The 516998-nt window shown below is 43.9% G+C and overlaps 1 protein-coding gene across 18 annotated transcripts; it reads left to right on the top strand.

The window, feature by feature from the left end:
• Positions 1-72696: 72696 nt before the first annotated feature.
• On the top strand, positions 72697-358282 carry CPNE8 (copine 8). Of its 18 annotated transcripts, XM_043551203.1 has the most exons (22): positions 72697-73247; positions 95840-95880; positions 121626-121672; positions 127825-127928; positions 140159-140198; positions 151846-151922; positions 175984-176047; positions 197232-197335; positions 201280-201384; positions 208696-208737; positions 211072-211147; positions 227334-227387; positions 239412-239473; positions 254648-254694; positions 280384-280565; positions 292684-292811; positions 309274-309376; positions 318576-318635; positions 325460-325517; positions 330380-330453; positions 354500-354601; positions 356156-356292. In XM_043551203.1, the coding sequence occupies exons 1-21, from the start codon at positions 73108-73110 to the stop codon at positions 354560-354562; spliced, it is 1671 nt and encodes a 556-aa protein (XP_043407138.1). In that variant the 5' UTR covers positions 72697-73107; the 3' UTR covers positions 354563-354601; positions 356156-356292. The 18 variants fall into 18 exon arrangements, 13 of the variants coding, with proteins under 13 accessions (XP_043407138.1, XP_027674655.1, XP_037745031.1 ...); XM_027818854.3 differs by lacking the exon at positions 354500-354601 and having other exon boundaries at positions 356156-358282; XM_037889103.2 differs by lacking the exons at positions 354500-354601; positions 356156-356292 and adding an exon at positions 330798-331388.
• The last annotated feature ends 158716 nt before the right edge of the window (positions 358283-516998 follow it).

The following is a 516998-nucleotide window of genomic DNA, read 5'->3' as shown; positions in this document are numbered from 1 at the left end:
ATCCTTAAAGATGTAGGATCCGATTCTGGGGCCCCTGCTCTGGTTGTTTTGCACCATTATGCACTCACTAACCAACTGGAAAGTCAGCTTAACCAGCTACTTAGATAGTCCTGTTTTGTAAGAGGAATTACCAGGAGGAATACAACTGGAATAGTGGCTGTACTCCACCTACCTTTCAGTCCCTGACATAAAGATAGTCAAGGGATGGGAGAGTGGCTGGAGCAACTTTGTACTCCAGTTCTTTCTGGCTGATTAATCAACCCTTGAGGCTGTGGGCATGGCTGCACTAGCTTATACCAGACACTATACTTTTCCCTGGCCAGGCAGGGATACACTCTAAACCCGAAACACACTCCAGAATCTGAAGACCATAATTGTTGCATGACACCACCTTTGCCTCCCTTCCCACCGTCCTGAATTGCACTGAGTGCAGCACAAACACCATGAAGAATCTGGGCTATACAGTTGAGTAGATAGCTACAAGCATAGTGAGAAGTCATATAAAACTTTAGGGAGGGCTCTGGGGAGTTCCAATATTATTTTTCAGTTTCTGAGGAAGAAATCCCATATGATTTTCTGTGGATACTTTTTGCATTATTAGGGAACCCCTCACAGTGACAACCGGTCAATGCCCCTACTGCTGCTTATAGCCACAACCTAGATAGTGGCACACACAGCATGGGGTCAGAGATTTTATGTACTTTTAAAAAACCCATTAGTTACCAAACAGAGAAAGGAATACTGACATCTTCTTTTCAATGTTTTGTTAAGCAGACATTTCCACCATGAAGACGTAATATCGTTAAATGTTAGTAGTTCTCTTCATTTGCAAGTTCTTCTGTTGAGAGCCACTATATTACTAAGCCCATTATAGGTATTTCTAATTGTGAAGTTCCTTATTACCAGTATTGAAAGACCATTCTTTTCATCATTGACGCAGCTTGAAGGAGCTATTTTCATTGAGATCATTAGTTTTAATTCTAATGGTAAGGCATTCCCACCTACCTACAATAAAAACAAACAAAAAAAACCCCACCTCTGGTAGAAAGCAATATTACATCCTATCATAAAATTAATTCTCCTTTCAGAATTCTATAATTTGAGTAGTCCATAACATATGCAATAGTTTTCATGCCTAGGGTGCCCCTGTATCTTGAACATTTGATCTGTTGCTGATGTCCACTTTATACAGAGGGACACTGACAGGACAGGGTCCAGTAGAGAGAGAGAGAGAAAGAAAGAGAGGGAGAGTGTGTATGTGGTTTTTTCCCTTGCTGGATCAAATGGAGCTATAAGTCGATAGAAACTTTTTATTGTAGTCTATAACATTCCGCTGCATAATTCCCACACCCTCTCTCTCACACTGATTGAAATGTGTCAATATTAAATTGAATTAATGAGACATAGGTTCTGCTGGTGTATTGCAAGATATAATGTCCTGGATGAATTTAAGTACATCTGTAGCTACGAAAGCATGAGGACCAAACTAGTTTACTATTAGATGTTTTAATCACAGATGCTGCCGGAACTGAGTTTTTAAAAGTTTGAAAATTGTCAACTTGAACTCCAACTTCTTAAAAGTGTAACACCAAATTAATTGAAGCAGTATTAATAAGCATTCTCAATCCAGTTTCACGAGATAATTGGTTCCCTTCCAATCAGGAGTACAGAGTTACAGTACGCTTCCATATGGAATCTTTATGCAGTAGTGGCTGAAATTTTATACTAGTGATAACGTAGATTAGTTCATCATAATAGCCTCTATCAGCCTTGATTTTTCCTCTGTTCCTGATTCAGGGAGGTATTTAAGGATGTGTGTAACTTGCATATTTAAAGAATATTGTGATGCAGTGAAGAAGGATTTTGCTATGCTGGGGGTTCGGTGAAATCTTGTTGGAGCTGGTGGGCATAACAGCTGCCCTTTATTCAGGATAAATGTAAAAAGCAATTTTTGGAACTGATAGCTGAAAGAATAGAAGTCACCACCCAAAACTGACCATTTGCAGGGCTGGTTAGGAATCTGAGCTATGTGGGTAGAGAGGTTTGACTGGAGGCTGAATGCAAACACAGGAGGCTGGATACTGTTTGATAGAGCTGCATATGTGAACAAGAAGCAGGAAAAACATGACAGAAACAGAGAAGGCAGCAAAGAAGCTCAGGGAAGCATTTGTAGCATGACCTTAAGAAAAAGGTAAAAGGAGAGAGCTTTTGGTTAGAGTGCTGGCTGGAGAGAGGCCTGGAACTGTAAGCAAAGAAACTGTCTCCTTTGCTTCCTTCTGTCTTCAGGAAAACAGCACTTTATTTACATTCTTTGTAAATAAACAGGACTACATCAAACAAATACTTGACTCCATCATCAAATTTCTCCCCTATCTGAAACAACCCAGGATGGAGAATGGCAGTGTTGAGGCTTTTGGTACTGTAGATGAAAGTCTCAGTCTGACCGTACTCTGTTGGGATCAGGACTTCCAGCATCAGTGTGGGGCAATCCAAAGAGCACCCTTGTGTTGCTGACTTCAGTACTGGCTGTCTTGGTGCTGGATGATTCAATCTTTGATTGCCAGTACTGGGTGTGTTGCTGGCATCTAGAGATTTTTGCAGAGGTTGGCTGGTGACCATTTGCTGTAGAAGATCTGTATCTGCAGTTACTGCAAGAGCAATCCTCCTCCCGTCCTCTCTCTTCAGAGGATTGGGATGAAGATATTAAGGAGGTTCTGGTGGAATGGGATTTCCTTGATGCCAAATGGGTTTTGGAGTCTCGTGTGGCCTGTTGGTTTACCAGAGACTCTGAGCGGTAGTCTGGGCTGATGGAGTAGTTTTGTCACCTGGTGCTGAAGAAGCCCTTCATATAAGCCCCTCTGGACATCTGAGTCCTTTTTGAAAAGGAGAAGCATATACAGCACTTGTGTGGTATATGTACATCATAGCTCGGTCTTAGACTTCTGCAGTAATAAGTCACCACCCTCTCAAATCCAATAGTGCCCCCAAACCATAAGCACTAGCATCTGTGTCCATTTTCAAAACCCCTTTCAAAGCCTCAGTTTTCTTTTTGTCAATGCAAATTCCCCCCTCACTGATTGATTGATTGTATGCCTGAGGAAAAGTATCTCTCTTTGAAACACTTCACATTTCTTTGGGTTCAGATTCAGGTTGGCTGCCTTAAATTTGTCACTGTATCAGTTCCTGTCCAAAGGTTTTCAACATATACCATGATATATAATTTAGGTATAACCCCAAGGCTAAGAGAGGCCTGCCATGCAATATTCTCTCCATTAGCCTCTTAAATATGGCAGCAGCATTGGACAAGCCAAAAACCATCACTTTAAATTGTCACCAGACATCATAATCTGATTCTGTGTATACACTTCCACTACCCACTTCGGATCCAGTGTGAAAAACCAAAACTGAACCTGTTACACATCCAGGGTATGTTCTATTTGTGGTAATGGATAAGAATTCATTCAAGTAGTATGTTTAATTTTCTACAGTCTACACAGAATCTGATGCTGCTATTTTTTTCTTAACCAGAACTATGAGTGAGGCCCAAGGATTGACTGAAGGCTCAGTTATGTCTTCCTGGTACATTTCTTCAATGACCTGTAAGGCCTCTTTCCATTTTGCTATGGGTAAACGGTGTGCTATGGGTAAACGTTTAATAGGTGTGATACAGCATGGCCAGAGGGCAGCAGGAGGGTGATAGAGGGGAGACATGTAAGCCCCAGGATGATGAGAGCCTTATTCCCTGTAGAGGGAAGAGAGGTTCCTATAGATTAATTAGAGCACCTGAAGCCAATTAGAGCACCTGAAGCCAGTCACCTGATTAAAAAAAAAAACCCTGCTTTAATCAGACAGTTGGAGGAGTTGAAGCAGAGTGATTTGGTGTTGGAGCAGAGAGCAGTTTGAAGGAGAGCAGTTTGGAGGGAAGCAGAGGAGAGTTTGGAGAAGTGCTGTGGCGGGCCAGAAGACCAAGACCCTAGGTAAAGGGAAACCCAGCTTGTGCAGAGCAGAGGGACTCCACAGACACAAGGGGTTGGGAGAACCCTGGCCCAAGCAGAGAGAGGGTAGGAAGCCCCACAAGCTGAAGGTCCAGAGAGGGAAGTAGCCCAGGGGAAGGAATCGCTAGTTCAAGTGATATCCCTAGGAGCCCTGGGCTGGGACCCAGAGTAGAGGGTAGGCCCGCTTCCCTTCCTCTCCACTCCCCTTCTCTAGGATACTAGTGGGACAGCTGATTCCCCAGATCAGGGGTGAGAAATGGCGCCCTAAATCCCCCCCGCCCACAAGAAGAGAAAGCGCAGGACCATGATAGTAGTGCCGGCAATTTGCCACAAGGTCAATTTCCGCCAGTACCAATCTTTCCCAACTAGAAAGTCTGTTCGACTGTTCTGTTGCCCATCATCTAAATATATAGCTGTGCTGCAACCAGTCCAATAGACACTCTGGGAGCTCACCCCTTTCCCCTTGTAATTTCCTTCTATGCTAGCGTATTCTAGTGCCATTGGCTTGCATTTTGCAATGGTTACTATTTGTAACCATTTGTTTGTTGGTTACTATTTCCTGCTTGTGAGAAACATTCAGCAAACAAACAGTTCTGCTTCAGGTCCATAAGAACTTTAGTGACTAACATGCCCCTTGGTGTCAAATCAGGTCTCAACCACAGCCCATCCTTCCTTTCCTGGAAAGCTACCACAACATACAGAAGTTACTATGGTTTTTCGTCAAGTGACTGCACATGTATTCCACTCTGGTGTGCATATCCCCTGTGAGTATGCGATTGGAATCTTTTGAGCAGCAGTGTCCACTGGAGCACTGTGTGCATCCATTGGAGCAGCACTTGCACTATGCATGCCCATTGGAGCTGCCCTCCGTAGACGCAGCCACTCTCCCGTTCTTTCTTTCTTACATGGCTGTGAGACAGGACACTTGCATTGTCCTCATCTCTGTGCACTGTGCAATTCATCTCTCTAGCTGGATAATTAGAGAAGTTAGTTTTATTACTTTAATCCATTGGCATTTTAAAACATAGATTTTTTTCAAGTCCACATGGTGCCTCCAGACGCAGCACTCCCCTAGACATGGCAGAGACCAAGTCCTTCAGATTCAAGACCTGCTGTTCTTGCAAAGGAGCTATTCCTATCAATCTTGAAGACTCAAAGTGCCTCTTCTGTCTCCCCTCAGAATACCACAACAAAAGCTTTCTGGTGACTGTTGAAAAACTTGGAAATTAAAAATAAAATTGTACAGGAGATGGAAAAACAAACAGATGATCAGGCCAGGTATCTGCTGGTTGTATCAAATATATTAAAAAGGGAGTTTCTGAGATTGTCGTGATTTCAGAACTGATGGATATTTTGGGACTGGAAAAACCTTAGAGAATTTCTGTTGGATAAAATACAGGCAGAATGTAGAAAACTGGCATAGGAAATGTGATGCTTGGATTGCAAAGAAGGGTCCCCCTAACACAGGGTGAGCCCCTATGCAGCAATAGCTCATGAGCACAACAATGGAGCACATTGTTGTTGATGTGTTTTGGCCTCTGCCTGAGACAGAGTCAGGCAATCAATATCTTCTGATTGCTATGAACTACTTGGATCCTGAAGTTTACCCAATGATGAACCAAGAGGCTGTGACAGTGGCAGAGGTCCTAGCCAATGAACTCTTCACCTGATTTGTGGTTGAGGGTGCAATTACACACAAATCCATTTGAACCCAAATTGTTTGAACAGGTGTGTGCAATTCTAGCATCCCTCCTGTTTTGGGCAAACCTCTTGTATGAAGTTCCTGAAGATGAACACAGGAATTTGAACCCTTTGGACTTTGTAGAATCTCGACAATCCAGAACTGAAAAGTTCACACCTTTGCTAGAAAAAAATTGAGGTTAGACTTTGTCAGAGGCTGCCTTCACCAGCGGGAACCATCTTTGCTGAGTAGGGTGCTACACCGTTGACTCAATTTCTTCCCTTTACTCTGTCAATCATTTAGTCCTGTGTCTATTTCTTGTTATGACTCCAGTCTTCTGGTAGGGCCCCTAATAGTCAGCCCTTTTGGGGTAATAGTCAGGGTCCTGTGACCCTTGTGGAGGGTAGACAGTGCTAGGTTCCTTGGGGTAGGGCCTTTTCTTGCTCCCAAGTCTTTATTATGCCTTGCATTAGAGGTGGTAGGGGCACCCAAGCCCATCCACACCAATGGGTTCCAACTCAGTGATCTTATTTGAGGCAGCTAGAACCAGTTTCTTCCAGTCCCTTATTGCTCCTTGAGTGGCTTCCTACCTCACCTCCTCTCTAGGCATTTCCCAGACTCTTGTTCTGGTTCTCATTCTCTGGAAGCCAGGCTTCCCTGGCAGCTCCTTGCCAATCTGCTGAAGGGGTCTCCTCTCTGAAGTTCCTCCATCTCTGGCAGCTGCCCTGTCCTTCACCCTTGCATCTATACAGCAGTTGTGAGGCCACCAATCAGCCCCAAGAAAGCAATCAGTCAGTTTTCCTATTAACCCTTTAGTTGCCAAACCAGCATGAGGGTCTATATGCCCAGGATGGACTGTGATAAAATGAAAGGACGATGATGTAAGGTCATACAGGGAAACTTTAAAAAGAGGGGACCTGGTACGGTTCCACAATTATAGGAAAAATAAAAATAGGCACTCTAAGCGGGATAAACCTTGAGAGGAACCCTATACAATACTGATTTGAACATACGAAGTGGAGTACAGGACACTCAGTTATCTATAAGGATAAACTCAGTTATCTATAAGGACCATCTGAGGAGGAATCAGGGCAACAGGATTTCAGCATGGTAGCCCCAAAACCTGAGAATGTACCTGTGGAAACTGAGGCAGGAAAAGTTGCGAAAATAATAAGTTCCCCATTAGAACAAAATGGGCGGGATCTCTCCCAGACAGCAGATTCCACAGAAACAGCAGATATTCCCCAGGGACTCATCGAAAAAGGCCTCTCTGCTGGGTGAAAGGAAATTGGGCAGGGAGAAAAATTCTAGAGAGATCTGGATGAGTGTAAAACTAGTTTGGATTGGTGTTGTGAAAATATCCTGACAGATAAACCCTTTGTAAGTAAATAATTAAGCTTGTATAATTTCTAATTTTCCTTTGGACAGTTAGAAAGGAGAATTTTGGCTGGAATAGAAGGCCAAATCACCTTTTTAGGACTGGTCTACACAGTGTGGTAATGCAATTTATGGGGATGTGATTTCTAAACCACCCAGGGCTGGCCTTACCATGAGGTGAACTGAGGCGGCTGCCTCAGGTGCCAGACTGGGGGGGGGGGGCACTAGGACCCAGAGTGTAGAAAATTGTGTCTGCTGCTGGTGCATATGTATTAGAATCATAGAATATCAGGGTTGGAAGGGACCTCAGGAGATCATCTAAGGATCATCCAACCCTCTCCAATCCCCAGTTTTTGCCCCAGATCCCTAAATGACCCCCTCAAGTATTGAACTCACAACCCTGGGTTTAGCAGGCCAATGAGCAAACCACTGAGCTATTCTCTCAGCTTTAGATGCACAGAGATGGTGGAGTGCTGTGCTGGAGGAAGGAGGGCACAAGAGACATAGCAGGCAGGCAGGAGAAAAGGTGAGAGGGAATAACAGAAAGCAGCAGGAGGTACAGGGAGAGAGAGGAGGAGGAGCCTCTTATTTACCTCTCTAGCACCCTCAGGAGCTTGGACTGATTAACACCAGCTTCTCAGGGAGCTTCCTGTTTCCTGCTACTTCCCTGAACTCACTTGAAGAGAACCGGCAGTCAACTGAAGTAGTACGAGCCTGGTAGGCCCTTAAGACACTGATATCTTCCCTCACTCTGGCCCTGCTACCAGCCTGCTTATTTGTTCCCTTCAATTGAGTGTTGAGAGACACTATAGCTAGCACAGAACAGCAGTCATAAGTGAAAGAAGAAAACACTCTTCTCGGGCAGCATTCAGAAAAAGAAAGAAAGCAAAAGAAGCTTTTCTATCTAAGCAGGAAGGAGCTCTCCTGAGACACAAATGTTCACGGTGAGCCTTCAGGCCCCAGTGAGGATGTGAATGGTGAGGAGATGCCTGATCTTCCAGTTAGTCAGAGTGCAGGTGACCTGGCAGCTACTGCAGCATCCATATCTCCATCTCAAATGGATGTAACCATGCACATTCCTGAAGAAAAGTGTAGATCAGAGAAGAGTGTGGTGGAGGTGCAAGAAACAGCTGCTGCTGAATTTAGTTCCTTTAGTCTAGATGATCCAGGACTGTGGACCCACTGGAGCAGTAGCCTGAGGGACTTCCTTGTACTGCATGGGCCACAGCAAGTGAAAAACTTCATGTTCCCCAAAGACAATGAAAATAGAAGTTTCCATCCAACACATTACTGGCGCATGAAATCCCCAATGATGACAAAGTGGAGAGGCCATGGCTTATGTATTCAAAAAAACAGAATGCTGCATACTGTTTTTCTTGTAAACTCTTTCAGTCTAATGTTCCAGCCACATTGGGTTCTACAGGAACAAAGGACTGGAAAAATCTGGCTAGAAAACTGGCATGCCATGAGAAGGCAACAAATCACAAGAGAGTATTCTATAGGTGGAAAGAGCTTGAGATGAGACTAAGGTTAAAGGCCACCATAGATGATCAGCTTCAGGAGAAGATTGCATCAGAGTCTCTTTACTGACAAAATGTTCTGAAAAGGCTCATTGCCATTGTGAGAATGCTCGCTACCCAAAACCTAGCACTGCGTGGCACTTCAGATCAGCTGTATGTGCCAAACAATGGAAACTTCCTTAAAATTGTGGAGCTGATGGCTCAGTTTGATGCTGTACTCCAGGATCATCTAAGAAGAGTCACCACCCAAGAAATGTACACACACCACTACCTTGGAAAAACAATTCAAAATGAGATCATACAGTTACTGGCAACAAAAGTCAAACAGAAGATTGTGGCAGAATTGAAGTCAGCAAGATATTACTCTGTTATTCTGGACTGCACACTGACATCAGCCATATGTAACAAATAACTTTAATGGTGCGCTTTGTAACAACAACAGAACCTACTGAAAATGTCCCTGCAATGGTGACGGTCAGAGAGCATTTTCTAGAATTTATTGACACTGATGACACTACAGGAGCTGGTATGACAAACGTGTTTCTTAAAAAGCTAGAAGATACAGGAATTGCGATAGCTGACATGAGAGGTCAGGGCTACGATAATGCTGCCAACATGAGAGGAAAGAACAGAGGAGTGCAGACACTGATCTGAGAGTTAAACCTTTGAGTTTTTTTTGTCCCATGCAGTTCTCATTCATTGAACTTGGTGGTCAGCGATGCAGCATCAGCTCTAGTGAGGCTGCTGAATTTTTTAATGTAATTCAAAGAATCTATGTACTTTTCTCTGCACCAACTCATCGATGGCAAATTTTGAAGCAACATCTGGGAACATCCTCTCTGGCACTGAAACCACTGAGTGCCACACAATGGGAAAGTCGAGTGGAGGCAATAAAGCCTATCAAACACCAAATTGGGAAGATAGGTGATGCCATAGTTGCCATTATGGAGGATAACGCTATGACAGGAACTGTTCGTGGGAGAACAGTGGCAGAGGGAAATGGAATCACCAGAAACGTACAGAACTTCAAATTTCTGTATGGCTTAGTGTTGTGGTGTGACATACTGTTTGAAATAAATGTTATAAGCAAGAGACTCCAAGGTGTTGACCTTGATATATCTGGAGAAATGGAACAACTGGACAAAGCAAAGTCATACCTACAGTCTTACCAGTCAGATGAGGGATTTCAAAACGTTCTGAAGAGTGCACAGAAGTTGGCAGAGGAACTTCACGCTGAAGCTATTTTCCCACCCATTCAAGAATACAAGAGTCACCGAAGAAGAAGACATTTTGATTATGAGGCACGGGATATAATCCCATAAGAGACCCCAAACAACAATTCAAAGTTGAATTCTTTAACCAGGTGCTAGATAGTGCAATACAATCTGTTGAAGAATGTTTCATGCAGTTCAATGAACACGGCAGTATATTTGGGATGTTGTATGATATTCCAAAACTCCTCACTATACCTGAAGAAGACCTACACCAGCAATGCAGGGCACTAGAGACAGTATTGACACATGATGACATGCGCGATATTGATGCGAGTGATTTAGGTGATGAACTGAAAGCCCTTTCAAGATACATTTCAGCAGGATCAACTCCAAAGGCTGTTCTGGAATGTATGTGCACAAATAAGATGACCATCCTCTTTCCAAATGCTCTTGTTGCTCTGCACATTCTTCTAATACTTCCTGTAACAGTTGCCAGTGGAGAGTGATCACTTTAGATAAGCTATTACCAACAGGAGAGTAGGGTGGGGGGAGAGAAAACCTTTTGTAGTGGTAAACACCCATTTTTTCATGGTTTGTGTGTATAAAAAGATCTTCTGTACTTTCCACAGTATGCATCTGATGAAGTGAGCTGTAGCTCATGAAAACTTATGCTCAAATAAATTGGTTAATCTCTAAGGTGCCACAAGTACTTCTTTTCTTTTTGCGAATACAGACTAACACGGCTGTTACTCTGAAACCAGTGGAGAATGCAGCTTCTCCAACCTGAAGTTAATAAAAACACATCTATGCTCCACAATGACACAGGAGAGGCTGGTCGGCCTTGTAACCATCTCAATAGAGCAGGAGCTGGCCCAGACTGTGGACTTTCAGCAGGAAGCAGTTCAAATCTTTGCAACCAAGAGGGCACAGAAAACACCACTTTGATTATTCAAACAGATAAAAATGCCAGTGTTTACTATGCAGACAAGAAAAGTTACATTTGCTGTTCAGGCGTTTGAAAGTTAAGTGTTACTTACAATTTTTGAACAAGGCATTTTAAGTTGTTAGTTCTCCTTCATTGGGGTAGGTAGCAGAGCAGTACCATGAGAGAAGTAGAACAGGAAGAAAGCAGAATTGAGACCTTTCAAAGTTTGGGCCCAAGCGAGGTGGCATGGGTGCGTCATTTGAATTCCCTGCCTCAGATTCCAAAATGTTGTGGGCCGGCCCTGAAACCACCCTAATATGTTGTGCATTAATTGGTCTGTTTAGACCCTGCTGGTGTGCTTTAACATAGTGCTATTAAAAAGCAGTAGGGAATCTTCAGGGTGCACCAGACGGGGAATGGAAAGCAGACACATCTCATCAGCTGGTGTGGAGGAATCTTCAGCAGGTATACAGCTGGTTCCTATGCCCCTCCTCTGCAGCCCCTGCATAAGGGACATGTCAGAGGTATATTGGGGACGGGACTGCACTCTGGTTGTCCCCTGCTGGCAGAGGGCTGATTGGGAGCTACTACCAACTAGAAGAGTTTAGAGCAGCCCCCCAGGTTGATTTGATCTCTGCCAGAGCTGGTATACAAAGCTGAGGAACAGGAGTCTGTAACTGGCTCTCTAAGGTCCCCCTGCTGCACTCACCAGCAGAGCAGCTAGGCCAAAGAGTTTTAAAGTTTTACTGAAAAATATCCCTTCCCCTTTCAACTTTCCTTGGTACCATACTTGTGATGTTATAATCCTATTAGTTCTCTATTAATCCGTAGAAAAAACCTAAACATCTATCTTAAAAATCATATAATTATTTTTTTGTAACTAAACAAAGCAACCCCCACCCCAGGTCCCTGCATCCAGATATTCTTTACACATGCTAAAGAAGCAAAATTAAAGGGAAGACACATTTTCCTTCATACACAGGTTACTTCGGGCTTGTCGTCCCTACCAAGAGATCGATGCTGCTGCAGTCGATGCAGCGGGTGTTGATTTAGCCGGTCTAGTGAAAACCTGCTAAATTGACAGCAGAGTACTTTCCGGTCGACTCCGGTACTCCAACTCCCCAAGAAGAGTAAGGTAAGTTGACCAGAGAGCGTCTCCCATCATCGCAGTGCAGTGAAGACACCGAGGTAAGTCGACCTAAGCTACATCAACTCCAGCTACATTATTCCCCTAGCTGGAGTAGTGTAACATAGGTCGACTTACCCTGGTAGTGAAGATAAACCCTTTGAAAGGAAACTTCAGCCCTTTTCTCCATCTGGATTACAGTGAAAACAGAGATAAACAGAATGGAGAATAGATGATACTATATACATAAAGAGAGAGAGAGAGTGTGAGTGAGTGTGTGTGTCCAACACGCTGCTATCGAGAATAAACATTCTGACCATATCAGAGTCAGCACTGCCTAGTGGTTAGACTACAGGAATAGGGATCTGATAACCTGAGTTCTAATCCCATTTCTACTGCATCACCTTGAACAAGTCACTTCATTTCACTGTGCCTCAATTTTCCCACCTATAAAACAGGTAGAGCAAACTTAACTTCTAACATTGATGTTCTGAGGTGTGATCAATTAATACTGCAAAAGCACTTTGTCCAAAGTAGACTGTGAAGAGCTACAAAGGGATCTTGCAAACTGGGTGACTGGGCAACAAAATTGCAGATGAAATTCAGTGTTGATAAATGCAAAGTAATGCACATTGGAAAACATAATCCCAACTATACATATAAAATGACGGGGGTCTAAATTAGCTGTTACCACTCAAGAAAGAGATCTTGGAGTCATTGTGGATAGTTCTCTGAAAACATCCACTCATGCAGTGGCAGTCAAAAAAGCGAACAGAATGTTGGGAATCATTAAGAAAGGGATAGAAAATAAGACAGAAAATATCATATTGCCTCTATATAAATCCATGGCACACCCACATCTTGAATGCTGCATGCAGATATGGTCGCCCCATCTCAAAAAAGATATATTGGAATTGGAAAGGGTTCAGAAAAGGGCAACAAAAATGATTAGGGGTATGGAACAGCTTCCATATGAGGAGAGATTAATAAGATTGGGACTTTTGAGCTTGGAAAAGAGACGACTAAGGGGGGATATGATAGAGATCTATAAAATCATGACTGGTGTGGAGAAACTAAATAAGTAAGTGTTATTTACTCCTTCTCATAACACAAGAACTAGGGGCCACCAAATGAAACTAATAGACAGCTGGTTTAAAGCACACAAAAGGAAGTATTTCTTCACACAATGCACAGTCAACCCATGGAACTCTTTGCCAGGGGAGGTTGTGAAGGCCAAGACTATAACAGGGTTCAAAAAAGAACTAGATAAATGCAGGGGGGATAGATCCATCAATGGCTATTAGCCAGGATGGGCAGGGATGGTGTCCCTCATCTCTGTTTGCCTGAAGCTGGGAATGGGAAACAGGGGATGGATCACTTGATGATTACCTGTTCTGTTCATTCCCTCTGGGGCACCTGGCATTGGCCACTGTCAGAAAACAGGATACTGGGTAGATGGAGCTTTGGTCTGACCCAGTATGTCCATTCTTATGTGCTTCTCTTTTCTTGCATCTCTGGTTTAGGGAAGATCTGATGGAGCAACAGCCAAGAGATCAGGTCAAATGGGTGAAGAAAAGTGCTCTCATTCTTAATGTCATTGACTATTAACACAAAGCAGTTAGAGACAACATATTTTACATCAGAGGAAAACTCAAATCTTATTGGAAATGCATAAAAGACAACCATTAATTGCATAAACCATACACAAATTATTTCATTTTTCTCAACCCAGTGTTTCATGTGCTTCTAATAGTTTGGAGGCTAGTATAGGAGAAGGCATTTGAAAGATGTAGGCATCCGCAGTTCATAGACGTGTCCCACATGTCTGGGGAAAAATAGAGGAAATACCTATATTTAAAGGGTGATTCATGCCACAGGTCAGGGGAACTGCACCTGTATGTAGGGTGACACACAAGGTCACACCACTTGGAGGACACCATTTTGAAGACCATGCCACCCTGCCCTCATGGCATGTGCAAAAATGCCATCCCCATCTGATACCAGACAAAACCATATCTGGTTTTGTCTCAATATTAGAAGAGCAACAAACCACCCAAAAAGAGGACTGAATACCAGACAAATGGCCGGCCTGCCTGTACTCCCCCTCTATGGCAAGGGGCACCCACTCTGAGCACCTGGCTCCTCAGCCATCATCTCTCTTAGGTTAAGATCCACGTCTCTCTCCCTCCTGACCAGGGTTCTTCCAGGCTGCACGATTCTTTGTCCGTGCTGCTACATTCCCAGCCAGGCAGATTGCCTAGACAGGCCACTGCCTGTGCTTTGCTCTCTCCTCAAAGGCTATAAACCGTGTAGTGCCCCAAGTTATAATTTACCACACGGCTCTTTATAAACCAGCACGTTTATTCCTAAGGGGAAAGCACCACAGAAAAAATATTTTAAAATCAATAGAAGTTCCTATATACTTGCTAAAAGCTTACCAGAGATCACACGTTAGTCTTATGGAGCCTTAGTTGGCTGAAGTTCTTCCGACTCCTCCCAGGAAGGATTGAGCCTCTCCCCCGCCCCCTGCCCCGGGACGGAAGTTTCTGACTGTTTGCTCGATTAGAAAGAAGGTGTCAATTTAAACACAAGCTATTAAGCCAAAAGTCCTGTCTTTGGGCTCTGAAGAATCCAGTTTGAACCAGTATAGATGTGAGTCTCTCCAGATGATGGTACCTTTCTGGAGATGTTACAACCTGAGTGAATTTGCCTATTTACCCCATACACTGTTCTTAGTTCCTGGAGGGCTGTGGTCACCCTCTCTTATGGAATTACATACAGTCCCTGTGCCACAATGACACACAAATTTAATACAATAAGATCGTCCAAAGATATTGCAGGAAATTGCCATATCTGCCACAACATATACAGCCTTTCAGGTTATTTGGGACAGACACTTCCTATACAGCAAACAGGAAAACATCAAAAAAGAGATCTCCAACCTGGAGACTCATAAATAACCAACCTTCCATACAAACAGACTTTACTAAAATAAGACAGGAGATCTACATTACACACTTCACCTCTCTACAAAGGAAAAAGGACTGTAAGCTGTCTAAAATCCTACCTGCCACATGGGGCCACAACAGTAGTACCCCAATTCATCCAGCAATATCATCAATCTATCCATCTACACACACACCCCGGGAGAAGAATCTGTCCTATCTCGGGGACTCTCTTTCTGCCCCGCCACCTCAACAAACACGATACAGTTCTGCAGTTATCTGGAAGCCTACTTTTGCCGTCTCCAACTCAAAGAATACTTTCAAGATAACACTGAAAAGCACACTGATACACAGATGCCCTCCCACCAACAGCACAAGAAGAAGAACTCCATGTGGACTCCTCCTGAGGGTCGAAATGACAGTCTGGACCTGTACATAGGATGCTTCCACCAATGTGCACAGGCAGAATTTGTGGAAAAACAACATCGCTTGCCTCATAACCTAAGTTGTGCAGAACGCGATGCCATCCACAACCTCAGAAACAACCCTGACGTTATAATCAAAGAGGCTAATAAAGGAGGTGCTGTTGTCATCATGAACAGGTCTGACTACCAAAAGGAGGCTGCCAGACAACTCTCAAATACCAAATTCTACAGGCCACTTTCCTCAGATCCCACTGAGGGATACACTAAGAAACTGCACCATCTACTCAGGACACTCCCTACACTAACACAGGAACAAATCAACATACCCTTAGAGCCCCGTCTGGGGTTATTCTATCTACTATCCAAGATCCACAAACCCAGAAATTCTGGATGCCCCATCATCTCGGGCATTGGCACTCTTACTGAAGGACTGTCTGGATATGTGGACTCTCTACTCAGACCCTATGCCACCGGCACTCCCCGCTATCTCCGTGACACCACTGATTTCCTGAGAAAACTAAAATGCATTGGTGATCTTCCAGAAAACACCATCCTAGTCACCATGGATGTAGAGGCTCTCTACACAAACATCCCACACACAGATGGAATACAGGCTGTCAGGAACAGTATCCCTGATGATGCCACAGCACAACTGGTTGCTGAGCTCTGTGACTTTATCCTTACTCACAATTATTTCAAATTTGGTGACAATACATACCTCCAGACCAGTGGCACCGCTATGGGCATCCGCGTGGCCCCACAATATGCCAACATTTTTATGGATGACCTGGAACAACGCTTCCTCAGCTCTCGTCTGCTCATGCCCCTTCTCTTCCTATGCTATATTGATGACATCTTCATCATCTGGACCCATTGGAAGGAAACCGTGGAAGAATTCCACCATGATTTCAATAGCTTCCACCCAACCATCAACCTCAGCCTGGACCAATCTACCTGGGAGGTCCACTTCCTAGACACCACGGTGCAAATAAATGACGGTCACGTTAACACCACCCTATACCGAAAACCCACCGACCTCTATGCCTACCTTCATGCCTCCAGCTTCCATCCCAGACACACCACATGATCCATTGTCTACAGCCAAGAGCTGAGGTACAACTGCATTTGCTCCAACCCCTCAGACAGAGACCAACACCTACAAGATCTTCACCAGGCATTCTCAGAACTATGATACCCAGGAGGAAATAAGGAAACAGATCAACAGAGCCAGACGTGTACCCAGAAGCCTCCTGCTGCAAGACAAGCCCAAGAAAGAAACCAACAGAACTCCACTGGCCATCACATACAGTCCTCAGCTAAAACCTCTCCAACGCATCATCAGTGATCTATAACCCATCCTGGACAATGATCCCTCACTTTCACAGGCCTTGGGAGGGAGGCCAGTCCTCGCCCACAGACAACCTGGCAACCTGAAGCATATTCTCACCAGCAATTACACACCGCACCATAGTAACTCTAACTCAGGAACCAATCCATGCAACAAACCTTGATGCCAACTCTGCCCACATATCTACACCAGCAACACCATCACAGGACCTAACCAGATCAGCCACACCATCACCGGTTCAGTCACCTGCATGTCCACCAACATAATCTACACCATCATGTGCCAGCAATGCCCCTCTGCTATGTACATCGGCCAAACTGGACAGTCCCTACGTAAAAGGATAAATGGACATAAATCAGATATTAGGAATGGCAATATACAAAAACCTGTAGGAGAACACTTCAACCTCCCTGGACACACAATAGCAGATTTAAAGGTAGCCATCCTGCAGCAAAAAACTTCAGGACCAGACTTCAAAGAGAAACTGCTGAGCTTCAGTTCATATGCAAATTTGACACCATCAGCTCAGGATTAAACAAAGACTGTGAATGGGTAGCCAACTACAAAAGCAGTTTCTCCTTCCTTGGTGGTCACACCTCAACTGCTAGAAGAAGGCCTCATCCTCCCTGATTGAACTAACCTCCTTATCCCGAGCCTGATTCTTGCCTGCAGATTTATACCTTCCTCTGGAAATTTCCCCTATATGCATCCGACGAAGTGGGTAGTCACCCACGAAAGCTTATGCTCCAATATGTCTGTTAGTCTATAAGGTGCCACAGGACTCTTTGCCGCTTTTACAGATCCAGACTAACATGGCTACCCCTCTGATACTTCCTACTGTTAGACATTTGAGAGAAAATTTCAAAGCAGGAGGCAACAAATTTGACTACACCTGTTATGCTTGCAAAAGCACATTTTTGTGTGGGCAACGTTTCACTTGTGTACACTAATCAAGTATATTGCCATCTGGCTGATTAAGTACTTTGATTTTCGTGATAAATGGGGTGTAGGCATCCATACCTGTTTCACTTTGTTCTAAACACTGTGTGTTTTATGTATTCATGAAACCTATTTGCATATACTTGTTAAACATTATATATCCCCAACCAGCTTTCAATAAAAGCCTATAATGTTATATTTAGGGTTTAAAGGAGACTATAAAGAAACATTACATAAACTGTTTTGTGTGGATTTTAAGTCTTAGACTGCCTGAGGGCCAAATTCTGCATTCCTAATCGTACATACAATTCCCATTGACTTCCATGGGCATTATGCATGTATATTAGAGGGCCAAAATTGGTCCATAAGACCATAGCCCCTTTTTCCTCAGTTAGGAGGAGCTCACTTTTCCTCTAAAGATTAGCAAAGTGTTTCAGAAAAAGAGGGACATCAGAACCTGGTATTTCCAATTAAAATTTTTTTAAAAAACATTTTGAGGCCAGCCATATGCATTATAAAGGCACCATAAAATACACACACATATTTCCCCTACTTTTCACTTAAACTTTAACAGAATGCCTACAGAAAAACTTCCAACTTAAGTGCTCTGAGACAGTATGAGGCCATGGCTCCCAGTGGAGAGCTGTGTACTACAATATATACAGTTTTTGCAGGAGTCCTCTCTCTCTTTCTTTACTGGTTCAAGCTGTTAATGTTGAATTTTCAGAGCTTGTAAATCGTCATTCATGATTCATAACCTTACATCTTTAATAATGTTGTGTTGCAAAGTTTACAGGTCAAATCAACAGCTGCTAGAATATTTGTAGTTTAAAATTCATGCAGCTTCCTATAGAAAAAATCCTTTTTATGACCACTTCAATTAATTTTTTTTCACATTACTGATAGCTCTGTAATATAAAAAGAAAAGGAATACTTGTGGCACCTTAGAGACTGACAAATTTATTTGAGCATAAGCTTTCGTGAGCTACAGCTCACTTCATCGGATGCAACAGACTCCAACGAGAGACTGCTGTTCAGAGAGTTCAGCAGTCTCTCGTTGGAGTCTGTTGCATCCGATGAAGTTAGCTGTAGCTCACGAAAGCTTATGCTCAAATAAATTTGTTAGTCTCTAAGGTGCCACAAGTACTCCTTTTCTTTTTGCGAATACAGACTAACACGGCTGCTACTCTGAACTCTGTAACATAGTAATCTATGAATATACCACAGGTATTGCTAAGCAGCAGTGATATTATAAACCTAACTTCAGAAAACTCCTTAAAATCCACTTGTTTCATAGTGTTTACACTGACCCCCTACCCTTCTTTTAAAAAAAAAAATCAAAAAATCTTTTTCTAGTATTCAAGATCATGTCCTCAGAATGTAAGCCTCTTGGTGCAGGAACCAGTTGTTTGCTTACCACTGCCTTCTGACATACTGCTGTACATATCACCATTAACTATAAGCATATCTATAAAAGAACCTTACAAAAATAATAATTACTCTGTTACAAAATGACTCCAGAAAATCCTTGCTCTAACAGGGTGGCTTGCCCCTTTAAGGGCTATACGTTTGGGGACAGCCAACCCTAGTTACTAAGTTGGCACACCTGAGCAGGTATCAGGTGATTCCCCTATAAGAACACCTGGAAATGGGCTCAGGAAGTTGTGCAGAGAGTGAGAACAGCTCCTGCAGGGAAGACCCTGAGCTGAGAAGAGTTGCCCCAGCTAGGAAGGACTGGTAGTAACCTGCTAAAGCAGGAAAGCCCTGAGACACTGGGGGAGTTTGGGGTTGTGTCCAACATAGGCTGGAGGAAAGAGTTTTGCATTTCATTTTGAACTTTAACGTAATGAATCAGACCTAGGGAGGGGCTATTAGTATGGGACTTGTCAAAGTCTCTTTTTTCAGTTTAAGGAGCCATGAGGGGAAATTGAGGCAAGGGGCTGCTTGCAAGACTGCCCTGAGGCCACCTGGAGTAGTCCAGGAGGAGGTCATTTGTTAACACTCCTCTTCAAAACAGCAACCATAATGCTATCTGGCCATTCTGTGATTTGGAAAATATGTGGAGTTAATTCAGATGTATAATGAAATTAACCCTCACTCCACTTATTATAGCCACTGATATGAATACAGTGAATTTTACATGTTGGCTCCTAAGCTACCAAACCCTACATATGCTTTAATACAGGTGTTATCTATTACAATTATTATTTTGCTTAATGACACTGGTCCTATCTGATTTTAGCAAGATCAATAGTTTCTTGCTATAGACTAGATTCTGCCTGACCCTTATTTGGGCACATACTAGAACAGGGAGTGGGAAAGTAAAGAGCTACAAAGTTGTACCCCCGTGCCTATTGCCCCCCCCCCCCTCCCCCCAAGAGGCCATTTTGGAAACTGGAGATTGCCAGAACACAGTAGCAATCCAGTCATGTGCTATTCCCCTGAAAAAAAAAACCCATATAAGGAGGGTGATATAGAGCTAGTAAGCCAGTTCTTTGCCACCTAGGGATCCTATTGCCCAAGAGAAATCTCCAGCTTTACACTGACATGCTCCTTTGAAATCAGGGCATCACCAGCCTAAATCTGGTGTAATGAAGTGAAGAATCAGGGCCAAATGGTTTAAACATTGAATTCAGAACCAGGTTGTTGAAGCCTGTCTATACCATGTAACTGGCTCAGTTCTATAAAACATCAAAATATTGAGAGGTCATGATGAAAAGTTGTGTCATGTTTTGTGCAGTTCTTCCCATAAATATATATTGATAATGGGCTGGACATGGGGAAGCTGCTGATCAACCTTATTATTGCTATGTAACAGCATTGCTCTTTCAATTATATTAACTTGGACTAAATGTCTGGTGTTGAAAAACTCCAACATTTTAAATGTTTTATTGGAACTATAGAGAAATCATGTAACTTGGAACCTGACTTGAAAGTTTATAGACACATACTGAAAAGTAACAAGATCAAAGGAAAAATGAATTGTTTAAATGGATATTTTTCAGCTGTTCACTGAGGAAAACATAAGCTTTAGGACATGTCACATACTGTATACTTACGGGGGAAAGAGTGTAATGTAAATATTTGTAAAAAGAAATTACTGAGCTCTGACCTCAGAAACAGACAGATATCTTGTCTTTTGGATAACCAGGTTCCTGAAGGAAAAGTACCCAATAATTTTGACTCTGAGTGAATTTATGTGGGCTACAATAAAACAACAGATAGGCAAAGAAAACAAGTGTGAGAGCTAGGAAGGTAGCAACTGATTGATGAGAGTAATTTAGAGAAATAAGTGAAGAAAAATTAGGTGTGAAATTTTGGGAAACCTCAAAAGGGCTTAAGGAACATAGTGTTTATGCTATTGGTATAAAACTGAAAACTGATGAAAGAACTAGGAGCTTCTAAGAAACCATGTCAGATACTAAGGCACAAATTGCGTCAAAACAACTTGGCAAAGCTTTGGACTGGTTGGAACAAAGTTCTGTGGTCTGAGGAATTAACATGTTTCACTTACATGGAAAGGTAAACATGGGGAGAGGAATTAGAAGCTTTAAAAGAAGACAGACTGGTGCCTACTACGGTATTAAGCCTTGTGAATGAAACTGCAGTATATACAAATATATTTCTTCTAAATTATGCCCTTTATTGTGGAAGAAGTTTGAAGGACCATATTTCCAACATGAAAATGACCTAAAGCACCCAGAAACCTTCTTGTGTACAAACCTTCTTACATTCAGAAGATAAATCATTCAATGGGGTTATTCTGGTATAAATGGAAGCAAAATTTGGTTCAAGATGTTTATTGCATTAGCCATCAGACATGGGATCAGAATTCAATTAAAGTGATTTTGAAGGAACTGAAGAAAGTAGTAGTAAAGAGAATCTAAATCAACAACATGTAAGCAGGGTCTGAATGAGCTCTCCCCTGATGTCTAGTGATGAGCTGGGGAAGAGAACTTCAGGAGGTGACCTTGTTTGCATGAATACACCTACCCTGCCTAGGGGCTCAGCATGATGGGGCTGCTTTGCCCAAATGATCACTTTTGGCTGATGATGGATCACAAGCCACTTTGTTATTGGGTGCAGTGGTAGGGTTGTTATCCTTGTGTGAATCAAGGACAGCAGAATTGTGCTTGGTGTGCCCTGATTGAGGGGCTCACCTTCAGCTGAACTGCTGCTTGCTGAGCATGGGGCAGGGGTGCCAAAGCCTAGTAGGGATGAAAGGGTGGTGACAGGTACTTTTCTAGCTGGTGGCGTGGGTGCTGCCTAAAGGTCCTACCAATAGAGCTGCAATCACTGATAACCAGGTCTAAGCATTAGACGTGCTTTGGGACAGCGTCTTTGATGCAAGGGACTGGCCAATCTGCACTAGCAGTGAGCCTCCCTCACGAACAGCTGAAATCACTGAAAGCTGTATTAAGTGGTACCTAAAGACATCCCAGAAGGTGCAGAGCAATGAGTGGAGCAGCTGTGGGAACAGCAAGCAGGGTCACCGGCAGAGTGGTGGGCAGGCAGCTGGTGCAGCGGTGGGCAGCTGATGGAAGAGCGAGCACCCGGATGGCGGAGCAAGGTGGGAGATGAACTCATGCAGATGCACCTCTGAACTCTGGGTCTTCACTGATCGAGCACAACGACTGTGAGTGGGATGCAGTGGAGGGAGAAGGGAGGGGCATGTTAAAGGAACTTTTTGTTGTTGGATTTAAGAACCTGAGGCAAAAGGACACTGCCCAGCCTACTCTGGGATAGGTGTTTTGCTCATAATTTTATGCTTACAAATCCTGCTTGCAGCATTTTCCCAAGTTAATGTCAGGTTACTTTCCCACTTTTTTATTAAAAGTTTCTTTTCTACACTCAGACTCTGTGCTTGTGAGAGGGGAGTATTGCCTCTTAGCGGCACCCAGGGCATGAGAGGTAATTTTTCCAGGTTACTGGGTGGTGGCTCGAGCCAGTTCTGTGTTGTATCTAGGAATAACCCCTAGATATTGAACCCAGCCCTTGTCACTGCGGATTCCAACTGGCAGAAGGGTTACAAATGGAACAATTGAAGCAGTAAATAGTAAACATCTGAAAGAAGCTCTTGTCTGTTTACTATACAAACAGCATTCCAAAAGGATTTCATTGTGCAATAATAGCAGATGGTAGAGACAAAGTCTTCACTGAAGTGATTGGAAATAAATCCTGATATCCTTATCTTCTATTTTTCAGTATGCATTTTTAAACCTCTGTGGATGTGCGAAGATTGATGCCAAATTACATTATTTCTTTGTGAGTCTAACTAATGTGTTTTTAAATGATAATCTTATCTCTATGTAGCACCTTTCATACCAAAGGATCCCAACTCATTTTACATGATGCAACTTTACTTGCCCCTCCTCCCCACCCTTTGTGAGTATACACTGTGATACAGTCTTTAGTTACATGATCATATACTATTTTTTCCACAGGGCCCATACCTCATCAGTGCACAGGAGGGAGGGTGCTCACTTAGTGAGCAGCTATTCAATATTTTGTTTTATCATCCTTGTCCAATGTATGGCCCTAGGCCTTATTTACTGTACACTATTCAAACCCTGCTGTGAATACAGAATTCTTTTCTCATGGGTTGTCTATGGAGCTCCTTAAACATTAGTATCTGAGTGCTTCTCAAACATTAATTAAATTTAACTTTGTAACACCCCTGTGCAGTGACTGTGTGGTATTATCCCTATTTTACAGATAAGGCTGTGAAACAGGGGCCAGATTTTCAAAGGTCTTTAGGCACTTAAAAATGCAGAAAGGAACCTAGTGGGATTGTCAAAAGCTCTTTGTTTTAAGTGGGAGTTAGGCATCTATGGGCTTTTGAAAAATCTCACAAGAAGCCTATCTGCATCCTTAGATACTTAAATACCTTGAAAAATCTGATTCAGAAAAAATAAGGTGAAAAGTATCCACTAATTTTGGTTGCCCAATGAGTTGCCTAAGACCTGACTTTTTAGAATATTTTAATATCGCATTGTATATGTTCAAACGCAGCTCCCTCTGACTCTGGCTGCAGTCATGAATGCCCAGCATTTCTGTAAGTTAGACCCTGTGGACTAAAACTGGGCACCCAGAAAATGAGAAACACACAATTAGTGACCACCTGTGAAGTGACGATGTGCATCACATAGAAACTGTATGGCACAGGCAGGGACAGAATCCCATTTTTCAGGAGAGCATTCAACTGCTGTAACTATGAGACTATCCTTCCTCTTTCTCAAATGCCGGGCCTTATTTACTACATGCTGTGATGGGGCTTGACTCATCACTGTGGCACCTCCTGCTCACTGTCCTGGGAATTAGTTTAGTTCACCAGTGTGCCCTCATCTGGTGACATCTCGCCGCCGTCACATCTGCTCCAGGAAGCATGTTGTCCCAAAGAACACAGCACCCTCTTCAGGACACAGCCCTCTGGCCGTGTCACACTCAGTTCTCCCCACTTCCGGGAGAAAAAACGGTTCCTTACCTCTCGTAACTGTTGTTCTTCGAGATGTCCATTGCAATAGGTGTGTGCACGCACCATGTGCACGATCGCCGGAAAGCTTTTCCCCTAGCAGTACCCATCGGGTTGGCTGTGGAGACCCTTAGAGTGGCACCTCTGTGACAGAGTATATATGTCCCTGCCAACCTGCCGCCTGCTCAGTTCCCTCTTGCCAGAAGACTCCGACAGTGGGGAGGCAGGCAGGATTTGGAATGGACATGAGCAACACATCTCGAAGAACAACAATTACGAGAGGTAAGTAACCGTTTTTTCTTCTTCGAGCGATTGCTCATGTGCATTCCAATAGGTGACTTCTAAGCAGTTACCCTGGGGGAGGGGTCGGAGTTCACCTAATTGCCGAGTGCAGGACTGCCCTACCAAACCCAGCATCATCTCTCGCCTGCTGGGTAATGGCACGGTGGGAAGTGAAGGTGTGGACTGAAGACCAGGTTGCCACCTTGCAGATATCCTGGATAGGGACCTGCGCCAGGAAAGCTGCGGACGCCGCCTGTGCTCTGGTAGAGTGCGCCGTAATCGGCGTGGCTGGAACTTTAGCCAGGTCACAGCAAATCTTGATGCAGGATGTGATCCAAGATGAGATGCGCCGTGATGAGATCGGGAGCCCCCTCATTCTTTCTGCAATAGGAATAAAGAGCTGTGGTGACTTACGAAACAGGCTTGTGTGTTCAATGTAAAATGCTAAGGCATGTCTAACGTCCAAGGAATGGAACATGCGGTCCCTGTTAGTGGCATGGGGTTTAGGGAAGAACCCAGGTAAAAAATATGTCCTGGTTCACATGAAACTGGGAGACAATCTTAGGCAGGAACACAGGGTGGGGGTGTAGTTGCACCTTGTCTTTATAAAATACCATGTAAGGTGGTTCGGAGGTCAGTGCACTGAGTTTGGATACCCTTCTAGCAGGTAGCCATGGGCTCAAAGCGGGGCCCCATAAGTGAGGATAGGACCAGCTTGAGGTCCCAGGGCGGGCTGGGCCGACGTACTGGAAGATAAAGTCTGTCGAGGCCCTTAAGAAATCTGCTTACAGTGGAATTACCAAACACTGATCCCCCCCACCTAGGAGCTCTGGGGAACTATTTCTCCCAAACAAAACAAAACTTGTGGAGTGACATGGTTTTTCAGTAGAGGGGAGAGGATAGACCCCTATGGTACAGCCTTTTGTACATTGGCAGCTACATGCAATTTTGGGGATTTGACAGACTCCCTGATTTGGGAAGGTTAGTCTGTGGCACTTGGGATACCACCTGAGGGAGCAGCTGCTCTGGGAAGGCAATCTCACTTTAGACAGATGCTTAGACATAGGATGCACAGAGGAAACCTCAAGAGAAAGGATGAAAGCCCTGGGAGGCACAACACCCCCAGAAATACATGCAATGAGACAAGAGCAAAGGAGAGCAGGTGGCCAGGGTTCCGTACCCATAGTGAGATGCGTTTGCTGTAGGAGACAGCGTGAACAAGCAAAGGGGAAGTATCCCACCCTAGGACAGCATTGCAAGGATGTGGCAAGTGAACCATTTTAGCAGTATGTGCAAAAGCAAAGGAAGGTCCCAGAAAGATTCAGCCAGACTCTCACAAGTGGGGAAGGGCACCTCAGACAGCACCTCTTGACTCACACCAGAGGGGAAGGGCACCTCTTGACTCTCTCCTGGAGTCCGAGAACATAGCTTCAGGCTGTTGGGAAAGGAAAGCAACAACAGATGATACCAACCTTCATCCATGCAATAATGTTAATAGGGAAATGCCCTGTGTGATTTCAGCTGGATAACAGAGCCTCCTGCAATGTGATTCCTCAGGGTGAATTGGACTTGAACACACCCATTACAATAAGCAGGTGCAATCTAATAACATACAATAAGAACACAATGCAGCCTGTAAGAAAATGTGACAGACCAGAGGTGGGCAAACTACGGCCCGCAGGCCGCATCGGGCCCACCACCCATTTTAATCCAGCCCTTGAGCTCCCACTGGAGAGCAGGGTCTAGGGCTTGTCCCGCTCCAGCCAGGGAACAGGGTTGGGGGCCGCACAGCTCAGGGCATAGGGGCAGCCATGGGGCTCCACTCCACCTGGCCGCACCTTCACGTAGGAGCCAGAGGGGGGACATGTTGCTGCTTCCAGGAGCTGCTTGAGGTAAGCGCCGCCTGGAGCCTGCACCCCTGACCCTCTCCTGCACCCCAACACCCTGCCCCCGCCCTGATCCCCCTCCTGCCCTACAAACCCCTCAGGCCCAGCCTGGCACACCCTCTTGCACCCCAAACCCCTCATCCAGAGCCCCACCCCAGAGCCTGCACCCCCAGCTAGAGCCCTCACCTCCCGTGCCCCTGCCACAGCCCTGATCCCCCTCCTGCACCCTGAACTCCGCATTTCCGGCCCCACCCCGAAGCCCGCACCTCCAGCCAGAGCCCTCATCCTCTCCCACACCCCAACTCCAATTTCATTAGCATTCATGGCCCACCATACAATTTCTATACCCAGATGTGGCCCTCGGGCCAAAAAGTTTGCCCACCCCTGCCTCAGAGTAACTAACCCAAAAAATAACAGGCCGTGCCAGTTGAAGTTTGTGGTGGTAGATGATAAGCACCACAGACCCTTCTTCCACACAAACCATGGATCTAACCATGGTGCAACATCAGAATTTTATAGCTGCAGTGCAAGAAGCAAAAGGGGAAATCCCGCGGACAATGGAGGCAATTTTTGAAGCATATGGGAATGTTTTCAAAGGTGCCTTGAAAGAAAGCTGTGACTGGAAGTGAAATCTGTGTGCTTATCATGAAGGAAAATTGTAGTGGTTTTATGGAATCCAATACGCAAGGAACTTGAAAGTCTGCAGATTAGGAGAATCATAGCACCTGTATAGGCGAGTGCAGACGAGGTAAGCAGTATGGTGGTAGTAAAGAGGCCATCAGGTTAATTAGGTATCTGCATAGACCCAAAGGTGCCACTATCCACTGCCCACAATTGATGACATCTTGCCAGAATTTTCCAAACCCAGAATCTTTGTGGTCTGTGATGTGAGGAATGGATTTGGTACATAGGCCTGGATAAAGAGTCCAACATGCTGATAACCTTTGCAACACCATTTGGCCACTACAGATGGCTGTACATGCTGATGGGCATAAGCCCAAAACCAGAGGTGTTCCAGAGAAGACTCATTGAAGTGCTGGAAGAACTGCCTGTAGGTGAAAAGAGTAATGATACAGCAGGTGAACAAGACCATAGCAGAAAATTACAAGCTTTTCTACAGCGATGCAAGTCAAGAACATAAAACTGAACTTAAAAAAAAAAAAAGCAACCGAAACAACATGAGATGACAGGCATTGGACATCTGCTCACAGCAGAGACACTGAAAGCTGATCCCAACAATATCAAAGCCGTCAGAGACATGCCAGCTCCAGTGCGTGGGGGTTCAGCCTTTATAGGAATGATAAATTTTCTAACCAAGTTCTCTCCACACCTGGCTGCACCAGTGGAACCCATTCATTAGCTCACATGGCAGGATGTTGAGTGGGACTGGACAGGTCCCCAACAGCAAGCATTTGACATGCTGAAACAAATGATAACAGATGCCCCTTTCCTGAAGTACTACCAATTAGGAGAGTCACTGAGAAGCCAGTGTGATGCGTTGGAGAAAGGATTGGATGTAGCTCTTTTACAGGAACAGACGGTTGCTTGTGTCATCACAGCCCTGTCAGAGACTGAACAGGGGTATACCCAAATAGAAAAAGAGCTTCTGGCTTTGGTATTCAGGGTGGAACAATTCCATCAGTACACCTGTGCCCACCCAGTAATAGTGCAGTCAGACCACAAACCTCCAGAGGCAATCATGACAAAGTGCCATCTTAATGCTCCAAAGAGATTGCAACGCATGTTGATGAGCCAGTGATACCAGGTCGAGATCAGATATTGCTTGGGACAATTAATAGTGTTTGTTGACACCCTGAGCAAGGCATACATACTTTAGCATCAGCGATTTGGGGAATGAGGATTGGGACATGGTGCAGAATGTTAATGGATTCAATCTCCCAGTTTTAACAGCAAAGCTGTTGGAAATCAGAGACTATGGTTCCCATACAAGCCATCAAGAAAAGACATAGTGAAGGCCCTGGACGATGTTTTAAGGAAAAGTGCCTAGAGTGAGGTCAGAGACCTGGCACAAGACTGCTAGACTATTATTGGACTGCACTCTGACTTACCCCAGAAGGAGTCAGACAAAACATGACCTGGCCAGAGAGCTGGGTCACAAGACAAAAGGGGATGACCAGCAAAGCTGAACAGCCAGTCAGGGGGCTATGGAAAAAAAAACCTCTACAATGCTCACCCAGTCATGAGGGTGCACCCAGGCTGGTGAGTCATTTTGCCACAAGTGGTGGGGAACATGGGCACCTTTCCAGCCCCAAGAAAGGGTCGGATGCTGGGATAAAAAATCAACTTTACACCCTTGACAGGAGTCGAGTTGGAGTCTAGAAGCCAGACCGGTCTGGATCAACTACTAAGAGGACTGACAGAGGAACAGTTGTTACAACAGATAGTACAGTAGCAGTGACTGATGCAATTAGTCATCATCCAGCTGCAGACACTGATGCAGGAGATACAGGTAATTCAGTAATCCTTGGAGATGAGGGGGGACTTCATGGTTGTTGCTCCAAATGTCCCCCACCAGTTATTTTCTTATGGACAATTGAGTCACCTCCATGGCAATGGTATGGCAATGGCATGGTATAGACTCTATGTACAGACAGGTGTGGACAGTGGAAACATGGGCATGTAAGCAAGGCCCTGCTAAGATGGTTGTCCCCATGCAAATTAATAGGACAGAAGCAGTCAGTTTAGTTGACTCTGGGTGCAACCAGACTTTGGTCAGGGACCAGCTGATCAGTGTAAAAGGAGTCCCCAGAGAAACCATTTTCCCACAGTGTGTCCACAGGGCCATGAAATCCTATTCTAGGCAGCAAACAGAGCTGACTGTAGTGAAGCACTTTGTGACTCTTGTGGCAGGACTGACTGTAAAACTATCTTATTTTGTCATCCTGGGCTGGGATTGGGAATCCCTGAGAGAAGTGTTGAAGGAGTTAAATGACCATTTGTCAGTAGAAGCCCCAGAGATCCAGGAGATGGCCAACCAGGAACCCATAAAACTAGTGGGGCTTGGAGAAGAAGAGGAAACTTGCAAGGGACATTTTTAAAATCAGTGGATCCAGATAACTTGCATTCAAGAGTTTTAAAAGCGCTGCCTGAGGAGCTCCCTTGACTGTTAATGTTGATTTTCAATAAGTCCTGGAACACAGAAGACACTTCAGAAAGCCAGAAGAAAACTCATGGTGTTTTAAAAAGGGGTAAACAGAATGACCTGAGTAATTATAGGCCTGCCAGTCTGACATTGATCCTGGGCAAGATCGTGGAGTGGTTGTTATGGGACTTGATTAATAAAGATGTAAAGGAGGGATAGAATAATTAATGCCAATTAGCATGGGTCTATAGAAAACTGATCCAGTCAAAAAACTAACTTAATATCTTTTTTTTGATGAGATTATAAGTTTGGTTGATAAAGATAATAGTGTTGATGTCATATACTTAGACTGCGATAAGGCACTTGACTTGGTACCCCATGACATTTTGATTTAAAAACTGGAAAGATATAAAATAAACATGGCACAGATTAAATGGATTAAAAGCTGGCTAACTGATAGGTCTCAAAATGTAATTGTAAACAGGGAATCATCACTGAATAGGTGTGTTTCTACTTCCCACAGGAATCAACTCTTGGTTCTACACTATTTAACATTTTTATTAATGATCTGGAAGAAAATGTAAAATCATCACTGATAATGTTTGCAGGTGACACAAAAATTGGGGGAGTGGTAAATAAAGAGGACAGGTCACTGATATAGAGTGATCTGGATCACTTGGTAAACTAGGTGCAAGCAAATAATATGTGTGTTAATGTGGTCAAATGTAAATGCATACATTAGGGACAAAGAATGCAGGACATACATACAGGATGGAAGACTATCCTGGAAGGCAGTGACACTGAAAAAGATTTGGGGGTCCTGGTGGATAATCCAGGCCAAAAGGGCTAATGCAATCCCAGGATGCATAAACAGGGGAATCTCAAATAGGAGTAGTGGGTTATTTTACCTCTGTATTTGTGTGACTGGTGCTGGAATAGTGTACAGTGAAGTCGCCTCTTACGCGGGGGTTAGATTCTAAAGTCAGCGCATAAGGCGAAAATCGTGTATAGTCAAAATTACCCTTGAAAATCCCTTAAATTGCCCATAAAGTACAGTATACTGTACATGGTTTTGTGTATACAACCTTGTACAGAATATGTATAAATGTATAATGTATACAGTAATGTACAGTATGTAATAAAGAATACATATGCAAAATATAATTTTACAGTACTGTATTTTTAATTACAGGGGGTAATTACAGGGGAGTAATTACAGGGGATTGTCAGGCCTTCATGTCGATCCAGGAGGCGGAGGTGATGGAGAGCTTCGGTGATGGAGAGCGAGTCGTAGATGAAGTGGTTGGCTCTGGTTCAGATTGAGAAGTTGATTGCGTAGGCTCATCTGCTGCCGGTTGTTTTTCCTTGAAAAACATGGTGATTGGCAACTGTCGCTGTTGTCTCTTGAGCGGCTCAAACATTTCTTGATACTGTCTCAAATGATTCATAATAGTACGTGTGATTTTGAGGCTTCATTCCATAGAGGGATCATATTCAGAAATTAAATCATTCAAGTTTTTCGCTGCTTGGAACACTTCAGCAAATTTATGAAGATTCCAACTTGCTGGCTCTTCCTGTTCGTCGTCGTCATCTTTGTCTTCTGTAGATTTATCAGTTCCTCTAACTCTTCATTAGTCAATGTTTCTCTATGGCTCTCAATTAATTCTTCGATTTCTTCCTCAAGGATGTCGACGAAGCCATCACTACCCACTTGCCTGGCCACCTGAACAATGCATTTCACTTCTTTGTCACTGAATCATAGAATCATAGAATATCAGGGTTGGAAGGGACCTCAGGAGGTCATCTAGTCCAACCCCCTGCTCAAAGCAGGACCGATCCCCAATTAAATCATCCCAGCCAGGGCTTTGTCCAGCCTGACCTTAAAAACTTCTAAGGAAGGGGATTCCACCACCTCCCTAGGTAACGCATTCCAGTGTTTCACCACCCTCCTAGTGAAAAAGATTTTCCTAATATCCAACCTAAATCTCCCCCACTGCAACTTGAGACCATTACTCCTTGTCCTGTCATCCGCTACCACTGAGAATAATCTAGATCCATCCTCTTTGGAACCCCCTTTCAGGTAGTTGAAAGCAGCTATCAAATCCCCCCTCATTCTTCTCTTCTGCAGACTCAACAATCCCAGTTCCCTCAGCCTCTCCTCATAAGTCATGTGTTCCAGTCCCCCAATCATTTTTGTTGCCCTCCGCTGGACTCTCTCCAATTTTTCCACATCGTTCTTGTAGTGTGGGGCCCAAAACTGGATACAGTACTCCAGATGAGGCCTCACCAATGTCGAATAGAGGGGAACGATCACGTCCCTCGATCTGCTGGCAATGCCCCTACTTATACATCCCAAAATGCCATTGGCCTTCTTGGCAACAAGGGCACACTGTTGACTCATACAGTTATACAGGGGAAACCCTTAAAATCATTCACATATTCTTTCCATAGGTTTCACCAACATGCATTGACTGTTTCAGGTTTGATTGCATCCATTGCCTGTTTAATATAAGTGATGCAATTGGCAATGTTGAAGGACTTCCAACACTCCATCACATTAAGATTGGGATCAGCATCCATAGCGCTATGTATCTGTGAGAACGTAAGCCTCGTGTACGTGGCCTTGAAACAGCGAATCATGCCTTGATCGAGAGGTTGGAGGTGGTATTGGGGGGAAGAAAGACAACGTCAACGTCGTCATATGCAAACTGGAGTGCCACAGGGTGGCCAGGAGCATTGTCTATGATCAGCAACACTTTAAAGTCATGTTTTTTCTCTTCAACATACCTCTTGACCTCCGGAATGAAACACTTGTGGAACCAATCCAGAAATAATGCTGCCATCACCCAAGCCTTTTTATCTGATTGTCAGAACACAGGCAGGAGATATTTGTTCTTGCCTCTTAGGGCCCGAGGATTTGCAGCCTTGTAGAGCAAGCCCGGCTTTATTAAATGCCCAGCCGCATTGCCACAAAACAACACAGTCACGTGGTCTTTAGCTTCATTGAAGCCAGGGGCTTGTCTTTCTGATTGCAAAGTGTAAGTGCAGTCGGGCATTTTTTTTCCAGAAGAGCCCAGTCTCGTCAGCATTAAAAACTTGTTCTGGAAGATAGCTCTTTTCTTCTAGGATTTTCTTTAATTGTTCAGGGTAGGCTTTTGCTGCCTCTTCATTGGCAGATGCAGCTTCACCAGTAGTCTGAACGTTTTTGAGGTTGAAGCGGTTCCTAAAACTGTTAAGCCAACCTTGGCTGGCTTTGAATTCCTTCTCATCAGAAGGCTGTCCCTCTTCAGCAGGATGCTTGAACAGCATATAGAGGCTAAGAGCCTTTTCTCGCAACGTGTTGCCATCGATAGGCACACGTTTACAGTTCATGTCTTCCAGCCATAAGCTGAATACCTTTTCAGTCTTCACTAAAGTCTTGTCACGCACCTGGCTCATCACCTTAGCAGTTATTGGAGCACTTGATGCCACAGCTTGATGAATTTCTCTCTCTCGAATCTTGATGGGACAGATGCTAGATTCATCGTGGCCATATTTATGTGCCACATTGGAGACCGACATACAGTCTCTCAATAAGTCCAGCACAGCCAGTTTTTCCTCCAGCGTTGGAACAGATTGCTGTTTCTTTAGCTGAGCACCAGATGAAGTAGTTGGCTTGCGTTAAGGGGCCATGTTGTACGAATAATACGTACAGTATCTTTAAACACTAGAATCACACTCAGCGCTGCAAGATGCTCACACTATGAGAGGCACGCAAGAACAGAGGCCAACTGAGGGAACAGCAGATTCACGTCTCCCATCTCAAGCTCATTCCGGGGCATATGCTTATTGAGTGGAATGGTGGGCGGAATCACCCGCACTACTTACAGGTATCTTGTTGTTCTTTTTTTTTGCCAAGCGCATATAGTTGAATTCGCATAAGTTAAATGTGCATATGGTGTGACTCACCTGTATCTGGTTCTGGTGTCAACAATTCAAGAAGGATTTTGCTAAACTGGAGAGGGTTCAGAGTTGATGCTAGAGAATGATTAAAGATTAGAAAACATGTATTATAGTGATAGTTTCAAGGAGTTCAATCTATTTAGCTTAACAAAGAGAAGGTTAAGGGGTGACTTGATTACAATATATAAGTACTTACATGAGGAACAAATATTTTATAATAGGCTTCTCAATCTAGCAGAGAAAGGTATAATAGTATCCAATGGCTAGAAGTTGAAGCGAGGCAAATTCAGACTGGAAATAAGGTGTGCATTTTTATCAGTGAGAGTAATTAACTATTGGAACAATTTACCAGGGATGGATTCTCCATCACTGAAAATTCTAAAACAAAGATGGGATGTTTTTCTAATAGATATGCTGTGGGAATTATTTTGGGGACGTTCTATGGCTGTTTTATACAGGAGGTCAAACCAGTTAATCAAAATTGTCCCTCTTGCCTTTGGAATCTATGAATCTACGACCTCCAGTCCCTCAGAGTGTTTCACATTCTTGGCAATTGGAGGCCCAGAGGCTGCCCTGATGTCAGAAATCAATGTCCTGGCTCATGACATCGATTTAATTAGTGAACAAAAAATTGACCAGACACTAAACTGGGCTTATGAACAACTGGCAATAGGAAACAGGGAGATTGTGGATTCCCAGCAAGATGAACAATAACCCCATTTCAAGATCAGGGATGAATGCATATATTGTTAGGGACTGGGGGATGGCTGTGATAGTCCTCTGATGATCCTCCAAGCAGCTGCTATATATGAGTAAGTTATCCAGGTAGGCCACCATCCTGGCTGTGAAGTCAAAGTAACCAGACCATAAATTATTGAGAAGTCACCACTACCCCATTTAGGCTGAGCAGCATCATGCAGAATTGATAAAGCCCAAAAGGTGTAGAAAGGACAGTCTTTTCATAGGACTCTGGTGTTAACAGAATTTGCCAGTAGTCTTCAGTGAGCACAAAGATGGAAATGTAACTTGTCCACCTTTGGCATGCGATAGGAAACAAATGTAGATCTAGAATTCACTATGTGAAAATAGATGCAAAATCATGCTGTACTCTTTGGATTAGGCACGAGCATCATGGGGCTCCTCCACTCACCACATGATTCTTCCATCACCTGCAGATCCATCATGGCCTGGAGTTCCTTGCAGACAACCTCCCACATTTTCCATGAGAGCAGCCACAGCCCCTCCCAAATGCATTGCTCAGGTGTCTTCTCAATATGATGATAGGCTAGGTGAGTTTGCAAGCAGCCATCATCCACGCCTCTTTGCAATGACATTACCATTTGTCTTTAGCACAATTCATTACCCATTCTTTGCAGTTCTTCAAACAGTGTGCCATGGTTCATATCCAAGTCAAGTTTAGTTAGTTTAATTTTTGTCATACTACCTTAATCCAAAAAGAACTTGACTGCTTCTTAACTTTATCCTGAATGAAGTCTGGCTAACGTGACTACTAGCTCCAAAAAAGTCTCTGAGCATCAATAGATCAATGACCTATGTGCTGGCAGCCACCAATACCCTTGGCAGAAGAATATCTTTCCGAACAATAGCTACTCTTGCTTTAAAGATTCTAAGACGGGGAGGGCAAACTATGGCCTGCGGGCAGTGTGCGGCCCATCAGGGCTTTCAATCCAGCCTGTGGGATTGCCAGCCCCATGGCACAGTGGGGCTAAGGCAGGCTCCCTGCCTGCCCTGCTCCCGTGCCGCTCCGGAAGCGGCTGGCACCATGTCCCTGCGGCCCCTGGGGGAGGGGGTCAAAGGGCTCCGTGCGCTGCCCTTGCCTGCAGGCACTACCCCTCACAACTCCCATTGGCTGGGAATGGGGACCCGTGGCCAATGGGAGTTTTGGGGGTGGTACCCGCAGGTGAGGGCAGTGTGCAGCAGAGCCACCTGCCCCCACCTCTCCAGGAGTCACTGCTGGACATGCTGGCCACTTCCGGGAGCACCGCAAGGCCAGGGCAGGGCAGGCAGGGAGCCTGCCTTAGCCCCACTGCATGCCGCTGCCACTCCGGAGCCATTCGAGGTAAGTGGCATTGGGCCGGAGTCCACACCCCAAACACCTCCTGCACCCCATACCCCAACCCCCTGCCCATAGCCCCTTAACTCCCTGCCTTGAGCCTCCTGCCGGACCCCTCCTGCACCCCAACCCCCTGCCCTGAACCCCTTCCTGCACCCCAACCCCCTGCCCTGAGCTCCCTCCTCCACCCTGCACCCCCCTGCACCCCAACCCCTTGCCCTGAGCCCCATTACTGCACACTGTACCCCCTCCCACACCCCGCACTCCCTTCCAACCCCCTGCCCCAGCCCTACATTTATGGTCCTGCATACAGTTTCCCCACCCAGATATGGCCCACCCCTGCTGTAAGAGATGGAAGATCCACCAGGTCCCTAGGTAAAGGTTAAGTATATTCACAATTAAAAATTATTTCTAGTTCAATTTGTTTAGCTTCAGCTTCTCCCACTGGATCTTGTTGTGCATTTGTCTGCTAAATTAAAGTCTTCTACTATCTGAAACCTTTTACCCATGTTAGGTGCTCATTGACTGACTGTGAACAAGTCACCTTGTTTTTGATACTCTATATAGATTGAGCTCCTTTAGTTTCTACCTGTGAGGCAGGTTGTCCAGATCTTGAAGCATTCTTATAGTTCTTTTCTGAACCTTTTTAATTTTTCAACATCATTGTTGAAGTGTGAATACCAGAACTGAGTACAGTATTCCAGTAATGCTTTCACTAAGTGTAAATTCAGTGGTAACAATAGCTCTCTACTTCTAGTCAACATTCGTCTGTTTATACATCCAAGGACTGCATTTGCTCTTAGCCACTCCATTGAACTGTAAATTCATGTGCAGTTCACCATAATCCCAAATCTTTTTCTTAGTCACTACTTTCCAAAATACAGACCTATATTCTATAAACATGACCTATTTTCTTGGTTCCTAGATCTATGATCTTGCATTTAATTACATTAAAAGACATATTCAAGCAAGCCCAGCTTACCATGTGATCCAGATCGCTCTGTAGAACTGACTTATCTTTATTTGAGCATAAGCTGGAATGCATCTGATGAAGTGAGCTGTAGCTCACGAAAGCTTATGCTCAAATAAATTTGTTAGTCTCTAAGGTGCCACAAGTCCTCCTTTTCTTTTTGAGGATACAGACTAACATGGCTGCTATTCTGAAACCTGACTTATCTTTATCATTCCACCAATTTTTGTGTCTTCTGCAAACTTTATTAGCAATGATCATTAATAAATATATTGAATTAGATTGGACCAGGAGCAGATTCCTACAGGACACCCCTAGAAATGGCCCCATTGGATGATGTCCCATGTAGAATTATCGTTTGAGTTCTAACACATTTAACATGTGCTGCACTGATTTTTTGTATACTGCTAATTGTCTTTTTGTGAGAAACTGTATCAAATGCTTAACTAATATCCAGATACAGTACATTGCATTCTCTTCATCCATTAACATTATTAAAAAGGTGATTATATGGCATGATTTGTTCTCTTTGTTCTCCCTTGCCCATCCTTTCCAGTTGCCCTTAAAACCCACTTCTTGCTCGTCAGCTCTTTGGAGCAGGAACTGTTTTAAAACATTAATACAATGTCCAGGATAAAGTGGACCCTGGAAATTACTGTATATCAGTAACACTAAACACATGCTGCTTATTGTACAGGGCTTTGTTATCTTCTATTTGTTAAAGAACATTACTAGACTTGTATTTTTCCAGTTCTTTGATAGTTCCCAGTTGAAGAACTCTTAAAAAGAGCCCCACAGGATAACACAAAAGATGGAATCATGTTCAAATGGAGTCTTTTTTTCTTCTGTGACAGAATAAAATTCATACAAAAGTCTCCTATATGTTAAGAATATTTAGGCAATCCAAGTGTAATTAGTCCCTGGAAGCTGTCTCTCATGTGCTCTGATACCAAGTTTAAGTTTTTAAAAATGAGGATTAGCAGCACGTGAGTACTTTGCTCAGTGATTGTCCTTCAAATACTTTAAGGGCCCAAAGTTTCTTATGGTGTCTGGGAGGTCCCTTTCAAAGGAATCCTATCCACTTGAGGCATGTGATGACTATTTAGTTTTGGAACTTAAGGATGTAAGAAATCATGACAGTGACACTGTCAGAAAAGGGGTTAAAAGCAGCCCTAGGGAGGCTGTGCAGGAGGCAGCCAATCTCAGAAGGGCTTATAGGAGCAGCCAATCAGGTCTTGGCTGGCCCATATAAGAAGGGCTGCAGAAGCGAGCAAGGTCAGTAACTCCCTGGAGCTTGAGGTGGGAGGAGGACTGGCTGCATTACAGGTGGAGGGCAGCAAGCACCCTGGACAGAGCAGTGCTGCAGGTGTCACAACTCAATGGCCCCCTCCCTCAGGAGGTCCCCTCGGGAGGCAGATCAGCATTTTATGTTGCTAATGCTGTTGCAGGTATTGCAAGGCATTTTGGGAAGGGTTAAAGGTGTGAGTATGGAGTGGAAGATTCCTTTGCAGGTTGTGAGAAGCCAAAGAGGGAGGGAGAGAGAAAGGAACAGGTTAACTCGACGATTCAGCTAGCCTTGAAGATAAGGGGTGAAACTGCCACTCAAGGCCAACGCACACACAAACAAACTCCCTGCTGCTAAACAGCCAAAAGCCTGTGGGAAAGGAGAATTGAAACAAACAGACCTGAAACGGGGGTGCAAAACTAGTGAGAATGTGAAGGTCAGCAAATGGGAACATAACCATCTCACAACCCTGAAGCCAATGTGTTTTGGGGAAACCAAGGAAGCCGCGGAAAGCCGGTTCGGACTGGTACAAAGAGCACAGGGGACAGAGGTCTCTGAACAGAATGCCCCCAGAAGAACCAAGGGCTTAAAAATCCTCCCAAGAGCCAGGGCAGGTCAGAGATCAACAGCGGACCCTGGATGACCTGTGCATGGGACAAGAACTCCCATCCACCCCTCCCCCTCTTCTTCTTACATTACACCCAGGCTTGGCCAGCCTCAGGTAGTGCAAGTGTGAGTATGAAAGTGGGTTAGGGCTTGGGGCACCTAACGCTTTCTTCCTTCCTTTGAGTGACGTGGGGAACGGAATCCCCAGCACTCTCCGCTGTTATTTTATTATTTTATCAATAAAGCTTAAAACTCAGTTACTTGGTGTGCTCCATCATCTCCTCCCCAAACGATCCTGCAGCCTCACCCTGATCACCTGATGCCTCAGGCAGATTGGTAATAGAAATCTGTCACACAGGCAGAGACCCAGAGAGCTAAAGGCAGCTCCTGGCAGGCTGCAGGAATCTGCAGACTGAGGCCCTGATGCAAGGGCAAAGAAGGTGCTGGAGCCATGTGGGAAGTGGCTAGACCATGGGCTACAGTTTGCCACTGAAGGGAGTGGCCTGACAGTAGACTGCAGGTCCCCCCCAGAAGCGGGGAACATAGAGTGTGGCACAGCTGGAGGGCAGTGTCATTGAAGAGGATGCCGCGGTCCTGGGAGAGATGTGGATTCAGGAACAGAGATGACAGTGGGCGAGACACCACCAGAAGAGAGTGCAGCACTAATTCCCTAGACAGCCAGTAGGAGGCGCCGAAGTGGTGAGTTACACCCCATCACATAGTGTCAGAGTGGGGCTCAGGTATGTTCAATCTAGTGGTGCTAATGTGGTCTCAGTACTCTTGAAATCAGCTCTTCTGATATTAATTCACTGTCAGAGATGGGTAGCTGTTGCATTGAGGTCACTTGGGAAAAGTGTCCTCAAAGCAAAAGCCTCCTCCATGCAACTGAAATCTCTCAAGCATGCAGAGCTGGCTAATGAAAGGTGTAGGGGGACTGTTTTCAGAAAGGGGGACTGCTCTTTGCAGCTAGATAGATAAACTCAGCTATTGATGGAGTTAAGCATTAGGCTTCCAAATTTTGGTGCAAGAAACATTTCTCCCTCACTAAGCATTCTTTAAAAGAGGCAGTTTAAAAAAAAACATTATTCTTCAATAATGAACCAAATGACACAGTGTACACATTTGCCACTGTTTTTCTGTGCAAAGCAAAATGTTGAAAAATGAAATGTAGGCAGATTCCAATGCAATAGGCAGCTATCACAATCCCTGCTACAGAGCAGAGTGAATATAACGATTACATCATCAGTTTCAAGTGTATTAAGTAATTAACAATCTTTTTATTTTTCTGATCTGATAAGAACAGGTTACTTTTTGAAGTAAAAACTGCATCTTTCTTCAATATTTGTAGTTACATCTAGAACCATTCACATAACTCCTATTAGGGATTACAGTAGTACATGCTAAAAACTATTTTTGCAAAATAAAACTTGTCCCCTGTTTACAGTTCTGTTGTCTCTTATATCTGAATCCATTTTTCCCAATATGGCAAGTAGAACACAAAACTATTTTTGCTGCCTTCAGTGTGATTGTAAAGAAAGTAACTGCTTTCTACTCACATCAAGGAAGAGAAAAGATTAAGCAATCAGGACACAATTAGTGCCAATTAGAACAATTCTGCAGCTGTGAAAAGAGACATTTTTGTTTCAAGGGACCCTGTCCTCATGGCACACATAGTGGGAAACCTGTAATTAGCAATATTTTAAATATAAAAAAATCAAGGGTGGAAAAAATACAAACCTTTCACTTGTTTAGTAGGGCTAATTTTACTATTTTTAGTTTGTAATACAAAGTGGAACAGATATTTTAAAAAACTATTCATATGCATTTACAGAAGATTGTCATGCTGTTCGTGTTTGCTTTCCTCTAGCCCATATGTCATCCTTGCACACAGAGGAGGAATCTATTCATACTGAAATAAAGACAAGGTGTAAACACCAAATATGTGTAAGAAACTTCTTTTAGAAAGCAACTTTCAATGCAATAATATTTTTGAAGAGATAAGGGCCTAGTCTTTAAAGGAGCCTCAAGGTGGCCTTTCATATTCAAGGCATAATTTTGCAATGATAGTATTTAGAAAGCTAACTATGTGCTTTGCAGGTGCCATTGTACAAGTTGGACATCTAAATACCCTTGTTTGTATTCACAATAAATAAAGATGCAATTAATTGCGGCATAAAACTTTCAAGCTCTCTGACAATCAGATCCTAGATGTCTAAATCCTCTTCCTCATCATCCATAGCTGCAGTATTTAAGAATCTCTTCAAGATTAATTTTAATATTTCGTCTTCAGTAGTCTCAGTATAACTTCCTGACAGTCCAATACGGTGTCTATTGAATATTAAGATCTCTATTATCTTTTTCTGTTTCCCAAGTTGGAGAACTGAAACCCAGAAGATGAAGTGTGCTGTCCAAGGCATTTTACAAACATTTGTAGCACTGATTATTTCACTTCTTGGAGCAATTGTCTCTCTCACAATCAGCTGAAATGGCAGTCTACAAGGGTTTTTTCACCGTTTGGGTAGAAAAAACACAGGCATTGCATTCTCTGTATTAATCTGGCTAGTCCTCCTAACTACATCCCATAATGCAAGGCCTGTGTTTATTTTTAGTGATGGCTCTGCTCTGTACCAGAGTCATCCAGCTGTTTAGGCTTCCTGCCCCAGGTACCCCATGGAGAAATTCTACAGGAACTCTTTTTTTTTTTTTGGAATAAAATAACCAGAATTTCCTTAACATATCCATAATGTTCTCCAGGGCCTCGGCATCTACAGTTGTGAGATATCTGAACTCCTATGCTAGCTGCCTGCTACGTCTTTCTTATAACAATACTTATTTCATCAAAAACCTTTGATGAAGCTGCATGTTGGCCTGAAGCTAGTGTGATGGCTCTGCTTGGGGTCTGGAAGTAGGGTTGGCAACTTTCTAATGGCACAAAACCAAACACCGCTGGCCCACCCCGTAGCCTGCCCCTTCTCTGAGGCCCTGCCCCACTCACTTCACCCCCCATCCCTCTGTTGCTCGCTCTCCCCAACCCTCACTCACTTTCACCAGGCTGGGGAAAGGGATTGGAGTGCAGGAGGGGGCTGAGGGCTCTGGGGTGGGGATGAGGGGTTAGGGGTGTGGGAGAGGGTTGTGGGCTGGGGCAGAGGATTGGGGTGTGTGGTGAGGGGTTGGGCTTTGGGCTGGGGGTGTGGGCTGTGGGTGGGGCCAGAAATAAGGGGTTCAGGGTTCAGGAGAGGGTTCTGGCCTGGGGCAGGGGGTTGGGGTGCGGGGGGGTGAGGACTCCAGCTGGGGGTGCAGGCTCAGCAGCTAAGTGCACACCCCCTCTGGAGCGTAAACCCCAAATTGTATCGTCTTGCACTGCTCCGAGAACTATACAGTGTAAAGTCATGAAATCCATCCCCTCCCTCAATGCACAACTTTTTGCCCCCCTAAACTCCCATCCCAGTTATGAATTCCACAAACTGGTTTTAGAGAAAACAAAAACAAGTTTATTAACTAAAACAGATAGAAGTTTAGTGATGATAAGTGATAGCAAAGCGATCAAAACAGATTACCTTGGTAAATAAACAAAAACCACAAAGTGAGTGTAATACCCTAGATAAGTAGGAAATATATTAGCAAATTCTCACCCTGAATGATAAACAGGCTGGCAGACTCTTAAGGCACAAGTTGCCTTGGTTTTCCCAGGGTTTTCATACACAGGCTAAAGATCCTTCTAGCCTGGGGCCATCACTTCCCACAGTTCAGACCTTGCCCCTCATATGTTTCCAGGTGTATTGTTGCAGGGACAGTGAGGTACCCTCATAATATCATTGTCCCCCTTTTATATCTTCTTCCCACTTGCTGGAAAGCTTTTTTGCTATGACCTGGGTCAAACAGTTCCCATTGTGTAGTGCTATCCCTGAGAGGTTTCTATTGTATACAGTTCCTGAGGTAATCCTTGTGCTTGTGTGCATTTCCTCCATAAGCCATTAACATAATTTGGCCTTTTTACTGTTGTACCTGAAAGGCTGCTTGTGGGTGTTTTCAACCTCACAACATATTTCAGTAACATATACATAGCCTAACTTCATATATGACAATAGCACATACAATCCAATGAGATATTAATGTCTAGCAGATCAAGACTTTTAGAATGATACCTCTTAAGACATACTTTGTACAACATATCCTAATCACACGACAGTGGTGAATATTGGAGTGTCAGGATGTCACAGCTACCACTGGTTCAGCTGTGGCAGTGGTAGTAATGGCAGAAGTGCTACCTTAATAAGGCTCAAGGGGTTGGATTCACAATGGGGACTTATATGCTGCAACACTCAGGCTATGTATACACTACACAGCTTTTAGCGACACGAGCTTATGATAGAGCAAGAGGAGGAGGAGTACCACAGGCATGGCAGACTCAAACTGGCTGATGCTGTTCATGACACTTGGTAAAGCCACTGATGCCCCCTATGTAGACTGGCACTTCTGGAGCAGGGCCACAAGCACAGACTGGTAGGATCACATTGTCATGCAGACCTGGGATGACCAGCAGTGGGTCCAGAACTTTAGCATGAAGAAAGCTATATTTCTGGGGCTTTGTGAGCAGCTTGCTCTGACCCTTCAGCATAAAAACACACACATGAGGGTGCCCTTACTGGTCCAGAAGCAGGCTGCTGTAAGTATCTGGAAGCTGGTTACCCCAGATTGCTACAGGTCCATTGCGAACCAATTTGGCATTGGAAAGTCAATGCGGGTAAAGAACTTGCCTCAGAAACCTCTGCCATCAGGCATGTGGTTTACCCCAAATTGGTGGGCATAAAATATATTCCTGGGGTAATTGCTGGCTTGAGAGAATGGGGTTTCCAAACTACACCAGGGCCATTGATGGAACTCATGTGCCCATAGTTTGCTCCCCTCAAGTAATACATGAGTAAATAAACTGCAAAGGGTACTACTCCATTGTTATGCAGACCCTCATGGACCATAGAGGGCAATTTATGAATGTCAGTGTAGGTTACACTTGGAAAGGTCATGCTGCCAAGGTTTTTTGCTGACTGGGAATCTACATTCATTGGCAGGCTGGACACAATTTCCACCAAGTGACATTGTCATAATGGGAGGTACTGTCCCCACCGTTATTCTGCGAGACTCCACAAGCTCCCTCCCTTTCGCCTTGGCTTATGAAATTGTGCCTTGGTTTAAGAAGCCCTGGCAAAAGATGGTTTAATTACACTCTCAGCAGACGTACAATGGTTGTTGAATGTACTTTTGGCAGATAGAAATCCCATTGAACATGTCTACAGCCGCAACTGGATTCCAGTGTCATCAATGCTGTTTGCATTACTGTGGCTTGCTGTGCTCATTACAATCTTTGTGAAGACAGAGGTGAACCATTTTCCCCCTGAATGGATCTATGACAGCCAGGGGCAGCAGAATTGGTACAGTCAGCCAGAAAGTGCACCTAGTACAGCTGGAGCTGGCTGCATCCAGGCAATAGAAGTCAGGGATGCTTTGTGCTCCCACATTATGGACTTGCACGGCCCAATGGAAGAGAGGGACTAGTACCTTTATAAATGTGCTTCTAGCATTAACTGATATTTGTGGGGAGCCCTCAGTTCTTGGGGAGGGATGGGGACTTGATTGCTATGCAATGTGCTTATGAATGACATGACCACTTATGAGATGGGGGATGATTCACGGTATGGATTTGTGACAGGGTGTACCTTCCCCACCTTGGACAGCAGGGGTTAACTATGCATTGCAGGCTGAGGAAGCATGCCCCTTCACCTCTGCTGGGCATGCTCAGTCTGGAGGTAAGATATAAAAGAAAGCAACCCAGTTCAGTCTGGGCAGGCTGCTGAAGGGAGAAAATGCAGACTGCAGGCTCTCTGCTATAGCCCCAGAGCCAAGACACGCAGAGTTTCAGAAGGACTCCAGGCTGCCTTACGAACCTGGAGAAGAAGCTGCGCCATGAGGAGCTACACTGTTTGAGGACCTCAGAGACCCATGGGAACCATGGACCATCGCTGCCGAAGACCGGGTAGGAAGAAGCCCAGGGGATTAGATTTTGCTCTGGTGGATGAGCTGGGGAACCAGTCAACATATTTCAGGAGGATCCCTGCTGACTCAGTGCCGAGTAACCCTACCTTTGCAAGGGCCCTGGGCTGGGGCTTGGAGGAGCAGGGAGTCCCCCTACCCTGGACGCCAGACACCCCTGAGTGGCGCCCCACTTCCCCCAACAGGCCAATAGGCCACACAATGCCACAGAAGAGTCAGAATTTATTGACTCTGGCCATGATACCCCGAGCAGAAGAGCCGCGCTATTGACTCTAGCCACTAGACCACACTACCATGTTTTATAGTAACGTCATCAGCATAGGACCTAGCTGGCTGTGGTACAGCCTCTTCCCTTTCTTTTGCCCACATGTGACCCCAATACCCAGTGACGTGTACCTACCCTGAGACAGGATTCATAAAAGGAAGTGATTGAAGTGTAGACTGATGTACCTAACTGAATAGAGGAATAGTGGTTGCTTACTAATTCTTAATGGTTCCTGATCATGTATTTACTTTTATTATTTCAAATATCAACTGAATGATGAGATGCAGTGTAGCCTGATCTATAGATCTATGTATTTTTATATTGATTACTTAAGAATTCCCAGTTATCACTTTGAGGTTTGACAAGTTTTTGATGGAAAATCAGGCACAGTATTATCAAAATTACTATTTAGTTGGGAATCCTGATTTGCACAAGTGCAACACTCACACTTTAGGATCCCTTCTGTATTTGTAATAGTTTATTAATACATTTAACAAAGTCACAAACACTCTAACCCAGCAAGGTAGATAGAGATAATACAGAATGTACATCTGAACATCCATATACTCACACCACGCCTTGCAGAACAACTTGAAATGTTAGCCATCATCTTCCCCGTCATCAGCAGTGGCTGTCATTCTGGCTCAGCCAAAGGGCTACATTTCTCTCTCATCCAGTTCAGAGGTTCGGATACAACTTTTATAATATTTTACACTGATGCCACTATGCCTAATGCATATTTAGTAGAGGTTTCTCCTGTCTTCCTTATTTGTATTTCCTCACCCTACTAATGTTGGGATGACCTTCTCCTGTAGGTTAGTATATTAATGATCTCAACTTATTATCATATATATCAATTTGTTGCTATGGCGCTCTTGTGGTCACACATCTAGAGATGTTCCTATCCTAAAATATTCAAAAGCTGAATAAGTGAAGGCTAGGACTATAACAGGGTTTAAAAGAGAACTGGATAAATTAATAGAGGTTAAGTCCATTAATGGCTATTAGCCAGGATGGATAAGGAATGCTGCCCCTAGCCTCTGTTGTCAGAGGATGGAGATGGATGGCAGGAGAGAGATCACTCGATCATTACCTGTTAGGTTCACTCCCTCTGGGGCACCTGGCATTGGCCACTGTCGGTAGACAGGATACTGGGCTGGATGGACCTTTGGTCCGACCCAGTATGGCCATTCTTATGTTCTTATGTTGATATTAGCTGATATTCCTGTGCTTGCCTGATCAGTATGTACAGACTTCCCCCTTAAACACTCTATTTTCAGTTCCCCAAAATGTAGGGGTGACTGCTGGGCCATTTATCTATGCCAAAGTTCGTAGGCCTCAAGCCTTATGCAAATTGCTGAAGCCAATGTCTTAGGGGAGACAGGCCTATAGGTTCATTGCGTTATTGCTAAATAAAGTAAATGCTAAAGCTAGTCCTGTGGGCTGCAGCACCGATAGCAGTAAACTTTCCTGATGACATAAAAAGCTTTGTTCATAAATATGTATTATAAAAGTGCAACATTCACCTGTTGCCAGGCAAGCCAGGTGCCATTACCACACCAAAACACCAGTAGCAACAGAACCTTTCCAAAACAAATATATATAAAGTAGATGAATAGGTGTAAACTGTGAAACTACATATGAGATAGAACCCCCCTACTCTTGCATGTCCTCTGGCCCCGCATTCTCCTTTCCCTGTTTGCTGCACCCTTGGCACTGGGGGGAAGAGACGGGGAAGCATCCATAGGGCAGAGGGTCAATGTGGAGGGATGTATGGGCAAGGTTGGCCTGCCCAGCTGCTCATGAGGCCCAGTTGCATAGACCACCCAGCCATGGAGTTTTCCAAGCTGTTTCTGGACTGCATCATGGGGTATTGCTCAGAGGACTCAGGCTGTGGTGTGGCTGATGCAGTAGGAGCCAAACTCTCGTGGCCATTAGTGACATAAGCTGCTCAAACAGTTCTCTCTGTTGATCCCTGTCCTCCTCCCTTAGCTGCATTTCCTGTTCCAGGAACTGCAAAGCAAGTGCCTGCTCCCATGCTGAAACTCTGTCTTCAAGCCGTGCAGCCAGCCTCAGTCTTTCCTTTTGCATCTCACCATGCTTTTCCTCTAGCTGTAAGTCCCTCTGTCTTTGGTAATGGACCTGCTTGTTGCCCCTATTCAGAACTTCAACCATAAGTTCATCACAGAAACGCTTCTCCTTGGAACAGTCTGTGAAAGTAAGTTGTCCCAGGCTTCTGCTGCAGTATGGGTGAGCTGTGGAAGTACTGCAGCCAGTAGATGTTGAAGGGCCTGGAACAGCACAAGACTCAGAGGGTTAGTGTCTCAAATAGCTCAGTGCAGGAAAAAATCCCGGCAGAATTTCAAGGACACAAGTGAACTTCAGTATACTGTGAGAGGGATGCTTCAGACCACAGAAGCTCCCTGGACACAGCCTGGTTAATCACAATGAAAGACGTGCAGAGACAATGATAAGTTTAAAATTCAAAGCTGTTTTTTGTTTTCTAAAAATTACAGATTTACTTGGGTTGGGGGAGGGCAGGGGAGTGCCATCAGTGGCTGTGGTAGAAAAGCTTTTTCTATCATTTCAGGCCCTTCCACATTTTGGAGGACATAACAGTTCTTGTGGTGCCCAATTGGCAAAGGGAGATGTTATCCCAAGCTGCTGGTGGGAAACCTGCAGTGTATCCAACCAAAGTATTCAAACATATAATGAATGAATGGCACATCTATGAGTGGAGTGGGCTGATCAGCTTCTGAGATGGCCCTAGAAAGTACGCCCTTGCCCGAGATGTAACAACCTATCTGGAATTCCGGCTTCAGGAAAAGTCTGCAGCTATCAGCACTTGAGATGGTGTGAGAATTCATGAGGGAATCAACAGGAAGATGCGTTAGCTTCCAAATGGCTTAGCCTGTCATGGCTGCTTGCAAATACACAAAACTCCACAGCCATTCCCCTTACCTCCCTTGCAACGTGCCATATTTCTGGACACAATTTCTAACCCCGTCGAATTTGGCATAAATGATTTTGTCATCTATGCACTGCCTCTAACTGAAACGGATTTGTGAATGGAACACATTTCCACACTCCCACTCCTCCAGACAATTCACTGTTTCTGGGAAGCTTGTTACACTGCTGAGTGGTTACAGAGTGGCATACTTCCAAGCATACCAACACAAAGTTATTATTTTTAAGAAACAGAAATGCCCTAGCAAAAATCTGTGTCTTCTCAAAAATTCACTTTCAAGACATTTTTATTGTTTGCATTGCCCGGTTGCCGTATTGAACTCCACGTTATGAGAGGTAGCCAAGCCATTAGTACACAATCCACCACTAGCTGATACATGCTGATAGCCAAGGCTTCTAATAACTTTTACACTGGTTCATAGTACAAAAATTGCTCCCCTCACTGTATTAGTATTTATTAATATGAAACCAGAAACTCACTGGGCTCAGGCGTGGCTTCTGTCCCTTCCCCATATGCTCCAGACTCCATGGTGGGCCATTCCTTTGGGGGGGCGGCATCAAACAGCTCTTCCAAGTATGGCCCAAGGATGTGCTCCTGCTCCCAAGCTTCCTGTGGGACTAGTTTCAGCAACAGAATCACTTCACTGTCCTCACTCAGTGCCTGCTGGTGGCTCCCATCAGTCCGCATGCTGGAGTCTTGAGGCCAGCAGGTCACCATCCTGGCTGACCAGGTCATCATGCCCTACCATGGACTCTGTGCTCAGCACAGTGCCCAGCACCAGGCCAAACTCCTTATAAAATGGGCATGATGTCAGCGAGTTGCCTGAGAAGCAGTGATGGTCCCTGATTTTCCTCTACTCAGGCCTGAGTCACTTAATCTGCTCCCTGCACAGTGCAGGAAAAAATCCTTGCAGAATCACACTGGTCCCGTAAATTGCAATGCTGCCAGCTTCTTCGCTATTTACTGGTATGCATGATCATTCCTGGTATTCCTACTAAAGTCCACTGTTTTGCTGGCCTTGCACCAGAGACTTACCAAAATCTGGCTGTGCTCCTGTGACCAAGAAACAGTGCACTTTGCAAAAGGCTTCTTCTGTTGAGTCTCCATTACAAACTGAGAAGACTCTCTGATGGTGTATTTGCAGCTCAGTGGTCAGAAGACAATGGATAAGTTAAAGACAGACTCACCAAGCTGCTACAGTACACATTAGGGGATTGCTTAAGTTTTCACTGGAGTTGACTGAAGATTATTTGGCTAGAGAAGAAGTTGCCCCATGAGATTGTGGGATATGTTTGTCGGACTCCTAGGACCCATGCCATGAAGGGCTGAAACTACACTGCAAAGCAAAAGTGTTCAAACCCTGGCTCTTGGCTTGACTCGGGCTCGGCCCCTCCACCCTCATGGGGTCTTAGGACCCTAGGTCTGAGACTGAGTCTGACAGATTCGTGTGTAGATGGAAGTGGCGTTTAGGCTCAAACCTGAGTCTTAGTCCAGGTTTACTCTGCAATGTAGACAGAATCTAAAATTGGGATTCCCAAATGCTAGCCTACTGAGTAGAGAGCTGCCTAAGGTCAGCAACAGGAAATGCTGAGGAAATGGATGTGGCCTAAGCCTTGCCCCACAAAGGGAGTTAGGTACCAAGTCTGGGATAGAGGGAAGCACCTATCTCCAGTTAGGATTCACAGCTGTGAACCCTCCTGTGGAGTTAGGAGCCTAAGCCAGGTATTTTTCAAGAAAAAAAGGAGAAGGAGGTGCTGCCACCCTTATAACCTTTAGCCCAGGGTTAGAGCATTCATCCAGGAGGTGAGATGCCTGGGTTCTAATCCCCACTCTGCCTAACGTGGAGCAGAGACTTGAGCTTAGGTCTCCCACCTCCCAGGATGGTGCTCTCTCAATTTCTCCTATTGAAGCTGCGCCACTTTGTATAAAATAAATATTCATAGCAAGAGAATAACTTTACAGCCCAGTAGTTGGGAGACCCAGGTTCCAGTCTCCTTGCTCTAGTGAATATTTAAGTATTTATACACAGGGGAAGAGCTTCATCAGGAGCTATTGAGAAACCCACTCCAGAATACCCTATAGCCCAGTGGTTAGGGCACTCTTCTGGAAGCTGGGAGATCCAAATCCCTGCAGCACATCAGGGGGGATTTGAACCCAGTCTCCCACATGCTAGATGTGTGCATGAATCATTGGGATAAAGGGATCAGTTCCTATAGTATCTTTTGTGTGAGTGTAGATCTGCTCTGAGCATGCCTACCAGTTCAGGCACAAGGGAAGATAGGTGGGGAAATGCCTAGTTTGTGAATCTGCTGGGTCTCAGGTGTGAGTTAGGTGCTGAGCTGCTGGTTGATGAAAGGACTTAGTGGTGCACATGCCCAGCCACCAAAATGTAGGCACCCCATGGACTTTAATGGTAGAAACTTAGCTAGGGACTTTAGGCACCTACAGTGTTAGGTGAGAAGGGCTTTCGTGAATGCCAGAGGCACCTAAATATTGGAGTTAGGCCCGCTTGTGAATCGCACCCATATCTGCTGGCATTTTAAATACAGTGTCATCTCATACTGCTCAAACCACATCCAGATGGCACGATGAGGAACAAACCAGAAGCCATTATTGCCCACATTATCTAAGCAGTAGTGGGGAAACTTGTAATGATCCTAGCGTAGCCACAGCTAATAGAGTCAGTGTCAAAATTCCCATTGACTTTAATGGGAGCAAGAATGGTAAACTACCTGGGCTATCAACAGACTGCCACACAAACTCATCTGACATGAAGGGCGTAGGTGGTAGCCACAACCAGTTTCAAGTAGACATATAATTCAAGTTGGTATTTATCTGTGACAGCATAATGTTTCTGGTTACGTATCAAAGTGTCAGCTAACACAGAGACACGATGCAGGAGATTCAAACAAACAGACCTATATCGTAGCCTGCCTCAGATCACACTCCTGTACCTCCAGCTGGTTTACTTACTGGTGTGTGCCTCTGAAAAGCACAGTTCATTGCACTACTGACAGAGAGGAAGAGATAAGGAAGAACCTGAACTGCATTTCAGCTTGAACTGGGGCTAATAATCCAAGTGTTACTTTTGTATATAAACAATAGTACTGTGTAGATTTGATATATTTATATGGCATTCCACTTTTCTAAACTTTGTAACTGCTTCTATATTTAAGGTCATCCTCATAAAGTAACTTAAATTGCGTAGAGGGGAATATATGAGCTGGAAAGTTTTTTGCTGATTCATTTTAAAGAAAATTAGGCATTTCCATTTTATTTTGCAGTAAGAAATGTGGTGATGCAAGTGTAACGAGGCTGGTTCTGGCAGGACCCAACTGAGAGTGCCAATTCAGGACAAATTGCTTCAAGCAGGGCAGTTACAGCCCCAGGCTGGGGTTTCTATGCACACCAAGGCAAACCAAACCAGCCAAACAGAGAAGACTTTGGTTTTACCCCACTGGCTAACCACAAGTCACACAAGCAATTCCCTTAGACACTCCAGTTTCCCAGTATCACCACTGGTGCCCCTCGTTATGGGGACAAATGGTTATGAAAACCAATACCCCAGTAAAAGAAAAAAAGGTTCTCTCAATCCCAAAGGACCAAGCCCCAGACTCAGGTCAATATACAAATCAGATCTTACCCACAAATCACGCTGTTGCCAATCCTTTAGAATCTAAAATCTAAAGGTTTATTCATAAAAAGAGAGAAATATAGATGAGAGCTAGAATTGGTTAAATGGAATCAATTACACACAGTAATGGCAAAGTTCTTGGTTCAGGCTTGCAGCAGTGACAGAATAAACTGCAGGTTCAAATCAAGTCTCTGGAGTACATCCACAGCTGGGATGGGTCATCAGCCCTTTGTTCAAAGCTTCAGTGTAGCAAAGTTCCTCCAGAGGTAAGAAGCAGGACTGAAGACAAGATGAAGAAGCTGCAGCAGCTTTTTATATTCTCTTGCCATGTGGTCTCTTTCTTTCTTTGTCCCAAAGACAAGCTGTCCATCACATGGCCTGGAAAAACCTCAGAGTTCTGTCCATAGGCAGGTCCCTGCATACCTTGCTGAGTCCCAAGGCATGTCTGCCTTCTCTCAATGGGTCAGTTGTATAGTTGATGGTCCTTAATGGGCCATTCAGCAGGCTCGGCAGAGCTGACACCAACTTATCTGGGGTGTCACCCAGAAGCATAGCACAAGTTTGAACTACAGACAGTATAGAGCCAATATTCATAACTTCAACTACAAAAATGATACACACATATAGACAGCATAATCAGCAAACCATAACCTTGTCTTAGACACCTCATTTGACCCCCTTTATATAAGATTTGGTGCCACTACAGGACTTTGGTTGCAACAGTGATCTATACGGTCCGAGATTATGTCAATAATGTCACAGCAAGTTAAAGTGGTTTGTGACATAGAACCAGAAATAACAGCTGAGTAAAATACAGTTACTGTGTAATAAGTCATGCAGTCTTGTGATATTTCACTGGTTAATGCAGAAGTCAACCTCTATCACCAGTTAGCATTTGGATACTGACTGTGCCACTCTAAATATATGATCAAAATAAATGCTGTAGGAAAATTCTGATTCAGTGGAATAAATTTTGCCATTGGTGGCCAACATCAGATTCTCAAAGGGTGTGCTGATGTGCAGGATTCAGAGCTTGCTTTTTTTATATAGGCAAAATGAGGGGATAGAGCATGTTCATCACAGACTTAGTTAGCAAGCAGTGATTTAGTTGTCATACAAGTACTGTCATGTTACAGTTGCAAAGTGATTTTGTTCTGATAAAACTCAAACTCTCTACTAAGATCTTCAGTATACTATTCCATATATCCCATTCCTTCCGTAAATGGTTTTGTAGCCCTTCTTGCCATTCCAAGTTCCTTAACCCTTCTACAAAATAGTTTTCTTAGGAGTACAAAGATTGAGTCATAAAAGTCTTTCCTTGTGACATATTAATTAATGACCTACAAGCAAGAAAACTGAGGAGGTGGTAAAGGAGTGATCAATGTTTGCATCTTGTGGCATTCGGTTAAGTGACATCACTGAAATTTAGAAGCAGCAAAATTTTAAAGCAATTGTTCAGTGTTACACATTTCACTTATTCTGGAGTCTGTAGACTGCTTACAAGCTATGCATTTATTACCATAATGGTGTTCCTTTTACTCTTAAAATTAGGTTGCACTTGTTGAAGCAAGAGGTGCAGATAGCTGTTAATTACCAGCAACTGACAATAATGGCTTCCCAAATGATCTTCTCACATGAAGGTCAAGAAATTATCTGCCGTTCCTTTCCTATCCTGGACCTGTACATAGCCATGCACAATGCTCTCATTTCAGATGTCAAAACAGTGTGTATAACATACAGCTCTAATGTGGTGTTTTTTCTGTAGTGCAACATAATTGTGGTGCACGGAGGACAGTGTTGGAATTGCAAGCTAGCATTTTAAAAGGTGTGTGTTGGGGGCCGGGGGAGGTTCCTGGTCTTACTTGCAGGCTAGAGGGCTCTGTAGTGAAGGGTGTGATCTGGGCCTAGCAGAGTCTGTTTGCAGACAGTCAGCGTAAAGCAAGGTGGGGCGAGTTATACCTTTCTGGTTTTGGAGAACAACCTCTTTTTTCTCTTTTTTTGGGGGGGTTCCTGTGAATTATTGCTCTGAATTCTAAGAAATAAAGCAGTGTTATGTTGCAACCTTCCAGCAAGAGTATTTATGGTTTTCTTCTAACTTTTCTGTGTGTTTGCTCTGAACCCAACAGCAATAAGAAGTTCTACAAATACATTAGAAAGAAGGGGGAAAGCATAGGTCCATTAGTTAATGGGGAAGATGAGCAAATAATGGATGACACAGACGGCTGAAGTTCCTAGTTTACATCAGTCTTTTTTTAAAAGGGTTAATTGTGACCAGATGCTTAACAAAAATAATATTAACAAGGGGGAAGAAATACAGGCAGGAATAGGGGAAGAACAGGTTAAAATATTTAGATAAGTTAGATGTATTCAATAAGCAGGGCCCGATGAAATTCACACTAGAGTAACTAAGGAACTAGCTAAAGTAATCTCTGAATCTTTAGCCATTATCTTTGAGGACTCATGGAGGACGGAAGATGTTTCAGATGGCTAGAGAAAGGCAAATATAGTACCTACATTCAAAGAGGAGGAAAAGGACCTGGGAAATTATAGACCAGTCAGCCTAACTTTGAGAGCCAGAAAGATACTGGAGAACAAATAATTCAACTAACAATTTGTAAGCTCCTAGAGGATTACAAAGTGCTACGTAGGGCCCTGAGAAAATTGTGATTTTCTGGAAATCACAAAATTAGCCTTAGACCATGATTTTTCCAACAGCAGGGAGGCAGAAGTGAGAATTCTCACATGCAGTCTCATGTTTGGTGAGGCTCACAGATGCCCATTCCTCCTTCCCCCAAATGCTATTCTGACAGCAGGATAGCCAATGGGTGTGCAGTATCTCACAGGGCAGCCCTCCCCATTGGCTATGCACTTGTCCAACTAGGCTCCATACCTCACTGTGTATTAATGAGCCCCGAGGAGCAGGGTGGAAGCATTGCAAGGAAATGGTTTCTGAGGAGCCCTGTATAAAGTGGTTGCTGCTGCTGCACTCAAGCACCCCCTCTGTGGCCACAGGGAGTAGGTATCAGCAGAGGAGGAGACATGGGGACAGGTAAAGGAGGGTGTGGGGGGGGGTTAGGGAGATGAGACAGGTGGGTAGGCAGTTGGGTGAGGGGCTGGAAGTGGATGGGACAGGTGGGGAGGAAGGTTGAAGGGCTAGGGGGAATGGGAGACTGGTGAGAGGCTTGGTGGATCAGACAGATGAAGGCGGTAGCTGGGTGAGGTGCCGGGGGAGCTGGGTGAGGAGTCTGGGGAGACAGGACAGGATGAAGGGGGAGCTGGGTGAGGGGCTGGGAGGACAGCAGTTAAGGGAGGGTCTATGAGCTACACCAAGCATGAAACCAGTACATATGGATGCCAGCTTCCAGCTCCCCGCTGTTGGACAAATTGCAGCAGTTCAGGAGTCACTCGGCAGCAGGTTTTATGCAAGGCACAGTAATCAGCACTACTACTACTGCTTGGAACATGAGCAGCTGTAGCCTCCGTGGGAAGGTGGAAGCATGTGCTCCAAGCGGCAACGGCGCTGGCTCCTGTGCCTCACATAAAACTGTCCACCAAGTCCCCTCCCAACCTCCTCTGCAATCTGCTGTGATTTTTCAAACAGCAGGGAGATGGAAGTAGCCATCCGCGCATGTCAGTCTTTAGCTCTTGGAAAAATTGCAGCAGTTTGAGGGGGAGCAGGTTTTATGCAAAAGGAATGCAGCAGTGACTTTTAATTAACTGAATTCTGTGCATATCTTGTGAAAATCACTACCTTTACCCATGACAATGTTGTGAATTTTTTTTTAATCTGCTATTTTCTCAGGGTCCTAGTGATAGCCAACATGGATTTTTCAAGAACAAATCATGCCAAATCAATCTAATTTCCTTCTGGGTAACTAGTGGATAGAGAAGAAGAAGAAGTAGATATGATATAGCTTGACTTTAGTAAGACTTTTCAATAGTCCAATAGCCTCATAGATTTTAAGGTCAGAAGGGACCATCATGATTATCTAGTCTGACCTCCTGCACATTGAAGGCCACAGAACTTCACTCACCCACTCCTGTAATAGACATGTGACATTCTCTTAAACAAAATAGGGACTATGGTCTATATGAAATTATTATAAGGTGGGTGCATAACTGGTTGAAAAAACATATTACAAGAGTATGTACCAATGGTTTGCTGTCAAACTGTGAGGATGTATCTAATGGGGTGACACAGGGGTCTATCCTGGATCCAGTACTTTTCAATATTTTCAATAATGACTTGGATAATGGAGTGGAGAGTATGCCTATAAAATCTGCAGATGACACCAACCTGGGAGGGGTTACTTGCACTTTGGAGGACAGGAATAAAATTAAAAAAAAAACCCTAGACAATCTGGAGAACCTGTTTGAAATAAATATGATGACATTCAATAAAGACAAGTGCAAAATACTACACTTAAGAAGGATAAAGTCAAATGCACAAATACAAAATGGGGAATGATTGGCTAGGCAATAGTACTTCTGAAAAGGATGTGAGGGTTATAATAGATCACAAATTGGACATGAGTGAACAGTATGATGCTGTTGCAAAAAAGTGGATGTATTAACAGAAGTTAACCAAAGACACAGGAGGTAATTGTTCTGCTGTACTCAGCACTGATGAGTCCTCAGCTGGGAGTAATGTATTTAGTTTTGAGCATCACACTTTAAGAAAGATATGGACAAACTGGAGAGGGTCAAGAAGGGAGCAACAAAAAGGAGAAGAAGTTCAGAAAACATGACCTGTGAGGAAAGGTTGAAAGAATTGGGTATGTTTAATCTAGAGAAGAGAAGGGTTGGGAGGGGAAAGGAGCCATGATTATACTCTTCAAATATGTAGAAGATTGTTACAAAGAGAATGGTGATCAACTGTTCTTCATGTCCACTGGGGATAGGAAAAGAAGTAATCTGTTTAGTTTGCAGAAAAGGAGATATAGGTTATATATTAGCAAAAACTTTCTAACTCTAAGGATAGTTAATTACTGGTTATCTAGAGAAGTTACAAAATCCTGTCACTGAAGGATTTTAAGAACAGATTAGACAAATACCTATCAGGAATGGTCTAGGTATACTTAATCATCCCTCATTGCAGGGGGATGGACTAGATGACCCCTGAGGTTCCTCCTAGCCCTACATTTTATGATTCTGTAATGTTTTAGTGTACATAAACCTAGATACTGCCCTAATACATATGTATTTTTCTAGTTATCATATATCATTGCTGTTTAAGAATGTACAACTATATTCTGGTTCACTGGAGTTATATCAGGGATGAATTTTGCCAGCAGGTGTCTTTTTTTTTTTTTTTTTTTTTTTGCATCAAGATAACTAATGTGTGATAATTATCTTGATGTTAAATCCTAGGGTATCTCTACACTACCTGTCGGATCGGCGGGCAGTGATCAATCCAGCAGGGATTGATTTATCACGTCTAGACTAGACGCGATAAATTGACCCCTGAGTGCTCTCCCGTCAACTCCTGTACTCCAAATTCATGAGAGGCGCAGGCGGAGTCGACAGGGGAGCGGCAGGAGTCAACTCACCACGGGGAAGACACCATGGTAAGTTGATCTAAGTACGTCGACTTCAGCTATGTTATTCACGTAGCTGAAGTTACATAACTTAGATTGATTTCCCTCCCCCCAACCCCCGCCCAGTGTAGACCAGGGCCTAGTGGAGATGTAGTTTTTACTGCAAAGTAGATAAGTGAGAACAACACTATACCTCTGTGCCCGCAAGGGCTGGGGGGGAGATACCAGTGAAAGGAGGACACTCAGGCCTAAGAATAGTAAACTATGCTTTATTGAAGGAAGGAAGAACTTACGCTCCAATCTGCGTGGGGAACCCCTAGGACGCACGGAGGGGCTGCAGGGGACTCTGGCTGTTCGGGATAGCTGACCAGGCAGGACTCCACCGGGGGGGAATCCTCTGCGACACTATATTCTCCGCGCTTATCTCGGGGTTACATGGGGTCAAGAACTGGTTACATTCTTATATATATAATTTATGCTTATTACATAAACTGACTCATTTACAGGCAAAAATATGCTTAGCTATGCTACAATATCTTTTGGCAGGGTCTGTCGGACAAAATTCATTGAAACTGCCTGCATCCTCCACTTACATCCAGTCACATACTCAGTCCACCACTTATCTCCTCATCAATCTTCCGCAACCTTGCCCCTACATTCCACCCGTTGGCGGACTGAGGTGTATTAAGAAAAGGAGTACTTGTGGCACCTTAGAGACTAACCAATTTATTTGAGCATAAGCTTTCGTGAGCTACAGCTCACTTCATCGGATGCATACTGTGGAAAGTTTAGAAGATCTTATTATATACACACAAAGCATGAAAAAATACCTCCTCCCACCCCACTCTCCTGCTGGTAATAGCTTATCTAAAGTGATCACTCTCCTTACAATGTGTATGATAATCAAGTTGGGCCATTTCCAGGACAATTCCAGGTTTTCTCACCCCCGCCCCCCAAACTCACTCTCCTGCTGGTAATAGCTTATCTAAAGGACCATTCTCCTTACAAGGTGTATGATAATCAAGGTGGGCCATTTCCAACACAAATCCAGGTTTTCTCTCCCCCCCCTACACACAAACTCACTCTTCTGCTGGTAATAGCTTATCCAAAGTGACCATTCTCCTTACATTGTGTATGATAATCAAGGTGGGCCATTTCCAGCACAAATCCAGGGTTTAACAAGAACGTCTGGGGGGGGGGGGAGGAAAAAACAAGGGGAAATAGGCTACCTTGCATAATGACTAAGCCACTCCCAGTCTCTATTCAAGCCTAAGTTAATTGTATCCAATTTGCAAATGAATTCCAATTCAGCAGTTTCTCGCTGGAGTCTGGATTTGAAGTTTTTTTGTGACTTTCATGTCTGTAATCGCGTGACCAGAGAGATTGAAGTGTTCTCTGACTGGTTTATGAATGTTATAATTCTTGACATCTGATTTGTGTCCATTTACTCTTTTACGTAGAGACTGTCCAGTTTGACCAATGTACATGGCAGAGGGGCATTGCTGGTACATGATGGCATATATCACATTGGTGGATGTGCAGGTGAACGAGCCTCTGATAGTGTGGCTGATGTTATTAGGCCCTGTGATGGTGTCCCCTGAATAGATACGTGGGCACAGTTGGCAACGGGCTTTGTTGCAAGGATAGGTTCCTGGGTTAGTGGTTCTGTTGTGTGGTATGTGGTTGCTGGTGAGTATTTGCTTCAGGTTGGGGGGCTGTCTGTAGGCAAGGACTGGCCTGTCTCCCAAGATTTGTGAGAGTGTTGGGTCATCCTTCAGGATAGGTTGTAGATCCTTAATAATGCGTTGGAGGGGTTTTAGTTGGGGGCTGAAGGTGACGGCTAGTGGCGTTCTGTTATTTTCTTTGTTAGGCCTGTCCTGTAGTAGGTGACTTCTGGGAACTCTTCTGGCTCTATCAATCTGTTTCTTCACTTCCGCAGGTGGGTATTGTAGTTGTAAGAATGCTTGATAGAGATCTTGTGGGTGTCTGTCTCTGTCTGAGGGGTTGGAGCAAATGCGGTTGTATCGCAGAGCTTGGCTGTAGACGATGGATCGTGTGGTGTGGTCAGGGTGAAAGCTGGAGGCATGTAGGGTAGGAATAGCGGTCAGTAGGTTTCCGGTATAGGGTGGTGTTTATGTGACCATCGTTTATTAGCACTGTAGTGTCCAGGAAGTGGATCTCTTGTGTGGACTGGACCAGGCTGAGGTTGATGGTGGGATGGAAATTGTTGAAATCATGGTGGAATTCCTCAAGTTCTTCTTTTCCATGGGTCCAGATGATGATGTCATCAATATAGCGCAAGTAGAGTAGGGGCGTTAGGGGACGAGAGCTGAGAAAGCGTTGTTCTAAATCAGCCATAAAAATGTTGGCATACTGTGGGGCCATGCGGGTACCCATAGCAGTGCCACTGATCTGAAGGTATACATTGTCCCCAAATGTAAAATAGTTATGGGTAAGGACAAAGTCACAAAGTTAAGCCACCAGGTTAGCCGTGACATTATCGGGGATAGTGTTCTTGATGGCTTGTAGTCCATCTTTGTGTGGAATGTTGGTGTAGAGGGCTTCTACATCCATAGTGGCCAGGATGGTGTTATCAGGAAGATCACCGATGGATTGTAGTTTCCTCAGGAAGTCAGTGGTGTCTCGAAGGTAGCTGGGAGTGCTGGTAGCGTAGGGCCTGAGGAGGGAGTCTACATAGCCAGAAAATCCTGCTGTCAGGGTGCCAATGCCTGAGATGATGGGGTGCCCAGGATTTCCAGGTTTATGGATCTTGGGTAGTAGATAGAATATCCCAGGTCGGGGTTCCAGGGGTGTGTCTGTGCTGATTTGATCTTGTGCTTTTTCAGGGAGTTTCTTGAGCAAATGCTGTAGTTGCTTTTGGTAACTCTCAGGAGAGTGGGGTGGGAGGAGATATTTTTTCATGCTTTGTGTGTAAATAATAATATCTTCTAAACTTTCCACAGTATGCATCCGATGAAGTGAGCTGTAGCTCACGAAAGCTTATGCTCAAATAAATTGGTTAGTCTCTAAGGTGCCACAAGTACTCCTTTTCTTTTTGTGAATACAGACTAACACGGCTGTTACTCTGAAACCTGAGGTGTATTAGTTACTGTCACCAGCGCACTTTGAGCGTGCGCACTGGTTTGAGGGTTGCCAGTTGGGCCAGGAGGGCAGAGGAGCAATTCACGCAGCATTGAAGAATGACAAACACACATACAAAGCCCAGTAGTCCAATCAATAGCAGGAGCCCGATGTGTCTCCCCCAGGCGCCGAGATCCGGAAGCCAGGAGGTTAGCCACTGCCAAGGGTCATCCCATACAGAAGCCTCCGAGCCCACGTCATGTAACACCTTTAAGTGGTCCATCATATTATGAACATCAGTCTTGATGCACTTATCCTGATTTGAGTAAAAACAACAACTTTCATTAATTAAGGCACAAATGCCCCCTTCAGTGGCTAATAGGTAGTTCAACGCCATACGATTCTGTAATACAACTTGCGACAAAGAAGCTACTTCTAATTGCAGGGCTTGGACTGCATCTATGGTATTATTCTTTATAATCTTTAATGTGGCTGAAATATTTACAATAGCCCGCTCCAGTTCGGCCACCCCTAACCAGAGGAGGAAAGCGCGGACAAACTGATGGAAGCCCATGGGTCTCTGCACAATGGGATTTGGGCTCTGTCGTGGACGTGCCACCAATATGTAATTATGAACTGCATGAGCATGCATGGTTTGCATTCTATACGTATAGGGGAGGAGCCGTCCCAATGTGCACCGTCCACACCATTGGTTGGGTAGGGTTTTATATGCCCAACGGCCGCTCGCCACCATCGTTCTGCCCCCCTGTATGAGGCCGATCCATCAGTAAACCACGCGACCTCTCACTGTTGTTCGGTTAAGGAGGTGTAGGGAGGGGCCTCCGTACGGGGGGTTGAGGCACCTTGACCGGGGCGGCATAAGTGTGCTGGCCACTGGAAGGCAGTTCCTTGAAGGTGACAGTGCCCAAAAGCCATGCATGTGTATCAGTAATGCTTGCCTGGGTCATTTGCATACGCAGCTGCAGGTAGTGTTTCCACTTCCATAGGGTCTGAGTCTGGGATACCCCAGTTCGTGTGAGCGGGCTTTCGTCCTGGACACAACCCATAATCGGAAGTGGGGTACACACCTTTACCGGCTCTGCGCCCGTTATGGGCTTAATTTGCTGCAGGGCCCATACTACTGCAAGCAGCTGCTGTTCAAGGGGTGTATAATGCTCAGCTGAGCCTTGCAGGGATCGCTACCAATACCCTATGGGCTCCTTTTGAGATGAAGCTTGCTGCCACAGCCCCCACGAGGCCACGTGGTTAGCCACCGTTACCTCGAGTTTGAAGGGGTGCCTCGTCTGCCTGGGCTCAGCACTGCGTGTTGGCTGAGCGCCTCTTTAGCCTGCTGGAATGCGGCATGCTGCTTGCCCCCACAAATAAACATGGCTTTCTTCTGGACTACTGCTTGTATGGGCTGCAAGATGTACCCTAGATGGAGAATAAATGTGCGCCAGTACCCAAGGAGGCCCAGGAAAGTTTGGGCGTGGCTTACGCTAGTGGGCTCTGGGAAGTGGGTAATTGTTTCGATGGCTTTTCGTGGGATCTTACGTTGAGGCCCCGACCAAAGTATTCCCAAGAAGATCACCTCCTGGCTGGGCCTCTGGATTTTACGAGGGTTGACAGCCCATCCCCTGGCTGCCAGAACCTGCAACACATTGTTCTTGGCCTCAGACAGTGCCGCCTTATGGGGCCCGCTCAGCAGGACATCATCAATATAGTGCTCTAGTACTACTCCCTCTGGAAGAGTCACCTGCTCCAGGTCTTGACTAACCAACTGGTGGCAGATGGTAGGGCTATGCTTGTAGCCCTGAGGCAGCACAGTGAACGTGTACTGCCGATCCTTCCATGTAAAGGCAAATTGATCCTGGCTCTGTGGGGCAATGGCAATGGAGAAGAAGGCATTTGCCAAGTCCACCACGACATGCCACTGCCCTACCTGCGTTGCGAGGCGCTCCATGATGGAGACCATGTTGGGAACTGCTGCTGTCAGGATTGAGGGGAACCCTATTCAGGTTGCGGTAGTCTACTGTTATGCGCCAGGTTCCATCCTTTTTACGGACTGGCCAAATTGGGCTGTTAAATGCGCTCATGGTGGGGTGAATGATGTCCGCCTGGAGCAGTCCTTTAACGGTAGCGGTTATTTCCTCATGCCCACCAGGTATCCGATACTGTTTGGTGTTGACCACTGTGGTGGGGGTTGGAAGCACCACGGGGTTCCACCACGGAAGCCCCCGCAGCATGGTTACAACCGCTTGGACATACAGTGGGCACCCAAAGGAAAAGTATCCCAATTGAGTATCTATGGTCTGCCCTCGGAGGAGGTCTATACCGAATATATATTCATGAATGGGGGTGATTAAAACAGTGACTCGTATGGGTGGGGCCTTCCCAATGGCCAGCCATAGCTGCACTGGCGTGGCCTGAACGCCCACCCCTCCGAGGCCGCTCACCGTTACCGACCGGCCCTGACGGGGCAGGGTGCCATGCAATATAGTCACCTCTGCTCCTGTGTCCACAAGGGCCATTACTCGTTGTGGCACCCCGCTAGGCCAGTAGATCTCTACTGGGACATAAGGGCGGTCCCCCACTACATAGCGCCTTACCTCCAGGGCAGGGCGTGAGGGGGACCCACCACCTCGTCAATACTGGGTGGGAAGCTTCCATTCAATATAGTCTGCCAGCGGGGCAGATGGTTGGGGCCGCTGGGGGGTGCCATCTACCTTGTTTTGGGGTCCCCCTGTCATCGGGGCCCCTACCCTCTCCTTGGTATGCTGTTCCGGCTTACGCTGTAACCAGCATTTTAACAGCTGAGCATTGGTTTTCCCATCCACTTCCCCCAGGGGAATCCCTGCTTTCAGTAGGTCTTCAAACATAGTATTGCGGCTAACCCTCTCCTTTTGCTTCACATTCACCTGCCGCGGCTTTGTGGTTTTCGTCATACTGTCAATTTCCGTTAATTGCATCATGAGCTGCGCTGCATCCCCCACTCACCCTACTGCCCCCCCAACTATCAGCAGGATCATCGTCTTGAGGTGGGGGGGGGGCATTCCACAGAAGCCGGGAGCGGATGGTACGGGTCAGCTCCACGACGTCAGGCCCTTCAAAATGCTCAGCAAAGATGCCAGTGAGCATGCCCAGCTGCCGGAGCTGGCTAACCCTCTCTGGGATGGAGGCCCACTGTTCCAACCCATCATCCATGTCTGCGGGCGAGCTCCAGATGGTTTTGACAGACATGGTCAACCATGCCATGAGGGAGGGATACGGATAATTCACCTCTGAGTTGGCCCCTATCTTGAGAGTCCTACGAAGGAGGGGGGTCTGTGGTGAGCGAGCCCATTCTGCCTAGCTTAGCAGGGGTAAGGGTAATCACATCCACTCCATCGTCCCACAACCACAGCAGCCAGGCCAGCAGCGACTACTTGGGATGCTGCTTGAAACGCTGCACGAAATCTTGGCAACAAGGGCACAATGCTGACTCATATCTAGCTTCTCGTCCACTGTAATACCCAGGTCCTTTTCTGCAGAACTACTGCTTACCCAGTCGGTCCCCAGCCTATAGCTATGCATGGGATTCTTCCTTCCTAAGTGCAGGACTCTGCACTTGTCCATGTTGAACCTCATCAGATTTCTTTTGGACAAATCCTCCAATTTCTCTAGGTCACTCTGGACCCTATCCCTACCCTCCAGCATATATACCTCTCCCCACAGCTTAGTGTTATGTGTGAACTTGACATGAGGCTGACTGGTCTGTAGTTCCCCAGGTTCTCTTTCTTCCCTTTTTTTCAATATGGGCATTATATTTGCCTTTTTCCAATCATGCGGGACCTCCCCCGATCGCCATGAATTTTCAAAGATAATGGTCAATGGCTCTGCAATCACATCAGCCAACTCCCTCAGCACCCTTGGATGCATTAGATCTGGACCCATGGATTTGTGCATGACCAGTTTTTCTAAATAGTCCTTAACCTGTTCTTTCACCACTGAGGGCTGCTCACCTCCTCCCCATACTGTGTTGCCCAATGCAGTGGTCTGGGAGCTGACCTTGTCTGTGAAGACTGAGGCAAAAAAAGCATTGAGTACTTCAGCTTTTTCCACATCATCTGTCACTATGTTGCCTCCCGCATTCAGTAAGGGTCCCACACTTTCCCTGACCACCTTCTTATTGCTAACATACCTGTAGAAACCCTTCTTGTTACCCTTCACATCCAATTGTGCTTTGGCCTTCCTGATTACACCCCTGTATGCTCTAGCAATATTTTTATAGTCTTCCCTAGTCATCAGTCCAAATTTCCACTTCTTGTAAACTTCCTTTTTGAGTTTAAGCTCACTGAAGATTTCACTGTTAAGCCAAGCCGGTCGCCTGCCATATTTGCTATTCTTTCTGTACATCAGGATGGTTTGTTCTTCCACCTTCAATAAGGCTTCTTTAAAATACAGCCAGTTCTCCTGGACTCCTTTACCCCTCATATTAGCCTCCCAGGGGATCCTGCCCATTAGTTCCCTAAGGGAGACTAAGTCTGCTTTTCTGAAGTTCAGGGCCTGTATTTTGGGTCTCTTTTACGGCCTGCTGCCATTATAGGTTTTCCTTTCTAGTGAGAGAATGGTATGGTAGATCTCAAATCAATGAAGGCTACACTCAGAAAGACCTCAAGACTTCTGGAATATGCTGCTCAAACAGTTTCACTTTTGTTTCTAGTGCCTGTCCCTCCCTTCTCACATTTATCTCCAGATTTCTTCTCCTTGTCCAGATCTATTCCACCCCCAACAATCTTCTATTCATTGAACTTTCTGAAACTTTGCACTTTTAGAGAGAGGTAAGGGATTGACTCTGTGTACACAAATTTGCAGAGGGACAATAGGTTGAGACTGTTGAAGAAAAAAATCCAGAATACATAACCTTGTTGTTTTAGTTAAATAAAACAATTTAAATGTCTGTCTGTCTGATGTTCTCCTCCTAATACAGCATGGCAAGAAAATCCTCCAAATATTAATGATTAACCTGTTGAATTGGAGATAATTCACCTCCCAATAACTTCATAAATATCTGCTTCAATTGCCTTTGGTAAATGAAATAACCAAATGATCATTCATTTTTGGATATAGCTGTAAAACTAATCTGAAAAGTTTTCAAAATAAATCACTTTAAAAATGTATAGTGTGTACCTTCCAAAAATGAAACCTAAATCTATCTCTGAGTTGTGAAGAATATGTATTAAGGTTATAACAACCAACAAGAATGCACTTTTATGTAGAAATCCATGATTAAATCAAGTCTGACTAGTGATTTAAATCAAATCCACCCTGCTACTAGAAACACCTCCATAGGATAATTCTCCATATGCAATTATTTTTTGAGATCTATCAGTCAATACATTTTTAATCTTTGGTATTGGCCTTGGCTTGTATGTTTAGTCTTTTGCCTACCAGATGTCTAATGTCTTAAATCCAGTTCTCAACTCAGTATTATTTTGAAGGACTCCTTAAGAAAGGGTATTCAGGGGATTCATTATCAGAAACTTCTGATTCAGAATTAGAGATTAAAAATGAATCAACTGAAGATTCAGAGGAAATACCAGATTTATGTTTATTTTAACTTTTTCTTGTAAGAGGGACTTGAGATCTTTTTCTAAGGAGGACTTGTTTTCACTTTAGTGAAACTTTTTATTGGGAATGTTTGACTCTCTAATTTTCTTCCTCCCTTATTGGTGGGAAAATTACTCCTGACAAGTCATATCACAGTGACCTTAGTCTGAGAAGATGATTTCCCCAAGGTCTTTAAGAAGCTGGAGAACTTATAAGGCATTCATGAAAAATATTAACCATGCCCCCTTTCCTTGTCTTCACATACCAGCCCTGGGAGCTCCTGAGTATGTGGCATAGAATCAGTTCTGTTTGACTAGGTTTGCTAGGTTCTCCTTCATTGAAGCAATACCCCTATATTCAGTTATGACTGCTTTGGGGCTCTTTTTGCTGGCAGAGACATGTGGCACTGCTGGTTGAGGTCTAGTGTCCTTGAAAAAAAGAGTTTAAAATCTAAGCCCCTGATGTTGCAATCAGGTCCTTGTAATCAGATCCCTGCACCTGTGCAGAACTCCATTCAGTTCAGTGGGGCTCCATGCTGGCAGAAGGGTTGACCAGCCACATCAGCTTGCAGACTCAGAGGCCTAAATCTGACATATGTCATTTTGCAGTGGGGAAACAGGGGATTAAGAAAGGAGTTACTTAAAAATCAAGGTCAAGGAAATGTAATTGTTAAGCCATAAAAATTGGCAGGATAGATGTATCTGAAACAAGGTAAGCATCTTTTAACTTTAGTAGAATCCAAATTAAACATGAACTGTTATAATGCTACGTTTCCTTCACCTTGATTTTTAAGTAATTACTTTGTCAACATCACATGGCAAAAGATATGTGTGTTTTCATGGTTATGGAGCTTTAACTTTTTGAACCTCAATGTCTACTGTCATTAAACTATTATTGGCTGATTTCCACATAAGTTCTCACAACTCTGAAAATTTAAATAGATAAAAGTAGAAAAAATGCTTACATCTCACAATTTCATGCAACTGTGAAAATTTAATCTAAAAAAGCTTAAATATAATATTAGCCATCAAAATCATAAAACAATAAAAAAATTGAATTCTGCCACGCATAAATATATATGCCTGGTGGTTTTAAAAGGTGAGTTTCACAAAGCTGCGCCAATGCAAGGTGAAATCAGGCCACAGAGTTAAGGACAATAAAGAGGCATTTTTTAAAGCATATTCAGAAGAAAAAGAATCCTAACAATGGTATTGGTCCATTACTAGATGGAAATGGTAGAATTATCAGGAATAATGAAGAAAAGGCATGAGAGTAGTCCACTGAACTCAGTGGGACATTTTCCATAAGTAAAGTTAAACACATTCATAAGAATTTGCAGGATCAGGGCCATAATTTCATCTCTTTTCCCAATTACTTATATGGTCCCCATTAGCATGGTATCTGAGCACCTCTGTGAGGTAGGAAAGTACTATTACTCCATTTTTAAATATGGGAACTGAGCTACAGAGAGATTAAGTGAGTTGCCCAAGGTCACACAAGATGTCTGTGGATTAGCAGGTAATTTAAGTTAGCTCTCCTGACTTGCAGGCTAGTATCCTAATTGCTGGACCATATTTCCTCCCATTTCCCTCTTTGTGTGGTCTTTCACACAGAAACAGGAAAAGTGTGTGTTTTTTTGATGCGTGGATTGTCATGGCAAGATCATTTGCATATCCACATTTTTGTGATTTAGTTGGAGGTATGTCGTTTATGTAAATGTTTAAAAACGTTGGTGCAAGTACAGAGCTTTGTGGTAGCCCACTGTTTATGATACAGGATGAGCTGGTCTTATTACCCAGGTACACCCATATGCGTCTGTTACTCAGCATGGTCCACAGCAGGCGAACTGTTTGGTAGAAAGGTAAAATTTTAGCAAGTTTCTGCATCAGGCCCTTAATCCATACAGTATCATATGCAGATGATAGGTCGACAAATACTGCACCAGTCTTTAGGGTTTTTTGGTAGCCAGCCTCAATGTGAGTTGTGAGTGCCAGAACTTGGTCACAATAACTATGTTTTGGACAGAAGCCCGCCTATTCGACAGGGATTATTGGCTAGGTAAAAAGGCATATTCTTTTGATGACACAAAATTGGGGGAGTGGTAAATAATTATAGAGACAAGTCAGTTATACAAACTGATCTGGATTGCTGGGGAAACTGGGCTCATTTGAACAGTATGAACCCAGGGAGGGTTGTATGAGATAGTACAAGTGCTTTGGGGACAACTTCCTGGTACAAGTGCTGGAGGAATCAACTAGAGGCCATGCTCCTCTTGACCTGCTGCTTACAAACAGGGAAGAATTGGTAGGGGAAGTACAAATAGGTGGCAACCCTAAGCAGCAGTGACCATGAGATGGTTGAGTTCAGGATCCTGACAAAAGGAAGAAAAGAAAGTAGCAAAATACAGTTTGGGAATAAGAACCATTCAAGAAATATATGTTTGCTGATGATGTTTTAAGGAAAGCCACACCAGTGAACTGGTGGAAGTCACTTAAGCACTTGGATTCAGAGACTGTTGAAGTGATAATCTCACTTTTAACAGCAGTAGCTTCTTCTGCTGGTGTAGAAAGAATATTTTCTTCCTTTGGACTAAATCATTCCAAATTGAGAAATCGTTTGAGACCTGAAAAAGCAGGAAAGCTTGTTTTTCTTTTCCAGATTCTGAACAAACAGGAAAATGAAGGTGAAGACGACTGAGTTAGCTGCAGAAGCCAGTATTTTAAGTTTCTCATGTTGACCTGGCTGACATAATCGATTTAATTTAAAAAAAAAATATTTAACTGTTTTAATTAAAAACAATTTTAACAAAAACAAACCTGATTTTAAAAAAACTTGAATGTTTAACTAAATTCAAAAATCCATATGCTTGTTTTGTTAAAATCCTTAAATCAAACTCTAAGTTCTCAAGAAGCAGCATTTTTCTTATTTTCCCTGTCTGTAAATTTTGATGACTATTGATGGAAATACTTTTGTTGGTTTGTGTGTGTACAATGAAAATGACATTTACCAACAAAAATTGAATTCTTCCAAATCTATATATATATATTAGTAGCTTGACTTTATTCTGTTTGCACAAAACAAATGTGATTAAGTTATGATCCCTTGTACCTAAGCTATCACGGATATTTAGTTCTGTGATCAATTCTTTTTTTTATTTGTCAAGATGAGGTCTAATACAGAATTGCCCTGTGTTGAGTTAGGAAACTATCACCTATAATATTTAGAAATTCTAAGGAAGTTTTAGTACTGGCAGCATGAGACCTCCTGCATGTCACTTAAGCTATGTCTACACTACTACTTATGTTGGTATAACTTATATCGCTCAGTGAGGTGGTTTATTCAAACTCCCCCCTCCCCGACTCACATAAGTTACACCGACATAAGCGCTGGTGTGGACAGCACTATGTTGATGGGAGAGCTTCTCCCACCGACATAGATACCGCTACTTGTTGGGGGTGGATTAATTATGTCAATGGGAGAGCTCTCTCCCGTCAACATAGAGTGGCTACACTAGAGATCTTATGGTAGTGCAGCTGCATCAGTACAGCTCCACCACTATAAGCTTATGTCGACCTAATTATGTCACTGTGCACACTACAGCCTTGTCCAGCCAATGTAAGTGCCCTACTACACGGACATAGTAAATCCACCTCCACGAGACGCACAGAGCTCATGTTGGTGTAGTTAGGGTGACACAGTGTGTGGACACTGCATTACTTACGTCGGCCGTTGGCTGTCTTGTCAAATTCATGGCTCCATGCTGCCCCCAGCTCCCCATTCCCTATGCTCATGCCTGGAGGCTCTCTGATCAGGGAGTCAAGAAGCCTGGGTGACTGTCCCCCTGCCATTCCCTGCTGGGAGTGGAGAGCTGAGTGTCCAGGGAGCAGCTGGTCTCCCTGCAGGGAGCTGTGCAGAGCTGAGAGCCCCGGCTTTTAGCCCCCCACTGTGCCCCTCTTCAGTCGGTTGAAGTGCTCCCTGGTGAGGATGCGCACCACTGACAGGAGGGAAGTGTGGACATCAGCCACGGGCTGTAAGTCAAACTAACATAGCTCAACTTAGGGCTGTAGTGTAGACATGCCCTTAGAAACAGGTAGAGTTATTTTTGACAAAGTGCCCCTGCCTCTCTCCTTTATCCCCACTCAAACCTTCCTGAATATGTTAGAATAATTGATTTTAACATTCTAAACATGACTCATCCCACCAGTTTACAATACTACCAATTATATCAAATTTATGCTCATAAATGGGCAATTCCAATGATTAGTGTAGGTTTCTAGAATTGGCACATAATCAATTAAAGAATTTCTCCGTTTCATGGCCTTTGGTGTCTTGATTCATTTTGTTCTCAACATCATGATTTTGTGCTAAATGAGTGCTTATTTTTTCCCTCTTTTCACACACTTCCTCCCAGACTACTGTAGCCAGTCTGTCCCTGAGAAGACTGGTTCCTATTCTACTGAAATGCAGGCCATACAAACTGTACAGCCCCTTCTCCCTGTGGAAGGTGGACTAATACTCCAAAAGCCAAGCCTCTCTACCTTACACCACTTACCTATTAAGTGATACACTTTCTTTGCTCATAGAGAAGGAATGATCTTTGAGAAGATCTGCAGGACATTCTCCTCCTTCCCTGAAGTCATCTAGAATCTGTGAGATACCCTGCAATTCAGTGTCATTAGTGCTGATATGCACCATCACCAGTGGATCCATCCCCTTTGATTTCAGAAGCCTATCAAATCTTAGGGCAGGTCTACACTACGAGGTTAAGTCAACCTAAGTTACGCAACTTAATAATATAGCTGGAGTTGACGTAGCTTAGGTTGACTTATTGCAGTGTCTACACCATGCTGGGTTGACAGGAGAAACTCTGATTTCTGGTGGAGTACTGGAATCGATGAGTGTGATCTGCGGTCGATTTAGCAGGTCTTCAATCCCCCGGCGGACTGATCGCCGCAGCGTCAATTCACCGTAAGTGTAGACATGCCCTTAGAGTGATGACTCATAGCTTGATTCAGGGAAGACAGCACACCATTCTGTTGTCCATCTGTTCTTTGCAGAACGTTCTTTCCATTCTTGTTAATACAGAATCCCCAACAAGAAGCGCCTGTCTTCCTTGGACAGTTGAAGATCTTTGAGGCAAGTAATCAAATTGAAAATAGTTTTTTTTTAAACTAATCTCTATTAGTTATAATCTTTGCAGTTACTTGCAACAATACGTGAGAAATTCAGGAAGAAGTGTGATTTTTTTTGAAGTTGGTGATCCTTTATCAGAGCACAGGTCATTTAATCTAATGGTAGAGTATCATTTTCTGGTGGCTTTTGCTTTTAAATTATTAGGCTTAACAGGAGCAGATAAGTGGTGTACATTTTTCAGGGTGCTATACAAACATTAAATGGTCTAGAATAAATGCACTGTTTGTTGAAACACTGTAGAACCAGTGTCCAATGCTCCCCCAGGCCCAAGTGTTATGAAGTTATGCTGTGAGGTATTTTCTCTTTTGATGGTATGGGGACTCCTTCATTGCTTCTGCTCAATAGTGCTGCCTGCTGGTACACAGGCCACTCTGATTAGCTGCTCATTAATGTCTCTGCCTGGACTGTCACTTAACTGAAAGCCATCTAATTATCACAGCGTTTTCTGTATTACGAGAAAGAAAGTTAGTGTTTCCCTTTGCTAGGGTTTTTTTCCCCTTATGAACAACATAATGCTATAAACTGGTGTAGGCCCTCTCCTTCCTGAAAATACACAGGGTGTTGAATGAGGGTCCAGATGGCATGTTAATTATAAACATGAAGTGTGTGTGTTTGTCTTTTTTAAAAAAGAGTGAAAGAAGAATTGGCTAGACCACTCCCAAGCCTCTCATTCACTTGGGGGATGGGAGGAAGATTTATACATTGAGGCCTGTCCAAAATCTCACTCTTGCAGGGGAGGATAGACTCCGGCTGTCAGGCCCACCCCAAGTCTCCCTCATAGGGGAGATGGAGGGCTCCTTCAGGAAGAGCTGCCCAAATCTCACTCATTTGGAGGGGAGACCCCTTTCAGTCAGACCCTCCCCACGTCTCACCCACTGGTGGTAGGAAGGAGACTTCCTCAGGCAGTTTCTGAGTCAGGCAGGGGAGGTTACGTCTGCGGGCGGGGGAGAGAGGAGTGTTGCTCTGTATGCTCCGGGAGCATCCCCATGTCTCATGACTTCGACCCAGCAGCTGGAAAGCCCTCTGCCCCCTTAGTTCCCCTCCCCCAGCAGATGAAAAGCCCTGTCCTGCCCCATAACTGTTTCCAGCATAAACTAGCCCCTGTCCTGGTCTAGCAGAGTTGGTGCTGCTGGGGGAACAGGGAGAAGGGGAGTGGCTGAAGCCTTGTGGGGGCTGGGACAAGGCTTGATGTGTGCCAGCCCCTGGCAAACCCTCTTGGACTCCTGCCTCAGCTAAATCTGATTTGCTGTTGTGCTATTGCTAAGTGACCCCCCTCTCCATGGCTCCAGCCATTGGGTAGTTTCATCAGCAGCTGGGCTATGATAGATGAAGGGCTCAAAAGGGGCTCGGCTGCATTTCATGCAGTGGAAGGTCCCTCAGCACTTGGCTTAGGGTTACCAACTGCTCGGCATTTGACCTGCCTGGCCATTTTTTTTATGGATTTGCCAGTTGCCACAATAATAATTTAATCTGCTAGGTTTTTTATGTGGGTCTAAAGAGTTGCATTATCATCACAATACTCCAGGATATCTAATGTTAAAAGTTTCTGTATCCAGCTAAAGATGCAGCAGTGTTCCCATTTCCACACTTTAAGTGACAACAGATCAAAACTATTGAAATTCAGTAGCTGTCTGCCCACCAACATGCAAATGCATGCGCGCATATGTGAGAGGATTTGAGTCACGCGAGCGTGAGGAGATGTGCGATGTTATCAATCTTATCTATGTGTTATCTCTCCACAGGTGGCTGTTGAAGGGGGCGTTGCAGTGTAGCCTTGTGGCTGAGGTTGTGACAGGCTTGCCTTGTGGGGCGGGTTAGGGTTGCCAGGTGTCTGATTGAAAAGGGACCCTGGCAGCTCTGGTCCGCACTGTTGACCAGGCCGTTGAAACTCCGGTCAGGGGCGCAGCAGGGCTCAGGCAGGCTTCCTGCCTGCCCTGGCTTTGCGCGGCTCCCAGAAGCAGCCGGCATGTCCGGCTCCTAGGTGCAGGGGAGGCCAGGAGGTCTCCATGCGCTGCCCCCGCCTGAGCACCGGCTCCCACTGCATTTCAAAGGTGGTAACCCTACCCTCCTCATGGGTCTGGCTCCAGCTCTCCGGCCCCCTGTGCCCTGTACTCCCTTCCTTCAGGGGTCTGGCTCGCTCCGCCCTTCGTGTGACTGCCAGCGAGTAGCGCCTGCCCCACGGCGGCTCAGGGCTCGAGGTAACCGCCAGATGTTTGGCCGCAGGAGGCTTCACTTAACGGAGTCCCCCACCAGGGGCCGCTGTACACGTGTCCCAGCGCTGCTAGGGAGGGTAAAGTGCTATTTCTCCTCCTCCGCCCCGGCGCAGGTTCCCTCCAGCTCCCGCCACCGGGGCGGCTCATGTTCCAACCCCGCGCTGGCGCCACGCGGGGCAGGGAACGCTCTCACCCACCTTGCGCGGGGCAGGGAACGTTGGAAACCGTTGGTCACTCGTGGGCCCCCAGGTTGGGGTTCCTGTCACGCGCGGGTTCGGCCCGTGGTGACGTCACCGGTCGCGCCCTAATCTCACTTAGTCGGCGTTTCCCGCCCGCGTGCAGCAGTTTGAGCTCAGCCCAGTGGCTCCACCCAGTCAGTTAGTGGCCAGCAAGAGGAGCGGCGGTAGTGGGCTCTGCTGCTGGGAGCTCCCGCTAGCGACGTCTCTTACGCCCCGCCCTGCCCCATGTTCGGACCTGATAAGCAGTCGGGGCAGCCGAAGCTGGACGGCGGTGGCAGGTTTGGGAATATGGCGTCCGTGGGGGAATTTAACTCGTTCAGCGCCAGCATCCCGGCCACCAAGGTGGAGCTGTCTGTGTCCTGCAGGTAAGCGAGCGGGGTTAGACGGTGCGAGGCACCCGCGGGTGCCGCCTTGCGTGGCGAGTCGGGTGTGAAAGCCCCGTCTGGTGCCCAGGGAGGATTGGAGAGGGGGGTCCGACGTGTCTGATCCAGCCCCCTTGTGGTTTCTCGGGCTGGGGTTGTGCGCTCCACTCCCGCTGTGATGAGCTGTGTGGGCGGAGGGTCCCTTCCCTCTGCGGGGTGGGGTGGGTAGGACTGGGACTTGGGGAGCAGGCGGAGTGAAATCCCTAACGCTGGGGACCGCACAAAGGAGAGTTGGTTTCGGTTCCCTTTCGCAAGCTCAGTCTGGAGACACTTGTCTCATCCGTTTCTTCTGGGAATCTTCCAGCTGGGAGAAGTTTGTAAATCCTCATGCAGAGGGGTGGGTCAGACACCAAAATCTAGTAACAGGCTCGTTCCCTTCCTGGGAATCTCCGATTGGCTCTGGTGTTCTGGGCAGCGCAGGGAGTGACGGTAAATCCATAGAGAAATAGTAGATGGGGGATTCCCCTACCAAAACGGTATGGCAGCCTGGGCCACTGCCTCAACTTATTTACTCATGGGAGGGCTGCGTGTGAGGCAGGCATCTTTATTTAGATCTGTTCCAAACCTCTCACCGGAGGAGGGGGAGAGAGAGAGAGAGACTCGAGGTGGGTTTCTGCGGTCAAGGAGTATTTCCTCAGTCAGGCTGGCACTTATCCTCAGACCTCTCCCCAAGTCTCATGAGATGCGGAGAGGAGGGACAACCACTGTCAAAACATTGTTTAAAGGCGCCTTCTGAAACTGTTTCAAAACCTTAACAGTCCAGCCACACACTCCGTCCATCCTTGACTATGAAGTTAACGGTAACTAACAAAAACCTAACTAATGATATTTTACTTGCTCATCAGAATTTACTCGGCCTGGGTGCTTGTGGGCAAGTAGAATGTTCTAAGTTTGGGAAAGATTTCCCACCCCCACAAAAGATGAAGAATTTTTGCTTTGTGTGCAATGAGACCCTCTACCTAGTGTTTAGAAATCTCCTTAAAACTGCCCAATCGACTGTAGATAAGCAGCCGCCATAGCTGCAGTATTTGGCAGCTTTAATTGTTAATGTTGTTTCCTGTTGAGAAATGAAACAGTTTGCTGAGCCGTTGCCAGTGACACACTGTACTACTAAAATGTCCCAGGCTGTATCCTCTCTCTGTTGCTCCAGAGGTGACGGGGTTACCACGGCCACTCCTTCAGCAGTTTTGAAAACAGAACAGCTGCTCCTGCAACTCCCTTCCCCAAAGTAAACCTCGTAGCTGTTTAAGGGGAACATTTTGAATAAGGATAAATGAATGAGAAGCACGATATTCCTCGATTTCCTGATAGCTTTTCATCTGCCCAGCCAAGCACTCCCCGCCCCCCCAGCAAAACGTGCTTGTTTATTGTTAGGTTGTCCACCTCCTCCACCAATACTTTTGTTTAATTTGCCTCTTGTCTTAATCTAAAATTACAAGGTGTCTTGGACAGGAATGGCCTTCTTGTTAATTTTTTGTACAGCACTGTATAAATTGATTAGGTTCCCTAACCACTGTCTGTAATACAAATAATAAAAAAGGCTGACGTCCTCCACTCTCTGTGTAGAAGAGGGATGGACTTATTTAATGGGGGTTGGTTTTAAAACTCTGTAAATGTTCTTCCTTTTGGGATGAAGTTGTTTGTATATTGAAATTTTCAAAGTTTGTGACGCCTCAGAATACTGAATTTCTAGAAGTCTCCACAGAGTTTCTAAATAGCACCCAAAGGGAAACTGGACACCACACAAGGCATATTATTGTTTAGAGAAAAACAGGCGCTAGGATTCAGGAGTTTTAGTTTTAGGGTTCGGTTTTGTAAGTAAATGCTGTGATATTATCTGACATTTTGTGGTATTTTATACTTTTTGACTCAGTTTTGTTTGTAATGAGAGAACACCTCTTCAATTCACATTGCTTGGTTTACTTTTTTATATTTTATTTCAGATTTTCAGTACTAAACTTGGCAATAAATAAAACAGTACTGTTATGAAACTTGTGTTGAAGAAAATAGTACTGATGTAAAATAGTATATCCAAATCTAGCTTATAGAGAGATACTATTTTTTTAAAATAATCAGTCAATCAAGAAGTTATTTAAATACTATAACTCACTTAATACGATTGGCTAAAATACTGGGTGTTCATGTCTGTGTACATGCTGTAGCTAGACAGAGGAAAACAAAACATTCCATGGGTTCATGCAACAGAAAGAAAAACAAGGTTGTTCAAACAAAACTGGCTTCTCATTTGACTATTAACTCCTCCTAGCTCCTCCTCTTCATTCCTGTGTTATGTCTGTCTTGTCAAATGTTAATGTCTAAATATATGGGAATTCCCTAAGGGAATTTCCTTTATAATGCAAGTGGTAAACTGCACTTTTTTTTTTTGATTGGCAGCAGAAACATGTATTAATATCAAAATGGAAAATGAATGACTTTAGGAAAGATACTAATGAATAACACATGATTATGACTCATCTGTGTACACATTTATTGGCTAAAACCTCAAAAGAAATAGCATTCTAATAAAAATATGCAATATGAACAGAAGAATAAACTATGCCAGTTACAGCAATAAATGCTTCAATCGTTCAATAATTAGCAATTACATTTGTTTTTAGAAAATTTCTGCCTTCATTTATACTGTAGTACAATATCTTAAATGATGTAATTATTTCATTATGAGCCATAGAACCAGTATTAGCACTAGGTTATGATACTGATTATCAGCTAATAGAGCATTAGTTTGTGCTTGTCTGTTCTTAAATTCCAGCTACATTTTCCACTTCCTTTTTGGATGTCTATAGGAACCATAGAACACTGGTCCATTTATCATTTGCTGACTGGTGTAACTGGGGGTGAAGACAGGGAGTGAAGCAACATGGGTTCTATTCCTGACTTGACCAATAATTCACTCTGTGACCTGTGCAAGTCACTTCACTACTACTTGGTGCTTCAGTTTCCCCATCAGTAAATTAGAGTTAATAATAAAACTATGTTCACACACAAATGAAACCTCTGACTTCAAGAGATTAAAAAATGAGTTAGACCACTCGAGAAACCATGTGACTTCCCCCCAAAGAGATTATAAAAAAAAAAAAAAGTGTCCTTCTTTCCCCCTCCCCCACACCTCAATTTTGTCTTGATTTTTTTGAATTCCCTCTGCCTATCACATGCATGTGTGACAATTGGTATTGCCCACTGTCCCAAATTTATTTGGCAAGGTGATTTTTGGCCCTTGCTGCAGGAATAAGTTTGCCAGGTGTCCAGTTTTCAAGCGGAAAACCGGGTCGAAAAGGGACCATGGCAGCTCCGGTCAGCACCGCTAACCAGGCTGTTAAAGTCCAGTTAGTGTGGGGCTGGCAGGCTCCCTACCAGGCTTTGCACGCTCCCAGGAAGCTGCCGGCATGTCCGTCTGGCTCCTAGATGTAGGGGTGAGCACGGGGGTTCCACACGCTGCCCCCACCCCGAGTGCCGGCTCCGCAGCTCCCATTGGCCGGGAACTCCATGCCAGCAGCTTCCTGGGAGTAGCCTGAAGGCTAGACACCTAACCTGCCTCAGCCTGGTGAAAATGAGTGAGTGAAAGTGCCGGAGAGCGAGGGTGGGGGGGATGGAAAGAGCGGGGGGCAGAGCCTTGGGGAAGGGGCAGGGCAAGGGTGTTCTGTTTTGTGTGATTAGAAAGTTGGAGGAGCTCTAACCCCTACATCTGTCTGTCCCCTGTCCAGCAATTAATCCTGCCCCTCCTTCCCCCATTCCTGCATCAGTTCTGCTCATTTGTAGCTCCAGGACCCATACGTTCTACCCTCTAGCCTCTCCATCAATTCAATGTTCCACCCCATCAGTTCTGCCCTCTACCTCATTTCTGCTCTTCCTGGGGTTTTTCACTTCTCTCTCCTAGGCCTGGGAGTGGGGACTACAGCAGGGACCCCTTCTCCCCCATTCCAGGCTGGGGCAATGGGGAGGATTAGCTCTAGTGCTTCTTCACCCCTTTATCCTGTTCCCAAGGTGCATGTTGCTCCCCCTCCCCCCCCTCTCCTGCACACTGAAGCCATTTTTAACTGGTGGAGAGAGGGAGTGGGGGGTGAGAGCTCTTCCTGCAGCAGCTCCGATTGGTTGCTCTGCCCCATGAACTGAACTTCTTTCCCCTGAAGCAGCACTCAAAAAAGTCAGATGGCTGGAGTGTCTTGCTTCATCATAAGACTTGCTACATCCCTGGCCAAATCCAGACACGTGTGGATAAAATGGCTCATCTCTTGGCATTGATTTAGTATTGATTTTGCAGTTATTTCTTTTTTTGTCTACAATATTTTGTCTGATTTGTATGGCTATAAAATGTGAGCATAGGCATAGTCTTACAATTGTTGGAGGAGCAAGAAGTCAGAATATTTTTCATTGTTATTATTGATTTGCATTATCATAGTGCCTAGCCTAGGAGCCCTCTGTGTTTGTGAAGTGCCTAGAAAAACAGGGTCTTGGTCCATCACATTTATTTAATGTCAGATAATTAAGGAAAGGGCCAGAGTTTCTGTGAACCTAATAGAGCACAGTATGTCTGTGGGTTTCCAATCCAGGGAGATTCTAGAAGTCTGCAGGGGGATCTATCCAGGAAGCACCAAAATAATTGTGCTTTTAAGTTTAGATACTGACTTCCAAAGTTTTAAATACTTGGGATTTTTTTTTTTTTTGGTGACGTGTTTAATGTTTGTATTGGGATTTTCTGTGGTCTATAAGTAACTTACAGATGTTTGTTTAGTTGTGATGTTACATATATTAAGAAGAACTTATTTGTGGTGCATTTCCATTTGTGAGATATGGTACATCTGGTGTGTAGCTGATGAACTGCATTGAAAAGCAATGTCTAGCAAAGTCCGGGGGCAGGCGGTGAGGGTGACATCATTGACCCCCTCTACGTAAGGGAGTGCACCACCTTGGCAGCCTCAGTTCCTTTGCCACTGTCGCAGAGAGCAAATGGAACTTGCCTTTGTTACCTCAGGCTAGCTCTTCCCTTAATCTGATTTTAATATTTTCTTGTAAACTTAAGTTGAGTAATATAGGATAGTTTAGTATAGAGCCTTCCTTTTTCCTGGGAGCCATTGACCTCTCACCAGGACTTCATGGGGCCTAGAGCTTTATGAGGGTTTCAACAGGTACACCTCCCTTGGGGTTCCATGTTATTCCCACTGCTTTCAGCGAGAGGGAGTCTGTCTTATGGTAGCTGGAAGCATAGGCACTGACTCCATGGGTGTTCTGGGGATGGAGCACCCACAGGAAAAAAATGGTGGGTGCTGAGCACCCACAGACAGCCCCCCTACCAAACCTCCCCCTCCCCCACAGCACCTTCTGCCCACCGGCGGGCCCTGCCGATCAGCGAGTCGTCCCCCCCCGCCCTTCCTTCCAGTGCCTACCATTGATCAGCCGTTTCACGGCATCAGGAGGTGCAGGGAGGAGGAGTGAGGGCACATGCTAGGGGAAGGGGGTGGAACTGGGCAGGGAAGAGGTGGGGCGGAGCGGGGGTGGGAAGAACCAGGGCGGGGGTGGGACTTTGGGGGAAGGGGTGAAGTGGGGGTGGGGCCTGGGCAGAGCCGAGGGGGAACGCCCCCCAGAAGATTAGAAACTCGGTGCCTATGGCTGGATGTCAACTTCGTGATACTGCCAGCCCTTCAGTCACATAAGCACTCTCCTCTGAACTTACACCAGCCCTCAGTTTGCCTTACAAATTAACACTAAGTGCACCCAGTTCCGAAGTTCCCCATAAGTGTCCCTCTGTTAGGGAGACCAGATAGAAAGTGTGAAAAATCGGGACGGGGGTGGGGGGGTAATAGAAAAAAGCCCCCAAAATTGGGACTGTCTCTATAAAATCGGGACATCTGGTCACCCTGTCCTCTGTAGTATCTAGCCCTGATCCACTGGACACTCACAGAAATTACCAGATAAGCTGTCCCCAAAGGAACGCAAGCTTGTTCGATTCAGCTGAGTATAATCTCCAATTTAACAATACAGCACTGTAATCTATTTATAGTGAAAACAAATATAAAGTATCAGAGGGGTAGCTGTGTTAGTCTGCATCCACAAAAACAACGTTGAGTCTGGTGGCACCTTAAGCAGATTTATTTGGGCGTAAGGTTTTGTGGGTAAAACAAATATAAAGTTTTATTAACATCTTAATATGTAAGAGATCGCAAGCAAGGATAGTCAGAACACCAGGTTACAAATAAAACAAAAGGTATAACATGCTTCTTACATTCTAAACTTAAAATTAACAGGCTAAGCTCTTGTCTAAAAAAGTCTGTCTTGCCCAAATGTCCTTTATGGTGCTTTCAGCCAAACCCTTGTTGAGATCCCATTTTCATGAATGTAATTGCACTGTTCAGTTAGTCCCCAGATGCAGGGTAAAACAGGGATCCTTTTGCCTTCCTATTATACCCCAGAGTTGGTTGTCTTTGCACCTCAGGGACAGGACAACGCCCTGTGGTTCAGTTTCTAGCGTCTTTCCATGTTAATTTAACATCCTTATGTTGACTGATGTAAGCAGTGTCAGGATGAGCTCCACCCTGACATCTGGTGGTGAGGTGTGGCAAGTTGTGGAAAAGAACTTCAGGGGCTGATCTCATTTGCATAGGCACACCCACCCCACCTAGAATGAGGCCATAGCTGCCCAAACAGTCACTTTGGCTGCTGTGGGATCCCCAGTGTTTCTGTTATTGGGGCAGGAAGAATAAATTGTTGTTATCCTGATTATGGGAATTGTGCTTGGAACTGTACTTGGCCTTTTGTTATGATGGAGGGACTCACCATCAACTAAGTAGCACTCGCTAGGCAAGGGTCATGGGTTCCAAAACTCTGTGAATGGAGAGAGGCTGGGGACAAGTATTAATACTTGGTGGTATGGGCCCCTTGGTGAGGGCCTTATATGCTAATTGCACTTCCTCCTGTCTCCACTGTGGAATATCAGAGCTAATTCATTAGAAGTCTAGTTACAGGCTGCTGAGCTCACTTTGGGCTAATAGTGCACGAGCACTGAGGCTCCCCTGCTACAAGCTGAATTCACCAAAGAGCTGAACTGACTAAGAGCTGAAATCACTGAGCGTTGTGTTAAGTAGTGGGGGAGCCTGAAGATATATTGTGGAGCAGTTTGCGGGACGGCTGGCGTGCCCTGTGGACAGGCTGGTGGAGCAGTTCATAGGACGGCGGGAGCTGCTGGTGGGATGCGGAGCAGTTCATGGGACGGTGGGAGCTGTGTGTGGGCCGCAGAGCTGAGTGAAGCAGTTTGTGGGGCGGCTGGCGGAGCGGAATGAAGGCCTATGGAGCTGTGGGGCGGTCAGCTTCAGATCATGTAAGGTGCCTCTTGCCTCCGCCCCCATCTCCACCCAGGTTGGGAGGTAAAGCTCTGTAGATAAACTTTTGAACTCTGGGGCTGCCCTGACCAGGGACAGAGACTTTTGGGTCATTGGACTTTTGGGACTTTGGATGATTTGGGGTTGCTGGACTCAAGAACCAAAGGGAAAGGGCATACCCCAATTTGCTTGGGGTGGGTTTTTTGCTCATGGGTTGTGTTATGAATCCTGTTGGTGGTGTTTCCCCAACATAATGCTACATTGTTTCCTCTGTTATTAAAAGGCTTTTTGCTACACTCAGACTATGTGCTTGCGAGAGGGGAAGTATTGCCTCTTGGAGGCGCTCAGCGGGGGTGGTATATATTTGTCCCAGGTCACTGGGTGGGGGCTCGAGCCGGTTTGCATTGTGTTATTGGAATGGATCCCCTAGATATTGAACCCGGCTCTTGTTGCTGCCAACTCTGACGGGCAGAAGGGTTACAGTTAGAATGCAGATGTAGTACCCGTTGTGTTTTGTTTACTATACTTAATTTACATAAGAGTCAGGGATAGGTGAATAGATAGGTGCTTTGTCTGGCAGAAAACAGGGTGGATTGATTTAAACCAAGGCAATTTTAAATCATGATTCAAATCATGAAGTGGAAAGCCTCTATTTCAGCGGTCCCCAAACTTTTTTGAGGGTTGTGCCCCTACCTTACCCCTGTTGTGTTCCCCCCCCTCCCCCAAGCTGGGGCAAGGAGCAGGGCCATGGTTTGAGGGAGAGGGAAGGATGCGGACCAGGGTAAGGGGGTTGAGGCTGGGATAGCAGCTGGGGGTGAGTCTGGGTCCGGAAGTGGGGCTGCGGCCAGGGGCCAAGGCTGGGGGTGGGGACGGGAGTGGAGCTGCAGCCGGGCCGCCGTGGGGACTGGCAGCCGGGCCCATGGCCAGGTCCGGCACTGCTCCTGGCTTTGTTCCCTGCCTCGGCCTTGGGCTGGGAACGGAGCTGAGGCTGGAGGCTAGCACGGGACTGGGAGTGGAGCTGTGCAAAGGCTGGAGACAGGGCTGGGAGCTGAGGGCAGGGAGGGGCTGGCTGGTGCTCCCTCCCTGCTCCTGTGAGGCTGGCCTATGCCCCCCCTGGACGTTCCTCCACACCCTCCTAGGGGGCCTGCCCCACACTTGGGGGACCTCAGCTCTATTTAAATAATTGATTTTTAGTCAGTTTTCCCATTTGTACTTCAGTTTTTTTCTAAAGAAAGGTGATTTTCTTCTCCGTTGATATAGCCATTAAAACATGTTGAGTTACAGCTAAATAGAACTCCTGTAGCCAGTAGAACAGGCCTTGGGTCTCCCCAGGATCAAAGCTTTAATACAGTACATGACCTATTGTGCCATATTTATAAAGCTTGACCTCAAAAGTTAGGTTCTCCCCCTCCCCGATTTCTTAAACAGATTAGAAAGAAAAGCAGCCCTTAACTCAGTTTTTGGTAGAGGCTCATGGATTCAACAAATTTATATGTAAATGTTTTAAGACATTAACATTTTATACTACAGTCAGATTTCATTTTAAACAGGTTTTTTAAAAAGAAAAAATTTAAATGACATTTAAAAAAAAAAACTTTAAATCATCCAGTCTAGTAGAGAACCTGTCAGTCAACTCTGCCAGGTTACATAGTTTTAAAGCATATTTTTAGTAGGAATACACTACTCCTCACACACCATCCATCCATGCATCTCAGTGATTACGGTGACCAGTGTGTCACCAGCTTTCATTTGATACCTTACAATAAAGTGCATCATTGCTGTAACGTCCTTCATTATTATGAAACTTCGGCTATAACAACCCTGGTCCCTGGATCCCAACTACAGTACAGTACTCAGAGCCATAACCTGGGCAGGGCGAGTGGGGCAGCCACTCAAGGCGCAAAGCTGAGGGGATGGAAAAATGAGGCAGAAAAATGAGGAGGGGAAAAATAGTAGGGGATAGAGCCCTGCAGCAGGACAATACCATGCCACCTTTACTTCTGCACTGCTGCTGCTGGGATGCTGCCTTTAGAGCTGGGTGGCCAGAGAGCAGCAGCTGCAGAAGTAAGGTGGCATGGTAATGGTATTGCCATAGAAACTGGCAAAATTTAATTTTTTTTTTGTTTAGAACTGAGATTTAAATCAATGTTTGGAATTTTATTTTAATTGAAACAAAACTGAAAATTTACACTTCTAAATTTTTATATTCGACTGTTCCATTTCAGTTTGAGAGGTGTTATTTTGTATTCTTTAATGAATTAACACAATACTGGAGGCATGTAATATTATTTTATTAATAATTAATTTAGCTAGCACCTTTGTCCAAGGTGACAAAAGTTAACTTACTCCAGCAGTTTATCGTTCATTTTGATTGTTATAGCAAATGAACAAACAAAAGGTTTGGATCCCAACAAGTAGTACACTATTTGTGTAAAAATACCATGAAAGCAATGTGTTAGGTGTAGTGAGATTGTCAGACCTGATACGAGTTGCTGACCCAAAGTAGTAAACTCTTTGCCAGCTGGCACCTCTCTGTCATGGGCCTTCTGCCTGGCAATCATACTGGACACTAATGCCCATGTGCAGTGATCTTTTGTGCGGGCGGGACTTACACAGTAACCCAGCATATGACTTTCCCTTCCACCACAGGGAGTGAAGGTGTGGAGAGAGATTTGAGGTTCCATGCTCATCTAGCTTCTCAGTGCCTAGAGCTTGATACTCCAGTGGGCCCACTGCGGGTTCTGAAACCAACCACTGTGCTGTGATCCTTTGATACAGAACCCAAGATGGGATTTTGCTGTTGAGCCTCAGTGCTGTGTTCTATCACTGGCTCAAAATGGGAATCTCCTGTGTCTTATCCTGAGATTGAATCCCTCACCTTGCTACTGCCACCAATATCCATGCTCGCACCGTGAGCTCCCTTCAGCATGTGTGCCCTCACCAGCACCTATTCCTCACTTGCTTGAACACTTTTCACAAAGTGATCACTATGTCTGACCTTTCAGTCCTCATCCTCAAAAGGCAACCCACATATCACTTTCAAAAGACAAGCCTGGGAGCTTAAATTCATAACTTTTTAAAAATTCTGGACTGAATAGAAACTTTGGATTTATGATTACAATTATCTCTAACCCACTAACAACCCCCCTCACCACCTGTCAAGGTTCCTTCCCCACTCTGAACTCTAGGGTACAGATGTAGGGACCTGCATGAAAAACTCCCTAAGCTTATTTTTACCAGCTTAGGTTAAAACTTCCTCAAGGTACAAACTATTTTACCTTTTTGTCCCTGGACTTTATTGCTGCCACCACCAAGCATCTAACAAATATAACAGAGCCCACTTGGAAACATCTCCCCCCCAAAATCCCCCCAAGCCCTACAACCCCTTTCCTGGGGAAGGCTTGATAAAAATCCTCACTAATTTGCATAGGTGAACACACACCTTGGATCTTAAGAACAATGAAAAATCTATCAGGTTCTTAAAAGAAGAATTTTAATTAAAAAGAATCACCCCTGTAAAATCAGGATGGTAAATACCTTACAGGGTAATCAGATTCAAAACATAGAGAATCCCTCTAGGCAAAACCTTAAGTTACAAAAAGACACAAACAGGAATATCCATTCCATTCAGCACAACTTATTTTATCAGCCATTTAAACAAAACAGAATCGAACGCATATCTAACTAGATTGCTTTCTGACTTTTTACAGGAGTTCTGACCTGCATTCCTGCTCTGGTCCCAGCAAAAGCAACAAAGACCGAGAGAGTACCCTTTTTTTCCACCTGCCCTCCAGCTTTGAAAGTATCTTGTCTCCTCATTGGTCATTTTGATCAGGTGCCAGCGAGGTTATCTTTAGCTCCTTAACCCTTTACAGGTGTCATAAATATAAAGGGAAGGGTAAACCCCTTTAAAATCCCTCCTGGCCAGAGGAAAAATCCTCTCACCTGTAAAGGGTTAAGAAGCTAAAGGTAACCTTGCTGGCACCTGACCAAAATGACCAATGAGAAGACAAGATACTTTCAAAAGCTGGGAGGAGGGAGAGAAACAAAGGGTCTGTGTCTGTCGGTATGCTGCTTTTGCCGGGGATAGACCAGGAATGGAGCCTTAGAACTTTAGTAAGTAAGCTAGCTAGATATGTGTTAGATTATGATTTCTTTAAATGGCTGAGAAAAGAATTGTGCTGAATAGAATGACTATTCCTGTCTGTGTGTCTTTTATGTAACTTAAGGTTTTTGCCTAGAAGGATTCTCTATGTTTTGAATCTAATTACCCTGTAAGGTATCTACCATCCTGATTTTACAGAGGTGATTTCTTTACTTCTGTTTACTTCTATTTCTATTAAGTCTTCTTGTAAGAAAACTGAATGTTTTTTCATTGTTCTAAGATCCAAGGGTTTGGGTCTGTGGTCACCTATGCAAATTGGTGAGGATTTTTACCAAACCTTTCCCAGGAAGTGGGGTGCAAGAGTTGGGAGGATTTTTGGGGGGAAAGACGTGTCCAAACTACGTTTCCCAGTAAACCCAGTTAGAGTTTGGTGGTGGCAGTGGATATTCCAAGGACAAAGGATAAAATTAATTTGTACCTTGGGGAAGTTTTAACCTAAGCTGGTAAAAGTAAGCTTAGGAGGTTTTCATGCAGTACCCTAGAGTTCAGAGTGGGGGAGGAACCCTGACAACAGGTGAAAGGGTTTTTCCTCTGGCCAGGAGGGATTTAAAAATGGTTAGCCTTCCCTTTATACTTATGACACCAGCTATTTCCCCTCTCCCTATGGGCAAGTCTACACTTTAAAATACTGCATTGTTGCGTAGCGCTTTAATGAAGACTCTCTAAGCCAATGGGGGAGCTTTCTCCTGTCAGTGTGGTTAATCCACTTCCCCAAGAGACCCGTAGCTATGTCAGTGGGAGGAGCATTTTGTCTACATGGGTGGGATTAGCCATAGTTACACTAGGGTGACCAGGCAGCAAATGTGAAAAATCAGGACGGATGGGGAGTAATAGGAGCCTATATAACAAAGACTCAAAAATCAGGACTGTACTTAAAATTGGGACAGCTGGTCACCCTAAGTTACACTGACCTATGTCTACACTAGCAATTTTGTTGGTTAGGGGAGTGGAAAAAAACCACCCCCCTGACTGACATAAGTTTCACCAACAGAAGTGCTGATGTGGACAGCACTGTGTCGGCGGGAGATGCTCTCCTGCCAACATAACTACTGCTGTTCATTGTGGGTGGTTTAATTATGCCAGCAGGTCAGCTCTTTCCTGCTGGCATAGACTGGCTACATGGGAGACCTTATAGCGGTACAGCTGTGCTGCTGTAAGATCTGAAGCATAAACGTAGTTTGTCTCTCAGGTGTGGATTTTTCACATCCTTGAGAGATGTAGTTATACTGAGGTTGGTCTGTAGTATAGACCTGACCTAAGACTGGAGGGGTATTAATGGTCCACTTCACTTTAAATGGACTCTCACAGTATGTGTTAAGTACTTATGCTAAACAATCTGTTCCACCTGATATTTAGCTGTGATACTGGATAAGTTTTCCAGACCCGAAAAAGAGCTGTATGTAGCTTGAAAGTTTCTCTCACCAACAGAGGTTGGTCCAATAAAAGATATTACTTCACCCCCCCAACTTTTCTCTCTCTCTTTTAATATTAACATTTTAAAATGTTTAATCTGATGGTTAGATGTCTAGCCTTCACAGCCAGAGTACTACTGTAACATGCTCTACCTCAAAAATAACACCCTGTAATCTCCATATTCACAATTTTTATATGGTTGATATATTATGCCTTGTGAGGTATCATTTGAAAAGTCATAATTTGCTTAACATTGTTGTCCTGTTAAAACTTGTGCCTCAACACTGTATATGGAGTTATGAGATTTTGCTATAGGTTTGTTAATGAAACATATTGTGAGTCTGGGAAAAGCCCACAGACTAGCACCTCAGAAGTAATAAAGGCCTTGACTGTCAACTGTATGTACACAGAAGGTGCAAGCAAGAATTTGCAATTCATATGAAGGACTGATTGCAGGGCACATAGGCAATGGAACTGTCTAACCCCTTGACACAGCAAGGATTTTTCCAGCATGAGGAGCTGTTTTTTTTTTTTTTTTTTTTTTTTTTCCTTTTTATACCCCAACACACAAATTACCTCGCTCCTCCCTCATCTCAACACCTGGAAGTAAGATTGTTTGGAGGGCAAAGAGTAGCAGTATTGAACTGTGGGAAGGGATGGTCCTAACTGGAAGGTTTTCTAGTTAGGATGGATTGTGAACTGTCCGCAGCATCTGGTTGGGTGAGAAAGTTGCTTGCTTCACATTTTAGTTAGCTTGGTGAAGCTTCAGAATTAGATTGCAATTATTATCATTTTATTTCTTTTTGTAGTCAATTCTGACCTTTTATGCCTGTATCACTTATCACTTAAAAGCTATCTTTAGATAAAAGAACAGAACTAAATTATCTAAACTAGTATGTTTTGATTGAAGTGTTTGGGGAATCTCTATTCAGGTTAACAAAGGCTGTTACATATTCTTTACTCTTTGATTGAATGATGAACTAATTAATGAGCTTGCACTGCACAGTGAGGGAACCGGAAAATACAAGGCACATGCTTCTGGGGTGCAGTGCTGTGACAAGGATATGGAGCTGTTCCCCTGAATTAGTTCATGAGTGGCTGAGAGAGCATTCATGTAATTTCGCTGGGTGTGCCTTTATATGCTAATGGCTGTGTGAGCAGGGCCTGGAGAGGCTGTTTTTCCGTCAGCAGAGCAGTGTAAGAGGAAATCCTGGTATGATGTTATTGACTTGAACTGGGACCATATAGAACATTGTTGCAACCAAAGTCCTGTAGTGGCACCAAATCTTGTATAAAGGGGGACAAATGAGGTGTCTAAGACGAGGTTATGGTTTGCTGCTTATGATTATGCTATCTGTTTGCATGTATCATTTTTGTATTTAAAGATATAAGTGTTGGCTCTATACTGTCTGTATTTCAAACTTATGCTATGCTTCTGGGTTCCACCCCAGACAAGTTGGTGTCAGCTTTGCCTACCCTGCTGGATGGCCCATTAAGGACCATCAGCTGTACAACTGACCCACTGAGAGAAGGCAGACATGCCTTGGGACTCAGCAAGGTATGCAGGGACCTGCCTCTGGACAGAACTCTGAGGTTTTTCCAGGCCATGTGATGGACAGCTTGTCTTTGGGACAAAGAAAGAAAGAGACCACATGGCAAGAGAATATAAAAAGCTGCTGCAGCTTCTTCATCTTGTCTTCAGTCCTGCTTCTTACCTCTGGAGGAACTTTACTACACTGAAGCTGTGAACAAAGGGCTGATGACCCATCCCAGCTGTGGATGTACTCCAGAGACTTGATTTGAACCTGCAGTTTATTCTGTCACTGCTGCAAGCCTGAACCAAGAACTTTGCCATTACTGTGTGTAATTGATTCCATTTAACCAATTCTAGCTCTCATCTATATTTCTCTCTTTTTATGAATAAACCTTTAGATTTTAGATTCTAAAGGATTGGCAACAGCATGATTTGTGGGTAAGATCTGATTTGTATATTGACCTGAGTCTGGGGCTTGGTCCTTTGGGATTGAGAGAACCTTTTTTTCTTTTACTGGGGTATTGGTTTTCATAACCATTTGTCCCCATAACGAGGGGCACCAGTGGTGATACTGGGAAACTGGAGTGTCTAAGGGAATTGCTTGTGTGACTTGTGGTTAGCCAGTGGGGTAAAACCAAAGTCTTCTCTGTTTGGCTGGTTTGGTTTGCCTTGGTGTGCATAGAAACCCCAGCTTTGGGCTGTAACTGCCCTGCTTGAAGCAATTTGTCCTGAATTGGCACTCTCAGTTGGGTCCCGCCAGAACCAGCATCGTTACACCTGGTCTGGAGAATTAAGGTTCACAGTTTTGAAAAGTCCACACTGTACCCTTGGGCAGTGGTTCTCAACCAGGGGACTGGGGTCCCCTGGGGAGGGGGGCTGTGAGAAGGTTTCAGGGGCGCCACCAAGCAAGGCCAACATTTAGACTCATTGGGCTCAGGGCACAAAGCTGAAGTCCCAGCCTATGAGGTTGAAGTCCTGAGCCCTACTACCCGGGGCTGAAGCCAAAGCCTAAGCAATGTAGCTTTGTGTGGGGGGCCCTCTGGCATGTCCCCCGGCCATTGCCCTGCTTGCTACCCTCTAATGCCAGCCCTGGCTTTTATATGCAGAAAACCAGTTATCGTGGCACAGGGGGTCCATGGAGTTTTTATAGCATGTGGGGGAAGGGGGGGTCCCAAAAACAAAGGTTGAGAACTCCTGCCCTGGGGGATGTCACAACTACCTTTTCTGATGGGAAAGTATTCTGAATCATTCTACAGTTGCCCTCTTTCATAGAGCCCAAGATCAGAAAGGATCATTGTGATCTTCTAGTCCAGGGATCCGCAACCTTTGGCATTCGGTCCGCCAGGGAAAGCTGCTGGCGGGCTGGGATGGTTTGTTTATCTGCAGCGTCCGCAGGTTTGGCCGATCGCAAGTTCCCACTGGTCATGGTTCGCCGTCCCAGGCCAATAGGGGCTGCGGGAAGCGGCGTAGGCTGAGGGATGTGCTGGCCACCCTTCCCGCAGCCCCCATTGGCCTGGAACGGCGAACCACAGCCAGTGGAAGCTACGATTGACCGAACCTGCGGACGCTGCAGGTAAACAAACCTTCCCGGCCTGCCAGGGGCCAAAGATTGCCAATCCCTGTTCTAGTCTGACCTTCTGTATAATACAGGCCATAGAACTCAAGGGCTGAGTCTGATACTACCCAAATAACGAGGAGGCCCTTAGAAATAATTCTCTGGGTCATGCTCAGTAAGTCCTCTGTCAAAACACAAGGGAAGGATTCTTCCTCTATTGACCTGTGTTTAGTGAGGAAAGAGAGAATTAAAGTGTCTTGTCAATTTTCAGACTATAGGGAAAATGACACCACCATATTAAGCTGATAAGTAATATTTAATGAAATCTGAGATTCTGCAGGAGATGAGGGCTCTCACTTGCTATGAGTGAGTGGATTTTAAGTTGCATGTGAGGTTACAGGAGGAAAATTTTGTATTCTTCAGAGATGAAGTTAGTATGTATTGTTTCTCATTACTCTAAAATTTGAAATTAGAAAAAAAAAAACCCAAATATGAGCAGGCTAAAATAAAATATGCTCAAATAAATTGGTTAGTCTCTAAGGTGCCACAAGTACTCCTTTTCTTTTTGCGAATACAGACTAACATGGCTGTTACTCTAAAAAACTGACCTAGATTATAAAGGTAACATTTGTTTTAGGTTTCAATCAGTCCATGCATAATATATAAATTACCCTAATGTATAAATTAAACCACATAAAACAACATGGGGATCAGTGATTTTTATTTTATACTTTAGCTACAGCAGCTTATTGGATTAGTGAATACTGGTCTGATTTAATCAAGTGTGGTACAGTATCTTCAAGTTTTAGGCTAAATGTAGTATGATTATAATAGCTGAACAATTTTGGGAAGTAAGCGGTTTTTATTTTATTGGTTTGACTGAGGTTACACTACAGTAAAGCTAATAATTTCATTCACTAAGAACTATTTTATGTATGGAATAACTAGGCTAGTTCTTTCTGCTTTATTGTTACTACTCTTTATACAGAACAAGAAACTTTTATTTGGATATCTTTGATCCGCCTCACTCTTTCTTAAGCTGGCATCTCATACATCCAAACCATGTAGATGTTCTGGGTGATAGGCTCTCCCTCCCTCCTCTGACCTCCTGACCCTATATTCTACTCCAGCCAGTGTGGATGGTTCTCTTCTTCTCCCTTTCAGGACTTTCATCACTGGGCCATAAACATGATACTACTTCCTAACCTGCAAAACAAAAGAGACCTTTTCTTTTGAGGGCTGTCTAGATTAAACAAGTATTCGTTCTAGTCCTCAATTGATGAAGGAGAACTTTCCTCCCTCTTAAATACTCTGAAAGAAGATTCAAGTCAGTTATTCCCTAATAAAGGCATAGAGGTCTTCATTGGATTAATTAATTTCTCTCAAGCTGCCTGAGCCAGCAACTTAACCTCCTGTTCAGGATCCCCCTCAAGATGAGCCACAGGAAAGGCAGGTCTTTTGAGAAATCTGTAGATTTCACCCCGCACATTTCTCTGTATGCTCCAAGCCTGAAAAGAAGTCAATCATTAAAGTATCTCTATATGAGATTATGCTGGGTTAAGGCCATCAGATTCTCTTCTGACCTGAAGATTGACTCCTCTTTCTTGTTCTTAGTCAGGTTCAGTCAAAGATGAGAGATTTTGATCCCATTTGATGAGATGGGCTCTCCAGAGGACCCAAAGACCAAAAAGTACCTATAAAGGTGCTTGGAATTTTCTTCCGTTAGTCTTTTTTGTGTCGCCATTGCATGTGCTATCTGCTTAAATGGCCCTATGTATCTCCACCTCCTCTTTTGCTCTCAGAAAAAAGAGGCTCTGTGGAGATCAAAAGAGGGAGACCAAAAAGAAATTAGATTCTATCAATATGATGCTGGCTTCTTCTACAATCATTTCTTCGACATCATCAGATCTCTTCTCTATAATGCCCTGGCTTAAAGAAATGTGTTTTTTGGTTTCTGCATACTGATGCCACTTCCAAAAGCAACCTGGTTCAAGTATCCTGAGACGGAAAACAAAGAGTTAGGTGCTGCTGTGATCCATAAAAACCCCTGCTAAGCTGCCGCATAACTCTTTAGGCACTTAAATTCACTCTGCAGCTAGATTTCTGCTGTAAAAGTTCCCTAGGTGCCTAAGCTTCTGCCTCTAGATTTGTGCATTGCTGCCTGACTCGGGTCTCTGGGCACCTATCTCATCCTTAAGCCCCAGGGTGATCTCCATACCAGTTGAAGATATGATGCTCCACCTATTTTTGTCTGTGTGGGCCAGTCGGGTAGACCTAATCAATCTATAGCCAGCAGAGTAAAGGACGATAAGGGGTTTGTAAATTATATTGGGAAGAAATTTTTTGTTGGTCCATTACTAGATGGAAATTGTAGAATAGTCAATAATGAAAAGGCAGAAGTGTTCAATAAATATTTTTGTTTTGTGGTGGGGGAAGAGGAGAAACAGATGATGTAGTCTTATCAGATGATGATGGTTGATGAAGAAGAAATGCTTTCCATTCCAATAACAGTTCAGGAAGATGTTGAATAGCAGGTACTAAAGTTAGACATTTAATATCAACGGGTCCAGGTACCTTGCATCCAGGAGTTGGCTGAGAAGCTTGCTTCACTGTTAATGTTTGGTCCCCCCCTTCTCCCCACCACCCCTTCCTGATAACTCTTGGAACACTAGGGAGGTTCCAGAACAGTAAAAGAAAGTTAATGTTGTGCCAGGTATTTAAAAAGGGTAAATGAGATGACTTGGGTAATTATGGGTCTGTTTCCATGACAGTGATCCTAAGCAAAATAATGGAGTGCCTGATAAAGAATTAAAGGAGGGTAATGTTGATTGGCATTAATTACATGAGCTTATGTAAAAATAGATCCTGTCTAACTTGCAATCTTATCAAAAAAAGATATCAAGTTTGGTTGATAAAGATTAATAGATTTAGACTTCTGTAGGCCATATGACTAGATCCTGCATGACATTTTGATTAAGAAATTAGAACGATATAACATTAACATGGCACATGTTAAATTGATTAAAAACCACATACCTGACAGGTTTCAAAATTTAATTGTAAAAGGGGAATTGTTGTTGAGTGAGGGTATGTCTAGTGCGGTCTCACATTGATTAGGTCTTGGCCCTATGCCCTTTACCTATTTTTATCAATGACTTGGAAGAAAACAAAAAATCATCATAACTAAATAAATTTGCAGATGACCCGAAATTTGGGGTAGGAGGTAAAGAGGAGGCCAGTATTTTTCATCACTGGGAATTTTTAAATCAAGATAGGATGTTTGCCTAAAAGATATGCTCTGCCTAGTTCAAACAGGCATTGGTTTTGGGAAGTTCTGTGGCCTGTGTTATGCAGAAGGTCAGACTAGATGATCACAGCAGTCCTTTCTGGCATTAGACTTTATGAATACTTACACCGTACTGGTTTTAAACAAAGTTACAAAAAAGACTTGCATTTTTACAGACAGTTTGATAAAGACCTTTTGCTCACTGTGCAACAGTAGTCAAGTAAATGTTAGACTATGTACTTAATGGAATAGGGAATACTATGGAAATGTGATTTCAATTTATTAAATCAGTTATGTAACCTCACCTAGAATACTGTGTTCAGTTCTGGTCACTCAATTTCTATAAAAGATACGCACTAGAAATTGAAGCGGCTCAGAGATGAGTTGAGAAAATTGAGATGAAAAGAGGAGACGTAAAAATGTAGAAAATAATGAATGGCATAGAAACGGATGACCTTAACTCTGCCCTATAGCAATGTGAAAGAAGATCAAATATGTCTTAAGAAATTAGATTAATTGGTGACCACAAACCTAAAATTCCATAATCATAAAGCTATTGCACACAATTGCTACAGTGGAGAGCTAATGTAAGTGGGGAATAGTCCCGCTATTGTGGGGAACTTTCCTGGCTTCTGCACTACCCCAGTGAAGTGGGCTAGCGAAAGGATCTGAGTCCTCTCTCTCCCACTTCCTTTACCCAGTGGCCTCCCTGCCCTTGAGGACTCCCCTTCCACTCTCCTGTTTGGCAGAGTCCTCGTAACCCCAACAAGGCTGGGCCCAGAATTCCTGGAGGGCTCGACCCCCCCCCCCCCTCCAACCCTGCTGTGGTCACCTAGGACAGGGGCTAGGGTGTTCCCACTCCAGGGTACTCTGTCTGCACTGGGCACTTCTCTGACCCGCTGACCATTACGTACAAGTTAAAGCAAATGCAAGTTATTTAATCAATTCATTTTAAAAAGAATAAGGAAAAATGGGAAAGCTTAAAGGAAACACATCAACCCTCTCTGAGGCAGGGAACATCACAAATAGTGTCTCTGGAATGTCAGGGCGGTTCAGTCTGTTCCTTGTAAGTCCCAGGCCTTCTTCTCAGGCCCTGGCTTTGCTGCAGGGATGCTGTGGGTTGGACACTTGCTCTGGTGGTGGCCACACGCTCTCAGGCCCTAAGTGGTAGGAACCTTCTGCCCAGTGTTGCCCCCGCCCTGTTGGCGTTACAATCCAAGCCTGGCCTGCAGAGCCTCTTGGCTGAGGCGTCTCCCTGTGCTGGGCCTGCTGCCCAGGGTCCCCCTCGCTCTCCCCAGCTGCTCGCTGCACCCAGCTCCAGACTGCTCCAGTCCCAGCTCCACCACTCTGTCTCTGCGCTGCTGCTCTGCCTCCAGCTCCCTGGGCTGCTTTTCTGGCCCCTCTGGCTCTGGTTGCTGCAGCTTTCCTCCCAGGGCAAGTCTGCTCTCTCTGGGCTGTGCCTCTGGCTTTGGGGCTGCAGCTCTGCTCCCAGGACAGGGTCTGCTCTCTCTGGGTTGCTATTCTGGTCCCTCTGGAGCTGGCACAGCTCTGCTCCCCAGCTTAGCTTTGCCCCTGCTTTCTCCTTAGCTTAGCCCCACTCAGACCCAGGCAAATCCAGCTCACACGGAGGATGGGACCTCACTGGCCTCCTGACTCCCTGATTAGCCTGCTTGCCCTGTCATTCAGGCTGACTTGGAGCATTGGCCTCTCCCCATTGTTCCTGGGGACTATCAGTCTCATGGTCCTGGTTTCCCATAGACCCTTCCCCTTTTAGTACTGGGAGCTAGCCAACCAAACCCCCCCCCCCCCCACTGAATGTTAGTAAGGGGGCAACAGTCCCCTTACACTAAGGTGGTTTGGTATCCTGATTAAGCATTTCCATACCCCAACATGTTTGGATTTCTTCTATATTTAATTGTGAATTTTGGGGATTTATAACACTTGATTTTTGGGATAACTGAAACACCTGTAATGTGTTTTACTTTATTTATTGGTATATACTCCCAACCTTAATGCCATTTTCATATAGTTTGTCTTGACATGTATAACTGTTAGTTAGGAGGAAACTTTCCCTAGGGGGCAGATTGCCCCGTAATTGTTGTTACAGAGTTTCTTGTAACTTTTTCCGAAGCAGCTGGTATTGGATATTGTCAAATATAGGGTATTAGACTTTGATGGGCCACTCATCTGATTCAGTATGGTAATTATGTCTGAAATTACTATCTGAGTGTACATATGTGGATAGTGTTCATTTTAATCCTAATGGAATAAATTAAGAATGACCAAATGTCATTACAAAGCCTAATACTGGAGAGCGTTTAGGATAAGAGACAGGAAAAAGGACCGCTGTTACTCAAAAATAAAAAATCCATATTAATTTTTACTGTTTACTTCAGCCAAAATTCAACACTGGAAGAACTACATAATTATTTAACCTGAAAGAAGAAACAGTAGAGCAGTATTAAGATTGACCACTTCCTCTTTACCCATGCTATTTCTACACTACCCCACAGCTGGGACTAGGGGATGTGAAAAGCAGTGTGCACCAAAGTACTGCTCTCTAACTCCCCAAGTGGATGCTGCGGGTACAAACTAAGTTTCCTAGTTTGCATTAAGGATAGTTTAACAATAGTGAACTGTATAGTTACACAATTACTACATTGGTAGGAAAGATACCAAGTGTAATCAAATAATGAGAGCTTGGACACAGAACACTTTACTAGAGGGATCCAGGGCCAAAAGACTGTTTTAGCGTTGAAAGATTAGGTTGAGCCTAGAAGCTTGGTTTAGGTAGAGATCTACCCAACTTGAAAGATTTGTTCTAAATCTTGGGGGAAGTTACTTTTAGCTTAAAGCTGAAATAATAAACTCGCAAATTACCATGACAGCTTAAAGTTATTTCGGTTCCTGTGGGACATTACATTTAAAAATATATTTTTAATGATAGTGTTTTGCCTCTTTACCCTTTGTGGTAGTTGAGTCTACAATCTACAGTTTACATGCATCAGAATTGTGTGACAAACTGAAAAGTGTAACGTTTTGAGATTGGCAGAATACTAGCTCTGAGTAATTCTGATATGCATAAGAGATGGAGGAGAGCCAACTGTGTCCCCTTATGTTCCTTAAATAAACTGTTTTAATCATGTATGCATTGTAGAGGCTTTCAATCAGAAAGAAATTATCATTGTTTTCTTTGAGATCGTCTTTCTCTATTTTAGTAGCAGTGTCATTTATCTGTCTTTCTTTAACAGAAACCTTTTGGACAGAGACACATTTTCAAAATCTGATCCAAGTAAGTAAAAATCTTTTATTATGTTTATTTGTTGGACTGGATAAACTGCAGTGTAAAGATGTCAAGTAAACCTCAAGGGGAATTCAGCCTCTAAATCAATTCAGTTCTTGTCCCCTCAGCAGAGACTTAACATAGTGTAATTGTGACAATGGTTTTTGTCATGTAGACAGTTGTATGCTAGGAAGTGCACTGAGACTACTGAACTCATTTCACATAGGCTACTGAATAGTCATTAGCTGATAAATTTTCGTTACTACTGATGTGAACCACATTTTCGATGAGTGACATAGAATTTAAAGGTTCTGTATCCCATTACCAGTTTCTTGAGCTATCTAGTCCATTTGAAGAAGATTTAAGGTTAATTTTTTTTTCTGGGAATTAATAAATGCAGAACTTCCTGTTTTTTTAAAAAACAGGAAATCTATTGTACTTTTCACATTTTTCCAGGCTGCTAGGCAAACTATGTAGAAACCTTTTTAAAATCTCCTCTTTCTGCTAATGCTCCTAATGAATAGAATTAATCTTAAATCTAGAGCCAAAAGATGAGAAATAAATGCCATTTACTTTTGTGTTGATATATTAATATGCCTTGGGTGACTGGGCAATGTCGCATCTTGATTGTAAGCCCTCCAAGAGCAGATATGAAAGATCATAGACAACTCCTCGATTAATGTAAGAATGCAGCTGTGCAGAGAACCATGTTGCTGAACGTGATCTTGGCAGGATTGCCCTTGGCGTGAAATTCCTGGCTTTGGTCCAGCATGGATACCTTCTACTCATAGACTGTAAGGTCTGAGGGGACCATTATGATCATCTAGTCCTGGGGTTCTCACAACAAATTTTTTGGTGGCCTCAGTGTGCGGCCACCAACTCTTGCTGGTGGCCACTTTGACAATTTTTCCTAAAATACTTCAGGAAAAACAAATACATTCGTGCATATACATGTCCAGTCATAGTAATTTATTTATGTAGGGGTTTTTTTGCAGACTCAGTAATAACATACAGTTGTCTCTATTATTTACTGGACCTAAACAGAATAGAAACACAAGATGCTTTGCATGTTCTTGTCTTGTGGTGGTGGTTTTTTTTTTTTTTTTTTAAGACTTGCTGGCTAGTAAGTCCGCTTCTGTGATAAGTGATATTTGAATATTTAATATCACTTTTCACAGCAGAGACTTGTTAGCTAGCTGAGAGGCAGTGAAAAGCGATATTAACAAACATGCAAATATCTCTTTTCACAGCAGACTTACTCAGCGCTGGCAAGCTGGGGGGGTCAAATTAAGCCTTGGATGGGGAGATGGGAGGCAGTGGGGGCCAAGGATGATGGGGTGAGGGACTGGGGCGGCAGCAGGAACCAGAGGCGACAAGGGGTGTGTGTGAGCCTGAAGCCCAGTGGCCTGAGGGAGGAGACTGCAGCTGTGCAGCCAAAGCCTGGAGCCCAGAGCCTGCCGACACGTGACCAGAACGTGCCGCCTGCCACACCAGGGCTGAAGCCGGAAGCTTGAGCTCCACCGCCCTCGGGAAGGTGGGAAACTCACACCAGCTGCCTGCTCCTCCAATGTTTGTGGCTCAAGAGGGGGACAGGACCCAACCCCTCCTTGCCTACCCCTCCTCCCCCCAGTCACTGCCCAGGAAGCTGTGGCGTCAAGAAAAGCCCCTGATGGCCGAATGCGGCCACGTTGGCCACGTTTGAGAAACACTGATGCACATTACAGACCACAGAACTTCACCCACCCACTCCTTGACCCCTAACCTCTGGCTGAGTTACTGAAGTCCTCAAATCATGGTTTAAAGACTTCAAGTTACATAGAATTCACCATTAACACTCGTTTAACTCTGAAAGTGATCCATGCCCCATGCTGCAGGGTCTCTGCCAACCTGACTCAGGTAAAAATTCCTTCTCGTCCCTAAATATGGTGATCACTTAGACCCTGAGCATGTGGGCAAGACTCACCAGACAGACGCCTGGGAAAGAATTCTTTGTAGTAACTCAGAGCCCTCTTCATCTGGTATCCCATCTCTAGCCGTTTGGGAATATTTGCTAAAAGCAGTCATTGATGGGCCACCTGCTATTGTAGGCAGTCCCATCATACCATCCGCTCCATAAACTTATCAAGTGCAGTCTTGAACCCAGTTAGGTTTTTGGCTGCCACTGCTTCGTTGGAAGTCTGTTCCAGAAATTCACTCCTGTGATGGTTAGAAACCTTTGCCTAATTTCGAGCCTAAATTTGTTGATGGCCAGTTTATGTCCATTTTGTTTTTGTGTCCGCGTTGATGCTTAACTTAAATAACTCCCCTTCCTCCCTGGTATTTATCCCTCTGATATATTTATAAAGAGCAATCCTATTTCCCTTCAGCCTTCTTTTGGTTAGGCTAAACAAGCCAAGCTGTTTGTCTCCTCTCATAAAGTAGGTTTTCCATTCCTCGGATCATCCGAGTAGCCCTTCTCTGCATCTGCTCCAGTTTGAATTCATCTTTCGTAAAAGTGGGGGACGAGAATTGCACGCAGTATTCCAGATGAGGTCTCACCAGTGCCTTGTATAATGGTACTAATGCTGCTTCTTCGAGGCGTGTCCCTGTGGGTGCACCACTTTAGGTGTCTTGGCACGCTGCGTTTGTAATCGGAGATTTGTAGTAGCAGTGCCTGGTTGGCCACGCCCGTGCATCAGCCATCTCGCACTGTTCCGAGTGGTTGTCTAGTGTGCACAGTCAACAGTCCCCCAGTTTCTTCTCTTCCGCATTTGCCTTGAGTCAGAGTGACAGCAGCGCCTCTCTTACCTTAGATAGCTCAATAGTTTTCTGTTTTTTTCCTGGTATTGTTAGCCTGTCATTTAGTTCTTTATAGCCTATATTTTATGTAGTTTTTCTTTATTAAAAAAAAAAATTTATACCTTTCCCCTTCCCTTTCACCCCACCTCTTCAGCGGGTCCCTGGCTTTGAAAGACAACGAGAGAAACAAAAACAGGCTTATTCCTCTTCTTTCTCCAAAGCAAGTGCCCTTTCTGGCATGCCCGGCTCTCCTGGATCTAAACGCTGCCTGACTTGCAGGCTTCCGATACCAGTCTCAGACGACCACTCAGTGTGTCCACTGCCTTGGTGTGACACACATTGCTCAAAAATGCCACACTGCAAAGTGATTGCTAGGACAAGGAAGGCCAGGGATCTACAGTTGAAACTCCTAATGATGGAGAAATCCCTCAGACCAACTTCCTACCCTGAGTCCAGGATGCCTCCTGGCCAATGGTCGCCAGCGGCAGCGTCTGATGGACTCTACTTCAAAAATGGCTGCTAAGGAGCCTGCTCCCCAAAAGGCCACCAAAAAGTGGTCTCACTCATCCCTACAATGAGATTTGCCTAAAAGAAAGTGATCACTGAGTGAAAAATCTGCTCTGGTACTGACTGCACCGAGAGTGCCAGACCATGAGGCAACAGGAACGTCTGGCACAAAGACTTCCCAAGGAGCTAAAGACCATATGCCGGCAAGCTCTCATGGAGGTATGCACACTAAAGCCAAACCTCCTAGCTCAGGGCTGATGGAGCCGAAGAAAACCTCAGCACCGAGCAGGGCAGTGGTGGCACCTGTTGTACCTAAACAACACAGCAAGTCATCGGCACAGACAGCTCTGATCCTGATTCCTAGTCAGTGCATGCTGCCTCCCCTGGCACCAGTCCTCATGGTTCCACAGCAACTCATGAGACAGGCGGACCTGATAGTTGCTTCAATGCCTAGGGCTCCCCTATTTGGTACCAACGGTATCCCAGCTAGACCAGGACCAAGCCTGGTGTCCACTCCCAGTGGGTCAGCCCCTCCCCTCTCCAGCGATGAGGAAGAAGAGGATGACGCAGGGCTATATATCCCTCGCCACTCCTTCCCTAAATCAGGACACTCTCAGCACCAAACATCTGCAGGCATACAAGGCTGGCAGGCTCAACCATGGGTACGCCTCCTATGACCTTCCCACCCAATTGGCCGTACTGGGATCCCTGGGCTATATATATGGCCCAGAACTTCAGCCCCCCCAATCCAACAAGGTCCAGAACAACACGGTCCCCTTCACCAACTGTCCCAGCACCCTCAGATGCAGGATGAAGAGCTCGAGAAGCCTGAGGACAAACCTGAAGGTGATACCCTGCCACTCACCCACATTTTTGTCTTTATCACCGGACGAAACGGTAATGCCACCACCCTGCACTTCGGGGGATGATTTCCAGGACCCTATTCGAAAGGGTAGCAGAATCCCTGGACATTTCCTTAACCAGAGCTACCAGAAACCCAACACAAGCTCACAGATATACTTCAGGCATCCCCAACAGCAGAGATAACACTGCCTATTAATGACTCCATAATGGATCCTGCAAAAATAATTTGGCAGACACCCACCACAGCTCCTCCCTCGCTGGTGGTAGAGGTGGTTAATCAAAGGGGGAAAACAACACCAGTCTAGAATGACCCCTAATCCTCAGCTATGCTGAAGTTCCACATAGCTAACTTTTCAGCCTTGTTGGCCAAATATACACATAATCTGTTCTCCAAGACGTCAGCTTTTATTGAAAATCTGCCAGATGACAGAAAAGAACTGCAGAAAGCAAACATTTCTGAAGGTGCTCTCACTGCCAGAACAGCCCTACAGGCCTCTCTCGACTCTGCAGACATAGCAGCACAGACCATTGCTATATCAGTGGTAATGTGCTGGGCATCCTGGTTCCATCTCTCCAGGTTCCTGAAGAAGGTTCAAGCCACTGTCGAAGACTTACTCTTTGAGGGGCAAAAATTGTTTGCAGAAAACACCAATGTGTCCTTACGCACCTTAAAGGACTCCTGGGTGTCCTTAAAAACCCTGGACATCTATGTACCTGCAAACAAAAAGAAACAAGGCAGGTTTTACGACCAGAGATTCTGGGCTGCCCCATACTCCCAGCCCCAAAGACAGTATGACCAACAATGTAAACGGAGACAAGACGCCAGCAAAACTGAGAGAAGCCTTCTATGTCTCAACTATCCACCTCCAGACAAGCATTTTTTGAAGATGTGGTCGAGGGCACGAGACCTCCACACTCTTTGATTCCGGAACCAGATCCCGTCTCCAGCCCATTTTGGAGACAGTCTGTCACTATATTACACAATCTGGAACAACATCACTACAGACAAATGGGATGTGGAAATTATCCAGAAGGGTTACTCCATCCTCTTTATTTCTATTCTACCTACCTACCCACCTCCCTTCCCCATCCCTCTTTAGGGACCCCTCTCACGAGCACCTGTTACAACAGGAAATAAACCACCTCGTACAATTAGGTGCTGTGGAACCCGTACCTACTCAACACACGGGGAGAGGGTTTTATTCCCATTACTTTCTTACTCCGAAAAAGACTGGAGGGTAGAGACCCATCCTGGATTAACGAAAACTCAGCAAATTCGTGAGAACACAATGTTTCAAAATGGTGATTCTAGCCACAATAATTCTGGCATTAGAGATTGGCTCTCAGCCCTTGACCTCCATGTTACCATTCACCCGGTGTACAGAAGGTTCCTGAGATTCAACCTAGGGAATCAGCATTTCCAATACAGAGTGCTACCCTTCGGCCTATCAACCGCCCCAGAGGTTTTTCCCAAGTTTCTTGCTGCTGTTGCAGCTCACCTCCGCAGCCAGGGTGATAATTTTTCCATACTTAGATGACTGCCTGCTCAGGACACCAACGCAGCAAGCAGTGATAAACGCCACACAGACCACGATAGCCCTGGTCATGGACCTTAGGTTACAGATAAATGTGCAGAAGTCCACCATGGTTCCTGTCCAACAGCTGGAATTTATAGGAGCCTACCTTGCCTGTCTCACAGCAACAGCAAGGTTACCTCAACAATGCTTCCTCACCTTAGCCAGTCTAAATGCAACAGTGATGGACAGCCCACAAACGTCCTCCAGAACGTGTTTACAACTCTTGGGACACATGGCTGTGACAACGTTTGTCGCAAAATATTCCAGGCTCCACATGAGATGCTTACAGTTCGAAGCCAGGCCTGTATATATACCTCCACAGACATTCTCTCAACAGATGTCTCACGATGCCCTATAGGGTAAAGGACTCACTCACATGATGGGCACAACCACAGAACTTCTGCGCAGATCTCCTTTCAACAAAAAGCTCCAACTACAGCAATCATGACGGACACTTCCATCATGGGATGGGGGGCACATAACAATACGATCCAGGGCCACTGGTCCCCAGCGGAGTCTAACCTGCTTACTGGAGCTAAGGGCAGTCTGAAACGCGTATGAGCACTTTCTCCCTTTAATTCAGAACAAGACCATCAAGATCCGTATGGAAAATATAGCATTTATGTTCTATATAAATCGCCAAGGGGGAGCTTGATCATGCCCCTTGTGTGCAGAGGCAATACACCTCTGGAATTGGTGCATCACCAACATAGACGTTTTGGCATCCTATCTGCTGGGATGTCAGAACATAAAGCGGACCAATGAAGCAGGGACTTCTCACAAACCCACCAGTGGGAGATGGATCCCGGAACTCTCACAGCCATATTCAGACTATGGGGGTTTACCATTATAGATCTGTTCTCAACAGCTCAGAATGCTAAGTGCCCACAGTATTGCTCCTGAGCTGGGTTGGGACACCACCCCTGGGCGATGCTCTCCTTGTAAAATAGGAAGCGCCACTATTGTATGCATTTCCGCTGATCCCACTACTGAGCCAGATCATTCACAAGATCAGGCAGGACAAATCCCGGGTCATTCTTATTGCTCGCACGTGTGTCAAACAAACGTGGCTCCCATACCTGAGACAGATGGCAGGGAAATAAGCACAGACTGATGGGAGCGCATAGTGTTGCAGGTCTGGGATGATTACCAGTGGCTGCGAAAGTTTCGCATGCATAAGGGCACTTTCATGGAACTTTGACTTGCTTTCCCTTCCCTGAAGCGCAAGAATACCAAGATGAGAGCGGCCCTCACAGCTGAAAAGCAAGTGGCCCTGTGGAAGCTTGTAAAGCCAGACAGCTACCAATCAGTCGGGAATCAATTTGGAGTGGGTAAATCTATTGTGGGGGCTGCTGTGATCCAAGCAGCCAACACAATCACTGAGCTGCTGCTATTAAAGGTAGTGACTCTTTTGAAATGTGCATGTCATAGTGGATGGCTTTTCTGCAGTGGGGTTCCCTAACTGGTGGGTCGATAGGGATATGCGTTCCATCTATCTTGGGACCGGATCACTTTGGCAGCCAGTATGTAAACCGCAAGGGGTACTTTTCAATGGTGCTGCAAGCACTGGTGGATCACAAGGGACGTTTCATCAGCATCAACATGGGATGGCTGGGAAAGGTGCTGACGCTCGCATCTTCAGGAGCTCTGGTCTGTTTGAACAGCTGCAGGAAGGAACTTACTTCTCAGACCAGAAAATTACCAATGGGGATGTTGAAATGCCTATAGTTATCCTTGGGGACCCAGCCTACCCCTTAATGCCATGGCTCATGAAGCCATACACAGGCACCCTGGACAGTAGTCAGGAGCTGTTCAACTACAGGCTGAGCAAGTGCAGAATGATGGTAGAATGTGCCTTTGGACTTCTTAAAAGCTCTCTGGCGCAGTTTACTGATTAGATTAGACCTCAGCAAAACCAATATTCCCACTGTTATTGCTGCTTGCTGTGTGCTCCACAATGTCTGTGTGAGTAAGGGGGAGATGTTTATGGCAGGGTGGGAGGTTGAGGCAAATTGCCTGGCGGTCGATTACACGTAGCCAGACCCTAGGGCGATTAGAAGAGCACAGCTGGGTGCTCTGCGCATCAGAGAAGCTTTGAAAACGGGTTTCATGACTGGCCAGGCTACGGTGTGACAGTTCTGTTTGTTTCTCCTTGATGAAAACCCACCCCTTTGGTTGACTCTACTTCCCTGTAAGCCAACCGACCTGCCCCCTTTGATCACTGCTTTCAGAGACAATAGAGTCGTCATTGTTTCAAAATCATGCATTCTTTATTAATTCATCACACACGTGGGGGAAAACTCGCAAGGTAGCCCGGGTGGGGTGGTGGAGGAGGGAAGGACAAGGCCACACTACAGTTCAAAACTTATTGAATGCGAGCCTTCTGATACTTGTGCAATCCTCTGGGGTGGAGTGGCTGGGTGCCCGTAGCCTTCCCCCCCTCTCCCCCCACGTTCTTGGGCATCTGGGTGAGGAGGATATGGAACTTGTCGGAGAGGGCAGGCAGTTATAGAGGGGCTGCAGTGGCGGTCTGTGCTCCTGCTGCCTTTTCTGCAGCTCCACCAGACGCTTGAGCATGTCAATTTGCTCCCCCATTAGGCTCAGCATTGCATCCTCCCTCCTCTCATCGTGTTCATTTAACGCTTTCCTGGACTCTGCCATTGTTTGCCTCCACGCATTCTACTGAGCTCTTTCAGTGCGGGAGGACTGCATGAGCTTTGAGAACATGTCATCGTGACTGCTTTTTTTTTCGCCTTCTAATCTGCGCTAGCCTCTGGGACGGAGATGATGGGGGAGCGTAGAAACATTTGCAGCTGCGGAAGGAAAATAAAGGGAGAGTAGTATTTAAAAAGATAATTTTAGAGAACAAAGGGAAGGCTATTTCACACTGAATCAAGCGATTCACATTACATGGCACATGTGCTTCACCACCCCCGTCCGTGGCTAGTTCCAGGGAAGATCCCTCTCAGCCAAACGCGAACAGCTTGGCATGAGTGGGCCTCCCCACACCATGTGGCAAAGGCTTTTAGAGTACCTTCAGGAGAGCTTCATGGGGATGTCCCTGGAGGATTTCCGCTCCATCCCCAGACACGTTAACAGACTTTTCTAGTAGCTATACTGGCCGCAAATGCATCCCAAGTCTTCAGGGCAAATTAATCATTAAACATGCTTGCTTTTAAACCCTGTATTATATTTACAAAGCACCTCTGGTGAGTGTACCTTTCCCCGGCTTCATGGTCCAGGAGTCCGCCCTGGGAGGGTTGGGAGGATATTGGCTCCAGGGTGATGAACACTTCCTGGCTGCCGGAGAGAAGGGATTCTCCACTTGCCTGCTGTGCGCTATCGTCAACCACGTCGTTGTCCTCCTCCTCCACAAAATCCTCATCCCTATTGCATGAGACGCCCCCCTTGCACGGACAGTGGTGGGGTAGTGGTAGGGACCCCCCCTAGAATTGCATGCAGCTCTTAGAAGCAGCGTGTATGGGGCTCTGACCCAGAGCGATCATTTGTATCCTTTGTTTTTTGGTAGGCTTGCCTCAGCTCCTTAACTTTCACGCGGCACTGCTGTGTGTCCCTGTTGTAACCTCTATCCATCATACCCTTGGAGATTTTGGCAAATAAATTGGCATTTCATCTTTTGGAACAGAATTCTGCCTGCATGGATTCAGTACCTCCCATTCGGTCCACGCTGGAGCTCTTTTACAATTCTGGGACTCCATGGTCACCTGTGCTGATCAGCTTGCCACGCTGGCCAAACAGGAAATGAAATTCAAAAGTTCCTGGGGCTTTTCCTGTCTACCTGGCCAGTGCATCTGAGTTGAGAGTGCTGTCCAGAGTGGTCACAATGGAGCACTCTGGGATAGCTCCCAGAGGCCAATACTGTCGAATTGCATCCACAGTACCCCAAATTCGATCCAGCGAGAGACTGGCTCTATGCGTGGCACATTGTAGTCACTTGCATGCCTTTTGGGATGCATCTCAAACACAGGCAGTATCTCTAATTTCCACTTCACCAAAACAAACTGTTTCTACAGGTAAGCAAAAAGTAGGTAGGATATACAAAGTCAATAGATATGTTCCTTAGGATATCTACAGACATGCACAGTAGGAGGTAAGGTTTTTTAGCTGAGTTGTGCCTAGGAGTGTTCTATATAATCCAGTGGACTAGGGGGAATAAACTCACTATATGCCATTGAAGTTCAATTCCAAGCCTTCCTACTTTAGGTTGGGATTAGCTTTTATGAATCAAGCAGATCATCTGCTGGCTCCAGCAGATGTTCTGATGATGTTGTTGTGGATTTTCGGCCTAATTGCCTAACAGTATCTGTTACACTCATGGCATGTTTCCACATTATACCAGCTCAGTAGACTCTGGGGTCATAGTGTTCAGAAGTCATACATAACCTTGCATTGTATACAGTAATGGACTATCTCCAAGCCTCACTGGCTTGGCGTCAGTGCAAGGAAAGCCTGCATTTACGAATGGGCTTCTGTGATCCTTTCTGGAGTAACCACAGATTCGTCTTTCCTGGAACAGGTAACCCACACACAGGAGCTGCTCACCTTTTAGATATTTTAGTCTCTTCTTGATTAACTGCATACACATACTCTGGGGATTTTGGCAGTTCTGAATTTTCTAAGGCACTTCAGAGATCTGGTATCTCAAAATATGGTTCTGATTTAAAAAGGCAGTTAGCTCATTTTATCTGTTTAGCTGAGTGCTTGCAGAGTAGTAAAAATCTAAAGTTGTGTGTGCCTTTCACAATCCTTTAAAAATACACTAAATAGAGACGGTTTTCTACATAAACAGGCGGGGACAGGAACATGCCTCCTGAATGGTGATGTCATGCAGGAGTGGAACTGGTGGAATCTAAGATATTTCTAATGGTTGCTTACCTAGCAAGGAAAGGGCAAACCATCTCAGACAAGCTAATTCAAATAGTAGTCCATTCTTTATTGGTCCTTGTTTGGGGGCAAGTGCTTCAGGTATTTATTGGATAGGGAACTCAGAAAATAGATATGTTTGAGATAACAAGCGACTTCTTTGTTTTCCATTTTGAGATGTATGATAGGGACATGTATTGTTAGTTCCAGTAGTTTTCTAGTTCCAGTAGTTTTCCAGTATATTTTTATGATAGTGTGTAACTTTAGAAAATATTTTATTCCTGCCTGTTCCTCTTGCTTGTGTATCTAATTTCTTATTACTTAATCTTGTCTATTCTAATGTTCATTGTTAATCTTAGTCTATTTAAAAACCCCTAACTGTGTCTTCTGCAGCAATTTGGTGCCTCCAAGGACTTTGAACCCACACCTGAGAAAAGACAAATCTGCCTTTTGCTGTTCTGAGTATTCTCCCAAATTTGGCCAGGTTGAGAGGTTTATAGTTTGCACTTGCTCAGAGACTTCTTAGGGCTACAGGGATAAGCAGGACTTTCTCTGCAGTTGATGCTACAGGAGTGACAACAGGCACTAGAACTCAAGCAGGGAGATTCTCCCTGTGCTCTCAATGCTCCCCCTGCTGGTCCCAGGCAGGATGGAGAAGGTGATTGCCTGACTCAAATGCAGGAGAGGCAAGAACTGGATCTGGGAGAGAGGAGCATATTGGAGCAAGGTGTGTGTGTGTGAGAGAGAGAAACTGGGACTGGTTGGACAGAGGGGGGAGCTTGGGGGAGGGGAGAGGATAGTGAGATTAGATGAGTGGAGACTGGGATGAGGAGTCAGGGTGGAGAAGAGATAAGACTGGGATGAGGACAGGTTGGAAGGGATGGGGTAGAAGGCATTGGTCTTGGAGGAGAAAGGGACAGAGAGATCTGTGATCACTAGCGCACACTCTGATAGATCTCAGGATGGTGTTTCTTCAGATTCCTTCCAGACATTGCCACAGGGGATTCCTCCAGATCACTTATGAAAAGGAGCGTTTCCAATAGAAGGCTTTCCTATCTAGACTGGCAACACCTCAAATATTTATGAAAATCTTCGTAGTTTTCATTGCATCCCTAATTCCAAAAGGAGTGCATTTCTATCATTTCCTGAAAAGCCTCTTTGAGGGAGAAAAGAGCTCTCAATACTGAGGCAATGATGAACTTCAGTCCTGTGGCTTTGTTGTAATTTGTGGGTATAATAGGAATTACCTGGTGTTACAGTCCTGGCTGAGCTCCTCCTCACCGGGCAGCTATTTGGACTGACTCAACTGGTGGATCCATGTGCTTCTGAGCTCTTCTGGATCTGGGCAGACTCCAGCCACAGACTCATACATAGACTTTTTTCTGGTACTACTTCTAGGAAATAGGACCCTGTGTTCCAGCTGGCCTGGACTCCAGGACTGGTGTTGAACCCTCCCAAGTCTTCCCAATCAAACAGACCCTCCCTAGAGCTTCAATCCCATGGGTAATCCAGTTTATAGCTTAATCCTTCAGGAACATGGGAGAGTTGAAGCAAGTAATACAGAGACTTTGCAAAGGGATTTCTAAACTGAATATACTTTATTCATGGAAAAATTACAAGAGATGCAAGCAGTTTTATTATATTGACTACATTTGTGTAAGACCCCTGGCTAAGGTTCTTCAACACTCTTGATCATTGTTTGGGATTTGGTCAGTCTCTTTTCAGTTCCACAGGACTCTGCTCCCTTCCTTCCTCCTGGCTGGTCTGGCCGTCTTATTCTGGATGGGGAAGCTGCTGCTCAGGGTGGACCTTGTCCCTTTAAAAACTTCTATCCTCCTTTCATGTGACCCTCCTTGTCCATCTCTTAAGGCCCCATCAAGTGATTAAGGTCCACCATCAGGTGATCTGCTGCTTGATTACAGTCCACCCTGAGTCCTGACTGGAAAAAATTTGGTTTCTTGCAACTTTGGCCACACTCTTTAGCATACCCATTTTATTGCCAGAGCAAAGTCATTCAATGGTCATGACACTTTTTTGATTAGTACTGTTTATATTGTATCTATACCCCTTGGAATTATCATCCAAGATGGAGGTAAAAAGAGAACAAGGAAGGCACAGCACGGTCTTACAGTCAAAAGAATGCTAACAAAACAAAATGCAGTTTGTAGCTGATATAGATAGCTACAACCATGTACTGAATCTTCACACTTGGTTTAGCTTCAAGCTCTGCTTCTGCCTTAGTTTGCCTTCCTGTCAGATAGTTTCCCACCAGTTTCTAGCATGACTAGGTTGCTGAAGCAACTTAGCCCTCCATCCAACTCATGACTCCTTCTGGAGTCTATTAAAGTCCAAACTGAAACAGAACCCAAAGTTTCCATCCCAGACTCCTTGCTGGGCATAGCCCTTCCTCTCAGGGTCTGTCCTCTGCACACAACAATCTGTATCCCTTCTCCTGAGATCAGCTTCTCGTTTTTTCTGGGCGCCAGTCAGTCCCTTGATGCTGGCAGGAGTGGCTATATCACTTCACAAGATGGCAGCATAGGGGGAACCCACATTCACCCAAAGAAAATAACAGAACGCCACTAGCCATCACCTTCAGCCCCCAACTAAAACCTCTCCAACACATGATCAAGGATCTACAACCTATCCTGAAGGACAACCCATCACTCTCACAGATCTTGGGAGACAGGCCAGTCCTTGCTTACAGACAGCTCCCCAACCTGAAGCAAATACTCACCAGCAACCACGCAACAGAACCACTAACCCGGGAACCTATCCTTGCAACAAAGCCCGTTGCCAACTGTGCCCACATCTATTCGGGGGATACCATCATAGGGCCTAATCACATCATCCACCCTATCAGAGGCTCGTTCACCTGCACATCTACCAATGTGATATATGCCATCATGTGCCAGCAATGCCCCTCTGCCATGTATATTGGTCAAACTGGACAGTCTCTACGTAAAAGAATAAATGGTCACAAATCAGATGTCAAGAATTACAACATTCAAAAACCAGTTGGAGAACACTTCAATCTCTTTGGTCAGTCGATTACAGACCTAAAAGTGGCAATTCTTCAACAAAAAAAACTTCAAAACCAGACTCCAGTGAGAGACTGCTGAATTGGAATTAATTTGCAAACTGGATACAATTAACTTAGGCTTGAATAGAGACTGGGAGTGGATGGATCATTACACAAAGTAAAACTATTTCCCCATGTTTATCCCCCCCACTGTTCCTCAGATGTTCTTGTCAACTGCTGGAATTGGCCCACCTTGATTATCACTACAAAAGGTTTTCCTCCCCCCCCCCCCCCCCCCCTCCTGCTGGTAATAGCTCACCTTAAGTGATCACTCTCGTTACAGTGTGTATGGTAACACCCGTTGTTTCATGTTCTCTATGTATATAAATCTCCCCCCTGTATTTTCCACTGAATGCATCCGATGAAGTGAGCTGTAGCTCATGAAAGCTTATGCTCAAAGAAATTTGTTAGTCTCTAAGGTGCCATAAGTACTCCTTTTCTTTTTGCGAATACAGACTAACACAGCTGCTACTCTGAAACCTCTACTATGGGTTCCTTCCCTCAGTACCTAAATAATTGTCATGTCTCCCTAGTAACAAACTACTCTGTTTTTCATCCCATGGTGTCTTTCTGTATGTTCAGCTTGGTCTTTAATGGAAGCTTCCCAGGAATGACCATAGGCTGCCCTTTTATCTCTCAGTAGGCCTGGTTTAGCCACATGCTTCCTCCTTGTCCCATAATCCCTACGTTCAATCCCTTGATCTAGGAAGGCAGGCTATACCGGTCATAGGGAGGGCTGAGCCTCAATCCCTTTAAAGGACCAGATCACCCTGAGACTGGGGGTGGGGGAGGGGAATGGGAATTACTAAATTCCAACTCAAAAGTACTAGTATCTTAGAGTCCGAGTGTAAGACTGGTTTGGCCTCCTCTATATCACAGGCCACTAGCATCACCCAGCCAGCCACACACTAAACCCAACAACCAGAATTAGACTTAAGTATTACAGCACTCTGGAGACTTAACTATTGTGTGCCACAGGCAAAAAACAGGAGTGACTGTGGTGCACTAATACCTGAGGCCTTTGCAATGGCAGGGGCATTGATCAGGTGAGATAAGCCCAGACGATGGTAGCACGTGACGTGCACCCCATGCTGCATTGTGGGAGGAGAACCTCAAGGTCATGGTCAGTCTGACTTGGGGAAAATTCTTTCCCTACCCCATATAGGGAAGTTAGACCCTGAGCATCTGAGCAAGAACTGACCAGCCAAGGACCTGAGAAAGAGAACTCTTGGTTCCACCTCAAACTACCAGCCCACCTCCTCCAGTATCCCATCTCCAGCTATGGCCATCTCTGATGCTTCAGAGAAAAGAGACTTCAAAAAAAAAAAAAAAAAAAAGTCAAACACAACCCCCACCAACAACCCAGAATACACCAGGGAAAAAATTCCCTTTGTGACCTATACTGGTGACCACACCTGGGTGCAACTTTAAACCACCAGAAGAAAAGCTTCCATCTCAGAGGAGATATACTTGAGGATCATGACAGCCATTCAATAGTTCTTAATTCTTGCTTGATAATGCTAAGGTTTGTTCCCCCCACCCCCATGAAGCTAAAGGTAAAGATGGTATATGCATTGAGTGTGTCTTATTCCGTATGATGATTCTGCAGCAGTTTCTCCTTTCTGTGGCCACCTTTTCCCCATGTAACCTGGATGCCAAAGTTGCAAATTTGAATAGTGGTCATTCAGGTCCTCAGCTGATCAGTGTCCAGAAACCAATAAGAACAATTCTGTTGGACATGAATTTGTTTGCAAAATATGTTCCTCAAATAAGTTATCTCAAGTTGAAGCTACATCAATAGGTACTCTTAAAAAAGGCACATTAACTATCCACTATGCTTAGAATGCTAGACAAGATCAAGAGTAAGATTAACGTGGTAATGATGAGGAACTTGATAACAGGTGAATGTGAACTACCAAGATGGGAAGAGATGATATCTTTTTACAAAGAACCTGTATATCAGTACATATGAACAGAAAAGAACATATATCTTTCTGAACCTTGTCAAAGAACAAATGAACATCTTGAATATCTGAGTTTATTAAGTCTGTACCAGGTAGACTGGGAGGGATGAAGCCTTCGAAGTTTAGTATTTCAAGTAATAGTGGCCAGATTTTGAGGCCAAAGGAAATGCTAAAGTCAGAGCTGGCTTCTGCAGTTGTAAAGGACAAGGGACAATAGCTCTAGATCAGTGGTTTTCAACCTTTTCATTTGCGGACCCCTAACAAATTTCAAATAGAGGTGCCAGACCCCTTTGGAAATTTTAGACATAGTATGTGGACCCTCAGGGTCCGCGGACCACATGTTGAGAATCACTGGTCTAGTGGCACTGTACAACAGGTGAAAAGTCTCGTTTACATATGCCACATCTACTTCTGGCTAAAAGAATCTAAAGCAATATGAATAGATCAGTAGGCATTCTTGGAGCCCTCCCCCAACTCCCAGCTGAACAAGATTCCCTTGGTTCTCAGACTTAAAAATGCATTCTGCTCTTCCTATAACTTCCCGTCCTCAGATATCTGATTCAAGGGCCCTTTGTACATCTGGAACCGGGAAAGCTTTCTCTGACATGATGGAGACTGAAAGGGTAGCAAATGACAAAAGATGCACACAGTGGGTAACTGATTGATTAAAATTTGGGCCATAAGAAAACACTTTATTGAAGGTCATACTATCAGTTTTTCTCAAATTCAAGCACTCATGCATTGGAAAGGGAGAACCTCTGTGAAGAAGGCCAGCATTACTCATGTTTTGTACTTCCTACAGGTCAGACTTTCCATGTATTTGCTTTCAGATTACAAGAGTGCAAAACATGTTTTATTCTCATTCTTACATTTTAAGACTTCCGTAAGCAGCAACTCTCACTGGGCCTTTTCAAAGTACAGGATGTTCAACACTGAAATTTTTGTTTTGGTGGATTACGATTTTAAACCTCTGTTTGAATCTCTGGAGTTGACATCATTGACCACTTCTACAAAGTTTCCTTTTTAGTGATGGTAACCTCAAAAAGAGCTCAAGTTCTGAAGTTGTAGCAATATAATTTCAGTATTGTACAGTTCAAATGATAAAATATCCTTGAGGAGAGACCCCTCCCACTCCACAAAATACCATCTTCCACAATTATCAGAATAGATAACATTCCTTCGTTATAACTAAATTTAGCTTCTGACAAGGGGAAAAAAATTCACAAATTTGATGTCAAAAGAGTAGTAAGTATTTTTATTTATATAATTATATATATAATATAATATGACTAAACAATTCAGAAAGTCAAACTGTTTCTTATAATATTCTTATTGTCAAAGCAGAAGTCTCACTATTGAGGTGGGTAAGTTCACACATCCCTCAAACTTAAAGCCATAGATTCTTTTCCACCTCATAAATTCAGAGAGCGCTTTACTCAAGTGGCAGCCACAGCTTGGGCAGAAAGGTTATATGCATAATACCAAGAAAATTAGAAATGTTATGTGACATGGCTGTCTCAGCTCATGCTAATTAAACAGAATTTGAATGTACAATTCCCCAGCAGAGAAGTCATTTGTTAGGAGAATGTCTCAATCTCAATAATATCATGGTAGATTTTTCTAGATGATTCTGAATATAGTTACCTGGTATTCTAATGATTTCTCATGTCCACAAATCCAACCCATCAATTGATTTTGATGTTATAATTATGTATGATAACCAGGTTATAATTAATTGTGACTTGCAACTTTTTAAAGTAAAAATTTGTAGAAAGTTGACTTCATATATTTGGCTAGTGTGTGGTGTTTTTTTTTTTTTTTTTTTTTTTTTTTTTTTTAATGCCTGGGAAAGTACTCCTCTGAATTATGATCTTTAATCATTTCTGATAGTTCTTGTCTTGCCTCAGGCATAGTGGATTAATTTCAATTCATGATTTTAATCAACTTTTCCTTTTGTATTTTCTTTCTTTTCTAAAGAAAGGTGCATTCTCATTGGTTGAATTACAACTAAGTAGAGCCTTTACACTAGATTTGGTACATCTTTTTGCTATCTAGGAGGGTACGCTGTAACCCTATACATTTAATTAAGCGATTATGTAGCTTAGTATTTTCAGATTCTTATTAATTGTACATTTTAGTATGTTAGTAGATGGTGAATATTGCTTATTAGATAAATCATGAGCAGAAAATGAGTTGTCTAGCTGCATTAGGATAGTAACTGGAATTTAATTGAATAAACAAAAGAGGTTATACAATATATAGTTATTAAAACAACCTAAAATGTTTTGGATACATAAACGTCTCTTATCAAAACATGTTTCACATTTACAACTAAATGACTTATTAAAGGAACAGAGGGATAGCTGCAGTTAGTGAATTAAACAGATTTCAGGTCAGCCTGGGAAAATTTTCAAATATGTGTAGTGAAAATGACTGGAGCTTAAGTTCCTACTTGCTTAAGTTTCTTGACAATGAGACAACAGTCTCTTAGGTTACTTAGGCTATCCTTCAAACTTTTAAAACTAATAGATCGCATCCCCTCCATCCTCATTTTTATTCATAGACTGGAAGAGAGAGTGAGACAAGTTTTTCCTCTTTTTAGAACTCCCAATTGATTTCTCAACTATGAATGAATTTGTCTAAATGAAGAAAATATTCTCTCTGTGTGCCAGCAGAAGAGGATACTGCTGTCAAAAGTTGATTTAGCACTTAGACAAACTCTGGTTCCAGGTGCTTAGCTCGTGACTTCTACCAGTTCAGTAGTGTGACTTTAAAACATCATCAGCAAATATGTACTGCTTGAATGGTTCACCTCCAGCCCTGAAATATATTATGACCCATATCATAACACTGCTTGCTCCGTGCACTTCTTTCCTGCCAGCAATTTAACTTTGTTGTAGGATATTTCTTCAATATCTCTTAAAGTTCTTTCAATATTTCAACAACGTCAGCAATGCAGCAGCAGTCTTTCTGTAGTTTGTTCAAGGCTGTGGAAATAGGTTTCAGTATATTCAGCATATCTTCTACATTTTTCTTTATTCCAATGGCGACTACTTCACCTGTGATAGTTCCATCTGTTTTGTTACAATTTTCTTCCCAAAATGTCTTCCGAATGGGCCAGATGTTAATAAATAGATCAGAACTGTCACCCGCTAAATTCTGTGGTACATCTTGGATGAGAATTAGTTTGGATCATCTTACTTTCTTCAGTGAAGCTGAAGCCAAATACTTTCAAAACAACCACTTTGCAATTTCAGTAAGATTTTCTTTCCTGGAGTTACCTTAAGCCTTCAGCTAAAAGATTCATCTGCACCCATATTTTATAAGTTTCAGGTTCCTTTCATTATCTTCTTCTAGATTTCTTCTCCTGTTTGCTATAGTTGTAGCACTGTGTGTGACAAAGCTATGCACTTCGAAGTTGTAGGCGTTGCAGATAATGGACATTCATAACCCTGTTATGTCTAAGCTGGATCCTGAAACAAAATGGTGAAAAAAAGATAGTTTTCAGGAATCACTGGGAAGAATGCATTTGGAGACAGAGAATAATTGTCAGACCTCAGATCCCCTTTTTTGACATTTTAGAGATGCAGACCATGGAGACAGGGCTTTGGAGCAGAGCCCGGAGTTGGAGTGCGGAGCAGCTCCGGAGCAGTGGAGCTGCAGGTTTTTGCCTGGAGCTGGAGCGGAGCCAGAGCACAGCTCCAAAGCCCTGCATGGAGAGGCTGGTTATACCCATTAGGTCTGCTCTTTTCAACCCGCCCAAGATTCTATCTCGCTCCCACTTTTCATCTCCACCTGTATCTGAGAGTATACAGGATATATCCTATACAAGTGGAAGGACATTCATTTATATTACTGTACTGTAATGGTTCTTGGAGTACCTGGGACTGTGAGTTACTTTGTTACCCCTCCTCTCTAGTGAGAGGGAGTCTGGTCTGTGATGGTTTGGTCTTAGCTCCCTAAAACCACCAGCCTTTCAGCCACTCAAGCACTCTCCTCTGAGCTGTGCCAGCCCTGTCTTTGCCTCGTAGATAAACGAGAGGCATGACAGTCCCTGAGTCCCACTGAAGTGTTCTCTTGTGATTTCCAGCCCCTGACACCTGCTACTCACAGAAATCCCAAATCCTCTTTTCCCAAAGGAGCAGTGTATCCCAGTTTCTCAGTTCTATCTTAAATTGGTGCTCCTGTATAACACACAGCATGTATGTGCTTTTATAATAAAACAACAGTGTTTTAAGAAAATACAGAGGTTCCACTAGAAACAAGAATGATGCAAACAAATGGTTACAATTAAAAAGCCCACATAAAACGCAAACTAGGGCCTACACTTATTAGTTACATTACTCATTATTTGTTACCTTAGCTATCTAATAAAATCAGATTTCTCCCCTCCCCCAGTTTAATCTGTTGCAGAGCTGGCTTGCTTCTCGGGAAACAGGATCCAATCTTTCATAAAACACCCATGCTGAATAAGAGGTCTCCTCAGTTAATAGATCTAGAGTGTCTTTCTCCACCTGGTGATATACTAACTAAACCAGTCTTTTGTGTCTGTGTTCATAGAAAGGGTGATCCCCTGTCTGTCATAATGTTCCTTTTTACCCCAAGTGGTTTCAGTGGTTGTAGTTTCTTTGATGGTTTTCCATTGACTTTTTTCTGTGTTGTTGGAATGTTGGGCATTCATCAATGCATTACATAATCAGTTAGCCAGGGAGGGGGACTACTTCCTCACACTTCAATGAGCCCTCACGGAGATACATGATTCCCTGGTGACTCACTTTCACACCATGACCATAAGGGGATAATTTTCAATATGGTTACATCATTTCTTGGACACACACCTCATGATTGCGTATTGATAAGTCACAAGGTTGCAGTAGAGACACCTCCTCATGGTGTACCCTTCATGGATAAATATAATGAAAGTGATGTATTAGGTGAAGTGAGTTTGTCAAGTCTGAGACAAGATTACTTGTAAAGAACAGTGAATTCTTTGCCCGCTAGTGCCAGTGGGCTTATGAATCACATGTACTTACTGTCAAACTCTATAGTGGTATCTGCAGCATAGGAAAGAGTTAGGAGCAACAAGGCTTCTCATTCTGCCCCTTCTGACATAGAACAATGTAAGCTGAGCAATTCTGGCAGGAAAGTCTACTTGTTCAGCTCACTAGGTCTTCAAGAAGCCACTTCTTAAATCATTATGTCCCATTATGATTGTCTCATGGGATGCCAAGAGCCCCATCCTGGACTTTTTGCCTGAGGACCAGAGGGAAGTACCAGGACCCTCTTCATAAAGGGTCAGATTGGCACTAGGATCGCTGTATGATGCCTCTGTCACGAGTACAAGAACAGTGGCCCCAGGAGTGGCTCTTGTGAGGTATTCTTGCTTGAGATCCTTACAGGTGGCTCTCACAGCTGAATCCCAAGAGAAAACCAAAGACCTCGCTTTTGAGGGCACTAGCCTCTCATGACCAAAGTGGTGAGGCGGTGGAGAAGACCAAGGCTGCTAAAGCCACTGCACCATCCTTGGAAATAATACAGTCCTTTTTCAACTTACTTTCTACCCAGCATTCTACTTCTAAAGACAGGCTTCCTCACAACACCAAGGGATTCCCTCCCAGAGGCAGTATCAGCTGCCTCCTAATCCTGTTATTGGCAAATGATTTGAGCAACAGAAGAGCAAGTATTCCTTGCCACATATCCCCATAGCCTTCAGTATCAGCTTCTAAAAAACAATTTTGAAGGTGCAGTTCAGAGTCATGTATCAATTTACATTACCTCTCCAATCCTTCCTTCTTTATGTCCTTCCTTTGGACTCACTCTCCTCCTCCTTCTCCAATGCCTAGTGCATTATTACTTTGATCACTGAGTACTGAATGTTATCTGCATTGGGTACTCTATCCAGTTCTGCACCTGGCCACCTCACCATTGTCCCTTCTTCCTCCTCCTCCTTCACAGACCTGTCTCAGAGTCCTATTGGAAGAAGTGGATTCCCTTCTCAATAAGGGAAGCCATACAGGTGTTTCTACAGGAACAGTGAGGGAAAGGATTGTATTTCCACTATTTCCTGATTCCAAAGTTTTAGAGCCATTCTTGACTTCCTAAACTTCAACAGGCTTAGGAGAACATTTAAATTCAGGATGCTTTTTCTGCAGGACATTATATCTTACCTATCCCAGGGATATTGGTTTGCAGCTCTCAGTTTACATGGTTTTTGCCCTTGTGCCAGTCAAACACACTTGCTTCAAGTATCTGAGGGTTTTCTGAGGGGTGGCGGAATAAAATACTATCAGTTCAGCAGCTTTTTTTTCAGTTAATCCATGGCTCCACAAGTCTTAACCTAGTGCCTTGTGATGGTTACTGCACATCTCAGACACAAGGGATTTTTATCTAACCATACCTTTACAATTGGATTCTAAGGTTCAGCTCCCAACAGGACTTCACAAAGCAATCCAATATATGGGTAATCTCTTGCAGTCTTTGGGATTGTTTAATCTCAGGTCAGAAATACTCACTTCATCCCACACAAAGGATCATCTTCGTCAGAGTAATCCTGGACTCTATTTGTGCCAGTTCCTTTCCTGCAAAAGAGTTTTCCCAAAAGTCAAGACTCCCTGGCAATTCTCAGGGAACAACTGATACAGACCACACAATTATTCCTGAAACTACTAAGCCTGATTGCCATAACAACCTGCACCTCACCTTATGATTGTCTGAACATGAGATCCTTGAAGCTCTGGGTGGTAGGCGAATACATACTAAATGTACACCACGTTCAAAGAAGACTGACCATCCCTCCTCAAGTCCTTGAACAGCTTTGCTGGTGGAAGAACAGGGATAACATCCTCCAGTGGGATATCTTTTGCTTCACCTTTCCCAACCGTCGTGGTCACAACTGAAGCTTGCATTCCATGCAGGGGTGCACATGATCATGATTTCCAAATACATGGACTGTGGAACACCTAGCAATCCAGACTCCATATCCATGCATTGGAGCTCAGCGCAGTATGGTGGGCCAAAGGGCCATACTCAAAGGGCCCTGTCTCTGCATCTTCATGTAGTATAGGTGCTTTCAGACAATACCATGGCCATTTATTAAATCAACAAGCAGGGAGGAGTGTATTCGCAGGCCTTAACAGCAGAAGCAAGAAAAGTGGTGCATTGTTTTTTATATTTAAAAAAAAAAATTGTATCCCAAACCAAATCTCCCTAGTAGCTCTTCACCTTGCTGGGGAGAACTATGTCTATACATTGTCCCTCAGTAAGAGATCTCAGGATCAAGCCAAGTGGTCCTTGATACCAGTGGAGGCCAACATATTATTTCATAGATGGGGCCAGTAATAGACCTCTTTGTGTCTGAGCAAAACACTAAGTGCCATGTATACTGCACAAGAGCGCACACACAGACCAAAGATTCCACTTGGTTGTGTTTCTGCTGGATTAGAGCTAACTTTTTCTATATGCCTTCCCTCCAATTTCTCTGATACCCATAGTTCTAGGAAGATCAGGTTGGTCAGAGCAAACATTATGCTAGATGTATAACAATATTATGTAGCACAACTTTGCTATATCTATATTTAGCCAAGAACTCTGCACCCATGTTCTCCTGGCAGAACACTGCTCGCTAATTTCCCATAAATGGAAATATAAAGAGGCCCTTAAAGAGAGGCTACTTACCAATAGCTGTTGTTGGGTGTAGTCCCAGTACCTGCCAACCTTACTCTCTACCTCAGAGTTCTTAGAATATTAGGACTGGCAGCTAGGGAGAAGGAACTGAGGCTGTCTGTGTATGCACACTTCTCCTTATATAGAGTAAGGGGTTGACACCTTTGCATGAGATCTCTCAGGCAGCTGTACTGGAGATGGCTTTTCAAGGCCTTTCCTTTGCTTGACTCTAAAGGTGCCATATCTCACAATTGTGAATACATAGAGGCAACACACAAACAATAGTTATTGGTAAGTAACCTCTTTATTATCTATTATTATTTATTTATTAGCTCGGGGGACCATTGTTTTGGGCACTATTATAAACATACACAAATTGACACATTCCTTGCCATGAAGAGTTTACAGTCTAAATTAAGACAAGACCTACAGTCTGAGTACAAGAATAGGATGGAAGGAGGATAGAGGAAGATGGTTACTATAATAAAAATCATGGTACACAATGTGATGATTTCAATGTAATTAAAAAAAAAATCATAGCCCTCTCCCCCCTTCCTTAATATCAACTTCATCCTCTATAGACTATGATAATCTTGGCTTGGTATTATTTGGCTTTGGTTTTATTGTTTTTCTGCCATTTGGTATAAACTAGTCCCAACTTCCCATTTTAGCCTGCCAGTGCAGGATCAATATGGGTGGATTATCTTCTGTGCTCCTGGGACTTTGTCTTACCTTCATTCTGTTAACTGCAGACTAGTGCAAATTAGGTATGGAGCAAAGTATCTTTTAGAGGAGAAAGAAAATCCAATTTAGGGCTTGACCCTGTTTCCACTGAAGTCAGTAGGGTTATTCTCTTTAACTCCAATGGGAGTATGTAACAGGGTCCACGACCCACCCCTCTTCCTAGCGCCCGTTGCTGCTCCAATCAGGCTCAGAGGCTTCAGGGTTGTGCAACACCGTGTCTTTATTCACTAAAGGTTATCCCACCACCAGTGTCTGTCTATATACAACTTTACAGGATTAATCTCCTCTTTTACAGGCAGAACTAGCCTTCAGCTAGGAGGCCTCCAGTCCCCTCCCTAACTGGCTGCCCCCCAGCCTTCTGGATCCCTCCCAGCCTTTATAGCCTGTGGCTTGTCAGGCCAGCAGGTCTTGCCAATCCTCAGGCCACCATCAGGCCTTTTCCATCAGCCCCAATATGTTTCCGCTGATTGGAGTTGACTGGGCAGGGGCTAATTAGGCGCTCTTGCACCAGCTCCCTGCTACAGAGTTGAATTGGGCCCTTACCCTTTGTTGCTAAAGACTGCAACCCAAAGCATGGTTTGTTTTTTTGTTTTTTTTTTAAATTAGAGATTATTCTCCTGCTTCAATACATTTTTAATCTGTCAGAAAACCATTTATGGCAGATCTAGATCAGCATTATTCAAAAGGGGGAGTGGTACTGTGTTAGGTTGCCTTTTGGTTGCTGGCTTACACGTGGTTCAAGATTCACGTGTAGTGAACAAACATTAACCTGTAATGGCTGTTGGATGTGAATGAGTTGATTGCCCTAATCAATTTTATACATGTATTGGATAACTGTTGCTATTAACTGTATTACAGAAGTGCAGAGAACTCCCGATTCTTGTACCTCCAGGTTTGAGTTTTCCTGCTCTCAGCTCCTGAGATGGAGCTGGAGAGTCAGATAATAATAATTAATAAAAAAATTATATCTGTTGGAAACAAAGGGAGTTCTTTTTTCGGGAGGAGGCAGTGGCATGAAGTCTGTTGCTAAAAGTGAAAATATTCTGTGTGGGCATTTAGTGACAGCTCATAAATGTACTTTATTATGGCCTTTCCTTTTTTAAGGCTTGTACTGGGTGGATGTGTCACTTTGGCAACAATTACTGGCTTTAAACAAAATTTTTGTTTGTGGGAATTTAGTTAAAAAGTGTATCGATATACAACATATTATATCTTTCTTTTGTATATTTGGAGCAGATCTAAGGAAAAAAGGCTCAGGAAGTTTTATCTCTCCCACCCTATTTTCTCTCTTTCCTATATGGGTCCCTATTTGTTTCTCTTTTAATTCTCATCTTCTGAAGACAGTGTATTTTTAGAGTACTTATAGTTAGACCAATATTTCAATCTGATTTTAATGAAATCTTGCTTTTACACAGTTTTACATCTAAGGATTGTCAAGTGACTTGCGAAAAGTCAAGCAGTAAGTATCACAGCCCACTTTAGAGCCATTCTATTTCCAGGCTCATTGTCCATATTGTCTCCATAGGAGGGCTCCAAGCATAGGACTATTAGGAACTGAGTGCAAGGATTTGATATTTAATTGTCCTAGCTAGTAATTGCAACAGCAATGTACGACTTCCTAAAACAGATTCATTTAATGTAAGAATGTTAAAAGAAATTATGAAAATGACTGAGCATTTCTTCTTTCCACAGTATGTGTTTTGTATACACAAGGTATTGGAAGCAAAGAATGGAGAGAGGTAAGGTGGTTTTTTTTTTTTTTTTTTTAATGTATATTTTTGTTTTTAATTTTTTAATTAAGTGTGGTGGTTTGTTTGTCATGGCAAAAAAAAAAAAGGAAAAAATCATGATTAGTTGATTGATTGCTATGCAAAAGAAGTCCAACTCTGAAATGTGCAGAAAAAAAAGCCGAAAGACTCAGGGTAACTTTATTTTGAACTTTTTGTATTTATATATCCTGTGTTATATTTAAAAATGGTTAATTCCATTTAAAGAAGAAAGATGAGTGTCCCATACTTCCCTCCACCATAAATAAAACCAACTTTATTTTTAAAAAATATGGAGCAGGCTAGCCAGGTTTGCAAAGGCCATTTGTGAAGGGGAGAGGGAGGAGGAGACTAGATCACTAACAGTTTTTGTCTCAATTATTAATGGTTTTACTTCTCAGATTTGGCCTACTGGTACTTTACAGTAGTCATGTACTCGAGTTCTTAAGTATGGTGCCTGGGTGCCTCCAGATTCTAAATGGGAAGAAGAACATTTCATTGTTGTATCAGCAGTTGGAATCATCTCAGGTGGTAATGACTGAAATACGTTACTACCTTACAGCTGTTCATTGCCCTGCTCTAAATAAGTTAGTGGTCTCAGTTCATTTTCTAGGGAACAGATGTCAACATCACTTACGTGTAGTACTGTACGCTTGTTGGCACTCTTAGCAATAGAAGTAAAAGAAAGACAAAGTAAAGTTAAGCCTATTACTTAACAGGGAAGGAAGCAAATAATGAATGACACAGCAAAGGCTGAAGTGCGTTAATGCCTTTTTTGCTTCAGGCTTCACTTAAAAGGTTAATTGTGACCATATGTTTAACACAATATTAACCACAAGGGAGAGGGGATCTCTGGGCAGAATAGTGAAATAATAGGTTAAAGAATGTTTAGATAAATCAGATCTCTTCAAGACGGTGGGACCTGATGAACTTCGCTGCAGTATACTTAAGGAACTAGCCAAACCGATCTCTGAACCCATTAGCTATTATTTTTGAGAACTCTTGGAGGATCGGTGAGGTCCCAGAAAGTTGGAGAAGTGCAAACATATTACCTATGTTCAAAATAGGGGAAAATGAGCACCCAGGGAATTACAGACGGTTCAGTCTAACTTCGATACTTGGAAAGATACTGGAACAAACTATTGAATAATTTTATTCAACCTAGAAGATAAGGCGATAAATAAGAGCCAATGTGGATTTGTCAAGAAGAAATCATGCCATAAGTGTATGCTTATAAAATTTGTGGATGGCTCCAAGCTGGGAGAGGTTGCAAGCACTTTAGAGGACAGGATTAGAATTCAAAATTACGTTGATAATTTAGAAAATTGGTCTGAAATCAGTAAGATGAAATTCAGTAAAAATAAATGCAAAGTAGTATACTTAGGAAGCAAAGGAAGAAAAAATTAAAATGGTGAATAACTGGCTTGGCAGTAGTACTGCAGAAAAATAATCTGTGGATTATAGTGGGTTGTAAAACCAACAGTATGATATTGTTGTGAAAAAGTCATATGTCATTCTGAGATGTACTTACAGGAGTGTTGTACGTAAGACAAAGGAGGTAGTTGTTTTGCTCTACTCTGCAGTGGTGAGGCCTAAGCTGGAGTACTGTGTCCTGTTTTCGGCACCACACTTTAAAAAAGATGTGGACAAATTGGAGAGAGTCCAGAGAGGAGCAACAAAATAAGAGGCTTAGAAAACATGACCTTAGAGCAGCAGTTCTCAAACTGTGGGTCAGGACCCCAAAGTGAGTTGCGACGCCATTTTAATGGGGTCACCAGGGCTGGCTTAGAATTGCTGGGGACTGGAGACGAAGCCCGAGCCCCACCGCCCAGGCCATAGCCCAAAGGCTTCAGCCCTGGGCGGCAGGGCTCGGTTACAGGCCCCCTGCCTGGGGCTGAACCCCTGGGGCTTTGGCTTTGACACCCCCGCCCCCGGGTGGGGAGGTGCAGCAGTAGGGCTCAGGCTTCAGTCCCCCCTTCTGGGGTCATGTGGTAATTTTTGTTGTCAGAAGGGGGTTGCGGTGCAATGAAGTTTAAGAACCCCTGCCTTCAAGGAACAGTTGAAAGAACTGGGCGTGTTTATTCTAGAGAAGAGAATGTCTGGTTGGGGGGGTCATGATAAATCTTCAAATATACAGAAGGTTGGTATAAAGAGGACTGTGATTAGTTGCTTCTTTGAATAATGTCCCTATAGGTGCTCCACTCTGGGTGCACTTGCACCCCATGCTCCTTTGATCAAAGATTTTTGCATAGCAGTGTCCATTTGGCCCACATATCGCACAGTGCAAGCAAACTACCCTCAGTTCCTTCTCAACCACTCACCTGAGATGGAACCTTAGCAGTTGTCTGCGCTGAGTTTTACCTCAGCTGTGTCCCCTTCGCTCTTTTAGTAGTTAATTATAGTTGTTCTTAGTAGTAGTTTTAACTGTAGTAGTTTAAAAAGTTATTGGATTTTTTTTTAGATAGTGCTCCTCCCTGGGAGTTTTTACTTTACTGGAAAGGCATGCCTGGTATTCCTGGTTTCAAACATTGTCTGTCATGCCAGAAGGCAATCCCGGTACATCTGTTGCTTCGGGACTCTCATATTTCCCAAAAATGCAACTTCTGTCTGGTATTTAAAATGTAGAGCCAGAAAAAACAGGAAGCTCAAACTTCAACTCCTCATGATGGAGAGCTCACTCTGCCTGGCCTCTGACCCTAGCCAGGGGACCAACCCCTGTTGGCTGGTCTTTGAATAAGTCCGCTGCCTCCACTGTCTCCAAACTGCACTCCTCAAGGATATCTAAGAGGAATACCCAAGATTCCTCTCATAAGACTCCCAAAGTCTGTCCCTCAAGTTATCCAGATAGGGAATCTACCTCAAAAGGAAGTCACTGTCTCCGATGACTCCATCCCCTTCAGCACCCACTGCTCTCCAGTCTGGTACTTGCGAGACTGCTGGTTCCTCAGGTACTGAGGGCATGATCAAGCCTAAAGACTATGAAGTCCCAGGTTCTGAGAGGTCAGTTGGTACTGTCAATGGATCAAGGCAGCAAAAAGAGCAGTGCCTCTTCTCACCCAGTACCGAAGATGCTCAATCGGGCTTCTTCTGGAGGTCTCCCCTCGGAGTGGTTGAGATTTATAGTACCGTCAACTCCCTCCGCCATTATCACTTTGGTGCAGGCCATGGATATGGTACCGACACTGCTCTTGGTACTGCAGGAGTTTCATTTTCCCCTAGACCTGGCTGTTTCCGAGACACCTGACTCAGTCATTGCTCAGTTCTGATCTGTTCTCTGTACCTAGGATCTCCAGATTCCCAGACACCTGGGTGGTACTGATGGTTGTACCTCAAATTTCTTCTGCTGCTCCACTGCTTCACAGTGACTTGGAAAAGGAGGATTCTGATAAAGATCTTATCTTCATCTCTCAAATATCTATCTGAGGCTCTCCACTCCATTCCTATAGAGGCTCTTTTCCATAGATCTCTGAGGAAATTGATCTCAGTCATGAGAGATGTCCACAACCACCATCTTGCTGGTACAAACACTCATGGATTCCTCCACCCATGTAATATTCACCAGCCCCTCAGCCATACTGGAAGTCGGGACACCTAGGTGGCTTGTCGTCATCGGCAATTCTTTAGGGCCTCGAACACCATCTGTCAGAGGTAGACAACTTTCATCGCCCTCTCTCCAATAGACCAGAACCTCAGGAAGAAACCTTTTGAGGAACAGGAAACTAGGGCTGATGAAGAGATCTCTCCACTAGCCAGCATCTTTTCTCCATGCCCGGATGAAGTGGTCATGCCACTCCACCATCCCTGGCTGACTATTTTAAACAGTTCCAGGACCTTATCAAGATGGTCACAGATTCTTTGCAAATCCTTCTTCAATAGGTTAAAGAATCACATCAGAAGCTGCTTGACATTCTTCATACAGCTTGATCTGCTCACACTGCCTTTCTTGTTGGCTTTTTCAGGGCCTCATTATCTGGCACACCTGGCCTCAATTTTACCCATGTTCGAGAGAACAGACAAAAAAAATACTATGTCCCCTCTAAGGACTCAGAATTTTTATTTTCTCATCCCTATCCTTAGTCCTTGGTGGTCAAAGTGGTTAACGAACATGGAAGGCAGTACCACGCTAATGCTGTTCCCTATGGTAAAGATCATAAACACCTTGACCTATTGGGTACAAAATCATATTTGTCAGCAACTTTATAATTTAGAATCACCAACTACCAGGCATTAATGGCCAAGTACAACTATACAGATTATACCAAGCTGAACTCCCTTATTGAACATCTACCATTGGAACACAGAGAGCAAGTCCAGGCAATTATTGCAAAGGCCAGCTGCTTGCCAGAACATCTCTTCAGACCTCCCTGGCTGCTGCTGCTGTTGCCGCTCCTTTGATTTCTATGGTGGTAGTTATGAAGAGGGCCTCCTGGATTCAGATCTCAGGATTTCCAAAAGATATCCAGAATACAGTTGAAGACTTTCCTTTTGATGACACTAAACTGTTTGCTGACTGTACAGTCGAATTTCTGATGCATATTTCCATATAGCAATCCACACATCCCACAAAAGATTCCTATGTTTTACTGTCGTTCAGGCCCATTTTCAGTTCAGGGTGCTCCCTTTTGGCTTATGATCTGCCCCAAAGACCTTTTCAAAGGTCATCAGTAGTAGCAGCACACCTCCGCTAAATGATTGGCTTCTGAAAGGTTGCTTCCTGGACCTAACTTCACAGGCAACTTGTGAAGCCATAGATCTTTCTTAAATTGGGCCTACAACTGAATACTTCAAAAATCCTCCTTGACCCTTGGGCCTCTATACGTACCTTTTGGTGAGCATTATGCAATAACTCATGATTTGGCTGTACTTTCTTCAGTACTGGACTTGACTTCGAAGCTCCCTCCTCCTTACTTTTACTTGATAGCCACCTGGAGTGGAGCACCATAGAGACACTACTCAAAGAAGAAGAAATGGTTACTTACACCAAGCAGTAACTATCGTTCTTCAGGTTTCAGAGTAACAGCCGTGTTAGTCTGTATTCGCAAAAAGAAAAGGAGGACTTGTGGCACCTTAGAGACTAGGTTAGTCTCTAAGGTGCCACAAGTCCTCCTTTTCTTTTATCGTTCTTCAAAATGTGTCCCCCTGGGGGTGCTCCGCCACCCGCCCTCATTCCCTTCTGCTTTGGAGTTCTCTGCTATGGAGCTTCATGGTAGAGAAGGAACTGAAGGCAGTTCACGCACTCAGTGCTTATATAACAGTACGGACCATGAGACTGAGTAATATGCATGTGCGGGCAGAATAGGTGCTGCTATGAGAAATCTATGATCAAAGGTGCAGAATGCCTAAGTGCATTTGTAGTGGAGCATCCATAGGGACACATCTCGAAGACTCAGTTACTGCACAGGGTGAGTATACACTTTCTCTCATGTCCATTGAGGGTAGGACAAGAAATCATCTGTTTAGTTGAAGCAAGGGTGATTTAAGTCTGATATTAGGAGAAACTTTATTACTATAAGGATAGTAAAACACTGGAAGAGATTACTTAGGGAGGTTGTGCAATCCCTGTCCCTGGACGTTTTAAAGAACAAGTTAAACAAACACCTGTCAGTCCCCAGGAGGGTGGAGTGGAGGGAAGTGCGGGGCGGGGGAGGGGAGGGAAGGGGAGAACTATATGACCTCTTGAGGTCCCTTCCAGTCCTATCCTGCTATGAGTCTTTGATTTCTAGGAACTATAGCGTTTCAAATTGGGAAGAGTAAATATAACTAATGTTTATGGTGGGGAATAGTTTTCCTAAGTTTGAGGGGAAAACTGTTTGTTTGTAGCTTTAATGTCTTGACTGAAGGAAGTGCTGTCTGGAAATTTCAGTCTATAAAATGGGGATGGGCACATGCTGCTGTTCATGCTGGAATGGGTGGACTTCTGGTAATCTTTTCTTGCTTTCCTGGGTGTTTTCATGTGGACATGATCCTCTCCTTGCAAAATCGCTGTTCCAGGAGAGACCTTTGGTGCATCCTACTTCATGTCCCTTGCACGTTTCTGTTCCTGGATCTATATGCTGTGATATAGATATGTAACTTCTTGTAATAGGATCTTATGCTTGCCATAAGCTATTACTTTTCTTTTACAGTTTGGAAGAACAGAAGTAATTGACAATACTTTAAATCCAGATTTTGTAAGAAAATTCATCATGGACTACTTCTTTGAAGAAAGAGAGAACCTGCGGTTTGATTTGTAAGTTAATCAACACACCTTTGATTCTAATGTCATTAGCACTGTGAAAATGCACTGATGTTTTGTCAAGGCAACCAGTGGTTTACTTGGGAAGAAGTGACATCTTCAATGTGAAGTAGATTAATTTGGATGAATGTGGTGATTTATATTTATCAAAATGGAATAATTATGTAAAATGGTAAGCCATTAGGAGCGACTGTGAGGAATGAGTGGATGTCTAGTGGTTAAAAGTATTGCTTTGGTTTTTATAAAATCTTTTATAAGATCAGAGTTTTGAAAAACTTAAAAGTTCATTAAATTGTTATGAAATGGCAAATGTACTTGTGGCATATTCGCAAACAAGGTGTGAAGCAAACACTCCAAGTGTAAATTATCACACATTAATTGCAGATCTAGGGTTTTTTTTAAATCAAAATAAGACATGACTCCACCCACAGTTACAAGTGTACATCTGATAATACTGGCTTGGCATTTTAAGTTGGAGATAATTATTTAAGAAGTGAGTGAAATTTGACATTGTTCCAAATAATAGCCGCCTTCTGTCCTTCCTATTTTTTTTCTGTAGTTTTTATCCTCCTACATATAATCTGAGGGTTAAGCCATTTACAGAATAAACACATCCAAGAAGATGTCTTCTTGTGCTACCTATAGGTACAAATTCTATGTGAAAGAATAGGGCCTTCTGATATTCTTGAAGAACTAAGCCAGATGCTGTCTACACAGAAGTAGTAGTAATAATCCATAATAATAACTTCCTTTGTATACCTCGAAGTTCTTCATAAAGTGGGTGAGCATTATTATCTCTATTTTATAGATGGCAAAACATAGGGGGAGAGAGAGAGAATGAATTTGCCCAAGATCACATAGTAAATTAGTAGCAGAGCCAAATTTCAATTCCCTAGGTTTGATTCCCAATTCAGTATGCCATCTGTTGGGCCAGGCTGCTTCTACCTTGCTCACACTGGTGCCATACTGTCACATATGGGGACTTCGTAGAATCATGATTGATCCTGAGGATACACTGAAGGTGGCAGAAAGGTCATGGAAGATCAGTCAAAGGCTGGACGTGGAAATTATGTATTAGACAAGAAAAATTAACTTATTCCTTCAAAAACTCGGAGTATTTTAAATTATTACCTTTCCTGGACTTTGCTACTGAATATATTTGTCTATGAGATTAATAAAAAATATAATAAATAATACTCTGTGTGAATCCCAAAATATCTTGGGAGAAACTGTTGCAGATACTGATATATAAAATGCAGAAGATGATTCTAAATTTTATCTAAATATGGCCTCTCTTTCTCTTCTATCTCCGAGCACAAATGTGAACAAAAGAAGGGATCTCATGAAGTGGAAGACTAGTAAAATTGCCTCATAATTTCAAAGACTATAAAGCTAATTGAATTTTAGTTTTTATTACTGAAAGAAATGTTAGGAGTTTTCCATAGAAGACATGTATGATATAGAAGGAGCTGGTTGTGATCCCTATAGATTAAAAGTTTTTTGTGACCTTTTTAGGAGACATACAAACGCCTCCACTATTTTCAGTAGCCTTTTGAAGTTCAGCAAGGAGAAAACCTTCAGTCTACAGAAATGTTTTTTTCTTTGCCCTATGAAATTCCATTCAGATTTAGTCATGTTATAAATGGTTAAAAATGCTGTACGCCTATTTTTGGCAGCATGCAAAATAATAATTGAACACAAACATTAAGATTTTGGCCCATGCCATAACTATCATAACAGAAGCTGAAGGAGCACATGCTGCAATGCTGAGCTGCTGTAAAGGTGTGGTGTGGAGAGCCAAGCTGGGCTGGACCTCAGCACCCCCATCCCTGACACACACGCCAGACCTGGAAGAGAGATCTGTGTCCCATTTGCATCTCATGGAGGTAGAAGGAGAGAGATAATGAGCACCAAGCTGGGTTCCCCTTGACCACCCTCTTAATCAAGCATGTGGCACAAGCAGCTCATTCTGCCCCCCCCCCCACCCCTCCCCCCCAGGATAATAGCACAGATAATAGCGTTCTGCTGCTGGCAGCTAATGTGCTTACTTGTGTAGCTCAAGTGGTAGCAGTTTGTGCTGAAGAATGAGTGTTCGGACCATAGTGTGTGTGTGTGTGTGTGTGTTAAATAATATAACTTGTTTTTACATTGTTTCCTTTTATTAAAAAAAAAAAAAGGAAATTACATACTAAGAAACTAAATTAAAAATGATTTAGTTTGCAAAGTCAAGCACATGAGAGTTAGGAAATGCCAAAATGGCAGTTGTCTGTCCCACTTTATCAAAATGCATGCATACATACAAGATGGCAGAATTAATTTTAATTTACACAATAATATGCTGTTTTTTGTTCAGCAGGACCTCTGATTCGTTCAATTCATAAGTTAAATGCACAAGGAGGTAGAATTAAGGTGGGCCAGGCAACAGTAAAACTGCCATTTCCTAAGTTTCGAATGCTTGACTTTGCAAACTAGCTTCATGGCCAGCTATATTACATTGCATTGCGATAGTCCATCTGGGAGGTGATGAAAATATATATAACTAAGGTCCCGCTGGATGGGATGGAGTCTTCTAGCCAGTCAGAAATAATGGAAAGTGTTCCTCTCTGATGCTAGTATGTGAAAGCTTAGCGTCCATGAAGAATCCAGTTCATAGTTCAGGAATACCCTGAATAGGTTAATACAGAAGTAATGTACTTTCAACCAAAGGAGTCTTCACCGTGGCTGCAAACTCTTCAAAGTGCATTCCTCTGCCCATTGCATAACTTCAGTCTTGTTTGGGTTCAGTTTTAACCAGCTGTTTTGTTTGTCAAAGACCACTAGCAAGTGGAAAAACTATTGGAGTCACAACTAAGATTTCTGTTGTTTATTTTTATTGTTGGTAAACTTAAAAAGATGGGAGCTCCAGCTCATGTCCCTGTAAAGAGTCAGGACAAATCTTTCTGGCAAGAGTGCTGAGGGGCAGACATTTCTGGTGGGGCTATTAGGTAATGGACATTTCAGGTCCTATTATTTTAGCTGTAGTAGACAAAAACTGCACATGTAATATAAGTTTTTAAAACTTCAGTCAATAAGTTAGCGTCTGCATTTACTATTTACATGACACTTTGTCCTTGGCAAGTGCAATTCCTCCTAGGGCTCCCTTTGGGGTTGTATCGCTTTGCATCACCTCTCTTCCACAAACTTATGTCTAAATAAGTACAATCTAGGCACGTCATTTGCCATATTGATGTGAAGACACTTTCGGAAGTCACTTTTTTCAGTTATTTTTCTTACATTTAGTTTAAAATGTTGATTTTAAAATATAACTGGTTACATTTTTTTAAACATTATATCTGATAGCCATTCAGAGGAAATTCAAAGTTCAGGCAGTTGCTCAGTCCTTAATATTTATCATTTTGTTCCTAAATATCATGGTCTCAGCTAAATGTAACAATTCTATTTTATTGGGCCTACAGTCCTGAATAAGAAAACTTTCAATTGCTCTGCAGGATGAATTCTTTCATTAAAAAGAACAGCAGTAAAAGAAATAAATCATTTCTACCATGCAGGACAGGTGGAATTTTAAGACTCCCGTACATTGGAAAAGAATGAAGTGTCAGATTTAACTCTGATTTTATTTTGCTGATTTGCAACACATCAGTAATTCTGTGTAGCTAATTTTTGTGTGAAAGGAAGTTTAAGGGTCTTACCTTTCTGCCCTTCTCTGAAGTACACAGATATAAATCCATTGCCAAAACTTGATCCTTATACAATGCGTCTAAAATTAAATATATTTAAGTGAGAAACTTCACAATATTTTGACATTGATATGTTTTTCTTTAAAAAGAAATTCTATATAATTGCATATGCTGGGAAAATTATGTTGTTACACCAGTGTAAATCAGTAAATATACTGACTCCATTGCAGTTAGTCCTTTTAAAATTACACAGGTATAACTGAGGGCCAAAACCTGAGTTCATTGTCTGCCTCAAGTAACTGAGTTCAGGCTCCTGGCAGTGGAGCAGGGTGTGCATAGAAATCCTCCTCCTAAATGATGGAATAGCTGTAGAGCTTCACTAGGTTTAAGTCGCCACAGTTTCTGAAATGGCCACTTTGGGCCTAATACAGTCTCCAGCTGAATGGGGGACAAAAGAATCTTTGCAGCAGTAGATTCCCTGTCCCTTGCCAATACTGCTGCTAAGGGGCCCTTTATGGTCAGGAAATGAGGTTGGGTTTGCCCTTGCAAACAGTGTTTGCTTACAGTCTCTAATGGAGCAAAATGGAGAGCCTTACTTCCAATTTTTATGAGTTAAAACGATCTTCTGTAGGCAATCTGGTTTACTCTGTAAAACATTTAATATATAAAATTTATGCTTTCATTTTACAGAAAGTAATATAACTCTCTCAATATAAATATCATTAACTTTATACATAACAAAATTAATGGAAGATGCACAGGATTAAATAAAATAACTGGTTTACAAAACTTTAAAGGTAACAAGGGAATTCAGGTGACTATATGAAAATAAATTCTTGATTGTCTTTGTATCACTCAGTACATTCCCATATAGCCCATAGAATCCTAATTAAATTCTCTCCTTTTCTCTGAAGAGCCTCAATTAAAGTAATTTTACGACCTCTGTTGGCAGGTTATTCAATTATTCAGCTGTCCAGTTTTATTCAGTATCCTACAGTGGTTCCTATTAATTAGCCTAAAACTTTCCATTTTTAATTTTGGACTAGGGCTTCTAGTTGTACACAAGTTGCCTGCTGGGATATTCTTGCCTTTCTATTTGTTAGTTTCTCACAGGCATTTCTAGCCAGTTAATATGACACCACTGAATCATTATTTCTTTATAGTAGAATGAACAAATTCAATTATTTTAACATACTGTTGGTTTAAGCTCTTCAGTGTTTTTGTTCCTTTAATAGCTGCTCTGGATTTTAGTAGTATTTTTACACTTAATTTCAAAACTCCATGTGCTGTCCCTACAAAAAAGAAAAGTTGACAATAAACTGGGGCTTCTGCAAGGGCTCACATTCCACTGCTATTGGAAGTCCCTAAATGGGGAACAACTTGTTTTTATTTATTTATATTAGCATAGCACCTAGGCGCCCCAGTCATGGACCAGGAACCCATTGTGCTGGTCGTCATACAAACCCAGAACAAAAAGACTATCCCTGTCCCAGATGGGCTGGGCACCTGGTCTTTGAGGTTTGAGAGGGGGTTTTCTTGATGTGTCTTGCTCTTTTTACTGTATTTTTTTCTGTGTAACTGTTTATTTGCTAATTCGTAAAATTGAGCAATTATAGGCAGAGCTGATATAGAGTTAAGGTTGACTAGCACTTTCTATTAAAGATCCTGGTTTTAGTTGCTTATAACTTTTAACTGTTTGGGATGGAATTTTCCATGCTGGATGTCTGCCTTTTGTGGGAAGTTTCAGCTAAAACAGTTTAGCAGTTTCTCAGAAAGAGATCAGGGGAAAATTTTATTTAGCCTATGTTTTTTAAAAAAAATTCTTCCAACCATTTTGCTGGGAAGCTCTAATGCCGCCATAATCTGGACCAGGGATTTGAAATATGTCAGGAGGGACATATCAGGACTATGTGTTTTGCCTTCCCAAATTTGAAAAATTAAAATCTCCCAAATTTGTCATAAAAACTGCAATTTACACATGCTCATTAGGGACTGATTGGAATCTTCAGAGAATTTTAGTAGCCAAATTCTATCTACTTTGGGCATCATATCATAGCTCCTACACGCACACCAGATTGCGCATGCACCATCCTCAAATTGCAACTGAGCATTCTCCATCTTGTGACTGAGCGGGTTTTTCCCTGAAATTGCTTCTCCTGGTAGCTTGTGGAGCCACGGTGGTGCTGGTCACAGGAACTGAGAGTAGGGATGTGGTCTCTCCTGTGCCTTTGCCTCCTATGCTGGTGCCCTGGCCACATGAAGTGGACAGAAGAAGCATCCCATTTGAAAGTAGAGGGATGCAAGAGAAAGGGGTTGTAGGAGCTAGAGAGTGGGAAGGGGACTGGAGCTGGTGAAAGGATGCACAGGATTAGGGGAACAGGAATCAGGTGATGGGTTGGATAAGAGAAGACGGTGACGGAGATGGCAACCAGGTAAGATGGATAGATAGGAGTGGAGGGGAGGGGAGGATAGGAGCTGGTAAGTGTCTTGTAAGAAAAAAGTAATGTGATCATATAATTAAAGACTGTATCATAATGTGTATGCACAAGGGGGACAAATTAAGGTTGTGTGGGCAACCTTACTTCTGGAATTTCGTAACTTATATGGCTAACTCTGCAATGTTAGCATTATTACATCCAAAAATAATGTTATGTTTGGATTATTTGGTTGTTCTGCCATGATAGTTGTTGATCAAACAGCGATGTAGGGCTGATGAGAAATTGGCGGATTACTAGACAAAAGGAATCCTTTTGCCTCTACCAAACAAAGCAGACATAATAGAGTGTAGTAACAATTGTGTTCTCTCCCTGATGGTGCATGTGACATTCTGCTCTACATAATTCAGAATCTCATGAAGTGAATGTTTTAGCAGAACTAGCACCACAGCTAGTTGGTTTCAGAGAAGAAGGTATATGTGATCAAATTGCGAACATCCATCACATCACTGAAAAATGTAGGGAGTATAATCACCCATTGATCGTGTGATTCACTGACTATCCAGAAGTGTCAGTACAATCTGACATAATATGACAGTCTTTGTAGGATTCTGGCAAACATGGGGATCCCAAAGCACCTCCTTGAACTCATCACAAGTCTCTACCATCTACAACAGACCACAGAGTGAATAGCAGCAGGTGACCTAAATTATTTTTCCAGTGGTCAGGGTTTGAGACAAAGGTATATCTGTCTCCAGGCCTTTTCAATGTTCATGCAGAAATTCACTATGAGACAAGGCCTGAAAGGTTTTGTCCGACTAGAAAGAGCTGGGATTTCCATTGGTGGACACCTTTTTAATCAACTTCAGATACTCTGATGATATGGTGCTCTTTTTTCTACAACAACCAATGCAATGCAACAAATGTAGCCTGTAAAAACAGTTCGTGAGGAATGTGGACTATCCCTGAATGAATGAAGCAAAAGTGAAAGGCATGCACGTTGACATGATTAACAAAAACAGGATGCAAGTGGACATTACAATCAATAGTCCAGATGTAGAGGCAACAGGTGAATTCAGTTGTCTGGAATTATACATATCCAACCATGGATGCTGTTCTAAAGAAATCAGAAGTAGAGTAGAGTCATGGCTTCCTTTACAAAAGTTTGGAAAAACAGTGGCATCTTGAAATGTATGAAGGTTCAGCTGGTGAAAAACTTAATTCTTCCATAGCAATTTATGAATGTGACTTGTGGGAAATTAATGCTACTCCATAAGAAGTTTGAAGCCTTTGAGAGGTGATACTGGTGAAGACTCTTGCATATCTCTGGAATGGAAGAGAAGACGAATGCTTATGTTAAAATATTATGGGATAGAAGCAGACCCGTTGTCAGAAATCTACAGATGCAAACTTATTTACTTAAGTAGTACTGATAGTGAGTCATCAGTATTTCAGTGATGCTTAAATCTGAGTTTAACCATAAAGCTGGTTAATAAAATTGATCATATGCTACTTTATAATGACTATACCTTAAACCTATAGTGTAGCATAATTGTTCATTGTCAATACTAGTTTAATAATAACTTTTTATTATTATTAATAGCTGTCTTGTATTGTTGCCTAGAGGCCCTAATCAGGAATTGGGAGCCCAAATGTGCTAGATGCTGAACAAACACATTGTCTCTGCTGCAAAGAACTCAGTCTAAGTAGATTAGACACTAAAACTAGTGATCTTTTTTTACTGTGACTCTAAATCAAATTCATATTTAATCATTCCATTTTAAGGCATCATGTTTGCAGTGCCTTGGTTTTGGAAGACATTTCATCATCTTGGTTATTCCTTGATAATGAACAAAGGTTTCATTATAATAAACCTCTATAAGATTGAGAAATGGAAGAATAGACTTTCTGACAAAAGTGAAAATGATGTGGAATGAAAAGAGAGTTTGTAAAAGAGTTTTGGTTGCTAGAAATTATTCTGAATGTGTCATGATTCCTAACAAACTTTTCCTGAAAGGCATTTAATTCTAAAGTATTGGAAATTTTACTTACTTTCTTATAATACATTTGTCATGTCTTTGGTATTAAACCAAAAAACTCCTAGTTTTGGCCATTTATACTTGCCAGAAAAAAACATTTTGAATAGTTAGCATGCATCTTTGGTAATCTCTTCACCTATCTTTTATGTAGCCTGTGCTGACAAGTGTTCAGCTACAGGTTGTGGCCAGTGAAGTAAATACCATCTAGGACTGTCAGACAGTTTGCTGGGTGACCTTAACGGGTCCAGGCATGCACAGAAGGAACACCTTATCAGAGGAGTAGTCAGCATGCTAAAGCCACTTGGAACATTACCAACATAATTTAAGTCTGTTACCTTGAGTTTAAACATAGAAAAGCTATGATTACATGAGAATCTGAACACCACTTACAGCCATAAATCATATCAAAGGCACCTGCTAACCAACGATAGTAATGACTTCTCATATTTTATTGATGTACGGGTCTTGTTGAATGCCAAATAGTTAGGTCTTGTCTGTTACACCGTTAGGTCTACACAAAGTAGCTTATGTTGACCTAGCTAAATTCATGGAGGATAGGTTCATCAATGCTTATTAGCCAGGATGGGCAGGGATGGTATCCCTAGCCTCTGTTTGCCAGAAGCTGGAAATGGGCGACAAGATGGATTACTTGATGATTACCTGTTCTGTTCATTCCCTCTGGGGCACATGGTATTGGCCGCTATCGGAAGACAGGATACTGGACTAGATGGACCTTTGGTCCAACCCAGTATGGCAGTTCTTATGTTCTTGACTGTGGATGCTCTACACTTTTTTACATTTTGGTCCCTCTGGCATAACTGCCCTGCTACTCTGACTTAATACCACATCCCCGAGCGGCATAGAATCAAGGTCAATTTAGTTAGGTCGACACAGTGTCAGTGTAGACACTGTGTTACTTATGTTGACTGTTACAGACTTCCAGGAGTTGCCCCATAATGCCCTACGATTGCTCTGGTCACTGTTGTGAACTCCGCTGCTCAGGGAACATGTAGACAGGAAGCGACCCCTCCCTGTAAAGCCCCATGAATTTTTGAAATTCCTTTTCCTGGTCTCTCAGCTTTGTGAGCAAACTTAGGAGCTCTCAACTGCTATGTGCAACCGCCCAGCTGACCATGCCGGGTACACGCTGCAGATGTGCTCCTGTCTGGAGTACACTGGAGGTGTTGGGTCTGTGGGTGAAGAGGCTTTGCAGGCACAGCTCCGATCCAGCTATAGAAACATTGATATCTATAAGCAGATTGCTTCGAGTATGAGGGCTACAACAGTGCTGTTGTAGTACAACAGTGCTGCATGAAAGCCAAGGAGCTGCAGCAGGTGTACCAGAAGGCCAGGGAGGCCAACAATTGATCTGATGCGGAGCTGCAGATCTGCTGCTTCTACAAAGAGCAGCGGCAGAGACTACTCCCTAAGAGTCCAATGGATGCTTTGGAGGAGCCGGAGTCACAGGCCCCTGCTGTGAATAGAGAGGAGAAGGAGGCGGATGAGGAAGAGAAATAGTAGGTGGGCAAGTGATCAGGGGATCCAGCTGCGCAGCAAGCCAGGACATATTTTTGACTCCACCGCAGTCCAGCAAGTCCCGAGGGTCCAGCATGAGTGAGCCTGATGCAGGAGACGGAACCTCTGGTAAGTGTGCAGTTTGCTTTGAAATTACAGGGATGGAACCCCCAAAGTAGAAGAACAAAGCTGTTGATTTTTTTTTTTTTTTTTTTTGCTTGTGCTAGAAGAGCTAGTGAATCGACCAAGAGAGGTAGAGTTGCTATCTGCTTTTTATTCACCTCTAGGCAAGGGGGACCACACGGAGCAGTTTATGTGCACCAGTATGTCTCGTGAATCCTCCATAGAGAGATGAAACTTTCATGAAGTTATTCTGCAATCCTTTGCCAAAGGCATTTGGGGAGGGCTGCCTTATTTCTTCTGCCATGGTAGGACACTTTCCTACGCCACTCAGGGATTACTTCAGCAGGCACCATTGCAATACACAAGCCAGCAGCATACGGGCCCGGGTGGCATTGGGACATTGTCCTCTTTCTGCCCCTGTTACCCTCAGGAGTGAGATCAGCTAAAATCACCACCACCACCAGTGGAAAACAATGCCAGTATTCCATTCCATTGCCCTGTACACACACACATACTCATGCCTGTGAGTTTTTCCCCACTTGTGTTCCCAATGCCCCTCTTACTCCTGAGGGCTATACTCACCGTGGCTGGTGCTGTGACTGGTGCTGTGCTGTATCGATCCCAAGGAGAAGTGAGAATGTAGTGCTTACAACTTTCTGGGATCAAGGGGACTGAGTTCAATATCCTAAGTTTGTTTCTGGTGTGAATAGACTGATAGTGGTACCTCTGTGTGCTATATCTGCAGCTGATGGTATTGTGGCCTTGAGGGTCTCTTGTGGAACATCTGTGTCAAATAAGGAGGAGAAAGAAAAGGACTCAGGATGACATGTTCCAGGAGATGCTGCAAGTCTGAGTTGCATCAGAGAATGAGACCAGGGCCTGGAGGATGATCCTTGCAGACAGCATGGAGAAAGAAAGAGTGGAGAGGAGAAAGGCCTGGGAGTCCAAGCAGGAAAAGGAGAGTGAGATGCACCAAGACATAATGTGGGTTCTCAGGCAACAAACTGAGATGCTGTAGACTCTGGTAGACCTGTAGGTCCAAGAATCCCATGCTCGCCTTCCTCTGCAACCCAGGCACAACTCAAATGTGTGGACCTCCCTATCTGCCGCGCCTTCCCCCCCCCCCCCCGCCCCAACATTCCACGTGGCATCAGTGGCTGCTCCTCTACTCCTACCACTTCATTCTGGGAGACATTAAAGACAATCACAGCTGCACATACGCTGATCTATGAAACACATGGTTGGCGTATGTGTACCTAAAATGGAAATGGCTGCTCTTTTGCCTTCGCAATTTGTTTCTCCCTTCATTTTTTAAGTTTTATAACATTCTAAATATATTTATTTGCCTGGTTCATGTTACAGAAGAATATAATTTTATTTTTTGGAACATAATTTATCTTGTAATTCACAATATATGCTAACTGGTGCTGCGCAGGTCTAACGCCCAGCAATTTCCTGTTACTTCATTTGATCACAGGATCTATAACCTAATTCTCAGACAATATTAATAGGTGCATTGGCAATGTTATATTCCTGCACACACAGCCCTCACTGAAAGATTCATATTGATCTGTAAAAGAGCAAGGCAACTACAATACAATGGATGGAGAATGGGAGTGGGGAGGAAATCCCACAAATGACCTTTGTCTAGTAGTAATGCAACTAGGTTTGACCCTTTATTTATAGTTATTTGTAAACAAATACATGCAGCTATATGGTCAGTATTACATCATAGGCAACTGAAGAGCAAGTGAGGGCTGGGTAATCAAATTCACAATTTATATTCGCCACTGACCATCTCCAGAAAGGTCAGTAGTGAACCGTTCATGGAGCACATTCTAATCATTAAAGCACAGTAAGCATTTATAAGGTCATACTGTCATTGCCAGAGTGGAATAAAGGAGACTTATTGTAAATGTAAAGGAGCATTAAAACTTTACACCTGTTTTATGCTCCTGGGGGAATTCACTAAAAATGGGAACAATGCCTTAACAATGGGAACAACTAAGCAGGCAGTTACCAGCAAAAAGGAATGGAGAGGGTGTAGGGTCAGTGGCGCCTGATATACCAGTGCACGAGTGTGGCACTCAACGAGGCGCTACTGTAGACCCTCTGGATACTGCTAAGGCAAAAATCTCCACTACTGCGCACGTGGGCGCACGTGCACCTAGAATGGAATGGCCATGTGCAACACCTCTAGAAGAACAACAGTTTTGAAAGGTAGGTAACCATTTTTTTTTTTTTTTTTATGGAACAGGTGAGTAACCATTTTTTCTGGTATGAGGGAATCTCATTTACTACTGAAGTGTCTTTTCAAATGTCTTTATATCAATTCTGTATATTTCTTTTGTATATGCGAATACACTGAAATGTCTGTTTTTACGTTTCCTTAACTCTGCCACCTGGCAGTAATTGTTTTTCTTTAATTTTTTTAGGTATGATGTTGATTCAAAGAGTCCCAACCTATCAAAGCATGTAAGTGGATGGTTATAATACTCTACTTATTATGGGTTTTTTCCTTATAGGGTTTATCTTAGAGTAACTTTTTAATTACATCTTCTAGAACGTTTTATGGTATTTACTGGCAAATTGTGTCAAATGCAGCAGACACAAATACAGGGATTGTGTTGTGATTTAGATGTGTGTAACTCTGCTAAAATGGGATTTTTACATGTCCAATACGCAGAATGTACATTAGGAAGGGATATATTTTTTAAAGTTAATATCTGTTTAGATAAATGAAGGACATCATCTCCTTACTGACACTTTTTTTGTGTGGCCCAAGAGTTGAGTAATTTACATGCTGGTGCATAGATTTTTTTTCTAACTAGAAATCTTTAGCACTTGTAGCATCATGGAAAGGAAAAGTTCCAGATTATGCAATATTTTAATTCAGATACACTAGAGCACGATAGAGAGGCTGTAATATCTGTTGAGTATAACTATTTTATTAATTGAAGGGAGACTTTGGAGGAAGAATCCCTGGGAAACTGTAGTCTGTTTGGAAGAAGAGGTTCATTGGGAGCATTGGGTGGGGGACTGAAGGGAACCCTGCAGCTCATTTTGGGGAGAAAAGGGTAGGTTTGCCTGGGGCTGCAGGGTGGGGAGAATGGTATGGCTCTGACATTTAAGTGATTCAGAAATCCTGGGTTGCAGAGACTGTTTCATTATAATCTATATTCAAGAGAGTTAAAAAATCAAGATGCTGCATCTCAAGAATCTCCATGAACTAAAAAAGGACAGTGATTTAAATGCAGAATATCATCTTTTTTTTTTTTTTTTAAAAAGGCATTTGTTTTGCATTTTTAAAAAATATATGTCCACGTAACCCACACAAATCAAAGCAAATATTTGTAGAATTCAGTAAATCTTTTAAACTACTTGTCATCCTTTTTTAAAAAAAAATCAATCACAAGCTCTTTTCAATTGATCTTATAAAATGGCTGGGGAGGTTTCCATATTTTTGGGAAGGTGAGTGGTTTATTTGTTGTGATAAGAGGTTATTCTGGGGAACAGTGAATGGGAATGGGAGTAATTTATGGGGCAGAGGATTGGAGAGGGGCTATGGTAGGGTGACAGGGTGGGTGAGGTCTGTTTATTGGCTGTAGGGGATCTCTCCTTGGGAAAGGCAGGGGGTTCCCTAAGCCCAGCCCCACTCACTGAGCTGCCATTTGGGGGTAGTGGGCAGAGGGAATGAGCCAAATTTCATAACTTCCACAAGGTCCTGGATGGATTCAAATGTCACTTTCACTCAGAGCGGGTAGGAGGGAGACCCCTTCCCCTTGCAAAGGGCTTTTGTCCCAGCCCTCCCAGCTGCAGGGGCCGTGGTCAGACACCCCCCACCCTTGGCCTAGGGAGCCAAGGCCTAGGCCTACTCCTACTGCAGCAGGGCCTGCTCCTGCCTCAGTGCAGGACAAAGAGGATTCCCCTCCCCCCAGTCTCTCTCCTGCCAGTGGACTGAAGGGGGGCTCTGGCCTAGAAGGGCCAAGGGGAGCCTGAGGAAAAAGAAGAGGAAGGGCTGGTCACAGAAGCCCTTGGAGCGGGGCTGTTCTAGATGGGGGATGCTCTGGGGAAGGGAAATGAGGAGGGTAGAGAAAAGGTTCAAAAGCTATTCATGTAGAACACATAATAGAATAGAAATTCATAAATAATTGTGATTAATTAGTACATTTTAGAATTTGGTCAACTGAAATGGAGGCAAAATTAAATTATTCATCATGTGTTAGTTACACAGTTCTAAAACATATGGTTTAAAGGCACTTTAGTTGTTGGATCCTGTTTCCAGGTGCTTATATCTATTATTATAATAAAATTGTCTTTTGTTCGGACATTTGTCAGTCCAAAGTGGATGTGTTTGAAGGAGAAATATTCAGCTGAAGTTGTCTAAAGCTTGAAAAACAAATGTCCATGTTTTGAGAAAATTAATATGCTTCACTGTGCTTGGGTAATTAAAAATTCAAACTTACAGCCTGATTGATTGAAAATTCATTGAAGTCATTGGAAAATTTCCCATTTATTTCAGTGAGCATTATAGCAAATCCTAGTACTTAAGTGAGTGTGATTTGATGTGCTTTGAAGAAATAATGCTTAGAAATAACAAAATTATAAGTGATTTTGAAAATCTCATACAGGTTGACAGTATGAGTGAATATTACTGCTTCTTCCAGTTATTATTGCTATGTGTGCTCCACATGTGCACCCATACACTCTTTGTCAGAGATTTTGTCAGCAGTGTCCATGGGTCTGTGCCTGCATCCTACGCACACTCCTGATCTTGCATATGAATACGTAGGAAGGGGTGGTCCTGCTGCCACTCCAGTTCCTTCTCAACCGCAGGTGCTTGAGATGGAGTGTTGTGTCTGCGTCCTAGCTACCTATCTTGCTGGGTTTTTTTTTCTTTTCTTTAGTATATAGTTAAGTCCCTACCAAATTCACGGCCATGAAAAACGTGTCATGGACCATGAAATCTGGTCTCCCCCTGCCTGCCCCCTGGTGAAATCTGGTCTTTTTTGTGTGCTTTTTACCCTATATTATACAGATTTTAATGGGGGAAACCAGTGTTTCTCAAATTGGGGGTGCTGACCAAAACAGAGTTGCAGGGGGTGTGCAAGGTAATTTTAGGGGGGGTTGTGATATTGTCACCCTTACTTCTTTGCTGCTGCCTGCAGAGCTGGGTAGCCAGAAAGTGGCAGCTGCTGACTGAGGGACCAGCTCTGCAGGCAGCAGCACAGAAGTAAGAGTGGTAATGCAAAACCATGCCATCTTTACTTCTGCGGGCGGCAGCACAGAAGTAAGGGTAGCAATACCTCAACCCCGTCCTACAATAACCTTGCGACTCCCCCAGCAAACTCCTTTTTGGATCAGGACCCCTACAATTACAACGTGGTGAAATTTCAGATTATTTATATAGTGATTTTTATTTTATTTTCTACTTTATAATTTATTTAAGACAACTTTGTTCTTTTGGGGAGTTCCCCAACCACATTCTTCTTTGCCTGGTCAGATCCGACCTTCCAACTTCGCCTTCTCTGTCTGCAGTCTTTCTTAACTCTGGTGACCATCCCGGCTTCGGTAAGAAAAGGCCTTGGGGGACCCTCAAAGTCTTCCAGACTGTCTAAAAGGAAGATGCTCCATTCTGTCGAAAGAGAGATCAAGAGAAGGGGAAAGTCACCATTTTGACTTGAGATAAAAGAGGCGTCATGTCATAGCATGGGTACTGCTGAGTTATCTACATCTTCTGGTATCGCAATCCTAGCACTGCCAAAGAAGACTATGTTGCGTCCTGAGAAACCTTCCAAGAAGCAATCTTGAGTGAGTGGCATCAGCATCTGTATGAGGATTGGAATACAAAAATTCCTCCAGGACTAAGATCTTGAAGTTGTCATCCTCAGAATATTCTTCCTCATGAGGCCATGGTAGAGATGCTGGTACTTCCTGAAGTGCTGACTACCCAGGAATGCTTTCCAGATTACCTGGACAACTAGCTCCTTAAGGATTGCTCCTTTCTCAAAGTGCAGTTGGTAACCAATGAGGCCCTATCTTTTTTCCACTCCTTGGGCATCTGACTCAACATGGAAAAATCTATTCTCATACCTATACAGTCAATAGACTTCATTGGAGCCAGTCTGGACTCCACTACTTCCTGAACATACATGTCCATGAATAGGTTCACCACAATGCACAGTCTCACTTCCATGATACAACAAAGCCTGCAAACCATAGCAAGGTTTTGCCTTCAACCCCTGGACTACATGGCAGCTCGTCCTTTTGTAACATCCCTTGCAAGACTATGCTCCCGTTGTCTTCAAGCCTGGCTCAGGTCTGTCTACCCGTCCATTAAGCATCATCTATCTAAGGGGGTATCAATATCTCAATGGGTCCTCAACTCCCACGAAGACCTTTTGGATCCTTCCACTAGTTGTAAGGGTTTCCATTGTTACATCCTCCTGATATGCTTGCCATCACTTCCTACCAAACATCAAGGGCCACTCAATGTTACGACTGTGGTGTGGGTGATCAGGCCCAGTGGCTAGCACAGAAGTCATGCCTAATCGTTGGTGCGGGAGCCAGGGGTCAAGTTGGAGGGTTGGAGCCAGGGGCCAAGCTGGGGCGTCGGAGCTGGAGTCAGGAGCTATCAGAGAAGCAGTGGACTGGAGTAGGACAGGAACAAGGCTGTGAATGAGGTAGGGGAAAGGCTGGGAACAAGGCTGTCAAGGGAGTAATCACATTTGTGGGCATAAGTGTTGAGCAGCTAGCGACCTGCTGCTGAGTAGACCTGCTGGCTCCCTTCAGACAATCAGGCAGTCCTACCACGACTCAGCTGAGCTCATTAATTCACCTGGAGACTGGTCTGGCTAGTCCTCAGGCTCATCTGAAGGAGCTAATTCCTGACGCTTGATCAGAGTAATGCTGGACAATAGAGCAGCAGTGTATTCTTTAAAGCGCCAAGGAGAAAGATCCTAGCCTTACGCTTAGAATTCATAAAACTTCGGAATTGGTGCACTTCCCATTGCATAGAGATTTCAGCTATTTATCTACTGGGATTGCAGAATACCATAGTGGACTCCTTGATTATGTTTCTACCGTGACCACAAGTGGATGCTGAACAATTCAGTATTTCAGAAGATTTATCTTAACTGGGGCTCACCAGAGTCAGATCTCTATGTTGACATCATCCTGTATGAAGTCCCAAAGGTTCTGTTTGAAAGGAGGGCACAGCTGCAAGTTGTTGGGAGATACTGTCCTTACCCCTTGGCCTTGAATATTACTATATCCTTATCCCCCATCTCTGTTGCTGCTCAAGGTTCTGAGCAAGAGAGATTGGTGGCCATCCTCATGGTGCCATCCTGGCCAAAAACAGGTATGGTTCCCAGATCTGGTTCCTCTGTCTCTGCAACTGCCTCTCTGCCTTCCTCTGACAGCAGACCTCCTCACCCAGGAATCAGGAGCCATGACTCACCCAACCTCTCATCACTCCACCTCAAAGCCTGGCTCCGAGATGGCTCTCTCCAAGCAGTACTGATCATCAGTAGAAAACCCATCACAAGGAAAACTTACCAGCAGAAGTGGAAACATTTTTAAGCCTGGTGTAATCCATACTTCCTCTTGAGTTTCACCTTACACCCACTCTTTATTACCTGCTAAATCTAAAAACCCTGGGTTTATCACTGAGCTCAATCAAAATTCATCTGGCTGCCATTACAACCTTTCACTCCTCACACCCCCCCCCTTTTTTTTTTTGGTCTTTGCTCACCGTGAGGTTCCTTAAAGGTCTGTTTAACCTTTTTTCTGCTACTTCGGGATAATGGCAACTTTTTGCTGGGAACCAAGAGATTGCAAATCAGCAGAATCAAATGTAGTTGGCTTTTGTGTTCTGGCACCCTACTAGTATCACTCTCTTGACCACCTGTACTTGGATGGCCTTTTCTGTTCCACTAGGACCCCAGTGCCCCTTTCACTGGGTGCTGCCTCCTGGCAGTACCCCCACAGTTCTGGATCTCCCCCTCCCAGGGGCATCCCCCACCCACTAACCCTACCTCGCCTCAGTCTTAGCTCCTGCCAGTCACCAGCTAGCCCCCGCGCCCTGGGGCAGACTGCAGTATGAGCCACTCATCACCAGCAAGGTTGGGTTTGGACCTGCTGCCTCTGCCTACCCGGGGCTGCCCCTGCAACCCCCGTACCTAACAGGCCTTCCAAGGCCTGCAGCCTGCATCTTTCCTAGGCCAGAGCTCCCCGGCTCCCTTGGCCTTTCCCCAGCCCTGCTCCAAACTAGGTCCTTTTATTCAGGTCTCTGCAGCCAGATCGCTCCCTCTCAGAGCTAGAGAGAGTGCTCTTCTGCTCCTGGCTTCCCTGGCTTTTATAAGGCCCACTGGTCTGTTTGGGGCATGGCCCCCAGCTGTGGCTGCTCTGCCAATCAGCCCAGCTCTTCCCCTGCCCCAGCCCTCTCCTAGGGCTATCTTAAACCTCTCTGGGCCCGAGCAGGTGTCCACCCCGCTACATACTGGTATTTTCCTTCATGGGAAGCATGGATTTTTCATTTTGTGGTCTACTTTCAGTTGCAGCTTTCCTTCAAGGCACCCATTGCCTCTCCATATGCTTTTAAAATGGTCTCCATTGTACATGGGACTCCCCTTTTTGCTTCTTGCACTGCAGCTATAGAATTCTGATGTTACACCCTGATCAGATCCATGACTTGTATGGATGTATTCCCCAATTAGGTCTGTGGAGCTTACCATTCATGACCACAGACTTCCGTTGGTACTGTCTTATTTTTGGGTTAGTTACTGTGAGGTCACATTTTTCTCTGAGCTGCATTATGCCCTCATTGTACATTATTAGAGTGTGCCTGCTCTTTGTAATGCGTGTTTTCAAGTCCAATTCACACTAAGGAATCACACTGCAGGAGGCCCTGCTATCCAGCTGAAATCGCAAAGGGTGTTTCCCTGTTAACAGTGCATGGATGGAGGGAGGTATCTTCCCTTGTTGTTGTTTTCCTGTCCCAACAGCATGAAGCTGATATGCTCGCAGACTCAAAAAGAGAGTCATGATGTCATCATTGCAGACTACTCTGCCGAAATCTGGGAATCTGTCAAATCCCCAAAATTGCATGTAGCAGTTAGGGTCTATTCCCTTCCCTTCAGATTGGTCTCTGTTGAAAAATCTGTGTTGCTTCACAGTTTTGTTCTGCTTTGGGGAGCAATAGTTCCCCAGGGCTCCCAGGACTGCTGTAAGGCTTAAGGCAGTCATGAGCTCAAAATGATGCAGGCCTCTCTGCCTTGTTCTGTAGTAAGGTCAAATAATAATTTTACTTGGCTGCTGTTTTTGTCTTCCTGCATGTCCATGGTCTGTGTACAGTTCAAACTCCTTGTTCCACTGCGTCCATTGCTGAGCTAGGTTTATGTGTCCAAATCCAAGGCTCTAGGGAGGTTTCAGAGTGAGTTCCATGGCTCATGCTGCCAGTTACTTCACTTCAGAGAACTCACAGCTCTGACACTGCCATAGGGTTGCCAGGTGTCCGGTTTTCGACCAGAACACCAGGTTGAAAAGTGACCCTGGCAGCTCCGGTCTGTGGCCATTAAAAGTCTGGTTGGCAGCACAGCAGGACTGGCAGGCTCCCTGCCCGATTCCGGGTAGCTCCTGGGGAGCAGCCACTATGGCCGGGTAGCTCCTGGGGAGCAGCCACTTCGAGGCAGAGGGGCGACCAGGGAGGCTCCCTACACTGTCCCAGCCTCCAGGAGCTGCCCCGAATGGCGGCTCCACATCTTCCATTGGACGGGAACTGCAGCCAATGGGATGTGAGGTGGTGGTGACTCTGGGCGGCAGCAGTGCATGGAGCCCCCTGGCCACCCCTCCACCGAGGAGCCGGAGGGACATGTCATGCTTCCTGGGAGGTGCCTGAGGTCAGAGCTACCCGGAGCCCACACCTGAATCCCCTGCCCCAGGCCCGAGCCCCCTCCTGCATGCTGAACCCCTTGGCCCCTGCCCAGAGCCCCTTCCTGCACCCCAAACTCTTCATCGCTGGAGCCCTCACCCCCTACCTTAGCTAGGAGCCCCCTCCTGCACCGTGAACCCCTCATTTCTGGCTCCAGCCGAGAGCCCATATCCCTCCCACACTCCAACCCCATATCTCAACCTGGAGCCCCATCACACACTCTGAACCCTTCGACCCCAGCCTGGAGCCCCCTCCTCCATCACAAACCCATCGTCCCCGGACCACCCTAGAGCCCCATCCCCAGCCGGAGCTCTAATCCCCTGCCCCGGCCTGAGCCCCCTCCCACACTCCGAATTCCTCGGCCCCAGCCCGGAGCCCCCTCCTGCACCACAAATCCTTGATCCCTGGCCCCACTCCAGAGCCCACACCCTCAGACAGAGCCCTCACTCTTTTCTGCACCCCGACCCCCTGCCCTAGCCCGGTGAAAATGAGCGAGTGAGTGAGGGTGGGGGAGCGAGCGACGGAGGGAGGGGGAGGGAGAGAGCTGGGGGCAGGGCCTCGGGGAAGGTGTTTGGTTTTCTGCCGTTAAAAAGTTGGCAACCCTACATTGCCATCATGTTTCATTACCAAAGGCTGAAACTGACTGCAGGTTAAGTTTAGCAAGTGGAAAAATCCTATGCACTTTTAAAAATCCTATGCACTGTGCTGTCCATGTGGCTGAGCTGCTTCCAGCCTAACTCCACTTATTGCACCTGGCGTCCTGTCCATAATAGTCCCCGCAGTGAACACGGGCCCTCTGACTCTAATTTCATGGATCACGATACACTAACAACACCGGAATTCAAATTTTTAAAAATACGTTTATTGTCGCATCGTAACTGAGAATTTAAACCCCAGAAGTGAAGAAAATGAAAGTTTTGATTTCTGCAACCAGAACTTACTTATGTTACATATGAAATGTAAACCTAAATATTAATACTATTTGCAGAGCTCATTAATTACTGCTTCTCTCCAGGGGAAATCAGTTGCAGTTGATAGAACCTTGTAGTGTTGCATGAATGTATTTTTCATCAAGGGGTGTGTGTGTGTGTGTTTATATAGTGCTTTTAAACGTAAGTGCCTGAAGTTAGGCTCCTGAGTTCATATTTAGGCACCACTGAGGTCAATATGCATATTGATCGCACCGACATTGAAACCAGACACTGCAGTAACATAGCCTAGTTTCCAAGGTCAATAACCACAGAACCTCGCTTTACTTAGAGCCAGGCCTGTGGAAATAAGTTTACCTTTTATCTGAATGCAGAGAAGTCCTATATTTTAAAATGTTAAGTCTGCTATTACTGAATATATTTAATGTATATCTCTCATTTGACATTTCTGAAAGATAAATTAACAGTGACATTGTCAGTGTTTCCATGAGAATTTTACGTGTTTCATAGGACAGTAACTTTGTATTTATGGAGTGATTCGTGAGCATTGTCAAGCATCTACAGTTTTCACTGAAGTCAACTGAAGCTTTTTTAAAGGGAATTGTGGGTTGTTGTTTCAGGCTCTTTTTCCTATTTAGTTATTCGCATCACACATGGATGTTTTGAGACAACAGGTCCTTCTGTATGTTATACCTTATTCAGTGATGAGGTGCCAAAACCTTAACAACCGGTTCCCTATAAAAAGTTCTGATTTAAGGGATGTGCCAAGGGGTGGAGGGGGCGGGGGTATAATGGCAGGGAAGAGAATGCACAGAGGCAAAAGGGGCTTGTGACAGGGAGGGAGTGGCACAAGAGAGAAGTGGGCAGGAGGGGATTGTTGCAAGGGGCTGGCAGGCGGGGGTGTGTATGTGCCCAGGGTTGTTCCAGTGGGGTGAAGGTGGCAGGTAGGGGTTTGCACAAGGGAGGAGTGGGCAGGAGGGAGATGGGGGGGGGGGGGGGAGGGCGGGGGCGTCCCGAGGTTGATGCAGGGGTGAAGATGACCGTGGCTGGCTGTGGGGGGTTGCTGGGTGGAGGTTGCCCAGAGGCAAAAGTGGCAGGACAGGATGGGTTGTTGGGGTGGGGGGTGCACAGGGGAGAAGGTGGGTGTTGGAGGGGGTGGCACTGGCTGGGGGAGGGATGCTGGGTTGTTCCCAAATACACCCCCTGGCTCTCCGCGGGGCCGTGCGGCTCTCCGCGGCCCGGCTAGGTACCTTGTAGGTGGAGTAGACACCCAGCTTCTCCGCCTGAGGAGCAGAGCGCAGCGGTGCCTTCTTCCTTGTGCCACAGGCCGAGCTGGGCTCCCCGCCACCCCTGGGGCTCCCAGCGGCAGTGGCGGTAGCTGCTGCTGAGAGCCCTGGGGGCGGCGGGGAGTTCGGCTCGGCCTGTGGCGCGGGGAAGAAGGCGCAGCTGCTAGTGCTAGACCCTCCCCTTCCCCATTCCGTCGCCGGCTGCTCCCTCGGGGGGAGGGATTGGCCGCGCCGCAGGTGGCCCCTCTGGAGGCAGGGAGCAGCGGCAGCCTTGTGCTCCGCTGATTAAAAAAAATTTTGGGGGCACCAGTTTTTGGCGCCCCCAACCACTTGGCGCCCTAGGCGGCCACATAGTCCACCTAGTGGTTGCATCGGCCCTGCCCGACAGACCCCCCAGAACTCCCATGCCTACCCAACCCTCCCCCTGTCCCCTGACCGACCCCCCCCCCCCCCCGGGACCTCTGCCCCCTCCAACCGCTCCCTGCCCCTTATATAGCCCCTTCTCCCTGCCTGGCCCCCTTACCATGCCACTTAGCACAGCGTATATGGATGCTGCGCTGCCCGCTGGAGCTCGCAGACCCACCCCCTTACCACACCACTCAAAGCGGCAGGAGCTACAGAGCTGCCCAGGAGCGGTCCGGAGTGCTGGTGCTGGCTGTGCAGTACGCTGAGGCTCTGCGAGAGGGGGAAAGGTGAGGGAAGGGCCGGGGGAGCCTCCCCAGCTGGGAGCTCAGGGAGCCGTAACAATTGTTAACAACTGGTTCTAAAACTGGTTCAAAATTTAACAACCGGTTCATGTGAACCGGTGTGAACTGGCTCCAGCTCACCACTGACCTTATTTAAACATGTATAAAAATATTGTCGAACCTGTATAGCAGTGTTTTAGGATACAAGGTCATTTCTGAAACTTTGCATTATATTTATTTGTGATTATTGTATTTATTTGTTCAGCGTGTCTTAATGAATGATTCTTGTGCCAATAGTTATATTGATGAGAACTGCAATCACTCTATTTAATATGAATATTATTTTCTGTCTAAAATACTTATTCACTAAAGGAATTAAACCACTACATGTCTTCGCTTGTCAATTTGTAAAACCGCGTAAGATCTTTCTCATATATAGAATTTATGGGAATAGATGCCATGGAATGTTAACCTCTTGTCTTGAAGTGAGATGGGTTTTTTAAATGTGATTTGGTTTCCAGTATGCATAGTAGTCTTATCAGAATAAAAAATCAAGTATCCATCATTAAAGGGACACTTTCAACTAGTTAAAGCCACAGTGACATCTCTGAGGTTGTATAAGGTACAAGTCACTGTAGAATTCAGTCAATTGTGTTATAGTTTGGTTAGGGGGAGGCTTATAGACATGCTCATTTATACTTATTTTTATTTAAATTACATTTATTGATGAGATTAATAATTTACAAAGCAGTAGATGCAACATTTTATGCTCTGCTTTTATAAATTAAACCTAATCATTACTCTCAGGGTACCCAGAGATCACTGATGTTACTGGTGCACAAAGTAGTCATCAGAAAGCAAAGTTAAATTTCAGGTTTATTTGAAAATAAAGGACAAAAAAATCAGGCAAGGGGGAATTATTGCTAGAAAATGCTATTTAAGTTTCTAAGAAAGTATTACAAGAATTGAAAGTTTAATTTTTAATGTAAAAGAGTAACTAAAAGAAACTCCTTTTACTTTAAAATTAGAAATACGGTAATATGTACAGTATACAATGTAACACACCCCAGGTTTTTAATGTACCTAATTTTATATCAAATGTAAGTAAAGTCTGACCTATGAATCATTGTGTAATTCCACAACAATATTTGGCAGAATATAAATGCGTATACAGATAGTAAAGCTCAATAATGAAAAACAGGATAAATGTGTTCTAGGAAAGTTCAAAGACCAGATCAATGAAAAAACAGGATGTATTGGTGTCTTATGACCTTTTTTCTTGCTTTTCAGGATTTTTTGGGACAAGTGTTTTGTACACTAGGAGAGATAGTTGGATCACAGGGAAGCAGACTGGAAAAGGCAATTGTGTAAGTGCATCATTCTTGGATAAATAAGCACTGCCTCATAAGGTGTGGTCATTTCTATTAATTTATAGAGGTACTTTGCCATATACATTGTGGCAGACACAGTGTCTTGGAGAAAATAAATTCATAGGTGACTCAAATAATTTTCCATTATAGATTTTTATTATGTTTCTTTTCTGTTTCGGGTAATTATCAAATGAATTGAAGATGTATTTAAATATCTTGTCTCCTTTCTTTGTTCTCAACTGTCTTTTAACTACATTGAGTGTAGTGCCTTAAGTGAGATTTTGTTCTTTATTGGGATGATGATCTGTTTTATATTTGTAAGTGTAGGTTTAGAAATGGTTCACTATAGAAACAGCTTTGATTATGGTTTTAATCTTGTCAATAAGATAAATAGCTAGCTTTAATTTTAACCTTAATTTCTTATTCGAGTGCTGTCCCTGTGGGTTCTCCACTTCAGGTGTTGGTGTGTCCCAGTGCCACCAATCAGAGATTTTCAGTAGCAGTGCCTGGTGTTGGGGTGTGCATGTGTAGTAGCTACCTCATTGTGCCATTGGCGCTTCATCTAGCACTCGTGTGACCTCACCCCCTCAGTTTCTTCTCAGCCGTTCTTGGGTGCAGACTGAGCTCCAAAAGCAGTGTTGAAAAAACCTAGAAAAGAGTTGGAAATAGTTGTCTGTTAACTTTTAGTTATTAGTACTTAGTTCATCGTTAGGCTTAGGTTTCCGTTTTTAATTAATTAGACTTTTCTCTAAACAGACAAAACACGGGGAAAAACCTGTCCGTTTTTTCTCTTTCATTGAAATGTTTCCCAAAAAAAAAAGAGAGAGAGAAAACAAAAATGCCAGGCTCTCCAGGCTTTAAAAGAGGCAGTTCGTGCAAGGATGCTATTACTGTCTCCGGTGGGCACTTGAGTGCATCCATTGCTTACAGGAGGTGCACATTCCTCAGAAATGTGCCCTCTGCAGCAACCTCAAATCCAGAGTGAGGAGGGATAGAGATCTCTGGCTCAATATGATTCTTATGGAGAAATCCCTACTGCCACCTTCTGATCCTGGAAAAACCCCATTGGGGGGGACTTTCAGGGTGGATTTGATTTAAATCAAATTGATTTAAATCATGATTTAAATCACTAGTTAGGAAGAGTCGATTTAATCATGGATTTCTACATAAAAGTGCATTCTTGTTGGTTGTTATAACCTTAATATATATTCTTCACAACTCAGAGATAGATGTAGGTTTCATTTTTAGAAGGTACACACTATACATTTTTAAAGTGATTTATTTTGAAAACTTTTCAGATTAGTTTTATAGCTATATCAGAAAGTGAATTATTGGTTATTTCATTTACCAAAGGTAATTGAAGCAGATAAGTCATCTCCTAATGACTTCATAAATATCTCCAAGTCAACAGGTTAATCCATTAATATTTGGAGGATTTTCTTGCCATGCTGTATTAGGAGGAGAACATCACCAGACAGACATTTAAATGTTATGTATTCTGGATTTTTTTCTTCACAGCGAACATATAATATTTTAATAAAACATGCATATGAATTTTTGAATTTAGTTAAACATTCGAGTTTTTTTAAAATCAGTTTTTTGGTTTTGTTAACTATTTTAGTTAAAAACAATTTTAAATGAAATGTTTAAAAAACAAAAATTAAATTGACTATTTCAGCCAGGTTAACATCAGAAACTTAAAATATTGGCTTTCTGCAGCTAAGTCAGTTGTCTTCACCTTCATTTTCCTGTTTGTTCTTAATCTGGAAAAGAAAAACAAGCTTTCCTGCTTTTTCAGGTCCCAAACTATTTCTCAATTTGGAATTAATTAGTCCAAAGGAAGAAAATATTCTTTCTACACCAGCAGAAGAAGCTACTGCTGCTAAAAGTGGGATTATCACTTCAACAGTCTCTGAATCCAAGTGCTTACGTGACTTCCACCAGTTCATTGGAGTGACTTTCTTTAAAACCTCATCAGCAAACGTCTATTTCTTGAATGGTTCACCCTTACCTCTGAAGTTTATTATAGTTGGCATTATGGAGGGATGATTGTGGGATGTCCATGTCACAGCCAACTCCTCTTCTTCAGCAGTTAAGGTTTGACCCTGGTACTGAGTATTGAGACTATTTGCAAGAAAATGAGCTGGAGATAGTGCTTGTTCCATTTGGTTTTTATAATGCTTGTAATTTAACTCTGTCATTGCATATTTCTCTTTTTAAGATCTCACTCAGTTCCTTCCAAATTTCAACAGTATCAGCAATAAAGCAGCATTTCCCTGCATTTTGTTCAAGGCTATAGAAATAGGCTTCAGGGTACTCAGCATGTGTTCAACATTTCTCAACATTGGGCTTAAGAGAACTTTGGCTGTGACGGTGCCATCTATTTTTTTTTCACGATTTTGTTCACAAACTGTCATTAGATTAGGCCAGTTTTTGAGATAGTGCTCAAAACAGTCCACTCCTGAGTTCCATGGCATGTCTTGTGGGAGAGTTAGCTTGGTTCCTCCCACTTTTTTCAGAGCAGCTGCTGCAAAGTGGTAGTTACGGAAGTATTTTTCAATTTCAACAAAATTAGCCTTATTTCTGGAACACTGAAGTCTTTGGCTAGGAGGTGCATCAAATGAGCACTGCAACCGTATGTTATTAGCTTGGGACTCTCTTCTAAACAATTTCTTCTCATCTTGGATACATTTGTAGCATTGTCTGTGACCAAGCTGCGTACTAGAAATTTGAAATTTTTTTCAGTTTGTTATAGCTTTTACTGCTCTTCTTGTAAGTATTCTGCTGTGTGTGCATTTCCTGATGTATCAATTTTTTCTGTAAGGAAGACATTCCCTCCTTCTGTTGTCACACAAGCACATACAACAGGATCATTGTGGATATTGCTCCACCCATCAAGACTCAGGTTAACAATTTTATGCTCGACCTTTTGCATGGTGCTCAATTTCTCTTTCATATACCTTATCCAGCAATTTGCCTGCGACATCTGCTCTGTTGGGTGGACTGTATCCTGGTCTTAATGAGTGAATTCTCTTTTTGTAATCCTCTGGTTCTTATCACAGACTTATCTATGGTTGTTTCTGGGTGATGGAGTTTTTTTTTTTCTTTTTGCTACAGGTGATATACTGTGGCTATGTGACATACATGGTGATGTGACTGAAACGCTATCATTGGCAGATAACTCTGAAACTATAGAAAATGATGGTGATCTTGAAGGTGGATAGTCTTCAGAATCCTGTGTGTTGAGGATGGATTCTCCTAAACAAAATAAGTCAATGCAGTTATTTAATTATTATTACCATACTGCTCATTTAGTATTACTTATTGCATTCACTGACACTCAGTACTACTTTAAAGGTGAAATTATAAAAGGAAGATCTGCCAATTTCAGCTAGTTATTTATTATCACAACTGCATCTAAAATGATAGTACCATAGTTGTTTGAGCAAAAAATATAGAGTAACATGAGAATTCAAGAATAGTCCAGAAGGAAGACAGGCAGTCCTTAAGAAAGAAGAATGATATAAAAAAGTTTACCAACCTAAAGATCCTGCATGTTCAAACATGTTCGTTTCATCATCTTCAACACAGCTTCCTCCTGAGAAGGAACAGTTCTCATGATGTTGTTTCATTCAGGAAACCAGACCTTGCATTTCTTTGTTGCACTATTTGCATTTTGCACACATGCTTGTCTTACCCACAGGTAGAGGAACTTCATTAAAATATTCCCAAACTGGGTCTCTTTTACGGGCTGCTGCCATTATAGGGTTTCCTTTCTAGTGAAAGAATGGTAGATCTCAAATCAATGAAGGCTACACTCAGAAAGACCTCAAGACTTCTGGAATATGCTGCTCAAACAGTTTCACTTTTGTCTCTAGTGCCTGTCCCTCCCTTCTCACATTTATCTCCAGACTTCTTCTCCTTTGTACAGATCTATTCTGCCCCCAACAATCTTCTATTCATTGAACTTTTTGAAACTTTGCACTTTTAGAGAGAAATAAGGGATTGACTCTGTGTACACAAATTTGCAGAGGGAAAATAGGGTTGAGGTCTGTTATTTCTTGCCTCTCTATTATGTATGTATGTATGTATTTTTATTTTAAAAACATTTTTGCTGTTAACAAGGATGTTATCTCCGGAGACACAAATCCACAGTTTGAGAACTGCAAAACAAAGCATCTCTGATGGTATCTTCTAGACTGAGCACTGAGTCCCATTGGTTTGATAGAAAGATTAACCTAAATAATCTATACAGAAGCCCCTGGAACCCCATAAGATTGGGTCCCTAATCCATGAACTATTGGAACTCATTTACAAAACTTTTCTTAAATGTTACATGAATATATTGTCATACTATAGAATTAGAATTTATAATCCCTATTCCATAATGAGATATCTTTGAGCTATAATGTATCTTAATTAAAACTATCTTTTAGGTAGGTTTTTTCCTCAAAAAGCATTTTATCAAAAAAATCCGATTTAAATTAAAAAAAATTCAATTTTTATTTATTTATTTATTTATTAAATCATTGATTTTTATCCATCCTAGGGACTCTCTAGGCGCCTCCTCCCTGGACAGAGCGAGTACCCTTTCCTCCAGAGAAAGGAGGTAGAGGGAGAAATCTCCTGCACATGGAGAACCATTAAAGAGAAAATAGGATAGGTGGTTTTGGTTTTGTGGAACATTGGCTCACCTTCTAATGGGAGAGGGGGCTGTATGGTTTGGCTGGCCTCCATCTCAGTAGAAGGGGAGCCAATCTTCTTGGGGATAGGCTGGCTAAAGTAGTCAGAAGGGCATTTAACTTATGACAAAAGGGGAAGGTGAAAAGAGGGAACAAGATTCAGATGTTGGGAACAAAATTAATCAAGAAACCAAAGGACATGAAGAAAAAACATAAGAGACAGAAGGAGAAATTTATGGCCAGCAGGCTTAAGGACAATAAGAAGGAGCTTTTAAAGAAAAAGAATCTTAACAGTGGTCCCATTACAAGATGGATATGGTAGAGTTGAAAAGGCAGAATTGTAGGGTAATTAACAATTGGAACAATTTACCAGAGATTGTGGTGTAGTCTCTATCGCTGGCAATTTGTAAAGCAAGATTGGATGTGTTTTTCTATAAAATATGCCCTAGTTCAAATAGGAATTATTTTGAGGAAGTTCTGTGGTGTGTGTTATCTAGGAGGTCAGACTATATGATCACATTGATCTCTTCTGGCTTTGGAATCCATGAAACCTTAAAGCAGTCTGTTCTGGCAGCAGTGAACAGGGGTGTACAACTTTGGAATTTTAATAAAATTGATTAACCAGACCCTACTTAAGGATAGAAGATGACCAGAACTGGACCGGTGATAAAGCTAGTAGTGAGCCATCTGGTTAAATAATTTGTTAAATATTAGGGCTGTCAAGCGATTTAAAAAACTAATTGCAATTAATCGCATTGTTAAACAATAATAGAATACCATTTATTTAAATATTTTTGGATGTTTTCCACATTTTCAAATATATTGATTTCACTTACAATACAAAATTATTCTGATGCTGATCTAGTCTACAGAGTTAATCAGAGCTCTGATAGGTAAACCCTTGTGGATTGGGAGTCTATCTCAATGTTTTCAGACCACATGTGATAGGGTCACCCTCTTCCCATCCTCTTTGCTTCACACTGACTGCTCAGAGACCTTTTTTTTGTAGATACCATCTTGTTGTTTGTTTACTGTTTCACTCCACCACCTTTTACTTCGTAATGAAGTCTTAGTATTTATAATGCTATCCAACTTTATTACTCCTTTTGCAGAAGGTGGGGGAGGTGTCTCTTTCCTGAGAACTCCATTTTGTCAACACCCACTATCCCTTTTCTCTTACTCCTACTTTTCTCCTCCCAATTCACTTCCTTCCTGTGCTCTTTTATCCAGTCTCCTTGTTAATGAGCTAATTAGCTCATGAACTTCCCAGCCACAACCTTATCTGATAATCAGAACTCTCCTTAGTCAGGCACTCTCTGAGGACCTAATTGGTTCAACTCTGTCACACGCTTGCCCCCTTTGCCAGACAGAAATGTATTCCTTTCCCCATGCTTTCCCCACTTTACCAGAAGTGCTGCTCAACTTCAGCCTTTCTTTGCCCCCAAGATGGTCATCCAGGATCCCCATGTAGGGCCCATCTATTCTTTACCCACCAAAATCACATTTGACTGGTGGAGGTTACCCCCATAATTCCACTTCAGCCCACAGGTCTTCACACCAGGGGCAACCCCGGGGGGAACTCTCCTTGTTCTTGTCCTCTTTGTTTAGTGGAAGGACCTGCTGGTGCCCCTCCTCCTCCTGATTACCTGTGGTTGCTTGTTCCCCTAACCCGCTGAACCTCTTGGGATCCCTCCTTTTGGAATTCTGTAGGTGGGAGTTCTGATAACTGCTCAACCTCTGTTAATGAGCTCAGGTTATCTTTATCCCCTGAGACTATTTCCTTCTTTTATTTTCTTCTTTCTCTTGGGCACACCCCTCTCTTTATTTTCTCTTTGACATGTTCTCCTGTTTATTATTTTCCAACCCTTTTACATTTAACAACTCCTTTTTTTCCCTTTCACTGTGGGTTTCACACCTTCCCTCTGGGATTGCGACACCCCTTTGCCTCCCTAATGGGAAGGGGTTCCGGTCTGTGCCTAACTCAGCTGGGTTTGGTAACCCACTTCCATTTAAACTTCCTCCAAACTTTCTGTGCCATAGGGCAAAATTTCTTACCCCCATGTATACATTCAAGCTTCTCTCTTGCTCTGTAAATTAGCCAATGGGGTTTCACCAACTCCCGCCTGATTAGTGAACAGATGGAGGAAGGGTTCACCAGACCCTTTGATATCTCTTTCCCAACATCACAGAAAAAGTTGTTAACTTCCTTCCTTCTCCCTGCCCAGGGTTCTGGCCCAACCGCAGATTTCTGTAAACCCACACTCCATTTATGGGCAGGCTCTTTTTATATGTTCCTGCTGCCCATGCTGGTAAACACAATAGCCTGAGACCCCATAGGTGCTCCTCTAGTAGTGGAGAGGCCTTCTTCTTCTTGGTGTCCTTTCCAGATGTATGCTGGCTGGTCTTCCTCCCTGTGTCAGTCCCCTTAAACTACCAGCTCCCTCTGGGAATGTCCTCCTCTACAAACTCTTTTGTTAGTTTAACTTCTGTATATGGGGTAACCAGTTTGATGTTGCCTGACCCATATTTGGGTATTCTCCAGGGACTCTCTGAAGGAACTGTTCAAATATGACAGTATCCATGATATTGCTCATACCTTGGGTGTCTGACCTCAGCCAGTGAGAGGCCCAGTCTGGCAGTTTTTGAGCAAATGCCCTGGGCCATAATCTCCCGGTCTATTTTGTGTGTCAAAATTTTTGCCGGTATTTCTTTCTGTTGAAAGCCCCACCTGGTTGAGGATGGCTGCCTTAACCGCTTCATAATCCTCTACCTGCTGGTCACTGAGAGCCATGCAGACTGCCTGAGCTTCCCCTGTAGGGCCCATATTCCCCTGTCTCATTCTGCCCCCACACCTACTCAAAAGTGATCAAAAACCTGTTAGGGTCATCCACAGGGCCCATCTTGCAAAGGCCTACTGTGATGCTTTTCTCTAGGAAACCAGAACCACAAGCCACTGTTTTACCCCTCTGCCTCAGCAAATGAGAGTTTGGCTACTGCTATGCTGAGTGTCAGCTCCCCGACACACCAGACTGTCTGTCTGCTTGCTTTGGAAACTCCTCAAAGCTGCGCCAGTCTAAACCTTGCCTTGCAGATACCAAGCAGTGAACCCCAGTCCCAAGTTCCCCAGGGACATCTCTCTGCAGTGTGCAATCCCTCTTACTGGACACTCACAGAAGTTAGAGACAGAGCACACACTAGCTTTTAGTTTAGCTGAAGACTCACCCTTCATATAACAGCACAGAATTGGTTTATAGTAAAACTAAGATAAGATTGTTAATAAAGAATAGATTTAAGTGATACTAAGCAACAGAAAAAGAGACAGGTATAGCTACAAACAAAACAAAAGACACTTCCTGGCAACTAAAACTTAATCTTGGCAAATTACATTCTTTGCGTAAGCAGTTTTTTCATATCATGTTGCCAGCATCTCCAGGCCAGGGGTCCAGCTTCCACAGAATCATCGGGTACTGTCCCCTTTGTTCCTGAAGTGATGGATCACTACAATGTCTTTTTGTTCCTCTTATATTTTTCAAAGTCCATTGTCTTTGTCTCAAGTGCCAGGAATAACTTTTGGGGGTGCAGACTGTCCCCGGGTGTGCTCATTAAACTGTGTCCTCTGCCTTTTCTTAGCTTGATTGCTTTGTTTACCTTATATGTAAATGTACTTTTCATTAACTGCTGCCTCATTCTAGCACACATGCATATCTGTTTGTACACAACCCAGACATACATCACGCAGTGATATTCCTGACGGCATATCACTGGTTTACATATGATACCTTACAAGGTACCTTTTTTTGGGTACGTATTATAACAGTGTGTCAGGCCCGATATGACTCACCGTATAGTGGGCTCTCTGACAGTGGGCATTGAGGGGCTCTTAAGATCACACCTACTCCCAGGCACCTGAATGCTGATTCATGCTGCAGTCTCAGTACCCTTGGTAGTAGCTGTTGCTGCACCTGGGATTATTGTCTTATAAATTCCGGCAGGCTTTTTTGTTGCTCAGCCTGCCAGGCAAACAAGGACTGTCTTTCCAAGTGGTGGGGCTGCTGGAACGGCTTCAGGGTCTTCTGAATTTCCTTCTGCTGTTCAACCAGCCCTCTCCTCCATCTCCCGACTTGCTGAACCTTTACACCAGCTCACCCATCAAGCTTTCCATTTCTTTGGATAAAGGCAGGATACTGGACAAGCCCCCACATGTGCAGGGTCTCCTGGCTCTGTCCTCTTTGCTTTGCACAGAGACCGCTCAAAGACCTTCCCTTTTGTAGATACCACAGTGTAGTTTGTTTATTGTGTTTCACTCCACCACCTTTCACATAGTATTTTCAAGGCTATCTAGCTTTACTCCCCCTTCTACAAAAAGGGGAGGGGGAATGTTTCCTTCCAGAGAACTCCCTTTTGTCAGGCCCTCTAGCCTTTTTTCTCTTTCTGTGTCTCCTGTTTCTTCCCTTCTTCCACTTTCTTCCTGTGCTCTTTTATCCAGTCTCCTTGTTAATGGGATAATTAGCTCATTAGCTTCCCAAGCCCCAGCCTGATCTGGTAATCAGGAACTCTTCTTTTTTTCTTTTCCCCTTAATCAGGCCCTCCCTGGCCTAATTGGCTCAACATTGAGCAGAGTGCTGGTTCAGTTGCTGATTCCCAGCATTCTGTCACATCACGGTAGACCTCATCAACAAGCTCCACACATGCCTCCACCCCAGCGAGGTCACATCTCAAGATTTTGAGGCACATGGCAGCATACACCTGTGTCACACAGCGTGCCAGACTTTCCCTCTGGCTGCTGCAACACTGCTTAAAACCAGTATACATACCCCAGAAATAATATCAGCACAGACCGACTGGTCACCACCCCTGCAGAAGTCCTATCTTCTGTACATTGGTGGACAGATCCATTCCAAATACACAGCAGAGTTCCATTCTCTGTATCACTTCCCACCAAGACCATGATAACAGATGCCTCCTCTCTGGGATGGAGAGCCCACCATTTAAAAGTTCAAGGGAAATGGTTGCCATAGAAGGCCTGCCTGTATATAAACATAATAGAGTTCAGAGCAACACAATTTGCCTGAACGCCTTTCTATCCTCCTGAGGTCTCACTGTCCAAGTACTCACTGATGACACCAGGGCAATGTGCTACATCAACAAACAGGGAAGGATGAAGTCATTCCCTCTCTGCCAAGAAGCAATGTACATATAGGAATGGTGGTTACATTACCACATCACACTAGTGTTTATCCATCTGACCAGTCTACAAAACACCCTTGCAAATCACCTCCGCAGACCTTTATACAAATTAGTAAATGGTCGGTCAAAGATCCCATCCTTCTCAATGTACTTCTGAAATGGAAATGACCGTCTTGATATTCACTAGACAGTAGAGCTGGGCAAAACTTTTTGGGTGATAGTTGGTTGGAGTTCAGTTTCAGTCAACCTGAAAGTGTTTGTCAATGTGACACAATAGTTTTGGCTGGGGGAAAAGTGTTTTCAGGGTTAGCTTTAACAAAAATGAGAGAGAGAGAGAGAGGTGGTGGGGGGGTGTGTGTGTGTGAGAGAGAGAGAGAGTTAGGTCAGTTGCCTGGGATGGGGGAAATTGAGGTTTTGAATCTGCACTGTGGAGCAGGGACTTGAACTTTGATCTCTCCCCTGCCAGATAAGTGCCCTAGCCACCAGGATATAGACTATTCCGGGGTGGGATACTTTCAATCTCTTCTACTGAAGCTGTTCTAATTTGTATAAATACTTAAATATTAATTGGGCCAAAGAAAAAGAGAGGGTGGCTCTATAGCCTGGTGATAAAGGCATTCACCTGGGAGACAGAATATGTGAATTAAAATCCTTCCTCTGAAGTAGGCAGAAAGAAGATTTGAATCCACATCACCTACCTACACCTTGTAGCCATGATCACCATTTCAGACTTTGGTGGCAGGGAGGCACTTTAATCATGATTCCAGGGGCTACTGAGGCATCTGAAAACTCTTTAGCTTCTTGGCAGAGAATAACTTAGAAATTAGCTGACAGGAGCACTATATCTAACTCCTATATAAATAAAGAAAATTAAATAACTATTAGACCAGTGGTTCTCAAAGTTTTGTATTGGTGACCCCTTTCACACAGCAAGCCTCTGAGTGCGAATCCCCCTCCCCCATAAATTAAAAAACACTTTTTTATATTTAACACTGTTATAAATGCTGGAGGCGAAGTGGGGTTTAGGGTGGAGACTGACAACTCGCGACCCCCTGAAGGGTCCTAACCCCCAGTTTGAGAAGCCCTGTATTAGACCCACTCAGCTTTAATACTAACATGTTCTGACATCTTGTGCCAAGTCACTTAAGGGACACTGATAGGGTGACCAGATGAAACGCACAAAATATGGGAACACATGGGGGAAGCAAAAAAAAAAAAAAAAGTGTCCAAAGCTGCAACATTGGGACCAATGGCGTCCCGACCGTGCATCGGTCGGGACGCAGGACAAAGAACTAAAAATCGGGACAGTGGTTAGGTTTAAAATATTAATGTGTATTTTTACTCTGTTACTAACTCTTGAATACAATAATTGAAACAATTGTATAAAAATCTAGATTACTTTCTATCATTTAGTCTACTTCCTTTTTGCAGTTCACCAAGCTTGGAATACATCATTTAACTTTTGGAAACGTCCTATAAGGGCAAGGCCCCGTGAGTTTATACTGCACCTGCCTGGGGCTCTAGGGTGTTAGGCCTCTATAAAAAATAATAATAGACTAGAAACTGACTTTTAACAGGAGTGAAACTGACACTTTCAAGTCACTTTCACTTCTGTTTAAAAGTTAGTTGCTTTCCAGAAGGTTCTTAAACACCACACTACAGTGATTGAGTTGTAGTTCTCAGAGGAGAATATTTAAAACCAGACATCAAGAAAATTACACATTTTAAAGTTTGAGGAAAAAATTGAGTCTTGTTTATTATTTAGAGTTGGTATGTATGGTTTTTTTTTTTGTTTGTTTTAAGTACCATTCTATGTTTGGACACTGTGTCTCAGTTTCCATTGCAGTAAAATGGGAATAATAATACTTGGCTGCCTGCCATATGGAAGTATAAGGAGTAGTTTGAGATTTGTGGGGCAGGAGCTGGGCCTTCTTAATGGTTTGTAGGGTGCCTAGCACAATGGGGGACTCATACTGATTAAGGTCTTTGGGCACTACTATAACATAGGTCAGCTGTTGAGATGCCCACTGGTGGTAGCTGAAGGGGACTTAACTGATGGATGGGATGTTGGTGGAGTACAGATTGATCTGTGTTGGCCAGAAGCACATCCTTCATCCCCCACGAGCTCAGCACCTGTGAGCAGAATTTGAAGCACACCTGTCCTTGAAACTGCAACTGCTAATGAACATGATGGTCCTTCAAGTGCTTGCTCATGTCAATTCCAAGTAGGTGTGTGCGTGCCATGTGCACAGTTGCTGGAAGGTTTTTCCCCTGGTAGTACCCGATGTCTCAGCTCAGGCGCCCCGTGGAGTCGCACCTTCATGGTGCCGCATATAGGGCCCTGCCGACCCGCCGCCTCTCCAGTTCCTTCTTATCACCAGTAGTAGTCATTGGAGCGTTCTCTTCTCTTTCATTTTCAAGCAGTCCCCTAGTGGGCTCTAAGTTGCTACCTGTAAATAGTTTAAATAGTTAATAGTTCTTAGTATAGTGTAGTGTATTTTTTTGAACCCCCTTGTTAGCAGGGGTTCCCTTCATATTCTTAGGGCCGGGCATGCCTCGGTCCCAGGGGTTTAAGCCGTCTGGGGTTGGCCAGAAGCTGATGCCAAGAGGCAACCCACACACATCCTGCTTGAAGTGCCTGGGGGAATCCCATCAAATAAATAGTTGCAAAATCTGCAGAGGATTCTGCCCCGGCAACAAGAAGGAGAGCGACCACAGGCTGAAGCCATTGCTGATGGAGGCAGCCCTGTGGCCGCAGTCGGAGTCAAGTCCCATGGATCCGGCACCTGGTTCTTCAGCACTGGTGTGCAGCGCATCAGCCTCGATGAGGGATGTGGCACTGAGAAAGGACTCTGGGGTCACCAGCACCATTGACTCCAGGCCCACGCTGGTCCGTTGAGCCGGCACCTGTGGAAGAAGGTCAAGTGGAGGACTTAGATCTCCCCTCCACACCAGAGACCTTTGAGGCAGCCAGGGATCTGATAGCCCTGGCGGGCCTGCACTCTCCCAATCAGCATGAGAGATCATCAGTCCTGAAGCCTCCAGTACTGCAAAGACTGCCGGTGCCATCCCAGGAGCAAGTCGGCAATCATGTGTCTCTGCTCACCCTCTCCCCAGCACTATTCAGCACTGCTACACCATGGTCTCTGCGCTTGGACTCCTCTGCAGACTTGGAGGTGGAGCCCTATGTCTCCAGGAATAGCTGGCACGGAGGGCAGAGACATCCCTAGAGACCGGAGATGGCACAGTCCTTTCCACCCATGCCAGGGCCAGTGCAGTGGCAGATGCCAGCGCAGTAGCCCTTTTGGACTCCGTGGACATACCATCAATCCCAGGGTTCCTTTTCAATCCTTCTTGGTTGCATCAGATGGATGAGCGCCATCCAGGATGCTGCCAGCACCGTGGATGACATAGTTGTTGGCACTGCAGTCGGCACCACAGTCTGCACCGAGATGGGCGCAGTTACAGATAACTGGGAATGCTTCAAGGAACCGGACGGGCAAGAAGGCCCGGTACTGGCCCGGGTTTCCTCATCATCCTTCCCCGATGAGGCAGTAGCGGAAACATCGGTGCCTGGCCCACCGGATAGTTGAGCCCATCTGGAACTCCTAAAAAGCGTGTACGAATATCTCTTTACGTGCCCCCCACTGGACTTGGTGGTGGTGGCGGCAGTCAACGAGCGGGAGAGGCAGGGTAACAGGAACCCACTTCCCGGGCAAAGGACACAAAGAAGCTGGATCTCTTTTTGGGAGGAAGGTACATTCCACTGGAGGGCTCTAGCTTCACTTTGTGAACCAGCGGGGAATCCTCAAGTCTCTATAATTTTTAATCCTGGGACGCAATTTAAAATTTGAAATTTAAGGAGTTTGTGCCAGCAGACTCCAAGTCTGAGTTCTTGGCCTTGGTTGACGAGGGCAAGGCTGTGGCAAGGACCTCATTGCAGGCCTCAATGTACTCAGCAGACTCAGTAAACCGCACCATGTCTTCGGGGATTGCAATGCTTTGTTGCTGCTGGCTTCAGGCCTCCCGGAGGAGATTAAACAGACTATTCAGGATCTCCCTTTTGAGAGCTCCATCTTGTTTTCAGAGAAAACTGACCCAAAGCTGAATAGCTTAAAAGACTCTCAAGCCCCTCTCAAATTTCTGGGGCATCACACAGCGCAAGCATTTTAAATCCCTGCCTATGCCGCGCCCATATCAGGGGCATTCTAGGCAGGACTTCTATAGAAGAAGGGGCAGAAGCCATTGGCATCACCAGTCTCAACCCCCTAACAGCCAGGGGTCGGGATCGTCAAGACAACCCCCAGGTCCTTGGCAGACTTTTTGAAGATGTGTCCGGGGGCGATACACCAACGCAAATTCTGGATCCGTTACTACTCTTTGGCCCGTCTATCTCATTCCTACGATGGGTGGTCCCAAATTACCTGTGGTTAGACCCATCCTAGGTCTGCGCAACCTCAACAGGTTCATGAAGAAACTAAAGTTTTGTATGGTCTCTTTGGCCACCATCATCCCATTCCTGGATCCAGGGGATTGGTATGCCACCCTCAACTTGAAGGACACATACTTCCACATTTCCATAATCCTGCCCTACAGGAGGTTCCTAAGTTTTGTAGCATTCACTAACAATTTCATAGTCCTCCCTTTTGGCCTGTCATCGGCCCCTTGGGTATTCACCAAATGCACGTCAGTTGTAGCCGCCTTCCTGAGGAAAAGGCACGTTCAGGTATTCCCATACCTGGACGACTGGTTGGTCAAGGGCTGTTCCAGGATGCAAGTGGAACAACAGGTCAATTTGATAAGGTCCACATTCGACAGATTGGGTCTCTTGCTGAATGTGCAAAAGTTGACTAACCCCCACTTCGAGAATAGAGTTCTCAGGGGCGGTGTTAGACTCAAGGCAAGCCGGGGCTTTCCTACCACAGTGCCGTTTTCAAGCTATGCACGACATTATACAAGACCTCAGGCAGTACCCCATGATTACTGCTGGACTACAAGGAATTGCTTAAAACTCCTCTGGCACATGGCATTTTGCATGTATGTAGTGCAACGCGCGAGGCTCAGATCTCTCCAGGCCTGGCTAGTATCAGTGTATTGACTGGGCAGACAGAGTCTGGACAGAGTAGTCACACTCTCACTGCTGGTTCTCAAGACTCTTCAGTGGTGAGTCAACATGTGAATGGTGTGCGCAGGCATCCCTTTCTCCAAACAGCACCCCTTGCTGTGTCTGGTTACCGATGCATCAGCAGTAGGGTGGGGAGCACACCTCAGAGAGCACAGAACTCAGGGCTTCTGGTCTCCAGCAGAGCTGTCGCTTCTATCAGCTCTCTGATACTGATGTGCAGTTCCTCTGGACCATCTGTTTTACGCATTCCCACCTATCCCGCTCGTTCACAAGGTCCTCCTCAAGATCCGCAGAATCAGTGATATTGATGGTTCCAGCCTGGTCCTGCCAGCATTGGTACACCATCCTGTTGGAGTTATTAGTGGACACCCCAGTCGCCCTACTTTAGTTCCGGATCTGATCACCCAGCATCGTGGCCGGCCCCAGCATCCCACATCTCGAATCTCTCCACCTCACGGCTTAGAAGCTGCATGGTTAAACCCGATAGAGCTCATATGCTCAGATCATATTAGGGAGGTACTCCTTGGCAGTAGGAAATCATCCACCAGGGCTACCTACTTAGCCAAGTGGAAGAGATTCTCGATTTGGTGTTTGCAGAGCCATACCTCTCCGACGCAATCTTCAATACCCTTTATCTTGGACTACCTGCTAAACTTGAAGCAGCAGGCTTGTCACTCTCATCAATAAAGGTTCACCTGGCTGCCATTTCGGCATTCCACCCAGGAGAGGCAGGCTGCTTGGCCTTTGCTAACCCAGTGGTGCTGTGTTTTCTTAAAGGACTGGATATGCTGTACCCACAGGATCGGCAACCAACCCTGGCTTGGGACCTTAATCTGGTGCCCCCAAGGCAGATGGGGCCTCCATTCAAGGCCTTGGCGACATGCTCACTGCTCTATCGATCATGGAAAGTAGCTTTCCTGGTTGCAATAACTTCAGCTAGAAGGGTGTCCGAGCTCAAGGCCCTCACATCTGACCCTCCGTATACCATCTTTTACAAGGATAAGGTGCAACTTTGACCGCATCTGGCCTTTCTCCCTCAGGTTGTCTTGCATTTTCATGCCAACCTAGACATCTTTCTCCCAGTTTTTTTTCCTGAAGCCTCACGCTAATAATCAGGAGCAGAGGCTCCATTCCCTGGACATTTGGCATGCATTGGCTTTTTATATTGAGCAAACAAAGCTGTTTCGTAAATTGAACCAGCTGTTTGTGGAGGTGGTGGTGGACAGGATGAAGGGCCCCCCAGTGTCCTCCCAAAGGGTATCATCATGGATCATCCAAGCATGCTAAGATCTGGCAAACAAACATACCTGCCCCCGCGCTGACTGCTCATTCCACTAGGGCTCAGTCTTCCTCGGTGGCTTTCCTGGCCCAAGTCCCAATCCAGGAATGTCTGTAGAATGGCAATGTGGTCCTTGGTCCACGCTTTTACTTCTCATTATGCCATTACCCAGCATGCCAGGAACAATGCAGCATTTGGCAAAGCGGTGCTTCAATCAGCAATTCCATGAACTCCAACCCTGCCTCCTAAGTAAGGCGTGGGAGTCACCTACTTGGAATCGACATGAGCAAGCACTCAAAGAAGAAAAAACAGTTACCTACCACTCGTAACCATTGTTCTTCAAGATGTGTTGCTTATATCCATTTCAAGACCCACCCGCCTTCACCTCTGTCAGAGTAATCTGTCAAGAAGGAACTGGAGAGGTGGCAGGTTGGCAGGGCAGAGCCCTATATGCAGCTTCATGAAGGCATGACTCCAGAGGGCACCTGAGCCAACCCTAAAGGTACTGTTAGGGGAAAAACCTTCTGGCATCCGATGAAGTGAGCTACAGCTCACAAAAGCTTATGCTCAAATAAATTGGTTAGTCTCTAAGGTGCCACAAGTACTCATTTTCTTCAGGCGACTGTGCACCTACTTGGAATGGACATGAGCAACACATCTTGAATTACGAGGTAGGTAACCATTTTTTCTGGACCAGAAGGGTCTGTCACTGGTCTCTTCCCAGGGATAGGTGAGGGTGCTTCCTGCTCCTCTGAGGGCAAACAGACCCCCGAGACCCACTTAGCTGTTCCTAGCCCTCCACCCTTTTTCAGCTCCCCCTCCTTCAGGATCCTTGCCCCAGGGACTATTCCCCCTCAGCTGCTCCTCCTACGCTTACTGGCCCCTCCCTCAGGGGAAAGACCTGTTCGCTCACCTCTCCTTTCCCCTGGAGACTTTCTCCCCTTTCCAAACCTACTGGCCCCCCCAGGTTCCAACACCTCCGCCACTGGCGGCCATGTGCTCTCTCTCTCCTTCCCATTGCTACCAAGGGGGACCCTGTGCTCCCTCCAGCACTGGAGGCCATCTGCTTCTCCCCCCCGCCCCCCCCCCCATTGGGTACCCTATACCACCACCACCACCAGTGGGGCCGCTGTGTTCCTCCCCTCCTACTCACCCCCACCAAAGGCTACCTTATGCTTTTACCACTACCACAGGGTACCCTATGCTCCCCCTCCCACTCTGACCTCTTTGCATGCTCCACCCCCAGAGGCGCTGCTCACTGCCTTGCTACTATTGGTTAGGAGGATTGTCACTCCGTATAGTCTCAGCTAGTGATTGGTGGAGGCAGACAACGGGGCAGGGTGGGTGAGCTAGCATGGCAGAGGAAATTGACCAGAAGAGCCCCAGCTCCTGGAGAAGGGGACCTGGCTGCATGGTACTGCAGTGTGCACCACGAGCAGACTTCTGGTATGAAACTGGGGGAGGGGGGGGATGTCAGGTGCCCCCCTGCCCTCTGTAAATGGCATCTCTGGTTATAGCATTGTTCTCTCTGGCCCAGTGAACAGTTTCACTAGGAGGGACTTTGAGCAAAATAGACTATAGCCTGATGGTTAAGATGCCCATCTGGCAGGGGAAAGACCTAATGGACTTGAGTTGGAAGTCCCTGCTAAAGAGAGGGGATTCAAACCTGGGTCTCCCATATCCCAGGAAGTGCCCTAACCACTGGACTGTACACACACATTTGTTGGCCTGAAACAGATTTCCAATTTGCTGACAAATTCCAAACATTTTCAGAACAGAAAATATTTTTTCTAATTTTTTTTTTAAAGTTTGTGGGCCAATCTGAAAAATCAGTTATCTGTCCAGCTCTGCTAGACAGTACTGCTTGTACTCTATCTCAAAAGACTCTGTATTGTCTTCACTCAGACTGCTCACAGGAATGGAGATCCACACAGGATAAGGTAAACTAAACAGAGTTTATTTACAAGAGCATTTATATACAAATTCTGGCCTAAGCAGCCCAGCTCACTGCGTTGGCATACCTGCTGTCTTGCTCTTGCTGTCTGTCTCTGAGGTGGCTAATACAAGAGAGTCATTCCCCGTGCCTGTCTTAAAGGGAGAGTGCACCAGTTCTCTAACCACGCTTGAAGACCATACAGAGTGTTTCTGCTTTGATCTTGCAGTTCTGTAGTTCTGTTTCCAAGGGAGTCCTGTCACTCCCACTTTCTGGAATTTCTGTTTCTTCAGCATGTCCCTCCACTGAGTTGATAAGATTTTTGGAATGGTTTTTCTGGTGGTTGGGTCATGTTCTACATCTTCGCAGCTTTTTATTGGTGAAGGCTGATGTGTTTGGGAGGTAATTTTTACCTCTTATTTTAAAAAAAGCAAACAAAAAAAACCACAAAAACCTTTTTCCTTGATGGTATTTGTCTTTGTTCTTTCAGCCATTTTAGTAGTTACTATATAATGTTTTCCTTTGGACATCCTTGAGCTCATTGCTTTCAAGGAGTAAGAATTTTGCACAGATATCTTCAGAGGACAGAAAATGACTTAGATTCCATTGTGTTTCATTAGAGATATCATCTTGCAAGATTCTCACTCTCCCGTCTCCCCTCAGAGTTTGGAGTATGGTATATTTGTTCGTTAGTTACTGATTATGTTATGTATGTACATGTACTGAGTTTATTATTTCTGCTTTTGAGGCCTGATTTTTCAAATAGATGGTGATTGGCTTAATTTGAGGGAGGTCAGTCACAAACTAATTGTAATGTTCGAGCCAGTAGTTGTAGGTGCAGGTAAGAAGTGTGTGGAGGAAAGGTTGGCTCACACCCTTAAGAGACAATAGTACTTTTAGGCAGTTTCACCTATATCAAACTTAGATGCTGAAACCCAGGAGTGAGAATCTTGCAAGATGATATATTCCAAGACTCAGAACCCTTTACTACTTATGAAATTCATTTTAGAGAGAATTAACTGGATTAATGAAAATTCTGAGGGGGGGGAATAATTAGTTTTTTGACTTTACAAAGAGCTAATTAATTTTGACTAAAACATTTTTGTATTAATGTTTTTTAAACTGGTACAATTATATAACTAAAAGAGAGAGTGAGTGAGTGTGTGTGTGTGTTTTTCCTGTGCCAGAGAGAATTTATTCCTTTTCTCTCAAATGTGGAATCCACACTTCAGAATACAGTGATATACAGGATGGGCAATTTTCAGCCTCAGGTTGATGACAAATTTAAGATCAGATGCCTCCTTGAGCCAAGATGGCTAGAATTGGTTACTGTGTGATGCAGCCGAAAGGGCAGATTTTCCAATTTTTCATTAGAATACAGAACTTCTTGTCCTACAAAAAATATTTAAGTATCAAGCCTAAAATATTGTCACATGGTATGAAAAGATATTTTAAGGTCTGTGTGTATTTCAAGGATTACTTTTTAAAAATTTCCTTTCCTTCAAAGTCTGTTTAGTTAAACTCAGGCTGCTTGGAGATCTTGGTTTTACAGGAGAGGGTTATGAAAACTGGTTTCAATGAAAGTTTAACATTGTAAGACATTTCTAAATGATCTTTTCCGTAAAATGACGAATTATAGGGGCATTCCCACTAATTGAATATGGTGCTTGTGATGTCAATCTACAGAACTATGTTGAAAAGCTTTGTCCATTGGAGAGGCATGACAGTTCTCATACAAAGGTGATGTCATTGCTGTACTCTGGTAAGAGAATTTACCTCCCAGCTGCCTCACTTCCTCTGCCACCACTGCAAAGAGCAAATCAGACTTTATATTTGTGTCCTCAAGACTAGGTTTTTCCTTAAGTAGTTTGCAAAGAGTAGTATACGATAGTTTACTTGTCCCTTTTGGCATCATAAGGCCTTCAAGAGGTGTGGTGATCATACCAGAGACTGATACCCACATCCATTGCCTTCTGTGTCTGGATGAGACTTAGTAACTCAGTGCATTTTTTGCCACATCTTCACTCCCCGTACCACAAGGAGGAGACACTTGAGATTTATTGGCTTGGATAAAATTAAAATAGTGACTATTAAGGCTCATGTTTTATGGTATAAACTGATCACAGGCAAGAGTCAGAAAGAAATTACCCATGTATGGTAAAGTATTGTGCAAATAAGTGAATGCTGAGTATTTACACCTACCTCTGAACCATCTGGCACTGGCTACTGTCAAACAAGATGTCTGTCCTTTATATTCTTAATTAATATAGCTCTCTGGTATAAGAATCTATTCTGTACCTTTCCCCCCATAAAAACAATATATTATTTCTAGGGCTGTCGATGAATCGCAGTTAACTCACGCGATTAACTCAAAAAATTAATCCCGATTAATCGCAGTTTTAATTCCAATTGAAAATTATTAATACAGTGCTCACTTCATATTATTTTTATTACAAATATTTGCACTGTAAAAATTATAAACAAAAAATAGCATTTTTCAATTCACCTCATACAAGTACTGCAGTGCAATCTCTTTATTGTGAAAGTGCAACTTACAAATGTAGATTTTTATTTTTTGTTACATAACTGCACTCAATAACAAAACAATGTAAAACTTTAGAGCCTACAAGTCCACTCAGTCCTACTTTTTGTTCAGCCTATCACTCGGACAAACAAGTTTGGTTATATTTGCGGGAGATAGTGCTGCCTGCTTCTAGTTTACAGTGTCACCTGAAAGCGAGAACAGGCATTAGCATAACATTGTTGTAGCCGGCGTCACAAGATATTTACATGCCAGATATGCTGAAGATTCATATGTCCCTTCATGCTTCTACCACCATTCCAGAGTACATGCATCCATGCAGATGACGAGTTCTGCTCGATAATGATCCAAAGCAGCACAGACCCACACACGTTCATTTTCATAACCTGAGTCAGATGCCACCAACAGAAGGTTGATTTTCTTTTTTGGTGGTTCGGGTTCTATAGTTTCCACAATGGAGTGTTGCTCTTTTAAAACTTCCAAAACATGCTCCACATCTCATCCCTCTCAGACTTCGGCTTTTTAAACCTACGGTCAATTGCAATAGCTATCTTTAGAAATCTAACATTGGTGCCTTCTTTTCATTTTGTCAAATCTGCAGTGATAATGTTCTTAAAATGAACAACAACATGTTCTGGGTCATCATCCAAGACTGCTAAAACATGAAATATATGGCAGAATGTGGGTAAAACAGAGCAGGAGACATATAATTCTCCCCCACGGAGTTGAGTCACAAATTTTAATTAAGGTTTCAGAGTAGCAGCCATGTTAGTCTGTATCCGCAAAAAGAAAAGGAGTACTTGTGGCACCTTAGAGACTAACAAATTTATTTGAGCATAAGCTTTCGTGAGCTACAGCTCACTTTTAATTTTTTCATGAGCATCGTCAGCATGGAAGCATGTCCTCTGGAATGGTGGCCAAAGCATGAAGGGGCATACAAATGTTTAGCATATCTGGAAGGTAAATACCGTGCAATGCTGGCTACAAAAGTGCCATGCGAACGCCTGTCTCACTTTCAGGTGACATTGTAAATAAGAAGAGGGCACCATTATCTCCTGTAAATGTAAACAAACTTGTTTGTCTTCACGACTGGATGAACAAGAATTAGGACTGAGTGGACTTGTAGGCACCAAAGGTTTTTATTGTTTTATTTTTGAATGCAGTTCCTTTTTTACATAATTGTATATTTGTAAGTTCAACTTTCATGATAAAGAGATTGCACTACATACTTGTATTAGGTTAATTGAAAAATACTATTTATTTTGTTTTTTACAGTGCAAATATTTATAATAAAAATAAATAGAAAGTGAGCACTGTACATTTTCTATTTGGTGTTGTAATTGAAATCAATATATTTGAAAATGTAGAAAACATCAAAAAATATTTAAATAAATGGTATTCTATTTTTTAACAGCGCGCTTATTCACAATTTTTTTAATCACTTGACAGCCCTAATCATTTCCTCTCTCTTGCTAATTTTTTTAGTTTGTTGCATTAAAAGTTATTTTATAGGTACTGCTGCTAACATAATGGTAGTAATTATACATAACTAAACACTTTGTAGTAAGACGTCACAAAATAAAGGAATTTCATTATCTTCCAAATTGTTTTTGGAGTTTTGTCCAAACAAATTTCTCGTGAAACAGTACACCTTTTGAGAAGTATGGGCTGGATGAATGCACTATAAGATGGGTAGAAAGTTGGCTAGATTGTTGGGCTCAACAGGTAGTGATCAATGGCTCCATGTCTAGTTGGCAGCCGGTGTCAAGTGGAGTGCCCCAGGGGTCGGTCCTGGGGCCGGTTTTGTTTAATATCTTCATAAATGATCTGGAGGATGGTGTGGATTGCACTCTCCGCAAATTTGCGGATGATACTAAACTGGGAGGAGTGGTAGATACGCTGGAGGGCAGGGATAGGATACAGATGGACCTAGACAAATTGGAGAATTGGGCCAAAAGAAATCTGATGAGGTTCAATAAGGATAAGTGCAGGGTCCTGCACTTAGGACGGAAGAACCCAATGCACAGCTACAGACTAGGGACGGAATGGCTAGGCAGCAGTTCTGCGGAAAAGGACCTAGGGGTGACAGTGGACGAGAAGCTGGATATGAGTCAGCAGTGTGCCCTTGTTGCCAAGAAGGCCAATGGCATTTTGGGATGTATAAGTAGGGGCATAGCGAGCAGACCGAGGGACGTGATCGTTCCCCTCTATTCGACATTGGTGAGGCCTCATCTGGAGTACTGTGTCCAGTTTTGGGCCCCACACTACAAGAAGGATGTGGGTAAATTGGAGAGAGTCCAATGAAGGGCAACAAAAATGATTAGGGGTCTGGAACACATGACTTATGAGGAGAGGCTGAGGGAGCTGGGATTGTTTAGTCTGCAGAAGAGAAGAATGAGGGGGGATTTGATAGCTGCTTTCAACTACCTGAGAGGTGGTTCCAGAGAGGATGGTTCTAGACTATTCTCAGTGGTAGAAGAGGACAGGCAAGGAGTAATGGTCTCAAGTTGCAGTGGGGGAGGTTTAGGTTGGATATTAGGAAAAACTTTTTCACTAGGAGGGTGGTGAAACACTGGAATGCGTTACCTAGGGAGGTGGTAGAATCTCCTTCCTTAGAAGTTTTTAAGGTCAGGCTTGACAAAGCCCTGGCTGGGATGATTTAATTGGGGATTGGTCCTGCTTTGAGCAGGGGGTTGGACTAGATGACCTCCTGAGGTCCCTTCCAACCCTGATATTTTATGATTCTATGATTCTAAACTATTGAATTGCAGTTTTTTCCAGCTTCTCAGGAGCTCTTTTGTTTAGCACACACGGTGGAAGAGTTGAAATGGCCATCCTGTTGCATCTGAAGATTTTTTGCTATCTCTTCTCTAATTTATAGCTCTAAACTAATTATTTTATCAAATAAATAAAATTCCATTTACCACATTCCCAAGATACTCTCTCACTTTCTTTGAGCCTGTTCATTGTCTTTAACCCCAATCCTTGCACAGCACAGTTGGGAGACAAACACTTGTGTTTTAAGGTACCAATTATACTATTTAAAATACAAGAAGGCCAAGTCCTCTTTCAGCAGTCTGACCAGCAATGGCACATGCTAGTGTTCAGCTTGAGTTAGCTGTAGCCTGTCTCATGGAAGATATTAATTTATGGCTTTATACCTCCTAGCCATGAAATACAAATTATTTAAGCTTTCCTTTATGATAAGACACTTAAAATCATGTCTGTGGAATTTTGGCTGCTGGCATGGGAAGTTTTCGCTAAATAATATTAAATCATTCTGAGGTATATATTTGCTGTTTGTTTTCAGAGGAATTCCAGGGAAGAAATGTGGAACAATCATACTGACAGCAGAGGAGCTGAACTGTTGCAGGGTAAGTGAATGTTTGCACTGTTTCTTAAACAATTTGGTTTTTTGATCCTAATGTAACCTGATATTAGACCAGTTTTTTAAAGATACAGTTTACAATGGGGTAAAAGAAATAGGAACACAATTACCTTTTTATGAAATCCTAGAGCAATTCATTATTTATTGCTTCACTTAATTGTTCTTTTCAGTTACTATTAACCTGAATAGTAGAGAGAGAGGTGAAGAACAATTTGGAGCACAGCAAAGTTCATATTAAACCTACTCTTATTGTTCCCCAAATTAATCAATATGACCCTCCTCTTGGGGTATGTCTACACTACAAAATTAGGTCGATTTTATAAAAGTCAATTTTTAGAAACCGATTTTATGCAGTCATAGAATATCAGGGTTGGAAGGGACCTCAAGAGGTCATCTAGTCCAACCCCCTGCTCAAAGCAGGACCAATCCCCAGCTAAATCATCCAGTCGATTGCGTACGTCCACACTAAGCGCATTAAATTGGTGGAGTGCATCCTCACTACCGTGGCTAGCATCGACTTAGAGTGGTGTTCCCGCAGTCTCCGCTGCCCATTTGAATCCTGGGTTAAACTCCCAATGCCTGATGGGGCAAAAACATTGTCACGAGTGGTTTTGGGTACATGTCATCAGGCCTCCCTCTCTCCCTCCCTCCATGAAAATAACAGCAGACAATCGTTTTGCGCCTTTTTTCCTGGGTTGCCCGTGCAGATGCCATACCACAGCAAGCATGCAGCCTGCTCACCTCACTGTCACTGTACGTCTCCTGGGTGCTGCTGGCAGACAAGGTACTGCATTGCTACACAACAGCAGCTCCTTGCCTTTGCGGCAGATGGTGGAGTAGGACTGATAACCATCATATGTCTCCTGTGTGCTCCTGGCAGACCTCGGTGAGGTCGACGGGCACCTGGACAGACATGGCTATTCTCCTCTTAGAGCACCGAATGGGAGACAGACTCCAGGTCATTCTCTTCTTTGACTTTCGTCTCATGGAGATTGAGTCCTGCCTGGAATATCATGTGAGCTGGAGGCTTCTGCCTTAGGCTGCTCTCCCAGCCGGCATCACCGCGTGGTTGCACCTACCCCAGCCTACCCCTTGCTCCCTTGGCTCATGAAGCCTGGGTAGTAGTAAGGAGCAGTTTAACTATAGGCTGAGTAAGTGCAGAATGGTGGTAGAATGTGCCTTTGGATGTTTAAAAGCTCGCTGGCGCTGTTGGCTGACTAGGTCAGACCTCAGCACAACCAACATTCCCATTGTTATTGCTGCTTGCTGTGTGCTCCATAATATCTGTGAGAGTAAGGGGGAGATTGAGGCAAATCGCCTGGCGTCCGATTTTGAGCAGCCAGACACCAGGGTGATTAGAAGAGCACAGCAAAGCATGCTGTGCATCTGAGAGGCTTTGAAAACCAGTTTCATGACTGGCCAGGCTTCAGTGTGACAGTTGTATGTATTTCTTCTTGATGCAAACTCACCCCCTTTGTGGATTTTAATTCCCTGTAAGCCAACCACCACCCCCTTCGAAATAAAGTAACTATTTTTTTGAAACCATGCATTCTTTCTTCATTATTATTTTTTTTAAAAAATGAGATAGACAAGGTAGCCCAGGTGGCGTGGGAAGGACAAGGCCACGTTGCTTATTGTAGCCACATTAAAAATCAAACTGTTTGAGTGACAGCCTTCTGTTGCTTGGGGCATCCTCTGGAGTGGAGTGGTTAGGTGCCCGGAGCCTCCCCCCACATGAGGAGAGTATGGTACATGGGGAGGAGGATAGGCAGTTATACAGTGGATGCAGGGGAGGTCTGTGCTCTTGTTGGCTTTCCTGCAGCTCCAACAGACGCTTCATCATGTCCGTTTGCTCCCCCAACAGGTGCTGCTTCATGTCCGTTTGCTCCCCCATTAGCCTCAGCATTGCGTCCTGCCTCCGCTCTTCGCACTCACTTAATTCTTTCCTGACCTCTGCCACTGAATGCCTTCATGCATTAAGCTGTGCCCTATCAGTGCGCGAGGACTGCATGAGCTCGGAAAACATGTAATCAGGAGTGCGGTTTTTTCACCTTCTAATCTATGATAACCTCAGGGATGGAGATGTTAGGGAGAGCGTAGAAACAGTCTACGCTCTACAATTCTGGGGGGACTGCATGGTCACCTGTGCTGCTGAGTTTGCCACGCTGACCAAACAGGAAATGAAATTCAAAAGTTCCTGGGGCTTTTCCTGTGTACCTGGCTAGTACATCGGAGTTCAAAGTGCTGTCCAGAGCGGTCACAATGGAGCACTCTGGGATAGCTCCTGGAGGCCAATACCGTCAATTTGCATCCGAACTACCCCAAATTTGACCCAGCAAGGTCGATTTTAGCGCTTTTCCCCTCGTCGGGGAGGAGTACAGAAGTCAATTTTAAGAGCCCTTTAGGTCGATGGAACGGGGTTGGTTATGTGGACGCAGTCATTTTTTTTTAATTGACCTAACAGGGCTAAATTTGATCTAACTCCATTGTGTAGACCAGGCCTTAGTTTCTTAATCCCCAAATGCTAGTAAACTATGTGAGTTATGGGATTATATGTCCATTATGAGATTTTTTTTTTTTTGAGAGAGAGAGAGACGTGAGTAGCAAGAACAGCAACAAGCAAAAGAAATCTTTGTAATTTTAGCTTTGTAATTCAAAGTTTGTCTGTTTTGTACTTAATGTGTGGCTAAAACAGTTTAAAAAAAGTTTATTGGAATAAATAATATCTTGTATGAAAAGGAATAGCCCCAAAAGAGAGGCTAAATTTAAAAAGATTGTCCCAGCCCAGTGATACTCGTGAGCGTCTAAATGTGGAAAAGCTGTAGGGACCAGGGAAGGAAGGGGAGAGAGTGAGGAGAGATTATTGTTATGGATAACAAGGAATGATTTATTCCTGAAGGGAGTTTTGAGGAGATTACTAAATAGAAGGATGGTGTTTACTGGAAAGAAAGTGAGATATTTTTCCAAGTGTAAGTGGTAACATAAGAGAAGATACAAAGTCAAGAAAGGAAAAACTAAGTGTAGGGATCAATAAAGCAAGGTATTTGGTAAAAAGCATAAGGAGCAAATAAGGAAGTAGAATGAAACTAGATCAAGACATAGCATGGAGTATGTAGAGGCTTGAAGGGATTTGTTAAGGGCTTTAATTTTTAGTAATTGCTAGTGTCATGCTGAATGTTTTATTTAACTGTTTTGACTTGTTTTACTGGGTAACAGTGTTTCTCACTTTGTTTCTCACAATTTTTACAGTAGTAACTTGTTTGTATCTTTACTGATGTATCGAACATGCTATACCCTGGGAACTTACCATAATGCTTTTTTATGTTCTGTTTTCTGTTATTTAAAATATTTTATTAAGAACCCTAAATCCTGTGCCTTATTTCTAGTTTACTTAGGCTTGTATGTCCAATTGCAGAGTAGAAACTGTTTTAAATTGCATATTGTCCTAAAATGTAAATAATTATACAGACTATGCATTGCCTTTGGCAGCCCAACAGATTCCAAATATCGTGCCCTTCAGGGTACAATGTAATGCCTAATTCTTCTTTGAGTGCTTTTTCATGTCCATTCCAATCAGGTGTGCGCGCACGCATGGTGACCAGAAGATTTTTCCCATAGCAGCATCCGTCGGGTTGGTCTGGGCGCCCCCTGGAGTCCCACCTTCATGGCGCTCAATATAGAGCCCTGCCAACCCTCCACTCTTTCAGTTCCTTCTTATCGCCAGTGACGGTTGGCTGGAACGTCCCGTAGTCCTTGCTTAGCAAGCACATTCTACTGTTCTTTGTGTATAGTTTACCTTAGTTATTAGTAATCAGATTTGTTGGGGGGTCCCCCCCATTTTGACTCCCCGGAGCTATGTTATGCTGCAGTCCCCGGGGTTTAAAAACTCTGTGGCCTGCTCAAAGCGCAGGCCAAAGAGCGATCTACACTCCTCATGCTAACAGTGTCTAGGGGAGGGTCACCAAAAGGATCACTCTAAGATCTGCCATGAGTTCCGCCCTAGAACCCTTAAAGAAAGGGAACAGCGGCTTAAAGTGATCCTCGTGAAGGCAGCTCTATGCCTCCAATTGGACTCAGGCTCAGGGGACCTGGCTCCTAACGTGCTCCTTGATGTGGAGCGCCCCAGCACCGTACTCCAGCTTAGTGTCGAGAAAAGACTTTACCGGGACGCTTGGCACTGGCAAGGCACCTCCTGAGGTCCAGCGGAGAGCAGGCACCGATCCCACTCGCCGGTGCCTCAGAAGAAAAAGAAGCCAGTCAGTCAGTCGCCTCCGGCTAAATCCAGAGAAGTGAGACCTCAGACAGGCCACAGTTCCGGATCCCCTACTGGGCAGTCTCAACTCCTGCCCAGGCGAGGCAGTTGAGTCTGGGCTCCACATGGTCACTGGTCCCTATGGGCCCGCAGCTACAGCTCCCTTCGATGCCGGAAGCTTTTGAAGCTGCTTAGGACCTGCTGTACCTTACAGTGCCATTCTCGCACCCAAGGAGGGAGGAACCTTCAGCATTGGCGGTCCCACCCCACCTCCGGGTGCAGTCAAGAGGGAAGCCGGCAGTGATGTCCAGGCACTTCCCCTCTCCATGTCCTTCGGCACTGGCCCACTCAGACAGAGAACCTACTCATTTCCCGAGCTCTCGACGCTCAAGACACCGAGGCTCGGCTCCTCCGTGGTCTTCAGTCTGAGACCTCGGAGTCAGTCTCACTCCTACCAATCTAGGAGGAGTAGGAGGCGAAGATCGAAGTCAGGGAGAGACAGGAGAGAGCCCCAAGCATGGCCATCGCAGTGGCAGAATTCATCACAGTGGCCATTCTGGACCCCCGGGGCCTTTCACCAAAGCCAGGGAAGGAATCAAGGGCACCGCTCCGCTGCGTCTTCTGTGGCCTCAGCCACCTTCATCCTGCCATCAACTGCACAGCTTACCTCGGCGCCTGCCCACACGCCAACTCCTCTGGCTGTGGTGCCATTGCCGGCACTGACCTTGGCACCGGTGACGCGTCCGACTTCGGCACTGGCACTGATCTCAACGCCGACTATGGCACAGGCACTGACGATCCTGGCGCCGATGCCGGTGACAGGCCTGCCACCTTCATCGGCCCAGACGTGGGGTTTGGCATTGGTTCCATCAACGGTTCCACCGGTGTTTCTGATGCCTGCGTCAACACCAGGTTCAGTGTCGACAGCCCCAGTGCCGGCGAGCACTCCATTGGCACCAACGCTGCTCTGAGAGTTGCTGGACTCCCTGGGAGCAGATGGCAGGGAGCATCCGCTTCTTGTAAGTGTTTCTTCCTCATCGTTGCCAGACAAGGCATTGGTGGGCACAGCCATAGCTCCGGCACTTGAGGATAACAGGGTGCTGCAGCAGTTGCTGCGAAGGGCTGCTCATGGTCTGGGAATTAAGGCCGAGGATGTAGTCAAGGCTGATCCCATGGTGGACATCCTCGCCCCCTCAGGACCTTCTTGTATTGCCCTACCACTTATTAAGACTATTGTGGACACCACCAAGAACCTGTGGCAGATCCCAGCTTCCTTGCTGCCCACTGCCAAGCGCAATGAGAGGCATTATTTCGTGCCCTCCAAAGGGTACGAACATTCGTATTCTCACCCACCTCCTGACTCTCTTGTTGTGGATGCTGCTAACCAGCGTGAGAGACAGGGTTTCCAAGGACCCTCTCCAAAAAACAGGGAGGCTATACGACTAGACCTTGTCGGGGGAGAGGTCTTTTCTACATGGGGTTTGCAGCTCCGTATTTTGAGCCAGCAGGCCATCGTCAGCAGGTACTCTTTTAACACCTCTGCAGCAATGGCCAAATTTACGGAGCTCCTCCCTTCAGACTCCCGAGCTGAGTTCTCGGCCTTTGTGGAGGAAGGGAAGGTACTCTCCCGGGCTTCCCTCCAGGCTGCGTTGGATGGTGCAGATGCCGCCACTAGGGTCATGGCTACTGGGGTGGCCATGAGAAGGGGCTCCTGGCTCCAAGTCTCGGGGCTCCCTTATGAGGTCCAGCAAACTATTCAGGACCTCCCATTTGAGGGTGTGATGCTTTTTTCTGAAATGACAGACAAGAAGCTACACAGTCTGAAAGACTCACGAGCCACCCTCAAGTGGAGACATTTCAGACTGCAATCTCCTCCAAGATTTCATCAGCAAAACTGCCAGGATGGCTCTCAGAGGAGGAACAGGAGTGGCAAGAGGAGACAACACCCATCTTCAGGCCAGGGCTCTGGCCAACCCAAAACGCCTTTTGAAGGGGCAGTTGAGGATGGCACACCAGATCAGAGATTGGATCTACCCCACCTTAACTTTTTCCTCCCCACTGTTCCCTTTCTACCGTGCATGGTCCTGTATCACTTTGGACTGCTGGGTGCTCCGCACGGTATACAGGGGATACTCCATCTAATGCTGTGCATTCCTGCCCTTCCACCCTCCTTCCCCGTCCCTCTTCATGGACCCTTCTCCTGAGCAGCTCCTTATCCAGGAGGTGCAGTCGCTCCTATCGGTAGGGGCAGTGGAGGAGGTTCCTCCGGAACACAGGGGCAAGGGCTTTTATTCCTGGTATTCCTAATACCTAAAGCGAAAGGCGGCCTCAGGTCTATCCTGGACCTGCGAGAACTCAACAAGTTCGTGAAGAAACTCAGGTTCCGCATGGTCTCCTTGGCCTCCATCACCCCCTCACTAGATCCAGCAGACTGGTATGCTGCCCTCGACTTGAAGGACGCACATTTTCATATTGCAGTTTCTCAACCCCACAGGAAGTACCTCAGATTGTGGTCAACAGTACCCACTACCAATTTACCATCCTCCCGTTCAGCCTGTCAGCAGCACCTTGAGTCTTCACCAAGTGCATGGCAGTCGTCGCCGTGTTCTTGCGAAGGCACCGGGTATAGGTATTTCTGTACCTCGATGACTGGCTGATCAAAGGCCGCTTCAGGACCCAAATGGAAGCTCAGGTCAGATTAATCAGAGCCACCTTCGATAGCCTGGGTCTACTTCTAAACTAAGCAAAATGGTCTCCCATCCAGAGGCTAGAGTTCATAGGGGCAGTACTGGACTTGACCCAAGCCAGGGCATACCTGCCGGAGGCAAGGTTTCAGGCCCTGAACAATACAGCGAGGAACTGCCTGAAACTTCTCGGACACATTGCTGTCTGTACCTATGTGGTGCAGCATGCCAGACTCAGGCTTTGACCGCTTCAGTCGTGGCTTGTGTCAGTGTATCGCCCAGTCCGGGACAGCTTGGACAGGATCGTGACCCTGCCTCGCATGGTCCTTGACTCCCCTCTGTGGTGGATTGATGCTCAGGAGGTGTGCTCAAGGGTTCCCTTTACCGCCCCACAGCCATCTCTGTCACCGGTGATGGTCGCGTCAGACTTGGCTGGGGAGCTCATTTGGGATACCACAGGACTCAAGACCTCTGGTCTCAAGCAGATCTGGATCTCCACATCAATGTCAAAGAACTGAGAGCAGTGTGCCTAGCGTGTCAGACTTTCCATACCTAACCAGACAATGCGTGTATCAATCATGACAGACAATACAACAGCAATGTTCTATATCAACAAACTAGGGTGCATGCTCCTCTCCCATATGCCAGGAAGCCCTCATACTTTGGGACTTCTGTGTAGAACATTCAATACACCTTCAGGCATCGTACCTCCCTGGGGTACAGAACGAGCTAGAGGACCACCTCAGCAGGTCGTTTCACAGCCACGAGTGGTCCCTTCGCCTGGATGTTGCAATTCCAATCTTCCAGAGGTGGGTTTTTCCCCAGGTAGACCTTCTCGCCACGTGACGCAACAGGAAGTGCCAGCAGTTCTGCTTCTTTCCGAATCACAGCCTGGGTGCCAGCATGGATGCGTTCCTCCTCCACTGGGGAGGTTCTCTTCTATACGCCTTTCCACCCTTACCACTCGTTCACAAGGTGCTTCTCAAGATCCTCAGAGATTGAGCCCATGTCATACTGATAGCACTGGCCTGGCCCTGTCAGCACTGGTATACATCTCTCCTAGACATGTCCGCGGGAACCCCAATTACCTTGCGCTCTTCCCAGACCTTCTCACACAAGATCACAGACGTCTCCAACACCCGAACCTCCAGTCGCTTCATCTCACAGTGTGGAAGCTCCATGGTTAAATCCATTGGAGCTTTCCTGTTCAGACCAGGTTAGACAGGTCCTCCTTGGCAGTAGGAAACCCTCAACGAGAGCCGCATACCTTGCCAAGTGGAAGAGATTTTCAGTCTGGTCAGCGCAGTACCATTTGCCCTCATGCTAACTTCAGTGCCGCTCATTGTGGACTACCTCCTCCATCTGAAGCTGGAGGGACTCTCGTCTTCGATAAGGGTGCATTTAGCACCATCTCGGCCTTCCACCTGGGCACGCAGGGCTGCTCTGTGTTCGCTAACACCATGGTCAGCCGATTCCTAAAAGGGCTCGACAGGCTATAGCCTAACATCCGTCAGCCTGTCCCTGCCTGGGACCTCAACTTGGTCCTTTCTAGGCTCATGGGCCCTCCCTTTGAACTGTTAGAGCAGGAAGCATGTTGCTACCTCTCTTACAAGGTGGAGTTCTGGCAGCGATAACCTCGGCCAGGAGGGTGTCTGAGGTCTGGGCCCTAACATCGGACCCTCCCTACACCGAGTTCTGTATGGACCAAGGTTCAGCTCAGGCCTCATCCTGCTTTTCTCCCGAAGGTTGTGTCACAGTTTCACATCAACCAGAATATCTTTCTCCTGGTATTCTACCTTAAGCCACATTCCAGTGGCAGGGAGCAGAGACTCCACTCTCTGGATGTCCGCAGGGCACTGGCCTTTTACATTGAGAGAATGAAACTGTTCAGAAAATCAGTCCAGTTATTTGTGACAGTGGCGGACAGGATGTAAGGTCAGCCTGTGTCATCCCAACGCATCTTGTCATGGATACCATCCTGTATTCGTGCGTGCTACAGCCTGGCAGGTGTTCCTTCACCTCCGATCACTGCACACTCCACCAGGGCACAGGCTTCATCTACAGCATTCCTGGCTCAGCTTCTCACTCAGGAAATCTGCAGAGCAGCGACATGGTCCTCCATAGACATTTTTGCCATGCGCTATGCGATTACCCAGCAGGCTAGAGATGCTGCTGCCTTTGGACGAGCAGTACTCTAATCAGTGGACAGCTCCAACCCCGCCTCCTGAACTTGGGCTTGGGAGTCACCTGATTGGAATGGACATGAACAAGCACTCGAAGAAATAATGGTTACTCATCTTCTCGTAACTGTTATTCTTCGAGATGTGGTGTTCATGTTCATTCCAATACCCACCCTCCTTCCCCTCTGTTGGAGTAGCCGGCAGGAAGGAACTGAAGGGGTCGTGGGTCAGAAGGGCTCTATATTGAGCGCCATGAAGGCACGACTCCATGGGGCGCCTAGACCAACCCGATGGATGTTGCTATGGGAGAAATCTTCCGGCCACTGTGCACGTGCACACGCGATTGGAATGGGCATGAACAACACATCTCAAAGAACAACAGTTCCGAGAAGGTGAGTAACTGTTTTTTTCTTTTTCAAATTGCCTTTGCACATTCATAGTCTCGAGATGTGCCAGCACTGTGGCTTGGACTGAGGGAACCTTCTAGTAGCAGTGTCTGCTGGAATGCTGTTGTGCACTCTGTCTCTCTCCTCAGGACTCTGGGATTTGGAGGGTGGGAGGTACAAAAGAAGGTGTGGCATGCTAATTGCCTCAGTTCCTTCCAACTGTGATAGCAGGTGAACTAGGAACCCCCTTTAGGTTCTTGAACCCAGATTCATTGGAATGGATCGTTCCCTGTGCCGTCACCTTCTTTTGTTTAATTAGTTTTGAATTCTTTTTTGATTAAGAATTTTAGTACCCTGCACAGGTCCTTGGTTCTGATATGTGAGAATTAAAGATAAGCCATGGTTCAAGAGGTGTCCTCCTTACCCTGCCACTTTTCCTTCTTCAGGTATATACATGTATGGAAGCCTGGTGGAAGGTCTTTAGCCCTCTTATTGGTCCATATAGATCGTCTTCACCCTGAACTAATACCTTTTCTTGCCCTAATCCTCCTTTGGTTCCAGCCTTTCCAGTGATCCATGAGATCACTTTCCCTCACTATGGGTTATCATAGGGAATTCCCTACCGGATACTGGCAGAACTGGCAATGTGGCCATATTGACCTTCCCTATAGATATTATCCTGAATTTAAAAGGGCTGAAGAAAGGCAGCCACAAGGGAAAAGGGTTCAAGGGAAATGACCTGCACCAGAACTGTTACACTTGCTAGGGACCAAGAGATTTGTCTCAAACACATTGTCTGCAGTAGAGCTATAGAAGAGCCGATTGAACCTCTGCCTGTAGATCCAAATGTTCAAACTCTTCCATATAAGAACGTGGATGCATCATCTTCTTCCTCTCCTTGCAGAATATATGTTCCAAGTTGCAGAAAGAATGGCTATTACCTTAAACATCCCTTTGGTAACAAGAGGAAACTACACTTAGTTTTCAATATTCTGAGTTCATCCTCTAGGAGTAATATTACCCAGTGAATTCTAGAAAGTTTTCTTACAGCTGGCAAAAAATACCTGATTAAACAGAGCATCAGGACAGGCAGTTTCTAAAAAAGCAAACTATATGGAGCTGCCTTCTGATGTCATCTTTTTCTTGCTGATCCTTCAAGCTACAAATTCATTGGTAGTGGTGGCTCCTGCCCAAATCGCTAAAGGATGGTTGTGCAGAATGAGGGAGTTGTGTATTGTTTATAAATATCATATGTGCCTCAGTTTACCTGTGAGATTCTCTTCTCTTCTCTGACTGTGTATAGACTTAAGTCAAAGGAAGTTGCAAGGGGAAAGGAACAGGAAATAAAACAATGACAAAGATAAGGTGCTATTATAAGCAATGCCAACATCCTTCAGGAACAATGAGAAAGCTAATAAGTGGAAAATAACTCCTGGCCTGGTGCCCACTAGGTTGACAAAGTTTACTTTTCCTGGGCCAAACCTAGGATCAAAGCGTATAATAAAATCTTAAAGATGCTAGCCTAGCAGAGATGGAGGGAGGGAAGAAAGGATCCGTTAGCAAACTGAGCCTGGCACACAGGCTGAATGAGACATAGACAGAAGCTGCAGCAAGCAGTCTGCTTCTCCCAGCCTACTAGAGAGGGAGGTAACTGGGCTATATGGAACTTATCAAAGCTGGCAAGGAAATATTAAGGTGCAGGTAGGGGAAATGGGAGTATAAGCCTTTAATTATTTATACCATCTTCTTGGCTTGGTGTGTACCTTTGGGTGAATAAATGATACTTTTTTTTGATGAAGCTGTTTCTCTGTCCCTGCAAACTTATTCTTTCACAAGCTTACTCTTTCATAAGCTCCTGGAGGAAAAGTGCCAGACCCAGTTGGGTCTGTCAGGTTAACATGGTTGGTAAATGGGGGCTGCAGCTCCGAGATCCAATCTGAGTAGTAGGACCATGTGGTTTCACCATTGAGAGAGGGTGAAGGTAGCCAGGCCAGTCACCTGTGAAGTGCACTCAAGACAGATTGGAAGGAGTATGAAGTGCAGCTCACTTGGTGACTGTGATAAAGGTGTAGTCCACTCTACCCCTTCTGTTAGAGCTACTAAGCAGCTAGATGCACAAGGTAGAAAGATGTTTTCCTCTGCCAAGCTGGGAATTAGTGGTGAGTTTTCAGGCAGTAATGTTCAATAGCACTGTTTGCTCAGTCATGGCTTGAAGACCAGAGATAACCAGGGCTTTGGCCAGTTATCAAAGGTCATTTAGTTGCTATGCATTCCTTGAGAGCATCATTTGATGCTTCTGATGTAATGTTTAGAGCTGGAGCATCCACGATTACTTTGAGGCAGCACGTGTATCTGTTCTGGAATTCTTCCAGAAACAAGAACCTCCATCCAGGATCTGTGATTTGATGGTGAAAGGCTATTTAGCTCTCAAACAGACAAGGTTCTAGAAAAACTGAAAGATACCAGGTATACTGCAAGGTCTCTGCGGATTTGTCAGCCCCCTAGGAAAAGATTTTCTGACTCAGTTTTGTTGCCAGAGAAACCATACCAAGCCTCTACTTCGTATACCAACAGCAGCCTCTTGTTCAGCATCGGCAGCAACGCAATACCTAACTACCATGAGCTAGCAGGAGTTCCACTGTATCGTCTTCCTCTGCACCAGCCTCAGGTTTGATGGAATGCCCCAAAAAATTAGGTCAGTTTTAAACCTATAAGAGGGCTCACCTTCATTTGAAAACAATCTCTCATATTTCTTATATACATGGAGTACTACTGCCATAGACTGGTGTATCTTGGAGTTTGTAAACATTATCCCTTGTCCCAACTCTCCTTCCTCATCTCCTTTCATGCATCTTTCACCAGAGGACATGCTAAGAACAGAATTTCATTCAATACTGGAGTTGGAGTCTGGTTTTGAAGTTTTTTGTTGTTGTAATATTGCGACTTTTAGGTCTGTAATCGAGTGACCAGGGAGATTGAAGTGTTCTCCAACTGGTTTTTGAATGTTCTAATTCTTGGCATCTGATTTGTGACCATTTATTCTTGTGTAGAGACTGTCCGGTTTGGCCAGTGTACATGTCAGAGGGGCACTGCTGGCACATGATGGCATATATCACATTGGTAGATGTGCAGATGAACGAGCCTCTGATAGTGTGGCTCATGTGATTATGATGGTGTCCCCTGAATAGATATGTGGACACAGTTGGGAGATGGTTGGGAGATGTCCAGGTAATCTCCACGCCGGATTTTAGCATTGAGAGGGAAGAAAACGAAGTAAGAAAGGATACAGCCGTGGGTAGGAGAATGGATATAAAGAGGAAGGGCAGTGTGGATACCAGTCTAATAGGTTATACTGGCTGTAGAATGACCGTGCCTAATAGGGTACAGAATGTGAGTGAGGCCAAACAGCAAAAATTAACATGTTTGTACACCAATGCGAGGAGCCTAGGTAACAAAATGGAGGAACTAGAGCTACTGGTGCAGGAAGTGAAACCAGATATTATAGGGATAACAGAAACATGGTGGAATAGTAGTCATGACTGGACTACAGGTATTGAAGGGTATGTGCTGTTTAGGAAGGACCGAAATAAAGGTAAAGGTGGTGGAGTAGCATTGTATATCAATGATAAGGTAGAATGTAAAGAAATAAGAAGCGATGGAATGGATAAGACAGAGTCCGTCTAGGCACAAATGACATTGGGGAAGAAAACTATTAGAGCCTCCCCTGCGATAGTGCTTGGGGTGTGCTATAGACCGCCGGGATCTAATTTGGGTATGGATAGAGCCCTTTTTAATGTTTTTAATAAAGTAAATACTAATGGAAACTGTGTGATCATGGGAGACTTTAACTTCCCAGATATAGACTGGAGGACGAGTGCTAGTAACAATAATAGGGCTCAGATTTTCCTAGATGTGATAGCTGATGGATTCCTTCATCAAGTAGTTGCTGAACTGACTAGAGGGGATGCCATTTTAGATTTGGTTTTGGTGAGTAGTGAGGACCTCATACAAGAAATGGTTGTAGGGGATAATCTTGGTTCAAGTGATCATGAGCTAATTCAGTTCAAACTGAATGGAAGGATTAACAAAAATAAATCTGCAACCAGGGTTTTTGATTTTGAAAGGGCTGACTTTCAAAAATTAAGGAAATTAGTTAGGGAAGTGGATTGGAGTGAAGAATTTATGGATCTAAAGATAGGAGGCCTGGGATTATTTTAAATCAAAGCTGCAGAAGCTATTGAAAGCCTGCATCCCAAGAAAGGGGAAAAAATTCATAGGCAGGAGTTGTAGACCAAGCTGGATGAGCAAGCATCTCAGAGCGGTGATTAAGAAAAAACAGAAAGCATACAGGGAGTGGAAGATGGGAGGTGATCAGCAAGGAAAGCTACCTTATTGAGGTCAGAACATGTAGGGATAAAGTGAGACAGGCTAAAAGTCAAGTAGAGTTGGACCTTGCAAAGGGAATTAAAACCAATAGTAAAAGGTTCTATAGCCATATAAATAAGAAGAAAACAAAGAAAGAAGAAGTGGGACCGCTAAACACTGAGGATGGAGTGGAGGTCAAGGATAATCTAGGCATGGCCCAATATCTAAACAAATACTTAGCCTCAGACTTTAATAAGGCTAAAGAGGATCTTCGGGATAATGGTAGCATGACAAATGAGAATGAGGATATGGAGGTAGATATTACCATATCTGAAGTAGAAGCGAAACTCAAACAGCTTAATGGGACTAAATCGGGGGGCCCAGATAATCTTCATCCAAGAATATTAAAGGATTTGGCAACTGAAATTGCAAGCCCATTAGCAAGAATTTTTAATGAATCTGTAAACTCAGGGATTGTACCGTGTGATTGGAGAATTGCTAACATAGTTCCTATTTTTACGAAAGGAAAAAAAGTGATCCGGATAACTACAGGCCTGTTAGTTTGACATCTGTAGTATGCAAGGTCTTGGAAAAAATTTTGAAGGAGAAGGTAGTTTAGGACATTGAAGTCAATGGTAAATGGGACAAAATACAACATGGTTTTACAAAAGGTAGATCGTGCCAAACCAACCTGATCTCCTTCTTTGAGAAAGTAACATTTTTTTAGACACAAGAAACGCAGTGGATCTGATTTACCTAGATTTCAGTAAGGTGTTTGATACTGTGCCACATGGGGAATTATTAGTTAAATTGGAAAAGATGGGGATCAATATGAAAATTGAAAGGTGGATAAGGAATTGGTTAAAGGGCAGACTACAACGGGTCCTACTGAAAGGTCAACTGTCAGGCTGGAGAGAGGTTATCAGTGGAGTTCCTCAAGGACCGGTTTTGGGACCAATCTTATTTAATCTTTTTATTACTGACCTCGGCACAAAAAGTGGGAGTGTGCTAATAAAGTTTGCGGATGATACAAAGGGAGGTATTGCCAATTTAGAGAAGGACAGGGATATCGTACAGGAGGATCTGGATGACCTTGTAAACTGAAGTAATAGTGATAGGATGAAATTTAATAGTGAGAAGTGTAAGGTCATGCATTTAGGGATTAATAACAAGAATTTTAGTTATAAGATGGGGACGCATCAATTAGAAATAATGGAGGAGGAGAATGACCTTGGAGTATTGGTTGATCATAGGATGACTATGAGCTGCCAATGTATTATGGCTGTGAAAAAAGCTAATGCGGTCTTGGGATGCATCAGGAGAGGTATTTCCAGTAGGGATAAGGAGGTTTTAGTACCGTTATACAAGGCACTGGTGAGACCCCACCTGGAATACTGTGTGCAGTTCTGGTCTCCCATGTTTAAGAAGGATGAATTCAAATTGGAACAGGTACAGAGAAGGGCTACTAGGATGATCCGAGGAATGGAAAACTTGTCTTATGAAAGGAGACTCAAGGAGCTTGACTTGTTTAGCCTAACTAAAAGAAGGTTGAGGGGAGATATGATTGCTCTCTATAAATATATCAGAGGGATAAATACCGGAGAGGGAGAGAATTATTTAAGCTCAGTACCAATGTGGACACAAGAACAAATGGATATAAACTGGCCACCAGGAAGTTTAGACTTGAAATTAGACAAAGGTTTCTAACCATCAGAGGAGTGAAGTTTTGGAATAGCCTTCCAAGGGAAGCAGTGGGGGCAAAAGATCTATATGGCTTTAAGATTAAACTCGATAAGTTTATGGAGGAGATGGTATGATGGGATAATATGGTTTTGGTAATTAAATATCTATGGTAAATAGGTCTAATGGCCTGTGATGGGATGTTAGATGGGGTGGGATCTGAGTTACCCAGGAAAGAATTTTCTGTAGTATCTGGCTGGTGAATCTTGCCCATATGCTATGGGTTTAGCTGATCGCCATATTTGGGGTCTGGAAGGAATTTTCCTCCAGGGCAGATTGGAAGAGGCCCTGGAGGTTTTTCGCCTTCCTCTGTAGCACGGGGCACGGGTCACTTGCTGGAGGATTCTCTGCTCCTTGAAGTCTTTAAACCACGATTTGAGGACCTCAATAGCTCAGACATAGGTGAGAGGTTTTTTGCAGGAGTGGGTGGGTGAAATTCTGTGGCCTGCATTGTGCAGGAGGTCAGACTAGATGATCATAATGGTCCGTTCTGACCTTAGTATCTATGAAACGGGCTTTGTTGCAAGGATAGGTTCCTGGGTTAGTGTTTTTGTTGTGTGGTGTGTGGTTGCTGGTGAGTATTTGCTTCAGGTTGGGAGGCTGTCTGTAAGCAAGGACTGGCCTGTCTCCCAAGATCTGTGAGAGTGATGGGTCGTCCTTCAGGATAGGTTGTAGGTCCTTGATGATGCACTAGAGAGGTTTCTGTTGGGGGCTGAAGGTGACAGCTCGTAATGGCATTCTGTTACTTTCTTTGTTGGGCCTGTCCTGTAGTAGGTAACTTCTGGGTACTCTTCTGGCTCTGTCAATCTGTTTCTTCACTTCAGCAGGTGCGTATTGTAGTTGTAAGAAAGCTTGATAGAGATCTTGCAGGTTTTTGTCTCTGTCTGAGGGGTTGGAGCAAATGCGGTTTTATTGTAGAGCTTGGCTGTAGACAATGGATCGTGTGGTGTGGTCTGGATGAAAGCTGGAGGCATGTAGGTAAGTATAGCGGTCAATAGGTTTCCAGTATAGGGTGGTGTTTCTGACCATCACTTATTAGCACTGTAGTGTCCAGGAAGTGGATCTCTTGTGTGGACTGGTCCAGGCTGAGGTTGATGATGGAATGAAATCAATTGTTGAAATCATGGTGGAATTCCTCAAGGGCTTCTTTTCCATGTACATTGGCCAAACTGAACAGTCTCTACATAAAAGAATAAATGGACACAAATCAGACATCAAGAATTATAACATTCAAAAACCAGTCAGAGAACATTTTAATCTCTCTGGTCACTTGAGACTTTTAGGTCTGTAATCAATATTACAACAAAAAAACTTCAAAACCAGACTCCAACGAGACACTGCTGAATTGGAATTAATTTGCAAACTGGACACCATTAAATTAGGCTTGAATAAAGATTGGGAGTGGATGTGTCATTACACAAAATAAAACTATTTCCCCATGTTTATTCCCTCCCTTCCCCCCCACCCCCGTTCCTCACACGTTCTTGTCAACTGCTGGAAATGGCCCACCTTCATTATCACTACAAAAGGTTTTTTTCTCTGCTGCTGGTAATAGCTCACCTTACCTGATCACTCTCGTTACAGTATGTATGGTAACACCCAGTGTTTCATGTTCTCTTTGTATATAAAAATCGCCCTACTGTATTTTCCACTACATGCATCTGATGAAGTGAGCTGTAGTTCACGAAAGCTTATGCTCAAATAAACTTTAGTCGCTAAGGTGCCACAAGTACTCCTTTTCTTTTTGTGAATCATTTTAGACCTTCAAAAACTCAACTCTTTCAACAGAAAGTTCAACCTCTGCTTGTTTATCCAAGTCATGATCATCTCCTCCTGATCAATTCAAGACTGGTTTGGGGCTCTTGCTGTACAGGATGCTTATTGTCACATCTCAATCAGATATTCACATCAAAAATACTTATGGCTTGTTGTCATTCCATTTGGCTTATCTGCAGCACCTCAAGTGCTTGTCAGTAGTAGCAGCACATTTGAGAAGTTAGGGTCCCTTACTTGCATGATTGGCTCATCTGGGCATCCTCACAGGATGTCACAATCATGTACCCTATTCCAAACACTGGGGTTCAAGATAAATGGGAAGAAATTGCACAGAGCTCCAGCCCACATCATACCTTTTGTTGGTTAAATTTTGTATTCTCAAAAAGGCAGAGGTTTTCTTCCAAAAGAAAGGCACTTTAAAATCCTTACAGCGAAACAGCGATAAAAGTACTGCAGGAGAACGAATATCAGACAGTGCTGTTCTTACTCAAGCTTGGTGGCATTATGGCTTCTGAATGTACATAACACTATGTACACATTTAAAGATGAGGCCTCTACAACACTGGCTAAAAGGACACTATATACCAAAACAGACATTACCCAGAGGTGTTTTCCTATTCCCACATTCAACCCTGCAATTCTGTCAGACACAGTAGACTCAGACGCTTCAAATCTGGGCTGAGAGCTTGTTGCAAGAATTTGACAGTTCAGTCACTGGAAGTTCAGAGAGGAAAAACTCTGTATCAGTATTAAAAGGAATACTTTGGGCTCTCGAGTCCTTTCTCCTTCAACCACATGACAGAGTGGCTCAAGTAGTTGCCAGGAATACTACATCAATATTTCGTATGAACAAGCAAGCTGTGCAAAGACACTTCCACTCTGTGGGAGTGGTGCGCAGTACACCAAATTTATCCTCCTTGCAAACAAGGACAAGATACTGGCCTATCAGCTGAGCAGAAACTTGCATGATCAGCACAAGTAGTTACTCCAGAACTTGGTAACAAACTATATCTTCTCCCTGTGGAGGTATCTGGAGATATCTTGTTGCAACAAGATAGGACGGAAGAATCCCATGCACTGCTACAGACTAGGGACCGAGTGGCTAGGGAGCAGTTCTGCAGAAAAGGGGTTACTAGTGATGAGAAGCTGGATATGAGTCAACAGTGTGCCCATGTTGCCAAGAAGGCTAACAGCATTTTGGGCTGTATAAGTAGGAGCATTGCCAGCAGATCGAGGGATGTGATCAATCCCCTCTATTCAGCATTGGTGAGGCCTCATCTGGAGTACTATGACTAGTTGTGGGCCCCACGCTATAAGAAGGATGTGGAAAAATTGGAAAGAGTCCAGCAGAAGGCAACAAAAATGATTAGGGGGCTGGAGCACATGACTTATGAGGAGAGGCTGAGGGAATTAGGATTATTTAGTCGGCAGAAGAGAAGAATGAGGGGGGATTTGATAGCTGCTTTCAACTACCTGAAAGGGGGTTCCAAAGAGGATGGATCTAGACTGTTCTCAGTGGTAGCAAATGATGGAACAAGGAGTGATGGTCTCAAGTTGCAGTAGGGGAGGTTTAGGCTGGATATTAGGAAAAACATTTTCACTAAGAGGGTGGTGAAGCACTGGAATGTGTTACCTAGGGAAGTGGTGGAATCTCCTTACTTAGAGGTTTTTAAAGTCGGGCTTGACAAAGCCCTGGCTGGGATGATTGAGTTGGGGATTGGTTCTGCTTTGAGCAGGGCAGTGGACTAGATGACCTCCTGAGGTTCCTTCCAACCCTTATATTCTATTTCCTCTAGGCTCTGAGGTAGGTCTCCTCTCTGCATTTTCCCCCAATTCTTCTAATTCAGTGTTCACTGGAAAATAAATAAGACAAAGCCAAGGTTATTGTGATTGCCCTGGCCTGAGCAAGACATTAGTCATTCTCAGGTACTGTGACCATCACAAGGGTTTTATCTGTCTCCTGCAATTCCAGACTTATTGACCTAACAGGTTTCAGAGTAGCAGCCGTGTTAGTCTGTATTCGCAAAAAGAAAAGGAGTACTTGTGGCACCTTAGAGACATTAGTGGCATTCAGTCACTGAATGTATCCGATGAAGTGAGCTGTAGCTCACGAAAGCTTATGCTCAAATAAATTTGTTAGTCTCTAAGGTGCCACAAATACCCATTTTCTTTTGACCTAACAGAGAAATTGTATTGTATCCGTATTCAGACTCTCTCCACTTGAAGGCATGGTCATAGAACTTGAGCTATCTGTTTGGAAAAAGTAAAGGAGAGTCTATTCAACTCCAGGAAGCAGTCAACTCACCAGTTATAAGTGGAAAAGTTTCTTTTTGTGTGTAACCCACAATAACATGAACCAAGCTTCAGCTCCTGTTCAGTCCATACTGAAGTAATTACTTCATTTGAAATCCTTTGGGCTGTCCTAACTGTCAGTAAAAGTACATCTCACAAGCATCTTGGCTTCAAGATACCATCAAAATGTAGTCAAGCAAAATACTGTATTTAGACATGCTATAATAAGATTATTGAAGGGATTAATGAACATCTGCCCTCTGATTAGTGAGTCCATATCTACATGGAACCTCAATCTAGTACTTAGCTCATGGAACTTCCTTTCAAGACTATGAGAGATTGTTCCCTGTTTCATATCACAATTCAGACAGCTTTTATGGTAGCTATTAAATTCACTAGATGAGTGAACAAGTTGCAGGCTCTTATGGCTGATTTCCCCTGTCTCCCTTACAGTCTTTCACAAAAATATCATAGTCCTTTGTCTGCACCTGAAATTTCCCTTCAAGGTTGTAACAAAACTCCATCTTAACTAGTCTATAAACTTGACAGTATATTTTCCCAAGCTTTACTTTCACTCAGGGAAGCACAACTTAGAGGGCTAATGCTCCATTTGGTTCAGTCTAAGGAATACAAGCCGTCACCTAGGTTTTTTTTTTCCTCTCATTCAGAAAAGAGTAACAGTCAGGCAATCACATACCAATGCCTTTCTAAGTGAATTAGAATAAGTATGGAAAGATTTATAAACTTACATCTGTTTCTCTTCTAGAAGGGCTTAGAGTGCACTTGGCTGGAGCAAGGGCTGCTTCTGTAGCCTGTCTTTGACATACTGTTGGTGGAGTTGCTGTCTGTGCTGTTAGCTACAATATTCTCATATTAGAAATCTGTAGAGTTGCCATGTGGAGCTCTATTTCATAACGTTAGAAATATTCCTTAGAGCTGGCATCTAGATCAGATGCAACTTGGTGAAGTAGTATTACAGTCTCTATTTAACTAGGACTCCATGTTGTACTATCCAGAGACAAGAGTACTGCTTATCCAACTATCCTAAGAGTAGGAAAGTGCAGAGGCCACTCAAAGAAGAAATGAAGGTTACTTGTCTGTAACCAAATTCTTTGAGATGAACTCTTCATATTCACACTCCCCACCCACCTTCCCCTCTTACTCAGTCATAATTTCAGCTTTGGACCCAAGAAGGCAATGGAAGGAACTGAGGCATTTGGTGCACCATGACATGTCTCCCTATTATAGTACTGCCTTCCAAATGCTTGGATACAAAAGGGGTCTGAGAGCACTTCAGTGAGCACTGCTTCTAGAAGGTTTCACTGGGTCAAGCTGCACTGTTGGCATATCCCAAGAATGTGAATGTGCAGAGATTATGTTGAAGGTGAGTAATCTTAAATGCTCACATATAAATGAACTACTTTGTTTTGTTGTTTGTTCTTTATTTTTGCAGATGACAAGCTGAGCATAATTTGTGTCTTTATTTCTTTTTTAGGATTCTGTACTTATGCAGTTTTGTGCAAACAAGTTAGACAAGAAGGACTTCTTTGGGAAATCTGACCCTTTCCTAGTATTTTATCGAAGCAATGAAGATGGCAGGTAGATAACAAAATTATAAAGACAATAGGGATATCTGATGTTGGTAGTTATAATACACAGTTATTGCATTTTGATGATGATTGTCAGACTGCAAGCTCTAATTTATTCTGTAACAACAATTGCTTGGAATATAGTTTACTATTTTAACAAGTTCATTTACCTAAACTAGATAATGGTATGGCAATGTAGAAATAAGACTATTATTTTAGCACACAGTTAAAATAACGTAACTAAGGCATTTTAAAGCTGGGTTTGTGAGTAAGCCTAGAGTGCTATGAAAAATGGCATGGAATTTATTACTGTTGGAAATAGATCATGTGGTATACCTTAACATGTTAATAGAATTCTAGATGCATCTGTGAAGAATATATTAATGCACAAAGATTGATTTAGAGAAGAGTCCTTTTGCTGCAAGTTTGGAGATCTATTTTAACCTTTTCATTAGAGTCCTGAGGGAAAAAGACTTATGAACAAAATTTCAAAACCTCTCAATACATAAATGATTTTCAGATGTGTCTGTCTTCTACGTTCATGCTTAAGTCACTAAAATAGATTTATCTCTGTTGTGTTCCACTTAAGAAATATCTGAGCTACTAATTCCTGGTCCAGGGACTGCTTATGTGGGTCTATTAGCAATTGGCTTAACCTGTTTTCTGGAGTCTTCCTTTCTGGGATACTCCTCATTGTCATATTCAAGAATGTGGCAGTCCAGAGGCTAGCCATGCCTGATGGTGGGTCCATGGGGAACTAGCCTTACTGGCAAATTCTGGAGCATAAGCTGTTCTATATAAGTGGCTGTCGCCAAGAACTGTGCCTCTCTGAGGCAGTTTGCTGGAACAGCTCAGCTCCGAAAGATTATAAAGTGCAGCAGGAAAGTACTTGGGCCTCTATTGAAAAATTGCAGGCCACTCTCTCCTCTCCCTTCCATTGATGCATTCAGACAGTCAATAGACAGTCAATGGGGAACCTCCTGAGTGCTGGTAAGTGTGGCTGAGCGCTGTCCATAAGAACCACACCCCACCAGTGGTAGGCATAATTGCCTCTGTATGCTGCTGATAGTGACCACAATGAGCCTTTAATTCCTTACTTGCCCCTAGGGTTGCCACCTGTCCCAGTTTTCTGAAGATCATCCCTTTTTTGAGGTAGCTGTCCTAGGTAATTTGTAAGGGTGCTCAGTGCACACACTGAGCTGTCCATTTTTATGAGCTAAGGATCATCCCAGATGCCCAGGTTTTTTGTACCTCAGAGGAGGCAACCCTACAAGTAGCCTGTTAAATCTGATTATAATGGGATACAAGGAGCAGCACTTCAGAACTCCTGTGAGAGGCTGGATCGATACTCCCCAGCTTGGCTCAGAGCTTCAGGGGCTCCCTCACAATAAGAACAAGAATAAAAGATAGGGTTTGTGGAGCTTAGGAAAGGATTTTGATGAACCTGGTAAGCAAGAAACTGTCATTCTCATCAGCCCCCTCACCCTTGCACATCCCCTTCTCCTTATCAGATAGAAGGAAAGACCCCGACCCAGGAAATTATCTGGTTCTTGGGAAAATAGCAGCAGCTTAGGAGCTAGGAGCACCAGGGAAGCCAGACGCAAGGAGAAATCCCCAAGGAACTGTGTACAGAGCAGGCTGCAGCAGAAGCCAGGACACAGTCATTGGAACAGGGTGTGACTATCGGACATTATAGCTGCAAGCAGGTCTGTGTGGGACTTTTGAGGAATCCGCAGTTCAGAGGCGCTCTTCTAATTGAGCCTGGGCTGGAAATCTGCAAGATCCTATTTGATTTGAATAGAAGACTGGACTGGAGAGGCACCCCAAGCACTAGGCCTAAAGAGTCCTAACCTTTCAAATTATAACCTCTTTTTTTATATGTTGTTTAATTATAAACAGCTATGTGTCATAAACCTTTCACACATCTTAGTTGTACATTATCTGAATAGGTCATATTCCCCTAACTCAACAATTAGGTGTAAAACAGCTAATAATGCTCAGGTTAGATCTTATATATGATTAAAATAAATAATTTCTTCTAATTTTCCAAAGGAGAGAGATAGTTATTTTGTTATAAAACTGGTAACCAATACATCCAAACAATTAACAGTGTGATTTTTAGTATTAAATTCCAAACCTAAAGTAGAATAGATTCTTTTCAGTTCAGCTACAAAGTACTTATAGGTATCAAAACTTAACTTCCATTTCCAAAATATATCTCCCATTTAATGGAATCATTTATAGGGAATACATTTTAACTTATTTTAGATAACTGATAAATAGATGCCACGTTAGAATTCATTGCAGTACCTCTTTTCTGAAGAAAAAACATTTCAAATTTAAAATAACTTTTATTCAACACCCTTGAGGTTAATTGAATCATGAATATAAGAGATGTGCCATCATATTGCTCTTTATTTTAAAAGAAACAAAAAACAAATCATTAATGCCACTGAGATGCCACTGGTACAAAATCTCATTCCTGACCAATAGTGTTTTCACTATTTTGAATGTAAAATGAGGGCCAAAAGATCATTTTTAAAATAAATTAATGGTATCTCTAAACAGAAATTATGGGAATTGATACACAAACGGACCCTGAATGGGATATCATTGACTATTTCTCACTGTCAAGAAATGTTACATGGAGCTGCACAAAACTTGGCATGTATGGGTATCTGTTGCTACAACCTGTCTCCAGAAGCAAATGATTATTATTTACATAGCAGCAATAGTGGCTGGACACTGCTCAGACAAGAACGACTACATGGTCTGCCTCAGTAAGTTTACAATCTTGTGCATACAAACAAAGCAGTGGGAAATGAGAAGTGATAAGCGCAGGCTGATTGGACATGAGGTTTACAATGTTCCACAATTTTTGTTCAGATTTTGATTTGTTTTTTTAGTGGAGTAAATATTCTTCCATGTGTAGTTTGGAAATCTTTTTCTAAGAGAAGGATTGAGGATTATGGTTCTCTACTGGTATGATTAGCTGGCCTGAGAAAACAACTTGCAGAACACCCAGATCTAAATTCTGTTCTGGTTCCTGGGGCTACAGTAGTTGTGCATTCCACCAAAAATTCTATAATCCCAATACCCAGAATAGTCCACCTGGGATTTCCTTCCAAGTCAATCTGTGCGGACATATCCTATCCATATGGAAGATAAAGCAAAGTGATGCAAGCTGTGAAACAAGTTTTAAAGTCAATTGCACTCACTGTTCTTTTTAACCAGCTTCTGGGTCTGTTCAACATTTTAAGTGTCCTATTTCTGTGTAGTTCCTTCTGATTGTTGCGATTGATGTATCCTGCAGCTGTTCTCAGATAATGGACAGATTACTAAAACTTGCTATCCTTCAGTGAATGTGGTTTCAAGGTTTGAACTTTCTAAAAGGATTCTCTCTGCCTAGTGTCCAGTGGGTGTCAGTGGCCACATACATGCAACTTTTTCTGGATGTGTGGAATCACATGATTCAGAAAAAATGATCTGCATTAAAAAAAAAAGAACAGGTCCATATACATTTTCTGGAGCTAGGCCATGCATTAGAAGGGTCCTGTTGGTCTCTCTGAAGTAGGTCTGTCCAAGTCCAGAAAAATAGCTCAAGAGTTGTTCACTGTGCAAGCAGTCAAAGAGTAACAAGGACCCAGCTCACCTTCTCCGAGTTCCAACGTTTATAGAACCAAATACCGCAGTTAAAATGAACACAGCAGTCATGAATTGGCACAACTGCAAGTTTATAAATTCTAAAGTCTGCCCTTTTCCAGTTAGGTAAAATCTTCCTAGTCCTAGACTTCATCGTACTTCTGTTTTAGATTGTATTTGGACATACTAGCTTTAGAATTAAATTATTTAAATACTGAGGTAGAGCAATAAAGAGATTGACTACTTCTGCATATTTGTGACTCCACATCTGATCACTCAAAAGTGAACAAATATTTATTTATTTTTTTTCAGTTTTACGATCTGTCACAAGACAGAAGTTGTAAAAAATACATTAAATCCAGTGTGGCAGGCATTCAAGATCTCTGTCAGAGCGCTGTGTAATGGAGACTATGACAGGTAAGATAAAGACTGAATTCTATATGCAGAGATAATTTTCTTTTCACTTACAAATTCTTATGTGAATAACTTCTGTAAGCATTGCTGCTTCTGAATTTTTGGTTGCGTTATTTAATCTTCATTTTAGAAGACAAAATTAGTTCAAAACATTGGTTACATTTTAAAAAATATTTATCTGAATCCTTTACTTAGATGTGAACAAAGTTCCTTTTAGTTAGGAGATAAGTCACAAGAAATAGGCATTTCACATAAATGAGCAAGGCAAAAATATGAATCATGCAGCAAGTATCATGAGTAATTCAAACTAGTAAATAATCCTCTCTCCATCAAAAGGAGTCCCTGCTACTACTGTGCACAGAAACTAGTTTCTACTCTGCTTCAGTGAGAAGCAAATACTGGTGCACTACTTTCCTCAGGGGTGGAACTTGTACATTAGAGGATGCTGGGAAAAAGTCCCCAAAAAATAAGGTATTTTATCAAATGGTTTTTGTCTGCAGTGTCCTTATGTATGTGGCAGCTGGACCCTGTGTGCCTGAAGTACATAGGAGTCAGACCAGCTCAAGACCCAACCATGCGCAGAGTCTAGAAATGTTTGGCATCTCCAAAATTCTTACAAATAGACATACTCCACATTAAATTCTAACAGGACGCACAAGAAAAAAAAAGTAAACTCTACATGTTGACTACCTCTCATTGTTACCACCAATGTTTTCTAGGTGCACTGAGACATTGTTGCAATTGCAACTGGCCCTTCTCAGCCCATTTATCGTGTCCCTGCTTCCCTGTCTCAGCCTTGTATCTGGAGCTGTCGGTACATCTCACCCAGTCCTCAATGGACACCAAAAACGTACACCGCAGTCTGTCACTCAGCCTACTCCAAGTAGTCAGTACTAAGCAGCATAAGAGCAAGAAGCATTCTTATTCACCAAGAGTTGAGAACCACACTTTCATGATAATAAGCCTAGCAAGCCTTTCTCTCCCTAAAGGATACACAGAAATCCAAGCCTAACTGACCCAAAGTTTTTGAGGAGAAGGGGAAATTTCTTTAACATTCTTATTGGAACTGTAGGTTGAGGACACCTTCCTGGGTATTTTTAATATTGAGGACACAAGCAGAGTAGAGTTCAAGGCTCTTGTCTCAGTATATTGCACTACTTTCTATAGTAAAGGAAAAAGTTTTTCCCAATCATTACAAAAATGAAAGAATTGTCCACATATGTTTCAAACAGAGGACGAAAAGGATCAATTGTGTTTTAAAAGGGCCTGGACAATAAATCTTAGCTGACAAAGGTGTTTAATAAATTATGAAACACTCCTCAAGGATAAGTGGAATTTTTGAATTTTGTTATGAAACTCTCTATGAATTCCCATATTTCAGAGGGCTCTAAGAAATTGTATATTCACTTATAGTGAACAGCTTCATCTGATCGGTCAGACAGGAAGAAGAACACTTTAAAGGAGGTATATGTTTGATACAGATGACAAGGGCTTGAAGGCAGATCTAAATGCATCTTTTCTCACTAAAGATGTTGACATTCGGGTAGTGCCATTATACCTACTGATTTTCTAGCCAGTGCTACTTTGAACTCTTTCAAGATATTTTGCTAATGATGGTGAAGACAATACACATTCCTGTAATGAATTAATCAGTAATGCTTAAAAAAGCATTTTCAGATCTTATCAGTCTTACAGATCTATCATCATGCATCCAAATTCCAACTTTCTGAAGATCTCCTCCTTTCATTCATGTCAGGGAAAGAATAACCTGTTTTCTCAGAGTGAAAAATCTATAATGAAAAAATGTTTTAGAATACAAGAAACTTAAATGAAATCCTTTTGGTATATAATATCAATTGTACACCAGTGTGAACTTTCAGAATCTGTAGGTTTTGAAGACATGTTTAAATATCTCTTGCACATCTCATGTGAAATGTATAAAATTGAAGATCAATAGCTAGCCTTCTCATCATGGAACCCTTTGGGGAGAGTATGTAGCCTGCTCAAAGAAGAGTTACCCATCCTGAAATAGGCAGAAAAGAAACTTTTGGCACTTCATTCACATAGCTGGGAAAATAAATATCGCTACAGACTGGCTGAGTTTTTCTATCATGTACCATAAGCAATAGAGAAGCCTTTTTTCCACATATGACAGGTTTCAGAGTAACAGCCGTGTTAGTCTGTATTCGTAAAAAGAAAAGGAGTACTTGTGGCACCTTAGAGACTAACCAGTTTATTTGAGCATGAGCTTTCGTGAGCTACAGCTCACTTCATCGGATGCATAGCATATCGTGGAAACTGCAGAAGACATTATATACACACAGAGACCATGAAACAAAACTTCCTCCCACCTCACTCCCCCGCTGGCAACAGCTTATCTAAAGTGATCCTCAAGTTGCTGTTGCCAGCAGGAGAGTGAGTTTGTATGTGTGTGTGGGGGGGGGGGAAGGGTGAGAAAACCTGGATTTGTGCTGGAAATGGCTCTACTTGAGGATCACTTTAGATAAGCTGTTGCCAGCGGGGGAGTGAGGTGGGAGGAAGTTTTGTTTCATGGTCTCTGTGTGTATATAATGTCTTCTGCAGTTTCCACGATATGCTATGCATCCGATGAAGTGAGCTGTAGCTCACGAAAGCTCATGCTCAAATAAACTGGTTAGTCTCTAAGGTGCCACAAGTACTCCTTTTCTTTTTCCACATATATTATCTACTTTGTAGTGGGGGTAGAGAACTCATGGGAGATTTGGCTATTTGCCACAATTGCAAAGTGTAACTATTCTAAAGCGGATAAATGGAACCACATTAAAAGGCATAGACAAGTTATCTGTTGTTTTTGTAAAAATTCCAACATTACCATACCTTCTCTGTTAACCCTTATTCCCAAGTTGCGAAGAAAATTGAACCAGGTTGGTCTCCCAAGTGTCTGGTTTGTTGAACTGACACTTTGGACCATGCAGAAGCCCTGGCCACCACATAAACAACCTTTTGTCTCAGGAACTGATTTATTATGACAGTTTTCAGCTATCAGTCACTGTGGCATGGTTTGTGGCTGAAGTGTCAAGGTGTATTTGGCTAAGTAACTAGCACACCTCTCAGATCTTGAAGTCAAGTAGCAAATAGCTAGAATAACAGACTTCTTGTGATGTGCTACTTTTTATGATAAACTAACACGGGTATTTCCCTTTCCAGTGCTAGTTCTAATTTTCATAATTTTTCACCAGTGTGACAAACTAGTCTTTGGAGATGTTTTCATTTTTGTTCTAAAGAGTAACTTTCACACTAATCAGGAGGCGTCCTTCACTTCCTTCTCCATGAACCTGAAATTATGTTTTTAAAAAAACATATTATATATTAACAGGTTTCAGAGTAACAGCCGTGTTAGTCTGTATTCGTAAAAAGAAAAGGAGTACTTGTGGCACCTTAGAGACTAACCAGTTTATTTGAGCATGAGCTTTCGTGAGCTACAGCTCACTTCATCGGATGCATAGCATATCGTGGAAACTGCAGAAGACCTTTGATGCATAGCATATCGTGGAAACTGCAGAAGACCAATATATATAATTTAATATTATATATTAAATGATGCAGTCCAAGTCCTTAAATTTTACTTGGAAGAGAGAGAACATCCAGACCACCTCATCCCCTCATTGCCTCTTTTACAAGAGAACAGAGAGGCAAAACAGTTCCCACAGCATTGATTTTTTTTCTTTAATTCATTCAACTATTTGTAAAGCATACCTCCAAGAAAGAGTTCCTTTCCAGGAAAGAACATCAAACCAGTGATCTGAGGACTAAAATTAATTAATCTAATGTGTTTTAAAAGAAGGAGGAAAATCAGTAGGTATATTATTTTATGTCCTTAGTTCACCTCACTGATATTGAATAGAGTCCATTCAGTACTGGAGCTTTTCCAAAAGCAGAATGTTCCTCTTCCAGTAAATGGTTTTTCTGAGAAGATACAATCTCCTGGTGGTTTTTGTTACGTATCAGTCTTGATGTTTGATATTAACAAGATCTGTTAGTGTGTTAGTTCTGAGGAAGCCATTTTCCTCAATACTGTATACAGTAGCAGCAGTGACCCTTTGAAGCAGGAGAATTTTCTCCCAATCACCCATAAAGAGTGGGAGGCAGGGAAACAGGTAGGGAAACTTTTTTTCATGTATGTTATCATTCAACATTTGCTGCTCTCTCTGACACTGAAGACTGTCTTATGGATGGATAAGTGCCTAATAGTTCAGCAGTTTAGGGTATAATTTCCTAAAATATAAAGAACGCATTGTCAACATTGTGCGTGTCGGATGAATGCATAAATAATATTAAGAAATACCTAGCAATATAAGAATTGCTATACTGGATCTGATTGCTAAACTAATCCAATATTCTGTGTCAGACAGTAGCCAATACTATATTCTTCAGAAGGAGGTACAAAATACTCTCTAGGATACAATTAAGGAATAACCCATCCCTAATAGGAGTTTCTTCCTAATATTGTCAATTAGTGGATAGTTGTAGATCCTTATTTTTTTTTTTATGCTAACATTCATGGATATAGCCATTATCCATGTAAATGTCCAATTCTAGTTTTAGTCTTAGACAGGTCTCAGCCGTAATAATATCTGGTGGCAATAAGTCCACAATTTAATTATGTGTTGTATAAAGAAGTTTTTCCTCTTGGTTTAAATTTGCTAACCTTTTCAATTACATTGAATGTCCCCTGGTCCTTGTATTATAAGTAGGGCTATGATTTTGTCATGGAGGTCATGGCAGTCATGGAATCCTTTACTTCCAGAGACCTCTGTGACTTGAGCCCCCAGCGCCTGGGAGCTGTAGGCTTCCCCGCCACCCCGGCGGCTGGGAACTGCGGGGGCCTGAGCTCCCAGCCGCAGAGGGAGACGGGTTCCCCCGCAGGCAGCTCCTAGCCGGGGCGGAGTCAGGGGTGCCCGGAGCTCCGAGGCATCGGAGTGATGGGGGACCATGCACCTCCGAGCCAGCCCCCACTGGTTGACGTGAGGAGCCTGCAGCTCGCCATTTTGTCATGCATATTTTTAGTAAAAGTCATGGATAGGTCATGGGCTTTCGTGAATTTTTCTTTATTGCCCGTGAACTGTCCGTGACTTTTACTAGAAATATGTGTGACAGACTCTTAGCCTTAATTATAAGAAATGGTAAATAGAGCATTCGGTTTACCTTCTGCATGCCATTCATTTTGGAGGGCTTCTGTCATATTCTCAGTTTTTCAGTTTCTCTCATGAAAATCTTTCCAGGTCTCCAGTTATTTTTGTCACCTGACTCTAAGTCCTGTCTGTTTCTGTTATAACTTTTTTGGGATGCAGTGACCAGTTCTGAACATGGTAATCCTGGTGTGGGCATTCTGTTGATTTATTATAATGGCATCATGTTTACGTTCCATATATGCATCCTAATGTTGTCCCAGACACCACAGGAAAAAAAGGCAAGATACCAAGAACATGGTTTAACTAGGCTGTAACATCTGGGAAACCGTCTGGTTATAACTCATCCACTGTCAGACTTGAGGGATGGGGGCTTTCTTCACCCTCCCCACACACCTTTAACTTGGTCCCCACACTGTTCCCAGGACCAGTGTCAACAGAAGAGGGGGGCATCCCTGCAATGGAAATAAACTCTCACACGCTGTGGGGGCATCAGCTTGGAGGTGAGAGCAGCACCCAGGTGGGCTGAAGTGGCTGCTGCAGGGCCCAGGATCAGGCCAGGGAGTGGAACCAGGAGGGGCTTGAATGGGCCTGACAGCTGGTAGGAACCCCTGGGGCCCTCCTTCCCAGCCTGGAGCTGGCTGCCCCCCAACTCGCTAAGTTCTCATTCTCCTCCCCTTCTGTCCTTCCAGCCCCCATTTTCAGGGTGCTTATGCCCTCCAGCTGGGATCCCAGTGCCCTCTCCTCACATGAAAGACGATGGTATGAGAAAGAAGATTTGTCTCCTTACTGCACCAGATTTAGAAGCCAAAACTCCATTCCCCATCATCTTTAGGAGATGCCTTCTTCTAATCTGCTTCCGTTCCTGTTTATCAGGGAACCAGACCCCTATTGTACAAGCATCTGCACTGGGTACCTGCTATGTTTTGACAACATGAGTTTTACAATCTAATCTATCCACCTGGTCACTGAGCCGGTGAAAATACCCACAGCACCTATGCCAACTTGGTAATTCTATTCCAGCTACCAAAGGGCAAACCTGGTCCTACTCTAGTCCCAAAGAGAAGGGATTTGTTGGTCCTGGGTGCAGAATAGCAGTTTGGACAAGGGAAAGTGTTTATAAACCTGCCGCTTGAGTGTGTAAGTGCCAGTAGGATTATGCCGCTTCCTCCTATTCTTGCTTAATCAGTCAAAGAGCCCCCCCATCCTCAAGCCCATGCGGGGGGTCGGGGGGGGGGAGGATGTGCTCCTTTAAAGGGGCAAGGGTTTTCTTTCCTCTGCTGGCACAGTCAGTCTCCCCACCTCTGAGGTGGCAGGTATATGGGGCAAGTTTGCCATTTTGACCATTACAGCATGTTTAGCTGAGGCTTTCATTGAGCTGTCCCCAGCAACAGATCTTTTTTCTGAGTAGTTAGTTACTTTTAATTAAGAACCAAGATATGTGTAGGGTAGTTCATATGATTACTTCCCATGTGCATTGTCCCTCTGAAGTTCCTCGGTCTTCTCTAGTTTTTGACTAACCTAAATAACTTTTTTTCTTTTTGGCAAATCTTGCCTGCCTACTGTCCATGCCCTTTTCCGGATCATTAATAGACATTAAATAACACCAATCGTAGCCGGAACTCTGGAGCACTCCACTGTTGAACTTTCTGCATTATCAATGTGTGAGAGATGGTATTAGAAAGGAATGTACACTCCTAAATCTTGTAATTTGTTAACCGGTTTTGTGCTTGAATCCCAGGCATATTCTGTGGAAATGATCCCATAAATCCCATGTAAAAAGAACAATTTTGTCTTTAATGAAATTTTAATTGTATTTATTTTCATTAACATTTTTTTTTATTTGAAGAAAATTACTTGGACTAAAATGAATTTAGTATTAAATCTTAGCTGGTATGAAATGTTTTTTGTAGGGTGCTGGATGGCTAAAAATGTTAAATAATGGGAAATCATAACTAAATAGCTCAAGCAAGTATTTTCTACTTAAACTGAGCAAGCAGCCAAACTGTCTGACCTTTCTGCTTTTAATGGAAAACTAATCTTTCAGAACAGAGTGCGTTTTCATTAGCATATTTTTTCAAAAATTAAGCATGGTGTTTAGTGAAAACTTGCATTTTAAAAATATATATATATTTTTCTTTTGCAGAACGATTAAAATAGAGGTGTATGATTGGGAAAGAGATGGAAGGTAAGATACTTCTGTATTACAATCACTAAAGTTGGATTGTGAAAATTTTGTGCATTTTAAAATCAATTTTAGGGGTTAATTTTTCTTCAGTGAGAATTAGATATGCATATAATGTCAATAGCTATTATGTATGTGTATTAAGAAAGGAGTACAGTTCCACATAATTACTTCCTTGTTTCAACTAATATTCTTTTTAGATTATTGTAGAAAAGGCCCAATCTTTGCATAATTTCCAATGCTCACTAAAGGTATGAGAGCTGCTTGGCCTTTGCAATATGGAAGCTACTCTCTAATAATAATTCCAAAGAAGAGCTGCAAGTTTGTTTACCCAAGAATTATTGTAAGCCCTGGGGCTATAGTAATTCAGCTGGGCATGGTCAACCTGTAGAGCGTGGGCAGAACTCTCCATTTGAACTTGTTTCAAAAGAAAAGATATGTTGTGCGCCTTTCCTGCTCTCCTTCCTCCAGTAGATGTAGAGATTCACATCACCAAGTACAGCAGGAAACCACTCCCAATACTAGACTCCATGCCGAACATGAAGAGATCTAATACTTAGATTCAAGTTGGCTGCTGTTACTTTTTTTTTAATGGCTTTATGCTTTTATTGGCTAGTTGACACTTTTAGCTTCTGAATATGCTGTTTGGTTAATGAATATGCAACATTTTAATTGCTTTTTTTGGTGACAGAAAAGATTTAGATAACTTATAAAGTTAGTTTTAACTGTTATATTTTCTTAGATTTTTAAAAATTTGTTTACTTTGACAGAAAATGAAATTTTGTTTTGAAAAAGTTCAAACTTCTATTCCTTATATAAGTTTTTGGTTCTTAAAGTAGTTATTAAAATTAAATAACTCTTGGAAAGTCTTTGGCCTAAGTTATTAACTTTACATGACGATTTTTGAAATGAAGATTTTCTTGTATTTTCTCATTGGGTGAGGTTTTACTTGTGTGTTGCCAGTAATTAATTTTTTTTTCCATTAATTGAAATATTTTGTACTTAAATGGTGTTACATATTCAGTAATTTAATCTAGCATTATATAGTCTTGCTATATTTGTACATAAAATATTTTACTACTCATATAACAAAGATATTAGGCAGTTCTTATATGAAGGCTTGCATTTAGATACAAAATATTTCCAAATATAAAATGTTAAAATAAGCTTATGCCATCTTAAACATTTGAGAAACAAACACCAAAGATTTAAGTGGAAACGTGAGTTGGAAGTCAACAATATATTTTGTAAAACATTTTCCACCATAAATATTTTCCAATATGCTTTACAAATACATTTATTGAAATAAGGATAATTTTGGAACTTTTTTGTGTGGATTTTAAACTCAAGCGTTCCTTTTAAAAGAAAAGAAGGGGATGGGTATTATAGGCCAACTTTACCTCTAGATTTATTGCTTTGATAACACAACTCTTACTATCAAGTTCCTTCCTAAAGTGCTACATGATTTGTTTGCTTGTCCTTGAGAGCTAGAAGCAGAAACCTTTTGGAATGTTTTTATTAACTTTAACATTTTGTAACATAATTAGCTAAACGTGTGTATTGTCATATTTTCAAGCATTTTGGCTATAACATTTTTGTAGTCATATTCAATAAAGGTGAAAACAAGTTTGTAAAAACTTTTTAAAAGTTGGTTATAATTTTATTAATATAATTTTTGCATCAATATTGAGGTCTGTCCCCCCACAAAGAATTTCCTTAATCTGCTGTACGAACTATGTGATCAATGGATTCTAGCACACGGGGGTGAGCAGTAGCTGCAGAGCCACTATTTCCCCTCCCAAGCAGGTAGGTGGACAGGTAAAAGGAGTGAGTAGAGCCTTGGCTCTTCCCCTCTAGTGCACGAATCAGCATAGTTTAGGACTGACCTTTCCCAATTACAAATTACTTCCTTCCCCTTCCGACTCACCGCTCTTCTCTCTCAAACACACACTCGCACTCTGTCATGGTGCAAGTGGGGAGCCAGAGAGAGAATGGAGGACTGTTGACAGTTCCTTTCGGGTTCTGTTCACGGTCCACAGTCTTTATTCGGTGCTGGTTGTAAATTTGCAATCTAATTCTTCATTCTGCGTTGGGTACAGTTAACATAAGCGATCAGATGGATTCAATCAAATCTATTTATAATTATAATTTAGGAGGGAAGAGAAATGAACAGACATTATATTTAAGTCAACAGAATAACAAGTCTTTTGCTAGCATTGCTTTTCTCACATGTCTATTCATGTGTCAGCTGTGCTTCACTTTAGATGTATTTTTGTAAATTAATGGAAAAGTAGTTTATATTGTGTATGTGTTGATTTGAAAACTTTTTTTTTCTAGCCATGATTTCATTGGAGAATTCACAACAAGTTATAGGGAATTGTCTAGAGGGCAATCACAATTCAATGTATATGAGGTAAGTATTTTGAACTTTTATTTTTATTTATCTTGCGAAAATGGATAAAGTTGAGAACTTTCAATGTTTGCTTGTCAAATTAGTCAATGTTCGGGGTTACTATCAGAATCCAAGCCTTTATAAAGGGGAAAACAGACATTCTGGGTCAAAAAGGATTTGTTTCAGAAACGAGTTTAAAAGCATATGTTCTTTGGACAAGAGCAGTATCTTCAGTGCTGTTTTGAAAAAGTTAACAAAAAATAATCTCTCTTGTTCTATAGCTCTTCTTTCTCAGTATAGGTTGTTTAAAACAGCTTTGTGTAGAAATAAAAAGTGTGCATATGGCAAACAGAGCTTGCCTAAACTGCCAAAGTAAACAGTTAAAAGAAAAAGAAAGGCTTGTAACCTTGTAATCTTTGCTTAGTGTTTCACATCATAATGTATCACTGGATTTATTTTGTCTATAGCATCCATGAAGCTAAGTTGTAACAGGTTTCTTTTAAAAAGTTTAATCAGGCCTCAGACTAGATTTGTCAGATGACGTGTTGGTTTCCTAACATCAGTAGTCATAACCACATGACTTGCTCCAAGTTATTAAAAAGGAAAATGTTGATCATTATACCACAGGAAGAAAATTAAATTCAGTAAATATATTCTACCAATGTATAGTAAAGACTGGTTTTCCTTATGTACAAGATAGGGCCATTCTCTTCTTTGAACTTGGGTGCTGTCTGTCCTCCTGGAGCCAGTCAGAACCACATTCAGTGTATATCTCATGGTGCCAGGACTCTATTCTCCTGGTTTGTTAGACTGTGAATGAAGCAATTAGTTTCTTTCTGATGTGCGGCTGCACAGTGCCACTGTACACGTGAGCAGCAGCTGCCTTTCCTGTCTCTGTGGTATTGGTAACCACAGAGAAAGAAACCTTTTAGTGTCATTCCACATAGTAGTTGCTGATTTCCTTCTGGAAACTTACAAGGTCTTGGAGAAGGGCAGGCATGGACAATGGTGTGACCTCAGTGGGATCACCCCAGAGGTGCCAAGTTTTTTGTCGCTACATATGTGACATTTCCCTCATTACCTCCCTGCTTTCTTCTCTGAGGAGTGGGGGGCAAGTAAGGGCAGGACACAGAAGCACAAGCTAAGTCCCCCAGAGAAGTGGAAGCAAAACTGTGTAGAAGGGGAGAGTCAGGAGCCCAAAAGCAGGTGATGTGTTTGTCACAATTCAGGGCAACTGCACCTGTATTCCCCTCTGTGGTCCATCAAGGGCACCTACTCTAGGCTCCTGGCTCATCACTCATCACCTCTCTTAGATGGAGACCTTTCCCTCTTTCTTCTTTCTGACCAGAGTGTTTTTCCAGGCAGCATGGTTCCCAGCCTACACTGTGATAGTCCCAGCAACCCAGATTGCCAGCGTCTGTCCCAACTCCAACAAGGCCTCTGATAGGCATCAGTCCTTCAAACCTCTCAAAGGGTTTTTTCTGTGGTTACAAGTTCACAACAGCCTTAGGTCAGAACTAGCACACCCATGAATTGTTCAGTCTTTCCTTTATACAGCTTGGGCCTTTGATCTTCATGTTCCAGGAACTATTATGGCAGACAGTGGTCCTCTCATCAGGGTGTAGTTTCAAAAGGCTGGATTTTTACATAACCAGAGATGGAGAATTTGCATTCACCTTCCCGTACAGATTACCCAGGTAAACCATTTGACACTGTTTGTCCCAAAAGTCCATTCTTGTCTGGGACATTGTTTAGTATAGTCCTTTGAAGTTCATAACATTTCCCAGGATTCACATCCAATCTCCCTCCCTAAAGAGAGGTTACATGCAAACCTGGCCCACAATAATACGTAAACCATTTAATAAATGGAACCCGAACATACTTAAACTTAGACCTATTGTCCCTATTTAATAGGTATGGAATTCAGTGTACACAGCCTACACAGTGTACACAGTGCCCTGCAGCAGTTCCTTCTGAAGCAGAACTAGTGTGGAGATGGATTCACAAACTGAACATACATTCACAGTTCACCATAAACCTGGAAAGCAAAATGTGGTTACAGATGCCCTCAGCTAGGTGAGGGCAGTGAGAATAGACTCAACTTAGTTCTCTGGCATGAACAGTCTAAGGATCCTGATATAATTAGTGTGCCAACAGAGCTATCAAAGATGACTCAGACTGGGGAGGTTCAGTGCAGTCCTGGACCAATTATCCATTGATCTAGTTACCAACTTCCTGGTATCTGAAGGTACCTGGATTTGTCCAGCAAGCTTACAGAGAAGGATACAGGAGTGTCTTCCTAATGACTAAGTAGCAGGCCACATGAGTTATGAAAAGCTGGGCATCTGACAGATTTTTTTGGTGAGGCATAGCTGCAGATGTTAAGGATTAGGTACTTACTTGTCAAGAAAGGAAAACGCCAGCAAGAAGGGGTAGAGCTCCTTTAGGGGAAATTCTCCAACACAGTTAGCTCTGGGAGTTCATACAGATTGACTTGAAAGGCCCACTACCAGAAACACCAGCTGGAAATCACGATTTGCCGGTGGTGTCTCACACCTTTTCAAAGTATGTGGTGGTGCAATCCCAGAAGTATAAAGGGACTCAGAGGGTTATGAATGCATTGATGAAACATGTAGTGTTGCAGTTTGGTCCACTAAGCTGCTTCTACACTGATTGGGGAAGGAATCTGAATCACAGTTATTACGCGAGGTTTGTCGACATCTCCAGATAACCAAGGTGAGGACTACTGTTGCTCATTCTGCTAATAATGGGGAAGTGGAGAGAGTAAACCACATCATTGGTTCTCTGCTTAAAGTCTTAGTCAGTGAAGACCAACAAAATTGAGTTACAAAGTCACCTTTTGTTGTCTTGGCATACCAACATCAGCTGTGATTCAGTTATCCATTACTCGCTGTACCTATTGGTACAGAGGATCTACAGGACCTGGAAACCAAATGATTCCGGGGGACAAATAATGAAATAATTCTCTGTAGCAGGGTGGTCACCCCACTTTGGCCCTGAAGGGGTTAAAGCAGCCCTAGAGAGGGCTGCAGCTGGGAAAAAGCTAGGCTGATTGGGGGAAGCAGCCACAGCAGGGGCCATGCCCCAATTAGGCCACAGCTGGCCCTATAAGAGGGCTGAGGGCCAGAAGCTGGAAGAGTCTCACACTAGCCCTGGAGTGGGAAGGGCTAGCTGCTTGAGAGCGAGGTACCCTAAGTGGAGTAGTGCTGGGGAAGGGCAAAGGGAGCTGGGAAGCTCCAGTCTGGTAAACGCCCAGGCTGCAGGCCTTGGTAAAGGCCCAGAAAGGTACTGGTGCTGCAGGGGGCAGCCCAGGGATAGGCAAAGGCAGCAGGTCCTACCCCCTTGCCAGTGTTGGGTGGCCATTACAGACTACAGTCTGCCCCAGGGAAAGGGGGCTGGATGACTACTGGCAGTAGCCACTGAGGCAAGGTGGGTTTAAAGGGTTGGGGGGTTTCCCTGGGAGGGGAGACCCAGAGTGGGGGTACTGCTGGGGTAGAACCCTGAGGAAAAGGGGCACCGAGGTCCAGGAGGGACGCTGGGCCAGCGGCAGGCGAGACACCGGCCTGCATAGGGCACTCTGGGCTGGAAGAGCTAATTCACAGGACGACTAGCAGGCGGCACTGCACCGGTGAGACATGGCCTCGCTACACTCTCCTTATGAGATTTTGGACTCTGCAAACCCATTATTTCCTGTGTCTTGATGTTCAGGCAGCAAGAACTGGCAAAGCCCTGCACCCGCACAGGTAGGTGATATGGCAGAGTATTACATCAGTGACCTGAGGACAGAATTCCAGAAGGTGGTGGAATAGATAGGCCAGAAGTGAGCATGCCATGTACCAGATGCCAGAAAAATGGGAAAATATGTGCCCATTCAGGAAAGAAGATGTGGCTATGCAACTGGAAAAAACAGTCCAGAAAAAATCCCAAACTGACCTCTTAATGGAGGGGACCTTACACAGTGATGGAGCAACTAAACAACTTATCTTTGCTAATACAAAAAGCAAGAGCCTCACCCATTTGTAGTGCATCAAGAACTGGTGTTCTGATTCACTGAAAGAAAGGGGAGGGCAAACACTGTGGATACTCAACAGTCATTCCAAAGGGATGCAGAGGAGGATTTGGACGTACTCCGGCTGGCTCCTGTGGCTTGTCATGGGAGACCGGTTGTGCAGGAGAAATTGTCAAGGTGTTCTCAGGATCTCAACTTATTGCCATCTTCAATAGTCTGTCTACAAGAGACAGGTCTGACCTAGAGGCCATGAACTCTGCACTCACAGATATCTAGATCCAACTATAAGCAATATGTCCATGACAGAGTATAGGACTCAAGGGGGCAGATGAACACAGAAACCTGCATAAATGGCAAACTACCTGGATTCTTAGGAGTTACTATTTAAATTCTTATTTAACTGGAGGGGGGGAAGTTGGAGTGATTAGTGTAGACAGCACCTCCACCAGTAGATGGTGCTATATCTTTATCTTAGCATGAAGTTGTTTTGTATGCTATGTTGTTGATCTGACATAGAGGGTTAGCAGGAAATTTAATCCGGCCTGTGTGTGCAGAAGTTGGTACATGCTGCATCCTAATAAATCTGTGTTTGTGTAAGTGAGTATTACATAATACTTTCCCACTTGCAAGCACTGAATCTGTATCTAACAAAAGAAAACTTTTATTAAAAAGGAGACGGAATGCAGAATTAATTTGCCAAAACACCACAACAGTGATTCATGAGTATGCAAACAATAAGTAAATGCCCACCTCGCACTATCTTGGATAACAATTCCTTGCCTCAGTTTCCCATCTTGCGGTGTGAAAGACTGACAGATGAATGTCCCTTTAACATGCTGCTTCCCTTTTCTCTCTGCTGCACCCACTCTTGGTTGTCCGTGGTCACCAACATCTTAAAATCCAGGGATGCAGTGAGGTGGGTTTAATTCCTGCTCCTGAGAAGGAGGATTGGTTGAGTGATATCTCTGCTGGCACTGATCACTGCTACTGCCTCTGCTTGCTAGCATCGCTGCTGCCTTTGCTCGCTGCTGCCTTTAGCTGCAATGCAATGTTCTGAGGTTCGTCCATTTAGCCCCCAGTACTTAACGATTTCAGCTTTTTAGTAATTTCATTGGGTAGAGGAGAACCAGTGCTGCTTCCTCTGCATTACCTTTGACTGCAGTACTGACCCCACACTAGGTCTAAGGCTCATCCAGCTAAACCAACCTATCAGTGATTTCAACACATTCAAAAACATAATCCCAACTATACATACAAAGTGATAGGGTCTAAATTAGCTATTACCACTCAAGAAAGAGATCTTGGAATCATTGCGAATAGTTCTCTGAAAACATCTGCTCCATGTGAAACAGCAATACAATAAAAAAGCTAACAGTATGTTAGGAACCATTAGGAAAGGGACAGCTAATAAGACAGAAAATATAATGTCACTACATAAATCCATGGTACACCCACACCTGGCATACTTCATGCAGTTCTGGTTACCCCATCTCATAAAATATATATTAGAAATGGAAAAAGAACAGAGAAGGACAACAAAAATTATTAGGGGCATAGAACAGCTTCCATATAAGGAGAGATTAAAAAGACTGGGACTGTTCAGCTTAGAAAAGAGACAACTAAAGGGGGAGTATGGTAGAGGTCTATAAAATCGTTAATGGTGTGGAGAAAGTGAATAGGGAAGTGTTATTTATCCTTTCACATAACACAAGAACCTGGGGGGACTCAGTGAAATTAATAGGCAGTATGTTTAAAACAAACAAAAGGAAGTATTTCTTTACACCATGCACAATCAACCTGTGTAACTTATTGCTAGGGCATTTTGTGAAGACCAGAAGCATAACTGGGTTCAAAAAGAATATCAGTAGCTGGTAGTCAAGATGGTCAGGAGTGAAACTGTCTGCTCTTGGTGTCCCTAAATCTTGTGACTGCTGGAAGCTCAGATTGGATGACGAGATGGATCACTCAATAAATTTCCCCATTCTGTTAATTCCCTCTGAAGCATCTAGCACCAGCCACTGTTGGAAGACAGGAAACTGAGCTAGATGGACCATTGGTCTGACCAAGTATGGCCATTCTTATGTTCTTAAGCTCCTCCACTGCTCCCCTGCCTTTAGTCCTCTCTGGCCCTTGGCTCTGACTGTCCGGTTTAGAGCTAACAGGCAACTCCCTCTGCTGCTCCTCTTGCCTTCAGCCCTGTCTCTCTGGCTGGGGACACCAGCCAGCAAACCCCTTTTGCTGCTTTTTCGCATTCAGCTTCTCCAAGGTCCCAAACATATACAGTCGATTCTTTCCTTTCACAGGGAGGGCCTCTGCAGCATTCCCCAGAGACCTGTTCCAGTCTCCTGACTCTTACTGTCTTTCTTCAGGGACTTCCGCTAGTCCCCTGGTCTCTTGTAGCTCTCACCTACCCTTCCTGACTAAGCCAGGCTCACTGTTAAGTGAGTAGACTATTTAAAGAATCGGGTAAAGAAATGGTGTTTCCCTAAAATGTCCCTTAAAATAAAGCCCATCAGGATGGGGTAAAGGTAGCTTTTAAGCCATCTTTGTGTTGCCCAGACTCGGGCCAGAGCAGCCCCTTAACTCTAACTCTAATTTACAGCAGCCTCAATTGAACTGTGATAAAAGCCAGAATCTTTGTAGCAATATGGCGATATCCCCTTCTGGGTCTGGCAGAACTCCTACCTTTTCCCTGTGCCAGGAGAATTCTCTTTTAGCAATTTAAAGGAACTTTATAGTCTGTGAACTTTATATGAAGGGTAGAATAATCTTTACATGATTATTTAAATAGTCTACTTTTAATGGTAACTACTTAGCAGTTATAACCAACACTTTGCCAAATAGATGCACTGGGGAACCACAATGATGAACACAGCAAGATAAAAACTGTGGAGATGGGTTCTCCTGTCACTGTTTTGAACCTACTAGCTGAAAAGAGAATTCTGAGAGTTTGAATGGGCCCCCAGATTGTGGATTTGGTAGTAGTATTATATCCTTATCTCAGTGGATTTTTTTTCTTCATTTTAAACCACAGCCAAGAGTTCATGTAGTTTTCTAAGACAGTCAGGGTTGGCGGCTCTCAATGGTTAAACAAATTGTATTTTAATTGCAAACATATCTGAAATTTGAGGGGGGGAGATAGGAATAAAATTTTAACCAGCATGCATTCCCTTGTCTTTTATATCACAGTGGTCCTATATTGCACAAAGAATATAGTAGGACATTGGTTTTATTTTTCCCCCTCAATTGATGGCCTAAAATGTTCTATTTTTCTAACAATGTACATTTTAATAGCTCTACCAAGATTTCAAATACGAATATTTTCATTCTTCGTCATTCACAGAACATCTGTGTATAGTAAAATTTGGCAGTAAGCCATATGGATTCCTCTTTCATAGTTGTCTGGGAGATTAGTTGATAAATATCATTGATAAAATCTCTTTGCTTCCACTTCTAGTGTTTGAAAATATGCTCCCATCTCGCTCAGTGTGTTCATAGTGAAACTGATTTAGCTATACAGATGGCTTTGAGCAGACATTTAAAAGGGAAGTGTTTTTTGGTTGGTGGTAGGTTTTTTTTATGTGGCTGGCAAGATTTTTATTACAGGGGCTACTTTCCATTCCATTACTCTCTTTTCAGTTGTTTACAGTTTTGCCAAACTTTAACTTTGGGCTGAAATTATTCATACTGGGTGTCTGCCTCATGTTGAATTTATTTGGAAAATACTCTGCAAAAATGGTTTAGCCATTTCTCAGAATGAAGTGAAGGAAAATTACATTGTTTTGTTCCTATTAACAAAATTCTTGCAACCATTTAATTGAGACACTCTAGATTGGGAAAAGGGATTTGAAATTTCGTAGCGGGATGGATCACCCTAATGCTGGGGATGTGCCTCTTGCCATCCCCATGAGAAGCCATCCAACTTTGGCCAAGTTATGAGCCTCTGAAAATCTCAGTTCACAGATGCTCAGTAAAACTTGTAAAAGTTTTATGGCTCAGTTTGCTAAATATTCCTCATGTACTGAGCGTGCTTCACCATCACGCTGCTCTGGTGTGCTGGCCAAATTCTACATAAGTGCTATCCTCACAGGGTGACTGAGCATGCACCGTTCCAAGGCTATAGTCACTGAGCATGATTTTCCTTGCAGTTGCTCCTCCCAGCAGCTCGGAGCTGCTCTGGTACCAGTCACGGGAACTGAGAGCAAGAAACTTCTCCTGTGCTCTCAGTGCTCCCACTGCTGGCCAGGTAATATGGAGAAGGAGGAGGAAATAGCTTGCCAGGGATGCAGAAGGATAAGGAGCTAGCAGGGTCAGCCTTAGGGAAAATAGCACTCTGGACGAACTTGTATTTTGGCATCCCTGTGGGTGAGGCGCACCCCCCATTGCCCCTGACCTCCATTGGCTCTCCTCCACCCCAGGACCCCGCTGCCTCTCCCCAGTGCTTAATTTTTATTGAAAGGGGTGCCAGAGCTCAGCCCCAACAAAAATTAAGCACTGGCTGGGCTGCTAGAGAGTGGCAGCTGTTGGCTGGGCTCTGAGCTCTGAAGGCATTGCCACTGCCAGCAGCAACGGAGACGCAAGGGTGGAATGGTATATGATAGGGGACAATTTCCTGGTGAAAGTGCTAGGGGAGCCAACTAGGGGGGGCGCTTTTCTTGACCTGCTGCTCACAAACCGGGTAGAATTAGTGGGGGAAGCAAAAGTGGATGGGAATCTGGGAGGCAGTGACCATGAGTTGGTTGAGTTCAGGATCCTGACGCAGGGAAGAAAGGTAAGCAGCAGGATACGGACCCTGGACTTCAGGAAAGCAGACTTCGACTCCCTCAGGGAACAGATGGCCAGGATCCCCTGGGGGACTAACATGAAGTGGAAGGGAGTCCAGGAGAGCTGGCTGTATTTCAAGGAATCCCTGTTGAGGTTACAGGGACAAACCATCCCGATGAGTCGAAAGAATAGTAAATATGGCAGGCGACCAGCTTGGCTTAATGGTGAAATCCTAGCGGATCTTAAACATAAAAAAGAAGCTTACAAGAAGTGGAAGGTTGGACATATGACCAGGGAAGAGTATAAAAATATTGCTCGGGCATGTAGGAAAGATATCAGGAGGGCCAAATCGCACCTGGAGCTGCAGCTAGCAAGAGATGTCAAGAGTAACAAGAAGGGTTTCTTCAGGTATGTTGGCAACAAGAAGAAAGCCAAGGAAAGTGTGGGCCCCTTACTGAATGAGGGAGGCAACCTAGTGACAGAGGATGTGGAAAAAGCTAATGTGCTCAATGCTTTTTTTGCCTCTGTTTTCACTAACAAGGTCAGCTCCCAGACTGCTGCGCTGGGCATCACAGAATGGGGAAGAGATGGCCAGCCCTCTGTGGAGATAGAGGTGGTTAGGGACTATTTAGAAAAGCTGGACGTGAACAAGTCCATGGGGCCGGACGAGTTGCATCCGAGAGTGCTGAAGGAGTTGGCGGCTGTGATTGCAGAGCCCTTGGCCATTATCTTTGAAAACTCGTGGCGAACGGGGGAAGTCCCGGATGACTGGAAAAAGGCTAATGTAGTGCCAATCTTTAAAAAAGGGAAGAAGGAGGATCCTGGGAACTACAGGCCAGTCAGCCTCACCTCAGTCCCTGGAAAAATCATGGAGCAGGTCCTCAAAGAATCAATCCTGAAGCACTTACATGAGAGGAAAGTGATCAGGAACAGTCAGCATGGATTCACCAAGGGAAGGTCATGCCTGACTAATCTAATCGCCTTTTATGATGAGATTACTGGTTCTGTGGATGAAGGGAAAGCAGTGGATGTATTGTTTCTTGACTTTAGCAAAGCTTTTGACACGGTCTCCCACAGTATTCTTGTCAGCAAGTTAAGGAAGTATGGGCTGGATGAATGCACTATACGGTGGGTAGAAAGCTGGCTAGATTGTCGGGCTCAACGGGTAGTGATCAATGGCTCCATGTCTAGTTGGCAGCCGGTGTCAAGTAGAGTGCCCCAGGGGTCGGTCCTGGGGCCGGTTTTGTTCAATATCTTTATAAATGATCTGGAGGATGGTGTGGATTGCACTCTCAGCAAATTTGCGGATGATACTAAACTGGGAGGAGTGGTAGATACGCTGGAGGGGAGGGATAGGATACAGAAGGACCTAGACAAATTGGAGGATTGGGCCAAAAGAAATCTGATGAGGTTTAATAAGGATAAGTGCAGGGTCCTGCACTTAGGATGGAAGAATCCAATGCACCGCTACAGACTAGGGACCGAATGGCTAGGCAGCAGTTCTGCGGAAAAGGACCTAGGGGTGACAGTGGACGAGAAGCTGGATATGAGTCAGCAGTGTGCCCTTGTTGCCAAGAAGGCCAATGGCATTTTGGGATGTATAAGTAGGGGCATTGCCAGCAGATCGAGGGACGTGATCGTTCCCCTCTATTCGACACTGGTGAGGCCTCATCTGGAGTACTGTGTCCAGTTTTGGGCCCCACACTACAAGAAGGATGTGGATAAATTGGAGAGAGTCCAGCGAAGGGCAACAAAAATGATTAGGGGTCTAGAGCACATGACTTATGAGGAGAGGCTGAGGGAGCTGGGATTGTTTAGTCTGCAGAAGAGAAGAATGAGGGGGGATTTGATAGCTGCTTTCAACTACCTGAAAGGGGGTTCCAAAGAGGATGGCTCTAGACTGTTCTCAATGGTAGCAGATGACAGAACGAGGAGTAATGGTCTCAAGTTGCAATGGGGGAGGTTTAGATTGGATATTAGGAAAAACTTTTTCACTAAGAGGGTGGTGAAACACTGGAATGCGTTACCTAGGGAGGTGGTAGAATCTCCTTCCTTAGAGGTTTTTAAGGTCAGGCTTGACACAGCCCTGGCTGGGATGATTTAACTGGGACTTGGTCCTGCTTCGAGCAGGGGGTTGGACTAGATGACCTTCTGGGGTCCCTTCCAACCCTGATATTCTATGATTCTATGATTCTATGATGGATTGCCACCTTACTTTATTCTGCTGCTGGTGGCAGCACTTCCTTCAGAGCTCGGTGCCCGGCCAGCAGCCGCTGCTCTCAAGGCATCAAGTTCTGAAGACAAAAAAACAGAGAACTGCTAAATTACAAGAAATTTGTCATACTATCACATGACATGATTAGGGAGAAGAAAAATCAACTTCAGAAAGCTATACAGAACAGATCTTTCTGTACATCGTAAAAGATTCTGCTTTCTCGAGCTTCTCTCTTATAACTGCTCTATCTGGCTAGTTTAATAGAATGCCATGAGAAAGGATCATGTATAGATTGGCTTTCCTTCTTGCTGGTCTGTTATTGCAGAGTTAATATTTTCAAACAAGCAAACGAGATAAAGACTTTTGACCCGTTTTTGTATTTGTAATGTTAAAAAAAGTAGGAGATAAGTAATCTAAAACATAAATACACTCTTTTCACACATTCCAGTAAAGCAGGATGGATACTGCATCATCTAGTACAGGAATTTCCACCATCCATAGCTGTGGGATTGGAGTTGCAAGAGATGAAGTCTTAAAAAACATATTCAAAATAACCAGTCAAAAAGAATACAGAACACACAGTGTTTTGCTTCTCCAGTATAGTATAGTGTGTGTATATATATGTATATATACTATATAAGTGTATAATTTAACAACCACTTACCGACTTCTGTGTTAGCTAAAAAATAAAAAGCAATAATAAAAATATATAAAGTGCAAAAACTACGGCATAAGGGGTATACATTTTGCACTTGGACATGCATTGTCTGCTATTAAACAGTCTTTAGAAAAATGATAAGGCTAGTCAGTATTTCAAAAGTTGATTCCACTGCTTATTCTGAAGAAATTATCTTTATTAGGAATTGATTTCTAGGCAAATTCCTTCTGTATAAACCCATACATTCAGGCTTTAACAACATTATACATCTGCAGTGTCTGTCTCAGGATCGGCAAGAAAACGTGCTTTATCTCTCACAAAATGTGCTATATATATATAGCCAACAGGAGTCTGGCATATGTGATTTTCCTTCAGGATACAAAGACTGCATGGTAGAACATAGACTCGTTCTTTATTCTTCCTGGCGGCAGCAGCAAAACATTAAAATGTTTACAGACAAATCAACACAGATGTAGTGCTGTTCCAAAACTCTGAGCAGCTGAGCTACAGCAGGAGCTGGGAACAGATGAGTTCATGAGTTCAGTGGGATTAAGTGTATGAGTAAGGACTCCTTGCAGCATAAAGGTTTCAGGATCAAATATTTGGGAAGGAGAGACCCCAGGCAGACAGCGGGGGTGATAGACTCAGTGCAGAGAGGCGGAGAGATGATAGTCACTGATAAAATAATGTGTGATTCCAGGCATCTAATCTGAGACGTATGTCTGAAAATATTTGTAAAATACCTGCACTCCCTTCCTGCACCCTAATCCTTGCACTGTGCCCCTTTCTTCTCAACCACTGTCTGCACCCCTTAATCCCTGTACTCCCCTCCTGTGCTCAGGTGGGGTAGCTCAGCACCCACCGGCAGCCCTGCGGATCAGCTCCTGCCCCGCAGCCCTCCCGCATGCTGGTGGGCCCTGTCGATCAGCTCCTCCCAGTGCTTCCTGCCCGCCGTGATCAGCTGTTCAGCCCCTGCATTTCCTCTGCAAGTTTTCAGCACTCTGCAGAGTTCCCCCGACCACGGTGCTCTGGGCAGTCGTCCATGTGCCCCACCCCTAAGGACAGACTTAGGAGCTGGGTCTGGAGTTGATGAGCCAGGAAACTGGGACAGTGGGACAGGAGTGGAGAGGACTGGGGCAAAGAGAATAGTGGGGTAGGGGAATGTGAGATCTGGGGCCTGATTTGCAGAAGTGCGGAAATTCTCAGCTGCAACTGAAGTCACTCAGATTTGTGCACTGAACAAACAGCACTACAAATACTATGAAAAGTCAGACTAGAGGTATCTCAAATTGGGTGCCCAAAATTAATGTACACTTTTGACATTAATGTGTCTCTGCATCAGTTCCCCATCTGTAAAATATGAATAATAATACTACCTTACATAGCAAGGGTCTTGTGAATATAAATTCATTAACGTTTTGGAGGCACTCAGACATTTGTGATGAGTGCCAAGGAAAAGCCCACTGAGGAAGTTAACACCTCTGGTTTTGGAGCAGGATTGAATGGAGTGCAGTAAATAAGGCATGGCTCACACACTGAATTATGAGGATAAAAAGAACTATTGAATAGCTGATCATTCTGTAGGTACCATCCATCCTATGTGCTAAATGAACATTATGATATAGGCTCTAGTTACTGTATGTGATCTAAATTAATGTAAAGACTGAATCATATTGCTTACACAGGCAACTTTAATTCTGGCATTTTCTACCTTAGAGTGCTTGATTTTGCAACCTTAACATTGTTTTAAAATGTAGCTTTTTAAATATGTAGTTTATAGATTGTATTTGCTGCTGGTTTCCTACATGTCACACTATAACTGCAGCATATACCTATGCTTTATGCCACATTATACAAATATTGTGACTGCATTGTTGTCTAGTTTGATGGTTCTGTTATATAAAACCAAGGGAAGGACTATGCCAAATCTTGAAATTTTTATTCAAGCAAACAAATTTGCTTTGTTTATTTTAATGCATGAGTGATAATTTTGTGTTAATTCTTATTTTAACCAAACTGGTTTACCCATTCTTTGAAGGTTGCAAGTCCCTGTTGGGCATTTACTCACATCCATAAAAGACAACAGTTTGACTCATTAATAGTCTTCCAATTGACAGTCATTTTTAGAAGTGTGTAGAATAGTATCCTCATTTTTACTGTGGCTGGTTCTACCAGTACTATTAAGCTATCGCTTACTTGAACACTAGATTCACCTAAAAATGAGCCGTAGTGCTTCTGGGTGAGCTGACTGGGTGAGATCAAAAGAACTCTGGAAGTAAGGCTATTACTCCATGTATTGCTTTGTTACAGAGCATTTTCTAATATATCTAAAGTTCTCAAGTTTCAATCAATAGATTTTTTTTTTTCTGTTATGAAAAATCACATTGTGAAAGTTCAGAAGATTTTGCAAAAGTGTAAATCATGGTGCTCAAGCCTGAAAAATATATTCTTAAAATTAGTTCTAGGATGCCTTCATGTTCTTACCATAGCAACGAGGGAGTAACCCTGTACATTTTCAACTGGGCTGAAGGATAACTTGTCTGTTTGTGCAAACAGTTCATGCCCACATTTTCTGTGATTACAAATCACTGTGGGCACCAAGTTTTAGTAGTTACATGTCTGTCCTTCTGCATTCATAATTAGGTAAACTTGAAAATACTAAGATTTGCATGTACAATTCACTGAGGGAGTATGAACTGGAAAAAGGCAAATATAGTGCCTGTATTTTAAAAAGGGAAAAAAGAGAACCAGGGGAACTACAGACTGATCAGCCTCACTTCAGTCCTCGGCAAAATCATGGAGCAGGTCCTCAAGGAATCCATTTTGAAGCACTTAGAGGAGAGGAAAGTGATCAGGAACAGTCAACATGGATTCACCAAGGGCAAGTCATGCCTGACCAACCTGATTGCCTTCTATGATGAGATAACGGGCTCTGTGGATATGGGGAAAGCGGTGGATGTGATATATCTTGACTTTAGCAAAGCTTTTGATATGGTCTCCCACAGTATTCTTGCCAGCAAGTTAAAGGAGTATGGGCTGGATGAATGCACTATAAGGTGGATAGAAAGCTGGCTAGATTATCGGGCTCAACGGATAGTGATCAACAACTCGATGTCTAGTTGGCAGCCGGTATCAAACGGAGTGCCCTAGGGGTCATTCCTGGGGCCAGTTTTGTTCAACATCTTTATTAATGAACTGGATGATGGGATGAATTGCACCCTCAGCAAGTTCGCAGATGACTCTAAGCTGGGGGGTAAGATAGATACTCTGGAGGGTAGGGATAGGGTACAGAGTGACCTAGACAAATTAGAGCATTTGGCAAAAGAAATCTGATGAGGTTCAACAAGGACAAGTGCAGAGTTCTGCACTTAGGAAGGAAGAATCCCATGCACTGCTGCAGCCTTGGGACCGAGTGGCTAAGCAGCAGTTCTGCAGAAAAGGACCTGGGGATTACAGTGGACAAGAAGCTGGGTATGAGTCAGCAGTGTGCCCTTGTTGCCAACAAGGCCAATGGCATATTGGGCTGTATTAGTAGGAGCATTGCCAGCAGATCGAGGGAAGTGATTATTCCTCTCTATTCAGCACTGGTGAGGCCACACCTGGAGTACTGTGTCCAGTTTTGGTCCCCTCACTACAGAAGGGATGTGGACAAATTGGAGAGAGTCCAGCGGAGGGCAACGAAAATGATTAGGAGGCTGGGGCACAAGACTTACGAGGAGAGGCTGAGGGAACTGAGGTTATGTAGTCTGCAGAAGAGAAGAGTGAGGGGGGATTTGATAGCAGCCTTCAATTACCTGAAGGGGGGTTCCAAAGAGGATGGAGCTCGGCTGTTCTCAGTGGTGGTAGATGACAGAACAAGAAGCAGTGGTCTCGAGTTGCAGTGGGGGAGAATTAGGTTGGATATTAGGAAACACTATTTCACTAGGAGGGTGGTGAAGCACTGGAATGGGTTACCTAGGGAGGTGGTGGAATCTCCATCCTTAGAGGTTTTTAAGGCCTGGCTTGACAAAGCCTTGGCTGGGATGATTTAGTTGGTGTTGGTCCTGCTTTGAGCAGGGGATTGGACTAGATGACCTCCTGAGGTCTCTTCCAACCGTAATATTCTATGATTCTATGAATTACAATTGCTTCTACAAGTGGGAAATTTGGACTTTTCAGGTCCCCTTTATGTAAAGGTAAACTGAAACTGTAGTAATATGCTGGGCACTAGAGTTGGGCAAGAAATGGAAGTAAAAATTCACAAAACAATGCAGGGTTTTTTCTGTTTTTTGTCAAAAAATCTTGATGCAGTGTGTGCAAACTCTTCTGGCTCTGTTCAACAGCAGCAATGTAGTCTTCTCTTAACAATTGCCAGTGTCCTGTTGTGAGTCATTGTGAAGTATCCGATAAGAGTTCCTGAATATCAGTTCATAAATGTAACTATTAATGTGTCATATATCTAAAGAATACTACTTCGTACCTTACGAGAATCTTAAGAATTTTCACTATGTCAACTGCATAATGAATGATGCATCTGTAATAGTTTTATTTGCCCTTCTAGGTAATAAATCCAAAGAAAAAAGGAAAAAAGAAAAAGTATATTAATTCTGGAACAGTAAGTAGATACTTTTTATATTAACTTACGCTTTCCTTTTCTGTCTGACTTCGTGAAATAAAGTGTATTCAAACTAATTTGACAGTGTTAGAGTAAGACTTTCTTTGAAGAATGCAAGAGTAAAGTATTTACTATAACTCATTTTTTCTACTTTTCCCTCTTTTCTGTGATTAAATGAGTCTCGTGAAAGCTTTATCCAAAATGTAATTTTGGGTTCCCTGTGAGTTTAGAATTGCTGGAGGCAGTGTTGACTTTTATCTCGAATACATGTTGATTTTTAGAATGCATTAAAATGCTTTTCTTAGTTATTCAGATAGTGTACAGAGACATGAACAAATAAGGGATGATAGATTGTGTCCTTTGTGTTTAAGAAAATATTTATTCTTTAGTCTCTGAATTTTTGGCAGAATTTGATTTAAGAAATGCTGTGACTGTAATTTGCAAGAGTGCTCATGTTTTTTTTAATCATTGAGGTACTAACAGCCAGTACCATATAATGTTGTGAAGTTTTTAGTAAAAATGCAAGAGCCTTTTTAGTCTGTTATATTAGCTTGATCCACTGTAATAACTGCAATGCTGATTTTAATATTCTGGCACCCAGGAGAATCAGAACACAATTTAATATAAGACAAGAATAAATCTAAATCTACAAGAGTTTATATTTCAGAAAGTCAAACTAAATACAGATGAGTGCTGGTTCTACAATCACATATATGCTTAATTTTACTCTTGGGAGCAGTCTGAAGTCAGTGGGACTTCCATATGCAGGACTGCAGCCTTGAGGTGGAAAATGATGATTGTTCCTGTGTGTATTTTTCCGTTCATAAATGGGGCATGTGCCATTGTCTCTTCCACAAACCTATGGAAAAAGATCCAGAATAGAAGAAACTTTATTTCTATGGTAATTTGATAGTAAGAGTTTATTGAAGGAGTGAGTGATTTTCTTTCATGTTAATATATTGCCAGTGGTAGACTTTAATATGTTAGAACAAAGTACTAGTACACTGCATCAGTGTGTTGGCATGATGTCCCTGTGAGTGCTCCACTTTAGGTGTTTAGCGCCCCTGCGCTTGTAATTGGAGATTTGTGGTAGCAGTACCTGGTTGGGTCGCATATGCACAGCCCCGTCTCCCGCTGCCTCAGGTGGTTAACTGGTGCTGTGCGACCAACTCCCCCTCAGTTCCTTCTATACCGCCCTTGACTACAAGTCGGCGTATTCAGCAGCTCCTCAGAGCTTAGTTAGCATAGTATACCCCAGTTAGTTCTAGTTTTGTTATAGATAGATAGTTAACTCCTTTCATTTCCTTATCCCCGTTTATTTAAAAAAAAACAAAACAAAACAAAAAAACAAACCACCACCCTTATTTGTTTCCTGAATAGAAATAGGTTTTCATTGAACCGTTACTTCTGGTTCTCCCTTCAGGGGGACAAAACTCTCCCTTCAGGGGCATTACCAGTTCTCCGGGCTTTAAACGCTGCCTCACCTGTAGGCTGTCGATCCCAGTGTTGGACAGGTAGGCTCATGTTCGCTGCTTAGTCGAAGCACACGTGCCTCAAAAGTGCCCTCATTTGCATAAACTGACAGCCCAGACCAGGAAAGTCAGAGACTTGCAGCTTAAACTACTGTTCATGGAGAAGTCTCTGCGGCCAGCATCTGAACCAGAAACACACACACCCCCGAGACACAGTTCACTGACTGCAGCCTCTGATGGGCTCTACTTTGTCTGTGACTCATGTGATAGACCACCCAGATAAACAGGTGGCTAAGAAGCATATGCTTTCCCCACCAGCTCAGGAACTGACCAAGAAACAGCGTTCCCCAAACGAAGAGACCTTGTCAGTACCGACAGGCTCCACAGCCAAGACAGCAGGACCCTCTGGTACCGTTGGTACTGCGAGAGCTAAAGACTCCAAGAGAGCTAGCTCCAATGCAGGCACCCAGGGAAAACAGAAACCCCATATCGCAGCACCAGCAGAGCCGTCCCGACACTTGGCACCGGGCATATGAAAACAACTGCAGCCTATGCTTTCACTTCCTGTCAGCATTGTGCAATTGCCAGTTGCACCCATAGAGACAACAGCTCCACAGCAGCCAGTACCCACTGTTACCACATCAGCGGCACCAAGGCTGTCGACACCACAACAGTTCTTCCTTCCCAGAGACTTCAAGGTGACGTGAACACCAGACTCTCCCATTCTCTGCACCGAGATTACAACAGCACTCTCGGTACCGAGCTGTCCCACCACTCCAGAGACGGGCTCCACCTAACGAAGAGAGGGAAGAGCATCTTTGCCAGCAGGCTGGCTAACCTAGTGAGGAGGGCTTTAAACTAGGTTCACCGGGGGAAGGAGACCAAAGCCCTGAGGTAAGTGGGCAAGCGGGATACCTGGAGGAAGCACAGGCAGGAACGTCTGTGAGGGGAGGGCTCCTACCTCATACTGAGAATGAGGGGCGATCAGCAGGTTATCTCAAGTGCCTATATACAAATGCACAAAGCCCTGGAAACAAGTAGGGTGAACTGGAGGTCCTGGTGATGTCAAAGAATTATGACGTGATTGGAATAACAGAGACTTGGTGGGATAACTCACATGACTGGAGTACTGTCATGGATGGTTATAAACTGTTCAGGAAGGACAGGCAGGGCAGAAAAGGTGGGGGAGTAGCACTGTATGTAAGGGAGCAGTATGACTGTTCAGAGCTCCAGTATGAAACTGCAGAAAATCCTGAGTGTCTCTGGATTAAGTTTAGAAGTGTGAGCAACAAGAGTGATGTCGTGGTGGGAGTCTGCTATAGACCACCGGACCAGGGGGATGAGATGGATGAGGCTTTCTTCCGGCAACTCGCAGAAGCTACTAGACCGCACGCCCTGGTTCTCATGGGCGACTTTAATCATCCTGATATCTGCTGGGAGAGCACTACAGCGGTGCATAGACAATCCAGGAAGTTTTTGGAAAATGTAGGGGACAATTTCCTGGTGCAAGTGCTAGAGGAGCCAACTAGGGGGGGAGCTTTTCTTGACCTGCTGCTCACAAACCGGGAAGAATTAGTAGGGGAAGCAAAAGTGGACGGGAATCTGGGAGGCAGTGACCATGAGTTGGTCGAGTTCAGGATCCTGACACAGGGAAGAAAGGTAAGCAGCAGAATACGGACCCTGGACTTCAGGAAAGCAGACTTCGACTCCCTCAGGGAACTGATGGGTAGGATTCCCTGGGGGAATAACATGAGGGGGAAAGGAGTCCAGGAGAGCTGGCTGTATTTCAAGGAATCCCTATTGAGGTTACAGGGACAAACCATCCCGATGAGTCGAAAGAATAGTAAATATGGCAGGAGACCAGCTTGGCTTAACGGTGAAATCTTTGCGGATCTTAAACATAAAGAAGAAGCTTACAAGAAGTGGAAGATTGGACAGATGACCAGGGAAGAGTATAAAAATATTGCTCGGGCATGTAGGAATGAAATCAGGAGGGCCAAATCACACCTGGAGTTGCAGCTAGCAAGAGATGTTAAGAGTAACAAGAAGGGTTTCTTCAGGTATGTTGGCAACAAGAAGAAAACCAAGGAAAGTGTGGGCCCCTTACTGAATGAGGGAGGCAACCTAGTGACAGAGGATGTGGAAAAAGCTAATGTACTCAATGCTTTTTTTGCCTCTGTCTTCACGAACAAGGTTAGCTCCCAGACTGCTGCACTGGGCAACACCGCATGGGGAGTAGGTGGCCAGCCCTCTGTGGAGAAAGAGGTGGTTAGGGACTATTTAGAAAAGCTGGACGTGCACAAGTCCATGGGGCCGGATGCGTTGCATCCAAGAGTGCTAAAGGAATTGGCGGCTGTGATTGCAGAGCCATTGGCCATTATCTTTGAAAACTCGTGGCGAATGGGGGAAGTCCCGGATGACTGGAAAAAGGCTAATGTAGTGCCAATCTTTAAAAAAGGGAAGAAGGAGGATCCTGGGAATTACAGGCCAGTCAGCCTCACCTCAGTCCCCGGAAAAATCATGGAGCAGGTCCTCAAGGAATCTATCCTGAAGCACTTACACGAGAGGAAAGTGATCAGGAACAGTCAGCATGGATTCACCAAGGGAAGGTCATGCCTGACTAATCTAATCGCCTTCTATGATGAGATTACTGGTTCTGTGGATGAAGGGAAAGCAGTGGATGTATTGTTTCTTGACTTTAGCAAAGCTTTTGACACGGTCTCCCACAGTATTCTTGTCAGCAAGTTAAGGAAGTATGGGCTGGATGAATGCACTATACGGTGGGTAGAAAGCTGGCTAGATTGTCGGGCTCAACGGGTAGTGATCAATGGCTCCATGTCTAGTTGGCAGCCGGTGTCAAGTGGAGTGCCCCAGGGGTCGGTCCTGGGGCCGGTTTTGTTCAATATCTTTATAAATGATCTGGAGGATGGTGTGGATTGCACTCTCAGCAAATTTGCGGATGATACTAAACTGGGAGGAGTGGTAGATACGCTGGAGGGGAGGGGTAGGATACAGAAGGACCTAGACAAATTGGAGGATTGGGCCAAAAGAAATCTGATTAGGTTTAATAAGGATAAGTGCAGGGTCCTGCACTTAGGATGGAAGAATCCAATGCACCGCTACAGACTAGGGACCGAATGGCTAGGCAGCAGTTCTGCGGAAAAGGACCTAGGGGTGACAGTGGACGAGAAGCTGGATATGAGTCAACAGTGTGCCCTTGTTGCCAAAAAGGCCAATGGCATTTTGGGATGTATAAGTAGGGGCATAGCCAGCAGATCGAGGGACGTGATCGTTCCCCTCTATTTGACATTGGTGAGGCCTCATCTGGAGTACTGTGTCCAGTTTTGGGCCCCACACTACAAGAAGGATGTGGATAAATTGGAGAGAGTCCAGTGAAGGGCAACAAAAATGATTAGGGGTCTGGAACACATGACTTATGAGGAGAGGCTGAGGGAACTGGGATTGTTTAGTCTGCAGAAGAGAAGAATGAGGGGGGATTTGATAGCTGCTTTCAACTACCTGAGAGGTGGTTCCAAAGAGAATGGTTCTAGACTATTCTCAGTGGTAGAAGATGACAGGACAAGGAGTGATGGTCTCCAAGTTGCAGTGGGGGAGGTTTAGGTTGGATATTAGGAAAAACTTTCACTAGGAGGGTGGTGAAACACTGGAATGCGTTACCTAGGGAGGTGGTGGAATCTCCTTCCTTAGAAGTTTTTAAGGTCAGGCTTGACAAAGCCCTGACTGGGATGATTTAATTGGGGATTGGTCCTGCTTTGAGCAGGGGGTTGGACTAGATGACCTCCTGAGGTCCCTTCCAACCCTGATATTCTATGATTCTATGATTCCACTGACTTCTGCTCCCCCATTTTTGAGCAATGATGAGGATGAGGAAGAGGGAGAGACATACCCCTAGCATCGCTCTTCCCCCGCCCACAAAACTATCAAACCGGCCCTGCCACACAAGGGGTACTATTCAAGGGCCAAAGAACAGCAGTGGTATGGGTCCCATGGATGGTATATCCCCCTCACCACCTCAAACCTCCTAGCCCACACAGGGAGGGTACATGGCAGTCACCTGTGCCGTCAGTACCAGGACCATCTGAGCCCCCGAAGAGATGACGGGAGAACAGAAAGAAATCTCTGACCAGGAGGTCGAAGCAACAACCCATGTTTTTTCATCATTCCTAGACGACACCATCATGCCAACTCCTCCCAACATGGGGAACAACTTTAGACATTTCCAGGATCTCTATAGGAGAGTTGCAGATTTCCTTGACGTCTCACTGGGGGAAGTGCAGGATACATGACATAAGCTTGTTGACATCCTGCAAACATCAGCATCATCTAATATCGCTTTACCCAAGAACGATACAATCATGGAACCTGTCAAACACATCTGGCAGGCCCTTGCAACAATCACTCCAAGCTGGAAAAGGTCCGACAGGAAATAATATGTTCCTGCAAATGGAACAGAGTTTCTTTTTCACATCCCACACCAAACTCTTTGGTAATGGATGCTGTTTATGAAAGGGGCAGACAATAATATCCCCAAAATATCCCCACACCATATGACGAAGACTGGAAGAGGTTTGACCTCTTTGTCTGAAAAGCTTATTCTTCAGTAATGCTTCACCTTAGAATTTTTAATTATGAGGTGTTATTAGCAAAATAGGAGCCCACAAATTATGGCAAACTATCAGATTTTATTGAATTTCTCCCTGAAGAGAAAAAAAAACAATTCGGTGCACTCATTTCCAAGGGCCAACTGATCTCTATAGGATGGCATTGCAAGTTGCCCTATATTCTGCAGATACAGCAGCATGATCTACACCCACCACAATTGTAATGAGAAGGGCATCCCGGCTACATTTCTCTGGCTTCCCCAAAGAAGTGCAAGCAACAGTGGATGGCCTGCCATTTGAAGGGCCCAGACTCTTCGTAACCAATACGGACAAATCTCTGCACACCCTCAAGGGCTCGAGGGCGATTCTGAAGTCCCTGGGTATCTATACTCCTAGGGGAAAGAGAAAATAAGGAAGGTATTCCTATCCACACCATATGTACAGACACATAGGCAATATGAGCCACAAGCCCGGAAACAACAGTCCCAAAGGAGACGACAACTGTCAAATCAATCTACCATGTCTCATCAACCATCCGCCAAGCAGCAAGTTTGAGATGCTGGTTGAGGGCCCGAGACCACCACATCTTTCAGCGCTTAGAACTCCTACCATCTCCTAGCCATTCAGAGACCGTTTAACTGCCTACTACCCAGTCTGACAAAATCCATCACTACAGGCAGATGGGTGCTCGAGATAATTGAAACTGGATACTCCATCCCTTTTACTTCCAATCCCACTACCCATCTTCCCTTCCCATCTCTCTTCAGGGACCCCTCTCACGAAGATCTACTGCAGCAGGAGGTAACCCACCTCATCCATCTAGGAGCAGTAGAACTGGTACCAACAAAATACAGAGGGATGGGTTTCTACTCAAACTACTTCCTTAGACAGAAAAAACCAGGATGATGGAGGCCCATTCTCGATCTCCAATGGCTCAACAAATTTGTCATAAACCAGCACTTAAAGATGGTGTCGCTGGCCACCATTATCCCAGTGTTAGAAAGAGGGGACTGGCTCTCAGCCCTTGACCTCCAGGATGCATACTTTCACATAACGATTCACCCATCACATCGGAGGTTTCTCCGATTTTGCTCTCGGACCATATCACTTCCAATACAAGGTCCTGCCCTTCAGTCTGTCCACTGTTCCCCAAGTCTTCTCAAAGGTACTCACAGTAGTCGCTGCACACCTCCGCAAGAAAGGAATCCTGATATTTCCATATCTGGATGACTGCCTACTGAAAGCAGCGAATCAACCAGCGGCAATAGAGCAGTAGTTCTCAAACTTTTGCATTGGTGACCCCTTTCACGCAGCAATTCTCTGAGTGTGCCCCCCCCGCCCCACCCATAAACTAATACACATTTTTTATATTTAACACTGTTACAAATGCTGGTGGTGAAACAGGGTTTGGGGTGGAGGCTGACTGCTTGCGACCCCTACTTAATAACCTCGTGACCCCCCTGAGGGATCATGACCCCCAGTTTGAGAACCCCTGCAATAGAGGCTTTCCAACAAACAATAGATCTCTTTACGCAATTAGGTCTCCAAATAAACACACACAAGTCGACCCTCATACCAGTACAGGAACTGGAATTCATTGGGGCTTCTCTCAGTACACCCAAGGCAACAGCATCCTTACCAAGGCAACACTTTCTAACTCTAACTAATCTGATTTCCACATCCCTGAACAGTCCCCAGGTAACAGCCAGCACTTGCCTGCAATTACTGGGCCACATGGCCGCATCGACTTTCGTTATCCAACACGCAGGGTTACATATGCGAACCCTACAAGTTTGGCTCCACACAACTAATTCCCCATGAAGGCACAATATAAATAAATGCCTCACGATGCCAAACCAAGTAAAAGACTCGCTATCCTGGTGGACACAACCACATAACATATGCCTAGGAGTGCCTTTCACCCAAACCCCTCCTACATTGACTATTATGACGGATGCGTCCCTCATAGGTTAGGGAGCACATCTGAACTCATACTCTGCTCAGGGCCATTGGTTCCCAAAAGAAGCTTGACTTCACATAAATCTACTAGAACTAAGAGCCATTCGCAGTGCATGCACGAACTTCGTACCCAAGATCAGAAACAAGACCATACAGATTCTCACAGACAATTTAGCATGCATGTTCTACATAAACAGACAAGGGGTTGCACGCTCACACTCCCTGTGTGCAGAGGCCATGTGACTGGCACTGGTGCATCCTGCACAACATCCACATTGTAGCAGCCTACCTGCCTGGATATCAAAACAGTACGGCAGATTCACTTAACAGGAACTTTTCTCAGGACCACAAGTGGAAACTTGACACCAGGTTTCTTCACAACATATATTCAAACAGTGGAGATTCCTCATAGTAGACCTCTTCAAAATAGAGCACAACACCAAATGCCCACTATTTTGAACCAGGGACAGAATGGGCCTTCACTCCTTGGGAGGCGCCTTTCTTATCAAATGGAACAGTCCTCTCCTATATGCCTTCCCCCCTGCCCCATTCCCCTAATGACACGAATGCTTCATGAGATCAAAGAGGACAAGCCCACAGTAATACTGATAACCCCCAAATTGCCTCATCAAACATGGTTCCCCTACATTCTCAGAATGTCAGCGTGCAGACTTCTCACCTTTTCCCTCCTACCTCGTCTCCTGTCCCAGGAATCAGGACAAATCCTGCTCCTGAACTTGGAGACACTCCGCCTCAAAGCATGGTTGCTTCATGGCTCCAGGGACCAGAAATAACATGCTCCAGAGTAGTACAGAACATTTTATTAAATAGTCACAGACCGATTAGCCACCACACACACTTACACAAATGGAGACATTTTGATTCCTGGTGTCACACGACGCAGACATCAGTATCTGCACCCTTACCTTTGATTCTGGATTACCTGGTTGAATTTAAGAGATCAGATCTCTCTATTAGCTCAGTCAGGGTACATCTCTCAGCCATAGTAACTTTCCACCATAAGACAGATGGCACATCAATTTTTGCATACCCTACCACCAAACATTTTCTGAAAGGCCTCAACAACATTTACCCCGAAATCCTCACTCCCCCTTCACCTTGGGACTTCAACTTTAGTTCTCTAGGGCATCACCAGACACTCATTCGAACGATTAGCCACTTGCTCACTTCTCCACCTGTCAAGGAAGGTGGCCTTTCTAGTCGCCATTACATCTGAAAGACAAATGAGGGAACTAGGAGTCCTCATGACTGATCCACCCTACACAGTATTTTCTGAAGATAAAATCACGCTCAGACCTCATCCCAAGATTTTACCTAAAGGTTGCCTCCTCGTTCCATCTAAACCAGCCCATCTGCTTACCAACATTCTATCCTAAGCCACATAAGAATAGACAAGAATCCAAGCCCTTGATGTTCGCAGGGCCCTGGCTTTTAACATAGATAGAACAAAGTAATTCTGCAGGTCCCCAAAATTATTTGTTTCAATCACAGAATGATCAAAAGGAGACACCATATCCAAACAGTAGTTCTCCAAATGGATTTCAGAATGCATCAAACTGTTACCAGCAACAGAACCTGCAACCCCCAGTGGGGATTCATGCACATTCCACCAGGTCAGTGTCGACTCTGATAGTTTTTCTGAACAGTGTTCCCATTACGGACATATGTAGAACTGCAATCTGGGCCTCTGCCCGTACATTTACACAGTATGCAACATCTGATGCATTATTCAGACTCATCATATTGTCCTCTGCCATGACTTCAATGCCAAAGTCCCTCCCTTTGCTTGGAGGGCACTGCTCTGAGGTCACCTGAAGTGGAGCATCCACAGGGACATCACTCAAAGAAGAAAAGAGGGTTATTCACCTTGTGCAGTAGCTGAGGTTCTTCGAGATGTGACCCGCTGTGGGTGCTGCGCTACCCTCCCTTCTCCCCTCTACTTCGGAGTTTCACTCTATGCTCTCCAATAGAGAAGGAATAGAAAGGGAGGGTTGGTCGCACAGTGCTGGTTAACCGCCTGAGGCAGCGCAAGACTGGGACTGTGCATGTGCGACCCAACCAGGCACTGCTACCAGAAATCTCTGATTACAAGTGCGGGGCGCTCAACATCTAAAGTGGAGCACTCACAGGGACACAAATCTCGAAGAACCTCAGTTACTGCTCAAGGTGAGTAATGCTTTTTCTTTAAATCTATTCTCAAAACAGAAATATTCAGAATCTGATAATGAAGTTTTGTTAGGGAACAGTCTCTAAAAGAAAAAGTATAGTTATTTTGTGTGTATGTTATTATCCTGGCTTTCAGAACATGGTCTTCTTTTGTGCATGTTAAGTATTCTGATGTGTGTGCGTGCATGCATGCAGTCACATCTGAAAAGTGCACCGATGTGTGTTTGTGCATGCAAACATGACTACGTATCAAATCAGACTGTCTTGTTACCCTCTGTCTGAAGTTAAAATGTAATTTTATGGGACAGGGTTTTATATTTCCTCTGTACAGGGAGGGAACTAGAGCGCTTTTGGTCGTCATTAAAATAACCAGTAGTAATTTTCTTCCCTGTCTAACTCCCTCCCCATTCTCTCTACCAGTCCCATCCTAATCATCTGCCTCTGTATTGCTCTCCATGCCCTTTCAGCCCCCTACCCTCCATATTCTCTCCTTCTGTTTCTATCACAATCCTCTTCCAACTCACATTTTCCGTTTTGCACTCAATCTGCGGCCTCTCCACAGTTTGCTTCCCTGCCTCTCCAAGTTTTCCTTCTCCCAAACCCACCAGAAGCACTAAGAAAAGGTGGATTTATTCACTACAGGCTGCCTCACAGCCGCTTGTAAAGGCAATGGGAAAACAGTACCCATCTTATCTAGTGTACACCAACACTAGGTGGCTATTTTTAATATGGGAGGTAAAATCAAATTTTAAACACAAGTGCTTATGAGAACATGAACAGCCTTAAACACCACCTAAAATAGTGATGCTTATAGTATCATGAAAGAAGTGGGAAAGTTGTAATTACTTTGTACCAGGGAAGAAGTAAGTAGTCTGTTGGTCACAAACCTTTGATGTTCAATGGAAGTATAAATTGAAATTTGCATGTTGCCTTTAAAAAAAATCACTCTTTGAAAAGACTGATAGGACTTTGTAGTGATGATTTCCCCACCTTCATCTTCACAGATCACCAAGGGTCAGATGTTGTGAGGAAGTTTCATCTTACTTTATAGATAGAGTTGAACTGAACGTTCTGCTTCTGTGGATGTAATGCAATGTAATGCAATATCTAACGGGGCTGAATGCTAGATCTGTTCTGTTTGAGTTTAAGCCATTGTCATTCACTGAAGTACTAGAGGTGTTAAGACTATTTCATACCACAACCTGTGCTTTGGGCTCTCATTCTTCCTGGATAGTGAAAGCCAGTGAAGAAGAAAATGTACACTTTGTAATGTTTCACATTAGCAAATAATAGAACATCTCCTGTTTTATTTATTTTTAGTTTACTGTTTTTCATTCTTGACTTTTATCACTACCCAGAGGTCCCCACTGAAATGAAGTGACATGCAACATATGTAGATAATGTAATGTAGCTTTTCAAATGAAGTTGAAGTACTCGCATAATGGATCAACTAGTCGTAGCGTCTGACATTACTCTATAGCATGCAGTGACCCCCACCACACTTGTTTTCTACCCCATATGTTTCCTTAAAATTTACTCTCACCTCCCTGCATCCTTCACTTAGTCTAGAATAATACAAAGTCATTTAAAACTCTTTTTAGACTTCCAGGATTGCCCCATGCCTTCCACAAGGGATTTATGAATTGCTTATCTTCTTTCTTCCCTAACATTGTAGGAAATGATACCACAAATATAAGCCTTGAAAATATTTTACATTAATTTTCTGCTTGTATTTGATTTGAGGAATGACCATTCATGCCTGATTCTGTTTTACTTGATTTCAGGTAACATTGCTTTCCTTCCTAATTGAAACAGAAGTTTCATTCCTTGACTATATTAAAGGCGGGTAAGTGATCCCTGCAAACTTTTCTTGTTTTCCTGTTTTCATTATAATTGACTATTAACCGGTTTACATTCTTGCTAAGTGATAGTTCTAAATATCCATAAGAATTGCATTGCTTTTTTCATTTTAAGGAGTAAACTTCCTTACTGATTTAAAAAAAAAAACAACCCTAACTACATAAGAAAGTTTTATGTTTTGTTTTGGTAGGGTTTTATTTTGTTTGTTAATTGTGCTTATATCTGTGTTTGTATTCGCGAAGTCAGTACTGAATAAGTGTACCTTGCATTTGGAGCAGAAGGTGGTAAGGTTTGTGATGGTTCATAGTTTCTTTGGAAGTTCATTCCACAGCCTTGGGGCTGGCCCTCAGAAAGGTTCCATTGTGCCTGTACAGTAGAGTTGTTGATCATGGTCCTCACCCTGGAGTTTTAAGCAATCTTTTAGGTATCCCAGAACTAGACCGTTGAAGTAGCTTGCTTATTAACTAATTTTGAGACTGGATTGAAGGTGTAGTCCTATGTTTAATCCATTGCAATAGTCCAATGTCAAGGTGACAAAGGCATGGATAACCATGGCAAGGTCAACATTAAAAAGGCCAAGTAAATAATGAGATGCACTGAACAACAATTGAGAGTCAGGAGCAATTTAAGATACTACAAAACATTCCTTCTCCTCCTTCCCCTCGTTCCCAACATTAAAACCAATTCTCGCTGTCTCATTTAATTGCGTCCCTCAGTCTTTTAGGCCTAAGGCATAACTTGTCTTGTCTGGATGCAATTTCAACTGCCTTTCTTTAATCCATGCCCTGTCTTACCAGACACTGTGTAACCTGTTACCAATACCCAGGCAAAGTCAGAAGAGGCAGAAATATAAAATTGGGTGTTGTCTCTGTGGACACCCCACTCCCCAAGATTAATAACAGTTCGATGAAAGCTGGCCCTTCTCTCAGAGTCCTGATTGGCATGGCATGAACAAACAGGAGAAACTGGGGCTCCATCTCCACAGAGCTCTGGCTAGTTAGAGAGATGGTAGGAAATCCCACTCCATCTTGTTGCAGCCTCTCTTGAGAAGAAGGGATGGCAGCAGTGGCAGAGAACGAACATGCAACTGCCGCTGCTGAAGGGACATGGCAGGCTGAGAGTCCGAATCCTGTGATAGAGTACAGGCCCCCAAAGCTCCTCACATGCTGCACATGAGGATCAGCCAGAGCCTAAAGGAGGGAGATCCCTAATCAGTGGCTGATGCTGGGGGAGATAACATTGGGGCTGTCTGTTACTGATCAACATGTCTGTTGCTAATAGAGCTGAGTGTTGGTTACTGATAATGGTGTTGGGAGTGATTTATTGATGAATTTCTGCCTCCCCAAAGGGAGGGTTCTCGACTGCAAAGCAAGTTTGGCAGTCATTACTAGAAAATACAGCCCCACCCTGTCAGTTTCCTGAATTCATCACAACCCATAGTTCTTCACTACCCACTCCCAAATGGTCCTATTCATACCATGAACAAGAAGGATGATGAAACAGAACATTTGAAAACTCGTGAGATAGCCCTTGAAGCAGATTAGTGGGAGAGGATAAAAAGAGATGCTTTCCTTTCCGATACTACAGATGGACACCCACGCTTTATTTAGATGCTAACTTTATTTTTGATTACAAATATATATGCTATAAAAAACAAAAGAAATGGTATTTTTCAATTCACCTCATACAAATACTGTAATACAATTTATTTATCATGAACGTTGAACTTACAGGTGTAGAATTATGTACCAAAAAAACCCCTGAATTCAAAAATAAAACAATGTAAAACTTTAAGGCCTACAAGTCCACTCAGTCCTATTTCTTGTTCAGTCAGTCACTCAGACAAACAAGTTTGTTTATGTTTGCAGGAGATAATGCTGCCTGCTTCTTGTTTACAATGTCATCTGAAAGTGAGAACAGGTGTTCACATGGCACTGTTGTAGCTGGAGTCGCCAGATATTTACATGCCAGATGCGTTAAAGATTCATGTGTTCCTTCATGCTTCAGTCACCATTCTAGAGGACATGCATCCATGCTGATGATGGGTTCTGCTCAATAACGATCCGAAGCAGTGCAGACCGACACGTTCACTTTCAAAATCTGAGTCAGATGCCACCAGCAGAAGGTTGATTTTCTTTTTTGGTGCTTCGGATTCTATAGTTGCATAGGAATGTTGCTCTTTTAAGACTTCTGAAAGCTTGTTCCACACCTCATTCCTCTCAGATTTTGCAAGGCACTTCAGATTCTTAAACTTTGGGTTGAGTGCTGTAGCTATCTTTAGAAATCTCACATGGTACCTTCTTTGAGTTTTTTTCAAATCGGCAGTGAAAGTGTTCTTAAAACAAAGCCAGCAGCATTATCTCTTGTAAATGTAAACAAACTCGTTTGTCTTAGTGATTGGCTGAACAAGTAGGACTGAGCAGACTTGTAGGCTCTAAAGTTTTACATTGGGTTGTTTTTGAGTGCAGTTACGTAACAAAAAAAATCTACATTTATAAATTGGACTTCCATGATAAAGAGATTGCCTTATGGTATTGTATGAGGTGAATTGAAAAATACTATTTCTTCTGTTTATCCTTTTTGTAATGAAAATAATATAAAGTGAGCATTGTACACTTTGTATTTTGTGTTGTAATTGAAATCAATATATTTTGAAAATGTAGACAAACATCCATAAGTATTTAGTAAATTTCAGTTGGTATTCTGTTGTTTAACAGTGCGATTAAAACTGATTAATCACGATTAATTTTTTTGAGTTAATCATGTGAGTTAACTGTGATTAATTGGCAGCTCTACTATGTATATATGACATAGAATATATTTATCCCCATCTCCCACCATTTAATTGACTCTTGCCATCACAAATTACATAGCTCACTCTACTGCATGTGAAAATTTCATAGAGCAAAATATTGGAGTCAGAGCTTCAACATTTTGTGCCACAGCATACCTCTGAAATTAAAGACATATGACAGGTTGGCTTTTCAGCTGTGGTATGTTACCGAGATTGTGGCATTCTTCGTGGGAGGCTGGACTGGTTGGACAAGAAGACTAGGAACTGGGGGATCATAGGCCTGAACTGGAGGGATGGAGATGAAAATGGGCTTTGTTGGGCAAGGAGATTGGGACTGAGAGATGGAAGGCATAGGGGAGGCAGTAACTGATTGGGCATGGAGACCAGGACTAGGAGCCAGAGAGACAAGATTAGGAGATGGTGTGGAAAACGATGATGGGGACTGGGAGCCAGTTAACAAGGGAAGGACATATGATGATGATATATGAGGAGAGGGTAGGAGACTGGGACTGGATGGTCAAGGAGCCTGAAGATAGGAACCAGTGTAGAGGGGAATGAGCTTTGGAAAGGGAAAATAGATCTGACAGGAGGCTGAGGGGCAGAAATGTGACTGTCTGGATAAAAAGACTGGGCAAAAGGCTGAGGGAGGAGGTTGGTGTGGGAGGCTGAGTTGCCTGGGTAAGAAAACTAGAACCTGGAGCCAGTGATGTGTGTTACGGGGAAAGAGATCAGACGAGCCGGGAGGAGAGAACTGTTTCAAACAGCAGTAAGTCAAAGGGTACTATGTAACTTTTACTGTGCAGCAGCAGTGTCCATATGGCCACTTTGTGTGTGGCAGGCTGGTGCATTGCAGATTCACACACCCCCCCCCCCCCTTGCTGCTCTCTATGTCTGTATAGACAACCACTTAGACCTGGTGTGATCAATACTTGGGGACTTGGCCAGCAAACCCAGAGGGGGATCTAGGACTGACTGGGCAAGGAGACTGGGCCTGGGATAAGAAATCTGAGAAGTGGAAACTAGGACTGTAGAGGCAGGGAGAATGCAACTGGGACAAGGAGCCAGGGGTGGAGAAGAGAGAGGACTCGGACGGGGAGAGGTTGGACGGGTCATGGCAGAATGAATCAGGCTTGGGAGGGAATGGGCAGAAGAGTCTATGCTACTAAAGCACTCTCCCCTCCAGAGCCTGGAGTGGAACCCAAGGTTCCCGAGTCTCACCTGCTGTCAGCAAACATCTGTGAAACCCACTAGCAAAGTGTGTGTCTTGTCTCCTTTAATCCACATAGAGGACAGCAACCTGCTATTGCTATAAGATACTCCCTTATCTCAAGTGGTCTGTGCAATGGATCTAAAGGTTCAAATCCTGCATCTGGGTGTCAGTATGATGCCACATGCTAGAATTTCTGTTTTTCAATTTGCTTTTTTTAAAATTTAGGAAATTATATACTATAAAACTGTGGTAAAGAACGCTATTAAGGTTGCAGAGTGAAGCATTCAAAAGTTATGTAATGCCAGAGTTATGCATTTGCTTAGTTCTCATAATTGCACTTATTGCAAAATGTTGTTTTTCATAATTGAATAGATGGGTGAGTTTTACCCACATTGTTGTAGGGTTATAAGAATGATTCATTCCTGAACTATAAATACCTGCTGTGCCTAAGGAAGGGCATGGATTCAAACCAGTACTGTACTGTTAGAATGCTTGTCTTCTGCATTTAACAAATGTCATAGTTTTGACTTCCAGAGTGGTATTCTGTGTACATACTGACTTGCATAGATTTCCTGCTTCATGGTAACTTAAAAACTCTAAATTTGACGACATTCAGTCAGTAAATGTCCTTGAACTGCAGGATATGAGAACTCTGTAGTGTCTCTGTGTATTTATTATAGGTGCTTTTAAACATAATCAGAGAAAGCACAAGAGGAATAAAAATATTGTGTTCATATGTGTTTTGCTGGGGAGAAAAAAACTTATTTTATTAAGAATTTAAAATCCTTTAATGACTTTTTTTAGGGGTTTCAACTGCAATTTTTAAAAATAGTTTGAAAATACTTTTGTTGGAATCTTTATTGCTTAATCTTGCCCTTTTCAAATTTATTACTTTGGAAAGCTATCACACCTATTGTAAGGCATTCTTTCTACTTTCTGACTGAACTAAACACACCTGGAGATTTTTAGGAGCAGATTAGACAAACCCCTGTTAGGGATGGTCTAAATAATACTTAGTCCTGCTATAAATGCAGGGGACTGGATTAGATGACTTCTTGAGGTCCCTTCCTGTCCTGTGAGTCTATGATTTAATTTCTCAAATATTCTTTCTCTAAAATTACACTAATATGCAGGACAAAATCACCCAGATTATGCTTGCATATATTTCAGTTTGGAAATCACTATCTTTTTTCCTGGTCTGAGTTCTTAAATAATCTATTTATTTACAATAAATTATAAGGGACTTTAATTACAAAAATTTTGTAGATTTTAGTTCAATATTAAAAAATAAATACATCATACTGATGATGTTAGTTTGAATAATTAGTGTGACAATTCTCCAAACATAATATAGAATAGAGTTCTCCCTAAAATCCTATTGAAGTCAGAACATCACTTCTGTCTGTCAGTCCATCCACCTTATCCTGGGTGCATCACTATAGTATCTCAGCACTTTTAAAAATAATTGTTGTTAGATATTGCTAAATCATTGCTTGCAGAACAGCCTTACATAGATTAAATAAAGCTGTACTTGGCTTTGTTCAACTAAAACTAATTAATAAAGTACACTGTGCTTACAGGATTTAAACATTTAAGCCAAAATTTAAAAGTGAAAGCTGCTAGGTCTTGATACTTTTGAAATTCATTTTATTTAATCATGCACCTAAATATCGATGTAGAAGCTCAACTTTAGGCAACCATTTTTTAAGAAAATTGACCTTCATGCTATTAGGTATTGAAGACTGAAACTGCGACATAACTTCTTAGGTGGCCTGTGTACTGGGTGTTTCTGAACATACCAAACAGTGCAGTGTGAGAGTTAACAGAATGTAGTAATGTAAAACATATTTTTATTTGTTAATGAACACACAAAATGATAGTGGTAATGAAATTGGATTGAAATTGAAAGATTCAAATAAAACATTATTAGATTCTATTAACATAATGAATTGCAGAAAAATAAGTTCAGTGCACTGTAAAGCATGTCCATAACTTTTAGTTTGTTTCCAGAATGCAGACAAAAGTATTCTGAGGAATGTTCTGCAAATGAATAAACTAATCATCCCTCTTGGTTTATAAAATGTTCATCTCTGGTATTTCCACAACAGATAGTTTCTGAAGTTAGTTTTCCCAGACTGTTTCAATTATGGCCATGTGATTCATGCTTTATCATATTTACCTGTTATAAGGAAAATTCTGCTGAACCTTAACTATGGTGGAGCTCATACTCCTCCGTAATAACCCTTCACACGGGTATGCATGTTTGCAACTGAATTCTTATATTTGAAAAATTTCCTTCACTGACTCCAGTGTTCTTTGCAAGTGAATGTTGGGTAGAAGCTTCCATACCTATTTTCTGTTCAAGGAATACTTAAGCAAATTTAATATGGCTAAACTACTAGGATTGTCCATAGTTTTTGTGGTTTTTTGGTTGCGGCAGTGGGGGGAGAAAGTTATTGGTTTTACTGCTTATTATTTTCTCTATAGAAATAACTCTGAAACAAGCATAGATTAAAATGAAAGGATAACTCATAAAGATAAGTGTTTGCTTTGGTCTTATTTTATATCACAGTTACTATAGGTATGAAATTGACACACACAAACACTCTTCATTGATTCCATGGCCAGAAGGGTCATTGTGTTCATCTGGTCTGACCTCCTGTATAATACAGGCTAAAGTACATCCCCAGAATAATTCCTAGAGCATATCTTTTAGAAGAACATCCAATCTTGATTTAAAATTTGTCAGAGATGGAGTATCCACCATGACCCTTGGTAAATTTTTTCTGTGGCTAATCACTCTCACCGTTTAAAATTTATGCCTTATTTCCAGTCTGAAGTCTAGCTTCAACTTCCAGCCATACCTATCTCTGCTAGATTGAAGAGCCAATTTTAAATATTTGTTCCCCATGTAGATACTTGAATACTGTAATCAAGTTGCCCCATAATCTTCTCTTTGTTAAACTAAATAGATTGAGCTCTTTGAATCTATCACTCTGAGACATGTTTTCTAATCCTTTAATCATTCTTGTGGCTCTTCTCTGAACCTTCTCTAATTTATCAACAACTTTCTTGAATTCTGGGCACCAGACGTGAACACAGTATTCCAGCAGCAGTCACACCACTGTCAAATACAGAGGTAAAATCGCTTCTCTACTCCTACTTAAGATTCCTCTGTTTATGTATCTCAATATACATTAGCCCTTTTGGTCACAGCATCACACTGGGAGCTCATGTTCAGCTGATTATCCACTCATGACTCCTAATTCTTTTTCAGAGTCACTGCTTTGCTGGATAGAATTCCCCATCCTGTAAGTGTGGCCTACATTCCTTGTTCTTCTGCTTGGGTTAAAAACAGAGGGCTGCAATTTTATGAAATCATGTAATACAAATTACATTCAAACAACTGCCCAACCTCTCCAAGCTCATCAGCAGAAGCAAGCTCTGCACAGACCAGGATACACCAAATCTAAGTGGCACCAGACCCTGACAAAACAACAGATGCAAAACCTGCAGACATATCTCCATTGCTACAATGATCAACTCCCACAACACACCTTTCAAGATCTATGGGTCCTACCCATGACTGTGTCTACACTACTGACCTTACAGCAGCACAGCTATACCACTGCAGCTGTGCTGCTGTAAGGTCTCCCGTGTAGCCATTCTATGCCAGGGGAGAGCTCTCTCCCACTGGCATAATTAAACTACCCCCATTGGGTGGCGGTAGCTACGTCGGCGGGAAAGCATCTCCCACCCACATGCCACCGTCCACACCGGCGCTTTTGTCAGTCAGGCGCATGTTGTTCTTTTTTTCACACCCGTGAACAACAAAAGTTTTAGCGACAAAAGTACTAGTGTAGAAAGCCTAAATGCCCCAATAACAACTATGTGGGTGAAACGAGGCAATCACTGTGCTCTCAAATGAACTCAAACAGGAAAATGATAAAAGACAAAAATACTATATCATCTGTTGGTGAACACTTTTCACAAAGCGATCACATTATATCTGATCTCTCAGTCCTCATCCTCAAAGGAAACCTGCACAACACTTTCAAAATACAAGCCTTGGAGCTTAAATTCATACTTAGCTAGACACTAAAATTCATAGTCTTAATAAAGACACTGGATTTATGGCTTATGCCAACAATCTGTAACACACTAACTTTTTTTTGTTCTATGACTGCAGAGGTGTTAATGAGCCACTTCACCTTGAATGGTCCCTTAGAATATGTGCTAACTACTAATGCTAAACCAGGGGTTCTCAAACTGGGTTGGGACCCCAAAGTGCGTCAGGACCTCATTTAATGGGGTTGCCAAGGCTTGTGTTAAACTTGCTGGGGCCTAGGGCTGAGGCCAAAGCCCGAGCCCCACCGCCCTTGGGCTTCAGCCCTGGGAAGGAGGTAGGGCTAAGGTTACATGCCTCCTGCCCAGGGCCAAAGCCCTTGGGCTTCAGCTTTGCCCCCTCTCCGCCTGGGGCAGCAGAGCTGGGATGGACTCAGGCTTCAGTTCCCACCTCCTCAGGTCATGTAGTAATTTTTGTTGTCAGAAGGGGGAGTCACAGTGCAATGAAGTTTGAGAACCTCTGTGCTAGACTGTCTGCTTGATTGTGTATTTAGCTGTGACACTCTCACTACCTTTCCCAGATCCGAAGAAGAGCTGTATGTAACTCAAAAGCTTGTCTCTTTCTAACAGAAGTTAGTCCAGTAAAAGATATTACTTCACCCACCTTGTCTCTCTCTAAAGTACCCCAAAAGTTAATTTAGCCAGAAAATCTCATCCCATTAGTTACCTACTTAGTTGACTGGAAACAGGAGCCTGCCATATCCAGCACTTTCTTGGAGACTGTGCCCTTCACAAGCTGAGGATCTTCAAGCTATCATTCCTCCCTTGTTGAGGAAAAAGACTCTGTCCACGGTTATGAGGCCCTGTCCATGTGTCATATGGAATCTATTCTGAATGATAAGGTTCTGCTTTTTGACTCATTCAGCTGCAAAGCATAGACCCATTGTTCCCCATCTTTTGCCTGTCTTTGATAAAACAGTTAAACCTTCAAGTAACTACTTGTGCCACATAAAAACATTTATCAACTATAAATTTCAACCAAGAAACAACACAAGGAAAGCAATGCATAGAAACTCAAGCTATTCCAGCTTGATCACAGTCAAAATTACTGCATGAAAATGAGTGCACAAAGAAGACATGTTTTTTCTTCTCTGAGGAAGAATTGCTTGAATCTTGGCTGGATGACAAATTCCTCCTCTCTTCCACCCTGTCAGTTTCTAATAGGGATTTATGTGTATGAGCCACAACACCTTTAGAGACATGCAGGAAAAGGTGAAGCTCCACACAAAACAACGGCTAGACCAAGCTGCTTGGGGAGGGGGGAGATTCCTTCCCATTTCCAAATACGGTGATCAACAGAATTCTGAGTACCACAACAAGAGTCCCTTGTAGAAGAATTAGGACACAAAAGCTATGACAAACCAATGAATCACCAGAGTTCAATGACAACTCGAGCCCATCTACTGAACAGATAACTAAAGAATATAGATAGAAGCTTCTAGCTTACCAAGTTCAGAGCTAGTGTTAGCTGAGTTTGAAGCCTTTTATCCTAATGGAGGTAGGCATCAATTGGCATGCACAGAGTCAATATTTCTCATTCTTTTCAGTAGCTAATGGCTATATCAGGTGGTTAAAGACTCCTTCAGGTCCTACAGGGCAAAGCAAAATATTGTCCCCCATGGAGGCAGGAATCTGCATTTCCTTTTCAAGGAATTATCCACAAATCCTCGTAATTGGGTTTTTCTTACCTGGTACAGCATATGGACAATTAAAAAGCTATGCAGCAGATGATGCCACAGTGAGGAACACTTCAGAAACTGTGTCCATCAGACAGACTAGCAGAAGGCTGATGGCTGAAAAGATTGTTAATTTTCCAGTTGAGATTTAGTCCTTAGTTTTTTCTACTTATGCCAACTCTTTTTCTTCTATCTGTTTTTCGCCTGTACTTCTTCCTGTTCCTCTCTGCTGTACTCAGTATCTGTCTGGCCCAGTCTCCTGCTGCCAGGCAGCTCGGAATGGCAGACTCAGAAAAGAGTGCACAAGGAAGAGGTTGCTTTTTCTACTCTGAGAAAAAATTGCTTGAATCTTCGCTGGATGACAAATTGCTCCTTTATTCGACCCTGTCAGTTTCTAATGAGAATTTATGTGCCTGAGCCACAACACCTATAAAAGACTGGTCTTTCCCCTCACATAGTGTGTCACATCAAAGGGCCTTTTTTAAAAAAGGCAGGGAGAAAGCAGCCCAGCAGCTGCTGTTACCAGCAGAGACAGCAAGGACACCAAGAATAACTCTCCAGGTGAAAGGTTTCAGAGTGGTAGCAGTGTTAGTCTGTATCAGCAAAAAGAATGAGGAGTGCTTGTGGCACCTTAGAGACTAATAAATTTATTTGAGCATAAGCTTTCATGGGCTAGTGTTACAGGACAGGCCCAACAAAGAAAACAGAACGCCACTAGCCATCACCTTCAGCCCCCAACTAAAACCTCTCCAGCGCATCATCAAGGATCTACAACCTATCCTGAAAGACAACCCATCACTCTCCCAGATCTTGGGCAACAGGCCAGTCCTTGCTTACAGACAGCCCCCCAACCTGAAGCAAATACTCACCAGCAACCACACACCACACAACAGAACCACTAACCCAGGAACCTATCCTTGCAACAAAGCCCATTACCAGCTGTGCCCACATATCTATTCAGGGGGCACCATCATAGGGCCTAATCACATCAGCCACACTATCAGATGCTCGTTCACCTGCACATCTGCCAATGTGATATATGCCATCATGTGCCAGCAATGCCCCTCTGCTATGTACATTGGCCAAACCAGACACTCTCTACGCAAAAGAATAAATGGACACAAATCAGATGTCAAGAATTATAACATTCAAAAACCAATCGGAGAACACTTCAATCTCCCTGTACACTCAATTACAGACCTAAAAATTACAATATTATAACAAAAAAACTTCAAAACCAGACTCCGAGAGACTGCTGAATTGGAATTAATTTGCAAACTGGACACCATTAAATTAGGCTTGAATAAAGACTGGGAGTGGATGTGTCATTACACAGAGTAGAACTATTTCTCCATGTTTATTACCCCCCACCCCCTCACTGTTCCTCACACGTTCTTGTCAACTGCTGGAAATGGTCCACCTTGGTTATCACTACAAAAGATGTTCCCCTCCGACCCCCCGCTCTCCTGCTGGTAATAGCTCACCTTACCTGATCACTCTCTTTACAATATGTATGGTAACACCGATTGTTTCATGTTCTCTGTGTATATAAAATCTCCCCGCTGTATTTTCCACTGTATGCATCCGATGAAGTGAGCTGTAGCTCACGAAAGCTTATGCTCAAATAAATTTGTTAGTCTCTGAGGTGCCACAAGTACTCCTTTTCTTTTTCTCCCTACGGTTACTCACATTTTCTTGCCAGCTGTTTGAAATGGGCCATCCTGATTATCACTACAAAGGTTTTTTTCCTCTCCCGCTGATAATAGCCCACCTTAATCGATTAGTTTCATAAGAGTTGGTATGGCAATCCCCATTTTTTCATGTTTTCTCTGTCTGTCTGTCTTCCGACTGTATTTGCCACTGCATGCATCTGATGAAGTGGGCTGTAGCTCGCAAAAGCTTATGCTCAAATAAATGTGTTAGTCTCTAAGGTGATACAAGTACTCCTCATTCTTTCTCTAGGTGAAGTAAGTGTCCTTGACCTTATGCTGTTTGGCTATCCCTTTCATGACAAAGAAAATAGCCTGAAGACTCCCTTGTACATTACCCTAAAGCTGGCAGGCCTGCACTGCTTCTCATCATCTTTGTTCCTTATAGCCAATAAGCTATGCAAAATGATAATGTGCCTGAGGTCCTAACAGTCTTCTGATGTAGGCCAAGTGAAGCTTGATGGCCATACCCTTAGAACAGTGCTTCTCAAGCTATATGATGTGAGGGACCGGCAGTTTTTTTTCCCAGTGTGTGCGCAGACCCGCAGCCAATGGCCGGTCTGCGGACCACCACTTTGAGTAGCACTGCCTTAGAAGACAAGCATCTTTAGGGGGAGACTCTGGATAAAGCAAAACAGCAGGCCTCATTTCTTAAGATTATAAAGCTTCTGATACTTTCAGAAAGATTACAACAGCTTTTATCTCTCCTCAGCGAAGTCCAGCTTCCAGTCTAAGTTTTAAAGGTTTTCATAAACTGATTTCCATGGATTTCAGACGAATTATGAGTATTCCAAGGGAACTAAAGACTATTCCTGACACAACAGGTATGAGCAAGTCTTGCCTTTTCTGAGAGGTAAGATCTGCCATTATGTGCCTGATAACTACAAATTGTTGGCGTTTATGCAATAGAATTCAAGCACCTCGCCATGGAGCACTTTTTATTCCATCCCCAATTTTTTCAGACTGGGAGAAATGGCAGCAGATCAAGGCAGTATTCTAGCTGCTGCAGGACATTCAAGTAGTAAGTATACTAGATGGTTGGAACTTAACAAAAAATATGTCAGTGCACAAGGGGGAATAGACTACTGCTCACTCAATCTTTGCTGTTCTAGTGTTAAAAGGGCTAAAATTTTAAAAAAACTACTGTCACTGACATCAGTATGTCTCTAAATTCACAGAACAAATCTACTGAATAATAATAGATGCTTTTCAGGATAGCGTAGAACTCCAAATTGAAATGGTGTTCCTTATGGTCAGAACTTTAGCTCATAGTGTGGGTAAGCTGGCTGCTCAGTCTTGCTTGTTTCCTGTTATACTTTGTCCTGGTGAAAGCCACACTTAAAATGTTACCGTCTTTTTAAACCTGAAGTGGATTCTCAACACCATTGGGATCAGGACAGTCACATTCCCTACTTCTTTGCCAATCCAAAATCCTCAAATGAAAGAGAACCATGCTTCCTGACTGTCTTTAAGAATACTATTTTCTTAGAACACAGCAGTTCCGGTCCTGAGATTTCCCTTTTATATTTATTGAAGGTTCCAAGTGTGGTTTGTCCTTAAGAAGGGGAGGAAGTCCCTGCAGTGTCTTAGCAAAATGGATCATAACTGGTATTACATTGATTTGCATACCATTTTATTTGTTCCTTGGCAATAAATTCTCACTTTAAATTCTGACTTTAGTGATAGCTGACTCTTGGACCCAAGATTGTGTCCTCTGTGCTACCCATTAAGAGTGTAAAAATGGCCATACAGGGTCAGATCAATGGTCCATCTAGCCCAGCATAGTGCCTTCTGACAGTGGCTTGTATCAATTCCCTCTGAAGCACCTTACAGAACAGGACAATTAACAAGTGATCCATCCCCTGTTGTCCAGTCCCAGCTTCTGGCAGAGATTTAGGGACACCTAGGGCATGAGGTTGTGTCCCTCACCATCTTGGCTAATAGCTGCTGATGGAACTATCCTCCGTGAACTCATCTAATTCTTTTTTGAATCCGGTTATACTTTTGGCCTTCACAACATCCCCTGGCAACGAGTGCCACAGGTTGACGTTACATTGTGTGAAGACATACTTTCTTATATTTGTTTTAAAACTGCTTTCTATTAATTTCATTTGGTGACCCCTAGTTCTCATGTTATGGGAAGGGGTAAATAACAGTTCTCTATTCACTTTGTTCTTCACACCATTCATGATTTCATAGACGTCTCTCATATCCATCCTTAGTCGTCTCTTTTCTAAGCTGAATAGTTCGTCTTTTTAATTCTCCTCATATTAAGCTGTTCCAGGCCCCTAATCAATTTTTGTTGCCCTTCTCTGTACTTTTTCAAATTCTGATACATTTTTGGGAGATGGGGCAACCAGAACTACATGCAGTATTCCAGGTGTGGGTATACCATAGATTTATATGGGGGCATTATTATATTTTCTGTCTTATTAGCTATCCCTTTCCTAATGGCTCCTAACATTCTGTTGGCTTTTCCGACTGCTGCTGCACATTGAACAGATGTTGTCAGAGAACTATCCATGATGACTCCAAGATCTCTTTCTTGAATGATTACAGTTAACTTAGACCCCATCACTTTGTATGTACAGCTGGGATTATGTTTTCTAATGTGCATTACTTTGCACTTATCAACACTGAATTTCATCTGCCATTTTGTTGTCCGGTCACCCTGTTTTGTGAGGTCCCTTTGTAACTCTCTGCAGTCAGCTTTGGGATTAAGTATCTTGAGTAATTTTATATCATCTGCCAACTTTGTCACGTTACTGTTTACCCCCTTTTCCAGATCATTTCTTGAACAGCACTGGTCGTGTATAGATCATTGGGGACCCCACTACCTACCTCACTCCTCTCTGAAAACTGACCATTTATTCCTACTCTTCATTTCCTATTTTTTAACCATTACCAATCCATGATAGGACCTTCCCACTTATCCCATGACAGCTTATATTGCATAGAAAACTTTGGTGTAGGACCTTGTGAAAGGCTTTGTGAAAGTCCAAGTACAGCATATCCACTAGATCACACCCTTTTTGTTCACATGCTTGTTAAAATCCTCAAGGAATTCTAATAATTGGTTAGGCGTGATTACCCTTTACAAAAGCCGTGTTGATTCTTCCCCAACATGTTGTGTTTCAACCAATTTGGTATTTGAAGGCAGGGGGGAGGGGAAAGCCAAGGGAGGGAGGTGGGACAAAAATAAATGAAAGCCAGGCATGTCATATATAGTGTATCGTGTATGAAGTTATTGCTATAAAATTAATTGGTAAAGTATTTGAACTGAAGCTTTGGTGAGGTGGACAGGTTTCGCCAAGATGGGACCACTGAAAACCCATCCAGTTACATAACGCTTCTACATATTTAAAGGGAGAAGAGACTCTTTCACAAATGTAGTTTACAGGTAAGAGAAAATTAGATTTCAAAGAGTAGTAACCTCAAGAATTGATGTTTAATTGATGATACTGTATAAAAGACAAAATAATGCACAATGATTTTAACCTGAATTTTGCAGTGATACCTTTTGACCAGAAAGCTAATACATTGTAACATGTATATTAGTCCATTAAAAGGTATGCTACCTCCCTTGCATATTTTTTCCAATTATTAGTGGTATTATTAACAAGATTCCTATCTGCTTGTTTGACAGAACCCAAATCAATTTCACAGTGGCTATTGATTTCACAGCATCAAATGGTGAGTAGCAAAAGTAGCTTCTTGTAAAATTGAATGCTATGTCCAGAGTCAGAACATTTTTTCTTTAGTACTACATATGTATTTCTATATTTATTCTACACAGCTTAGATTTGCAATTGTGTATTATTTGTATCACTATAATGCTTAGTTGCCCCAACTGTATCAAAGCCCCATTATTATAATGTACAAACATAGAGTAAGAGACAGTTCCTGCCCCAAAGAGCTTATAGTTTAAATAGACAAGACAGACAATGGGTTGGGAGGAAGAGATATAATAAACAAGCAAAGCGAACATTGTGATGGCCTGCAAACATCATGTTCATCATTTTCAAGGCAAGGAGGCCAATATGTCCATCACTGGCGATCTTATCATGCCACCAAAGCTTTTGGTGACCACATGATCACTGACCATGTAGCAGCATTCTTTAGTAAACATGCTATGTAATTTGTTATTCTTCCATCCAAGAAAGCCTTCAAAACCAAACCAGTGCTGAGAGAAGTGGCTCCTGAGTTCAGCCATGAATATTCTCATTGCTAATCTTCTTCTGCCACTTACATGAAATAGCTGATGAAGACAAGCAGAATCAAGATGCACAGTCAACCTGTGGAACTCCTTGCCAGAGGATGTTGTGAAGGCCAAGACTATAAAAGAGTTCAAAAATGAACTAGATAACGTTCATGGAGGATAACTCCATCGATGTCTATTACCTGCAATGGGCAGGAATGGTGTCCCTAGCCTCTGTTTGCCAGACGCTGGGAGTGGGCGTCAGGGAATGGATCACCTGTTCTGTTTATTACCTCTGGGGCACCTGGCATTGGCCACTGTCAGAAGCAGGATACTGGGCTAATGGATCTTTAGTCTGACCCAATATGGCCGTTCTTATGTTCAAAAACATCAGTTCCGTGCTCTTCAGCCTTCTTCAGCACCCACATTTTATTGCCATGAAGTAAAGATTATATAACTGTTTGTATAAATATTCAGCTTTCTGGTAAGCTTGATGTCATAAAGTTTCCACAAAGGCCTCTGAAGAGCTCAAAACATAGTGTCAGTTACTGCTATACAACTGTCATGGAGTCCCTGGGCGATGCTCTGGAACTGCTCCCTACGAAGCCAGTCAGGACTCTGGTGAAGTCTCCTCTCTGTGAGCAGACTGTCTTCAGGGCAAGAAGCTCACACAGCTTCCACCTTCCTGGGTCTGACCTCGGAGCATTCAGCATCCTCTGCCCCTCCGTGCGCTTCCCACAGCGAGTCCGCCCAGGCAGGGCTCCTGGGGAAGCCAGAGGGTCCTGCACCCCAACTTCACAGTCAGACTTGACTCTCAGCCAGCCAGTAAAACGGAGGTTTATTAGACAACAGGAACATGGTCTAAAACAGAGCTTGTAGGTACAGAGAACAGGACCCCTCAGCCGGGTCCGTTTTGGGGGCAGTGAGCCAGACAACCATGTCTGCACTTCACTCCCTGTCCCCAGCAAGCCCCAAACTGACTCACTCTCCACCCCCTCCTCCTCTGGGCTTTGTCCCTTTCCCAGGCCAGGAGGTCACCTGATTCCTTTGTTCTCCAACCCTTTAGCTATCACCTTGAAGGGGGGAAGGGTCCAGGCCATCAGTTGCCAGGAGACAAGAGTGTAGGCCATTTATGTACACTGGCCCTTTGCTCTGCAACATTTACACCCCCTTATCCCACCACCTAGAGACTTAAGAAATGCATAGGGGAAACTGAGGCACCCCTACAATATTCAGAGGAAACATTAAGAACAGTCCCACTTCGTCACAACAACCATCTATATCTTTCAAACATCCTCAATCATTGTCTATGATGCTTTCCAAGTAGTTGACAGTTGTCACCTGCTCCATCTCCCATCCAAACAAGTTAATAGTAAGCTGATTGTAATCTAGATTTGGAGCCTGCTTGAAGGTAATTGTATCTGAATTAATAATCAGACCAATGTGCGCTGCTTCTTGCCTGACCAGATCAGCCATCAGCTGTACTGATTCACCATATTGAGCCAACAAGGCAATGCCATCGTCATATTCGAGGTCTCAAAGTAAAATGACAATCACCTCAATGCCACTGACAGATGCCGCTTCAAGCTTACCCCTCAACCAGCAGTGCTGATATTGAATAACAATGGAGACAGAAGAGATGCAAGGTAGTTGGGGTAATAACTTTTATTGGACCAACTTCTGTTGGTGGAAAGGACAAGTTTCCGAGCTTCACAGAGTTCTTCCTCAGGTCTAGGTAAAGTAACCAGAGTGTCCAAGCAAAATAAAAGATGGGACAAATTGTTAAGCAGAAGGGGTGCATACCTGTTGTAGGAGATCACTTAAAATGAAATGGGCAGTTAACACCCCTTCAGTTGTAGGACAATAGAGGGTTAGCAGAGGCATGAGGGTGTGTGTTACAAATTGTTATAATGAGCCATAAAATCAGTATCCCTGTTAAAACCTGTTTTTCAGTGTCCAGCAAAGTTATGAATTTAAGATCCCAGGCTCATTTTTTGAAGGTGATGTGCAGGTTTCCTTTGAGGATGAGGACTGGGAGGCCAGATACAGAGTGATTGCTTTGTGAAAAGTGTTCACCGACGGGTAATAAGTGTTTTTAAAATCATAGGACTTGAGAGGTCTAGTCAAGTCCTCTCCACTCATGACAGGACTAAGAGCTTGTCTACACTGGCTACGCTAAAGTACTGCCACAGCAGCGCTTTAATGGGCCTTGTGTGGTCGCGGCAGAGCACTGGGAGAGAGCTCTCCCAGCACTCCAACAAACCCCACCTCCACAAGGAGTGCGGCTCCCAGCGCGGGGAGTGCGGCTCCCAGTGCTGGTGCACTGTCTACACTGGTGCTTTACAGCGCTGAAAATTGCTGCGCTCAGGGGAGTATTTTTTCACATTCCTGAATGAGAAAGTTGCAGCGTTGTAAATTGCCAATGTAGAAAAGCCCTAAGTATTATCTACACCGTCCCTGGGAGGTGTTTGTCTCACTTGCTCTTAAAAATCTCCAATGATGGAGATTCCACAACCTCCCTGGTCAATTTATTCCAGTGGTTAACCACCCTGACAGCAAGGAAATTTTTCCCTATGTCCAACTTAAACTGCCCTTACTGCAATTTAAGTCCATTGCTTCTTGTCCTGTCCTCAGAGGTTATGAAGAATAATTTTTCTCACTCCTCTTTGTAACAACCTTTTATGTACTTGAAAACTTATGTCCCCTCTCAATCTTCTCTTTTCCAGACTAAAAAAACCCAATTTTTTCAATCTTCCCTTATAGATCATGTTTTCTAGACCTTTTATTATTTTTGTTGCTCTTCTATGGGCTTTCTCCAATTTGTAGACATCTTTCCTGAAATGTGGCTCCCAGAACTGGGCACAATACTACAGTTGAGGCCTAATCTGCATGGAGTAGAGCAGAAGAATTACTTCTCATGTCTTGCTTACAACAAACACTCCTGCTAATACATCTCAGAATGATGTTTGCTTTTTTTACAGTGTTGCACTGTTGACTCATATTTAGCTTGTGATCCACTATAATCCCCAGATTCCTTTCTGTAGTACTCCTTTCAAGGCAGTCATTTCCCATTTTGTATGTGTGCAACTGATCGCTCCTTCTAAATGGAGTATTTTGCATTTGTCCTTATTGAATTTCATCCTATTTACTTCAGATCATTTCTCCAGTTCGTCCAGATTATTTTGAATTTTAATCCTATCCTCCAAAGCACTTGCAGCCCCTCCCAGCTGGGTATCCTCCACAAACATTGTAAGTGTACTCTCCACCCCATTATCTAAATCATTGATGAAGATATTGAACAGAACTGGACCCAGAACTAATCCCTTCAGGACTCCACTCAATGTGCCCTTCCAGCTTGACTCTGAACCACTGATAACTACTCTCTGGGAATGGTTTTCCAACCAGTTATGCACCCACCTTATAGTAGCTCCATCTAGGTGGTATTTTCCTGGTTTGTTTGAGGTCATGTGAGACTGTATCAAAAGCATTACTAAAGTCAAGATATACCACATCTACTGCTTCCCCCCCATTCACAAAGTTTGTTATCCTGTCAAAGAAAGCTATTAGGTTGGTTTGATAAATCCATGTTGAGTGTTGTTTGTTACCCTATTATCTTCTAGGTGTTTGCAAATTGCTTAATTATTTACTCCCTTATCTTTCAAGGTACTGAAGTTAATCTGACTAGAATGTAATTCCCCAGGTTATCCTTATTTCCCTTTTTATAGATGGGCACTATATTTGCCCTTTTCCAGTCCTCTGGAATCTCTTCCATCTTCCATGACTTTTCAAAGATTATCACTTGATGGCTCAGATACCGCCTCAGTCAGCTCCTTGAGTATTCTATGAAGTATTTCATCAGGTCCTAGTGACTTGAAGACATCTAACTTGTCTAAATAATTTTTAACTTGTTCTTTCCCTATTTTAGCCTCTTATCCTACCTCAGTAGTAAAGGCCTCGATAGTACTCATCACCATGCATTTTTTACAGGTTTCCATGCCCCATTTGGGGCTTTTGTCCCGCCTTCCCACCCGGTTTCCGTTGGCGCCGAAGTTTGGCGCCGTCGGCCATTTTGAAAAAAAAATTGTGCACTTTTGAATGGGGGAAGTGTTGTGCGTGGATACACTGAGAGCAGTTTAAAGTTTGGGTAAGGTTTATTGAAAAAAGGTGATTGAGTAAGGAGAGCTGTTGTTAAAGGGCAGATTATTAAAGAAAAGAGATGATGGTATGCTGTAAAAGAATAGAAAATGTGATACATTGAGAGACTAGAGAGAGAGAAGTTTAGGGTTGATGAAAAGGAAAGTTTGGGTAAGGTTTATTGAAAAAAGGTGATTGAGTAAGGAGAGCTGTTGTTAAAGGGCAGGTTATTAAAGAAAAGAGATGATGGTATGCTATAAAAGAATAGAAAATGTGACACATTGAAAGATTAGAGTGAGACACGTTTGGGTAAGGTTTATTGAAAAAAGGGGCTTGAATGAGGAGAGCTGTTGGTAAAGAATAGAGTGTCTGTGTTACTGAACACATGCAGAGCGAAACATCCTACCTCACCGACTGTTGGTAGTGAAATGATAGCTGGTTTGGGCAGCGCTCCTGGGAGCTAGCTCCTCCTTTTGGCGGACCAATCAGAGGTGGTTTTACAGCTAGGTCACAGAATGTGCTTGTGGAACCAATCCTGTAGTCCCAAGATTTAGAGAGGATCTTTATCTTTACATTAAAAGCTATAAAAACAGGATTAAAAAGGAAATTTAGTAAGCACATGATAAAAAAATGAATAAAAAGCATTAAATAATACTAAAAACCTGTTTAGTAAGCACATGGCCAAAAACTGGCCAAAAAAACATTAAAAGCTAGGTTTAAAAAGAAAATTTAGTAAGCACATGGTAAAAAAATGAATAAGAAAGCATTAAACAATATTAAAAACTAAGGCAAAGTCTGTGTGGTTTTTTATTCACTTTTTTTATCATGTGCTTACTATTCAGTATCAGGGTAGGTTAAAAAAAAGAAAGGTTAAAAAAACAGGGCAAGAAAAGGAAATTTAGTAAGCACATAAAAAAGTGAATAAAAAAGCATTCAGTAACAGGGGAAAAAATAGAGAGCACATGGTTCAATTGGAGAGAGAAAGAGCTCTTTACCTTTCCTAAAAAACAGGGCTAGAAAAGGGGAAAAATAAAAAGCACATGGTTGCAGAGCCTGTTTAGTAAGCACATGATAAAAAAGTGAATAAAAAAGCATTAAACAATATTAAAAACCTGTTGAGTAAAGACATGGCCAAAAACTGGCTAAAAAAACATTTAAAAACAGGTTTAAAAAGAAAATTTAGGAAGCACATGATAAAAAAAGTGAATAAAAAAAGCATTCAGTATCAGGGGAGATTAAAAGAAAGAACATGGGGAAGATAGAGAGCACGTGGTTGAATCAGAGAGAGAGGATCTTTAACTTACATTAAAAGCTATAAAAACAGGATTAAAAAGGAAATTTACTAAGCACATGATAAAAAAGTGAATAAAAAAGCATTAAACAATATTAAAAACTGTTTAGTAAGCACACGACCAAATGCTGGCTAAAAAAAACATTAAAAGCAATAAAAAGGAAATTTCCTAAGCACATGATAAAAAGTAAATAAAAAAGCCTTCAGTATCAGGGTAGATTAAAAGAAAGAAGGGAGGAAAGATTGAGAGCACATGGTTGAATCGAAGAGAGAGATTTTTTACCTTGCCTGTCTTTCTGTAAAATGAGGCAGCTGCTCAGTTTAGAAACTTTCAGACTTGTTATCCCCGCCTTTGGATCGGGCTAATCAGAGATTGTTTTACAACGGCGGTATAGAGTTTATTTTTCGGACCCAATTTTATAGGCCCAAGACCTCCTCCCCCTCCCCTCCCCTTTATCTGCCTTATTCTTATCTAAAGAAACGGACACCCAGCATTTTTCCCACCATGTATGTTTTTTAGAAGGGGGTTTTCATAAAAGTTAAAACCATACTCGTTTAGTAACCAACAATTTTTTAAAGTTTTTTTTCTAGATTTTAGGCTAGCACTGATTGTTTTTTTGTTTTGTTTTTTTAGTAAGCCCAATATAAAAAACAAAGGTTTTTGCAGCTGATAGCTGTGATTAGAAAGAAGGCAGCTGCTTTTTTACCTGCTTTTTAACAAACACAAGTTAGTTACATTAAGTTTTGTAATGGAATAAAGCTCTGCTTTATATTGACTTGAAAAGACACATCCCTTTATTTACAGGGATGTTTCAATAAAATAGAGCAGGCAGAATTACCCCAGGTTTTTAGTAACAGACAGTTTATATTTTCCTTATTTTGTTAACCCCTGGATCAGAGAGAAGAAGCTTGTTTTGTTTTTTTACTTTTTAACGAAGAGAGGTGGAAGTCTTGTAAAGGAATAAACCCTTGAAAAGATACACTCCTTTATTTAGTCTCATTGACATAAGTGTTTTAATTAAAGGGAAGCCTGCAGAAACAGTTCAGGAATTAAAAACGCAAAAAAGTTTTAGATTAACATGGTCAGTAAAAACAATGTGAAAAAAGAAGCCAATGTGCTCCGAAATAAGAGAGTCCAAGGCCTGCTTTTAAAACAAAATGATACCAAAGACTTGTACTAAAAAGAACATCTGGTTTTGGGTCTGGGCAAAAACAGATTAGGCCCAATCCACTCGGCCCTTCGGAGCTGTCGGTGTCCAGAACTTCCAATTCCTCTGAAGAACCATCGCTCAGCTGCTGAAAAATTTATAGTAAGAAATACGTGTAAGGCATCTTTGTACTTTTTCATAACATGATTTAAAAACCTTTTATGCCGTGTATCAAGAGATCCCTTCCGCATGCAGCTTTTAAAAACAACAAACAACAACAAATGCAATATGTCTCTGTGCAGGCTTGATCCAAAAGTCTCTAACCAACCAAGCCTAGTTTCCACTTTTTGTAGGACTCTTTTTTGAGCTTCAGATAATTGAAGATGTTCTGGGTTAGCCAGGTTGGTCTCTTGCCATACTTCCTATCTTTCTTCTGTAGTGGGATAGTTTGTTCTTGTGCCATTAACAATGTCTCTCTGAAAAACTGCTAGCTGTCTTGAACTGTTTTTCCCCTTAAACTTACTTCCCATGGGATCTTACCTACCAACTCCCTGAGTTTGCTAAAGTCTGCCTTCTTGAAATCCATTATCTATATTGTGCTGTTTTCCCCCCTACCATTCCCTAGAATAATGAACTGTATCATTTCATGATTACTTTCACTTAAGTTGCTTTCCACTTTCAAATTCTCAACCAGTTCCTCCCTATTTGTCAAAATCAAATCTTGAACAGACTCTCCCCTAGTAGTTTTCTCTGCCTTCTGAACTAAAAAATTGTCTTCAATACATTCTGAGAACTTGGTGGATAATCTGTGCCTGTCTGTATTATTTCCCCAACAGATGTGTGAGTAGTTGAAGTCCCCCATCACCACCAAGTCCTGTGATTTGGATGATTTTGTTAGTTGTTTAAAAAAAGCCTCATCACCTCTTTTTCCTGGTTAGGTGGTCTGTAATAGACCCCTACCATGACATCACCCTTGTTTTTTATCCCTTTGTCCTTACAGACAGTCTTTCAACAAGTCTGTCTCCTATTTCCATCTTAACCTCAGTCCAAGTGTGTTCATTTGTAATATATAGGGCAACATGTCCTCCCATTTTTCCATGCCTGTCCTTCCTGAGCAAGCTGTACCCTTCTCTACCAATATTCCAGTCCTGCAAATTATCCCATCAAGTCTCTGTGATGCCAACTATGTCATAGTTGTGTTTATTAACTAGCATTTCAAGTTCTTCCTGCTTATTCCCCATAGTACACAGTAGGGCTGTCAAGCGATTAAAAAAATTAATTGCGATTAATTGTGCTGTTAAATAATAGAATATCATTTATTTAAATATTTTGGATGTTTTCTACCTTTTAAATATATTGATTTCAATTACAAAACGGAATACAAAGTGTACAGTACTCACTTTATATTATAATTTTTATTACAAAAATTTGCACTGTAAAAAAGATAAACAAAAGAAATAGTATTTTTCACCTCATACAAGTTCTGTTGTGCAATCTCTTTATCGTCAAAGTGCAACTTAAAAATGTAGACTTCTTTGTTACATAACTGCACTAAAAAAACCCATGTAAAACTTCAGAGCATACAAATCCACTGAGACCTACTTCTTGTTCAGCCAATCTCTCAAACAAAAAAGTTTGTTTATATTTGTGGGAGATAATGCTGCCCACTTCTTGTTTACAATGTCACCTGAAAGTGAGAACAGGCTTTCACATGGCACTGTTGTAGCTGGTGTCGCAAGATATTTACATGCCAGATGTGCTAAACATTCATATGTCACTTCATGCTTTGACCACCATTCCAGAGGACATGCGTTCATGCTGATGACTGGTTCTGCTTGATAACTATTCAAAGCAGTGCAGACAACGTATGTTCATTTTCATCATCTGAGCCAGATGCCATCAGTGGTTTGGGTTCTGTAGTTTGCATTGGAGTGTTGCTGTTTTAAGACTTCTGACAGCATCTTTCACATCTCATCCCTCTCAGATTTTGGAAGACACTTCAGATTCTTAAACCTTTGGTCGAGTGCTGCAGCTATCTTTAGAAATCTCACATTGGTACCTTCTTTATATTTTGTCAAATTTACAGTGAAAGTGTTCTTAAGTCGAACAACATGTGCTGGGTCATCATCCGAGACTACTATAATATGAAATATATGGCACAATGTGGGTAAAACACAGAGCAGGAGACATACAATTCTCCCTCAAGTAGTTCAGTCACAAATTTAATTCATGCATTATTTTTTTTAATGAGCATGTCCTCTGGAATGGTGGCCAAAGCTTGAAGGAGCATACGAATGTTTAGCATATCTGGCATGTAAATACTTAGCAACACCGGCTACAAAAGTGCCAGGCGACTGCCTGTTCTCACTTTCAGGTGACATTGTAATAAGAATCTGGCAGCATTATCTCTCGTAAATATAAACAAACTTATTTGTCTTAGCGATTGGCTGAACAAGAAGTAGGACTGAGTAGACTTGTAGGCTCTGAAGTTTTACATTGTTTTATTTTTGAATGCAGTTTTTTTGTACATTTGTAAGTTCAATTTTCATGATAAAGAGATTGCACTACAATACTTATATGAGATGAATTGAAAAATACATTTTTTTGTTTTTTACAGTGCAAATATTTGTAATCAAAAATAAATGTAAAGTGAACACTTTGTATTCTGTGTTGTAATTGAAATTAATATATTTGAAAATGTAGTAAACATCCAAAAATATTTAAAATAAATGGTATTCTGTTGTTGTTTAACAGTGCGATTAATTGCGATTAATTTTTTTAATTGCTTGACAGCCCTATTAAAAATGTAGAAAAACATCCAAAAATATTTATAATAAATTTCCCTTGGTATTCTATTATTGTTTAATAATGTGATTTAAAACCGTGATTAAACACAATTTTTTTCCAATTAATTTTTTGAGTTAATCATGAGTTAACTGCGATTAAATGACAGCACTAGTACACAGACATCTAAGATACTGATTTGATTTCCTCTCCCCCCCCTCCCCACGTTTTCTCTTGTCATATCCCTGCTACAACAGCCCATGCTTCTCCCAGGTCTCCTATGTTTTTTTCACCAGCCTCCATCAAACAATTTAAAGCTCTCCTAACTAGATTAGCTAGTCTGTATCAAGACATGCACTTCTCCTTCCTCGATAGGTGGACACCATCTCTGCTTAGCAGTCCTAGTTCCCGGAACAGCATCCTGTAGTCAAGGAAGCCAAAGCCCTCCTATCAAAACCATCCTCACAGCCAGGCATTCATCACCAGGGTGCATCTCTCTCTCCCTACCCTTGACCAGAAGGATTGAAGAGAACAACACTTGCACCCCCAGCTCCTTCACCCTTACTCTCAAAGCCCTGTATTCGCTTCTGATAGGCTCAGGGTCATACCTTGCAATATCATTTAGTGCCCACATGGATGAGTACAATGGGGTAGTAGTCAGAGGGCTGGATGATCCTTGACAATCCCTTTGTAAAGTCTCCTATACGGGCCCCTGGCAGGCAGCATACCTCCCAAGATGCCTTGTCAGGCTGACAGATGGGTGTCTCTGTCCCCCTCAGAAGAAAGTAACCAACCACCGCTACCTATGTTTCCTCGTGGGAGTGGTGGCTGTGATCTTCCCAGCCTTGGAGGTACATGGTTTCTCCTTCTCCATCTTTATGGGTGATTCCTTATTGCTCGTTGCTGGGCATCATAACGGTTCTTCATCACTGTGATGGGTGGGTTGGGAATAGGGGTGGAGCACTGCTTGCTGCCAGAAGTAACCAGCAGCCACTGTCCTCCCTATGACTGAGCCATATCCTCCTCACCCAGTGACATGACAGCAGTCCTCTCTAGCTGGATAGCTTCCTTAGCCTTAAACATCTCCATATGAATACTCCCAATGAATTCCTCATGGGCACAGATGCTCCTCAGCATAGCACCTCCTCCTGTAGCTCTCCCACCTGCTTCCTGAGAGATTTCACCAGCATACACCTTTCACACTGGAGAGTCCCCCCAGTCTGTCTTTCTGAGAATGGGAAATGCCAGCCACAATCTCTGCAGATCCATACCAGGATCTAGGTAGAGGCATCCATGGCCAGGTTCTCTGTCTGGATCCAGGTACAGATGGAGGAGACAGGAACAGTGTTGGCACTGACTCTTACTAACCATAGCGATTATATTATGACTCCCTCTTACAAACTCCCTCTCAATATCCCTGTTTGCAGTCCCCTATTCGCTAGCTTCCCTTGGTTGCTTAGCCTCTGGCTTTTAAGGCTTTCTCTCCTAGGTCAGCCCTACCCCCTCATTAATCACTCAGGGGGAGGGTGATCACAAGGCTGATTGAGGCTGATCAAAGATGATCAAGGATAATCCAGGGAACAAAGGCTCAAACAGTCCCCAAACACACAATCCCAACTGACCCTGTAACTTTAAATAACCTGAAAAGAGAGAAAAACACACACAGCCAAACAAACTCACTCACCCCAATATTAGTACACACACCTTGTTCATTCAGCGGAGGGATCACCTTCTCTCCCTCTCTTTGCATGTGTTATTATTGAATTTCAGCCTATTTAATTCAGATAGTTTCTCCAGTTTGTCAAGATCATTCCGATGTCTAATTCTACCTTCCAAAGCTCTTGCAATCCCTCTCAGCTGCTATCATCCACAAACTTTATAAGTGTGCTCCATATACCATTATCCAAATAATTTGTGAAGATATTGAATAGAACCAGACCCAAGACAAATCCCTGCAGGACCCCACTCGATATGCCCTTCTAGCTTGATTGTGAACCATTGATAACTACTGTTGTACTATGGTTTTCCAGCCAGTTGTGCACCCACCTTATAGTAAGTTCATCTAGGCTATATTTATCTGGTTTGTTTATGAGAAGGTCATGTGAAACAGTATCAGAAAACGTTTGTAAGGGCACGTCTACACTGGCAAAGTTACAGCACTGGCAGTTCTTCGAATGGTGTCCCTGTGGGTGCTCCACTCTAGGTGTCGGTGCATCCCTGTGTCGGTGCATTTCCGGAGATCGGAGATTTCTCGCAGCAGTACTCGGTCGGGGGAAGACGTGCACAGGAGTCATCTCATGCAGCTGTTGGCACCTCCTGCAGCACACGCTCCCCTGACCATCCCTCAGTTCTTTCTCAACCGGCCTCGGCTGCAGACAGAGCTCCACAGCAGTGCTCTCTTTGATACTTTCTATATATGTAAAAAAAAAAAAAGTTAGTTACATAGTAACTTCTTTTTAGTCTATACTGAGTTACATTGTTTAGTTAGTCTTAGTCTATACATAGTTACATAGTTTAGTTAGTTTCTCTTAGAGAAACAGTCGTGCTGGGCTCAACAGGATTTAAAAAATGTGACTCCTGCTGTGAACCGATGCCGGTCTCTGAAGGCCACACATCCTGCATTCGCTGCCTGGGAGAAACTCATATCTCCCAGAAATGCATACATTGCACCAGCTTAACAACAAGAGCAAGATGTGACAGGGATCTCTGCTTGAAAATGCTTCTGCTGGAGAAATCCCTCCAACCTCTGCAAGAGACGTCCTCCGGGGAGTCTCATAAACCGAGATCCCTGAGCTCTGATAAGGCTCCGACTTCCAAAACTGTCAGGAAGCAAGCCTTGACCTCTCCAGCAAGGGTCTCTCAGAAAAAGAGAGTTTTCCCAGCGAGGTCATTACCCTCAGTGCTCCACTCATTCAGAGTGAACACTTATGAGGCACCGGGTTTCTCCGGCAGCATCCCTCAGCAGACCCCTGCTGTGCCCCAGCACATGGCACTGGAGTTGAGATGTCAAGTCTCCTCCATGGCACCGAGTACCCTGGTGCAGAGCGTGGCACAGACAGCAACACCGCGATCAATGCTGCCGCCACCGGCACCGACCCAAGACTTTCTGCCGCCTAATAAGCCAAATCCAGCACCAGCAGCGGTCCAACGGTTGACCGCAACCCCAAGGCGGGACCAGCACAACTCCTGCATCCTGCTGACATAGCAGTTTCTTCGGCACCGCAGTCACCACTGCTCAGCACTGAACACTCCCCGAGCTACATAGCACGGTACCATCCTTCATCTCCTGCACCACTCTCCATGCATAGTGGTGAGGAAGGAGACATGCAGGACAATGGCTTCTCCTCTCAACGTTCATCCCCAACACAGATGAGACCTGCATGGAATGTTGTGAAGCCTGAGCCTCACCCCTCCGAGCATTCACAGCCCGGGTATGCACAGCACTGTTCTTACCCATTACCACCTTACCCCATGCAATGGCCACAATGGGGTCCTTGGCCCACATTCCAGAACCCCTATTCTGGCCCCCCTTCCCCAGCCAAAAGAGGTTCCAGAGTACACCCATCATTACCACACAGAGAAACCTCTGATTCCCCCCCCCCCCCAAGACAAAGATAGAAGAGGAAGAGATACTATCTCAGGCAGACCTGGGTGATTCACCACCTGCCCCACACTCATCTTCTGCACCAGACAAAGCGGTGACCCCGTCTACTGCTACGACACCAGATGACCTGAAACAGTTCCAAGAACTCTTCAAAAGAGTAGCAAACAGCCAAGAAATTGCCTTACATAAGGTGCAGGAGAAACAACATAAGTTGTTAAAAATCTTACAACCAGCATCATCGGCCAAGATTGCCCTCCCCATGGATGAGGCTATAATGGAGCCTGTGGAGTAATATGACAAACACCGGCATCGGCACCACCCACCAACAAAAGGGCTGACAGAAAATACTTCATGGAATTTTCAGGTCATGGAATTTTTGTTTTCACACCCTCAAGCCTGTTCTCTGGTAGTAGAGGCTGCTAGTCAGCTCAGTAAACAGCCTCATTTCCGCTCCTCACTTCAAGATAAAGAACACAAGAGACTGGACCTCTTTGGGCGAAAAGTTTACTCGTTAGCCACCCTTCTGCTTAGAGTTGCCAACTATTCTGCTCTACTAGCAAATTACGACTACTCTAACTATAGTAAAATACAAGAGCTTGTGGAGGACCTCCCTGAGCATAAACATCCTCAACTCAACACCATTATCAATGAGGGTCAGTTAATAGCCCGCACAGCGCTGCAAGCCTCAATGGATGTAGCGGACACAGCTGCCCGAACAACCGCAATAGCTGTGTTTATGAGAAGAACATCGTGGTTGCAGGCTTCGGGAATTCCGAAAGAACTACAGCTAAAAGTGGAGGACCTCCCCTTCGATAGGGATAAACTATTCTTGTCTCAAACAGACGACGTCCTCCATACCATGAAGGCCTCCCAAGCGATGCTGCGTACACTAGGCATACACCCACCGCCTAACCTTTACACCATACCCTTGCTTTACACCATACCAGAGGTCACAAGACACCTCGTTTAACCATCAACAACCAACATACTTCACTCAGAACAGATCCAAACAACGGGCTCAGAGACGACGAGCTCCACAGAACCAGGCCTCATCCATCTACATCTAAGCCACAATTTTGAAGACTTGGTCGACGGTATGCATGACCTCCCCACACCTCTAGCGCTAATAGATACCCCGTCCCACAATTTTGGTCACTGCCTACACCCATTTTACCATGCCTGGGCTGTGATAACCACAGATCAATGGGTTTTGGAGATCATACAATCTGGCTACACCATTCCTTTCACAGCTATCCCCCCTACACTCCCCCCTTCCCCATCCCTCTTGAGGGACCCCTCTCAAGAGCACCTTCTGCAACAGGAAATAGACCACCTCCCACTGCTGGGTGCTGTAGAACCAGTACCACATCAATACCGAGGGAGGGGTTTTTATTCCAAATATTTCCTGACAGAGAAGAAAAGAGGGGGATGGAGACCAATCTTAGATCTCTGAAAACTCGTACGCAACCACAATAGACCTGTTTCACCAGCTAGGTCTACAGAGAAACTAAAAGAAATCTACCCTGGAACCAACCCAGCAATTGGAGTTTATCGGAGCCGACCTAGACTCCATACAAGCTAAGGCAATATTGCCAAACCACAGATTCACTACATTGACCAGGCTTATTTCCACGGTGGCCATCAGCCCACAAACTTGAGTGATGACATGCCTTCAGATTCTGGGACATATGGCAGCTACGACTTTTGTAGTAAAGTATGCCAGACTCCATATGCACTGTCTGCAGCACAGGTTGAGCATGGTCTATGCACCTAGCAAACACTCTCTCAACAGATGTGTGACACTACCACCCAGGGTTATCCTCTCCCTACAATGGTGGACAAAGCCAGGGAATGTATATTCCAGGATTCCCTTTCAACAAGACCCCCTATCAGTGACTATTACGACAGATGCCTCCCTGATAGCTTGGGGCGCTCACTTGGGTCACTACAATGTACAAGGCAAATGGTCTGCGACAGAAACCCGACTACATATCAATCTCCTGGAACTCCGCGTGGTACACAATGCATGCTGACACTTCCTCCCCCTCATACAAGAAACCTCAATCTCTATTCTCACCGACAATGTGGTGTGCATGTTTTACATCAATCGCCAAGGAGGAGCCAAGTCTCACTTGCTATGCGTAGAAGCCATGAATTTATGGAACTTCTGTATCCACAACAATATAAACATCACAGCATCATACCTACCAGGGTGCCAAAACAGCCGACAACCTCAGCAGGCACTTCTCAAAGGAACATGCATGGGAAATCCATGACAGTGTTCTCGACACAATATTCCAAAAATGGGGTCACCCAGTAATCGACCTTTCACCTCAGCAACAAATCACAAATGTCCACTATTTTGCTCCAGGGCAGGCCTGGCACTGGGGTTGTTAGGGGATGCTTTCCTCATCCTGTGGAACATGTCCCTCATGTACACCTTCCCGGTGATACCACTGATCCCACGGGTCATCCGCAAGATACAGCTCAACAAAGCATACATCATTCTCATTGTCCCCACATGGCCCAGACAGACTTGGTTTCCGTACCCCTCATGTCTAGCAGTCTGTGCCCCACAACCGCTGCCTTTCCAGACGGATCTCCTCTCCCAGAACAAGGGCCTGACGCTCCATCCAGACCCAGCGAAACTCCATCTCAAAGCGTGGGTCCTCTCTGGATCCAACATGGGGAATTGAACTGTTCAGAGAAATTAAAACAGGTACTACTAAATAGCCGTTGCCTCACCACTAGAAATACTTACCACCACAAGTGGAGAAGATTCTCCCTTTGGTGTCAGCAAAAACAGCTGGATGCAACCAAGGCGCCTCTCCAGTGATCCTAGACTACCTACTAGAACTGAGGGAAACAGGGTTCAGTGAAATCGGAGCATTGATAGCTGAACCATTGTACACTGTATTTACCAAAGACAAAATTATGTTACGTCCTCACCCAAAATTCTTGCCCAAAGTGGCTACAAATTTTCATATTAACCAAACCATACACTTACCTGCCTTCTATCCCAAGCCACATAACGACAAAGTTGCACATGCTAGATGACAGATGGGCTGTAGCCTTCTACTTGGACAGAACTAAACCATTCTGCAAGTCACCAAGACTATTCGTCTCTACAGCAGAGCGCTCCAAGGGCTCTACAGTATCGACTCAGGGACTCTCCAAATGGGTCTCTACCTGTATTCAAACTTGCTACCACCTGCATCACAAAGAACCCCCCTTGGCATCAGATCCCACTCAATGCGAGCCATGGTGACATAGATTGCATTCTTGAACAATGTCCCCTTAATAAATATTTGTAGAGCTGCAACCTGGACATCGGAACACACTTTTGCAACGCATTACACTATCACCCAAGGCCTTGTCTCAGACTCTATCGTTGGCCTTACAGTGCTCTCATCACACATTTATACATAACTCCGAACCCCTACCACCCCTGGTGGGGTACTGCTCTACAATCACCTAGAGTGGAGCACCCACAGGGGCACCACTCGAAGAAGAAGTTATTACTCACCTGGTGCAGTAACGATGGTTCTTTGAGATGTGTGTCCCTGTGGGTGCTCCACTACCCACCCTCCTCCCCTCTATTTCGGTGTTCACACAGAGAAGGGACGGTTGGGGGAGTGCATGCTGCAGGAGGTGCCAACAGCTGCATGAGATGAATCCTGTGCGCGCCTTTCCCCCGACCGAGTACTGCTGCGAGAAATCTTCGGTGCAGGGACACACCAACACCTAGAGTGGAGCACCCACAGGACACACATCTCGAAGAACCATCGTTACTGCACAAGGTGAGTAACTTCTTCTTACAGCGCCGCTCAGAGAGCGCCGAAGGAAAACCGCTTCTGTGTGTTCACACTGACAGCTGCCTGCGTAATAGCATGTTTGCACTTGCGGCGCTATTCAGAGCGATGTACTCTGGGCAGCTATCCCACAGAGCACCTCTTTCTCTTTTGCTGCTAAGACTTGTGGGAAGGCAGAAGAGGTCGCAATGTCCCTGTCCCAATGCCCCATGATGCATTGCTTCGCATCCCAGCAATCCCTGTGCTTCCATTCGCATTTGACGCCATCTTTCAACGGTTTGTGTACTGCACACCCTGCCCTGCCTCTTTCTGGCTGCAGGAATGAATCCCGAGCTGTTGAGAAGAATGCTGTTCACATTGACCAACACGTCACAAGTGGCAGTGGAGTTATTCCTTAAACTACAAAGGCAAGAGGAGTGCGACATTGGTCTCACCACACTTACCAGCTACGACTTGAGATTTCTTGTGGCATTCACAGAGGTGCTGACCACTGTGGAACACTACTTTGGGTCTCGGGAAACAAGCACTGAGTGGTGGGATCACATCATGATGCCCGTTTGGGATGACGAGCAGTGACTGCAGAACTTTCGCATGAGGAAAGCCACATTCATGGGACAGTGTGATGAGCTCGCACCAGCCCTGTGGCACAAGGACATGAGAAGGAGAGCTCTCCTGCCGTTGGAGAAGCATGTGGTGATTGCACTGTGTGGAAGCTGGCTACTCCAGACTGCTACCGATCAGTCGCTAACCAGTTCAGAGTGGGAAAGTCGACCGTTGGACTTGTGTTGATGCAAGTGTGCAGGGCCATCAATCGCATCCTGCTTTGAAAGACCGTGACTCTAGGCAACATGCGTGAGATTGTGCCTGGCTTTGCACAAATGGGCACATAGATGGTATGCATATTCCAGTTCTGGCACCAGACTACCTAGCCACCAAGTACAATCGCAAGGGGAATTTCTCAGTGGTTCTCCAGGTGCTTGTGGATCACATTGGGCATTTCATGGACATTAAAGCAGGGTGGTCTGGAAAGGTGCATGACACACACATCTTTTAGAACACTGGCCTGTTCAAGAAGTTGCAAGTAGGGACTTTCTTCCCGACCAGAAGATCACCGTGGGGGAAGTTGAAATGCCCATTGTGATCCTGGGAGACCCCATATACCCCTTAATGCTGTGGCTCATGAAGCCATACACGGGGCAACTTGACAGCAGCAAGGAGCGGTTAAACAACAGGCTGAGCAAGTGCAGAATGACAGTGGAGTGTGCATTCAGCCATTTACAGCGATGCCTGTATGGGAAGCTTGACATGGCCAATGATAATATTCCTATGCTTATAGCCGCATGCTGTGCGCTCCATAATATTTGTGAAGGGAAGGGTGAAAGCTTCACTCAGGACTGGACCTCAGAGACTCAGCGCCTGGAGGCTGAGGCTGAACAACTGGAGACCAGGGCTATTAGAGGGGCACAGCGTGGGGCCATAAGGATTAGAGATGCTTTGAGGCATCAATTTGAAGCTGAAAGCCACTAATATTTGTTGCTATGCTCAGATTGCAGTGCTTGTAATGTTAGGAGGTGATTGGTGCACATTATGCAAGAAGGGGCCTTAGCATAGCTATATATATGTTGCTTTGCAGTACTCTTTTTGCTTTCACTTAATAGAATAATGATTGCTTTCAAACAACCACAATTCTTTTATTGAAAGACAACAACCAGACGAGAGAGTCAAAGGAAAAAATTAATCAGCAGGGAGGGGGATGGGGGAGTGGAAGGAATGGAGAAATGGAAGGTCTCAAGAGGAGGAGGGGTCCCGGGACAGCTACAGATTTGTGTACATCCAGGGATCATACTCAACCTTCTCCTCTGGAGTACGATGCAGCAGGTGCTGTACTTCAGCAGAGCCAAACTGCAGATGGACAGGTGTTGAGTGCAGTGGGTATTGGGAGTCCACACTGCTGGACTGTGAGGAGGGAGGAGTAGGATGCTGCAGGTAGAGAGTGAAGTCAGGAGATTGATAAGAGTGTGTTGGCGGTGTGGGGGGACGCATGGGAAAGAGTTTTGCGACAGCGGCTACAGGGGAGGGCGGGCGCGGAGCTTCTCAGTTTGAAGAGCCAGTATATCGCCTGGAGCGTGTCTGCTTGGTGCTCCATAACTGTAAGAGCCGCTCCGTGGCTTCTTTCTGGTGTGCCATGTTCACTCCTTTCGTGCTCTCTTCTCGCTGTCCCACCACTCTTTCAATTCCTTTTTCTCAGCGGCGGAGTGCGTTATAACCTCACGCATAAAGTCCTCCTTAGTTCTTGGCTGCTTTCGAATTCTTCGCAACTGTTCTGCCACTGATATGGGAGGCTGGCCTCCCAAGGTCATCTCTGTGAAGTTTAAATGCAACATTTTACAGAAGCAGTATTGTTTGCAACACAGACAACACTGTTTCAGTGCTTTAAAACACAACCAGTACTCTCACACCTGGCACAAACTGGCTGACCCCAGGCAAGCACGCATAAGCCACAAGACCTCCCAAATGGTGAATAGCCGCAGGAGCAGGCTAAATCACTGTTCCCGGACTCTGCTGTCCTCTGGGCATGTGTCTCTTGGGCACTTGGAGAGAGCCAGCACTGGGGAGGTGGGGGGCTGATAATCATTCCTGTCCCCACACTTTCCACAGGAGGTGATCATTTTCGAACATATCTCGCTGTTGAGGGTGAGCAGGGAATCAAGGGAGGGTCTTCTCCAAGCCTGTGGCTTCTGCTCTGGGCCCTATGCGGCTAGCCTGTGTGCAGCTATGGTCTCTCTCTTCCCCGCTCCGCCCTGGTGATGGCACAGTGGCATGGAAAAGTTACCGTTAATGGGGCAAGAAACAAAGCAGCTCTGCCGAGGAACCTGCGGGAACGGATTTCCCGGTATCTCCACGAGAGTTTCCTGGAGATCTCTGAGGGAGATTCCCATGAATAAGGGAGTGATCAACAGCCTGTTCTGTCGCTCAAACTAGGCATGAGGTGGGAGACAAGCCTGCTTTCTGCAACTTTCCTGCCCCCAACAACTTGCTTCAGCCATTCCCAAAATCAGATCCACTTACCAGGGGCCTCCTCTCCGGTTTGCGCTTTGCCAATATCCGCCTGCTGTAACTGTTCTGGGCTCCTCCGGGGTAGAAAAGAGTTCCTGACTGAATGCATCTCTCGCCTCCGAGTCATCCTCTGCCTCTGGTTCCCCCATCCCCCTCTTCATCCAAGATTGCCTCCTCCTGGCTCGGTCCACTCTCGACTGGCAATGAAGCTAACCAAGTATCCAAAGGGGACTTTGCAGTGGAGGTGGGGTCACCACCGAGTATCGCGTCCAGCTCTTTGTAGAACTAGCAGCTTGTGGGCGCAGCACCGGAGCGGCGGTTTGCCTCCCGCGCCTTGTGGTAGGCGTTCCGCAGCTCCTTCACTTTGACTCTGCACTGCAATGTGTCTCGGTCATGGTCCTTTTTTGTCATGCATCTAGAAATCTGTCCATAGGTATCAAAATTCCAACAGCTGGAGCACAGCTGTGACTGCATTGCCTCCTCTCCCCAAATACTGATGAGGTCCAGCACTTGGCATTGCTCCAAGCAGGGGATCGCCTGATGCGTGGAACAGGCATGGCCACCTGGAAAGATGCACTGAGACCACTCCACGCATCACCAAGCAAACAGGAAGGGGACTTTCAAATTTGCAAAGGAATGTACGGGGTGGGGCAGACAGTTGGTCACCTGAGGGCAAGGCAGTAGAGTTCAAATCGATGGCCAGAGAGGTGAGAACAGGCATTGTGGGATACCTCCCAGAGGCCAGTCGCAGTGCTGTAATCACCACGGTGTCTACACTGGCACTGCAGCGCTGTAGCCACGGTGCAGAAAGCTGTACGCCTCCCGTTGGGGTGGGTTTTTTTAGAGCATTGCATCTGCGCAGTCTCTGTGCACTAAATGGCTTGGCAGTGTGTACACCTTGGGAGTTACAGCACTCAAAGCTGCTTTACTGCACACAAACTTGTCAGTGTAGACTGGGCCCCAAATTGAGATATATCACATCTACTCATTCCCCCTATCCACAAGGCTTCTTACCCTGTCAAAAAAGGATATTTGGTTGTTTGCTGAGTGCTACTTATCACCTCATTCTCTTCTAGGTGTTTGCAAATTGATTGCTTAATTATTTACTCCCTTATCTTTCCAGGTACCGAAGTTAAGATGACTAGTCTCTCATACCCTGGGTTGTCCTTATTCCCCTTTTTATAGATGGTACTATATTTTCCTTTTGCAGTCCTCAGGTACCTCCCATCCTCCACAAGTTCTCGGAGATCTCGTTAGCCAGTTCCTTAAGTATTCCAGGATGTATTTCATCAGGTCCTGATGACTTGAAGACATCTAACTTGTCTAAGTAATTCTTAACTTGTTCTTTTCCTATTTTAGACTCTGATCATACCCCATTGAAACTGATGTTCACTGTTAGTCATCTGATCGCTGTTAGGTTTTTTTGGTAAAAACTGAAACAAAAAGGGCATTTAACACTTCAGCCATTGCTGCATTTTCTGTTATTGTCTTTTCCTCCTTACTAAATAATCAGCCTACCTTGTCCGTGTTCTTCCTCTTGCTTCTCATGCATTTGTGTAATGCTTTCTTGTTACCCTTTATATCACAAGCTAGTGTAATCTCGTTTAAGTTTCGGGTCATTGAAGATCTGCTGGTTAAGCCAGAGTGGCCTTTTACATACTTCCTGTCTTTCCTATGAATTGATATAGTTTGCTCTTGTCCCCTTAATAATGTCTCTTTAAAAAACTGCCAACTTTCCTGAACCCTTTTTTTCCCCTTAGACTAGCTTCCCCTGGAATCTTATCTACCAGGTCTCTGAGTTTCCTAAAGTCTGCCTTCTTGAAGTCCATTGTCTTTATTCTGTTTTTCCATTTTACCATTCCTTAAAATCATGAGCTCTGTCATTTAATGATCAGTTTCATCCAAGCTGCCTTCCACCCTCAATTTCTCAACTACAGTAAAAGTTGTGTTATCCAGCACTTAATCAACCAGAAAGCTCTATTAACCCACATTTCTGATATTTCCCAATACAAATCTTCAGTCTAGTAACCTGGACTAGTGTACTGCCCAGGAGGTTATGCAATTGCACATTCTGCACTCCTCTTTTATGAAAAAGAGGCAGAAGACCAGTAAGCAAGCTGATATCAGGGATTTATTCAGAAAAGCAGCTTCCAGGATGCGTCATAAAGTTATTGCAGATTCAGCCCAATCTTCTACACCTACAACGGTAATTGATGTTGATAATGATGACCCTGAGGCACTGCAAGATCCTGAAGTGCCATCTGAATCATCAAAGAAAGATTAAATTGCTTTCAGTTTAGGTGTAAGAATCTGAAGTGCCTTGCAAAATCTGAGAGGGATGGGGTATGGCGCGTGCTTTCAGAAGTCTTTAAAAGAGCAACACTCTGCTGCGTAACCTACAGAACCCGAACCACCAAAAAAGAAAATCAGTCTTTTGCTGGTGACATCATACTCAGATAATGAAAATGACCATGTGTCAGTCCACACTGTTTTGGATTGTTATCGAGCAGAACCAGTCATCAGCATGGACGCATGTCCCCTGGAATGGTGGTTGAAGCATGAAGGGACACATGAACCTTTAGCGCATCTAGCACGTAAATATCTTACAATGCCGGCTACAATAGTGCCATGCAAACACCTGTTCTCACTTTCAGGTGACATTGTAAACAAGAAGTGGGCAGTATTATCTCCTGCAAATGTAACCAACCTTGTTTGTCTGAGCGATTGGCTGAACAAGAAGTAGGACTGAGTGGACTTGTAGGCTCTAAAGTTTTACATTGTTTTATTTTGGAATTCAAGTTTTTTTCCATAATTCTGTGTTTGTAAATTCAACTTTCATGATAAAGAGATTGCACTACAGTACTTGTATTAGGTGATTTGAAAAATACTATTTCTTTTGTTTTTTCACAGTGCAGGTTCTTGTAATAAAAAATAGATATAAAGCGAGCACTGTACACTTTGTATTCTGTTTTGTAATTGAAATTAATATATTTTAAAATGTAGAAAATATCCAATATATTTAAATAAAGAGTATTCTATTATTGTTTAATAGTGCGATTAAGCGCAATTAATTTTTTTAATCGCTTGACAGCCGTATCCAAAATTAAAGGCTACTTTTGAAATTTTTAATACCTTGTGCTCCACTAGCACAGATGGGAAATAATTTTGTTATTTGAAAAGAATTGAAACATATACAGTGGATGCCAGTTATTAACAATCATGGTATTGACAACTTCTGGTTACTAATATGCCACTTATTGAATTTTTTTTTTTTTTTTTTTTTTTGCAATGCAGCCCCACAACTTGTTGTGAAAAGCCCCTGCAACAGGGAATTTTCTGGGGCTGGAGCCAGGGAAGGAAGCAGCCTGTAGCCAATGCTCAGCATGTCCCATCACTTTGTTCCCTGGCTGCAGCACTGCAAACTTGCTGCTGCATTACAATCAGGAAAGGAAGGGTTGGGACGCGCGAAGCTTGGGTCCCTGGTGCCAGGGCAGAGTGCACCTCAGAAAGTGTAGGGAGAGTACCATGCAGCCCTGCAGGTACCCAGAACACCTGCTTCCTTTGTAAAGCTCCAGCTCTGGGCTGCAGTCTCCCACCCCACTGCTACTCTCCCTGCAGACTTCCCTCCCAACCTGCAGTACCAGGACTCTGAAAAGCCAGGGGGGCTGCAGCCCAGTTGCCAATGCTTTCCACAGGGAGCAGGAGTACTAAGGACCCACAAGGCTGCATGGGACCTCCCCCTGTACTCTCCAGGGCTTGATATACCTCAGCGATTCCTTCCCTGGCTGCACTGCCAAAGAAGGAAGTGCTGTGATGTGCCAAGCAGAGGCCACGGGCTAGTTTCCAGGGATGCAAGTAGGGAAAGCATATCATAGTGCTTCCTTCTTTGGCTGCAGCCCCACAAACCTCACTTATTGGTAACTGTTGAATAATGGCATCTAAAATATGAGCATCAGACTTCAGCAATTTGTAATTTGTGTTGAACTCCTTTTTTAAAGAAAAATTTGAAAATGCTTGTCTGATCTGGGATTTTTGGAGGGGAAGGTTTGAGCTTTCAAATCAAGCTATTCCATAAATTAAAGGTTCAGTCATGAGAAGCAAGAGGGTTTGTGTTGGTGTGCTTCCGTGTGCATTAACAGAGCTATGCCAGCAAAAGCATTTGGGAAAAGAGGCAAGACTACTCCCATTTTCACCACTTGCATCAGGGGCAGGAGGGGATATCGCTGCTTACATGACCATGAATCACAACCACCCTAGCATTACAAAAGCAGTGCAAGACTATGGCAGATGAGTTTAAGAAATTTCAGGAGTTTTCTTTCCTGAGCAAAAAAAAAACCTTTTACGTAGTAGCTACAACATATAAATACATAGTATTACCTTAGACCCCTGTAACTTGACTCTTGGTCATTGTCATTAGATTTTGTAATGTACTGGGTCAAACACAACCCTGGCATTGGTTGCACTTTTATAAAACCGTGGTCTCTCTTCCTTGCTTCTGAACAAAAGTCTTGAATGGACTTAGGTAACAGATCCCCTTCATTACTTCTCCGTAGAGATAAAAGGTTATTTTACCTCTCTGAGTAGCGCTCTGTAAATAACCCCAAAACAGTCTTAAGATCAGAAGAAGTTTAAATAAACACAGTTTATTAGGAAAAGTAAGAGAGATGCTCATCAAGAATAATATATATGGTATGAAAGCATGTCTTTGTATAGGTAAAACTAATCTTCACTGGTACATACTTAGAGGTAGTAAGAGAAATCGGACAATCAAATGCTTACATCTTTAGCTTGGTATGTCAGTCACTCATGGTCTGTCAAAGCTTGAGCATCGCTGACAAGGTGTAGGTTCTACCTGTCAGTTTGAATCCCACCCTTGTATTGAGCTTTTCTATTTTGTCAGTGAGATTCCTTTTCATATATTCATTTGTCTTTGAAGTAAAGATGTTTGCTGTATTATCATATTGCTTATAGTGTTCTTAGGCTTTATTCACTTAAAGTGCTGTAATGTCTACGCCCAGTCATTTATCTGCTCATAAACAAAATTTCTGCCCTTTTAATAAACATACTTATTTTGCTTTTCCTATCTGAATACTCAGTTATATGTTCCAATTTTATTCAAATCTCGTCTTCATGTTTGTGAAATAGTGAGCTTTTCAGACTTATGTGAGAATATTTGCAATGAACCTCTTCCAGAGAAGAGACAATTCTGTGACGACTCTGTCATTTGATAGCTTAGTCTACCAGGTTGCATATCTTGGATTTTCCCTGGAAAAAGGACACTTTCCTGGCTTCAATGCTGAGTTGCATTCCCAAGTGAATCCATTATAACATACATCTGATCTTTGTTTTAACAGGTAACCCTGCACAGCCCACTTCGCTCCACTATATGAACCCATACCAACTGAATGCTTATGGCATGGCACTGAAGGCAGTAGGTGAAATCATTCAAGATTATGATAGTGACAAAATGTTTCCTGCTCTAGGTTTTGGGGCTAAGCTGCCCCCAGATGGAAGAGTATCGCATGAATTTGCTTTGGTAAGAAAATGCGTAGGAATTCAATTTTTAATAACTTTTCTTGCATGTTTAGCAAAGTTATTTTGTGATTGTACGTATGCTTGAATTCCTTGCAGTACAGAAAATCTTTGAGAGTACAGTAGTAAATTCTGGCCTCTTTTTCTGAAGTATTTTTTTGTATTTTTATCACAACTGGCAATAAAACCGAAGAAAATGTTCTACCAGTTGGGTCATCCAGGTTTCAAAAGAAACTACTTTCATGTTCAAGGTAGCAGTTTCAGCAGTCTTCAGGACTAAGTTATAGACAGAAAGCCCAAATAGTCAGGAAGGTCCTTTAAACCCCAGAGGAGGAGGAAGAGGTAATCTTCCTAGGCCTCAGCTGCAGTAGCTTGACAAACAGTTACTGCTTCTTCTAGCCATCCAGTTGGAGGATATGATCACACCAAGGTCATCTTTCTTCATCTGTCCCACTTTTTGGGGACTAACTGTGTCCCAATTTGTACATGTATAAAAGGCAAAATCTTCAAACTGAAGGATCCTACAGATAATCGAATAGGGTGTAAAAGTGAAGTGAAGGGGTCAAATTTATGAATTTGCCAGGGTGCCAGTTACATTTTAAAGCTGAAATCTAACAAACAAGATTGGCCAATTTGGTAGATATTTTAGCTGATACTTGAGTGAAATGTAATATTGAGTCCAGAGAGCATTAGTTGACTAATCTTAACACTAGGTTCTTCTCATCTCTTACTTTGGACAGTACTTTTTCAAATCAGGACACTTAGGGATAGCTGGGAGTACGATTCCCATGTCACATAGACATACTCACACTAGTTTTCATTGAGCCAACATGTTAAGAATACTAGTGTAGCATGGACAGTGGTGATTGGTAGCATGGGCTAGCTGTGCTGAGTGCAAACCAGCCTGAATTCTGTGGGTATGCACTCAGCAAGGCTAGCCCTTGCCACTGCCTGTGCTATCTCAGCTACGCTATTATTTTTAGCATGCTAGCTCAAGGAGAGCTAGTGCGAGTATGTCTGTGCAAGCTGAGAATCCCAACCCCAGCTCTAAGTGTAGACATAACCTTAGTTATTCTTAACCAATCAACAAGTTTTATTAATTTGCCAAGAACCACCAAGGTATATAATCAACAGTTTAAAGAGGTTTGTAGATTAAGTTTGGGTACCAGATGTTCCAGGCATTCACTGAGCACAACATACAGTCTTGAAAGCTATTGACGTAGACCAGTGTTGGATTCAAGCAGTTATTCCATACAACATAAAATTGTTAAAATGTCTTATTACATTTACTTATAATCATCAGTTATTAATTTCTTCAGTATTTCTAATACATTTATTATACTTCAAAGTATTTCTCCAAGGAGTAAAGTTAAACTTTTTTAAGTCACTCTTGTAAGTGTGTTCCCTCCTACTTCTAGTTTGTTTTGAAAGGGACAAATTTAAAGCATCAAAAGCAATTACTTAAAAGTTTTTCTTGGAGGTTCCTCTTAGGTCACTTTCCTTGGACTTATCAAGGAGAAACAAGCATACAGCATTGTGATGGGTTCCCCCTGGGGTTCCACCTGGAACTGGGGTACCACTGAGCCCCCTGACCCACCAGCCTGGGCTCCCTCTCATGCTATACTCCTGTGACAAGCTGCAGAGCCCTCCAGCCTGCACTTTCACCAGCATACATACAGGTAGGGACACACCCAGCAGTAGTTGCATGCAAGCTCTCTGACCAGTCCCTGCATAGGAAGGCTACAGCTAAGGCAACTCCCAGCTCCTCAGACACGCACCCCCTCTGGAGTATAAACCCAAAATTCTTCGAGTGATTGCTCATGTCAGTTCCAAGTAGGTGTGTGCACCGCATGCACAGTCGGAAGGTTTTCCCCAAGTGGTACCCGTTGGCTCAGCTGTGGAGCCTCCTAAAATGGCGGCTTCATGGCAATGTATATAGGGCCCTGCCGACCCGCTGCTTCTTCAGTTCCTTCTTACCACCAGTGATGGCCATTGGAGTTTCTCTCTCTCTCTCGCCTCAGGCAAGCGATTCCCCAGCATTTCCTGTCTTTGTTTTGTAAGTAGTTTTATTAGCATAGTACTGTTAGTTTTAATGGTTAGTTAGTAGTTAAGGGGCTTTGTTGGGGGCTGCCCCCCGCAAGCTCTCCCCTTTGGGGACTGGGGCATACCTCGATCTCAAGGCTTCAAACCCTGTGCGTCCTGTCAGAAGCCTATGCCCAGGGGAGAGCCTCACGATTCCTGCTTGAAGTGCTTAGGCGAGGCCCATCAGACTGATAAGTGTAAGATCTGCAGGAGCTTCCACCCAAGAACAAAAAAGGAGAGGGATTTCAGACTTAAGCTTCTCCTTATGAAGTCGGCTCTTCGCCCCCAGCCGGCACAGCCTGTGTTGGCACCAAAACCCAGCACTTTGGTGTGGAGCAGACTGGCCTCAGTAAGAAAGGCCGCTGTGCTGGTAAAGGACCCGGCACCCAGAGACTCACGACACCGCCACTGTCCGGCATCAAAGACAAGTTCGACGGCCTCTTGGCACTGGTCACGCTCACTGGTGCTGCATAAGAAGCAAAGAAGAGCTGAGAGGGGGGCATTCGCCAACAGTCAGAGCAGTGGAGTGCCATGGTGCCCACGGAGTGCATCCCAAGCTGGGACACTCAACTCCTGCTCCAGCGAAACCGGCTCTGTTGACTCCGGCTGCACAGGTGGAACCATCGAGTCCAGTCCCATTGTACTCACTGGCACGGAAGAGCCAAATATGGGAGTTGGACCTGCCATGTACCCCGGACACATTTGAGGCTGCAAGAGACCTCAGAGAGATGACGGGCCAGCAGTCTCCGGCACCACACAAGGGGCCAGTTTTCTCCAAGGGCAAACCAGCCATGTTTCATCAACTGTCCCCCTCACCTGGACACCGCTCTCCTAGGCACCGCTCTCCAAAACCATCCCACATGGCACCCCTGTGGTCTTCAAGGTTGGACTCAACCTCTGAGCTGGAGTCATATATCTCCAGGCAGAGCCGGCACCATTCTCATTGTTCCAGTGAAGGAGGCACACCAGGTCCCTAAAATGCCCTGGGATCCCCTCAATGGAAAGCTTCTATGCAGTGGCCTTTCTGGACCCCCTTGGCATTCCATCAAGCCCAGGGGCCAAGCTCCAGGTCCCTGTCTGTAGCCTCGGAGAGGCAGGACTTCCCCATCTTCCTCGATGGTGAGGGAACCTCCAAAAGGATCAAAAAGTCCTGTGGCACCTTATAGACTAACAGTCGCATTGGAGCGTAAGCTTTCATGGGTGAATACCCACTTCGTCAGATACATCTGACGAAGTGGGTATTCACCCACGAAAGCTTATGCTCCAATACGTCTGTTAGTCTATAAGGTGTCACAGGACTCTTTGCCGCTTTTACAGATCCAGACTAACACGGCTACCCCTCTGATACTTGATCCAAAAGGATTGGAGCCCAGCACCCAACCTGGCACTGAGGCCAGCACCGAAGTCAGCACCGAGGCCGCACCATGCCTGCCACCACACAGGCAGCATCACTGAGGGAGGAACTTGTGCCCATGGGGGCTTCTTCATCTTCCTCCCAAGACAATGCAGTAGTGGGCTCATCTTCCTCTTTGCCAGCCATGGACAAGTAGGGCCCATCAAGAGCTGCTTAGAAGAGTAGCTCAAAACCTAGGTCTTCAGACAGAAGAGGTGTCAGAAGACATAGATCCTATGGTGGATATTCTGACGCCAGAAGGGCCTTGCCCTTGATCAAGACCATTCATAACACCACAAAAACCCTGTGGCAAACTCCTGCCTCCATTCCTCCCACAACAAAGTGGGTGGAAAGGAAATACTTTGTACCTTCCAAGGGGTACGAACACCTTTTTCACCCACCCTCAACCAGGTATGCTTGTCTTGGACGTGGCCAGCACCAAGGAAAGGCAAGGGCAGCAAGGTCCTACACCAAAATCCAAAGAGGCAAAGAAGTTGGACCTCTTAGGCTGTAAGGTCTATTCCACTGGAGAGCTCCAGCTTCGAATTACTAATCAGTAAGCAGTGCTCAGCCACTACAATTTTAATTCTTGGAACTCTGTCCAAGTTTAAGGAGCTCCTACCAACAAACTCTCAATCCGACTTGGGAGCTGCTCTCGAGGAGGATAAGGCGATTGCAAGGTCTTCCTTGCAGGCTGCATAGGATGCAGCGGACTCGGCCACCCACACAATGTCCACTGCCATTGTTATGCACCAAAGCTAATGGCTGCAGGTCTCAGGCCTCCCACCAGAGGTACAGCAGGCTATCCAGGACTTGCCTTTTGACAACCTAAAAGACTCTAGGGCAACCGTAAAGTCACTGGGTCTCCACATGCCAGCCCTGCAGAAGCAGCATTTTAAGCCTCAGCTCCTGCCTCACTTCTACCCCTCTCAGCAGAGACAGGACTATAGCAGAAAATGGGGTAGAAATAATAGGTGAAGGCCCCCACAGTCCTCCTTGAACCAGGGCCAGGGCTCGACAAGGCAGTCTCTGGCTTCCAAGAAAACTTTCTGAAGGTGCACCCTGGGGCAATGCACCAGTCCACATCCTGGATCCTTCCCCACCTTTTGTGAACCATCTATCCCATTTCTACCGTGCTTGGGCCCAAATAACCTGAGACCGGTGGATCCTGAGCACAGTAGAATTGGGATATTCTTTCCAATTCTGTTCCCTCCAATCTTCCCCCCAACTGTTGCCAAGAAGGCCAATGGTATTTTGGGATGTATAAGTAGGGGCATTGCCAGCAGATCGAGGGACGTGATCGTTCCCCTCTATTTGACATTGGTGAGGCCTCATCTGGAGTACTGTGTCCAGTTTTGGGCCCCACACTACAAGAAGGATGTGGAAAAATTGGAGAGAGTCCAGCGAAGGGCAACAAAAATGATTAGGGGACTGGAACACATGACTTATGAGGAGAGGAGGAGGGAACTGGGATTGTTTAGTCTACAGAAGAGAAGAATGAGGGGGGATTTGATAGCTGCTTTCAACTACGTGAAAGGGGGTTCCAAAGAGGATGGATCTAGACTATTCTCAGTGGTAGCGGATGACAGGACAAGGAGTAATGGTTTCAAGTTGCAGTGGGGGAGATTTAGGTTGGATATTAGGAAAAACTTTTTCACTAGGAGAGTGGTGAAACACTGAAATGCGTTACCTAGGGAGCTGGGGGAATCTCCTTCCTTAGAAGTTTTTAAGGTCAGGCTTGACAAAGCCCTGGCTGGGATGATTTAATTGGGGATTGGTCCTGCTTTGAGCAGGGGGTTGGACTAAATGACATCCTGAGGTCCCTTCCAAGCCTGATATTCTATGATTCTCCCCGTCCCTCTTCAGGGACCCTTCTCACAAGCAACTTCTAGTGCAGGAAGTGCAAATGCTCCTACATTTCGGGGCAGTAGAGGAGCCCCCTCTAGAGTTCAGGGACAAGGGTGTCCACTACCATTATTTCCTAATCCCTAAAGCTAAGGGTGGCTAAGGACTATTTTAGACCTGCGAAACCTCAACAGATTCATGAAGAAGTTGAAGCTTCCATCATTGCGTCTCTGGATCGGGGGACTGGTACCCCGCCCTTGACTTGGACATGTATTTTCACGTCTCCATAATTCCATCTCACAGAAGATTTCTTCAATTCGTGGTAAACCATCTCCACTATCAGTTCACGGTCCTCCCCTTCAGCATCTTGGTGGCCCCTCAGGTGTTCGCCAAGAGCATGGGGGTCATGGCGGCCTACCAACGGATGCAGCAGGTGCAGTTATTTCCCTACCAGGACGACTGGCTAATGAACAGCCAATCTCGAGCCCAAGTGGAGGACCATGTGAGCCTGGTGCACATGAAGTTCCTCAGGATTGGCCTCATTCTGAACATAGCAAAGTCAACTATAATCCCCATTCAGAGGACAGAGTTTATCGGAGCCCTGCTAGACTCCACCCAGCCCAGGGCTTTTCTTCCGGAAGCTCATTTCCTTGCCATGAGCGCCATCATAAAAGATGTCAGCAGATTCCCCACCATGACGGCACAGAGTTGCCTAAAATGACTCAGACATATGACTGCTTGCATTTATGTGGTACAGCATGCCAGACTCTGGCTTTGTCCCCTTCAGGATTGGCTGGCCCCAGTTTACAGGCTGAACCAAGAACACCTAGACAGACTGGTCACTCTTAGTCCCTCCGGTAGTGGCTCGACTCACAAACAGGATGTGCGGGAATACCCTTCTCCAAACCTCAGCCGACTCTGTCATTAGTCACAGATGTGTCGGCGATGGGATGGGGAGCACACTTAGGCGATCTCAGGATTCAGGTTCTATGGTCCCAGGCAGAACTTTTGCTGCATATCAATATAAAGGAGCTGCGCACAGTGCACCTTGCTTGCCAGACTTTTTTCAAACCCATCTTCAGGGCAGATGTGTATCAGTATTGAGAGACAGCATCACAGCGATGTTCTATATAAGCAGACAGGGTGGTGCTCGCTCCTCTCCCTTGTGTCAGGAAGCCCTTAAGCTGTGAGAATTTTGCATCGCCCACTCAATACAATTGGAGGCCTCGTACCTTCCATTTCGCAGAACGAACTGGCCAACCACCTCAGCAGGTCCTTTCCTGGCCACAAGTGGTCTCTTTGCCCGGATGGCACTATCAGCATTTTCCACAGGTGGGGCTCTCCTCAGATAGACCTGTTTGTGACATGACACAACAGGAAGTGTCAGCAGTTCTGTTCCTTCCTGAATTGCAGCCAGGGCTTGCTCATGGATGCCTTCCTCCTTTCCTGGAAAGGGCACTTGCTGTATGTATTTCCACCATTCCCAATCGTCCACTAAGTTCTCCTCAAGGTCTGACAAGACAAAGCATCATTAATCTTGATAGCAACAGCATGGCCATGTCAGCACTGGTTCACCACGCCACTGGACCAGTCCGGGAATACACCTATAACCCTGCCCCTTGTTTGGACTTGATCACCCAGGACCACGGCTGCGTCCAGCACCCCAACCTGGAGTCTCTCCACCTCACAGCATGGAAACTCCAAGCTAAACCTGTTGGAGCTTGCTTGCTCAGACTCTGTTAGGGAGATTCTCCTCGGCAGCAGAAAGCCTTCCACTCACAGCACTTACCTGGCTAAGGGGAAGAGATATTCAATTTGGTCACTTCAGAAGGGCACTCCTTATTGCAGGCCTCGATTCTCTTCATCCTGGACTATTTACTCCAGTTAAAACAGCAGGGGTTAGCAGTACCATCAATAAAGGTTCACCTGACTGTGATTTTGGCTCTCCACCCTGGCTCAGTTTGCCTCTCAGTGTTTGCTAACCGTATGGTTGGCCGTTTTCTCAAGGGTCTAGACAGACTATACCCTCAAGTAAGATGGCCGATTCCCTTATGGGATCTCAGTTTGGTGCTCTCTAGGCTGATGGGCCCTCCCTTCGAGCCCTTGGCGACTTTCTCTCTCCTTTACTTGGTGGCTATAACAGCAGCCAGAAGAGTGTCAGAGCTCAAGGCTCTGACGTCCAAGTCCCCTTATACAGTGTTTTATAAGGACAAGGTGCAGTTACAACCAAGCCACATGCTAATGACATGGAACACATGCTCCATTCCCTGGACGTTAGACACGTGCTAGCTTTTTACATTGAGCGGACAAAGCCGTTTAGAAGGTCAATGCAGCTCTTCGTTGCCATTGCCAAGAGGATGAAAGGTCTTCCTGTCTCATCACAAAGAATCTCCTCTTGGATCACGGCCTGTGCTATGACATGGCAAAGATACTGGCTCCATCGTTGACAGCGCACTCCACAAGAGCAAAAGCTTCCTTTGCAGCATTCCCGGCGCAAGTCCCCATTCAGAATATCTGCAGGGCGGCGATGTGGTCATCGGTTCACACTTTTACTTCGCACTACACCATCACTCAGCATCTACATTTGGTAGAGCAGTGCTTCAGTCTGCAACTCTGTGAACTCGGACCCCTCCTCCGGGGGACTGCTTGGGAGTCATCTACTTGGAGTTGACATGAGCAATCACTCGAAGAAGAAAAATGGTTACTGACCTTTCGTAACTGTTGTTCTTCGAGATGTGTTGCTCATGTCCATTCCAAGACCCACCCACCTCCCTGCTGTCGGAGTGTCCAGCAAGAAGGAACTGAAAAGGTGGCGGGTCGGCAGGGACCTATATAGACCGACATGAAAGCGCCACTCCAGGGGGCTCCACAGACGACCCGACGGGTACCGCGAAGGGAAAACCTTCTGACAACTGTGCATGCGGTGCGCACACACCTCCTTGGAATGGACATGAGCAACACATCTCGAAGAACAGTTACAAAAGGTAGGTAACTGTTTTTTATACCGTCTTGTGCTGCACAGGGAACTGTACCACGTAAGCTCATAAAATTCACCCCGTCACTCAATGTGGAGAGGAATATGCAACAGCCTTTGCCCATGGGTTATGATTCCCATACGCTTCAGTCCAACTCACTGGTTTAGATAAAGCAAAAACAAGTTTATTAACTACAAAAGATAGACATAAAGCGATTATAAGTAATAGCTTGGAATCCCCAGGTGTTTCTTTCACAAGCTAAAAATCCCTTTAGCCTGGGTCCAGCACTTCTGCCAGTCCAGTCTTTGTTCCTCAGGTGTTTCCAGGAGTCTTCTTGTGTCTTTTTGGGAGTGAAGAACACCAGATGATGTCACTCCCTGCCTTATGTAGCTTTTGCATATGGCGGGAACCCTTTGTTCCCAAAGTTTGGTTCTCAGACCAGTCTGTGGGAAAAATAGTGACATCCCAAAATGGAGTCTAGAGACGTGGTCTTATCACATGTCCTTGTAGAGTCATAGTAGCCATTACTTGGAGGCTGTCTGTAACATTCTCAGGAAGGGTCCCCAGCTGGAAGATAAGCTTCTCCTAAGCCCTATTGTTTTTCCTAATGGCTCATTGCCCTGAATAGGCTCTTCCCCACCCACTACCTAGACTTATATTAAAGACAGAGAAATCAACCTCAGAAGAAATAGAGAGATTTCAAAGTCCTGGTAACCATGGAGGAAGGGAGAAGCTGTCCAAGTGTCTGGTAGCACTTCTGGAGTTACAGTTCCTTTGATGGGTTCAGCAAAATCTGAGGTACCACTTGGTGACCTCCAGTTTTATACCTTCTTTTCAGGGATTATTGGAGGTTGTCCAGTAGAAATAAAAAAGGTGCCACTTGTCAACCAGCTTTCTGATTTCTAGTCCCCAGTTTTCCTGCTACTTCCATTGATATCCAGTAGATAGTTTTGGTATATAACACATTTCTTTCTTTGTCAGAGGTTTTTTACATTTTATTCATTTCAAAGATTGTATTTTGTTTTGAGCGCCCTATTAATTAGAATTCTCTTTTAAGAATCTTTTAATACTTTAAGACTATACACAAGTTAGGTGTTTATGCTTCCTTATGCCATATAATTCATAAAATTTCTACAATGCAGCAATAATTTAGAAAGAAAACAATCCTTTATAGTTCCACAGAATTTGGTGAACATGGTCATACGTTCTTTGATTATATCTAATATATTTCACATTCTTCAAAGCTTACAATAAAATAAGAAATATTCAAGGACCCAGACAAATTATCCACATATAGAAAGATGGTACATCTGATTGATAAGGCAGATACAGTACAGGTTTCAATTTGGAATGAAAACATGTACTTTGGACTTGTGGGGTATAAAGAAGTTTGGCCCATGTAACCTTCAGTTTCTTTGGTTCAGACAGGAAGTTATTTCTAGCTTGCATAAATGCTATAGTGTTCACACTCTGTGACTTGATTAGCTCTCAGAACATTATGGGTTTGTCTGCATAGGAAAACGTCCTCTTTTTCCATATCCTTGTTTAATCTTATGGGTGGACTTTTTTAGCCATGCAAAGAAGGCTCCATCCATATATAAATTTATAAAATGGTCTCTGTATTAATCCATTGCACAAGGGTAGTTAAATGATATTGTTTAAACATTCCAGATCAATTTCCTGAAAAATTCAGATTCAAACTTCACTTATCTCCGTTCCACAAGCAGGATGCAGTGTGGATTGCTGGTTTCCTATTATTTTTGGTTAGATTGAGATAGACATTACTTGGAGGTAAAAAAAGGTACATACTGTAACCTTCTTTGTGCCCTTGATAGGGGAATAAATTGGTAGATTTTCTGATTTAAGGCCAGAAGGAACTCTAGTTATTATTCTAATACACTCAGGGGCCTATTTGAAATCTGTACATCTCACAGGAGGCCGTGTTCCCCCTAGTTTGATCTAATGCCAAAGCCCCGTCCTATTGTCTCTCATGTCTCTCACATACAAAATGAGAAATGAGTACTGCGGAAAGGGATCTGGGGGTCATAGTGAATCACAAGCTAAATATGAGTCAAGAGTGTAACACTTTTGCAAAAAAAACCAAACATCATTCTTGGATGTATTAGCAGGAGTATTGTAAGCAAGACATGAGAAGTAATTATTCCGCTCTACTCTGTGCTGATTAGGCCTCAGCTGAACTATTGTGTCCAGTTCTGGGTGCCACATTTCAGGAAACATGTGGAAAAATTGAAGAAAGTCTAGAGAAGAGCAACAAATATTATTCAAGGTCTAGAAAACATGACCTATGAGGGAAGATTGAAAAAATTGGATTTGTTAATCTGGAGAACAGAAGACTAAGAGGGGACATAACAGTTTTCAAGTACATAAAAGGATGTTACAAGGAGGAGGGAGAAAAATTGTTCTTCTTAACCTCTGAGGTTAAAACAAGAAGCAATGATCTTAAATTGCAGCAAGGATGGTTTAGGTTGGACATTAGGAAAAACTTCCTAACTGTAGAGTGGTTAAGCACTGGAATAAATTGCCTAGAGAGGTTGTGGAATCTCCATCACTGGGGATTTTTAAGAGCAGGTTGGACAAACACCTGTCAGGGATGGTCTAGATAATACTTAGTCCTACATTGAGTGCTGGGGATTGGACTAGATGACCTCTTGAGGTTCCTTCCAGTTCTATGAGAAAAACTGTGCAAGAAGAGATCTTTGCACTGTTGAGTAAACAAACAGTGGTGCCAGAACTTTACTGAAGTAAAAGGTGGTGTTTCTGGTATTCCCTTTTTCCCAAATAGAATGCTATCCTGTGCACTCTGAAAATGAAACAAATATTTTGGGAAGATAACATTCCATATGATTGCGCTGGGAAGTATTATCACTACTCTTAACCAACAGAACTAGTTTGGGGCCTTAGATCTTCAAGATGCTTATGTCTACATTTCACTAAAAGAAGACACAGGATATATCTCCGTGTACTTTCAGTCACTAGCAGTATAAGGTGCACTGCCCTTTGAGTATGCAATGATTGCAAGAGTATTCACCAAATGCTTGGTGGTGGTAGTAGTTTAACATCATGATTGAGGCCTGCGGGTGTTATCTATAGCTGGACAACTGGCTCATAAAATCAAATAATTTCAGAAGTTAAGAGTTTTTTGTAACTACCAGCCTTGAGATTCAGTATGGAATCTTAAACTGGGATTTGACATATTTACATATTACGAAACAAATAAATAGGTTCCTCAAAATTGGCAGCCCATTGTGCATAGGCATTCAGTGTGATAAGTGTTATAGAGATGTAGTAAAAAAACCTGCCCCAAAAAGCTTAGTCTCAAGTACAAGAATTCCAAGCAGTCCTGTGTCTCCCAGCATAGTGAGATCACAGGTCCCATTTGTCCCCCTTATGCACTAGGTCCAATCATGCTCAGGATCAGCTTGCCCAGTAGAGAGCAGAATATTGAAGCCAATAAAAGACTACAGCATCCCTTATGCTTATATACTGTGTATACATTGGGGTCTGGCCATTATATTATTTTTCCTGAAATGTTTTAAATAAGAAATTAAGTAGTAATATATTCCAAAACATGATCCAATAAAAGATATTAGCTCACACACCTTGTCTCTCTCTAATATCCTGGGACCAACACAACTGCAACAACACTGCATACAGTATTAGTCTTTTGTTTCATACCTCAGATGAACACAAGATGTTCAGTTAAATATCATATGAGAACTTTCTCTGTATATTGTGATACTGCTTATTTTGATTTGTTAATATTTCAGTTATTAATCAATCTTATCCAATGTTATTTAACTGTTTAGAATGGAAACCCTCAAAATCCCTATTGCAATGGAATTGATGGTGTAATGGAGGCATACTATAGAAGTTTAAAATCTGTACAGCTTTATGGACCAACAAACTTTGCTCCAGTAATTAATCATGTAGCAAGGTAAGTATTCCAACAGTTGCTTTGGAGAAACCGAATATATTGACATCCTATTACCAGTTGTGACAGGGTCGGGCCAGATGGCTACAGGAGAGTAATAGAAGGCAGATATATTAGCCCCAGGCTAAGTAGGTCCCTTTTCCCTGGGTAAGGTAACAGGGAAGGTTCCAGAACAATCAGGAACCTTCTGGAGACAATTAAGACAGGCTGATTAGAACACCTGCAGCCAATCAAGAAGCTGCTAGAATCAATTAAGGCAGGCTAATCAGGGCACCTGGGTTTAAAAAGGAGCTCACTTCAGTTTGTGGTGCGCGTGTAAGGAGCTGGGAGCAAGAGGCGCTAGGAGCTGAGAGGAGCCTACTGTTGGAGGACTGAGGTGTACAAGCATTATCAGACACCAGGAGGAAGGTCCTATGGTGAGGAAAAAGAAGGTGTTGGGAGGAGGCCATGGGGAAGTAGCCCAGGGAGTTGTAGCTGTTGCACAGCTGTTCCAGGAGGCACTCTAGACAGCTGCATTCCACAGGGCCCTGGGCTGGAACCTGGAGTAGAGGGCGGGCCCAGGTTCCCCCCCAAACCTCCCAACTCCTGGTCAGACACAGGAGGAGTTGACCTGGACTGTGGGTTCACGAAAATGGCCAAACTAAGGGCTGCCATGAAGCTCCAAGGCGAGGAAATCCGCCAATAAGCGCAAGACCCACCAAGGTAGAGGAGGAACTTTGTCACACAATATAATTATTCCGCTGAAAAGACAAACAGAAATAGGACATTAATGTTGAGAAGTCAAGCATTCAATTGTCAGAAAACAGAATTAAGGTTGAAAGTTAAATCTTAATTTTCTGCCTTCATGTGCAATTCTTAACGTGGTCTTTCCATATATAATTGTTTCTCAAATAATTAAATTATTCAAAAAATAATTTCTTGTACAAAATTCTGTACAGTAAATATAGGGATCCTCGGTTTCCTTTCAGTTGCACTTGTTTCACTGAAGAGGGAATTTGGCCTCAGATGTGCCATACTGTACTATTGTGTAATAGACAGATCTTGGTCCCTCCCCCAGCCCATTTGTTCTACTCCAGCAGCACAGAGGGCCTGGAAAGCTGCCTTAGTTTGGCCCTTGAGGCGACTCTGGGTGCCCTAGAGGCCAGTTTAGTGGGATTCAGTTGAGAAGGGGTGTGACTGGAGAGTGTTGTGCTTTGGTAATACCTGGCCAGTGTAAGGACTCTTTGGTGGCCATTACAAGCTAGCATAATTTAGAACAGATCTCAGGCTGATCCAGGTTTATACTGAGGGCACGTTGTATGCAAAGGTGGCTTAAACACATTTTTGTTCATCTCCTCTCCTCCTTGGTAGCAAGATAATCTTGTGCAGCTGAGGATCTGGCATCTGACCTGATAAAATGACATTTTAGGAGATGAAATATTTTAATTTTATTAAATTTGTATTTTTCATTTGTCTTGTTTTGCTGTTTCAGCACCTTCACCTCTTTTGAGGAAAAACTAAGTATGTTACAATTAGTTGTCTGAAAAATGGAAAAATATTTCACAAAAAAATTTCATATTTTTGTAGTTGTTTGTTTTACAGGGTCCTAAGTGGAAGAATTTAAGTTTTCACCAAATATTTTTTTATTTTGACATTTTGAATTTTAAAATGTTTCTTTCCTCTCTTTCTCCCCCTCCCCCTTCCTCTTTTTTTCCCTCTTTGCCACAGAATATAATAATATGAATAACATTCAGGGGTTGGGTGGGTTGATTAGTTGAACTTTCCTACTTTTCCTTTTGCTTCTCTAATTTTTCCAAAGTTGAGTAGATTTTGAGAAGTTAGAGGGGGCAAAAGGAAAAATTAAATTAGAAAGAGAGAAATGGAAAAAAAAAACAATGGAAAATAATCTAGACAAGCACACTACCTCATTCGGTGGCAGAAAGGAAAAAAGGCACAGAAAGATGGGGGAAAACTAAATGTTGAAAATTTGATATTTTGAAAATTCCTGGTTCAGTGAAAATCCAGAAAACTCATTGTGAAAAGTTAGAAAAATGGAATAAATATTCAAAAGAGAAATGAGAAAGTGCTTGGAATCTTTCTGAACTATTGTCTCTTATCTGTAGGTTAGGAACAGTTTTTCCATTATGAAGGGATATATTTTACAACTTCCCATTTCACCAAACTAAGTTATGTAGTAGAGAAAACTTAGTCCCTTTCCTCCAAAACATAAGACAGATACGAGAAATATACCAGTTAAGAGTTCTACTGAGACTTAATACATGCTTTAATCCCCAGTGTGGCTGATAAGCACCTTACTCAAATGGACTATCAGATTTGTTTGTCTCTTTCTGCTGATTGGGGAAGGGATGTTGTAGTGTTGTAACATTGTCATCAGAAGTACTCCTGCGTTTCTGAAGAGATTTTCTGTGGAAAAAAACTAAAATGAAAAGTAAGGATGATGGCCAAAAAGTGCAGTCATTAGTGCAGGACAGGTTTGTGCTTCCTGTAGCCGGGGAAGGTCTCTGTTGCAGAGTTGTAACTAAGCATTTTAGCACCTGGGGTGAACAACCATATCTGCGCCCCCTAGAGGTGCCGTGGGGGCAGGGGGCATGCAGGGCCACATGCCCTGCCTCCCATTTGGCACAGAGGTTTTCAAACTGTGAGGCACGAGAGAGATGCACCCCACAGTTTTAAAACCATTACCTTCTACTAGAGGTCAGCAGATCGGAAGCTGGTGGGAGCTGCCCCGTCTGCTCAGGCCCCTAACTCTCTGTGCTGTGGGAGCCGGAGTGCTGGCTGGCTGCCAAGCAGCCTTCCCTGCCCTGTTCCCCGAGTCAGGCCACCTCTGCGAAGCCAGGCACTCCCCAGGCAGAGCGGTGGCACTGCTCCGAGCTCCTGACACCCTCTTGCGTCTGCCCCAAAGGAGCTTGGTGCCAGCCGGCAATGCCCCCTGGAACCAGCCACTGTGCATGAAGCCTGGTTGCCATAAGATTTTCCCTGGAGCACTCATTCCCCTGGGGCCCCTGCCTCACAGCAGCCCGGTCACAGCCCACTCGCTGCCCAGGGGCCTGCCATTGCAGCCTGGTCACTCTCGCCACACTCCCTACACACAGAGTAGAACTACCCATTGCGAGCCCAGAAGCCAAGGAGAGCAGTGACACAGCCTGAGCTCAGCCACGTGAGACTGGTGCCCAGCCCAGGGGCTGGGGGCAGGCAGCTGCTGACAGGGTGGATTCGCTCCTGCCAGCTCCAGAAACCAAGGCCATGAGGACAGAGCAACTCCTAGGGTTACCATATTTCAAATTCCCAAATAAAGCACATTAACTGGGGAACGGGGGATGGGGTCCTGGAGGGATATCTGTGTGCTGGGAGGGATATTTGGAGAAGGTATTTGTAGGGCACTGGAGGGGGTAACTGCAACAGGGATACCCACTGGAGATGGGTTGCCAATGCTGGGCGGGGGATGGGCTGGCTTAATGGAGGAGCCCTAGCTGCTGCTCCCATGGGGATACTGCATGCAGGGCTCCTGCTTCTCCTGCCCCTTCTCTTCCCCATCCCATCCCCTTTCCCTACTGTCCTCTGCCCCATCTCCCACCCCCTACTCCCACATACCCCTCTCCTTGCCCCATTTCCCTATCCCATTATCTTTCCTCTGCCCTATCCCATTCCCCTTCCTTCCTCACTTCCTCCCCCTCCTTCCCCATACTCCCACCCCCACCCTTGCCCTGCTTCTCCTCCTGCCTGCGGGCACTCACCTTTGTACAGAAAACAGGATTGTGGCCATATAGGGCATCCAGCGTAGGTAGAAAGGGAAGTCAACTGGCACTAGGACCCAGGAGGTGACGTACAGCTTCAGAGGCAGCAATAAACAGCTCTGGACCAGGACCAGACCCCTGTTTGGGCGGGGGTCAGGGGGGGCAGGGGTAAGCCCCCTCCAAAAAAAAAAAAACTACGCTCCTGGACTTCAGCCAACACTGCTGGGCCCAGTTCTGCGCTGCCCAAGTTCTGCACCCATGCCGGCACTGTGTCCTGAGCAGCTGCCCTTCTCGCCCCTCCCTAGTTATGGCCCTGTTCTGTTGGAAAGGACATCATACGACAGGTGTCTGGAACGTCCCCTCACCATTCCCCCAGAGGTTAAGGAATTGAGATGGGAACTCTAGACAGCCTAGAAGATCAACTGGCAGAGAAGATAAGCAGAGGACACTCAGCAGCAGCCACATATTCCTGATCCCTCTTCCTCTTACTGGTCCTGCCTAAGATCCTCAGTAGGACTATTTCTGTAAATGTTCATTCTCTTTTTCACCATGATACCACTCAGATTAACCTTGAAGTTCATGGTAGAATAGAGAGGAGAAGGTGTTTTTGCCTGCACCCAGAATCTCAAGTTCTGAATGACTCTTTGTGGAGGACAAATCATGCAGTTTTGGGGATCATGATCAGCTATAAAATAGACAGTAATATACAAGGTGTAGATAATTTGCCTCCAATCAGTAATATTAGGAGTTTAAAAGCTTTAGCACCAGTAATCTTACAGGATGAGTATCTTCATATCACAGTAGACTTCATCCTTCACCAATATTTATGTTCTTCTGTGAGTGCTTGCTCATGTCCATTCCAGTGCAGATGTGCGTGTGCTGTGTGCACCGCTGCCAGAAAGTTTTTCCCTCAGTGGTATCCATCAGATTGGCTCTGGTGCCCCCTGGAGTCGTGCCCTCATGGCGCAGTATATAGGGATTTGCTGACCTGCCACCCTTTCAGTTCCTTCTTTCCATCCATCGTGGTTGCTGGAACTTCTGCTCATTCTTGCTCTTGCAAGTACTCTCCCCGGTGGACTTCGTTTTTCCTGTAAATAGTTGAAAAATGAGTAGTTAATTGTTATCGTTAGTATTAGTTAGTAGTAATAAAGTAGGACCCCTCTGAACGGTGTTCTCCCCTATCCCTCGCACCAGGGCTTGCCTCGGTCTAAGGGCTTCAAGCCATGTGAGGCTTGCCACAAGCCTATGCCCATTAGTGACCCCCACTCAGCTTGCCTCAGGTGCTTTGGGGAATCTCATCTGTGTGACCGCTGCAGGATTTGTAAAGGGTTCAAACCCTGTAGCCAGAAGGAAAGAGACTAAAGGAGGGAGAGCCATAAGCGCACGGGACTGGCACTTCCATCTATACCAGAGGCATTCCAGGCAGCACAGGACCTGATGTCCCTGCTGGTACCGCCATCTGACACCAGGCATGAACCAGTGCTGGAGGCATGAGCAGCTAAGGCACTGAGACCCCAGGTGCCGTCAAAGGGTAAACCAGCAATTGATGCCGCAGCACCAGTCACCCCCTTTCGGCACCACTCGCTGATGCCATCTGGCACCGCTCCCCCATAGTCATTGGGGAGTAAATCCTGACCCTCAGATTCAAAGCCGAAATCCTACAGCTCCCACAGGAGCCGGCACCGGTCTGACCACCGGTACCCAATGGCCGATTTGGGCCAGGGGGGTTCCACCAGTGGCCTGGCTGGCACACACTGATGCCTGTAATGGCTATTTTGGACTCGTTTCACTTTTCATAAGACCCAAGGATCTCAGTCAGGGAGGTCATACTCTGTTGCATTGGAGGGTAGAGCCTCACCACCTCCTCCTGCGGTACAGGAACAGGGCCCAGGTACTGAGCCCAGTACCGTACCTCAGGGACCAGCACCATTGGATGTGCTAGGTGCTGATGGATAGAAGCAAGGCCGGTGCCAGTCCTAGCATCCTCTTCCTCAGACAAGGTGGTAGTGGGAACCTCCATTGCACCCACACAGGATGACCACAGGGTGCACCAAGATCTGCTAAGGAGGTTAGCCCAAAACCTGGGGATCCAGGTGGAGAAGATTGCAGAGACCTCCCATGCCCTAGTGGACATCTTGACTCCTTCAGTCCCCTCACGGGTAGCTTTGCCTCTGGATAGTGCCATTCTGGAGCCTGGTAAGGCACTGTGGCAGACTCCCGCCTTAGCTGCTCGGATCATGGCTTTGGCTGTGGCTATGAGAAGAAGCTTGTAGCTGCAGGCCTCGAGTCTCTCACATGAAGTGCGGCAAACTATCCAGGACCTTCCATTTGAGGGCACATCACTCTTTTCGGAGCAGACAGACTCCAAGCTCCACAGCTTGAAAGACGCCAGGGCCAGTTTCTGGGAAGTCTCTGGGACTGCACACACCGGACCCATTGAGAGAGAATTTTATGCCCCAGTCTCTGCCTCATTTCTACCAGCCTCAGTCGAGGCAGGATTATAATAGGAGGCAGGGCAGGAGCTACAAGAGGAGGCCTCCTTCCAAACCCTTGTTGGTTCACCGACCAGGGCCTGCCAGACAATTCTAAACAGGCCTTCTGAGGATGCGCCCAAGGATGCCATACCAGGACAGTGTCTGGATCCAACCTCCCCAATTTATGTTGACCAGCTATCCCATTTCCATTGGGAATGGGCCCATATCACCTCAGATCACAGGGTGATACGCATTATACGACTGGGATCCACTCTGCAGTTCAGTTTTTCCCGTCCTTCCCACCCTCTGTTCAGGGAGCCTTCTCTGATTCAAGAAGTGCGCAAAAGCTCCTGCAAATGGGAGCGGTAGAGGAGGTTCCTCCAGAGCTAAAGGGCACGGAGTTTTACTCCCGATATTTTCTAATCATGAAGGCCAATGGCAGACTCAGACCCATACTGGACCTGCAAAACCTCAACAAATTCATGAAGAAGCTAAAGTTCCATAGGGTCTCCCTGACTTCCATTATCCCCTCTCTGGATCCAGGAGACTGGTATGCCGCACTCAACTTAAAGGTTGAGTATTTCATATTTCAGTCTTCCAAGGCCATAGAAGATTGCTTCGTTTCATTGTGGGTCAAGTACACTACCAATTCACAGTACTTCCATTCGGCCTGTCAGCAGCCACTCGGGTTATCAGGAAGTCCATGGCAGTGCTCGTGGCCTTCCTAAGAAAACAAAGAGTGCAGGTGTACCCTGACCTCAACGACTGGTTGATCAGAGATCGGACCAGGGCTCAGGTGAAGGCAGACATACGACTGATACTGTCAACCTTCCAGAAGTTTGGGCTGTTGTTAAACATGCAGAAATGGATTCTTTCTCACATCCAGAGGATAGAATTCATAGGGGCAGTCCTTGACTCAGTCCAAGTCAGAGCCTTTCTACGGGATGCCAGGCCTTAAGCTCAATCGTAGAGGGCCTCAGAAAACAATCCATCACTATGGTGAGAAACTGCCTGAAGCTCTTGGGGCATATGGTGTCATGCATGTACATGGTGAAGCACACGAGGTTGCGACTCAAACCTCTTCAGGCCTGGCTAGTATCAGGGTACCGACTAGGTGAGGATTGCTTGGACAGGGTGGTCACAATTCCCCCCTCCGTGATTGCCTCCCTCTTACGGTGGTTGGATCCGCGGGTAGTATGCACAGGCGTTCCATTCACGAAACCTCAGCTGTCGATGTCTCTAGTGACCAATGTTTCCACACTGGGTTGGAGAGCTTACCTGTGGATCCTCAGGACGCAAGGCCTCTGGTCCCAGGAGGAGCTCTTGCTACACATCAGTGTGACAGAACTCAGAGCAATGTGCCTTGCCTGCCAAACGTTCCAGCCCCACCTGGAAAGCAAGTGCATGTCGGTGCTTACAGACAACATGACAGCGATGTTCTGTATAATCAGACAGGGTGGAGCGTGCTCCTCTCACCTATGCCAGGAAGGCTTCCGCCTCTGGGAATTCTGCATAACCCACTCGATCCACCTTGAAGCTTCTTATCTTCCAACGGCCCAGAACAAGTTAGTGGATTGTCTCAGAAGATCCTTCTCTAATCACAAGTGGTCCATTCGCCCGGATGTTGTGAGGGCCATGTTCCAGAGGTGGGGAAATCCCTGGATAGACCTGTTTGCAATGAAGCGCAACAGAAAGTGTCTGCAGTTCTGTTCCTTTCAGAATCACTGGGCTCGATCACAGACACGTTTCTTCTCCCTTGGAAGGAACATCTCTTCTATGCATTCCCTCCCATTCCGCTCATACACAAGGTCCTGCTGAAGGCCCGAATGGAAAGAGCGAGCCTGATCCTGATAGCGCCGGCCTGGCCACATCAGCACTGGTTCACCACTCTTCTGGACTTCTCGGTGGAAACACCAATCACCCTACCTCCATTTCTGGATCTAATCTCTCAGGATCACAGAAACTTACATCATCCAAACCTCGAGTCCCTCCATCTAAGAGCCTGGAAGCTTCATGGCTGAATCCCTTGGAGGTAACATGCTCAGGTCCAGTTCAATAAGTTCATTTACGGAGCAGAAAGCCACTCACCATGGCCACGTACCTGGCCAAATGGAAAAAGTTCTCAATCTGTTTAGTGCAGAAAGACGTCTCTGCCTCCCAAACATCAGCACCGTGTATTCTGAGCTGTTTGCTACATCTGAAACAGCAAGGGCTATTGGTATCTTCAATTAGAGTACACCTGGCAGCAATTTCAGCTTTTCACCCAGCGGTGAACGGCAGGTCTGTTTTTTCTAAGTCACTCTGTAGCCACTTTCTTAAGGGACTGGACGGGCTGTACCCACAAGTGTGGCAGCTGATCCCTCCCTGGGACCTTACCTTGGTACTATCAAGATTCACGGGACCCCCATTCAAGCCCTTGGCAACATGCTCTTTACTTGTCATGGAGGGCCTTCCTCATGGCCATCACGTCAGCCAGGAGGGTTTCAGTGATTAGGGCCCTCACATCAAAGCCCCCATATACAGCTTTCTTCAAGGATAAGGTCCAGCTGTGCCCTCACCCAGCCAGCACAGTTCCACAATAACCAGGACATTTTTCTCCCAGTCTTGTACCCAAGACCGCACACCAGTAGCCAGGAGCAGAGTCTCCACTTGTTAGATGTCAGGAGAGCACTGGCTTTCTACAGAAAAAGAAACAAATCATTTAGGAAGACTACTCATCTCTTAATGGTAGTGGCTGACAGGATGAAAGGCCTTCTAGTCTCAGTCCAGAGAATTTCATTGTGGATCACTTCTTGTATCCACGCATGCTACGACCTGGCAAAAGTCCCTGCTCCAGCCCTGACGGCACATTCCACAAGGGTGTAATCGTCTTCAGCGGCATTTGTGGCACAGGTTCCCATCCATGATATCTGCAGAGCAGCAATATGTCCACATCTTCGCAACTCACTATGCCATCATGCAGCAGGCCAGAGACAATGCTGGATTTGGCAGATCAGTGCTAGAGTCTGCTTGTTGTTGAACTCTGAACCCACCTCCTACGTCTTTGGGAGTCACCTACATTGGAATGGACATGAGCGAGCACTCGAAGAAAAGACGGTTACTAACCTTCTCTAACTGTTGTTCTTTGAGATTTGTTGCTCATGTGCATTCCAAAACCTGCCCTCCTACTCCTCTGTCAGAGTTAGCCGTCAAGAAGGAACTGAAGAGTCAGCAGGGTGGTAGATCCGTATATACAGCGCCATGAGGGCACAACTCCAGGAGGCACCAGAGCCGACCCAATGGATGCCACTGAGAAAAAAACTTTCCACCGGCGGTGCATGCAGCACGCGCACAGCTACACTGGAATTCACATGAGCAACACATCTCAAAGTGCAACAGTTACAGAATGTTAGTAATCATCTTTTTTCCATTGGGGAATTTTATAGTACAGTGGCAGGCCCTTCAGATTAGGAAAGTGCCATGTTTTTTTCTCAAAGATCATGGTGGCCATTGTAGCAAAATCAAGGAAGAACAAAATTGTATTTCTCTACCACTTGTAGGATTTTCTGATTTTGGTTCCATCAGTTGAATCAGGCAGGAGAGCTGTCAAATGCAGTTGAAAAGTGGCTGTTCAATTACTTAACCATCTGTGACAGGGCATACCTATCCTGCACCAGCCCCGAAAGGGTAAATTCTGCTTTGCAAGCTGAGGAAGCCCCGCCCCTCCAACCCTGCTGGTCATACTCAGCCTGGAGGCAACATATAAAAGATAGCAGCCCAGCTCAGTCTGGAGAAGCTACTGACCGGGAAGGACTCAGGCTGAAAGCTCCCTGCAGGGAGTTGCTACAAGTCCCAACCTTGGGACTACGGCTCACAAAGTTCCTGACTGGAGACTCCAGGCTGCCTGACAAGTCCAGAGAAGGGATGGGACCGGTGGGAGCTCGGCCATTTGAGGACCACAGAGACCTGGGGAAACCGGGAGTTTCAATGTGGGGGAAAGGGTAAAAAGCGGCCCAGGGGACTCGAACTCCTTTACCAGTGAGTGAACCGGGAGACCAGTCAGCATGTTTCGGAAGGATCCCTGCTGACTTGGTGGTCAGCTCCCCCACTACCGCCAGGGCCCTGGGCTGGGGCTCGGAGGAGCAGGGAGGGCCCAGGGCACCACACCCTCCTGAGTGGTGCCCCACTTTGCCAACAGGCCACACAGCCTCACAGAAGTGGGCTACTTTACTGACTCTGGCCATTGGTCCACACTGCCCTTGCAGGAAGGGCTGCTCACTGACTCTGGCCATTGGGCCACGCTGCCCTGACGGGAAGGGCTGTTTATTGACTCTAGTCACTAGGCAATACTACCTCATGTTACAGTAAGGCTCATCAGCGTAGGATGTAACCGACTGCAGAATCACCTCCGCCCTTCTTTTTAACTCTACATGAACCAACAACACCCAATGACGGGATGTACCTACCCCACGACACCATCTGAAAAGCACTGTTCAGTCAATTCAGACCTTGATTTAGCTGCTGGGAATCCAAGCCTAATTTACTTCTAAAGCAGGGAAAGTCTTCCCTCTCCCAGGGAAAATCTAGATGGCATGCAATATGGTATGCTTAGCAATCAGATTACACAGATCATCGCAGAGAGTGACTTAGTATTCAAAGTCTCCTTGTCTCTTCTCTGGTGCTAACTTTTTCTACATATTATCTTGTTCTCTCTACCTTACCTTCCTTCAACACTTTTAAGGCAGTCCCATGCCAATCAAGAATTCTCCCTTCCATCTTTCTGGTCTAAGGCTCTGAACCACCCAGAAAGGAATCGGTGCTATGAGCGTTTCTGTGTTTGGTTTAGGAAATATGATTGCCTTTTCGTTTTATTGTTCGGTCCCAAGTTATGAGAGAACACTGGATTGGGAAACATATGACCCTTAAAAAGCCCAAAGGTATTCTGAGTCCAGACCATATATAGGCTCATTCTGCAAGAGGCATTCCTTCTTGAATGAGAAGAGGGAAAGGATTTACCAAGCAGCAGAGTGATATTTTCTCCACATCTTCATAAAGAATTGTAAAATACCCTCTTTTATTGCAGTGGACGCAGGGCATACAGAGTCCTTTGGAGTATCAAGCAAACATAGAACCTTATGATTCTCTACTCATTTACGCTGATGTAAATGTGGGGTAACTTCGCTGCATTAAACTGGTATAGCAGAGTGGAGAATTGGGTTCATAGTTTTTTCCATGACATTTTTCTAAATAATGCTTGCTCCTCCTGACATTGATATCCAGTTACGATTTTTTTTTCTAATAGAGGGCTCCTGTACAAATCCCATTAGTTCTGAGTTGATAAACTTATGACTGCAGAAATGTGAATTTTTACCTGTTAATTTTTCTGAATCTTCATTTCTTGAACTTGGAAGAATTTATCCATACTGTAAAAAGAATACTGGTTTCAACAAGTAAACTTTTTTGAGTTTCTTTTAAGTTTAGTTTGTGGCAATCTGGGGTGTGAATCAACCCCACACTAGTCTGTTGCACACTAACTATTTCTGTGGACCTTCCTGACCCACACTAACAGTTCCTTCGTGCACTTTGATCTAGTGCCATTTCAAAGTGGGGTAGATCAAAGCGCACTACAGAACTTTTAATGCATTGCAGCAGGGTCCATATGGACACCTTAATGCACATCCGGCTGGATGGAATAGACTTGCATCCCAGTTTGTTCCAAACTAAATATTCATGTAGACAATCCTATAGAAGTTTAGTGGAAAGTAAGATTTTACTTAACATCATAATATTAGCTATAGAAATATTAGTCAGGGAAGAGAATGTTGTTGCACCTGGCCTGTTACACAGAAGGTCAGACTAGATGATCTAATGGTCCATTCTGGCGTTAAAAAAAAAAATCTGTGAAAACAATAAGAGATCTTAAATTCATATACTACCAGGCCAGAAGGAACCATTGTGCTCCTGTATAACACAGGTCATGGAAATTCCCGGAAATAATTTCTAGAGCATATCTTTTAGCAAAACATCCAGTCGGTGATTGAGAATCCAATGTGATGTTCCAGTGGTTAATTACTCTCCCTTTTAAAAATTTACACCTTATTTCCAGTCTGAATTTGTCTAGCTTCAACTTCCAGAGATTGGATCATGTTATACCTTTCTCTGCTTGACTGAAGAGCCCATTATTAAATATTTGTTCTTCGTGTAGGTACTTCAAACTGTAATCAAGTCACCCCTTGACCTTCTCTCTGTTAAGCTAAACAGTGTTCCATGACACTATTATTGCAAAACATGTTTTCTGATGCTGTAATCATTCTTGTGGCTCTTCTCTGAATCCTCTCCAATTTATCAACATCCTTCTAGAATTGTGGACACCAGAATTCAACACGGTGTTCCAGCAGCAGTCACACCATGTGAAATACAGAGGTAATATAACCTCACTGCTCCTACTCGAGATTCCAGTTTATGCATTCAAGGCTTAAAGTCAAGTGCAAATCCTACCTGTCAGACAATATAAGGAAGTCTTCTGTGTTGAACTGAAGAAGCCAAGAACAAATTAAAATGTAAGAATTCTCATTTGTGAAGTCAGCATAAGAGTCTGAATGACTACTTTTTTGCATAATTTTGATATAAATTCAACTACTTTAACTAGGTTTTTGCATAGAAGATAGTAGTAATAGCAACATCTGTCTCTATCATTGATGTGGCATGGTATAAAAAGGATTTCATAAAGATGTTAAGAATTGCCACATTCTCAATCCTGCTAGTAGATATCCAGGTACGCATTAAAGAGCATTCAATAACCTCTGCTATTTTGCATGTGTGCACAAACATAGTAGTTTATTGTATAAGCTACACAGTGATGCACATCTGTATATGTAAGTGAAGAATCAAGTTCAAATTGTTCATTCGTCTTAACTATCGTGGGTTTTTTCCAGATAAAAATCTGAACAGGATCTGTAGGCTGGTTGGTCTTTTTTACTTTATTGCAAAAGATTTATCTACTGTATTATTTTAAAAAAAAAAAGGGGAGGGGGGGGCAGTTCTAGAAAAATCATTCAGGAGGAAATCCTGAATAGCTGAATGTATAGCTTGGTAAGTGGCAGAAGTTCTCAGTTTTTTTTCATCCACTCATTCAATTGCATGGAATAGATCCTATCTAGATGCACTCCGCTTCCTGCCAGTTCCCATGGCTAGTCCCAGGAGGTGCCAGGCACGCTGCACTTCAAAGAAGTCACCGTGCAGTAATGTAATATTCCTGGCATCTGAAAAAGATCAACTGATTGCAAATATACTTCAACAGAAAACCACAGAACAAGGAATATGAACTAGCTGGTGTCCCTCTTCTCTCCCTGCCACCTGTGAGAGTGAAAGTGTTTTTTTTAAAGTTGCTAGACACCAAGTAATTTTATCCAAAAAAGGACTAAAATGTCTAGAGAAACAATGTCTAGAGAAAAAAGAAATGGTGGGTCAGCTCATAATAAACTCAATCTCTGAATGCCAGTTCAGGAATGTGATTCCTGCTATTTCAGGCATATGGGGCTCTTAGGGGACACCATGGTGAAAAACAAGCAAATCATCACAATAATTAACTGTGGGTGTTTTATTTTTAAAGAAAGGAACCACAGAAACCAAAGCAAACAGAACATAAATGATAAATAATGCTTACTTAAATTGCAGTCTCTTCTGTATGTGTGTCTGTGGAAAGCTTTTGACAGAGATTACATCTTTAAGATTGGGCCTGCCTCTGGTGGAGGCACTTTTCTCTTTGGAAGTTAAGACCAAAGTATATTATTTCCAAAATTAGTAGAGAGTCCAGTCATAGTGTATCTTGAGTAACTAAAACAGTTTATAGATCAGGGAAATAATTTTGTTTAAGGGTAGGTGAGTCCTATTTGGTTTACCATATATAACCTAAACAGTTTATAAATGGGCAAAGGTGAGTAAAAATTAATTAACATTAAGAACTGTAATCCGAATTAAATCCCATTAGTTCTCTCTGTTTACCAATATTAGACCTAACTAGGATTACCTGGTCTAACCATTTGGTATTTTAACAGGAGAAGTTGTTAATATCTTAAATTAAAATAGTATTTCAATATCCCATTAAAATTATTACAAGAAAATTCAGATCTAATTCTTTGACAATGCTATGGTTAATTTCCATCTCACCAATTCATGTTGAAGACCTGGGGATGTTTCTGAACTGGGGGGGGTCGCTTTTTCTTGATGCGGCTCAGTGACTGTTCTTTTATTGGCTGTCTTAATTTGGCAGTTGCCAAAATAGTGGCAGTTGCTGTTTGCTTGCCAGATGAGCTGTGACTGCTGTAAAGTTGAGGATGGGAGCAAAGTGCATACTGCTTGCTTACTACAGAGATTTTTATACTCTTCTTTCATAATTTTGCTGGTGGTGCAAGACATACCTATTTTTAGGGCTTGGCTGGATTTAAATTAGTTGTTTTCATTCTTATGTTCGCTCAGTATCTTTGTGCAGTATCCTTAGGAGCTTATGTAGCCCATTAATGCATATGCATTAGGATTATAAATTTACCTTAATTTGATAGTTATATTGCTTTTGTCTCTGTGGCAGGAAGTTATCAGAACATTTTTAAAGTTAAGAGTTTTAATGCTTTCCTTTATTTAGTCCATTTTCTGAGCTATTTCTTCAGCTTTATTAGTATTTAATATAAATTGAATTTCTGTCTTCAGACTAGAATAGTCATTAAATAAGTCATTGTCTTTTCTTAACAGTCTTGGAGAGGTGATTTTCTTTCTGAGTTGGGTGAAGGAGTTGCTTAAGCATTGCCAAATAACCAGTTATTTTCCCAATTAATATAAGTATTCTATACTTACATGGCTTCTTGTAGTTAGCAACCAGTCCGCATGGTCATTAGATTCAAAGTTGGTACATACTGCCTTTTATTATTTACATATCATTAGAAGCTTTGATACAAAATATTTGCAAATATGCATTTCAAAATAAGCTTAGCAATTTAAGTATTTAAGGAATAAAAAAGAGCGTTGTTCCAAATGAGTTAGGGCTTGTCTTCATGGTGTGTGGACCTGCACTAGGGGGATATAAATTCAAGTGTGCCCTAGTGTGTTGCACACTAACTGGCCTGTGTGGATTTGCTGGCGTGTACTAAATGGTCCCTAGTGCGCGTTTATGTAGTCCCATTTCAAACAGTGCTACATTAAAGCACACTAGGAAATTTTAGTGTGTACTGGAATTCACACCCATCTATTGCACCACTCACTGTGTAGGCAAGCCTCAGCTAAGAGGAACCAACACTTTCAACCATAATTGTTTTCTTAGTTTGAAGAATGAAAACTTGAGTGTTTGTAAAAGAAATGGAGTACTGGTGGCACCTTAGAGACTAACCAATGCATCCGATGAAGTGAGCTGTAGCTCACAAAAGCTCATGCTCAAATAAATTGGTTAGTCTCTAAGGTGCCACCAGTACTCCTTTTCTTTTTGCGAATACAGACTAACACGGCTATTACTCTGAAACCTGTAAAAGAAATGTTTCAGAGTAGCAGCCGTGTTAGTCTGTATCCAAAAAGAAAAGGAGTACTTGTGGCACCTTAGAGACTAACCGATTTATTTGAGCATAAGCTTTCGTGAGCTACAGCTCACTTCATCGGATGCATTCAGTGGAAAATACAGTGGGGAGCTTTATATACACAGAGAACATGATACAATGGGTGTTACCATACAGACTGTAACGAGAGTGATCAGGTAAGGTGAGCTATTACCAGCAGCAGAGGAACAGCAGTGGAGGGGCGGGAAATAAACATGGGGAAATAGTTTTACTTTGTGTAATGACCCATCCCCTCCCAGTCTTTATTCAAGCCTGAGTTAATTGTATCCAGTTTGCAAATTAAATTCCAATTCAGCAGTCTCTCGTTGGAGTCTGTTTTTTGAAGACTCCAACGAGACATTGGAATTCTACCTCTGCTGCTCTAACCTGTCAACAATATACTTCTCACACTTCATTGATTCTGCAGCCACAGAGAACTTTGTTCAGTTGCTTCTGCAAATATCTATTAACACAGTTATCCTACATACCACAGTTACTTTGTTATAACATATTCGGCTAAAGGCAGAGTTGTGTGTTTTAACTATGAATGCTTTTTCTTTTGGGGGGCCTAGCAGAGACATTCAGCATTACTTTTTTAAGCAATTGAATTGTAAAAGTATACTTTGTCATCTTAGTCTGTTTGTGTACAGGTTTTCTGCTGTTATAATTTTGGTCTTCTTTTTTGTTGTTGTTCTTTCAGATATGCTTCCTCAGTAAAAGATGGCTCCCAGTATTTTGTTCTTCTCATTATTACAGATGGGGTTATTTCAGACATGGCGCAAACAAAGGAATCTATAGTTAATGTAAGTTCTATTTAAACTTGGGTTTCTATATTTTATAAGCAGTATATTTCCTGGTCTTAATATTTTGGACAGTAAACTCTTCTTTTCAAATAATAAAAATTGCCAGGGATAAAGGCCAAATGAAACTTAACTGTGAAATCTTAACTAGCTTTATCAAATCAGTGCTTTGAGGAACTTGTGGTCTTCTAGCTGATACTATATATTGATTGTACAATCTAGAAATAAATGACTTCTCAGTCCTCTTTGTCAGATGGTCTTTGGAATGGGATGTTCTCCATCTCTGTGTCCGTTCTGGTCTTAAAATCTATGAATGAAGACCAGATCTTTACTATAAGCCTGGGCTCAGGATGAACCCTCAGGAAAAATGCCTTTCCAGGATTATTTGCCTCTGAGTGGCATGTACTGCAGACTCCAGCTCTCCTTTTGTAGCATCTTTTTAAAGATTTTTAGCTGAAGTCAGTTTCTTCATTGGTTTTGAAGTTTTTCTGCTCAAAACGGCTAAACTTAAAAAATTATTTTGACTTTCTGAGAAGGGTTTGAAGGACAGCACCTCTCTTCCCCTCCCTTCTCAGAAATGGCAGACAGAGATAGCAGGCTGCAGAAACTCAGCTCCCACCTGATGTGTGAGCAAGATCTACATCAACACAGATGAAATTGCCTTTGCTGAGATAAGGGCAGAATAAGTGGCCTGGAACCAGATGTATGTTTTTCAAAACCCTTCTGCTTCTTCCCCAGACATGGGACACCTATTGCTACAGCTTCCAGAACAAGCAGGAAAGTTTCCCTGGAATCTCCTAAATCTCCGGGCAAGACAAGTTTCCCCCATAGTAACCAGGAGGATGAAATTCCTGCTCTTAGCCGGCACATAAGCAAGATCTGTGCTGAGATAGTTTAAAAAGCCACAGAGCAAGCCCCTTCTCACTAGCGGTTTTACCTGCAAGTCCTCATGTGCCTTGAAACGTGCCAGCTCCTGTGACCTTTCTGAAACGAATAAGTCCGTTGTCTTCAATGCCTGCAGCCCACTCCTCATTCTGTGTGGATGGTCCACACACAGCCCAAACCCAACAGCAGCTGGTGGAGTAATTCAGATCCTCTTGTCTGTGAGATACACCTACCTTCTCTGTCCTTCTAGCCTCCAGGGGTCCCACGCAGGCCATAAAGTGGCTACTGTTTTCTGAAGGGATATATGCAGAATACATTCCTGCATACTGACCTTTCAGTCTAATGGTAGTGCACTCTCCTCTTCACAGGGTTCCTCCCTCTTTCTCTCAGGATTTGTCCCAAGGAATGGTGAACAGTATTGCTCACAATCAGATCTTAAAGGGCCAGCGCAAAGTCTTAAAACCTTTCATGAGAGAGTCTCCCTCTTGATCCTGTAAAGAGAAGGAGAAATCTCTGAAGCTGGGGCTTTTTGCAAGATCCCTCAGAGTCTCAACTAAGCTTCCCAGAATTATGCACAAATGAGGATCTAACTTCAGAAGTGGTTGTGGCTTTTTTAAAGTGGAAACAAAACAAAAACAAAACTGTACAAAACTGAAGAAGACCTGTGAAATTCTTTCTCACTTATTTAATGAGGTGATATTTTATGATTAAAGTGGAGTAGAATTCCCTATCAAGACCTACTTGTATCTAAGGACTAAAGGGTCTTCATTACTCTGTCAAAGGTTAAGCCTGCTGCAACCTCTTTAGTAAAGGGCTTAGTCACAGCAACCAAGGAAGTATTTCTGCCAAACTTATCAAAAGAATAGGAGCAACATTCAGACCAAAGTTGTATACAGCAGCTTCACTCCTGAGAGTATTGGCCGCAGTTTTTTATTGTGGCTATCTATTGCTGGGAGGCAATTGAGAGCATGAAAAAACAAATCTGCTTTGAATTAGGTTTCCCTAGCAGCTTTTTCAAGTGATGTTTCATTTGACTGATTTGCTATACATTCAAAAATTCCAAAGATGTGTCTTGGGGGCAACTACGGCTCCATTTGAAGAAACTGGAATTGCTGTCTAACATCTGATTATCCTTCCAAATATTTTGTTGATCAGTTCTTTGGGGAGTACTGAGACAAAGTTGTCGCTGAGGCTTTAGAGAAGGAATAAATCCCTCCTTCCTTCCAGTGAGAGAATCTTCAAAGTACCGTACCTCAGCAGATGTTCCATTTGATCCTCCTGTTCCTCTAGGTTCGAGCATAGATTACACAGAAGTTGGACATTGCTGCCTTTCCTGAGAGTTGGAGAGGATGGGATTCTCTGGAAAAACCATCCACTCCCAAAAGCATTTCTTGGGGTTGTCCAAGACTGGGAAGATCCCCCCGCCCAACATCCCCTAAGGAGACTTCAGGGTGGGCCTTCATCTGGGAATGAGCAACGTCAGAAAACAAATACTTGAGATAATCAAGGAAAGATATTCAATATAACTCGCTTGTTGTCCTAGGGACAAGTTTATTCTTTACTCAAAATAAATGAATAAACCAACACTATGAGAACCTTCGAAGCATCAGAAGATGAAGGGTGCAATAGACCATCTCCTACATACTGGAATATAGAACCAATTCTGTGGAGAGCCAAATCTTTTGTAGAGGTTACAAGATTCCACAAGATTCTTTGTCTTGCAAAGAGAATTGTAGAATGCAACCCATTCAACAAGCCCATACAGAGATCAATATTCCAGGTGGAATTACAGTAGAATCTCAGAGTTACCAATACCTCAGGAATGGAGGTTGTTCACAACTCTGAAATGTTTGTAACATCAGTACAGATACAAGAACTCAGGTAGGGAGAACATATCTGGATTGCTATGTGATCTTTATATGATGAGAGTGTGAATGTGGCCCAAAGAAGGTGACATGGAATATGACCTGTCTCATGACAGAAAGTGGAAGATTCTAGAGCCACTGGTTAGGTAAGTGATGTAAGGCAGAAGGTTTTGGTTTTGTGGAATATTGGTCCACCTTCTGTAGGCACAGGGGGTTGGATGGCTTCCACCTCACTAGAAGGGGGACCAATCTCATCAGGACAGGCTGGCTAGAATAGTCAAGAGGGCGCAAAACTAACAACAAAAGGGGAGGTAAAAAGAGGGTAGGTATGAGCACTCAGCACAAAATCGAGATGTTAAGAACAAAATTAATCAAGAAAAGGACATGTATAGGCAGTTCAAGAATTTTGTCTCTTCACCAGTGCTCGGAGCCTGGGTAACAAAAGGAATTGGAGTCATACATTTATGAGAATAAATTAAATCTAGTTGATATTACTGTAATCTGGTAGGATGATTCTTGCTATTCAAATTTTAAAATCAATGGTTATAACCTATTTAGGAAGGATCAAGTGGGCTAAAGGGGAGTCGAAATGGCACTCTGTCAAAAATGGCATTAACTGTTTCTCACTCACTGATAACTCAGAAGAAAATCTTAAATGCATATGGATCAATGTAAAAATAGATAAAGGACAAGATAGGGTATTGCTGTCTATTACAGACTGCTAAATTTCAATTAGGAAACAGGATGACCACCTCTTTAAGCATTTATCTATAGTGTGTAAGGAAAAACCTGTGTGATCGTGGGGGAATTCAATTTGAGTCACTCATTTTGGAAGTCTCATGCAGCTAGTACTAAAACATCCTTGGAATCTCTGAACATAATAGGTGATAATTTCCTAACTCAAAAAGTGTTACAGCCAACACAGGGAATTCTTTATTAGACCATGTCCTAATAGATGAAGAGTAACTGATCACAGAAATAAAAATGTTAATGGTAGCTTAGGTACAAGCGATCATGACTCGATCACAATTATAATGTACAAGCTGAATAAAGTCCAGACCAATAATATATATATATATATATACTTGGTACTTTAATAGGGCCAAATTCACAAAGCTGAAAGCAATTATGAGCCAAATCAGCTGTGAGGAAGAATGTAATCAGAAAAATGTGAATGATAACTGGGAATCAATTAAGAACACTTTACTAGATGCCAAAAAAAACAACTTCTTCACAAGTGAGTAAGATCTTATTGGTTAAAAAAATTCCCTGGTTTAGAGGGGAAATGAAGACAGCTATAAAAAAAAATAGAAAGAAGAATATAACATATGAAAGAAAGGGGAAGTTCATAGTGATATAAACCAGAAGTTAGGAATTGTAGAAAACTGATACAGAAAGCTGAGGAACAGAAAAAGAGATCTATGGCCAGCACAGTTAAGGACAATAAGGAGTTGTTTAAATAGGAATAAAAAAAATCTTGAAAGTGATATTAGTCCATTAGATGAAAATGGCAGCATTATCAATAATAATGCAGAAAAGGTAGAAGTGTTCAATAAGTATTTCTGTTGTGCATTTTGGGAAAAAACAGATGATATAGTCTCATCATATGGTGATGACAGCACTCTTTCCATTCCACCAATATCTGGAAGACATTAAACAGCAGCTACTAAAATTAGATGTCTTTAAATCAGCTGGCCAGATAATTTATATTCAAGAGTTTTAAAAGTGCTGCCTGAGGAGCTCGCTGGACCATCAGTTTAAATTTTCAATAAGTCTTGGAGTACTGGAGAAATTCCAGCCGACTGGACTGAAAGAAAACTAATATTTTCCCTTTTTAAAAATTGGCACAGCAGGGTGACCTGGGTAATTATAGACCTGTCAGCCTGACATTGATCCAGGGCAGGATAATGTAGAGACTGATACAGGACTCAATAAAGAATTAAAGGAGGGTAATAAGAACAGGAGTACTTGTGGCATCTAAGAGACTAACAAATTTATTAGAGCATAAGCTTTCGTGGGCTACAGCCCAGTTCATCGGATGCATAGAACGGAACATATAGTAATATATATATATATATATATACACACATATATAGAACATATCTGTATGTGTGTGTGAGTTAGAAGTTACCATACAAACTGCGAGAGGCTAATTAGTTATTATCAGCAGGAGGAAAAAAAAACCCCTATTTTCGATAAACCCATGTTGATTTGCACTAATTACATTACCCTCCTTTCAGAGTAGCAGCCATGTTAGTCTGTATCCGCAAAAAGAACAGGAATACTTGTGGCACCTTAGAGACTAACAAATTTATTAGAGCATAAGCTTTCGTGGGCTGCAGCCCACTTCATCGGATGCATAGAATGGAACATACAGTAAGAGAGATTATATATATATGTATATATGTATGTGTGTGTGTGTGTGTGTGTGTGTGTGTGTATATATATATATATACACACACACACACACACACACACACACACACACACACACACACACACACAAGTTAGAAGTTACCATACAAACTGTGAGAGGCTAATTAGTTAAGAAGAGCTATTATCAGCAGGAACAAACACACACTTTTGTAGTGATGATCAAGATGGCTCATTCAGACAGTTGACCAGAAGGTGTGAGGATACTTAACTTAAGGAAATAGATTCAATATGTGTAATGACCCAACCTGAAGCAAATACTCACCAGCAACTACACAACAAAAACACTAACCCAGGAACCTATCCTTGCAACAAAGCCCGATGCCAACTCTGTCCACATATTTATTCAAGTGACACCATCACAGGACCTAATCACATTAGCCACGCCATCAGGGGCTCGTTCACCTGCACATCTACCAATGTGATATATGGCATCATGTGCCAGCAATGCCCCTCTGCCATGCACATTGGCCAAACCAAACAGTCTCTACGCAAAAGAATAAATGGATACAAATCTGACATCAGGAATCATAACATTCTAAAACCAGTAGGAGAACACTTCAACCTCACTGGCCACTCAGTAAAAGATCTAAGGGTGGCAATTTTGCAACAGAAAAGCTTCAAAAACAGACTCCAATGAGAAACTGCTGAGCTTGAATTAGTATGCAAACTAGATACCATTAACTTGGGTTTGAATAGAGACTGGCAGTGGCTGGGTCATTACACATATTGAATCTATTTCCTTAAATTAAGTATCCTCACACCTTCTTGTCAACTGTCTAAATGGACCATCTTGATTATCACTACAAAAGTGTGTGTTTGTTCCTGCTGATAATAGCTCTTCTTAACTAATTAGCCTCTCACAGTTTGTATGGTAACTTCTAACTTGTGTGTGTGTGTGTGTGTGTATATATATATATATATACATACATACATACATATATATAATCTCTCTTACTGTATGTTCCATTCTATGCATCCGATGAAGTGGGCTGCAGCCCACGAAAGCTTATGCTCTAATAAATTTGTTAGTCTCTAAGGTGCCACAAGTATTCCTGTTCTTTTTGCGGATACAGACTAACATGGCTGCTACTCTGAAAGGAGGGTAATGTAATTAGTGCAAATCAACATGGGTTTATCGAAAATAGAACCTGTAAAACTAGTTTGTATCTTTTTTTTATGAGATTACATGTTTGACTGATTAAAAGTAATAGCGCTGACATAATATACTTAAACATTTGACTTGGTATCACATGACATTTTGATTAAAAACTAGAATGATATAAAATTAGCATGGCACACATTAAATGGATTAAAAACTGGCCAATTGAGAAGTCTTGAAATATAATGGTAAACAAGGAGTTGTCACTGAGCAGGTGTGTTTCCAGTGCGTCCTGCGGGATTGGTTCTTGGCTCTACACTACCTAATATTTTTGTCAGTGACCTGGCAGAAAACATAAAATCATCACTGATAGTTTGCAGATGACACAGAAATTAGAGGACTGGTAAATAATGAAGAGGAAAGGTCACTGAATTAGAGCTGTCTGGATCACTTGACATACTAGATGCAAGCAAACAATATGCGTTTGATAATTGCTAAATGTCAATATGTACATTTTGGGAACAAAAAAGGTAGGTGAAACTTACATGACGGGGGACTCTTATTCTAGGAAGCAGTGACTCTGAAAAAGATTTGGGGGTCATGTTGGATAATCAGTTGATTGTGAGCTCCCCGTGTGATGTTGTGGCCAAAAGAGCTAATGTGAACCTGTGATGCATAACCCAGAGAATTTGAGTACTTTTGGAATACTGTGTCCAGTTCTGGTATCCACAATTCAAGAAGGATGTTGACAACTTGGAGAGGGTTCAGAGAAAAGCCATGAAAATAATTGAAGGATTAGAAAACATGCCTTATAATGAGAGATTCAAGGAGCTCAATCTACTTAGTTTAACAAACAGAAGGTTAAGGAGTGACTTGATCACAGTCTGAGTATCTACACAGGGAACAAATATTTAATAATGGGATCTTCAGTCTAGCAGAGAAAGATATAACATGATGCAATGGTTGGAAGTTGAAGCTAGACAAATTCAGACTGGAAATAAGATGGACATTTTTAACGATGAGAGTGATTAACCGTTCAAAAAATTAACCAAGGGTTGTGGTGAATTCTCCATCACTGACTATTTTTAAATCAAGATCAGATGTATTTCTAAAATATATGGTCTGTGAATTATTTTGGGGAAGTTCTATGACCTGTGTTATACAGGAGGTTTAGATTACAACAGTTGTCGCTTCTGGCCTTGAAATCTATGAATCTACAGTCACTCCTCCATTTCCAGCAAATGATTCTTCAGAAACGTGGTGTGTATACGACTGCTAAAAAGACAGAAAACATTCAGCACTGTTAAGAGAGGTAGACTTGTTCATGTCCTAGGTCGAAGTTCCCACTCTGTTCCTCAGAGTTCTCCACCAAGAAGGAAAGCCCAGATTGGCTGGCTTATCAAGGCACACTTAGCACCAAGGTCAGCTTCGTGTGTATCACAGGCCAGGTTGGGAGCCTATTGATGAAATTATTTGCATTCAAGTCCAGTTAGTATGTCTCTTCGTTTTCCATGTGAGGAAGAGAGACTCTGAAACCACTATTCCTACTTACATGCCTCCAGCTTTCACCCAGACCACACCACACGATCCATTGTCTACAGCCAAGCTCTACAATAAAACCGCATTTGCTCCAACCCCTCAGACAGAAACAAACACCTACAAGATCTCTATCAAGCATTCTTACAACTACAGTACCCACCTGCTGAAGTGAAGAAACAGATTGACAGAGCCAGAAGAGTACCCAGAAGTCACCTGCTACAGGACAGGCCCAACAAAGAAAATAACAGAACGCCACTTTCCGTCACCTTCAGCCCCCAACTAAAACCTCTCCAACGCATTATCAAGAATCTACAACCTATCCTGAAGGATGACCCATTACTCTCACAAATCTTGGGAGACAGGCCGGTCCTTGCCTACAGACAGCCCCCCAACCTGAAGCAAATACTCACCAGCAACCACACACCACACAACAGAACCACTAACCCAGGAACCTATCCTTGCAACAAAGCCCGTTGCCAACTGTGCCCACATATCTATTCAGGGGACACCATCATAGGGCCTAATCACATCAGCCATACTATCAGAGGCTCGTTCACCTGCACATCTACCAATGTGATATATGCCATCATGTGGCAGCAATGCCCCTCTGCCATGTACATTGGGAAAACTGGACAGTCTCTACGTAAAAGAATAAATGGACACAAATCAGATGTCAAGAATTACAACATTCATAAACCAGTCGGAGAACACTTCAATCTCTCTGGTCACTCGATTTCTGATCTCAAAATGACTATCCTTCAACAAAAAAAACTTCGAAAACAGACTCCAACGAGAGACTGCTGAATAGGAATTAATTTGCAAATTGGATACAATTAACTTAGGCTTGAATAGAGACTGGGAGTGGTTGAGTCATTATACTAAGTAAAACTATTTCCCCTTGTTTATTCCTCCTCCCCCCCCCTCCGCACCCCCCCGTTCCTCAGACGTTCTTGTTAACTCCTGGAAATGTGCTGGAAATGGCCCACCTTGATTATCACTTCAAAAGGTTTTCTCTCCCCCCACCTCACTCTCCTGCTGGTAATAGCTCATCTTAAGTGATCACTCTCCTTACAATGTGTATTTTTTCATGGTCTGTGTGTATATAAAATCTCCTCACTGTACTTTCCACTTTATGCATCCGATGAAGTAAGCTGTAGCTCATGAAAGCTTATGCCCAAATAAATTGGTTAGTCTCTAAGGTGCCACAAATACTCCTTTTCTTTTTTCTGAAACAGAGGCTTCAGTCTCTATCTCAGAAGTGGGCTAAAAGGCCTCCTTTCAGTGGCTGAAGGCAGACAGGCTTAAAGTAAGGATGGTTAATAAGATTATGAAGGAATAGGCCCCAGTCATTGTAATGACCTTCTTATTATCCCTAAAGGCCAGCTATCCTGAGGAATCTTTGGAGCTGGACCCCCCTGAGGACACCACCCTGACCCAGGTACCTCAAGAGGGGGAGTCTGGAAGTAGCCTGGGGGCGGCCGACCCTAGTCTGGCTGCAGCACTGCCAGAACCCATGTCAGTTTGTTGCGGCCAGGATCCCCACTGACTCAGCAGCGGGTCTTCTTCTACTGCTAGGGCCCCAGGCTGGGACGCAGTGGAGTGGGAGGGCCTGCGTCCCCCCTGCCACCCAACTCGTGGGTGGCAGTCTCCCCCTCTCCCAGGCCCTTTGGAACCTAGGGCCTGGGCCTACTGTTTCTATACTGTTGTTGCTCAGCCCCCTGCCTGAGGGCCTGAGCGCCTGACTCACCATTACCCCGCCCTGACCTAGGGCCTGGGCTTACTGTGGTATTTCCACCTTCACAAAGGCCACAGAGGACAACTCCTGTGGCTGAACTAATTCCCCGCGAGACCTATTCCCCAATTTAGTGAGATGGTGTGGTTCCCTGTCGCCCCGGAGAGAGACGCGCCCCGGCTAACCTCTCTACAATTGACTTAACACAACTTTGAAACTTTACTATGCAGAAGAAAAATGCTGCTTTTAACCATCTTAATTTCAATGAAACAAGCACAGAAACAGTTTCCTTACCTTGTCAATTTTTTTTAAACTTTCCCTTTATTTTTTTTAGCAGTTTACATTTAACACAGAGTACTGTATTTACTTTTTTTTCTTTGTTGCTGCTGCTGGCTGATTGCATACTTCCAGTTCCAGATGAGGTGTGTGGTTGACAGATCAGTTCGTAACACTGGTGTTCATAACTCTGAGGTTCTACTGTAGTTGCTATCACCAATATTAGGAGTGGCTTCTCCCCAGCCTCACATGTGTGGGGTCCTGGAATTTTTTTCTGGTGCCTGTACCCAAGGCAACACCTCACTGTGCAATGCACAGAGGTGATAGCCTTTGAGAGAATCAATGCTAGTACTAGCTTGCAAAGAATGTAAAATCCAATACACAAGGGATATTTCTTCAGAAACTACAGTTAATTTTGATTTCAGGATTATGAATCAACACTCTATTCTGTCAAGGACTACCATCTTCCCTGAGGACAGCTTGACTTTACTCTTATTGGAACAATGGGAGGTGGTGGCCATTTTGAAAAAGGGTATTTCAGTTGAAGGCGTCAGTGGCCTCAGTTCCATTAAGAATAATAGGAGATGGCAGCCATTTTGAAAGAGGGCAGTTTTTGATGTAATTCTCTGTTGAAGAATGTTATTTGTCAGCCCCTTCTGAAGAGAAAACTTTCAGTTTTTGAGAATAACAGCACAAAAGGAACATTAATCCTAAAAAAAAAAAAAAAAAAACCCTAACTACATGGGAAGTTTGAGGAGTCTGTCTTATTCCATTATTAAGATCATTTGAGGCAAAAAAAAGATAACCTGACATCATCATCGTCCTCATGGCAAATGCCAAAGGGATGTGGCCTCCTTGCCAATCAATCACCAACCAGAACAATCTCTGGCAAGGTGCTTAAGGTGGTCTGATTGTATATTCAGTTTAAGACCATCACTAACAATCTTGTTGCGCCAATGAAGCTTTTGGTGCTTACGTGATCGTCAGCCTTGCAGTAGCATTCCTTGCTACACACGCTTTGGAATTTATTGGTCTTCCATTCTTATAATATGAGCATACCAAAACAGTGATGATGATGGAGGTTGCTAGTTTTGGCTTCAAATATCCTTGTTTGTGATCTTGTCTTGCCACTTGATACGGAGTTGCTGATGGGAACAATGGGAACTGAAAATGTCAGTCTGGTGTTCTTCAGCCTTTCTCAGCACCAATACAGCTGGTAAAACTGTGGTTCTGTATATCAGATTTGCTACGAAGCTGTGGATCTATAGAACTATAGTTAATAGACTGACAAAGGGTGTTAACGCTTCTTAGAGGACCCCTTTAAAAAGGAATTTTAACTCAAAATAGTTAATTGCTCTTACTTGGAATTTCTAAGAAAATTCATTCTATATTCAAAAAATAAGTGCTGTAATTTTGAGGATATGCTGTATTTTTCATATGTAACAAAGTGTTTGAATCCCTGGTTGAAGTTCAAAATTCAACCCAACCTTAACTATGGGACCACAAATGGTGATTTCATAAATCTCTACTCAAATTCAGAATAGTGGCAAGATGCATCATGGCAGAAAATATTGAAAACCTTTTTTTTAAAAAAAGACATTTTATATTTAGTCTTGTTTCTTTATTAATACACTTCCACTGATTCTTATTTATAAGTTGATTCTTGAGTGTTGGAGAAGGGCTGAGACATTTGTGGGGAAATGCTAGATGACTTGGTGCCTTGCCTTTAAACATTTGTTGTTGTGGACATGCTGGCTGTGCTACTGATGAGTGCAAACATGGATGGCTTGACAGCTTGGGACTGCCCTTCTCTCCCAGATAGTCTCTGGGAAGGTACAACCGTTGCTTCCTTCCCACTGCAGGCACGGAGTCTCTCCCCACAACTACTGAAACAACTTTCTTGGTAGCTACAGGGGTCACCAGATATGAACACTAGCTCTCATGGAGTCTTCTCCTGTACCAGATCCTTGGCCCCAAGTCCAGGAATTGCCCCTGGATGCCCTGGAGCTCACTTTCTCATCAATGCCCTTTCAGATACCTGAACTCTTTCTCTGGCTGATGCAGCTGCATTGGTTTACTCTCACTCTTTCAAGCTAAGTCTCAGATGTACTTGTTCCATTCCTCAATCCAGGCACATGATGGCCATCCTCCACTAATTTATAGCTCCTCATTCATCTGAGACACTGGGTCCTCCAATGGATCAACATCTGAAGTTGTTCTGACCCTTCGCCAGTGTTCCCTCTAATTTTTTACATCCATGTGCACCAATAAGGAGATGATGTGTAGTGAGAGTGCAGCCTAGGGGTTTGGAGTGTGGGAGGGGTCTCAAGGCTGGGGCAGAGGATTGGGGTGCAGGGAGTGAGGGCTCTGAGGTGGGGCCAGGGATGGAGGGGCTTGGGGTGCAGGCTGTCCCGGGGCTGCGGTGGGGAAAGAGGACTCCCCTGGCCCCTCTTTTGCTGCAGCAGCTCCAGGCCCAGGGGAGAAGCGCCTCTCACCGGCCTCAGCAGCCCCGGGGACGGGGAAGAGGCACCTCTCCCTGCTGCGCTGCTCTTGATAGCCTGCTGTGTGGCCACGCGGCTGCACAGCTTAGAGGGAACTTAGCCTTCTCCCTATGAGGTCTGCCTCTAACTCCCTTTTCCTCCTTCTCCTCTGGAAATGGAGGCTTGGCCACTTGAAAAGCTGAAAGCAAGGGGCGAAAGTACCAAACAGTCCCAAAACCACATTGATTTCTTCTCTGGGCAACTCCAGGAGCATATCCCTAAATACTTTATCCAGCTGTCTGATAGAAGCGCTTGAAAACTGACCATATTAATAGAGGGGTTGGAAGGAGAGGAAGAAGATGGTTTACTGGTTTGTGCCCAAAGCAGTTTCTTCCCCTTTGAGGTGAAACTGCAGGGAATGAATGGCAGCTTACACCTGTAAAGGTGGGGGATGATGGTGGGGATAGAGCACTCCTGCCAGCAGTCAAAGCCCACACTGTCATGACTGCTCCATTTTCCACTTCGCATTGGGCCGTGTGTGGGGGTGAATGAGCAAACAGAATGCCTGCGAAGAATGTTGCTGCAGGAGGAGAGTTCAAATGGTTCTTTGCTCCTTCTCCAGCTCAGCCTAAAGGTTGGGAGCACAGCTCCTTCCCTCCCTCCCAACTTCTTAGAGTCATTTCCTGGTATCTTAACTGTCTACCGTATTAGGTATAATTTGGTCCAGCCTGACACCGAGTTGGGCATCCATCCAGGTTAAACAAAAAAGCATCAAACCCAGCTCAGCTGTCACTACTCTGTAAAATGACTAAAAACAGTTATTTTGTTTCAGTAATTAATAGTTCCAGTCAAAACATGGTTTTATGTTACAACAGAGTCTACAATAATAAAACTGCTTTACACGATTGTGGAAATACAGCTAAATGGCTATATCTTTAACTTGGAGTAAGTGAAATGTTGGAGATATCTATACTTTTTATTTTTATGGAGCTATGTTAATTTTTCTGCCTGGATTCCTGAGAATAAGATTTTATTACATTTATTTAATCCATTTGTCAACTTGACAAAAATATTCTGAAATTGAATTGCTATTGGATAAAGCTTTTTTCATTAATTACTAAAAAAATATCTATTTCTTGGTGTAATAAGACAATGAAGTTCATGAAGTTCAAGCAGAGTATATTTCCAGTGGTTTAGGTATACATGATGTTTGTATGCACTGAGCATAATCTTTCTCATTACTGGTTTGTCACATGCACTGTACTTTGATGGAAAACTATATTAATATAGTGTTAAAAGTTGCAACATTAAGTACTCATTCAGGAGATGCCAAATGGTAAGGTTGCATTCACAAGCTTCACTTCCCCCTCTTATAGGATTCATACGTGTAGCATCTTGTAGTACTGTGTACTGCTTATGTATACGAGATAGAGTCCATTAAAGTAATTTATATTCAAGTTGCAATTCACAAGATTGTAATAAAAATTGTAGGATATTTTATTTATGAAATATATCTAAATACATTTTATAATGCAGTAACTATATAGTTGCACTAAGCAGTGAAAGCCGTACTGTATATACTGAATGTATAATGCAGTTACAATTTAATTACACTGCAATCATATTTTGATAGCTACAGTTAACTACTGGGCTGATATACTCAGTACCCTTTAATTTAATATTTAATACATTATCCTCTAATTACTTTGTGTGACAGGGTCGGACCAGATGGCTATAGGAGAGTAATAGAAGGCAGATATATTAGTTCCAGGCTAAGTAGGTCCCTTTTCCCTGGGTAAGGTAAGAGGGAAGGTTCCAGAACAATCAGGAACCTTCTGGAGACCATTAAGACAGACTGATTAGAACACCTGCAGCCAATCAAGAAGCTGCTAGAATCAATTAAGGCAGGCTAATCAGGGCACCTGGGTTTTAAAAAGGAGCTCACTTCAGTTTGTGGGGTGCGTGTGAGGAGCTGGGAGCAAGAGGCAGTAGGAGCTGAGAGTGAGAATGCGGACTGTTGGAGGACTGAGGTGTACAAGCATTATCAGACACCAGGAGGAAGGTCCTATGGTGAGGATAAAGAAGGTTTTGGGAGGAGGCCATGGGAAAGTAGCCCAGGGAGTTGTAGCTGTCGCACAGTTGTTCCAGGAGGCATTCTAGACCGCTGCATTCTACAGGTCCCTGGGCTGGAACCCGGAGTAGAGGGCGGGCCCGGGTTCCCCCCAGATCCTCCCAACTCCTGGTCAGACACAGGAGGAGTCGACCTGGACTGTGGGCTCAGAAAAACGGCCAAGCTAAGGGCTGCCGTGAAGCTCCAAGGCGAGGAAAGCCGCCAATAAGCGCAAGACCCACCAAGGTAGCGCAGGAACTTTGTCACATTTGTTATACTTTTTACATATATATTCCTAATACATGATCTTATAACCAGAAGGTTAACTACCTAGATTATACTTAATTACACTGTAACTGCAGTCATTTCCTGGTATCTTAGCTGTCTACCATATTAGGTATAATTCACAATGGTGCACAGTATTAAATAGCAGCAAAAATTTGCTGATAACTCTGGCTGGTAATATGACTTCTCTTTTGTAACTGACAATTTCATTGACATGATCTATATTATACAAAAAAGTCAATTTCAGATGTAGTAATTTAAGGAAAATTTGTTGTCTTCAAGAATTGTGTCTGCTGTGTTAATATTAAATTTGTTTGTCATATTTTCTTGCTAAAGTAAATTAGCTCATGGACAGCATTATAAAATAAAGAGTGACAAATGGCAGTGGAATATATGAAAAGAAAAGTATGTGTGTTTCAAAAACAACTTGCTCCCTACAACTGCTATTATGGGAAATTGTACATGTATGATTTGGGCCAATATACAAGTTCTGCTTAGAATGATTTTAAAGATTTCAAAGTTTAGCAGTATGTCCCAGTAAGGAACAATTGTTAGTTCTGACATTTGCTTGATGGATTTTGGTTGTCTTCATGCAACTTGCAGATGTTTTGTGCTTCCATCGGGGAAAGGGAACCTAAAATATTTATGACATTGCCTCTGTGAATTTACAAATATTTTGTTCACATAAAGCTGTATATCATCTATCTGTTTTTATAGAATAAAAAACTTGAAGTATCTATTCATTTTAAAAGCTTTACCTTTCACAATTTTATTTTGTTACTCATCCTATTTTCTTTTTTTCATTCTCTAGGCTAATTGATTTAATTAACATTTCTTTTATGGGAGAGATGTAAAGTCTTATTTCTGAGAGGTGCCAAGAATAGAAATAGTACGTGTGCAAAGAAAATGAAGTTAGTTGCTTCCAGATAGCTATATGGTATCTTCAAATTCTGTGTACTTTACTGTGTGTATTAATTAAGCGTCAAGTTCTGCCTTTGGATGTACATTTGCAACTCTTATTTGCATTGATTAATAAACTGCTATAGGAATTTTAGTTGTGCACTCTTAACGTGCCTTAATAGTGTTTGTTGCATTTATTCATATTTTTTTATTTTATCTGAATCATAAAAAGACAAATTATGGGGAAATAACAAACCAAAACTCTAAAGAACAAAATGATCAACTATCATACTATCTTCATCCAAGATTTTATATAACTTAAAGCAGACAACTTACATGTATTTTTCTTGGGTAATTTTTCCTTTCCTCCTCACAATATAAGGAGCTGTACATGTTTTTAGTCCAACTGTCTTTCAAGTCCAACATAATATTTGCAGATTATACTGTGTATTAAATCTGTTTTTCTTTCTGTTTTGAAGGCATCAAAGCTTCCAATGTCAATAATTATAGTAGGAGTTGGACCAGCAGAGTTTGATGGTAAGTGTTCTGGTATCAGTATGTTTTTCCTAAAATGCTTATCCCTTATATTTCAATAATATATGGCTCTTCAAATAAATTCTGTGCTTTTTAAAGAACAGCATAATATGGAACAAGCTATGAACAATGTTGAAGTTTCCGGCTGACTTGATTGATAGCTCAACATGCTTACAACCCTGCATGTGGAGTTATATTGCCCCTACGAACACCTGTTCAGTTCACAGAACCATATGTGGACTCTTCATTTATAATGCTCCACAAGCTGTTATGTAAAAAGAGAAAAGTGGGTATGCTCAAGAAGTTTTGCTGAACAGATAGTTATTTGTGCAGTTTCAGATGGCTGGTAGTATTGACTGTGTGCCTGACCTTTCTAACAGCAATAACCAAAGAAATAAAAGAATTCTGAGTAAATTTAAGATATTATCTAGATTATATTTAATTTTCATATAATGTGATTATATTATCTCCGCTTGATTTTGGACTAGCATCATTTAGCAACAGTGTTGGGAGACTAGTATAGTGTGAACAAAAAAGTTCCAAAATTATTTTAAAATTCTTCCAAAGTTTTAGAGCAGAATCCTGACCCTCGATCCCCAGACAGGTACAAAAAACCCTAAATGCAGCCAAAGCAACATCCAAGCTGTAGAGAGGCCACCTGAGTGGGCCTGCACTCCCCCAGCATTCTACAAAGTTATATTCTGTGGCAGGTATCAGCACTTCAACACAGAGCTGGCAGGGGAAGAGCAAGAAGTGTCCAGTTGGTCTACAAATATGAGGCCTATTGAACATCATCCCTTGACCCCTTAGAGAGCCAGAGAACAGGGGCTACAGTTGCTACTGCAGCCCTGAGGTTGCAGTTGTAGCTCCAGAAAATGTTGACCTATATTTAGGCTTGGCAGAACTCGATGGTTACTTTTTTTAATATGATTATAATTATGTTATAATTTTAACAGAAAATATCAATGTTTGTTTTTAAGCATTTTTTCTCTGTTTATCAATTGTATTTTCACTGTTGCATAGAATTATGGGGTTTAAGCATTTTTTTTCTTTTTTTATCTATTTGAATTTTCATACTTGCAATAAATTAGAGGATGGTCAGACAAATGGTTGCGGTCAGGCAATAATTATTCAATGACAGTAGATGTTGAGATTCAAAAAGTTAAAGCTTGATAACCATTAAAACAAATTTTCAATATCAGATATCAAAATATACAAAGTAAATATCATTAAATCAAATATTAATATGTTCTCAAGCAACATTTTTCTTATTTTGCCTGTCTGTAAAATTTGATTATCAATGGAACTATTATTTTTATTTGGTTTGTGTGTGTGGTGAAATTGACATTTACTGATTAAAACATCTAGTCCTTCCATGTCTGCCTATATTTGTATAAAATGGATATGTTTTCATTTGTCTTCAAGCAAAAAGAAGCCATACTTGCAGTATCTACAATACATAAAAAGTGTGGCAAGTTAAAAAGTGACCATCGCTAATAAAGAATGTATTTATAATCCTCTGTCAGAGGATCAAAGTAATGGCCCTATTGGCAGTCCAATGGTCCAATTAATGCCGTATTCTATCTTAAACTGTAACCGGTACCAGATGCATTAGTGAAAGGTGCAAGAAACCCTGAAGTGGCCAATAATGAAATAACCTGCTCATAGGAGAAATTTTGTCCTCCATTAGAGGTTGGCTTATACCCGAGAAAGAGAAAATAAACCTAGGACTCAAGTCCAATAATGAAACCAATAAGACAAGACTAGAAAAAGTAGGGGTCAGCAGAATAAGGTACCTACGATCAAGTTTCACACAAACTGAGTGTCCAGAAATAACAACCCCATTTTTACCTCCATGGCAGTCCTGGAAACACTGATCCAGTGGTACCACTGGGCACCACAAGGATCAAAATACATGCCCTGCAGGAGGTGTAATCCCCATGCACCTTACTAAACCATATGGCAGTGATGAATACCTGGTTGTCTACATGTGGACTAACAGGAAACATTACACCATTTTTATATTTTCTTTTAATCACTCAAAAATTTGCTATGAATCTTGAAAAGGGCTTCCTGATATTAGGTGGGGATGAGGATTAGACTAATTTAAAAAGGAGGATGTATTGTAGCAGAGCACTGATAGACTATTCTGCTAGGAGAGGGAGTGTCTTTCTGTCCTGAACTGGAGGAAACTAAGTATTTTTCTTCATTTTCTTTAGTGCCTAAACAGGGGGGAGGGAGGGGTGAGTTGAAAACAAGAGTCTGCTATTAATTAGCCAGCAGATGAATCTCCAGAGCATTTTCTCCCCGCAAAAGAACTTGGGAACCATCAGTTACGGAACTACAGGCAGTTCTCTCAAATAGAACCCACAAACTTAAATAAAATTTACAGCTATGAGTAAAAAATGATAAGCCAGTGCTGTGGGCTGATCAAAGGATAGAACTAGAGCTGTCCAAAACATGGGTTTTCTGGATAGTGTGAAATTGATATTTCAGAGATTGGATTCATTCCAAATCAGACCAAAATCAAATTTTTCAAAATTTCTTATGAGCCAGAAATCCCCCAAAACACTGAAAACACCAGCACATAGTGTTTCCCAAACAAAATGTCCCCCAAGACCAGCAGCTCTGACTGAGATTGACACTATCAGTTTCACCATTATTATCAGCAGTGGAGCTGACAAGAATGTCAATTTCAGTCAGTAGCTGCTTGGCTCCCAGAGTCTGTCTGCCCCAGAGCCACACCATATAGACTTCTTTGGACTCAGGGCTTCCAGATGCCTGGGCCAGCAGACTCCCTAGGCTGCCCACTTGGGATTTGGGCAGCCCAGGGAGCCAGCTAGCCCAGGCATCTGGAAGCCCTGAGTCCAGGGCAGTCCACGTGGCAAGGCTGCCACAGGTCCTGGGAGCCCACCCTAGGACATCCAAGCTCCCAGCACAGCAGCCAGGGGCCTGGAGGCCACGAGCCTCTAGTGTTTCCAGGCTTCCAGCTCCACAGAAGTCCACATGGTAACGCTACCACAGACCCTGGTAGCTGGGAATCCTTGGTCCCAGAGCAGTCCATATGGCAGAGCTGCAGACCCTGGAAGCTGTGGGGCAGTCCACAGGGTGGGTCTGCCTCAGCCACAGACCCTGGAAGCCCAGGGTCCCTGGTACTGGGGCAGTCTGCATGGTGGGGCTGCTTTGTTGCTATGGTCCCTGGAACACCAGGATCCCCAGTCCCAGGGCAGACTACATGGCAGGGTTGTCCTGGAGCCTTGGACTCTAGAAGCCCCCAGTCCCCAGCAACCCACTAGGTGAATTGGCAGGGAACCTTACAAGGTCCAACAGAACACTGTCTGTGAATGATCAAAAGTTCATTGAACTGGACTTGCTTCTGTAAGACACTTCAGGTTTGAAAAATAGTACATTTCCTTTCAACCAGTTCTAGATAGAACAACTTGCAAACCAAATTATATCCAGAATGTTGAGTATTTTAAAGACTTCAGAATATGGTGCATCTCGTTAAAAATATAACACTTGTACAATTAGCTTTGAAACTGTTTTTTCAATCCATCTATGTAGAATAGATGTGATGCCACAAAACTCTAACTTGGAGCTCAATTCAGTGGGTAGCACAAAGATCACAGCACTTCCTGATGTCTTCTGGAAGTAGTTTACAAAAAAAAGTAACTTATGGTTGAAGGAAAAAAACTTCTAATCTTCCTAGACTTTAGTACTATGACCCGGCAGAGACGAAAATCGTTTACAAAAAGTATCTAATCATTTATGGTATTTTACTTCAGTTTTGTTATCAGCTAAGCTTCAGGTGATATATACAGCAGTGATAGCCTCAGCAGTGAAACTGATGGAAAAAATCAAAAAGGAAAAAATGAATGTCTGAGGAATCAGAGGCAGTGGATTTGCACAGGTGTCACTTAGAGCAGATTTTGACCTGCAGAACTCTTATTACTGGTTCTGATGCACAAGAAAGAAAAAAAAAATCAAACTTCAATTTATATTCCAGGTTGAGTTCATGGGAGAAAAAAAAATTACTTGTAAACTAAGTACATTTTGCTCTCGAAATCATTGAGAGACCATAAAAGTGTAGTGCCATTTTTAGTCACTTTTTAGAATAGAAAATCACTTTAATTTTTCTAATTCTATACATGTGGAGTCTGATTGTTTATTAGTGTGGTGCAGATATTCACATTCAAATCAATTATGACCTGTCAAATTAAATTATGTAAACACTGAATAAATTCCTTACCTAAAGTGTTACACAATCAATTTACTATCATAATCTTCAAGAGCTTGTTACTACTAGACAATGGCAGTCATTACATTTCCAGATATAAGTTTGAATCACTCCTGCCTCATGCCATATTGAAAGATGTCAAAGGCTAAGGAAAAAGGTTTCTTTACCTGAGAGAGAAATAGAAATAATTTGTGAAATTTATTTTATCGATAAAGTTCAGTTAATTGAAGGAATGGGAGTTAGAAGAGAGTCCCACACTCAAATTTGGGTATCTGGCTACAGTGCTGCTTCCATGTTACTGCGACTACAGAAAATGTTGGGGTAGGATTTAAATGATCCAAAAAGTTTTGTACTGGCTTTCCATACCAGGGTTTATTTTGTGCTAAAGACGTAAATAAAACTATAAAGATAAGAAACAGATTGTTCCGTGAATGATAGGAGAGTGCAAATTAACTGTTGTACCTTTATACATTTTGTATAAAGGAGGATCTTAAGAGGTGCCTTAAATTAATAGAAAGAAAGATGACTTGTTGCTCTGGGTTCAGAAGGATCTAAAATTTCTTTTTGATAACATAGTTTTGTTGGGTGGCTGAAATGGCAAGTGGATAAACTACTTTTTTTTTTTAAGCTATGGAAGAATTGGATGGTGATGTAGTCAGAATCTCCTCAAGAGGAAAATATGCAGAAAGGGATATTGTACAGGTGAGAGAGAAAAATTATTACTAATGTGCATTGATAAAAGTAAAAATAGTTCAAATTGACGTATTTTATATGTACTAGGGATATTGATATATACAATTTAAGAATGCATTAGCTATTAGTTGATGATGCATTTCCCATTGAAGAAAGTGTTCAAAACAAGTATGCACCACCTAGTATCATAATTCATGTTAATAATTCAGTTATTATATAGAGATGAAATCAAGACAAGCAAGTCTGACTAACTACATGATATATTAAAATTAATAATGACCTTTTATCTGTTTTAGCCTCACAATGTAGTATTGTACTAATGTTTGTCTTTCCACTTTTTTCCTGATTAACAGGGAACACTTCCCTAGGAATGAGTAAACAATGAATAAAGACAAACAGAAGTCAAACTACACTTGCAGTCTGTAACACTAGACATAGGGCCCTACCAAATTCATGGTCCACTATGGTCAATTTCACAGCCATAGGATTGAAAATTGGTAAATGTAACATTTTCAGATGTTTAAAACTGAAATTTCACAGTGTTGTATATGTGGGGGTCCCAACCCAAAGGGGAATTGTGTTTGTGGTGTTGCAAACCTGTAGTAGGGGGGGTCATAAAATTTTCACCCTCACTTCTGTGCTGCCTTCAGAGCTGGACTTCAGAGCTGCCGCAGGAGATTCCCGCAGGTGGACATGGGTCTGATCTTCCCCTGCTGCTGGGAGTGCCCCAGCCAGGGACTCTTAGCTGCTAGTCTTGACCATCTTGGGAGGGACATTGTTGCATTGTCACTTATAAAAGCAGATACGTTGTCAGAGTTTACACTGTATTTTGAAACCGCTTGAGAAACTAGTGTAGTTAACAGCATCCAAATAAATGCAGTCGGCGAACACTGTTGTTCACTTTCCTTCGGCCCTGTCAGAAATAAAATGAAACAGAACATGCAGTACATAGTTGTCTTGCTCATCTGTGGACTCATCCGAAATAATTACAAAACACTCACATGAGTTAATTGGAGACTTCATCTCCTCAAAATGTGTAGCAAAAACCTTTGGAAGGTAGTTCTGTCATAGCATATTCGCACTTGGTAAACAACCGGCATTTTGTACATTCCGTTGAATGAATTCATGCAGCTTTGGGTGATCATGTTTTTTCAGTGGTATATTAGCTCTTCCCAATGCATCCACAAGTTCCATTCTAGCTAAATGACAGATCTGCGTTCTCTATCGTCTTAATAAAAAGAGAAGAAATTTGTTTTTTGTTTTTTTAACTTTTTATTTACCAGCGTGAGCCAATGAAACATTGCAGCTTGTACAAAATAGTTTGTCACCGTTGGCATGTAGAATTTGGCTTCCTAATTCTTTCACATGATGCACTACAGTAATCATTTTTGAGGTTTTTGATTTACTTTGGACACTCATTTTATTGTAATTGCATGTATCTTCTTGTAGACAGTCGAGACCCGCACACTATAAAACTTCCACAATGTCCATATCTACCAATCAGTGAGTTGAGTCCTGAGTGTGATTTGCTGCTGTAAAGTATCAATCAAAAAATTCTGCAAAGTACCTCACTTTTTATTTTTCTTGAAATAAGTTAATTGCAACAGGAACGGGGGCAGTTCTCTGTACAATGTCCCCTCCCCAGGCAGCTGCAAAGAGAGGGGACAGGAAGCGAGTACAGAGGAGGGGATGCGGTGGTATCTGCAGCGGGGAGAGATGCCCAAGAGCAGCCCTGCACGGAAAGAGCAAGTGCTGTCCCTCCCCCAGTCCAGCCAGAGCTAGGAGCCCTCTTTGCTGGGGCACTCCCAGCAGCACAGGGAAGATCAAATCCAACTCCACAAGCCTCCTCCAGCTGCAGGAACTGCTGGGGGTTGTTGCCCAGTCCCAGAGCATCCTGCAGCAGGGGGAGGCACCCAGAGATGGGTCTGGACTCCTCCTCCCCCCAAAGCAGCTGTGCAGGGGATGGACAAGTCCTTTCCCTTCCCAGCCCAGCTGGAGCTAGGAGCCCCCTTTGCTGGGGCGATCCTAGGAACAAGGGGAGATTGGACCCATGTCCACAAGTCTCTTCTAGCTCCAGGAACCTCTGGGGCTGCTCTCCAGTCCCAGAGCGTCCTGCAGCAGGGGGCAGTAGCGTAGCTGGGGGGGAACGGGGCAGCGGCCGCTCCCCCACTGAGCAGCAGTGGTGCCTTTTTAATTCTTTGTCGCCTTTTAAATTTTTACTCGACTGGTGGCGCTCCGGGTCTTCGGCGGCAGGTCAGGGGAGCGGAGATTAAAAAAAAGGCACCACCCCCTGGTACTCACCCGGCAGCGCTCCGGGTTTTCAGCAGCACTTCTGCATCTGGTCCTTCACTCGCTCCAGTCTTCGGCATTGCGGTGGCGGGGGTGTGGCGGTCCTTCAGTGCCAAAGATCGGAGTGAGTCTTTTATCTCCACTTCCCCTGTTTTTTCCACCTGGCTACGCCACTGGCAGGGGGAGCCACCTGGAGGCAGGTCTGGTCTCCCCCTACCCCTGAGAGTAGCTGTGCAGGGATGGACAAGTCCTGTTCCTCCCCAGCCCAGCCAGAGCTATGAGTCCCCTTTGCTGGGGCACTCCTAGGAACAAGGGGACATCGGATTTCACGTCTAAGTGCTTATTTCACGGTCTGTGGCGCATTTTTCATGGCCGTGAAATTGGTAGGTACCCTAACTATACACGTGAAAGTAACTAAGCTTTCTTCGAGTGATTGCACACATCCATTCCATTGTAGGTATGTGCATGCCTCATGCACAGTTGTCAGAGATTTTTCCCCCAGCAGTACCTGTTGGGGCAGTGTGAGCCCCCTCTGGTGCCCCTGACACCCCTCGGTTCCTTTCTTCCACCAGTGATGATTGTTGGAGCTCCAGTCTTTGCATCTGCAAGTCTTACCTCTATAGTACCCGTAGAGTTAGTTTTCAGGCTCATGTAGTATATTTGTATAGATTTAGATATACGAATAAGTTTAGGATAGTAATTTTCTGTAATAGGGTTAACGGTTTCCAGTTGGGTACCAGGTTCTAGTGGACTAATACCTCATTCTCCTGGCTTCAAGGCCTGTCGCTTGTGTAACAAGTCTATGCCTGTGAGTGACCCACATCTCAGGTGCCTAAGTATCTGGAAGAGGCACATGTGAGTGACAAATGTAACATTTGTAGGGGATTCAAACCTTGATCAGAAAAGGACAGGGCTGCAAGACGCAAGTACCTACTTATGCAGTGTGCACTTCATCCAACATCGGAACTTTCCCGCTCAGAACCGGTACTGAGCATGTCCAGTTCAGCTAGAAGTGCTCACTCTGTTCTGAGTTCAGAGGCAGAGCCTAGTCACAGGTACCTAAGAAGAGAAAACGTAAGTCTCCCAAACACTGAGTAACTGGGCCTTCAAAGTCTACAGTGAAGGCACCAAGCCGAGGTAAGGACCTGGAGGTGCACTCAAAGAAGAGACACTCCCAGACAGTCAATAAGCCAGGATGGAGTGCTGACTCCAGAGCCCAAGAAGGGTCCATTGAGACCAATCCCTGAGGGATCAGTGCACCTTTCAGTACCTCAGACTCAGGAGCCCTTTCCAGTTCATTTTGCACCTGAGACTTTGGAGGCAGCTAGAGAGTTGCTTAACCTTCAGTACCAGTTTCTCCTGCTGTTCAGGAATCTCACTCAGTGCCGGGATTGGAAGAAGTGCACACTTCCACAGTCCCGGCTCCAGCCTCTGTGTACTGTTAAGTACCGATGACTTCTACAGTTGTAGCTCCTCTCTGTAGATTCCGTGTAGAGAGAAGCCAGCAATGATCTCACCAGTACCCACATCTCCAAATTTGGAGCTGATTGGTACTGACCGTGTCAACCTCACCGTGGCCTCAGGGAGCAAACTCCTCAACAGACTCTAAGATCGGATCATATGTGTCTCGACACGAACATACCCACCATAGTACCAGCCACAGCCTCAGAACTCTAATTACCAATGACCTGCACATAGCTGGGTCTGCCTCCATATCAGTGGCCCTTTTGGATCCCTTGGGGCTTCCCTCCACATCCTAGAGGTTCTCTACTCCCTTCCTTCCTGCTTTTCTAAGTCAGCTAGGCACTGGGAGTGTCTGCAGTAAGGTCACTGTCTTCCCTCCCCTGGTACGGGGATTGGTACTATGCAGAGGGAACCATGCACTCAGGACTTTCCTGTGGATGAGTTGGAGGGGGGACCTTCTCAACAACCCTTAGCCTCTTCATCTTTGTCTTCTGATGGGGTGTTAGTGACTGGGTCTACTTCTTCCCCTCCTGATGATGTCAGGGCTCATATCAAGACTTGTTGAGGAAGGTGGCTGCAGCTCTGGCTATCCAATCAAAAGGGTGCAAGAAAGGTCACACAGGCTTGTGGACATTTTAGCCTCTGCAGGACACACACTAGGGTTACTCTCCCTATTAATGAGCCTATCCTGGAACCTGTCAAGGTTTTATGGCAAAACCATCTTCCCTATTTCCCACTGCTAAAAGGGTGGAAAGAAGATATGTCCATTCACAGAGATTTGAGCACTTCTGTAACCACCTCCCTTCAACTTTATTCCACAGGAGGTTTACAGCTTGGGATCATAACCAGCAGACTCTGCTGAGTTGATAAGATTTAAGCCTGTGAGATAATATCCTGAAATTCAAAGACAAGCTCCTTGATGAGACAAAGCAGGAGTTAACTGCTGTGAAGTGAAGTTCATTTGCAAGCAAGTCTGGATGCTGCAGACTCTGCAGCTTGATCTTTGGCTTCCCCACCATCAGTATGCTGCATTTATGTAGATTGCAGTCATCAGGTCTTCCCCTAGAGGTGCAACAAACCATTCAAGACCTCCCATTTGAAGGTCCCTTGCTCTTTTTGGATAAGACAGTTGATAGTTTTATCTCCAGCATAGACACTATTCAGTCTACTTTCAATGCGCTGGGTCTGCTAATCAATATAAAGAAATCTATCCTGATGCCCATTCAAAGGATTTTGTGGCAGTCCTGGATTGTACAAAGGCCAGGGCTTTCCTGTAGGAGCAGACATTCCAAATATTGCAGGTCATTGCTTTAGATCGAAAAGTGCACCCTGTTACCACCGTTCGAAATTGCCTCAAACTTCTAGGGCACATGGCAGCTTGCACGTATATGGTGCAATGTGTCAGGCTGTACCTCAGAGAACTGCAGGGTTGACTAGCCTCGCTGGCCTGTCAACAAACAGACATGGTAGTTCTAGTACCTGCTCAGTTCTTGTCCTCCCTGAACTAGTCGGTAGAACCTGCAAATGTTTGCAAAGATAGTCCCTTTGCCTCTCCACAACAGTTACTCCCTCTAATCACAAATGCATCAGCTCTAGGTTGGGGAGCTCACTTGCTCCCCTTCAGACTCGGGGCCTGTGGCACTATATAAATATCAGGGACCTTTGGGCCATCCATTTACCTCATATGGCATTCCTTCTACATATGAAGGGGTTGATCTTGCTGGCACTCACAGACAACACAGCAGCCATATTCTATGTAAATCGGCAACGGAGAGACCATTTGACAAAGTTATGCCAGGAGGCGGTCCTCCTTTGGAATTTCTGCATTGCCAGTTCCATCAACCTGAGAACTGTTTACCTTCTGGGGGCTCAAAGTACATCACCTGAGCAAGTTGTTGCAGGTCACCAGGAGTGGTCTCTTCAGCCAGGTGTGTCCAGGTCCATTTTCCAGCCGTGGGGAACTCCCCAAGTGGACCTGTTTGCAACTAGAGCTAACAAAAAAGTAATCTTTTTGTTCCTTAAGTGAGTAATAGCCCAGGTTCACTGACAAATGCTTTCCTGTTACCCTGGTCTGCCTTCCCTCCAGTTCTGCTCCTGCCCGTAGTCTTGTCCAAAGTTGTCAAGGTTCCTTCCCCACTCTGAACTCTAGGGTACAGATGTGGGGACCTGCATGAAAACCTCCTAAGCTTACTTTCACCAGCTTAGGTTAAAACTTCCCCAAGGTACAAATTAATTTTATCCTTTGCGCCTGGATTTCCACTGCCACCACCAAACTTTAACTGGGTTTACTGGGAAATGTAGTTTGGACACGTCTTTCCCCCCAAAATCCTCCCAACCCTTGCACCCCACTTCCTGGGGAAGGTTTGGTAAAAATCCTCACCAATTTGCATAGGTGACCACAGACCCAAACCCTTGGGTCTTAGAACAATGAAAAAGCATTCAGTTTTCTTACAAGAAGACTTTTAATAGAAGTAAAGGAATCACCTCTGTAAAATCAGGATGGTAGATACCTTACAGGGTAATTAGATTCAAAACATAGAGAATCCCTCTAGGCAAAACCTTAAGTTACAAAAAAGACACACAGACAGGAATAGTCATTCTATTCAGCACAACTCTTTTCTCAGCCATTTAAAGACGACATAATCTAACACATACCTAGCTAGATTACTTACTAAAAGTTCTAAGACTCCATTCCTGGTCTATCCCCGGCAAAGACAGAATATAGACAGACAGACCCTTTGCTTCTCTCCCTCCTCCCAGCTTTTGAAAGTATCTTGTCTCCTCGTTGGTCATTTTGGTCAGGTGCCAGTGAGGTTACCTTTAGCTTCTTAACTCTTTACAGGTGAGAGGATTTTTTCTCTGGCCAGGAGGGATTTTAAAGGGGTTTACCCTTCCCTTTATATTTATGACACGCCCCCCCAAATCTCAGCTAGGGTGAAACACTGGCTGGGATTTCTTCCTGGAGCTCTAGGAAAACAGAGTTAATAAGACACATGTATCTCTAAATATACTACCAAGTACATAAAGACTAACAATATTTTCCACATCTCAAGGACAATTTTAACCAGCTGATTCTGGGAAACTTTCACGGGAGAGTGCATCAGCCACTTTGTTAGAAGTTAGAGATGTGTTGGATGTCGAAATCAAAATCTTGGAGAGCTAAACTCCACCGAAGAAGTTTTTTGTTATTTCCCATGGCAGTATGAAGCCACTGTAGTGCAGCCTGGTCGGTTTGCAGGTGGAAACGCTGTCCCCAAACATATGGGTGTAGCTTTTCCAGGGCGTAGACACTGGCGTAACATTCTTTTTCACTGACTGACCAGTTGCTTTCCCTCTCAGTTTTTTGCTGAGAAACACTACAGGGTGGAATTCTTGATCAGGTCCTTTCTGCATTAAAACTGCTCCCACACCACGTTCAGATGCATCTGTGGTTACTAGGAACGGTTTGTCAAAGTCTGGGGCCCTTAGTACAGGGTCAGACATGAGTGTTGCTTTAAGCTTGTTAAAGGCCTTCTGACACTTTTCGGTCCACTGAACAGCATTTGGCTGTTTCTTTTTGGTTAGGTCTGTCAGTGGGGCGGCGATTTGGCTGTAGTGCGGTACAAATCGTCTGTAATAACCGGCCAAGCCTAAGAAGGATTGAACCTGTTTCTTTGACTTTGGGACAGGCCACGTTTGGATAGCATCCACTTTGGCCTGTAGGGGGCTGATAGTTCCTTGACCCACCTGGTGTCCAAGGTAAGACACTCTGTTTAGGCCTATTTGACACTTCTTAGCCTTAACAGTTAGTCCTGCCTCCCTTATGCGCTCAAGGACTTTTTGTAGATGTTCCAGTTGTTCTGCCCAGGAATCCGAAAATATGGCCACATCATCAAGGTAGGCGACTGCATATTCTCCTAATCCCGCTAGGAGACCATCTACAAGTCTTTGGAAGGTGGTGGGTGCATTTCGCAGCCTGAAAGGGAGGACATTAAATTCATACAGCCCAAGATGTGTGGTGAAGGCTGACCTTTCCTTGGCGGATTCATCTAGCGGTACCTGCCAGTACCCCTTGGTTAAGTCCAAGGTAGAGATGAACTGGGCCCGTCCCAATTTCTCTAATAGTTCATCTGTGCGTGGCATTGGATAGTTGTCTGGGCGAGTTACAGCATTTAGCTTACGGTAGCCCATGCAAAAACGTATCTCCCCATCTGGTTTGAGAACTAGAACCACTGGAGATGCCCATGCACTTCCAGAGGGGCGGATTACACCCATCTGTAACATATCCTGGATCTCCCGTTCTATAGCAGTTTTAGCTTGAGGAGACACCCGGTAAGGTTGGACTTTAATTGGGTGAGCATTACCTGTGTCAATGGAGTGATATGCCCATTCAGTCAGTCCTGGGATGGTTGAGAACGTTGGCGCGTCGCTAGTGCACAGCTCCTTGATCTGCTGTCGCTGCATACACCCAAGGGTCATGGAGAGGTTCACCTCTTCCACACCACCAGCACTTTTCCTGTCGTAGTAGACACCTTCAGGCCACTCAGCATCGTCTCCTCCCTGGGCTGTAAACTGACAAACCTTTAATTCTCTGGAATAAAAGGGCTTTAGAGAATTAATATGGTACACCTTAGGTTTTTGGTTGGAGGTGGGGAATGCTATGAGATAATTAACAGCTCCCAGGCGCTCCTGGACCGTGAATGGCCCTTCCCATGATGCTTCCATTTTATGGGCCTGGAGTGCCTTTAAGACCATGACCTGGTCCCCTACTTTGAAGGAACGCTGTCTGGCATGTTTATCATAGCAGGCTTTTTGCTTTTTTTGAACATCCTGTAAATTTTCTTTGGCAAGGGCTAAAGAGGTTCAGAGGGTGTTTTGTAGGTTGGTTACAAAGTCCAGAATGTTAGATCCTGGAGAAGGTGTAAATCCCTCCCATTGCTACTTCACCAACTGTAATGGCCCCTTAACCTCACGGCCATATACAAGTTCAAATGGGGAAAACCCTAAACTGGGGTGTGGTACAGCTCTGTAGGCAAAGAGCAACTGCTGCAACACTAGGTCCCAATCATTGGAGTGCTCATTTACGAATTTACGTATCATGGCCCCCAAAGTTCCATTAAACTTCTCCACCATGCCATTTGTTTGATGGTGGTAAGGAGTGGCAACCAAGTGATTTACCCCATGAGCTGCCCAGAGGTTTTCCATAGTTCCTGCCAGGAAATTAGTCCCTGCATCTGTGAGGATGTCGGAGGGCCAACCTACCCTGGCAAAAATGTCTGCTAGTGCCTGGCACGCACTTTTAGCCCTGGTGTCGCTTAGAGCTACTGCTTCCGGCCATTGGGTGGCAAAATCCATGAAAGTCAGTATGTACTGCTTTCCTCTGGGTGTCTTTTTCGGAAAAGGACCCGGAATATCCACAGTTACTCGCTGAAATGGAACTTCAATGATGGGGAGTGGCTGGAGAGGGGCTTTGACCTGGTCTTGGGGTTTTCCCACTCTTTGGCATACTTCACAAGACCGGACATAGGTAGAAACATCCTTGCCCATTCCCTCCCAGTGGAATGACCCCCCCAAACGGTCTTTGGTCCTGTTCACCCCAGCATGGCCACTAGGATGATCGTGGGCTGAGCTCAAGACCTTGGCCCGGTATTTAGTTGGAACTACCAACTGTCTCTGAGGATGCCAGTCTTCCTGGTGTCCACCAGAAAGAGTTTCCTTGTATAAAAGTCCTTTTTCTACAACAAACCTGGATCGATTAGAAGAGCTGAGAGGCGGTGGGTTGCTCCTTGCCGCCGTCCAAGCTCTCTGGAGGCTTTCATCTGCTTCCCGTTTGATCTGGAACTGTTCCCTTGATGCTGGAGACATCAGTTCCTCATTGGATTGTGGACCTATGGTTGGTCCCTCTGGAAGCGATGTAGGGGATGGGGCTGTTTCTGTTGACTGTGAACCGCTCTCCGCTGGGACACTATGTTGGGGTTCAGGCTCCGGCTGAGCCTCTTGTGTAGGGTTATGGGCTGCTGCTGGTTCAGGTTCGGTGGGGCCCTCTGGTGTTGAGGTTGCAAGTACTGGATTCAGTGCTGGCAATGGGTCTGGTGCTGGTTGTTCCGCTGGTTCCGGTTCTGGGACTGGTTCCATCTGGGTCTCTGGGACTGGATCCACTACTGCTGTTGCAGACATTGGCCTGGGGTCCAGGTCCATCACCTCTGACCAGGTCCTGATAGAAGTTTCCGGAACAGAGCTAGGCCTCACGGCTTGTTTAGCCTGGCTGCGGGTGACCATTCCCACCCTCTTGGCCCGCTTCACATGATTGGCCAAGTCTTCCCCCAACAGCATGGGGATGGGATAATCATCATAGACTGCAAAAGTCCACGTTCCTGACCAGCCCTGGTACTGGACAGGCAACTTGGCTGTAGGAAATTGAAAGAGTTGGACCTGAAGGGTTGAATCGTCACTTGGATCTCTGGGTTGATTAATTTGGGGTCCACTAAGGAAGCATGGATAGCTGACACTTGTGCTCCGGTGTCCCTCCACGCGGTGACCTTCTTCCTGCCCACACTCACAGTTTCCCTCCGCTCCAAGGGTATCTGGGAGGTATCTGGGCCTGCGGATCTTTGGTGTGATTCCGGTGCAATGAACTGTAATCTGTTGGGGTTCTTGGGGCAGTTGGCCTTTACATGCCCCAGCTCTTTACATTTAAAGCATCGTCCAGCTGACGGGTCACTGGGGCCAGGTGGGTTGCTGGAGAACGGGGTGGTGGGACGGTAAGGTGTCTGGAGGGTTCTTTGGGAAGTAGGTGGGGCCTTGGGCGGCCCCCAGTAATAGGGTGTGGTCTGGGGTTGTCCCTTCTGGTCCCCGCTCCAACTGCGACCAGTTTTCTTCTTCTCTGCCACCTCCACCCATCTGGCTCCAATTTCTCCTGCCTCGATTACAGTTTTGGGCTTCCCATCTAGGATGTATCTTTCTATTTCCTCAGGAACACCCTCTAAGAATTGTTCCATTTGCATTAGGAAGGGCAAATTTACTGGAGATTCAACACTTGCTCCTGCTATCCAGGCATCCCAATGTTTCACAATGTGGTAGGCATGTCGGGTAAATGACACCTCTGGTTTCCACCTTAGGGCTCTGACCTCCGACGAGAATGCTCGGGTGTTATCCCCATTCTGACTCTCGCCTTGGATTTAAACAGTTCATACTTGTTCATGTGTTCTTTAGGCATTTCAGCTGCCACCTCAGCTAAGGGTCCACTGAGCTGCGGCCTCAGCTCTACCATGTATTGGTCGGTAGAGATGCTGTACCCAAGGCAGGCCCTTTTGAAGTTTTCTAAGAAGGCCTCCGTATCATCGCCTGCCTTGTAGGTGGGGAACTTTCTGGGATGGGAAGTGGTACCTGGAGAAGGATTGCTAGGGTTTGTTGGTATATTCTGCTGAGCCTTTACCTTCTCCATCTGCAGTTCATGCTTCCTCTCTTTTTCCTTCTCCTCCTCTACATGCTTCCTTGCCTCCATTTCCCTCCTGTGGGCAGCCTCCTGTACCTCCTTCTCCAGCCGCATGAGTTCTATCTCTCTTTCATGTTCCTTTTGTTTTTCCTCAGCCTGAAATCTGGCTAATTCCAGCTTTTGTTGAGCCATGGATTCTGTCATCCTAACCTCTCTGTTTTTAACTAACTTTACGCCAAGGTTCAGAAATAAACAAACAAAACTTGGCTGTAAAATTTTGCTGTTCTGGAATAGGATACCTATTCTCTGATAGTGATTGTCAGTCTACAGAAAAAGACAATTCCCTTTGTCTCTGCTCTGGCCCCAGGTCAAAGCAAAAAACCTCCAACTACTTGGAAACCTGCTTACCAGCAGTCCAAAGGAAAAAAATTCCTTTTCAAACCTGTGCTCCTTGTAAAAAAAAAAAAAAAATAATAAAAAATCAAAATCCTAAGAAAAAAAAACCCATGACACTTTTGTCTCCAGGCAAATGGGTAGAACACCCCCCCTATTTACTTTTAGGGGAAAAAAACACCTCTGGTTTGCAAAGATTGTGAATTTCCCTGCAGGAGTTAATTACTCTGCCTCCAGGCAAAGAAAACCTGCAATTCACAAAGATAATCCCCTTTTGTCTTTGCTCTGGCCCCAAAGCAGAGAAAAAACTAGCTGCTTTCAGTTGGACCTCCTTTCCAGCAGCCCCAAAGGAAAAAAAAATTTCCTTTTTAAAATCTGTTTTTCTGGTTCAAAAAATCTCAAATTGATCTCAAAAGGATTTCAGGTTAATCCCACCACTCTGCCACCATGTCAAGGTTCCTTCCCCACTCTGAACTCTAGGGTACAGATGTGGGGACCTGCATGAAAACCTCCTAAGCTTACTTTCACCAGCTTAGGTTAAAACTTCCCCAAGGTACAAATTAATTTTATCCTTTGCGCCTGGATTTCCACTGCCACCACCAAACTTTAACTGGGTTTACTGGGAAACGTAGTTTGGACACGTCTTTCCCCCCAAAATCCTCCCAACCCTTGCACCCCACTTCCTGGGGAAGGTTTGGTAAAAATCCTCACCAATTTGCATAGGTGACCACAGACCCAAACCCTTGGGTCTTAGAACAATGAAAAAGCATTCAGTTTTCTTACAAGAAGACTTTTAATAGAAGTAAAGGAATCACCTCTGTAAAATCAGGATGGTAGATACCTTACAGGGTAATTAGATTCAAAACATAGAGAATCCCTCTAGGCAAAACCTTAAGTTACAAAAAAGACACACAGACAGGAATAGTCATTCTATTCAGCACAACTCTTTTCTCAGCCATTTAAAGAAATCATAATCTAACACATACCTAGCTAGATTACTTACTAAAAGTTCTAAGACTCCATTCCTGGTCTATCCCCGGCAAAGACAGAATATAGACAGACACACATACCCTTTGTTTCTCTCCCTCCTCCCAGCTTTTGAAAGTATCTTGTCTTCTCATTGGTCATTTTGGTCAGGTGCCAGTGAGGTTATCTTTAGCTTCTTAACCCTTTACAGGTGAGAGGATTTTTTCTCTAGCCAGGAGGGATTTTAAAGGGGTTTACCCTTCCCTTTATATTTATGACAAAAGTCAAGCATAATTCCACTCATCTCATTCTAATAGCCTCGTCAACATGGCCTTGTCAACATTGTTTTTCCAACTCTACTATCCCTGTTGGTCAGACTTCCACTGCTATTCCCAAGAGATGTGATTTCACAAGACCATGGCCACCTCCTTCATCTCAACTTCCAGGCTCTCCACCTGACAGCATAGATACTTCATGGTTGACAACCTCAGAACAAGTTAGCTCTAAGGGGGTGTGGGAAGTTCTGCTAAATAGTAGGGTGCCTTCAACTAGGTCTACTTACCTTGCTAAATGGAAAAGATACAAAGAGGTGTCCCTCCACCTCAAACTCCATTTTGCCATATCTTGGACTATCTTTTGTTTCTGAAACAAGGGTTAGTTTTTTAGTTCCATAAGTGTACATTTGGCAGCTATCTCTGCTTTCCACCCTCCCATGGATAACCAATATTTTTTTTCAAACCCTGTGTCCATCAGATTTCTAAAGGGTTTGCGCGGAGTATACCCACAGGTTCACAGCCCAGTTCCACAGTGAAGTTTAAATTGAGTTCTGACAAAATCAATAGAGCCCTCCTCTAAGCCACCAGCATCTTGTTCTTTGTTACAGTTGTCTATAAAGGTGGCTTTCTTGGTTGCTATAACCTCGGCCAGGAGAGTAAGGGAATTGCAAGCTTTAGTATCAAAGCCTCTCTAATACAGTTTTCTTTAGGGACAAGGTTTCCTTCGACCTCACACAAAATTCCTGTCTAAAGTGGTTTGCGATTTCACATTAATAGAGCAATTTATTTACCAACTTTCTTTCCAACGCCTCATTTGAGTAAAGGGGCAAGCCTCATTTACCTGGATCAGGCTCTCAGATCTTCATTGCAATTTCACTCAGAGTAAATGGCCATGCAGTACCTGCCCAAAGGATCTCTTCCTGGATTTCCAGCTGTATTAATTTATGCTACTGATTGGCTGATATTGCACCTCAAAGTAAAGTGATGGCTCACTCAACCAGGTTTCAGGCAACTTCCACAGAATTTTTGGCTCATGTTCTCATGCTAAACATTTGTAGGGCAGCAACCTGGTTGTTGGTCCCTCCATTTGCCTCTCATTATGCCATCTCTCAACAATCGAGAGACAGTGCCAGATTTGGATAGGTAGTCCTACAAAGCCCTTTTCAAGTAGACTCCAAGCCACCCTCCAGTTCAAACTGCTTGTGAGTCACCTACAATGGAATAGACATGTGCAATCACTCAAAGGTGAAAAAATGATTACCTGCTTTTCTGTAACTATTGTTCTCCGAGATGTGTTGCACATGTCCATTCCATGACCCGCCCTCCTTCCCCTCTCTATCAGTGTCTTTTGGGTCAGAAGGAACTGAGGGTGTCAGGGGCAGCGCAACTCTTTATACCTTCATGCAGCGGTGTAAGGCATGAGAGGGCGTTCATGCTGCCTCAGTGGGCATTGCTGGGGGAAAAATCTCTGACAACTGTCAGTGGAATAGACGTGCAACATATCTCAAAAGAACAATGGTTACAGAAAGGAAGGTAACTTTTTTTCAATTGTTTTAGAAGTAGCTATTATTTCAGAAATGTAAGGAATATCCTTTTTTGTTTTCTGCAACATTTGGAGAAAATATCTGCTGGGTAAGACAGGCATGCCAAACTTGAGCCACAATGCAAATGTGATATTAAGATGTGCTGGAGTCTCTTCTGGATTTTAGATTCAGTTTTGGCAGAAGGATGGCTGTAAAATTGGGGGTGGAGAGAAGACACAAAACTCCAAAGTAATCAGAGAAGAGAAATACTTCCTTCACCATCACTACCATAGCACTTCTTGGTGATCAAGGATAAACTCCATATATTCTTCATTCATGTGATGACTATAGCAGTGTCTCCAACCAGCAGACAGCAATTTTGCAGTCGAACTATAAACATAACTAAACAGTTTTTTAAACATTGGTAATGCACAATGCACAATTAATGTTGTTTTTTTTTTTAATTTCTTTAGCATTCTTGGAGTATCCAAAACATTTTGAAAAAAAACCTCATTCATTTATATTCACTATTAATATGTTTAATTCAGAGCCCTGATACAAATGAGTAAGACACTTAATTAGCTGAAGGCAGTATTATTTTGTGCTCTTGTTGTTTTGGCTAAGTAATAGTAAGAAAGATAAATCAAATATCTAAATAAATAAAAAGGGATGTCATCAAACCCTTTAAATCCAGCATGACCTTTATACTCACTGGTAGGGATTTGATCTAAAATCCCTTTAGTATAGTATATAACTGTCAGACTAGAAAACATTGATTTGCTTTTTATAAAATTAACAACTTAGTTAAATGTAAAGTCAGAAGAATGTTTTTCTGCGTGGCATGCTGGATTTTAACTATTGGGACAGATGTTAAGTATCTTAATTAAACATAAATGCAGCAATGTGACTCCTAAATATAGTGGGTCACAATAGGTACATTATATCAGCACTGTATGCTCTTCACTGGTTCCCTATTTACTTCTGGAGGTAATATTAGATGACCGTTACGATCTTCAAAGCCAATTCTCTGCTCTTTTACCCACTCCTACCTTGTGTGTATCACATTCTTTGCAATCTCTCCGGTGACCTCTCTCACTCCTTTTGAATGCATCTCTCTTTCCTGTTCCTTTGGGGCCTTGTCTACACTTCAGAAATTTTAGAAAAACACCATTTCACACCAGTGCTACTGCTAGTTTAGCTGAACTGGTAGTAGAACAAGTGGACATTTTTTTTTCTGACATTCTAAAGTGTAGACACAATCTTTTTCTGCCTTTTTCTTTGTCCCTGTACCTCTCTCATTTGCTGTCTTCCACTACTACTGACTAGTCAATTTGTTTATCTTTCTCTTGTCAATTCTTTCTGAGCAGCATTAATGCATTCTTGTCTTCCTTAGTCCGCAGACAGCATGAAATAGCTCTAAGCTACGTGAATAGTAGAGCTGGTTGAAACTCACAATGTTTCACTTAAGATAGTTTGGATTTTTGAAATTTGGGTTCTTTCTGCATCAGAATAAAACAAAATTTGCCAAAATTTCTTGGTGAATTGCAAAATTCATTTTTGAAACACCAAAACGTGGTGGTTCCAAAATTAAATATGTTCAACTGACTGGTCACTAAATGTTGTTTGCAGTGTTGTTGTAGCCATGTTAGTCCCAGGATATTAGAGACACAAGGTGAGTGAGGTAATATCTTTTATTAAACTAACTTCTGTTGATGAAAGAGACAAGCTTTCAAGTTACACAGGCCCAAAAGCTTGTCTCTAACTTGTAAGTCAGTCTCTTTCACCAACAGAAGTTGGTCCAGTAAAAGATATTACTTCACCCACCTGGTCACTGAATCTTAGTTTCACTGAGCTACTGCTGGGGCTCCCAGAGTCTGCTGTTCTGGAGTAGCCTTGCCATGCAGACTGTCCTGAGGCCAGGAACCCTGGGACTTCCAAACTCCCGACTAGCTCCCTGGCTGCCCGACTCCTGAGCAGTCAGCCTTGTGAGCCAGTTTACCTGGGAGATTGTAGCCCTGGGATCCCCGGCTCCAGGGCAGTCCGTATGGCAAGGCTGCCCCACATCCATGGACCCTGTAAGTCAGTCCAGTATTGCCAGGCCCCCTGCTCTGCAAAAGGGAGCCTGGCGGAGCAGGGAACATAGCTGCACCAGGAGCTCTAGAGCCACATAGGGCTACTGGGGCTGGCAAGCTCCCTGCCATGGAGCTGTGGTCACTGGAACATAGGCACATTTTCATTGGAAATCTGTGTTTTGATGTTCTGTTTGTCGAATCTGTAATAGATTTGGCTAAACAATTTGCTTCAGCAAAGTGGCATTTTCTGACTAAACTAAATTCATCAGAATATTTCCAACCAGCTCTAGTGAATAGGAATAGAAACCTTAAAGATGGCAATGGCAACTATTTAATTGCTGATCTTTTTAGTAGAAGCATCCAGACGGTGTATTTAACCCATAATCTCAAACTACCGCACTTGCTTTCCTAATTTTTTAAAATTTCTAGCTTTCTCTAGGAGAGTTGCAAAATTATGTGAATTCAGAAATATGCAGCACATCAAAGACTAAAAATGTATGGGCACTATAAAATAAATTAAATGTTTAATATCAAAATAAATAACAAAAATCATACAGTACTGACTGTATGATTCATACTTCTATTTAGTTAATTAAATCTTACTTTAAACATTTGAATAAATATGCTGCAGAATTTTCAGTTTATCACACAAGACACCCACAGAATCATAGACTTTGCTGCAAAAATTATTAGGTACTGGTAGACGCAGTAGTACCCTTGAACTCAGCCACTTCCTTTGCACACATGGATATGTACATGGTCAAGACTCCCTGTGGCTTCTACAATCTCTGTGATATCAATATGATCAAGATAATTTTCTTAAATACTAGTGATGTTAATCCTCCACAGACTGAATTTTCAAATCCTTGCTGTCTTTCCTTCCTATAACAGATAAAACTTGCAAGAGAAGGTTATTAAATATATTGGGGTTCCCTTTAGAACAAGAATCTTTCAAGGTGGATAGCACACAAAAGCCTGCGAAGTAACAAGGCAGCTGTGCCTAGTGTTGCCATGCAGAGTACCAGATTGAGGAGAACCCTTGGGATTACTCAGTGGTGCCAGTTGAGGGAGAGATTGGTGGAAAGAGGGCAACACCCCGCAAGGTTTTTGCACTTACGCAAATTTCTACAGGCTGCAGAGTCAGCGGGGTATTGCCCAACCAGAACTCAACACAGTATTCCAGTAATTGTTGCACTATACCAAATACAAAGATAAAATAACTCCTACTTGAGATTCTCCTGTTTATGCATACCAGGATTGCATTAGCCCTTTTGGCCACAGTGTCACAGTGGAATCTCAAGTTCAGCTGATTATACATCGCAACCCCCAAATCTTTTTCAGAGTCAGTGCTTCCTATATAAGGCCATATCTACTGTGTCTCTCACCTGCTAGCCCTTCTAAGCAAGAAAACATTTTAATAAACTGATATTGGTGTAGACAAAATATGGAGGCTGCTGGTGAACTTACTTAGAGGTGGTAGTGTTGGTAAATGTAAGACAAGTCCCAAATTCATTGCCATGCCAGTTAATTTACAGAAATTACAACAGCTGGGCTATAGTGAAATCCTAGCAAATACTCCACTACATGCACTTGACATGGTTTTCAGGCCCCTCACCATAACTGTAATCCCTTCACTTTCCTTGCTGCAGCTCTCCAGCCATTACACCTCTCCCCCTTCCGTTGGGTCAGATGTACTCATTAGTCATGGTGATTGTGAAATGTTCAGGGAGATTAGAGAGGCTACAAAAACAGAAAGCCCACAATAATGGGGGATTTCAACTATTCCCATATTGACTGGGAACAAGGCACCTCAGAACAAGATGCAGAGAAAATTTCTAGACACCATTAACGATTGCTTCTTGGAGCAGCTAATCCTGAAACCCACAAGTGAGACAATTCTTGATTTAGTCCTAACTAGAGCACAGGATCTGATCCAACAAGTGAATATAGTTGAACCGTTCAGTAATAGCATCCAGAATGTAATTAAATTTAAAATCCTTGTTTGGGGGAAAATAACAAACCCACAAAACCAAAAAAACAACAAACCCACAGTAACATTTAACTTCTAAAAGGGGAACTATACACAAGTGAGGAAGACAGTTAAATGGAAATTAAAAAGAACAGTCATGAGAGTGAAATGCCTGCAAACTGCATTTCAAAAAATGCCATAATAAAGACTGATTAAATATATACACCAAATTAAAAAAACAGCAAGAGGATCAAAAAATGCCACCATGGCTAAACACCAGAGTAGAAGAGGTAATTAGAGGCTAAAAGGTATCCTTAAAAATTGGAAATCAAATCCTACTGAGGAAAATAGAAAGGAGCATAAATTCTGGCAAATAAAGTCTAAAGGTACAAATAGGCAGGCCAAAGAAGAATTTGAAGAGCAACTAGCAAAAGAGACAAAAAAGTTTAAGTACATCAGAAGCAGGAAGTCTGTCAAACAATCAGTGGAGCCACTGGACGATCGAGGTTCTAAAGGAGCACTCAAGGAAGACAAACACTCTTGCGGAAAAGCTAAATGAATACTTTGCAGTAGTCTTCACTACAGAGGATGTGAGGGAGAATCTCAAACCTGAGCCATTCTTTTTGGGTGACAAATCTGAGGAACTGTCCCAGATTGAGGTGGTGTTAGAGGACATTTTGGAACAAATCAATAAATTAAACACTAATAAGTCACCAGGACCAGATGATGTTCACCCAAGCATTCTGAAGGAACTCAAATATGAAATTGCAGAACTACTGACTGTGATATGTAACCTATTGCTCAAATCAGCTTCTGCACCAGATGACTGCAGGATAGTTAATGTAATGCCGATTTTTTAAAAAAAGGCTCCAGAGGCGATCCTGGCAATTACAGCCCAGTAAGACTAACTTCAGTACCAGGCAAACTGGTTGAAACTAAAGGAACAGAATGATCAGATACATAGATGAACACAATATGTTGGAGAACAGGCAACACCGCTTTTGTAAAGGGAAATCATGCCTCACCTATCTACTAGAATTCTTTGAGGGTGTCAGAAAGCATGTGTATAAATGTGATCCAGTTGATATAATGTACTTGGACTTTCAGAAAGTAAGTAGTCATGGGATAAGAAGGAAGGTCCTCTGATGGATCAATAACTGTATAAAAGATAGGAAATGAAGGGTAGGAATAAATGGTCAGTTTTCACAATGGAGAGAGGTAAATAAAGGGCCCCCAATTGATCGGTCGTGAGACCTGTGCTGCTCAACATATTAATAAATGATATGGAAAAGAGACTGAACAGTGAGGTCGCAACATAGGCAGATGATGCAAAATTACTCAAAATAGTTAAGTCCAAAGCTGACTGCGAAGCGTTGCAAAGGAGTCTCACAAAACTCAGTGACTGGGCAACCAAAATGGCAGATGAAATTCAATGTTGATAAGTGCAAAGTAATGTACATTAGAAAATATAATCCCAAATATACATACAAAATGATGGGGTGTAAATTAGCTGTTACCACTCAAAAAAAAAATCTTGGAATCATCATGGATAGTTCTTTGCCAACATTTGTTCAGTGTGCAGTAGGAGTCAAAAGAGCTGATGGACTGTTAGGAACCATTAGGAAAGGGATTAACAAAAATATCATAATGCCACTATATAAATCCATGGTACACCCACATCTTGAATACTGTGTGCAGTGCTGGTTGCCCCCTCTCTTAGAATTGGAGAAAATACAGATAAGGGCAACAAAATGATTAGGGGCCTGGAACATCTTCCATATGAGGAGAGATTAAAAACACCAGGACTGTTCATCATAGAAGAGGGATGACTTGGGGGTATATGATAAAGGTCTATAAAATCATGAATGGTGTGGAGAAGAAAGTGAACTAGGAACTGTTGTTTACTTTTTCATATAACACAAGCACTGGGCACCAATTAAATTAAATGGCAGCAGGTTTAAAAGGCAGTACTTCACACAATGCACAGTCAACCTGTAGAACTCACTGTGAATGCCAAAAGTATAGTTGGGCTCAAAAAAGAATTAGAAGGATAGGTCCATCAATGGCTATTAGCCAAGATGGTCAGGGATGCAACCCCATGCTCTGGATGTCCCTAAATCTCTGACTGCCAGAAGCTGGAACTGGATGACATGGGATGGATCACTCGATAATTGCCCTGTTGTGTTCATTCCCCCTGCAACGTCTGGCACTGGCCATGGTTGGAAGACCGAATTTTGTGCTAGATGGACCATTGATCTGACCTAGCATGGCCATTCTTATGTTCTTACATTTCTAATGTAAAATAGATGTAGAATGGAATCAAATTTATTTATTTTATAAAAACTTCATTTTTTTATACATAATCAAGTATCAAAAAAAATCAAGCCCTTTTATTTAAAAAAAAGAAATTACCTTTGAAAGTCACCTTTAAAGCACTTTCTGTTTATATATTCTCCTTGGATCTACTAGCATCCTGGAAAGTCTTATCCTCTTGCATCAAGAGGATATGCATAAGGGGAAAAAATACACAAAATTGTTTATAAGAAATTGCTTTTCTGGGATGAAAAAGAATTGTTGCCTCTGCTCATCCCCATGTAGGAAATTGGAAGTTAAATATGCCCTAATATAAGTCCTATATGGTATGATGAAACTAATAGCCCAGATTGTCTATTCTATTCCATTCCATTCCATTCATTCAGTGCTGCTCAGGCAGCAAAGTGAGTGGATTCTGGCTGCAAAGGGCCAGTGGAGAATCCCTGTTGTGCAAAAGAATTCTCTACTGGCAATAACTCTGACAGAAGTGTCTCCTCATGTAGAGGTAGGGTTGAGAGAGTGATGGGGTATGACTGGGGTAGGATGCCGCAATGCTACACTACACTAGTTCTCCACTAATATAAATTAGAAAAGCTCCTCAGTTGCTCTAATGAACCCTAGAGCTGGGTGGTGTAGGACCAGGAAGCTGCAAGTATCTCTCTTGAGTGTCTCCCCATCCTCATTCCCTGCAGAACTCTAGTGAGGGGAATGGATCCCTTTGAAAAGGACATAAGAATGGCCATACTGGGTCAGACCAAAGGTCCATCCAGCCCAGTATTCTGTCTACCGACAGTGGCCAATGCCAGGTGCCCCAGAGGGAGTGAACCTAACAGGTAATGATCAAGTGATCTGTCTCTCTCCTGCCATCCATCTCCACCCTCTGACAAACAGAGGCTAGGGACACCATTCCTTACCCATCCTGGCTAATAGCCATTAATGGACTTAACCTCCATGAATTTATCCAGTTCTCTTTTAAACCCTGTTATAGTCCTAGCCTTCAGGCAAGGAGTTCCACAGGTTGACTGTGCGCTGAGTGAAGAAGAACTTCCTTTTATTTGTTTTAAACCTGCTGCCCATTAATTTCATTTGGTGGCCCCTAGTTCTTATATTATGGGAACAAGTAAATAACTTTTCCTTATTCACTTTCTCCACACCACTCATGATTTTATATACCTCTAGCATATCCCCCTTTAGTCTCCTCTTTTCCAAGCTGAAAAGTCCTAGTCTCTTTAATCTCTCCTCATATGGGGCCTGTTACAAACCCCTCATAATTTCAGTTACCATTCTCTGAACCTTTTCTAAAGCCTGTATATCTTTTTTTAGATGAGGGGACTACATCTGTACTCAGTATTCAAGATGTGGGTGTACCATGGATTTATATAAGGGCAATAAGATATTCTCCATCTTATTCTCTATCCCTTTTTTAATGATTCCTAACATCCCGTTTGCTTTTTTGACTGCCGCTGCACACTGTTTGGACGTCTTCAGAGAACTATCCACGATGACACCAAGATCTTTCTCCTGATTAGTTGTAGCTAAATTAGCCCCCATCATACTGTATGTATAGTTGGGGTTATTTTTTCCAATGTGCATTACTTTACATTTACCACATTAAATTTCATTTGCCATTTTGTTGCCCAATCACTTAGTTTTGTGAGATTTTTTGAAGTTCTTCACAGTCTGCTTTGGTCTTAACTATCTTGAGCAATTTAGTATCATCTGCAAACTTTGCCACCTCACTGTTTACCCCTTTCTCCAGATCCTTTATGAATAAATTGAATAGGATTGGTCCTAGGACTGACCCTTGAGGAACACCACTAGTTACCCCTCTCCGTTCTGAATATTTACCATTTATTCCTACCCTTTGTTCCCTGTCTTTTAACCAGTTCTCAGTCCATGAAAGGATCTTCCCTCTTATCCCATGACAACTTAATTTATGTAAGAGCCTTTGGTGAGCGACCTTGTCAAAGGCTTTCTGGAAATCTAAGTACACTATATCCACTGGATCCCCCTTGTCCACGTGTTTGTTGACCCCTCAAAGAACTCTAATAGATTAGTAAGACATGATCTCCCTTTACAGAAACCATGTTAACTTTTGCACAACAATTTATGTTCTTCTGTGTGTCTGACAATTTTATTTTTTACTATTGTTTCAACTAATTTGCCCGGTACTGATGTTAGATTTACCGGTCTGTAATTGCCGGGATCACCTCTGGAGCCCTTTTAAAATATTGGCGTTACATTAGCTATCTTCCAGTCATTGGGTACAGAAGCTGATTTAAAGAACAGGTTACAAACCATAGTTAATAGTTCCGCAATGTCACATTTGAGTCCTTTCAGAACTCTTGGGTGAATGCCATCTGGTCCCAGTGACTTGTTACTGTTAAGTTTCTCAATTAATTCCAAAACCTCCTCTCATGACACTTCAATCTGTGACAATTCCTCAGATTTGTCATCTATAAAAGACGGCTCAGGTTTGGGAATCTTCCTAACATCCTCAGCCATGAAGACTGAAGCAAAGAATTCATTTAGTTTCTCCGCGATGACTTTATAGTCTTTAAGTGCTCCTTTTGTATCTCGATCGTCCAGGGGCCCCACTGGTGGTTTAACAGGCTTCCTGCTTCTGATGTACTTAAAAAACATTTTGGTATTACCTTTCGAGTTTTTGGCTAGCTGTTCTTCAAACTCCTTTTTGGCTTTTCTTATTACATTGAATTTGGCAGTGTTTATGGTCCTTTCTATTTACCTCACTAGGATTTGACTTCCACTTTTTAAAAGATGCCTTTTTATCTCTCACTGCTTCTTTTACATGGTTGTTAAGCCACGGTGGCTCTTTTTTAGTTCTTTTACTGTGTTTTTTAATTTGGGGTATACTATGGTGTCTTTGAAAAGTGTCCATGCAGCTTGCAGGGATTTCACGCTGTGCCTTTTAATTCCTGTTTAACTAACCTTCTCATTTTCGCATAGTTCCCCTTTCTGAAACTAAATGCCACAGGACAAAGCAACAGGCAAAGTATGCCACCCTGTAACCACTTAAAAATATGTGTTTAGAAATGGAAAGGCTTGAAAAAGGCCTCTCAAGTAGTACCCATAAATATGTGACATTTGTAGGTTACAAAAGAGATGAAAACAGAGAGTAAATACCAATTGCAGTTGCTGTTATCCCAGTACTAGGGCAGTGAGCTGCTGATGAAGGGGGGAGGGGGATGTTTCTGTCACAGAAAGGGCTCTATCCTCATTTTGTAAATTAAGTAATAAATGGAAATAATCCAGTACAAAACTGTTATTAAAGTTTGGCATGATAATTAAATATGTATTATCATTAATCAATCTAGAGCTAGAAATAAGTTGTTAATACTTAATTTTTATTACAATAGCACCTACTGATTATGGACAGCTCAGGGCCCCATTGCACCAGGCACAACTTGCACATATACTAAAAGATAATCCATGGCTCAAAGAATCTTAGACAAGATGCAGTAAGTGAGTGTGACATATTTTGGGAATGGAAAAAGGATGAAAAGGGTAGCAGTAACATGAGCAAGTTTTGTATAGATTAGTTGTATGCAGAATTACTCACCACCTGAGCAGCCATTATCTGTTTCAATTGTTCTATCGGTATCTTGGCAGAAATAAGTTTTAAGGAGGCATTTGTAGGAAGATAAGGTGATAGCTTTACTGATTTTGATAGGGAGTTTTTCCTATGCATAAGGGGCAGCACACAGGAGAAAGAGTGGGGTGATGTAAGAATGACCAGTCAAGCAGATGATCTTAGGAGCAGCAGAAACAAATTAGAGATAGTAAATACCTAATAAGACTACATGTGTTGTCAATACTATATCATTGTTTTCTAGAATAGTAAGGAAGGGAACAGTTCATATTTATACCAAAAACATAGTATAAGGGATTAATGGCTCATTACAGTAGAGATTAGGATCAGCTAAAATGCTCTTTCCCATACACCTTTTTATGGAAGAGGATATATTCATCTGCTTGAGGCAACAGTGGCTTGACAAATTTGAAGTGTTGTGGAAGGCTTGCAATAATTACTATTATCTGATTATGGTTTACTTTTTAAAACATATGCAGTATGAAGCAAAATTAACATTCCTGCAGATACCTGCTTTAAGTTTTATTAATTATCTAAAACAAAACTTTCCTATCTCCAAATCTCTTATTTCTATTAGGGCTGTCAAAAAAATAATAAAAATAATCACAATCAATTGTGAGATTTTAAAGAAGTCATGATTTATCACAGTTTTAATTGCATTATTAACAGTGATAGAATACCAATTTAAATTTATTATAAATATTTGGATGTTTTTCTACATTTTTAAATGTATTGATTGCAATAACAACACAGAATATAAAGGGTACAGTGCTCATTTTATATTATTTTTGTTACAATTATTTGCACTGTGTGCTAAAGGCCCCGTGGCCCACGCGGCAGGTTCTGGGCAGGGCCCAGGGTCCCGGCTGCTGAGCCGCCCAGCCCTGCGCAGCCTCCCAGACCCAGGACTCCACTCCTGGTCCCACTTTGTGAAGGGGTCTCTGGGTGGAGGGCAGCCCACAATGATAAATAGGTTGAGAACCACTGCTCTAAAGTTTTGCATTATTTTTGAATGTAGTTATGTTAAAGAAAAAATCAACATTTGTAAGTTGCACTTTCACAATAAAGGAATTGCATTGCAATACTTATCTCAGGTGAAGTGAAAAATACTATTTCTTTTGTTTGTTTTTACAGTGAGAATATTTGTAATCAAAAATAATAAAATAAAGTGAACACTGTACACTTTGTATTCTGTGTTGTAATTGAAATCAATATTTGAAAATGTAGAAAAACATCCAAAAATATCTGTAATAAATTTAAGTTGTTATTCTGTTTTTATTTACAGTGTGATTAAAATAGTTTGTTTTGCATTAATCACCTGCATTAACTGCGATAGATAGACCTAATTTTTATATTGTATGATATGTTTGCATATACACAATGGAATATATGATGTATAATGTATCTTTTTTTTTAATTTTAGTTTGTGCCATTCCGGGATTACATTGACAGAAGTGGAAACTATATATTGAGCATGGCCAGACTTGCTAAAGATGTCTTAGCTGAGATCCCAGACCAGTTTCTCTCTTACATGAGGGTCAGAGGAATCAAGCCATCACCTGCACCACCTCCATACACACCCCCTCTTCATGTGTTACAGACTCAGATATGACTACTCCGAAATGGTTAACACTTACCACAAATCATGTAGAGCTACTGAGTCAGTGCTTCAGTGCTGGTGCACTTTAAAGAACCAGTGAATTGAGACTGTTGTCTGTCTGGATGAAGTAGTAGCTTGCGATAGGTTTTTGGATCGAAACAAATTCTCTTCATATACCAAAATTCTCAATATGGTTGCATGAGCAACTGAAAAGCTTTTAAACACTATTCTCTTCAAGTCTCATTTTTTCTGACTGAAAAAGCTACTTTTTCATTTATTTGTTGGGGGAAAGCACGAGTCAGTTTCAGAAGATATTGTTCTCCCTGACTACTGTGTGTATATACATATTTAGGAATGCAATTCCTCTGTATCAATGTTTACATGTTACTACTTTTTAAATTTCAATACTTTTATAAATATTCTTAAGAATAAGAGTTTGGAATATTGAATCATGTATCTTCTAACTTGCAATAGCTATAGCCACAGGAGAAGCAATATCTCTTTGAATGATTGTCCAGACAAATACAAGCGCAAAACTAAAGAAAAAGAGGACAAATACATTCATATTTCTCAATAACTGAATTGCTTCACGTAAGTGCTTAGTAGTCAATTCATCTGTCAAAATTTAAAACAGTATTTGAGAATAAGATCTGGAGATGTGAAGACTGTACCTGTATTTGACTTAATAATAAAGCTAAGCCTCAGGAAGGGGGTTATGTATTTTTCAGAGATACTCCAATTTCTAAATTTATGTAAGTTTACATTTTTTAAAATAGGTTTTGCTGGCTGAATAGAACAATTGCATATTAACGTAATGAAAGAAGAATTACCTCAAGTCCCATAGCTGACTGACTTAACTTAGTAGAATCATCTCATACTTTGCTTAATAGCATTAGCACTTTTGCATCTTAAAGCTATTTTCAAGTGATTATAACGGACATTTTATAATGAACCGTTTTAACACCCATTTAAAATGTAAAGTTGTCACCTATTGTCTAGATTGCCCATTCAAAGGGATGCTGGCTCTTAATATTTGGATTCATTGTTGTCACCTAATCACATTGCTATTTGAAGTGCACAGATGCTAATATTTCATGAATTAACTGGTTTAAAAATTGCACAGCCATATTGCTTTGTGCACAATAGTTTTGTGTATTTAAGTACCCAAAATTTTACTATATGCCTGTTCATATCTAATTATAAAATGTTTTGCATGTACAGTTTTTACAAGAAATTCACAGTATTGTGAGTATGTGTCAAAGATACATTTTATTTAGAATAAATGGCCTTAAATCTCACAAAATTCCTGGAAATGATTGTGAATTGCCTTCAAATTCTGTTAAGACTGAAAAATGTTTTATTTATCATTGTAACTACCTTGTAATGTGACTTTGTTTTCTTTACATATAATTGGTTTATTACTTTGTTTCTTACTCCTATATGTTGTACAATACAGTATCAAGGTAAGGCACATTTTTTAAGCATGAACAAAGATTTTTTGCTGAAAAACATATTTGCAGTATCAATGACATATAACTATGTAAGTGCAGAATCTTCCATTTTGAAATATATTAAAACTTAAAATTAAAATTAATATCTCACATTGTATATTACTTTTTTCAGATAGCTATTCTGTCATGACAAGGACTTTTTTGTAAGAACAAATTATTTTAACTTTATTTCAAACCAGTTTTTACATGAGAATGAAGTTAATTTTTTCACAAAAATGTGAGATTTTTAGTGGGCTTATGTTGCGTGAATGAAATTTAATATCTGGCAACTACTGCTATTAAGGAGAGAACGTCATATAGACTATGTATCAATCTATATTATGTTATTTTCCCTTCTGTGCTGTGAATTAATTTTAAACATGCCATAATTTCTTTATAAGATGTTTTTAAACATTGGATCAATAAGTACTTCACAAGCAATTAAAGCAAATTAATATTATACAATGGTGCACCTCTGTTGTTCCAATATGATAGCTAAGTCTGTTGTTACACTTGTAAACCTGTTGTAATGATCAACAGGTTAAACAGCTTTTTCAGTCTCCAGCCCAAGCCACAGGTTGCCATTCTTCTATCCTATGCTCCTATAATCGTTTAGTTCTCTTTATATTTTTGATTCAGCAGATATCAGACTGTGTCCAGAAAGAAAGAGGCTTATGAGGGCTATTAAATATCTTAGACCTGACTCAGATAACATTTTATAAATGCACAGCATAGTGTTAAAGCTAATTTGATTCTTTACATGTTAGCAGTATGACAGTTTTGAGATAGGTATATAACTAAAACAATTTTCCCCACAACATACACACCCATTACAGCTGCACTATTTGAGGTTTATGTATGACTGTATTGGTCTTATCTAGCTACTATTGATTTATAAATCAAACAAAAATATGAAAAGTAAAAGTAATGAATAGATGCAGTACCATCTCCCTAGTGACAAAAAGAAATGCAGGTTGGCGATATTCCCTAGATCAGTGGTGGGCAACCTGCGGCCCATGGACTGCACGTGGCCCAACAGGGTAATCTGGTGGCGGGCCACCAGACAGTTTGTTTACATTTGCATGGCCACCCGCAGCTCCCAGTGGCCGCAGTTCACCGTTCCCGGTCAATGGGAGCTGCAGGAAGCGTCGTAGGCTGCAGGGACATGACATCTTAACTACAGAATTGGTGTGCATTTTTTAGATAAAGTGGAGGCAGTCATAATCTCTGCCTCCTTATTAAAAGAGGTGAGATATTAGGATCCAAATTCACAAGAGGACTTAGATGCCTGACTGCCACTTTAGGCACATGAATCCCAGAATCAGTCCCCACGGGGATTCAAAAAGCCTCTGCTCGGATGCTGCCAAAGCCTGTAGGAGCCCAAACTCATTCTGTCCTAATTTTTGCAGAAGTCCCTTAGGTACTTATGTTTCTGCCTCTGTATATGCACACAGCAGCCTCACCATTGGCATCCAGATGCCTAAACCCCAAAGCAATGCACAAACAAGGAGAAGATAGGCATTCCTCCTACTAACTCACCTGCAGGACTCAAACTGGTAAGCAGGCTCAAAGCAGGTTAGAGAAACACCTGTATGGAATGGTCTAGCTAGACTTGGTCCAGCCTCAGCACAGGAGGATGGATCTGATGACCTCTCAAGGCCCCTTCCTACCCTACATTTCGAGGAGTCAGTGAAATAGAGTAGATCAATGTGCTAAAATAAAAATTAGAAAAAAAACAAAACAATGTCTCTATTTGATAGTTCAGATCAATTTTAATTCATAGAATTTATAAAAGCATTGGAGGCTTTCCAAGCACTGGCTAAATTTTCATGTTCTCTCCAAGCGTATGTCAACCCTGGGAACTGATCCAGCAAATGCAAAAGGAAAGTAAGCACAAGCAGCAGAAAAGTCAAAAAGACAAAGAGTGAGAGGGACTGAAAAACAAGTGAGAAAAAATTACCAGAAAATCCCAGTTCTGACTGAAATAGGATACAGAGTTTTTTCTATTTTATGAAAGAGGAGCATGAAGTTTTTGGCCCATTAGTACTGTGATCTCTCCTTTGTGCTTTCTGCACTGATCAGTCTGCTACTGATTACTTTGTATTGAGCATCTTTCTCCCTCTTCTTTTTACGCAATGTGGCCCTTCAACTTGACTGACCTATACCCAACCACCCTATACCCAACTTAGCCTGACACAAGCAATGTGTAAATATTGTACATAAAGCATATCAATAATACCTGTAATGCCATAATATTAACTCTGGTACCTCACACAAGCTAAATGCTCATGCATGGCTAATAGTTGCTGGAGCAAAGACATGAATTGGAAATAGCACTGCCATCTTGGGAATGACAGACAGGAGAGTGGGCGGGGAGGTTGCCTTTTTGACATATACCACTCATCATGCAAAGAACAGTTGACAAGCGGAAAACAAAACCATTTTTAAATTTAGCCACCATGCAGTATATTCCTGATAAATCATCTGTAACATTTATGGTGAAAGCAAAACCTCCACATCATAAAAATAACTACAAAGAGGAAGGAAAAGACCTTATGCATCCTTGAGAGGAAAACTTGAAACCTGTTATAGCCTCAAATTAATACTCAGTTGAACCAGGATGGGGTGAAGGTATAATATTATAGAAAGGGGCTCAGGGAAAAAAATCAAGGTGAAAACAATATTTTCACTATTTGGTTTTGAAGGAAAGACCCAATAGTAAGAAGTGGTTCAGGACTATTTAGAAAAGCTGGACAAGCACAAGTCCATGGAGCCCGATGCGCTGCATCCAAGGGTGCTAAAGGAGTTGGCGGATGTGATTGCAGAGCCATTGGCCATTATCTTTGAAAACTCATGGCGATCGGGAGAAGTCCCGGAAGACTGGAAAAAGGCTAACGTAGTGCCCACCTTTAAAAAAGGGAAGAAGGAGGATCCAGGGAACTACAGGCGAGTCAGCCTCATCTCAGTCCCTGGAAAAATCATGGAGCAGGTTGTCAAGGAATCAATTGTGAAGCACTTAGAGGAGAGGAAAATGATCAGGAACAGTCAGCATGGATTCACCAAGGGCAAGTCATGCCTGACTAATCTAATTGCCTTCTACGACAAGATAACTGGCTCTGTGGATGAGGGGAAAGCAGTGGATGTGTTATTCCTTGACTTTAGCAAAGCTTTTGATACGGTCTCCCTCAGTATTCTTGCCAGCAAGTTAAAGAAGTATGGGCTGGATGAATGGATTATAAGGTGGATAGAAAGCTGGCTCAATGGGTAGTGATCAATGGCTCCATGTCTAGTTGACAGCCAGTGTCAAGTGGAGTGCCCCAAGGGTCAGTCCTGGGGCTGGTTTTGTTCAATCTCTTCATTAATGATCTGGAGGATGGTGTGGACTGCACCCTCCGCAAGTTTGCAGATGACACTAAACTGGGAGGAGAGGTAGATACGCTGGAGGGTAGGGTTAGGATACAGAGGGACCTAGGCAAGTTAGAGGATTGGGCCAAAAGAAATCTGATGAGGTTCAACAAGGGCAAGTGCAGAGTCCTGCACTTAGAATGGAAGAATCCCATGCACTGCTACAGACTAGGGACCGAATGGCTAGGCAACAGTTCTGCAGAAAAGGACCTAGGAGTTACAGTGGATGAGAAGCTGAATATGATTCAACAGTGTGCCCTTGTTGCCAAGAAGGCTAACGGCATTTTGGGCTGTATAGGTAGGGGCATTGCCAGCAGATCGAGGGACGTGATCGTTCCCCTCTATGCAACGTTGATGAGGCCTCATCTAGAATACTGTGTCCAGTTTTGGGCCCCACACTACAAGAAGGATGTGGAAATATTGGAAAGAGTCCAGCAGAGGGCAACAAAAATGATTCGGGGGATGGAGCTCATGACTTATGAGTAGAGGCTGAGGGAACTGGGATTATTTAGTCTGCAGAAGAGAAGAATGAATGGGGATTTGATAGCTGCTTTCAACTACCTGAAGGGGGGTTCCAAAGAGGATGGATCTAGACTGTTCTCAGTGGTAGGAGATGACAAAAGAAGGAGTGATGGTCTCAAGTTGCAGCGGGGGTGGTTTAGGTTAGATGTTAGGAAAAACTTTTTCACTGGGAGGGTGGTGAAGCACTGGAATGGGTGATGGTCTCTATGGATTCCAGAGGTGGGTGCCCATGTGTGTCATGCGGCAGAGCTGGAACTGTTTTGTAGTATCATAGAATATTAGGGTTGGAAGGGACCTCAGGAGGTCATCTAGTCCAACTCCCTGCTCAAAGCAGGACCAATCCCCAACTAAATCATCACCGCCAGGGCTTTGTCAAGCCTGACCTTAAAAACCTGAAAGGAAGGAGATTCCACCACCTCCCTAGGTAATGCATTCCAGTGCTTCACCACCCTCCTAGTGAAAAAGTTTTTCCTAGTAGTGTCCATTGACCCGCATGTGCATCATGTGTCATCCGCATGTCTGCATCTGAGGCTATAAAAAGCCTTGCAGGTTTATGGCGCTCCAGTTCCCTCTTACTGCCATATGGCCAGAGTCAGAACCCCTCTTCCTCAGTGCTCCTAGCTCTGCTAAGAGAGCCCTTGTCTGTTTCTACTTTCATGTAAATAGTTGTTCAGGTTTTATAGTTGTATCTTATAGTCTTGTAACGTTCTTAGTTAGGTAGGCTCCCTGTTGGACTTCTTTCTCCAGTGAGGAGACAACCCACCCCACCCCTTCCAGGGATTATGCCTTGGCAAACCAGCTTCAAAAGCTGTGCTTTGTGCCCAGGCTCCTTTTCGGTGAATGATGAGCACCAACAGTGTCTCCACCGCCTCAGCGAAGCCCCACATCATCACCCGCTGTACCATCTGCCACTCAGTCCTGCCTCAGATTTGGGAAGTTAGAGAACTTCACCTCCACACTTTTCTGATGGAGGAGGCTATGAGCCAATGTGTCCCTCAGATCTGGGACCGGCAGATCCACTGGAATGGTGCCCATCACCACCAGTGAGTGCCCCTCTTGCTTCCTCCTCAGTACCGCCACATCTGCTGAAGCCTCACTGTGAGCATAAGAAGCACAGACATGGCCATAAGGGCAGCTTCCCCGAGCCAGGCCTGAGGAGGTGAGAATTTGCACATCGACCTGGCTGCAAGACAAAGATATCCCTTTGGGAACATAAAGAACAGCGAGAGAGAGAGACTTCATCTTTATCCTTCACCTTAGGGAGACAAAAAGACCAAGCAATTTGATCTCTGTGAATGGTCCTGTCCAGGCTGGCCAGTAGAAAGCTGAAAAGATGGGGGCATGAGAGAAGCCATCCTGAACAAAGACCGTATTTTATTAAATTAAGTTTTAGAATTTTAGTTGTGTGTTTTCACTTTTATTTGCTTGTAATCGTCTCTACCTTTAGTGCTTCTACTTGGTATCACTTAATCCCTGCTCTTTTGTTAATAAACTTGATTTACTTTTGCTATAAGCCAATTCAGTGCTGTGTTTGAAGGGAAGGGTATATTTACCCCAGTTAAACTGATAAATTGTGATGTACTAACTCTAACAGAACAGCAAACTTAGTATTTTCTTTAAATGCACAGTGATAGGGTCTGTACATTGCAGAGAAACATCTCTGAGGACCTTGGGGCTGGAATTCACTGATTGTTACCTGCAAGGCAAGGTTTTGGCCAAGAGAGGCTTGAGGAGCTTGCTGGTGAGGAAGACAGACTGGTGTGGCAGCATAGGTGCTGGAACTAGGGGTTCTGGGGGTGCTGCCGCATCCTCTGGCTTGAAGTGCTTTCCATCATAGACAGTGTTTACAGTTTGGTTCAGTAGCTGTCAGCACCCCTGCTATGCAAATTGTTTCAGCACCCCTGTGTGGCAAGGAGCTGACACAGTCTATCTGACAGCAAAGCTCACGCTTGCTGAGGCAGAGCGGTAACACCAAGACTCACAGCTCTGGGTATCCCTAGCAGTGTGTTATGACCCATCAAGTTACCTACATCACTTTTAGATCCCTACATGCAGCACTACAGAGAACATCCCAACAGGGATACTCTGACCTCATGAATGCGTGGCAGGGTCAAGGTCCAGGGTCCCAGCTGCCATCCAGCGGGGTCAGGCTGCGCGGTCAGACTGCGGGGTCCTGGCTGCCGCCCGGCCCCACATAACAGGCTGCAGGGATTGGGCTGTGGGTCCCGGCTGCTGCCCGGCTCCACACAGTGGGGTCCGGGGTTATGATCCCTCCTGCTCTGCTCCTGGCTCCACCCTATGGAGGGATCTCTGAGCAGAGGGCCCTGAGCATAGGGGTTTGCACTGGGGTTTAGGTGGGGGGCCCGGTGATTCTCCACCTGCGGCCCACTATGATAGAGAACCACTGGACTAAAGTAACATCACACATGTGTTGCTTTGATTGTTTATGCATAAGTGCTTCAGCACAAATGTAGCGATGAACCTACAACTAAATTGATAGTAATGTAGGCAAACAAGCAAGCCTGACAAAATTCCTTTAGACGTGTTCAAGTGGAGTGTGCTGCTAGATGACAGGGGTTTAAAATAGCACCATAACAAGCTTTTCCTACTGTAACAAACTCTGATATTTCCCTTGTGTCAAATAAACTCACTGTTAACGGATAATATGTCTCTTGATAAAAGGAGAACAGAAATGTTTTTTGAGTTGGTGGAGTGTAATTGCATAAACTTTATCAGATGCCCTCACATGTGTACCTTTCACTGTCACTGTGCATGAATTCTCAGATAAAATCTTCCTCCGGGTGGAGAGAAAATCAGTTTACAGCGCTAGCTATGCCCGTGCTACTGCTATCTACCAATAACCATCCTCAGAGCTGATGGTTTCCTTCTGAGGCTGCTATTTTCACAGAGATGTATTGTTTTTTAGTGCCTCTATCTGGGAATACAAAAAGACATTTGTCTTAAACTGAATTCTCCTGCACTTCTTAGGCTAGACATTCCTGATCACTTGGCACTTTTCTGTAATTTGTTTTTGTATAAATTTCCCCTGTATGCAGCAGTTTCCAACCCCTTCAAGAAATCTAAGGGGAACAGCACTTCTTTTGCATTTTACTTGGTCATGTCATCATGTGTATTTGTGATATGCTCAGTATAATGATGGAATCACAGCTGCTAATAAAATTGATTCACATATATTTCACCCTGCACCCCAAATGATATCCATTTCAGCAGATACATCTGTTTCCTTTTTAACATTGGCAAGCACAAGTCAGCTGCTCTCTCTCCAGTCTCTGCAGAGATAATTTCGCTTGTCTCACTGAGCCCTATGGGTGAATACAAATACCAGGGAGCTGATGACGCAGGTGAATGAGGAAAATCTTTGGATCACAGTGGTCCATTATTTGGAAGGCTCTCTCTGTACTGCCTCATTCAAATATTACCCACCTGCCCTGACAGAATTAGTAAAAAAAAGAAAGACACATTTTAGTACATGCCTAAAACACTAATTAGTGATTTCTGTTATATTGATATGTTAATAGTTAAGTAGAGGTTTAAAAACCTGTTAAGTAAATTAAATTTTACACACATTTATGCACTTTATCAATATCTGCCTGTTATATATATATATCACACCAAGACAACACCACATTTTTTAAAAAACATGTCACTACTGTAAAACCTACCATACCAGAATGAGAACATGAGGGCTATACAACATTTGACTTGCTTTCTGTGTCTGTCAGATTTTTAATCATCTTTTCCCCTTTGTTTCGAATGTAAACAGAAGCAGTGGCAAATTCATGCAGTTGAATACACTTCCTATCGCCCACCTAATGGCTCTAGCTAGGCATTTATACCGCTCGTGTCACTGTGGAAACGGAGCACATTTTCTAAATATTGTATGTATTATAGCCCGAATACTGTACCTCTCCAGTGTAGCCCCAGACAGCAGTACCTCAGTCTTAGCTATTTTATGTCTCTCAGAACACGTTTAAACCTTAGGCAAACAAACTATCACTGAAGCGGATGAGTGTGACAGCTGTCTCCTGTGCACATGGGTCAGGCTCTGTTCTGTGGTTCCAGAGAAAGGTAAGTGGCATGAGATGTCATGCTCACCAAGGAGAGGTGCCCTTTCAGGTAACATAGGCCAGTCTTGGGTACGATTTTGAACATGAGAACCGAAACAGTAAGCGTGGCCTGTTCCATCGGGAGCCAGGAAAGCGAGTAGAACACAGGGTGATGAACTCTCATGGACCTGCATTACTGAGCAGATGGGATGCTGTGTTCTGAACTGATTGCAAGTATTTTACAGTTAATGGCTGCATCCTGAGGTACAGAAAATTACAGTGGTTAAGCTTGAAGGCCATGCATGTGTGATCACAGTAGCTAGGCCAAAATTCAACAGGATGGGGCAGCCTTTTTGCCTGCCATAGATGGAAAAGTAAATTTTTAATGGTTTCCAGAAGCAGCAAGGAGACCAAGCATATGCAGAGTCCTGGAAAGCCAAGGAGAAAATATCAACAATATTACCAATGAATATATATTATGATTAAAATAGACAATAGATACATTTATTATTATATATGGCTAAAATGCACGCAAGTAGTTGTGACTTCCTGAAAGCACCTTTGTATTAGCTGGGTTTGCAGAGCAAGCATAATGGGAAAGAGATGACTTTCTTACGCGTGAGCAAAGGGGTGAGGCTTGAAATGAAGTGATCTGTTATCTGAAGAAAATTGATCGTTCTGCTGTGCATCTGGCCCTTTGGCTCTAGGAGCAGGGATTTGACAAATGGAGAGCACATTAGCACTTCACATCGGGAATGATGGGCCTGCCAATGCCAGGGGGCTAAGTAGTGTATGAGCACAGTAAATGAATCTCAAACTACAATACAGTAGAATTAATGCAGCAGCTCTACGTTTGCTGAGAACAGATTTGCAATGAAAAGTAGCCCTCATAATTGTAATGTAATTGTCATAAGTATAAAATTGAGGTGTGGTGATTTTTTTAAAAGAATTAATGAGTTTGTAAATCATAATGAAGAATGGTTCTCTTGGTGCCTTAACTCAGTGGGCAATAAAATCCCTATGGTTCTAGCAAACCTTATCACAAGGATCATTTATTTATTATTTTAATAATTAATAGCTGACCCTGTCATGAAAAAAATAACTGCTGTGACCCTCCATCCCAGCTCTCACTGAAAGGGTTAGTTTTACCTCTGAAAGGACTGCAGCGTGAGGTTCCATGTTAGTAGGGAGGCATTCTGTTGGGGAATGATCCAAAGCCCACTGAAATCACTGGTGAGAGTCCCATTTACTTCAAAGGGCTTTAGATCTGGCTCTTGAGTTCCAGCAGTAAAACCAGGGGTCCAATTCATTGTTACCCTTCATTTTGTGTAGTCAACTGCACTGGTGTGAATGACTGCATAAGGAGTGGGGCAACGTGCTGTTTTGCCATTCTACAACAGCAAAAACCTTGATGAGCACACTCAATATGAGTCCCTAAGTCCAGCTTTTCACTAAGCTGACAAAAAATGGTGAGCAGTCTGGGCCTGGAGATAATGGCAAGAGTTTTTAAAAGAGAGGCTTAGAAAGGATATCTCAGTGGAAATTAAATCTAACTGGTGACAGAATTCTGTGAGTAGCATTAAATGTGTCTGGGACCTGAGAAGTATGTGAGATGCTGACAAAGTGGGAAGTAGGGTCAATCTGCTCTGCAAGAGGGGGGCTGTGAACAGATAAAGCTTCTGAAGAAAACATGGTAAAAGGATTTATTGAAACTCCCATTTTTATCAGAGCTTAGATTCAGAAGTTTAAATCAAAAGGGCAACCCTGTGAAGATACTGTAACATCCACTGCCAGCCAGTGTTGTTTGAACCAGCAGCTAGAAGACATTTATGGGGGCGATATTTAGCTGGCTGGGTAATGTCATCATCTGAGAGGAATAGGTGCTTTTGCTTCAGGTACCCACGCTTTCAGTAGATGTCTTCCCTGGCAAATCTTTTTCAAAGTAAGTTTTGTTCCACTCACACAGTTTCTTTCTTCACACAAAGACGCACACAATGTGTGCGCCAGCAAAGTTTCTTGTTTTAATGCAGGATGAATGGGAGCACTGGTGTTGAGCAAGAATTTCCAACCACACCTACAATAGCCATCAGTGAGCTTTCCAAGATACCATCCTGGTTGTTTTCTGGTGTTCCTCACATGGATATCCTTGTCTCATACTAAAAGTGTAACTTCCCTAACCTATTTCCCCTGCACATTTTCTTTCTCCGTCATGACGACTTTTGGGAGAAGATGGACTGCCAGCGTCTGTCTCTCCATTTTTCTTCCTGCTTTGCCATCTCACCCTTCCACCAAGGACCCCTAGAGCATTGGATGGATGTTCTTATAATCAAAATAAATCACAATATGGTTATCTGCAGAGTCTATTAAAACCTCAATGCATCCCTCCCTCAGGCACACTTTTGCTGTCACTAGGGAGCTGGAGCAGCTCTTACCAAAACATGAACAATATCACTCTTCTCCTTTGTGTCCTATGATGTCCATAGCCTGGCACTGTGCTGCTTTTAATGCGTCCTTAATGTCTAACCATTCACCCCATGTGTATAGCTACAGCAGACACTGTGGCTCAGAGGTGCTGCAGGCAGGTAAAGACAAGACACGCACATGTTGTACGCTCATGGAGATTTCATTTTTCTTCTTTCCCGAGGTTTTTCTTTAATCTACAATAAAATTAATTTTAGACCAAGTACATTATTTGCCCTGCAGCTTCGAGCCATAGCGGCGGAGGGGGCACACTCAGGCACCGCGGGCAGTGGGAGAGACCCCAGAGCCGTAGCAGTGGTGGGTGCTGGACACCTTCCTCCCCATTTTGTCAAGGTTACTTTTAGTAAAAGTCAGGGACATGTCATGGGGAATCTTAAGGAGGAAGAGGAGAGGTGATTTTACCCCTGTATTTGGCACTGGTGTGACTACTGCTGGAATCCTTTGTCCAGTTCTGGTGCCCACAAGAAGAGCCACGCGAATGATTAAAGGATTAGAAAACAGGGCTCAAACTGATAGACTCAAGGAACTCCATCTATTTAGCTTAACAGAGAGAAGGTCAAGGGGTGACTTGGTTACAGTCTACAGGTACCTAAATGGGGAACAAATATTTAATAATGAGCTCTTCAGTCTAGCAGAGAAAAGTATAACACGATCCAATAGCTGGAAGATGAGGCTAGACAAATTCAGACTGGAAATCAGAGCTAAATGTTCAACAGTGAGTGTAATTAGCCCTTGGAACAATTTAGCAAGTGTCGTGCTGGATTCTCCATTGCTCACAATTTTAAAATCAAGATTGGACGCTTTACTAAATGGTACGCTCAAGGAATTATTTGGAGGAAGTTCAATGGCCTGTGTTAGACAAGCGGTCAGACCAGATGATCACAATAGTCTCTCCTGGCCTTTGAATCTATGACTCTATTGCTAATAAATTTGTTTGTAATACAACCAAAGACAAAGGGACAGATCTTTAAAGGTATTTCAGCTCTTAAAGATGCAGATAGTTGCCTAACAGGATTTTAATTGATTCGGGGGTGGGGGGGGGGCAGATAGATGCCTAGGTACTTTTGAAAATCCCACTTGGTGCCTATGTACATCTTTGGGTGTCAAAATACTTGTAGAAATCTGGCCCAAAGTAATCTCTGGGTACACTTTTGAACAGCACCTCAGTGACTAGGACTGTCAATCCTGTTGAAATTCACAGATTACTTTACTGCAGTGAAGCCAATGCAAATCACTGGGGAGGGGCTGGATTTGGAAAGCCAAACAAGTAGACCCCTAAATGCTATGGGAGCAGTGCATAGATTTTAAAAGCCAGACAGGACCATCATGAATTCTTGTGCTGAGTCCAATAATTTGCGCTTAAATTAGAGCCTATCTTTCGGAAAGACATCCAGTCTTAAATTAAAGACTCCAGGTGATGGAGAATCCATCACATCCCTTGTTAATCTCTCCCCCGGTTAATTAACCTCACTGTTAAAAATCTGCATCTTTTTTCCAGTTTGAACTTTGCTGACTTCAGCTTCCAGCCATTGGCTCTTATTAGGCCTTTGTTTGCTAGATTAAAGAGGCCTTTAGTATCGGATATAGTCTCACTGTGTAGGGTCTTATAGATCATGATCAAGTCACTTCTTAACGTTCTCTTAAATAAATAAAATAGATCTCACTCCCAGTATATTACCCAATTAACTGTGATTGTAAAATGGCACCCATAAAATAACAGGCCATCTTTACAAAGTCATGGCCGCCATATTGGCAATGTTGATTTCTGCAATAAATTCAGGGCTGTAGGGACAGCCACATGCTAAAGCTGGCTGTGCCTTCTGAGGTGATTTCCTGCTAGCAAAGACTTGTTTGAAACATTGAATGTGGAGTCCTGCACGTGTCCCGATGATATTTGGAACATTGGAGAAGGCTGGGCTGTCAAAATGGGAGAGTATTCAGTGTACTATGAAATGAATGTAACCAACTGTTGGTTAATACCCCGGTCTTTTGCATCAGCTGTAGGAATAAACATTACTGATAGCTAACAAAAAATGGAGGTAAAATTGCATAGGGACACCTATTGACACAGCCTGACCAGCAAAACCGGAAAAGGATATATTGATGTACATAAAAGTAGTGTTATATTATTAACAGTACTGCCAGGAGAGGTCATGGACTGTTTAACTGGATGATGATATTTATTCCTTCTAGAGACAGCGAGGCAATGAGCATCGAACAGAGCATTGTCTGTAGTTCTGCTCATGGGTATTCTCCTTGTGCCTTCTCCCGCTACATGACATGATTCTCTCTGATTTTTTTGTTTTGTTTTTTCTCCTAGTTTTAAAATGTCTAGAAAGCTATTCAGCATATAGCAGCTCAGCAAGGTTTTTTTTTCTTTCTTTCTTTTCATCATTCCTTGGTGCTTGTCATATTCTTTTGATTTATAGATACAAAGGGAAAAGGCAAAGAGGCATGACTTCCTCGGCCCTTGCTAGCAAAACAGATCATCTAATCTAGTCTGGAGTTGAATGCTAATGCTAGAGGTGTCATCCCTGGCCCTGTCTTTTGCTCAGCAAAGGGTACTTTGGGAGTAATTTCTTTTCCAAGTCAAAGTAACTAAGGGTATGTCTACATTACCCGCCGGATCGGCGGGCAGCGATCAATCCAGCGGGGGTCAATTTATCGTGTCTAGTCTAGACATGATAAATCAATCCCCGAGCACACTCCCGTCGACTCCTGTACTCTACCACCATGAGAGGCGCAGGCAGAGTCGACGGGGGAACGGCAGCAGTCAACTCACTGTAGTGAAGACACTGCGGTGAGTAGATCTAGGTACGTCGACTTCAGCTACGTTATTCATGTAGCTGAAGTTGCGTAACTTAGCTTGATCCCTCCCCCACCAGTGTAGACCAGGGCTAAGGGTGCAAATCTCCCCAGACTTAAACTATTTAAAATGTTTCAAAATTACAGCATCAATAAAAAGCAGCTTCTACCCACATTTGCCAACCAGACCTATCTGAAAACAGCTAAATTAGTACCCAGCAGCCATGATGGTACTGTGGATTTTTTATTTGTGTCTTATGGGAATACTTGCAGTTAAGTACACATGTGAAATATGTAAGTAGATATACTGCTCTAGGTTTTATTGCAAACAGGTCAGAACACAGAGATTTAATAGAGCGGCACTGTGCACAGGTCAAGATTTTTCAACAGCAACTTGTGATTTTGGGTTCCCAACTTGCAACACTTTAAATGAGCCTGATTTTCAGAAAGCGCTGATGCTGAGCACCCACCTTTGGTAATCAGGCCACACGACGATATCTCAAGTTGGTCCCCTAGATGGGAGGGGCCCAATTACTAGTCATTTTTGAAAATGTTGGCTGTGGGTATCTGCTGCAGTATTATACACTGAAAAGGAGCTGGTGTAGAGTTTCTATACGCAAGTAGGAACATGGGTATTTGGTGCAGAATTGTCATTCTCAGGCCAGTATGTGCCACGGTAGACATGGCACAGGGTAGTTCTTGCTTGAGATCATAGCCATATATCTTTGTTTCTTTCACGTTACAAATAGTTCATTGGCTAAGCCTCGGTGAGGCTGGGCATTTGTACTGCTGGCTCGTCAATTATGATGAGTTTACAAGGACTCCAGTTGCTATTCCCCAGTCTGCTTCATTACCTTTTATGGGAAGCCTAAATTATGATTATTATAAAGAAAGCTAAATGATTGTATCCACCAGGCATCTCATTAGCCACGTCCATTAGAAATGATGCAGCAGCGGGTGAAGGAGTACACTAGCAACTGTAGTCACATTAATCCCACTCTAATAACAGTGCCAATTTCATTATGAGCACAAGTCCTGACTGATGTGTGCTCCCTCCCTCATGCCACTTCTTCATCACTTACTTTCTTTCCGTATCCTGCAGTTCTCTCCTGGTCTGCCATAAATGATAAACAGCAGAGAGGTTGGCTGAATGAGGGTGCTGCATGAAAAGTGATTGTCCAGTTCCCTTGGGAACTGTGTGCCTCTTAGACAGCTCTGAACACAGTCTATATTGTTGTAAGCAGAGCTGTGCGAACAATGCAGGTTTTGCTTCACCAAGGGTTGGAGGCTCAGCAATCCCTTTGTACTGGCTTGACAGTTCAAGCCTATTTGATTTAAAGCTTCTAGAGCTTTATGGAACTCACTCTGTACCTCTCCCCCCCCCAGCTCCATAGCAAGCACCAGCTCTCTCTTACGTGCTGTTTTGTGGCCTTTCCCCACAGCCTCCTGTGTCATCAGGTTCTTTAATTCAGATTCATAGATTGCGAGGCCATTTCCCACAGCAGTAGCAGCTACTCCACCTCCAGGGGCAGACTAGGAATTCCAAGGCTTTCCATCCGAATATGCAGCTCTCACTAAAACCTGGGATTGTAGTGAATGGGCAATGGTTCCCCCCTAGCAAAGATACAAAATGGGAAGATTCTATGTGGTTGAGAAGGGTGAAGGATGGGCGAGGAGGCCTGACCGCCTTCCCCAGGACAGTAAATAAAAGGTCCTGGTTCTTCTTGAAGATCAAACTGTCAAAAGTGCAAGGATCCTACCTGCATGATGCACAGAAGGTGCAAGCATGTCCTTAACAAGGCATGATCATTGCATGTTACCTGAATAACCGATCCTTCCTTACTGTACATTACCCAAACCCTTTGCCATTATGTGGGGTTTGGGGAGGGGCTGAGGGTGTATCTGAGGGGAAGGAGGAAGATGATGCAGCTAAGTCAGCGTATTTTTCCATTGCCTCATGTTCATATTTAATTTCAAACCTCAAGGCCTCCTTGGAAAGTCATAGAGTCCTGGTCCCCTCTAGGACACCTTTGACATTTATCTTCCTTTAATCCCCTTTCACCGTCTCTCCTTCCCCCCCTTCTTTTCTTCTCCCTGTTTATATTTCTCTCCCCTCTGTCAAGCCCACTTGGGAACATCTCCCTGACCTCACTCAGTCACCTTTTCCTTCCTACTCCTTTCCTGTTTTCTCTTCCTCCTTCTTCCCCTTTACTCTTCCCTCCTGTCTCCATCTCACCCTACATCCCCTCTTACTAGGCTTCCCCATTTCTCAGTGCCTCCCTTCCTCATATCAAACGAAGAAAGTCATCTGAACAGGGGTGTAAGAAGTAGAGATGCTGGGCTGTGGTAGCACCCCCTGGCTTGAAGTAATAATAGCACCCAAATGCATGGCTTCCAGCACATACAGGGCTTACAGTTCTGTTCAGAGACTTTCAGCACCCCCGCCATTATAGAAATTGCTCCAGCGCCACTGCATAAAAGCTGCCTGCTGATGATAATAGCTTAATAGTGGATACTTAATTGTCTAACCCTGACCCATAACTTGTGACTAGGTCCAGGAACTGAAGACCATTCTCTTACCAGTATCCCGCCTTTATTACATGGTGTCAGGAGTAAAAGATTCTTTGGCAAAAAGGAGCAAACAAAGCCAGCTGATTACCTCAGTCTACAGGGGAACCTGGCACAGAACTACAACTGCAGCTCTACAAAAAGTTCCTGGGCACAAGTGGCACTGCAGAGAAATCAGAGCATGTGAAGTCGTTCACATGATCTATGGGTCAGGCCAAGAGGCGATGGTGAGGTACAATACATTCCCAGGGGAGTACCAGGGAGACTGCAAAGTAAGAACATAAGAACAGCCATACTGGGTCAGACCAAAGGTCCATCTATCCCAGTGTCCTGTCTACCGACAGTGGCCAATGCCAGGTGCCCCAGAGGGAATGAACAGAACAGGTAATCATCAAGTGATCCACCCCCTGTTGCCCAGTCCCAGCTTCTGGCAAACAGAGGTTAGGGACACCATCCCGGCTAATAGCCATTGATGGACCTATCCTAGTGCTGGACAGTCATACAAATATCTCAAGAATGTTAGGCACACCATGTCAAAGCCTAGCTATACACAGTCCAATGGGTTAACAGAAACGTCAGTGCACACAGTGAAAAACGTGCTACAACTAAACCTGGTGGCTATTCTGTCCTTGCTCTCTACACAACATTAAGACTCTGAGGAAACCATGCTTGGCACAGATGGATTCCAAATAACATTTTAACTATGTACAAATAGTCAAGGCCTAACTACCTATGCACACTGCTGCTTCAGCAGGGATCTGATGGCTTCTGCAATGGGAGACAGGGGTGCCTACTAGAGGGCTCCAAACTATTTAAAGAGATATAACCCAATTTCTATGCACTACAGTGGATACAAGGATACATACTGAGTAATGTTAGAATTATAGAATCATAGAATATTAGCGTTGGAAGAGACCTCAGGAAGTCATCTAGTCCAACCCCCTGCTCAAAGCAGGACCAACCCCAACTAAATCATCCCAGCTAGGGCTTTGTCAAGCCGGGCCTTAAAAATCTTTCCCCTGGCCAGGTAGGAGGCAGGACCCTGAACTGGAGTGGACACTTTTGGGAAGCAGCAGCTGCAGGGTAAGCCAGGAACTGCAGAGAAGCTGGATGCAGAGAGGAATCCCCAGGAGCTGTATACGGTGCCTTGTGTGGACCAGCTGTGACTGCTGGATGTTACAGCTCGGTGCAGGTCTCTGTGGGACTTATGGGGGAGCAGCAGCGGCTGGGCAGTGAGCCAGTGCTGAGAGACCACTGAGTGAGCCTGCCCTGAATCCCTGCAAGCTTCTGTTTGCTTGAATAGAGACTGGACTGGAGAGGGCACCCCAGGCACTAGGCCTGAAAAGCCCTGACTCTTGACTGGACTACCCCAAGGGGCCCAAAACAAGAACCATTATGGCTCACCTTGAACTGTAACTGGTGAAACCCCTGTACCTAGGGTATTTGCAACCTTCCCCTTTCCTGCCACCCCTAGTAAAATACCCTTTCCCTTAGCCAAGTTTCTGAGTGGTCCTTGGGACCCACCAGGGCTAGCACCTACAAGGCCTAGCTGTTGAAGTACTTACAGTGCTTGCTTCCGAATCATGGTACACTTGGCATGTTATAGGTACCTTAGGTACCTCCAGCCCTGAGCAGCTATAACAATTCACTATGTTTTATGAGGCTTACCAGGTTGGAGACTCATGAGCAGAACAAAATACCTTAGTGAGGTTCCAGCTACCAAACCTCTGGAGCCTAAGACAATTAACCAGGAAGTATCTAGCAAAGAACTAGGCACACAGAAACTAGAAGAGACGAAATATTACAAGATTGACAAACATTGACCGTTACAGCAAGTGCGGCTGTGAGATTTCACACAGCAGGGAGCTGGCAAGTTGCCAGAATATAGCTACACCACCTGAAATGGGGGGAGTGGGGGGGGAGGTGTCAGGAATGCAGCAGGAATAAAAAGCATATTTTTAAAAAAACAGGAGAATGCTGGCCTCTGTTTCTTGAGGACGTCCAGGATACTACTGACAGTGCTCCTGGGCTGACAGAAGTAACAGCTACCCACCAGTCACTGCTAACTAAAAAGCACCGGGAGCTGTAAAGCGAGGCTCCCAGCGGCTGTATTACTACCATGGCCAAGCACAAGCCACCAGCAGGAATTGTTCTGAGAGCAAGAAGAGGCCATGTAATTGGAAAGACATGGAGATTCAGAGATATGGGCAGTACCTATTTTCAGAGGTCCAGTAAGATACAGAGTAATCCTTCAATTTGTCTGGGGCTCATGTAATTTAGCCTGATCACCTTCCTAGATGTCTCCACTTGGTTTTTTATTAACTGGCTGCATTAGTCAGTTGATTTTGTTTTATATGCATTTGATTTCTTTTTAAGGGAACATTTTACAAGGAGCCACTGCATTCAATGGCTGTTAGCATGTGCCATTCAGCAGGTGCATTAACCTTTGAACTCTTCAGCCATGTCATGTGACTGAGGGCAAGGAAATTCAGATCCGTTTTTTTACCAGCACCCCGGCCTGTTCTGGCCTCATGACAATGGCATTCCTTCACGTGCACCCTAAGACTAGAGCGCCCCGTGCTGCTCTGAAACCTGCACGGCCTGTGACACATTCATCATTGCTCTTTCAGGAGTCCGTGCACTGTGTGTATTGTATGGGATGGGCCAGGTGGAAATCCCAAACATAACGTTCCCATTTCAGGCCATAGATTTCATCTGCTTTTTCATTTTGCACAGAGATTGCAATGTTATGTAAAAAGTCCATTCATTCTATGGACAATCTGTTCTGGGGAAAAGTAATAACCGACCTTTCCCAGAGCAGTCACCACGACTTAAAGTCAGACTCGGCAGGAAAATAAGTGATGCTGCTGTTCAGGGCCATGCTGGAAAGCATATTTTTGGTAAGGCATTTGTTTCTTCTGTTATTTCCATCTGGCATAAAGGGAAGGCCTATGTAGGAAGAAATCCTGCTGGGTAAGCCTGTTAACCCAGTCACTCTTCGAAGAACACGGTCAGCAAGAGATAGCTGTATTTCGTGCCCCTGTGATATAACACATTGTTCTCTCAGATATTAGTGAAGGATACTGGAAAAGACTGAAATGCTGTTTAGAGTGTGGACAGATGGCAGGCCTAGAAGTCTTGGGTGCAGGAATTAAAAAAAAAAAAAAAAAGATAGGTAAAGAGGAATGCTTATTGCATTTCCTTGCAATAGAACAAGATTTATATCCTCTAAATTAACAGAGAGAGAAAGCTAATGATTTACTCCTGAAAGCCTGCATGCTGCAAAGCATTTAGTTACCAAGAGTAATAGTTTTAGGGCTCAATTTGGCCACTGACTGCTGTGGATTTCTGAGTCACAGTAGCATTGGGAGACCATTGATTCTGATTCCATGGCAGACCCACCTCTTGGGATGAAAGGTTCCTGCTTTTGTGTTCTGCTATACCCAGTTCTAATTCACGTCACACAACCGGAACTGAATTTTTTTTTTTTGAGGTTCAGAATGTTAGTGATTTGTTTTCTGAGAGTGAGCAAGGTTTAGTGTTCAAACCACAGAACTGGGAGGCAGAAGAACTGAGTTCTCTTCCTGACTCTGCCAAAGTTGTCTCCAGGGAGTTGGTACTTCAAGGGGCGTTCCTGGGGGCTGTACTGCTAGGAGTGATCTGGACCAGGGAGGGGCAGTGGAACTGAGGCTCTTTCTGGTGAGCCTGAAAGGCATGTAGTGGAAGCCTCCCAGGCCCGCTGACAGCGATTCCGGGCCCCAGGGCAGATCAGTCAATGGACCCCCAAGCACACACAAGCCGTGCCAGAGCGGACACGGTCCGCCTGACATTTGGGCAGTGCTGCGCCTGCGCTGGCTAGTGCCCAGCGAGCTGCTGGCATGGCCATGGCTTCTACATGCCCGCCCGGTAGGGTTGCCAAATGTCTAATCGCACAAACCCAAAGACCCTTGATCTGCCCGCTACCTCACCCCTTCCCTGAGACTGTGCCCCTGTCCCGCCCCTTCTCTGTGAGCTATGAACTTTAGGGGAAGAAGTTGTCCCTATTTTTAGGGTTTCATAATTCCTTTGGGTATTTCACATTGATGGACACTAAGCTGCTGTCATAAAACTTGCTAAGCAGATGCCAGCCAGAATGGACAGATGAGTTTTTTTCTGCAGAAAGTTGATAGAGTTTCCATTATTTGTTCTCCTTGATACCTGAATTTCTCTTCAAATGTTTGAAAACACTTCATAGATTGATCAGGAGCTGCACAATTCAGTAAAAACAGGCCCATTTACACAGAAATGCAAGCGTTACTGTACAAGTCTCTAACACTTTCAGGTGACTGGGTTCTTGCTGGCAAACATTCTCATGCACGAACTGTTCCTTTGCCTGCCTGCAGGAAAAATCCAGCAGTTTAAAGGGACACCATCAATACTGTTTGGCCAAAATGTTACAAGTTGCGAGAGCTTGTTCCCAATGCCTTGCTGATAACGTGAAGGGTTTTAAATGTGGAGATAGTCTATTTATTAACATGCAAGGAAGTGGTGGAAGTTTCAGCTGGAAGAAAACAGCTTAGCATAGCTCAGAGCTAAGCACCTACACTATTTACAGCTTGTCTACAGAATAAATCAAGATATTCAGGGACCATAAGTCAAGTAAATTGTTTCGGCAGATATTGAAATGCTAAGCATCAAAACAAAGAAAAAGAAACAGCAGAGCTCTGTAAGTGCGTGAAGCACATTACTAACCACATAGATACTCTGCAGGGGAAGGAGTATTAATGGGAACATTGGCACTGCTGCTCTGAAACCCCCTCTCCAAGCTTCATATCTGAGGTGGCAGTTTTAAGTCTGATGTTCTGTGGTCTGTTCAGATTCATAATAGAGAAGCTCTGTTCACAATTGTGAATACTTCCAAAGGGGCTGGTACAAAGGGCAGCCTCTTCTGTAACTCTGCATATCTCCTTTTCTACTGGCATTGACAGTAATTCAACGGTTTCCTTTCACTCAGCGTGAGGGAGCATTGTAAATCATCAATTCCAGCTGACCTCAGGCCTGACACTGCACAAGGGTCAGTAAACAAGGGCAGATTCTTTTGTCCCTTTGCTTGAATCATTAATCAGACAAATCTTGAAGCCTCCTGCTCCATTCAGCGCGGGAATGACAATCAGAGTCATATTTCCGCAGCACAGGTTGACAAGTCAGTAAGTGGGAAAAATCAGTCCACTGAAGGCCTCCACTGAAAAGGTTGCATCTGCTCCCCTGCATGATACAAACAAAAGCCCCCACTTTGCTACCCCTGACTGCTTCAGATAAAGACCTCTACACCCTAGGCAGCTATAATTTAAAGTCCACTCTTCCCTCCAAAGTATTTTAGTATTTTAAGTATTTGGAAATAACATTTTGTCTGAGCCAAATATTCTGCAAAATTACAGAGACTGGAGTCTTCACTGAGCCTTGCTGTAAGGAATTCATGCAGCCTGTGCAGGGCTTATAATTAGGATAGCTTATACCCTATTGGTCACTGCCCACTAGAGACGCCCTTGCTGGCTATATAAGAACTCAGGTATTGTCTGCTCAGTGCAACAGCTACTTGGGTCCTTACCTGCTAGGTGCCGTGTTGTGTTCTTGAAATAAAACCTGGTGCTGCGTCTTGGTCCATGAAACTTGCAAAGTTAGCTGCACAATGAACCTTCCATGAGCTACCCTGTCACTGATGATGAACTGCTAAGCCTCTCTGGCACACACGGGAGGTCTTTACTTTCCTTCACATACTTACTCTCACCTGAACTCTGTTCCCCCATGATGACCAAATAGGTCTTTTCCGTATCTAACATCTGTGATATCTAATCACACCAGATAATCAAATTAGATGGAACCTACAGGCCTGTATCCTGTCAGACATTGTAGCATAAGTGAAGCATAGGCCTATGACCATTAGCATAGATAAAGTGGCCCAATGGTCACCCTGAATTTTGGGGAACTGGGGAATAGCTTGCTTAAGAGAATAGCTGGCATAGAATGAGACTAAGCAAATGCAGGGATACTGAACTGATACCAAGCTTGGCTATTTTAGGCAGATGTCTAACCACAAACTTGCTTTAGCAGTAGTTGACGTGTATGGTAATTAGCGAAAAGGAATTAATATGCTAGCCTATTGGCTAAAGGCACCCCAATATGATGACGGTGAGGAAGTTGGATAGGGACAGGGCAGGCTGGGTATCTGAATGAATAGTCATGGTGGTACCTAGGCCCTATATAAGCAAGAACCCACACAAAGGAGATAGTTAGCCCTCCACCCTTCAGCGCTTTAGTGCTATAATCTATCATTTATCTTCAAGCACTGGGGATCTAGACCATCTGACCCATTTGGCTTGCAAGGGTTAGGGCTAGGGCTTTTGTCTCTTACCACCAGAACTCCAAGAAAGGGCTGTGAGTATATGTCTATGAGCTATGCCAGGGATGACATTTGAGATGTCCCTAATACTGTATTATTGCTATTTACTTGTGTGGTTTGGAGCTTCTCTGTCTGTATTAATTGTATAATAAATGTGGCTACAGTTGTGCTTTGCTCTCCGGGTGAGCGCCATTGCCGTACCCACCCCGGGGTTCCCGATGAGCTATTAAACAAGAGTACAGGCCTTTCATTAGGTGAGTACCAAATGGGAACGGCTATAGGATCAGGCTACAACTTGGAGACTGTGGTAGGGTCACTAGAACCTGGAAACTGCAAGTGAAACTCAGAAGTGAGGTGGACCTATGAGGATAAAACATGGAAGGAAATGTTTCCATAGGTTCCCTGTGTATATAGCAAACCCACTGCATTTTGCACAGCCCTAGTCCTGTCACACAGAGTTAAAGGAGGCACCTGGGGGCACTTAAACAAGGACATGTTGGAAAGGATGGATGTGGAAGTGGTGATTCTGTAGCCCACAGAGCTCCAGGTCCAGGGAAAAGAATGTTATTGTAATCAGTATTTAATTTAGGCTGGCCTTCCCCTCTAACACTTGTCTTGGAAAACTGACTAGTCGTCTAGATTTCTGGTGTTGTCAGTTAGCTCTTACAGGGAATGGATGTATCACAGTCAAATATCTATCTGAAGTGAACTCTATTGCTTTAGGGTGAGGTTTTTCAGAGGCAAATATGGGAGTTAGGTGCCCATCTCCCACTGAAACCCTTCCGTGCTGGTGAAAATCCCCCCCTTAGCTTTTAATGGTGGACACAGAAAAACAATGCTCAAAGCCTGCTCTAGAAATGAATGTCCTAAAATGAAGCTTGTCACAGTGAAGAGCAATTCCTCAGCTTCTCTCTGGAGACAGATGCTTAGGGAATTTGAGGGATCTTTTATATGATTCCTGTTACTAAGGAAACCACTTAATTGGTAGCCAACTATTTAGCTAGTCCCTGTTTTTTGTGTCTGAGGTTCAATGTGAGGAGAAAATCTGAGCTAAAGTCATTTCAAAAGCACTTGAGACATTTTGTCCAGTTCATACATCTGCACCTTTTGCAATTTGCCTGCCACGTCTTGACATGTCTGTATATTGGGTTATTAGGAATAGGTTTCCTCCAGTTGTTTCATACCAAAAGCTAAAAGAGTAATAATTTTCTTGTGCTAAGAAAAGGTGGCTTTTCAAAGAACATTAGGGAAATGATTGATTTAGGGAAATAAATCACCAGTTTTAGTTGGGTTTAATTCCATAGACTCCTGTAGCAGTGAAAACTTGAAATGTCCAATACATCCGTTGATTTCTAGTAGCAATACAATGAAGGCTGGCTATAAACAGGGTGAAGTAACCTAAGTGCATTTATTTGCAAACTCAGTGTATCATCACTGAGACACCCCCCGCCTCACCAGAATCATGCATATACTTTTAAGCTCAAATCAAGTGTATAAAGCTAAGGGAGAACCAGACATCGTTCTAGATTAGCCCGTATAATGACTGCATTTTCTCAGGTGCTATTGTAACACCGACAGACCCCGGTCGGTGGCAGGCAGGATGGGACCTCTGGAGCTAAATGCATGAGCTAAAAGCCACATGGCCCTTAACTAAGGCTGTAGAGCAGATTCATTAATCTCTCTCTCTAAGTGATCTTGGTGCCACCAGATGGGACAGACCACCACCGCAGGAGGTGTGTAGGTTACACTATGACTTTTTAAAGCTAACGACATGGTCTTTGCAACTGTAAAAGTGATTGCCAACTTAAATTATATGAGTTTTGATACAGCAGGGTTCACTCGCTCTGTGCCAAGAAGGTAAGTTCAGCAAGTCAGACTCTGTTTTGGGACGCCCATTAGCAAGACTGCTTCCGTCCCAGCTCTATGTGCTGCCAACCTGCCATAGATCCATCGGTGTGTTTGCAAATAAGGCCCTAAAACGATCTCTTCCTTAAATAGTATTTCTAACGCTCGTGCCGCAAGCTGAGCATGCTGGCTGACTGGCTGCCATCGCGATGTAACTTCAGGAGGTGCTGGTTGTTCAGTGTCCCAGGCTTCTGAGGGGTTTTGACAAGGGTAGCTGCTGCTGCTGCTGCTGGGTATATAGTGGGTGCAGACACCGTGCTTTCAATTATTTCATTGCCTACGGTCCCACATCATGAGCCACATTGTTAAGCCAATCAAACCCCTGGTATAGACAGTGCTAGGTGGCTGGAAGAATTCTCCTGTTGACCTAGCAACCACAGATTAACTACAGCAATGCGAGAACCCTTCCAGTTGCTTCGCGTCTACACTGCAGCGGTACAGTGGTATATACATAGCCTGAGGCTAGTTTTAATCTGGTGTAACCCCACAGCTTTCATTACTAAAGTCACCTCTATCCACTCCCTCCAGTCCTGCTTTGAGAACAGGAACAGGGATGGTGAATCTGGCCCAGGAGCTCTGCAGGGGGATATGATGGGGAGTGGAGTGGGATCCTTTATTCGCTGGAGCTCAGGAACTCTGCAAGGAGGAGAAGGAAGGGACCTACTCTCAGTCCTTCTAAACCCTTACTTACCGCCTAACCTCTGGCTCTTCCCATGGTGCACATGTTACACAAGTACAAAGGCATTTAACAGGCAAGCGCACAAGAAGTGCTCTCTGAAGTTTTCTGTGTGAAGAGGTCCAGCTGACTGTGGGTGGGCTGGAGCTGGGGCACTGTGTGGGCAGTAGTGGTGGGGGTGGCAGTGGACTAGGGCCCAGGAGACCAATCAGGGAAGGCTGCAGGCCTACCGACAGGGTGGTGGGGGGGCAGAAAAGGGGGCAATTGCCCAGGGGCCCAGGCGATTTAAAAGGGACCGGGAGCCCGCAGCTGCCGTCACCACCGCCAGCAGCGCAGTGGGGCTAAGGCAGGCTTCCCAGAAGCATCTGGCACATCCCTGCGCCCTGGGGAGGGGGGGGCTCCACGTGCTGCCCACCGCACCAAGCACTGACTCCGCAACTCCCATTGGCCGGGAACTGCGGCCAATGGGAGCTGAGGGGGTGGTGCCTGTGGGCAGCAGCGTGCAGAGACCCCCTGGGCCCCCTGCCAAAAAGCTGCTGCCAGAGGGGTGTGTCAGTTGGTTTCGGGAGCCGCCTGAGGTAAGCACTGACCTCCTAACCTTCTCCTGCACCCCAACCCCCTGTCCCAGCCTAAAGCCCGCATCCAAACTCCCTCCCAGAGCCTGCGCCCCTCACCCCCCCACAGCCAAACTCCCTCCCAGAGTGCACCTCCCCACCTCCTTGCATCCCAACTCCCTCCCAGAGCGTGCAGCCCGCACCCCAACCACCTGCCTCAGCCTGGTGAAAGTGAATGAGGGTGGGGGAGAGCGAGGGGGGGGAGGGGAATGGAGTGAGCAGGGGCAATTATGAAACAGTTCACTCATGAAATCCTGCTGTCAGTTACATTGCGGCAAATGGGGAGTAACTCTATTGGCTTCACTGGAGTGGCAATGAATTTACACCAGTGTAACTGGGAGAAGCATTTGACTTAACATTTTTATTTTTTTATACAGCAAACACACCTATCAAGTACTTGTCAGCCAGGAACAGAATCACATCTCATTTGCAATCCTCCTTATTTAAGGCTTATTCTTCTCCAATATAGTCAATGGCAAAACTCCCATTCACTTAATGGGAGCAACAGTGGACTCAGAAGCTCCAATCTTGAAACTGACTCCGCTCCTGTGAACCCTTGCACCCAAACAAAGCCCCAATGGAGTGTATGGGTTCCAGGTAGGCACAGGAGACTGCCCAGTCTGAGCCAGTTTCATGAGCAGGACTGTAAAGTCCTTGTGGCTGGGCCCATGTCTTCCATTGTATCTTGCACAGCTGGGACCATCCCAGTGCTCAGGTAGCCCAGGGTTCCTGACTGTGCCGTGTGATTCTTGGCTGGAGCGGAGGATCAGGGCCTGGAAGTTTAGCCAAACTCTCTGAGTCTCTTGGGAGCGCAGCACTAGACTTGAAAATGACACGAGAAGAGATTTCCAGCATGACACTTCCATTTCCAGCTAGTCTAGAATTCTGCAGTAATGGCCTGTCTCATACTAACTGGGACTTGGGGGTGCTTCTTTCATCCCCAATCAAGTATAACCACTGTGATGATTTTCCCTGGCTAATAGGACCTGAAATTTACAGGGGTTTGAATTGTTTGTTTAATAGTAGAAAAATTCTTTTTTCCTGTGATTGACATACTCCAGATATACCGGTTGCCAGTACTGCTGTTGTGCCCCATCAAACATTTAGAGCAACAGATTGACTTCCCTTCAGAGCTAACAGACTGTTCTCACAGCAGATTGTATCCCTGTTTGCCAACTCAGTGAAATGCAGGCAGTTCAGCACTTCTTTAATAGCAACATTAACATCAGTATCATTGATGTGTCTTGTGCCTGCTTGCTTGTTTCCATGACATTTGAACTCTGATAACAAGAAAGGCATCGTAATTATTATTTCCACATGACATTCCTTAGAGAGGTCTAAGGAATCACTGAGAGTGCAAACCACAGAGTTTTAAGAACACCAAGGCAAGGATTGTGTCTTCATATAGGTTTGTATGTGCCTAGCACAATGGGCCAAAACTATTAAATAATATTAGTCAATGTGGAAATCTCTCCAAAATAGAGCTGGCTAGATGAAAATTTATGCTGAGAAATTATTTAAAGTAATAGCTATGTGCATTTATTGCCCTAAAAATGTATAGAAAAATTATAATATTCTGATTTTAACACAAATCACCTTTAAAAATGCTAATACTGTACCATTATTCTTTTCTAAACACACCAATTTTTAATTTGTCACATAACTGAGAATTTAAAAGTTACTGCCATGTTAGGGCACAAAAAGCCTCTGCAATGTTAAGGAAATTTGCTTTTAACCAAAACCACTTTTAACTCCCGTTTTTCCTTTTTAGTGCTCTTCACAACTATTGCTGGCTTACATAAGATCATGGCAAATACTGATGCTGTGTTCGAGATGAATGGCATTATACTGCAGGTAGATAGTCCATCACGTCTAGGTCTATGCAAAGGGAAAATTCTGCCTCTAAATGGAAGAGATTTACTTAGATGCTCTAACTATGGGAGAGGCTCCCACCACTGGCTATTCCAAATTGGTTCCAATAGCAAAGTGCCTCTAACAATGTAGCCCCAGGTGATTAGGGTTGGCACCTCTTCTGCTATTTGGCAAAGACAAGGCCAAGAGGTGAGAAGTCCTTGGGCTCAGCCAACCACTGCCAGGCATCAACTTTCTGGGTTTATTTACTTTGGGCACCATAACGTCAGCATAATGGAAAATAAAATGTCATGGCAGTTGGACACACCATGAGACACAACTAACTATGAGATACGCCGAGTGCCAGGGTTCTGGTGGCTGGCAGCTGAAGAATCGCTTTGCCTTCTTCTTAGACATGGTCATCCACAAATTAGATGGAAAGTGGCTAAAACTGACAGGTCTGAACATTCAGCATGAGCTGACGGTGGGAAGATTTTAAGAAAAAGGGGTGGGCACAAAGCTCCCCTTGCAAGATTCCAGGGGCAGCTGCCTTCTTTAGTGGGGACGAGGTGGGTGAGGTAACATCTTTTATCGGGCCAAATTCTACTGGTGAGAGAGAGACGCTTTCAAGCTACACAGAGCTCTTCTTCAGGCCCGTTAGCAGTAGCAGAACTAGGGCTGGGTTGACAAGGACATGAGCTGTTCTGATTCCAGACAGCGAGGGCAGTGGGATGCAAACACACTAGCTGGGCCCAGGACATTGCCGAATTCTCTGCGCACTGTTTGCCTCCTAATTTTGCTCAGGAGCGTCTGAATGTCAGGGATGGGTAAAGTGCTCCCTGTACTGTACATTCCTTGCCACCTTCACAGGGCCGGGGGTGAGAGGCCTAATGAATATCTGTAAAGCTTTTTGAGAACCTGGGATGAGAAGTGCTCAGTCTTTATTTTCTGATCACAGCAGAGTCAGCTGGGATGAGGGGGAACACTGGCAGCAGCAGCAGGTCAGTACCTGGCACGCTGGGCAGGCACAGACTGAAATTTTATTCCACTGGCAACACAAACACTTTCCTTCTAACTGCCCGAGCTGCTCGAATGCTCATCAGATCCTCTAACTTTACAGGTGAACTACAGAGGATCTTTACTTATACATGTGGGGGAGAGAAAAACTCCATGGAGCCGGCAGGGGGAGAGATTAAACCAGCAGCAGCAGGCATAGATGTGGTTTCACCAGGGCCTGATAACAGATTCTGCTTTCCCACACCCTCCCCTTCCACACCCTCACTCACAGACACTTCACTTCAGTTCCCTCCACCTGCCACCCTTTCCTCCCTCCCCTCAGTGCTCCTGCCCCCTTCATTTTTCCTTTTAATTAATCCCTCCTGGCCTTTCCACCACACCCACCTCTGCCATAAAATATATTTTATATGTACTGACACACGTGCGTGTCTAACAAGCATAAACCCATGAAGAGTTTTTTATTAAAAAACTCAACCACGCACAAAAATGGCCATGGAATATAACATGACATTTGCAGCCACTCACTCTGTTTGTTCTGCTTGTGTGTTGGATTCTTTTCCCTAACCCAATGTCTAGTTCGATTGTAAGCAATTTGGGGCAGGTGCTATCTGTTCATAGCTTGCCTGGCACCCCGTGGCCCCAGTTTTGGTTGGGGCTCTTAGACGCTACCATAATAAAATAAATGATGATGAGTAGTAATCTTTGTATACACTGAGATCATTGAAGTCTTTTCACTGATTTCAATGAATTCTTGAACAGGTTCTAAAAGGAATGATATAGTAGCTAACACATCATTATGAATCCTACTCTTGCATCTTATCGGCAGTGTGACGGGGTTAGGACTCAACACCGCTGGTGCCTCCCGCTGGTTGCTCCGGGAATTAGCTCTGTCCAGTCGTGGAGCACCTTTTCCACGTGGTGCCTTGCCCCTCGTCTGCTCTGCTGCTTTGGGGACCCTCGTTCTTCCCCACTCGGCAGTGCCCTCTTCAGGACACTGCCCTCCGGCAGTGCCCACTTCAGGACACTGCCCTCCGGCAGTGCCCACTGCTCCGGTCTCACCCCCTTCCGGGGGTTTGGTGTTATCAGCAGTCCACGATCTGCACCTGTTGTAGTGGCCGGCTGCAGCCTCTAAGTCTAGCCCCTTAGCGCAGGGCCCAGCCACAGCCTGGATTGGGCCACACTCTTCAGCCCAGTGTAGCACAAGGGGGAGGGAGGGGACCCAGGCCCACCCGCTACTCTGGGTCCCAACCCAGGAACTCTCTAGGGGCAGCCTCTCTGCCCTACTTCTCTCCCCTTACCCTGCTATTGTCCCTGGGCCACTTCCCCTTCAGCCCTATGCACCTGCCTGGCCTAGGCCGGTAGCCTGGGGTTTTCCTTGGCCAGAGCTCCCTAGCTCCTTCTGGCCTGCCCCAGCACTGCTCTGTCCAAGGTGCTACCTTCCAGCCAAGGAGCCAGTCCTCCTCCCTTGACCACCAGGGAGAGACTCCCCACTCTCTTCCTGGGCAGCCTTTATATATGGCTGAGTCTGGCTCTGATTGGCTGTCTCTAACTCAGCCTCTGATTGGCTCCCTAACAGGCCTTCTCTGATTGGCCACCCACCTGCACCACCTCCCTGGCCTGCTGAAGCCCCATCTAGGATAGGAGTGGGGCAGCCACCCCACTACAGGCAGATTCTAAGATGATATCTGTTTACTTATCTGAAGGTTTGAACTCCACAGCTACTGAGAATGATTTATTGAATAAGTGCTGGTCTGTGAAGATTGAACTGCCATGGAGTTAAGAAATTTCAGTTAAACCCAAAAGAAAATATTAGCTTGTTTAATCTCCTGAGTGCTCAGTTACATAAAATACAGTGTTTATTGCAGAGGCATTAAGCAAGTTAATTGATTGTTCTGTCCACAATGAGAACAAGTAATATCCCTTCTTAATATAAAAAGCTTTGCTTTAGAGAAATACAGAATATCATCACTATCCTGTATTCATTAAAATAATCATATAACAAGAGTGAGGAACAATAAAGGGCATAATACAGATGCTATAGAACAATCTGGTATACCCATGTTTTATTTTCCCTTTGCATCTTTGATTGAACTGATACATTATGATCCTACAGAGCAAGCAAACTCTTTGTCTTATTGATGGATCTCGACTTAATGCAAATTATTAGAATGTACCTCTTAGCAATATGATCTGAACCATAGAAAGCCAAAGAAGAAGAATCTTTATGGTGGTTCCAAAGCACTCCACACAGAGACAAGATCTGTCCTCTGCAATTGGCACTTGCAATACAAGGATGGGTAACCAAAGGGCTTTTGATGAAATCATTCACTGCTTTCTGCAAGACCTTTTCAAGCATGAACGATGGTGCTCTGGAGGCTTGGAATGAAATAAGGGAAGAAAAGGTTGAATGAAATATATGGCAGAATCTCAAAGCATATGTACTATAGGGTATGAACTAAAGAGGAATTTTGGAAGTAGCATTTCTAGGTCCTACTAGTACTAAAGCCTGAAAAATAAGCTTTAGAAGAAATCATATATGCTGTCACTGCCCTCCAAGGACTGGCACTGTTGTAAGAAGCCTTCCCAGGAAGTGTCTGGAGCTCCACATTAATTATAAAGGAAGCACTTCACACTTCATGCTGTAATATCTTGATCTTTGCTGCTCCTGGCAGCTGATGAAACTCTGTTCTCTCCTTTAAGTTTAGTGTCGACACTGGATGCAAGAAAATCCATTTCTGTTTCAGGAGGATTTCTGTTGCTATGGACAGATTAGGAGCAAGCAGCGTGAGAGCAGAAAATATTTTAGCATGTCTTTGGGTTTTGTGGTGGGAGAGGATCAGAACAAGGAGCAATTGTCTCAAGTTGCAGTGGGGAAAGTCTAGGTTGGATATTAGGAAACACTATTTCACTAGGAGGGTGGTGAAGCACTGGAATGGGTTACTTAGGGAGATGGTAGAATCTCCATCCTTAGAGGTATTTAAGGTCAGGCTTGACAAAGCCCTGGCTGGGATGATTTAGTTGGGGATTGGTCCTGCTTTGAGCAGGGGGTTGGACTAGATGACCTCCTGAGGTCCCTTCCAACCCTGATATTCTACGATTCTATGATCAATGCAAACTCATGGTAGTGCTAAGGAAGGTGCCCTAGTCTTTAATCAACTCTTCCCAGTCAACTCTTCCCAAAATCTGAACTGTTAAACCTCGGTGCATCAATAATCCTTGTGGCTGCATGTCATGAAGTACCCTAAGTGCACATCTGCACAGAAAAACAACTCTGTGGCATCGACTCTCTGAGGCTGGCTGTGATGGAGATTACAGACCCCTCACTAAAACTAATGGAGCAATGAGCAGTACTGGGCCAAACAGGCCCTGCACCTCAGCAGCTGCAGAGCATGCTCCAACTGCAGGGCCTGCTTAAAAGGAGACTGATAGGTAAGCAGGGGGAGAGTGAAGGAGAGACTGGCTGCAGGCAGGGACAGAGGGCAAGAGTCTGGACTGCAGGTAAGACCCAACCAGGAGGCCAAGGCCCTAACCCCTTTTCCCCTCCTCCCTCACCCCCCACCCTGACAAGGGATAGCAAGTGGACACTGGAAAGTGAGCTAGGAAGACCCAAGAGACTGTTTGAACTATTGAGACTGTGGGAGCAATCCTCTGCTGAGAAGGAAGCCGAGCACCATGACCCTACCTCCCCCTGTCCTCTCTTCAGTTTGGGGCATGAAGAGGTCTGGGGAGGCTGGTCTGTTGTACCAGCTTGAGGGCACTGAGCCTCTCCTCATCTTTCCTCCTTGGGCCCTGGGCCAGGACATGATGGAGAGGGTGAGCCTGGTCCCTCCTACTCTCTCCCCCCTCCTTCCACCCAGGGGTGGGAACCTGTGGAGCATCAGGGAATAGTGGTATGTAACTCAGCTGCTAGGCCTTCAGATTGCCTGGCAAGGCCACTCCAAGACTCTGAGAGACAGTTGAGCCACAGCCTGCCCACTAGGCCAGCTGGTCCCAAGTGAAGCCTGCTACATCGGGTCAATAGTGATGGGACAGAAAAAATGGGTAAAGTGAATACCTGGCAGTTCCTGCCCATCACCATCCCTGAACATAACTCATGCATTTGGGTTGTGCTCAGCAGTGCAAAATCTGTGAACAGAGGGCATAACCCATCACAAATGGGTTAGAAGGGAGGATGTAAAGGAAACTGGCCAGCCTGGCCTCATCTTCTCCCATGCCCTTGCAATACACACATAGGAAAGGCTCCATATGGGGTCCATGTGGGCACAGGGATACTTTATAGTATGGAATTAGCGTTAGCAGAATAGGGAGCACGTGCAATAAGCAAATAGGAGATGCAGCACAGCAGAGAAGCCTCCAGTTATAGGTTATGGAGAGGAGCCAGAAGCAGCTAAAAGGCCTCATGAAGTAGCCCTGCTGATCACAGACACGGTGATGAGCAGGGCCCGAGTTGCACAATTGCCTGAACTGAGAAAGCCGCACATGTACCAGGAAAAAGATCCAGCCAGTTGGTCTGAACTGGTGAGTAGGGGAGGGGTAGGTGAACCAGGCTTATGTGTGTGTTCAGCGTGTGGCTGTGAGTTGGCTCAGCTGCCCGTGGATCCACAGAACCAGCAAGGGCAAAGCCGTCAGAAACTGAATGCTATGCATCTGCATGGCGATAGCCACATCCCACAAGCCCAGCAGCATGCCCACTCTTAAGGCTGGGCTCAGGAGTCAGCTGTCCATTTCACAGTAACCTGTATAGGAGAAAATTCATCCCTGCACAGCTCATGAGTGGTGATCCAGTGATACCCACGGCCATTTGGTGGCACTGGATAGCTTGTTCGAGGATGGTTCAACCTTTTTAGACAGTGTACTGTATGCAGTTAGCAGGAACCAGGACAGTACAAGTAATACCACATCACTCATCAGGAGAACCATAGGCAAGACTGGAAATCTGAATGGAGGCCATTCCCCCTTGCTCAAGCCTCCCCAGCAAAGAACGCTGGGAGAGTCCAATACTTTTAATGATACATGCATTGGGTAAAAACACTGATTGAATGAGAGGTACAAAGTATGGTTCAAGGTCATCCACTGGGGAGGAAATGGCTCATGCAGACTCTGGGGGGTAAAAGGTGGAGAGGTGAAGCACATGCATTCAATGTAACAGTTGTGATAGTTAGCTGACAGACCTCATTGACAGCCTATATATCTCTACAGAAGCCACCACCCCTGCAAATGATATCAGTGTATCTTCATTGCCATTGTGGTTGTGGTGTATTGAAAACTGTGCTAAAATTACAAGCTATCACTTTAAATTGTAAGGGTTCTCCTGGTCCTGCTTGCAGGCTAGGGGGCTCTGTAACGAAATGTGCAACCTGGCTCTTCAGCAGTGAGTCTGCAAAGGGCCAGCCCAGAACAAGGTGGGGTGAGTTGAACCTTTCTGCTTAGGGAGCTGCCTGCCTTGTCTCTCTCTGTTTTTGGTTCTTGTATGTTAGGGTTCTGGATTCTAAGAAAAATTAAATTAGTGTTAAATTAAAAACTTCCAGAAATAGCCTTTTATGTTTGTAATCTAACTTCTGTGTATGGATGCCATGAACATAAGAGTGGTCATGTTAGATCATCTACAATAGCTGAAATAGGCAACAGACCAGGAAGGCAGGAGCGAGACCAAAAATGCCCATCTGTGTAGGTCATCATCTGCACAGAGTACAGCAATGCACAGAAGGGTTCCTTCAAGTCCTGTACACCAGCGTTTATTGTATATTAGCTTTCTTGGAGCAAAAGAGAATGTCCAGAAGGAGGCGACCGGGGGCAGGTATGCATGTGATCCATGATATGGGGGTCCCAGAGCGGCTACTCATCTTAGGATTACTACAGTATGTTGACCCTTTCGTAGTAAAAAGGGATGTGAAGCAGCAGTACTGTAAATGCTGCTGTGAATTCATACTGACCAGCTTCTTAATTGCCTTTAGCTGCTGCTCTTTTTAGAGTTGTATCCGTAGCCAGAGATAAGTAGGTTCCCTCATCAGCCATGTTTGCAGGACCATTACATTTATGTGCAACCTGAATCCTGTATCTCAGACATTTCTTACGGTGGTATTTGTTTGCTTTTTAATAAAAGGCACAACTGTTATGCACAATAACATTTACTCATCTTCTTAATTTAAAAAATTCTTCCTTGATTAATAAAATAAAAAAGTGTATGGAGTGCCCTTAAATGCTGATTAAATATTTGGATGCTGGATAAACAGTTCAAAGTAAATTTAAAAGATTGTACCAGCAAAATAATCAAATACTATTAAAAAGCCATCATTGAAAAGGAAGCTCCTATGTAGGAACAGATGGTGAACAAGAAATAAACCCTCCTCTGGAAAAAAAAAAAAAAGTATAGGTATTTTAAAGAAGAGAGATGGGAATGAGATGGGTCAAATATCACATGTCTTGATCATATGGCAGCCTTAGATGAAAAGGGGTGGCCTGTAAAGCCTTATCTGCACTGGAACAGGTTGGCATTTGCAACGCTGGCTCAAGCAACTGAATTGCCTGTAAAACACTTTGTGTCTGCATTAAGTGCTCCTCATATTTCACAAGTGTTGGCAGGATGGGGACGCTGCACCGGCTCTGAGGAAGCCTTGAAAATATCTCCACCCATGCCTCCTTAATTTAAACCATTTCAGTGCTCGTGTGGATGGGAACCATTGGCATTACTGCTCCACTAATCATAGAATCATAGAATATCAGGGTTGGAAGAGACCTCAGGAGGTCATCTAGTCCAAGCCCCTGCTCAAAGCAGGACCAATCCCCACCTAACACTAGTGCAGTTAGCCCTCCCAAAACAAATGCACGGTGCTCCTAGACACCCTTATTTAATGAGTCTGGACAAAAATATATTCCTAAAGTCTAGTCTACACTAGAAAATGGAATCATTGCTGAAAACATCTTCGCTTACTAACATAAACCAGACAACACCATTTCAGACTGTGATTGAGTCCACCGGGGACAAGCCTTCACAGCAAAAGGGCATGTACTGCTATTGTGATGTCCTCAAGAGAGAAGTACAGGTACACTCTCTGTAAGTACTGCTGCAGAAAAAATATATTTCCATACCAGACCTGACACATGGGACTTTTCTTGGAAAGAGTCTGGTCAAAAATGACACCAGATTCTTACCTCGTTCACTGCTTCTGGACATGACCTCTTGAGAATGCAAAGAAAGAGAGAATCTCTTTATATCATCTAACTCTACCCACCAGCAAAGCTTCTGTATGAAAAGGAGGCAGCTCTGAGGCACTGAGCTGGCAATGTCACTGTTATCAACTCAGGATTTTATTGCAAGTCTCACAATAGTTTTTTTCTTCTTTTTTTACACATTTATAATGTTTATTATTTTTTTTCAATACAACAAATATACCAAAATACCAGATTCATCATAATACACTAGGTAAGTAACAAGGGTTAGGATAAAGGGAGGAGCGGTGTTCCTAGTTGTTGTTTTTTTCTTAAAGTGCCAGTACTTGGAGTCAAGTGATTAGTTGAGATTATCAACTTTCAATAAAATAAAGTAAGTTTGTAGCCTTCATGGTTGCTTAGCAAAACCTTGAAAATGTGATCTTAGTGTAACCTAAAGGCTCAGAAACCAGAAAACAAAGAAAAAGAACCCCACATTTATTATTTATTTAAAAACTCATTATTTTAAAGCCAGGTATGTGATTTTTTGTGAGGGGGGGGGAAGCCTTGCACTCATGATTTTTGAACACTTGGAGTTGGCAATGTCATAAGAGCACATCGCTCCTAATGATACTCTAATTATTAGAAATGATTTTGCTTAAGACCTTATACACATATTTAGCAATGTGGGGACACCTTGAGGGATGGTACAATTAGAATCCTTTGACAATTAAATAATTGCATGCTATCACTGATCTTACTTTTGTCATCGAGGTATTGAAGGCAGTGCCAGACATACTCTTCCACCTTGCAGTATATATTAATTAATTATATTAATTATAATTAATTAAATTATAAATTAATTATATTATATTATAAACCTCGCTGTTACATAACATGTTTCATCAGTAGATCTCAGAGTGCTTATATAAGCCATGGGCAATCATACCAAATCCTCTGAGAGGTCTAGCATGACCAAGATGTCAATGGTCCTAACCAGTCTGGTCTGAACATACAACATAAGCCTGAATCCAAACCAGATCCAACCAAGAATGGCGGTGGGGTAGTGATGCACCTGAAGCTCAATAACTTTCCCCAAATGGGAAAGTTTCATACAACATGAGCACTTAAGTTTTACCAGATGACTTACTGAATGGATAGTGCAGACCTCTATATGTCCAAGAGTAGCTGGCCAGGACAATAGTAATGATTGGTCAGAAACTGAACCATAGGTAGAGGAAGGGACGCCAAGAAATCACAGATATTCACATCATAATCTATTTCAGAACCAGCCAAAAGGAGGAAGTCTGCTGAGAACCTGAGGTTCTCACAATCAAAAGGACCCTAGACCCTATACTTTACCAGGTAAGAGCTTAGAAAATTTATCACACTGTCCAGTTGGAGGAACAATTAGCCAGCTGATTGACTAGCTTTGAAATATCACAACGAATTCAGGTGGAAGAATAAACTCATTCTGATTTCATTTAGAAAGGAACATCATCAACTACTAATTTGTTTCTTGGTAGAGACTGCCTTTGAAATTGGAGCTGTAAGAATTCTAATATAATAGGCTGTGGAGAGAACCAATAAAGTTTAAGACCCAGAGATCTCTGTAGTATTAATCAATTGACAGCACATGCCATTTCCATTTACTCAGCAGTATTAAATAGAATTGAATACACCATTAAGGTTTAGTTCTGTTACTGGTATTGTTTTATTTTCTATCCTGTGTGTAAATTCTATCCCCTCTCTGCCTTTGTCTCTTGTTCTCCCCTTTTGCAGAAGCTCAAGTGGTGAATTGTGTCACTGGTGCTATCAGGAGACCTTCCGATACTGACTTCAGGACAGGATCATGCAAAATTAGGACTCAGTTTTCCCTCATTAGTCAGTAGAAAGAAAACTATTCTGCTAATAAAACAACTTGACTGGGACTCCAAAATCCTGGTTTAAATTCTTATCTCTGCCACAGACTTCAGTTGTCACTTTGGACATTTACCTACCAGAAGGATGTATGCAGCATTGTTGCAGACATGTCGGTCCCAGGATATTAGCGAGACAAGGTGAGTGAGGTAATATCTGTTATTGGACCAACTTCTGTTGGTGAGAGAGAGAAGCTTTCGAGCTTACACAGAGCTCTTCCAAGGGTTGCCAACTTTCCAGTCGCACAAAACCAAACACCCTCACCCCCCACCCCGCTCACTCTATCCCCCCTCCCTCCATCACTCGCTCTCCCCCGCTCACTCGCTCATTTTCACCGGCTGGGAAGGTCCCTTTTCAACCGGGTGTGGTCCTGAAGCTGGAAAGCTCATCTCTCTCACCAGCTGTAGTTTGTCCAATAAAAGATATAACCTACAGGAAAGAAGCAGTTGCAATCACTTGGCCAGAGGGAAATCAAATATAAGCCTCCTACTGCTATGTGATCAAACAAAAAAGGGCTTATCACTCGTTTAATTGAATTTAATACAGTTTATGACATTTCAAAGTGCTGGGAAAGCAGTGTTGATTTTGTTTTTAATTATTGTGCATAATTTTTATTCATTCCTTTAATGACTGAGTTGAGAGAGAATAAGAGAAAAGATCCCATACCAAAAAGCAGATATAAAACTGAACAAACAATAGATTAATTTATTCTAAAGTGTTTCTGCTAGGCTATTAACTATGACAGCTTAGTTGCAAACAACTTTATTTTTCACAGCAAATGTCCTCTGTAGAAGAACTGGTTTGTTTGTTTCCTCTTGATGTTGATCTTGATCAGCATCTTTTTATTCCTTTTAGTTTATATGATTTCTTACTCAGTGTCTGATGAACATCAGTGGTTACATCTGAGCTTGCAATTGTCTCCTATATCTAAGATTTAAATTGAGCTTTTCCTGTTAATCGATAACTCCAATTCCCACTACTCTATCAGTTGTTGTGCTTGTTCCTTCAGCTGTTTTGTTTTAGTTCATTTTAGTTTCATGTTCAGCTTAGCACTGGAAAAACCAAGACCAGCCCTGAAATATGAATGTTTGTCCTCAGTAATACCATTATTCATAGGATTAAAGAGCACATGGAATGCAAATTGGATATACCAGGATAAACAATTGTAAGAGTTAATATCCAGTAGGTTTATGATAATAATAAGTCTGTCTAGGTCATTCAGCCCCATGCCTACATTCTAAATAATGTAATGATATCGTTATGACAATCAGAAAAAACTACTAGTTTCCTTTTCCTTCACCACTTTTGCTCCTCTCACTTCCCTCTCCTTTGCTTCTTGGTCCTGTGACCTCTTATCTGATGTTGGTTCAGCTCTATCTTCTCTTGTTGTCTCACACTCCCTTGCCTGCTGATCAAAGTTGGAAAATACCTCTTGTAGTTTACAGAGATGAATGCTGTTCCAGGGCTGTATCTCTCATTCTCGTGTTGTTCAGATGGGGAGCGTTTAGTTAGAAATAATGCCAAAGGAAAGTCAGTAGTTCAGGCAGCCCCAGACAGTACCAAACAATGCATTTGAGCTAAGTGCAGGAGAGGGACAGAATGGCTGCAGGCTGTGGCCTTAACAGGGCTCTGGACTCAGCCCACCAGTGTTCGGCCATAAGTCGCTGAGGTTTGGGTCCAGCCAGCACACTCGAGCTCAGTTGCCATAGTACATGGTATGTGGACTGGAGATGCAGGCTGCTCCTCCATTATGATGGAAGGCCTACTGGGGCTGTACAATATGTTTGAGTTTAAAGTACGAGGTAACTGTCTTTAGAGAGAATTGTGCAGTCTATTAGATTCCTTCCCCTTTATTGTGCTTGGAACATTGCTGCTGTGTTTGTATGTAATAAATCAGAACAGCAGAGCAGGATGGAAGGACAGTGTTTATTTCAGAACAATGACCTCCTCGTTGAAGACAGCAGCCATGCAGCACTTCCCTGCCATGAGTCAGATCCTCTGACGAAGGCACAGACAATTATGACCAGTCCAATGTTCTTGCGGGCCCCTTCACTCCAGGAGTAGCCACTGCTTGTGCAGGCAAAGATCTGCGTGTGGGGGGGAAACAGGACTAGTTCCTATAGGCTTCTCCCCATCCATGCCTCCCCCGAGTCTCCTACAGTAATATCAGCACAGCTGTCAGCCCTGCCATGCGATTTCTCACTGGCTTCACTTCAACCATGTGCTCTGTTATATTCAAGCCTCCCCACTCCTAATTACTGTAAAGAGAGGGAGTATACTGCAGTTCAGGGGCCCCATCCAGTAAACACTTACATGCACGCACACATACCAGCTGTCTCACTGATGTCAATAGGACTATATACATGAGTCAAGGATGCTGAGGAATAGGCCCCCAGAGCAGCAATAACTAATGATTCAAACCACTGAGGTTAATGGGAGTTGGATCAGCCCCTTGGAAAGCAGTATTCCAAAGCAAAACACAAAATATGAAATGGGAGTGAATTGGTCTTACCAGACCAGAGTCGTGCTTTCAGCTTGACAAGGGGTGTGGTAAATTCTCCGTTACTCCAGGGCTGAAAATTAAGATTGGATGTCTCTTTCGATAAGATATGCTATAGCTCAACCACAAGCTACTGGGCTAGATGCAACAATTCCTAGGTGGGGTCCTACAGCCTGTGTAATGCAGAAGGTCAGACTACTTCACCATGACAGTCCCTTCTGGCCTTAAAACCTAGGAAAGTTTATACCACATCTTGTAATATCCACCTGCAAGGGGGCACAAGGGCCTGACTCTGTTCTCATCAGTCAGCATCTAACCTCCTATTAACTTCACTGGGTGTGGGATGAAGTATCCAAGATTCCCTATCAGCTCAGCTATGCACTGACTGAACTAAGGTCCACAGCCGAGGGATGTGCTGGCCACCGCTTTCCGCAGCCCCCATTGGCCTGGAATGGCGAACCGTGGCCAGTGGGAACTGCGATCAGCCGAACATGCGGATACTGCAGGTAAACAAACCGTCCTGGCCCACGAGTAGATTTCCCTGATGGGCTGCCTGCCAAAGGTTGCCAATCCCTGAGCTAGTGTTTCAAAGGAAATGAAACCTGTTTTTTATTATCTGTCTATTGACTATTATGATATTTACAATAAAAGAATGGGTCTTTTCTTCAGCAACAGAAAATCTACACTGTGAATGGAAGAAAAGGCTTATTTTGACTAGTAATCTGAGTAAACCTGACATGGAAATCATAGAGGAAGCACAAAGCAAAACAACAAAAGGCATTTCTATAATGTGACTTATTTAAAACACACACACACACAAAGCAACTTTTCAAATAACTAATGATACAACCATTAGGTTTGCCACCACTCCAGCATTGTCTTTGGCTAGCAGCTACAGCTAGACCTGAGGGATTCTATGCTTATTACCTCTACAGCTCTGGATATCCAAAGAAATCAGAATATTTAGAGCATCTGTGTACTGTATCTGTATACTAATTTGACATATTTTTGGTTACAATTAAAACAGAATCCAAAGCATACCTGACACCGTATATGCACATTGTTTTAGTGCAGAAAATGATTCCATACAAATGAAAAGGCCAAATTCAAAACAACTGGGCCTCAATTTTCTGCTGGCAGAACTCCATTGGTTTTAGTGTAATTAAACACTAGAGAAAGAATTTGGCCTTGGATTTTTAGATTAAGTCTCAAAAATAAGTGTGTCTGATCCCAACACAATTCCATTACCAACTGATTAACACACCCTATCATGAGAAATGTTGGCTCTTGAGAGCTCCCTGGGGTTGTTATATTGTCAGGGGATTAATGTACATACACTGACCTATCCTACACAACTGAAGTTAATGGTGAAAGTGACAGACTTCAGTGGTGCAGCACTGGATCAATAGCAAGCAAGAAACGGAGTACCTGTGCAGTTCTTTTAGATTCAGTAAAGTTGGGGTCAGGTTTGGGGAAGATTTCATGCTGTTAGTCTACCCAGACTCCAGCCACAGTCCTAACTTCACCCACAACACAGTAACTAGGTATTTCTGTGAAAGAGATTGGCACAGAAAAAATTAACAATGTTGACATTTAAAGGTACCCATTAGGGTTCAGAGTCAACATACCATTAATATGAATGAAGCAGTTTTCATCTTCATATTACATTACTGCTGCCTTCTGCACTGCCACACACAACCCAAGCAAATGGGCTTTGCACAGAGAATTTGAAGAACGCTTGAGGGAAAAGGAGTCCTTCCCTCAGCCTGTAAGCGTGACAGGCTGCTGCTACAGACCTGTTGGTGTGCAGTGTCTCATCCACTGCCACTGGCCTGCACCATGCTTACCTTGCAGCTAACTCCTTCTGTATGCAAAATACCACTATGCCACTGCTTGCCCTCCCCGCCACAAAGGAACCAAGCTGATTCTGTTGTGCTTACAACTTTCGGCGCCCACGGAAAGGGTAAAGACAGTATTAGCCTCTGGCCTACTGGTAGGGCATAAGTCTGGCTGCAGGCTCATGACTGGAATGAGATCTTTACAATCAGAAGGGCTAAAATCTTAATTTATTTTTAAACAAAATCTTAAATTGTGCAGAAACTCAAGGAGTCACAAGAGACATGCTGGCACAATGAAGCAGTTCAATCCTGCCCCTGCGTCAGGAGCTCTGATGCTATGGTGATACACATGAACAAGGTAAATATCCAGTCAAATTACATCTTAGACAGGAGTAATTACCTCTGGGACAGCACCAGGACAGGCTCTGCTAGGTCACCGCTCTGGTTCCATTCCTTATCAGATTAAGCATTCTATTGCAGCCACATAAACCTCCAAATAACCCATCCAGAACATTTTGTCCTGTGTATCCTCTCTGCTTCTCTAATACAGTAATATAAAATACAGGTCTAACTCTCTCAAAGGAATCCATAGCCTTGCAGATATATTTAAACATGCGGTCCAAGGCCTAACAGTTTGTTGCTATAGAAATCTATACACATTGCTGGGTTCTAAATTACCTGAGTTACTAAACATCTGCATTTCATTGCGGACACTCAATTAATACATCGGCTGAACCCACAGTGATAGTCAAAAAAAGCAAACAAAATGTTGGGAGGTATAAAGAATGGGATAAAAAATAGCACTGACAAGATTAATAGATTAATAGATTTTAAATCCAGAAGGGACCACTATGATCATCTGACCTGCTACATAACACCGGCCAAAGAATTTCACCACTTCAGGAAGGTATCCAGTTTTGATTTAGTTTTCAATTTAGAATCCACCACAACCTTTGGTCAATTGTTCCACACTCTCACTGTTAAAGTCGTGTTTTGTTTCTAACCTGAATTAGTCCAGCAACCAGAGATTGATTGTAATGCCATTAATCAAATCAATGGCATTCTCTCACCTGAAATATTGTTTTCAGTTCAGGACCCCTTATCTCAAATTATTTTTAAATGGTAATATAGTTGGTTCAGATTACAAGCATGCATAGACTCCCATATGAGGAGACACGGAAAAGGCTGGAACTGTTTAGTTTAGAGATGAGACAAATAAAGGGTGTGTGTTAGAGAGAGACACAATAATAAACAGTCCAGAGAAGGTAAATCAGGTGACTCTACTTACCTTTTCTCCTAATACAAGAACAGAGGGCCTTTCAGTGAAATGGAAAGGCAACAAATTTAAAGCTGATAAAAGGTGATTTTTTTTTTACAGGACACAGACTAACTCTGTGTAGCTCATTGCCACAAAGTATTATTCAGACCAAGAGTTAATAGGATTCAAAAAAGAAATAGACATTTATATGGATAACAAGAGCGCCATGGTTATATTTGATAGGATTTTTAAAGAAGAATATAAACCTTCATATGTCAGTGCATAAACCAATCCTGTAACTGATGGGAGAACTTCCCAATGGATAGGTTAGTCCATTATTGTCCCTTATGGGGTTTCTTATACTTGACTCTGAAGTATCTGGTACTGACCGCTATCAGACACAGGGTACAGGACTAGATAGTCCAATCCAATTCTATTTTCATGTCATTGGTCAACTGTGAACATAACAATTCTTAAGTTCGTATTTGACCAGTGACAACATAGCTTTTCTTTAAGCCTACAGACTGTCCTTAAATTACTGATTGAATCTATTTTGAATTCCTCTTTGAATTCCTAATCAAAAACCTCTTAACGGTTTCCTTCAGACAATGTAATGGTTCACTGAGCACAGACCACTGCTTGATAGTGATAACAGGCAGGTTATTTTCTGAAGGCTATTGGTGCTTAGATCACATACTATATATTTTGTTCCTTCAGGACTTACAGTCTCATCCTTTCAAACAGTTATTAGGAAGCAGTGTGGCTTGATGGTAAGAAATTGCATGAAAAAGTTCCATAACTAAGGACATAGATGTAAACAAAACTCCTTCTATGCAGATTCTAAAGCCAATTGATAATGAAACTGAACAAGAGCACAGTGATGAATTTCCATAAATTGGGAAATCCGGTAAATTGGGTCACTGTCCCCTTAAATGGAAACTCTCAGATAGACTGTTCAGAGACTATCGCATGCATATTTTCTAAAAGATAGTTAAGACCTGCCTGAGCATTCATTAGCCATTCATTCAGCAGAGCCATCCCTAGAGGGGTGCGGGGTCCAGGGTGGAAGTGGCAAATCCGTCACTTCCAGGACCAACCAGTCACTTCTGAGACCAACCGCGCTGGCCAATCGCACCGGCCCAAGGGGGCCCCCAAAGCACAGGGCCTGGAGCAGTCACCCCGATTCGCCGTACCCAAGGGATGGCTCTGAGGGTCAGTCCTCCAGAGAAAGTGAGTGACAGGATCACACTATGATTCTGATCCTGCATGGACTTGAGTGCCCTCAATTCTTTCAAACGTTATTACATGAATGTGCACTAAGCAAGTTATCTTCATGCCAGCAGTGTCTATGCTGGCCAGTTAACATGCAACAAGTTGGTGCACTTTAGAAATGGTCCCCTTTTAGTGCTCATTACTGCTCCTTGTAGATAAGCCATCAGTGAAGTCAATGGGCTCTCAGAACACTCAGTCCCTTTGTTTGCAAAGCAGTTTCCATGTCTCTTGCACTGTGGAAGTTAATAATACATACAAATGCTGCTGCTTTTGGAATCATTTGCAGGAGACAGAGTGCAGTGTTAGCACGCTTTGCATCAAATCTATCAGAATACAAGGCTATTAAATATATTAAATATTAACATGTTTTCACATCAGTCCATTTGTTTTATCAGGATGGGACAGCCCCATTTTGATACACTTTGTTTAGTGTAATTTCAGAAATGGGTTATGTTACAGTAAACTGGTTATAGTGTCATACAGTAGACCTGGATGCAGGTAGAAAACCACATCATTGCACCAGAAGGTACTGGAGCCATTTCCAACTAAGGAAGGGTCAGAATGGTCTCATCTCATTCACCTATCTGAAGTGATGGCTATAAGGAATGAAGTCTTGAAGGAGAGATGGAAGAGAGAGCAGGTAGTCATTGGTTCATTTCCCCAGGGCATTGAGAACCAAATTAAGATCCCGCTGGGTTGCATACAGAAGGAAACAATTTGTGTAAGGCCCTAAGGAATCTGATCGTAGTACTGTGAGGAAAAAACTAAGAAGACTTCAATGGATGAGTGGAAAGCTGTGTACTGTGGAAACGGTCAAATGTACTCTGACTGAGCTCACTGAGAGACCCTGCGTATTTAAATCAAAAGCTTGTTTCTTTCACAAACAGAAGTTGGCCCAATAAAAGATATTACCTCACCCACCTGGTCTCACTATCATCCTGGGACCAACATGACTACAGCAACACTGCAAACATTTCAGTCCAACAGACAGTCTAGAATCTTGGAGAGTGGAGCATCTGGTGCTTGAGAAGAATGACAAGAACACCAGGAATGGAAGTGTTTCCACTTTTGAAAGTAAGCTTTGCGAGTAGTAGGTTTCCTGATAGATAGGAGAACTGACTGGAGAACCATCTAGCAACCATGCTCTCAGCTTCAAGGACAAGGGGTTGGGATGGATCAGGGACCCTGAGTTCTGTAACAGGAGATCCCTCTTGAGGGGAAGGCGGAGAGGCGTTACCTCAGGGAGGTGAAGACAGTTTGAGTACCACACTGTCTTGGCCAGGACAATGCTATGAGGATAATCCTCCTCACTCTTTCCTGTCACAGTTTGAACATGATCTTGCGAATTAGAGATAGAGGTGAGTAAGCATATTGCAGGGTATGGGGCCATGGTGTTATCAGGCTATCTGCCAATGATTTCAGACCATATCATCCCTTGGAACAGAAAATGTGACATTTTGTGCTGATTGGGGTAGCAAAGAGGTCTGCTTTTGGGAAATCCCAGGTTTGGCAGGTGCTGTGGAAGACAGAATTGCTGAGCTTCCTCCCGTTCATGGTCCAAATGAAAGTTCCTGCTCAGGGAGTCTGCAGTTGTATTCTGGAGGCCTGGTAGATGGATTGCTGAGATTTATATCTGATGGGAAATGCACCAGTTCCAGAGTTTTAGTGCTTCTGTGCAAAAGCACTGGGATCTTGCTCTGCCCAGCTGGTTTCTAAAAACATTGCTGCCCAGCTGTCCAGCATTAACTTGATGGAGTGACCCTGTATGTAAAGGAAATGTTGACAAATATATTGAACTGCTCTTAGTTCTAGGATATTGATGTGGCGCCTGGCCTCTCATGCTTGCCGTGGGCTTTGGTCCCTTGGCGATGAGTCCCCCTACCCCAAAACGTAAGCATCTGTTATGAAAATCTTTGACAGTGGGGAGTGTGAGAATGCAGATCTTCAGTGAGGCCCCTCCACCACCTGAGAGAATCCAGAACTTTGGAGGTCCTGTGATGTGTTTGGAGAGACTGTGTCTGGTTGGGGTGTACATCATCCTTAGACACATCTGAAGGCACCTGAGGTGTAGTCTTGCCTCAGGTGTGACAAACATGGAGGCCAACATGTGGCCCATGAGTTGTAAGCAGGTCCTTGCAGTTATATGCGGGCTATGTTGTCCTGTCAAGATTAGACTGGACAAAGTGGAGAATCTCTCCTTGGACAGTTAGAGAGTCTAGAGTAGCTCCAATGAATTCTATCCTCTGGACCAGAGTCAGTGTAAATGTCTTCAGGTTGACACGGAGACCCAGGGACTGGAATAGGGCTAGTTCCTTCAAGGTTGCCAACTGAACCTCTAGAGCTGACCAGCCTTTGAGGAGCCGGACATCCAAGTATGAGACATCCAAGTATGAATAGCTCTTCCAGTCAAGTAGGTCTAATTACTTTGTCCAAAGGAGGGGGTCTAGAATGAGCCTGATGGTTTCTTTCATTGACTTCATCTACCACCAGGGAATTAGGGGGCAGGATGGGAGAAGTGCTCCACTCCCTTAGCTGGGTTATAATAATTTTTATCTGCCCCTTGCAGATTGGATGTATAGTGGCAAGTGTTTGTCATAGTGTGTGTGTTGGCAATAACATTGCCTCATTAATTGGTAGGCCAATTTTTCCCAGGGGGTTATGTTTAAAATGTACACCAGAGAGTGCTGAGACTCCTGGGCCTCTTCTAGTGGAATGGAAGCAGTCCTCCAGGCATTTCATGAGCTCCTGGAAAGCCCGAATGTCATCCGCATAAGCGAGTGGTGGCATTGCCACCACATCTGGGAGGAGGATGACTTGGCTGAAGGAGGTGAGTATTCTTCAGTCTGTGGCTCTGTTCTCTTTGTGTGCATCCTGAGGGCATGGGCTCTGGAAGGACTGCAAGAGTGGGGGGACCAAGCCCCTCCCCCCATGGCCCAACCCTCCCAGAGCCCCAGCCCCCCTCACCAGTCCAACCCTACCAGAGCCCCTGGCCATCCCAGACCCCTTGCCCTCCCAGCACTCCATTCTGGAGCCCTGCCCTACCCCCCTCCAGTCTCATGCTCCCAGAGCCCCTCCCCCTCACACCAGCCTCACCCTCCTGGAGCCTCTGTTCCCCCCACACACTGTCCTTACCTTAGTCTCCCTGGTGACTAGCCCAAAGCCCTCAGGTGATGGGGTCTTTCCTGCTTCCCAGATCCATTTGGTCCCCAGCACCAAGAGGAGCCTCCACTGCAATTTGGTAGCCAACAGGTGAGGGACAAGATGCCAGCATGTGACTCAATCTAAGTGCTGGCCAACCACGTCAGGTCACGGCACTCTCCTTGCCCGACCCATCCAGGTTTTAAAAGGGGGGATGGACAATGGCCCTTCGGGCACTGGAACCTGTGTAGAAATGGGGGTGCCAAGGCCAAAATGGTGGAGGACTTAGTTCTTAAATATCCTGAAGAAAGCACATATGTTTCTTTTGTTAAAAAGTGAGGGGCCATGGCCCCCAGTTCCCCCTCCCCCTGGTTTCAGTGCTGGTGACTGAGGGGGCAAAAGGTAGTGGGAGATGGTCCGTCAGTGCCTGTGCATGATGCAGTACCTGTGAGCAGTTGGGTCTCTTTCCAGCTGGCACCCTGAAAAACTGTTCCCCAAAGTGCTCCCATGAATTCCAGTAAGCCCACTGAGGAGGGGGATAGAGGAAGGTCCATGAGGATATTCATATCGCCAAGGTCTAGGATACCTGGTGATCTCTGAAAGGTCTTCTTCAGTAAACAGACTCAGGGGTGTGACAGTACGGTACTGAGGTAGAACCCTGAACCAAGACCTCAGGGTCAGAAGTATCCTCCCCTGAGCTAAGAGGGGGGCCCTCGAGCATCGGTGCCAATATCGAGAGTTGGAAGCCCAAATGAGAGTCAGGTTGTGACCTAGATCTCATTAGCAGGGGTGACTCCACTTTGTCGAACCCTGAGTCAGTACCAAAGCTGGGAATATTGATCGGCAAGGTGAATGTGCTACTGGAGAGGTCAACAGAAGGGCTTCTCTGACCTCGCAGCTGTAAGGTGACAGTACCACAGCCCTCTGAGTAGCCCTGTTTACATCATGGCTCCAAGAGGTGCCAGGCGGTACCAAGAAGCTACCATGAGTTTAGAATACTTCTCCACATGTGACTTCTTATATGGTACTAATACCTCAGAATCTGTTTTGGTCAGAGTCTCAGCAATATCACTTAAGGGGCATGAGATCTCCCAGGACTGAGATTTATGCAGTGACCTACCCCTCTTCTTTGTTTCCCTGGAAGGGAGAAAGGCTTCTTTTTTCTAGAAGTCCTCGTCTCTGGAGCTGCTAACAAGGCTCCAGCACTCACCAAAATGTCCTGAGATGTTGAGGCCAATGTACAGGAGTTGGGGTAGTGGCCTCCACAGGAGCTAGGAATCGTTCCATTAAGAGGAGCTTCAGCCTAGCCTCTCTATCCTTTCTAGAACTGCCTTTAAACCCTGAGCAGACCTTGCACATTGATGGGAGACACCAAAGACCGCTAGAGTATCTGTCATTGTGGGGGAAAGACTTGTGGCAGGTCTGTAAGGGCTTAAACCCCAGGGTCTTCATCATGACCCAGTGTGCTGAAGCACTAACCAAAGGCCTGAAAAAAAAGAGGAGAGAAACACCTTTGAAAGCACAACCGTGCTGCAATAAAGTAAAATAAAATAAAAATAAAACAGCATGGTAAATAAGAAAGGCGGGAAGCTACAAAGCAGCAGAGAACAAATGCTCCATCTTGAGCCACAGGTGGCTGAGAAGGAACTGGGTGGCAGCAGGCCCCCTATATGTCTTCATATGGGAACATGAGGTGCTGCTCTGCAGAGGGGCAGGCCTACGGACACTGCAGTTGAGAGCGCACAGGCGTGTGCCCACATCCTGTGGTGGAGCACCCAGAGGGACACATTCGTGAAGCTGTTCTCCCGAGTGTGAGGAGTTTGACATTAAAAATAAAGACACTAAAAATAAAACCGAACACTTTTAATCAGTTTGACTAAAAATCTCTTCTCTCCCAGTTGTTCAAATGTCAATCATCTGAGATGTTATAATCCCACTTGTTTGCCAGTTGTCCATGCAATCTTCCAGTAAACACGGGGTTGACAAGCCTTCACAAGGCTGATGAGACTTGTATATTACACACATCTGGACACAGACAAATAAAAAATTCCTTGTCAAAAACACTTAAGGTTGCTAAAGGACAATGTAAAACTCAAAATCACAAAGCCATACACCTACATTTCTATATATAGATGTAGGTTTGGCAGAATTTAATTTTTACTTTTTTAAGTGATTATTTTAAAGCATTTTTATTTGTATCAATTTTAAATGTTCATATTTGTTGGAAATTATGGGGGGATCAGACAAGAGGGAATCATACACTAATTATTTGATGACAGCAGGCATGAAGATTGAAAAAGTTAAAGCTGTATAAATGTTAAAACACAAATTGTCAACTTCATATGTCAAAATATACAAAGCAAATATCCTTAAATCTCAAGTAGCATTTTTCTTACTTTGTATATCTGTAAATTTGGATTATTATTGATGGAAATACTTTTAAATCTTTAAATACATACTTTATGTGTGTATGATGAAATTGACATTTACCGATAAAAACTGAATCCCGCCAAGCCTATAAATATGATGTTAAAAACAAAGAGGAGCGAGTATTTTATTCTTTTACTAAGGTGGAAACATTTTACTTTCCTTTGCAGGTGATGCTTAAAGCTGAACTAAATAGATTGTTTGTTTTTGTTGTTTAACTGATTAAAACTGAGTTAGGTCACAAATTTAAGCAAGAGAATATTCTGTGTGCAAGATTTTAATTGGAGGGAATTGCCTAATGTAGGAGGCAGAAAACTAGGGCAATCCTTCAGTATATTCGCTGTCTTTAGTTAGTGCCTGTATCTTACAGCTTCCAAAAATGTCCTATCCTTTTGTGAATTTGGTGGTCTTTAATTAACTTGTTTTACTCACTAGACTCTTGTATTGAACCTATTATTTTACTCATTTATCATGTTACATATCTTAGTGATATGTTTTTAGCCTATAATAATAATCAGTTTTTGACTGCTACATACTTTTAGAAGATACTGTATTTGTAGTTATCCCTTCCATACTAGATGGAGTATCCCCAGGAGTTTGGACTTGCTTCAAGGCACTCAATTTGCTGGTGCGAAGGAATGTTACTCAGCAGTTCCCTTCTATAATCCCCCGAGAAAGAGTTCTAATCTCCAGGTCTGCTCATGTAAAAACAGAGCTTATGTCATGATACAAACCCTTGTCCTGGAACCAACTAAACAGATTGTGTAGTTCTACTCCAGCACAGTTGTGAGAAAAGGGGCTATGAAAATGCTAATCTAGTCAAGAGCTCTGTAAGGCAATTTGACATATTTCCAATAGCATTGGCTGCATCACTGTACAACAAAATCCCACAGAGGAAAGCATCACAGCATAAAGCAAAAATAGTGTAGGCTGAAATATTTTGCTACAGTTTCTAATACAAATACAATAAATATGTCCCATCCCAGAAGAAAACCCTAATGAATTGAGAGAAAACAGTTGGAAAAGTTTTTGCTAGTAGAACCAATTTATTAACATGCCTGCAAAAATCATCAAACTGAAAACTTTCAGTGGGAAACAACCAATGGAACTTATAATACTATGCTCTCTCCTCAGGCCCTAGCTTACAATATTGCCAGATAATGTTGCTGACAGTGAATACTGAGGTAGGTTCAGTGGATCTGGTCCCCATCCCAGCCAGCTCTGTCCACTTTTGGAGCTGTGAGGGCACCTGGTGGCAAAGAGGTTGCTGAAGTTTTGTACCATATTACCATGCCACCTCAGGGTCCTGCACTTGCATGTACTGTGGCAGACAGCCAAATCCGTCCCATGCTTCAGAAAAAGTATTTTTAGTTTATTCTGTTGTTTGCCTCACCAAACAAGGAGGGGATGATTCAGTGATCTAAGCATCTCTTAGAAATACCAGCGCCCTCCCAGAACTACATTAGCTCAGCAATTCATGTCATCTGAATGTTGAAGACTTAGCCTCCCATTGAGATTAATGTAATAGTTCATATCTCAGAGCTATTGTCTGCAATTTCCTGCAGATTCAGGGAGATGACAATATGTTGCTCAAATTGGTTCGTGTGTTCAACATTTTCTTTTCAGCCATAAGGATTGGTAGCATAGTTTAGGCCTTGCTCCCATTTGTGCCTTTTAAAATCTCTCCCTAGATTTTGGAGCACAATTCTGTGGCAAGAGGTGGATCCCAGGGCAAATTCCACAGCTGCAGAATCATGGAACATGAAGCCCTTACTATAATATCCACTTTAGGTGTTTTTTTATGAATTAGCTGGAGGGAAATGAATGAAAAGATAGAGGGAGATCATGGTAATCTACTGAGAAAAGATTAGCAGAAAGTCTCCTTCTGACAACAGAAAAGTCCCTTGATAATACTCCAAAAGAGACAAATGCAAACAGGCATTGCAGGTTCCTCCTTTTCTGGATTCCTAGGCCACAGCTTGCCTAGTGACCATAAATGTATGCACACACAGACTAACCAGGTTCATGCACCTTATTAGGAATCTCTCAACACCCTTGAGCCTTGTCAACATGATACAGGAGGTCAGCAGTAGGTGCAGCCAAACCCATGTTGAAAACAGTTTAACGGCAGATCCAGACAGGACCAAACCATGTTCAACACCATTTCAGTGTGCAACTAATAAGAGTTCAGCTTATGCAACTTGAAACTGGGGGACTGGAAGAGCTGAATGGGGGGATGCTCCCCTGGGGTTTAAAATAAATAAACATGGTAGTTTGTGCAGTCTGGTGTATCCCAAAGGCAAAACATAATTAGGCTCTTCAGAAGTGTAAATGTCCATCCAACAATATCCAAAGAGAGGTAAAATCATTTCCCAGACCAGAGAAATAATCCCAGCTTCCCTTCAATTTAATGGAGAATTTTTAACTAGGCGCACCATGCAGCCCTAGGTACCCTTTCTAGCCCTGCTTAAACAGGACATTTCAAAGAACTGATCTCACTAGGAGCCAGTTATCACAGCCATTAAATTTAGTCATATCTAAAAGGTGAGCTGCATCTGTCCCCACAGTATTCTCATATCAGCAAATCTGTTATTTTCTACAAGATTGATTTCTATGGCGTTTATCCTCAGACTCATTCATTTACTGCTGCAGTAAATTCCCAGGCCTTAGTGCCAGGCACTCATGTAATTAGGGATGTGAATCTCCATTTCTTGCATACATTCATTTGCGGTCATAAATAAAGTAGTGTTTGGAAGCAACTACGATTGCTGCTGCGCTCAGATAATATCAATATTGCCCGTGCAGTGCCAAAAAGATACTGATTGTGCAGAACAACGTGTGCCAGCAGGAATGAGAAATGCTCCTACATTCTTGGCCTCTGTGCAAGTCTCCTCCTAATGAAAAAAATTAAATACACACACATATATATGTGCGTGTATATGAGAGACATTTTAAGATGGTTTGTGGATTACAAAAAAACAAGGGTCCAGAAAATACATATATATATATATACATATATTTCCGGACACTTGTTTTTTTGCAATCCACAAACCATCTTAAAATGTCTCGCCTATTTGACCCCATTTATACAGACATCCATCACAGGAATAATTTCCTAGCAGTGAGTGCAGGAATGTGCTTTCTGGGGTCAACAGAGTCACAGTGGTAATTACAGCAATAATTGCTTTTTATGCATTTTTCACTTACAGAAACCCATTAAAATGTTCCTCTTGGAGAGATAGAAAGGAACAATGTTTTAAGACATGTTAGACAGAGAAGGGTCTATGCAAAACACTTTCTATCTCCTTCATTGTATTATAGCTCCTTGACAGTGATTCTGAATTAATTTTCACACTGCATACTCTGATTCTGAGCTGTCTTGAGCTGTGCAGCTTTTGCTGGTTTAATTTGTAACAGTTTCAGAGGCTTACAATGGGGCTTAGAAAACACAGAGTGCTCTCGTGATTATTTAAAAGATTATGTAGCAGAAGCAGTCATTCCACAATTAAGGTTACAGCTGGCTGAGTTTCAATTTAAAGTAGGTTAGACTGACTGGACCAAAGTTTTAAGACTTGCTAGACAGAGAAGGGTCTATATAAAACTCTTTATTTATCCTTCACTGTATTAGATTTCTTTGACAATGATCTGAATTAATTTTCACGTGGCATACACTAATTTTTGCCTCAGTATTATCTAGCTCTACCTGAATTGTTCAGATTTTGCAAGTTTAGTTTGCCTAGATTTACAGAAACAGGGCTGCTCTCCAGTGGACCTTAGAATCTTGAAAGAAAGAAAGAAAGAAAGAAAGAAAGAAAGAAAGAAAGAAAGAAAGAAAGAAAGAAAGAAAGAAAGAAAGAAAGAAAGAAAGAAAGAAAATTTCCACATAAAAAAGTGAGTTAAGGTTACAGACACATCCGCATGTTGAGCAGATACTACCTTTGAAGAAGGTTATATAAAGAAAAAGTTATAAACCCAGGCAATTCCGGAAAAGGGTAGCACTCCCATGAAACCCAAACATTTGAAGCTAGCTCTGATCTCATATTGACACTTGGAAAAAATCAGTAACCTTATCCATCCATAACAAACAGCCCCAGCTTGTTGGTGACCACAAATACTAGAATAATTCACACTTCCTCTTACACAGCTCAATGGGGGGAATGGATTTCCAGAGATCTTAGGCCTCATGGATTGCCTGGGATATGCTGGATTTGAGGCACCATCCTCTCAAGTACATGATTCCCTCCCATTTTCATTGGGAGAGCAAGGGAGCTGTGTGGAAAAGGCCCTGAAGGCTGTGTTTCTATGGGCTCTAAACATGCAGACCCCCTAGTAGTCCTCTAGCATTCTAACTACAGGGATTCTGCTTACAGTGTAGCTCTCAGCCCACCCACAGCCATACAGATATGGCTAGAGCACAGGGCAGCTTGATGGACAGGTGGTAGTGTGCACTAAACTAGTGATACTCAGACTGAGGCACAAGAGCCGCAAATGGCTCTTCCATGTGTCTCCTGTGGCTCTTTGCAGCATGTGATATTAAAACTCAGTGTGATTTAATTATTAACCAATCTAAGTTATTAACCAATCAGGATGCTTTTACTATGTTATTAACCAATTGTAGTTGGTAAAATAATAATACTTGGTCAGTCATTTTCCTGTGAGAATTATATATATACACACACACTAAATATTTCCCCTGTCAGACTGTTTAAATATGAATAGATAGTACTATAGCAAACGAAACAATGAATTTACACTGCTGTGGCTCTTTTGGGTATTATTGGTTGCTAATTTGGCTCCTGAACCCACTGAGGTTTGAGTATCACTGGACTAAACTGTCATTCTAGCCATGGGTAGGTTAGGGGCCAGGGTATAGTGAATGGCACAATATAAGAACCTAATCAGAACTGAATGGAGTGTTGCTTGTTAACATACATTGCTCTTGCCTGTGTTATCTCTGTAGCGTGCAGAGCTCTCGCATGGTTTGGTAAGATGATTATTACATAAATGTATTGGCAGGCAGAATGAAAGCATGTAATAAAATAGTTGGGAAACTATTTAGCTATATAATGAGCCCCCAAATGGTTACAACACTGGTATAGGTGAGTCCTAACTTTGTATGATGACACCTACACGTTGCAGAGATGTGAGGCAATAGAAGCCAAGACTGAATTGTGGGTAATGCCATCTCATACCAACTCATAAGGTGGATAGAAAGCTGGCTAGATCGTCGGGCTCAATGGGTAGTGATCAATGGCTCCATGTCTAGTTGGCAGCCGGTATCAAGCAGAGTGCCCCAAGGGTCGTCCTGGGGCCGGTTTTGTTCAATATCATCATTAATGATCTGGAGGATGGCGTGGACTGTACCCTCTGCAAGTTTGCAGATGACACTAAACTGGGAGGAGAGGTAGATACGCTGGAGGGTAGGGATTGGATACAGAGGGATCTAGACAAATGAGAGGATTGGGCCAAAAGAAATCTGATGAGGTTCAACAAGGACAAGTGCAGAGTCCTGCACTTAGGATGGAGGAATCCCATGCACTGCTACAGACTAGGGACCGAATGGCTAGGCAGCAGTTCTGCAGAAAAGGACCTAGGGGTTACAGTGGACGAGAAGCTGGATATGAGTCAACAGTGTGTCCTTGTTGCCAAGAAGGCTAACAGCATTTGGGGCTGCATAAGTGGGGCATTGCCAGCAGATAGAGGGACGTGATCATTCTACTCTATTCGACATTGGTGAGGCCTCATCTGGAGTACTGTGTCCAGTTTGGGGCCCCACACTACAAGAAGGATGTGAAAAAATTGGAAAGCATCCAGCGGAGGGCAACAAAAATGTTTAGGGGACTGGAACACATGACATGAGTAGAGGCTGAGGGAACTGGAATTGTTTAGTCTGTGGAAGAGAAGAATGAGGGGGGATTTGACAGCTGCTTTCAACTACCTGAAAGGGGGTTCCAAAGAGGTTGGATCTAGACTGTTCTCAGTGGTAGCAGAATACAGAACAAGGAGTAATGGTCTCAAGTTGCAGTGGGGGAGGTTTAGGTTGGATATTAGGAAAAACTTTTTCACTAGGAGGGTGGTGAAGCACTGGAATGTGTTACCTAGGGAGGTGGTGGAATCTCCTTCCTTTGAGGATTTTAAGGTCAAGCTTGACAAAGCCCTGGCTGGGAAGATTTAGTTGGGGATTGGTCCTGCTTTGAGCAGGGGGTTGGACTAGATGACCTCCTGAGGTCCCTTCCAACCATGATATTCTATGATTCTATGATTCATGAAACGAGGCTTGCGTTATGTGCTGAGAGTAGAACAGAACAGATCAAAAACAATCTTATTTTTTCCTAGTAGTTAATATTAATCTCGTAGGTGCAAATTGACAATGGTTGAAGAGATCTAAAAGGGAAACAATGAAGTAGCAAACTGGTAAATCAGCTGTGGAAGTGATATTGTTAATTTAAGTATCAAAAAGAAAAGCTAAACAATTTCAAAATGATACAAACTATTAACTGACCTCCTATGCTGTTCCTAGAAACTGTGCGATGCCTCTCAATGCATATTCTCCTCTTGACATTTTGGTGGCATAGCAGGAGATAAATTAAAACTTAACCTACCTGCACAATAGATATTTTCAGTAATTAATGGTAACAGCTGGAGCTTTAACTTCTACTCACATTTTTTTGTAACAGAGAAATAGACTTGACCATCTATCTCAGTGAGGTGCGCAGAACAAGAGTGGTATGGTTTTAATAATGAAGCATTAGTGAAGCTCATCATTCAAAAACACACTGGACCAAATTCATCCCTGCTGTAACACTAATGAAATCAGTGGAGTTACATTACACCAGGGATGAATTTGACCCAGCATACCTTGACAGAGGGTCCTTCTCAGAGGTTACTGATCTTCAAGATGGGAGAAAGGTTATCCTGTTTTGCTAAATATAAGAGCTTGTGTTGCCTACTAATGTCTTTCTAAAAGATATGCTGAGAAGTGAATTGATTTCTTTGCACCACTCTTACCCACAGAAGATGTTGGAAAGAAACCAACTCCAGATCTAATCTTTGCTATTAATAATGTGAGGTAGCTATTATTAGAAATTGATGTGGCAGAAGAAGAGTTTCTGGAACTAACTGATAAATAAAAAGTCATCTGATCTGAAGAAATTTAAGAATTCATAGATTTTAAGGTCAGAAGGGACCATTATGTTTTTCCAGTCTGATATCCTGCATAACACAGGCCATCGAATTCACCATGTTGTTCCTGCATCACACCCACAGCTTTTGGTTGAGTAAGAACTTCTTTTAAAAAGTCATTCAGTCTTGATTTGAAAACTTCAAGTGATGGAGAACCACATCAATAGGTGACCTGTTCCATTGGTAAATTGCCCTCACTGTAAAGCACTGAGCACTATTTCTAATATGAATTTGTCTAGCTTCAGCTTCCAGCCACAGGATCTTTTACATTTTTCAAAATTAAAGGGCTCCATGCTATCAGCAATATTCTCCCCACAGAGGTACTTGTACATTGTGACCAAATCGCCTCCTAACTTTCTCATTGTCAAGCTAAATAGATTGAACTTCTTCTCTCTCTCACTGTTTTCCAGACCTCGAATCCTTCTTGTAGAACCTTTTCCAATTTGTCAACTTTTAAAAAATGTATGCAACACTGTATGCCTGTAATAGTCTTATTAATGCCATGTTGAGTAGTAACAATTAGAGCTGTCAAGTGATTAAAAAATTAATCGTGATTAATTGCATGATTAATTGCACTGTTAAACAATAATAGAATACCATTTACATATTTTTTGATGTTTTCTACATTTTCAAATATATTGATTTCAATTACAACACAGAATTCAAAGTGAACAGTGCTCACTTTATATTTACTTTTTATTACAAATATTTGTGCTGCAAAAACACAAGAAATAGTATTTTTCAATTCACCTCATACAAGTACTGTAATACAATCTCTTTATCATGAAAGTTGAACTTACAAATGTAGAATTATGTATAAAAAATAACTGCATTCAAAAATAAAACAATGTAAAACTTTTGAGCCTACAAGTCCACTCAGTCCTGCTTCTTGTTCAGTAAGTCACTCAGACAAAAAGTTTGTTTAAATTTGCAGGAGATAATGCTGCCTGCTTCTTGTTTATAATGTCACCTGAAAGTGAGAACGGGTGTTCACTTGGCACTCTTGTAGTCAGCATCGGAAGAAATTTATGTGCCAGATGCGTTAAAGATTCATATGTCCCTTTATGCTTCAACCACCATTCCAAAGGACATGCATCCATGCTAATTAGGGGTTCTGCTCGATAACAATCCAAAGCAGAGCGGACCGATGCATGTTCACTTTCATCATCTGAGTCAGATGCCACCAGCAGTAGTTTGATTTTCTTTTTTGATGATTCGGGTTCTGTAATTTCCACATCAGAGAGTTGTTCTTTTAAGACTTCTGAAAGTATGTTCCACATCTCGTCTCTCTCAGATTTTAGAAGGCACTTCAGATCCTTAAACCTTGGGTCGAGGGCTGTAGCTATCTTTAGAAATCTGACATTAGTACCTTCTTTGCGTTTTGACAAATCTGCAGTGAAAGTGTTCTTAAAACAAACAACATGTGCTGGGTCATCATCTGACACTGCTATAACCTGAAATATATGGCAGAATGCAGGTAAAACAGAGCAGGAGACATACTATTCTCCCCCAAGGAGTTCAGTCACAAATTTAATTAACACATTATTTTTTTAATGAGCGTCATCAGCATGGAAGCACGTCCTCTGGAATGGTGGTCGAAGCATGAAGGGGCATACGAATGTTTAGCATATCTGGCATGTAAATACTTTGTAATGCCGGTTACAAAAGTGCAATGGAAACACCTGTTCTCACTTTCAGGTGACATTGTAAATAAGAAGCCAGCAGCATTATCTCCTGGAAATGAAAACAAACTTGTTTGTCTAAGTCCTGGTCTACGCTACGAGTTTATGTCAGATTTAGCAGCGTTAAATCAAATTAACCCTATACCGTCTACACAATGAAGCCATTTTTTTCGACATAAAGGGCTCTTAAAACCGATTTCTGTACTCCTCCCCAATGAGGGGATTAGTGCTGAAATCGGCATCACTGTTTCAAATTAGGGTTAGTGTGGACGCAATTCGAAGGTGTTGGCCTCCAGGAGCTATCCCACAGTGCACCATTGTGACCACTCTGGAAGCACTCTGAACTCGGATGCACTGGCCACGTGTATAGGAAAAGCCCCAGGAACTTTTGAATCTCATTTCCTGTTTGGCCAGGCGAGCTCATCAGCACAGGTGACCATGCAGAGCTCATCAGCACAGGTGACCAGGCAGTCCCAGAATCAAAAAAGAGCTCCAGCATGGACCCAACAGGAGGTACTGGATCTGATCGCTGTATGGGGAGAGGAATCCGTGCTATTAGAACTATGTTCCAAAAGACGAAATGCCAAAACATTTCAAAAAATCTCCAAGGCCATGAGGGACAGAGGCTACAGCAGGGACGCAACACAGTGCCGCTTGAAATTTAAGGAGCTCAGACAAGCATACCAAAAAACCAAAGAATCAAACGGATGCTCCAGGACAGAGCCCCAGACATGCCGCTTCTACGCAGAGCTGCATGCAATTCTAGGGGGGCCGCCACCACTACCCCACCCCTGTCTGTGGACTCCGATGATGGGGTACTCTCCACCATGCCTGAGGATTTTGCAGACGGGGAAGATGAGGAGGAGGAGGAGGAGCTTGGGGAGAGCACACAGCACACCGTTCTCCCCAACAGCCAGGATCTTTTTATCACCCTGACTGAAATACCCTCCCAACCCAACGAAGCTGGAGAAGGGACCTCTGGTGAGTGTACCTTTTTAAATATAATACATGTTATAAAAGCAAGTGTTTTTTAATGATTAAGTAGCCCTGAGGACTCGGGATGCATTCGTGGCCAGTACAGCTACTGCAAAAGTCTGTTAATGTGTCTGGGGATGGAGCAGAAATCCTCCAGGGACATCTCCATGAAGCTCTCCTGGAGGTACTCTAAAAGCCTTTGCAGAAGGTTTCTGGGGAGAGCAGCCTTATTCTATCCTCCATGGTAGGACACTTTACCACGCTAGTAGCAAGTAATCTGGTATCACTGCATGACAAAGCCTGGCAGCGTATGGTCCCGGTGTTTGCTGGCATTTAAGCAACATCTGTTCTTTATCTCTCTGAGTTATCCTCAGGAGAGTGATATCATTCATGGTAACCTGGTTGAAATAGGGGAATTTAATTAAGGGGACATTCAGAGGTGGCCGTTCCTACTGCACTGTTTGCCTGTGGCTGAAAAGAAATCCTCCCCGCAGTTAGCCACACGGTGGGAGGGGGGGCCATTGGTGCTGAGCTGTTCGGGTTTGGCTAGCAGGGATCTTCCCTGATACCAGCCATGCGGTGGGGTGAGGGGTAAAGCGATCATCCCAGAGAATTGTATGGCCGGGGGGGGGGGGGTTAGTTTGGTTTCTGCTGCTGCACATTAACAGGAAAACCACAGCACTAAATAGCTAACTCAACGTGCTTTGCTTGGTGTGGGAGAGGAGGGTGCTGCTGTTATGAAGGTTGCAGAAGCCAAAAGACTATGGCTTACCATGACCGCCTGCAAGCCAAATTCTGTTGCCCGGCACTGCGTGTGTGATCTCTAACACCAAAGCTACAGGCACTCAATATAAGATGCAAAATGTGACCTTGTACCAAAATCACATGTGCTATGTAATGTGAATAGTGTTGTTCACTGTGAAAGAGTATAGCCATTGTTCTGTAAAATGTATCTTTTTAAATACTTCACTCTCTTTTTTTCCTCCAGCAGCTGCAAATGTTTCAAGCATCCCTCTTCCGTCCCAAAGGCTATCTCAGATAAGGCGGCGAAAAAAATGCACGCCGATGAAAAGTTCTCCGAGCTCATGCAGTCGTCTGGCACTGACAGAGCTCAGCAGAATGCGTGGAGGGACACAAGAGCAGAGTACAGGAAAGTGGCCGATGAACGTGAGGAGAGGTGGCGGCAGGAAGATCAGAGGAAGCATGAGGCAATGCTGAGGCTACTGTGGGATCAAACGGACATGCTCCGGTGTCTGGTGGAGGTTCATGAACGGCAGCAAGATCACAGACTGCCGCTGAAGCCCCTGTTTAACTGCCCTCCCTTCTCCCCAAGTTCCATAGCCTCTTCACCCAGATGTCCAAGAACGTGGGGGGGAGAGGAGGGGAGGCTCCGGGCAACCAACCGCTCCACCCCAATGGACAGCCCAAGCAACAGAAGGCTGTCATTCAAGAAATTTTAAAGTGGTCTTTTCCTTCCCTCCCACCCTCCTCCCACACCCCACCCGGGCTACCTTGTGAGTTATCTCCCTATTTTTATAACCAATTAATAAACAATACATGTTTTTTAAACGATAGTGACTTTATTTCCTTTGCAAGCAAGCTGTGATCGAAGGGGGGAGGGCGGGTGGCTTACAGGGAATTTAGAGGCAACCAAGGGGGCCGGTTTTCATCAAGGAGAAACAAACAGAAGTGTCACACAGTAACCTGGCCAGTCATGAAACTGGTTTTCAAAGCTTCTCTGATGCGCAGCGCTTCCTGCTGTGCTCTTCTAACCGCCCTGGTGTCTGGCTGTGCATATTCAGTGGCCAGGCGATTTGCATCAACCTCCCACCCCACCATAAACGTCTCCCCCTTACTCTCACAGAGATTGTGGAGCACACAACAAGCAGCAATAACAATGGGAATATTGGTTTCGCTGAGGTCTGAGTGTGTCAGCAAACTGCACCAGCGACCCTTTAAACGTCCAAATGCAAACTCTACCACCATTCTGCACTTGCTCAGCCTATAGCTGAACAGCTCCTTACAACTGTCCAGGGTGCCTGTGTATGGCTTCATGAGCCAGGGCATTAAGGGGTAGGCTGGGTCCCCAGGGATAACTAGAGGCATTTCAACATCCCCAACAGTTATTTTCTGGTCTGGGAAGTAAATCCCTTCCTGCAGCTGTTTAAACAGACCAGAGTTCGTGAAGACGTGAGTGTCATGAACCTTTCCCGGCCATCCCACGTTGATGTTGGTGAAACGTCCCTTGTGATCCACCAGTGCTTGCAGCACCATTGAAAAGTACCCCTTTCAGTTTATGTACTGGCTGCCCTGGTGGTCCGGTCCCAAGATAGGGATATGCGTTCCGTCTATAGCCCCACCACAGTTAGGGAATCCCATTGCAGTAAAGCCATCTAGTATGACCTGCACATTTCCCAGAGTCACTACCTTTGATAGCAGCAGCTCAAAGATTCCATTGGCTACCTGCATCACAGCAACCCCCACAGTAGATTTGCCCACTCCAAATTGATTACTGACTGACCGGTAGCTGTCTGGCGTTGCAAGCTTCCACAGGGCTATTGCCACTTGCTTATGAACTGTGAGGGCTGCTCTCATCTTGGTATTCTTGCGCTTCAGGGCAGGGGAAAGCAAGTCACAAAGTTCCATGAAAGTGCCCTTACGCATGCGAAAGTTTCGGAGCTACTGGGAATCATCCCAGACCTGCAACACTATGCGGTCCCCCCACTCTGTGCTTGTTTCCCAGGCCCAGAATCGGCATTCCATGGCATGAGCCTGCCCCATTAACACCATGATCTTCAAATTGCGGGGGAACATGGTTTTAGAGAAAAGTGTGTTCATGTCCTCATCATCGTGCTGCTGTTGCCTCCTCACCTGGTTTTTCAGGTGCTGGTTCTGCATAAACTGCACGATAATGCGCGAGGTGTTTACAATGGTCATAACTGCTGTGGTGAGCTGAACGGGCTCCATGCTTGCTGTGCTATGGCATCTACTTCTGCTCGGGCAATCCAGGGAAAAGGGTGCAAAACGATTGTTTTCCATTGCTCTGGCGGAGGGAGGGAGGGAGAGTTGACTGACCACATTTACCCATAACCACCCGTGACAAATTTTTGGCCCCATCAGGCATTGGGAGCTCAGCGCAGAATTCCAATCAGCAGCGGGGACTGCGGGAACTGTGAGATAGCTACCCACAGTGCACCACTCGGAATGTTGATGCTTGCCATGGTACTGTGGATGCACACCGCCGAATTAATGTGCTTAGTGTGGACGCATGCACTCGACTTTATACAATCTGTTCCCAAAAATCGACTTCTGTAAAATCGGAGTACTTTCGTAGTGTAGACATGGCCTAAGTAATTGGCTGAACAAGAAGTAGGACTGAGTGGACTTGTAGGCTCTAAAGTTTTACATTGCTTTGTTTTTGAGAGCAGTTACATAAAAAAAAATCTACATTTGTAAGTTGCACTTTCATGATAAAGAGATTGCATTACGGTATTGTATGAGGTGAATTGAAAAATACTATTTATTTTCATCATTTTTACAGTGCAAATATTTGTAATAAAGATAATAATATAAAGTGAGCACTGTACACTTTGTATTCTGTGTTGTAATTGAAATTAATATATTTTAAAATGAAGAAAAATATCCAAAAATATTTAATAAATTTCAATTGGTATTCCATTGTTTAACAGTGTGATTAAAGCTGCTATTAATCACAATTAATTTATTTTAGTTCATCACATGAGTTAACTGCGATTAATCGACAGCACTAATAACAACATTTATAGATTCCATAGATTCACAGATTCCAAGGCCAGATGGGACCATCTAGTTTGACCTCCTGTATAACACAAGCCAGAAAACTTCCCCAAAATAATTATTAGAGCAGATCTTTAAGAAAAACATCCAATCTTGATTTAAAAGTTGTCAGTAATGGAGAATCCTCCACAACCAATTGGTAAATTGTTCCAATGGTTAATTACTCTCACTGTTACAATTTTATGCAGTATGCCCATTCTGAGTTTGTCTAGCTTCAACTTCCAGCCATTGCATCATGTTATACCCTTCTCTGCTATATTGAAGAAACCATTATTAAATATTTGTTCCCCATCTAGGTACTTACAGATTGTAATCAAGTCACCCCTTAAAATTCCCTACTTTGATGTTGAGCCCAATGGCAGATGGAATTCAATGTTGATCAGTGCAATGCAATGTTGATTCTGTGTTGATCAATGCAAAGTAATGCACATTGGAGGGGAAAATCTGAACGGCTTGTATACCTCACAGGTTCAAAATTAACAGTATCAATCCATCTACAGTATCAACTTACCAAGAAAAAGGGCCTGGGAATAACTGTGAATGGCTCAATGAAGATTTCTGCTCAATGTGCAGCTATAATCAAAGGGTAGGTCTACACTGCAACGTAGAACTTGGGTTAGTAGAACTTGAGTTAGCAGACTCAATACCAAAATCATAGAGCTCCAATGACCCCTTCCCATAGCCAGCTGGGCAAATGTGGAACTTTGTTTCTGAATGGGGAGGAGTTCTCACTGGGATTTGGCATTTACACCCACAGATCATGCCATGGGTAGCTTGTGAAGCTAATCAGATGGTTAAATAATACCAGAGAATAAGCACAATTAATTCAAAAATATGTCTGTAATACTGGTTCTCTGTATGAGCCATCTTTCAAGTTGGCATAAATTGAAGGTTAAGCTGGCCTGCCCTGTTGCGATCAAAAGCAACCCATGGGCTGCTTAATTTTAATTACAGCTCTTGTGGACCATTTAGGTGCTGCTGTAGATGCTGCCTATGCTGTCTGAAGAAGATGATTAAAGTTGTCAGTCACAGCTTATGAAAGCATAAGTACAGAAGGAACTGATTGATACAGGTTTCTCCCTAATTGAAGCATAAGGAGGATTAAATAATGCAGATGATGTAAATAGATATTTTAGAGCTGTAAAAGCGTTCTGGGTTCCTTTTGTCTGAAAGTCGCTTCATAAATGCCAGTCACTGCTGATTTGTCTGAATGAAAAGGAAGAATGCTTGAAAATGAGGCACTAAAAATACTGCATTTGAGATGTGCGGGTTAGATGTAAAATACTTTTTCCCTTTAACTCAAACTACCTAGCTCTCCAAATGCAGGGCCAGCCCAAGGCCCTCTGCTCTACAAATGCTCCTCACAGGGGCTGTGCCAGGGATGTGCTGTCAGATCAGCCACACTACAGTGCCCATGCACCACCTGCACACCAGCATGGAGAGCAGTTCCACAGTCTGTGCATGCCTGGTGTGGAAGGGCACGTTACAGATGTGATGGGGTGGGTTATCCAGCAGTAAGCCATGGTAGGGGCCACAGATCTTCATTTATGCAGCTGCTGTATCCCATACAACTCACAGGAGGGGCTGCGACTGCTACTCCAGCCCTGCACCCTAGCCTCGGTTAGAGAGATGGGGAGAATTTCATTCCCCCCCATCCCTCATCTAAAGTGAGCCTGCATAGGCACGTTCTCTGTGAGCAGAAAGCTTTTCACCTTGAATGTATAAGTGCTACTCAATGTGAGTAAAGGCCACAAAATCTGTTCTTCAGCAGTATGTTTACATAAGCCATTTTAAATTGATTATAAAAATGAATCTGTTATGAACTATGTGTAGTTGAGATAGAAGAGTAATGAACAGTGTTTTAACCTGGGAGGTCTGTTTGTTTTTTTAAAGCTAGATGCTTGGCTTGTTCTGTGGAATAAGTGACATTTCATCGTTATTAGGTAGCACCCCAAAGGGACCAGACAATGCTGCATGTTTCTAGGCAAGAAGAGGAACATTTTTATTATACTTTCTGCACACTGGGCTTCCTCACAAACCCCAGAGACCATCAGTAATTTTAAGATAATAAGCAGCAATAATTCAGAATCCAAATTATTCTTATTGTAAATGTTAATGTCACTTTATGAATGAATCATATGCTACAAAGAAATGAACAGCTCCATGCTGGATGTTATCAAATAACCTGCTCTTAGATCTTCAAAGAGGGCATTTTGAGCAAGGGCAGCTGACCTAGGGGAGCCAGGAGGGCTAGTGCTCCTGCCAATGGAAATATTGGTGGGGGGACCTGCTGTATGTTTCTGCTCTCCCCACTGTTTCCCTCTCCCACACTCTCTCATGGAGGTGAAAGCAGGACCCAGCTGTTTCCACCCTCGCATCCAAGTACAGGGGAGCAGAGGCGAGAGCAGGACCCAGGGGAGAGGCCACCATGGTGCAGGACATTGGGTCGGCTGCCAGGGAGCAGGCAGGAACAGCTCTCCACTCCCCACCATCCAGCCACTATGGGTCCCAGCAGAAAAACCCAGCCCAGGAGCACATGTGCCAGTCACCAGTGTGGCATAGAATCATAGAATATCAGGGTTGGAAGGGACCCCAGAAGGTCATCTAGTCCAACGCCCTGCTCGAAGCAGGACCAATTCCCAGTTAAATCATCCCAGCCAGGGCTTTGTCAAGCCTGACCTTAAAAACCTCTAAGGAAGGAGATTCTACCACCTCCCTAGGTAACGCATTCCAGTGTTTCACCACCCTCTTAGTGAAAAAGTTTTTCCTAATATCCAATCTAAACCTCCCCCATTGCAACTTGAGACCATTACTCCTCGTTCTGTCATCTGCTACCATTGAGAACAGTCTAGAGCCATCCTCTTTGGAACCCCCTTTCAGGTAGTTGAAAGCAGCTATCAAATCCCCCCTCATTCTTCTCTTCTGCAGACTAAACAATCCCAGCTCCCTCAGCCTCTCCTCATAAGTCATGTGCTCTAGACCCCTAATCATTTTTGTTGCCCTTCGCTGGACTCTCTCCAATTTATCCACATCCTTCTTGTAGTGTGGGGCCCAAAACTGGACACAGTACTCCAGATGAGGCCTCACCAGTGTCGAATAGAGGGGAACGATCACGTCCCTCGATCTGCTCGCTATGCCCCTACTTATACATCCCAAAATGCCATTGGCCTTCTTGGCAACAAGGGCACACTGCTGACTCATATCCAGCTTCTCATCCACTGTCACCCCTAGGTCCTTTTCCGCAGAACTGCTGCCTAGCCATTCGGTCCCTAGTCTGTAGCGGTGCATGGGATTCTTCCGTCCTAAGTGCAGGACCCTGCACTTATCCTTATTGAACCTCATCAGATTTCTTTTGGCCCAATCCTCCAATTTGTCTAGGTCCTTCTGTATCCTATCCCTCCCCTCCAGCGTATCTACCACTCCTCCCAGTTTAGTATCATCCGCAAATTTGCTGAGAGTGCAATCCACACCATCCTCCAGATCATTTATGAAGATATTGAACAAAACCGGCCCCAGGACCGACCCCTGGGGCACTCCACTTGACACCGGCTGCCAACTAGACATGGAGCCATTGATCACTACCCGTTGAGCCCGACAATCTAGCCAGCTTTCTACCCACCTTATAGTGCATTCATCCAGCCCATACTTCCTTAACTTGCTGACAAGAATACTGTGGGAGACCGTGTCAAAAGCTTTGCTAAAGTCAAGAAACAATACATCCACTGCTTTCCCTTCATCCACAGAACCAGTAATCTCATCATAAAAGGCGATTAGATTAGTCAGGCATGACCTTCCCTTGGTGAATCCATGCTGACTGTTCCTGATCACTTTCCTCTCATGTAAGTGCTTCAGGATTGATTCTTTGAGGACCTGCTCCATGATTTTTCCAGGGACTGAGGTGAGGCTGACTGGCCTGTAGTTCCCAGGATCCTCCTTCTTCCCTTTTTTAAAGATTGGCACTACATTAGCCTTTTTCCAGTCATCCGGGACTTCCCCCGTTCGCCACGAGTTTTCAAAGATAATGGCCAAGGGCTCTGCAATCACAGCCGCCAATTCCTTCAGCACTCTCGGATGCAACTCGTCCGGCCCCATGGACTTGTGCACGTCCAGCTTTTCTAAATAGTCCCTAACCACCTCTATCTCCACAGAGGGCTGGCCATCTCTTCCCCATTCTGTGATGCCCAGCACAGCAGTCTGGGAGCTGACCTTGTTAGTGAAAACAGAGGCAAAAAAAGCATTGAGTACATTAGCTTTTTCCACATCCTCTGTCACTAGGTTGCCTCCCTCATTCAGTAAGGGGCCCACACTTTCCTTGGCTTTCTTCTTGTTGCCAACATACCTGAAGAAACCCTTCTTGTTACTCTTGACATCTCTTGCTAGCTGCAGCTCCAGGTGCGATTTGGCCCTCCTGATATCTTTCCTACATGCCCGAGCAATATTTTTATACTCTTCCCTGGTCATATGTCCAACCTTCCACTTCTTGTAAGCTTCTTTTTTATGTTTAAGATCCGCTAGGATTTCACCATTAAGCCAAGCTGGTCGCCTGCCATATTTACTATTCTTTCGACTCATCGGGATGGTTTGTCCCTGTAACCTCAACAGGGATTCCTTGAAATACAGCCAGCTCTCCTGGACTCCCTTCCCCTTCATGTTAGTCCCCCAGGGGATCCTACCCATCCGTTCCCTGAGGGAGTCGAAGTCTGCTTTCCTGAAGTCCAGGGTCCGTATCCTGCTGCTTACCTTTCTTCCCTGCGTCAGGATCCTGAACTCAACCAACTCATGGTCACTGCCTCCCAGATTCCCATCCACTTTTGCTTCCCCCACTAATTCTACCTGGTTTGTGAGCAGCAGGTCAAGAAAAGCGCCCCCCCTAGTTGGCTCCCCTAGCACTTGCACCAGGAAATTGTCCCCTATGCTTTCCAAAAACTTCCTGGATTGTCTATGCACCGCTGTATTGCTCTCCCAGCAGATATCAGGAAAATTAAAGTCACCCATGAGAATCAGGGCATGCGATCTAGTAGCTTCCGTGAGTTGCCGGAAGAAAGCCTCATCCCCCTCATCCCCCTGGTCCGGTGGTCTATAGCAGACTCCCACCACTACATCACTCTTGTTGCACACACTTCTAAACTTAATCCAGAGACACTCAGGTTTTTCCACAGTTTCGTACCGGAGCTCTGAGCAGTCATACTGCTCCCTTACATACAGTGCTACTCCCCCACCTTTTCTGCCCTGCCTGTCCTTCCTGAACAGTTTATAACCATCCATGACTGTACTCCAGTCATGTGAGTTATCCCACCAAGTCTCTGTTATTCCAATCACGTCATAGTTCCTTGACATCACCAGGACCTCCAGTTCTCCCTGCTTGTTTCCAAGGCTTTGTGCATTTGTATATAAGCACTTGAGATAACCTGTTGATCGCCCCTCATTCCCAGTATGAGGCAGGAGCCCTCCCCTCACAGACATTCCTGCCTGTGCTTCCTCCCGGTATCCCGCTTTCCCACTTACCTCAGGGCTTTGGTCTCCTTCCCCCGGTGAACCTAATTTAAAGCCCTCCTCACTAGGTTAGCCAGCCTGCTGGCAAAGATGCTCTTCCCTCTCTTCGTAAGATGGAGCCCGTCTCTGCCCAGCACTCCTCCTTCATGGAACACCATCCCATGGTCAAAGAATCCAAAGCCTATTGGATTGCATGGACACAGGACACTGGCACCGGAGGGGGGGTGTCACTGGTGTTCAGGGTGCCAGCTGCCATGGGTGGAGGGAAGCACTGGGCACCAGCTGCCCAGGAACTGCAGGGATGCCCCTTCCCAGACTGGAGGCACCATCAGGGGGCAGAGTAGGTTCCGTGGAGGTGAGGGGAACGTCCACGGTTAAGATTCATGTAGGCTTTTGCAGATGCAAGCCCAGCTGAGCTCAGGGCCCCATTGTGCTAAGCACTGAACACACACGCAGAGTATGAGCCTTCAGTCTAAACAGACAACTGAATATTAAAAGCTATTTTTATTTTTTATTTAGGTTTATCCCTGCTGAATCAGCCAGCTCCCATGCCAGTGTTTGGTCTATGTTGAGGCATCACAGTGGAGGGGGAGTCAGGCAGCTGTGAGGAGATGGATATTCTACAGTCAAAAGGAAGGAATTAAAGTAACTTCTGGATAAAAATTTACTTGGTCAAGGCCTCCCACTTACTGTGACCTTTAGAGGAATTTATTCAGCTAGTCAACCCAGATTTGCAAAGTTGCTTGTGTTTGGTCGTTTACCTTCACAGGTCACCTTTAAAAGATTTAGCAAAAGTAGCAAAACATGAAGCACATCATAAATTGATGAGAACTAGTTCTAAGAAAAACAAGATGATAAATGTTTAAACAATACATGGACAGCAGTAAATGAAGCATTCTGCTTTTGTGCCACAAAACTGAAATTTGCATTCCTGCCTTTTCCCTACTGGCCAAAGTGATTCTGGGGAATTAAATAAGCAGTTTCAGATCCAAAAACCAGATCATTATCATAGCTTGCATCTGCTACTGTACAGGAGCAAACATTAACTGAGTGTTTTAGCCAGTCAGAGCATGAATCACCATTATGTAAGGCTTCTCATCAGTGTTGAAAGGATTTAGAGTAGAGGGTTACACCACAGGTGGACCTTGTTGTATTAATAAAATATTCTTTGCTACTCTGACATAGGAGGTTCCAGAAACAAGAAAGTTATTTTTCCCATGTATCTTAAGCAAATCTTTGGCAGCACTTTCCTTGTAGAAGATGTTTTGGGGGCAGAATATTGACAGTATTGGGGTATTGTTTGTCATCAGATGTTGGCTGTATGTGTGTGTTCTCCCTGCGTGCTGCACTGGCTCTGACCAGGTAGCCCATACAGCAGGCTCTGATTGAACTGCCCACAGAGACCACGAGACTTGGTTTAGTAGCGAAGGCATCCAGTCCTGTTTATTGCCAACGAAGCACAGTCCTAGCTCCCCAGATCAATGTCTACGGTTACACTAGCACATGTAAGCCCATGACAATGGACACAGTTCATTGAATGGCAGGACTTTCAAGTCCCCTCCAATCTGGCCAAAGACACTCCCTCTGAGACTCTGTTTTATTCATCAATACAAACAAATTATGTATTGCCCCTCTGACATGGTCAATTACCACCTTCTGATGTGGTTAGGTACCACCCTCTACCTTGTACATGTTGGTTCGATCAAAACATGTCTATCAATCACACTGTCATCCTGACCTTATCTTTGGGGGGGGGGGGGGTCGGGGTCAACATGTCCTTGTTATCTTTGGGTGGGATGTTCGTGGGTTGTATCGGGGTGTTCTGGTACCACCCTTTTGGAATGTGTTTGTTTGAGTGTCCTGTGCCTAGCACTTCTTAGGACTGTGTGTGTTTTTGCTATACCAGCCCTGCTCTTGCTGGGTTCTGTGAGCTTGCATGCAAGCAGAGCCAGACTTCTGCTCACAGCCTGTCTCTTGCTAACTTTGCTTTAGATTAGCAGGGCTTGACTACTTTAGTTCAGGTCTCAGGCCTCACACCAGGCCTCTGCTACAAGGACTTATCTCTCAGGCTCCCTTTCTACTACATTGCTGTTTTCCCCCCAGTTTTTCAGGAGAGTTTAGAATTCTAAAAGACATTTTCAGCTGTGCAGCCTGTACTGGCAAATAGGTGTTTCCATCTTTAGATTGTCTACCTACATAGCCAGAATGGGAACAGGCTGAGTCTTTTCCTCATCCGCAATACCACACACTGAGCCTTAGACAGTATCCAAAATCACATCCTCATCATTAAGTCACAAACCCTGACACAGCATGACTCACAGCGTAAGTATCCTTCTCAGGCTCAGCCAGTCCTAAGACTTCTTACCAGGACTTCTTAATTCCCTTGTTCCCTCTGGCCAAAGAAACTCCCACCCCTTTTATATCCTGGTTGGAACTAGCTGCCCCCACCCCACCACCTGCACCTGCATGTTGGCAGTAATTACCCTGAATCTGAATTTAGCATTTGTGCAGAAGATGACTCAACAGAAGAGTCCTGCATTCCTGTTATGGGTCTTAGAGTGTGCCGCCCAACGCTGTAGAATTTGTCTGACCCAAAAGTTTCATTACTCCACCCCTAGAATATCACTTTCATAAGAAACTGGTGCCAAATTGGGAGGACAGTGAAAGTGATGGATAATTTCAGTGACAAAGGAGACATCATATGACAGCTTATGAAATGAAATTATTTTCATGCAACACTACTATATTCCTTGCTCAGTTAATTGTTTTATGGATGCTTTCATGACACATAATAATCTTTGGGTTTCTTGTTTTCACTGTTGCAAAAAGGGAAGGTTTACCTCTATGACAATAACGTATTTTTTTCTCCTTTGCTTTTTGCTCTGAGTTAGTTTCAAATAACGCTTCTTCTCCAGCTTGCTCTACTGAGCCTGTAATTTCCACTATTAACCTTTCTTGTAGGTTATGATAATGCAGCAAGTATACAAGTACTACCCATGGAACAAGCTGTACTATGCAGACATTTGAACATTCTGAAGTTTCCATTTCAAACAGTGAACAAGGGTTGGTTTTTCATGAGTCTCATTATATCCTTTGTGTTAAATTATAATGATCTGGATCTGAAAAGGAAGTCATTAGATTATGGTACAGTGATTAGTAAGGATGACCTGCGACATTAAGACCTGTTAATAGACCGCACAGAATCTAGTTACAATATGAGAATAGGTTTGGGTCTTAAAGAAGAGCATATTAATTAAGCAGCCAACCATTCAGGGGACAACACTTCAGAGACGTAAGTATCGTGTGTGGACCTGGGTTATGGTACCTAGCCTTGATGATAATGTTTCTGGCACTTTATATTACTTGTCTGCTCATGCTGTGGAAATGTTTCTTTTTATGATACAGCTCCTCCTTATCTGCAGGTATCACAATAATGCTGTCAGTCACTCTCACTGACTCACAGGAGGACATCAGGGAACCAGCAAGAAAACAAATGTATTTCTATTTCATATTTAGAGTAGCTGAAAACTGGATGAAAGGAACTGCAGTACGGTGTCTCTAAATTAAGAAACATTCTGACATAGAAGGCTGACTCATTTGTGTGACATGGATACAGCACTCATCAATTAACCCGTTAGAGCTAGGCTGTTGGCTATGATGGGGTGGAGTTGCTCTCTTTGGTTTTTGCAAGGGCTGACTTGGTTTAGGCACCTAACTCCAGGAGAGGGTTCATAGCTGAGAATCCAGGGGAGACAGGTGCCTCCCTCTGGCCTGTCAGTCACATGCCTAGGGCCCAATCAATCAGAGTTAGGTGCCCAGGCCCAGATCCACAAAGGGATTTAGGCATCTTAGGACTAGTTTTAGGCCTTACTGCAATCTGCAAAACCCCCACTCAGCTGCCACCTAACACTAAATTCACTCACTGCCTAAATTTTTGAACTAACCACTGGACTATGGAATATTCTCTCAGTCTCTCTTGTTGAAGCCATTGAACCAGAGATCTCCCACATCCTGGGTGTGCACCCTAACCACTAAGCTAAAGATTATAAGCAAGGTTTCCTCCTCTTTCCACGCCCTCCGGCCGTTTTATGTGGAGTAAGGCCGGTACCTAAGGTATTTTTGTGTGAAACAGCTTAGGTGCCTAAGCCACCTGACCCCAGGAGCGGGGTTCCCAGCTATGGATCAGAAGCAGAGATAGGAGCCTCTCTATAGCCTGAACTTAGGTGTCAAACTCCCTGTGAGGGGCAGGACTTAGGACATACCCCTATTGTTGGCATCTCCTATTGGCTAGCTTAGGCAGCTGCCCACCTAGTGTGCTGGCTTTTGTGAATCCATTCTTAGGCACCTCGTTCTCCCCATGTATAAGGAGGCTAGGCACCTAACTAAAGCTTTGTGGATCCCAGTGATTTTCAAGGCCATGAAAAGTTCAGCATTGCAACACTGAACATTAGAATACCTAAGTCCCTTTGTGAATCTGGGGCCTCAAAGGTGACTGGTACACCGTACAAACAGTTGAAGCGATCATGTCTTGACTTCAAGTTATTTTGGAAGCAAGCCAAGGACTGCGTCATATCTAACTCGACATGGAAGTGCAAAATCCTGCATCTTCAAATTCTCTTTAAGTAGATCTATATTCAAGTGACGTCTATAGTCCAGCTGGACTGCATCTCTCAAGATTCACCACAGTGTCTCCCTGGGCCTCAGCCACTGAAGTACATGAGTAGCAGCTTAGGTGTCTACCCAAGGAGAAAAAAATCTTTCCACTTCATGTCAACAAACCAAAATGAAATCATTTTGATTTTCTCAATGGAAAATTCTACCAAAGTTGATTTTTTTCGCCCATGGAAGTATTCAATTTCAGTGAAACCCTGACTCATCATAGTCACAGGTTTAAATGGTTTAGGTTTTTGTTATTTCAGTTCTAACATTCCTTGGTATAAATATATCATAGCAACCTTCAACTAAACTTAAGTAACTAACTTTTTTGGCTTTTTTTTTTTTTTTAAGAAAAAAAGGTGGGGGAGAGGACAGTGTATTTTAGGAACTTCACAGGGTCTCTAGCTCCCCATGCTTCTTCCTACGTTGTGGAGCATAGCAGTTCCCTATGTCCCTGGCTCCTCCTAGCTCACACTACTCTGCTTAGCTAATCATCTCTATAAGACAACTGGCAAAGATCATGCACACTCAATCCGTAAAAAAAACAAGGCGTACTTGTGGCACCTTAGAGACTAACAAATTTATTTGGGCATAAGCTTTCATGGGCTAAACCCACTTCATCGGATGCATGCAGTGGAAAATACAGTAGGAAGATATATATATACACAGAGAACATGAAACAATGGGTGTTGCCATACCAACTGTAACAAGACCCATCAATTAAGGTGAGCTATTATCAGCAGGAGGAAAAAAACCTTTTGTAGTGATAATCAGGATGGCCCATTTCAAACAGTTGACAAGAAGGTGCCAGTAACAGTGGCGGGGGGGCTGGAAATTAGCATGAGGAAATAGTTTTTACTTTGTGTAATGACCCATCCACTCCCAGTCTTTATTCAAGCCTAATTTAATGGTGTCCAGTTTGCAAATTAATTCCAATTCTGCCATTTCTCGTTGCAGTCTGTTTTTCAAGTTTTTTTGTTGGAGAATTGCAACTTTTAGGTCTGAAATTGAGTGATTAGGGAGGTTGAAGTGTTCTCCAACTGGTCTTTGAATGTTATAATTCTTGATGTCCGATTTGTGTCCATTTATTCTTTTGTGTAGAGGTTGTCCAGTTTGGCCAATGTACATGGCAGAGGGGCATTGTTGGCACATGATGGCATATATCACATTGATAGATGTGCAGGTGAACGAGCATCTTATGGTGTGGCTGATGTGATTAGATCCTATGATGGTGTCCCTTGAATAGATATGTGGACAGAGTTGGCAATGGGCTTTGTTGCAAGCATAGGTTCCTGGGTTAGTGTTTTTGTTGTGTGGTGTGTGGTTGCTGGTCAGTATTTGCTTCAGGTTAGGGGGCTGTCTGTAAGCGAGGACTGGCCTGTCTCCCAAGATCTGTGACAGTGAAGAAGTGTCCTTCAGGATAGGTTGTAGACCCTTCATGATGCGCTGGAGAGGTTTTAGTTGGGGGCTAAAGGTGACGGCTAGTAGTGGCATTCTGTTACTTTCTTTGTTGGGCCTGTCTTGGAGTAGGTCCTTTTGGATCCTCTGTGCTGAAAGTTGCTACTTAAATTTAGTCCAGATTTTTCAGAGTTGAGTGCCTAAAATCAGGCACCCTACATCCATGTTTAGGAACTGGAATGAATCCACCTGATTCTCAAAAATGTTAGGCACTCACACCTGCTGTTGCCTTTATTATTATTATTATGGAATGGCTACAGACAGATACAGAGGACTGCATACGTCATTGACAACGAGCAGTGCTAGAAATAAAGACATTTGTTTCCAAAACAATTGTGAAATACAACTATTATTAAAGGGGAAAATGAAAATGACCAAACAAGTTCCAGATTTTTTCATGTTTTTTTAGCCAAAACTTTCCGTTTTAAGAAATTCACTGCATCTGATTCCTACCCATTCTTAGAATCCTGAGAGACAAGTAGACATCATCACTGCCAGAGAATTCTCATTAATTATGGAAGCAACCGTTCACATTTCCGTAGTTGTTACAGCAGAGCACCAGCTTTGCTAGAGTTTAGGTTGAGAAATATCTTTCTGTTTAAAGGCTGACTTGTCTAATTGCTCTAAAATTTGCATGCTTAAATTGTCTTGAAAGTTTCTGTGCCTCAGGGGGTTGTACTGGTGAGCCAAATTTGGGGTTATTTGACCAAGGGATTCCCAAAATATAACCCCCTGGGGGCTGGGGGGAAACAACATTGTACAAAATCAGCTAGTTCTTAGAAATTTTTTTGTACACATCTGGGGCTCAACCTATGGCTCTGATTTGTTCCCCAAACTGATCTCAGCTAGTGAATGACATGCACTGCCCCTTTGGGGAAGCAACATTGAAACTGGTATTAATAGAAGAATTTGGCTCTCTAACATGATATGTGCCAAACAGTCATGCACCAAAAACAATGAAATGTGCATGTGCAGCAGGATTAGATAAGAGGGTTTCAAAGTAATTTGGTGGCTCCTGGGGACTTACTGTGGTCAATGAATCTGAATTATACCTGTACCCCCATCATAAGCATATTCACCCCACACTAGTAAGCTGCAGCTTGTGAGTGTATACACAGTCCCAGAGGGAGCCAGACAGCAAGGTTCAACTTCTTACGTGCTAATGGCTTCTAAAGCACTAATGTGATGGGAAGGGGGGCGGGGGGAGCTTAGCTGGAAATGTTGGCAGGGAAGTGCTAGATGCTGTGAGGAAAACTCGGGCAGGTGAGTGGAGAAGGAGTGAGATACACCAGTCTTCTCTTACATGCTCCTGTAATCAAGATTTAAAAGATTTTGGGGACATCGATCATGTCTGATTTCTCTTCCTGCCCTGTCAGCAACTCCACCCTCCACAGATTTCAAAGAATGACCATTATCGCCATTCATGTGTACAGAAGTGGGAAGGACCACTTAGGAATCACATAGCCTTCACCTTTAGTTAGCCCATAGCAGTGCCTCAGCTGCAAACCTATAACTACAACTGCCTAAGAACACTAACTCTTATACAAACATTGCGCTGTTTAAACAAAACAACAAAACCCACACGCATACGGGCAAAAAACTAAACCAAAACAAAAGACAACTTGTTAACACAGAGTTACTGTTTCCTGGAGACATCTCATTCCTTTCAAGGATGTCAAGCTCAGCAAAACTCAAACCTCTGAAAAAAATCAGGAAATACGGAGTTACAGTACACACAAACCTTAACTCTGCCCTCTTTGAGTGATGATCAAACACACCCTTAGCGCACACACACTCTGCCTTTCCAAATCACACAAGAGACTCAGGGAACGGGGTACATTACAACTGTAGCACCGAGTCAAATGCCGTCTTTTTGCTAAGGCAAAATTTGTTGTTCAGTAAACTCTACTGAACAGGAGCTACCACTGGGCAATCTTAACTGCCAAGTTTTTGTCGGTGAATCTATAGTTAGGGTGAGTTATGTTTTCCACCTGAAGTAGGGTTTCAACAAATTTGTGTATAAAGACTATAGTATAGTCCCCCAAATTACAGCACTTATTCTTCCAGTTAAGGTTGTGTGAGTGCCCTAAATAACTGTGCATTTTCATCCACATGTAACGTGTTTTAAATTTAATCCTCACTCTGAGTTTCCTGGGTTTATAACATTTGGTTTGGGGACAACTGCAACATCTTTGTAAAGTATTTTCCTCTAAATTATTGATATGTACTCTCAACCTTAACTCCAATGTAATGTTTTTGTCTGAGAATATTAAAAGGGGGTATACCCATATTAAATTCTTTCCTGGAGACAGACTGTAGCTGTGCCTCAGTGGGTCACAACTGAGAATGCCAAATTTAGGGCAAACATCCCAAAACAGGTGGTTACTCTTCCATAAGATATACCAAACCAACAACAAAAGTAAACTTTTGTTTCACCACACTGGCTAACAAGAAGTCATAAAAGCAGTTTCCTTAGGCATTCCAGTTTTTATATCACCCCCAAAAACACTGGTTTTAAAGAACCACTCATCTCAAAATCCAATCTCTTCAAATAACAGGTTCTTCTGATCCCAAAGGACCACCCATACACCCAGATCAATATAGAACTTAGAGCTTTCCCCAAAATCACACTGATGCCAATCCTTTAGTATCTAAAATCTAAAGGTTTATTTATAAAGAGAAAGAAAGGCGAGAGTTAAAATTAGTTAAAGGAATCAAATACATACAGTAATTGCAAAGTTCTTGGTTCAGGCTTATAGCAATGATGGAATAAACTGCTGGCTTGATAAATTTCTGGGGGTTGCTTCCAAATCATTGGAAGGTCCTCAATTCCTTGGTTAGAATGCTTCCATTAATGTAAGTTCATAGTCCAGAGGCTGGAGCAGAAAAGAGGCAAAATGGAGGGGTTTCCAGGACCTTCTATATCTTCTGTCTTGTGGAGGGAATCCCATTGTTCTTACTGTGGAAAATTTACAGATAAAAGATAGGGTTTGGAATCACCTGGGCAAGTCACATGTCCGTGAGCAATTTCGCTCAGTCATTGCAGGAAGCCATTACCAATACTTTAGAAGGAACGTTCACAGAAAAGTCCATTCAGTTTAAGATTGGCATCTCCAATGATTCATTGTGAGTTAAGAGTCCTTTTGTTGGGCCACTCAGTTTGAATAGTCCCTTCAAGATGTGCTGGCTAACTACCTTGTGGGCGTTACCCAGGAGCAAACATTTGAAATTCAGGTATAGAGCCAACATTTATAACTTTAAATACAAAAATGATACATGAATACAAATACCATAATCATAACCAGCAAATCATAACCTTTTCATAGAAATGTTACATGACACATTTTGTACAAGTTTTGTTGCAAATATATAACAGTGGTTGCAAAAATTATCTATACGTTCATATTTTAATCAGATAACTTCACACACCCTAAGAATAAATATGGCCAGTTAAGAGATGAACATACCCAGTTTGCAATTGGTTGATTCGTTATATTAGACTGATAATCACTGCCTGTAGTAAAACAATGTACTTTATTTCACAAGCAGCAGTTATTCCAGAAATGGTTTTAGATCAATGCTCTTTACCTGCATTGTAACAAATCTATATGTTCTTTATTTGCATTGTAATAACTAAACAAATTACATGAATTATTAACATATATACTATACTAAACAATTCAGGTAAAGAACATAAGAACACTTTACTAGATGTCCAAAAAGCCATAATCCCACAATCAATGAAGGCCATACTGGTCAAAAAACCTTTCATTCAAGAGTTTTCAAGACCTGGCTGAGGAGCTCAGTGAACTGTTAAAATGAATTTTCAATACATCTTGGAGCACTGGGGAAGTTCCAGAAGTCTGGAAGACAGCTAATGTTGTGCTAATATTTAAAAACGGGATGACCTGGGTGACTATATGTCCATCAGTCTGACATTGTTAATCAAGTCCTGTGGCAACCTATCCATTATCTTCCCTGGGAACAAAGAATTAAAGGAGGATAATATAAATAATGCCAGTCAACATGGGTCTATGGAAAATAGATCAGGTCAAGCTAACTGGATATATTTTTTAACAGATGACAACAGGGATGGCCTTACCGTGAGGCGAACTGAGGCAGCCGCCTCAGGTGCCAGACTGTGTGTGGGGTGCCACTAGGACCCAGAGTGTAGAAAATTGTGTCTGCTGCTGGTGCATATATATTCTCTCTGCTCTAGATGCACAGAGATGGTGGAGTGCTGTACTGGAGGAAGGAGGGCACAAGAGACATAACAGGCAGGCAGGAGAAAAGGTGAGAGGGAATAACAAAGCAGCAGGAGCTGCAGGGAGAGAGCGGAGGAGGAGCCTCTTATGTACCTCTCTAGCACCCCAGGAGCCTGGACTGATTAACACCAGCTTCTCAGGGAGCTTCCAGTTTCCTGCTGCTTCCCTGAACCCACTTGAGGAGAACAGGCAGTCAACTGAAGTAGTAGGAGCCAGTTAGGCCCTTAAGACGCTGATATCTTCCCTCACTCAGGCCCTGCTACCAATTGTCCCCTTCAATTGAGTGTTGAGAGCCACTATAGCTAGCACAGAACAGCAGTCATGAATGAAAGAAGAAAACGCCCCTCTGGGGCAGCATTCAGAAAAAGAAGAAGCAAAGGAATCTTTTCTATCTAAGCAGGAAGGAGCTCTCCTGAGAGACATAGACACAAATGTTCATGGTGAGCCTCCCGACCGCAGTGAGGATGTGAGTGGTGAGGAGATGCCTGATCTTCCAGTCAGTCAGAGTGCAGGTGACCTGGAAGCTACTGCAGCATCCATATCTCCATCTCAAATGGATGTAACCATGCACATTCCTGAAGAAAAGTGTAGATCAGAGAAGAGTGTGGTGGAGGCGCAAGAACCAGCTGCTGCTGAGTTTAGTTCCTTAAGTCTAGATAATCCAGGACTGTGGACCCCCTTGAACAGTAGCCTGAGGGACTTCCTTGTTCTGCATGGGCCACAGCAAGTGAAAAACTTCATGTTCCCCAAAGACAATGAAAATAGAAGTTTCCATCCAACACATTACTGGCGTGAAATCCCCAATGGTTACAAAGTGGAGAAGCCGTGGCTTATGTACTCAAAAACCCAGAATGCTGCATACTGTTTTTGTTGCAAACTCTTTCAGTCTAATGTTCCAGCCACATTGGGTTCTACAGGAACAAAGGACTGGAAAAATCTGGCTAGAAATCTGGCATGCCATGAGAAGGCAGCAAATCGCCAGAGAGCATTCTATAGGTGAAAAGAGCTTGAGATGAGACTAAGGTTAAAGTCCACCCTAGATGATCAGCATCAAGATAAGATTGCATCAGAGTCTCTTTACTGGCAAAATGTTCTGAAAAGGCTCATTGCCATTGTGAGAATGCTCACTACCCAAAACCTAGCACTGCGTGGCACTTCAGATCAGCTGTATGTGCCAAACAATGGAAACTTCCTTAAAATTGTGGAGCTGATGGCTCAGTTTGATGCTGTACTCCAGGAGCATCTAAGAAGAGTCACCACCCAAGAAATGTACACACACCACTACCTTGGAAAAACAATTCACAGTGAGATCATACAGTTACTGGCAACAAAAGTCAAACAGAAGATTGTGGCAGATCTGAAGTCAGCAAGATATTACTCTGTTATTCTGGACTATACACCTGGAACAAATGACTTTAATGGTGTATTTTGTAACAACAGAACCTAGTGAAAATATCCCAGCAATGGTGACTGTCAGAGAGCATTTTCTAGAATTTATTGACATTGATGATACCAGAGGAGCTGGTATGACAAATGTGCTTCTTAAAAAGCTGGAAGATACAGGAATTGCGATAGCTGACATGAGAGGTCAGGGCTACGATAATGGTGTCAACATGAGAGGAAAGAACAGAGGAGTGCAGACACGGATCCGAGAGTTAAACCCTGGAGCTTTTTTTGTCCCATGCAGTTCTCATTCATTGAACTTGGTGGTCAGTGATGCAGCATCAGCTTCTAGTGAGGCTGCTGAATTTTTTAATGTAATTCAAAGCATCTATGTATTTTTCTCTGCATCAACTCATTGATGGCAAATTTTGAAGCAACATCCTCTCTGACACTGAAACCACTGAGTGCCACACAATGGGAACGTCAAGTGGAGGCGATAAAGCCTATCAAACACCAAATTGGGAAGATAGATGATGCCATAGTTGCCATTATGGAGGATAATGCTATGAGAGGAACTGTTCATGGGAGAACAGTGGCAGAGGGAAATGGAATCACCAGAAACATACATAACTTCAAATTTCTGTGTGGCTTAGTGTTGTGGCATGACATACTGTTTGAAATAAATGTTATAAGCAAGAGACTCCAAGGTGTTGACCTTGATATATCTGGAGCAATGGAACAACTGGACAAAGCAAAGTCATACCTACAGGCTTACCGGTCAGATGAGGGATTTCAAAACGTTCTGAAGTTGGCAGAGGAACTTCACACTGAAGCTATTTTCCCACCCATTCAAGAATACAGGAGTCACTGAAGAAGATGACATTTTGATTACGAGTCACGGGATAATCCCATAAGAGACCCCAAACAACAATTCAAAGCTGAATTATTTAACCAGGTGCTGGATTGTGCAATACAGTCAGTTGAAGAATGTTTCATGCAGGTCAAGGAACACAGCAGTATATTTGGGATGTTGTATGATATTCCAAAACTCCTCACTATACTCCTTTGTGCTCAAATAACTTAAATAACAAATAACTCAAATTTGTGCACAAATAAAGTTTGGTTAATAAAATGTATATAACATACTTGGACTTATGTAAGGCATTTGACTTGGTACCTAAGTTCCCTCTCAGCTGCGCAGCCACCCCGTCCCACACTCAAACTCCCTCCCAGAGCCCACAACCCTCACGCCCCTCCCACACCCAAACTCCTTCCCAGAGCCTGCACCCCTCACCCCCTCCTGCACCCAAACTCCCGCCCAGAGCCCGCACACCCTCCCAAAAGCAAATTTCCTGCCACAGCCTGGTGAAAGTGAGTGAGGGTGGGAGAGAGAGCAAGCGATGGAGGGAGGGAATGGAGTGGGGGCGTGGCCTGGGGAAAGGGCCAGGGCTGAGCAGGGGCAGCCTTGTGAGTCTCTGAAAATTTTTAAACCAAAATGGGTGTCCTCAGATTGCTAAAGTTTGAGAACCCCTGCTCTAGTTCAAAAGGAATTATTTTAGGGAAGTTCTATGGCCAGTGTTATAGAAAAGATCAGACTAGATAATCACAATGGTCTGACCATCTGGTCTTGGAATCTATACAGAAATTCAGGTTTAGACGCAAATATCCTGCCATCTGCAACATGAAGTTGTTAACTCTTTACTTTCACAATGGGCAGGCTGGAATATGTTCCTGTTTTTCTTCCCTTTATAGCAGAGGTGGGCAAACTACGGCCCGCGGGCCACATCTGGCCTGCGGGACTGTCCTGCCTGGCCCTTAAGTTCTCGGCCCGGGAGGCTAGCCCCGGCCCCTCCCCCACTGCCTCAGCTCGCCGCACTGCCAGTGCTCTGGCCCGCCGCTCCTGCCGGGCAGCGCAGAGGCATGGCTGGCTCCAGCCAGGCAGCAGGGCTGCAAGCTCCTGCTGCTGCTCTGAGTGGCAAGGGGAGTGGGGCGGGGGGGTTGGATAAGGAGCAGGGTGTTCCGGGGGGCAGTCAGGAGACAGGGGGGTTGATTGGGGGGTGGAGTCCTGGGGGGTTTAGGGGTAGGGGGTCCTGGGAGGGGGCGGTCAGGGGATAAGGAGCACGGGGGGGTTGGATGGGTCAGGAGTTCTGAGGGGGGCAAGCAGGGGACAGTAAGTGGGAGGGGATGGATAGGGAGTGGAGGCCAGGCTGTTTGGGGAGGCACAGCTTTCCCTACCCGGCCCCTCCATACAGTTTCGCAACCCCGATGTGGCCCTCCGGCCAAGAAGTTTGCCCACCCCTGCTTTATAGGGTCAGTTTGTCTCTGGCAGTAGTCTGGATGTGCGGGATGGGCAGGGGAGGATGCAATGAGTCTTCTCCATATGCCATGGAAGGGCCCAGGACAACGGTAGCCCTGTGAACAGGAGAGCATTGGCGCTGCTTCCTCCATGTGTGGACAGGGGCCACACACACAAAAATCACTCTAAATGGGGTGGGGAGGAGGCACTATCTTAGCCCGCTCACCCGAGCTAGCTGAGAACTCCAGGGAGCACAGGCTTCCCTGTCCCAAAGGATGATACAGTTTGTACCCTCCCCCAGCATGCTCGCGGGCCAGGGCTTCCTTTAGGACCCCCTTTAGGTGTCCACACTGGCTCCTGTTCAGGACTGCAGCTAAATGCAGCAACCTGGCTTTTACAGCGTATCTATATTTCATGCTGGGGGGTGGGATTCCCAGCTTGAGGAGACACACTAGGGCTGATTAAGCTAGCGTGTTAAAAATAGAGTGTAGGGGTGGCAATATGAGCAGTGAAAGGGGCTAGCAACCCTGAATACCTGCCAGTCAGAAACCCTCCGTACCCCTCAATGACAGCTAGTGCAGCTGTGTCTCCTTGCAGCTGGGAATCACACCCCCAGCTCCATGAGCAGGCATATGTTTAGTGAGTAGCTCTTTGCTAACAATCCGGGTGGTTTAATAGAAGCACAAATGAGTTCCCATCTCCTTTATCTCTGAGAACTCAGACTACTGCCTTCTGATTCTCATTATGCAATAAAGTTGCATTATTCATACGTAGTTATCTCAGCAATCTGACATCTTACTCTCCACCTCAACTGTTCTTCCATCATGGTAATTAACAGTCAAGCCATCAGGACATCTTATATTTGCATGATGGCCCCCAAGGGCTGGAAGTAATTAGTTCAACATAAAACTACTACAAATATTGCAAAACAGAAGGAGAGACAGATTATCTTTAAGAAAGGAAAGGGTAATGCCAAGTAAGTTTTATATTTCTTCCTTTCCAGCAGTGTTTGCAAATTTTTACTCTCCCTTTACCAATAATGATTTCGTTTATGAAAGGCTTCATATTCTGCTCATATAAGGAAGTGAGGCAAGATTGGACCCTTGGGTTAGGCTCCTAAATCTCTTTATGATCCTTGGTAAATAAATGACTGGAGTGCCCAGCAGTCCAATTGAAATCCTGGGGAGCTGGTAGATGCCTGGCACTTTTGAAAATCAGATTTATTTATTGAGATCATAAAGACATAGAAGCCTAATGTGAGCTCCTTTTTTTCTTGGTCTCCATGTTTAAGAAATTGTGGTTAAAAGGGTAGAACTGCAAGAATTCTTGTAACCAACTACTTTGCAAATAAGTTGGCTCTTTAGTTCTTAAAAGCTCCTCAGACTGATGAGCACAAGGAAAGCTTCCATGAAATTATTTCCTGATATCATACATTAAAATATTCCATCACTTGTTCTGATGCTGCATTCAGCTGAGGCACTCTAGCTACTACCACTTTTTCCTGGGAGTACTCAAGCTTTGGTGTTAGGGGGCTTATTCCTTCACCCACTTACTTCCCTGGTCCTTCTCGCATGAACAGAGAGCAACAATACCCAAAGTCCAAAGGTGCAAACAATTCGATGTTTATTGGGGTGAACTTCCAGCAAGCATGATTCCAGTTTCCTTCCTTAGTGTCCCCCTTCCCAGCTCTGACACCACAGAGCCTTACCTGTGCACCTGTTCCCATTCCCCCCTTATCAAAACATGATTCCAATTTCCCCACCCCCATTCCCTGTTCCCATTTCCCACACACACACACACACACACACACACATACCCCCTCTTCCTGATTGACTGCAGACTATATAGTAAAACTTGAGTTCTGCTTAGCTATACCTTAACCAAGCATTTTCCTGAAATTTAACTAACCAATCCTAACATATTGTAACATGATTATGTAACCAATTATATCCCACCACCTTAATTAGTTTACACCCAGCAAAATTAATTATACAGCAGACAGGAACAATCACAGAACCAGACAGAGATTATACAGACAAACAATAGAAAAGTGGAAACTATAATGACAAAACAATACAGAAGTGAGGATTTCACATCCCAGCTATCGATAAGTGAGTTCTTGCCAGACAAGATGCTATCAAACTAAGTTTCCTTTTACATTTTCTAGGCACTTCCCTTTCTCTGCAGGTGATAGGCACTATCAGGACAGAATTGTATTCCTAACAGCCCAATAGCACCTTCTTTCAATGTGACTAGTTTGGAATGTGAGGTGGTGACCGGTCGCTTCCCAGCTTATGGCTGCCTCTGTTGCTTAGCCAAAGGCCTTAGCCTAAGAACAGGGCCTCAGACTGTCACAGTAAGAGAAAGACCTTACACTGGCAGACAGTGATTTTGATTCTTTCTTTTATACCTCTAACTAGCCAAGTGATAAGAATACACCTAAATTCTTAGAGTATAGGCCTTTACAGACAGGCCTGAATATCTATATCCTAACATTTGGAAACTTGGAAAATTTATTTTAATAGTGGATGGTTTAGTGGCCTACACATTGGGTGTGAAATATCTGGACTTCCTGTAACTAGAAGTTTGGATTCCAGAAGGGTCGTCTCAGCCCTTCCTCTTTCCAAGACAGGTAAACTGAGTGAGTTCCCCCACCCCCAACCCCCCCAAAAAGCCTAAACTTTCAAAGTTCTATGTAGGCATTAAAGATCTATGGTGCATTTTGTAGAGGTGAGCACTGTCCTGGTGTCCTGGCCTGAATATCTCCTCCCTGCTCACTGTTGTACAGCATATTGAGAGACTTTTGGGTGGAGGCTCCTGCTTCCTTGTCCTTCTGCATCTCTAGCTTCCAGATGGCTGATACTTCCTTCCCTTGCTGTCCCTTCCACCCAATCACCACCCTCCCCTGCCTCAGCTTCTTTTCTTCCAGATACAGCACCAGCTGCTATGGGGAAAGGTGTGCACGTAATCCAAGGGTAAGGGGTGTTCACGGGTGGCACTGCCCCTTTAGTAGGGAGCAGGGCCTGTGCACCTGTGACTGGTCAGCTGATCCCAGATGAGCTCTCACTGTCTGCTCCCTAGGAATAGAGAGCCCTGGAGAAAGAGAGGACTGCCCAAGTCTCCTGGGAGGGGAGGGAGTGACAAGAGGAGCAGGAGGACTGCCAGAGTCGTCTGGGAGGGGAAGCAAAAGGTAACTGAAGGGGGAGGGGGAAGAGCCCTGTGAATTATCGCCCAGTGTGAGTTGAGAAACTGTGATTTTATTGATTTGATCCAAGTTTGGACAGTAAAGCTGCATGAAAGACTGTGGGTGTAGCAGTGAATCCTTAGCACGTTGGGGAGAAGCCCTACCTTGTTCCTGTGTCATTAAACCCTTCACGAGCAACATCTGCAGGTGGATATCCACAGGGGCCAGGTCCCCACAGCTACCATCATCTCCTCACGGGTGCAAACATCCTGCAGCTGGTGGTGGCAGGGGAATCCTTAGCACGTTGGGGAGAAGCCCTACCTTGTGGCACAGGCTGGAAGCCACTGGGAGCTGCACATGGCTGTGCCTGTGGGTGGTCAATGTAAACACTGTCTCGTGGCCCACCAGCAGATTACCCTGATGGGCCACATGCAGCCCGTGGGCTGGAGGTTGCCCACCACTGCCCTAGAGTATCATCCCTTCCCTTCCCCTGGAGGGCATCCCAGCTAAGATGAGGGAAAGAGGCTCACACACCAGTTTGAAAAGGCACACACCTGCCTGCTTAAAGATGGCCTGAAAGATGCTCAAAAAACATGCACCGCTGTCTCTTGCCAATGGGCCAACCTCACAAACAACAATTCACCATGAAAGAGACTCAGTTGTGAGACAGACTAGACACTGAGTGGGAATGTTCTTTGTTAGGAATAAGAAACCATCACGTTTAGGTCTGCATCACTGGGGCTTCTCTTCACTGGGAAAAAGAAACCAGCATACTAAAGCAGGGGGGTAGTGGGGGAGGGTGACAGGTTGGATCACAGAAACCCCCTTGGGGCTGCCAACTGATGTGCCAAGACTACTTCTACCCCTGCTTTCCCTGCCAGCCTGGGATTCCAGCACTCCATCTTGTTGAGCCAGACACGCCCAGTCTGCTCCAACACAGACCCAGGGTCTGAACCACTTGCCCCAAAGCTACAGACTTAACTGAAAGCAGCTTAAGAAATGTTCCTGTCTTTGACATTCAGATGCTCAACTCTCCGTGGGGTCCAAACCCCAGATAAATCTATTTTACCCTGTATAAGCTTTATAAACTCATAAATTGTTGGCTCTCTATAACACTGATAGAGAGATATGCACAGCTGTTTGCCCCCGCCCCAGGTATTAATACATACTCTGGGTTAATTAATAAGTAAAAAGTGATTTTATTAAATACAAAAAGTAGGATTTAAGTGGTTCCAAGTAGTAACAGACAGAAAAAGTGAATTACCAAGCAAAATAAAATAGAACATGCAAGTCTACGGCTAAGAAAACTGAATACAGATAAAAACCTCACCTTTTACAGACTAGTCTCCTTCTAGACTGGGTCCAGCAATCACGCACACCACCTGTAGTTACTGTCCTTTGTTCCAGTTTCTTTCAGACATCCTGGGGGGTGGAGAGGCTATCTCTTGAGCCAGCTGAAGACAAAATGGAGGGGTTTCCCAGGGACTTAAATAGACTTTCTCTTGTAGGTGGATACCCCTTCCTCCCCCTGTGTAGAATCCAGCTACAAAATGGAGTTTTGGAGTCACATGGGCCATTCACATGTCCATGCATGACTCAGCACTTACAGGTAGCAGCCATGGGTCACATGCTACCTTGAACATCCTCAAGTAGACTTCTTATGTGGATTGGAGCATTCCAAGATCCATTGTCCCTTAAAAAGAAAAGGAGTACTTGTGGCACCTTAGAGACTAACAAATTTATTCGAGCATAAGCTTTCGTGAGCTACAGCTCACTTCATGCATGCATCTGATGAAGTGAGCTGTAGCTCACGAAAGCTTATGCTCAAATAAATTTGTTAGTCTCTAAGGTGCCACAAGAACTCCTTTTCTTTTTGCAGATACAGACTAACACGGCTGCTACTCTGAATATTGTCCCTTAAGTGCTTCTTGACTGGGCACTTAATTTGCCCATTCCTTTCTCAAAAAGCTGACCAAATGCTTTACAAAGGCTACTTAAAAATCAAGCCAGTACACACCCAATATTCATAACCTTGAATACAAAAATGATACATGCATACAAATAGGATTAATAGATTCAGTAGATCATAACCTTTATAGAGATGTTTTATGCTACATGTAACATGTTCTAGTTATGTCATATATACATTCATAAGGATATTTCCATAAAGCCTTATGGGGGGGCACCATCAGAGGGGGAACAGGACCATTCTTCACTATGAAGAGACCATTGTACTGCAGAGTGAATGAAAAGAATTTTCATCCCTGTAAATAAGACACAAGAGACTGAATGGTGAGATTTGCCATTATTTGATAGGAAAGACGTATATGTTAGGTATTATTCTACAGAGTGGAGATGGAAATTGCATCTTGTCATGATGATAAAAATGGATTTTAGAAAAAAAAAGTTGTATTGTGCTACCTTTATCTTGGGGATGGAGGTAGTTTGTACTTCAAACTGTTAGAAGACTTCTGGGGTTCTGCTGCACTGGAGAGAGAATTTTTATGCACACCCTTCAGTCCTTTTTCCATTGCCTAGACACTAGTAAAAACTTTCTAACCCAAACATAAAATACAGCTAAAGCCACCATTGTCACCAGGGCATTGGAGATCAATAAAGGTTTAATATGATTACAATATTTTAAGTAAGTGAGACAAAGGGTGGGCATTCTTCTGTCTCCACCATATAAAACATGCACCATTTTGCTCAAGCTAGCATCTTTAAAAAAAGCAATGTGGCAGCTGAGGCTAGCTGCAGGAGTACATACCCGGGGGCCAGGTGGGATTGTATCTGGGCAGCTAGCCTGAGCTACCCCCCATGCCACAGTGGCTACGCTGCTATTTAGTGTGCTGGCTCAAACAGAGCTAGCATGTCTGTCTTCTCACACTGCTAAGCATCCGCCCAGCTGCTGTGGAGAGTTTGTAGACAAAATCCTTTGCAACATGCTCCCACAAAAGAAGGTATGAATAGCTCCCCATCAGCAATAAACCTAAACTCTTTCCACTGGCTCTTGCTAACCCTAATGGGAATAAGTCCATTTTGTAGGTGGTTGCTAAAGTTAACGCATTCAGAGCACCTATGAGTGAGACTGAATGAAGCTCAAGTAGAGAAGAGAGGACACCCTTTTACCCCTTCCTGTTCCACAACTGTCCTCAGTGCCAGAGACACTGCCATAGCCCTTATCAGCCTTGTGGGGAATGGTACTTTTAAGGGGTTATGGGAAGAACCAATTATATAACGCAGAGGCTCATGTTACACAGTGCTGATTAGACAGAACTCAGACGCTGAATGAAGCAGACCTCTGTCGGACTCCTTGTCTCTCTGAATGATTACTGAACACTGCAGACCTTCCCTGCAGCATGCATGAAAAACTATTCAGAGTGAGTATTTTAACTTAGCTCTGTCACTGAGTAGAACTTGTCTGGATCCACCGGGTTACCCCAAACCTCCAGATTAGTTTGGCCATGATGCTGATGGTACAGGCAGAAGAATAGATTGAGTTGTGTCACCTCCGGATTGCAATGCAATCTATGAAGCCCCGTCAAAAGCTTTGGTTAATGCAGAATTTGATTGCCTGACTTTAAAGCAGTGAGGCTGAAATTAGATTATAAATCCTCTGCTTTGCACTGGCTTCCTGTCCGTTTCCAGGTGCAATTAGAAGAATAAAGATTATCTAGAAAGTTGTAGATATCCTGGGACCTGGTTCCCATTGAGATTGTTGTGTTTCCTTTTCAGTTAACTGCAATCAATTTTTGCTCTCTGTACATAGGGTACCCCAGCCAAGGAGCTGATCTAGCACTGCTTGTGATATGTGCATATTGGAAAAAAACATTGTTGCAAAAAGAGCTTGTCACTTTAAATTTAATCCAAAGTGCTGCTTGCTGATCCTTCCTCCAAACGAATATATGGTGTTAGCTGAGAAAAATACCCAACAATGCAGTTATGTTTGGTGACATTTAGATATTTGCGTTTCTGCCATTACTGCATTGAATAGGTCCCCTTTCCATATAACATGCACCAAAGGAACACATTCTTAAAATGTCACTCCCTTATGAAGAGCCACCCTCATAACATCACACCAGTTCACAGCTGTTTGCTAGTTGTTAATCCTCTTATTCTAGCAGAAGTTCTCCCCACAAAAACTTCCCTCACCTCACCCACTTCCCACCCCAGCTGCCCCTGCACTCCCCCACACCTTAGCTGATTGGCAACATAGTTTAACTGAGCAAATATAAAAGTGCACTTGCAGGAATTACATGAAGAACAGGGTGGTCAGAACACTTGTCACAATCACATTTCTATCTGGAACCTTCCAGACTTTGAGAACTCCATTTTTCATGAACCTTCTAGAATGTTGTTAGCCATGCCCTCATGAGTCTATAAAGGGGTGGGGCATCGCCAGTCAGTGAGATATAAGAACAAAGTGGAATTCCAGCTGCAATGTTGTGAACCTTGTTTTACTGTGTAATTGTGAAAGTGTACTTGTGTTTTAAGACTTGAAAAGTAGCAACTAATAAAGGATATATTTAATGAGACACCAGCGATATCTATCAAACCACTATCTATGCAACAATATAAAAGATACTTTTACTTCTTTTGCCATGCTTAACACAATGTTTGATTTCTTTTGCCATGCTTAACACAATGTCTGACCGGAACAGATTTTTTGCTCTCCCTAATACTGTCTGTTTTCCCATGTAGAAAATAAAAGATGCCCCTGAAGAAGCCTTCAGGAGCTCAGTATAGGAGGCAAAAAGCTCAATTGCAATCTAGTTTGTAGCTAGGGGCAAATTTGATGGGAAAAAATATCTGGAACAGAACACAGACCGGGCTTTCGGCTGTAGCAATTGTCCCAGTGCAGAAGATACTGAGGAGGGAAGCATAAATTATGGAAGTCCTGTTACTAGGGAATTAGCAGATTTACCTGAAGATAAGGAATGGAAATATGAGGAAAGTGATGAAAAATCATCCAGTTTTCCCAGTGGCGTAAAGGAAATTGATGATAAAGAAGAATGTGGCTCACATGAAAAAGAGAGTAATGACAAAGAAAAATCTGGTTTACACACAAAGGAGAGAAATGATGAAGAACAATCAGCATTGCATGATGGCAGAAACAGCAGTGAGAAAAACTGTAACCCTCAATGATACACCAGACCCTGCTTCGTGGCTGGTGATCCTAAACTCTGCCAATATTGATTGTACAATTTTGAACAGGCTGGGCAAAATTAAGGATATGACATTTCCAGTAAATGAGCAGAATCGACACTTCTCAAAGTCAAACTGCGAAAGAGTGCCCGAGAATGGTAAGAAACTGAATCGGCATTGGCTAGTTTACTCAAAAATCAACTGATAAAGTGTTCTATTTTTGTTGCAAAATATTTGACAAGAATGCCAAGTCATTGTGTGTGCTTTCCAGGTACAATTACTGGCATAAAACTTAGCTGATGCTCTGAAGCAGCATGAAAAGTCACCCGGCCATTTTACAGCCTACTGTAATTGAGTCCAGCCTCAAGCTGAATAAATGCATAGACACAGAAAACCAGCACATTATTGATGTAGAAACCCAGCACTGGAGGAATGTGTTCAGGCACCTGATTTCAATTATCCTTTTCCTTGCAAAGAATAATTTGGCTTTCTAGAGCTCATTGGATAAGTTGTTCACTGAACATAATGATAATTTCCTTGGTTTGGTAGAACTCCTTGGGAAACACGATGATGTCATGCTTAAGCACCTATGTCAAGTAGAATCATAGAAGATTAGGGTTGGAAGAGACCTCAGGAGGTCACCTAGTCCAACCCCCTACTCAAAGCAGGACCAACGCCAACTACATCATCCCAGCTATGATGAAGTAGTTCATAAAGAAGCTATAGACCAATTAATTTTGAATTGTTTTGCTGCAGTAATGATTGACCTTATGGCAAGGAAGATGCTTGATAATATATTGATGCGGCTCAGCCAAGCCAAGTACTATGCCACTCTCTACATTAATTAGTGAAAAGGCGTCATTTTACAGTAAGATTTGTTGATGACACGGATAGCTGTATCCAAGTAAACGAACACTATCTATCCGTTTCTGGTCTGAGGACAGAATGTTAGGCCTACTTCAAAATGTTCATAAACAGTTCTGAGACTAAAATAAAGCTTCAGGACTGCCGCGGCCAAGGCTATGCCAATGGCGTGAACATGCAGGGAGGAAGCAGCGGTATCCAGGCTAGGATCCTTGCACTGAATCCAAGAGCTTTCTTTGTGCCTTGTGGCTGCCATTCCCTCAACCTGTGTCAGATGCAGTGTCATCTTCTTTAGAGTCAGTATCTCTCTTTGGAGTACTGCAAAGGAGATACGTCCTGTTTTCAACATCAACTACCAGGTGGAAGATGCTCATGGACAATGTTATAAATCTGACTGTGAAGCTGCTAAGTGACATTCACTTGGAGAGCCACATTGACAGTGTAAGGCCAGTGAAGTACCAAGTGACTGGGGTTTGCAGTGCTATGATGGAACTGGCACAGTTGAGTAAAGCTGTGGCCGGAATCCAACATAAGGTGCAAAGCTTGGCAAACCAGATCACGGACTTCAAATTTATGGTATCAGTTGTGGTTTGGCACAATATCCTGTTTGAAGTAAACATTGTAAACAAGGCATGACAAACTCAGTCTATGGACATCGCAACCACTACTACTTTGATGAGAAGCTGCCTTGATTTTGTTGTGGCCTACAGAGACAACAAATTTGAAGATGTCATGATTGCTGCCAAAGAAATGGCGGAAAATTTAGGAATTGAGCCTATCTTCAAGAAACAGTTTGTTTATGAGGGCAGAGATAAAGTGATTAGAAGCTCAGAAGAAAAAATCAAGAGGGAGGGTTTTTTGCTTGCTTGTTGACAGGACTGTATGTCAAAGAAAGGTTCTGATAAATGAAGCACCATTTTGTATGACCTTTGTAAGCTGCCGGCAAACAGGAAAACATTGTTGAACAATTGTATAGACCTTCACTGGACACTGATACATGGGGAATGTTCAGACATCAATGATAAAGACCTCTATGTCAAATTGGACAACATCTGTCACATTTTGCAACATGGGAAGCACTCTCCACTCCAATGACAGGTGGATGCAACTGATGAAGTGACTGTAGCTCACGAAAGCTTATGCTCAAATAAATTGGTTAGTCTGTAAGGTGCCACTAGTACTCCTTTTCTTTTCTCCACTCCAAGTTCTCCAATTCATTCATGATGTAGAGCTGAAGAACACTTTTGTGACTTAAAGAGCTTGGCTTGTTTAGCCTAACCAAAAGAAGGCTGAGGGGAGATATAATTGCTCTCTATAAATATATCAGAGGGATAAATATCATGGAGGGAGAAGAATTATTTAAGCTCAGTACCAATGTGGACACAAGAACAAATGGATATAAACTGGCCATCAGGAAGTTTAGACTTGAAATTAGACGAAGGTTTCTAACGATCAGAGGAGTGAAGTTCTGGAACAGCCTTCTAAGGGAAGCAGTGAGGGCAAAAGACATATCTGGCTTCAAGACTAAGTTTGATAAGTTTATGGAAGGGATGATATGATGGGATAGCCTAATTTTGGCAATTAATTGATCTTCGACTATTAGTGGTGGATATGCCCAATGGCCTGTGATGGAATGTTAGATGTGTTGGGATCTGAGTTACTACAGAGAATTCTTTCCTGGGTTTATGGCTGGTGAGTGTTGCCCACATGCTCAGGGTTTAGCTGATCTTCATATTTGGGGTCAGGAAGGAATTTTCCTCCAGGGCAGATTGGCAGAGGCCCTGGGGGTTTTTCACCTTCCTCTGCAGCATGGGGCATGGGTCACTTGCTGAAGGATTTTCTGCACCTCGAAGTCTTTAAACCCATGATTTGAGGACTTCAATAGCTCAGACATAGGTTAGAGGTTTGTTACACGAGTGGGTGGGTGAGATTCTGTGGCCTGCGTTGTGCAGGAGGTCAGACTAGACGATCATAATGGTCCCTTCTGACCTTAAAGTCTATGATTCTATGAGTCTAAACTCTATGATTCCTAATGTGTGGATAGCTTTGAGGATTCTGCTTACACTGCCAGTCACAGTCGCAAGTGGTGAGCACAGCTTTTCAAAGCTCAGGCTCATTAAAACATATCTTTAATCGACTGGCATCACTTGCTATTTTATCACTTGAAAATGCCATTGGCTAGTCTTTCTCTCTCTCTGACACTGTGCTTGAGTTTGCAAGGGCAAAGGTGAGAAAAATGGCCTGTGGAACTAGAGGACTAGGGTTACTATTCAAAGGCTACCACCTACTGTAACACTGTGTAATACTGGTCCACCCAATGTTGGTGCACAGTGCAAGTTCTTGACATTAGAACATTTTTTCAGTTATTCTTAAAATTTAAAAAAGTTTCTATTTACTTATATATGGCATGAATACATACAGATTTACAAATCCTAGCTTGCAAATGTAACTTATATGACAGAGATAAATCATGCATCCAAATCATGCATCGAAGTCAAGAAATGGGCTACAAATGCAATAAAAAATAAGGTATTAACAAATGGAAGGGGGGAACCGAAGACACTCCTTGCCTGGGGTGCCATTTGGTCTATGGCTGCCCCTGGGATGCATTATAGCAACAGAAATGAGGATGGTTTGCCTGACTTTTTAAACTAAGCCAGCTGGAAGCCCAGTGTTACCTTTTATGTAAGCCTGCAGGCTAGCCGCATGCTCACTGTGTCACTGTTACATTATTCATGCAATCAGGGGTTATTTATGCCCTTCAATATCTCTGCCATATAAAGAAGGGATTTCTCATTGAGGAATACTTTAATAGACCAATAAAATAGATTCACTTTTCTGTTTTGTGGTTTTCAAAAATGTCCTTGTCCTTTTTACATTTGAACATACCTCACTCTCACCCATAATGAGATCTCAGTCACTCCCAAGGCAATTGTCTATGATGTCACAAACAGGATTATGACTTCACTGCAAGATCACACAAAAGGAAACACTGGAGTGGGGGAGTCATTCTGAAAGATATATCCAATCAGAAAGAAATATTTGTTTTAGATCAGGATGAAAATCCTCTCTGAGCCTGATCAAGCCAAATGCTGACAATCCCTGAGAACTGCTGAAAGCTGTACTGCCTGAATGCACAAAAGGAGTTAGGTACTGTGACAAAGTTCCTGCTCTACCTTGGTGAGTCTTGTGCTTATTGGCGGATTTGCTCGCCTTGGAGCTTCACGGCAGCCCTCAGCTTGGCTGTTTTTCTGAATTCATAGTCCAGGTCGACTCCACCTGTGTCTGACCAGGATTTGGGAGGATTTGGGGGGAACCCGGGCCCTTCCTCTACTCCGGGTTCCAGCCCAGGGCCCTGTGGAATGCAGCTGTCTAGAGTGCCTCCTGGAACAGCTGTGCGAGAGCTACAACTCCCTGGGCTACTTCCCCATGGCCTCCTCCCAACACCTTCTTTATCCTCACCATAGGACCTTCCTCCTGGTGTCTGATAATGCTTGTACACCTCAGTCCTCCAACAGTCCGCGTTCTCACTCTCAGCTCCTAGTGCCTCTTGCTCCCAGCTCCTCACACGCACACCACACCACAAATTGAAATGAGCTCTTTTTTAAAACCCAGGTGCCCTGATTAGCCTGCCTTAATTGATTCTAGCAGCTTCTTGATTGGCTGCAGGTGTTCTAATCAGCCTGTCTTAATTGTCTCCAGAAGGTTCCTGATTGTTCTGGAACCTTCCCTGTTGGAGGACGGACCGTCCCTAGCTAGCTCCTCAGCTATCTGCTTTCTATTCTTTCCTAAAGCCCCCTGGCCTGGATCTTTCTTACTTTTGGACCCTGCCTTAGTTTACCCCCGAACGGGCCGGATGCTTTTTGTGTTTTTCTTTTGTTTTGGTTTGATTTTCTGCCGCTTTTTGCTTTTGTCTGAGTGCTGACAGGCTGCCATCTTGCAGCCGGCACCACTCGCCCCCCTCGCCTGCTTTCGGGCGCAGCTATATGCTTTAGCTGAAACCCCCGGAGGAGGGGGGGAAGATTGCTGATTTTGCTATCCGGAGGGGAGAGTGGAAGCCCCCAGACCCAGCCGCTTTGCTGGCAGCTCGGACTATCTCTACAACATTCTTCGCATGCCGGAAGCCTTGGAACACAGCCAACATGGCCGGAGAAGAAGGATTTCAGAAGACAGGAGAAATAATTTACGAAGCTATCAATCACCGTGAAGGGGGCCGTACGACTGACTAATTTTTCGAATTCTACTCTCGTGGGGGGGAGTTTGACTGTGTTTAATCGCGCTTGTGGCGGCACAGGGGGTGTGGCAACAAGCTGCCCCCTGATCCATCGGTGCCCCCTCACCCCCCCCCCCCACCACTACTACAACTGTCACGGCCCCTGCTGCTTCGTCCCTGCTGGCAATCTGCCATCTGCCTTCGGATCCAGCTGTTTGCTTTGGACTTTGCCTTTCGGACCGGACATAACAGCTGACCAAACGAGACTCTTTGGACAAACGTGCGTGGGTTTATACCCCCCCCCCTTCCGGACTGCTTATTCTATAGCCTGCCCCTATTACTGAATTCCCCCCCCCCTCCTTGTCCACCCCATTTGGTATTTTTCCCCTTTTCCCCCGCCTGTAGCCTAGTAGGGAGGAGTGGTTAATTCACCTCCCCCTTTCCCCCCCTTCTCCTTCCGGTTGTCCCTCCGTCTCTCCCTGCTCACGATGGCAGGGAATGGGAGGGGCGAGGCCCCTTTGGCAAATTTAGTTGTTTCTCCCCCACCCCCGCCCCGGCCCAACCCCCAACCTCCCCCCCCCACCACAATTGTTAAAATACTTGCCACCGCCCCCGCTGAGGCACTGGCAGCAGGAAGTACCGGAGTGCTTACTGCTGCTGCTCTGCCCCCTGCCTCCTCAGGTTCTAAGCACCCCCTGCCAGCTGGCCGCAAAAACCAGGGCGGGCCGAAAGGAAAGGGCCCCGCTAAAACATCTGGGCCCTCCATGGCAGGGGCTGCCCCCACAGCCGTAGCCTCGTCATCGATCGCGACGCCCCTCCCCGCGGTTCCCTCCACCAGCTCTGCGAGTGCCCCTCCCCCGGGCCCCAGGACGTATGCCCGGGCGGTGGCAGGTTCCCCCTTGCCTGCCGCCTCGTCATCTCGCCCACCCACTGCCTCCGCTACCATCACCAGCAGCCGGGGCCCTTTTTCCGCCTTGACCAGGAGGCACGGTGTCCGTTGCCTCCTGGTGCCCACCTCACCCCACGTGGAGACATACGTGCAGGCGTTGGCGAAGGTGGTAGGACCCACGGCTATTGTGGCGGCCTCCAAGATGTATGGGAAGGTCGTTTTTTTCTTAGCTACGGAGGCTACCGCCCAAGAGGCGGTGGAGAGGGGCCTGGTGGTGGGGGGGGTGTTCGTTTCCCTAGAGCCGCTAGAAGACCTGGGCGTTCGCCTCGTCCTCACCTCCGTTCCTCCCTTTTTACCCAATGCTGCCCTGTTACCCGCTCTCTCCGCCCTAGGAAAACTTACCTCTGTTATTAGCTTTCTCCCGTTGGGCTGCAAGGACCCCACCCTCCGTCACGTCCTTTCTTTCCGCCGGCAAGTGCAGCTTCTACCGCCGGCGGGGGTGCGTGACGGGGAGGCGCTCGAGGGGTCCTTCCTAGTCCCCTACCAGGGAGCCCGCTATCGGGTCTTTTACTCCACCGGAGAGGCCCGGTGCTACCTCTGCCGCTCGGCCGGGCATGTCCGCAGAGACTGCCCTTTGGCCCGGAGGGGAGGGGCACCCGAGACCCCCGAGACCCGGCAGGATATCGGCCCCGTTGTTGCCGACACCCCTGGCTGCCCAGCACCTGAAATCAACTCTCCTCCTACTCAATCCATCGCTGCTCCCGCCCGGGCCCCGGAGAATTCTTCCCTACTACGCCCGGGCGAGCAAGGGAATCCCACCCTTGCCATTTCCGTTTCAGCAGAACCTATGGAGGAGGGTACGACAAAGATATTATCGGGCATAGGAGAGGGCCCACCCCAAGGAGAACCCCCTCCCCCTCCTCATGCTGCACCGCTACCCCCCCGAACCCCTGAACCATCGCCTCCGCCCCCCGACACGACCCCTGCTAACCAGCCCCCTGACGACGCTATGGAGGGCTGGAACCTAGTCCAGGGGAAACGGAGCAAGCGGAAGGCTCGAGCTCCGCTGCATCCATCCGACGCGGAAGCCCCCCGGAAGACCAGGAAGGGAGGCACTGACATCGAGCCCTCCGCTGCGACCGCGAGTGAGATCCCTCCGCTGGTGTCGGGAGGGGAAGACAGACTGGCTTTGGAGGGCAGGACCCTCCCTCCACGGGAGACCCTCCCCTCCGAGGCCCCTGAGGACGCCCCTTCTGCCCGGATACCATCCGAACCCCCCGCGAATCCCGAGGCGACTGCTGAAGCGGGCCCTAGAGGAGAGGCCCCCGGGGTAGCAGGCGTTGGCCTCTCCTCCGTGTACGCAGAGATTGAGGCCCTAGATTTGACCCCAGTCACCCAGGGAGAGGATGATCTACTCCCAGCTGGCCTCGGGATGGGCAATTTCACCCCAGCCCCTTTTTCCCCAGGCTCCCTCCCCCTGCTTGCCTTCCCGGGCGAGCACCATGCAGAAGGTGGTCTACCACCTGATGCCACAGCCGCCAAGACCACCACGGAGTCAATGCCTAGCATTACTGGGAGCCCCCTCCCTTACCCCTTAACCCTCGACTCTGCTCAGGAGGCACCTTCCTTTAGCTGCTTGCCTCCTGAATTTCAGAGCCTTACCTCTGCCCCTGCCCCCTCCCCTGCCCCCACCCAGTTTACCCCCTCCTGCAATGCTCCTGCTGCCCCTGGGGTTGCAGATTCCCCCCAGGGAGCAGTTTCTGCATTTTTTAGTTGCGATCCATTAGGAGCTGCAATTTTTCCCCCGCCATCCCCTTCCGCCCCAAGGCATGAAATGGATTTAACAACCCCAGCCTGTCAGACGCCCCGTCGGTGGTCCGCACCTTGCCTACCCGCCTTAGCGGACCTCGAGGCTGTATTAAGAATCCCACCGGGGAGTACCCCGGGAACCGTAACCCCATCCCCCCATGAGCTGCGGCATGCACTACGGAAGTTCTTAGAACACACCCGTGGTGCCCGCAATAAAGTACAGCTAGCTCTTCAGCTCTGGGGGGACTTTGAACAAGTTTTTCAGGCCACAAGGGCCCTTATAAAGGAGAGCAGAGGGCACGGCAGGCGCGGTGCTACGGCCTACGAGCGGGCCCGCAGCTTCCAAAGCGATCTACTCATCTATGAGATGGGTCATGGGTTGCTGCGCAACCCGCCGAGGGCCACAAACACTCCCGTCACTGAGAAACCCCCACCCCCCCAGCCCTCCGCATGATGCCCTTTATTATTGCAACCTTGAATACCAGGGGCTGTAGGATGGCTCTCCGCAGGTCCCAGGTGCTCTCTTACCTTCGGGAAGGGAGGTACTCTGTAGTTTTCCTGCAGGAGACCCATACGGACCCGACCTTTGAGGACAGGTGGCGGCTGGAGTGGGGGGACGGGGTCTACTTTAGCCACTTCGCGACTTGGCAAGCTGGAGTGGCGACCCTGTTCTCCCCCACCCTACAGCCCGAGGTGCTAGGAGTCACTGAGGTCGTGCCGGGCCACCTGTTGCATCTTCGAGTCCGTATGGAGGGGCTCGTGGTCAACCTTGTTAATATTTATGCCCCGCAAATGAGCCCAAAGCGGCCACAATTTTACCAGCGGGTGTCCGACTTTCTCGGCACCCTAGATTCGCACGAGTGCCTGGTCCTGGGAGGGGACTTCAACACCACCCTCGAGGAACAGGACCGCTCAGGGGCCGAGCCGAGCCCAACTGCTGCGAACATCCTTCGGGGAATAGTTGAGTATCACTCCCTAGTGGATGTCTGGCGTGACCATCACCCAGATGACACCTCCACGTTCACTTTTGTCCGGGTGGAGGCCCATCGGTCACACCACTCTCGGTTGGACCGTATTTATTTATCCCGTTTCCACCTTTCACAGGCTCACTCCTCCACCATTCGGCCGGCCCCTTTTTCCGACCATCATTTAGTTACTATAACGGTCTCCCTCCGGGCAGAGAGACCGGGGCCGGCCTATTGGCACTTTAATAATAGCCTGTTGGAGGACGAGAATTTTGTGACGTCCTTCCGGGAGTTTTGGCTGGCCTGGCGAGAGCAGTGGCGTGCCTTTCCCTCGGTGCGGCGATGGTGGGATTTAGGGAAGGTACGCGCCAAGCTCTTCTGCCGCGACTACACTCGGGGCACCAGCCGGCGGAGAAATGCGGCGATAGAGCAGTTGGAACGGGAGGTCTTGGAGCTGGAGAGGCGCCTGGCCGCCGACCCCAAGGATCCGTCCCTCTGCGGAGCGTGCCGGGAGAAGCGGGAGGAGCTTCGGGCCCTCGAGGACTACCGGGCCCGAGGTGCCTTCGTCCGGTCCCGCATCCGCCTCCTTCGGGAGATGGACCGCGGCTCCCGCTTCTTCTATGCCCTGGAGAAAACGAGGGGGGCCAAGAAACACATCACCTGCCTTCTCGCGGAAGACGGCACCCCCCTCACGGATCCGGAGGAGATGTGTGGGAGGGCCCGTGACTTCTACGCAAGCCTTTTCTCCCCGGATCCGACCGATCCTGGCGCTCGCGGGGTGCTCTGGGAGGAACTCCCCACGGTCAGCGTGGGCGACCGAGACCGGCTAGAGCTGCCTCTCACCCTGGCCGAGTTCTCGGAAGCCCTCCGCCGCATGCCCACCAATAAATCTCCGGGCATGGACGGGCTGACCGTGGAGTTTTACTGCGCGTTCTGGGACATTCTCGGCCCAGACCTAGTCACCGTCTGGGCTGAGTCTTTGCAGGGCGGGGTCCTCCCTCTGTCGTGCAGGCGAGCGGTGCTCGCCTTGCTGCCGAAGAAGGGGGACCTCCGCGACTTACGAAACTGGCGTCCCCTCTCACTCCTTAGCACGGATTACAAAATCGTAGCGAAAGCAATTTCGCTGCGGCTAGGGTCCGTGATGGCGGACGTGATCCACCCAGACCAGACCTATACTATCCCGGGTCGCAGCATTTTTGACAACCTCTTTCTAGTCCGAGACCTTTTGGAACTCGGGCGGAGAGACGGTCTGTCGTTCGCCCTCCTGTCTCTCGATCAGGAGAAGGCGTTCGATAGAGTAGATCATGGGTACCTCCTGAGCACCCTGCGGGCGTTTGGATTCGGACCTCAGTTTGTGAGTTTTCTCCGGGTGCTGTACGCCTCCGCGGAGTGTTTGGTTAGGCTCAACTGGACCCTGACCGAACCGGTCAGCTTCGGGCGAGGGGTGCGGCAGGGGTGCCCCCTCTCAGGCCAGCTGTACGCTCTGGCGATCGAGCCTTTCCTCTGTCTCCTCCGCAGGAGGTTGACGGGGTTGGTGCTGCGGGAGCTGGAGCTGCGGCTGGTCCTGTCGGCGTACGCCGATGACGTCCTCCTCGTGGTCCAGGACCCAGGCGACTTGGCGCGAGTGGAGGCATGCCAAGCCATCTATTCAGCAGCCTCCTCCGCCCGAGTCAACTGGGTCAAGAGCTCTGGCTTGGCGGTGGGGGGCTGGCGGCAGGTGAGCTCCCTCCCACCCGCGCTTCAGACCATCCGGTGGAGTGCCGGCCCTCTGCTCTATCTCGGCGTTTACCTTTCTGCCACGCACCCTTCTCCGCCGGAGAACTGGCAAAATTTGGAAGGCGGCGTGATTGAGCGGATCAGGAAATGGACGAGGCTACTCCGATGTCTCTCCCTTCGGGGGAGAGCACTGGTGCTTAACCAACTAGTCCTGTCCACGCTCTGGTACCGGCTCAACACCCTAGCCCCGGCCCCGGGTTTCCTGTCCCACCTCCGGAGATTGATTCTGGAGTTCTTCTGGTCAGGATTGCACTGGGCCCCTGTTGGAGTTCTTCATTTGCCCCTGAAGGAAGGAGGGCAGGGCCTGAAGTGTCTGTACACTCAGGTCCGCGTTTTCCGCCTCCAGGCCCTGCAGAGGCTCCTTTATAGTGCAGGTAGTTCGACGTGGAGCATATTGGCGCATGCCTTCCTACGCCGCTTCCATGGGCTCCGATATGACCGGCAGCTCTTTTATCTTTGTCCGAGAGGTTTTCCGCGAGACCTCTCCGGGCTGCCGGATTTCTACCAGGACCTCCTCCGGACCTGGAAACTGTTTTCAACGACCAGGTCCGTGGCGGCCATCGTGGGGGCAGATCTCCTCACGGAGCCCCTGCTACACAACCCCCAACTTCGTGTGCAGGCGGCGGAGTCCCGCACGGTGCGCCAGAGGTTGGTCCTGGCGGGAGTTACAAGGGTCGGGGACCTCCTGGACTACGACCGGGGAGACTGGCTGGATCCCCTGATGCTCGCCCAACGCATGGGGCTCTCCAGCCTTCGCACCCCCCGGCGCGTGCTTCAGGAGGTGGAGGCCGCTTTGACCCCTGCCGCTCGGGCTTATGTTAACCGCGCCTTGTGCGAGGGCGCACCCCGGCCATCCTCTACCCCAGGCCCACCGGATCTTTCCATTGGGCCCCTACCCTGCCGATCCCGACAAACCCCTCACCCTTTCACAGCGAGCCGGCTGCATGAACTGCAGCCGGTCAGTTTTCAACTTGCATCACGGAAATATTTGTATACACTCACGCTTCACACCCTTCACGCCCACACCCTGGTGTCCCGTCCCGACACAAAGTGGCGGGACCTCCTGCTACCCTTAGAGGGTGAGCAACCTCGGTGGGCCAGCCTGTACTCCACCCTGGTCCCGAGGCCCGTTGGGGACATCAGTTGGCGGCTCCTTCACGGAGCTGTGAGCACGGGCGTGTTTTTGACACGGTTTACTTCCATCCCGGATACTTGTCCTTTTTGTAATGTGAGGGAAACCCTGGCGCATGTCTATTTAGAATGTGCCAGATTGCAGCCCCTTTTTCGGCTCCTCACAAATCTTCTATTGCGCTTCTGGCTTCATTTTTCTCCCCACCTTTTTATTTATACACTCCCTATCCGTGGCCCCACAAAATCGCGGGATCTCCTGGTTAACCTCCTCCTAGCCTTGGCTAAAACAGCCATTTACAAAACCAGAGAGAAGAGGTTGGCCCATGAAACGTCCTGCGATTGTAGGGCCTTTTTCCAATCCTCAGTACTTTCACGTATCCGAGCGGAGTTTCTCTGGGCGGCGTCCACTGATTCCCTTGACACCTTCGAAGAGCGGTGGGCGCTGTCCGGGGTTCTCTGCTCGGTGACCCCGTCCGGTTCCCTCCGTCTGACCTTTGATTGAGGGGAAGAGCGAGAGACACCAGCCCCAGCCATTGCCGCTGTGGACACCATCGTCACTGTCATCTAGGAGGGGTCCTATAATACGTGGATGCCCCCCCCCACCCCCACACCACCCACCCCGCAGCCGTGCCCATCTTGCCGGGCACTCTCAGGGGGGGGATAATCGGTGATACCGGGCGCGGCACTGGGTAACTCGAGGGGGTGGAAGACCACGAGTGTCGAGGAAACCCCCCGCTCTGGGCCCAGGCTAGCCTGAACACTTCTCCCTCCTGAAAGCTGCTGTGTTATACCTTCTGTTTGCGTTGTTTTGTTGCATACTTTGATTTGGTTCTTTGGTAATTCTTGTAATTGTCACAATAAAATTTTTTTTTCTGTTTCAAAAAAAAAAAAAAAAAAAAAAAAAAAAAAAAAAAACCTTCCCTGTTACCTTACCCAGGGAAAAGGGACCTACTTAACCTGGGGCTAATATATGTGCCTTCTGTCACTCTCCTGTAGCCATCTGGCCTGACCCTGTCACATTAGTTATTAGGTAATTTGTAAAAAAAGTAACTATACTGTATATATGCAGTTGTAGTTCTATCTGGTACTTATATTTTTAATTAAATTATTTAAATTAGGAGTATGTAGTGTAAGTAAATTATAGAGATATATACTAAAATTTTACATAGCCATATTGGATTTTGTATTTAACTCACATATGTATAAAAGGTACTTTGCCCTTTAGTTGCTTTTTAAACCTCTGTATCTTGACCTTATTTTCCTTTGATTAAATATCCAAATCACTAGTCGATGTTATGGAATAAAAAAAAAAAAAAAAAAAAAAAAAAAAAAAAAACCTTCCCTGTTACCTTACTCAGGGAAAAGGGACCTACTTAGCCTGGGGCTAATATATCTGCCTTCTATTACTCTCCTGTAGCCATCTGGTCTGACCCTGTCACATAACCTAAGTCCCTATTTTGGGACCTTTGATCTGCAAGATCCCATTGAACCCTGTTGGCACCTAAACTCACTCAACAACTTCATTTTTGCAGTCAAAGTTCCCTAGGTGCCTATGTTTCTGCTTCTGAGTATGTGCACTGCTGCCTCCCTCTAGAGGCCCAGGCACCTATCTCCCACCTAAGTCCCAGAGTGAGCCACAAACCAGGGGAAGACAGGTGTTCACCCACCTAAGTTGCATGCAGGGCCCAATCTAGCAGGCATGGTCAGGGGGTGCCTACCAGCTCAGGCCCCTAAGGCAAGTTTACAGAGAACAGCTGGGAGGTGAGGGGAGGGAAGAAGTGGGACCTCCATGATGACCCTTAGCCCAGTGGTTATGATACTGGGATTCAGGAGACCCCTGGTTCAAATCCCCTTCTGTCAAAGAGGGAAAAGGGATTTGAATAGTGATTTCCCACTTCAGGTGAGTGCCCTAACATTGGGCTATGAGATATTCTGATGCAGGGTTCCCTCAGTCTCTTGCGTTGGCACCATTGCATTGTGGATAAACAAAGTTACTGCAGCAGGCAGATTGGATCATGGGCCTCCCACATCCTGGGTGAGTGCTCAACCTAGCAGGCTGTAGAGTCATGCTTGTGCTCTTTTAAAGAGTCACTTGAGACAGAGAGTAAACAGAAGTTATTTCACTGGAGCAGGGGATTTAGATGCTGGGAGGATACTCTAACCACCAGGCTACAGCTCATGCAGACTTGCTCTCTCTCTTTCTGTCCCAAATGTCTTTGAGAGAGCACAGACTGAGAATTAGTCTACAGCCTGGTGGGTAGAGCATTCACCCAGGATTTGGGAGACCCACAAATTCAGTCCACCTGCTGCAATGACTATTTATCCATAGTTCAACAGCTTCAATAGGACAGACTGAGGGCCCCCTACATCAAAACAGCTCATAACCCAGGGTTTAGAGCCTTACCTAAGAGGTGGCAGATCCCTGTTCAAATCCTCTTTCCCTCTCATGTGGAGGACTTGAATCAACCAGCTCCCATATTTCAGGTGAGTACCCTAACCACTAGGCTAAAAGTTGTGAGGGAGGACCTCCTCCTTGCTAAACAGTCCCTAACACCAAAGGAGGGTCACAACTGAAAATTGCTAGGTGCTTATCTCTGCTAAGTCCAGGCAACAGGAAGACACTCATCTCTGAGAGAGGGTAGCCTCTCCCATTGGCTAGCCTAGGTGGCTCCCTACCTTGCATACTGGCTTTCTGTGAGTTGCAGGTAAGGCACCTATCTCTCCCCATTCATTGAAGCTTAGGCTACAATGGTCTTATTGGGTGAGTTATGCTTGAACCCCTTTGACAGACCTATAGTTATTCTTTTAGGAAAATAATTCATTTTTAAACCATGTTGTTTAAAAGTATGTCTACACTATAGTGAAAGCCCAGGGTTCACACTCAGGCTCACGCCTAATCCTCCCCCCTTATATCTACACACAAATCACACTAACCAAGGGCTTAGACCTATGGTCCCAAGGCTTCACAGGGGTGGAGGTCCCAAGCCTGAATCAAGATGGGACCCGGTGTTCAAACCCTATTGCTTTGCAATGCAAGCACAGACTTTCTGAAATGATGCTCTGGGAGTCTGCCAAAAGTATCCCATAATCCCACAGGCCAACTTTCTTTATCCTCTGGACAGTCAAGTTTTCCCACACTGCACCACAAAGAAAGGGCTAGAGCAGCCACATTTTGGGATGGCACTAGGAAGCCTGGGATATGGATGATTGGATTGGGACCTGCATAATGCAGTACAGACTTTGAAGTCCCAGATTGAGACCCAGGGCTCAGCAATTCCCAACTGGGGTTACAATCGAGTGTAGACGCTCAAGCCCTATGTTAATGCTGGTGTCTGCTAACTCGAGTTCTACGAACCCTGGGCTCACATTGCAGTGTAGACCTACCCTAAGAATATAAATAGTTTCTTGATACAGTAAATCAATGCCCCTTTTTTAAAGGGTTAAACATCAAAGCTCTGGTCATTTTTTACTCATTCTTTGTGAGTGAGTGTGTTACTCCTACAGCATTTTTACTTGCTATGAAGTTCTATACACCTAATGCTTCATTCAGATAAATAATCCATACCGAGTGATTCATCATCATTATTTTGGTTAAAATACATTTTTAATTGAATGTTCTGGGCCCCATCCTGCAGTCTTTACACAGGCAAAACTCCCACTGATGGCAATTGAAGATCTGTAGGATCTAGCTCTTGGCATGAAAGAGCAAAACAAAAACCAACATGAATGAACATACCATTATCCTCCCTCTGTAAATGAGGCAGATATTGTAATAGTAATGACACATTTGGCACGCTGTATTCTGAGCCACTGCTTTAATGTATCATTAAAATTCAAATTTTTTGTTTGTACAGGACTACAAACCAGAACTGAAAGTAAATCCATTTTGTGAAAACAGTCAGTAATGACTTTGCTTTAATTCCAAAACTTTTTCCCTACTAAGTAAGGAGAGGATTGGGACACAGCTCTGTGATATTGAGATGTTTTTATATTTTGCTTCAAAGACAAATAGCATTAAAGGTAGAATACTATAAGCATGTTTTTTCTTAGTGTGCTACTTGCATTGTTTGGAGCCTTTGTGTTTCTCAACTGTGGCCACAGAGCATCTGGAGACATCACACCTGGACTGTCTAAGAGAATGAGTGTGATGGGGTGAATAGGAACGAGAAGAGTGGAAAAGGGAAAGGGCTGAATGTTCAAAAGGATTTAGGCATTTGACAAAAGCCGGAAGGCTAGGCAGGGAGCTGTCTAAGCTAGCCAATAGGAGATGCTGATGAAAGGGGGGTGTGCTAAGCCCCAGGACAGTGCACATGTCCAATGTAGAGACATAGGTGCCAAGGGAACTTGTATCGCAAAACCTTAGGTGCTGAGAATGTTTAGGAGTTTACAGGGTTTCAGTGGGAGTTGTGAATCACAGTGGTCCCAAAACTGGGACTTATGCTCCTAACTCCTTTTTTGTATCCAAGCCAAAGTGCTTTTCAAAGAGAGGCACAGAAGGAGTGAAACAGACAGAGTGAGCCAAGAGAAGATGGTATGGAGATGGATAGAATGGATCATAGAATATCAGGGTTGGAAGAGACCTCAGGAGGTCATCTAGTCCAATCCCCTGCTCAAAGCAGGACCAACACCAACTAAATCATCCCAGGCAGGGCTTTGTCAAGCTGGGTCTTAAAAACCTCTATGGATGGAGATTCCACCACCTCCCTAGGTGACCCATTCCAGTGCTTCACCACCCTCCTTGCGAAACAGTGTTTCAGTCATGGAAGAAGAGAAAAAGAGGCTACAGCAGTGGGAGAAGGAAATAAACAAGAAAGGGTTCTTATGGCTTTTAAAGCCACTGCTTCAGTAGGTATCGGGAGGGAGTAGGGATGAGGCAACTCACTCATAGCAGCGGCTGGGCACTTTGACAGCAAAGGAGAGCAGAATGTGCCAGGGGAAGGGGGAATTTGACACACATTCTGCTCCTTCTTTTTTGCCTCTCCACCATTTTAAGAGATGTTTAGAACAGGCTCCTGCTGGGACCAGCTGCAGTCACTAGCCATAGACTCACCCTTTCCACTCCTACCCTTTGTCATGTCTATGAGCCAATTGCTTCTACACTGACAACAAGTACTTGGATTCTGGCATGGAGAGAGCTTCTGGCACCTTCTCTCAGAGGAGCCAACCTTGATTTATAGCCTTTATTAGACAGTAAGTACAGTTTAATCTATTTATGCTCCTTTATTTTATTGTGCTTCCTCAGCAGATGTCCTGCATTTCTGCAAATTCAAGGGAAGAGGATGGGGTGACTATTTTCTATACTACTGGTTACTCTGGATTCTATAGTTAAATACCTGGTGAAAAGGACTGAGAAAGCATCCTGCAGTTCACTGGGAAGCACACAAAACTCTTTGGCCTTGGAGGTCTACCAATTCCAACTCTTAGCTTAGTGGGAGACTTGTCCCTTGATTATTTTGTTTTAAATGTTGACAAATATACACGGACCCAGTGCAGGGGCTGAGACCAGTTTCTCAAGCAAAGCAGCTGCTGACCGCTCAATTCCATTTTCCTATACCACAACACCAAGTGACACACACATTTACATTAAATGACTTAGTTATGTTTGGGAATCTCCCCAAGAAATGTCTCCCCAGCCACCCCCAAAGTCAAAGGCAGGTCATGTGCATTTGTGCTGTGATCAGACTGAACAGGGTTAGTTTGGTTTGGAGGGGGCCTGAATATTTATTTCACTGAGTATCCCCCAAATGCCAATGGCAGTTCTCATCATTTCACAAGGTCTCTTACCATGACATAGGATTTAACATCCCATTGACAGGTTGGTATGTACGTTTTCAGTTGCCTTGTTACACGTTACAAGATCATACATTAACTCTGCCAAATTAGTGTGACCTGCCTGCTGAAACAAAAGATGTAAGGAGCGTGAAGAACAAATACCAGCACAGATGACATGGTGGTCAATGAGAATACTTTATATCCTTTTTGCTTGACTTCTAGGTAGCTGTGGGAGAAGGGGATAGTCTTAGATTTTCCGTGAGATTTGAGACAAGGTGTTGGGTGAATGGTCAGTTACCACCCTGTAGAAACTCCAAAAGCTGCGAGTGTCACCTTGTTAAAAGTATGTCCTACTCATCAAGGTATAGGAAATCATGCCCTGTTTAGAGGCATATGATGTCTGTGGGGAAACATATGGTTCCATATCAGGATAGAAAATGAAAGGCATATTGTACTCTTCAAATTAATATTTAATTCAAAGTTTTCTTAATGTCAAAGCCAGGATTCCTCAAACTGCTACACAGTAGCTATTTTAATCATTCAGTACAGAAATGAACCTCTTAAAATTAATCACACTGGAAGAAAGCCATTTGTTTAAACAGTCAACATGTTCCTTGTAGGCAAAAGTGTCCTGAAACAGTTTGAAATCTGTTAGTATTTTCATTTTTGTAATAACATTTTAAAATGACTGAAAGGGGGGAAAAAAGCATTTTTTAACCACTCTGCAGTTACGACAGTAGGGAGATAAGTTTCTGAAAGAACAAGACTTCCCAGTTCCAAATAGCACCAGAGTAAAATCCTCTCAGGTGTACTAGAAACTGACAACAAGCTGTGCATTCCTATTTTAATACATTGATTAAATATTTAATACATAGTCACAGGTCACATACTCAGGGCTGCTTCCCTTTGTTGTTCAATATCACACATCCATTGTGAATGCATCTTGACACATTTCCTTCAATTTAGAGGATATATTTAACTCTCATATATATTTTTGGAAACTACCATTTAAAACTCCTTTGAAGATAGGCAACAGTCCTTCATTGACCTTGGGTTTGGGAATAAGAGGTCAAGGAAATTTACACACAGACACAGGCACACAGAGTTTAGAACAAAGAATACAAAGGACCAAATTCTTCACTTAGTTCAGGCATGCAACCCTGTTGATAGCAGTAAGATTGCCTGTCTGCAATGGGGAGCAGAGTTTGGTCCACTATATTTCCCACTAAGCAGAAGTGCCACTAGTAGGCATTTGAACAATTCATTGTCCCTCACATCCACTCGAAAATATCTATAACTTTTGTTGCCAATATGCCTAGTCACACAAATACATCATTAATATAGTAGGTGTCTTTAGACAGAGAGAGGTCTAACAGGTCCCAATAAGAAACATGATGAAGAACAAAATAATTGCTCCTACGAAACAGAGGGCTTCATCCTGCAGCACTCATGCACAGAATACTGATGCAACTAGTCCCACTGGTTTCCCCAGTCACTTCTCAGAGATGGAAAGGGTTATTTTTCCATTTGTATATATTTTTGAAAATTTTAGGAGACAAAATTGTCTAGATGTGCAGGGTAAGTCAAAGGGGCTGAAACTAAGTGATGAAGGATTCTATGGCATGAGAAACACATGTAAGGAAGTCTAATATTGCTTTTGGGAAGTTAGCTGGATTCCAGTCAAATGCATTTTCAAACTGAACGCTGTTTTAACATTTTTTAAAATCTGTGAATAAGTTTTGACCTGATAGTAGTCCTTTGAAAGTGTTTTAAAATCATTAAAAGATTATTCTGTATGTGTACAGCATGAAGGAAAGATCCAAACTCTTAAGACTGGTTCACACGCAAACTTACACCAACTAACCCACCCAAAAGGTGTGAATTAAAACTAATTTCAGTTTGTTGGTGGAAGTCTGCATGTAGACACTCTTAATTCAGAATAAAAATGGATGAAGTCAGTTAGCTAAACAACTTCAGCCACTTTTCCTACAAAATAAGAGAGAGTGTCCACACGCTGATTTGCATGGAAGTAATTAAATCTGTTTTAGAAAAGGGATTTAGTTAAATTAGTGCAAGTTTGTGCGTAGACTAGCTCTTATATGTTCAGAAAGCAGTAAAAAATAATGCCTGCTCTTTTTCCTTTTTAATTACAAAAGATCTTTCTAAAACTCACATTTAAAACAACTTTAAAACTAAACTTTAAAACAACAACAACTAAGGTATTCCATGCCACACAGAGAAGTCCAAATTCTCTGCTGGTGTAACTCCATTTATTTCATTGGAGTTAGACCAGCAAAGAATTTGCCCCAGAATAGCTTCTGTAGACATATGGCCTTAAAAAAATTCTGCAAACCAATTCCTGAGACCATATTTGCAATTGCTGCTGGGCATCACACAATTCTGTGCTGGGTTGTTTTGTTTTGTTTTTTAATTGAGTTGCCTTACAGAGGTCATCTATAATATTATCTGAAATGTGGATTTCTGTTGGTCAGAAAAGAGACATGTATAAAAAATTCTGACTATAAAAATCAGTTTACACAAAAGCATTTTAAAATTATTTATTTCTATGAATATTACAGACTGTATTATTACAGTGAAACTAGATTTTTGTGCCATTTAAGAACTTGACTCTGCAAACACTTGCAAGTTAGTCACATAAGTGGCCCCCCTGATATTCCTGGCTTTCTCCCTGAAAAGCTTGACACTCATTCATTCCAAATTTGAGCCATGGTATTAGCATCCCCATAGCAAGATGGTATGCAGCTTGTGTCAGAACACGGCCTCTGAACTCCTCAGTAATATGCCCATTATGTCTTTCCTAGTTATAGAATTCTTTCCCCTTGATGACTGCAGGCTCATCCACTGATTGCAACTGCAACACACAACATTGTATCAGAATGGTATCTGGGTCCTCAGCTGGGCTTCAATCCCACTTTCCTATAGCTTTACTTGATGGGTCACTGTAGCTTGAAATAGAACAGCTCCTACTTTCATTATTTGACTTGAATATGGGGGCAAGGGAAGGGCATCCTGCTGCAACTGGAAGGGACGAATCTGATGTACAGCACAAAATCTGGCCTCCACAAGAGAGAGTCATACAGGTTTGGGCTGGGCTAGGTAGACTGTTCCTTGTGTCCACATCCAGGGTCGGCACCACCATGTTGTGCGACGGACACTTGACAAAATTACCGCACTTAGTGACGGACAATGGGGGGTTAATAGTCATTCAATGTTTCTTGAAAAATTACCATGGACCTCAAATTTTTTACCAGACACTTGTGTCCATGTACGGACATGTTGCTGAGCCCTGGTCCGCATTGGCAGAGTCAGCCTGGCTTCTCTGTTGTGTGTGGCATTGGGCTTGCTTGCACAATATCCTTGAGTGGAACACTCATGGCAAATGGTGAACAGGAAGACTATGGTTAATTGTGGTTCAGAATGGGCGATATGCCCTCATCATGAGGGCCTCTCAGCTTGATTTATCCAAACCCTTTCAAACACAATACTTTCAAAAGACAAGCTGCGCTCCCAGCGCTTGGAGCTAATCCCCTCGTGGAGGTTGCTACCCAAAATTGGGCCAGCTAGTAAGCTTAGGGAGGACTAATGACCCACCAAAGTTTGGCAGAAAGCAGCACGTTTATTATACTGATAGTTAAGCTCAAAAGAAGGGGCGTGGGGGCCACACTCGCTCGCATATTCACGCACCCAGGACAGGCATGGCACTGGAGATGTCAGGATCCTTCAAGATAAGCATCCCACAGCGCAGCGATGGCCGGTGCGATGAAGGTAAGTCTTCCCAAGGCACGATGGAATGCAACTCAGCGAACCCCTGGCCAGGGGGTCCGGGCGAAGGGCCTTCACGGGAGGTACAAGTTTGTGAGTGCACTCCTGAGCACATGACCCCTTCCCCTTTTAAGGACCTGCTCCTCATGGCCTGCAACTAGAGATGACTTGGCCGTGTCTGGTTGGTCACACTCCACCTCAGGCAGTGTCCATGCACTGGGTGTGTGAGTGCAGCCTAATTAGAGTCCCAGACACCTTGCCTATCTGGGAGCTCTTCTGATCTTCCAGCTGTTCAGCCAGCCCATTCACAAGCACAAGCATTCCACGAGGGGCGGGGGGGGGAAAGCCACTTCACAGGTATTCAAAGAGGGAGAGGAGACACAATGGGGGTCAGGGCAGGGAGTGTAACAGACCTTTTGAGCATACAGGTTACACATAGCATGGTCATACAGAGCATACAGATTGTAGCACAGGGACATATACCCACACTAGCTAACAATAGTACTGAAGATATGGCCACATGGACTGGCGATCAAAGTACATACCCAGGGTCTCCAACATGTTTGTGCTGGAGCGGCTAGCCCAGACTGAAGCCCATGCTGCTACATCTTCACTAGTATGTGTTACCTGTGCTAGCTAGATTAAAGCTAGCACAGGTATGCCTACCTGCATTGCAATCACATTTTAATTTGCTGTGTAAATGTACCTTTAGTCCTATGTAAAGGAATAGATCAACTGGATTCATCTCCACTTCCCAATGGGGCCGACAAAATGTTACCTATCCCAGAACCTGAAATCTGCTGGGGACATTTTTGTCTGTTAGAATCCTCTCTCTGATCTGAGTCACACTGTAAAAAGTACAAAGAGATTCTTTTATTGCTGACTTTACCACCCAAATAAGTTAAATGCCATATTCTGTTACTTTGCTATCAATTAAATAAAGTTTAAAAATACCCCACATCTTCCTGCCCCTCATTATATCCTGCCATCGGCAATTTGTACACAATAAGAGGATCCGAAAAAGAATAATGTTGATCCTTTCTATTATGTTGAAGTGACTTAACCTTCAGCTCAGCGGAGAGAAATCTGAAAAGTGCCTTGAGTTTGTATTAAAAATATTCATTATCCAGCTCACCTCCATTACTCTCTAACTAAAGATTTAAAGTAACAGGAGAAAACACAGAATGAAAGTATTGAAAGATTTGCTCTCCGACTTTTTTTTTTTAAATGGTGCCCTGTTGCTATGAATTTGTTCATCTAATTAGATAACGACATGAACTGACTCAGTGGGTTTTGCAAATTATGGTTTATTCTATCTCTAAATGTTTCCCATATACTATAGCGGCAGGCACAGATGAGAGCTCTGTTTTCAGAAGCATCTTTAAAATGCACTTCATGTCTTATGCTTACTAGAAAAGCACCTCAGAATTGCAGAAATAGAGAAGTGGGGTAAAAAAAATCAGATTTATTTGCAACATTAAGAATATTTTTGTTTATTTCAAGAGAACAGTGGTCTGCCATATGAAAGCCCTATAGAATTTAATAGCAATGAAACCCACAGGGTTATGGAGAAATTTAGTAGGGTTCTATAGAGGTTTTTCAAAAATCTGAAGAATTTAATAGAGAATGACAGGTTTCAGAGTAACAGCCGTGTTAGTCTGTATTCGCAAAAAGAAAAGGAATACTTGTGGCACCTTAGAGACTAACCAATTTATTTGAGCATGAGCTTTCGTGAGCTACAGCTCACTTCATCGGATGCATTCATCCGATGAAGTGAGCTGTAGCTCACGAAAGCTCATGCTCAAATAAATTGGTTAGTCTCTAAGGTGCCACAAGTACTCCTTTTCTTTTTAATAGAGAATGAGATCCTGTTAAATTCTCCAGGATGCTTAAAAACAAACCTATGGAAAATCTGTCACTCTCTATTAAATCATCTGGGACTTTTCCATAAGGGTCAATGGGCTTAACTGTGATCCCACTTACATTGGTGTAACTCAGGAATAACTGAACTGGCATCAATCAGAAAACAGTGGAATAAAATTTAAAAGGGCTCCAAGCAAAAGTCCATTCAAGTCAGTGGGAGTGTTTCCATTGACTCAATAGGCTTTGGGTCTGAAATCAGACCCATTATTTTAATCTTTGGGAGCTGACTTCAATCCTGGCATTAGCACTGCCAAAAAAGATCTGTTTGGTTGCAAATTCTTATTACAATTTTGAATTGCTACAATATCAGAGTTAGCTGATAAATTGGCATGTATCCTATCCTGGTTTGTCAGGGTGTTAGAGCTAGCTCTCCTAAAGATAAGTGTACACTGAATGAAGACAATACTAAAGAGGACAGGTTTCGCCTCTCTAGTGGAGCCAAAATAAATCCAAATGCTGTTTGACCTGGTCAGAAGATGACTAGAACTCAAGAGTATGTGCTGCGTTTGCTTTACCCCTCAATAGATACTTACCCACCCTGTGAGGTTTGAATAGTTCAGGTTAGGCAGAATTTTATCAGTCCCTTAAATATGCAATACCTGGTCTGCCCTGGAGCCAAGAATGCTGCAGTAGATCTGATCTTCCTGTATTCACTTATTTCAAGGTATTTGTCAAACGTTCAAGACGACAGACAGGCAAATAGATAGACTTTAGGAGAAGGGAAACAATTAATGCACAAGTAGCACAGCAGTAAGGGGGCCTTTAAGAGTGACATTGCTGGTAGAGATTTTAATTTATCTAACTTGTGTCCTGGCATCCAATCCTGCATTTCAACCTGCCTCTCTCATGAGATATAACTTGACTGTGATCTATACCACATGGGGAGAAGATACCAGGTAGCAGAGAGCTCTTTACTTTAGCAGACAAAGATAACAGCCAATAGGTTGAAATTGAAGCTAGACAATTCAAGACAGAAATAAGGCACAAATTTTCAACCGTGGACCAAGTTAGCTGTTAATACACCTTGCCAAGAATGTGGTACATTCTTCATCAGTTGAAATCTTTTAACCACAATTTGAAGTCTTTTTAAGAATTAGGCTCTAGCTTCAACCACAAGTTTCCTGATGCTTCTTAAGATTTCCAAGATCTGCCCTTTTCTTTCCAGCCCCACAGCCAAACTTCTCATTCATGCCACCTCAAAAACTGCAACATCCTCCTCCCTATAAACACATACTTGCCCTTCTGCACACAACCTGGTGCAGTCAGCATAGAGGAGTTCACCTTTTAGCTGCTGTTAGACATCCTTCTTTCCAACTCTGGTTGGGATGAAGGGATAAATTTGGAGCAGCCCCTACAGAAGAGGCCCTGGAGGTTTTTCGCCTTCCTCTGTAGCATGGGGCACGGGTCACTTGCTGGAGGATTCTCTGCTCCTTGAAGTCTTTAAACCACGATTTGAGGACTTCAATAGCTCAGATATAGGATAGAGGTTTTTCGCAGGAGGGGTGGGTGAAATTCTGTGGCCTGCGTTGTGCAGGAGGTCAGATTAGATGATCATAATGGTCTCTTCTGACCCTAGTATCTATGAATCTAGAATAATCTCACAGACCTTCCTAAAAATCCTAAAATGAACCTTAGGAATCAGCATTCTGGCTTCAATATTTTAAAATGGAAGATATACTTGTCCAGTTCCTGGGTTTCACAGTGATTGCCACCATCAAAATTTTGTGGTCAGACATTGACTCAGAAGCACATTTTAAAAGCAGACCGACAATAGAACAGGGGAAATTTTCCATGTCACATTGCAGGGAACATGCAACAAGCTCTGAAGTTCAGGAAACTTAACCATTGCATCCCTTTTTATCCCCTACCTACCACTTCTAAAATACAGCTGTCATCTACATGATACCAGTATATTATAAAACTTACTGTAGACAATTCAAGTAGTTTGTATCATTTGGACCATATTTCCTCATAAAAGTATTGAGACTGAAGGGTTTGACCCATAAATTAGTATATTGCAAAGCATACTTAAAAATAAGTGATAACACGGAAAAGATAAATTTCAGTGTAAGCAATATAATATAATATACTTTTTTTCCTTTAGGGACTGATTTTCAGCCAGGCTTTTGCCTGGCCTCAGATTTTGCAGGAGCCGTTTTGCACTCAGATTCTTGTGGCATAAATAATTGCATCTATAAATCTGGTAGTGAGATGTATTACCAGTTATCCCCACAGTTCACTGGGGATGCTAAACTGCATGTGCAGTTATTTGCATACTTAACATAAAAAACCTAAAACTATTAAGCAAATTGTAAATGCAGGAAGACCCTGTGGAAATAAATTATTGCTAAGATCAGGGAAGAGAATGTATACAGATAGGCTTATCTGGTTGATATTATTCCAAGGTTTTATTTTTAAATATTAAAAATATATAAGGATCATAAAAACTATTAGGCATTTATCTGCTTTTAACTTTAACAAATTACTATGCCATTTAGTCATTAAGATAATGAAATGCACTACATACAAATAAATTATTATTATTTCTCCAGTGAATCACGCCCTATCATGTGACTCACAAAAAACTATTAACAGAACAATTGAAATCTTTCATCTCACATTCCCATCATTTTCATGTACAGCACGTAGTCATGAGTATCACTTTCTCATACCTTTCTAGGCAGAGTTACAGATTCATTATTGTTGCTGGCATTTGCTGTCCTTTTATCCATTTCCTCTACATTAATATCAAACAAGAAGCCTGTGACAGACTGTTGATCCTCAACCTCATTTTGATTAATTTATTTTTCCCATGGATCAGTCTGCTTTTCCACAACTTCAGCCCTGGCTTCTTTCTATTTAATGAAATATTATCATTACTAAAGTCATCTTTCAAGTCACGTTGTGATGGTCTTTTCTCTGGCATCTTGTTTTCTCCTCTCTATGCCTCTAATTATTTCCTGGAATAGATATGTCTGATGTATGGTATTTGATTGCTTGTCACCTAAATAATTAAAACATTTTATATTTTTGGAGGGAAGGGGAGAGCTAAATGGGATCAATTTATAGTAGTGAATATTTATCGTTAAAATTCATAAGCCTTACTTGTCAAGCTAGAGTCTGATACTGCTTCCCACTGAAGTAAAACAGGAATTTTTATCATCGATGTCAATCCCCACATCCTCATTTATGTGATATTCTACAAACCTTGTAGTATGTTTTGCTAAGCTTTGTGTGGTTTCTGTAGAACAGTGGTTCTCCAACTATTTTTTTGTGGACCACTTGAAAATTGCTGAGGGTTTTAGCAGACCACTTAATGATCTTTCCAAATGTTGTTTGTACCATTAGCTAACTATTGTAAAGCGCTTAGGATAAAAGCGCTATATAAAAAAACCCTTCATAATAAACGTTTTTTTTGTTCTACAAATAAAAGCACACTACTCATTTTAATATCACTAGTCTTACCTTTCTAATGCGATGGATGTGCTCTCTCTCCCCCACCGCAGCAGCCCCCGAGCTGGGACTGGGAAGGAGGGGGGTCTCTCCCCCACCACAGCAGCCCCCGAGCTGGGACTGGGAAGGAGGGGGGTCTCTCCCCCACCACAGCAGCCCCCGAGCTGGGACTGGGAAGGAGGCTCCCCAGCAGCTGCAGCCCTGGAGCTAGGGAAAGTCGCCTGTTTCTCTGGCCGCCGCAGCCCTGCATGTCCCAAATTCCCCCCACCCGCTCTTCTTACCCCACTGCCCCCTCCCACCGACTCCCTATTCCCCCCCAAGGCCAAGTGGAGCCATGCCTGTGTGGCTCCACTAATTAGGTGGGCAGCCCTTCATTCTCTCGTGTGCAGCCGCCCAGGCACGCACCTTACAGAGAACTATCGGCGGACTGGAGCTTGCGGACCACTGGTGGTCTGCGGACCACAGTTTGAGAATCTCTGCTGTAGAACAACAGGACCTTGTAATTGGGTTGCCACTCACTTCTAGTGCACCTCCTTGTGTCTATATCAGAGAATGTATCTCTTGCTATTAGGTCTCACTTGTTGCTTCCTCTGCAACAGCCTTCTGGCAACTTGGTTTTCAAGCCAGGTCACCATTTAGTCCACCCCTTCCAGGGTTACAAGGTCCAACAACAGGACCACTGTCCTAATGCTTCTCCAGACAGTGTTCAGCCCCAGCTTGGGGCTCTGTGCCATTATACCAGTGGCTGGCAGGGGAACCTGGGCTCACCCACTACCCCAGGTTCCAACCCATGGACCCTACAACCAGTCCTTGTCCTCGTCCCTGTTGCTGTTTCCCTGGGCTCCTTGCTGCCCATCCCCTGCATCTTATCTTACCTGTTTCTGGATTTACTGTGGGAGCCTATTCTACTCTCCATGGTTACTTCCCCTCCTAGCCTCTGTTGAGACGCCTTACTCCAGGGCAGGATCCCAGTGCTCTCTCTGTGGGCTTCCTTCTTGCTCCTGATGACCTCCCTCTGGAGAGTGACTGTAGACTCCTTCCCTTGCAGCCCCCTTCTGCTTTTTTAGCCTCTTGGCTTTATAGTGCTAGGTCAGCCCTTTCCCAGCTGAGCTTCACTCTCAGTTAGCCCTGACCCTCCCTCTCTCAGGTGATGCCAGGTAACTTAACTGGCCTCTCAGGACCTCTTTAACTCTATTAGGGCTAGTGTGGGGTGTACACCCCATCACAGATCTCAATAGCTTCCATCCTATGCTATTTATGTTCTTATGCTGCACTCATCACCATGGTATGTGACCCCCTGAAATATGGATAAGACAAGACAACAAGAATGGCCATACTGGGTCAGACTGTTACCATAGTTTTGGGTTCAAATAACCCAGGGTAACTAATCTTTGTTTTCCAGGTGTTGTTGTTAGGGGAGACATTGGCAGTGCAGCAAAATGCTTAGGCCACTGCTAGCACTGGAATAGCAATTATTATACTTATTGTCAAAAGCAGCTAAGCTAGTAGGCCTTTGTACCAGCCTTAGCATAACTAAGGCAAAGCTGGGAGGGAGGGGGGCAGTGATCACAAGGAGTGAGCCTGACTCCACATCCTCCCTGATATGCTGGGGTAAGCGTGTGTGAAAAACAGGAAGTCTATCTCTTTATGACTTGTGTGTATATGTACACCTATGAGACTCCAGACTGCAAAAACACATCTGTATAACTAACAGCTTAAAAAGTGCTTGCTTAATGGTTTTTCTTTGATTGACGTGTTGTTGATGTAATTGTACCAGTTACTAACATAAAAGGTGTAGACAAGGCTAAGAATTTGGATTTGACCTTCTGGACATTTCTTGGAATCCCCAGCAATTGGCAGATAGCTGGCCAGTTGAACCTTGTTTTTAGATCATTTGAGACCTCTCCAGACCATAGGTAACTATTGTTTGGGGTGCTCTGTAACCCATTGTGTTTGTATGTGCTCGAGATTAAATAAAGCAGAGACTTTTAGTAAAGGCATTCTTGTGAGAGTGCTGGAAACTAAGTAAAGGCTTTAAGTGAAAGCACTTGACTTTGTGTGATTTATGCCAACCACCTAGCAGATGGATGTGCTGCGTCTCCATTGATTTATTTCTTTACGCTGCCTTGCAGAGAGTAAAGTTACCAAGAGCTTTGAGTCTGGGGAATCCAGGCTAACAGTGTCAGGACATAAATCAGTGGGGGCACAGTTCCTCCATCTGATAAATGATTGGTACACACAAAGTGCTTTCACTCAAAAATCCTTGCTTTCATTGAGTCCAAAGCACACATCTAAAATAGTAATAGTGTAGAGTATCCCAGGTATAGTTACTCAAAATCTGAGATGCTGTCTACTGGTCAGCAGCCCGGTTCCAGTGGCCAGCCATCTTCCTAGCCATTGGGGAGTTGGAAGTCCATCTCTTAGCTCACTGAAAACCTCTCTGAAAGTCTCTAAATTGCACACTCTGAATTAATCTATTATAGGTTGTTCAAAACAAAGCACATCACTCATCATGACCCCAATTGGGTAACAATTTCCCTTTCAACAGCAAAGAACTTATAGTTTCTACTTATCAGCAAAGCAATTCCCAGCAAGAAACTTACAGACACCCAGATACAAGGTCATTTTTCCACACTCCCTTTCATTCTCATGAATCTGTCACGTTATCTATCTTTGTTAGCACCACTGAAGCTGTACAGCTGTTTTGTCTGCCTAAGCAAAGGACAAATTATTCCTGACTACATGGTATTTGCTTCCAGTTTATGGTGGGTAAGTACACAAAATGGCTGCAGTTATGTCAAGTCCAGTTCTCGTAACAAGACCAGTGGTCAATCTAGCTCAATATCCTGTCTTGTGACAGTGGCCAGTGTCAGATGCTTCACAGGGAATAAACAGAGCAGGGCAACTGAGTGAAACATCAACTGTTGTCCGCTCCCAGCTTCTGGCATTCAAAGGTTTAGGGACACCCAGAGCATGGGATGGCATCCCTGACTATCTTGGTTAATAGCCATTGATGGACCTATCCTCCATGAACTTAACTAATTCTTTTTGAACCCAGTTATACTTTTAGCCTCCACAGCATCCACTGGCAATGAGTTCCATAGGTTGGCTGTGCATTGTGTGAAGTAGTACTTCCTTTTGTTTATTTTGAACCTGTTACCTATTAATTTCATTAGGAGACCTTTAGTTGTGTTACTTAAAGGGGTAAATAGCACTTCCCTATTTCCTTTCTCCACTCCATTCATGATTTTATAGACCACTATCATATTCCCCCTTAGTTGTCTCTTTTCTAAGCTAAAAAGTCCAAGTTTTTTTTAATATCTCCTCATATAGAAGCTGTTCCACACCCCTAATCATTTTTGTTGCCCATCTCTGTACCTTTTCCGATTCCAATGTATTTTTTGTTTAGATGGGGTACAGACGCTCCCCGGGTTACATAAGACCCGACTTACGCAAATCCGCACTTATTGAAAAAGTTCCGTAAGCTAGAAATAGGAGGGGTTTGGGGGGGTTTTTTTTGGCATAATGGTCAGGTATATGTTTCCAATTTATGCAAAATTCAAGTTACACAAGGCGTTCCGGAACGGAACAATTGCATAAGTCAGGGAGCGTCTGTACTCAGAACTGCACGTAGTATACAAAGTGTCAGTGTACCATGGATTTACATACCAGCATGATGATATTGTCTGTTTTATTATCTACCCTTTCCTAATGGTTCCTAACATTCTGTTCCCTTTTTTGCTTGTCATTGCACATAACACCATCCTGGCCACTATGGATGTAGAAGCCCTCTACACCAACATTCCACACAAAGATGGACTACAAGCCGTCAAGAACACTATCCCCGATAATGTCACGGCTAACCTGGTGGCTGAACTTTGTGACTTTGTCCTTACCCATAACTATTTTACATTTGGGGACAATGTATACCTTCAGATCAGCGGCACTGCTATGGGTACCCGCATGGCCCCACAGTATGCCAACATTTTTATGGCTGATTTAGAACAACGCTTCCTCAGCTCTCGTCCCCTAACGCCCCTACTCTACTTGCGCTATATTGATGACATCTTCATCATCTGGACCCATGGAAAAGAAGCCCTTGAGGAATTCCACCATGATTTCAACAATTTCCATCCCACCATCAACCTCAGCCTGGTCCAGTCCACACAAGAGATCCACTTCCTGGACACTACAGTGCTAATAAACGATGGTCACATAAACACCACCCTATCCTGGAAACCTACTGACCGCTATTCCTACCTACATGCCTCCAGCTTTCACCCTGACCACACCACACGATCCATCATCTACAGCCAAGCTCTGCGATACAACCACATTTGCTCCAACCCCTCAGACAGAGACAAACACCTATAAGATCTCTATCAAGCATTCTTACAACTACAATACCCACCTGCGGAAGTGAAGAAACAGATTGATAGAGCCAGAAGAGTTCCCAGAAGTCACCTACTACAGGACAGGCCTAACAAAGAAAAGAACAGAACGCCACTAGCCGTCACCTTCAGCCCCCAACTAAAACCCCTCCAACGCATTATTAAGGATCTACAACCTATCCTGAAGGATGACCCAACACTCTCACAAATCTTGGGAGACAGGCCAGTCCTTGCCTACAGACAGCCCCCCAACCTGAAGCGAATACTCACCAGCAACCACATACCACACAACAGAACCACTAACCCAGGAACCTATCCTTGCAACAAAGCCCGTTGCCAACTGTGCCCACATATCTATTCAGGGGACACCATCACAGGGCCTAATAACATCAGCCACACTATCAGAGGCTCATTCACCTGCACATCCACCAATGTGATATATGCCATCATGTGCCAGCAATGCCCCTCTGCCATGTACATTGGTCAAACTGGACAGTCTCTACGTAAAAGAATAAATGGACACAAATCAGATGTCAAGAATTATAACATTCATAAACCAGTCGGAGAACACTTCAATCTCTCTGGTCACGCAATCACAGACATGAAGGTCGCTATCTTACAACAAAAAAACTTCAAATCCAGACTCCAGCGAGAAACTGCTGAATTGGAATTCATTTGCAAATTGGATACTATTAATTTAGGCTTAAATAGAGACTGGGAGTGGCTAAGTCATTATGCAAGGTAGCCTATTTCCCCTTGTTTCTTCCTACCCCACCCCCCCAGACGTTCTGGTTAAACTTGGATTTATGCTGGATATGGCCCACCTTGATTGTCATGCACATTGTGGGGAGAGTGGTCAGTTTGGATGAGCTATTGCCAGCAGGAGAGTGAGTTTGTGTGTGTGGGGGGGCGGGGGTGAGAAAACCTGGATTTGTGCTGGAAATGGCCCACCTTGATTATCATGCACGTTGTAAGGAGAGTGGTCACTTTGGATAGGCTATTACCAGCAGGAGAGTGAGTATGTGTGTGTGGTTTTTGGAAGGGAGGTGAGGGGGTGAGAGAACCTGGATTTGTGCAGGAAATGGCCCACCTTGATTATCATACACATTGTGAAGAGAGTGGTCACTTTGAATGGGCTATTACCAGCAGGAGAGTGAGTTTGTGGGGGGGGGGGGGGGGCAGAGGGTGAGAAAACCTGGATTTGTGCTGAAAATGGCCCAACTTGATGATCACTTTAGATAAGCTATTACCAGCAGGAGAGTGGGGTGGGAGGAGGTATTGTTTCATGGTCTCTGTGTGTATATAATGTCTTCTGCAGTTTCCACAGTATGCATCCGATGAAGTGAGCTGTAGCTCACGAAAGCTCATGCTCAAATAAATTGGTTAGTCTCTAAGGTGCCACAAGTACTCCTTTTCTTTTTGCGAATACAGACTAACACAGCTGTTACTCTGAAACATTGCACATTGAGTGGATGTTTTCAGAGAACTGGTAACAGCCACTGTAGACCTCATCATTTTGTATGTATAGTTGGGAGTATGTTTTCCAATCTTCATTACTTTGCACTTAACAATGAATTTCATCTGCCATTTTATTGCCCTGTCACCCACTTTAGGGAGATCCCATATTAACTCTTCACAATCAGCTTTGTGCTTAAAGATCTTGAGGAATGTTGTATCGCCTGCAAATTTTGTATCTTCTGCAAATGTTGCCACCTCACTGGTCATCCCCTTTTGCAGATCATTTATGACTATATTGAACAGCACTGTATCCAGTATACAGTGTTGGGGGACCCTGATATCTAACTCTCCACTGTGAAAACTGGCCATTTATTCCTACCCTTTGTTTCCTATCTTTTAACCAGTTACTGGTCCATGAGAGAACCCTCCCTTTTATCCCATGACTGCTTATTTTACTTAAGAGCCTTTGGTGAGTGACTTTGACAAAGGCTTTCTGAAAGTCCAAGTACACTGCATCAACTGGATTACCCTTGTTCACATGTTAGCTGACACCCTCAAATAAATCTAATAGATGGGAAATCATGTCTCACCTTTTACAAAAGCTGTGTTGACTCTTCCCCAACATATCGTGCTTATCTGTGTGTCTTAGAATTCTGTCTTTATTATAATTTCAACCAGTTTACTTGGGACTGAAATTAGGCTTACCAGCCTGTAATTGCCAGGGTTGCCTCTTGGATCCTTTTGCAAAAATCAATGTTACATTAGCTATCCTCCAGTCATCTGGCAAAGAGGCTGATTTAAGCAAGAGGTTCTATACCATAGTTAGTAGTTCTGTAATTTCATACCTGAGTTTCTTCAGATGAATATCATCATAATACCACCTGGTCCTGGTGATTTGTTACTGTTTAATTTATCAATTTGTTCCAAAAACTCCTCTACTGACAACTCAATTCAGGACAGTTCCCCAGATTTATCATCTAAAAGGAATGGCTTGGGTGTGGGAATCTCCCCCATACCCTCTGAAATGAAGAGTGATGCAAATAATTCATTTAACTTCTCTGCAATGGCCTTGTCTTCCTTGAGTGCTCTTCGGTCCCCCGCACACATATGGCAGGCTTCCTGCTTCTGATGTACTTAGAATTTGAAGAGCAACTAGTTAAGGACACAAAAATCAAACAGAAAAAAAAGTTCTTGGCCTGCTTTATTGTAATTTTACACTTGTCAGAATTTATGTTTCTTTCTATTTTCTTCCCTAGGATTTGACTTCCAATATGTAAAGGATCCTTATCCCCTCACCAACTGCCTCTTTTATTCTGCTGTTTAGCCACGGTGTCATTTTTTTGTTTTTACTTTTATTGTTGTTTTCTTTTGGTTTTATTTGTTTATTTTTTTATTTGGGGTATAGATTTAGGGTAAGCCTCTATTTTGGTGTTTTTAAATAAACCCGAGGCAGTTTGCAGTCATTTTATCCTTGTGATGGTTGCTTTTAATTTCCAAGAAACAAAGGTGGTGGTGGTGAGATAATCTCTTTTATTGGACCAACCTCTGTTGTTGAAAGAGAAAAGCTTGAGCTAGGCAGAGGTCTTCTTCAGGTCTGGGAAAGGTGTCACTGCTAACTCCTTATGTGTTCCACACTGCATTTAACACATGCAAGAGATCATTCAAGATGAAGTGGGCAGCTAACACCTCTACAGTCATAAGACCAAGGAGGGTTAGTGGGTTACAAGATTGCTGTAATCAGCCATAAATCCAGCGTCTTTATTAAGACTAGGATTTGGGGTGTTTAGCAAAGTTATGAATTTAAGTTTCAAGACTTGTCTTGAAGGTGTTCTGCAGGTTCCCTTTGAGGATGAGGACTGAGAGGTCAGATATGGAGTGGTCACTTTGTGAAAAGTGTTTGCCCACAGGTGATATGGTGGTTTTGTCTTATTGTTTTTCTGTGTGAGTTCATTAGAGAGTGTAGAGGTTGTCTTGTGTCACTCACATAGTCAGTTATTGTGGCATTTAGTGCACTGGATGAGGTACACCACAAGTTGTGATAAGCATGTGTAGGACCCATGGATCTTGAAAGGTTTGTTCTAGGGGCTATTGATCATTATAGCAGTGGAGATACATCTGCAGGTTTTGCATCTGTTGTTCTGGCAGGGTCTGGTGCTGCTTTGAGCTGGTTTGTGTGGTCTGTGGGGAGCGTGCTTCTGATGATGAGCTTGGCGAGGTTGGGGGGATTGTTTGAAGGCCAGAAGAGGTGCACTTTTACACATTGAATGAAGAAGGGCTGCTGTGGTACACACATTAGTAGACCACATAGAACTGAGAAGGACATTAACACAGACACCTTTAAACTTCATGTGGAATGAGGTTCCATACGTATCTTCAGAGACGGAAAAAAAATTCACTGAATTGCCTTCTGCATGAATGCACAGTGTCCATGGACAATTAGGAGACCATTAGGATCTACCTAGAATATCTCCTAAAATGAACACTTTTATTCATGATGAATAAAACTCAAACACCCTTGTTCAGGAACCACCTATCCCTCTCTGTAGTTCTTCCTTTTTCTGAAGAAATTTTCAGCTAAACATACGGTAATTGAATGTGTAGATCACCACAACACAGCTAGTATGAGAAGAATACATCAGATTACCCCAAAGACATCCACATCATGGACCCAGAAAATTGCCATTATAGCTTACTTCAATTGGTCATGCAATCCACTCCTAGGCTCACTGGCTTCGCACCTGAGCCAGGCTCTCTGCTGATATAAATGGATGCAGCTTAATTTACCAGAGTTATTGTTTGTATTATCATAGCACACAGGAGCCCCAGTCCTAGACTCGGACCTCATTTTGCTAGGTGCTGAGCACACACAGAACAAAAAATACTGTCCTTGCTCCAAAGAGCTTATAATCTGATGGGAGTCTTGCCTCTTCACACCAGCAGGGCCCATTTGTCTGCTTTGTGAAAAACTTAGTATCGGAGCTGGTTTCATATAAATGATTCCCACAGGATCCTTATCCTTCAACTTTCACTTTATAGATGTAGGGCCTTTTATCCAAATATCTATATTATTGCAATAAGTGTAAGACACAATGATAAACAGAGGGAGGAGACAAAGAAAAATGAGGGTTACCAGGATGAAAGATCATGAGTCAAGCTTATTGTTAACATACACATCTTACTAGTTCCTCTCCTGATAATTCTTTTATAAATAAAGTACTGAGGGTTGTGGCCATATCTGGGATGGGTGCCACTGTGTAGGGGTCAGCAATGGAAGATTGGCCCAAAGGTAGAATGAGGATGGGCTTTCCAGGCATAGGAATATTAAGAAACATCAGCTGTGAGGTGAGCTCGAGCAAGTGCTCAGATGGTGGAGCAAGCCAGGTGCCTTTTTCCCGTGTGGGAGGTGAACTCACACACATGCACCTCTGAACCCTGGGTTCTAACTGACCAAGGACAACCCTGTGAGTGGGATCTGGTGAGGGAGCAGAGAGGGGCTCAGAAAAGGAACTTTTGGTCTTAGAACTCAAGAACATGAGGCAGAAGGCACTGCCCCTTGCATTCTGGGATGGGTGTCCTCCTCACAGTTTTATGATTATGAATCCTGCTTGCGGCATTTTCCCTAATTAATGACTTCCATCAAAGTCTACACTCAGACTCTGTTCTTGCGAGTGGGGAAGTATTGCCTCTCAGAGGTACCCAAGGATGGTGTGTAATTTTCCCAAGTTACTGGATGGGGGCTCGAGCCAGTTCTGTGTTGTATTGTTGAAAAGGAGCTCCTAGATATTGAACCTGGCCCTGGTTGCTGCCGGCTCCACCTAGTGGAAGGCTTACATATATTTAAAGTTACTTTAAGATGAGTCCTGTTTTTAAAAGATTATTGGGTCCATTCAGTAGCCTCATGAGCTGAGGTAGTACTTTAGTGCTGGTAAATGTCCAGTTGAGCTATTAAAACATCAAGATCTTTTGACACAGTACTGAAAGAAAAGCTTTGATTTTTGAGATGTGCAACTATATGAGCAAGAGCTGAAGAGATCAGTCATATGCTTTGAACAGCACTCAGACGCACTCATAGGGAGGGACCAGCCTAATCCAAACTCTTCAGAATAAGAATTAAAGTAGGGTTTGTTTTTCAGTCAGCACAAAAGAATATACCAGTTTGTGTCCACATTATTTTGACAATAATGCGGGATGTAGTCTATAGAATAGCAATAAAGTTTTAAACTGTTAGTTATGTAATTCCATACGCCACACATTCCACTGTAATCGCCTTTTCTCCATTTTTTCTCTCTGCCATTTTGTGAGTAGAGATGATGCAGAATGTTCTAGAGGAGACACGTGCTGTGCTCCTTCTGTCCTTTTTCCCAGGCCATTTGATTCCATTAGCTTAGCAGCATAGCAGATAGCTTAGTAGCTAGCTGTTGGTACATCACTATATTTCATTTCTTCTGCCTCTTCTACCAGGCCTATTGACCTTGACATCGGTTTCACACAGCTGTTACATGGAGTACGAGTTCATTTTCTAACCATTCAAGGACCACAATTCTTTTCCATCTCACTCACAGCCATTTGAGTTTAATATTTAGATTAGATAAGATAGTTCAGCAATATGTATGGTTTATCTACAAAGTTCTAGAATGTATGCGTCAATGCCACCTTCACCGCATTTCTTATCCCCCTCTCATTTTTCCAAACAGAACCATATGCTTTTAGTCTCAATGACTAATTTTTAGTTTTAGAGATACCACAAATGTAAACTCTCCATGAGAGAGCAGGCTATTAAATGATGGAGAACTACTGAATCTAGAATATGAGTACCAGAGAGGCCAATGAAAATGTCTTGTTTTTCAAACCCATCAACCTAATTATCCCAGAGGAAGTTGCTATCTGTGAAATGATGAAGTACAAAGAGTTCACAGATACAGATTACAGGTGCTATGTATCACCCAAATATTTGATCACATCATTACTGTTTATTTTTTGTACTGAGGTATGGTTGAAGATTCTCAGTACAGGGCTTGTTAAAATACCTTGGCCCTTTGGCTGTGGGGAAAAACAACAATTAACATATGAAAATGGCATTTTTGCACATACTTAAAATTCTGAGGCTGAGATTCTCAACTGTACCTCCAGAAGACTCAGCACATAGTTCACTACTACTGAGGAGGTGTGGGAGGATTCAGGTGGCCAATTCTGAGCTGCTGCTGGGACCAATGTGGCTCTGAGTGCCACTTACACAACTCTGGAGAACCACCTAAGCTGTGGCAGCATGTCCCTGGCTACTATGGCAGCAAGAGAGAGAAGCTTGGTCTGGGCTTACTTTTTCTATTAATATTTCAAAGGTTTACTGGGCTATAAAGACGGGGCAGGGAGGGGGAGAGTCAAGGATAAGCAATTGAATGAACTGATCATCTATAATATAACTATTATCAAAATGTGTTGAGTAAGGTCTTATATGAAAGCCTTTGACACACCGGTGTTTCTATCATTGTGAAATATGTATTAACATTCTGAGGCATTATGAATACTTCTGGCATTATGCTTTAAAGTCTGTGACCAAACACAGGGAGAAACAGTTTCTCCCAGACAGGAGGTAAGGGAGCTATTTACCTGTCTCTAATGTAAGTTAAGCAAAGTGGAATCAAAACAATGGCAAGCCCACTTACATATGAATCAGCAGGGAGATGGGAAGTCCATGGGCCTGCCTGGCTTTTGAAACCAAGACAATGAACTTTGGTGTGGTCTTTTTTCCCCTCTTATACATTTGAGTTATTAAGCACAGCAGTTGGGGGCTAAAGGGGCCACAGCTCTGGTACATCTGAGAAAGAGGAATCCTTCAAACAAGGGAGCTGAAGTATCTGGGAACTGAATATATGTGAGAAACCTGCTTAAGCAAAGATTGTAACTTACTGAAGTTACATTTTAGTCTTAGAAATGCAAACAAAAGCAAAAAGTATGCTTCTATCTTTATTCCATGTACTTGGTATCACTTAATCCTATGTCCTTTTGTTCATAGAATCATAGAATCATAGAATATCAGGGTTGGAAGGGACCTCAGGAGGTCATCTAGTCCAACCCCCTGCTCAAAGCAGGACCAATCCCCAATTAAATCATCCCAGCCAGGGCTTTGTCAAGCCTGACCTTAAAAACTTCTAAGGAAGGAGATTCTACCACCTCCCTAGCTAACACATTCCAGTGTTTCACCACCCTCCTAGTGAAAAAGTTTTTCCTAATATCCAACCTAAACCTCCCTGAAGGCTCATGTTTAGTCCATCCACCTGGAAACAGTCAGGGCACACCCTGACCGTTGTGTAGGAGCAACACATTGCTCCGTCCAAGGACGAGGACCAGATATGAACCCTGGGAAGTTAATTAAGGACAGTAATCGTGGGAAGCTTCCTTGGCCTGGCCTCAAGGCCTGAGAATTAGGATTGTAGTAGATAGAGGCTGAAAAATAAGAATATTAATCAAAGTCATGCATTCCTTTGTTGTGTCTCTTTGCGGTGGAAGTAGGTAATGCGCAGGGGGGAGAAATATAATAAAAGGGAAGGTGGAAAGCTGACAGGCAGCAGCCCATTTCAGCTGACCAGCTTGCTTGCTTGAATAAATCTGTGTTCTGTCTCATCATTGAACCGCCACAACTGGCGCCCAAACGTGGGGCCCTCAGCACTCACCTCGCCCGGCAAGGGTTTCAGACGCGTCACTCATCCGCTTCGTGGATCCCGGTGAGTATTTTTCATTGTGGTAAGTATGGGAAGCTCCCTCTCTGCTTTGCAAGTGCAACATCGCAATGAGCTACAGTATTTGCTGCGTAAGGCTCAGCATGACTGCCCCACTCGAGAACTCACTCTCCTGTTACAGGAGGTGAGTGCCCAGTGCCCGTGGTACCCTGAAGCCGGAACCCTTAAGCTAGCGGACTGGGAGCGTTTGGGCCAGACATTGCATGAAGAACCTCGGGCGCCCGTGCAGGCTTTACATGCCTGGCACCTCTGCCGCGATGCGATACAGCGTGTCGCCTCGGACAGGCCCTCCCTCGCGAGGCTGGTGATCTCGCCACGCCCGTCGGCTCCTGCAGCCACCCCCCCTCCTACCGATGCAACACAGTGTGTCGCCTCGGAAGAACCTTCTCCCGCGCCAATAGAGGGGCTGCCAATTCCGCCACCGCCGTCGGCTCCTGCAGCCATCCCTCTCCCTGCTTCGCCCCCAGTGTCTTTATTACCACCGCCTCCCTTACCTTCCCCGCCGGAGCCGGTGTGTGATTACCATCCCCCCCTAGGACCCCATGCTTTGGGGCCCCCCAGGGGGTCGTCTGCATCTGCTCAGAGGCTTTCGCTGGTGCAACAAATGGTTCACGCAGCGAAGACTCGCTCAGATCTTACAGCAGAGGAGCTGGCTGAGCTGGTGTCAGTTTGTCCGGTGACCTGGCAGAATGACGACCAGGGCAACCCGGTTGGAACCTGGGTTACTTTGCCTTACTCGGTGGTTAGAGAGGTAAAGAAAGCGATTCGCGAGTTCGGTCTGACTAGCACGTTTGTGCGTGGTCTCGTTGAAGGGCTAGGTAGTGGGTACTCCTTGATCCCTGAAGACTGGAAGGCGCTGTTGCGCATGATGCTGTCACCCAGTCAGTATGTTATTTGGCTTAGTGAGTATCGGCAGGAGGCGGAACGCCAGGCCCAGATTCATAGAGCAGAAGGTGTTACTTATGAGCACTTGGCAGGGGAGGGACAGTTTGTTACCGTTGAGATGCAGACTCAACTCCCTCAGGCCCTCTTCCCCCTCATTTCCACCTGCGCCCAGCATGCTTTCCGGAAGGTCCCGGATTCAGGCAAGCCTACAAAAAGCTTTGTCAGTATCCGTCAGGGTGCATCAGAGTCCTTTCTGGATTTTACCAACAGATTGCAGGAGGCTATCCTCCGACAGGTGGATAACGCTGCGGCAGCTCAGGAGATCCTGTTAAAAATGGCGGTTGAGAATGCGAACGAGGATTGCCACCGTGCCCTCCAGACGGCGCAAGCCTCTGGCATTTTAGAGCTCTCAGACATGCTACGGGCGTGCCAGAACATCGGCACACAAGCCCATAAGGCTGGAGTTCTGGCTGCCGCCCTGAGAAAAACCGGGAGGGAGGGGAAGCGTTGTTACCGCTGTGGTAAGGAGGGTCACTTTCAGCGGGAGTGCCGCTCATCAAAGGCACCCGCTCGACCCTCAAAGAAGTGCCCCAAGTGTCAGAAGGGCTATCACTGGGCTAATCAGTGTTGTAGCGGGTCGGGAAACCGCGCGACGGGTTCCCCCCGAACCCAGGGCCAAACGGGGGTGTTTCCCACTCAGACAACCGTTCCTCTGCCTTAAAATCCATAGACTCTATGAGGGCGGCGACTGCTGGAAGTGCAGGGCTTGATTTGATCATGCAGGAGGACGCTGATTTTCGGCTGCCAGGGGAGGTCTGCGCCATACCTACCCAGGTGACGGGACCTCTCCCTGCCGGCTTTGTGGGTCTCATTCTCCCTCGCTCTCATGCTGGGAAACAGGGCTTTTTTGTCATCCCCGGGGTCATTGATGCCGATTACACCGGCATTATTAAGGTTCAGGTGTGGACTCATCTTCCACAGTCGCTCCCGCGTGGACGATCAATTGCACAATTGATTTTAGTCCCCTATCAGGTGCCAGCTGCCGAGGATCGAACTCGGGGCGGAGGCGGCTTTGGATCAACGTTGTCTCACTCGCCGTCTTACAGCACGTCCTCTCCACTTGTTGCTCTGACAATGTCAGTCCGCCCCTCGAAACCTCAGTTAACACTTCTCTTAAATGATGTTCCCTTCACAGGGCTGGTGGACACTGGAGCTGACGTTACGGTGATTCGTGATCCGGAGTGGCCGGTTAGTTGGCCTACGGTTCCTTCTAAAGAGTTGTGGGGGATTGGGGGTAGTAAACCCGGGCGACAGAGTTTGTCTTGGGTCACAGTCTCTAAACCGGGAGGCCGTACCCTTGCTATTATCCGCCCTTTTGTGCTCCCTGTCCACCTCAATATTTGGGGCCGTGATTTACTTACAAAGCTGGACACCACCCTCGATATTAATATCTGATGGCTCAAAACCCTCCCTCACCCACATTGCCCTCCGCATTGCCCTTGGTATGGCAATCCTTAGAGCCCGTCTGGATTGACCAGTGGCCCCTCCCTCTAGAAAAGCTGAAAGCGCTTCATTCCCTTGTGCAGCAGCATTTGCAGGCACAGCGCTTGGAGAGCTCTACTAGTCCCTGGAACACCCCGGTGTTCGTTATTAAGAAAAAATCTGGTGCTTGGCGGCTGTTACATGATTTAAGGGAAATAAATAAACGCATCCAACCTATGGGCCCCTTGCAGTTTGGCTTACCAAATCCAAATTTAATTCCTCAAACCGATCAGCTCTGTGTGTTAGATTTAAAAGATTGTTTTTTCACCATCCCCCTTTGCCCACAAGATCGCGAAAAATTCGCGTTTACGGTGCCACAATATAATAATCAGCAACCCTCTCAAAGGTATCAGTGGAAGGTCTTACCCCAGGGAATGCAAAATAGTCCAACCTTGTGTCAGCTTTTTGTGGATCGGGCTCTCACCCCTTTTCGTGCCCGGTACCCTACGCTAAAGGTCTACCATTATATGGATGACATTTTGCTTAGTGGTCCCCAGGTCACGGAACAACAGATTGAATCTTTGTCTCAAATTCTTGGCCAAAATGGCCTGTTGGTGGCACCAGAAAAAATCCAACGCTCTTATCCCTACCACTACCTCGGCCATAAGGTTTTACAAACCTATGCTGCTCCGGTTCGTCCGGCACTAACTCTACCTCAACCCCTAACCCTTGTTAAATTACAACAGATTTTGGGTCATTTAAATTGGATTCGGCCCTATTTTCGTCTCCCCACCTCAATGCTGCAGCCGTTGTTCGAGCTCCTACGTGGAGCCCGAGCACCGGGTGCAGTTATTGCCATCACTGAAGAGCACATTGCCTGCATTCGACAAATTAATGCAGCATTGAGTCAGCAGTTTGTGGACAGACCCCCTGAGGTCCGTCCCCTACGGTTGATTCTTCTTGCCACCCCTCATACGCCCACTGCGGCTCTGTTTGTACCCCGTACGAATACAGCCGTCTCTATCATAGAGTGGCTGTACCTCTCCTCCACTCCTCCTCGGAATATTTACCCATATCTAGATGCCCTGTCTGATCTTGTTCGTAAAGCCCGCCACCGTGCAGTGCAACTCACTGGCACTGATTTAGTTGATATTGTGTTCCCCTTGTCCCGTAGTGAAGTTGATTCCTTGTGCCACACCTCTTTGGCTTGGCAGGTTGCTCTTTGTGATTATGTGGGAGAAATTTCTTATAATCCCCCAAAAGATCCTCGGTTGGTAATTACCCAAAAGGTGCCTCTAATTGTTCATCGTCTTAGCCACTCTCAACCCATTGTTTCTGCTGTTACTCTTTTTACTGATGGCTCTCCACATCGAGGTGTTGTCACCTATCAATCCGGTGACCCCCCTCGCTGGCATTCTCGTTTTACACTGCCTCAGCGTTCCGCGCAGCGCTCGGAACTGGCTGCTGTTATTTTGGCCTTTCAACTTTTTGCTGATTGTCCCTTTAATTTAATTGTGGACACCCATTATGTTTATCAAGTGATTGATCATTTACCCCTTGCCCTCATTACCCCTCAGGTCGATGCGGACCTCCTTCGCCTATTTTTGTCTTTGCAATATCTTATCTCCACTCGCAATTTTTCTTATTTTGTTGCTCACATTCGCAGTCATACCCCTTTGCCTGGGTCACTCACTGAGGGCAATGCGCGCGCCGATCGCGCGCTACGTGGTCAGGTAAATTCCCTTTTTTCTGACCCCATTGAAAGCCATGCCTTTTTTCATCAGTCTGCCTCTGTTTTGGCCCGGCAGTTTCACATTCCTACTGATCATGCACGTTCCATTGTTCGTTCCTGCCCCCACTGTGCCGCTGCTGCCCCTACCTTTTCTTATGCCGTTAACCCCAGAGGTACCGCAGCGAATCAGCTGTGGCAAATGGATGTCACTCACGTGCCACAATTCCGCCCCTATTCCTTTTTACATGTTTCTGTTGATACTTATTCGGGATTTCTCTGGGCAACCCCGCAGCGTGGGGAAGCCACTGCCAAAGTGATTCACCATTTGCTAGCCTGTTTTTCTGTTATGGGTCGCCCGAGCCAGATTAAAACAGATAACGCCCCAGCCTACTGCTCCACAGCCCTCTCCACCTTTTGTGCCCGATGGGACGTCCGTCTTAAACACGGGATCCCTTATAATTCCACGGGCCAAGCCATTGTTGAACGTGCCAATCGCACGCTCAAAACCTTGCTTGATAAACAATTAAAACAAGGGGAGCTGCGTCTCCGAACCTTAGGAGACATTCAACAACAAATGCATATCCTTTTGTTTACTTTAAATAATTTAACGCTGAACGCAGATCAGCAGACCCCCGCGGATCGGCATTTTCACAAATCTGAGGTACTGGAAAGACCGCGTGTCTTTTACCGTCAGCTGCCTGACCCGCAGTGGCTGGGCCCAGTACCTCTAATCACTTGGGGTCGGGGATATGCTGCGGTGTCTCTCCCTGCAGGACCGTTGTGGGTTCCAGCCCGGTGTGTGCGACCGGCACTGAAACAGCATGGCATGGCGCCAGGGGCTGCCGAACCCCATACCGGAGTTTCAGCTGACCTTGGAGGAGAATGCGGTGCCTCCCGGGTCAACAACGGCGGGACGGAAACGGAAGAGGCGTAGCGCCCCAAGCCAGCCCGTGACATGGGGAGCAGTAAAAGCATTGGTCGCGGCGGCTCAACGAAGACTGGCGGCAAATCAACAGCCAGAGACTCCTGAGACTTTGTTTGTGGCGATTCTCGCCCAAATCACTGCTAACTCTGTACTGATTGTATGTCTTTTGTGCCTGCTATTTCCTGTAGGGGTTGGCTCGGAAGCGCTTCCCCCGTTACGGGCCCGAATGACATATAACATATGGGAAAGATTGGCTTCAATAGCAAATGTTACCCACTTTTGTTTGTCTGATTCTGTAGCAGCCGGAGAATTGTTAGGTACATGCCTTATTCCAGTATGTCATCACCCTGAGGAGATAGGGAATGAGACGATGCTCGCTGCTTACGCGAATCTCTCTTCCCAGTACTCTGGCATGGCTAATTGGGGCCCGGCCAATTATACCTTGCCTCACACGGCTATATCCCTCCACACACTGTACCCGGCCGGGGCCAACGATGTCACCTGTGCGCGTGTGGTTAACTGCACTAGTACAAGCCATCTCTAGGCTGGCTGCGACAACTTTTTGGTTATGCTGTGTTTATAATCATTGGGCTTATTTTTTGCTGCTGCTGTGTACAATGTATTCCCTCTTTGCTAAGGCTTTGTAGAGATTCGCCCTGGCAAGCTCCCCGAGTTATGTCCTTGTCTGTTTGGGAGTTAAATTGCTTGCAAAAGCAAATTGACGGCTACCATGAGATGGCCGAGTATAATTAAACAAAAAACGGGGAGATGAAGGCTCATGTTTAGTCCATCCACCTGGAAACAGTCAGGGCACACCCTGACCGTTGTGTAGGAGCAACACATTGCTCCGTCCAAGGACGAGGACCAGATATGAACCCTGGGAAGTTAATTAAGGACAGTAATCGTGGGAAGCTTCCTTGGCCTGGCCTCAAGGCCTGAGAATTAGGATTGTAGTAGATAGAGGCTGAAAAATAAGAATATTAATCAAAGTCATGCATTCCTTTGTTGTGTCTCTTTGCGGTGGAAGTAGGTAATGCGCAGGGGGGAGAAATATAATAAAAGGGAAGGTGGAAAGCTGACAGGCAGCAGCCCATTTCAGCTGACCAGCTTGCTTGCTTGAATAAATCTGTGTTCTGTCTCATCATTGAACCGCCACACCTCCCCCACTGCAACTTGAGACCATTACTCCTTGTCCTGTCCTCTTCTACCACTGAGAATAGTCTAGAACCATCCTCTCTGGAACCACCTCTCAGGTAGTTGAAAGCAGCTATCAAATCCCACCTCATTCTTCTCTTCTGCAGACTAAACAATCCCAGTTCCCTCAGCCTCTCCTCATAAGTCATGTGTTCCAGACCCCTAATCATTTTTGTTGCCCTTCACTGGACTCTCTCCAATTTATCCACATCCTTCTTGTAGTGTGGGGCCCAAAACTGGACACAGTACTCCAGATGAGGCCTCACCAATGTCGAATAGAGGGGAATGATCACGTCCCTCGATCTGCTCGCTATGCCCCTACTTATACATCCCAAAATGCCATTGGCCTTCTTGGCAACAAGGGCACACTGCTGACTCATATCCAGCTTCTCGTCCACTGTCACCCCTAGGTCCTTTTCCGCAGAACTGCTGCCTAGCCATTCGGTCCCTAGTCTGTAGCGGTGCATGGGATTCTTCTGTCCTAAGTGCAGGACCCTGCACTTATCCTTATTGAACCTCATCAGATTTCTTTTGGCCCAATCCTCCAATTTGTCTAGGTCCCTCTGTATCCTAACCCTGCCCTCCAGCATATCTACCACTCCTCCCAGTTTAGTATCATCCGCAAATTTGCTGAGAGTGCAATCCACACCATCCTCCAGATCATTTATGAAGATATTGAACAAAACCGGCCCCAGGACCGACCCCTGGGGCACTTCACTTGACACCGGCTGCCAACTAGACATGGAGCCATTGATCACTACCCGTTGAGCCCGACAACTAGCCAACTTTCTCCCACCTTATAGTGCATTCATCCAGCCCATACTTCTTTAACTTGCTGACAAGAATACCGTGGGAGACCATGTCAAAAGCTTTGCTAAAGTCAAGAAACAATACATCCACTGCTTTCCCTTCATCCACAGAACCAGTAATCTCATCATAGAAGGCGATTAGATTAGTCAGGCATAACCTACCCTTGGTGAATCCATGCTGACTGTTCCTGATCACTTTCCTCTCATGTAAGTGCTTCAGGATTGATTCTTTGAGGACCTGCTCCATGATTTTTCCAGGGACTGAGGTGAGGCTGACTGGCCTGTAGTTCCCAGGATCCTCCTTCTTCCCTTTTTTAAAGATGGGTACTACATTAGCCTTTTTCCAGTCGTCTGGGACCTCCCCCGATTGCCATGAGTTTTCAAAGATAATGGCCAATGGCTCTGCAATCACAGCCGCCAATTCCTTTAGCACTCTCGGATGCAACTCATCCGGCCCCATGGACTTGTGCACATCCAGCTTTTCTAAATAGTCCCTAACCACCTCTTTCTCCACAGAGGGCTGGCCATCTACTCCCCATGTTGTGATGCCCAGCGCAGCAGTCTGGGAGCTGTCCTTGTTAGTGAAGACAGAGGCAAAAAAAGCATTGAGCACATTAGCTTTTTCCACATCCTCTGTCACTAGGTTGCCTCCCTCATTCAGTAAGGGGCCCACACTTTCCTTTGCTTTCTTCTTGTTGCCAACATACCTGAAGTAACCCTTCTTGTTACCCTTGACATCTCTTGCTAGCTGCAGCTCCAGGTGCGATTTGGCCCTCCTGATTTCATTCCTACATGCCCGAGCAATATTTTTATACTCTTCCCTGGTCATATGTCCAACCTTCCACTTCTTGTAAGCTTCTTTTTTATGTTTAAGATCCGCTAGGATTTCACCGTTAAGCCAAGCTGGTCGCCTGCCATATTTACTATTCTTTCGACTCATCGGGATGGTTTGTCCCTGTAACCTCAACAGGGATTCCTTGAAATACAGCCAGCTCTCCTGGACTCCTTTCCCCTTCATGTTAGTCCCCCAGGGGATCCTACCCATCCGTTCCCTGAGGGAGTCGAAGTCTGCTTTCCTGAAGTCCAGGGTCCGTATCCTGCTGCTTACCTTTCTTCCCTGTGTCAGGATCCTGAACTCAACCAACTCATGATCACTGCCTCCCAGATTCCCATCCACTTTTGCTTCCCTCACTAATTCTTCCCTGTTTGTGAGCAGCAGGTCAAGAAAAGCTCCCCCCCAGTTGGCTCGTCTAGCACTTGCACCAGGAAATTGTCCCCTACGCTTTCCAAAAACTTCCTGGATTGTCTATGCACCGCTGTATTGCTCTCCCAGCAGATAACAGGAAAATTAAAGTCACCCATGAGAACCAGGGAGTGCGATCTAATAGCTTCTGCGAGTTGCTGGAAGAAAGCCTCATCCACCTCATCCCCCTGGTCCGGTGGTCTATAGCAGACTCCCACCACTACATCACCCTTGTTGCTCACACTTCTAAACTTAATCCATAGACACTCAGGTTTTTCTGCAGTTTCATACCGGAGCTCTGAGCAGTCATACTGCTCCCTTACATACAGTGCTACTCCCCCACCTTTTCTGCCCTGCCTGTCCTTCCTGAACAGTTTATAACCATCCATGACAGTACTCCAGTCATGTGAGTTATCCCACCATGTCTCTGTTATTCCAATCACGTCATAATTCCTTGACATCACCAGGACCTCCAGTTCTCCCTGCTTGTTTCCAAGGCTTTGTGCATTCGTATATAAGCACTTGAGATAACCTGCTGATCGCCCCTCATTCTCAGTATGAGGCAGGAGCCCTCCCCTCACAGACGTTCCTGCCTGTGCTTCCTCCCGGTATCCCACTTTCCCACTTACCTCAGGGCTTTGGTCTCCTTCCCCCGGTGAACCTAGTTTAAAGCCCTCCTCACTAGGTTAGCCAGCCTGCTTGCAAAGATGCTCTTCCCTCTCTTCGTAAGATGGAGCCCATCTCTGCCCAGCACTCCTCCTTCATGGAACACCATCCCATGGTCAAAGAATCCAAAGCCTTCTCTCCGACACCACCTGCGTAGCCATTCGTTGACTTCCACGATTCGACGGTCCCTGCCCTGGCCTTTTCCTTCCATGGGGAGGATGGAAGTAAACTTGTTTTACTTTAACTATAAATCAAATCAGTGCTGTGATTGAAATAAGAGTGTTTGTCAAACTGCAATTAAATTAATAAGCTGCAATGTATTTAAAGGAGCAACAGACTTAACTTCTATGAGTGTTCCAAGAGAGGGCTGGACAGTATAGGGACATGGCTCTGGGGAAACACAGGAGTTGGGGTTCACTGTTTGTTACCTCCAAGGGAAGGTTTGGCCTGGCACAGTGCTGAAGAGTTTGCCGGCCAGGCAAACAAACAATCTGGTGAGTCAGGGAATTGTCACACATCTTAGCAGTAGCAAAACTCTCACTTTTTGAGGCTGAGAGGGCTACCACAGTAACTCCCAATTCTGGGAACCTCAACAGATTGTCACGGTGACAGATGATTTTGGGGAAATTTGGGACTGGGAGGGTTAGGTGTCACTCTGCAAACAGTAACTGGGCAGTGGAAGCCAGTGTGTGATCTGCATGCTTATATGCTAGCTGTTGGTGTCAGAGCTGTGAGCCACAGTAGCATAGCATTTAAGGAACACAGTTGCAGGGCAGGCAGCAACACAACCTTGTACTGGTCTGCATTGAACACCAAAGCCTCACATCAACCAGTAACTGTGGAGACTGAAAGGGAGGAAGAAAGAGACAGAAAGGAAGAGAAGAAAAGGAAAGAAATACAAGGAACAAAGGAGGCTGTCAAAAACTTGCCATTTATGCATACTCAATTGTGTTTCATTGCTGTATTGTGCTTAGATATTATGGAGACAGGAGCCTTAGAAATGCATGTGTATTTAGATATATTTTTATTGAGAGTTGCTGGTAACAATATAAACTGCAAGAGCTTCACCTTATACATACATTTTATGCACTTTTTTGGATTTCCATAAAATGTATCTATCCAATTACGCTAGAACAGGTCAATTAATTCAAAATAAACCAATTAGATATTAATTCGTCTCACTGGTGTGATAATTGGGCTTACACATTTACCCTAATTGAGCTCAGTTGTAAAAAGTGAGTGAAGGTTTATAAAAATGTCACAAAAATATGTAACAACAAATGTTGATGGGAAAAGGTGCAAAAGGGAGAGAGACTGAATTAGTCCAAATAAAAGGCCTACTGATATAATTCAAGGACTGTGTTAAGATAATGCCTACTAAACAAGAAAAGCATGGGACCAGAAATCAATCGACTAAAATTGGTGTGTTGGAAATTAGACCTAATGAGTGAACAAAATAATGAGGGGATGACTATTCCACTTATCATCCCCTTTTCAAGTTCTTAAAAAGACAACTTTTGGAGCAAAATTAGTAGAAGAAGATGATGGCTGCCAAAAACTGCTGCAGTGAGATTTACCATGATGGTTGCCACCCCCATGGTCTTCTGGGTCCTTGGGATCCACCATAACACTATGAGCATTTGCCATTCTGCTCCTAAGAGATTTCCTGACTAGACAGGGCCAGAGAGAGGAACCAGATGACATCATCCCCTCCAATATCTCTGGCTAGCTCCCGAACACCAGATGGGATGTGAGACTTTGTTATTAAACAGAAGGAAAAAGAAAAGGGATAGGAAAGAGAAGAAATAGGTTGGGGAATAAAAAGAACACATAGGGTGTGGGGACAATGACAGTCTGGCTTACCTAGCCAAGACTGTATTTTGCAACACTGCTCAAAGCCTGTGGCTAGAAAGGCAGTGAAAAGCAATGTCCTAAACAGGCCAATGCTTGTACAAATTGCCAGGTCTTCGAGTGGTGGTTTCAGGGAGACGAGGAATAAGCAGTCAGAACAGGAGTCAGGCCCAGTGGTCAGAGTCTGAATGCCAGAGCCCAAGGTCAAGAAGATTCAAAGCACAGGGTCAGAGATGAAAGTCAGAACCAAAGTCAGAGTTCAAATGCCAGAGCCAAGGGACAAGGCAGACTCAGAACCAGGGGCTGAGATCAGAAGCAGATTACCGGAAGTCAGGAAAAGCAGGATCAGACTGGTTCCAAGGCAGGAGCAAGGCTGCAACATGATTGGAATAAGGCTGGGCGCAGGGTAGAATCTAGGCTGGAGAAGGGGTTGGCACACAGATAATCCATGAACATGTGCATTAAGCAACTGCTGAGCCTCTGTAGCTGCTGGGTTGAAGAGCAAGCCACATGACTGCCTTGAAATATCAGGTGGTTCTGCTAGGGCACAGCTGTGCTCATTGACTGTCTGACGACTGGGCAGGAGCATCTGCCGACACTCATTCCTGATAGGTGGATAAGACGAGGGTTCTGGTGTTTCTCCAGGTATGAGGTTGCAAATGAGAGTTAACAGAAGCTGCATTTTTTCTCTTTGATGTTCTTTTTTCTCAGCTCTTGTGTGTTTGTCTTGTCTTTTAGGAAATGGGATCAGATTTCAGCAGCAGCAGCTCCAGCCCATTTCTGTGACCGTCTTCTTTTTTTCTGCAAAAAGAACAATTATTACCATCTTAATACCATCTGACAGACTGTCAAATTGTGGGGGGTCCTTTTAAAATGCCTTCCAGTTAGAGGGAAAGGAACCAAGGAATGTTGTTAAAATGAAAGATTTACATAATATTTTACATTGTAAATGCTTTAGCTGGCTTTTCTTCTTTTCTGTATTTTAATAAAATGTTTAAAAGATTTGTAATGATGTGTTTTCCATGATAATAAGCAGGATGAGGTGCTGTATATCAAACTCTGAACCTCATTTAAAACATGTTTAATGTTGGACGTTTGACAAGTTCACATTAACACCTTTGACTTTGGGGGCCATTTATTCCATCAGAATTAATACAACACTCCCTCCTGCCTGTTAGGGCTCATTAGGTCTGCCCCCTCTAAAATCCTTTGTATCCTACATAGGCGAGCCACCTTTTGGAAACATGGGGAAACAAAGAGGCCTTGAAAGTCAAGACACTCAGGATCTATCATAGCAAGGGGGAAAGTGAGTTCCAGAGTTGTGGGCCTGTTACAGAGGCCTGTTACAGAACCTCCCATTGAGCCAGGGAACCAGCAACCTCAGCCAATCCCAATTGTAGCTTGTAGGGAGATTACATTCCGATTTCATTTATCATTTAGACAAAATCAATTTGAAGTCTGTGTATGTACCATTTGACATGGGATGGAGGGGGGGCTATGGGGTAGTGGTTTACAAGTGGTTCCATTTACATTGAAATTCAAGGTGCAAGATCAGTAATAAAATCTTTCTTTAGTGAACTTAAATGGCTATTTTGGATTTTTTTTTTTTTTTTTTTTTTGCTGAATCCATCAAACTGTACCAGTCAGTTATTTTTCAATTTGGTTATATTCAGTTTGCAACCCTAACTGAAGTGCATCTGGTGATTTCAGCCTTGGTTTTGGATGGCATCCCAGAATCTAGCAATTAGGCACTATGGTCAGGCAGCATGTTGACTGAATGTCCTATTATCACTGCAGAGAGAAAAGGTTGGGAAGGTAATATCTTTCATTGGACCAACTTCTGCTGGTGAAAGAGACATGCTTTCGAGCTTCAAAAGCTCTTCTTCAAGTCTGGGAAAGATACTCTGTATTTAGCCACAGCTAAATACGAGGTGGAACAGTTATGTAGTCAACACATATTTCGAGGGACTATTCCAGGTGAAGTGGCCTGTGGTCACAGAACAAAAAATGGGGTTAGTGGGTTACAGATTGTTGTAATAAGCCATAAAACCAGGATTTTTAGTGTTACCCCTTGGGGTTTAGAGAGCATGGCCCCTTTAAATCTTTTTCCTATTGGGGAGGGGGAGCAGTGAGAGAAAAGAGGGAAACTTTGGGGTGTGGCTCTGGAGCTGGGGGAGAGAAGGGCTGCAGCAGGGAGGCCCTGGACAAAGTGAAGGAGAGAGAACCTGCCTGAAGCCTGGGAAGGACAGGGCGGCTGATCGGGGACACCCCAGGACAGGAGCCAGGAGGAGCACTGTGCCAGGGAGGAATGGCCCGAGAAGGACAGGCCAGAGCTGGACCCAGTATCACGGCTGCCCAGAGCTGCATGGGGCTGTGAGTACTAGGGCTTGTGACTCTGCATTGGGATCAGGAGGGAGGCTGCTAGTTAGTTAAGTGGGGAGGTTGTCGCTCTGTGTGGCTTTGCAGAGAGCGGCAGAAGAGGGCACTGGAGGGGTTTGTTGAGGAAAGTTCACTGGCGCCGAAGACAACCAGGAGCACCCAAGACTCAGCACTGGACTCCTGAACTCTGTGTGCAGACACATTGCTCAGTGTCTGCCCTTTCAGACTGTGCTACCACTGGGCCTGTGGGGCCTTGGTTTGGATGCAACCCTATTCTACTGCTCCCCCTACATTTCCCCTTGTTGTTTTTCTCCTTTCATCCCTCTGCAAATAAATATCTCCCTTTGTTATATCCATTGTACTTTTCCTGTGGGTGGGTGTGTTTCACTTTGGGGGGGTTTGGAACAGGTGCTCCTGGGGTGGAAGGAATTTTTCCTGCTGCATTCCTGCATGCTTCAACTCTTGGCCAGAGCTGCCTGCAGAGCAGACTCCACCTTGGTCACGAGGGCGCTAAAGTTACATTAGTGTCTAGCAAAGTTATGAATTAAAGCTCCCTGGCTTGTCTTTTGAAAGTGTTGTGGAGGGTTCCTTTGATGACGAGCACTGAGAGATCAGATATAAAGTGATCGCTTTGTGAAAAGTGTTCACCCACAGGTGATGTGGTGTTATTGTCTTTCATCATTTTCCTGTGTGAGTTCATTCGAGAGCATAGTGATTGTCTGGTTTCACCCATAGTTGCTATTGGGGCACCTCACTACTCCAGTGTGGGATTCCCTTGTTTAGCATCTCAGGATCTCATTAGCTCTTTTGGCCATAGTGTCACATGGGGAGCTCATGGTCAGCTGTTTGTACACTACAACTCCAAATTCTTTTTCAGAGTCACCGCTTTCCAGGATAGCATCCCCCATTGTGTAAGTGTGGCCTACTTTCTTTGTTTCTAGATATGTACATTTACATTTAGCCATATTAAAATTCATACTGTTTGCTTGTGCCCAGTTTACCAAACAAGCCAGATAGCTCTGAATCAGTGACCTGTCCTCTTCATTATTTACCATGCCCCCAATTTTTATGTCATCTGCAAACTTTCTCAGTGATGATTTTGTGTTTATTCCAGGTCACTGATAAAAATGTTAAATAGCATAGGACCAAGAACCAATCCCTGCTTGACCCCACTGGAAACAAAACCATTTGATGACGATTTCCTGTTCACAATTACATTTTGAGACCTATCAGTTAGCCAGTTTTAAATCCATTTAATGTGTGCCATGTTAATTGTATATTGGTCTAGTTCTTTTATCAAAATTTTGCATGGTACCAAGTCAAATGCCTTACAGAAGTCTAAATATATTATGTCAGAACTATTACCTTTATCAACCATATTAGTAATCTCACAAAAAATTGTTAGTTTGACAAGTTCTATTTTTAATAAACCCACGATGATTTGGATTAATACATTACCCTTCTTTAATATTTTATTAATTGAGTCCCATATAAGCCACTCCATTATCTTGCAAGGGACTGATGTCAGGCTGACAGGCCTATAATTACCCAGGTCATCCTGTTTACTCTTTTTAAATATTGGCACATTAGCTTTCTTTCCAGTCCTCTGGAACTTCCCCAGTGCGCCAAGACATATTGAAAATCAACATTAATGGTCCAGTGAGCTCCCTGGCCAGCATTTTTAAAACCCTTGGAAGCAAATTATCTGGACTTGCTGATTTTAAAATGCTTCACATTAGTAGCTGGTATTCAACATACTTTAGAGATACTAGTGGAATGGAAAGTGTTATCATCACCATATGGTGAGACTAGATCATCTGTTTTTCCCCAAACACAGAACAGAAATATTTATTGACCACTTCTGCTTTTTCTGATTTATTATTGATAATTCTACCATTTCCATCTCATCATGTACCAATACCGTAGTCAGGATTTTTTGTTTCTAATATATTTAAAAATCTCCTTATTATCCTTAACTTTACTGGCCATAGATTTCTTATTCTGTCCATTTGCTTCCCTTTTTTATTTTCTACAATTCCTATCTTCTGATTTACATTAATTACTATCAACGTCCTCTTTCTTCCATTTGTTTTATAATATATATAATTAATAATATATCTGCCTTCATTTCCCCTCTAAACTAGCTCATATTTTTAACCAGCATGGATTTCTTCCTCAGATGTGGGATTGTGGCTTTGTGAAATTGGCCGTGTTAAAGCACCAAGTATATATATTACTGTTCTCAACTTTATTCTGCTTGTATATTATAAATGTAATCAAGTCATGATCACTTGTACTTAAACTCCCATTAATTTTTAGTTCTGTGATCTATTTCTCTTTATCTGTTAGGATACGGTCTAGTACAGAATTCCCCCATGTTGGCTGCAACACTTTTTGAGTTACGACATTGTCGTCTATAATGTTTAGACATTCCAAGGATGTTTTAGTGCTGGTAGCATGAGCTCTACAACGTGTGTCATTCAAACTGAAGCCCCATGACCATGCAGCTTTTCCCCCTACACATTAGAGATAGGTGCATAAGGAGGCAGTCATCCTGTTCTCTAGTGTGAGCTGGTGATCTAGAGCAGACTTTATTTTAATTTGTGTCCGTCAAATTTAATCTGTGCCAGTCACCGAAGACCTATTTAGCTAACTTAACTAAATTCCTATCGCTCAAAATCGGAGGCCATTCAAAATGCTACTTCTCTGAACAAGGATTAATGGAACATTCCATTGGTTAGATGACAGCTTTTAGCTTCAGTGAGATCAACTAATTAACTTTTTTCTTCTATTATCACTTCCTTTTTGGGGTAAATATTTCTATTTTTATCTTTTTCTTCACTCATATCTTCTTAACCATTTCCAGTTTTCACATATAATGGTATTAATACTTAGCATTTATATGCCATATTCCATCTTCACAAATATTTGATATTTACTCCATTAAGCTAACTAAACTAAGGAACTATTTATTGACATCTAGCTAAAAGAAGGATGGCCAGTTGCCTGTGATAGTGCTATAATATGAATATGTGCTATAGAGGCTTGCACATAACATTGTTCTCCCTTCCAGACCCACAGTGGAAATTTCAGTTCTTTCTGAACAGCTGCTGGTTCTAAGCCCGAGAAATTGAGCCCACTCATTGCTTGACCTTACATTTTGTTACATTTCTAAGCTATTCTTTCCTTCAGCTTTTGTGTATGTGCATATTTTAAAAGCTCTAGCTGATTTTAAGGAGTACTTAAGGGAAGGGTAATTTTGTGTGAAACTCCTAAGAGCTTTAGAAAAAGTGAATTATGTGGGTACATTTGACTGTGAACACCTGCCAGTTATTGAGATTAAGCAGGTACAGCTGGTATGAAGTATGTGTAGAAACTGTGGGAGGGGAAGAGGTGCTGGCTGATTAGATGTCTTTGCACATTGCATTTCATTCTTATTTACGGGTAGGCTTCTCTCTCTCTCTCTCTCTCTCTCTCTCTCTCTCTTTAATTTTTACAGACCTAGTTAGCTGAAGAATTATATCTAAAATGGAGGGGAGATGGGTCTCATTTGTGAACAGATCAAGAAATGATGTTCAGGGAACGTGTGCCTAGTGTAAGAGCGTGCTGATCATTTTGAGAGTAATACTGCCATGCTATGAAAAGTTTAAGAAAAAAATCAATATTTTTTCTTTGTATATTGTATAAAGGAGACATTCAAAACACAGCAGGAGTTTATATTGTAGAACACAGGAAGCTGAGTTTCTATGGGCAGAACAGATAAAGAAAGGTAAAGCCACCTATAGTAGAAGGGTCAGACAAATGATAATTACATTGTTTAGTAAGTGGCAATGTTGGGTTTCGAGATGGACAAGACATATAGAGAAATCTGGACTCTGCCCCAAGGAACTTACAAGCTACATAGACAGACTAGTAAACACATAAACACACTGGGACATCCAGCCAGCGGTGCTTTCTTAGGCTTGGTCTACACTACAAAGTTAATGCAAGGCAGCTTAGGTCGACCTAGTTGTGCAGGTGTCTACACTTAAATTGGTCTCCCACAGCTGTAAGTGCCCCATTATGCCAACATAGTAACACCAGCTCCCCAAGTGGCGTAGAGCCATGGTCAATGTACATAGGATCTACACATGCGCTGTGTTGACCTAACTGTCCTCCAACAGCTGCCCCACAATCACTGCTCTGGTCACCATTGTGAACTCCACTACCCACAGGTCACAGATACCAGAAGTCCCCGCTCCCCTTTAAAGTCCTGCAAATTTTTAAAATTCCTTTTCCTCATTGCCTGGTTTGGCGATCACATCTAGCAGCTCTCCACGACCATGCTGGCTACATACTCCAGATGTGCTGCTGCCTGGAGTAGACGGGAGATATTAGATCGACTGGGCCTGTGGGGAGAACAGGCTGTACAGGCACAGCTCTGAACCAGTCATAGAAACGTTGCATCTACAAGCAGATTGCTCAGGGGATTCAGGAGAAGGGCTATGACAGGGACCAACAGCAGCACCATGTGAAAGCCAAGGAGCTGCAGCAGGCATACCAGAAGGCCAACAATCGATCCAGTGCCAAGCTGCAGACTTGCTGCTTTACGAAGAGCTGCATGCCATGCTCAGTTGAACCCCCTCCTCCCCTCTCCCCGATCCTGCCACAGCACAGTGGATACCTCCAAGAAGCCTGAGTCACAAACCCCTGCTGTGAACAGCAGGGAGGAAGAGGTGGTGGACATGGAAAAGGAGGAGGAGAAGCGGGGACAGATTCTACAACAACATATATTATTCTGGCTCACTGTGAAAATGGTCTTTTAAAGCCTACCTGAGCCATATAGGTCCACGCTGAGCTCTTCTAATAGCCCTGGTATCTGGCTATTCAAATTCAGCAGACAGCTGCTCCACCTCTGCCTTCCACCCTGGTGGAAACTTTTCCCCCTTTGCTTCACAGATATCATGCAGGACACAGCAGGCAGCTATAACCATTGGGATATTTTTCTCACTGAGGTCCAATCTTGTGAGCAGACAATGCCAGCAACCCTTCAAATGACTAAAGGCACATTCACCGATCATTCTGCACCTGCTAAGCTGGTAGTTAAATAGTTCGTTGGTGCCCCCGCCCCCTATCCGACCCCCCCCCCCCGCTTCTCGCCCCCTGACGGCCCCCCTGGACCTCCCCCCATCCACCCCCCCCCGCTCTCAGTCTCCTGACTGCCCCCGGACTCCCCGCCCCTAACTGCCCCCCACTGCCCCATCCAAACCCCCTCCTTCCTGACTGCCCCCCAGGACTCCTGCCCCATCCAACCAGCCCTTCTCCCTGACCACCCCCAGACCCCTCACCCCTAACTGCCCCCTGCCCCTAACTGCCCCCACCACCTCATTCAACCCCCCCTCTCCTTCCTGACTGCCCACCCGGGACCGCTGCCCCATCCACCACCCCCCGCGCCCTGTCCCCTGACCGCCCCCCCATCCAACCCCTCCTCTCCTTCCTGACTGCCCCCCTGGGGCCCCTGCCGCCATTCAACCCCCGTTCCACACCCTCTGACCGCCCTTTAATTCTTCACTTGCAGAACAGTTAATCTAGAGACTAAGGGTATGTCTATGCTACCATCATGAAATCTGATTGCAGCTCATGTAGACATACATGAGCTAGTTTTAATCTAGCTAGTTCAGGTACTGGAGCAGTGCAGCCACGGCAGCATGGACATTAGCATGAGCTAGCCCCAAAAGTAATTACCCAGAGTTGTACATCTCACACTGAAGCCTGTGCTGTTGTGGCTTCACTGCAAGTAGTTCCTGAGCTAGCTAGATAAAATTAGCTTGGGTATGTCTACATGGGCTGCAATCCTACCCCATGACTGCAATGTAGACGTACTCTAATTTACCGTAGCAAACGAGAAAAAGTATTCAGAGAGAAAAAAGTGGAGTGAAACTTATAACTTAGACAGAATGGATGTGACTCAAATGAGCCATGTGTCTCATTCCATCCTAAAATTTGCTATACAACCCCCTGAGCAAAGTGACATCTCAATTTGAAGATGATTTATTGATTCCAGTAACTCCTGTCTATTTCCTCCCAGATGAAAGCCTCCCACAAAGACGTGAGTCTTTGCTTATTCCAGCAGTTTACATCTGAAATTCCAGTGACATTCATGATTTTAGTCATCCCATTTCTTTCCACTGTTCATTTCCTTAAGCCAAAGCAATGTACTCTAGTTGATAGTCTGTTAATGGGTCATGCTGGGCTTCTGGATGAAACCTTTGGTGCCTCTTCTAATGCAAATGCATTTCCATGTTAAATTAATATACTTTTTGTGTGAGATTCAGGTTGCTCTTTTAGAAATGTGTTAGTTTGTCTTAAGATACTGTGCCATCTGGCTAGGTAATATGTCACTGTCAGCCTTCTGTCTTTTTAGCTTCATTCTGTTAAACAGTTCTTCAGTGAAGAGGGCTTTGCTTGGGTTGTATATTTATTCATACAGGTTAATAAGATGCTACACAGGTTTAAACAAACTTAGCATAGTGATAGCTTTTTTGCAGGATGTAAATGTGCATTTAATGACAGTAACTCATTCCTGTAAATTTGAAGTGTCATTGTGTTGGATCTCTTAAGTCTAAAAATGTTGGCAAAGAGCAGCCAAGTATTGTGACTAATTCAGCATCTGTGCAATGGAAAAATATTTATGCTCATGCTGCCAAAAAGGAGATCATGGCAACTTATTGAACTGAAAAGGCAATAGACCACACATTTATTTGATCTGTAAAACTCTGGCTCAATATTTGACACAGTTTATTGTCTCCTAGTGCCAGTGCATGGGGCCAGTTTCTCTGACACACTGCAGCTGCTTTGTGTCTCATTGTCAGTGTTAACTGGCCCTACAGCCAGCCACAGCAGGATTAGTCCAGCATAAGGGTGATCCTCCAGTGACATCACTCCCCCTTTTGGCAGCTGGTGTAGCTGGGAAACGGGAGCATGGCCAGAGGAAATGAGGGAGGAGGGATCAAGGCTGGGATGCCCCTGTGACACACAGACTCCCATCTGCAGTTTTGGCTCCTCAGGCTCCTCCTTTGCTGTACTGATGTAAGTTAAACCAGCCCGAGACCTCTGCTATCACAGCACAAGGGGAGTAACCCAGCACAGAGCTGCAGCACGTCAGGGGAGTACCTTTGTATACATGTACTGACCTGTACTCAGTGCACATCATCTGGACCCCAAGATGTGACCCAGGGGCCAGCTGGCAGTTGGATGGGAGAATTGGTGTCATGGGCACAGAAGACAAAACAGACAGTTCCTCCTTGCCCAAACCTGCTGTGGTCCAATGGGGCTAGTGAGATCACTATCCCTGACTGGCTGTGTCAGGGGCTACCAATTAATCTGGAAGGAATGGCCAGTTTTAGAACATTGTCCGTTCTTCCCAAGTAACACAAGCATCCAGCCTGCTTGGCTAGTTCTTCCAGTTCATCCAATTGTCCAGTCTGTCTGTGGCAATATCAGTCCAGCAATCTGGGCAAAGTGAGCATCCTGGAGGAATAGCAGAGGACTGCCTTATCAATACATAATTATCAAAAAATGCTTCTGTTTTCCTGGCCTGATTAATGTGGAAGATACTGTGTGCTGGAAATTCACTCTGTGCAAGTCTATTGTGGTGGACGAGCCCATCCTTCAGAGGTAACACACACATACTTGGACAAGTAATTATCCTGCAAACTGCAGTGTGGTGTATTGCCAAGTCCTGTTACAAGCCAAGGCTCTGGAGTCATCCTTTTCAGTGTAGCGTCACACCAAAGTGAGACCAGAGTATATTTGACTTCCTGCCATTTCTGTTTTTGTATACTGTTAAAAAGTTGACAGTGGTGGAAACTTATTTTTACAGCTCAGAACTAAGTTTTTGACTAGTAGATGCTTCCGTAGGAGAAGATTATTTATTTCCTAGGACTTTAACCATGACTCCTAAATCAGTGGTTTTCAACCTGTGGACCATGGACCTCAGAGGGTCAGCAGGCCATCTCAGCCGTCTGCGAAAGGTTGTCATTACCAAGAACCATGGTTTTCAACTAGTGGTCTACAGACCCCTGGAGGTCCACAGACTCTGTCTCAGATTTCCACCTCCATTCAAAGTTTTTAGGGCTCTGCAAATGAAAAAAGGTTGAAAACCACTTTCCTAGATCAATCACTGTGACCGGAGTCCCAGGGGAGCCAACTGAGGTCACTCAATTAGGGTGAACTACAAAGAATGGGGCAGACAATCCCCAAAGCTGGTGAATATTCCAATACTTAGATTTACCAAGCCAGCTCAAAACAGTTTCTATATAATACCTCACTGGTTATCCAGAAGTCAACAACACAGTTCCTTTGAAGTAACCCTGCCTTAGGCCTCCATCCAGACACCCAAGCCAAATATGATGAGGATTACTGAAAATCTTATTCATTATATAAAAGAGTTTTACCAATCCCAAAGGATCAGACACATTACCTCCCAGGTTAATGAATATTCCAGATCTTACCCAAATACTCGCTTATAGCCAATTCTTATTAACTAAATTAAAATTTATTAAAAAAGAAAAGAGAGAGAGAGTAGTGGTTAAAATATCAGTGTACATACAGACATGAGTACAATTCTTGAGATTCAGACTCATAACAGAGATGGTGAGTTTTGTATTGCAGCTTAGGACTGGGATCTCAGCCCTATGACTTAAGCTTCTCCTGCATGAAGCATTAAGCAGAACAGAGATTAAAAGGATTGGGGCCCAAGCCTTTTTTATACAGTTTCAGGCCTTCTTTGACGGGTTGGAGTCCTTCAGCAAACAATAGGCAATTATGGAGACTTATTTCCAAAGAACCACCGGTAATTAGTTACACAAATTAACACAGGGCAATTTATCCATTAGGCAGTCTATCACAAACTTCAAAGAGACATATAGACAATGACATTATTGCACCCAAGATTCATCTAAATGTTAATATTCCCTTTTGGTCTCTGAATTAATAGCTTTAGTGACAGACAGGAACCATCTGTTTACATGGTTAATCATTAAACAGCATATAAGTAAACACATACAATTAGTGATCACCTTGAATTTCTAACAATATAGGTTTGCATTTCAAATTTCGAATCTAGCCTATCTACCATGGAATGGCCCTAATTAGCATTCACATACTGTTTTAACATGTCTCTAATGGTTGACTTTCGGTTATTTAGCCTACAAGCTGCTTAACCCTTTCTGGCCATGTGTCATACTTTGTATAAGATTTGCTGCAATTATATAACAGTGGTAGCAACAATGGTTTACATGTTTACATTTTAATCAGATAACATCACAATCACACTTTGAATTCATAATTAGAGTGTGATGTCTAGCTATCGTAGTTCTCTGATATTCAGCAATAGATAGCTTTGACAGGAGTGGCAGGCATTGGCTCAGGAGGTCTGGGCAGCTGGATTGACTGGCTAAACTAGAAGGTTGCCCGGATTTTTGATGGGGAGGGTATGATGGGCTAGGACTGATCTATTAAGTCTAGCCAAAATCTATTACTCTCACATGGCTTTGTTGGGGGCTGCAGCTGACTTGTTTAAAAAAGTTGTACCGAGCCCAGATGTCTGTAATGGCTGTGGGAATAGCATGCTGGTCCCATTGAATTGGGGAAGCTATTATTTATGTCCCTTGTACCTATGAGACTAATTCTACACCCTTGTAAGTCTTATGGGCTTAATAGCTTGATCCATAGATTCCCCTTCTGCATAAAACACCACAAAGGGAATAAGTTGGCCCTAGAACAGGGGTGGCCAACCTGTGGCTCCGGAGCCACATGCAGCTCTTCAGAAGTTAATATGCGGCTCCTTGTATAGGCACCGCCTCCGGGGCTGCAGCTACAGGTGCCAACGTTCCAATGTGCCAGGAGGTGCTCACTGCTCGACCCCTGGCTGTGCCACAGGCCCTGCCCCACTCCCCCTTCCCTCCCCCTCCCCCTCCCCTGATACTGCCGTGCCCTTGCTCCTCCCCCTCCCACCCCCAAGCCTCCTGCACACCATGAAACCACTGACTGGGAGGTGCGGGGAGGTGGGAGGTGCTGATCAGTGGGGCTGCCGGTGGGTGGGAGGTGCTAGCAGGGTGTGGGGGGAGCTGATGGGGGGTTGCTGACGTATTACTGTGGCTCTTTTGGCAATGTACATTGGTAAATTCTGGCTCCTTCTCAGGCTCAGGTTGGCCCCCCCCGCCCTAGAACTACACATTTCTCTAAGAACAGTGGCTTAAAGCCATTTTCCTTCTATTTTTTAGGACAGGGTGGGATGATGTGTTAGTAGGAAATAGGACTAAAACACACATGATTCCATGTCAAAGCAAGCCTTCAATATCATGGATCCTGCTTGACTCTGTCCCCATAACCCTTTTCACTGCTGCCATTGGCCAGCCATGTCACAGTTGCTCTTTGTGAGGGTTGACAAGGCTAGTCATTGCTGAGTCCAGAGTGCAGTTATGGCTACTTTAGGCAGGATTAAATTGCCACAGCTTTTGCTGTAGAAAATATTAAGTTTTACTAGAGGAAAGAAAAGGAATTCCATTTTTCTCACCCTGCCATCCCCTTGCCCATCCTCTCTTTCCTTTTGTGCCACACAGATCTTTTGCAGAGGGAACAAAGGTGGCTGCACAGAAAAGCAGACATTTCCACATAGTGATCTTTCTCCTCTGCATGATTCTACAGCAGCTTGTTCCTGCTGCTGCAAGCAGGGGCCTTTGTACACCTTGAGGCCTACGTATGCAGGGGCACTGTGTGATGGGGTGTCCACCCCACACAAGTCTGATTGGAGTTAAGGTGGCTGAGTAGGTCAATTAGCTGGGAAGAGGGAGGAGTCTTCGGGGCTGCTGGGAAAGGCTGCAAGAAGGCAGGCATCAGTCACTCCCTGGGAAGAGAGTTTTTGGAGTTGGTACACCCAGAGAGAGAAGGGGAACCAGAATGGTAGGAAGTAGGCCAGGGAAGGGGCAGTGAGGGCAGAAAGAGAAAAATCCCAGAACTCCTAAATTGAGGGTTTCTGGACTGTAACCTGGAGAAGATGGTGGGGCCAGGTTCCCCTACCAGCCACCAAGGGCATGGCATAAAACTGAGGGAATGGGAAGACTGCCTAGGACTGCTGATGGACTGTACCCCAGAAAGGGGAACGCTGAGTGACCTAACCAGAGGCCTAAGTCATGAAGGAGATGCTGAGGGCTGTGGAGACAGAGGAGCTGCAGACCAGAGTAAGAGCTAACCACAGACTGGGTGTAACCGTGCCTAAATGGATGCCAGAACTGAGGATGCCAAATTCAGGATGAACTGCTGAGAAACAGGGCAAGCACAACCCAAAACTGGTGGTTATTCTTTTATAAGATATACCAAACCAGCCACAAAAGTAAAATCCTGTTTCACCACACTGGCTAACAAGAAAACATAAAGGCAGTTTCCTCAGGCATTCAAGTTTTTATATCACCACCAAAAACACTGGATTCAGAGATGAGTGGTTCTTTACAACCAGCCTCATCAAATAATAGGTTCTTCTGGTCCCAAAGGACCAGCCACACACCCAGGTCAATATATAATTTAGATCTGACCCAAAAATCACTCTGATACCAATCCTTTAGTATTTAAAATCTAAAGGTTTATTTATAGAAAGAAAGGTGAGAGTTAAAATTGGTTAAAGGTATCAATTACATACAGTAATGGCAAAGTTCTTGGTTCAGGCTTGTAGCAACGGTGGAATAAACTGCTGGCTTAAGTCAAGTCTCTGGAGTACATCCACAGCTTGGATGGGTCATTCAGTCCTTTGTTCAGAGCTTCAGTTTGTAGCAAGATTCCTCCAAAGGTAAGAAGTGGAATTGAAGACAAAATGGAGATGTTTCCAGGGCCTTTTATAGCTTTTGCCATGTGGAGGGCATTACATTGTTCTTACTGTGGAAAATTACAGCAACAAGATGGAGTTTGGAGTCACATGGGCAAGTCCTATGTCCATGCATTTTGCCTAGTCACAGCAGGGAATTTCATTAAGTGTAGCTGGGCATCTCCCATGGTCCATTATCAGTTAAATGTTCTTTCAATAGGCTACTCAATTTGAATAGTCCCTCCAAGATGTGCTAGCTAATTACTTCATGGGTGTTACCGCAGGAGCAAACATTTGAAATCCAAGTATAGACCCAATACTTATAACTTCACATACAAAAATGATACATGCATACAGATAGCATAATTATAGCTATCAAATCATAACCTTTCCATAGACACCTCACTTGACAACTTTTGTACAAGATTTGCTGCAGATATATAACTGTGGTTGCAACAATGATCTATATGGTTATATTGTAATCAGATAATGTCACACAGGGACGTTGGCCCGTAGAGCTAATCCCCAGAGTGACCAACCAATGAGGAGGCACCAGCCCAGTGGTGAGTGGAGCACACTGTGACACACTGTCTGATCGAACAGTGTAATTTTCAACTTGTTGGCTTGTGTCCCATCCTTCCATTATTTAATTGTTGGTTTTTGTATGTAAACTTCATGAAATCAGAAGAAGAAATCAGATCTTGTGTACAGCTTTTTAGATGGCTCATTATTCACATCACCCGAGAATCCTCTAGCACATATTTTAACAAGACAACTTTTATTCCACTGTACTTGAAGAATTACTACAGAATTGGATTGCTTTTCAAGACCCAAAAGAATACCAAAACGTAGTTTGGGCATTTATATTATGATGCTGAGTTTCTGCACTTAGGTCCCAATTCTACAAAATGCCAAGCAGCTCAGTTTCCATCAAAATCCATGAGAGTTGAGAGTGCTCAATGGGCGTTAAGAGGGTTAACATCTCATAGGAGGCACTCAGTATCTTGCAGAATCAACCACCTTGATTGCTTTTTTTCATCTTAATAGTACACTAGACACTTGTTTGCAGCAGCACCTTATCAGAGCAAACACCACTTACAAGGAACATTTTCTTTGGGAACACTTTCCCTACCATGAATTGTCCACTCAGTAACAGCAACATTGCCACCTCATAAGAGCAACATTTGTGATGTCACATTCTCCACTTACTTAAATCATTTTTTGGTGTCAAAAACAGACAAAATGCCAAGAAGTCTCTCACTGAAAGAAAAAGTACAGATTATCCAAAACTGTCAAACTCCAGGGGCTACTCAAAACCAAGTTGCAGTCAAGTGGGAGTTGCACGGGTCAGTTGTATGCAGAATGTGGAAGCAGAAGGATAAGCTTTTGACTAAATACAAAGATGAACAGTCAAACAGCTGCTGTGAGCGGGTGTGTGAAGGAAAAGGCCCTGATGTCGACCAGGCTCTCTTTATATGGTTAAAGGAGAAGAGGACACAAGGAGCACTGCTTGCTGGGTCCACTATGAAGGAAAAAGCCCTTCAGCTTGCCACTTCACTTGGATTGAATGATTTTAAGGCAAGTGATGGTTAGTTTACCAGATGGAAGAAATGCTTTAGTGTCACTTTCAAAAAAGAACATGGTGAAAAACAGTCAGCGGACAGAGCAGCTGCTGAGCAGTGACAGTGCAAAATATTTCCTCACATTCTGGAAAAGTTTTCCCCAGCTGACATCTACAATGCTGATGAAACAGGACTTTATCTGAAAGGGTTCTGTGACAGAGGGCATGTAGAAAAAAATGAAAATCTAGAAGGAGGGAAAGTTTCAAAGGACAGAGTGACTGTGCTCACCTGTGCCAACATGGATGGGTGTGACAAACACCTGCTGTTCATGACTGGGAAGTCAAAATGACCCTGATGCTTTCTGAAGAATTTCAGGAAACTTCCCCTCAATTATGTCAGTTCAGCGAATGCCTGGGTCACAGGTGAGATTTTCATCGACTGGCTAAAAAATGGGATCGTCAGCTTCGCTCGCAGAGCCATAAAATATGTCTCTTCCTGGATAACTGATCCGTACAACCCCAAAGCAGGCTGTCTTTGGTCAGAGGACACTCCCCATAACAGCAACAGCCGCTTAGGAGCAACATAGTAAAAGGGCACTGATATGTTGCTGCTAACGAGCATCTATTATATTTACTAGTGACCTGAAGGACTCTTAACTACGTTCTGCAATTACTGCCTTAGCTGACTGCTCTAAATCAAGCAGCTCAGGAGGAGCGGGCATGAGTACAGGCGTAGTAGAATCACCTGATGAACCAGGCTGAACCAAAGATTATTTTACTTCCGGCAAGACCTCTGACATTTGTTTGGTTTAGGCTGGGAAGTGGGCAAGAGCAGAAAAAAATATTGTTAATGGTGGCACAAATGTACCCTACTGGAAGGAAAGAGCTCTCTGAAAGCTGTGCAAGTTGGCCAAGGTTTTGCATGCAAGTTTCTTCACACATACAAATGTCCTTTTCACTGGGAGTTCCACTACACATTTATCTAACAGTGTAAAACCCAATGTAAAAATAAAAATCATGCACAATCTGTGAGGAAATTAGTGCTTTTATAAAATTTTAATATATTTCAGAAAATTGGCCACTTTCACTGGGCGCTCTCTTTAATATTTAATGAAAAGCTTCCCACTGCATTGGCCAGACCGCAAATCTTTTTTTACTTGGGAGGACAGTGTTTTAATCTAACTGTAGCATTTTAAGATGATACGAGTTATCAGCTGAATTTAATATTCTTGGGTTGCTCAGAAACACTACTTAGCACCTCTACCATCTGACTACTTAGTAGAACTTTGTATAAAAGGTGGTTCATTGTGTTTTGAAACATGAATAATTTCTTAGTTGAAGATTCATGGGTGTGGGAAGTTATTTTAAGTAGTCACAACACGAAACTGAAGGAACAGCACAGGGATAATTAAATGTATTGTACGCTGCCATAATTGAGGCAAGTGTTGCTGTAACCATGTTGGACCCAGGATATTAGAGAGACAAGGTGGCTGAGGTAATCTCTTTTCACACATATTTCAAGGGACCATTCAAGTTGGGCCAGTTAACTAGCCACTTCACCCGGAATGGTCCTTTAAAATATGTCTTAACTACTTATGCTAAACAATCTGCTCCACCTTGTATTTAGCTGTGGCATTTAGCTGTGTAAGCTCAAAAGCTTGTCTCTCTCACCAACAGAAGTTGGTCCAATAAAAGATATTACCTCACGCACCTTGTCTTGCTGTTGAGGCAAGTCAGGTAATCACTCAGTTAGCAGTATATACTGCACATAGGAGAACATAATTTCTCTCTGCTGGGTGCTGTAATGATCAGTATTTATTATTTAAAATCAGCATAAGCTTTATGATACCACGCCATCCAAGGAGAAGCATAAAGTTAGTAGTAAGGGAGTTATGATATGAAGAACAACTCAAGGAAAGAGGGTAATGGCCACCCAGATATCTGGTAATGAATTGCAGCTGTCTTAACCAGTTAAAGTGTACCTCAATTCTTTAAAGTCATGAAATGTATATGAAAAGCTCATGACTCACTGGTTTTTAATATCATCCTGTAATGTAGATGCAAGCAACTGATGCAAAGTTAAGAACATAAACTGAAATGATAATTCTTAAAATGTGTT

This window comes from Chelonia mydas, chromosome 1 (assembly GCF_015237465.2).
Source record: "Chelonia mydas isolate rCheMyd1 chromosome 1, rCheMyd1.pri.v2, whole genome shotgun sequence".
Taxonomy (NCBI): Eukaryota; Metazoa; Chordata; order Testudines; family Cheloniidae; genus Chelonia; species Chelonia mydas.
This window is presented reverse-complemented; position numbering and strand designations above follow the sequence as displayed.

Bases quoted from the DNA above. Each gene is read 5' to 3' on its own strand.
- CPNE8 (XM_027818854.3), top strand. From the start codon at position 73,108: ATGTTCGGACCTGATAAGCAGTCGGGGCAGCCGAAGCTGGACGGCGGT. The intron at 127,929-140,158 runs GTAAGTTAATCA...TAATTTTTTTAG, and splicing joins GAGAACCTGCGGTTTGATTT to GTATGATGTTGATTCAAAGA. The intron at 211,148-227,333 runs GTAAGTATTTTG...TTGCCCTTCTAG, and splicing joins CACAATTCAATGTATATGAG to GTAATAAATCCAAAGAAAAA.